At 42.4% G+C, this 576,716-nt stretch overlaps 1 protein-coding gene across 3 annotated transcripts; it reads right to left on the bottom strand.

The window, feature by feature from the left end:
• Positions 1–210,034: 210,034 nt before the first annotated feature.
• Positions 210,035–458,986, bottom strand: LOC124721647 (cullin-1-like). 3 transcript variants are annotated; one of them, XM_047246710.1, is made up of 15 exons: positions 458,876–458,986; positions 446,284–446,422; positions 437,882–438,029; positions 433,614–433,723; positions 355,665–355,773; positions 352,728–352,827; positions 339,317–339,471; positions 332,552–332,845; positions 317,724–317,987; positions 299,047–299,226; positions 292,815–292,964; positions 275,839–275,957; positions 211,793–212,014; positions 211,343–211,568; positions 210,035–211,185 (listed from the first exon to the last, which is right to left on the bottom strand). In XM_047246710.1, exons 2-15 carry the CDS (start codon positions 446,403–446,405, stop codon positions 211,105–211,107), a joined length of 2,280 nt encoding a protein of 759 aa, XP_047102666.1. In that variant the 5' UTR covers positions 446,406–446,422; positions 458,876–458,986; the 3' UTR covers positions 210,035–211,104. The 3 variants fall into 3 exon arrangements, with proteins under 3 accessions (XP_047102666.1, XP_047102667.1, XP_047102668.1); XM_047246711.1 differs by lacking the exon at positions 458,876–458,986 and adding an exon at positions 455,191–455,221; XM_047246712.1 differs by lacking the exons at positions 210,035–211,185; positions 211,343–211,568 and having other exon boundaries at positions 211,821–212,014; positions 275,839–275,929.
• Between the last annotated feature and the right edge of the window lie 117,730 nt (positions 458,987–576,716).

Here is a 576,716-nt window from a genome sequence, read left to right as displayed (position 1 = left end):
GTACAGTATTAAAAATGCAAAATCATGTAAGGGTAAGGCAGGAGTAGGTTTAATAATGAATAAGAAAGTAGGAATGCGGGTAAACTACTATGAACAATACAGTGAACGCATTATCGTAGCCAAGGTAGACACGAAGCCAACGCCAACGACAGCAGTAGAAGTATATACGCCAACTAGAACCGCAGATGATGCAGAGCCTGAAGAAATGTTGAATATGTAAAAGAAATTATTCAGATACTTAGGGGAATCGAAAATTGAATTCTGATGGTGGACTGGAATTCGACAGTAGGAAAAGGAAGAAAAGGAAAAATTGTAGGTGAAAATGAACTAGGGGAAAAAAATGAAACAGGAAGCCGCCGGGTAGAATTTTGCACATAGCGCAAATTAATCAACGCTGACACTTGGTTTAAGAGTCATGAAAAAAGGCTGTATACGCGGAAGAGACCTGGAGACACCGGAAGGTTTAAGACTGATTATACAATGGTAAGACAGAGATTTCGGAACCAGATTTGAAACTGCAAGAAAGTTTCAGCTGCAGATGTGGACTCTGACCACAATTTCTTGGTTGTGGTCTGTAGATTAAAACTGGAGAAATCTTAAAAGGGTAGGAAATTTAGGAGATGGGACCTGGATAGGTTGAAAGAACCAGAGGTTGCTGAGAGTTTCAGAGAGAGCATTAGGCAACAATTGACTACAATAGAGGAAAGAACACAGAAGAAGACGAATAGGTAGCTTTAAGAGATGAAATAGTGAAGACAGCAGAGGATCAAATAGATGAAAAGACAACGTCTAGTAAAAATTCTTCGATAACACAGGATGTACTGAATTTAACTGATGAAAGGAGAAAATATAAAAATGTAGCAAATGAAGCTGGCGAAAGGGAATACAAACGTTAATAAATGCGATTGACAGGAAGTGCAAAATGGCTAAGCAGGGATGGATAGAAGACAAATGTAAGGATTTAGAAACCTATTTCACTACAGATAAGATAGATACCGCCTATAGGAAGATTAAAGAAGGCTTTGGAGAAATAGAAGCATCTGTCTGAATATCAAGAGCCCAGATGGAAAACCAGTCCTAGGCAAAGAAGAGAAAGCTGATAGGCGGAAGGAGAATACAGAGGGTCTATACAAGGGAAATGAACTTGACGGCAATATTATAGAAATGGAAATGGACCTAATAAGATGAGTTGGGAGATATGACACTGCGAGTTGAATTTGACAGAGCATTGAAAGACCTAAGTCGAAACAAGGCTGCGGGAGTAGTCAACATTCCGTCAGAACTACTGACAGCCTAGGGAGAGGCAGCCATGACACAACTCTTCCACCTGGTGTGCAAGATGTATGAGAGAGGCGAAATGCCATCAGACTTCAAGAAGGCTGTAATAATTCCATTTCCAAAGAGAGCAGGTGCTGACAGGTGCGAATATTACCGTACTATCAGTTTAATAAGTCGTGGTTGCATAATAGTAACGCGAATTCTGTACAAAAGAATGGAAAAACTGGTTGAAGTCGACCTCGATAAATGTGGGAAGACTCGAGGCAATACTGATCCTATAACTTATCTAAGAAGATACGCTAAGGAAAGAGTAACCTACGTTTATAGCATTTCTAGACTTAGGGAAAGCTTTTGACAGTGTTGACTGATATTGTTCTTTTGGAACGAAAGGCTATTTAGAACTTTTACAGAAACCAGACGGCCGTTATAAGAGTCGAAGTGTACGAAAGGGAAGCAGTGGTTGGGAAGGCAGTGAGCCAGTATTGTAACCTATCGCCGATGTTATTCAATCTGTATACTGAGCCAGCAGTAAAGGAAACAAAAGAAAAAATTAGAGTAGGAACTGAAGTTCAGGGATAAGAAATAAAAAGCTTTGAGGTTTGCCGATGACATTTTAATTCTGTCAGAGACAGTGAAGGACTTGGAAGAGCAGCTGAACGAAATGGACAGTTTCTTCAAAGGAGGATATAAGATGAACATCAACAAATGCGAAACATGATGGAATGTGGTCGAATCAGAGCAGGTGATGCAAACAGAATTTGATTAAGGAAACGAGACACGTAATGTAATAGATGAGTTTTGTTATTTGGGCAACATAATAACTGATGATGACCGAAGTAGGGAGCGTATAAAATATGGCACTAAAAGCGTTTCTGGAGAAGAGAAATTTGCTAACGTCGAATAGAGACTTAAGTATTATGAAGTCTTTTTTGAAAGTATTTGTACGGAGTGTAGCCATGTGTGAAAGTGGAAGATGGATGACAAACAATTTAGACGAGAAGAGAATAGAAGCTTTTGAAATGTGCTACAGAAGAACATTGAAGGTTGGGCGGATAGAACACGTAACTAATGAGGAGGTACTGAAGAGAATGAGGGAGAAAACAAATTTATGGCACAATCTGGCTAGACGAAGGGATCGTTTGATAGGAAACATTCTGAGACATGGGGAAGCATGGGGAGTAAAAATTGCTGGCGAAGACCAAGAGGTGAACACAGTAAGCAGATTCGGAACTATGAAAATTGCAGTAGTTATTCGGAGATGAAGAGGCCTGCACAGGATAAAGCAACGTGAAGAGCTGCATCAAACCGGTATTCGGATTGAAGACCACAAAACAACAACAACGACGTTGGTGTAAATCGACGGGAGAGTAAACTTGCGTCTATAAACACACGAAAGGATGAATTATTCTTGTTGAATGCAATTTAGGGCAGTGATTGTATATCAATTCGATTATTCCACTGCTGAGCAATAAAACTGCAACAGCATGTAGGCAGTATGCGACAAACTTTAAATGAACACAAAGTTCTGCATGCTTGGATGCGCAAATGATTAGCATTTTAGTGTAGCCGCAGAAAGTAGATAGTGGCGATGCTATCTACATTCTGTATGTAAGGAAAGGTTAGGTTCTGGTACAGAACTCCCATCTGAATGTTATTTGTTTGTGTGAAGTCGTGTTATCCATCATGTAAGAAGGTGAGACGTCAAGCAGTAGGTGTCGGAATGCGACAGTGGCAGGGTCATGTCCTATTCAGACTGCACTTTATCGCTACGCGCTATTAGTTGTGCTGTGATTTTTAACTTCTATATTTTTACTGATTCATTGTGGGTGACCCTTTATTAGATACATTGCATTGCAGTGATTATTTTCGTATGCTGAGATTTGCTCTACAATTTTTTCCTGAATTGTTACAGATTATAAATGTATTTAAGAACGTCCATCTTTTGTAAGTTTTAACTTCTTGCCAGTGTCTAGATTCACTCACTTTAGAGCAGGCGAGATGCCGGCACCCCTACTATGGCTATTAAGGTAAGTGATTTATGTTGTGTCACCGCCAGACACCACACTTGCTAGGTGGTAGTTTTAAATCGGCCGCGGTCCATTAGTACATGTCGGACCCGCGTGTCGCCACTGTGTGATCGCAGACCGAGCGCCACCACAAGGCAAGTCTCGAGATACGGACTAGCACTCGCCCCAGTTGTACGGACGACGTAGCTAGCGACTATACTGACGAAGCCTCGCTCCTTTGCCGAGCCGATAGTTAGAATAGCCTTCAGCTAAGTCAATGGCTACGACCTAGCAAGGCGCCATTAGTAACATTGCATGTATCTAAAGAGTCTCACTTGTATCGCCACAATCTCCAGATGTACCAAAAGGATGGATTCCAGAAGCTACGTACTTTTCTTTATAGCATTCATTACGTATCCTGTTTCAGATCTCACGCCATCCTGCGTGAACTTATAGCGCGTGCCTTTCGGCTTCCTCGCATTGTGTCTAGGCTGTCTTGCCTAGACACAACAATTTAATTAATCCTCCCTTTGTCGCTAACCACACGGCCTCCCCAGCGGAACTCTTGGCCGCCAACCTGGGCTCAAAGCTTCTTCATCTGAACCTACACTTAAGTCTAACTTTGAAAGATTTTCATCAGCCTCCGACTTATCGAGCATACGCATCGAGTTATACACCTCCACTTCATGTGGCATTTAGTTGGCTAAATATACACACTTAGTAGCACCCTGTGCGTCTGATTTAGAACTGAGTATACTCTACTATGGAATCGGACAAGTGGTGTACAACAAATTTGTAGTGGTGTATGAAGCAGTATGAACTTAATTGATGTACCTTCAGAGAATTAAATATAAAATTACTAATAACTAACGTACTAATTATATGTCAAACTTAGTATCGACAACTTGAATTTTAATAAAACGTAGCGTCAATTTTAGGTAAAAATCACAATCTTCGTCTGCAGTAACAGCACCACTTACTCGTTTGTCTGCAACTAGTCAGCGTGTTACGTTGCTTAATACTTTTAATACGGTGTCGCAATACCCTTGCATGCATCTGCAAAGCACCTTAGCAAAGTTCTGGTATCGATTTCCATTCGCACTCATGCCCCAGAATCTACCGTTGATGTGTATGGTTCCTGTTGCCAAAAACTGCGCCCGTGCACGTAGCACTGAAAAGTGAAATCTGTCGAAATACGACCAAGGTATAGCTCCCAGGAAAATTATACTATAACGACTCTCCATAGATCATACTCTGAACGCTACTCCCTGTGAAGTCAACACACATACAAGACAAAATAGCAATGCAAACTGATCTACAGTTTGGCAAAATGCCCTTGATTTAGCGCAAAGCTCCCTCTAACAGTCCTTTCTCGCTTCCACAAGAAAAGATGACTTTCATGTTAATAGATACGTTGATATAACCAACAATTTTTTTCACAGTCAATAATAAAATCTGCGTGAATCCAAAACTTTAGTTCAAATATCTTGTCCAGAACTCTCATTTCAGCAGATAGTGTACATTACACAATTTTAAATTATTTTTAGCTACACACATAAATTAATATTTTACTCACTAAATGATTTTTTTTCTTAATGAATCACTTGTACTCATGAACACATAAGCCTTCCAGACTGATTGAATGATGTTATCGCCGGCCGGAGTGGCCGAGCGGTTCTAGGCGCTACAGTCTGGAACCGCGCGACCGCTACGGTCGCAGGTTCGAATCCTGCCTCGGGCATGGATGTGTGTGATGTCCTTAGGTTAGTTATACTTAAGTAGTTCTAAGTTCTAGGGGACCGATGACCTCAGAAGTTAAATCCCATAGTGCTCAGAGCCATTTGAACCAATGATGTTACCCCAACAAAAGTATCCACAAATGTGTTACCTCCACGCAGCCTTTAAGTTTACCTTTTGGCACAGCAGAAAACTTACAACTCTGTCTACTGTCTTGAATCAAATTTTATCCATTATAATTACCCCACCTCCACAACCTAAAAAGTACACTTCCTCATTCTTTTCTGCACCTGATCCTGCCATTCAATGAATAGTGCACTTAACAAATATCCGTCCAAAATCTTAACTATTAAACAAGAAATACGCAGATAATTCAAGTTTTCACTTCTCTGTATACAATCGTAACTTGGTCACATTTCTCAGTATGAGTACCTTTTCTGACATCAGATGTTTCAGCTTGTATGCTTTTGGATGCGGACTTGCTGCAACAATGAATGGACCATAGCACGAAAAAAATTTTTTTTGTCTAAATCACTCGATTCCTCGTTAGTTTTCATTACCACTTGGTTCTCGATTTTATATTTTATAGGTTTAAATCGTCCATCATGTTTCCTTCACCTTTCGTCTGCCATTTGTTTCATTTGAGCCTTTATTGTTTTCTCTCTTTCGTCTGTCGTGATTTCTTTACTCGCTGGAAATTTAATGATTCTGGCTTACTACTCATCACCAACTCATACGATGAGGAGCACAAAGCACTGCTCTATACACTATTTAATACATCCTCAAATGATTTCACAAACTATGTTCATTTTGATTGCTTAGTGGTTGCAGAAGTCCTGCACAAGTGTGCAGTTTCCTTCACGTAGCTCTCAGAAGTGTTGCTTGTCGGCCGGTAAACTGATATTTTAATGTGTCTGATGCCTTATTTGTTTACAAAATCATTCCAAATATTTAAAATGAACTGTGATCAGTTGTCAGACAACAGCCTCTCTTGTTTCATCACTTTAGAAAAGTAACCCTTCTCCAGTTTGGCGATCAAAGTTTTGATATTTGCTTTCTGTATCGCATACAGACCGATAAATTTTGAAATTATATTTAGAGCTAGGAATATCTATTTCATTCCACCGCAGACGGTTGCAATAGGTCCAAAATTATCCACTGCTAACAGTTCCCCTACCTTACTAGGAATCATACTCTGCATTTATCTCTGTTAATCCACAGTGCGATGATTCATCCACTGGCATTAACCGCATATAGCCAGCTGTTTACGTACCATCCCGCCAAGTTATTTATGTGTACATATTCATGTAAAAGCTCGGTACTTTTTTTGTGATCCGTAATGCCATAACTATGATGTATGTAGTCTATAAGATCCTCAACATACTTCTCTGGAAAACACAGCCTCCAAAGTTCCATCTTTTCAACTTTCCCCCAAAACGTAATTCCCTTATAGATGTTATAATACGTTGGTATCTTTTCAAAGTCTTTAATGTCAGCATTTATCTTCATTAGTTTCAGTAATGGGTCTTCATTTTCCAGTCTTCGCATGTCTCCGCAGGCATCACGATTATCCTTTTCCCCTTCTGCTCCTTTCATATACAAGAGTTGAAATTCTTCATTCCCTCTTCAACAACATTCTCTTCTTCCCCGACAGGTAAATGGGATAGTGCATCAGCGATAAAATTTCTGCTGCCCTTAATATATCTGACAGTGTAATTAAATTGTTAGAAAAAAGTGGCCCAACGCGTAAGTATTGATTTATTAACCTACAATTCTGTTGAAAGCTAAGTGCTTTATGATCAAAAAGTACAGTCACCTCGTGACCCTCCTGATAGATACAGAACTTCTGAAAGCAGCACACGATAGCGAGTAAATCCTTCTCTGATATACTGTAACTAGACCCGTGCTTACTCTGCATTCGTATGGTAAAAGTGAAACGTCCCCTTAGAAAAATTGTACATGACTGTGCTTAAACTGACACACTATTTTTAGCGCAACGCAATCTGACTTTCAAAAATCCATACAAAAGAATGGCCCTGACTAACATTAACCTATACCTTTCACAAATCACTTACCTCACAAAAATCTTGGTTACTCGAACTACTGCAATACAGCGAGCGCCACTACTGCCAGCTAAATAAAAGATTCAAACTACGGAAGGCACTAACTACTGATAGGCATAGTTAGCAAATGAAAGATTTTGATAGAGAAGAAACAATGCATTTACCTTAAGTGTTCAAAGGTCATTATATATATAGCAGTTCATGACATCCGGTCTTACAAATTTCAAAACTCCGCCATTTCTCTCCCCACATCCACCACTGCTGGCGGCTCACCTCCAATTGCGCAACGCTACGCGCTGTTCACATCCAGCTGCCCAACACTACAATGGCAGACAACACTGCAAACTAGCCACAGACTGCACACAGCACAGCCAGTGATTTTCATACAGAGCGCTACGTAACGTTGCCAATAAGAAAACATAAACAGCCTACTTACAAAAGCCATGCTTCGTTGTACAAACTTTCCTTCTACCATTTTTTCTGAAATATCTGACATCCTACGCTATAATCTAAACTCTACGTCGCAAGACCGAATGGGAACAACGTATCTGGGTAATATAACATCTTTCTACTGCATAGACTACCTTTCAAAGTATTAAGTTCACATTCACACTTGTTGTTCAATATCCACGTGAATTTCCTTTTCAATAATTTGTATAAGTTTGGTGCAGTCAAGGTCCCATCTCCCAAAAATTTTTGGCAGAAACCGCTTAGACACAAATATGACTTTAGTTGTTTCTTCAAAGTCGGTCGCTTGCATACAGCTACAGCGAGCTTTTAGCTTCTCACTGCTTGGCAGTATACCCATGGATGTGAGCTTATGCACTAAAAACCGTATTTCAGCCCTGACAAATTCACATTTTGCTAGTTTTAGGGTCCTGCCTCCTCATCTTAGGGCCACGAAAACTTTCTCCATTATTTCGCAATGCTCACGGCAAGAATCCGTTGCAATTAATATATCGTCAACGTAGACCAAAAGCCTGAGCATTAATTCAGCTCCTAACACACGACTCAGTGCCCTCACGAACACTGCGACGAGGTCTGCCTGAAAGGAACAACTTTAAAACAATAGCTTCGTCCTTCAAGGAGGAAAGCCGTATATTGTTTAATTTCTTCTGTCAACCGAATTTGCCAGAAGCCGAATGTGAGATCCACACTCGACAATAGTTCAACATTTTGGAAATTCTGTGATAGTTCTGCCACACTGCCCGTTTGGTTATGCTTCATTACAAGTACTTTTCTTAATTTACATACGTCTATAACTATCCTCACAGAGTCAAACTCTTTCTTAACAGTTACAATGGGGTTGCAGTATTCACTTATACACTGCTATATAACATCCCATTCCAGCAACTGTTTTAATCTAGCCTGCACAGCTTCCAGATCTAGCTAATGCCGTACAGTGAAGTTTTGCTTTGATATGCTCATGTGGTACCACATTAAATCTACCAACCTGCATGGTTTGTCTGCGAAAACATCCTCATAACTGCCTAAGAAGTGACATAGTTAATCTTTCTGCGTAGCTGAGATATTATCAGTTGGCTCTATAATTTCCCTAATTTGATCATTTGAAGATTCAACATCATACCAGCCTTCAGAGATTTCTGTCTAGGCGACTCGCCATTCCTAGTTAAAATATCTGCGGACTTTACTTTTCGCCTCGTATTCTCAAAGCCGAATTCATATTATTTATTCTCACAATTTGGCGAGACTTTGTACTTTGTGTGCTCCCTGCCGTCGTTGGATAAGCAGCTGCAGCAGCAAGTCGTATACCCCTAGCTTACTTATTTGTTACATAGTTTAATTCTTAATTTCTTTGCGTGTTTTTGGGTACTTGTATTGTTTAATTCATAAATTTCGGGCGTATTATAGTATTTGAGAGTTGTAGCATCGCGCTTTAGTACCTGAATAGTGTAAATTCGCGTAGTCGTCTGTCTTCTGTTTTTGCTTTGAACGGCCAGTGTCGGTTGGTCACAGCCAGTGTGCTCCCTGCCGCCGTTGGTGCAGCTGCAGCAGCAAGTCGTATACCCCCAGCTTACTTATTTGTTACATAGTCTAATTCTTAATTTCTTTGCGTGATTTTGGGTACTTGCATTGTTTAATTCGTTTACTTCGTAGATTATTACTTAAATTGCGTGTGAGTTTCGTATAGGAGGTGTAATTTCGAGTTTTAGTTACTGTAATCGTAAATTCAGGCAGATTGTAGCGCAGTCGTCAGGCATTTGTACAGGTTAGTTAATACATCCTTTCTGTGTTTCCCTTGCGTTATCTAGGCACGGACTCGTGTTTCAGTAACTGTTGTTCAACATCGATTAGAATGAACAGGGACTGTGATTGCTGTGTTCGGATGAGGGCTGAGTTGGCATCCCTTCGCTCACAGCTGCAAGCGGCGCTGACTTCGGTGGCGCAGCTTGAGGCTGTTGCCAATGGGCACCACTGCGGGGAGCCGGACTTGGGTATCACGGAGATGTCAACCTCGTCCCGTCTGTCTGCAGATCGGTCTGCCGCTGTGGTTGCCCCGGTTGCTGCCCGCAGTGGGGCTGAGCCCACGCCTGTGGTTGATTGGAAGGTCGTTCCAAGGCGTGGCAGGCAGCGAAAGACGTCCCCGGAGGCTGATCAGAAAGCCTCCCCGGTGCGTCTGACAAACAGGTTTCAGGCACTGTCTCTGGCTGAGCCAGATGCAGCCGCCTGCCCTGTTTCAGAGGATGATTCTCAGCCTTCAAGGTCCGGGCAATCACAGAGGGTGGGCTTATTGATAGTTGGGAGCTCCAATGTTAGGCGCGTAATGGGGCCCCTTAGGGATATGGCGGCTAAGCAGGGGAAGAAATCCAGTGTGCACTCCGTGTGCATTCCGGGTGGAGTCATTCCTGAAGTGGAAAGGGTCCTACCGGATGCCATGAAGAGCACAGGGTGCAGCCAGCTGCAGGTGGTGGCACATGTCGGCACTAATGACGTGTGTCGCTTTGGATCTGAGGAAATTCTCTCTGGATTCCAGGGGCTATCTGATTTGGTGAAGGCTGCCGGTCTTGCTTACGAGATGAAGGCAGAGCTCACCATCTGCAGCATCGTTGACAGAACCGACTGCGGACCATTGGTGCAGAGCCGGGTGGAGGGTCTGAATCAGAGGCTCAGACGGTTTTGCGACCGAGTTGGCTGCAGATTCCTTGACTTTTGCCATAGGGTGGTAGGGTTTCGGGTTCCGCTGAATAGGTCAGGAGTTCACTACACTCAGCAAGCGGCTGCACGGATAGCGGAGGCTGTGTGGCGTGGACTGGGCGGTTTTTTAGGTTAGAAGGCCTCGGGAAAGTACGAGGTGGGCTACAATCTCACAGGGTGCATGGCAAATACAGGAAATGCTTGGATCAAGGAACAGTCGGAATTGTAGTTGTAAATTGTTGTAGTTGTGCTGGGAAAGTCCCTGAGCTTCAAGCACTAATAGAAAGCACAGAAGCTGAAATCGTTATAGGTACAGAAAGCTGGCTAAAGCCTGAAATAAGTTCTGCAGAAATTTTTACGAATTCTCAGACGGTGTTCAGGAAAGATAGATTAGGCAGAATTGGTGGTGGAGTGTTTGTGTCTGTCAGTAGTGGTTTATCTTGCAGCGAAGTCGAAGTAGATACTCCGTGCGAATTGGTATGGGTGGAGGTTATACTTAACAGCCGAACTAAGTTAATAATTGGCTCCTTCTACCGACCCCCAGACTCCGATGATATAGTTGCTGAACAGTTCAGAGAAAATTTGAGTCTCGTAACAAATAAATACCCCACTCATACGGTTATAGTTGGTGGAGACTTCAACCTTCCCTCGATATGTTGGCAAAATTACTTGTTCAAAACCGGTGGTAGGCAGAAAACATCTTCCGAGATTGTCCTAAATGCTTTCTCCGAAAATTATTTCGAGCAGTTAGTCCACGAACCCACGCGAATTGTAAATGGTTGCGAAAACACACTTGACCTCTTAGCCACAAACAATCCAAAGCTGATAGAGAGCATCATGACTGATACAGGGATTAGTGATCATAAGGTCGTTGTAGCTAGGCTCAATACCGTTTCTTCCAAATCCACCAGAAACAAACGCAAAATAACTTTATTTAAAAAGCGGATAAAGTGTCACTAGAAGCCTTCCTAAGAGACAATCTCCATTCCTTCCGAACTGACTATGCAAATGTAGACGAGATGTGGCTCAAATTCAAAGATATAGTAGCAACAGCAATTGAGAGATTCATACCTCATAAATTGGTAAGAGATGGAACTGATCCCCCGTGGTTCACAAAACTGGTCCGAACGCTGTTGCAGAGGCAACGGAAAAAGCATGCGAAGTTCAGAAGAACGCGAAATCCCGAAGATTGGCTCAAATTTACAGACGCGCGAAATTTGGCACGGACTTCAATGCGAGATGCCTTTAATAGGTTACACAACGAAACATTGTCTCGAAATTTGGTAGAAAATCCGAAGAAATTCTGGTCGTATGTAAAGTACACAAGCGGCAAGACGCAGTCAATACCTTCGCTGCGCAATGCCGAAGGTACTGTTAACGACGACTGTGCCGCTAAAGCGGAGTTATTGAACGCAGTTTTCCGAAATTCGTTCACCAGGGAAGACGAATGGAATATTCAAGAATTTGATACACGAACAGCTGCTAGCATGAGTTTCTTAGAAGTAGATACCTTAGGGGTTGCGAAACATCTCAAATCGCTTGATACGGGCAAGTCTTCAGGTCCAGATTGTATACCGATTAGGTTCCTTTCATATTACGCTGATACAATAGCTCCCTAATTAGCAATCATATACAACCGCTCGCTCACCGATAGATCTGTATCTACAGATTGTAAAATTGCGCGTAATCCATCGAACTACACACCTATATCATTGACGTCGGTTTGCAGTAGGGTTTTGGAGCATATACTGTATTCAAACATGATGAATCACCTCGAAAGGAACGATCTATTGATACGTAATCAGCATGGTTTCAGAAAACATCGTTCTTGTGCAACCCAGCTAGCTCTTTATTCGCACGAAGTAATGGCACTATCGACAGGGGATCTCAAGTTGATTCCGTATTTCTAGATTTCCGGAAAGCTTTTGACACCGTTCCTCACAAGCGACTTCTAATCAAGCTGCGGGCCTATGGGGTATCGACTCAGTTGTGCGACTGGATTCGTGATTTCCTGTCAGGAAGGTCGCAGTTCGTAGTAATAGACGGCAAATTATCGTGTAAAACTGAAGTGATATCAGGTGTTCCCCAGGGAAGCGTTCTGGGACCTCTGCTGTTCCTGATCTATATAAATGATCTGGGTGACACTCTGAGCAGTTCTCTTAGGTTGTTCGCAGATGATGTTGTAGTTTACAATCTAGTAAGGTCATCCGAAGACCAGTATCAGTTGCAAAGCGATTTAGAAAAGATTGCTGTATGGTGTGGCAGGTGGCAGTTGACGCTAAATAACGAATAGTGTGAGGTGATCCACATGAGTTCCAAAAGAAATCCCTTGGAATTCGATTACTCGATAAATAGCACAATTCTCAAGGCTGTCGATTCAACTAAGTACCTGGGTGTTAAAATTACGAACAACTTCAGTTGGAAAGACCACATAGATAATATTGTGGGGAAGGCGAGCCAAAGGTTGCGTTTCATTGGTAGGACACTTAGAAGATGCAACAAGTCCACTAAAGAGACAGCTTACACTACACTCGTTCGTCCTCTGTTAGAATATTGCTGCGCGATGTGGGATCCTTACCAGGTGGGATTGACGGAGGACATCGAAAGGGTGCAAAAAAGGGCAGCTCGTTTTGTATTATCACGTAATAGGGGAGAGAGTGTGGCAGATATGATACGCGAGTTGGGATGGAAGTCATTAAAGCAAAGACGTTTTTCGTCGCGGCGAGATCTATTTACGAAATTTCAGTCACCAACTTTCTCTTCCGAATGCGAAAATATTTTGTTGAGCCCAACCTACATAGGTAGGAATGATCATCAAACTAAAATAAGAGAAATCAGAGCTCGAACAGAAAGGTTTAGGTGTTCGTTTTTCCCGCTCGCTGTTCGGGAGTGGAATGGTAGAGAGATAGTATGATTGTGGTTCGATGAACCCTCTGCCAAGCACTTAAATGTGAATTGCAGAGTAGTCATGTAGATGTAGATGTAGATGTACTCAAGAAATCTGTGCCTAACACCTTTAATTATTCAATTTACTCATATTAAAATGACTATCTTCACCCTTAAAATTTAACAACAGTTCATTATTTATTGGCCTGATTAACCTACCTGTGGTGGTTTTAATCTTGACACCAGTGACCGGCAGAATTACTAGTTTCTTGTGTTTGTTTCTGTTTATAAAAGTTTCCGATATGGCTGTAAATCACTACCTGAATCGAGAAGGTCCATACATTTTCATCATAAACATCAACTTCAACTACTGGTTGCACGATTTCAATCACTTTCCTCTCCAAACCTCACTCTCTTAGCAAATTGTTTTCCCTGTCCCTTCTTCTATAGCCCATTTCCATAGCACACATGTTAAGCACTCAGAAATCTACCACACCACCTTTTTCCTCAAATAATTCTTTAAATACGTCTATCACCCCGGTTCACTTCTCCTCTTCTCAATCTCCATAGCTATTTGACATTTTAAATATTTCCACGTAGATGTATGCGATTTCTAAATTAAGCTGCACTACCTCCAGTCCTCTATAGTATACCCGCACAGATCTTTCGACCTTCAGTCTAATCCCACATCTGCGTCAAGAATATGCAGTTCACCCCCTCCCCCTTACCAGAAATAAAAGCATAAATACATTCCTCTGTCATATTTATTCCAGTAGTTTCAACCTCCCCACGTATAACTTCATAATTTAAATTAATAGCTCTGTCTCTCCCGATCAACAATTCACTGATTTTCGTCGACACAACCCAATTATTATCTCCAGCTGGCGAGACTACAGGTTAGTCGTTTTCAGAGACATTACTTAATAACCTTTCTTCACCCACACTAAGATCATTGTAGCTAATGCAAAGTTCTCCCTCGGAATTCTCTGTGCACTCAATTTCCATCAACTTTGAACTTACGCCTGCCTCTCTACCTAGCGCATAATTTTCGACGTGAATCACCTGCACACTATACTTCTTTTATTTCCCATTTATCTCATATATATCAACTGTAGATACACTTTTAATTTCATTATCGCCATCAAATAAATCACCATATGCCTCTGTTGCACCCACTTCTTCTCTTTTCCCTTCAAGTTCCCTTGCCACTTTGCGTTTATCTGTTGCCCACAACTGAGGTAACAAAATTTTTAATACCTTCCCGTACGATCTCCAGTCATCAATACCATATTAAAGTTCCTCTTTCATACAGAATTCAGTGTTAATATCGGATCCTAAATCGACAGTTTCTCTACAATTTCTCACTACATTTCCCTGACCTGTCTCTAACACATGATTGAATTTTTCTCCTCGTCAAAAACAACCAACTCGCCTACCTCTGCAGAAATGAATGAACTGATCTCATCTTCTTAAGTATCGAATCCAGTAGCAAGACTGTTCGCTCACTTAACTTTATCGCACACGCTGACTTTGATCAACACGTTATCAGTTTTCCAGAAACATCATCTCCATCTGCCGACACAAATATTTACAGAATACTTTAAAGAAATTACATACAGTCATATTTACACCAATGATGAACGATAATTAAATATAACTGAGAACAAAAGCATATGCAGTTTAAGTAGCAAAAAAAAAAAAAAAAAAAAAGTTCAAATGTGTGTGAAATCTTATGGAAAACTTAACTGCTAAGGTCATCAGTCCCTAAGCTTACACACTACTTAACCTAAATTATCCTAAAGACAAACAAACACACCCATGCCCGAGGGACGACTCGAACCTCCGCCGGGATTAGCCGCACAGTCCATGACTGCAACGCCCTAGCCCGCTCGGCTAATCCCGCGCGGCAGTTTAAGTAGCAAAATTCTGTAAAATAATTATAATCTTCTAGTGTTAAGTACGTTATATATAAGAGCTTTGCAACAACTGCTCGAAAGTAACGTGCTCCTAAAATAGCGTGAAAACCTCGACCTAATTTATGAGCAACTAATTCAGGAGCAGCGACGTATATGACATGATCTGTTACCAAAAAATCATCCATAAAGCAAGTTATAATGCGCCTAGTACATCTACAGATGTGACTTGTTCCTGCATCAAATGTCACTAATTTATCCAGTGTATCAAACTTCCGTTTTAGATACTTGAAAATGGCCTAAGGTCGAAATTGTACAGTCGTACAGGAAATAAAGAAAATGGCAACTGAAGGCTTCAAGAAATCATTATAAACATCTTTACCAACATCCGCTGATATATTGTAAAATTCATCATTTAAATTAAAATCACATGAATTGCTGCTACTGAATCGTACATCAACTGAGTTCACTCTACAGTCGATTTCCCCCAAGTCTGAATTTCCTCCAGATTCCGACGGCGATTGCAATCCCCCACTCCCCAAATTTTTGCCATCATTAATAACTTCTTCCCTGAATGAAATAAACTTTACAGCCCCATCTCTTCGTCGTCTGATATATTATTAACTTTAATTACTTTCTTATTTCCCTCACCCTGCTTGTCATCACTCAACACTTTATTCTCAATTTTTACCATCTCTGCTTCCATTATATACACCCTGTCTACCGATTTCCCTAATAATCTTTGATTTAGTATATACCGCACCCTTTTTTCAGCGGGTCCTCCGGACCTCAGATGCGGCTGATCCTATTTTTCCAACTTCTCGTCTCGGTTTTGTGCTCCGTCCCTTCGTCCAACCCCATCTCGATTCCGAAACTTTACCCTGATTTATTCTGTTAAAATGATTATTTTGGTTGTGTTCCTGATAATTACTTTGATGCACATTTTGGTTAGTACTTCTCTGTCGGATATTAGAACCATGTGGCTTAAATTTTAATGATTCTCCAGTTTTTCGACGAAATCTAAAAATTCGTCAATAGAATGAGTTGAACTGTGTACCAGGTCCCATTATACAAAATTCTGGCAACGGTCTTCTTCGAGTCGTAATTTCTGTTAGGACTCCCAGCGGTATACTAGTATGCATTAATTTAGCCAGTTCACGTACACAAAATTCCTGCTAGGAAACACCACCGCTCCTAGAGTTGCGTCTCTTTCGCCTCATTCCAAAATGTGCTGAGAAAGCACTTTTCAAACACCTCATAGCTCGTGAGCTAGTCGCCCATCAAATTTACCGAAGACTGAGCGACACCTTCTAATTGTCTTTCAGCAAACTTAATTTTTGTCTCATGTGACATACCCTGCACGAAATTGTCTCTGCAAGCTGCTAGAAAATTTACAGGATGGTATTCACCATCATTCGCAAACCACTTAGCATTACCAGATCGACCTCATGGTAAGTTATCGTAACTGCCTGTCCAGTTGTTGAGGGTTTAAATCTCTTCGTATTTCTTTAATTTTCTGCTCGTATTGGGCAGCTTCGTTATGTATTATCTTTTCTACACTCTGTTTAGTACTTGCAACCTCTATCATACGTTCTGCTGGTTTTCCTGACAGAAGGTTAACTGAGTAACTGGTCTCTTTCTCGAAGGAACATTGCCTCTACATCTTTTCCATTCTTGGTACTAAAGAGTTTTCAACAGAGTCTGTCCTACTGTTCACAAGCCCAACATCATTTCAAAGTTTGCCCACTTCTACTCTGATATCTTTCAGCTTATCCTCAAGTATACCATCAATATCATTTTTAAATTTTTCGAGCTCTGATTTAACACCTGTAATGGCTTTCAACAATAATCCCATCTGATGTTCTGAAAAATGATTTCGCCTCTTTGATTTTGGACTACGGGGTCCACTAACATTCTTTGGTCCGCACACGCTAGGTAACCGTTTAATCTCATTCACACGTGTTCACACTGTCGTCGCCAGTACTACTGTAGATTACCGTAAGTAGTTTCCCAGTAGATTTGGTCGGTTAAAGTCGTAACTGTGTTACCTGTACATTGGGTGTGTTGCATACCTGTTGGGTATCACCTCATAACGATTGCTTTCTTTGCATATGTGATCAGCGTCTTACTAGAATCCCCTGTAAACAGGAAGTGATGAACAGTCTAGAAATTTAGTGAGGATATACACACACCAAAAAAAGTTTTGCATCACCTCGGTTCCGAGACTTCCGGAATCTATACAGAAAATAGAAATAGAGATAAATATAAACATCATTTCCGCCCTTTTTATTGCTTATGAAAACCACACATTGCATGTTCTACCACCATACAGCGAGACTTTCAGAGGTGGTGGTCCACATTGCTGTACACACCGGTACCTCTAATACCCAGTAGCACGTCCTCTTGCATTGATGTATGCCTGTATTCGTCGTGGCATACTATCCAAAAGTTCATCAAGGCACTGTTGGTCCAGATTGTCCCACTCCTCAACGGCGATTCAGCGTATATCCCTCAGAGTGGTTGATAGGTCACGTCGTCCATAAACGGCCCTTTTCAATCTATCCCAGGCATGTTCAATATGGTTCATGTCTGAAGAACATGCTGGACACTTAGTCGAGCGATGTCGTTATCCTGAAGGAAGTCATTCACAAGGTGTACACAATGGGGGCGCGAATTGTCGTCCATGAAGACGAACGCCTCGCCAATATGCTGCCGATATGGTTGCACTATCGGTCGGAGGATGGCATTCACGTATCGTACAGCCGTTATGGCGCCTTCCATGACCACCAACGGCGTACGTCGACCCCACATAATGCCACCCCAAAACAGCAGGGAACCTCCACCTTGCTGCACTCGCTGGACAGTGTGTCTAAGGCGTTGCCTCCAAACACGTCTCCGACGATTGTCTGGTTGAAGGCATATACGACACTAATCGGTGAAGAGAACGTGATGCCAATCCTGAGCGGTCCATTCGGCATGTTGTTGCGCCCATCTGTACAGCGCTGCGTGGTGTCGTGGTTGCAAAGATAGACCTCACCATGGACGTCGGGAGTGAAGTTGCGCATCATGCAGCCTATTGCGGACATTTTGAGTCGTAACACGACGTCCTGTGGCTGCACGAAAAGCATTATTCAACATGGTGGCGTTGCTGTCAGGGTTGCTCCGAGCCATAATACGTAGGCAGCGGTCATCCACTGCAGTAGTAGCCCTTGGGCGGCCTGAGCGAGGCATGTCATCGACGGTTCCTGTCTCTCTGTATCTCCTCCATGTCCGAACAACATCGCTTTGGTTCACTCCGAGACGCCTGGACACCTCCCTTGTTGCGAGACCTTCCTGGCACAAAGTAACAATGCGAACGCGATCGAACCGCGGCATTGACCATCTAGGCGTGGTTGAACTACAGACGACACGAGCCATGTACCTCCTTCCTGGTGGAATGACTGGTACTGATCGCCTGTCGGACCCCCTCCGTCTAATAGGCGCTGCTCATGCATGGTTGTTTACACCTTTGGGCGGGTTTAGCGACATCTCTGAACATCAAAGGAACTGTGCCTGTGATAAAATATCCGCAGTCAACGTCTATCTTCAGGAGTTCTGGGAACTGGGGTAGTGCAAAACTTTTTTATGTGTATATATTAGTTTAGTGCAGGAATGTGGTCATGTTGAGTCGAATCATGTTTTTAGAGCTTAAGAACGACGTACACTCCTGGAAATTGAAATAAGAACACCGTGAATTCATTGTCCCAGGAAGGGGAAACTTTATTGACACATTCCTGGGGTCAGATACATCACATGATCACACTGACAGAACCACAGGCACATAGACACAGGCAACAGAGCATGCACAATGTCGGCACTAGTACAGTGTATATCCACCTTTCGCAGCAATGCAGGCTGCTATTCTCCCATGGAGACGATCGTAAAGATGCTGGATGTAGTCCTGTGGAACGGCTTGCCATGCCATTTCCACCTGGCGCCTCAGTTGGACCAGCGTTCGTGCTGGACGTGCAGACCGCGTGAGACGACGCTTCATCCAGTCCCAAACATGCTCAATGGGGGACAGATCCGGAGATCTTGCTGGCCACGGTAGTTGACTTACACCTTCTAGAGCACGTTGGGTGGCACGGGATACATGCGGACGTGCATTGTCCTGTTGGAACAGCACGTTCCCTTGCCGGTCTAGGAATGGTAGAACGATGGGTTCGATGACGGTTTGGATGTAGCGTGCACTATTCAGTGTCCCCTCGACGATCACCAGTGGGGTACGGCCAGTGTAGGAGATCGCTCCCCACACCATGATGCCGGGTGTTGGCCCTGTGTGCCTCGGTCGTATGCAGTCCTGATTGTGGCGCTCACCTGCACGGCGCCAAACACGCATACGACCATCATTGGCACCAAGGCAGAAGCGACTCTCATCGCTGAAGACGACACGTCTCCATTCGTCCCTCCATTCACGCCTGTCGCGACACCACTGGAGGCGGGCTGCACGATGTTGGGGCGTGAGCGGAAGACGGCCTAACGGTGTGCGGGACCGTAGCCCAGCTTCATGGAGACGGTTGCGAATGGTCCTCGCCGATACCCCAGGAGCAACAGTGTCCCTAATTTGCTGGGAAGTGGCGGTGCGGTCCCCTACGGCACTGCGTAGGGTCCTACGGTCTTGGCGTGCATCCGTGCGTCGCTGCGGTCCGGTCCCAGGTCGACGGGCACGTGCACCTTCCGCCGACCACTGGTGACAACATCGATGTACTGTGGAGACCTCACGCCCCACGTGTTGAGCAATTCGGCGGTACGTCCACCCGGCCTCCCGCATGCCCACTATACACCTTCGCTCAAAGTCCGTCAACTGCACATACGGTTCACGTCCACGCTGTCGCGGCATGCTACCAGTGTTAAAGACTGCGATGGAGCTCCGTATGCCACGGCAAACTGGCTGACACTGGCGGCGGCGGTGCACAAATGCTGCGCAGCTAGCGCCATTCGACGGCCAACACCGCGGTTCCTGGTGTGTCCGCTGTGCCGTGCGTGTGATCATTGCTTGTACAGCCCTCTCGCACTGTCCGGAGCAAGTATGGTGGGTCTGACACACCGGTGTCAATGTGTTCTTTTTTCCATTTCCAGGAGTGTATTTTTCGTGGCGACTGCCTTCAGCCAATGAAGCAGCAGACCGTAGCGGAACTCTACAGGAATGAAGTGGGGACTGGTACTTCTCGAGTGAAGAGCTCAAGGAAGCGATTCTGCACACTTTTACGCGAGTTCTGGAAGGAGGCAAACTTGTCTAAGATAAAGTGCGTGATTCAGTCGTATAGGTGATTGATTCTGGGCAATGAACGGCCGCTACAATACTCTAACTTTTGAAGGGACTCAAAAAAAGGAGAGGTCTGAATGTGCTCCACTTGTATTACGGAACTGTGGATAGACAGACTATGAGTTACTATTCTATTTGAATCTGTTTCCGAACAATCTGACTGTAAATTTACGATGATAGGTTCAAGGCTTATATCCATCATCACTTCCCTGTCAAATTCTTCTATCTGAAGCTTTTCAGCATGCCGCACTGACTGTGCCCACGCTACAGGTGGGATGTTTTCTATTACCTCACGCACAAGCGATTGAGCGTATGTTATCTTGAATGTTTTGTTTTTGTTTCCAACAAAGCTTTAACCCTTTGCCCAAATTAGTTCCATGGGGTTACAATGACAGTGACACGTGGATAAACTCAAAACTGTGAGAATCCATTCACGTGCAAGGAAGTCTAGTTTGTACGTTCTGTCACGTGACTTGTATAAATCAATGAGTTTCAGGATATCGGCACGAGTCTGGTTTACACTGTACTTAATATCTTTATTTTTAAGCCAGAAAAATATTCGCTTTTCTGGTGTTTGTACTTCGTGTTTTCGCTGTAACAGTTGAATTATAACTGGCAATGACCGACTTCGAAGCAAGGTATGGCAAGAATTGAGAAGCGCGTCACGAAACTGACAGCGTTCATTTTCGAATGGTAGTCACTGCTGTTTTTCTTACACCTAAATACAAGTTTATTCTCAGAAACAAAACCAGAAGAGTCAGTATGCAGAATAATTGTCTGAGAACCTAACACTATGTGAATTTGAAAACCACCAGTACCATCACTCATTTTCCAGCAGATCTTCCTGGAATGAGTCTAATTGACCCATGTTTCATCAACGTAATACACTGTTGAACTACTTCCTTCTCTTGTATCGTGAATCTTTATATGGGATGTAGTTTTTGTGGCACCTATGTCAGTTCTTTGAACTAAAAACTGTCTTCTTAACATATCTGGAACCAACGTGTTTTAAAATTCTTTACATTTTGACGAGGCGCTTACCATTGAAGCCAATTTTCTCCTGCACAAATTTAACACGTTTTTGTGATGTCGGGCATTCATCATTCACATGGAGCACTTTAAAATATCACCTTTAAAACCATCCATTAGTGTCACAGGTTCCTTGCGATTTCGGTGCTTTCCAACGACACGAAACCAACCTTTTCTACGGTTCCTACAGCTCTGACATTCTCGTTTACAGTTCTATTTATAGTTATCTCGCCGACACCACATGGTTCTGGAGTCCGTTCTTGTGTCTTCAAAAGTCAACAGTAGGAGACATGCTTTCAAATTCACATTTGAAAACGTTAAAAATGCCGTAAATAATCACCCTCGCCTGCTTGTGAAGTGCTTCACATTTATTGCCATCAACTAACATTTTTTAATCGCACTTTAATATTTACAGATACACGTTCACAGCTATAATGCTACAAGAAAAGAAAAAGAAACTGACAATTGAATGAATAATTCGGTTGTCGCGAAGTACGGCAAAAGTACAGCATGTAGGAAAGAGATTCTCGCTGTCTAGCTGTAACTCGCTGCTAGCCGCTCGAAAAGACATTGAATATCATTGGCTGCCAGTGGCTAGTGGAGGGGAATGCGCAGAACGGCTGAAAATAGGGCCACCGTCCTACAAGACGCGGACTTTAGTGTGCTAATGAATCCAAGTAGAGAAAAAAAGTCCTTCATCAACATAAAGTTTCAAGAAACGGCCCCCTAGGTATTGCTCCTGTATGGATCATGAGGACAAGATTAGATTAACCCCAGCAATACCAACGCACTTTCATTAAAGTTTACTATTAAGGGGTCTGGGATCCTTTATGAACATCACAAAAAATTTAAGAAATATAAATTTGGTTAACTGTTATTACCTTTTACTCACAACATACATTTCAAAGAAACCTGAAAATACTGAATATGATATTCGTTGTCAAAAGCCACATCTATTAGTAAGACTTAAATTCTGGGTTACGTTTAAGTGAAAATTTTAAAGCATTTACGGAATTCTGTAGAAACTTCATTAAAAACAAAAAGCAATTTTTTAATTTTAAGATATAAAATACCTGGCTAGATAGGCAATATTTTCAAAAGTTGTGCGTATAGTACCCTCCTCGTCCCCCTCCCCCCCCCCCCCCCCCCCAACCACACACACACGTGGTAATGCGAGGAATAATTACAACGAGCACAGAAGCATTTATAGAGTCAAGACACAAAGGGATTAAGGACATTAGGTGCCAGAAGGCACTGATTTAAATCAAAGGGGAAAGTTGAAAATTTGTGCTGGATCGGGATTCGAACATAGGTCTCTTGCTTGCTAGGCAGATGCGCTGACCCCTGCCCCATCCGGACACGGTGCTTATCGCCACTACATGGTCTACGCTAGCACGCCTTCCGCCAAATCCAAATTCTCTACTTATCCGCAAACTACTGATGTGGTGCCCCTCGCCTATTATCCTCATTACACGCGACATTTCGCCGATTCCCGTAAGAGTTCGAGGTGGGTGGGCATCTACACTGGAGGGAGCATTGGCTGTCTTCGCCTTAATTATATATGTGGTGTCTGCTCGTTCAGATATGTCCGAAAGAACAGACACAACATATACAAGGTGAGTCTCTAACTACTGCCACCAAGAATAACTCCGAAAGTATGATAGGAGCTGAAAAGTTTGTGGGACAAAAGTTGCATGGGACAACGGGTGCCATAATATGACGGTTTTTTGTTGCTAGGTGGGGTCGCGTCACACATATGAGGGTCAACTTCGTTTTTTTTTTAAATGGGATGCTATAGTTTGGTACTTATTTTCTGATAGCGGCTATCGAGACGAATCCAGTGATGTGTAACAGTAAGGTCTTTGAAGGTCAACGAAGGTCACAAAGGCGGCAAGAACGTCCATTTATAGACGGTGTTAGAAGTGATGACCATTGGTATCAATGCAGTGCTGCAATCTTCTTATCATGGATTGAGTGGAAGACCTTGCTCTGACAGTTCTCTCTCGCATATCTTCAGGTGTAGTTATAACGTCTTTATAAACAATATGTTTTACGAATCCCCACAAGAAAAAACCCAGAGGCGTCAGGTCTGGCGAACGAACCGGCTACGATACATCTCCTCCGCGTCCAATCCATTGATTTAGGAATTGTCCCTGCAACTCATTTCTAGCCATCAGCGAAAAATGTGCCGGACACCCATAGTGTTGATACCACTTTCTATTCCTTGTTCTTCCAATAACAGACCTAATGTTTTTTGCAGGAATGCGGTGTACTTCCTACCATTAAGATTTCCTTCGATGAAATACGGACCTATAATTCTGTCGTCCAGAATCCTACACCATACATTCACCGACCACGATTTTTGGTGTGCAACTTGCCGCAGCCAACATGGATTTTCAGTTGCTCAATAATGCATGTTATGCAAATTAATATTTCCGTGGTTCGTGAATGTAGCCTCGTCAGTAAATAAAATCAAAATAATAAATGCGTTTTCCCCCTGAATCTGAAGTTGAGCCCATCGGCAGAATTCAATGCGACGCATAAAATCCGTACCAATTAATTCTTGGTAGAGACTGATATGGTAAGGATGATATTTATGGCGATGCAGAACACGAAGAACACTACTCTGGCTCATGCCAGATTCCCTTGCGATTTGACGCAAACTAACACAAGGATCTGGAACCACAGTGGCATGAGTACCAATTTCCGTTTCCTCGTTTGTAACTTTCCTTTGCCGGATGTGTTTCCGATGCGTTAAAGATCCAGTTGTTCTCAGTTTATCATACACATATTTAAATGTACGACGAGTAGGGTGAGTGCGTTGTGGATATCTTTCAGCGTATAAGTCTCTAGCTCTCACTGAATTACGTTGGCATTCTCCGTAAATGAGAAGCATACCGACTTGTTCTTCGAAGGAATACATCGTTCACATTCGCTTGATTCGACGATACTAGTCTTAGCGTTCCTATTAGTGTTGTATTGCGAAACCGTCGAATGGTGTTCACATGTCACTGGCACGTTAGATGGATACGCCGTACTCAGCGAATATTTACTAGTTGCACGATATACGAGAGACAATTGTCAGAGTATGTGCTTCGGTAAGAGCCGAAGTGATAAGGAATACCACTCAATCCATGATAAGATTCCAGCACTGCATTGATACCAATGGCCATCCCTTCGAAAACCTTCTGTAAATGGACGTTCATGCCACCTTTGTGACCTTCGTTGACTTTCAAAGACCTTACTGTTGCACATCATTGGATTCTTCTCGACAAAAAAATGGCTCTGAGCACTATGCGACTTAACTTCTGAGGTCATCAGTCGCCTAGAACTTAGAACTAATTAAACCTAACTAACCTAAGGACATCACACACATCCATGCCCGAGGCAGGATTCGAACCTGCGACCGTAGCGATCGCTCGGTTCCAGACTGTAGCGCCTAGAACCGCACGACCATTCCGGCCGGCCTCTTCTCGACAGCCGCTATCAGAAAATAAGTACCAAACTATTGCATCCTATTTAAAATAAACAAAGTTGACCCTCAGATCTCTGACGCGACCCCGCCTAGCAACAAAAAACCGTCATATTATGGTCCCCGTTGACCCATGCAACATTTGTCCCACAAACTTTCAGCTACTATCATACTTTCGGAGTTATTCTAGGTGGCACTAGTTAGTGACATACCCTGTATATTTGTAAATTCGTTCTTTTTGCTCTACATACGTGACCGGAACGGGAAGAAGCCCTAATAACTGGTACAATGGGAAGTACCGTCTGCCATGCACTTCACGGTGCTTTGCAGAGTATGGATGTAAATGTAGATGTACGAGGGCGGTTCAGAAAGTAAACTCCGATTGGTCACAGTGCGGGTTGTGGGGGGAGTAGCGACGCCATCTGTGCGTTCACGCACTCAACAGGTCAGTCGGCATCAAGCCGTGGTCGAGTGAACGTCGTACCTGCGCTAGTTTAGTTTTTGTGGCAGTTTGAAATGTGTGCTGCAATAGAAAACCCCGCCAAATGTGAAGTGCGTGCTGTCATAAGGTTTTTTACAGCCAAAGGATATTCTGCAGCAGTTATTCATCGTGAGCTTTGTGCCGTGTACGGACCAAGAGTTATGAGTGAAGGAGTTGTCCGTGAATGGGTACGTTTATTTAAAAGTGGACGAGAAAACGTTCATGACGAAGAGAGGAGTGGTAGACCATCATTGGTGACTGACGAACTCGTTCAGACAGTTGATGCAAAAGTTCGTGAAAATCGACGTTTCTCAATGTCAGAGTTGTCTACTGGTTTTCCACAGATTTCTAAGACTCTCTTGTACGGGATAGTGACAGCAAGATTGGGTTACCGTAAGTTCTGTGCACGATGGGTGCCCAAAATTCTTACCGACCACCACAAAACTCAAAGAATGGCCTCTGCATTAGACTTTCTCTCACGTTATGAGGACGAAGGAGAACCATTGTTAAACAGAATCGTGACCGGTGACGAAACCTGGATTAAGTACGTGAACCCTGAGACAAAAGAACAATCAAAGATGTGGGCACATTCAAATTCGCCTACCAAACCAAGAAAAGCCTCGCAAGATTTTTCTGCCAGAAAACTGATGGCAACGGTGTTTTGGGATGCCAAAGGGGTGTTGTTGGTTGAATTCATGGAACGTGGTACGACCATTAATCAAGATGTGTACTGTGAAACAATAAAAAAGTTACGACGGGCTATACAGAACAAACGCCGTGGTATGCTGACTTCCGGTATCGTTTTTTGCACGATAACGCCCGTCCTCACTCTGCTCGCAGAACAACGGCCCTTCTTGAGTCCTTCAAGTGGGACGTTATCAACCATCCACCTTACAGCTCAGACCTGGCGCCAAGTGATTATCACCTCTTCATGCATTTGAAGAAATGGCTCGGGTCACAGCGGTTTGATGACGACGAAGAGTTCAAAGATGCGGTCACAGGCTGGCTCCAGGCACAAGCGGGTGATTTTTATGCAGAAGGAATTTCAAAGCTTGTGAAGAGATACGATAAGTGCCTCAATCGCTATGGAGACTATGTAGAAAAATAGTGCAAAGATGTAGTTGTAAGATGTATATATTAAAATATTTTTATTTAACTTGGTGTATTTTTTTAATCAACCGGAGGTTACTTTCTGAACGGCCCTCGTAGATGTTGGCAGAAGAAGGACGACAGAACTGGTTTACCACTGCAGTAATCGGATCGGATAAATCAACAGTGCAATTGCGAGCCTGAAACGTACACTTCCGAATACTCTTAGCGTACATGAAGGAGCGTGGACGCACTCTGGAAAAACATCACTGTCCATACACTTAAAATTTCACTCATTGGTCAGGGGACGAAGCAAAAAATCAACTTCATTAATGCAGTGGGCGATTGCCTCTCGGAACCCAAAGTTCGTCATGTGATCTTAGCTCATTTTAATGAGATAAGTATTAACTTGGCAAAGGTAAATCTATATTTAAATAAGAACTTAAGTTTTTCAGTATGGAAGTCTTTGTAAAGAAAGTCTGCTTATTTCATACAGCCCTCAAGAGCGCAAAGCGAGCACGTAAGTTCCTGGTCCATATGAAGGGATTATGGTTCAAATGGCTCTAAGCATTGTGGGACTTAACATCTGCCGGCCGCAGTGTTAAGTCCCATAGTGCTCAGAGCCATTTGAATCATTTTTGAACTTAACATCTGAGGTCATCACTCTCCTAGACTTAGAACTACTTAAACCTAACTAACCTAAGGACATCACACACATCGATGCCCGAGGCAGGATTCGAACCTGCGACCGTAGCAGCAGCGCGGTTTCGGACTGAAGCGCCTAGAACCGCTAGGCCACAGCGGCCGGCTGCAGGGTTTACGTTTACATTTACGTGTACAGGTTTATGAAAAATGAAGGTGAGGTAAAATTCGTTACAACTGACCTTGATGTTTGAGAAAAATCGCCTGAAATCTCTTTCAGTTTGTTTGAAATGGTGGAATTTTGCGTACCAAAACTACATGATGTCTCTGATGGACGCTACGTTTTAGGAGCGGACCGGTTCCGGCGAACAGCTAAGTGTAGAAACGAATATTAGTTGCGCTCTTGGCGGCCAGTCGTATTGATTGTCGGCGAGCCGATCGGTCTTTAAATAACATGCCTTCACTATCGCAACGTATTTCATTTACTCCGTTCTCGTCGTCGAAGACAGATCCTGAGCAGAACAAACAAAATCCATAAGTACTAGCAATTAGCTCAAGACACAGCTGAGAGAAAAATTAAGTTTCTAATACAGCCATCTAGTTTCATATTTAAACATTTCAGGCTGACTCTATACATCAGTATTCCCCAACCGGTGGGCCGCTACAATGTCAAAGAAGTGACGCTAACGTTTATAGATTATTGAAGAAACTAAAGGATTCCGATATTAGACATACTGCGAAATTTTATGTTTTTACAGAGATTAACTCTAATTTATTTCTTTAGATTTTAGATAAGAAGATTCTTGTTTATTCTTTAACTATTCAGTGCATCCTGATAACTGTTATATTTCCATAGACATTAATTTAAATTCATTTACTCGATATTATTGTTACACTTTGCCTATCTTAAGTTAACTGTATTCTCACTTGTAGCACTGCAGCAGATATGCCGCTAGGGTGAGAGAACTTTGTAACACCATATCTTATTTTACGGCCGGCTGTACGTGCTTTTCCCTAAAATTCCTGGGATCAGAAAAATGTCCCTTTCTTGTTACTTTTATTGCCTTGTGTTGACATTTGTTCCAGTATGTAGCACCTTCTTTAAGTTTATTGCTCTTTTCATTCGCCACCAAACATTGTCAGACAACTGATTTATGTGACTGCAGGCTTCCTCGGAGATTCCAATGACGAAATCTTTTCGAGTGGTCAGCCGAGTGGTGGTATTGTCTTGTCGCAGTACATACAGTATTTCAGTTCAGGGATACTGTTGGTATTCCATCCTGTACTTTCCATTGTTTGAGTATTTCAGTTCAGTTTTATCACAGCTGTGATCTGCTGTAGTGCGAATATTGTGATTGTTAAACCAGTATTTTCTATTACAGTGGCATTAAACTATTTTTTTCCGATAAGTTCATTGTTATGGAGTGGTCCATTCTCAAGTGCAGGTAGTGAATCCATCGAACCAAAAAAAAGAAAAAGAAAAGGAACAGGAAGCAGTTCAAAGTTAATATAGTGAGAATTATTTATCTTATGGGCTTTTTCTTCGTGTGCAGACAAAACATGCCCAGTCCCCAAGTGCGTTCTCTATGGTGAAAAACTTGAAATTGAAACATTTGTCCACAAAACATTCCTCTCTGTTAAGTAAGGATGTTAATTATTTTTGTCTGCTGATACATTCAGCCGCCACGTTAATGACATGTCCAGTGACATCGAAAACTTTTTGAAGGAGAAAATAAAGAGCAGTTGTAATTTCTCACTTAAAATCGAAGAGTTCACCGATATTGGCGGTCACACACAACTTCCTTCCTATAAAAGGTATATTGATAGGATGTAATTGTAAGTAATTTCTTTTTTTGCAAAGAATTAGCCGAACAAGCAACCAGTGAAGAAATATTTCGTGAAACTAATGAATAACAGGTTCGTAATGAATTAAAGTGGGAGCATTGCGTTAGTGTTTGTACGAGGGTAATCCCAAAAGTAAGATCTCCTATTTTTTATAATTATATAGGCCTGTTTATTTCTACAATGGTTTACATCAGTTTACAGACTGAACATTTAGTTATTTTTCAACATAATTACCATTTCTTTCGATGCATTTTTGTAGACGCTGTGGCAGTTTTTACATGCCCATGTCATACCAGCTCGCCGCCATGCCGTTCAGAAAGTTATGAGCCTCTTCTTTTACCTCGTCGTCGGAGCTGAATCGCTTTCCGGTCAAATGTTCTTTTAACTTAGGGAACAGGTGATAGTCACTGGGCGCTAAGTCAGGACTGTAGGGTGGGTGGGTGATTATTTTCCACTGAAACTGTTGCAGGAGAGCAACGGTTTGCCGAGCGATGTGTGGGCGAGCGTTGTCATGGAGAATGTGTACGCCCTTGCTCAACATTCCTCTTCTCCGGTTCTGAATTGCCCGTTCGAGTTTTTTCAGTCTCACAGTACCTGTCAGCGTTAATTGTGGGCATAAAGTCGACCAAAAATACCCCTTTTCGGTCTCAAAAAACGGTTGTCATGACTTTACCGGCAGACTGTGTTTGTTTGAATTTCTGTGGCTTTGGCGAATAAGGATGCTGCCACTGGCGTGACTGTTGCTTGGGCTCAGATATAAAGTGGTATGCCCAGGTTTCGTCATCCGTGACAATTGAGTCCAGAGAGTTGTCCTGTTCGGCTGCAAGGCGGTGAAGAAATGCGCGGGAAGCATCAACTCGCTGCCGCGTGTGGTCCTCAGTCAGCATGCGTGGCACCCATCTTGCGCACACCTTCCGGTACTTCAATGTTTCCGTTAAAATTCTGTGAGCGGTGCTTCGGGAAACGTGCAGAGATCATACAGGGTGATCCGTCGAAGTTCACGCATGCTTTTCTCAACCTTCAACACTCTCTCCTCAGAAATTGAAGGTCTCCCGCTCTTTTGTTCATAGTGAATTTCGGTCCGACCAGCTGCAAACTCTCTACACGATTTACGAACATTTTTGACATCCATGCACGACTTACCATACACTTCCGTCAATTGGCGATGGATTTCAATCGGCACAGTGGCCTTTGCGTTCAAAAACCGAATAATTGGGCGCAGTTCGCACGTGGCGGTAACATCCAACGGGAACTCCGTTCTGAGCGGCTGCCAAGCCAAGACTGAGCGCCTCAGCGCGGCGTGCTCATGTTTACACACTGCGCGTGAAGTACTCTGCATAACAGTGTGACCAACTACCACACAAACAGAGTTCTGTACTCATAAAAAGATCAGGGACCTTACTTTTGGGATTACCCTCGCACAAACGAAGCCGTTTGTATAACAGGCCAATTGAAAGGATTCGTGGGTGAAGTATGCGAAGTAAATGCTAACTTACGAATCGACCATTGCCTCATTCACCGCGAAGCTACAGTTGCTAAATCTTTGGCATCTCCTCTGAAAATTGCAATGGACAAAGTAGTAAAAGCAGTGAACTTTATCAGATCGTGACCTCTAAATATGTGGCTTTTTAATGTTGTGTGTCAAGAAACGAGAGCACAGCACACTACACTTCTGCTACGTACAGAATTACGACGGTTATCACGATTTAAATTGTTAAAGCGTATGTTTGAACTAAGAGGTAAGATAGATGCGTTTTTTACTATTGACAAGCATGAGTATGCGGATTTACTTGCAGCTTATTAATGGGTATCTATGTTGGTATATCTTTTAATATATCCGTACGCTTAAAGAAACTAAACAGAAAAATGAAAGGTAGAAACGTGTGGATTCAAGGATTTTAGAAAACGCAACAGGTCTACTAAAGTAACTGCTTACACTACGCTTCTCTGCCCTGTTTTGGAGTATTGCTTTGCGGTTTGGGAACCCCATAGATAGGATTGACGGAGGACCTAGGAAAATTTCAAAGAAGGCCAGCTCGTTTTGTATTATTGTATTATGGCGAAGTATAGGAGACAGTACCACAGATATGATTCGCGAATTGAGGTGGCAATGACTAAAACAAAAGTTTTTTTCGTTACGGTAGGATCTTTTCATGAAATTTCAATATCCAACTTTCTCCTCAGAGTGTGAAAATATTTTGTTGGCGCTCACCTACACAGGGAGAAAATATCACCTAATAAAATAAGAGAAATCAGAGCTCGCACGGAAAGATTTAAGTGTTCGTTTTTTCCGTGCGCTGTTCAAAGTGAAACGATAGAGAAATAGCTTGAAGGTGATTCAATGAACCCTCTGCTAGGCACTTAATTGTGAATTGTAGGGTAATCGCCGGCCGGAGTGGCCGAGCGTTTCTAGGCGCTACAGCCTGGAACCGCGCGACCGCTACGATCGCAGGTTCGAATCCTGCCTTGGGCACGAATGTGTGTGATGTCCTTAGGTTAGTTAGGTTTAGGTAGTTCTAAGTTCTGGGGGACTGATGATCTCAGAAGTTAAGTCCCATAGTGCTCAGAGCCATTTGAACCATTTTGTAGGGTAATCGTGTAGAAGTAGATTTATTAATAAGTTAAATATGCAGATAAAGACAATTGAAAATGGACCGTGTGGGATGTTCGAAACCCTATGGTACTTACTGACGATAACAAGGTGCTGATTGACTTAATTAAAGAACGTTTAGTACGCTTACAGCAGAATTAAAAAAAATTGTTTTGGAGATACTATTGAGTATTTTGACTGGGTTCGTGATCCATTCGTGGATCCGAAATATCTTTCTAATAATTTAGGTTTAGGCTCAGAAGAGAAACTGCCAGATTTGAAAGCAGACAGAACTTTGATACCAAAATTTCTCGAAGTCTCTTTGGATACATTTTGGTTGTCAATAAGCAGTGAATACCCAGCTATCTCTCAGACGGCAGTTAATGTGTTATTACCGTTTTCAGCTACATATGTGTGTGATCTGGGGCTTCTCGACTTTGCCTGAAATTAAAACAGAGAGAGAGAGAGAGAGAGAGAGAGAGAGAGAGAGAGCGCCTCGGATATATCAGTGAAGAAATGCTTGCTGTATCAACGATTCCTCCACGAATCAGCCGTCTGTGTGCAGCTAAGCAGGCTCAAACATCAAATTGAAGGGATGTGTAGAGTTATTTACATTAAATTTCGTATTAGCAATGCCTGTTTCCTACAGTGATTAGAGTTAATAAGTTGTTAATAAATGCACGTGTCTATTCCTATTTTATAATAATAATCTACATTTTATCTTTACTCTGCAGTTCACAGTAGACTGCCTGGCAGAGGGTTCAGTCAGCCACCTTCAAGCTGTCTCCCTACCGTTCCACTCTCTAACGGCCCGCGGGAAAACTAACACTTAAAATTTTCTGTGCGAGTCCTGATTTCTCTTATTTTATCGTGTTCATCATTTTCCATATGTACGTGGTACGTGGGTGCCAACAGAGTGTTTTCGAAGTCGGAGGAGAAAACTGGTGATTGAAATTTCATTAGAAGATCCCGTCGGAACGAAAAACGCCTTTGTTTTAATGTTTGCCACTCCAATTCACATATCATGTCTGTGCCACTATCTCCCCTATATCGCGATAATACAAAACGTGCTGCCCTTCTCTGTACTTTTTCGATGTTCAAATGGTTCAAATGGCTCTGAGCACTATGGGACTTAACTTCTGAGGTCATCAGTCCCCTAGAACTTAGAACTACGTAAACCTAATTAACCCAAGGACATCACACACATCCATGCCCAAGGCAGGATTCGAACCTGCGACCGTAGCGGTAACGCGGTTCCAGACTGTAGCGCCTAGAACCGCTCGGTCACCCAGGCCGGCCTTTTTCGATGTCATCCGTCAGTCCCACCTGATGCGGATCCCACACTGCACAGCAACACTCCAGAATAGGACGGAAAATTGTGGTGTAAGCTTTAGTAGACCTTTTGCACCCTCTAAGTGTTCTGCCAATGAATAGCAGTCTTTGGTTTTCTCTACCCACAACATTATCTATGTGATCGTTCTAATATAGGTTATTTGTAATTGTAATCCCTAAGTATTTAGTTGAATTTACAGCCTTCAGATTTGTGTGACTTACCGCGTAATCGAAATTTAGAGGATTTCTTTTAGTACCCATGTGAATAACTTCACACTTTTCTTTATTCAGGGTCAACTGTCACTTTTCGCACGATGCAGATATCTTTTCTAAATCATTTTGCAATTCACTTTGGTCATCTGATGACTTTACAAAATGGTAAATGACAGCATCTTCCGCAAATAATCTAAGAGGGCCACTCAGATTGTCTTCTATGTCGTTAATATAGATCAGGGACAATAGGGGGCCTATAACACTTCCTTGGGGAACGCCAGATATTACTTCTGTTTTACTCGATGACTTCCCGTCTATTATTACAAACTGTGACCTTTCTGACAGGAAATCACGAATCCAGTCGCACAGCTGAGGCGATATTCCATAGCCACGCAGTTTGGTTCGAAGACGCTTGTGAGGAACGGTGTCGAAAGCCTTCTGGAAATCTAAGAATGTGGAATCAACTTGACGTCCCCTGTCGATAGTACTCATTACTTCGTGAGTATAAATAGCTGGTTGTGTTTCGCACGAACGATATTTTAAGAATCCGTGCTATGTGTCAATCGTTTTCTTGGAGGTACTTCATAATGTTCAAATACAGTATATGTTCCAAAACCCTACTGCACATCGACGTTAGTGATATGGGCCTGTAATTCAAGGGATTACTCCTACTTCCCTTTTTGGGTATTGGTGTGACTTAAGCAATTTTCCAGTCTTTAGGTACGGATCTTTCTGTGAGCGAGCGGTTGCCACTGGTGTGTTTTATGTATGACCAGAATCTCTTTGGGTTTTCTGCCAGATTTCGAGACAGAAATTCGTTGTGGAAACTATTAAAAGCATCTCGCATTGAAGTACGCGCTATGTTTCGAACTTCTGCAAAACCTTGCCAGTCTTGGGCATTTTGTGTTCTTTTAAATTCGGCATGCTTTTTTTCGCTGCTTCTGCAACAGCAATCTGGCCCGTTTTGTGTACCATGGGGGATCAGTGCCATCACTCATTAATTTATGTCGTGTATGTCTTTCAATTGCTGTCGATACTATCTCCTTGAAATCATTCCACAAGTTTTCTACGCTTACATGGTCAGATCGGAAGGAGTGAAGACTGTCTCTTAAAAAGGCGTTAAGAGCATTTTTATCAGCTTTTTAAAACAGATTTAGTTTGCGTTTCTTTTTGATGGTTGTAAATGTTACGGTATTCAGCCTAGCAGCAACTGCCTTGTGGTCGCTAATCCTTGTATTTTTGAAGATACTCACTATTTGTCCAGGATTATTTGTTGCTAAGAGGTCAAGTACGCTTTCGCAATCATTTACGCTTCGAATGGGCTAATGAACTAATTGTTCAAAATAATTTTCTGAGAAAGCATTCAGTACAATTTCTGTTGACGTTTTATGCCTGCCGGCTGCTTTAAACGTATAATTTTTCCGGCACATCGAGGGTAGGTTGAAGTCGCCACCGACTATAATTGTATGAGTGGGGTACCTCTTTGAAATGAGACTCAAGTTTTCTTTGAATTGCTCACCAACTACACCTTCTGAGTCGAAGGGTCGGTAAAGCGATCCAATTAATAGTTTAGTCCGATTGTCAGGTTGAACCTCTACCCATACTATTTCACAGAAACTGTCTACTTCAGTTTCTGCTAGGTTCGCAGGAGAGCTTCTGTGAAGTTTGGAAAGTAGGAGACCAGGTACTGACGAAAGTAAAGCTGTGAGGACAGGGCGTGAGTCGTGCTTGGGTAGCTCAGTTGGTAGAGCACGTGCCCGTGAAAGGCGAAGGTCCCGAGTTCGAGTCTCGGTGCGGCATACAGTTTTAATCTGCCAGGAAGTTTCATATCAGCACACACTCCGCTGCAGAGTGAAAATCTCATTCTGGAAACACCACCCAGGCTGTGGCTAAGCCATGTCTCCGCAGTATCCTTTCTTTCAGGAGTGCTAGTTCTGCAAGGTTCGCAGGAGAGCTTCTGTAGAGTTTGGAAGGTAGGAGAAGAGGTACTGGCAGAAGTAAGGCTGTGAGGACGGGGTGTGAGTCGTGGTTGGGTAGCTCAGTTGGTACAGCATTTGCCCGCAAAAGGCAAAGGTCCCGAGTTCAAGTCTCGGTCTGGCACATAGTTTTAATTTGCCAGGAAGTTTCAATTTCACTACAAGGTAAACTACTTCTGACAGCAATAAATACTCCATCCTATCCATTCTGAACACTTGTAGTGTTTTGAGGACAGAACAACAACTGTGTAAGCTGTAAATATTTTTTGGTTTGATGTTGCAAGCTTCTCACAGAAATACATGCATTTACACAGTTTACAATTTGTCAATGATACGACAGTTGTCAAACGAACACATCTCGTCCTCAGAAAGTGAAATAACCATAAACACAACAATGGTAAATTTTAACTAGAAGTTTCTTTAGAAAATTATTCTGATGACTACTTCATGATGTTGGCCAGTACTACAATAAATCACCCAACTCTGGTTCAAAGTTCGGTACTGTTTAGGATGACAATAGAGTCTACGGAGGATGATTAGTTTTGTGACAAGTTTAGCTAAAGGCTACCCAAGGTCGCTCAAGTTTATAGTGGACGCAAGCTGATGAACCAACAAGTTTACGCCTCTGCTCAGTTGTGATGAGCTGTTGTCTGCATGGCTGCTCTCAGCCTCTGAAATTCCTATAAAAACTAACTAAGCCTTGGTTGATTTTTCCAGGAGAAACTCTCCCTATGTTTCTCGTTATGCAAGAAAACATGTACTCATCCCTAGTCTTGGAATATGGCGATATGCACGCACATGGCTGGAGCAGCGTGCATATTAAAATGCCATCTCAGTCCTCACAAGAACAATTAACTAACCGGCTGGTTCTTTTCTCCACAGTTGGAGCTCAACGACACTACAGCTAACATCTACCTGAATGTCAGCCACAGTGAACGCAGTGTTCACACAAATGTCTCCTCTGCGTCGTACAGAGAGTTATGTGCCTCGCATTCAGAGAAGAGTCCCCGAAAATTTCACTCTTGTCTTTCTCGTAGCCGAACTGTCTCCCCACCTGCGTTCTTTCAGTCTCCACGTCAAGGCTTTTTTTGACCAATAGGAGCGTTCCTCTTATTTTTGTGGAAACTCTCTCTACCAATAGCAAGGGCCCTACTATTAAACTTCATCGAAATCTCGGCACTTTACTCCTTCCTAGTTCGTTTCCACCAATTGGACTTTTTGTGCCCGCTCCAGACGCCTAAAAGTTACATGTGTACATCACATGTGTACCACTCACTGTTCACGTGATCAACTGCGTCACTGGTTTTGTTCGTATCTATGTGGAATTCCAAAACGCAGTTTTCTAAAACTTCTTTCTGTCCTACTTCTGGTGACCAGTTGCTTGTTCTCCAGCATGTGTCACCTGTGTGGTCTCTGACTCCCGCCTCGGGACGCCCCCTAAGAGTTTTTCGTAGTGCCTCCCGTGGTGTGACCTCTGCTTCTGCCCGCACCTGCTTCCACACAAAACGTTTCCCTCTCACTGCTTGTTTCACCTTCTGCTCATTGGCATACATTATATAGGAGGGGTGTGTTAATACCGTCCATTGAGTGTCATCCCTTTTGCATTAAATACTTATAGGCAAATCTGCTCATTACCTCCGAAGTAAGGTAGGTGTCATATTCACCTTCCCGTTACAATGTATAAAACTCTTATGTAAGTTGCGAAATTGACATTAATTTATTCTAAAAATGGTTCAAATGGCTCTGAGCACTATGGGACTTAACTTCTGAGGTCATCAGTCCCCTAGAACTTAGAACTAATTAAACCTAACTAACCTAAGGACATCACACACATCCATGCCCGAGGCAGGATTCTAACCTGCGACCGTAGCGGTCGCGCGGTTCCAGACTGTAGCGCCTAGAACCGCTCGGCCACCCGGCCGGCTTTAATTTATTCTGCCACCTTACATACTGTTAGATCGTTTGAAAACAAATCGGCTGAATTTATTTCTGGCTGTAGCAGGCTTCCTGTACCTATAAATATTTCAGCTACAATTCTTTGTATTTGGGCTTGGAGCTCTGGTTCTTTCCCAACACAGTTACGACAATTTAGAACTGCAATACCGACCGTTTCTACAACTACCTTACTGTGTTTTATCTGCCACCTTTTAGCCGGACACCCTTTCTGTGGTTTCCTGAGACCCCCTAACCTAATAATAATAATAATAATAATAATAATAATAATAACTGATTACATAACTATGTAATAATTCGTAACGATCTTAAGATTCACACGGTTGTGAGGGAACTGACATTTTGGTGTGCCGTGTCCAGTGTGGCCCAATCTTGATGTACAATTAGTAACAAAAGGTTGTGGAATACTGCCCTAGATAAGTCAAAGCACGTAGTGTCCATTCGGGTACTTTTCCCTTTTCGTCAACTGTAACTTCCCTGCACTGATGTCGTCACCTGTAAGGTAATGTGACACCACACAGGAACTTAAAACATAGAGATGCCCCGCACTAAATGCAGGCAGTATGAATACAGAAACCTTCACAACTTTGGAAAAGAGAGAATATTCGCAAAGACATAAACAACCTAAAGAAATAGGAAATGTAAGTTGCTCCCACACAATGGGAGCAATGTCTCTATGCTTTCAGTCTACGGTTTTGGGTGGCTGTACTGACACTGGACGTCCAGAATTGGCGTATCACAAATAGAAGGGCAGTCAACTGAACAATTACCCCATTTCAGCATACATAGCTTCAGGCCTGGCGTTCAAATAGATTCCCTTCTTTGTCTATCCCAGGGACAAGGTTGTTTGATTGGTGTGTGTACTGTCTCCGGTCATTAAGACACAAAGTGGACGTGGTTAATTACCAAATACGTCCTAGCGTTACAGCAAGGGGATGACATTCTTACAAGGTGGAAACCAAGACAGTTTCAAAGAGCAAATACAGAATACATCGCACAGTAAAGGCAGTCGCTTGAATAACTAACCACTTATGTTATGGATCTGATTTTGCAGGTCTTGGTTCAGATCATCTTTAAAGTTACTTGTTTTCTCTAATAATAATAATGATTTCAGTGGGGTTATTTTTTCGGCGTATTTTAATGATATTTACTTTAGGTAATTCATCAGTTTCATAGTTAACATTTCTTCATTTCATTATGAAATCTTACTAAGTATCGTTGTTCAAATATTTAGGTTTGGGAATATTAGTGAAAGTTTGTACTTTGCTTTCTCTCCTTATAAGATTCTTTTTCACTAGTAAAATCCCAGTTTTATGCAACATTATTTAAGTTCCTAATTGCAGCGTCCTTTGGATAAATTCAATTAAATACCGGTATTATTTATTTTATTTCATATATAAACGACTGTGGAACAAGTATGGTTTCATGTTTCCCGTTTACCTTTGAATAATACCTGACTTTCCATCTTGTAATATAATTAATATTTCGTTTTGGACCTTTTTAAACACAAGTGTCTTATCACGTATTTAATAATTGACTGTGTTCTGTTTCAACTGTCCATAATATCATTTAATACTTCCGTTTTCGCAGTTAAATGTTTAGAAATGTAACTTATGACGCTGTTTTGTCCATGCGTAGGAGAAAAATGCAAGATGTATATTATATGGTAACATACTGGCGAGTCTCTTCTCCAGTTTTTCAGTTAAATATTTCCAGCCCGGTTTTTTCATTTATCGTGTGTTAGAATAGTATAAGGGGCAGTCAAATGAAAACGAGACAAACGGGAAAAAACAAGTACACTGTTTATTATTTCAAAAGTATCCCCAAAACTGTTAACACATTTATCCCACTGTTGGGCAACAGTGTCAGTGCCTTCGTGGAAGAATGTTTGCGGCTGCTTACGGAACCATGATTGTACCCAGGTGTGCACGTCTTGGTGCAAGGTAAATCGATGGTCGCGAAAATCTTTCTTCAGGGCTCCAAAAATGTGAAAACTGCATGGGGAGGGATTCAGACAGTGTGGAGGATGTGTGAGAGCTTCACAGCGAAACTTCTGCAGCGTAGTCGAAACAACGTTAGCAACATGTGGGTCCTAATTACCAGGCATTCGGCGCAATTTGAGAGTTTCTGTGGTTCGGAGTCTAATACTATATTTCGACGTTCTGTTCTCAATCTCACAGAGAAAGCTTTTGTCGATGCACCTTTATCCGTGCTAGGGAAAGGTTTACATTTTGTGCCGACGCCCAAGCATTGGCCAGTCGTTGGTTTTATAAGTTCTGTTGAACATGCTGTTTTTAAACTACCTCCTGATGTTGCAAAGAAGATTAGGAGGGGAGCATGTAGTGTGTTGACTGCGGCACGTTCACCTAAGAGTAATCTAACAGTAGTGTCGAGGGCTGCTGTACATTCACTCAGAGTGGATCCGGATATTGCTGTTTTACCCGCGGAGAGTGGCAATGCTACAGATGCGTTGGACAAGCAGGATTACGTTCAAAAGATACTGTGTTTACAATATGATTCAGCGTACCGTAGGATCGGCGCTGACCTGACGAGTTGAGAGTAAAAGTAGCAGTCTCCTGAAGAAAACTTCCTTATCGCAGGAGATTATCAAGAGTCTTAATTCATGTGGCGATATCCCCCCACTCCCACAAAATGTGGGACAAATGTATTAACAGTTTTGGGGATTATATTTGAAATAATAAACGCTGAACTAGATTTTCTGGTTTTCCGAACGTTCACAAGGAATACATGAAGTACATGAAATGTATTCGCAGTTGCGAATACGGACAACCATCAGTTGTATAATGGAATGACGACAGTGAACATTTGTGCCGAACCGGGACTCGAACCCAGATTGCCCGCTTATTGCGAGCGGTCGCTCACAATTTGACTATCCGAGCACCTCTCACGGCCAGACCAAAATGTCGCCAACCACGTGTCTACAACCTGTACTCGTATATCCATTATATACACTACTGGCCATTAAAATTGCTACACCAAGAAGAAATGCAGATGATAAACGGGTATTCATTGGACAAATATATTATACTAGAACTAAAATGTGATTACATGTTCACGCAATTTGGGTGAATAGATCCTGGCAAATCAGTACCCAGAACAACCACCTCTGGCCGTAATAACGGCCTTTATACGCCTGGGCATTGAGTCAAACAGAGCTTGGATGGCGTGTACAGGTACAGCTGCCCATGCACCTTCAACACGATACCACAGTTCATCAAGAGTAGTGACTGGCGTATTGTGACAAGCCAGTTGCTCCGCCACCATTGACCAGACGTTTTCAGTTGGTGAGAGATCTGGGGAATGCGCTGGCCAGGGCAGCAGTCGAACACTTTCTGTATCCAGAAACGCCCATACAGGACCTGCAACATGCGGTCGTGCATTATCCTGCTGAAATGTAGGGTTTCGCAGGGATCGAATGAAGTGTAGAGCCACGGCTCGTAACACATCTGAAATGTAACGTCCACTGTTCAAAGTGCCGTCAATGCGAACAAGAGGTGACCGAGACGTGTAACCAATGGCACCCCATACCATCACGCTGGGTGATACACCAGTATGGCGATGACGAATACACGCTTCCAATGTGCGTTCAAAAAAATGGTTCAAATGGCTCTGAGCACTATGGGACTTAACTTCTAAGGTCATCAGTCCCCTAGAACTTAGAACTACCTAACTAACCTAAGGACATCACACACATCCATGCCCGAGGCAGGATTCGAACCTGCGACCGTAGCGGTCGCGCGGTTCCGGACTGAAGCGCCTAGAACCGCTTGGCCACACTGGCCGGCCAATGTGCGTTCACCACGATGTCGCCAAACACGGATGCGACCATCATGATGGTGTAAACAAAACATGGAGTCATCCGAAAAAATGACGTTTTGCCATTAGTGCACCCAGGTTCGTTGTTGAGTACGCCATCTCAGGCGCTCCTGTCTGTGATGCAGCATCAAGGGTAACCGCAGCCAGGGTCTCCGAGCTGATAGTCCATGCTGCTGCAAACGTCGTCGAACTGTTCGTGCAGATGGTTGTTGTCTTGCAAACGTCCCAATCTGTTGACTCAGGGATCGAGACGTGGCTGCACGATCCGTTACAGCCATGCGGAAAAGATGCCTGTCATCTCGACTGCTAGTGATACGAGGCCGTTGGAATCCAGCACAACAACGTTTCACCAGGCAACGCCGGTCAACTGCTGTTTGTGTATGAAATCGGTTGGAAACTTTGCTCATGTCAGCACGTTGTAGGTGTCGCCACCGGCGCCAACCATGCGTGAATGCTCTGGAAAGCTAATCATTTGCATGTCACAGCATCTTCTCCCTGTCGGTTAAATTTCGCGTCTGTAGCACGTCATCTTCGTGGTGTAGCAATTTTAATGGCCAGTAGTGTAGTAATGTAACAAAATTATCGGTATTGTATCTTGACGTCTAGAACGTTTCATCTGCCTACACAACGTTTATGAATGGAAGCGCACGGGAATGCTGAGTGCGGGCTATTGAGGAGTTGGTTGTGCTTCCCCGGCTGCCTGTGTGGCCACACTCGAGAGTTTATTCCGGCGGCAGCAGGCGGCACGAGCGGGAACGCCTGGCGCCAACCGTAGCCCGGCAGCGCGCCAGGACAGTTTTACTTGGCGATACGCGGCGCGTCTGCTGTGCATTGTCTGCGACAGCCCGCCCCCATCTGCTCAGCCACCTCGCTTCCTACTGGAGCATGGAAGCAGATGAAAATGCACAAGCTATCATCCTGCTTCAGGTCTCCTTTAAACATAAATATCGCGTGCAGGGCCTGCTCCTTATTGTGATTTCTAAGATTGTATACGTTCACCTTGGTAGCTGCACGGTCAGCGCGGCGAACTGCTGACCAAAGGGGTCCGGGTTTGATTACCGGACAGGGTTTTTCTCCGTTCGTCGGTTGCATGTTGTGTTGTCCTTACTTTCATATCGTCATAGTTGAGATAGCTTTATAGTCACGTCCCGTTGTTATTGTTGTGGTCTTCAGTCCTGAGACTGGTTTGATGCAGCTCTCCATGCTACTGTATCCAGTGCAAGCCTCTTCATCTCCCAGTACATACTGCAGCCTACATACTTCTGGATGGCCGGAGTGGCCGTGCGGTTCTAGGCGGTACAGTCTAGAGCCGAGCGACCGCTACGGTCGCAGGTTCGAATCCTGCCTCGGGCATGGATGTGTGTGATGCCCTTAGGTTAGTTAGGTTTAATTAGTTCTAAGTTCTAGGCGACTGATAACCTCAGAAGTTAAGTCGCATAGTGCTCAGAGCCATACTTCTGAATCTGCTTAGTGTATTCATCTCTTGGTCTCCCTCTACGATTTTTACCCTCCACGCTGCCCTCAAGTACTAAATTGGTGATCCCTTGATGCCTCAGAACATGTCCCACCAACCGATCCCTTCTTCTAGTCAAGTTGTGCCACAAACTCCTCTTCTCCCCAATTCTTTTCAATACCTCCTCTATAGTTATGTGATCTACCCATCTAATCTTCAGCATTCTTCTGTAGCACCACATTTCGAAAGCTTCTGTTCTCTTCTTGTCTAAACTATTTATCGTCCATGTTTCACTTCCATACATGGCTACACTCCATACAAATACTTTCAGAAACGACTTCCTGACACTTAAATCAATACTCGATGTTAACAAATTTCTCTTCTTCAGAAACGTTTTCCATGCCATTGCCAGTCTACATTTTATATCCTCACGTTCCAAAAGCCAATAAATACGAGGGTGAGTCAAATGAAAACTTTAAATATTTTTTTTAAATATTATTTATTGTGCAGAAGTGGTAAAAAGCTGTATCACTTTTCAACATAATCTCCCTCCCCGCTCAGTGCAATTCCTCCAGCGCTTACAAAGTGCATAAATTCCTTTAGAAAAAAATTCTTTTGGTAGTTCGCGCAACCACTCATGCACCGCGTGACGTACCTCTTCATCAGAACGGAACTTCTTTCCTCCCATTGCGTCTCTGAGTGGTCCAGACATATGGAAATCACTTGGGGCAAGGTCTGGTGAGTATGGTGCATGAGGAAGACACTCAAAATGCACGTCTTTGATTGTTGCCTCTGTTGTACGTGCAGTGTGGAGCCTTGCATTGTCATGTTGCAAAAGGACACCTGCTGACAGCAATCCACGTCGCTTTGATTTGATTGCAGCCCGCAGATGATTTTTTAGGAGGTCTGTGTATGATGGACTGGTGACAGTGGTCCCTCTAAGCATCTAATGCTCCAAAATGACGCCTTTTTCGTCCCAAAAGAGAGTCAGCATAACTTTCCCTGCTGATGGTTCTGTTCGAAACTTCTTCAGTTTTGGTGATGAGGAATGGCGCCATTCCTTGCTCGCGCTCTTTTCCTTTGCGATTGGTGGAAGTGAAGCCAGGTTTCGTCCCCAGTAACGATTCTTGCAAGGAAGACATCACCTTCTCGTTCAAAGCATCGAAGAAGTTCTTCACAAGCATCAACACGTCGTTCTCTCATTTCAGGAGTCAGTTGCCGTGGCACCCAATTTGCAGACACTTTGTGAAACTGGAGCACATCATGCACAATGTGGTGTGCTGACCCATGACTAATCTGTAAACATGCTGCAATGGCATTCAGTGTCACTCGGCGGTTTTCCTTCACTACTCCATTCGTAGACTTGCTGCTGCGACAAACATGCATCACCGTACTGAACTTTCATTCGTCGATGAATTTCAGTAGGTTTCACACTTTCACTACGCAAAAACCTAATAACAGAACGCTGTTCTTCCCTGGCGCAAGTCGCAAGTGGGGCGGCCATCTTTATACTGATACTGCGACGGTATGTGTGCATCTGCACTATGCTGCCACCTACAGGCCATTCTGCAACCTGGTTGTAGCACGCTTACCAACTTACAGGATAAGGGCGCGAAATTTCGATTTTTTATTAAAAATTTAAGGTTTTCATTAGACTCACCCTCGTAAATAAAAAATTGTTCACGCTACGCAGCAATTAGATTTATTCACGTGCTTAGTGGCTCAACGGCCTTGCTGCAGTGGTAACACCGGTTCCCATCAGATCACCGAAGTTAAGTGCTATCGGGCTTGGCTAGCACTTGGATGGGTGACTATCTGGATCTGCCGAGCGCTGTTGGCAAGCGAGGTCTCTAAAACTGGAAACGACGGGGAGAGCGCTGTGCTGACCACAAACTCCTTCATATCCGCGTCCAGTGACGTCTAGCGGATGTGGATGACACGGCGGTCGGTCGGTACCTTTCTGCCTTCCGAGAGCTGTTCGGACGGAGTAAGTGTTTAGTGGCCACATTGCAATTCAGAGAATAATCGCCATCATTTCGAAATGAAGGATGTTACAAAAAGATTCATCTGATTTCGCGAGACAATATCTTTTACATGGAGCTGATAAAACTTGCGGTAAATTTTAACTTACGCATAGACCTATAAAGTTTTTTTTCCCAAAAGAAATATCCGATTGCACAAGGGTATGTCTTTACATACACGCACATAAAACTGTGGGGTAATTTCTCCAACTGCGTTTAAAATCAAAGTTTACGTTTACCTTTCACATAAGTTCACTGTGTCATTCATCGGACGCACGACAGTCATCGAGACGATAGATAAACTCGTCAGATATTGTGTGTCGGACAGGGATTCGAACCTGTGACCTTTGCCGACTGAGCACGACTCACGGCGATCCCAGTTCGAGTCCCGGTCCGCCACACAGTTTTAATCTGCCAGAAAATTTCAGATCAACGCACGTTCTGCTGCAGAGTGAAAATTCCTTCTCGTTCCATACTCTTGCGAGCATATCTGGAGTTACTGCAGCCACTTTTGATGCTTTGCGCTGTCGCAGTTCAGCCAAAGTTGTTAAAAGGCAACGCGCATAGACGGAGACTTTTACATAACTCCATAAAAAGATAAAAGATCCACATAGCGTGAGATCATGCGACCTTGGAGGCCTGTTGTGTAGTGCGACATCCGTACGACACTTAACGTACAGGCCAACGTTGAGGCAGATCGTTATTCCGAAATGCTCTTGCATGCAGGTGCCGTGCCACTGCGGCCTTTCTCATTCCTGTTGAAAAATGGTGTTTTCGGAACGTTCTCGCAGTTGTGGAAAAAGCCAGAGCTTTGACGTCTACAGGTACCAGATTTCTGTAACCGAGCGACCGAATCTACTACATCAGGCAGGCAACCAAATGAACCAGCAACCTACACCTGGAACCAAAGTTGACTTTTGGTACTCAGCTTTACACACTCTCAGAAAAAATTCATTTAACCTGTCATATTTGAGTAGTTTAATAATTTATTTTTCTTAACATTGTCTATTGTGTAAAGTGTAATTTTGAACATTAAGAAACAAGTTTGATGCACAACACTCTATGCAAGTAATTATACCTTAATCAATAATGTTTGTTTACCTAAGAACCAGTGTCTGTTCCAGACGCTAGTCAGCTGTCCCCTGAAGATGGCCTAATAATCTGAAAACAGTTCGAAATAAACAAAAATCGGTATAACAAAAACAGTATCCTTGACATTCAACCATAAATATGAAACTGTTCTACCAAGAAATAACGGAAAAATCCATAAATAAAAACCAGTTCCATTACTCACATCCAATACAGCAGTAGCCAGTTATTATTTTTCGCATCATAAGATAGCTATCTTTTTATAACGGTTCCGCACACACATTCCATAGACTACTTTCTCCTCCTCCCTTTATTCGGTCTGTTCGCCACGTGCACCAGTTTGTCCTTATGACACAGTACCTTCTGCTATTATTCACTTGTAGAACATTTTTGACTTGTACATTCATATAGTTTCAATATCTGAATATACTGTAATATAAGATTTATTTGTTCAGTCTCTTAAAGTATTACATTATGCTTGTGTTTTGTATCGATAGAATTCAAAATGGCTCCAAGCACTATGGAACTTAACATCTGAGATCATCAGTCCCCTAGGCTTAGAACTAATTAAACCTAACTAACATAAGGACATCACACACATCCATACCCGAGGCAGGTATCGAACCTGCGACAGCAGCAGCGCGGTTCCAGAAAGAAGCGCCTAGAACCGCTCGGCCACAGTATCGATAGAGTTATAAAATATCACATACCTTTGTACAGCAATCTTTGTACAGCTATGAATTCTCGTTGAAGTTGTGTGGACTATCTGTTTAGTATTAAGTTATCTGAAGATGGCCTATGAAGTCGAAAGCCGGTTCATAACGAACTGTTAAATAAATACTGTTGTGGAACATTAATACTCTGTATTCAAGCAATTTATTTCTAATTTTGTTACAAATAGGTTTTGTTGTCAGAAATCTTATACAATCTCATATCATTAACAATAATTGAAAACGAAGAAATTGCTTTCATTTTTACATTTATACCCCAGAGGAACCATGCATTCCCCATAGCGATATCTATCACAAAAATATTCAAAGTATAATAAATTCGGAGTATCACGAGCAACGTGCAAAGGCACGAATACCGTAGTCACATAATTTATCATGAATATCATTCGGAAAAGGAAACTCGTTTACATTGCTAGATACCTCGCGATCTGGCGATAATTTCGTAGCAAACCACCATGCATGTCGAGGCATTTCCTCCAACACTGGAGCTTGCAACTGATGATGGGTCAAGGGGTGTATTTTATATTGTGTTGCCTCTACCTGCTGATTTCTCTTTGCTGTGCGATGAGAGTAGGGCACTTCACTAATCAGCGTATGTAATTCTTTACCTGTCGATAAAAGCATATGTCGGAGGGTTGATAGAATGGCGTACGCTTTAGCGGAATTACTTTTAATGAACACGTCGGTATTACTGGTTGATCTACAAACAACTCTTAGTATGAGGAAATTTAAATACTAGAACTGATATGCTTTTCGTTTTCAGTTACTGTTGACTGTATAAGGCAATTAAGCTTAATAAGATATGAAATATTTATTTCTTTTGTCAATAAGCCAATTGTACTTCACAGTGTTACAAACATACTGAAGTCGCATACTTCCGCAACACGAGAAGATAAATGAAAAAAAAAACTTAAGATTAAATTTGAACATGGGGCGCAAAAATATGAAACTGCCCCCTTAACTACCACGCTACCAGCTCTTTTTTCTTACACTCCACGGGGAGACTGATTAAGTATCGTGTGCTAACACAGGATAGATGGACGACAGGGGCTACAGGTCAGTGCGCAACTTCCAAACGGCTAGGAACAAATGCAGAAAGACAAACTTCCAGTGAAGGTAGGCTGATGTCTTGGGTCAGCGCCAAACACTATCACAAAGCACATACGAGATGCGCGGTTTTTGACAAGCGATAGGATGCTCGCAGCATGAGACTCAGACATATCCAGGTGTTTAATTAACACTATTTATTTGCAATCAGACTAACTGTTGCACTGAAGGATAATTCTAGACATCAGAAAAATCAAAGGAGGTAACTGGTTGCACAAGAGAAGTCAGTGATTGAATCCGTGTGGTGAGCGCTAACAGAAGCAGCGAACACTAGCAGCATTTTAAGTACAAACTTTGAGAGCAGCAATCCAAGAAAGAAAGACAGAATTGTCGGAGATTACTGGAGGGACGGGGATGAGCAACACGTAGTTGGCGCCCCATCGATTTGACTGAGAACTCTCGTTTGAATACAAAAACGTGGTTTTTTTAAGGATTGTGGCTGCGACTACTTCTCCCATCCTATAGACTTTCCACCAATCCACCGCCACTTTACAGGCTACGGCCAATCCGACGAATGGCTCTGCACCTGCAGAGCGCCCAAACACATTCAAATTCTCCTTCTCCTACTCGGTAGGTAGGGATGTTTCAGGATTTTACATTAACAATCTTCAAGTTTCGTAGCAACAGCGTTCAGCTGAGAGCTAAACGTCACTGCCCTTCCTCTTACGGCCAACAACAACAGTGACTTACGTTACTCGGCCCTGCCCAAAGACCTTTGGTGATTGGTGTAGCACTCTAACCTTTGTGAACCCACTGACGTTGCAATTCTCAGGAGCAAGTAATGAGTTTGCTGCTTCTGCTAAGGTGCCGTTTTGTGACCATCTTCTACTGTGACGCATTACAACAGCATCTAGGCGGTGGACGGAGTTACCAGGTAATTCTCTGAAGTGAGACCCCTCCCCTGGGACAGGTGCCCTGCCAATTTGCAGGTGTTTAGCGTTACCGTTGACCTCTGCATTGTATCTCTGATTTTCTATCTTGGAGTAACCTTGCTGGCTTCCAACAGCCTTAATGTTAACAATGTACAAGTCATTACATTGTCAATATGTGACAAAAGTTGTTTTGAAATTTTAACTGTAATTTTCTCGGAAACTACTGCGTGTTGGCAACGAAGCCACAATAAGTGTTCCTTTATTTTCACCCTGCTAAGTTTAGGCTGGAGGGTTCCCCTAGTGAGAGATCAAAACTCATGGGAAGTCACTGGACGTGATGTCAGTCGTCGGCTGCGGAAGCTTATGCGGTGCATTTGCCTCCACGCAGTCCTGTTGGAGATGGGTTCCTGTCGTCCCACATACAAATCGACGGTGATTTGACTCATAGTAAACGGTAGTGCGGAGGCGACGTGAGTTGTGTTACGCGATATCTAGCCGCAACGTACACAACACATCTTTATATGGTACATCCATTCCCGAGACTTGACCGATTGGCTTACGTCACTAATATTGCTTTCTGTAAAAGTAAGTAATTTACAGTCACACCTAAACGGTTAGCTGTCGCCTCTTCTCATTCTGAAATCTTCCCACTTTCAAAATACTTTCAACTGAAAACTCGCTTGTTAGTACAAGTAACATAAGGAGTGCATATTGTAATTGATTTGTTTGGAGCGCAAACTCCATTTTAGTTAACGAATTGTTCTCGTGCAGTATTCCCAAGAAAATCAGTAGCATAATTTCGTAGGTTTTAGCTATCGAATAACACTTTTGTGCGCTACCGGTTTAATACTGAGATGATGGCTGCCAGACAAGACAAATAAGATAAAGACATTCTACCAAAATTTGTCAGTAGATTCCACAGTTCCAAGTAGTAAAGCGTCTTATCGTGTTTTCCACCAAAGAAACGTTCAAATAAAAGTCAATGTTTTGCATGCTAATTTCATTCGCATTCATTTCATTATATATATTCAAACTGAACATATTCACAAAGAATTAAGCGTTTTTCATACTCAAGTTTCAATTTTCGTCTTCTGCACAAACATTTTGCATGTTAAGCCTATTATTGTTGTATAAGACAACTTAATAAAAATATCGTCTAATTTGAATACGTGCACACTTAACCTGCACTTGGAATATTGCTGGCTTGTGAAGCTCTAGGGAAATTTACGTTGTTGCTTCGTCACCAGTCGTGACGAGATGAATACGAGGGTTATTCGTTTATTAAAGTCCTATCGGTTGCGAAATGGGAACCACAGTGAAAATCGATGAAGCTTTACACAGATGTGTTGGGCAGTGTCTCTAGTATACCTGTCGATTGTGTCACGTCGCTGTTTTCAGTTTCAAGCGCATAGTGAATACGTAAAAACGCATAGAAAATACACTCCTGGAAATGGAAAAAAGAACACATTGACACCGGTGTGTCAGACCCACCATACTTGCTCCGGACACTGCGAGAGGGCTGTACAAGCAATGATCACACGCACGGCACAGCGGACACACCAGGAACCGCGGTGTTGGCCGTCGAATGGCGCTAGCTGCGCAGCATTTGTGCACCGCCGCCGTCAGTGTCAGCCGGTTTGCCGTGGCATACGGAGCTCTATCGCAGTCTTTAACACTGGTAGCATGCCGCGACAGCGTGGACGTGAACCGTATGTGCAGTTGACGGACTTTGAGCGAGGGCGTATAGTGGGCACGCGGGAGGCCGGGTGGACGTACCGCCGAATTGCTCAACACGTGGGGCGTGAGGTCTCCACAGTACATCGATGTTGTCGCCAGTGGTCGGCGGAAGGTGCACGTGCCCGTCGACCTCGGACCGGACCGCAGCGACGCACGGATGCACGCCAAGACCGTAGGATCCTACACAGTGCCGTAGGGGACCGCACCGCCACTTCCCAGCAAATTAGGGACACTGTTGCTCCTGGGGTATCGGCGAGGACCATTCGCAACCGTCTCCATGAAGCTGGGCTACGGTCCCGCACACCGTTAGGCCGTCTTCCGCTCACGCCCCAACATCGTGCAGCCCGCCTCCAGTGGTGTCGCGACAGGCGTGAATGGAGGGACGAATGGAGACGTGTCGTCTTCAGCGATGAGAGTCGCTTCTGTCGCTTCTGCCAATGATGGTCGTATGCGTGTTTGGCGCCGTGCAGGTGAGCGCCACAATCAGGACTGCATACGACCGAGGCACACAGGGCCAACACCCGGCATCATGGTGTGGGGAGCGATCTCCTACACTGGCCGTACACCACTGGTGATCGTCGAGGGGACACTGAACAGTGCACGGTACATCCAAACCGTCATCGAACCCATCGTTCTACCATTCCTAGACCGGCAAGGGAACTTGCTGTTCCAACAGGACAATGCACGTCCGCATGTATCCCGTGCCACCCAACGTGCTCTAGAAGGTGTAAGTCAACTACCCTGGCCAGCAAGATCTCCGGATCTGTCCCCCATTGAGCATGTTTGGGACTGGATGAAGCGCCGTCTCGCGCGGTCTGCACGTCCAGCACGAACGCTGGTCCAACTGAGGCGCCAGGTGGAAATGGCATGGCAAGCCGTTCCACAGGACTACATCCAGCATCTCTACGATCGTCTCCATGGGAGAATAGCAGCGTGCATTGCTGCGAAAGGTGGATATACACTGTACTAGTGCCGACATTGTGCATGCTCTGTTGCCTGTGTCTATGTGCCTGTGGTTCTGTCAGTGTGATCATGTGATGTATCTGACCCCAGGAATGTGTCAATAAAGTTTCCCCTTCCTGGGACAATGAATTCACGGTGTTCTTATTTCAATTTCCAGGAGTGTAGTATCTCTAGCCAAGTATGAGTGCCTGCTGAGAGATTTCGCCTGATTTCATGCAGCCCACATAAAACGAAACTATTGCGTATTTCCTTCTTCATGCTAATTCTCGGCCACGTACTGCAGGGCCAATGAAGACGCTTCTGCAGCGTTTTCTATGGGATGTGTTTGACCATCTATCATACAGCCCAGACTTGGCTCCCTCTGAGTTTCACCTCTTCTCACATGAACCGCTGGCTATAAAGAAAACATACTCGCACACGCAACAAACTGCAGACAGTGTAGAGATTTGTCTGCCTTCTATGCCGAGGGTACTGGAAAGTTGGTACAACGCTACGACAAATGACTAAGTCGGAATGGCGATTATGTAAAGAAGTAAACGGAAGGTTTAGTTAACTGTAGCAAATAAAACCTTTTTTAATTTCACTATGGTTTCTATGTGCAACCGATCGCCGGCCGCCGTGACCGAGCGGTTCTAGGCGCTACAGTCTAGAACCGCGCGACCGTTACGGTCGCAGGTTCGAATCCTGCCTCGGGCATGGATGTGTGTGATGTCCTTAGTTTAGTTAGGTTCAAGTAGTTCTAAGTTCTAGGGGACAGATGACCTCAGAAGTTAAGTCCCATAGTGATCAGAGCCATTTGAACCATTTTTGCAACCGATCGGACCCTAATAAACGAATAGCCCTCGTAAATAAAAACAAAAAACAACAAACGCGGTACGATCGTTTCGTAAGACATCTTTGATGGTTGATTCGTATCGGTGATCACAGCCGCACCTGCAACTCTGACACTCCTTTCTGCAACGTTTCGGAGAAATTGAGTCTTTGTGGAAAAATCTGCCTGTAACCTTGACGGTTCAGCGTCGGTTCTCGCAACCTACAGCAGTTGCTTCAGTAGTGGCGTGTTTGACCTTTTCAGGGACAGGGGAAATGACTACAGACGAGTAACAGAGATGCTGCAGTTGAATACAAAATTTCCACATTGATTTCTCACTTGGGGAAAGGCGTGACAGCTTTCACAGTGTGGTAAAAACCACGATTCCACAATTTTGGAATATTGTTGGCTCACGAAAGCTATCCACAGTAAAAGAACGCATAAAAGCCCACGAAGAAAATAACGGTGGGAGTTCGTTCCAGCCCTTACGGCCGGCCGCGGTGGTCTAGCGGTTCAGGCGCTCAGTCAGGAACCGCACGGCTGCTGCGGTCGCAGGTTCGAATCCTGCCTCGGGCAGGGATGTGTGTGATGTCCTTAGGTTAGTTAGGTTTAAGTAGTTCTAAGTTCTAGGGGACTGATGACCACAGATGTTAAGTCCCATAGTGCTCAGAGCCAGCCAGCCCTTACGGAAAATTACTAGCTATATCGAGAGAGAACTAATCAGCAGGATATCAAGAAACAAGTAAATAAGCCATGAGAGTGACACAAATGAGGAGGGAACGGGGCACGTACGCGTCGCTTCACTCAACTATCGACGTGCTGGTAATAGGCTGCTTGCAGTACCGGATGCGAGGGCATGTTGTTTCAGCGATCGTGGAAATCGCGTGCATCTTCGACCGGAAACGTATCGTAACTTTCCAGTATCCGTCTGACTCCAAGGTAATGAGTTCCGAACATATTGCAACTCAAATGGCATCTTCACGATGAACCGAAACCCAGCGACGGCGACTAGATACTGCCTCAGATTGTTCTCGAGAGAGGGTATTCGTCAGTTTTACTTCCTTGTTCGGTGTTCCTGCCCAGAGAAACACAGTCCTCGCTGCCAGTCTTACAGGGGAGGGGGCGCTTGCCGACCATTCCATGCATCACATAGGTGCAAGGAGCTTGCAGTGCCATCGAGTTCTTTACTATAAATAAAATTAGGAGACTGATCCACCAGCCGCAGAACACAATTAAAATCACCATCCAATGGAATCTACACTGCTGGGCACCGTAAATGCAACACCCTGAAGGAAGCATCCGAATCAAGTGAAATTTACACCATGGGTTTGCAGCGATGAGATATGCAACTGATTAGAATTTCAGCGCAGACGCACATCACGCGCGCCTGTGGCGCCACCTCATAGCACCATTTAAGGCTGGCGATTTCGACGAGTGTACGTTCGGCACGTGTGTTTACCTTATGGTTGTTTCACAAGACGATCAGTTATGCCTCGTAGACAACAGCGAACATCGTTTGATCAAGTATCCGAGTTCGACAGAGGAAGGATAGTGGCTTACCGAGATTGTGGATTATCATACAGAGAAATCGCTAGTCGTGTTGGACGAAACCAAACAACTGTAATGCGGATATGTGACCGTTGGATGCAGGAGGGTACGACGGACCGACGTGGTCGATCGCATTCACCTCGGTGCACCACTGCACGTGCTGATAGGCAAATTGTGCGCATGGCAGTGACGGATCGCTCAGTGACATCCCGAACCATGGCACAGCACAATGCGTCTGTAACGCGTCATCCAGTGTCTGCGCGTACTATTCGACGCCGTTTACAGCAGAGTGGCCTGTCCGCAAGACGTCCATTGCTTCGTCTACCATTGACGCAGAACCACAGACGTCTCCGTCGCCTATGGTGTGATGACAGACGGATGTGGACGGCAGAATGGAATGACATTGTCTTTACTGACGAGGCACGCTTCTGTCTGCAGTACCACGATGGTCGGATTCGAGTGTGGAGACACCGTGGAGAGAGGATGCTGGACAGCTGCATTATGCACCGCCACACTGGTCTTGCAACGGGTATTATGGTATGGGGTTCTTCGTCAATAACCAGATTGAATTGCTTCCCTGGCCGGCTCGCTCTCCGGATCTTTCGCCGATAGAAAACATGTGGTCCACGGTTGCTCAACGAGTGACCCAGATTACATCCCCAGCTGCCACACCAGATGATCTTTGGCAACGTGTGGAAGCTGCTTGGGCTGCTGTACCCCAGGAACACATCCAACGTCTCTTTGACTCAATGCCGAGACGTGTGGCAGCGGTGATCTCCAACAATGGCGGCTACTCTGGCTACTGATTCTGGCAGGAACCACATGTTACAGACGTCTGTAAACGTAATCATTTGATACTTGGTCAACATGTTATCTACAAAATAAATTTTGTTGTGCTACCTCTTGTGTTTCTTGGTGTTGCATTTACGGTGGCCAGCGGTGTATGTAAGGTTTACGAAGTAGGTAAATGATTTCCTCTTTGCAGAAATGCGAACATTTCATAGATCGACCACAGCCAGAAGGGGCATAAAGAAAAACCAAAGTGAGATCACAAAAGGTGCATCCTATACCTCTATCATCATTGACAACTTCGAAATTCCGTAATGGATTTCCTTTCCTATAAAACAAGGCCACATAAAAAAGGTCGAGAACCCAGCAACTGAAAACTGGTCAGATATATATATATATATATATATATATATATATATATATATATATATATATATATATATATAAAGAGAAACCACGCCTGCGCTGGTCACATACAGGGTGACAGTTATTGAACTATATGAAATGAAACCGTCATAACTTCTGAACGATTTGCGTTAGGACGTTCAAACTGCAAGGTTGGCCGCAGAGCATGATGGGAATTGGCACACTCATGCGCACACACCTTGTGGTTGTCGGCCATTTGCACGTGGAAACGCCATGGTACAAAGTGCCTGAGCGTATAGCGCTTGTGAAGGTTTGTTATTCGAGCAATAACAGCCCAACTGCGGCTCAAAGGCAGTTTGCGAACGTGTTCAAGCTGAAGACAACCGGTCCAAGTGTTCTGACAGTCAAGAATTTGATGCGCGAGTTTGAGATAAAGGGTGATGTTCGTTATGACAGTGTTGGCAATGGCGGTAGTGCAGAAAGGGTGAAAACGCCTGAAAACATCGAGAAGTCACGTGCTGTGTCTGAAACCAGCCCCAGGAAATCGATCAGACGAGCTGCACAACAGGTGGAAATCAACCGGGAGACACTGCGACAAATTGTTGTTAAGGCCGTTATCTCATTCAGACCTATCAGCCGTTAAGCCCCAGGGTAGTGGAACAGCGGTTGTGTTTCGCCAGCACTACTGTGCACAAAGTTGACGAAGAGGACTTTGATGTGAATATGTTTTGCTTTAGCGACGAAGCCCACTTTCTTTTGGATGGCTTCGTCAATAAGCAAAATTGGAGCATTTGGGGGATTGGGAATCCGCATTTCGCGATCGAGAAGTCTCTTCACGCTCTACAGATAACTGTGTGGTGTGCAATGTCCATTCGCGGAATAATCGGTGCGATATTCCTTGAAGGCACAGTGACTACCGAAAGGTCGCCCGGGAACTAGTTGAGAAGAATCTGTATAGAATGACAGCAATCCCTGTCGGGTTTGAAACCGATTGCCGTTGACAAGGCCTGGTATTCGTCTCCGGTCCCTGTTTGTACGGCATATATCGCGACTGCCAATGGCACACCACTCTTCGTAGGCACGTTGGACGGTTAGCGTTGATACACCAGCAAATTTGGCAACTTCATATATGGTGTAGTAAGGGGCACGTCCAAACACGACAGCTACTTTCTGCTATTTTGTCACCATGTCGTTTTATCTTATTACGCTTATTGCCTACAGCTGACTGGTACGTACGCACCACTTCAAAAATGTTCAAATGTGTGTGAAATCTTATGGGACTTAACTGCTAAGGTCATCAGTCCCTAAGCTTACACACTACTTAACCTAAATTATCCTAAGGACAAACACACACACCCATGCCCAAGGGAGGACTCGAACCTCCGCCGGGACCAGCCGCACAGTCCATGACTGCAGCGCCTTAGACCGCTCGGCTAATCCCGCGCGGCGCACCACTTCACTTCCAGGACTTACAACAGCGCTGGAGGATTACTTGACCACCTGGTACCACTTACGCTCGAGAGCGACCAGTGGTCAATTTTATGGGGATAATTTATTCTTTGGCCGTGAGCTTATATGGTTGTTGCATGGAGGAAGAGCCCCAAACGGTTTCTTAAGGGGAGGTGATGTGTCGGCAGCTGGGCCAACACCTTGTAGATCGAGATGGCTGAAAATGCACGCTAGACTAACGCAGACGGGCGTGAAGTACTGGAACAGGCTACGTAATTAATGCTATGAAGAAAAGTACGTAGCTAGATTAATACTTATCTTTAATCAATCATTGTGGTACATCGCTCTTGACGATACACAGGAGACTTTAATTACAATCACTGTAAGGCTAATGGCGCCTTGCTAGTTCGTAGCCATTAACTTAGCTGAAGGCTATTCTGTCTCTCGGCTAATGAGAGAGAAAGGCTTCGTACATCTAGTCGCTAGCTAGGTCGTCCGTACAACTGGGGCGAGTGCTTGTTCGTATCACGAGACCTGCCTTGTGGTGGCGCTAGGTCTGCGATCACACAGTGGCGACACGCGGGTCCGACATGTACTAAATGGACCGCGGCCGATTTAATCTACCACCTAGCAAGTGTGGTGTCTGGCGGTGACACCACAGGAGGTTTACTATATTTTGGTTCAAAAAATCGTTTTTTTTTTTTTTTAAATTGCGTTTTTGGTTCCATAAAAGTGTTTAGAATCCACCCCTGAAACGATTTTTTCGAATACAGAACGGAAATGTTTGTTATTCGCGATTGAACAAAAAAAATGCAACTGCCTGAAGTTGGCCTTTTTCACGCACCAGTTTTTTTCTTTCGGAGGACGAGTTATTGTACCGGTGCTTGGGAGGAAATACTCAAAATTAAAATGAAAGTTTGAACGCGTGTGTTTGGAAGTTAGCCCCCAAGCATTTGCATTCTGGTGCGAAGACTGTGGAGATTGAGACATTTCTGGCAGTGAGCAGCTTTAACGAAGGGTATTCAGCAATTCTGAAGACCATGACAACGATGGACGTCACCCTGGGATTCTATTCGATGCAGTTCGCCAAGCATTCGCTTGTCACCGGCCGTACGAGCGGATCTGGAGCAGCGCAGGCTGGCCCAGATCGAGCAGAACACCCTCTATGAGGAAGACGAAGGACTAGTTTATGGACCCGGAATACCAGATTGCAAGTAAGTTGCATAACATTGCATTTACATGTAGTCAAAACTTCAAGCGCGTTTTTCTCTAAATGACCTTTTTTTATATAACGCAGTATGGTAACTTCAAATCTACTGAACCGATTGGCATGATTATTTGTTTCCGACGAAGCTAACTAAATTGTCTAGGAGTTTTACCACTTTTATTCCGATCCATCAACAATAAATATTTTTACTTGGCCGACGAAGTCGAAAAATCTATGAAAAAACCCTTTTTTTCAAATGGCCGCCATTTGGTCGAAATAACTTAAGCGAAGTACAACCCCTAAATAATCTTATATACACTACTGGCCATTAAAATTGCTACACCACGAAGATGACGTGCTACAGACACGAAATTTAACCGAGGGGAAGAAGATGCTGTGATATGCAAATGATTAGCGTTTCAGAGCATTCACACAAGGTTGGCGCCGGTGGCGACACCTACAACGTGCTGACATGAGGAAAGTTTTCAATCGAGGTCTCGTACACAAACAGCAGTTGACCGGCGTTGCCTGGTGAAACGTCGTTGTGATGCCTCGTGTAAGGAGGACAAATGTGTACCATCACGTTTCCGTCTTTGATAAAAGTCGGATTGTAACCTATCGCGATTGCGGTTTATCGTATCGCGACGTTGCTGCTCGCGTTGGTCGAGATCCAATGACTGTTAGCAGAATATGGAATCGGTGGGTTCAGGAGGGTAATACGGAACGCCGTGCTGGATCCCAACGGCCTCGTATCACTAGCAGTCGAGGTGACAGGCATTTTATCCGCATGGCTGTAACTGATCGTGCAGCCACTTCTCGATCCCTGAATCAACAGATGGGGACGTTTGCAAGACAACAACCATCTGCACGAACAGTTTGACGACGTTTGCAACAGCATGGACTATCAACTCGGATACCATGTGTGGTGTGCGTACTGTATGACCTTCAGTACACACACCATCAGATTATTTGACCTGTCGCTCTAACGAAGTAGGCGAGTGTCAGCAATATGTCTCGTGGTCTTATCGTGGCGTGTTTATCTTCTGCCGTTAGGTCAGACGATAGAAATGCCACTTGCACGCTTAGAGTAGCAGATTGACGGTGAAAAACTTTAAACAGAACTTGATTAATTTTCACACACATTTATTAAAATAATAACAAGCATAAAAATTACTTAACTTGGTTCTGGATGCTATTTACAATTGACATTCTGCAGTTCCTTTGGTATTGGTACGTTAATCTTATTCTCACATATATCTCTGATACTTGACAAAAGTGTCTATACATTTATCTTCATGGTTATGTACAGGAATATGGTAATCTTATTAGGCGCAGACTGAAACCGGACTATAGACTGGTACAGACAAATGTAGAACTCGTACAGACTAATACAGACAGGTACAGACTGGTGCAGACAAATGCAGACTGACTAACCGTAGGTCTATGCACTCGTTATAATACCTCGCGCGTTCATGTATGACTGCATGAGTGTGATCCGCAAGGAGAAAAGGTATTACGTTAGCAGCAATCTCATTGGCTGCGTTACATATTAATACGCGGATCGGCGGAAGCAGAATTTGGTCCGTCTCTATGATAGCGCCATCTCGTAGTGCGGAGGCTGCGCTGTTAACCATCCTTTCCCATGGGTAAAGGAATCATTGATGTCGATGCTAAAGTTCAGTCGGCAACCACAGAAGACTGCGGGTCCATCCAATAGCGAATGTGCAGCGACAGATTTGATGACATTCCTTTTCTTGTTGGCAGCTGATGTAGTCATTTCGACGTCTTCAATTGTTTTATACACTCCTGGAAATGGACAAAAGAACACATTGACACCGGTGTGTCAGACCCACCATACTTGCTCCGGACACTGCGAGAGGGCTGTACAAGCAATGATCACACGCACGGCACAGCGGACACACCAGGAACCGCGGTGTTGGCCGTCGAATGGCGCTAGCTGCGCAGCATTTGTGCACCGCCGCCGTCAGTGTCAGCCAGTTTGCCGTGGCATACGGAGCTCCATCGCAGTCTTTAACACTGGTAGCATGCCGCGACAGCGTGGACGTGAACCGTATGTGCAGTTGACGGACTTTGAGCGAGGGCGTATAGTGGGCATGCGGGAGGCCGGGTGGACGTACCGCCGAATTGCTCAACACGTGGGGCGTGAGGTCTCCACAGTACATCGATGTTGTCGCCAGTGGTCGGCGGAAGGTGCACGTGCCCGTCGACCTGGGACCGGACCGCAGCGACGCACGGATGCACGCCAAGACCGTAGGATCCTACGCAGTGCCGTAGGGGACCGCACCGCCACTTCCCAGCAAATTAGGGACACTGTTGCTCCTGGGGTATCGGCGAGGACCATTCGCAACCGTCTCCATGAAGCTGGGCTACGGTCCCGCACACCGTTAGGCCGTCTTCCGCTCACGCCCCAACATCGTGCAGCCCGCCTCCAGTGGTGTCGCGACAGGCGTGAATGGAGGGACGAATGGAGACGTGTCGTCTTCAGCGATGAGAGTCGCTTCTGCCTTGGTGCCAATGATGGTCGTATGCGTGTTTGGCGCCGTGCAGGTGAGCGCCACAATCAGGACTGCATACGACCGAGGCACACAGGGCCAACACCCGGCATCATGGTGTGGGGAGCGATCTCCTACACTGGCCGTACACCACTGGTGATCGTCGAGGGGACACTGAATAGTGTACGGTACATCCAAACCGTCATCGAACCCATCGTTCTACCATTCCTAGACTGGCAAGGGAACTTGCTGTTCCAACAGGACAATGCACGTCCGCATGTATCCCGTGCCACCCAACGTGCTCTAGAAGGTGTAAGTCAACTACCCTGGCCAGCAAGATCTCCGGATCTGTCCCCCATTGAGCATGTTTGGGACTGGATGAAGCGTCGTCTCACGCGGTCTGCACGTCCAGCACGAACGCTGGTCCAACTGAGGCGCCAGGTGGAAATGGCATGGCAAGCCGCTCCACAGGACTACATCCAGCATCTCTACGATCGTCTCCATGGGAGAATAGCAGCCTGCATTGCTGCGAAAGGTGGATATACACTGTACTAGTGCCGACATTGTGCATGCTCTGTTGCCTGTGTCTATGTGCCTGTGGTTCTGTCAGTGTGATCATGTGATGTATCTGACCCCAGGAATGTGTCAATAAAGTTTCCCCTTCCTGGGACAATGAATTCACGGTGTTCTTATTTCAATTTCCAGGAGTGTATATTGTCTGTCTTGCACGACGACGGTATCTTCTGTAAGGCAACTGCATTGAACGCTGCCAAGATGCCGTACAGAAGATACCGTCGTCGTGCAAGACAGACAATATATAAAACAATTGAAGATGTCCAAATGACGACATCTGCTGCCGACAAGAAGAAGAATACCATCAAATCTGTCGCTGCACATTCGCTATTGGATGGACCCGCAGTCTTCTGTGGTTGCAGACTGAACTTCAGCATCGACATCAATGATTCCTTTACCCATGGCAACGGATGGTTAACAGTCGCTATTGTACGTGGAGGTACAGGCGTTCCTAATGTATCCGGACTGGCTGCGCTGTTGTACTTAGCGGGGCGCGCTCTAGTGGGAAAGTTGTGCACGCGGTGGCTACGCGGAACTATGAACACAACACCATGGATGCGGTTACCTTTGACGCTGCATCACAGACAGGAGTGCCTGCGATGGTGTACTCAACGATGAGCCTGGGTGCACGAATGGCAAAACGTCATTTTTTCGGATGAATCCAAGTTCTGTTAACAGCATCATGATGGTCGCATCCTTGTTTGGCGACATCGCGGTGAACGCACATTGGAAGCATGTATTCGTCATCGTCATAGTGGCGTATCACCCGGCGTGATTGTATGGGGTGCCATTGGTTATACGTCTCGGTCACCTCTTGTTCACATTGACGGCACTTTGAACAGTGGATGTTACATTTCAGATGTGTTTCGACCTGTGGCTCTACCATTCATTCGATCCCTGCGAAACCCTACATTTCAGCAGGATTATGCACGACCGCATGTTGCAGGTCCTGTACGGGCCTTTCTAGATACAGAAAATGTTCGACTGCTGCCCTGGCCACCAGATTCTGCAGATCTCTCACCAACTGAAAACGTCTGGTCAATGGTGGCGGAGCGACTGGCTTGTCACAATACGCCAGTCACTACTCTTGATGAACTGTGGTATCGTGTTGAAGGTGCATGGGCAGCTGTACCTGTACACGCCCTCCAAGCTCTGTTTGACTCAATGCCCAGGCGTATAAAGGCCGTTATTACGGCCAGAGGTGGTTGTTCTGGGTACTGATTTGCCAGGATCTATGCACCCAAATTGTGTGAAAATGTAATCACATGTCAGTTCTAGTATAATATATTTGTTCAATGAATACCCGTTTATCATCTGCATTTCTTCTTGGTGTAGCAGTTTTAATGGCCAGTAGTGTACTTCGCTAACGTCAACTCAATTTTGATTTCAGACCAGCCGGCTGACATGTGACATTCCGAGCGTGGAGGTCTACATCGAAATTTTGTTTCGTTCCTATGGCACTTCTGCCTTTACTCTTCGATATTCCCGGTCGAAAAAATTCCAGTTTGTAGAGAAAATATCAGTAAACATTTTGACCAAATTTGATATTGTTAACTATAATACACCCCGAAAAAAATTCTCAAAAACAAGCTTTTTTCTGGCCGAAGATAGAAGTCCTCCCCTTAACGAACAGTGAATATCGTTCATTGGTTAATCATCTTAATAGAAAATATTCAAAACTGTATGAAATTCTCCCCAATTTTTGCCAGAATGCTTGCATAAGCGTGCAGCTGTGATGTACTTGTAATGTGACAGTCAGAATACTTCGGAACTACAACGGGCGATCAAAGTGTTCCCGTTAGTAGGCCGCACAGTCCAAAATCGGTGTGCCAATCAGGCAAAATCGCCGTGACCATTGAGGCAATAATCCCACCGACGCACCAGGCTGAACGTCCTGTCGAGCGAAGCACTCCGCAATTGCCTGCTGCAGATTCTCGTCCGACAGGAATCTCGGACCCATCGAGGCCGTTTTTAAGGGACCGAACGTGGGAAAAGATGAAGTTTATTGGGCGGTTGGTCGAGTGTCTCCCACGTGTGCTGTCGTAACTTCTGTGTGTCAACATTTGCTACATGGTTACGTGCGTTATTACGAAACGGCAGATCCCTTGTCGCAGCATTTCCCCATGGGGGTTTTCGACAGACATGCTGTCCCATACACATTGTTTATTCGCCAGTGGATGTCTACGGGTATTCGTCCTTCGGCAGCCAAGAAAATAATAACAGCACGCTGGTCCTGTTTGGACACATTTGGTAATAACGTTGCCATATTTCACGTTTCCGTATTTAACGCACACAAATCTGAAAGACATGAATTCAACACTAATACTCTGCCTCCATGTGGGTACTTATACAACCAATCGAAGACGCGCTGCGCGGCGTATACGCTGCAGCGACTGAAACTTTTTGATCACCCCTTATAAAATGTTTCTCAAGTATACGAGGGTTGTCCAGATAGTAAGTTCCGATCGGTCGTGAAATGGAAATTACAGTGAAACCCAGAAACTTTTTATTTGCAACAGTTAGGTACACCTTCCACCTACTTGTCTGCATAGTAGCCGCTCCAGCTTCGAATGTTGTCGTAGTGTTGTATCAACTTTCCAATATCCTCGTCTTAGAAAGCAGCCGCCTGTGCTTTCGACCAGTTATCTGCACTGGTCTGCAGATCGTTTCCTGTAGAAAATTTTTGTCTTGATAGCCAGTGGTTCTTGTGAGCAGAGATGAGACTCAGGGGGAGCCAATTACATACTGGATTATGGGTATTGTGGGTGATCAAACACTTCCCATCGGAAACGCTGCAGGAGCGTCTTCATTGCCTCTGCAGTGTGCGGCCGAGAATTGGCACGAAGAAGGAACTGCTCGACAGTTGTGTTATGTGGGCTACATGACACAGGCGAAATCTCTAACCAGGCCCTCATACTTGGCGGGAGACGCTATTCCCTACGCATCTTTACGTGCTCACTGTTCACTCAAAACTCAAAATAGCGACGCGACACGATCGACGGACATACTAGAGACACTGCCCAACACATTCGTGCAAAACTTTACCGGATTTTATCAGTGGTTTCCATTTCGCGACCGATCGGAACTTGCTTTCTGGACAACCCTCGTATTTGAGAATAGTCAAAACTTGCAGAGCTTCATGGTTTAATTCTGGCAACTACAGTGATCTGGATTAATTCATTTCATGTTTAGTTACTGGTTTGCAAATATACTTTGTCTGTTTGATATGTCGTACCTTTTGTTTCTTTGTTTCTTTAAAACTGCCAGAGTACATTCGAAAACATTATTAACACAGCTTTGTGAGCTAGGTGAATGTTCTGAAAAACCTCAACGTTACTTCAAGTTAACGCACCTCAATTTTTAATGCGAAGGGCCTAAATTCATATACTTTCAATAACTAACAATCCCAATGATTAGGCCTACTGGAATTAGTACATGTTGGCTGCAGAGAATTTGAGAAGCACAGTGAAATTTTTTCGATCATTGCGTAAAATTATGTCGATGGATCACGTGTTACAAATTAACATTGTAGACCACGTGGTTTAGTCAGTAGTGAAAATACAATTCACATAACACACATAGGTGAAAAAATTACTGTTGTGCTATTGGACTGGAGACAGTATTTTATTTGGTTTCTGTAAACACATCGCATTCACTTTTCCCTGCCAGTTGTGAAAATTCTTCTATTTATTAGAACTTTTATGTTTGTTAATGCGGCGAATATTTATCAATTTCGCTAATTTGTTCTACATTTTTCCTTACGCGTAGGTTTCATATTCGGAAACAAGGATTTAGCCGAGCGGAGAGAGAGAGAGCGTTACATATAGGGGACCAATCTCGGCTAACTGTAGTAGTCCCTTGTTGTAGTTAGCTAGAACTTTCAGTGGGTATATCGCTCGAGAGGAATTATTTGAGGCAGCACCATGTGTTTCATTTATTTATCGCATGAAGGCGTGGTGCTCTTCCTGACTGCGATTACTTTTTTTTTTTTTTGATCAAGTTCAAACTTATTGGATGAATATGCCTCTTGTGCAATGTGTATGTATATGACAACACGGCGCTTACGAGTCAAGTGAAGGAATAGGGCATTTTTCATTTCGTATCCAATGGTCTCAACAAATTTCCCATCGAGAGCCGTCGTTTCTCCACGACTGATAACTGCAGATCCGTTCCTACGTGACTTTGTAGATGGCCTCCGAATCCCGGAAACATTGAAGAACAGCTACAGACACTTCATACATGATCAGTAACGCTTCACTAAACTAATTAGCTACATGTTTTAACTGCTGGTTCGTACGGATATTTGTGGAGAACGTTGATGAATCTATGTATGAACAAACATTGTACACGTGCCACGAGCGTGAGAGAAATCGATATTTTCATCAAAACAGCATATGACGTGACAGTCTTTTAAAAATAGCAGGGTTTAATATTAGCGGACAGTCCTAGCGCTAGGCAGCCAACGTCTGCAGCTAGCGCGTGGTCTCCTGTGTATATGTTTCGGAGGCTTCTAAACGGAATAACTTTTGTTGAATAAGATGGATGTAAAGAGTTCTAATGCGCTCTGTGGTCTTAACTTACGGCTTTAACATTTTATAGCGCGAATAGTCTTTCCTCCCCCTTCTCCTTCGGTAACATTGTTTATGTAGATAACTTACTTAGCACAACTACAACTGTGTGCCACGCTTTCGTATTAGCTGCCATGGATTTACAGGGGTGACCAAACCCTTTGCGGATAGTTCACACCCACTGAAGTATCTACGAAGACGTGACTCAGTTGAGCGCGTGAAGCCGACCATGGGCCAGCTCATAATAAAATTAAGTGGTGGAATCGAAGGAAAAATGGGAGAAAAGATTACGGAGTCTTATAAAGTAGATTCTAAATAGGATATAAGGACAATTTAATTTGGCTGACATGGAACTTTGTAATAGTTACCGGGATGATTTCAAGAGATTGCTATCAGTGTTTGATGACCAATTTGATTAACTACTGGAACGCTTTTCACTATTGATTTCCAAATCAAGTTCTGAAATTAAAGAAGATGTACGTGATCAAAGAACCCACTTCAAGTGATTTTATACTCTATGGGAAAGTCAAATAAAAATGGAACAGATGGAATAAAAGTAAGTGAACTGGTTATTATTTCAAAAGTAAACGCCGTAACTGTTAATTCATTTATCCCATTTATCCCACTGTGAGACAATACAGTCGATGTCTTCATGGAAAAATATTTGCGGAGCCATAATTGTACCCAGGCATGTACCTCCTCGTTCTAAGTAAGTCTACGGCCACGAGTGTCTTTCTTCACGTCTCCAAAAATATAGAAATCGCGTCGAGGGTCATCTGGACCGTATGGAGGATGTGTAAGGGTTTTCCCTTGCGAAAAACGTGCATCGTAGTTGAAACACGTCGGCCCGCTGGTTATACTTTTACAAGGTGCAAAATAGTCGCTAATAAAGAAAGTGATCTAGGAAGTACAAAATTTCTTTATTTAATAGTAGTCAATGATCACAAGCAAGCTGTTGTCAGACTATACGTTTTGGTTCACAATGACCATCAGATCTACCAGGAAAACTGTGCGCTATGTGGCGGGCCCACATGTTGCCACGGTTGTTTCGAGTACGCTGCAGAAGTTTCGCTGGGAAGCTTTTACACTTCCTCTATACAGTCCCGATCTCTCCCCATGCGATTTACATATATTTGGAGCCCTGAAGAAAGACTACGTGGCCATCGATTTGTTTCGGACGAAGAGGTGCACGTATGCGTACAGTCATGGTTCCGTAGGCAACTGCCAACGTTTTTCAATGAAGGCATTAACCGTCTTGTCTCACAATGGGACAAATGTATTAACTGTTATGGTGATTACTTTCGAAATAATAAACAATTTGCTTACTTTTTCCCATCTGTCTCACTTTCATTTGACTGGACCTTACCGGAGACTGTTCGAAGAGCATGGAATTTTTATTTTAGTTCTCGAACAATACTGTTAATGGAGTCATGCCCCATATTTGTCAGCCTATCCACAAGGTACTTGAACAATTCCTTGTAGCAAGAGAAATGTTACCCAATTTTCCGACAGTACGTAATTTATTCTAGCATTTCTGTTTTTTAAAAAAAGTTTATTATATCAGTTAACTGTATTTTATAGCGAACGAACCAATAAAAAGCATTTTATTGTAATTAAATTTACAATAAAATCTTTGGTTAATAGATCAACTCATCTCTCCGTAAAGATTACATCGTCAGAAATTGCAGTCATATTTCTACCAGTACTTATCGGTCGTGTTATGTCGTATGGAAGAGTAGTCGGTCGGCACACGGAGTTAGGCGATAGAGAATTAGTGTCTCTTGCAGTCACATAGGGATTTGATGTCCAATAATGTGTAACAATGACGCAATGTTTTTCGCGAAACAGGATAAGTATCATCTTTCATAATTTGTGCAGTACGGTTAGGCACCTCGTGTAATTTGTCAGTGGAACCTGACCTAAAGTTAATTACTGTGTCGTGTAAAGGTTGTTTAACATTTGATGAAGATTGCTGGAGTTTTGTTGAAGGTATTTTTCGTTCACCGGTTGTACTCAGCAGATTTTCCAGCACGGGTGGATAACGCTAGAAAGTCCATAATCGATAATATTTTCTTTGATGAATCTCAAAACAGTCAGTGAGCGCATATAATATATAATATAGTGCCTTGCAGTATAGAGACTCTTCACTGAAATCATACATAATAATTAATGACTTCAGAATTAACGATTTTAGGAATAGTTTGGAAGAGATGACCTGGGATGAAATTTATAATGACCCAAATGCTGACATAAAATTTAATGTATTCCGTGGTAAATTCGTATCATTATTTGAAAATATCTTTCCGTATAATAGAATCAGAAACAACATTAGACAGTCATGTAAAAAACCATGGATCACTAGGGCAATTAAAATATGTTGTGAATGAGAAATGGAAATGTGTTTAGTGACAAGAATAAGTAAAAATCCGGCAGTAGCCGCACACTGCCAAAAATACTTAAAATTACTAATGAAAGTTATTAAAAAATCAAGGAACATACACATTATGTCAAAAAACAGTAATTCCGATAACAGACGTAAGGCTGTATGGAATGTGGTGAAATGAGACACAGGACAACGAGCCACCAAACAGGGTAAAATCACTTAGAATTAAATGGGAGGGATATAAATAATCAGTTACAAATCACAAATATGTTTAATCATCACTACTGAAATGTGACAGTAAATATAAGGACAAACAGTTAAAGACAAAAATCACAGCGGTATGTTGAAAAGGCAACTTTCATAAAATTCAGTCATATGAGTGTGTCACTAAATTCTACAGACATTCAGAAATTAAATATTCTCCCAAATAGAAGAGTTCATCAAGATTTGGTTATGTTTCCAACAGAGTAATGAAGACTTGTTCACCCTCTGTAAGCAAGGTGTTAGGAAAATGTCAATAACTACCGATCTGTTTCACTACTGACAGAATTTTCCAAAATTTTTGACAAGGTGATGTATTCTAGAATAGCGTCCCCCTTGAACAACAGTTATATCCTCAGTCAATCACCGTTCGGATTTCATTAGAGTTGTTCATCTGAGAATTCCATTCACATGTTCACTCATCACATTTTACAATCATTTAATAACAAAATATCAGCAATGCTGTTTTCTACCACACATCTAGTGCATTTGTCTATGTGAACCACAATATACTCCCAGATAAACTAAGGTAAGAATTTCTACCTACTCGATGGGGCGGCCAGATGAGGCTGTTTTTTATTTTTTTATTTTTTATTTTTTTTCCATCCCTGAAGGGGATGGGCGGGCTGTTTGAGGGCTTGCATTACCCTTTTCAGCCTTTTGCTGTACAAGTACATTTCATTTATTCATTATTTCAGTTTTTTGTAAGAGTGCATTTGATCATGTTTACAGAATAGAGTATAAAAGAATATAAAATAAAAATAAAATAAAATTTTTAAATCATTGAAATACAGTATAAGCTTTATAGATTATAGAATATTTTTCATCATGATTACTCCATAAATCCTATTTGAATTCATTAGAATACAATAAACTTAGTAGCATACGATAAAAATACATTGCGTAAAATGATTAGAATACAATTCAGCAGTTTACGGTTTATGCTTTGAGGCAACTGTTGTATGTGCTTTTATTTAGCTTTTGTGATGTTGCTTCATTTTATGTGTGTGAGTGGTGGGCCGTCCGCGGTGGCCATGCGGTTCTAGGCGCTTCAATCCGGAACCGTGCTGCTGCTACAGTCGCAGGTTCGAATCCTGCCTCGGGCATGGATGTGTGTGATGTCCTTAGGTTAGTTAGGTTTAAGTAGTTCTAAGTTCTAGGGGACTGATGACCTCAGATGTTAAGTCCCATAGTGCTCAGAGCCATTTGAACCATTTTTGTGAGTGGTGGTGGTGTTGTTTTATGTTACTACTTAAGTGATTTATTTATTTATTAATTACATGTGTGTATATATATATGTATAGACAGATATACTTTAACATTAACAGTAACAGTGCCACTTTTCTTTATATTGTTCGCTATAGGTGGGAGGTGAGGATAGTTTGATGATATACAATTGATTTCATTGTACAATTGAATTTAGAGAGCATTTGTCAGTTTGATGTTTAGGGTGCTCTCCTGTTCACATAAGGTCCTCCAATCACCTTAGGGAGATGACTTTCGTGGTAGTGGTGAACAATTACATAATTTTTATGTCTATGCTATGTTTTATGTCAAACTTAGTTCTATTGTTCATGTGTGAGTGTTCGTGTGTGTGTGTGTGAATTTTATAGGGTTAGTTTCTCTGTCTTTGGTTCAGGTGTGGGGGAAGTGGGATGTCTTGGGTTAGGGGTTCCATGATGGGGGCGAGGTCTGGGTATTCTTGGCTGGTGTTGTGTGCTACTGTACGTGCTGGTTGGATGTATTTGAATTTTGGTCGCCTGTTCACTCGTGGTCTTGTTGTCGGGATATCTTCCATGTCTGGGCGTTTCGTCAATATACGTCTACCTTAGTTTGCTCTGAGTTTATTCAGTCTGTTCTGTAGCGGCTCCATGCCTGTGATGTCATATACGTCATCACTGGGCGTGAGCTTTGGCAGTCAAGAGATGCTGCGTAAGAGCCGTCTTTCGGTCGAGTGAAGTCGTCCTGCTACCAGTTTATGCAAGCTCCTAAGGGGGCTGCAGTGTATTCTATCACAGGTCTAACGTACGACTTGTAGGTGTGGATTGCAGTTTGGTCGTCACATCCATGGAATCCTCCTTTTACTCTTTTTCTTATCTTGTTTAGCAGGTATGCGTGGTGTGTTTTCCAATTTAGATGTTTGTCTAGGTACACTCCTAGGTACCTGGCAGTGTCATTAAGACTTAGTGGTGTGTTCCACACCGTCAGTAGTATGTCATCTGTATTTTGTTGTCGTCTTTTGGTCAGGCGTCTGTGTCTAAACAAAACAATTTGGGTTTTGCATAGGTTTGGACGGATTCTCAATTTTGCCATCCAGGTTTCTAGTCGTTGTAGGTAGGTCTGTGTCTTTCGTTGTACGGTTGTCGTCTTCAATGCTGCACACCAGTAAGCGGTGTCGTCAGCGTGAAGTCCTACCGTTAAGTAAGACCGCCCAGCTACAGCCGGGCGAATCGCCCAAACCCCCTCCCCTACTGAGTGGGTCGCCGACTGGGACTGTGTGTGGGCACACTGTGATTGCGTGGAAGACCCTGCCTGTGCCCAGTCGCGTGGCAGTTTTCACCATGCCAAAACAGAAGCAAAAAGGACGAAGTGGGGGTTCGCAGGTAGAGGTCGGGGCTAGCAGGCACAGGTGCGCCAGTGGAACCGACACACCCCGATCCTGGGCCCGACCGTTATAAAATCGTACTCCTCCAAGTGATTGTGACGAGGCAAGTCAGCTCGGCAGGAGGGTTTGTTGACTGGTTAGCCTGTGAATGGGTGGCTTAAGGAAGGTGGGTCTTCACTGCCACACCGTGTGGACGTACCTGTAACTGTGTCTCGCACTGTAGTGTTAAATAACAATCCAGTTTTACCAACCCCATGCTTTTATTTTCAACTGCTTCTCTTTTGCAACGAGTGTACGCATTCGTCTGGATGGTGGAAAGAGCGAGGAAGTGAAGAATTACTGCACGTTTTGCAGTTACCTACATTTTCGTCCCCCAGGCGCCAATAAAACTGTTCGAAAGTACACTCCTGGAAATGGAAAAAAGAACACATTGACACCGGTGTGTCAGACCCACCATACTTGCTCCGGACACTGCGAGAGGGATGTACAAGCAATGATTACACGCACGGCACAGCGGACACACCAGGAACCGCGGTGTTGGCCGTCGAATGGCGCTAGCTGCGCAGCATTTGTGCACCGCCGCCGTCAGTGTCAGCCAGTTTGCCGTGGCATACGGAGCTCCATCGCAGTCTTTAACACTGGTAGCATGCCGCGACAGCGTGGACGTGAACCGTATGTGCAGTTGACGGACTTTGAGCGAGGGCGTATAGTGGGCATGCGGGAGGCCGGGTGGACGTACCGCCGTATTGCTCAACACGTGGGGCGTGAGGTCTCCACAGTACATCGATGTTGTCGCCAGTGGTCGGCGGAAGGTGCAAGTGCCCGTCGACCTGGGACCGGACCGCAGCGACGCACGGATGCACGCCAAGACCGTAGGATCCTACGCAGTGCCGTAGGGGACCGCACAGCCACTTCCCAGCAAATTAGGGACACTGTTGCTCCTGGGGTATCGGCGAGGACCATTCGCAACCGTCTCCATGAAGCTGGGCTACGGTCCCGCACACCGTTAGGCCGTCTTCCGCTCACGCCCCAACATCGTGCAGCCCGCCTCCAGTGGTGTCGCGACAGGCGTGAATGGAGGGACGAATGGAGACGTGTCGTCTTCAGCGATGAGAGTCGCTTCTGCCTTGGTGCCAATGATGGTCGTATGCGTGTTTGGCGCCGTGCAGGTGAGCGCCACAATCAGGACTGCATACGACCGAGGCACACAGGGCCAACACCCGGCATCATGGTGTGGGGAGCGATCTCCTGCACTGGCCGTACATCACTGGTGATCGTCGAGGGGACACTGAATAGTGCACGGTACATCCAAACCGTCATCGAACCCATCGTTCTACCATTCCTAGACCGGCAAGGGAACTTGGTGTTCCAACAGGACAATGCACGTCCGCATGTATCCCGTGCCACCCAACGTGCTCTAGAAGGTGTAAGTCAACTACCCTGGCCAGCAAGATCTCCGGATCTGTCCCCCATTGAGCATGTTTGGGACTGGATGAAGCGTCGTCTCACGCGCTCTGCACGTCCAGCACGAACGCTGGTCCAACTGAGGCGCCAGGTGGAAATGGCATGGCAAGCCGTTCCACAGCACTACATCCAGCATCTCTACGATCGTCTCCATGGGAGAATAGCAGCGTGCATTGCTGCGAAAGGTGGATATACACTGTACTAGTGCCGACATTGTGCATGCTCTGTTGCCTGTGTCTATGTGCCTGTGGTTCTGTCAGTGTGATCATGTGATGTATCTGACCCCAGGAATGTGTCAATAAAGTTTCCCCTTCCTGGGACAATGAATTCACGGTGTTCTTATTTCAATTTCCAGGAGTGTATTCCAACACAAACATAGTGTGCGAATTACGAGTATCCGGTTACCATGGCTGAGCCGTGGTAAAAATTGCTGTTTAGAAGAGCGCGCCGCAGCGCGTAGAGTCAAGCAGTCGCCCTCCGTTTCTGGCGGTGGCTCCGCTGTGGCAGTCGCAGCTTTGGTGTCTCCCTCTGGTGGGAAAGGGAAAGGTTGCCTGTTCACGTGCCTTTAAGGGGCGCTATGAGCTCGCCAGTCGGTCAGTCTGGGTCAGTCTCTCGTCCCCAGGTTGCTAGTCTGTCTCTCGTCCGCATTTGTCAAGCAGTTAGTGTCTGTCTGTCGTTCGGAGTGCTAGTGTGTCTGTCGTTCGGATCAACCTTTAAAGCCGTCAAAATGAGTCTTTCCACTCCGCCAGTAAGAGAACTCAGCGAGTGGTCGCCCGGTCGGCGTTAGGCCGCCAGTCTGCTCGATTTTGCTCAGGCAATGGTCATTGGCGGTTGGATCGATCGGTTGGTCGGTCGCGCACTGAGATACTTGTCCGTCTTGAGCGTCGGCGCATGTCAGGTCGCCATGTGAGTCCAGTGGGCCGCGGCGAATAGCGAGGGGTAGTGACTTCGCGGTCGACAAGAGATCAACAGGAGTCAACCCACGACATCAGTCTGGCCGGTGCGACGAGAGATCGGCGCGTCTTCCTGCGTCCGTTGAAGCGGTTGGCAGCTTGGGGGTGCTGCGCCAGGTCTTCTCGAGAAATCGCAGTTTAATAGAAGTTAAGTGGTTGGTGATATGGTGTTTGATTTACTCTTGTTAAATTCTACTTGTTTTCTTGGTGAGGTCACCAGCCGTTTTACTTTGGGGTCGTCCTACCATTCTTCTCCGTTTGCCCACCCGCGGGAAGGTGGTTGTTTATAAATTGGGTGGTCCGTTTTTCCCTTGTGGAGTAGGGGCGGGTTAGAGCAACCTGCGGTTCGGGTTGTTCGGTAATCTCCCTATCAATCTACCGTACGTTAGTAGCTGCCTCTGTCATGTTCGTCGGATTTAGTGTGTTAACGAATTTCTTGCTTGGAGTGTAACGACCTAATACCTGAAATATGTAACTCTTCAGGTCCACTCGAGGAGCAGTCTCAGGTCGCACCTGATGAAGGTTACGAGCTACGTGACCGAATTATCGTGCAAGTACGACGCTGATATCCGGCAGAACACCCGACAACCCAAGATGTCACCTGAAATATGTTTTGATCTTTGGAAACTTTGATATTATTGCCTATGATCTTGAGAGGCGGTATCTGTGTACTGTAGAGCATCTTCACTATTGTCTGGCCAACCTTGTAGAATTTTATATAAGATTGCATTTAAAATGGTTCAAATGGTTCTGAGCACTATGGGACTTAACATCTGTGGTCATCAGTCCCCTAGAACTTAGAACTACTTAAACCTAACTAACCTAAGGACATCACACACATCCATGCCAGAGGCAAGATTCGAACCTGCGACCGTAGCGGTCACGCGGTTCCAGACTGAAGCGCGTAGAACCGCACGGCCACACCGGCCGGCAGATTGCATTTCATGGGCTTTTATTTAAATGATCATTTTAGTATATAAAATTGCCACGCTTTCACCGTAAGACTTTTCTTAGAAGTTAAAATCAAGTTGCACCTTCGGTGGCAAGGTTAATATTTTAATTGTTATTGTTTTGCACCATTTCCATCCCTCCTGCAGGGGGTGCATAGTTTGTGTGCTTGTGTAAATTGTTAAAACTCTTAGTTTAAAGTTATCTGGTGTGTTGCAGATTTGCACCAGTGTAGTCTTTCAGAGGCTGTTGTGAGCGGTCGTAACTACGGCCGTGTCAAAAGGGAGTGGCAAGGTTCTCTGCCCGAAAGCTCGTATAGTCCAAACTTGTTTCTTTCTGTCTCTGAATAAATTGTAACTTTGATATTTAGAGGCTGCTTTCTGATTATAATTTTAAATCTGTTTCTTTAAAAAAATGCTTTTAGGCACTATTAAAGTGAATAAAATTCCCATTTGTTAAAAGGAATTTGGTTATGATTTCATCAGTTACTCCCTGGCAACTATTTCCACGCTTACATAGTGTGATTAAATTGTTAATGTTCTTGATGAATCGCTAGTAAATAAAATAAATTCTTAAGAATATTCTTTGAAAATTTTTGCGAGTGATTCCCTGAGATTAGCATGTGTTCAGAGTTTCTCCCACCCATCAACAGTGAGGTGAGTTACGTCCGCAGTACAGCTCTCCAGCATACAAATTCCACGATAATCGTGTTGTGAAGTGTATCTCAAGCCAGCAGACGTCGTAGCTCAGCGTCGCATCCGACGAGAACACGCCAGTGAGTAGCGCCGTCCGTCTCCAACGCCGCCAGCAGCTGCAGCCCATTCAACGCCCAACGGGTCCCGTGTTCCTGCTGTGTAAGCAATCTGGCTCTATGTCCTTAATCTGCTATCTTGTGTACTAACATCCTTAACCATGAATCGCGTAGAAAAATGAAATTTCATTCACAAAAGAGCAGTGGCCAAGTCACAAGTGACTAGACTCTCCACATTTGTTAACAGCTTTCAAGAAGGATCAAATCACAGTTTAGAGTAAGGCAGTCACTGTTAAATACAACTAAAGAGCATTCTTTGATAAACGCTTGTGGCTTTATTGTTTTATATTTTGCCAATAACGCTTTTCGCCTTTCTAAGGTATCGTTACATTGGCCTACAATGAAAAACCTTTCTTAAAAATGGCATGAAATCGGTTTAATGAAACCTTTGGACTGTCAAGGAAATTACTAAAATCAACTTAGTGGCACATCAAGTGTTAAACACATAGGCTGCCGTCCATGTAAATGTCTTAGCAGACAAACACCATTGTCAATATTTTAAGAACCCTGCGAGTGCCCGTTTGAAATAAAAATACAAATGGCTCTGAGCACTATGGGACTTAACATCTTAGGTCATCAGTCCCCTAGAACTTAGAACTACTTAAACCTAACTAACCTAAGGACATCACACACATTCATGCCCGAGGCAGGATTCGAACCTGTGACCGTAGTAGTCCCGCGGTTCCGGACTGCAGCGAATAAAAATACACTGAAGCGCCAAAAACTGGCACAGGCATGTGTATTCAGATGGTTCAAATGGCTCTGAGCACTATGGGACTTTACTTCTGAGGTCATCAGTCCCCTAGAACTTAAAACTACTTAAACCCAACTAACCTAAGGACATCACACACATCCATGCCCGAGGCAGGATTCGAACCTGCGACCGTAGCGGTCGCGCGGCTCCAGATTGTAGCTCCTAGAACCGCTTGGCCACTCCGGCCGGCCATGTGTATTCACATACAGAGATATGTAAACAGGCAGAATACAGCGCTGCCGTCAGCAACGCCTATATAAGACAACAAGTGTCTGGTGCAGTTGTTAGATCGGTTACTGTTGCTACAATGGCAGGTTATCAAGATTTAAGTGAGTCTGAACGTGGTGTTATAGTCGGCCCACGAGCGATGGGACACATCTCCGAGGTAGCGATGAAGTGGCGATTTTCCCGTACGACAATTTCGCGAGTGTACCGTGAATATCAGGAATCCGGTAAAACATCAAATCTCAGACATCGCTGCAGCCGGAAAAAGATCTTGCAAGAACGGGAGCAATGAGGACTGAAGAGAATCGTTCAACGTGACAGAAGTGCAGCCCTTCCGCAAATTACCGCAGATTTCAATGCTGAGCCATCAACAAGTGTCAGCGTGTGAACAGTTCAACGACACATAAACAATATGGGCTTTTGGAGCCGAACGCACACTCGTGTACCCTTGATGACTGCACGACACAAAGATTTACGCCCCGCCTGCGCCTGTCAACACTGACACTGGACTGTTGATAACTGGAAACGTGTTCCCTGGTTGGACGAGTCTCATTTCAAATTGTATCGAGCGGTTGGATGTGTGCGGGTATGGAGACAACCCTAAAAGTTCATGGACCCTGCATGTCAGCATGGTCTGTTCAAGATGATGGAGGCTCTGTAATGGTGTGTGTGTGTGTGTGTGTGTGTGTGTGTGTGTGTGTGTAGTGGGGGGGGGGGGGAGGGGGTGTACAGTTGGACTGATATGGGACCCTGATACGTCTAGATACGACTCTGACAGGTGACACGTACATAAGCAACCTGTCTGATCACCTGCATCCATTCATGTCCATTGGGCATTCCGAACAACTTGGGAAATTCCAGCAGGACAATGCGACAGCCCACATGTCCAGAATTGCTACAGAGTGGATCCAGGAACCCTCTCCCGAGTTTAAACGCTTCCGCTGGCCCCAGACATGAACATTTTTGAGCGTATCTGGGATTCCTTGCAACGCGCTGTCCAGAAGAAACCTCTACCCCCTCGTACTCTTACGGATTCATGGACAGCTCTGCAGGGTTCATGGTGTCAGTTCCCTCCAGCACTACCTCAGGCATTAGTCGAGTCCATGCAGGGATCCTACACGATATTAGGCAGATGTACCAGTTTCTTTGGCTCTTCAGTGTAAAAGGGATACAACAGCTCAAAGTATTCAGAAGCCAGTAAGTGATCTTATCCATCAACGACACCAATACACACAACAATTTTTTTTAGATCTACTTACTGAAATAAAACATTATTCAGTACACAGGAAGTAACCTTTAAGATTGCGTGGGGTCTGATTGTTCAAAGGTACAACAATCACAAGCTAATTGTTGATTTCCATACAAAAAAACTCCTGAATCTGTCCAGCGTCAAAAGTTAATCTGTTAAGGACATACGGATGTTGATCACCCAGCTGTTGAGAAATCTGAATGCAGTTGAGGTGACGCAGGTCGGCATTCCATTGTCTGCGGTGTAACTGTCGCACATTTTCCTGGATCACATTAGTGTGAATCTGAGGTAACAGTGGGAATCTAAAACAGCTGGCACCACATTTTCTCATCTGAAAGACCTAGTGACATTTCTAGAAACCAGCTGTCAGACGCTAGAGATAATATGAGGGTTTCCCAGAAAGTAATGTATCGCATTTCTTCTTCAACAATTCCTTATTGAACATAATGAGAATTACACACATGAAAGAATGGTGTTTGATCTACACACCCTATTTTTTCACGTAATCTTCATCCCGTTCTATGGCCTTCGTCCAGCGTGAAACAAGGGCGTGTATGCCCTGTCGGTACCAATCCTCGAATATCCAAGAGTGCGGATAATTGCATCTATACTTCCCCTGCTGATTGACAGATGCAGAGCCAGCTCCCGAGACGTAATGCGTCTGTCCTTGTGAACGACATCAGCTCCGCCAAACCGTCTTCTGATGATTTCACCCTCCGTGCCCAGCGACCAACTGTACTTCCGTGGACAGCAGATGCACCACAGACTTTGCACAAGCGTTTGTGAATATTCCCCTCTGTTTCCATCTCTGCAGCGAGAAATTCAATGACCGAATGTTGCTCGGAACGTACATCACCAACAGACGCCATTTTGAAACTGTCCTGCAGCTACGCTATCTGTCGGAAGTGACGGAAACTTGGCCCCTCATCTGTCCAGGTCCTCCCACCCCCATCTGCCCTTGCTTGTGGTGTGTCATCTTCATGACGACTTTTTAGTGCAGTGTTTCCCGTGATTGTTAAAAGTTGTGTGTCTTTTCCGAAGTGTTGCAAATGGACATCATACTGTCACAGGGTGTGATTTTTATATCTCTTGCGAACAGAAACCAGACTGTCGCCATGTTTTTTAATTGTCTGTCTCCTATTTTCCCTGTCTGCTTCCTGTGTATTTTATTATCATCGCCCACCATTTGTTTTATGTTTGAACTTTCTTCAGTTATCCGCCATTTTACAATTTACGTCACAGTTTTACCGCCTGCTGTTATTGTTTCTTATCTTCTTATGTTTTAAAAATTCTGTAGGCTGAAGAGCAGCGTACTAAGAGGCTGCCAGCCCGCCCCCTTTGGGGGGGAATCGAAATCCAATAAAGGAAAAAAAATAAGTTCAAGGAGAGCGATATTGCAAGCACGACAGACTTTGTGAACAGTCAGAAGCTATGTTTCAGCTGTCTAGGCACGAATCATAGGCAGAAGGAATGTCGTGCTGGCAGGTGTTGCATTTGTAACAAGCACTACAATATGCTATTACCCAATGAACAAGCCAGTTATAGTGTCGACAGAAAGCAAGAAGCCAGTACACCACAACAGAAAACATACTGCACAGTGACAGGAAACCACTAGCGTGCAGAAGTACTGTTATCAACCGCTCTATCCTTATAAACATTGCCGACGAAGATGGGAAGGTGTACCTATGCAGAGCACTTCTTGATAGTGCATCATAAATGAACTTCATCAGCCAGTATCTGATTCCAGTATTTGGTATAAGCGATGTTCAAATGCTAGAGTCATCACTTGGAAGGTATATATTCCCTCAAGAGTTGCTGACCACCACACACATGGTGTCCACACATTACTATCACACTGTAGTGGCACCACAGTTTAAGATAGGAAAGTTAGATTCGGTGCAACATTTCTGAGTGTGCAAGTTACAGCCAGGCATGGGCCTGTTGACAGTAAGTTATGCTGACCCACAGTTGTGACGTAGAATGGAGACCGCAGGGACTTCGAACCACTGAAAAAAGCAGCGGTTTGCATGGCGCAAGCTACAGGCAGAAGGGGCCCACTGGCACAACCTAGATGTGGTGAGTACATGTCTCGGAATGGCGCATTAGCAAAACAGAGGTGCACAGCTGAGTATAAATAGGTGCCATTTTCTAATGAGAGTCATTCAAGTGTGGCAGCTCTCCTGGATGTTGGGGCCTGTCACACCACCAGTTACACACAGCAGCAGATGGGGCACCAGCATTCCAGTCCATGGCAGGTCATTGGTTCGACCTCCTGAGGCCGACGCAGGGTCCGTAGCCAGCCAGCCAGCGTCAGGCCAGTCCACGGCTCGCTACCTTGGGCAGTCGTCCTGGCTTCCAACACACGCTGGAGGCATCCTGAGGCGAGGGCCGCAGATTCGGACATCAGATCGCGGGCACTTGTGGTCGTTCTCGGCGGCTCCCCACGGAGCAGCGCTGAGTCACCGGTGAAGAAGGCCGCTGAGCCGGTTGCTGGTGCAGCCCTGATGACGTGGTCCTACAAGGCCGACACACAGCAGTGTGTCGCACTGGATCGCTGGGGCGGTGGCCTCAGCATTGGGGGACCCTGTGACGTGGACCGAAGTGAACGGGGAAACAAATCATTTGGAAAGCTCGGACAAGTCTTAATATGGTGCCTTCTACCTCTTCCCACTACATTTCGTAATCCTGACACTTTCAGTGGCAGAAGTTGCCACTATATTTGGTGTCAGAATAGCGGATGTCATCTGTACATTACGACGTTCGAGCCCACCACCTGCATTACGGGCACAAAATGTGGTGAGTTTTGACCAGTTTTCTTTTGAGTATTGGACGTTTTCTTGCCTTTTTTTTCGAGTGTGGCTCCTGACAAGCCACATTTTAGGTGTTTTGCGGGGGCATCCTATTTTTTGTTGTCAGAGTAAGTGTATTTGAGACAGTAAGATTTATTATTTTTTTCTCGTGGCATTTAATTACTTTTGTATTGGTTTATGATGACACTGAGTGTGATGATACAGAGCTGCAGGAAGTCAGGTTGTTCTTGTACTTAAATGTTTTGTTTCAGGACTAACTGGGAACTAAAGCAACACAATGACAGAGTCAAGGACGCAAGGTGTGTCGGAACCAGAAGCGGTGCGGATTTTGATGGAAAAGATGGCACAATTGACTGTCGACAATACACAGTTGAGAAGTGAATTAACATTTAGAAGTGAGCAGGAAACCGCATCGGATCAGTCGTTGTTGCCTAGGATGCCGCAGCAGGAGACTGATCCAGCTGCCACGAGTTTGATTATTCTGTTTTCTGGGAAGGCATCTGAGGACGTGCGTTCGTTTTTGGAGGACTTGGACACTTCAGCTGTGATGAATGGTTGGTCTGATGAACAGTTGTTACATATAGCCAAGATTAGATTAACGGGTGATGAAAACGTATGTTAAGTGTTCTGAGGCCTTAAGGAAGGCAGGACAGTTTAAGCAGTTAAAGGAAGGGCTTTTACAAAGGTACAAAAAACAGAATAGCGCCTGGTACTTTAGAGAGAGGTTAAGTACAATGCCAAAGAGAGAGGGGGAGATGATAGAGAATTGTGCGGACAGGATAAGGGAAATTAATGAGTATACTTACGAGTTGGGTCAGAGTGATGAAGCGAATAGTGTTCTGTTGCAGGAGGCCGAGCAAAGGACACTTGATGTATTTTTGAGAGGGTTACCGGCGCATATGTCACGGAAAGTGTGTGCAGGGACTCCGAAAGATTTGTATTCTGCCATTCAGCTGCCAGTTCAATGTGAGAAAATAGACGTGGCAACAGGGTTACGCGAGAGGCAAACAGTGTTAACAGCGGGTATAAAATGTTAGAAGTGTGGTCGTATGGGGCATGTGCAGAGGCAATGTACCCAGTCACCAAGGAATAGAGGAAGGGGTGGAAATCAGCAGCGTGGAGCATGGAGAAGTGGAGATAGGAGAGGTGAACAAGCGTTAAATGGCAGAGGGGGCCTAAGACCCACCTAAGGGAGCTCCCATTTAATTTCAATGCTACGAATACATACGCAGAGGTGGAATGTTCAGTGGTAGGATCCATAGGAACTAAAAGCTTTAAGATTTTTTTGGACACAGGGGTGCAAGTGTCAGTGACTACTGGGAATATAATGGGACGAAGGAAGCTAGACCCACCACGTTATAAGTTGCGTTGAGTGGGGGATAAGGAGGTTACGCCTTTGGGGTCAGTGACAGTTGACTTTCGAATAGAGAAAGTCCGATTTAATGCATGCATGGAGGTAGTACCATGGGTAAGCGAGAACTACGACATGATCCTAGGAGTAGATTTCTTGCATCAATATCATGCCAAAATTGACCTTGGACAACGAACTGTGGAACTTGGTGGAATGTTATTTCTGCTAGGGGAAACTGTTGTCAGTGCAGAACTGTCGTGAGGGGCGTTCAACATAATGGACAAACCAATTGAACCGCGTACATTAGCATTAAGGCTTAATTCGCATGAGTGTGTGTCTAGTGGCACCGGGAAGTCGCTTTGGGTAAGTGTGGAGTCAAATCTACCTATGGGTACAGTATGTGCTATTGAACCATTGAAGGATAATGAAGTTTTGGGTCCATTGGGTTTTTTTTGTGAAACGTAGTGTTGTACGCGTACAGGAGTGGAACGACGGGCGAGTAGTTCCCGTGAGCGTGGATAATTTTAGCGCTGTAGACGCAAATTTGAGGAAAGGGGTTTTAGTAGCAAATTTGGATGTGTCAGATGATGAAGACTGGTGTTCAAGACGTAGGGGAAGCGATCAACCACTAACTGCCGATAGAACAGCATTGCATGACAAAATTAAGCACTTGAAAGGAGGAGAAAGAGAGCATATGGAAGAATTATAGTGGGAATTTAAGGATTTGTTTTTTCCACAAGGGCCATTACCAGCAACTCCATTAGTTCAGCATAGGATACCAACAGGGAATGAAGCACCTGTTTACCGTAAACCATACAGAATACCGAGGTATTTGCAGCCGATTGTGGAGGATTTCATTGATCAGCAGCTTGCGGATGGTATTATAGAGCATAGTAACAGTTGCTGGGGAGCGGGCATTGTAGTTGTGTCTAAAAATCTATAGATGGAACTAAGAAATACAGGTTGTGTTGTGGCTACCGATACCTCAATAATAAGACAGTAACAGACACAAACCCCGTTACAAACATATCGGAGAGTTTGGATCACTGAGGACAGTGCCAGTACTTTTCCACGATGGATTTGACAAGTGGTTATCATCAGTTAGAGGTGGCTCCAGAGGATCGTCCAAAAACTGCTTTCTCTATACCTGGAGGCCATTACCAGTACATTAGAATGCCATTCGGTTTGAAAAACGCTCCGGCAACGTTTCAGAAGTTGCTAGACAGTGTCTTGAGGGGTTTGAAACCACAGCAGTGTCTGGTCTGTTTGGATGACATTATAGTGTTTTCAAGTAGTATGGAACAACATAGACAGTGGTTAAGGGAAGTCTTTATGAGGTTAAGAGCAGCTCGTTTGACATTGAGCCTGGAGAAGTGTTATTTTGCATCAGAAGAAGTAAAATATTTGGGTCATATTATCAGTAAGGACACGCTATAAGGGATTTTCGAGAACCGAAAACAGGCAAAGAAGTGCAAGCATTCATCGGAATTTGCAAATTTCTATCGAAAGTTCGTGAAGGGTTTTGTAGATTTAGCACAGCCGTTGACATGATTGTTACGGAAGGGTGTGAAGTTTGAGTGGACAGAAGAGTGTCAGAAAGCGTTTGAAAACTGAAAGAAGTGTTAACATCAAGTCAGGTTCTTGTGTTTCCAGACTTTGAAAAGGAGTTTATATTAGCACGCGATGCATCGAATCAAGCATTAGGGTGTGTTCTTAGTCAGGAAATTGATGGGAAAGAACATCCTGTAGCCTATGCGTCTAGGCTGTTGAACGCAGCAAACAGGAATTACTCGACAACCGAGAGGGAGATGCTTAGCGTAATCTATGGAGTCACATATTTTAAATGTTACTTATATGGGAGAAGATTTCGGGTAGTGACAGATCATGCTGCATTGAAGTGGTTGTTGGGGTTGAAGGATACGTCCACTAGACTCGCCCGATGGGCTGTGAGACTTAGTGAATTCGACTACGAGGTGGTCCACAAGCCTGGGAAGAAGCATGGTAATGCGGATGCACTGAGTAGGAAGGTGGCAAAAGTAGAGGTCATAGGTTATGACCTAGCAGCAGGCAAGGATTACAGGACGTGGACAACAATTGTAAATTGCATCGGACACAGCCACAATTAAATATGTACGACGGTCTTCTGTGCAGGGAAACGAAGTTGGGACCAAGGGTAGTAGTGCCAGCGAAGTTGAGGGATGAGGTTTTAAAGGAAGCACATGATCACGTGTTATCTGGTCATGGAGGGTATAGAGCGACGAGTAGGAGAGTGGCGGAGAGGTATTGGTGGAGAAGTAGGAAAGTGGATGAGGATCAATATGTCAAGAATTGAATACCATGTGCGCAGAGAGCAGATTTGAGTCTGAAACAGATATAGCTACAATGATTACCCGAAGCGATATGTCCAGTTTCTTTGCTGAGGATTGATGTCTTAGGACCTATTAGGCGAACACCATCGGGGAACAGATTCGTCATGACAATAATAGACCGTTTTTCGAGGTATTTGGAGATGGTGGCTATGCCAAATCAACAGGCAGCAATAGTCACACAAGCATTAGTAAACAATTGGATTTTGAAGTTTGGTATACTGGAGACAATAATTACTGACCAAGGGACCAGCTTCATGTCGTATATAATGAAGGAACTATGTAAATTATTGAATGTAAAGAAGTTGAGGACGCGCACGTTTCATCCACAGGCAAACGGAAGGACAGAACGGGTACACAGAACAATCGAGAAGATATTGAGTTTTTATGTGGATTCCCATCACCATCAGTGGGACGAGTATTTGAGGCATATTGTATGCGCATACAATGCAAATAACGGTTGGTCTCCATATGAAGTAGTGCTCGGGCGAAAAATGCTGTCACCGTTTGATTTAGTGAAGCTACAGAAAGGAAGGACCGGTGAATCTGTACGTCAATTCGCAAGAATAATTCAGGATGTTTGGAAACGGGTACAAAAGGCGAATACAAAGGCTCTGGAAAGGCAGGAAAACGCAGTAAAGCGGAAAGGAAGTTTACCGCAGTATAGAGTGGGGCAATGGGTAATGCTGTCCAGCCCCTATACGCAAAAAGGGAAAACGAAGAAGTTCCTCACGAGGTATCAAGGGCTGTACCATGTTGCTGAAACCACATCTCCCGTTAATGTTAAGCTTCAGCTGCCAACTAGATCAACGATAGTACACATTGGGCAGTTACGGCCATTTAAGGGTTGCCGAGATGTGATTCCAGGTGTGTCACAGGAAGGAAAGAGGAAGAAAGGGAGAGTGAAGAGAGTCGTTCAGGGCAGAGAAAACCAGGAAGATAGAGTACAGCATGAAGTACCGTGTTCTTTGCGATCCAGAAAGTAGTAGAATATTTGTAGTTTTTTTTTTTTTGTTTTCTTGTCGTGTACCATTGGGTTTGCATAGAGTAATTGGGCACTTTATTTTCGTATATGTATTTTAGAGTATTATCAGTTTGCTAGAGACAGCAGTTTTTTTGAAGATGGAGGAAGGGTGATGGTGATCCCCGTCCTCAGGTCACTGAAAAGGCAAGTGTAGCCCCTGCCGTATGTGGAGTGTTGTTGGAGGAGAAATCAAACGCAGTTCTGGAGACATAAATGCGTCGGAGTAAAGTTTGCGGCAAAGCCGTAATAAATATGTGTTGAACGATGTCAGAGTCATACGACTTGCTGTTTAAATTTTTTGTTATCGACATTGCTAGGTCAGGAAATTCGTGTTTATTGCACCAGTTCATATAATGTAAATTTAAGGCTGAAAGTAGTCACACAATCGGAGTTGGGTTGGGATCAAAAATAGTGAATGTTGGAGGAAAATCTGTGAAGCTACAAATATAGGACACGTGCACGGTGCAGTTATTTTTAGCCAAGGGGAAAGGAATAGACTGTCCAAGGGACATCGTGGAACCAAAATTGAGCTTACAACAGGTCGGGATGCAATGGATCTTCTGCACCTACGAGAATTTGGTAGTAGTAGCAAGTTTTTTTGAGCAAGTAATATTTGCAGAAGCGAAACGTATAGATCTCAGGGGGAGCGGAATTTTAATCAATGGATCTAAGTGTAACATAATAGGACCAACCTTCCACCTGCCAGCATCTGTTTCAGGAGTCATGCAATCGAATGTTACGCAGCCACAGTTGTACGGCCCAGAAGCCATTTTAGAGTTTTTGCCAAGGCAGAATCTGACCTTGTTAAATCAAACTCTGGAACCAGGTCTGTTGAGATCCATAAACCAGTTCATTTTAGAGCAAGAAGGGCGCATATTAGCCGAACAGCTTGTGCAACATATCACTCAGTACAGGGAAAGGCAACGCAAAGAACGATCATTCTGAGCACCTCTGTGCCAAGTGTCATCACAGCCTTAACTCTGTTATGTATTGTTTTCTTTCTGATCAGGCGGAGAGCTAATTCCAAGAGGGAACCAAGGGTAGTTCAAGTCCCAACGGATTGGATACCGAGGGCGTGAGACAAGTTGGTAAGGGGTTGATCGAGCAGTGGTCGTCCAGTAAGGAATTTTTACGTTTTTCATGTTATGGTCTCAAGGGGCACTAGACCAAATTTAAGTTCTCTACTAGTAAGGAAATATGTCATAGGTGCCGACCCAAACAAGCTGCGAGCTAGTTAAGGGTCGACCCATCGACCGGGTCTTTCCAAAGAGGGGAATAATGTAGTGGTACCGCAATATAAGATAGGGAAGTTAGATTCGGGGCAACAATTCTGAGCACACAAGTTACAGTCAGGCGTGCGCCTGATGACAATAAGGTATGCTGACCAGCAGTTGCGAAGTAGAATGGAGGCCACAGGGCCATCGAACCACTGAAAAATGCAGCAGTTTGCATGGTGCAAGTTACAAGCAGAAGGGGTCCACTGGCACAACCTAGGTGTGGTGAGTACTTGACTCGGAATGGCGTGTTAGCAAAACAGGGGTGCACAGCTGAGAATAAAAAGGTGCCGTTTTGTAACGAGAGTAATTCAAGTGTGACAGTTCTCCTGGACGATGGGGCGTGTCACACCATCAGTTACACACAGCAGCAGATGGGACGCCAGTGTTCCAGTCAACGGCAGGTCGTTGGTTCGACCCCCTGAGGCCGAAGCGGGGTCCGTAGCTAGGCAGCCAGTGGCAGGCCACACCATAGCTCGCTACCGCGGGTAGTCGTCGTGGCTTCCAACACACACCGGAGGCATCCCGAGGCGAGGGCCACAGATTTGGATGCTGGATCGCAGACGCTTGTGGTCGCTGCTATCTCAGCTATGCCAGTGGGGAAGGAAGCAGCAGGGCGCTTGGCGGCTCCCAGCAGAGCAGTGCTGAGTCAGCGGGGAAGAAGACCACTGAGCCAGTTGCCGGCGCAGCCCTGACGATGCAGTCTTACAAGGCCAACACACAGCAGCACATTGCACTGGGTCACTTGGATGGTGGCCTCAGCATTGCGGGACCCTGTGATGAGGACCGAGGTGAACAGGGCACTGTAGTGGAAACAAATAAATCGTTTGGAAAGTTCAGATGAGTCTTAATATGGTACCTCTTTCTGCTACGTTTGGTCATCCTGATACATTCGGTGGCAGAAATTGCCACTACCACGCATAACGGGGCCATTCCGAACTGCATCCCTTGAAATTTCCACCTGGCAACTTCCCAAGCATATAACTTCAGCAGATCCATCATTCAATAAAACTGGAGAGACTGATCTCCTGTTTGGAGAATCGATATTTTTTGATGTATTGAAACCTAGTCAACTACAGAGACACAGCCACCCAACCTTACAGTACACATCGTTCGGTTGGATTGTGTCAGGAAAGAGACATCACTACTCAGTCAAGTATGATACACAAAGGGTACTGTCACACACCTTGCACATGACAGCAACATTAACATTCAGGTCGAATGATTCTGATAGCAAGAAGAAATGAAACCTGTTTCTGTGTGCACGCAAGAAGAGCAATTATGTGCTGAGCATTTTTCAGTAACCATTCAGGGGAAAGCAAATGGTAGATTCGTGGTGAAACTACCAATGAAAATTAATCATGCAGGACTGGAAGATTCCACAAATAAAGCTACATGTTCTTACAATGCCTAAAGAGAGGGCTATCAGGACAACCAGAATTAATGGTACATTATGTTAATTATATCAGAGAATTTGAAAGTTTGGGTCATATGGAGTTGGTAACCACACATAGTGAGAAGTGTACATATTACATGCCGCATCATGCAGTGCTTAAGGATTCAAGCAGTGCTACTAAACTTCGAATAGTGTTTAATGCCTTAGTGAAGACATGATCGAAAAGTTATCGCAATGACATCTTGGTGGTTGGACTAAGAGTAGAAGATGACTTACGTTTTATTGTGCTGCGGTTCCGCACACACAGATATGCCTTCACTGCTGATATTACAAGACTGTGTAGACAGATTGAGGTCCAACAAGCAGATCATGATCTACAAAGAATTTTATGGCGTGAGTCTCCCAACGAACGAATCAAAGCTTATCGTTTGACAAGATTCACCTATGGTACAGCAGCTGCGCACCTTTTAGCAGCAAGGCGCCTGTTACAACTAGGAGAAAATGAAAGAACAACATATCCGAGGGCTGTAAACATACTACAAGGATATTTTTTTGCAGACAATGTTTTGAGCAGAGCAAGTACCAAAGAAGAAGCACTCTGTCTATAGGAAGATGTGGTTAGATTACTGCAAGTGCAGGTTTCCCCCTTCGTAAATGATGTGCCAATGAGTCAAGATTGTTGAAAAAATCCTAGCTGAACACCATGAAGCGCAAATGCCATGGGGTCTGCACAACGAGCAGCAAGAAACAGTCAAGACTTTGGGTCTGTTGTGGTACCCTCATAACGATATCTTCCAATTATTGGTGATGGATACAGAGAACAGTAGTGAAAGTGGACTAAACGACGTGTATTTTTTCGAACTATCTCCATATTCGACCCATTGGGAATTGTAGGACCATGGCACTGATTTGCAAGATTTTTCTGCAACACCTTTGGCAAAGGCAAATAGAATGTGATAAGCCATTACCAGATGACCCAAAGACGCAGCAGGCTCAGATGAATAATCACCTATTGTCATTGAATAGCATACGAATCGATCGAAGCACGATCAGCAGTGGAGTAAAGCGGCTGGAGCTGCACTGATACTCCGATGACTCTGATGCCTGGAGCATTTCTCGAAATTTTCTGTGGAAAAAGCAGCTTCTCAGTCAAGCATTTAGGTTCAAAATCCAGAGTAGCACCAATAGAGCAAATATCACTCCCAAGATTGCAGCTGTGTGCAGCCCTGCTACTGGTTAGCTTAATGGGGAAGATTAAAACTGGGCTGCACTTAAATATAACAAAACTTACTTTTGGACAGATTCTACTGTTATCTTAGCATGGTTGGAGAAAGAGCCAACGTCGTGGAGAACGCTTGTTGGAAATCGTGTCTCTGAAATCCATCAGCTCTCCTCAATATAAGACTAGAATAACATATCGTGTAGGAATAACCCAGCTGACATCATTTCAGGAGGAAGCGCACCACAATATCTTGGAGATATGGTAGACAGGTCCTCGCTCACTCCATCAGCTGTCATAAACATGGACTTTTAGCACCCTGAATCACGCAAATGAATCATCTGAGATACTGGAGAAACTGAATCAACATGTTTGCTCACTCACTGATACTTGCATTGTGTATGTAATAGCCCAACATTATTCCTCATGGTTAAAACTGCAAAAAGCTATGAGGTATATAAACAATCTCAGTAGGGAATCCAGTAAGAAGCACAGTGGAAACTTGGCCGCAGGGGAACTTCACACAGCATCAAAGGCAGTCATTCGTATGGCTCAACAGTAGCACGATCACAGGAAGATTAAAGAACTACAACATGAGCGAACAACCCACAAGAAAAGTAAACTTAGTACATTCCTTGTTACTACCTGAAGGCGGCCATTGCAATCCAGCTCATAGGAGAACTTCCTTCAGTGTGAGGAGAACAAAGTAGACCTTTCCTTAAATGTGGGGCTGACCTTGGAGGGCAACTATATGTCAGAAACGGAGCAACAAGGAGCAAAACTGGGGAAAAGGTCTAAATTAAGTTCATCAGAAATCTCCCTAATTGTAAGTCTATGATCAGAGTGCACTAAGTCGTGAAATTTCACAATATTTTCATTCGTTTTTGAGGTGGAAGGAATGCCAGACCGTGGTTCATCTTCAAATGATTCGCGCCATTTTTAAATTTGTTGCACCACACAAAAACATCTGACTGGCTCATACAATTATCTGTAAAAGCTGTTTTTAATAGTTCGTAAGTCTCAGAAGTTGATTTCCCAGTTTAAAACAAAATTTCACATAAACTTGTTGCTCCGTTTTTACGTCCATTTTCAAGCAGACAGAATCCGGCAACAAGACCTAGCAGACCCGCACTTAACCAGCTGCCACAACGAACTGAATAAAGGAAACGCAGTTTCCTGTCAGAGGGCGTTCAAGGACGAGGCAATGACTCACTCCTCACCCACCGTGTATCTGCCCGCCAAACAGGTAAGCAGTAGTGGATCCATTCTTAAAACTTTCCAGTCACACCTCGTAGTACTACTCTAACAAAACAAAATGGAGTGTCAGGTGCTTCTTTGCTTGAACCTCATAAGTGATGTCTTGAAACTTTGATAGGAAGTTAATCAAATCTGTAGCAAGATTCCTATTCCAGCCTTCTAATCCATGCGTTTTATTCCATTCCATCAATATGACAGTGATCTCGTCAATGGCATTTATCGCAGAGTAACAAATAAAAAACGGTATTCCAGCGGATATCTATCACAGGCTTCACCATTTTGGTGTGAAACCTACTTAGACTTTTTATTTAGTTTTTTTTTAGGTAACTCACGATATTCTTTGAAGGACGTTGTTAACATTTATGAAGCCTGATTTTGAAATCTGTGCGCCTATGTGTAAAAGGTCCTAATATAAGTTCTTGAACCTTTTCCTTTAATGATATTATGTTATTGGCGTTTGTTGAGAACATTCTTTGAGAAATTTCTCTTCATCTAACGTGTGTCGTAGTATGTTTCCAATGCCATTTAGTATAAAGTGGAGCCGTGTAAACGGCTAAAGTCCCAACTAAATTTTGGCGACCTGGTATGTTACTAATATTGCACCTTCTAAATCTGGGACAGAAATGTCTTACTTCCTAATTCAGGCGAAATTTTTCTCTCAATATTAAGACCAGATATAGTGTCTTCAGCAGGAAATTCAATGTGCATAAAACGCGAGATTTCATCTGCATTTCGGGGGTTATATAGTGACACCAATGATAACTTATTCAGTTTTAGTATATTTATCAAATCACAGATCCTCTTCAGAGGCACATGCATCGGTTACTAAGGAAGCTCTGGTTTCCTGTTGGACGTCTGCTTTAATTTTTTTCAGTTGCCTCAGAAACATTTCTTGTAATCGTTGACAGATGAGGAAGGAAGTCGTTAACACTTACGCAGACTGATTTTGAAAACAGTGCACATATGTGTGAAAGGCCATGAACCTTTAACGGTATTACAGGAATGTAGGTTCTGGCTGTAGAGCCCATTTCTCAAGAGGTTGTAATACTTTTAGCACATTTGTGCCTGATTAACACTGAAGGCGATGACCCTTTCTTGAAGCAATACAACCCACGATTTGCACTGCGCAAAGCAAAGATATTGGTTCGATTGTGCAGAAAGTACTGCTTTCTTTCACTTTTCCTTCACCGTTGCCTTGGTGAGAAACACCCAATGGTGCTGGTGATGCCGGTACAGAAGTCAAAGGCGAGGGTGACAAATGGAGTCGATGACCAACATACGAATTTGCGCAGATGGGTTACGACCGGTACTTACAATGAAGTGCAGAGATAAGGAAGTGGCTGGACCGGCGAGTAACCACAGTGCGCAGCACAAGAGACGGTGGGCTGCTCTCAGCTCTAGGCGGTTAACCCTGCTGTTACCTTCGGTTCAATATGACTCGAAAAAGAATATATTTTTCCATAACTTTTTCATATTTTAATGGTATTGCTCCAGACTTGATGATTTTGTTCTTCTAAACATTCTAAATACCTTAAAGCTCAAACTTAAAAAAAATTACTTTTCTCCCCCTTGCCAAAACCTAATTTGTTACACTTGTGTGTTCACAGAACGTATCAATATCATAGTCAAGTTTTATGTCTACATGCCTCAGGTATATGCGTAACAGTTTTTTTTTAAAAAAAAAGCGAATATCTGATTCCTTATTGATGAAGTGTGCGAAGGTTCTGCAACAACGCAAGCACATTCACAACCGTTGTGGCCAGACGCAGTTCATGTGCGTATCGTAGTAATTTCTGCGACTATCAATGACAGAACGACTTTATTCCTATGAGCAATTGAAAGCATTAGCAAATGCATCTGCCAGCGAGGAGAATACAGTATTGGCCATTAAAATTGCTACAACACGAAGATGACGCGCTACAGACGCGAAATTTAACCGACGGAAGAAGATGCTGTGATATGCAAATGATTAGCTTTTCAGAGCATTCACACAAGGTTGGCGCCAGTGGCGACACCTACAACGTGCTGACATGAGGAAAGTTTCCAACCGATTTTTCATACATAAACAGCAGTTGACCGGCGTTGCCTGGTGAAACGTTGTTGTGATGCCTCGTGTAAGGAGAAGAAATGCATGCCATTACGTTTCCGACTTTGATAAAGGTCGGATTGTAGCCTATCGCGATTGCGGTTTATCGTATCACGACATTGCTGCTCGCGTTGGTCGATATCCAATGACTGTTAGCAGAATATGGAATCGGTGGGTCAGGAGGGTAATACGGAACGCCGTGCTGGATCCCAACGGCCTCGTATCACTAGCAGTCGACATGACAGGCATCTTATCCCCATGGCTGTAGCGGATCGTGCAGCCACGTCTCGATCCCTGAGTCGACAGATGGGGACGTTTGCAAGACAACAACCATCTGCACGAACAGTTCGACGACGTTTGCAGCAGCATGGACTATCAGCTCGGAGACCATGGCTGCGGTTACCCTTGACGCTGCATCACAGACAGGAGCGCCAGCGATGGTGTACTCAACGACGAACCTGGGTGCACGAATGGCAAAACATCATTTTTTCGGATGAATCCAGGTTCTGTTTACAGCATCATGATGGTCGCATTCGTGTTTGGCGACATCGCGGTGAATGCACATTGGAAGTGTGTGTTCGTCAACGCCATACTGGCGTATCACCCGGCGTGATGGTATGGGGTGCCATTGGTTACACGTCTTAGTCACCTCTTGTTCGCATTGACGGCACTTTGATCAGTGGACGTTACATTTCAGATGTGTTACGACCCGCGGCTTCACCCTTCATTAGATCCCTACGAAACCCTACATTTCAGCAGGACAATGCACGTCCGCATGTTGCAGGTCCTGTACAGGCCTTTCTGGATACAGAAAATGTTCAACTGCTGCCCTGGCCAGCACATTCTCCAGATCTCTCACCCATTGAAAACGTCTGGTCAATGGTGGCCGAGCAACTGGCTCGCCACAATACGCGTATCGTTTTGAAGCTGCATGGGCAGCTGTACCTGTACACGCCATCCAAGCTCTGTTTGACTCAATGCCCAGACGTATCAAGGCCGTTATTACGGCCAGAGTTGTTTGTTCTTGGTACTGATTTCTCAGGATCTATGCACCCAAATTGCATGAAAATGTAATCACATGGCAGTTCTAGGTGCTACCGCGCGACCGCTACGGTCGTAGGTTCGAATCCTGCCTCGGGCATGGATCTGTGTGATGTCCTTAGGTTAGTTAGGTTTAAGTAGTTCTAAGTTCTAGGGGACTGATGACCACTGCAGTTAAGTCCCATAGTGCTCAGAGCCATTTTTTAACACGTCAGTTCTAGTATAATATATTTGTCCAATGAATACCCCTTTATCATCGGCATTTCTTCTTGGCGTAGCAATTTTAATGGCCAGTAGTGTATTTCTGAAGAAGAAAATCACATAAGTGACGACAACATTCATCCTTCATCTGATTCAGAAGACATTTGAGCTATTGAGCCCTCAAATGACAATGTGCAAACTGTTCAACTGATTCAGTCTAAAGACAAAAAAATCATGTGGCGCTTAGAACCTGGAAGAGCATCTACCGCAAATACTATAAAATTTTCTCCTGGTCCGACAAGATACGCTATCGCCAGAGTAAGAGATATAAAATCGTCTTTTCAATTTATGATGAACTATAATATTCTGAGTATTGCCGTGGAAAACATTAATACTGAAGGTCGAAGAGTTTGTGGGGATAGCTGGGAAGCATTAGATGAAATTACACTTTAAGCCTATATTGGCCTGTTATTACTGGCTGCTGTGTATAAGTCATATGTTGAATCAACAAAGAGTCTGTGGGATCCAGAAACAGGTGGAGCCATCTTTTCTGCGTATTGTCGCTGAAGCGGTTCTGTTGCATCTCACATGTGTTTCGATGACAAGTATGATCGAAGAGCACGAAGAGTGAATGACAGGTTGGCACCCATAAGAGTTCTGTGGGATAAGTGGGCGAAAATACTTTCAGGACTGTATTATCCCGACACAAATGTAACTATGGATTAACAACTGGTGGCTTTCCGACAAAGTTGTCCAGTCAAACAATATACACTGAACAAACCCTCAAAATATGTGGTAAAAGCATGAACATTGTGTGACAGTGCTACTTCTTATCTTTTGAAGACACAACTCTATACAGGAAAGTTATCTTGACAAGCACCTGAGAAAAATCAATCTATGTGGGTTGTCATGGATCTGACACATGAGCTAAAAGGACAAAATGTCACATGTAACAGTTTATTCACACCATATGCATTAGGCCACATCTCAAAACACATCTTACAATGCTGGTGACGGTGAGAAAAAATAAGTCTGAACTCCCTAATAACAAATCAAGAATAGATGATGTTCACACTTAAAAGTTTTTTTCACTAAGTATATCTCGGTCGTATCTTACGTTCCAAGGACGAACAAACACATTTTCCTGATTAGCACAATGCACAGCAGTGGGCAAATAAGAAGCAGAGAAGAAACCAAAAACGTTGCTGTACTGCAATGCAAGTAGGGATCAGTTGACACATTGTGTCAGCTTATTGGCACCTACACATGCAAGAGAAAAACCAATCGCTGGTCAGTAGTCATCTTCCATAATATTATTGATACTTCTGCCTACAAAACTTTTGGGCTGTAGAAAGAAATAAATCCAGGGTGGGAAAAAATGCTCTTTACAAAAGAAGAATATTTCTCTATCAGTAGGGAAAACTCCTAGATATTCCTTACGTGACAACAGCATACCAACGAAGTGCTCAAATTGTAAGAAACATGTTTGTAATGCTCACGTTAGATACCAATGTCCAGATTGTGGAATTCTATGTAAAACTCTATTAGAACTTTTCCTGGCCCGCAGCTCGTGGTCGTGCGGTAGCGTTCTCGCTTACCACGCTCGGGTTCCCGGGTTCGATTCCCGGCGGGGTCAGGGATTTTCTCTGCCTCGTGATGGCTGGGTGTTGTGTGATGTCCTTAGGTTAGTTAGGTTTAAGTAGTTCTAAGTTCTAGGGGCCTGATGACCATAGATGTTAAGTCCCATAGTGCTCAAAGCCATTCGAACCATTTAACTTTTGCTGTCATTGGCAGTTTGTACGCTGAATAAAACTCCATTTCGCAACAACTCATTGAGGGCCAGAGTTCACATCACTGTTGAGATTGTTGGCATGCAACACTGTAAAATTTGTTTATATTATAACAAAGAAACCTACATTTACAACTATAATAATTTTTAACAAATTATAATAATCATGACCTTTAAATACCATACCGGGTCATTACGAACCGAAAGAGCATATTGTGGACAGTTTCTTCAAGGAAGGTAGCAGGGTTAAGCGAACTGGTGCAGATGAGTTGCGGGAAGATACGGCACCGTGCCGTATCTCAGTGCATGAAGGGGTAGCTTGGCAGTGGCATTCAGCGGCGCACTGCTGACAGGACGCAGCATCGGCTGAACGGTGGCCCTTGACACAACCACTTCCGTCAGTGGTGACTCCAGCTCCAGGCGGCCTCGGCTAGCTGTGACCGTGCGCGTTCGTGTTAGTGTGTTATGGTAAAGCCCGCGCACCCCGTACACTCCAGGAGGCGGCAGTCTGGCGACGCAATGGCAGTGACTAACAGCCCATCGATTGCCGGTGAACTGCTTCCAAGGACCGGTGCTGGTCCATTGTGACGGTGGTTACAGGTCCCACAGTCTCAGGCTGGACTGCTGTGATGTTGAGTCGACTGTGGTCCATGAACAGCATTCCAGGCGGCAGCTTAGCGACAAAGCCCCATGGTTATGGAGCTGTGATACTAACAGAAACGACTTTAATGTAAATGGCTGGGTATTTATACGCTTCCGAGCTGCACTTGTTTGGTCTCTGCTGTGCCTTGCGGCACGTATAATCACCATTTTGGCAGCCGCTGGCGTGGAAACACTCAGGGCATATACCACTTGGGCACTGGTGTGTTAACTGTTTCCACATCCTCCCAGGCTGGCTTTCCTCACAACATTGTGAAGGCTGTCTTATATTTTGTGAAGCATAACAGTTGTGCTTGCCTGTGGCAGGCACTGCTATAGTTCATTTCCAGCTTCGCCCATTTATAACTAGATATGGTCGGTGCACTACAGTGGCTTATCCCACTGTGCATACGGTCTACACTGAGAGACAAGGGCTAGGTGGGCCAAAACCAGTACCATGCATGACTATAGTCTCAATGGCTTCTGTGAGAATAAAATTAAAGAGAGTGTGAATAGAGTCCTGATCTATGTACTGTGCATTAAAATTCTGCAATGTTATGTAAATTGCAAAGTTCATTGTATTCTTTACACACAATAGGGTATCTGCTTCAGACATTGGACTGACAAAAATTCCACAGAATCTCAGAATTAAATAAAAGTGACACGTCAGTTATTCCACAACAATAGCTCTTACCAATTTCTTTTTTTTCTTTTGTATGACCTTCATCATCCTTTACAGACCTATCTGCTCTTTCCAAGTTATTGTAGTGGCACCACCGTTTAAGACAGGGAAAAGTTAGATTCGGTGCAATATTTCTGAGTGCACAAGTTACAGCCAGGCACAGTAAGTTATGCTTACCAGTGGTTGCGAAGTAGAATGGAGGCCATAGGGCCGTAGAACTGCTGGAGAGAGTAAACACAGCGGTTTGCATGGAGCAAGTTACAGGCAGAAGGGACCCACTGGCCTACCTAGGTGTTATGAGTACATGACTGCGAGTGTTAGCAAAACACAGCTGCACAGAAGCGTATAAATAGGTGCCGATTTTCTAATGAGAGGCATTCAAGTGTAGCAGCTCTCTTGTATGGCAGGGCGTGTCAGACCACCAGCTACACGCAGCAGCACATGGGGCGCCAGCGTTCCAGTCCACAGTGGGTCACTGGTTTGACCATCTGAGGCCAATGAGGGGTCCGTAGCCAGCCAGTGGCGGGCCATTCGACAGCTCGCTAATGTGGGCAGTCTTGTTGGCTCCAAACATACGCCGGAGGCATCCTGACGTGAGGGCCACAGATTTGGCTGTCGGATCGCAGGTGTTTGTTGTCGCCGTGACCTAAACCACGATGGCGAAGAAGCATGCAGCGGGCCGCCCTGCAGCTCCCCGCAAGCGGGGTTGAGGCAGCGAGGACGGAGGCCACTGAGTCAGCTGCCAGCTCATCCTGACATCGTCCAAACACCACGGCAGTACACGGCCAGCACACCACAGTACATTGCACGGGTCGCTGAGGTAGCCCTTCTGCGTCAAGCTGTTTTGCAGACAGCAAAGTGGCGTCCTCAGCATCGCGGGACCCTGTGACACAGACCGAGAGAAACGTCGCACTGTAGCTGGGAATAATAAAACACTTGAAGATCACGGCTGAGTTTTAATATGGCACATCCCGACAGTTTCCATCCACGTCCAACATTCCTCCACCACACGCCAATATCTACATTTGGCAGTGACGGTTACAATACCTTTCTCGATTTGCTTCTTCAGTTGTACTATGATTACTTCAGATTTTGTTCAGAATACAAATTGTTAACAGTATATTCCCTAAATTAAAAATTTCCAATTATTTCTTAGATCTTGGAACTTGACATTAACTTATTTCAGTGATAAATAAATACATAACAATAAACATAAATCATAGATTAGAATTTCGAAACTCAAACACTATTGTTCTAGTGTATGGGATCAGAACGAGGATGGTATTCGTAAGAGATAACATAAACACACACACTCCTAAGGCTACACGGTTCTGCACTTAAAAGAGGCTATAATGTTAAATGGTTCAAATGGCTCTGAGCACTATGGGACTTAACTTCTAAGATCATCAGTCCCCTAGAACTTAGAACTAATTAAACCTAACTAACCTAAGGACATCACATACATCCATGCCCGAGGCAGGATTCGAACATGCAACCTTAGCAGTCGCACGGTTCCAGACTTTAGCGCCTAGAACCGCTCGGCCACCCCGGCCGGCACTATAATGTTAGATCACTTTAGTTTCTGACCTATTAGTCATGTGGAAAGCAGCGCTCTTACTGACATTAGAACAATAATTTAAAATTGATAGCGTAGTTGATTTACGTAAAATGGTTCGACTCCATCCATCTGGAGTCCATGTATAAAAACCACCCGTTTCTTGTTCTTCTTAACTGTCTGCTATTACATCACAACACTTTCAAATCTACTACTATACACCGATAAGAGGTGCTAACCTCCTCGACACGGGCGCATCTGGAGAAATCTTGTGCATCTGGATGGGCATGGGCTAAGCAAGCTCCATTCATTCATGAGACATTGTATATGGCAGTCGACTTACGGTCAGCTGCCAATTAAATCGTTAATGATGCTGTAGGGCAGGTTGGTTAAAGACAGTACAAGAGGATCTTTCAGTCACTGATTTTATCCGAAGACTGTGAGAATGTCCTGTAATACCCATCTGCATGTGTCCGAGAATTAACAATGAATGGATGTAGTACACAGTCATCTATATACATTCGCAATGATACTCGCAAAGTAGAGAAGGGGCAGTTTAGCGATGATACTGAAACTGGGAAGAATGCTGTCACACCACTGGTCAGTGTTGAAATTACTAAAATTACTAAAATTGTTCTCTCTATCAACTGTGATGCTTATTACTACAGTACATCGACAGTGTCTTTTCCATCCCATCCATCCACTGGTACACTGTTGGTTACCACATAATGATTGACTGACATTGCTTGTTTGCGATGGATAAAGAGTTTTAGTGGAGGGGAAACACCTTCTGTGGATGACTAGCACTGGAACAGGGCATACATGACTGCAATATGACGAATCAATCGAAATGGAACGGAGAGTTATTAGATGTCCTGCACTGTGACAGATCAGTTCAAATGTGGAAGTCGTCAATCACCTTCGGACATCAGTTTGATAACGCTCCACAATGCCGCCAAGCTCCTCCAGTTTCCTTAAGTTGTAACTGTCTTTTATTTAAAACCCACTGTTTGAGGTGTGTTCTGGTAGGCCAGCCAGAGTGGCCGAGCGGTTCTAGGCGCTACATTTTGGAACCGCGAGACCGCTATGGTCGCAGGTTCGAATCCTGCCTCGGGCATGGATGTGTGTGATGTCCTTAGGTTAGTAAGGTTTAAGTAGTTCTAAGTTATAGGGGACTCATGACCTCAGAAGTTAAGTCCCATAGTGCTCAGAGCCATTTGAACCATTTGTTATGGTAGCAGCAGCAACAACATGATTTACTCCATGCGATGCCTAATTTTCTGTGGCAGGCAATGGATCAGAATGTGTTAATGGTCAGTTTAGAACTTGACACAGGCCTCGAAGTCATGTCGGAAAGACAAAATGTATGGGAGTGTACAAAGCGTGTTACAGTAGAAAAAAGAGCAATGTTTCAAACAACGATACAGGGAGTGTCTCTTGTGACCTATAGTATTGTTTGCGGGATACGGTCATCCTCCTACAGTACAGGCAATGCAACTTTATGCTGGTCTGCCCATTGGATCAGTACCTGTATATTAAATAGAATGTCACATGTGCTCGATGCTGTCATGCAGACGGTATTTGTTTTCGATACACTGGAGGAGAGGGATGTGGTAAAAATCTTATTGAGTTCTCTATCAGATGAAGTTAGTGGAGCTTTTATAGTTCGTAATTTTTCTCTGTTGGATGGTACAGAATAACGATGATAGCATATTGGGGAGATGGATGAGAATGGGCCCTGAGGAATGCGGATTTGCTTCAGACTGCAGTATCTGTATGTAGTTTGGGGACGCACCACAATGCAGTAGCAAAATCCGTGTCCTCCCAGTTCTGTACTGTCTTTTCTAGTATCTTGTGTTGCAGAAGCACACTTTGTTTGTCACTGACCTTACACATCGTACACTGTTGGTGGAGCCACGACAACATATTCCCATTTCCACCGAATGGTAAAAATGCGGTCCTGTCGCACTAACTCAGGTAACTCTGTTACTACATCGGTTGCAGAAGGTGGTAAATATAGCTTTCTGCGACTTCTGCTCAGTCCCGACTTAAACTGGAAGGATCACAAGCTCAAAGCTGCAGAAATGGCAGCAGTTGCAAGAGGCATTGGAACTATCTAAAATTTTACTGTAGCAGATAGGTTCGAAAAAGGTGACTCGTTTTGAGATATGAGAGTGCCAGAAATACGATTCACTAGTGGCTGTAATCATTAAAAGTCTTCTCCGTAGGATCCAATGCAGGTATGTGGTTGAATGGAAAGACTTGATTCCAAACCACAGGAAGCATTTCTACTGGATAGTGTAGCAGATTTAAAAAGTTAGTGTACATTTCTTACGATCTTAATCAGCACACCATCTAATGTTCATGATTCTTCTCAATCAACTATCGCCTGTAACCCAGTGGATATATCACAGACCTTCTGAATGACATCGAGACAGCATGCATTACAAATACTGCAGGAGTATCTAGAGGCAACGTGAGGGAGCTACAAATACTGGCTTCATACCGGGTTCCTTAGCTGAACCACTATCTAAATTCAGTGGTTTTATTATGAACTTAAATCGGTCAGCGACATGTAACCGCACTGTTGGTCTGATAATATACACTCCGGCGATCACCAACTATATTTAGTGTCGTGGTAAAAAGTTTGGAAGGTGGGAGACGAGATACTGGCAGAAGTAAAGCTGTGAGTAGCGGGCGTGAGTCGTGCTTCGGTAGCTCAGATGGTAGAACACTTGCCCGCGAAAGGCAAAGGTCCCGAGTTCGAGTCTCGGTCGGGCACACAGTTTTAATCTGCCAGGAAGTTTCATATCAGCGCACACTCCGCTGCAGGGTGAAAATCTCATTCTGGAAACATCCCCCAGGCTGTGGCTAAGCCATGTCTCCGCAATATCCTTTCTTTCAGGAGTGCTAGTTCTGCAAGGTTCGCAGAAGAGCTTCTGTAAAGTTTGGAAGGTAGGAGACGAGATACTGGCAGAAGTAAAGCTGTGAGTACCGGGCGTGAGTCGTGCTTCGGTAGCTCAGATGGTAGAAAACTTGCCCGCGAAAGGCAAAGGTCCCGAGTTCGAGTCTCGGTCGGGCACACAGTTTTAATCTGCCAGGAAGTTTCATATCAGCGCACACTCCGCTGCAGGGTGAAAATCTCATTCTGGAAACATCCCCCAGGCTGTGGCTAAGCCATGTCTCCGCAGTATCCTTTCTTTCAGGAGTGCTAGTTCTGCAAGGTTCGCAGAAGAGCTTCTGTAAAGTTTGGAAGGTAGGAGACGAGATACTGGCAGAAGTAAAGCTGTGAGTACCGGGCGTGAGTCGTGCTTCGGTAGCTCAGATGGTAGAAAACTTGCCCGCGAAAGGCAAAGGTCCCCAGTTCGAGTCTCGGTCGGGCACATAGTTTTAATCTGCCAGGAAGTTTCATATCAGCGCACACTCCGCTGCAGAGTGAAAATCTCATTCTAGTGTCGTGGTAATTGTGTGGAAAAAGCACTTCATTTGGAGATAACGCCATACCTCGATTTATAACCCTTGTATAATTTTTAATATGGATATTGTTAGCGCTGCTTGTGAACACATGTAGAACCAATACCGCTTCTGGCAGTAACATTGTTGTCCCGATCGTGTTTTTAACATCTAGCGGTTTCTAAAACGGTTGCGTTTTTCTTTTTGAGACACTGTGGTACCATTGCAAGAAAAACTTATGGGAAACGTCCACCCATCGTGGATTTTCGTTCAGTATTATCTCATATTGCCAGCAATCAGTTACTGGCGAAGTATTATACTTAGTAGTAGAGGATGTGTGATTGGTTCACCCTGAGCATCAGGCTTATAAAGTGTGTGTGTGTGTGTGTGTGTGTGTGTGTGTGTGTGTGTGTGTGTGTGAACGTGTGCTCCATGTGCAAAGAAAATTATTATGTCCTGTTGTAAGGGAAGGTATGGATTTGACGTGGAATAGTGCAATGGCCACAAAGGGAATGAAAGATTTTTTTTTTACTTGGAAAAGTGTGTCAAGTCATGAGACTGGTACATATATTTCTGTTTCCAGAGCCACAGCCATCAGCAGGGGGTATTTCCGATACTTTGCTCATTGTCAAATGTCGTCCAATTGAGATCACAATCGTGATATTTAATTGTAAGTATAGCAATCAAATATGTATGAAGCCAGTTTCCTAGGACGATCCTGTCTGGGGGTGCGTGTGCACGGTGGTGTTGGCTTGTGAAGGGAATGATTCACATTTCTGACTAACAGCAGGAGCTGTCCAAATGGAGAGGCCTCTTAGGATGCAGGAACGTGTCTGATGGTCAATAGCTATATTCCGGATGCAGAAGTGGTGATTTTGTATGGCGCAGGATACGAACTGTTCGTTTACCACATTGATATGGTATGCAGAGATTGATTTCACGCTGAAAGGTTCAAGATTCCATCGTCAATGGCAGAGCAGTGTAACTGAGGAAGTGTATTTCCGTATATGACGATCTGTAGGCCAGTTTTGCAGGATTAACTGTCAGTGCGATATGGCGATCTGTACAAAATAGTTTTGCCACTGAAAGTCTCGTCTGCAGACGGTGCTTCCACACTGGCAGGATCAGTAATTTGGTAGGTAAATTCGGTAAGAGCCAATCAGAAAGCTCCGTTCATTCACAAGACACTCTTTGCGATGGGTCATTGGAGACTCTACATAGCGATGAGAACGTTTGCCATTTTGGAGATGTTTGTTGAAAGGGGGACTTAGCGATTTCCAAGAAGGACAACACGTGATGGACGGGCTCCCTCGTAAGCACCATCAGGAAGAATGCAATCGGTGTTATTCTGAGCTATTTTCGTAAACAGCTCCTGCTAGGCCAAGAATTTCCATGCAGACAATCTGAGACATCACGAAAGCTACTACAAAAGCGACTGTTAATTATTTCTGCAGCACTTTACTATTTCCATGATGTAGACTTGGTTCTTATTTATAGAGCTATATGACGTCAGTATAAAATTGAGAACCTTTTAGCAGGTCATGCGATGGTGAGTACCTAGTCAGACGTCCCTCACTTGATGCTGGACTGCAGGTACAAAAGCTATACGACAATGACAGTAAACACGTTCACCGCTAGATGCATCTCTGATGTCCCATTAGGATCACTAGGAACAATGCATCCTGTGGTATTCTGGGAAGCACTGCAAAAGGTTTCTATAGTGCATCCATAGGGAGCCTTGGCTCTTATTTACATAGACATGTGACGTCAGTACAACACTGAGAACCTTTTAGCTGCACTTGCGATAGTGACTCACTCGAGTATTAGGTCTTCTGTTTACTGAATGTACTAGGGCTATGCATCATTGCACCAGCAACGGTAAACATGTGTGTGCGGCTGGAGGCATCTTGCTTGCTGGACCACTGTGCTCACGCTGCAGTGGTGTGTGCACCTTGGGGTCTCTGTAGGGCGAAGTTCGCTGATACGTTACGGTCGAATTTCTTACCGATAGTTCGAAAGCGTTTTTACGTGCAATTAGTGTTTGTGCAGTGCACTATTTTCGGCTGTATAAGCGTCATGAGCGCGTTTGCACAGCCTTTGCATGCATTATTTTGCCAATGTTACATATAGTGAACGTGTCTGCTGCATTATTTTGTGAACAGGTCTGTGGGCTGAGCAGTGCATTATTTCGCCAGTTTATAATTAGTGAGTGTGTCTGCAGAGCGTTTTACATGCATTAATTTTGATAATTTACGAGTTATTTGCATTTCTGTACATCAGTGTACTGCATTATTTCCGTAATTTATGAGTAGTTTGCAGGTCTGTAGGTTGTGCAATGAATTATTTCGACAGTTTGCAATTAGTGAAATTGTTTACAGATCGTTATACATGTATTGTTTTGACAATTTACTAGTTGTTTTCGTGTCTTGACATCAGTGTACTTCGTTCGGAGATTTACGAGTAGTTTGCAGGTCTGTAGGCTATTTACTGTGACCCCAAGCACATCAGGGCGAATGTTATGTATCACTGCAATAAATAAACTATGTGAAATCTGTCCTTAAATAAATTGTTCCAAAATGAACAATGCACACTCCTTCCTCTCACCAGCAGCTGGACACAGACTGAATCCTTTTCCCACCATTTTTCCCGAGACTGCCATGGGACGATAATGCCCTCTGGTGGCAGTGCTGTTTACTAGGTCAGTTGGACTCTGGACCTCATGGTGAACACACTGGATGGAGTTACTGCCTATGACAGCTCAAATTGCTTAAATAAACACTGAAAATAAAAAAAGACTTATGTCCATCCCATCCAGCAGCCCAGAACGGACTGAGTCCTTTTCCCACCAATTCCAAGAAAGAAGTGGTGGTCAGATGACTTATGTTAGTGGACGTAGCCCAAGTGACCTATTTTCCCGCCATTTTCTTAGGTTAGTGGAGAGAGCCCAAGTAGCCTTTTTACCCATCTAAGTTTGAACTTCCTGCCATTTTGTTGGGAAGGGTGGGGGGCGGATGGGGAGGGGAAGGGGGGAGAGAGAGCAGGTGGTTAGGTTAGTGAAGGTAGCCCAATTGACGTGTTTCCCATCACAACGTCATTCTGATGTTGCCACTTCTATCTCTGTCATCTTGGATCCGCCCGTCGGCCGGAGTGGCCGAGCAGTTCTAGGCGCTACAGTCTGGAACCGCGTGACCGCTACTGTCGCAGGTTCGAATCCTGCCTCGGGCATTCATGTCTGTGATGTCCTTAGGTTAGTTAGGTTTAAGTAGTTCTAAGTTCTAGGGGACTGATGACATCAGCAGTTAAGTCCCATAGTGCTCAGAGCCTTGGATCCGCCATCTTGAATAAATTTGGCAACAATGCAGAGCGGGGCGACGCTCTCTTTACCCTACTACTTATAACTAAAACTAATAAAACAAAAAGTAATAAAAGCAGCAACCGACTGCGGTGTTCAAATCAATATGGCGCAGTGGTTAGCACACTTTACTCGCAATCTGGAGGACAACGGCTCAGATGGATGTCAGGGATCTAGATACAGTTTTTCCACGATGTCCCTAAATCGCTCAAGGCAAATGCTGGGATGATTCCTTTGATGGCCTGTTCCCTTCCCCACCTTGGACACAACCTGAGCTTGTGTTATATCTTTTATTTTCGAAATTTTAAGTTCCTGTGGGACGAAACTGCTGAGGTCATCGGTCCCTATGCTTACACACTACTTCATCTACCTTAAACTAACTTACGCTAAGGACAACAGACACACCAATGCGATCCTCCAAGGGGGACCAGCGCGAAGAATGCAAGGCGCCTTACACCGAGCGGCTACAGCGCGCGGTGTGCTATGTCTTTAATGACCTCGATGTCGACGGGACGTTAATCCCCAATCTTCCATCCTTCAAATCAGTATGTAACCGACATTCCATAATTAAGATATAACGTTGTATTTAAAGCTTGTGACGTCGCAGCTTTCGAATTTAGTGTGCTATATATTCAAGAGCATTTTAGTTCACCATACAGGACAATTTCAAACATCACAACTTGTTGCCCATGATACCAAGTTGTAGAAGTTTCCAAAGACTGTCGTTCAGCAACGAAAGAAAGCATTATCGCGAAACATGGTATCTAATGAGCAGATTATCCGTGAACTCGCTGCAAAAGGTCCACCGCACAATAATATTAATTAGGAGCACAGACTGCCCATAGTCCGTTTTCAGGAAAACCAGCCATTATAAACCAAACAGTCAGTACACGAAACGGAATAACCAAACGCATCAGTGAACATTCGAGGAAAAGCGATGCATTTCTCTACTCAACTCAATCGCAGCGCATGTCTCGATGTCGAGTCGTTATTTTAGCCCTGCGGTCGCTCTGCGTCAGAGCAAACTGCGACACATGACAACCGGTGACCGAGGATAAACAAGATTTCCTTCTTACACGGCAATGTACTGCAGTTACATTTCACGGGATGGTCTTCGGTTTGCCCCAGACCTTTTAGAAATGCTTTTTGCGTTAGATGTATCGCTAATGCGAAATTATTAAACTGGTAATTCAGTGTGACATAATATCTGAACGCATTTCTGTGGCAACTCAAATACTTCATTTATATACGAGGGTAAGTCAATTATTACCCGCCGGCCGGATTGGCCGTGCGGTTCTGGGCGCTACAGTCTGGAGCCGAGCGACCGCTACGGTCGCAGGTTCGAATCCTGCCTCGGGAATGGATGTGTGTGATGTCCTTAGGTTAGTTAGGTTTAATTAGGTCTAAGTTCTAGGCGACTGATGACCTCAGAAGTTAAGTCGCATAGTGCTCAGTGCCATTTGAACCATTTGAACCAATTATTATCCGCAAAGTAGTTATAAAATTTTATTGTAATCAAGTAGGAAACTTAAAAGAACTTCATTTTTCAACATAGTCTCTTTGCCTTTCAATGCACTTGGTCCATCGTTGTACAACCTTCCTGATGCCATCATAAAAAAACGTTCTCGGTAGAGCTGCGAGCCAGGAATGCGCCGCTTCTTTCACTGCTTCGTCCGAGGCAAATCGACGGCCCCTTAATGCCTGTTTGAGTGGACCAAACAAGTGATAGTCAGAAGGGGCAAGATCGGGACTATATGGAGTGTCGTGCAACAACACAACACCTTTTGACAGCAATCCTCGGCGTTTGCTTCGAATTGCAGGCTTTAGCCTGGCAGTAAGCATCTCACTGTAACTGTTTATTGTTGTGTCCCTTTCCCCATAATGTTCCAGTACTGGACCTTATGCGTCCCAAAAAAACCGTAAGGATCAGTTTTCCTGCGGACGATTGGGTCTTGAACTTTTTCTTGCACGGCTAATTCGGATGTTTCCATTCCATACTCTGTCGTTTACTCTCCCGCTCGTAATGATGGCTCCACGTTTCGCGACCAGTAACGATCCTGTCTCAGAAGTTGTCCCCTTCGTTACCATAGCGATCCAAATGTTTTTTTTTTTTCAGATGTCCAAGCGCGTTTGTTAATGCAACTGTGTGAGTTGGGACCCATCTCGCACAAACTTTATGAAACCCAAGTCTGTTGTGGATGATTTCGTAGGCAGAACCGTGATTAATTTGCAGGCGATGTGCCACTTCGTCAATAGTTAATCGTCTGTCTAAGAGAATCATTTCACGTCAACGCTCAATGGTTTCTTCAATTGTGGCGGTAAACGGTCGTCCGGCTCCTTCACCGTCCGTAACACTTGTGCGACCATATCGGAATTTTTCATTACATTCCTAGACACTCCGTTGTGGCAAAAACTGTTCCCGTACTGTACCGAAAGTCTTCGATGACTTTCAGTCCCTGATACGCCTTCGGACCACAAAACACGGATCACTGAACGTTGCTATTCTTTCGTGCAAATAGACAGCGGAGCAGCCATGATTAACAGTTCGGCAGCGATAACAAAACTAAACTAGCAGCCTGAAAATAGCGAAGATATAACAACAAATAAACAAAGCATGCGTCAACGTAAAACGACAGTACTACCAAAATAAACAAAAATTTAACTAAATTGCGGATAATAATTGACTTACCCTCGTATATAAAGCTCTCTTTGTCATTGCAGTCGATGGAAATGCAACACCGAGTGACACTAGTATGAACATCTCGACTTACCAAGATCGGGCTTTTGGATGTTTCGAAACACGACTGGTCTGCAAAGGTATAAAAATTTCGTCCTAAGTTTTCCACAAAATTACTTTTTTTTTAACTCATATGCCTTTTGGTTACGGCTACATTTTCACTCAAAAGACAGTATACCGTGAAAAACATGTCCGTGTTAAAAATTTAGATTCGTTACTCTTTCGAAAATTCGGCGTTGGTAGAAAAGTTGAATGTTTCCGTCTTTATCAATTTAAAGACGGATGTCTCCATGCATTCTATTTCGAAAATTTTCAGTATACGTAAAATTCATGACTGGGACTTCCAACACACAAAACCTTAAGGGTCAATTCTCAGCCCCAGTGGAGAAAATGCCATTCGAAGAATGACGACGTAGCTGTTATACAGGGTGTTACAAAAAAGTACGGCCAAACTTTCAGGAAACATTCCTCACACACAAATAAAGAAAAGATGTTATGTGGACATGTGTCCGGAAACGCTTAATTTCCTTGTTAGAGCTCATTTTAATTTCGTTCTTCCACCTACGCTCAATGGAGCATGTTATCATGATTTCATACGGGATACTCTACCTGTGCTGCTAGAACATGTGCCTTTACAAGTACGAAACAACATGTGGTTGATGCACGATGGAGCTCCTGCACATTTCAGTCGAAGTGTTCATACGCTTCTCAACAACAGATTCGGTGACCGATGGATTGGTAGAGGCGGACCAATTCCGTGGCCTCCACGCTCTCCTGACCTCAACCCTCTTGACTTTCATTTATGGGGGCATTTGAAAGCTCTTGTCTACGCAACCCCGGTACCAAATGTAGAGACTCTTCGTGCTCATATTGTGGACGGCTGTGATACAATACGCCATTCTCCAGGGCTGCATCAGCGCATCAGGGATTCTATGCGACGGAGGGTGGATACGCGTATCCTCGCTAACGGAGGACATTTTGAACATTTCCTGTAACAAAGTGTTTGACATCACGCTGGTACGTTCTGTTACTGTGTGTTTCCATTCCATGACTAATGTGATTTGAAGAGAAGTAATAAAATGAGCTCTAACATGGAAAGTAAGCGTTTCCGGACACATGTCCACATAACATATTTTCTTTCTTTGTGTGTGAGGAATGTTTCCTGAAAGTTTGGCCGTACCTTTTTGTAACACCCTGTATATACTCGGTATGTGCCTGTCATCAAGGGGCTCAACAGTAAACGCTCTTGCTCGTGCATGAGACATCAGAGTTCTGAGTTCACATACAGGCAGATTTGTTCAGTATGCATTCATCTGAGGTAGCAAATTTAGAGTACTGTTGATTTGATATTTATTACTGCATGCCTTATGTACCCTGAAATCTTTGTTTAACGAAATCCTTTGTGTAGAAATATATGTCCGTGGAACACACTCATACTATCTATTATAGTATCTTTATTCCTTTTTTCCGTGGCAGTGACGATCTGCTCAGAACGTCTACATGCAAACAGATTTTCCATTGGGAGTGGGGAGTGAAATAAGAACATAACTTCATCTCGCGACTGAAAAGTGTATTTTAGCTAGTTGGCCATCAGTTCTCAAAGTGGTTATGTGAGTCATTATACGAAGGGATTGAGTGGACAGTGCAAATTTTTACATATTTTACGCACATAAAAAGTTGTATGCACTACTTGAATGGATACTTCAATTTTTTATACTATATTGCCTTAGAAACTGCTTATTGGACACAAAAGGTTCGTATTTCTGAATATCAAATATACAGAATACAACTTTGGTACTCATGTAAGTGACTGCATACTAAAAAACCTGCTGAGAGATGGACTCGATCATAGGACCTCATCGATAATTTTTGAATGCCAATGGCCAAAAATGGTTTTTTATACTTCTGCTTGTTAGAAGTTTAGGTCATGAACCTGACTTATCTTTAAAGATGGATCGAATGGGCGAGAGAACTTTAATCTCCTCTCCCGTAAGATGAAAACATATAACTTAGCATTACCGAGTTTCAAACTTCTGTAAGAACATACCATTCATGCGGAAGTGACAGACGCCAATCCGGAAAGCACTCACCCTTTGATCGCTGACTAGAAACCATGATTTTGATTTCCACGCACTAACTGAAACCCACCATCTACATCTACATCTACATCTACATTTATACTCTGCAAGCCACCCAACGGTGTGTGGCGGAGGGTACTTTACGTGCCACTGTCATTACCTCCCTTTCCTGTTCCAGTCGCGTATGGTTCGCGGGAAGAACGACTGTCTGAAAGCCTCCGTGCGCGCTCTAATCTCTCTAATTTTACATTCGTGATCTCCTCGGGAGGTATAAGTAGGGGGAAACAATATATTCGATACCTCATCCAGACACGCACCCTCTCGAAACCTGGCGAGCAAGCTACACCGCGATGCAGAGCGCCTCTCTTGCAGAGTCTGCCACTTGAGTTAGTTAAACATCTCCGTAACGCTATCACGGTTACCAAATAGCCCTGTGACGAAACGCGCCGCTCTTCTTTGGATCTTCTCTATCTCCTCCGTCAACCCGATCTCGGGCGGATCCCACACTGATGAGCAATACACAAGTATAGGTCGAACGAGTGTTTTGTAAGCCACCTCCTTTGTTTATGGACTACATTTTCTAAGGACTCTCCCAATGAATCTCAACCTGGTACCCGCCTTACCAACAATTAATTTTATATGATCATTCCACTTCAAATCGTTCCGCACGCATACTCCCAGATACTTTACAGAAGTAACTGCTACCAGTGTTTGTTCCGCTATCATATAATCATACAATAAAGGATCCTTCTTTCTATGTATTCGCAATACATTACATTTGTCTATGCTAAGGGTCAGTTGCCACTCCCTGCACCAAGTGCCTATCCGCTGCAGATCTTCCTGCATTTCGCTACAATTTTCTAATGCTGCAACTTCTCTGTATACTACAGCATCATCCGCGAAAAGCCGCATGGAACTTTCGACACTATCTACTAGGTCATTTATATATATTGTGAAAAGCAATGGTCTCATAACACTCCCCTGTGGCACGCCAGAGGTTACTTTAACGTCTGCAGACGTCTCTCCATTGATAACAACATGCTGTGTTCTGTTTGCTAAAAACTCTTCAATCCAGCCACACAGCTGGTCTAATATTCCGTAGGCTCTTACTTTGTTTATCAGGCGACAGTGCGGAACTGTATCGAACGCCTTCCGGAAGTCAAGAAAAATAGCATCTACCTGGGAGCCTGTATCTAATATTTTCTGGGTCTCATGAACAAATAAAGCGAGTTGGGTCTCACACGATCGCTGTTTCCGGAATCCATGTTGATTCCTACATAGTAGATTCTGGGTTTCCAAAAACGACATGATACTCGAGCAAAAAACATGCTCTAAAATTCTACAACAGATCGACGTCAGAGATATAGGTCTATAGTTTTGCGCATCTGCTCGACGACCCTTCTTGAAGACTGGGGCTACCTGTGCTCTTTTCCACTCATTTGGAACCTTCCGTTCCTCTAGAGACTTGCGATACACGGCTGTTAGAAGGGGGGCAAGTTCTATCGCGTACTCTGTGTAGAATCGAATTGGTATCCCGTCAGGTCCAGTGGACTTTCCTCTGTTGAGTGATTCCAGTTGCTTTTCTATTCCTTGGACACTTATTTCGATGTTAGCCATTTTTTCGTTTGTGCGAGGATTTAGAGAAGGAACTGCAGTGCGGTCTTCCTCTGTGAAACAGCTTTGGAAAAAGGTGTTTAGTATTTCAGCTTTACGCGTGTCATCCTCTGTTTCAATGCCATCATCATCCCGGAGTGTCTGGATATGCTGTTTCGAGCCACTTACTGATTTATCGTAAGACCAGAACTTCCTAGGATTTTCTGTCAAGTCGGTACATAGAATTTTACTTTCGAATTCACTGAACGCTTCACGCATAGCCCTCCTTACGCTAACTTTGACATCGTTTAGCTTCTGTTTGTCTGAGAGGTTTTGGCTGCGTTTAAACTTAGAGTGAAGCTCTCTTTGCTTTCGCAGTAGCTTCCTAACTTTGTTGTTATACCACGGTGGGTTTTTCCCGTCCCTCACAGTTTTACTCGGCACGTACCTGTCTAAAACGCATTTTACGATTGCCTTGAACTTTTTCCATAAACACTCAACGTTGTCAGCGTCGGAACAGAAATTTTCGTTTTGATCTGTTAGGTAGTCTGAAATCTGCCTTCTATTACTCTTTCTAAACAGATAAACCTTCCTCCCTTTTTTTATATTCCTACTAACTTCCATATTCAGGGATGCTGCAACGGCCTTATGATCACTGATTCCCTGTTCTGTACATACAGAGTCGAAAAGTTCGGGTCTGTTTGTTATCAGTAGGTCCAAGATGTTATCTCCACGAGTCGGTTCTCTGTTTAATTGCTCGAGGTAATTTTCGGATAGTGCACTCAATATAATGTCACTCGATGGTCTGTCCCTACCACCCGTCCTAAACATCTGAGTGTCCCAGTCTATATCTGGTAAATTGAAATCTCCACCTAAGACTATAACATGCTGAGAAAATTTATGTGAAATGTATTCCAAATTTTCTCTCAGTTGTTCTGCCACTAATGCTGCTGAGTCGGGAGGTCGGTAAAAGGAGCCAATTATTAACCTAGCTCGGTTGTTGAGTGTAACCTCCACCCATAATAATTCACAGGAACTATCCACTTCTATTTGACTACAGGGTAAACTACTACTAACAGCGGCGAACACTCCACCACCGGTTGCATGCAATCTGTCCTTTCTAAACACCGTCTGTACCTTTGTAAAAATTTCGGCAGAATTTGTCTCTGGCTTCAACCAGCTTTCTGTACCTATAACGATTTCGGCTTCGGTGCTTTCTATCAGCGCTTGAAGTTCCGGTACTTTACCAACGCAGCTTCGACAGTTTACAATTACAATACCGATTGCTGCTTGGTCCCCGCATGTCCTGACTTTGCCCTTCACCCGTTGAGGCTGTTGCCCTTTCTGTACTTGCCCAAGGCCATCTAACCTAAAAAACCGCCCAGCCCACGCCACACAACCCCTGCTACCCGTGTAGCCGCTTGTTGCGTGTAGTGGACTCCTGACCTATCCAGCGGAACCCGAAACCTCACCACCCTATGGCGCAAGTCGAGGAATCTGCAGCCCACACGGTCGCAGAACCGTCTCAGCCTCTGATTCAGACCCTCCACTCGGCTCTGTACCAAAGGTCCGCAGTCAATCCCGTCGACGATGCTGCAGATGGTGAGCTCTGCTTTCATCCCGCTAGCGAGACTGGCAGTCTTCACCAAATCAGATAGCCGCCGGAAGCTAGAGAAGATTTCCTCGGATCCATAGCGACACACATCATTGGTGCCGACATGAGCGACCACCTGCAGATGGGTGGACCCCTGTACCCTTCATGGCATCCGGAGTGCACATTGGTTTTCTTCCCCTCTCTTGCTGCCATATCCCTAAGGGGCCCCATTACGGTATAATGCTGTCAGCGTTGATAACAGAATAAATTTTGACTTCTAAATGGAAGAAAAATGTGTTCAAATGTGTGTGAAATCTTATGGGACTTAACTGCTACGGTCATCAGTCCCTAAGCTTGCACACTACTAAACCTAAATTATCATAAGGACAAACACACACACACTCATGCCCGAGGGAGGACTCGAACCTCCGCCGGGACCAGCCGCACAGTCCAGACTGCAGCGCCTGAGACCGCTTGGCTAATCCCGCGCGGCTAAATGGAAGAGATCAGTGTACGAATCATTTTTGCTCCGTTTTTCTCCTTAATTTCACACAGTATGACTACCGCCACGAAGAAGAAAGTCGAAAATTAGAATCATAGACACGAAATTTTACTTTCCACATGTTTCTCAGCATCTGGTTTCGTTGTTCACAATATTACATTAATGACTGCTTCTTGGAAAAAGACGCAGAGTTTAATGTAACACGTCCGTTCAAATGTTCAAATGTGTGTGAATTTCTAAGGGACCAAACTGCTTAGGTCATCGGTCTCTAGACTTACACACTACTTAAACTAACTTATGCTAAGAAGAACACACACACACCCATGCCCGAGGGAGGACTCGAACCTCCGGCGGGAGAGGCCGCGCAGTCCGTGACATGACGCCTCAAACCGCGCGGCCACTCCGCGCGGCGAGACGTCCGTCGAGAAGTCTGCTTCGTGGGGGTTGTATTTGTCGGCGCGTTTTTGTTTAGTATGCGAAAGGTCTCTTGTTTGATTCCCACCAGCGACAGAAACTTTCACTCATACCAAAAGAGCTCCTTCGTTTTAGGTAATGCAAAATGAAGAACGCCGGACCTGCCATTATTCAGAAGTTCTTGTCAAACATGATGTCCTCCCACTACCGAGGGGAGTGAAATAGGATTAAACCATGGCAGAGGCAGATGTTGCGGCCAATTTAAAATTCCTTATGTTGCTTACTCACAAACTGTAGTTTTTGCGCCGTTACTGAAATATAAGAAATAAAAACATCAGTAAATGTTTGCAAATGATGGCTACGAGAAATTCGTTTGGTGCAATACAGTTTTATGCTGCATATGTTTCTTTTCCTACTATCCAGATTTTTCAAAGTTATGAAACAAGAATGTGAATCACAATAAAAATTTGTCAGAATGTTTACGATACTCATTTTACTAAAATTTTGTATACGTTTGTTTTTGTAACAAGAAAAACATAATCAGAAAAATGAAGAAATGCAAGAAAAACGAGAAAAAGACAGTACTCAAGCCGTCGTTTGCCGACAAGTGCCATGTCAGCTAGACACACTTAATAAAGAAGCTTATATGTTAGCAAAACTCGTTTTTCTGAGTTTTCATTTCAAATAATCGTATGTGTTAATATTTGACGCTGTAGGAAGCCGCAAACCACGCCGTAATTCTGCGCTGCCTCGCTGTTTCCACATTGCAGGCGAATACATATACTCGTTGCACAGGAAAGGCGGTTGAAAATAAAAGTACACGGTTGGAAAAGTGGACTGCATATTTAACACTACATTGAGAACCACAGTTACATGTACGTCTGCCCGGTGTGGCGATAAAGCCCTATCTCCCGTACTTCTGCCCTCGTCCTGCGGTCCCATTATGTCGAAGATCAGGTAGTAGTCCTTATCAGCAGCTAGTGACCAGTCGCTCTTGCGCCGTCCCCAAGACACCTTGCACCAATACAGAACATTCCACCGCCCTAATTCATATACATTACACAAACACAATTGGATGGTTTACTTTTATTTCCATTTATTTATTGGTACCGTAAGATGTCTTGTTTCGAAATCGATCCGAGTTGCCCGGTGCTTTATTATATAGACAACGTATCTACAGAAGAAACTGCCATTAGTGGTAAGAAAGCTAGTTTATACACTACTGGCCATTAAAATTGCTACACCAAGAAGAAATGCAGATGATAAACGGGTATTCATTGGACAAATATATTATACTAGAACTGACATGTGATTACATTTTCACACAATTTGGGTGCATAGATCCTGACAAATCAGTACCCAGAACAACCACCTCTGGCCGTAATAACGGCTTTGATACGCCTGGGCATTGAGTCAAACAGACCTTGGGTGGCGTGTACAGGTACAGCTGACCATGCAGCTTCAACACGATATCACAGTTCATCAAGAGTAGTGACTGGCGTATTGTGACGAGCCAGTTGCTCGGCCACCATTGACCAGACGTTTTCAATTGGTGAAGGATCTGGAGAATGTGCTGGCCAGGGCAGCAGTCGAACATTTTCTGTATCCTGAAAGGCCCGTACAGGACCTGCAACATGCGGTCGTGCATTATCCTGCTGAAATGTAGGGTTTCGCAAGGATCGAATGAAGGGTAGAGCCACGGGTCGTAATACATCTGAAATGTAACGTCCACTGATCAAAGTGCCGCCAATGCGAACAAGAGGTGACCGAGACGTGTAACCACTGGCACCCCATACCATCACGCCGGGTGATACGCCAGTATGGCGATGACGAATACACGCTTCCAATGTGCATTCACCGCGATGTCGCCAAACACGGATGCGGCCATCATGATGCTGTAAACAGAACCTGGATTCATCCGAAAAAATGACGTTTTGCCATTCGTGTACCCAAGTTCGTCGTTGAGTGCACCATCGCAGGCGCTCCTGTCTGTGATGCAGCGTCAAGGGTAACCGCAGCCATGATCTCCGAGCTGATAGTCCATGCTGCTACGAACGTCGTTGAACTGTTCGTGCAGATGGTTGTTGTCTTGCAAACGTCCCCATCTGTTGACTCAGGGATCGAGACGTGCCTGCACGATCCGTTACAGCCATGCGGATAAGATGCCTGTCATCTCGGCTACTAGTGATACGAGGCCGTTGGGATCCAGCACGGCGTTCCGTATTACCCTCCTGAACCGACCGATTCCATATTCTGGTAACAGCAATTGGATATCGACGAACGCGAGCAGCAATGTCGCGATACGATAAACCGCGATCGCGATAGGCTACAATCCGACATTTATCAAAGTCGGAAACGTGATGGTACGCATTTCTCCTCCTTACACGAGGCATCACAACAACGTTTCACCAGGCAACGCCGGTCAACTGCTGTTTGTGTATGAGAAATCGGTTGGAAACTTTCCTCATGTCAGCACGTTGTAGGTGTCGCCACCGGCGCCAACATTGTGTGAATGCTCTGACAAGCTAATCATTTGTATATCACAGCATCTTCTTCCTGTCGGTTAAATTTCGCATCTGTAGTACGTCATCTTCGTGGTGTAGCAATTTTAATGGCTAGTAGTGTATATGCAAAATTTAGATTAATGTTTTAGCAGCATCGTCAATCGAAAGCGTTAAAACCAATGGAGGCGACAGTTAGAATGATGTAATCTTCACTCTGAAGAACACCTCCAGGGGTCTGCCACGCCAAATAGTTGTCGCCATTCGAGCCCTTTCTGATAGAACCAGTGGCCGGAAAACGCCTCACGACCAGTCCGAACATCGTAGTGCACTATGGCTTCTAGAGATTTGTAACGAAGGATCTAGAACAGGATCCCTATTGTCTGTGCTGTCAACGAATAAATGTTGTTACGTGGATCCAGCAAGTGTGTCGGTGCTGTCTTCGTTCACTGAATCCATAATAAAGGTATGGAGAAAACAATTTTTTACTCGTGATTACCTTAAAACACTGTGGGAAAGAAAATGCAAAGTAGTTTGAAAATCCGTTTGCGAGGTCCACTTCATGTCGCAGAAAACAATGGGCGAGTTGACGCTACTGGCTGTGATACGTGTAGGTAACTGTTTTCAACTCAGCTCGTTTCGTGTAAGGTACACTAGGTACACATGAAACTGACTGTAAGTTGGTGCCATTGTGTTTCCTAGCCTGTTATACTCGGGAGCAGACAGTAAAGCTTTTCGGTTGTGCATAACGAATAGTGCGAGGGGTCTCGTAAATTCTGTGACTGTCTGTACATCCTAACATTACGTACATCATAATAAAAAATTCAGAGTTTACATAATAAGTAAAATAAAACAAGAAAGTGATTTGTTCTATCACGAACTCAGCACGTTTCGCTGTGTTTTCAGTATTATACAGTTTATTGGGTGGCTTGTTGAGCCTTTTAACTACTACATCCTCCGATGAACTTTCCATTTCAAAGTCAATTCTAAAAATTATTTTTTCTCACAGTTTCCATGACTATACAAAATGTTACTGTTACATTTATGTTCATTATTTCGTTTAAGCTTAACTGGCAAACCAGAACCGTGTCCTTCTTTATCACAGAAAATCATGATTTTGCTTTCACTGACTGTCAACAACATTTTGAAAAATTTCTCCAGAATTACAAAAAAATGTCTGTGTAAATAGATTCCAGCCTTAGCATTGTTACAGTATTCCATCAATATATTTTTGCAAAATTATTGATCAGTCACTATAACTTGAAAGTTAAAATTACAATCTTTTGCATCAAAGTTTGGTGTTGTTGCAAACATTTCATTACTTGCTGCATTACTAAAAATGTATGATACTGTTTCTAAAACGACCACAAAATTCACCATGATGCACAGGCCAACGATGGAAAAAGTTTTGCTGAAAATACCTTATTCTTAAGTTTTTTTGGTGGGAAATCCAAATATGATACTTAAAAACTGTATCACCCACAATTTCTTCACCACATTTTACAGTTAAATTTATTAAATTAAGCGATTTTTTTATGGAATTTAACAGCTTTTATATAGTTAAAATAATTTAAAAAGTAGGTGTAATGAATGTAGATGACGTTGGTAGCACTGCTGAAAAACATTTGCTGGCAGAAAAAGGTCGATTCTATTTTTGTGTTAACAGGTGGTGTTTTGTTTATTGTCAACCTAACATTACTTTCCGGTTTCATAAGGTATGTTACGTGTGTTTTGAAGATCTGAGAAAATGGTCCAAAAAGGATAAAAAAGACTTTAGATTTGCTGTTCCTATGATATGGAGGGAGCCAAGAAATCATTCCGATGATTGCTACTTTTGCAGTGTTGATATTACTGGTCATAATTCGAAAAACAAGAAGGTAATAAGCTATCCTAATCTCCCGTCCGCACTACGACCAATAGGGTATGGTGTCGATCTGCCGGTTCCTGAAACACCACATGATTTAAATTCTATTCCAACAGAAATATTTTCTGATGTACACTCCAATTTAGATAAACCAGATGATGATGAATTCCACTGTAATACAGAAAGTCTAGAGCCCAAATTGTTTACTCAGACCGAGCTTCACTATTTAGTTAGGGATCTGGGAGTAACGAAAGAGAAAGCTGAATTGCTTGGCTCTAGATTAAAAGAAAATAACTTATTGGCAATTGGAACCAGCATATACGTGTATAGAAAGAGAGAGCAGCAATTTTCCAAGTCTTTTTTCAGCAAGAAGGTGATTTAGAGTACTGCTCAGACATTCCCGGTCTGATGAACGAGTTTGGTATTGAATACAAAAAGGAACACTGGAGGCAGTTGATTGATTCATCCAAAACTAGTTTAAAGGCTGTTTTATTACACAATGGTAACATGTATGCATCTATACCTGTTGGACATTCTGTACGTATGAAAGGAAGCTATGAAAACCTAGAAATAGTGCTAAATAAATTAGGCTATTCTGCTCATGGTTTGATGATATGTGGCGTTCTAAAAGTAACATGCATGCTTCTTGGTCAGCAGGGTGGGTTTACCAAATTTCCATGTTTCTTTAGTGAATGGGACAGTGTGGATAGGGATCAACACTGGTGCATAAATAATTGGCCTGTGAGGGAGTCTTTAAAACCTGGTGAGAAGAACATTTTACGCAAAAACCTTGTAGATCCAAAAAACATACTCCTACCACCTCTACATATAAAGTTAGGCCTAATGAAACAGTGTGTAAAGACTTTGCCTAAAGGTGTACCACGTTTTAAGTATCTCTGCTAAAAGTTTCCGCACCTTTCAGAAGCTAAACTAAAAGAAGGCATCTTTGTCGGACCTAACATTAGAAAATTGATGTTTGATGTTAACTCTGAATCCACAATGACCTTAAATGAGAAAGTACCATGGGTATCATTCAAGCAAGTCGTTAAAAAGTTCTTAGGACATGAAAAAGACCCAGAATATGTTTCTACTATAGCTACAATGTCATAGAAGTTTAAGACTTTAGGATGTTTAATGAGCCTGAAAGTTCACTTTTTGAACAGTCACCTTAATTACTTCCCGGACTATAGGGGAGATGTTAGTGAGGAGCAAGGAGAGCGTTTTCACCAGGACATTAAAGTGATGGAAAAACGCTGCGAAGGCCGCTAGAACACCAACATGATGGGGGACTACTGTTGGTCACTTAACCGAGAAGTTCAGCAAGCGACTCATCGTAGAAAAAGCTACACAAGAAGTTTCAAAGAAAACAGAGAAAGAAAATACAAACCCATACTAGCTGACAAATGAAACCTCTATTAACATATATCATTGTTTTTAGGTAGCTTACTGTAAATACAAACCATGCTTATGTTGTAACAAAGCGTTTCATTAATTTGTCCGTTTACCGAATAGCATAGGATTTTTAAACTATTTAATAAAAAGCATATTGCTCGAAAACTATGGGTGATACAAAACAACTAAGGCTAGATTTGGATTCAGCTCATAAAAATCTATAAAGATCAGCTATCAAAGTAAAAAATGTTTTCAAAAAAATTTTTCGTTCGCCTGTGCTATTCAAGCTGCAACTGACTAGAAAAACGCAATAGTTTTCCAGAAAAATAAATGTCTTTGAAAATGTCAGATATTTCTAACCACATGGACTGTTTGGAAGTTGCAGATTCCGAAAGATTTTTAGCAATAACTGCTGAAACTTCATCTCTCCTATCCAGTTCATGTAATGCGTCGTATTTTTCAGAAGGATAACAATTTAGCTCTAGAATAGGATCCTCTACTGTACTTGCAACACTCTCCTTCAGTTAGAATGGCCGGCCAGTGTGACCGAGCGGTTCTAGGCACTTCAGTCTAGAACCGCGCGACCGCTACGGTCGCAGGTTCGAATCCTACCTCGGGCATGGATGTGGGTGATGTCCTTAGGTTTGTTAGGTTTAAGTAGTTCTAAGTTCTAGGGGACTGATGACCTCAGATGTTAAGTCCCATTGTGCTCAGAGCCATTTGAACCATTTTTCAATTAGAATATTAATATCTTTTACAACAGCGTCACTTAAAGTTTGCAGGTTAGCTATGTGCCGGTTTTCGGTACCGCGGTAATCTGGGCTCCCGTTGCGTCGGCTCTTAGGTAACTGTTCTGGGGCGCCATTGCGCCGGGGACGGCGAGCAATGGCCCGTGTACCGTAGAGGGGAGAGAGCGCTTGGGAGGCCGGCGGGAGGGCAGTTCTGCCTGATGGATAGGACCAGCGCCCGTGTTGACATACGGCGGCAGAGTGTACGTTGTGGACTATTTCTGAGTCCCACGAAGACCTTTTGCTGTGACTCTGACTGTTCGCTAACGTCGGGTAGTTTTGATAGCTCGTTGCGGAATTGTCTGCTCTATTGTGAGTGTTCCGTTACTACGAGTTGCGACCAGCCAACGTACACTGATGAGCCAGAACGTTATCACCACCTGATTTATACTTTGTTCGTCCGTCTTTCGAACGAAATACGAGGGGTGTCCAGAAATTAAGTTCCGATCGGTCGCGAAATGGAAACGACTATGAAAATCCCATAAAGCTTTCCACAGATGTGTTGGGCAGTGTCTCTAGTATGACGCCAGATAGCATCACGTCGCTCTTCTCATTTCTGAGTTCACAGTAAGCTCGTAAAGATGTCTAGAAAATACTGTCTGCCGCCAAGTACGAGGGCCTGGTGAGAAATTTCGCCTGAAGCTATGCAGCCAACATTACATAACTGTCGTGCTATTTCTTCTTCAAGACAATTCTCAGCCACATTCTGCAGGGGCAATGAAGATGCTCCTGCGTCGTTCTCAATTGGAAATGTTTGATTACCCACAATGCAGCCCGTTATTGTCTCCCTCTGAGTTTCATCTCTGGTGACATGAACCACTGTCTATGAAGACAACATTTTGGCTCAGACAGTGAGCTGTAGGCCAGCTTGGAGAATTGGCGGAAAGCACTGGCTGCTGCCTTCTATGATGAGGGTATTGAAAAGCTGGTACAACGCTACGACAAATGTCTAAGTCAGAACGGCGACTGCGTAGAGAAGTAGCTGCAAGGTGTAGCTAACTGTTACAAATAAAACATTTCTGATATTCACTGTAGTTTCCATTTCGCGATCAATCGGAACTTACTCTCTGGACAGCCCTCGTACATCACTGATTCAGCGTATCAAGTGTCCTACAGTTTGTTGATAGGTTTGTGGAGGTATTTGGCATGATATGTCTACGCACAGGTCACGCAATTCGCGTAAATAACGGACCACTGATTTGTGTACGCGGTTATTGCGCCGAGAACGACACAAATGCGTTCCATAGGATTTACATCAGGCGAATTTGATCGCCGATACATCAACGTGTTCACTATAATGCTCCTTAGATCACTGTAGCACAGCCCTGTTCCGAGACACGGACAGTTATACTGCTGAAAGATGACATCGCTGTCGGGGAAGACACCAAGCATGAAGGGATGCAGGTGGTTCGCAGCTATCAGCGTGTCTTCAGTTACTACCACAGGTCCTAGGAGAATATCTCCCTTAGCACCAGCCGGTGACCGTGGCGCGCTGCACGTTTCGAGCCGCCGTTCACCTCGATGACGACGTTTGCGGAGACGACCATCGACCTAGTATAGTAAAAATGTGATTCACCTGTAGAACTGAAACGTTTCCATTAAACGACTCTCGAGTCCCGATGTTCACGCGCCCACTGCAATCGTAATTGACGATGTCGTTGGGTGAAAGTGTGAACACGTAGAGGTGGTCTGCTGCGGAGCTCCATGTTCAACAATGTACGATGGACTGTGTGTTTCGGAACACTTGTGCGTGCACCAGCGTTGTGCTCTTTCGGCAGAGATGCCACAGATCACCATTTATTGTGCTTCGCAGAGCAGACAAGCCACCTAATCCCACGCTCTACGAAGAGTCGTGAACACCCAAGCATTTAGCGCCTGGTGGCAGTTTCACTGTCCTTCTACCTCTCTCCGCAGATGCTCGTGAATATTCGACCAGCTTCGCCGTTTCCGAGATACTCGTTCAGAGGCTCTGTGTAATAATAATCTGCCCTTTGTCAAAGTCGCTCATCTCAATGGACTTCTCCATTTGCAGCCCATATCGTGGCTAGGGTGATTCCCCGTCCATGTCTGCTTCGCTTAGATACTTTTGTTACCGAGTCACGTGCCTGTAACGCCACCAGGCGGCTCCAACGTCGCGGTGGGCAGTGGTGATAATGCTTTGGTTGATGGCTCGTCGTGGAATTGTATTTGCTCTTTGTGAGTGTTCCGTTATTATATGTGCGTTCGCCAAAATTGTGTAGTTGCTGATAGCTCGTTATGTCTAGTTGGGGTCAGCCAACGTAGTGTTAGTAATTTTTGTTTGTGGCGTTGAAAGGTGCGGAGCTTACTAGGGGCACTGACTGCTGGTATTTTGGTTTGCTTGTTGTTGCCTGGTGCACCTATGACGTGAGGTTATTTTCCGTAGTGGTCGTTGGGGCAGCCTTTCGATCGCACCGTTGGTTATAGCAGAGTGACGTGGTATATTGGAGGGTACCTCCTTGATAGGTGCATGTGCTTGTTGGTTCAAAACGTTTGACGGTGATCGTTGCAAAGTTTTCTAAAGTGAATTCTTCTTTTGTGTGAGTGCTTTCACATAGACGCGTTATAGCTAGTTGGGAGACGCTTGCTTGCAGTATGTGTGAAACAATGGTGCAATCCATGAGTTACTGTTATTGGTTTAGTATCCTGTTCTGTCAGTGGTATTTTTGAGTTTGGTATAGTTGAACTGCGGAGAGAAAGGCATTGGCTTCCTTGTAAGAGGAAGACACTCAAGCGACGGTGAGTAAAGTCAGTCAGTCACCTGAAGGACAGAATACGTAAACCAGCTTCTTTTTATTACTTTAAGTGGTTAGTCCCCCCATGGTTAGTCCCCCCATGAGCCATGGACCTTGCCGCTGGTGGGGAAGCTTGCGTGCCTGAGCGATACAGATAGCCTTACCGCAGGTGTAACCACAACGGAAGTGTACCTGTTGCAGGGGCAACAGTTTGGATGATTGACTAATCAGGCCTTGTAACATCAACCAAACCGGCCTTGCTATGCTAGTTCTGCGAATGGCTGAATGCAAGGGGAAACTACAGCCGTAATTTTTCCCGAGGGCATTCAGCTTTACTTTTGGGTTAAATGATGATGACGTTCTCTTGGGTAAAATATTCCAGAGGTAAAATAGTCCCCCATTCGGATCTCCGGGCGGGGACTACTCAGGATGACGTCGTTATCAGGAGAAAGAAAGCTGGCGTTCTACGGCTCGGAGCGTGGAGTGTCAGGTCCCTTAATCGGAAAGGAAGGTTAGAAAATTTAAAAAGGGGAATGGATAGATTAAGGTTAGATATAGTGGGAATTAGTGAAGTTCGGTGGCAGGAGGAACAAGACTTCAGGTCAGGTAAATACAGGGTTGTAAATACAAAATCAAATAGGGGTAAAGCAGGAGTTGGCGAACAGCACAGTGAACGCATTATTGTAGCCAAGATAGGCACGAAGCCCACGCCTACCACAGTAGTACAAGTTTATATGCCAACTAGCTACGCAGATGATCAAGAGATTGAAGAAACGTATGAAGTGATAAAAGAAATTATTCAAATAGTTAAGGGAAACAAAAATTTAGTAGTCATGGGGGACTGTAATTCGGTAGTAGGAAAAGGAAGAGAAGGAAGGGTTGTACGTGAATATGGAATACGGGTAAGGAATGAAAGAGGAAGCCGCCTGTTAGAATCTTGCACAGATCATAACATAATCATGGTTAACACTTGGTTTAAGAATCATGAAAGAAGGTTGTATACGTGGAAGATTCCTGGAGACACTGGAAGGTCTCAAATAGATCATATAATGGTAAGACAGAGATTTAGGAATCAGATTTTAAATTGTAAGACATTTCCAGGGATAGGTGTGGAGTCTGACGACAACTTATTGGTTAGTCAAAAAGGTAGTAATTTAAGGAGATGGGACCTGGATAAACTGAAAGAACCAGAGATTGTAGAGAGTTTTAGAGAGCGTTAGGGAACGATTGACAAGAGCAGGGGAAAGAAATACGGTAGAAGAAGAATGGGTAGCTTTGAGAGATCAAATAGTGAAGGCAGCAAAGGAACATGTAGGTAAAAAGACAAAGGCTAGTAGAAGTCCTTGGGTAACAGAAGGGAGATTGAATTTAATTGATGAAACGACAAAATATAAAAATGCAGTAAATGAAGCAGGCGAAAGGAATACAAACCTCTCAAAAATGAGATCGACAGGAAGTGCAAAATGGCTAAGCAGAGATGGATAGAGGACAAATGCAAGAATGTGGAGGCATATTTCACTAGGAGCAAGACAGATACTGCCTAAAGGAAAATTAAAGAGACCTTTGGAGAAAAGAGAACCACTTGTATGAATATCAAGAGCTCAGATGAAAAACCAGTCCTAAGCAAAGAAGGGAAAACAGAAAGGTGGAAGGAGTATACAGAGGATCTATACTATGGTGATGCACTTGAGGGCAATATTATGGAAATTGAAGAGGACGTACATGAAGATGACAAGGGAGATGATACTGCGTAAAGAGTTTGACAGAGCGTTGAAAGATCTAAGTCGAAACAAGGCCCCAGGAGTAGACAACATTCCATTAGAACTCTGATTGCCTTGGGAGAGCCAGTCATGACCAAACTCAACCATCTGGTGAGCAAGATGTATGAGACAAGTGAAATAACCTCAGACTTCAAGAAGAATGTAATAATTCAATTCCCGAACAAAGCAGGTGTTGACAGGTGTGAAAATTACCGAACTATCAGTTTAATAAGTCACGGCTGCAAAATACTAACACGAATTCTTTACAGACTAATGGAAAAACTGGTAGAAGCCGACCTCGGGAAAGATCAGTTTGGATTCCGTAGAAATGTTGGAAAACGCGAGGCAATACTTACCCTACGACTTATCTTAGAAGATAGATTAAGGAAAGGCAAACCTACGTTTCTAGAATTTGTAGACTTAGGGAAAGCTTTTGATGATGTTGACTGTAGTACTCTCTATCAAATTCTGAAGGTGGCAGTGGTAAAATGCAGGGAGCGAAATGCTAATTACAATTTGTACAGAAACCAGACGGCAGTTATAAGAGTCGAGGTTTGCCGATGACATTGTAATTCTCTCAGAGACAGCAAAGGACTTGGAAGAGCAGTTGAACGGAATGGACAGTGTCTTGAAAGTAGAATATAAGATGAACATTAACAAAAGGCAGAATAGTTTTCATTAGTACCCATTAACATTGTCCATATTGCCAATACATCTAGATAAAAGTCCTCACCTTCACTACAGGTATATATTACTGTGTTTGAAATTGTAAGTAGTTTAGCTTAGATTTACAACTATCTGGAAAGATGTTAAAAGTCTTTGAAATTGTAAGTAGTTTATCTTAGATTTTAAAACTCTTTGGAAATATGTAAACAGATATTTGTGAAAATGCTAAGTTGTATTTTTCCTGTTACTGTGCTCTGTGTGCCAGAAAATGAAATCGCCAACAGAAATGTAAGTAAACGTATTAATATTACCTAATCAAGGTATTCACGTAATGTACACACTTGAACAGATTTATCCTTCCACACAGGTTTATTTTTCGATTTTTAACCCCACTGGCACACGCAGCTAATGTACAGTCGTGCTCAAAAGTATCCGAACGACCTGAATTGCATTTCGCCTAATTCGAATGCAACCCACATAGCGCAGCTGTCTAGCAGGTCCTCTAATCACCCCTCGGTATAGTCGTTTGACTATTGAAAATTGTTCCAACAAGTCACCACTAGAAAACACTGCTCTGTATCGCAATAACTCAAGATGTAAAGTAATACGAAGGTACTACAAATATCAGGGAACATCTTATCACAGATAATACGGTTCTTAAGGCTTGTAAGCTCACATTTATTACAATAAATGACATACATGAAATGTTACCACTCTCATTATTACGTCAGATAGGTAATTCACGTAGTAAGTTCGTCGTATTCATGATTTCCTCTTCAAAATAACATACCGTCATTATTATTTAACACAAAATGGCATTAAAAATTCAAGTTATTCACGAGCAGCTAGTTTTGAATATGTATGAACTTCAAATGACGCGACGAATCGTCTCGTTCTGCATATGGATTCAAACTCAGGTCATGCAGACTAAGCAAAGACTTCGTGACTGACGAAAACTAACAGTCATTCCTGACTAGGCATGCAGAGAGCGATATACCTCGATTTTAGACAGTATCAGTTAGCAAATATCAACGTTAAATTACATAACGTAAACATTTTTAACGGACGCGAATTCCTACCCAGCATCTATTGTCCTTGTTAACGAACTTCGAGAAATGTTAAATATCGCTACTTCACAAGTAATTTACTTGAAATGCTGTGAGGTAAGAGTTTGTGTTGGACAGGGATTCGAACCCATAACCTAAATGGATTGTCATCGAAGCGCAATCAACTGTGACATATTGGATTTTCTCGGCAGTAGCTAGATGTTTTAAGTGAAATGACGAGACGAAACATTAATTTTTTATTTCCCGGGACTCCAACCTGGCACCTATCGCTGTTATATTCTAGAGAAAACGAACGTTAAAAATGGGTTTGTTACACCAGCAGCGACATGTGAGCATGTTTGAACTAGAAATAATATGACGAAGAGTTCAGTGCTGACTGGGATTCGAGCGCCACACATATCGTTGTTGACTGCACACAAAGAGACGTAAGCTACCGAATTTTTCTCCACCAGCAGCTCGGAATAACATCCTTGAATTTACAATGATTTCGCAAACAGTTCTGTGTCGCACTGGCACTCAAAATCGTCAGATACCGTAAGTGTTGACAACGAATTAAAATACATTAAAAATCAAAATTATTACCCACCAGCAGATAGGTGTTCTCATGCTAGAGCTTGATAATAATAATGAAAGTTTTAGTGCCGGGTCAGGATTCGAACCCTTTCACGCGCAATATGTGGAGATGGTGAGGAATCTGCAGTTTTGAACAAACAACAAATTGCAGTCGAGCTGTATTGTCACGAAGGGATCAAATTCCACGTTAAGGGCGATCTGAGTTGCATTCCCAGATCAGAACCAATTTTATCGACATACAGAAGCTCAAATAAAAGATGGAATAAGTGTTCTGTGACCCTACATAGGGTTTGTTTCGCCACTAGAAATAAAGAACTAGTATAAAAAAGGTTCCTGTTGATAAAGTTTCTACGTGACGCGACTCCTGACTTAATTGTGGTTCAACCTAACGTCTACTTGGCAGAGAAGGAATATCATGTTTAACATGAATGTCAGACCACAATGCCATTATACCTTCAACACTGGGCGTAGCCAGAAGAGAACAGAATCTGTCTCTTCTTATCAAAAATCATCAGCAGAAGTTGGAATCGAACGCAGACCATAAGTATATGAACCTAGCATCAATCCAAGAGACCACCAAATTCTCTTCTCGATCGCTCATTTTTCTATCATAACAATGTTGCGCCACACTGGATGAAAATTCTGACACACAGACTCCGTGTGGTGGTTTGTAGCATGCTCAATACATTCATTTACTTGGTTGACCAAAATCGCCATGAACTGGAGGCATTGTTGTTGAGCTCTGGAGGTGTTGTATCTATGTGTCAGCTAGTACCGTAGCTGTAAGCGTCGCGCACTGTTGATAAGACGTCGCGAGTTTGGGTACGTTCACTGCTACATTTTTTAAAACGCCATACAGCTGTCTGCTGAAGCTATCGATCTAATGGAACTTTGAACATAATTCCCTTCACTTCTCAACCCAAAATAGTCGCATGTGGAAAAAGGGCTAATATGAAACTCTCAGTAAGAGAAGACGACGACGGGATGCCGGTGACACAGGCAATAATATCCAACTATTTCTATCGACTTAACACCATGACGGCAGACAAATTGGCGTCTCGGTGTATTTTGATTATAATTCGTTAGCCTTCTTGCGACCTCGTTCTAATACCTCGTGGAAGCAGGCATAATATTTTGCTTTTTGAACACCGAGCAATAACACACAAAAATAGTAGCTGGAAGGATACAGAGAAACAATCAGACTCATGGGTGTGGATCCAGTTCATCATTAGAAGACTAAACAAGAGGGAAACATTACGAAAGCAGTGAATACGCTGATTAGTATACATTATTTGCATAGATCGGAAGATCAAAAAGCGCAGATCTGCAGTTTACTTTCTGTCTTCATGGGCATAATGTTTAGTTTCTTCTCTTCTGAATTTTCAAATGAATTGATTATTACATGGCACAGAATAATTAGTTAACTGTGTTTCTTACAGCTTCCATTCGCACCAACATTTTTCTACATTCTCGTTCCATGAAATCCTGCCTGTATGATCACAAAACTGCACATAGATGCAATCGATTTCGAGGTGCACAGTGTTTGTTATCTTACTTTTTGTGAGAGGTGGGCAAAGTTTATTTCCAAAAACTTTTTATTGTACTGAAATAATCTTTCGTCACAAAGTAACAAGGTAAGTGTTTTATTTATATATACGATGTGGGAAACTGTAATCGTTGTGGAAGATTATACATGTGAATGTTTAACACAACTGGTAGGGGAAAACACTGCATATTAACCAAACCACACGCCTCCTCTCTGTATCCTGCTATGACATGAGCATGGGATTCTCCTCACATATCACTACAGAGCTGTTCCTAGCACAGCTGAGAATTGGCAACACCATCACAAACATTTGGCAACACTGTGACAGTGCAATCACTTCCACGAATGGTACTGAATTGACTCGCTAAATTCGCTTGATGTTCTCTTTCCATTTGAATGACTCGTGCTATACAATCCTCTAAACTAAGACAGTGAGACTTAAAATTCAATTTTTTGGTTAAAGAAATGCTCGTCTTCACATGAGTGACACCTTTTATTATCTTTCACGATGTATTATGAGGCTGAGCGACCAATAACATGATGAGAGTATAGTACTCGCAGCAGTGTGTCCGTAGCCCCATGGTAAAGCCCGTGTCTCGTGTCGCAACGGCTCAATGAATCGTCAGGTGTAACCGTGGTAGGAGCCAGCGTGAGCGAGCTTTTTTTCTGATTTATTTTATGGAGCTACGAATTTCCAGAAAAAATTCTGTAACGAAATCGTAAGAAAAACCTTTACACTTCAATTCCTCTTGGTAGCTCGACCCAGTAAATTGTGTTAATGGTCAGAGATCTTGGCTTTCTTACTGTCAAGCTGCTTCACAATACAAGCGTCTCTGAGGAAATTCGAATCGACCGTCAACGATACGAATTTCAATATTGTTCTTCACATAAGACTCACATGCCAGGGTGATAAGTATGAAGGGAATGAATCTCTTGATTACTGTAGGGCCTCTATGCTAAATTTCCACAGTAGCTGTTAGGAACTCTCTGCAGACATTTACTAACAGCGGCTCTAGCGACTTACTTTTTCTCTGGGTAGCTTCAAATATGGGCAATTTTGTCGCCTTAAATCCAGTTGAATAATTTAAATATCACTTCTGAATAGCGTTCACTCCTCCATTAATTAATGTATAGACCTCAAAACAAGCAATATGCCTGAGTAGCTATGTAGCAGGTTCTGAAAGGTATTGACACTATGTTTTGCATCCATTTACCATAGGGAATCAGAGAAAGGAACCAAACACATTACACTGCATTTACACTCTCTACCTTGCTAACACATATGAATCCATGAAAAAAATAAATTGTTTGAAGAATCTCTTGTGAAAGGAAAAAGAACAGGATGTGACACTTTAATTACAGCGCACTGGATCACAATGAACTTAAATCTGTGCATATTGATGTATTGCATACTAGTGTAATAAAATACTCACCTAATAAGAACGGTTTTGTGCCTCCGTTGCAGTTGAGTGTGAAACACAAATCGTAGACAGGTTTTATGGGTGACCACTCAACAACATTAAAGCATTTTACATCGTCGAGAGTGAGGAGTGGAGCAGACGTTGCCGGCAGAAGGCAGCACAGCGACTCAGCCCCCGCCGGTAGGCAGCAAACGGGTCACAGAGAACTCAGACGCATGCGGTGTTCAGAGGCGGATAGTCGGACAAGAAACCTCTCGCTAAAATATTGTTGAACCAAACTGTTATTACCAATGTGACAGAAAGCGAAATATTTTGTAGATTCGCTTGAAATACACTCATAGCTTCAGCATCGAGAAGAAAGGGGTGATAAAAATTATATCGACGTGTGCTCTCGGTTGCCAACGGTCGTAGTAGCTAGCCTTGCGTTTAACCTCAAGACTAAAGTCGCAGTGGAAAGTGATGCACTCAGACTGCACTCAAGACTTCCTCCAGGAAGCGACGCAGTCTACAATGTAGTCAGATCGAGCATATTGCCGGACATATAATTCTGATGGCAGCACGATTGTATTGTCCACCTTACGGACAATTATTTTGCTTAAGACTCTATTGACAACACATATTGCACACTGAACACCCAGAACAACTAACAAAAGAAAATTATTTTATGAGAGCAACGTTAGCTACAGCGTTCGAAGTATTCATAGTGTCGTATACGTGTGTGTAAATGCCTTCCAATGCCCACTCAAGGAACACAAGGATACACAGTCTAGCTACAGTGTTATAAATACGCCTCAGTTTGTGGATGAACTCAGACCTACGTTGATAATCTTTTTGAATATTTGGCAGTAGTGTACCCATTGGTGTTAAACTCATTTTCAACCAATGATTCCCACAGCTACACGAACACTACTTGTGATACCTCTTAGACAAAATATTTATGCAGTGCTATAAGACGAAAAGATCGACCTGACACAAACTGTGGGAAGTTTGTTTTACAACCTTCGTACCTGGATAAAGAGCTTTTCCTATTTGAGATATCTGTGAACGTTACTGCATAAGATGATTTAAGAAGAAACTAAGTTCCTTCAGCTACGACAATGTTTAAAGAAATCGTCTTAACGGCACTAAATCGTGGTTTGTGAATCGTTTTTACTGGCTGTACTCTGCCGTATTTCTCTGGTTGGAAGGCAAAAAGCTTACTGACAAATTTCACACAAGGAAAAGGGGGACGAAATATCTCCCACTGGGAGGTGATGTTTCATTAAAATGATTACAAAATCAGCTAAAACTAACAGTGAGGCTGTCAGTATAAGCACATTACTGTAGTGAGAATGATGTTGCACTGCCCAGGGTCTGTAATGACAAAGAGCCCGTTTAGGTCAGGCATATTGTATACAAAGTTGTTCAAATGGCTCTGAGCTCTATGGGACTTAACTGCTGAGGTCATCAGTCCCCTAGAACGTACAACTACGTAAACCTAACTAACCTAAGGACATCACACACATTCATGCCCGAGGCAGGATTCGAAACTGCGACCGTAGCGATCGCACGGTTCCAGACTGTAGCACCTAGAACCGCTTGGCCACTCCGGCCGGCATATTGTATACAGAAGTGGAAGAGAGAGCACCACTAAATCCACAATCCGCATGCGTTGCATACACACAGAAATTACTGTTACAGTGTACTATTGGAGCCCAATGAGTGAATTGCATATTTTCCTGTGAAAAAGAGCACTGGCAAACAGTCTTCGCTACATTAGGGTACTTAAAGTGATGTCACTCTGAGCTAGAATTTATGGTCAACGACCAAGTATAAGGTCAATGAGTTGGATGCGGGTTTTGCAACTGTGAAATACTTTCCTACATTATAGAAGTGAATATTAAATTTGAACTAATACTGCGAAAATTTCGAACTTGGATAGCTTACAATGAAAATCTTTCTGTTTATTGCAAAGGAAAACAATTGATTTTCTAAAACATTCTCTGCCATACACAACTTGAAACAGGTCACATCGACCAAATCTTGTGGAAGAACTGACAGCGACGTATAACGGAAGGCAGTAAGATCCCTTGGCTTTTGGTTTGGCAGTATTCGACAGCCATTTCTAGGTGCACGTAAATTAAGAAAGCAAGCGCGTTTTTGTTATCAAGTAACGTCTTCATCAATTACTTTAGATTTAATGTAATCTGCGAGTAATTGCTGATGTTTGATATTAGCATGAAAAGGACTCCGTAAACAGGGAAAGAACCTCTTCTTGGGCAACTACTTCTATAATGACCAAAAGGCATTAAATGATCTTCAAGCACATGTGTTCCGGCAACGGTATGAAGCAAATGATAGTAACAATGACGGTAATAATCGAATTATTCGGTAACTTCACACTTCACAGTGGATTTTCTCGAACTAAGAAATTTGCTGAATTAGTGAATATTTCAAAATGGCTTCACATCGAGGCTATGATGCCTAGAAGAGTCTTTACATCCTGCTGACATGAGAATAGCGTAATCTCCAAGTCAGAAGATTGCTTCTACGTAACCATTTAATAGACTGGCATTTTTTCCACCGTTACTAATTTTGTAAGCTAAGCACATCATCCGTTACAGCACACGCCTGGGGCTGGGAAATGTGGTCACAATGGTCTGGTGGAACGAACTATCACAAGTGCAATGCGTGGGTTCAGGCATTTACTTTTAAGAGGCACAAACAGATTTACTTTACCTCTGCAAAATACAAGAGATAGACGTTATAATCCAGAATCCGCATTAAACATCACGTTCCTTCATTACCAATTGGGCAGAGCCGGTTTACGCTGGGAAATGACATAGGCTGAAGTCACGGTAAACAGAAATACTGTCTCCAGGAAACTTACTTACATTAGAAAATTTTATTTTATTTGATGGAACGATAGCCATTTAAAGGAATAGGGCTCTTATTTTTCTTGTACTTGATTGAACTAGAGAAATTGAAAAATTTGGTGCTGGACTGAGATTCGAATTCGTATCCCATCTTTAGAGGATCTGAATCTCTCGGAACAGTATAGTTCAATCATTTCGTTCCTTTTCCCAAGACTGCAATCTTCTCTAGGTCTCCTCCAAAGGTAAATATGTGGATCCGAATCCTGACCCAGTACAAAAATATTGATAATTTCATTACAAGCCCATCGCGTGCATACCAATCTGCTAGTGAAAATTAATTTAATGTCTGTTCATGTGTTGCCAACAATCGCAATAGGTGTCGTTATTACTGGTCAAACACGCACACATTTTACTGTTGGTGAGTAAGCAAGTGTTACTTAAGCTATGTTCGCGGCTGATAAAGAAGGACGGTAGGTGTGCGGTTCGATTGTCGCTCAGGCACAAAAATTTGTATCCTTATTTTAGATTCAAACATCTAGCAGCTGGTAAGGAAAACCGATACGTAACATTTGATTTTACTTAATTAACAATCCTATTACGTGTTGGGTTCGTCTCTCCGTCACAGAACTTCACATCATGCGCTTCATCTTTAAATGCATGAACACTTTGTTCCGTCTGAAAGGAGGTATATCACGCATCTTTCGTGGTTAGTTAACAGGGACGAAAGGGTCTTTACAGGAGTCCCGGTTTGTTACAAAACTGTCGTCTTTTATTTTCAAGTTTAGATTTGGTTACTGATATTGGCGAAAATTTCTGTAATTCGTGCCTCTTCATGACTAGTCATCAATATGATATGATTAGATTAGATTAGATTAATACTTGTTCCATAGATCATGAATACGACATTTCGTAATGATGTGGAACGTGTCATTTTAATGAAACATTTCTTTACATACCATGATTCAGTTTCTTTGTAACAATTTTTTCACTCTCTCATTCTTTCTTATTTTTATATCTATCCCTCACTCTCTCTCTCTTCACACACACACACACACACACACACACACACACACACAGATACATTCCTTTTTTTTATTTGTTTGTTGTGCCCGACTATCGGCGAGGCACGAAAACGTTCGTCAATGATTTTCTTAGTTTTGAGTACACTTACGGAAGGTACATAAAAACAACTATGAGAGTTACTGATTTATGAAGCTGAGTTTGCAGTCAGTTCTGAGTATTAGTAGTAACTACACTCCTGGAAATGGAAAAAAGAACACATTGACACCGGTGTGTCAGACCCACCATACTTGCTCCGGACACTGCGAGAGGGCTGTACAAGCAATGATCACACGCACGGCACAGCGGACACACCAGGAACCGCGGTGTTGGCCGTCGAATGGCGCTAGCTGCGCAGCATTTGTGCACCGCCGCCGTCAGTGTCAGCCAGTTTGCCGTGGCATACGGAGCTCCATCGCAGTCTTTAACACTGGTAGCATGCCACGACAGCGTGGACGTGAACCGTATGTGCAGTTGACGGACTTTGAGCGAGGGCGTATAGTGGGCATGCGGGAGGCCGGGTGGACGTACCGCCGAATTGCTCAACACGTGGGGCGTGAGGTCTCCACAGTACATCGATGTTGTCGCCAGTGGTCGGCGGAAGGTGCACGTGCCCGTCGACCTGGGACCGGACCGCAGCGACGCACGGATGCACGCCATGACCGTAGGATCCTACACAGTGCCGTAGGGGACCGCACCGCCACTTCCCAGCAAATTAGGGCCACTGTTGCTCCTGGGGTATCGGCGAGGACCATTCGCAACCGTCTCCACGAAGCTGGGCTACGGTCCCGCACACCGTTAGGCCGTCTTCCGCTCACACCCCAACATCGTGCAGCCCGCCTCCAGTGGTGTCGCGACAGGCGTGAATGGAGGGACGAATGGAGACGTGTCGTCTTCAGCGATGAGAGTCGCTTCTGCCTTGGTGCCAATGATGGTCGTATGCGTGTTTGGCGCCGTGCAGGTGAGCGCCACAATCAGGACTGCATACGACCGAGGCACACAGGGCCAACACCCGGCATCATGGTGTGGGGAGCGATCTCCTACACTGGCCGTACACCACTGGTGATCGTCGAGGGGACACTGAATAGTGCACGGTACATCCAAACCGTCATCGAACCCATCGTTCTACCATTCCTAGACCGGCAAGGGAACTCGCTGTTCCAACAGGACAATGCACGTCTGCATGTATCCCGTGCCACCTAACGTGCTCTAGAAGGTGTAAGTCAACTACCCTGGCCAGCAAGATCTCCGGATCTGTCCCCCATTGAGCATGTTTGGGACTGGATGAAGCGTCGTCTCACGCGGTCTGCACGTCCAGCACGAACGCTGGTCCAACTGAGGCGCCAGGTGGAAATGGCATGGCAAGCCGTTCCACAGGACTACATCCAGCATCTCTACGATCGTCTCCATGGGAGAATAGCAGCCTGCATTGCTGCGAAAGGTGGATATACACTGTACTAGTGCCGACATTGTGCATGCTCTGTTGCCTGTGTCTATATGCCTGTGGTTCTGTCAGTGTGATCATGTGATGTATCTGACCCCAGGAATGTGTCAATAAAGTTTCCCCTTCCTGGGACAATGAATTCACGGTGTTCTTATTTCAATTTCCAGGAGTGTATTAGTAACTACGCTCCAGTCCCTAAACCCAGTTACAGAAATGTGAATTAGACGGATTGCGTATTGCAAGCCGTAGCAGCCGCGTCTTTGAGACGTCAGCTATTGTCACGTCCCAGCCCACTGTAGGATCACATCGGTTCGTCTTCTTCCTGCTAGTAATGTAACTGAGATTTGGCAACAAGGCAAGGTATATTTGGCAACTCTGTGATCGACGAGTTACTTCCTAGTGTGCACGGAATTAAGCCTCAAAGTTCACTAGATTTTTCCTGTCATTTCCATTGAATAATCTGAGTTATTATTAAAGCTTGAGCTGTAACAAAAGATTGTAAATTTACGGTTTTCAGCCCAGGAAAGTCGTTGCACGTGAAAATCGCGTCTAATCTCGTCCTTTAAATAGCGGTTTACGAGTTCTAGCCACTACTGGTCTCGTAAGAGTAAACATAGACGCATCCCTCCTCCCTAGCTGTGTGGAAACGTGGTAACCTGTGAGAAAACATCTGTTATGGTTTGCGGTTCTAGTCTTGCTGACTGTAACGATTTTATTTCTTCTGTGAAAGAGCTACAAGCAGTCAGATCACACATCGATAAGGAAATCGAATGAAAATACTTTCGGCTCATAGTGCAATGGTGAAAAACTTACAATGCTGCACAACACGTAACGCCTCTTTCCGCTGCTGACAAGCAAATTTTGGGTTTCTAGGAATCCATAACTTTATTTATGAAATGCCACATTTGCATACCACTTGAGTGTGACACAGCATACCAATCAAACACAGACCCAATCGAAATCTAAGTGATTAGTAATTTACTAATTCGTGCCGATAGAGGCACGCTTGTGTACAGATATTCAGTTTTATTGAAACAGAAGTTCGTCTTAAGGTTATCGTGGGTAGTTTTATTTCATTTCTTATAATACAGTGCACAATTTTCGTACGGTTTCTTTCAGTGTTGTTAAAACATTAGTTAACATGAGAGAGGAATTAAGGATCAACGATATATGCCAATTCTCTGATGTTATCTATAACAGTCTGACAATGCACAAGCAGTTTATTGATTACATGCATGTATAAAACTTGTTATGAGTTAAAGCTGTCAAACAAGGTTTGATGAAGAATAAAATGCCACTGCCACACCACAGCTAATGTAGAAAATACTTTTCTGACGTATTTTGGCACGATGCGCTCTCCCCATACATAATACAATAATTTCGAGATGCATCTGCAGCCCGGCCATCTATTAAACCTGAAAAGAACAAAATGTCGCGACGTCTTATCAACAGTGCGCGACGCTTACAGCTACGGTACTAGCTGACACATAGATACAACACACAACACCTCCGGAACTCAACAACAATGCCTCCAGTGCTGTGAGATAATGCGTATGGCCGGATCTAGACTACTGAGAGACAGACAGTTACAGCTTTTCTTTTGCACTGCATGACGTTTTTAACAGACAGATAGCGCAATAGACCAGCTCAAGTCGAAAGGAAAACTTCCTATTTAAATTTCTGCATCCTACACTGTTGGCAGTTCTGTGTAGGTGTCAGTTACGTGATTTTATTTCGGTGATTACATAATAGAGTCGAATGTATGCACTCGGTAGCAGAGGCAGGTAGTTCATGGCGATTCGGTCAACCAAGTAAATGAATGTATTGAACATGCTGCAAACCACTACACGGAGTCTGTGTGTCAGAATTCTCATCCAGTGTGGCGCAACATTGTTATGATAGAAAAATGAGTCATCGGGAACAGAATTTGGTGGTCTCTTGGATTGATGCTAGGTTCATATACTTATGGTCTGGGTTCGATTCCAACTTCTGCTGACGATTTTTGATAAGAAGAGACAGATTCTGTTCTCTTCTGGTTACGCCCAGTGTAGAAGTTATAATGGCATTGTGGTCTGACATTCATGTTAAACATGATATTCCTTCTCTACCAAGTAGACGTTAGGTTGAACCACAATTAAGTCAGGAGTCGCGACACGTAGAAACTCCATCAACAGTAACCTTTCTTATACTAGGTATTTATTTCTAGTGACGAAACAAACCCTATGTAGGGTCACAGAACACTTATTCCATCTTTTAATTTGAGCTTCTGTATGTCGATAAAATTGGTTCTGATCTGGGAATGCAGCCGTTAACGCGGAATTTGATCCCTTCGTGACAATACAGCTCGACTGCAATTTGTTGTTTGTTCAAAACTGCAGATTCCTCAACATCTCCACATATTGCGCGTGAAAGGGTTCGAATCCCGACCCGGCACTAAAACTTTCATTATTATTATCAAGCTTTAGTATGAGAACACCTATCTGCTGGTGGGTAATAATTTTGATTTTTAATGTATTTTAATTCGTTGTTAACACTAACAGTATCTGACGATTTTGAGTCCCAGTGCGACACAGAACTGTTTGCGAAATCATTGTAAATTCAAGGATGTTATTCCGAGCTGCTGGTGGAGATAAATTCGGTAGCTTACGTCTCTTTGTGTGCAGCCAACAACGATATGTGTGGGGTTCGATTCCCAGTTAGCACTGAACTCTTCGTCATATTATTTCTAGTTCAAACATGCTCACATGTCGCTGCTGGTGTAACAAACCCATTTTTAACGTTCGTTTTCTCTAGAATATAACAGCGATAGGTGCCAGGTTGGAGTCCCGGGAAATAAAAAATTAATGTTTCGTCTCGTCATTTCACTTAAAACATCTAGCTACTGCCGAGAAAATTCGATAAGTCACAGTTGATTGTGCTTCGATGACAATCCAATGAGGTTCTGGGTTCGAATCCCTGTGCAACACAAAGCTTTATCTCGTAGCATTTCAAGTAAATTACTTGTGAAGAAGCAATATTTAACATCTCTCTAAGTTCGTTAACAAGGACAATAGATGCTGGGTAGGAATTCGCGTCCGTTAAAAATGTTTACGTAATGTAATTTAAAGTTGATATTTGCTAACTGATACTGTCTGAAATCGAGGTATATCGCTCTCTGCATGCCTAGTCAGGAATGACTGTTAGTTTCCGTTAGTCACGAAGTCTTTGCTTAGTCTGCATGACCTGGGTTTGAATCCATTTGCAGAACGAGACGGTTCGTCGTGTCATTTGAAGTTCATACATATTCACAACTAGCTGCTCGTGAATAACTTGAATTTTTAATGCCATTTTGTGTTAAATAATAATTACGGTATGTTATTTTGAAGAGGAAATCATGAATACGACGAACTTACTACGTGATTTACCTATCTGACGTAATAATGAGAGTGGTAACATTCCATGTGTGTCTTTTATTGTAATAAATGTGAGCTTACAAGCCTTAAGAACCGTCTTATCTGTGATAAGATGTTCCCTGATATTTGTAGTGCCTTGGTATTACTTTACATCTTGAGTTATTGCGATACAGAGCAGTGTTTTCTAGTGGTGACTTGTTGGAACCATTTTCAATAGTCAAACGACTATACCGAGGTGCGATTAGAGGACCTGCTAGACAGCTGCGCTATGTGGGTTACATTCGAATCAGGCGAGATGCAATGCAGGTCGTTCGGATACTTTTGAGCACGACTGTACATAACCTATCAGCTGATGTATAAGTAACTGTATAATGCATTTGATGATGGCAACATGCTGAGACACTTAAAGTAGTAGATGAGTTTTGCTATTTGGGGAGAAAAATAACTGATGATGGTCGAAGTAGAGAGTGTATAAAATATAGACTGGCTATGGCAAGGAAAGCGTTTCTGAAGAAGAGAAATTTGTTAATATCGAGTATAGATTTAAGTGTCAGGAAGTCTTTTCTGAAAGTATTTGGATGGAATGTAGCCATGTATGGAAATGAAACATTGATGACATATAGTTTAGACAAGAAGAGAATAGAAGCTTTCGAAATGGGGTGCTACAGAAGAATGAGATTAGATGGGTAGATCGCGTAAATAATGCGGAGGTACTGAATAGAACTGGGGAGAAGAGGAATCTGTGGCACGACTTGAGATCAGTTGGTAGGTCACGTTCTGAGGTATCAAAGGATCACCAATTTAGTACTGGAGGGCAGCATGGAGAGAAAAAGTTGTAGAGGGTGACCAAGAGATGAAACACTAAGCAGATTTAGAAGGATGTAGGTTGCAGTAGTTGCTCGGAGAGAGAGGAGCTTGCATACGGTAGAGTATCATGGAGAGCTGCATCAAACAAGTCTCTGGACTGAAGACCACAACAACAAGTGGTTGGTTCATCGCTGTTGCGAAAGGTTGGTGACTGATTCCAAGCGCGCCACGTAACGTTAATCTGTTCTGGTATGGAACACTCTTCGTTGTATTGGCCGATAACGTGAGCTGTGGCGGTATAGAATCGGAGCGAGTTTTCAGAGGTATTGCCGACCGTACTGTTTGTTGATTGATCTTGTGTCTCTGTGTCTTTTGATTTTGAAAACACTCACTGCGGCCGCGCAGGATTAGCCGAGCGGTCTTAGGCGCTGCAGTCATGGACTGTGCGGCAGGTCCCGGCGGAGGTTCGAGTCCTCCTTCAGGCATGGGTGTGTGTGTTTGTCCTTAGGATAATTTAGGTTAAGTAGTGTGTAAGCTTAGGGACTGATGGACCTTAGCAGTTAAGTCCCATAAGATTTCACACACACACACACACACACACACACACACACACACACACACTGCGGTGTGCCTAGTGATACTGGTATGTTAATTTGTACTGTGGTCACTTTATGTTTCTGTGTGAATAACTGAGGAAAACCGTGGTGTCGCCGCCAGACACCACACTTGCTAGGTGGTAGCCTTTAAATCGGCCGCGGTCCGTTAGTATACGTGGGACCCGCGTGTCGCCACTATCAGTGATTGCAGACCGAGCGCCGCCACACGGCAGGTCTAGAGAGACTTCCTAGCACTCGCCCCAGTTGTACAGCCGACTTTGCTAGCGATGGTTCACTGCCAAAATACGCTCTCATTTGCCGAGACGATAGTTAGCATAGCCTTCAGCTACGTCATTTGCTACGACCTAGCAAAGCGCCATTACCAGTTACTATTGATGCTGTAAAACATGTACCGTCAAGAGCGATGTTCACCAATTATGGATTAAAGTTAAGTATTCCAGCAGCTACGTACGTTTTTTGTTAGTCTCATTTCCTTGACCTGTTCCAGACCTCACGCCAGCCTGCGTGAGCTAAAACGCGTGCATTTCGGCCTCCTTTAGTAAAACGGTGTTTGCTCTCTTGCCAACCACAACAAAAACAATGTTTGGCTATCTCAGGTGGCTCTAGGGCTTAAACTGGTTTTACTGTTCTGCATGAGTGGAATGCTGCAGATGAGTACTTTCGTGGTATTTTCTGGTAACGTATGATAACTTTGTTCACAGCCTTGCCCGGCCTACACCTTAGTTACGGATTATTAAGTCAGTGATTGATTAGGCTTACTTTCCGGTCTATTGCCAAGCTGTTGCCTCAAGCGGAGACTAAACTGTGTTAAAAGGGCTAGGTTCTGCCTAGTGATAAGGGGCCTAAAGCCGCCAAGTAGTAAGATCTAAGTTAATCTACGTACAGTGCCGGTAGAAATAAAGGGTTATTCCCGCTAGTAGTAAAGTATAAGAATTAATTGAATTTAATGCCTTGCTTTAAGTGATATTATAGGTATTGTGACTAAGCAGTTTTTAGAAAGCTCTATGTGGGCAGTAGTTTGGGTATAAGGAAATCAGTGACCACTAGGGTGGTAGTCCTAGAAGTTATTACTGCTAACTTGTGGTTTGGTGGTGCATGATCTGTGTGTAACTAACTTGAAACCTTCTGTGTGCTGTGTTTTCATAAAGCCAACCCATTTATTTTCTGAATTATTCCACTTTTTTCGAAATCTTAAAAGCATGTAATATAAAAGTTACAGACTTCTACCTCTGTAATTAGGTTTAGTTTATCGTAAAAACATAGGGTAGAAGTTTTTACGAAGCCGCCTCTTAGAATTATTAAGTAAAACTAAATTTTCGTGTCAAAAACTATAAAAACGAGTTAGATTAAATTATCTTAGTATAAAAGATAAAAAACTAAAAGACAGCATTGTAATTGATATAAGTAATAATGAAACTGTTCGAACTTTCACTGTGATATTGCAATTTAATAAACGTATAGAAAATTAGAAAGATACAGTTCACAGGCCGCCCTCTACCCTCTGTTCCGTTTTAAAAATTCTGAAGGTTAAATTTTATCAGTTATCGAGCTGAGAATTTTGTATAATATGAACGGAGTATAGATGTACTTAGAGACGAAATTCAGATCATTGTAGGTCTTCAACTTACAACGATACAAATAATTTTGTAATCAACGAGGACGCTGGGCGAGCACTGCTGCCGCCACTAGAAGCAGTTTTGGGGGCAGTGTTTCCTCCGCCGTCCGCACACAGACGGGAGTGTCTGCACTGGAAGTCATACAGATTACGTTACACTCAGTTACAGAATGTGCCGTGATTCTGTCCGTGTCCCCTTAAGCCTCGAATATCATTAATGACGACTGATATGATTGTTTTTTCGATCGAATGGGACATTGTATGAAACTGTGTAAAAGTGAGCTTACTTGGATTGATAATTTAACTGGAAAGCCCCTGTTTCGTATTCGATGTTCTGTTTCGTGTGTCGCCTGTCATAGACAACCGCATGGCAAGTGTCTGAGATTATTCTCCACTTTTAAGGCGAGCAATTACCCTATCGTAATTAGAAACAAAGAGCAGAAAGCGTGTCTGAACTGTGTCGAAAGGACAAGCTTGAATGATTTTCGTACTTATTACTTGTGGATGTTAACTTATGTCATTACACGAGGGTTGTCCAGAAAGTAAGTTCCGATCGGTCCCTAAATGGAAACCAGAGTGAAAATCAGAAACATTTTATTTTTAAGAGTTAGCTACACTTTTCTACATAGTAGCCGCTCCGACTTAGACATTTTTCGGAGCGTTATACCAAATTTCCAACACCATCGTCATAGAAGGCAGTCACCTGTGCTTTCCGATAATTCTCTACGCTGGTCTATAGCACGTAGCCTGCGCTCAAGTGTCGTCTTCGTATCCAGCGTTTCATGTGAACACAGATGATACTCAGGACGAGCCAATTAGGGCTGGGTTGTGGGTGATCGAACACTTCCCATCGAAAAGGCTGCAGGAGCATCTTCACTGCCCCTGCAAAGTGCAGCTGAGAATTGCCATGAAGAAGGAAGTGCGTGGCAGTCGTGTTAGGTGGGCTGCATTCATTAAGGCTAAGCCTCTCAGCGGGCCCTCCTACTTGGCGGGAGACATCGTTGTTTTAGGCACCTTTACTCGCTCACAGTGCGCTCACAACTGAAAAGAGCGTCTTGATGCGATCGACGGTCGTACTAGAGACACTACCCAACACATCTGTGCAAAGCTTCATCGGCTTTTCACTGTGATATCCATTTCGTGACCAATCGGAACTTACTTTCTGGACAACCCTCCTGTTATACTGCTCAGTTAAACGATAATGGATTTTTGTTTATAGTTGTGGTTCCTGACGTCTCTGCATAATTCTCTGAATTAGAACATTTTATTTCAGTATTAGCTAACTGAATTGTGGACTTGTGGAGGGAAGATTACTGAAGAGCACGTTCTCCATCTGTTCGCAAAATAGTTTTCAGGCCCTTGGAAAAGGCTATCGTATCCAAAAATCGCACAAGACTACCTAACATTTCAACATTCAGAAACTAAAATTAACAAACCAGACATATAAACCCATCACCCCACAAAAGACACAGACACACACATACACGCACAGACGCACACACACACACACACACTCAAAGAAGTGCGCACATGCATTTTCGCAATGAAGTAGAAAGATTGCTGCAGTGTGTTAAACAACATCCAGTCGGTAGTCACAGTAAATATTATCTCGATTTTAAAACATACATACATTCTCTTCTAATGCAAGCATATAATCATTTAATATCTACAGAACCTGAGTTACCTCTCTGTGATACACGTACTGACGATATGTCAAAGATAGATGTTACGTCGTATCATGCGTTACAAGGTCTTCTTATGCACAACTGTGGTATAACCAAAGAGATCTCTGCCTCTTTGGGTAGACACGCCTTAGTTTACATACACAGTCAGTTACACAAGAAAGTGTACGGCGTTATCTGTATGAAATAAAAGACACTATTATAAATATATGTTTACATGAAAATGCATGTTATTACTAATTACACAATTACCTATTAGTTAAACCAATCGCCTCCATTATCTACTATAGCTTGGCACCTTTTTAGCATGATTTTCACGAGATTTTCTGCATATTCTCTCGGTAATGATCTCCATATTCTTCTGATTTTATATGACAGCTGCATCGAAATATATATTGGTTTTCCTTTAAGCTTCATCTTAATATACGACCAAACAATTTCGATCGGATTAGAGTCCAGAGACATTGCAGACCAATCCATCGTGGACACCCCATTGTCCTGTTTCCACGCTGTACAAAGACGACTGCGATGTTTCGGATCATTATCCTCTCGAAGCACCCAATCCGCCTCATTCGAGCAAAATACCTTCTTAACCGACATCAGAAGGCATTTTTGACAAATATTGCACATTTTTAAGCGTTTAAATTGGCTGTAAATAAGTGCAAATAGCCAAAACTCTAACCGACAAAACAAAACATCGAACTCTCACACTGTTTATCTATACACTGTGCGAAAGCGCATTGAGTACAGATTCGATACCACTACCAGAGATGTCACTGCGGACGTTACATTTAAAATTATGGTGTACACTTTCTTGTGGATCTGACTGTACATTACGAGAGGTACTTGGTCCCCACCATTTAAAGATATACCTTGGCTGAAGCACCCGAGAGGCCCTATATTGGATTTCGCCAAGTTTGTATTTAGTGTGTTTTATACCTATGTGCTATGATCATATGATGTTCGAAAACACTCATATTGAGGATCACTCTAAAAGGTACAGTTTTTTGCATTTAAATGTCACATAATGAGTTATTGGCTAAGAAAGGTGATTTGGCTCCTGACGCCTAATTTCCTGCCCCCAGTTCAGGCCGTACACTATGTAAGGCCAACATCATAACATAATCGTAAGAATAATTTTGTAAAGAAACTTCTAGTTAAAATTTAATACCGTTGTGTTTAGGATTATTTAACTTTTTGAGAGTTACAATTTAATACTGTTGTGTTTAGGATTAGTTCACTTTCAGAGGCCGAGATGCGTCATTTTGACAACTGCCTTTACATTGTCACATTGTAAACTGTGTAAAAGCGTGTATTTACGTGACAAACTGCAATATTAAACAATTTCATTACAGCTTTTACAGTTGTGAACTGTCATGTCGCCTGCAGTCTTTGCGTTACAAGGGAAACTCCCCATCCCACCCCCATCAGATTTAGTGGTAAACTGACCCAGTGGATAGCCCATCAAAAACTGAACACAGATCAAGCATGAAAAGAAGAAGAAGCTGTACTGAACAGTAAAAAAAGAAGCAATGTCGAAACAGTGAACAGCCGAAGCTCAAATGTACAACATCGAGCAATTTTTAATATTCATGGCGTCGTGGTTATGTGGTCACGGTTTGGGGCTACGAGGAGAGAGATTCGCGTTCAAATCTCCTTTCTGTCTTTTTTTTTTTTTTTCAACAAAATTATCAACTGTCCGTCCGCTCACTGACTTCTGTTCGCTGTATTCAAATTTTGTCGTGGTGTAACGACCGTTTGCAACAAGGGATCTCCAGACGTACATATCTCCCATTTTTTCTGCACAAGTACTACATGTTATGACACTTGAGTTCCGTTTTGGAAGTTTTGACTCTTTAATTCCTTTGTTGTAACACACTTCACACCCGTTTATTTGTTGTTTTCATTTCTGTGAGGTCTATGTGGTACCTCGCCTGTTCACACTATTCAGCACATTTACTTGCGACGATAATATGTTCTTACCAATGACTTACCAATGTATAACAATTGCCTAGACTAGAGAAGGAGAACAGACCGGATGGAATGTTCATAATTTTGTAGAAAAAAATAGCAGGTACGAGGGAGATTTGAATGCGGATCTCCCACTTCGCAGTCCAACACCGGGACCACATAAGCATAACGCCGAGGTTATTAAAATTCGCTCGACGTCGCACATCTTCAGCTTGAACCGTCCACTGTTTCTATTTTGCATCTTTTTTTCACAGTTCAGTACACCTTCATCCTCTTTTCATGCTTGATCTGTGTCCGGTTTTTGTTGGTCTATCCACTGGGTCATTTTACCACTAAATCTGAGGGAGACGCTCTGGGGAATTTCCCCTGTTAGATACAGCGAAGAGCAACGGTGTTAATGCAAACCAGTGTTTCTCCACAGCGCACGCCAGTTCCCGCCAGCAGTGACACCACAGCGAGTCGCGGCCCAGGACGCCGGCTCATCACACCTTTGGTCTTATGTGTGTCAACACCAAGTAAATAGCTCAAGATCTCTACGCATCATCAGACTCTAAGACGAACGTTTGCAGACCTTATTTGTTTCTCTCTCTGGTTCATCGATTCGATTATCTCTAACTGTTAATCGACCTAGGCTGTCTACAGGTCACGACTGTTACTCATATTTTTATGTAATGTGTTACGTATTGTAAATATAACTTGTTCACTGTGCCACACTTCCTGAATGCAGATACTGATTTAATGATTACTTGTAAAGTCCGTATTGGTGTACTTCACTGGCGACGACGATAAAACGACGACGACTTCCTGCTTCCAGAATGAAATTTTCATTCTGCAGCGGAGTGTGCGCTGATTTTGAAACTTCCTGGCAGATTAAAACTGTGTGCCAGACCGAGACTCGAACTCGGGACCTTTGCCTTTTGCAGGCAAGTGCTCTACCAACTGAGCTACCCAAGCCCGACTCACGATCCGTCCTCACAATTTTACTTCCGCCAGTACCTCGTCTCCTACCTTCCAAACTTCGCAGAAGCTCTCCTGCGAAACTTGCAGGACTAGCACTACTGGAACAAAGGATGCTGAGGATGTTCCCAGAATGAAATTTTCATTCTGCAGCGGAGTGTGTGCTGATTTTGAAACTCCCTGGCAGATTACGCTACTGGCCATTAAAATTGCTACACCAAGAAGAAATGCATATGATAAACAGGTATTCATTGGACAAGTAATTGGACACATATATTATACCAGAACTGACATGTGATTACATTTTCACGCGATTTGGGTGCATAGATCCGGAGAAATCAGTACCCAGGACAACCACCTCTGGCCGTAATAACGGCCTTGATACGCCTGGGCATTGAGTCAAACAGAGCTTGGACGGCGTGTACAGGTACAGCTACCCATGCAGCTTTAACACGATACCACAGTTCATCAAGAGTAGTGAGTGACTGCCATATTGTGACGAGCCAGTTGCTCGGCCACCATTGACCAGACGTTTTCAATTGTTGAGAGATCTGGAGAATGTGCTGGCCAGAGCAGCAGTCCAACATTTTCTGTACCCAGAAAGGCCCGTACAGGACCTGCAACATGCGGTCGTGAATTACCCACCTGAAATGTAGGGTTTCGCAGGGATCGAATGAAGGGTACAGCCACGGGTCGTAACACATCTGAAATGTAACGTCCACTGTTCAAAGCACCGTCAATGAGAACAACAGGTGACCGAGACATGTAACCAATGGCACCCCATGCCATCACGCCATCACGCTTCCAATGTGCGTTCACCGCGATGTCGCCAAACACGGATGCGACCATCATGATGCTGTAAACAGAACCTGGATTCATCCGAAAAAATGACGTTTTGCCATTCGTGCACCCACGTTCGTCGTCGAGTACACCATCGCAGGCGCTCGTGTCTGTGATGCAGCGTCAAAGGTAACCGCAGCCATGGTCTCCGAGCTGATAGTCCATGCTGCTACAGACGTCGTCGAACTGTTCGTGCAGATGGTTGTTGTTTTGCAAACGTCCCCATCTGTTGTCTCAGGGATCGAGACGTGGCTGCACGATCCGTTACAGCCATGCGGATAAGATGCCTGTCATCACGACTGCTAGTGGTACGAGGCCGTTGGGATCCAGCACGGCGTTCCGTATTACCCTCCTGAACCCACCGATTCCATATTCTGCTAACGGTCATTGGATTGCGACCAAAGCGAGCAGCAATGTCGCGATACGATAAACCGCAATTGCGATAGGCTACAATCCGATGGTACGCATTTCTCCTCCTTACACGAGGCATCACAACAACGTTTCACCAGGCAACGCCGGTCAACTGCTGTTTGTGTATGAGATATCGGTTGGAAACTTTCCTCTTGTCAGCACGTTGTAGGTGTAGCCACCGGCGCCAACGTTGTGTGATTGCTCTGAAAAGCTAATCATTTGCATATCACAGCATATTCTTTCTGTCGGTTAAATTTCGCGTCTGTAGCACGTCATCTTCGTGGTGTAGCAATTTTGATGGCCAGTAGTGTAAAACTGTGTGCCGGACCGAGACTCGAAGTCGGGACCTTTGCCTGCTAATCACCAGCTGTCTAGTGATTACAGTGTTCATAGTGCTACGATTTACAATGTCTGACCAGCTCCTCTGTTCGCTCAGTTTAATTCTGAGTCGGAGAACTAGGACGAATACAAATACGGGATACATCAGCACTTCGTGGCGTACGGAATCGGTGAGTCGTAACGCAGCGCCTGCTTTTCTGCGTGGGCTGGCCCCGCTACTTTTAAATTAGCTGTTAAGTTGTGCCCCCTTCAGCACCCCAGTTGATTACGACGATTTGCTCAAGAAATTTCGCGATTACTTTGCACATTAATCACGTATCACCGCGGCGCGTTTTAAATTTTTCCGAGCTTCCAAGCGCCCTGAGCAAACATTTAAGCAACGGGTCACGGACCTACAAGGGTTGTCACGACAGTGTCAATGTCAGTGTGTCCAGTATCCTGTCAGGCTACATAAGTGGACGAAATTATTCGAAATTTATTTATCGAGATCCTCCATGACCAGAAACTACGTAATCAAGTACTGAGCATCAGTAATTCTCAGACAGTGGGCCCCAGGCCGTCCCGTGTGAACGCACGCAGATCTACACTGGCTCGTCAAAACAAACAGGTGCCAGCATACTAGGATTCGCAGCGCGCACCCGTGAACCTCAACAAAGGCTCAGTGCGTAGCGTGAATAGCCGTGCTCCGCTTTTCGCGGAAATCAGTCCTGTGTCGGCTGTTTTGTGAAATATCATCATAGAGAATGTAGATTTCGGAAAACTACGTGTGATCATTGGAAAAAGACGGGATATATCAAGTCTGTTTGCAAGCTAAGAAGTATTCATCATTATCTGAGGAAATGGAAATGATGGCAAATGATGCCTACAAGATCGATTCCAAAGTGAACCAGGATCGCAATGGCAAGCTTGGCGAACGCTTGCCCAAAACTCAGGTTACCCCCACGCAAGAAACGAAACGTGTAGCTTCTTTTTACAACTATCGAATCACGACACTACACAAGGCGTTCACTCATATTCGGTCTGTGTGGACAAAACCATTATTGCAACACCAGTCGTAGAAAACAATGTTCTCGTAACAGAAAATATGTTTGGTTGTGTTGGAAGTTAATGGCAAGGATATTCTCTTTCAGCTAGACACGGAAGCTGCAACATGCCTCTTTAATCTGTAAACGTACCAGCTCATAGGCTCAAAAATGGCTCTGAGCACTATGGGACTTAACATCTGAGGTCATCAGTCCCCTAGAACTAAGAACTATTTAAACCTAACTAACCTAAGGACATCATACACATCCATGCCCGAGGCAGGACTCGAACCTGCGACCTTAGTGGTCGCACAGAGTTTCTCCACATGATATTTGAACGTTCGGAAGAACGGTGCAGCTTTGCCATTAGATTGAGGGTGAAAGGACTAGTAGTTAAATATTGTATGCTGTCGTCAGCACAAAACTGCTGAAAATCGGCTGACGTGATTTATGGTCTGCGTCAAAGACAAGGACCTCAAGAAGACAATTGAGACAAAAATTAGAATACGGACCCAGTACCATACTAGAAGCAGTGGTTCATGTTATGGAGACAACGAAAGGAAATTTATTGTATGCACCTACCAGCAACAACCATAGCGTGCTCCAGAAGGACCTGCGAAATCACCGTAGATGCATTTCCATGGTCCAGATGGATCTGGCCACTCAAAAAAGTGTTGTGACAGAGTGGACTGATGCTCTGCACAAATACTGCATTGAGAGACCATCCATGCCCTGCCAAGTACAATGACATCAGGTGAGCTGCTTTGTGAGAATGCTGTCCCAGAGACCTTGGTGCAACAGTGCAGAACTTCCTGCTAAAAGGAATGAGAAACCACAACCCATGCATCATAATTCTCTGTATGCAACAGCAGAACAACTGACTTGTAGATAATGCACAACAATGCAAAAAATAGCAATGCGCCGCAGGCTAGGGAATTTCGTTTGTACTATGTGGCCACCAATAGCGCCCTATTTGCAAAACAACTCGAAGAGCTGGATTGTACACATTTGCTCTAGCAATACACTAACAGTCAAAACTGAAATTTTAAATAATTTCAAAAGCCTGAGTATCGGTCTGATAACATGATTCATCAGCCGGATGAATCTCTTTGTTGGTACCGACCGGTAACTGAGACAAGTCAGCATTCAAATGCTGTACAGTGGGACTTTACAACAATTCATATTGATAATTAGACAACAACACAGGCGAACGTTGCAATTTTTTCACTGTCCGTGGTGGAACAGGCTTTGAAGGATTGAACAAAGCCGTTAAACGCCGGTGATCTGTAATCAAATAGAGCTTCCGACCATACAAATAATGGTGGAATTTGGTAACTACATAGATAAATTGTGTCCCCTTTTTCAAGTTGACTGTAATAGCGCTGGGTTTCCTTGAGAGATCTCGGGGCAAAAGCATTGGGCCTATCACAGAAACCACTTCTGTGGGAGAGTGCAGTTCCTATCCCGTAAGAAGATGGATCCACAGCTGACATCGCAGGCTTTGCTGGATCAGAATAAATCAGATTGTGGATTCATTATATCTTCAGTGTGGATGCGTATTTCGTTTGACCTCCTGTGCGAATATAAAATTAGCGAGCATGGAGGAGATGGACAGGGACTGAGGACATGCGCCGCTAGGTGGGAATGTGAGTCAGTTCGGGAGCGTGCAGAGATAGTCCACACATTTTCGACAAACACTGCGTCTGGATAGACCAGTGGTTAAAGCAACTAGTAAGCACTAGTAAGCAGAAGATCCTGGGTTCGACTCATTTTTCATTTTTCTGTGTGTGTGTATTTTTTTTATGTATGAATGTGTCGTTCCTTGTGACAGAGATTTTTTGTGGATTTCTTATTCTTTATGTGACTGGATGTTTGTGTGTGGAGGGGTGGTGGGAAAGGGGGGAGAGAGAGAGAGAGAGAGAGAGAGAGAGAGAGAGAGAGAGAGATATGTAGAGATAGAGAGAGGAAGCGGGAAGCGGGGAGGGAGCGATAGAGAGTGGGAGGAGGAGGGAGGAGAAGATTCATTAATTATTTATTCTGGTTATGCTTACGTTAGCCAACGGCTTTGCCGCAGTGGTAACACAAGTTCCCGTCAGATCACCAAAGTTAAGCGCTGTCGCTAACTTGGATGGGTGACCATCCGGTCTGCCGAGTGCTGTTGGCAAGCGGGGAGCACTCAGCCCTTGTGAGGCAAACTGAGGAGCTACTAGATTGAGAAGTACGGCTCCGGTCTCGTAAACTGACATAAGGCCAAGAGAGCGGTGTGCTGACCACATGCCTCTCCATGGTATACGCATCCAGTGACGCCTGTGATCTGAGGATGACTCGGTGGCTGGTCGGTACCGTTAGGCCTTCTAAGGCCTGTTTGGGCGGAGAGAGATGTTTATCATTTCTGTTTTTTATTGGTTTAGTGGCTAACATGATCAGTGAGTTGCTCCTTATATCGATTTGGTCATTAATTACTTTCTTTTTCATTGCAAGAGGTATTTGCATATGAAAGCTTTCCTGTAATGTCAGATGTTTTTTCTTGTGATTGTTCCCTGTAATAGTTTTCATGTCTTGTTACATGTTGGATGGTTCACGTCCACGTTTTATCAGGTGTTCAGCAATGGTGGAATGTCTAGTTTCATACTTTCTGCTTCTTATTTGTTCTTCATACCTAGTTTTGAAATTCGTGCCTGTCACCCCAGATATTCACACTCTTGCCATTCTAACTGGTGTATTCCTATTCCTAGGTAAAAAGCTGAAATTAATTTTGGGACGTGATGGCTTTAAGGGTTCTGGTTATTTCATTAATATTGTCTGCGGGTAGTTTGTCGTATGTCAGTAGATTTCCTTTAATTTGTTTTATTCCATCTGCGGTGGGTATCGAAATGCACTTGTTCTCCTTATTGAGAGAGATGAGTGATGCTGTTTATGGCATGTGTAGGTATCTTATTTGTGTTATGAGTTCTGTAGTAATCAAGTAACACACAAAATAAGTCCAAGTAACACAAATATGGCTTTATTCATGAACCTGTGAACAATAATGGTAATCAGACCCTCGTGGATCCCCATATATCAAGACACAGAACACATATGTGAACAGCACGACAAACAGAACATTACAGGTCAGTTAGCGCTGCTTTGTGCATATACAGGGTGTATCATAATTAATGGCGTAAACCCATACAGTTGAAAGTACACGATACTAGAAGCAAAAAAGTCTCAGTAAACATAGGGTCGAAAATGCATACCTTAAGAGCTATGAGCAATTTTTCATCTTCGATACTGTGAAACAAATCTCTTCTACTGCAAGTTCTTTGCTTTCTATATTTTGGGAAGTGGTAGTATGAACGAAAAAAAAAAAGTCCGGTAAACATGTGCTCTAAAATGCATTCCTTAAGTGCTATGAGTACTTGTTCATATTTGCTACTTTGAAACACAACTCTACTCTAGTGCTCGTAACTTTTATGGTATGCGTTTTAGAGCACATGTTTGCTGGACTTTTTTTCTTATTTTGGTCCATACTATCACTTCCCAAAATATGGAAAGCAAAGAACTTGCAGTAGACGAGATTTGTTTTACAGTATCGAAGATGAAAAATTGCTCGTAGCTCTTAAGGTATGCATTTTCGACCATATGTTTACTCAGACTTTTTTGCTTCTAGTATTGTGTACTTTCAGCTCTGTGCATTTACGCCATTTATTATGATACATCCTGTATATTAGCGAGTCAGTGGCAGACAGCGTAACCAGCCAGTGTGACCGAGCGGTTCTAGGCGCTTCAGTCTGGAACCGCGCGACCGCTACGGTCGCAGGTTCGAATCCTGCCTCGGGCATGGATGTGTGTGATGTCCTTAGGTTAGTTAGGTTTAAGTAGTTCTAAGTTCTAGGGGACTGATGACCTCAGATGTGAAGTCCCATAGTGCTCAGAGCCATTTAAGCGGAGAGTGCACCACACACATGCCTCCTCCAGGCAGCCTCCAACGGCCAGCCTGTGCTGGTACAGCTGGCAGCCAACATCACACTCAGTGCACCCATACTCACGTGCACTAGTAGTAGGGTATGGCACATTTCTCCTTTGTATGAAATGGCCACGCGACAGATGAGAAGCCGGCAACCCGACGAGTGACACATTCATCAGATCCAGTCCGTTGCCAGCTGGTGCTAACGAAGGGGACGGGACGATGCGCTTGGCAGGCACCAGAGCATGAGGCTGGAACATGCAAGGACGCAGGCCTACCCGAGTGTAGTGGGTCCGTGCGGCGCCTGAGAACAGCACCAGAGAGGAGGGTGCCATCACCATCGCTGCGTCAGCATCAGCAGGCAGGTCCCAATGCGGAGGAGATGGGGCTGCACCCACTGTCAATGATGGCTGAGGCAATGATGGCGAGGCGGCTGGTGGAGGCATCCCAAAAGGAAACAGCAGGCTGCAGCAACAGTCCTGAGGCTGGAAACAGACTGCTGCAAAGCCCCGGGAAGCAGGAATCCCAGGGCACCGCATGGGGACGAGGCAGCCAATGAGACAGGGGCTTCTTCACACCAGGCGACGATGGCCTTGAAGCGGAGGGTAGTAGGGCAAGCTGTGGCGATGGGGCTGCATCCATGAACCAGTAGCTTCCAGTGGTGAGTGGGGGCGCAACTGAGCAGGGTGGTGCGCCACCAGCCCATGGGCCAGATGGACGTCACAGACGTCGTCCCCTGTAGTGAACAACACTGGCCAGTATCCACTTGGGTCGGCGACCAAAGACACGCGTCCACACTGGCGATCCTAGCGTGAAGTGGCCATGCAAACCCAACCCCGAAAGGTGCTGCACAGGCTGCAGAAGGTGGAGGAGCGTCCCATGCCTGGCGTGGAGTGGGCCAGGGAGGCAGAGATGCCCTGGGAGTTGCCTGTTGTCGGGCATACCGCTCACAAGCCGCGACAAAACAGACAGTTTCGTCACCAATTTCTGGGCAAAAAGCAAGTCTTCTAGCTAATAGTTTAGTGCGCGAAACTCCCCAATGGCTCTGGTGGAGAAGACGTAGAACCTCGCGCCATAACACGGCGGGAATGACTACTTGGTTCAAATGGCTCTGAGCACTATGGGACTTAACATCTGAGGTCATCAGTCCCCTAGAACTCAGAACTACTTAAACCTAACCAACCTAAGGACATCACACACATCCATGCCCGAGGCAGGATTCGAACCTGCGGCCGCAGCGGTCGCACGGATACAGACTGAAGCGCTTAGAACCGCTCGGCTTCTCCGGCCGGCGGGAATGACTACTCTGGGAGAGAGTCTTCTGTAGACAACAGCAAAACATTGTCAAAAATAGAGATGTGATACTGTCTGAAGCCCAACCCTGAGGTTTATCTGTGCAGACCTGTTGAACAAACTGAACTATCTGGCAGAGAACCGGGTCAACAGCAATGGAAGCTACTATGCGCGAGCTTGTAGTTGGGAAACCGTTGACCGCGTCGTGCATTTCAGTATCACGATGGAAGCAAAGAAATGCTTCACGATCAAAGAAGGGATAACGGCGCACAGGAAGGCGGGACAAGGCGTCCGCACTGCGTGTTTAGACGTAGGTCCAAAATAGTTTTCGTAATTGTAGCGAGACGCGAATAACGCCCAGCGTTGTAGGCAGTATGCTGCCTTATCAGGCGAGGGAGTGTGAGAGTTAAACAAGTAACCCAAGGCTTTGTAGTCAGTGATAAGGCGAAACGTGGAGCCATACAAAAAAACATGAAATTTCTTGAGAGCACAGACGATGGGAAGAGCCTCTTTTTCCATCTGAGAGTACAGCTACTGGGCCAGAGTGATATTCAGAGGCGAAAGCAACAGGTCGTTCAGAGCCGTCGGCATTTCGGTGTGCTAGGACCGCGCCGAGGCTGTACTGTGAGGCGTCAGTCGCCAAAACTATGTGCTGGTCCAGAGAAAACGTAGCTAAACAAGGGGCCCAGAGTAGTTTGGATTTCAACACTTGGAAAGCACATTCACAATCTGCGCTCCAGCAAAAAGGTACTTCCTTGCATAACAAGGCATGCAACAGGTGGGGCAATGTGGCTGCCCTCGGCAGAAATGGTAGTAGGCTATCTTCCCCAAGAAGGCCTGAAGCTCGATCGTGAACGAGGGTCGAGGCATAGACGTAACAGTGGAGATGTGGTCTGGCAGAGAGCAAACCCCATCCTGCAAATACCTCAAACCCCAAATAAACAATAGAAGGTTGGAAAAACTGAGATTTCGTGAGGTTATATTGTAAGCCTGCAGACTGTAAGACAGAAAACAAAATGTGCGAATTTTTCAGGTGATCGGCCGTGGAAGACCCGTGACAAAAATATAATCCACATGATTAACGCAACCCGGCACAGGTATCGCCAGTTGCTCTAAAAATCGTTGTAAAACAGCAGGGGCGCTGGCCACAGCAAAAGGAAGGCGCAAATATTAATAGAGTCAAAAGGAACGATTCAAAACCAGCATTCGCCGAGACTCTTTGTTCACAGGAACTTGCAGATATGCTTCAGACAAATCAATTTTAGAAAAGTACTGGCAACCAGATATTTTCACCAACAGTTCTTCCTGACATGAGAGAGAACACGTATCCACGATCGACTGCGCATTGACAGTAGTACTGAAGTCGCCACAGAGGCGAAGTTTCCCCGACGGCTTTTGAACCACAACCAGTAGAGACGACCATTCACTAGCCATAACAGGTTGCACCATCCCTAGAGGTTGAAGTCTGTCCAATTCTGTTTACACGTGATCTTTCAAGGCGACAGAAATAGGACGCGCACGACTAAAATGAGGTGGAGCCGTGGATTTCAAATAAATGCGAACAGAAAAATTCGTAGCAAACCCTTCACCTTCCGAAAACAGGATAAAACCTTCTCGGTTTTCAAGTCGCGTCAATTCCAATAAAATTCTCTATCTTTTGATGGCTAGCTCCGCCATCGTCATCAGGAGTAAAGCTACTGACTGTCGGGGCTGGCATTATTTCCCGCCTATATATCTACAATTACTACCGATGGCACCAATCAGAGGGGGTCGAAACAATGCGTGTACGGACGGCGAGTTGGGCAGCTCATAAACGTAGGCCAGAGCTCGGTCGCTCGCTCGCTTGACTCAGCGGGCAAAACGCGTTTCTAAACCTCTTATCTCGCACCTGGGTGTATACGTAATAACAAGAATTGCATCTCCTATTGGAATTTACTATAATGAAGTCTTACTAATTACTTGTCGTTCAACAAAATTTAAAATCAATTCTCGATATAAATGGTATAACGGCTTGTTTATAGAATTTAGTCTCTTTTTTAGTCTCATTTTATAGAAGATGTAGTGCCTTATGCAAATGATAGTCATTTTGGTATGATTTTAATTGTATTGTACCCCAGTACGGCCGCAACAAGTGATTAGTAGGCCTATGGACTTCCTATCACTGTAGGATTAATAACAGTATGATTCCATAATAGTGGATTCCAGTAGAAGTTGCAATTCTCGTTTGTACATAGACACCCAGTTACGAGTAAACGGGTGTAGAAATGCAGTTTGTCTGCTGAGTTGAGAGAGCTTGGCCTACCTTCGTGCCGTACGCACCGCCGCCTGTCTTTCTGGTAGGCCTCGGCGGGGGACCGAGTGACGTCAGGTGGCGCGAGAGGCTGGCGCCACGTTTGAAACTGCCGCTCCCGCCTCCCCTACAAGCGTTAAGCATCCGCCGTTGCTTCCTGTCGACATCCAAAGCCCGCCCCCACGCTCTACGCAGTGTGTAACTCTGGACCCTGTTGAATTTTTTTCTGTTCGTTCTAATCTCCGCCACCTCTTTTAAAACTGAGTCCCAGCATGTTCACGCATGAGCCAAGACTCTTGTGTTCTCAAACTGCAGTTTGTGTCCGTTTTTGAGGCAATGCTCAGCTATGGCCAACTTGTCGAGCTCCATTTGCTTATTATGTCTCTTGCGCTCGGTACAACGCTCCGCAACTGTGTTAATTGTCTGGCCCATATAGATGCTGCCGCACTCACAAGGGACACCAAACATACCGGGAACACGAACAGTTATGTCGTCTTTAACGGAGCGCAAGATATCTCGCATCTTGGGGGCAGGCCGGAACAGTGATCTCAATCCATGTCTCTGCAGTACACGTCCTAACATGCTGCTCGCTCCGCACAATATGGAAGGAAAGCCGCCAGCTTGGCTTCTTCTGCCGATTTACAAGGCGTCCTTCTTCGGTGACACATGAAAGCGTTTGCAATTTCTCTTTTGCTGTGGCCATTCTCTCTGAACACTTGCCTCAAGTGCTGCTATTCATACTGTAGGTGGTCACGTCAGAAATAACTTTGGCCCTGTGTATTAACGTGTTCAGAAACACTTTCTTGTGTACAGAGTTGTGAAAACTATCGGCGTTCAATTATCGATCAATGTGTGTCGGTTTCCTGTACACTGATTGACCAAGCCGGCATCCTGCCTTCTGCTCAACTAAAACATTTATGAACGGAAGCTTACCATCCATCTTCATCTCGAGGGTAAATTTAATGTTGGAATGGACACCATTCATGTGATCCACGAACTGCTGCAGTGTATTTTCTACGTGAGTCCATATCAGGAAGGTCTCATCGACGTACTTCAGGAAGCAAGACGGACGCAACACCCCAGAGTTCAGAGCCTGCTGCTCGAAGTGCTCCATGAAGAAATTAGTGACTGCAGGAGACAGTGGCGAGCCCATTGCTGCGCTATCCGTCATTTTGTAATATTCGTCTCGGTACAAGAAGTACGTTGTCGGTAGAACATGACGGAATAACTTGACGGTTCCAGGTGGAATCTGTTGGGCCAAAAGATCCAGCGTGTCTTGTACTGGCACCCTCATAAAAAATGTCACCACGTCTAGACTAATCATTACATAGTTCGACATATTTTAATTTTCTTGAGCGTTTCAACAAATGTCTACGAGTTTACAACATGGTGTTCACAATGACCCTGTTTTTGCACCAATAATCCTGGAAGACGTTTTGCCAGCCTGTAGGTGGGCGAGCTGATTGTACTAACAATGGCCTTAAGAGGAACATGTTCCTTATGTATCTTCGGCAGTCCATAAAGCCTAGGAGAACTGAGGCATTAATTTATTCACCACTTCATCTGGTAAACCAGATTCCTTTAATAACTTCCCCGTGTACGTGACTATGGCCTGTGTCGGATCGCGACTAAGCTTCCGGTACGCGTCATCTTCTAATAAATTTAGTACCTTCGGGTGCTAGTCTTCAATGTTCAGAAAGACGGTGGCATTTCCTTTGTCGGCTGGTAAGACAACCAAATCCTCGTTCTTACGCAATAAGCGTAAGCCACATCGTTCCTTCTGGCTAATATTGCATTCCAAAGGCTTAGCTTTCGACAGTATATGGCTGGCGGTTAGTCTGACGTCCTCAGCTGCGTCGTACGAGAGATGCCGAATGCCCTGATCTATTCCACCAATGATTTCTACAATTGGCAACGTCACGGGACGTGAAAAATTAAGGCATTTACTCAGCACTGCCACAGAGCTGTCGTCCAGTTCTTATTGAGATAGATTAACAACTGTTCTGCGGGCCTTATCGTTCTCCACGTCAGCTCTTCCGTGAGTCAGATGGTCAAACTTGCTGTGTTGTTTATATACCTACTATTACGGCCGCTGGCACCAATCAGAGAGAGCCGAACGACGGGTGCGTGGAAGGCGAGTTGGGCAGCTCATACACTATGTGATCAAAAGTATCCGGAAACCTGGCTGAAAACAACTTAAAAGTTCATGGAGTCCTCCACTGGTAATGTTGGAATTCAGTGTGGTGTTGGCCCACCCTTAGCCTTGATGACAGCTTCCACTCTCGCAGGCACACATTCAAACAGGATCTGGAAGATTTCTTGGGGAATGGTAGCCCATTCTTCACGGTGTGCTGCAATGAGGAGAGGAATCTATGTCAGTCGGTGACGCCTGGCACGAAGTCGGCGTTCCAAAACGTCCCAAAGGTGTTCTACAGGATTCAGGTCAGGACTCTGTGCAGGCCAGTCCATTACAGGGATGTTATTGTCGTGTAACCACTCCGCCACAGGCAGTGCATTTTGAACTTGTGCTCAATCGTGTTGAAAGATACAATCACCATCCCCGAATTGCTCTTCAACAGCGGGAAGCCAGAAGGAGCTTAAAACATCAGTGTAGGCCTGTGCTATGATAGTGCCATGCAAACCAAGAAAGGGTGCATGCCCCCTCCATGAAAAACACGACCACACCATAACACCAACGCCTCCGAATTTTACTGTTGACATTACACACGCTGGCAGATGAAGTTCACCGGGCACTCGTCATACCCACACCCTGCCATAAGATCGACACATTGTGTAACATGAGTCTTCACTCCAGACAACATTTTTCCATTGTTCAATTGTTCAATGTTTAAGCTTCTTACACCAAGCGAGAAGTCATTTGGCATTTACCGGCGTGATGCGTGGCTTATGAGCAGCCACTCGACCATAAAATCCAAGTTTCCTCCCCTTCTGCCTAACTGTCGTAGTACTTGCTATGGATCCTGACGCAGTTTGGAATGTCTGTGTGATGGCCTGGTTAGATGTCTGCCTATTACACATTACGACCCTCTTCAATTGTCGGCTGTCTCTGTCAGTCACTGTGCGGCTGGTCCCGGCGGAGGTTCGAGTCTTCCCTCGGGCATGGGTGTGTGTGTTTGTCCTTAGGATAATTTAGGTTAAGTAGTGTGTAAGCTTAGGGACTGATGACCTTAGCAGTTAAGTCCCATAAGATTTCACACACATCTGAACATCTGTCAGTCAACAGACGAGGTCAGCTTGCACGCTTCTGTGCTGCACGTGTCCCTTCACGTTTCCACTTCACTATCACATCGGAAACAGTAGTCCTAGGGATGTTTAGGAGTGTAGAAATCTCGCGTGCAGACGTATGACACAAGTGACACCCCGTCACCTGACCACCATCGAAGTCCGTGAGTTCCGCGGAGCGCCCTATTCTGCTGTCTAACGATCTCTAATGACTACTGAGGTCGCAGATATGGAGTACCTGGCAGTAGGTGGCAGCACAATGCACCTAATATGAAAAACGTATGTTTTTGGGGGTTTCCGGATACTTTTGATCACACAGTGTAGCTGCGGGAAACAGTGCCCGCCTTGGCGGTCAGTAGTTTTACCTCTGCCTACGGTGGTTGAGCTAGCCATCGAAAGCACAAGAATTTTACTGGAGTTGACGCAGCTTGCAAACCGAGAAGACTTTATCCAGTCATGCCGCCGCGAAAGACTCCGAGGACACATAACTTTCCTCGACGGCGAGAACGTAATATGCAGCGTGAGACTGCTGGAGAAACTGTGCAAAAGGAAATCACATCTGCTGAGTTGCTTATCATTTTTGAAACTCTGTCAGGATAAGGAGGTAACTCATCGATTTGCTGTAGTTAAGCACCACATCTCTACTGCTGCTGTGGACAGAATTTTGAAGAGGATAACTCACGTCGTAGAGGGACAGCGGATACGGCAGCCAAGATATGAGCTCGATCCTAATGCCAGAAACCTGTTTGCTTGTCATCAATTTTTGTCATGAACTCTGTTGGAATTCGATTGGGACTGGGTAGACATAGCCACGGCAGCACAACAGCATGCTAGTTTGTGTCAGACAACATCTAGGCAGCGTAAAAAGGCTGAGTGCTTAACTCACGGAGGAACTGACGTGGAGAATGATAAGTCCCACAGAACAGTTGTTAATCTCTCTCAACAAGAACTGGACGACGGATCTGTGGCTGCGCTGAGTAGTTAGTTGTTTGGGGGAAGCGACCAAACAGCGAGGTCATCGGTCTCATCGGATTAGGTAAGGATGGGGAGGGAAGTCGGCCGTGCCCTTTCAAAGGAACCATCCCGGCATTCGCCTGGAGCGATTTAGGGAAATCACGGAAAACCTAAATCAGGATGGCCGGACGCGGGATTGAACCGTCGTCCTCCCGAACGAGAGTCCAGTGTGATAACCACTGCGCCACCTCGCTTGGTGCGCTGAGTATAGGCCTTAATTTGCCATTAGTCCCGCGACATCTGCCAATTTCGGAGATAATTAGTGGAATAGAGCAGTGCATTCGTCGACTCTCGCATGACGCAGCTGAGGACGTCAGACAACCACTGTTGAAAGTTAAGCCACTGAAATCAAATATTAGTCAGGAGGAACGACGTGGCTTACGCTAATTGCGTGAGAATCAGGGCGTCATTGTCTTGTCAGCTGACAAAGGAAGTGCCACCGCGGTTCTTGACACTGAAGACGACAACCCGAAGGTGCTAAATTTATTAGAAGATGATGAAGTGGTGAAGAAATTAATGCCTCTCGCCGTCAGACATCCGAGGTTTTATGGAATGCGGAAGATATATAAGGAACATTTTCCTCTTAAGGCCATTGTTAGTGCAATCAGCTCGCTCACCTAAGGACTGGCAAAACGTCTTGCCGGATTATTAGCGCAAAAACTGGGTTATAGTGAACACCATGTTGTAAACTCGTAGACATTTGTTGAAACGATCAAGAAAATGAAAATGGGTCGAAACGATGTAATGGTTGGTCTGGAAGTGGTGTCACGTTTCACGAGTATTCCTGTACAAGACACGCTGGATCTTTTGGCCCAACAGTTTCCACCTGGAATCGTCAAGTTGTTCCGTCATGTTTTAACGACAATGTACTTCTTGTAACGAGGCAAATATTACGAAATGACGGATGGCATAGCAGTGGGCTCGCCACTGTCTCCTGCAATCGCGAATTTCTTCATGGAGCACTTCGAGGAGCAGGCTCTGAACCCTGCGGTGTTGCGTCTGTCTTGCTTCCTTAGGTATGTCGATGATACCTTCCTGATGTGGCCTCACGGAGAAAATACACGGCAGCAGTTCGTGGACCACATGAACGATGTCCATCCCAACATTAAATTTACCCTCGAGATGGAGAATGATGGCAAGCTTCCGTTCTTAATTGTTTCAGTTGAGCAGTTGGCAGGGGGCCGGCTTGGTCATTCTGTGTACAGGAAACCGGGGCACACTGGCGCCGATAGTTTTCACCACTCTGTACACAAGAAAGTGTTCCTGAACACGTTAATGCACAGAGCAAAATTATTTCTGACAACGACCACCTACAGCCTGAATTGTGAGGCAAGTGTACAGAGAGATTGGTTACAGCAATAGAGAAATTGGAAACACTTTCATGTGTCACTGCCTTGTGAATAGGCAGAAGAAGCCAAGCTGGCGGTTTTCCTGCCATATTGTGCGGAGCGAGCAGCAAGTTAGGACGTGTATTGCAGAGACATGGATTGAGACCAGTGTTTCGCCCGCCCCCAAGATGCGAGATATCTTGCGCCCCGTTGAAGACGACAGAAATGTTCGTGTGCCCGTGTGTTCAGTAAAGTCTTCAAGTCCATCCTCTCCTGCCGTATTCATCACTACCTTAACCACCACCAGCTTCTTCCCCTTACCCTGTGTGGCTTCCGGCCCTCAACAAGCAGCTCCTTAATCTTACCAATTTTCTTTCTGTCCAACATACTCCCATCGCTCCACTATCTTTGTTTCCCTCGACCTCTAGAACGCCTATGATCATGTCTGGCATCCAGGGCTGCTCTTTAAACTCGAGACCTGTGCTCTTCCAACCAATTTCGTCCGTCTCATTGCTTCCTTCCTGTCCCATCGTCCCTACTATGTCACTATCTACAATACCAACTCCCGTACTTTCTACCCCACAACTGGCATGCCCAAAGGCTCTGTCCTTTCCCATCTCCTCTATCTAATGGTACTGAAGATATGCCCAAACCTCCCCTGCCTGTTCACACCTACAAATCTTTGATTCTCCCCATCCTTTTTATGCAAGTGTTGCGTGGATTTCCACCCCTCCCACATTCTATAAAGCCTTACAAATTCTTGAAAGTCATGCACTCCACCTTGCCTTCAAAAAGGAAGGATGCAAAATTCTGCACTGGTACAAATGTGTGGATGACATAATTTCTATGATAGATGAACCAACAGAGAAAATACACTCCTGGAAATGGAAAAAAGAACACATTGACACCGGTGTGTCAGACCCACCATACTTGCTCCGGACACTGCGAGAGGGCTGTACAAGCAATGATCACACGCACGGCACAGCGGACACACCAGGAACCGCGGTGTTGGCCGTCGAATGGCGCTAGCTGCGCAGCATTTGTGCACCGCCGCCGTCAGTGTCAGCCAGTTTGCCGTGGCATACGGAGCTCCATCGCAGTCTTTAACACTGGTAGCATGCCGCGACAGCGTGGACGTGAACCGTATGTGTAGTTGACGGACTTTGAGCGAGGGCGTATAGTGGGCATGCGGGAGGCCGGGTGGACGTACCGCCGAATTGCTCAACACGTGGGGCGTGAGGTCTCCACAGTACATCGATGTTGTCGCCAGTGGTCGGCGGAAGGTGCACGTGCCCGTCGACCTGGGACCGGACCGCAGCGACGCTCGGATGCACGCCAAGACCGTAGGATCCTACGCAGTGCCGTAGGGGACCGCACCGCCACTTCCCAGCAAATTAGGGACACTGTTGCTCCTGGGGTATCGGCGAGGACCATTCGCAACCGTCTCCATGAAGCTGGGCTACGGTCCCGCACACCGTTAGGCCGTCTTCCGCTCACGCCTCAACATCGTGCAGCCCGCCTCCAGTGGTGTCGCGACAGGCGTGAATGGAGGGACGAATGGAGACGTGTCGTCTTCAGCGATGAGAGTCGCTCCTGCCTTGGTGCCAATGATGGTCGTATGCGTGTTTGGCGCCGTGCAGGTGAGCGCCACAATCAGGACTGCATACGACCGATGCACACAGGGCCAACACCCGGCATCATGGTGTGGGGAGCGATCTCCTACACTGGCCGTACACCACTGGTGATCGTCGAGGGGACACTGAATAGTGCACGGTACATCCAAACCGTCATAGAACCCATCGTTCTACCATTCCTAGACCGGCAAGGGAACTTGCTGTTCCAACAGGACAATGCACGTCCGCATGTATCCCGTGCCACCCAACGTGCTCTAGAAGGTGTAAGACAACTACCCTGGGCAGCAAGATCTCCGGATCTGTCCCCCATTGAGCATGTTTGGGACTGGATGAAGCGTCGTCTCACGCGGTCTGCACGTCCAGCACGAACGCTGGTCCAACTGAGGCGCCAGGTGGAAATGGCATGGCAAGCCGTTCCACAGCACTACATCCAGCATCTCTACGATCGTCTCCATGGGAGAATAGCAGCCTGCATTGCTGCGAAAGGTGGATATACACTGTACTAGTGCCGACATTGTGCATGCTCTGTTGCCTGTGTCTTTGTGCCTGTGGTTCTGTCAGTGTGATCATGTGATGTATCTGACCCCAGGAATGTGTCAATAAAGTTTCCCCTTCCTGGGACAATGAATTCACGGTGTTCTTATTTCAATTTCCAGGAGTGTAGATGATCTTCATACATACATAAACAGTATAAACAAAAATATTCAATTCACCATGGAGAAAGAAACACAGAAGCAAATAAATTTCTAGGTTATAAAAATAAAGAGGGACAGCTATAAACACGTGTTTGACATCTTCAGAAAGCCAACAGCCACAGATATAATTATACATGCTTCATCCAACCACCTATAAAATCAATAATTGGCGGCCTGCGAAACATGTTACACAGACTAAATATACACATCAAAAAAGGTTTTGCATTATCCAGGTTCCCAGAACATCTCAAGACAGACCTTGACTGCGGATATCGTATCACAGAGACAGTGCCTTTGACTGTTCAGAGTTGTCACTAAACCCGCCCAAAGATCTAAACAACCATGCATGAGCAGTGCCTGTTAGACTGAGGGGGTCCGACAACCGATCAGTTCCAGTCATTCCACCAGGAAGTAGGTACATGGCTCGTGTTGTCAGTAATTCAACCATGCCTAGACGGTCAATACCGCGGTTCGATGGGGTCCGCATTATTACTTTGTGCCAGGAACGGCCCTCAACAAGGGAAGTGTCAGGCGCCTCGGAGTGAACCTAAGCGATGTTGTTTGGTCATGGAGTAGATATAGAGAGACAAGAACTGTCGATGACATGCCCCGCTCAGGCCGCCCAAGTTCTAATACTGCAGAGGATGGACGCTACCTACGGATTATGGCTCGGAGTAACCCTGACAGTTGAATAATGCTTTTCGTGCAGCCACAGGACGTCTTGTTACGACTCAAACTGTGCGCGATAGGCTGCATGATGCGTAACTTCATTGCCGACGTCCATGGCGAGTTCCATCTTTGCAACCACGACACCATGCAGCGCGGTACGGATGGACCCAACAATATGCCGAATGGACAGCTCAGGATTGGAATCACGTTCTCTTCTCCGATGAGTGTCGCATATGCCTTCAACCAGACAATCGTCAGAGACGTGTTTGGAGGCAAGCCAGTCAGGCTGAACGCCTTAGACACACTGTCCAGCGAATGAAGCAAGGTGGAGGTTCCTTGACATTTTTGGGTGGCGTTATGTGGCGCAGATGTACGCCGCTGGTGGTCATGGAAAGCCTGTAACGGCTTACGATACGTGAATGCCATGCTCCGATCGACAGTACAACCATATCGGCAGCATATTGGCTAGACATTCGTATTCATGGACGACAATTCGCTCCCCCGTCGTGCACATTTTGTGAATGACTCCCTTCAGGATAACGATATCGCTCGACTAGTGGCCAGCATGTTCTCCAGACATGAACCCTATAGAACATGCCTAGGGTAGATTGAAAAGGGCTGTTTATGGACAACGTGATCCACCAACCACTCTGAGGGATCTACGCCGAATCGCTGTTGAGGAGTGGGACAATCTGGACAAACAGTGCATTGATGAACTTGTGGATAGTATGCTGCAACGAATACAGGCATGCATCAATGCAAGAGGACGTGCTACTGGGTATTAGAGGTACTGGTGTGTACAGCAGTCTCGGCCACCACCTCTGAAGGTCTCGCTGTATGGTGGTACAACATGCAATGTCTGGTTTTCATGAGCAATAAAAAGGCGGAAATTATGTTTATTTTGATCTCTATTCCAGTTTTCTGTCCATGTTCCGGAACCCTCGGAACCAAGATGATGCAAAACTTTTTTTGATGTGTGTAATATCCCATTCAACAAATAAAACTATGAAAAAGAATTACAAACAATACAATTCATATCCACAAGGATGGTTACAGCACCCATATAGTACATAGACTGAACCAAAAAATGAAATCACAACTAAATAAAAATGAAAATAAACAGAGAACACAAACACCAGGAGAAACCCACGGACACTGCAACACACTTGAAAACACAAAACAGTAACACTCATGACATGACTAACAGAAAGAAATGGTACACTGTAACATGCAAACACAAATCAACACACAGGATAGCAAACATGCTAAAGAAACAGGTGTTGCACATTGCACACGGAACAATAAGCACACTCGTCAAATCAGAAAAATACCTAGGAACAGAAATATACCAGTTAGAATGCCAAGAATGTGAATCAGCATATATGGGAATGACAGGCACGAATTTCAAAACTAGGTATCAAGACATATAAGAGGCAGTGAGTATGAAACTAGCCATTCTACCTTTGCTGAACACCTGATAAACATGGACATGAACCATTCAACATGTAACAAGACATGAAAATTATTAGAGTAAACAATCACAACAAAAAAATTCCTGACATTATAGGAATACTTTCACTTACAAAGATGACGTGTAACAGACGCGAAATTTAACCAACAGGAAGAAGATGCTGTGATATGCAAATGATTAGCTTTTCAGACCATTCACGCAATGTTGGTACCGTTGGCGACACCTACAACGTGCTGATATGAGGAAAGTTTCCAACCGATTTCTCATACACAAACAGCAGTTGACCGACATTCTCAGGTGAAACGTTGTTGTGATGCCTCGTGTAAGGAAGAGAAATGCGTACCATCACGTTTCCGACTTTGATAAAGGCCGGATTGTAGCCTATCGCGATTGCGGTTTATCGTATCGTGGCATTGCTGCTCGCGTTGGTCGAGATCCAATGACTGTTAGCAAAATATGGAATCGGTGGGTTCAGGAGGGTAATACGGAACGCCGTGCTGGATTCCAACGGCCTCGTATCACTAGCAGTCGAGATGACAGGCATCTTATCCGCATGGCTGTAACGGATAGTGCAGGCACGTCTCGATCCCTGAGTCAACAGATGGGGACGTTTGCAACACAACAGCCATCTGCACGAACAGTTCGACGACGTTTGCAGCAGCATGGACTATCAGCTCGGAGACCATGGCTGCGGTTACCCTTGACGCTGCATCACAGACACGAGCGCCTGCGATGGTGTACGCAACGACGAACCTCGGTGCACGAATGGCAAAACGTCATTTTTTCGGATGAATCCAGGTTCTGTTTACTGCATCATGATGGTCGCATCCGTGTTTGGCGACATCGCGGTGAACGCACATTGGAAGCATGCATCGTCATCGCCACACTGGCGTATCACCCGGCGTGATGGTATGGGGTGCGATTGGTTACACGTCTCGGTCACCTCTTGTTCGCATTGACGGCACTTTGAACAGTGGACGTTACATTTCAGATGTGTTACGACCCGTGGCTCTACCCTTCATTCGATCCCTGCGAAACACTACATTTCAGCAGGATAATGCACGACCGTATGTTGCACGTCCTGTACGAGCTTTACTGGATACAGAAAATTTTGGACTGCTGCCCTGGCCAGCATATTCTCCAGATCTCTCACCAATTGAAAAACGTCTGGTCAATGGTAGCCGAGCAACTGGCCCGTCACAATAAGCCAGTCACTACCCTTGATGAACTGTGGTATCGTGTTGAAGCTGCATGTTCAGCTGTACCTGTACACGCCATCCAAGCTCTGTTTGACTCAATGCCCAGGCGTATCAAGGCCGATATTACGGCCAGAGGTGGTTGTTATGGGTACTGATTTCTCAGGATCTATGCACCCAAATTGAGTGAAAATGTAGTCACATGTCAGTTCCAGTGTAATATATTTGTCCAATGAATACCCGTTTATCATCTGCATTTGTTCTTGGTAAAGCAATTTTTTATCTTAGATCTTGTAACTACAAATAGGCCGGGCTTTTTCGACAATGTTAGTACAGAAACGGGGATTAGTGATCATGGTGTCATTATAGCAAATATGCTTATGAAAGTTAATAAATCAGTCAAGAAGGTTAGGAGAGAGTTTCAGCTAGATAGAGCAGACAGTGAATTGACATCACTTAGTTCCAGTAAGAGGGACATAGAGGAATTATGGGCAAAGCTCAAACAGACTGTAAATCGTGGGGTGGAGAGTTATGTGCCTAGGAGTGGTTAAAGGATGGGAAACACCCACCATGGTTTAACAACGAAATTCGGAAGATGCTGAGGAAGCAGAGGCTGTTGCACTCCCGGTTCAAAAGAGAACGCACAAATGACGTCAAGCAAAGGTTAGTAGAGAGGTTCGTGCATCTGTGAAAAGCTATATGCGCGGAGCACACAACGGCTACCACTGTCACACCTTACCAAAAGATCTGACAGAAAACCCGAGCATATTCTGGTTCTATGTAAAATCGCCAAGCGTGTCTAAGGCTTCCGTTCAGGCTCTTGTTGATCAGTCTGGTGTGGCAGTTGAAGACAGCAAAATGAAAGTCGAAGTTTTAAATTTGACGTTCAAGAAATCGCTCACATAGGAGACTCGTACAAATAAACCGTCATTTGAGCATCGGGCAGACTCCCGCATGGACGACAAAGAAATAAGCATCCCTGGCGTAGAGAAACAACTGAAAGATTTGAAACCAAATAAATCACCAGGTCCCGACGGAATCCCAATTCGGTTTCACAAATAGTAGTATACGGCGTTGTCCCCTTACCTAGCTTGCATTTATTGTGAATCTCTCACTTAGCACAAAGTCCCAAGCGACCGAAGAATAGCGTAGGCGACTCTAGTATATAAGAAGCATATAAGGACATACCCACAAAATTACAGACCAATATCCGTAACTTCGGTTTGCTGCAGAATCCTTGAACACATGGTGTCCCGCTGCAGACTGTTAACGAAGGTACTGGCATATGGAATAAGTTCACAAGTCTGTGAGTGGCTCAATGACCTCTTAAGTAACAGAACCCAGTATGTTGTCCTCGACGGCGGATGTTCATCGGAGACAAGGGAAACTTCAGGAGTGCGCCAGGGAAGTGTGAAGAACGCGATCGAGCGCTCGCGTTTGTGTGTGTGTGAATGTTGTGTGTGTCTTTACTATCTTTACTGACGAAGGCTATGGCCGAAAGCTCTATGTGAATGTCTGTTAATCGTGTCTGTCCGCAACTCGACGTGTCTTGTTTACGGTGTTGTATTGTATTGTATGTTAACCGGGGACATAGAAACGACGGAGAGGCTCCGTCCCTGTGGTCCACAACCCCACGACGACTACCGCAGTCCACTTCGCCCCTCCGCCGCCCCACACCGAACCCAGGGTTATTGTGCGGTTCGGCCATCGGTGGACCCCCCCCCCCAGGGAACGTCTCACACCACGAGTGTAACCCCTATGTTTGTGTGGTAGAGTAATGGTGGTGTACGCGTACGTAGAGAACTTGTTTGCGCAGCAATCGCCGACTTACTGTAACTGAGGCGGAATAAGGGGAACCAGCCCGCATTCACCGAGGCAGATGGAAAACCACCTAAAAACCATCCACAGACTCGCCGGTTCACTGGACCTCGACACAAATCCGCCGGGCGGGTCCGGCGCTCCTTCCCGCCCGGAATTCTTTACGGTAAGTAGCAATCTGAGTTTTTCTGCATTGTTAAAATTTCTAGCTCCAAATGTGGAAAAATGTAAATTAATCCGGATGAGAAGGAAGAACAAACCTTTAATGTTCGGTTGCAGTATTAGTAGTGTTGTGGGGCGGCGGATGTATAAGTTTGAAATAATAAATTATCTACTGTTGTATAAACGCTTGCGTGTTGAATCAGTTTCTAGCTTTTAGAATGTTGTTATTGCTGTCTTTTGCCGTGCTCAACACTGGCTCTCTATTTACTCCGTGACCCCCAGAAAGTGATTTAATAAAACTTGGAGCCAGTAAATAGATATCCTAGTGCCCACTTTACCTGAGCATGTTCTTATAGCTGCAGCTTATAGCTCTGAGGAATTAGGAGATTGTCCGGGATTTCTAATCAAAAACGGTTTTCCAAAATAGTTGAGTATATTCTGAAATTCACTAATAAAAACCACAAGTATCCCTACAACCTAACTAACAGAACAGTTCAGAGTCTAATGCGCTGATGCAACTATAAATGTCCGAATCAACTGTTAAAAAGAATGCTCGCCAAAATTTGATGAAAATATTTCATCAAACGCCACGCTAAATATTTGGTAGAATGTCTGTCCCGCGACGGCACGTGAAAATACGACAGTACGCAAACTGAAGCTAGATAATGAAAATAATCCCAGAATTAACACTGCACATGAAATGTTTTCATGGTTCCGCATATCTCTAGTAACTTAATACGGCACCCGAGGCTGTTTGTAGCAGATACACTGATGCGACGCGACTACCGACACAGATGGCGTGTCATTCGGCGTCTGGAGAGAACTGGGGCCTTGCTTCCTCGCGCAGTGTTCTTATATATAAAGCCGCGGTGCGGACGGCTGAGGGAACGCCTGATTAAATCCGCTCTCCCGACTAGCCGCTGGGCTAGTAACGCACCACTTCAAGTTACATAATAATTTATAGCTTCTTTGGCTGATGGCCGAAGAAGCTCTTAATTTAAACGTGCATTCAGCACGCAGGTAAGTATTGATAATAAAATTTTGACGTGGCTAAGTTAAATACTTTGGGCGAGAGAATTAATCTAATTACCCTGCACGCAGCAAATGAGCTCTGAACTGTCCCTTTTGAGATCCGCTATCGCTATAATTTTATAGGTATTAAAAAGAAACTTTACACATCTTCATAATCATAGCGGACCTCCAACCTATTTAAATCTAAACATCCTAGCCTTATTTACTAGCCTACTTAATCTATCTTGCTTCCTTCAGTTTTGAGACGAAAACCAGAAAATCATGAATTTCCACTAAAGTCTTAATTTGTGAAATCCAAAGTACTGTTTTTATTAAATCATTATGAAAGATGAATCTAAATATAAATTTTGAAGTCTCTAGCTCTTTTCTGTTGCGCCAATGATTTTTCCAGAAAAACGTCCAAATCTCGGAAATGGCTGAAGTTATCGAACTGATATTTAACACACATTAATTTAGTATTATTTTTGACATGCTAGAAAATTTTTAGTTCATTTGCTTGATTTTTAAGGTATTGCGCAACATTTATGACGTCAGAGCTAGTTACAGCAGACTGACTTGCACATAATGGAAACTGATGTGAATTTACTATAGCGTGAGTAGGCTGCTTCCCTACATCACCCTCTACTTAAATTTTTTGTTTATGAATGTTAATGAATGAAAAAAAAATTTAATTACAAAAAGGGAAGCAAGAGTACAGTTTAACTTCCGATGAAAAATCAAAATTGAAATATAAACCTGTAGAAACATTAAAGAAAATTGATTACCTACATTAATTATTTAAATTGTAGGCATGTTCACTGCCTTTTAAACAATGTCATTACTCAAAATTTTAAGCAAAGTCAACGAAATATTTTGGCATACATATTGCCTTAGACAAACAAACACATACAAATTGAAAAATTGTAAAAATCTTAGATCCATTAAATACATTAAATGCATTTTTACATACACAAATTCAGAGAAAATAACATGATACATAAACAGATGATTATCTCTTAGCAGTCTTTTCTAAATCTGAAAGAAAAGTTCACAAATAATTTTTACACACGTGGTTGTAGCCGCTTTGGCTGGCGTCCTACACTTCCATTCACAAGTGTAGAGGAGGGGAAGTTGCTATGGTGTGCGTCCTTCACGTTCTCTCTAAATTACATGGGGGAAAGGGGAGGGGTCACTGTGAGTTGTGTCCAAGTCACTCCACGCTTTCACGCAGCTACCAGGCTGCCATTATCTGGTTTGTCCTGTAGAACAAACAAAAAGAGTGCCTCAGACTCTGTTCACTTAATATCTATGGGTGGGTCACAATGAAATGGGGATATATACATTTTATCCTTCAGTATGTTGCTGGAACAAAGTTAACAGAATTTTTTTCAATTCTACTCTCGTGGTTACTTAATTGTCATAAAATCGGTAAACAAATGGTTCAAAACGCCGTTAGTCACGTACTGGAGAAAATTTATGCTCCTATGGCATACAATCATAAATCATATTTAATCTGAATTTCTTATTTCTGGGCCGGAACGCTGAACCAATGCTCGGTACATTCCTGAATACATTTGTATTTTAAGCACTTAACTGACTCATCTTTGATTACTTTATTCTTAGAGATAGTATGAGTATGATTAGTGGTTGTTTTCTCAGCTTCTTTGTACATGTGAGTAACTTTTGGCAATAGTACAGTTTTGAGTGTTCAAAACACACTACGTTTAGTTGACTACTAAATCCACTAATTGGTCCTCTGCTGTTGTCAGTCCCACATCTGCAATTAGGTACTTACTTACTTAGAAGTGTATTTATGCTGAGCTAAAATAATGGTTTCACGTCTGTCATTATGTTACTTATTTAATTTGCTAGTGTATGAACTTATTTAACACTCACTCCATTTTAAAGCATAGGAAAGCACATTTATTTCATATTCATAGTGTACTGCAGCTGATCAGTTTGCTCACGTGGCAATCCATTTCCACTCGATCGGATGCTGAAACCTCAGGTAGTCTCTCTCAGACCTACCACTAAATTGCATCAAATAATTATGGACGAGCGTTATGCTAAATTCCTTAAACCTATAGGACACCATGAGCTGCTCTGTCTCATCTAACCTAAGGGTACCTATGGTCGCATTCACGCCTCCAACTCATAACCTCAATACGTGTAGGTGTATCCTGTCACACACTACACTAAAATAATGGCCAACTCCAATCGTATAAATACTTCAGGGACGTGTCCTTCACGTCTCAACCACTAACACTGCTCAATTCCATTACACTGCCTTTCCTTGCTATACCAGGTGAGTTCATCCTTACAACTTATCTGCATATTTTTCATAACACTAAGCAATCTCTTTTACTATTTCTTAGTTAGCTCTAATGCATACACTAGGTTTCACTACCACTTCAGATCCTGCTTGTTCATGAATTCATATTTCTTTTTAAATTACTGTTGGTGGACCATTTTCAGTAAAACAACACTTTGTAGTTACTATATTACCTGGGTTCTATACATACTTGTTACTCCAATACATTTGTATCTTAATTACGTCATACTTCTCTATTGTTTGTCACTATTAGGTTTGTTACATTAGGTATTTTTCTTCACTAATCGGTAGATAGAATGGTTACATAACTCATGGCTTGATAGCCATGACAGAAAATTTTCACGTCTGGAAAGAAGAGATCGAAATTTTTGAGGATAGGAAAGATGAAGAGTGAGTGAGACCTGAAAGGGAAAGAAGATCTCACACAGCTGGGACTGCACAGCTGCCACACTGTGTAGAGGTTACAGAACAACCTCCTCCCTACAGCATTCATTAGTTTAATGCTGGCTTGATTAGCATAATGGAAAATTTTGTGTTGGAAAGTAGAGGTCGAAATTTTTGGGGATAGGAAAGATGAAGATTGAGTGAGACCTGAAATGGGAAAGAAGATCTCACACAGCTGGGACTGCACAGCTGCCACACTGTGTAGAGGTTAAAGAACAACCTCCTCCCTACAGCATTCATTAGCTTAATGCTGTAAAGAAGAGTTAGAAATTTTTGGGGATAGGAAAGATGAAGAATGAGTGAGACCTGAAAGGGAAAGAAGATGTCACACAGCTGGGACTGCACAGCTGCCACACTGTGTAGAGGTTACAGAACAACCTCCTCCCTACAGCATTCATTCATAACCTTTGACCACGCCACGTCGATCTGAAAATACTTTGTGATGCCTTTTTAGAACCTGTCTCAGTTCTTCCTTTTGATTGACTGAAATCCTATCGATTTCCTGCAATTTAGTTTCTATTTTGTCTAAAATAATTGCTTCTTCTTCTTCTTCTGTATTCAGCTTATTGTTATTAAGATTAATACCTTCGTCCCAAAACCTCCTATTTTTCAGAACTCGTATAGGCAGCTCCCAAGTTTCATGATCAGTTACTACATGTTTATGACTAAAAGGTACTATAATTACTCCGGTTATTGGCAAGACCATTTTTAACTGGCTTCTTTCAAAGTCAACAACACTCTGATATTTTGACAAGAAATCTATGCCAATTAAAACCTCAATACTGAGATTGTTTACAATTAAACATGGATGATCAATTAAATTACCATTAATGTTAAAGGGTAGTAAAGCTTCTTGCTTTACCGTTTTTGACACCTTGCCAGTAGCACCAATTATTCTTAGTCCTGATACCCTCATTACAGTAAGTTTGTCTTTACCAGGTAATGCATCAAAGAAGGACTGAGATATTGCACTCACCTCACTTCCACTGTCTAAGAGACAACGTACATTGATACCCAACATATTCACTATTATTATAGGGTGGCTTATTCTAGGTTGTACAGGTGGTTCCTCAGATTCATCTAATAGCTCCTTTTGGATTTGTCTCCAACTAAAGTGATCGACATCTGTCTTCATTACATTTAGGTCACAGTGTGTAGGGGTTTCCTGAATTACATTTTCAGCTGCCTTTTCCAGTCGGTCTATTAATTTTAAATCGAAACACCGCACGACTTCATTACATTTAGTTTGCTGAACATGACCCAAATTACTATAGTCTGAGCGATTCTGCGCCTCCAGACCGGGCATAACATTAGTTACAGCTAAACCACTTTCACCATTATCGTCGGTTTCCTTTTCAAGTGACAACTGGTCACAGCTACTAGGTTCATCGCCCCCAAACTGCCTACCCTCTACATTCCCACTTATCTCCTGTTCTAAATCTATTAGTACATTATCAACATCCTGCACAGGCACTTTAGATAAGAGCACATCATCCTCATCGTAAATATAAGCATGAATTTCTTCTGCTTCTTCACCTGACAATTCAGTATTTTGTAGCTCATCCCTACTGTTACACTGCTGCGCCTTCTCTTTCTCTTCCCACTTAGAAAGCGTCTCTAACACGGTATCTATCAAATACTGTGAGTGATCTAATATTTCTGTTGTATCCTTAGGTGCTACCGACATTTCATCCATCTGTTCAGTTTGAGTATTCTGATCTGTCTTACCAATTCCCTTAACTACTGGCTTAGGAAAAGTAACCGCCTGGTGAGCGCCAGTGTCCTCATAGACGGGAACTAGTTTTCCTGCCTAGGTCTACTACTGTTTCCTTTATTTTCATTACAGTTAGCTGGCATAGCCTTACTTTCCGTACTGTTGTTTACATGCATATTTCTGTTTGGAACAAAATTATTATCCCTTGGACGCCATTGTTGGTTCTGATAATTATTTCCCCAATTCCTACCTCTCTTAGGATTACGAACACCTACTGTTCTGATGTTTACATTGCCATTTTGCTCGTTCCTAAAATTACTACTATTATTGTTATTGGCATTACGGTTATTACGTGCTTGCTCCTCATTGGCAGCAACACGTTCTACACGTTCCAAATATTCAATGAAACGATCCAGATTGTCTCTAGGGGCTGATATAATTCTAGTTTCCCAGTACCATGGCAGTTTGGCTTCCAGACCTAGTATAATCATTTCTGGTTTTAGCTTTTCCGCCAAATGTGACAAACGTGAAATCCATGACCTAGCAAACTCTTTAATTGATTCCTTGCCTGCATTGAAGCGTTTCCCACTCCAAAATTCTCTCAACACTTCATTTTGCTTATTGCTAGACCAATACTCATTAATAAAAGCTGTTTTAAATTCCGCTAATGTTTTACACTTTAACATAACATCAGCTGACCAACGCATGGCGTCACCTGCTAAATGGCTTCTAATAAACGAGATTTTCTCTCGTTCAGACCAATTTGGTGGAATCACATCTTCAAAATCGTTCCAGAAATCTAGCGGGTGGATATTTTTATCTGGATCAAACCGCAAGAACTGCCGACACCCGATAAAAGCGGCGTTTGCAGCTACCACTTGTTGTATGTTACCATTACCAGAAGTTACTGAAGCTACTTTACTCTCAATGTTAGCAATGTTAGTACTTATATTTTCTACTTTCATTTCAACATTATCTACTCTTTGCACAATATGAGTAGTGTCAGTTTTGATTGCTTCTACTTCTGCTTGACATATGTTTACTTTTATATTAACATCTTTAAATCTATCTGAGCACAGTTCAGATTCCGCCTCGATCTTTTCTGTTAACTTGTGCTCCAGCTTCGCATCTTCCATTTGGAAGTCTTTGCGAACCTCAGCAACTTCGGATTTAACTGTCTTATACATTTCAGAAAACTGTTGAGCAACCTTTTTCTTAATATCCTCATGATTGCAATCAATTTTATAATTCAAACTGTCTAGATCCTCTTTCAACTTATTGCAACCAGCCTTGAAGGTATCGTCCATTACCTCCAATCGTTTATTAAAATTAGTTTGGCCGGCCATAATCTCATACTTTAATTCAGCATTACTGCTTTTGACCTCACTTATTTCAGACTTTAATTCAGCATTATTGGATTCTAATTTATTGTCCATTGCCTCAAACCGCATATTAAAATTTGTTTGACTGGCAGCTATTGCTTGTAATATAACATTTAAATCAACAGCCCCAGCATCTTTGGGTTGCTCACTGGCGGGTTTTTTATCACACTCAGGTGACATAAAACTAGCTCCAACACCAGAATCATCAAAACTAAATGAAACTTCTGATTGATTAGTCATATCTAACTTCTCCTTCTTAAACTCTACCATCTTTGATGACTGTTTCATTTTTAATTCATCAGAGAAACTATCATCCAATAAATTTACCATTTCTACTTTCCGCTTTACTACAGGGGTCTCTATTATTGAATCATTGCCCCTTCGCACACTATTGTCAGGAGACAATACTTCATTTTTCACTTTAACATTACTACCTTCATGCATGTTTATACTTGAAACGTTGTCTGAATTTACAGTTCCCTCAACAGACATAGGTTCTAATTTAAGTTTAAACTCAGTTTCTTTTGGCGGTTCCATCGCCGACAGTCTTTTAGTGCAGGTTAGTAAAATTTTTAACAGTTTTTCACTTAACTTAGTTCCTTCTGCACGACGTATGGCGTTGCCGGCGCGGCGTACCAGGATTCCTGATGCGACGTGGCACGTTAAACTGCAGACGGCTCTCCGACGGCTGTTGTGTGTTAGCGTGGCCCGCAATTGCAGGCTCTGCGTCGGCTGCTCCAGCGGACGACTGCGGTGCGGCGAGACTGGCTTCTCGCGATGCCGGCAGCACCGCTAGACTCAGTGCCAGGTCCGTCAATCCAGATGCGTTGTTAATCCAATTGCGTCGTCCACATGCACACGTAACACATTCACTGTTCTATACTCAGTTGCGTGTCGCATTTCACTCGCGAATCCGAATAGTTAAAAATCACTTTCACTTAGTTGTTTCCCGGCCGATGCACCATATGTGGGGCGGCGGATGTTTAAGTTTGTAAAAATATCTGTAGACTGTAGAAACATTTCCCGGCCGATGCACCATATGTGGGGCGGCGGATGAATAAGTTTGTAATAATAGTAAATCTACTGTTGTATATTGAATCAGTTCTGGCTTTTGGTATGTTGTTATTGCTGTCTTTTGCCGTTCTCAACACTGGCTCTCTATTTACTCCGTGACCCCCAGAAAGTGATTTAATAAAACTTGGAGCCAGTAAATAGATATCCTAGTGCCCACTTTACCTGAGCATGTTCTTATAGCTGCAGCTTATAGCTCTGAGGAATTAGGAGATTGTCCGGGATTTCTAATCAAAAACGGTTTTCCAAAATAGTTGAGTATATTCTGAAATTCACTAATAAAAACCACAAGTATCCCTACAACCTAACTAACAGAACAGTTCAGAGTCTAATGCGCTGATGCAACTATAAATGTCCGAATCAAATGTTAAAAAGAATGCTCGCCAAAATTTGATGAAAATATTTCATCAAACGCCACGCTAAATATTTGGTAGAATGTCTGTCCCGCGACGGCACGTGAAAATACGACAGTACGCAAACTGAAGCTAGATAATGAAAATAATCCCAGAATTAACACTTCACATGAAATGTTTTCATGGTTCCGCATATCTCTAGTAACTTAATACGGCACCCGAGGCTGTTTGTAGCAGATACACTGATGCGACGCGACTACCGACACAGATGGCGTGTCATTCGGCGTCTGGAGAGAACTGGGGCCTTGCTTCCTCGCGCAGTGTTCTTATATATAAAGCCGCGGTGCGGACGGCTGAGGGAACGCCTGATTAAATCCGCTCTCCCGACTAGCCGCTGGGCTAGTAACGCACCACTTCAAGTTACATAATAATTTATAGCTTCTTTGGCTGATGGCCGAAGAAGCTCTTAATTTAAACGTGCATTCAGCACGCAGGTAAGTATTGATAATAAAATTTTGACGTGGCTAAGTTAAATACTTTGGGCGAGAGAATTAATCTAATTACCCTGCACGCAGCAAATGAGCTCTGAACTGTCCCTTTTGAGATCCGCTATCGCTATAATTTTATAGGTATTAAAAAGAAACTTTACACATCTTCATAATCATAGCGGACCTCCAACCTATTTAAATCTAAACATCCTAGCCTTATTTACTAGCCTACTTAATCTATCTTGCTTCCTTCAGTTTTGAGACGAAAACCAGAAAATCATGAATTTCCACTAAAGTCTTAATTTGTGAAATCCAAAGTACTGTTTTTATTAAATCATTATGAAAGATGAATCTAAATATAAATTTTGAAGTCTCTAGCTCTTTTCTGTTGCGCCAATGATTTTTCCAGAAAAACGTCCAAATCTCGGAAATGGCTGAAGTTATCGAACTGATATTTAACACACATTAATTTAGTATTATTTTTGACATGCTAGAAAATTTTTAGTTCATTTGCTTGATTTTTAAGGTATTGCGCAACATTTATGACGTCAGAGCTAGTTACAGCAGACTGACTTGCACATAATGGAAACTGATGTGAATTTACTATAGCGTGAGTAGGCTGCTTCCCTACAGTGTCCTGCTTGACACAATCAAGTCGTTCAAATATCTGGACGTAACATTGCAAAGCGATATGAAACGGAATGAGCACGTGAAAACTGTGGTAGAGAAGGCAAATGCTCGACTTCGGTTTATTGGGAGAATTTTAGAAAAGAGTGGTTCATCTGTAAAGGAGATCTTACGCAGAACGCTGGTGCGACCTCTTCTTGAGTACTGCTCGAGTGTTTGGGGTCCGTAGCAGGTCGGATTGAAGGAAGACATGGAAGCAATTCAGAGCCGCACTGCTAGATTTGTTACCAGTAGGTTCGAACAACACATAAGTGTTATGGAGATGATTCAGGAACTTAAATGGAAATCCTTGGAGGGTAGGCGACGTCCTTTTCGAGAAACGATATTGAAAAAATTTACAGAACCGGCATTTGAAGCTGCCGAACGATTCTACTGCTGCTAACATACACTACGTTTAAGGACCACGAAAATAAGATTCGAGAAATTAGGGCTCATACAGAGGCATATAGAAAGTTGTTTTTCCCTCGTCCTATTTGTGAGTGGAACAGGAAAAGAAATGACTAGTAATGGTAGAGGGTATCCTCCACCACGCGCCGTACAGTGGCTTGCGGGGGATCTATGTAGATGTAGATGTAGAAAGCTAACCAACGACTGCGATTTATTGACTGAGCACTTGAAAGAAGCAACAGGTCTACTAAAGACACTTCCTGCACTACACGTGTTTCCTCTTCAGGAGTATTGCTGTGCTGTATAGGATCCGCATCAGATAGGGTTGACGGAGGACATCGAAAAACTTCAAGGAAGGGCAGCTCGTTTTGTATTATCGCGAAATAGGGGGGAGAGTGTCACAGATATGATACGCAATCTGGGATGGCAATCATTACAACAAAGGCGGAGTTTTCCACAAAATTTTAATCAGAAAATTTCTCCTCCAAATGTGAAAATGTGCTGAAGAGCCAAAGAAACAGGTACACCTACCTAATATCGTGTAGAGTAGAGTCTCCCCGAGCACACAGAAGTGCTGCAACACGACGTGACATGGACTCAACTAACGTCTGAAGTGGTGCTGGAGGTAATTGACACCATACATCCTGCAGGATTGTCCATAAATACGTAAGAGTACGAGGGGGCGGAGATCTCTTCTGAACAGTGCGTTGCAAGGCATCGCAGAGGTGTTCATGTCTGGGGAGTTTGGTGGCCAGTGGAAGTGTTTAACCTCAGAAGAGTGTTTCTGGAGTCACTCTGCAGCAATTCTGGACGTGTGGGGTGTCACATTGTCAGGCTGGGATTGCCCAACTCTGTTGAAATGCACAATGGGCATGAATGAATACAGGTGATCAGACAGGATGCTTACATACGTGTCACCTGTCAGAGTCGTACCTATACATATCAGGGGTCCCAAATCACTCCAACTACACATTCCCCACACCACCACAGAGCCTCCACCATCTCGAACAGTCTCCTGCTTACATGTAGGGACTATGAATTCATGACGTTGCCTCCATACCCACACACGTCCATTCACTCTATACAATTTGAAACGAGATTCGTCCGACCAGGCAACGTGTTTCCAGTCATCAACAGTCCAATGTCGGTGTTGACGGGCCTAGGCGAGACGTTAAGTTTTGTGTCGTGCAGTCATCAAGGGTACACGAGTAGGTCTTCGGTTCCGAAAACCCATATCGATGATGTTTCGTTGAATGGTTCGCACGCTGATACTTGTGCATGGCCCAGCACTGAAATGTGCAGCAATTTGCGGAAGGGTTGCACCTCTGTCACGTCGAACGATTCTCTCAGTCATCGTTGGTCCCATTCTTGCAGGATCTTTTTCCGCGGCAGCGATGTCGGAGATTTGATGTCTTACAGGATTCCTTATATTCACGACACACTCGTGAAATGGTCGTACGGGAAAATCTTCACTTCATCGCTACCTCGGAGAAGTTGTGTCTCATCGCTCGTGCGCCGACTGTAACATCACGTTCAAAATCACTTTTAAGTCTTCATAACCCGCCATTGTAGCAGCAGTAACCGATCTAACAACTGCGCCAGACACTAGTTGTTTTATATAGGCGTTGCCGACCGCAGCGCCGTATCATGCCCGTTTACATACACTATGTGATCAAAAGTATCCGGACACCTGGCTGAAAATGACTTAAAAGTTCGTGGTGCTCTCCAACGGTAATTCTGGAATTCATTATGGTGTTGGTCCATCCTGAGCCTTGATGACAGCTTCCACTCTCGCACGCTTACGTTCAATCAGGTGCTGGAAGGTTTCTTGCGGACTGGTAGTACACTCATCATGGAGTGCTGCACTGAGGAGAGGTATCGATGTCGGTCGATGAAGCCTGGTACGAAGTCGGCGTTCCAAAACATCCCAAAGATGTTATATAGGATTCAGTTCAGGACTCTGTGCAGGCCAGTTGTGTAACCACTCCGCCACGGGCCGTGCATTATGAACATATGTTCGATCGTGTTGAAAGATGCAATCGCCATCCCCGAATTGCTGTTCAACAGTGGGAAGCAAGAGGGTGCTTAAAACATCAATGTAGGCCAGTGCTGTGATAGTGCCACCCAAAACAACAAGGGGTGCAAGCCCCCTCCATGAAAAACACGACCACACCATAACACCACCGCCTCCGAATTTTACTGTTGGCGCTACACACGTTGGCAGATGACGTTCACCGGGCATTCGCCACACTGACACCCTGCCATCGGATCGCCACATTGTGTACCGTGATTCGTCAAGCCACGCAACGCTTTTCCACCGTCCAGTCGTCCAATGTTTACTCTCCTTACACCAAGTGACGCGTCGTTTGGCATTTACCAGTGTGATGTGTGGCTTATGAGCAGGCGCTCGACCATGAAATCCAAGTTTTCTCACCTCCCACCTAACTGTCATAATACTTGCAGTGGATCCTGATGCAGTTTGAAATTCCTGTGTGATGGTAGGATAGATGTCAGCCTATTACACATTACGAATCTCTTCAACTGTCGCCGGTCTCTGTCAGTCAACAAATGAGATCCACCTGTACGCTTTTGTGCTTTATGTGTCCCTTCACGTTTCCACTTCATTCTCACATCGGAAACTGTGGATCTAGTGATGATTAGGAGTGCGGAAGTCTCGCGTACAGACGTATGACACAAGTGGCACCCAATCACCTGACCACGTTCGAAGTCCGTGAGTTCTGTGCAGTGCCATATTCTGCTCTCTCACGATGTCTAATGAATACTGAGGTCGCTGATACAGGGTGTCCAGAAACGGACTCCCTGATTTCAAAATTAAATATCTCGAAAACAAAGATCGATTGAGGAATGCAGTAAACGGTATGTTTATTGTGAAAGCTGTAAGAAGTTTATACAGCAGTTTGAAATAATAGTTACAAAAGCTGCTAACAGATGGCGCTGTAATCGCCAGACGTAATGCCTAGTATAAATAGTGATCCGAAGCCCAGAGCGATCAGTTCTACTATTGAAACGTGAAAGGAGGTTAGCGTACCGAAGGAAGAGATTAAAACCATGTACTCCATTGAACAACGCGTTTTTCTGGTGCTAGAGTACCGCAGGTTAGAAGAGAGTCCTACGGCAACAAGGCGAAGTTTTCAAGCACGATTTAATGTTCCAAAAGGACCCGATGCGAAAACCATTCGTACGATCTTCGAAAAATTTCAACGAACAGGCAGCGTAACTGATGATCTAGTAGGGTTAGTTGGCCGCAAGCAAACCGCAGTTACGCCTGAAAATATCGCCACAGTTTCTGGAATTATTCAGCGAAAACCAATGTCATCTGTCCATAGAATTGCATCTGAGACTGGTTTAAAGCGTTCCAGCACGCAGAAAATACTGAGAAAGAGCCTACACATGTTTCCATTCAAAATTCAAACGCACCAGGCCATATCCGTACGAGCTGTGCAACAAAGGGTTGCCTTTGCTAATCAGATGCTCACAATGATTGATAGTGAAGGATTTGATGTTGGCTGCATCTGGTTTACAGATGAAGCACACTTCCACCTGAATGGATACGTGAATAAGCAGAACTGGCGATTTTGGGGTTCCGAAAAGCCATATTGGTGTGAAGCGAAACCCCTGTATTCTCCTAAAGTTACTGTGTGGAGTGCAGTATGCAGCAGAGGCATTATTGGCCCTTTTTTCATTCGAGAAACGGTCACTGGTGCACGTTACGTTGCAATTTTGGAACAATTTGTCGCCACACAGCAAGCGTCAGAGGATCGACCAGGTACTGAATGGCTTATGCAAGATGGAGCCCGACCACATCGGACCGAACAAGTGTTTCGCTTTCTTGAGGAATCGAGTCATTGCTTTGGAATATCCCAAATTTACTGGTGCAGGCATGGATTGGCCTCCCTGTGACTTTTTTTTGTGGGGCACAGTGAAAGACATGGTCTACCCGAAGCATCCCGCCACGCTGGACGAGCTTGAATCGGCGATCTCTGTGGCATGTGAATCCATTTCGGTCGAGACAAAACGAAATGTGATGGCGAATTTCATTCTTCGTTTGCGCCACCTCTGTAGTGCCAATGGTGAACATTTTGAAAACATTGTGATGTGATTGTTTGCAAAGATTGTTTTCATACGATTATTTCACTTATATATACTGATATGAGCTGTACAGCGTACAGCGCCATCTGTTAGCAGCTTTTGTAACTATTATTTCAAACTGCTGTATAAACTTCTTACAGCTTTCACAATAAACATATCGTTTACTGCATTCCTCTATCGATCTTTGTTTTCGAGATATTTAATTTTGAAATCAGGGAGCCCTTTTCTGGACACCCTGTATGTAGTACCTGGCAGTAGGTGGCAGCACAATGCACCTAATATGAAAAACGTATGTTTTTTGGGGGTGTCCGGATACTTTTGATCACATAGTATATCTATGTATTTGAATACGTATGTCTATACTAGTTTCTTTGGCGCTTCAGTGAATTTCATTGGCGCCCACATACATAGTACGAAATAATCCATACAGATTATAAAATGGAAGTGAGCCCTACATATAAATGTATGTATGTATGATCTACTTCACCTCCTGACTCTCTGAACTGATTTCAACCTAACTTGGCACAAGTATTGGTACCACAGGAGTACTGGCACAAAGTACCGTTATCCAAGATGGCGGCCGTGACGTCGCAGACACTCCCTCTGTGACGTCATCCAAGATGGCGGATTTTGGTGGGAAGTTTGAATTTTGGCAGGAAAGTGCCACTCCCCCCTTGCCCAGAAAAATGACGCCAATTTCAAATTCCAACATGATAATGCGTCACACCCCAGTTATCTCTACTAAGCAAAGAAAATGGCGGGAAAAAAGGACTTGTCTTTATTATTTAACCAGTTTCAAGCATGTGTGTTCACCACTGGGTCTTGATTCCAACTGGCTTAGTTCGTATCGTCGCCGCCAGAGAGCACCACCCTGATATCAGATAATGTCGCAAGTACCGGTATTCAAGATGACGGCACCCACTGTGATCACTGTGAGCTCCAGAGCCCAGTTGGCTTAGTTCATGTCGTGGCCATCAGAGGACGCTACTGTGACGTCGGTTGATAACACAAGATCGTCTGCTCTTTCGCGCGCACGTGTTATAACCAGACACGTGCTGCAACACCGGCCCGCGGGCGTCCGAGCGCTTACGTCACACACCCTGGGCAACCATCTGCATACAAGCGCCGGACATAGTCTTCTGTAAATATGCTAACTAAAGCAACACCCACATCGCGCATCTAAATTCAGGTTGTTTTCGTAACAAATACGGTGATGGTAGAAATGTGTCTATTAACAGCCAACGATGCAGCCTAGCGATAAAATCACTGAACTTTGAAAGTGATTCGGCTAAGGAACGTGGTATGCACGCGGTGTTTGCGACTCCATCACACCGCACCCAGCTAGATAATTCTTCAGTATTTGTAACGCATTCTGTCTCGACGTCATATCAGAGATTCCGCGATATATCTACCGAGTTATAGGCGGTGACAGACAGCGGTAGTAGATGATGTGCTGACTGAGGTCGTAAGAAGAAAAATGTACACTAACTTCTCAGATTTCTAGCCTTATGCTATGTATTAGAAATTATGTCCATTCAAACACATACTTCCATACGCTCACACCCACAAGTCAATCATATTTCGCGCACTCTCATATCTCTAAACGAGTCACCTCAAATGGCTCTGAGCACTGTGGGACTTAACATGTGAGGTCATCAGTCCCCTAGACTTAGAGCTACTTAAACCTAACTAACCTAAAAACATCACACACATCCATGGCGGAGGCAGGATTCGAACCTACGACAGTAGCAGCAGCGTGATTCCGGACTGAATCGCCTAGAACCGCTCGGCCACAACGGCCGGCGTAAAATTACAACCCCGTTTTAATCACACCCTACACATCTTGCAGTCGCACCCATTTCTACAGCTTTCCAGAAGTGCTTGTTCCAATTTAAGTCCGAACTGAGCAGAAGTCGGAGAAAGACATATCCAACACCTTCTGCAAGGACCGTGTTTTGACCATTCGGTGGAAATGCGCACAATGTGGTACACCCCGAAACTAGATACAAGTACTACACATCCACGTCCATTCGTATAAATCACCCCAACATAGAAAAATTACGAACTATAAAACCTCATACGCATTAGTAGTCACCAAGGCACCGATGCGGGCGCAATGACACATAGCTGCTGTCGGCCTCCAGTGCGAAGAAAGAGATTTCACAATACTTCCCCAGAATAGCGTAGCGTGCTGCCATCGAAGCATTCCTAACGGTATAGCCCCTTCCTCACTGGCTCTCACCTCAGACTGCTACTGCCACTCAAGCTGTGTCTATGACGCGATTCTATTACATATACAGAGATCGCAGAGAGCACTTTAAACTTTCATCACCTATACTCTAAGCGAATTATCGTATGAGACGCACCCCCTGGTCATGATTCAAACACTTGTTTTCTAACACGCTTTTGTACACTGTCAAACATTTCGTTTTCTGCCACGACTTCGAGGTATGTGTCAGATCCTAAACTGACATTAAGACGCTCTGATCCACGACCTCTCACAGAAAACTAGACATAGCAGGATGTAAATAATATTCTTACACCGGATAGCATAACAATGGATCATTTTTAAATAAAACACACTTACAAGATAAGGAAACTAGAAGAGTTTGGCAGTGTTGTGGAGAGTTTCCAAACTACCGTCCGAAAGTGATTGACGACCTCTACATTTAAACTCATATGTCACAGTGGCAGAGTAGATGATGGCTCTGCGTTCCATTTCCACTCATTCCTCATATTGCACCTGTGGTGTCACCGCCAGACACCACACTTGCTAGGTGGTAGCTTTAAATCGGCCGCGGTCCATTAGTACATGTCGGACCCGCGTGTCGCCACTTTCAGTGATAGCAGACCGAGCGCCACCACACGGCAGGTCTAGAGAGACGTACTAGCACTCGCCCCAGTTGTACGGACGACGTAGCTAGCGATGCACACTGACGAAGCCTCGCTCATTTGCAGAGCAGATAGTTGGAATAGCCTTCAACTAAGTCAATGGCTACGACCTAGCAAAGCGCTATTAGTAACATTGCATGTATTTATGGAGTCTCACTTATATCGTCAATAGCGATGTACCAAGGATGGATTAAAGTTAAGTATTCCAGAAGCTACGTACTTTTCTTTATAGCATTCGTTACGTATCCTGTTACAGACCTATCTCTTGCCTGCGTGAGCTAAACGCGTGCCTTTCGGCTACTTCCGTGGCGTGGCTGTCTCGCTACGCCACAACAGCACCCATGTACACGATCACTGTTTTGCTGCTAGCAACCCCCAGAAGTTGCCGTCCATCCACGAAAACTTTTTCACCAACTCAAACAAGCCTTATCAGTCAATCATTATCTGCTGACCAATGCACGAATGGGATGGAAAAGACACCATCCATGTACTCTAATAATAAACATGAAACTTGATAGCGCGAACAATATTACACTTACTGCAACACCGGCCAATCATGTGACAGCATGTTTCCTCAATTTCTGTATCATAGTCAAACCATCCATTCTCTGCTTGGCGAGTATTATTGCGAACATGGATAGATGACTACTCAGCACGCCCATTCACAGTTAATTCTCGAACACTTAAATCATCAAAGTATACAAGACAGCGCTCTACATATTTCTAAGACCTCAACCGTAGTACTTAATTCACGATCCATCTCTCTGCGTATGGGAGTCACAGAGCATTCTCAACTCTAAATTATTGTTCTAGAATCTAAGATCTGTACCTGGAAGGTATTGGTAAGAGAGAGAGAACATAAACACACACACTCCTAAGACTACAACGTTCTGCACTTAAAAACGGGCTATAATGTTAGATCGATTACCTTTTCGGCCTATCAGACATACATCCTTCTTCACAGTTTCTCTACGCTGAACTATCTTATCGAATCGTAAAACGAAAAAACTACTTCCGTAAAACATTTACTTTGCATCACACGAGCACAATATAGCTTTGCGAAGATGTATAGTGTCCGCTGTTCACATCCGATCACAGTTCAGAAATTAAACCATGCCTACATCGGGCTTATATAATATGATAGATAGTAGGAAACAGATAAACGCATAGCAGCAGCAGAGGTCGTGGATCAGAGCATCTTAATGTCAGTTTAGGATCCGACACAGACCTCGAAGTCGTGGCAGAAAAGGAAATGTTTGGCAGTGTACAAAAGCGTGATAGAAAACAAGTGTTTGAATCATGACCAGGGGGAGCGTCTCATATGAAAATTCGCTTAGAGTATAGGTGATGAAAGTTTAAAGTGCTCTCTGCGATCTCTGTATATGTAATAGAATCGTGTCATAGACACAGCATGAGTGGCAGTAGCAGTCTGAGGTGAGAGCACGTGAGGAAGGGGCTATACCGTTAGGAATGCTTCGATGGCAGCACGCTACGCTATTCTGGGGAAGTATTGTGAAATCTCTTTCTTCGCACTGGCGGCCGACCGCAGCTATGTGTCATTGCGCCCGCATCGGTGCCTTGGTGACTACTAATGCGTATGAGGTTTTATAGTTCGTAATTTTTCTATGTTGGGGTGACTGATACGAATGGACGTGGATGTGTAGTACTTGTATCTAGTTTGGGGACGTACCACATTGTGCGCATTTCCACCGAATGGTCAAAACACGGTCCTTGCAGAAGGTGTTGGATATGTCTTTCTCCGACTTCTGCTCAGTTCGGACTTAAATTGGAACGAGCACTTGTGGAAAGCTGTAGAAGTGGGTGCAACTGCAAGATGTGTAGGGTGTGATTAAAACGAGGTTGTAATTTTACTGTAGCAGACAGGTTCGAGAAAGGTGACTCGTTTAGAGATATGAGAGTGCGTGAAATATGATTGACTTGTGGGTGTGAGCGTATGGAAGTATGTGTTTGAATGGACATAATTTCTAATACGTAGCAAAAGGCTATATATTGCGGAATCTCTGATATGATGTCGAGACAGAATGCGTTACAAATACTGAAGGATTATCTAGCTGGGTGCGGTGTGATGGAGTCGCAAATACCACGTTCCTTAGCCGAATCACTTTCAAAGTTCAGTGATTTTATTGCTAGGCTGCATCGTTGGCTGTTAATAGACAAATTTCTACAATCACCGCCACAGTATTTGTCCAGAAAACACCACCTCATTCAGAGGTAATGTCGTACCTCGATTCGTAATGTGGGCATAGCTTTTAACATGGATGCTTGTGTGCACCTGTAGATCCGTGACTGATTGTGAGAGTAACATGGAGTAGTTGTTGGGATCGGGATTTTTTTCTTTAACATCTGCTCGATTACGTCTAGGACACAGTGGTAGGACTCGAAAGAAGAACTTGATAGACATGCACACCCATCATTTATTTATTTGGTATTGTAAGCATACAGATATTGGTGAGGTAATATTATACTTAGTATTAGTTCTGGGTGTGTGATATGTTCGCATTTGAGCATCAGGTTTATAAAGTATATGTGTTTGTGAAATGGAAATGTCTACGTGCTGTTGTAGGGAGGGTATTGATTTGACTTGGAGTACTGTAATAGCGAAGGGAAGAGTATGTCTAGTTGTAAGGAAAGTACAGCTATTTCCAGAGCCACTGCCGACAAGAGGGCGTGTTTCCAATACTTTGCTGATTCTCGAATGCTGTTCAATTGAGAGTGCGATCATAACATTTAATTGTAAGTATAATGATAAACATATATGCGACCGGTTTTCCGGAATGAATCCGGTTATGAGAAGTCCGTGCTGGCAGTGATTCAGGTTTCCTGTTGACAGCAGCATCGGTGCGAATGTATAGGTCTGTTGGATTGTAGGAATGTATACGAGTTAACTTTGCCCTTGTCTAGGCGGCCAGATAGCGAACTAATACTTGATATGTGTTGGGCGGCTTTCGTGATCAAGTGGAACTTTGAGAAGATAGTATGATTGCGATGGAGTGTTATTGCCGCCCATGTAAATTGTTCGGTTGACTACTTCTGTACATTTCGTGCCTGTATTTAGTTGACGGAGGATAGATTGTGGTGTATTGGACTCAAGTTTGCCTGTTCTCTAGACCTGGGAAAGACCTTAGATGGCTTGTAAATTATAGCGATGATTTTGTATATGTTACATGACCGACAATGGTATTCGAGAGTGCAAATATGATTTTTCGTCTGTTTGTTTCTAGTTATTGAGCTGTCTAGAGAACGCTCCACTTAGCTAAAGTTTCGGGTTTGTAAAGAAATAATTCCAAGTCTATATGTTCGGAATTACGTTGCGTGAGTGATAGGTAGGATGCTGTCTGGTGCTTGATATCGAGAAGTACAGCTAAAATGGTATAATATTATAGTGAAAATATGGGTGTTCTTGTAATCGACGAGTCTGGAGCAAGAAAGCGGAAACAGTAACGCGTTCGTGCCGAGGGGAGACGATCCTGCACATCAGTTCTGAGAGTGACTTCGATTCGCTGACGTAAAGGGAATGATTTGGTATGGTGGGGGATATGAATTACATGTTTACTAGATCGAGACGGTACTCGGTGATACATTCCCTGGTTGGAGATCGGTTTGACGCCCCAATATTCCAGTGAGTTTGGAATGTATTTGATGACCTGTAGACAACATTGTGATGTTTTGTTGTCAGTGCAAAATGGTGATCAGTGTAAAATAGTTTATTACCGTTGAGTGTAGCGTCTGTAGATAGAAAGAACAGGATGACAGTGCTTCCCTAGCCTAGCACTGGGGGAGCATAGTGACATGTAGGCAGTGTGAGTGTGGGTATACCATATTTTTTTCAGGTGCTGTACAGATATAAAAGATAACTGCGCTGTTTGTGTAAAATGTGCATATATTGTATTTTAAAGTTAGTGTTACTTACACTGTGTAAACTGTGTATATATTGCATTGTAAAGTTACTATTGTTTATGTTATGGGATGACTAGAGAGGATGACTGTGTGTCCTATCGTGAGGGACGTATAGATTGAGTACATGGATAACGGTGAGCGATTTTTTACATGGAAAATTATATGCGCTATAGATACTGAGGTGCAGTCGTCAAGAGGAGACATAACTATACAATCCGCTGCAATCCGTCTGCGCCTGAAATGATATACATGCATGGGCCAAGTCGACGAAGGATCTCGCCTCGCGCCCACCGTCTTCTGTTTCTAAAAGCCCTGTAAAACACAATATCGTGCGGCGCGAAGCATTGTGCCTGTTTCTTCTTAGTTCTTGGGTCTTCGATTGTCACATTACAGGCAGTTATGGTCTTGATATTGCATATTGTCCTGCTCTGTGCGTTGTTTGTAGCCACTATTTCAAATAGTGGCACGGGCCTTCGTATTTTTCGGGACTTCATCTTGGTCACTGCCCTTGTCGTGAATCCCAGATTTGTGCAGTCTTGTCGATTTCATATTTAGTGCCTTTGTACAGTATTAAAATACCAACAACATATATTTTACAATAAATTGTTTTGGCTCTAATTTATGGGTTTTCTTCGAAAAGTTATATTTAATATAGTTGCCGAATATATCCAATACCACCCCAACGTCGGAACTGCCGATAGCAAAGCATTTTTGACATTACATCTAATTACTGAAAGCAAAGTAATTAAAATCTAATACAGTTTTAAGTATTACTATAAATTACACTAATTCGGTGGTTTCATTTTTGTGTGTTTCAATAAATTAGCCTTAAAGATATCAATAGTCTCCTTTATAGGAATGTTTGTATAAACGTTTTTAATGTTTAACGACGCACACTTTGCGTCATCCAGAATGTCAGTGTTATAGATTGTGTGCCCCAGTTCATAGGTGATTTTGATACTGGATGTTTGGTTGTAAGTCCTTATAATATTATTTAACTTTTTGTATAGTACAAGGAAGGCAACTGCAAAGAAACTATAGGTAACAGAAGAAATACTTCAGTTGATCGACAAAAGAAGCACAAAAATGTTCAGTGAAATTCAGGAAAGCAGAAATACAAGTCGCTTATGAATGAAATCAATAGAAATTACAGGGAAGCTAAGACGAAATGGCTGCATGAAAAATGTGAAAAAATCGAGAAAAAAACCATCTGTGAGAATAACTGACTCAGAATACAGAAAAGTCAAAACAACTTCCAGTGAAATTAAATGCAAAGGCGGTAACATCAAGAATGCAATCGAAATTCCACTGTTAAATGCACAGGACAGGGTGGATAGATGGAAATAATACATCGAAGACCTCTATGACGGGGCAGACTCGTCTGATGAAATGATAGAAGAAGAAACAACAGTCGATAGGGAAGGGATAGTGTATCCAATATTAGAATCAGAATTTAAAAGAGCTTTCGAAGACTTAAGGTCAAATAAGATAGAAGGGATAAACAACGTTCCGTCTGAATTTCTAAATCCATTGGATGAATGGCAACAAAATGACTAGTGGAGTTGTTGTGCATGAGACTGGCGTAGGGGTCAGACGTCCCGTTTTTCCGGGAGAGTCCCGGTTCCGGATTAAAAAAAAGAGCGACCCGAAAATTGCTTTCGGGACGCCAGTTTAGTCCCGGTTTTGTAATGCCAAGGAAATTCTCTCATTCCGTCTATTTCTTCCCAAATGCTGGCGTGAATTTGTATTTTAACTGTCACTGTCAAGCAAAATAATTATTTTTGTTTCATTTTTACACCTGCTAGCGTCTATCAAGGGCCTTTATTGCGTGTAACGCTTCTTTCTATTATTAACTCTTGTCTTTGGATTCAGTTCAGTTAAGACGTTGCAGCTACATGGTTCTGTCCGAGGCTTATTGTGCTTACTTCATATTTGCGCGTGTGTAAAGTGAGCTCCAAATGCCAAAGCGAAAGTATTCCTTTCAAGACAAATAAACAGAAGAATGATCTTTCATCAAAGTAGGAAGACATGACCATGAAGTGGAATATGTAAGTCATATGTTTCCATTACACATGGAGGAAGGGCAGATATTACAGATCATTTAGGTAGCCAAAAGCATAAATCAAACAAGTGCTCGGCTAGCACTTTCTTAATAAAAAATTTTTAAAAAAACGCGGAGCTTTTTTATTTCAGTCATCAAAACAGAGCCAATCAGCAGCAGCAGCCGAATGAACACTGTGTTATCATACCGTTAAATCTCATATGTCTTTGAAATATGTAGAGTGCAATTCTAGGCTAAGTTCCAATCTTTTTAACGATTCTGTCACAGCCAAGAGTGTGACGTTGGGAAGAACCAAAACAACAACACTTTTGAAAGCGGTTTTGGCACATGACACTGTCAAACAAATATGCGACGACCTTTCATTCGTCCGCTATTATTCAATAGCTACAGATGCGAGTAATCACAAGGCTGAAAAAATATTTCCATTAATTGTTCAATATTTTCCACCTCAGAATGGCATTCAAGTGAAATTGCTTAAATTAGTTTCTCTGCCAAATAAAACCACCTATTGCATTACTGCATTAGAAGAAAATAAAACTGATAAGAGTAAGTGTATTGAATTTTGCCGTGACAGTGCTAAAGCCTAGTTTACACGACGACACTGAGTTGCACGCAACTGAGTTACCAGCCAGTGCGCATACGCGTAGCACATTTGCGCAACTCATTGACGAAACTAAAGATTTTCGGTTTGTTTAAACTTTGACGACACTAGTTGCATGAGTATTGAGGTTAGGTGTGCAAGTAGAGGGTAAACAAAGTGAAATACAAGGGATATTCGCAAAGTAAGGAACGATAGGTCGCGAAATGGAAACCACAGTGAAAATCAAAACTGTTTTATTTGCAACGATTAGTTACACCTTCCAGCTACTTCTCCACATAGTCGCCGCTCAGACATTGCATTGTACCAACTTTTCTATTCTCTCGTTATAGAAGACAGCCGCCAGTGCTTTACAACAATATTCTACTCTGGACTGCAGGTCCTTGTCTGTGTCAAAATATTGTCTTCATAGCCAGCAGTTCGTCTTAGCAGAGATGAACCTCAGGATTAGCCAATTACGGGCTGTATTGTGGGTGATCAATCACTTCCCATCGAAAACGCTGCAGGAGCATCTCCATTGTCCCTGCGGAGTACGGCCGAGAATTGTCGTGTAGAACAAACCACATGACAGTTATGTTATGTGGATTACATAGCTTCACGCAAAATCTTTCGCCAGGTTCTCATACTTGGCGGGAGACGCTAATTTCTAGCCATCTCTACGTTCTCACTGTGAGCTCAGAACTGAAGAGAGCGACATAATGCGATCGACGGGCGTACTATACACAGTGCCCAATGCATCTGTGCAAAGCTTCGTCAGATTTTCACTGTATTTTCCATTTCGCGACCGATCGTTGCTAACTTTCCAAATAACCCTCGTATAAAGTAGTGAACGGAGGAAACTGTTCCTATTATGGGTATCAGTGTTATGCATAAATGTTTTGTAGAATTGTAATGATGTTGACTACCAAAACAAGCAACGACTTGTTGCTGCGCTTGTGACTGTCATACTCGATCTCCACATGGACTGGTAGACAATACATGAGCATTAGAGAAAAATCCACTCACTTAAATTATAGGAGTACATACAAAAACGAATTAAGAAAAATACACACGACAAAATACAGTATCTGGCTGCAGAACAGCCCATGTCTACAAGACTAAAATTCCATGGTACAAGTTGGCCGATTTTTTTAAAGGAAAATAGTTCACAGGAGAAAAGCTTACAGAATTGTGGAAAGCTGAATTCTTTATTCAGTATTAATTTATTTAGAATGTCACAGAAGTGCTTCACGTCACAAATTGTAGTTAAAAAATTAAAATAACTTATATGGTCTTCCAGTACAGTTTCTTTCAGCGAGGTCACTGATCAACTGAGCTGGCGTCTTTCATTTATTCAGTCATGAACCTAAACACAATTCTTATTTTTTTACAAGTCTTGATTTATGCAATGATTTCCTGAAAACAAGCATTAACTCCTCACAACTCGCACAGCTGCCGAAACACAAGCATTAACTCCTTACAACTCGTACAGCTGTCAAAACTTTCATTGCACACACGATTATGGCACTCACAAAATGACGAAACTGAAGTGCACACTGATGGCGTCGGGTCTGCGGACATATACGAAATCATTGGCGTGCTACTCGTTGCATACAACGATTGGTGCAAGCCAGTGTCGTCATGTAAACTAGGCTTAACATTAATCTGGAGGAGTGCGACGAGCAGGTACAAACAAAGTATTTGCTAGACTGAAAAGTGAAGTGAACGAAAATCTCTTAGGAGTTGGCTGTCCTGCTCACATACTACATAATGCTGCCAAGAAAGCCGCTGGCGTGCTGAGTGTTGACGTAGAAACCTTAATAATGAAACTTTACAATTACTTCTCCATATACACAGTACGAACGGAGCGTCTAAAGGACTTTTGTGATTTTGTGGACATGGAGTATCATGCGGTGTTGTCACATACAAAAACAGGGTAGCTATTTTTGTTGTTGTAGAGAGAGTACTGAAGTTGTATTATGCTCTTAAATTATTCTTCCTCTTAGAAGAAAAGGCACCTAAATTTCCGACAACCGTCTTCCAGAATCCGTTATCGGAAGCGTACCTGTGGTTCGTGCATAGTCAGTTAAGCGTGTTTTAGAGACAAATACCTAAACTTGAGAAAACAGAGTTACAGAAGTAGCTGCGAGTTTGGAAAACACTAGCAGAATCAAAGAACGTCGTAAAGGAGAAAGTTTTATTCCAGTCAAAGTGACATCTCTCTTACAGAACAGCGAGGCTGCATTAACTAGTGAAATTCAAAAATTTCATGTTGACGTAGAACCGTTTTATGAAACGTATAGAGCTTATTTAAGAAAATGGTCAACAAATCTCAGTTAATTTACGATTTTTAAATGGATATTCCTGGAACACAGAACTTGAGTGTATCGATGTGACACGGGTAATAATATTTGTACAAGGTAGAGGATTGTCAGTAGGTGATAGTCTATTGTTTGACCAGTTTTGTTTACTCAAGCAGTTAACTGAATCAGAAACCAACAAAAACAGTGATAACTAGGATAGTAAATCATGTCGGGAGAACTGGACCTATTTCTTTCGACAAATTGTATGCCTAAGAACAGTATTCTCAGTAACTGAATCTGTGTGAATTCGTCTTCAGTATTCCAGGACATAATGCAAACGTGGATCGAGTATTTTCTCTCATAAATGTGCAGTGTGCAATGTGAAACAGATTACAAGTACCAACTGTCGAAGCAGTAATTAAATGTGTTTTTAATTATCAAATGAGTTGCTCTAAGTTTTATGAATACATCATACAGCTGAAAGATCTCTCCTAAGCTCAGAATTCAGATAAATATGAGGCGTAGCGTAACAAATTATGTGAACTTTGCACTTCAACATATAATGTTTCAGCAGGCAATTTTGTATCTCGTATTAATGTTTCAGAATAAAAAATTATTGTGTTACCAGTACTAATGTTGTAAATTACCATTTGAATGCCCTCCCTTGGGTTGTATTAAATTAATTACAGTATAAAGTGTTCATTTATTTATTTATTTATCATTTATTTAGTTTTTTTACTAAATAAGTTGAAAACAACAGTAATTTGCACAAATATTTCACTTTTTCAGCATTAAGAAAAGTGTCCCGAAATGTCGCAGTTTATGAGCCACAAATTATGGCCGTTTGTAGTTAATTTTAGAGAAACGTCTGGGTTTGCTAGCAACAAATTCTGGCAACCATAGACTGGCGATACACCATCTGACTTTCTGGAAAACATCCACACAGTTCCCAAGATTGCAAGAGCCGACAAGTGCGATAATTATCGCCCATTTAGTTTATCAGCTCATGCATCCAAGTTGCTGACAAGAATAATATACAGAAGAATGGAAAAGAAAATTGAGAATCTGTTAGATGATGATCAGTCTGGCTTCAGGAAGGGTAAGTGCACCACAGAGGCAGTTCTGACGTTGCAGTTGATAATTGAAGCAATACTTATAAAAAATATAAAAACACAATGATAGGATTTGTCGACCTAGAAAAAGCGTTTGACAATGTAAAATGGTGCAAGTTGTTCAAAATTATGAGAATAACAGGGGTAAGCTATTGGGAAAGAAGGGTAATATACAATACGTACAAGAACCAAGAGGGAACAATAAGACTGGAAGATCAAGAAGGAAGTGCTTGAATTTAAAAGGGTGTAAGAAAAGGATGTAGTATTTCGCCCCTGTTAAATGAAATGGACAGTCAGATCAGTGCAGAATATGGTTTGAGTTTAGATCAAAGATAGACAAAAGTAATCAGAAATAGCAGGAATGAGAACAGAGAAACTTAACATCAGAATTGGTACAGTAATAACGAAGTAGATGAAGTTAAGGAACTGGGCTACCTATACAGCAAAATAACCCGTGTCGGCTGGATAAGGAAGGCATCAAAAGCAGACTAGCACTGGCAAGAAGGACATTCCTGGCCAAGACAAGTGCGCTAGTATCAAGAATAGGCCTTAATTTGAGGAAGAAATTTCTACAAATGTACGTTCGGAGCACATCATTCTGCTGGAACAGAAGAGAATCGACGCTTTTGAGATGTGGTGCTACAGAAGAATGTTGAAAATTGGTGGGCTGATAAGGTAAGAAATGAGGAGTTCTCCGCAGAATCAGCGAGGAAAATAATATCTGTAAAACACTGACAAGAAGGAGGGACAGGATGACAGGACATCCCTTAAGACATCAGGGAATAACTTCCATGGTACTAGAGGAAGCTGTAGAGGGGTAGAAACAGTAGAGGAAGACAGAGATTGGACTACATCCAACAAATAATTGAGGACATAGGTTGCAAGTGCTGCTCTCAGATGAAAAGGTTAGCATAGGAGAGGCATCCATGATGGACCACATTAAACTAGCCAGAAGAAGGATGACTCAAAAGATAAAATAAATACATAGTTTATAAGATCGAAAAGTGATATTTTTTCCAGTAGATCTAATTGGAAAACCCAGTTTTTCAAGTTTGGTTGAGCTCTCAGTATAGGAAAATCAAATTTAGATTTTTTTTTTCTTTTGGCAGAGACAAAAAATTACTTTCATCTACTAGCCTTCTAAATTTTGGTTGAAGGTTTGTAGTGGGATCTTTTGGTATTTCAAAAATCCCATTCCCAGAAGAGCAGCTTGTTCTTGATTGCAACTGAAATTAGCGAGGCACATGAGGTAACAGAATAACGAAATTAAAAATGTATGGACTGCATCTGCTTCAGAGTAATACTCTTCTGAGCAATATTTTAATGGGTCATAGTTCGACAGATCTAAAAATAAACAAAAAGCAGGATTCCATAAAAGACAAGCACCTTAGAAAAATTAATTCTCTAATTAATAACGATATAAAAGCACAAGTTGGTATGAACAATGTGCAACAATTCTATCCAAAAATACTGATCCTCAATGAAATTGAGTTTAGTAAGGAAGAAACTCAGTTAATGCATAAATGTCTTAAGTACAGTATCACACACAACTTAAACCAAAATAATGTAAAATATTTCATTGCAGATCTCGAGATAAGCACTAAAACAGCATAACTGAGTAAATATGACTAATATAAATGATAATATTTATTGAAGTACTGGAAAATAAACAAGAATTAATAAAGATTTAAAAACTATGGAAAGGCAGGAAGGGCTTTGGTCACTAAACTTCCCAAAGGTTACACAAGTGTTATTATATGAGAGGATGATTACATCAATAAACTCTACACTTTTTTAATTCAAATTAGATATATGAAATAACAAATGATCCCAATATGAATTTTCAACCATAACTGAGAAATCTAATTGATGACTGTAATTTTTTATTTTTGTCAAAAGAAAAAAATCTGAAACTCATGAATCCATAATTTCCTACACTGAGAACTCAATTGAAACTATGTAAACTGGGTTTTAATTATCCATCTCAGACACTAAATAAATGTTAAATAATGTAGTGAGGAAGGAGTGACACACAGTAATCAGTCTCAATCCCATTAGTGTTTATTATTCTTGCGAATCTAGATTTTGGCTATAAATAGCCATCTTCAGTGCATTTGAGTTACAATTCAATAGACTTGTGGCAGTACATGTCACCATATTTTCTTACAGGTGTATAGCCACAATGAAACCAGCTCAGTTTCCTTCTGCCTACACGCCAGTAATAACATATGGTGTCATGTACTGCTGAGAGTGTATTGAATTGTAGCTCAAAAGCACTGAAGATGGCTATTGATAGCTGAAATCTAGATTTGTAAAAATAGTAAAAACTATGGGATTGTGACTTATTGTTGTGTGCCTCTCCTTCCTTATAGTCTACTGTCACTGTGCACAGTGGTTCCTTATGGAACCAAAGCTGGTTAAAATAATGTAGCAAAGACTATATACACATATGAACAAACATTCAGAACCAAAGATCAGCTGGACCACACAATCTATAACCTAGATATTTCAGATGAGGCAAAGTTTGCATCATTAGATGTTAAAAACTTCTATTCAAATATTCCCATCAAAGAGGTTATTGATATCACTATTGTTAATTTACTGAAACACACAAAGATGAATACCAGTTAACTAATGTAATTTATATTAGTTTTAGAAACTGTGTTCCATTTCGGCTACTTTGCTTTCAGTATTAAGATATACTGTCAAAAAGATGGACTGGCTATGGGCAATTCCCTTGCTGGGACAGTAGTGGATATATTCAACAACTATATTAAATGCAAATTTTTTGAAGAAAACTCAGAAATTACAGCCAAAACTATTCATTATAAAAGATAAAATGATGATACTATAATATCTTACAAGGGTATTACAGATGTAACCGATAACACTGTACAAATCTTAAGCACTATGCATTCTATGACGCAATTCACAGTTGAACACAAAGACTTAAAATTATTAATTTCCTAGACTTGATGATTAGAAATAAAAAAGTTAGACATCAGTTTGGCATGTGTAGCAAACCTATAACTACAGATATGGTAACTAATGCAAAGTTTAAAGTTGTCTTTGGACTCTGTAGATGTTGGAAATGAAATCTTCATTGTGAAACAAAGTGTGAGTGGCAACAATTAGAATACTTGAGAAGTGGATGTAATTCTTAATAAGATAAAATAGAGGCCAGTAAATACATCAACCACAAACACCTAATTTCATCGGTATGAGATACATGGGAAACATTTCAGACAAGATAGATCAGTTATTTAGAAATAAAAATATTAAATTTAAGAGTCTATTTACAGATGATACTGAGAAACACAGTGGGTGACCACTGGAATGACTGTGAGAAACAATAATAGGACACAATTTCCATATTCAGTTCAAGGAACTTTCAGAAGTAGCAGGTAGTAAATTTGTATTAGACCAACACCCTTGGAATAGTGAACACTTATTAGTCACCATAAGTGACAACTCAAAAATATTGCATAATGTTCAGGAATGTTTATTATTAGATGCATTAGAACAGTGATAGTCAACATGATCCCCACCACCCAACAGTGTGTGTTCCAGCTTTCAGGGCAGGTGATAGGTGTTAGGGATTTTAAAAAATTTCATTAGATTTTCATAACATTTTGACATAATGTGTTTAGTAAGTAATTATTAACATATGCTTTAAGTTGATGCAGCTTTGCTTTATAAATATTATATAGTAGAGTTACTTCCCTACATTATGAATCATCACTATTGTGGAACTGGTGGGCAGTTAGAAAATTGTGCTACTAACAGAGATAGAAAAGAGGGCAATAAGTAAAATAGGTTGGGTACCCCTGCATTAGAAGAAATAGAAATTTATAGCCACTACAAGAGTCCATCTTAAAATTTTATAAATGAGCAGACAGACTTCAAGAGAAACCTTTCTATGACTTATTTGCTGAACTGTTGTAGTTCTGATGAACTCGTATTCTGGTTTTACATTTTAACATCTTTTGTAGTGTCAGTAGTATGGTGTACTTAAAGCAACTTTGTTTTAACTGAGTTCTTAATAACTCATATCTACACACAATAACGTCATTTTATAATGGGATCCGATTTTATTACAGTTTTAAGGAAAAGATGTGATCCAATAATCTAACAATCAGAGTTGTTTGTTATCAGTTCACTGTATACAAATGCCATGATTTGCTGAAGCTAGTAATATACTTTATTATAGTATGTTTTAAACAATGGAAAATTTAGGATGGAATGAATTTGATTTTTGCCTGACGGCTTTTTTTCAGTCCTAACCCTGTGCTGTTTTTCTTCGTTACTATTTTCTTTTGCATCACTATACTCAATGTCTGTCCTTCTTTCTCTTCTTTGCTGTGTATCTCTTGTCGCCTTACAAACCGCACTGCATGCTCTACTTATGAGCCATACTCTATCAACCATCTCAGCCATGCACAACAGACGGCTACAAGACCACGCTGATTGTTGGTGCAGCATCTTATGTCCCACATTACTCCCACCGATATAACTTATTCTATACTTTCAAAATGATAACTCTCCCTGCATCATTTCCCGTATTTTTGCATGTTAGCTTCTGCACCTGTCTGGTGCCACACAATCTTGTATCTCATCCTACGAATGTTCCCCACCCCTCACACTTTCTCCATTCTATCCCAGTCCGCATCCTCTAATTCCACCAAATCCGGTCACATCTGCCATCCCCTTCTTCACACTTATCCACTCTCAGACCTACTACCCACAGTAATATACAGGGTGATTCAAAAAGAATACCACAACTTTAAAAATGTGTATTTAATGAAAGAAACATAATATAACCTTCTGTTATACATCATTACAAAGAGTATTTAAAAAGGTTTTTTTTCACTCAAAAACAAGTTCAGAGATGTTCAATATGGCCCCCTACAGACACTCAAGCAATATCAACCAGATACTCCAACTCGTTCCACACTCTCTGTAGCATATCAGGCGTAACAGTTTGGATAGCTGCTGTTATTTCTCGTTTCAAATCATCAATGGTGGCTGGGAGAGCTGGCCGAAACACCATATCCTTAACATACCCCCATAAGAAAAAATCGCAGGGGGTAAGATCAGTGCTTCTTGGAGGCCAGTGATGAAGTGCTCTGTCATGGGCTGCCTTTTTCGTAGGCCTCTCCATACAGTTGATTGTGGAATTTGCAGCTCTCTGCTAGCTCTGCGAGTCGATTTTCCTGGGCTGCGAACAAATGCTTGCTGGATGCGTGCTACATTTTCATCACTCGTTCTCGGCCGTCCAGAACTTTTCCCTTTGCACAAACACCCATTCTCTGTAAACTGTTTATACCAACGTTTAATACACCACCTATCAGGAGGTTTAATACCATACTTCGTTCGAAATGCACGCTGAACAACTGTCGTCGATTCACTTCTGCCGTACTCAATAACACAAAAAGCTTTCTGTTGAGCGGTCGCCATCTTAGCATCAACTGACCCTGACGCCTAGTCAACAGCGCCTCAAGCGAACAAATGGACAACTAAATGAAACTTTATAGCTCCCTTAATTCGCCGACAAATAGTGCTTAGCTCTGCCTTTTGTGGTTGCAGGGTTTTAAATTCCTAAAGTTGTGGTATTCTTTTTGAATCACCCTGTATATTGTTATGTTTTAAACAAGTTAGGTAACACAAATGAAGCAAGCTGTCTATAAAATCGAGTATAAAGGCTGTGATTAGACATTGTGGCATAATGTACATGAGCACTGAGTCCTGAGTGTTGCACAACACAACACTGGCCCACCAGCAAAAGAAGCTACACATATGATGATAACACTATGTTATTTGCATCTCCATGGTGACTGTTTGTATTTGCTCAATAGAAAGGACTGTCTCTACCAGTTACCATAATAACCCGAATACAAACTGATAGCTGGGTTAACTATATGACACATGGCAGTATTTTATGGGAGTCATTATTTTGTTTTATTGTTGTATGTTTTAAATTGTTTTTGGTAATTTTAAGAAGCAGACTGTCTTTGTATGGAACTGGACAGGTTGTGTCTGGACACTGCATAATGCTGATTATTGAAAGGGACAAGTTGTACTGCTAACTTGTGTCTCGCTATGGACTGCTGATGTCCTGTGCAGCATAATCTTTGCTTAGCAGCAAAGAAACTTCTCTGCTAGTCACCATGTCAACATAGAAACTCCCAAATACCTCCTCTAGTGTGTGACAGAAGTAAAGGTAGGTAGGTAAAAATCCACATTCTGGCACTAGATGGGCTAGTTGGGTTTGACCAAACACCGATCATCCTCTGCCGGTGGCATCATTCGATGCGGGGTGGACGTATGATCGGCACACTGCTCTTCCAACCGTAGTCATGTTTCTTGACCTTCGAACTGCTACTAATCGTCTGAGTAGGCCTTCAGTTGGCCTCATGAGGCTGAGTGATATATACCAATCCTTCCAATACAGAAAAATTTCTCTCAGTGCTAGGAATCCAATCTGGGTCCCCCACATGGCACTCAACCAAGCTGACCACTCGTTCGTCTCGCATGATAGAGAGCAGTTTTCAATATTCTAGCCGTTGCTCTTGGCATTTTAAATTCTGATTATGTATTAGTACACTGTAAACAATATTCCATACATTTTCATGCACATTATGAGGGTTTGCCTTTTATACACATGGTATTTGTAGATGATGTTTTCATTACAGATAATGTGAGTAACAGAGTGTGGGATTTCCCTTTCATAATACCTGACAATTGCTAAATAGTTAGCAGTTCGTGACAGGTACCAGTGTACTACACAATGGCTCCATGTACCGGTTTCTTGCGCCATCTAGATAACATATTCTTTTATATAACTAATGTTAATTTTTCGGGTAGTGAAGTGTATGTCATACACGACCCATTGTAAATGTTAAACAGGGTATTTCAAAAATACTTTTAAAAACTTTGGGACAGATTCCTTACACCAAAACAAGAAAATAAATCAATATAAATACACACATCAAAAAAAGTTTTGCATAACCCAATCACCCAGATTGCCAGAACTCCTGAAGATAGACGTCGACTGTGGATATTATGTCACAGACACAGTCCCTTTGACTGTTCAGAGATATCATTAAACCTGCCCAAAGATGTAAACAATCATGTATGAGCAGCGCCTATTAGATGGAGGGGGTCCGACAGCCACTCATTTCCAATCATCCCACCATGATGGACCTACACGGCTCGTGTAGTTCGTTGTTCAACCGTGCCGAGACAGCCAATACTGCGGTTCGATTGCGTCCACATTGTTACTTTGTGCCAGGAAGGGTTCTCAGCAAGGTAAGTGTCCAGGCGTCTCAGAGTGAACCAAAGCGATGTTGTTCGGACGTGGAGGAGATACAGAGAGACAGGAAGTGTCAATGACATACCTCGCTCAGGCTGCCCAAGTGCTACTACTGCAGTGGATGACCGATACCTACGGAATATCGCTTGGAGGAACCCTGACAGCAATGCCAACATGTTGAATAATGCTTTTCGTGCAGCCACAGGACGTAGTATTATGACTCAAACTGTGCACAGTAGGCTGCATCAACCACACAATCATCGGAGACGTGTTTGGAGGTAACTTGGTCAGGCTGAACACCTTAGACACACTGTCCAGCAAGTGCAGCAAGGTGGAGTTTCCCTGATGTTTTTGGGTGGCATTATGTGGGGCAGATGTACGCCACTGGTGGTCAGAGAAGGCGTGTAACGGCTGTATGATACGTGAACGCCATCCTCCGATCGATAGGGCAACCATATTGGCAGCATATTGATGAGACATTCTTGTTCATGGATGACAATTTGCGCCCCATCGTGCACATCTTGTGAATGACTTCCTTCAGGATAATGACATATCTCGGATAGAGTGGCCAGCATGTTCTTCAGAGATGAACCCTATCGAACATGCCTGGAATAGATTGAAAAGGTCTGTTTATGGACGTCGCGACCCACGAACCACTCTGAGCGATCTACGCTGAATCACCGTTGCGGAGTGGGACAATCTGGACAAACAGTGCGTTGATGAACTTGTGGATCGTATGCCACGACGAATATAGGCATGCATCAATGCAAGAGGTCGTGCTACTGGGTATTAGAGGTACCGGTGTGTACAGCAGTCTGGACCACCACCTCTGAAGGTCTCGCCATATGGTGGTACAACATGCAATGTGTGGTTTTCATGAGCAATAAAAAGGGTGGAAATGATGTTTATGTTTATCTCTATTCCAAATTTCTGTCCAGGTTCCGGAACCGAGGTGATCCAAAACGTTTTTTGATGTACGTATATGTCCAAAAATCCTTTATTTTTGAGTTATTGACGAAAGTATACAATTCATGTGAATGGAGCTCGTTGACATACACACTCACAATAAATCCTAAAAATGCCCTCCCCTTGCTTCTAAACACGCATGCACTCATGGCATCATGAGCTTATACTACCTTTCAAATACTCCCTAACAGATTAGAATGGTTTTACAGGCTTCTATGATACACAATGAAGAGTTTCTGCATCTGGGTGGTCTGCTGCATAGACCAGCCCCAAAAATAATATCGAGAGCGTAGACGTTGGGGAAATGTACAGGCCATACAACTGGTTCTCTTCTACTTATTCGCCTGTTGTGGCAGATTATAGCCTGTGCATCTTGAACACAGACTGAAATGTGCTGGAATTCCATGACGCATAAACGATTTTTTTTATTTACAGGGACACATCTTCTAATAGGTCTTGGAGGATCTTCTAAATAATGTCCCTCTTGACACCACCTTTAAGACATACTGGGAGAACATATGGCCCTACCAGACAGCCCTTTAAAACTTCTGCCCACACGTTTGTCATAAGCCAAGTGTGCTTTGAACACAACCTCCAGCTCAAAAAGCACTCCTTGGGTATGCAGATTAGATTTAATTCCAATTCTGTCATCAAGATACTAGAAAATGACAGATTATCCCCATAAATAGTCAAACTGAAAAATCAACTGTCGCACACACTGGAAATACCATAAAATAATTTCCTAAACCAGGGTGTATACGTGGATGAGGAAAAAAATCCCGGATTTTTCCCGGTTAAAAATACATTTTCTCCCGGGTGACAGTGTATTTTCCCTTATGAATCCTTTGAATGGTTATGGTTTTATACACGGACGTACAATTTGCTGGCACTTTAGAAAACGAAACTCAGGGAAAAAGACACGTTTTGGAAATATCTTTGATGTGCAGCTATATGTACGCTGCGTATTTTCGTATTACGACAGCACACATTGTAATTCCACCAAACACCACATGTTACTTTCCGAAACATTGAAGTCGAGATTTCGATGCGATTTTGTAAGCCATTCGTAGCTTATGTCACGTGATCTCGCCAGCCGATGACAGCGGATATTCAGAGCATAGGACACGTGATGTAGTCAGCCAACAGCAACATCACTGTTAAGTAGCACGAACACACAAACAGGGAAAGTTAATAGTTTAAATTAATATACATAGTGTTGCTACAAGAAAAGCAAAGCTTTCACGTATAATATTGGTCTCAAGCTGCAAGAGAAGCTAAGCTTTCGCATATACTGTTGATTTTTTTTTGCACGTGTTACACTTTAAGGTGTATCACACAAATGTGCCAGTAAAATTTTTAATAATGACATAAATGTCTGATCTTCACGGTTCGAAATTCTTCTAAATGGCTCGTCATCAAAGAGTTGATTTTTAAATGAGAGTCAAACGCTCTGTGATTTAATAAATTCATGGTACATTCTTGCACATAGCTCAACTTACGTAAAAGGATATTTACTTTGAAAGTAACGCTTTTCAAACCACCATTCGCAATATTTTCCCGCGATCTGTTAGAAATAGGTTCGTTTCAGCAGTTGCCAGAGAGCGCAGATAACAGGCGAAACCGTGCTTGGGTAGCTATCATGACGTAGGAAGTCCGTATGGACGTACGTGTAAAACATTGAAAGATCATACGTTGTCATAAAAGAAACAAGACATCAGAGGATACTGCAAGAGCATCGGAATTTCGTGAACCATATTAAAATGTGCACATTTTAAGTGTATACTTAAAGGGCACATTCGTATGTCCAGATTCCCAATGAAATAGACCTCGACCTGATACTAAGCTTTTCAGTGTGGTTTTCGGGATGTAAATTTTCTTGGAGCACCGATACCGTATTATATCATGTTTGGGTCTTTATTATGGCATAATGCCATACGTGCTAGAAAATGAAAACACGCACTTGAAATGCAACGAACAGTTGAAACTAGCCAGTACTGTGGAATTAAACATTTCGTTTCAAATACATTGACTGCCTCTGCGGAAAATGTTAACAAAAGCCTAATTTCTTTAGCAAACAGACAAAAATAACTTCATTGTTCCGCAAGGCGATTAATGCTTGACTGGCAGAAAGGTGGAAATACAATAAAATCTGAAACTAATCACATATTTCAGCCTTCCGTAATTATGTGAATGTGTTTTAATTCACTTGATAGCTCCCGGCCACAGATATCCGTTTCGTTTTCATTTGACGTGAGAGTAAACGAAGGGGAAACAGCAAAATCACTAAATGTAAACGCGGGTCACGTGGAGTCTACGCACTATAGCTCAGACAGCTCTGCGCATCAGCCCCGCATCTACGACATTTGCGAACTGGATCAATATTAAAGAAAAAAAAATCGAATATTCAAAAATGTTCATCTTGTAGCGCACATCTTTCTGAGAAGTCTGAAACATAAAACATATGTATTCGAGGAAATGTAAGACATATTATTTGGTCTTAAGTGTGCCAAAGCGCAGTGCCACGCTTCTTCATAAAACATTTTTCTACCGCATGTCCAAACTATATTCAGGAGAGTGGAAATTGAAATGTCCTGTGGTGCCTCTCCTGCTCCCAGTCGGCCGGTTTGACAGCCTGCCCCTCCTTAAAAAAATCTCACAATTAATAGCGGATGGGTTTATTTGTAATCGAGAGAACAAGAACTCTTCAGAAAATCTGAACTCTTTATTGCCTAATAGCTAATAATTTGCTGTTTTGCGTGACATAAAATTAAATATAGGATATATAAAACCAATACTGACAAGAGATAAGCAAGAAATTACACATTTCTTCAAACTTTAGCTCCTAGCATTTTTTTCTGTCTAATCTTGCTACAGCTTTCCTTTCTGAGAAAGAATCTATTATCTCATCAAAGTTCGTCAAACGTTTTGCTACATAAAAAATCGAAATGTCGTTATCTAATACTGAAAAAGCTGTTAATACAAATAATACCCAAGACTGGTGGGGTTTCTCGATCTGATTACGTTTATTTTGTCACTGTCTGCTAGATAAAACAAAATAGGACTTTCTAATATGGTAGCAATTTTGCAACACACCAAATAAACGAGACTGTTTAGGCACAAATGGCCATTTTTATAACACGACAGAATATAATCCAATAAGTACCAATATCAAATGCCTATTAGGCCTACTACAAGCAAAAAGCTTTAATAGTTTCACATTTCATTCATACGCACCAGCTTCTCAAGCATGAGATCGAAAAGTAGTATTACCAAATTTTTATATAAATTTGAAATCTTATTCTTCCATAATTTGTGTGATGTCCTCATTTCTTCTCCTTCCTCGTTGTAACAAACAATCTGGTCATCACCAGTTCTGTAGCTATTGCTGCCACTGTCAGTATCACATGTTTAGTCATCCCGCGATTATTTTCCGGTTAGGCGTTATTACGTGTTCGAACAACACGTTTTCCGCGTTACTTCCATGCGGCTGCTAGCCGAGGACTGTACTACTGATCCTTACTAGTGTAGCGCTCTAGCCAAAAATTTTCTGTCAAAATTTCGTTTTCTTGGATACACCGAGAAGATAATACACTCCTGGAAATTGAAATAAGAACACCGTGAATTCATTGTCCCAGGAAGTGGAAACTTTATTGACACATTCCTGGGGTCAGATACATCACATGATCACACTGACAGAACCACAGGCACATAGACACAGGCAACAGAGCATGCACAATGTCGGCACTAGTACAGTGTATATCCACCTTTCGCAGCAATGCAGGCTGCTATTCTCCCATGGAGACGATCGTAGAGATGCTGGATGTAGTCCTGTGGAACGGCTTGCCATACCATTTCCACCTGGCGCCTCAGTTGGACCAGCGTTCGTGCTGGACGTGCAGACCGCGTGAGACGACGCTTCATCCAGTCCCAAACATGCTCAATGGGGGACAGATCCGGAGATCTTGCTGGCCAGGGTAGTTGACTTACACCTTCTAGAGCACGTTGGGTGGCACGGGATATATGCGGACGTGCATTGTCCTGTTGGAACAGCAAGTTCCCTTGCCGGTCTAGGAATGGTAGAACGATGGGTTCGATGACGGTTTGGATGTACCGTGCACTATTCAGTGTCCCCTCGACGATCACCAGTGGTGTACGGCCAGTGTAGGAGATCGCTCCCCACACCATGATGCCGGGTGTTGGCCCTGTGTGCCTCGGTCGTATGCAGTCCTGATTGTAGCGCTCACCTGCACGGCGCCAAACACGCATACGACCATCATTGGCACCAAGGCAGAAGCGACTCTCATCGCTGAAGACGACACGTCTCCATTCGTCCCTCCATTCACGCCTGTCGCGACACCACTGGAGGCGGGCTGCACGATGTTGGGGCGTGAGCGGAAGGCGGCCTAACGGTGTGCGGGACCGTAGCCCAGCTTCATGGGGACGGTTGCGAATGGTCCTCGCCGATGCCCCAGGAGCAACAGTGTCCCTAATTTGCTGGGAAGTGGCGGTGCGGTCCCCTACGGCACTGCGTAGGATCCTACGGTCTTGGCGTGCATCCGTGCATCGCTGCGGTCCGGTCCCAGGTCGACGGGCACGTGCACCTTCCACCGACCACTGGCGACAACATCGATGTACTGTGGAGACCTCACGCCCCACGTGTTGAGCAATTCGGTGGTACGTCCACCCGGCCTCCCGCATGCCCACAATACGCCCTCCCTCAAAGTCCGTCAACTGCACATACGGTTCACGTCCACGCTGTCGCCGCATGCTACCAGTGTTAAAGACTGCGATGGAGCTCCGTATGCCACGGCAAACTGGCTGACACTGACGGCGGCGGTGCACAAATGCTGCGCAGGTAGCGCCATTCGACGGCCAACACCGCGGTTCCTGGTGTGTCCGCTGTGCCGTGCGTGTGATCATTGCTTGTACAGCCCTCTCGCAGTGTCCGGAGCAAGTATGGTGGGTCTGACACACCGGTGTCAATGTGTTCCTTTTTCCATTTCCAGGAGTGTACATAATCTTTCTCACCTGTTATTCCTGTCAGTCGTTTATTTCCACTCTGGTAGTCTGAATCTATGGATTACGCTAGTAATTATAACAACGCTGATCATTCGCAAACCCAATCAACCACATAATCAGACAGCGATTGGCATTCATCCGTTCGGCTTTACTCCCTCAGCTCATATAGCCCCGTCCCCTTTTGTCTGCAGAAACTTTATTTCTAGATGCGACGAGGATTCTCCTGACAGCGACATCACGTACACAATGCATTCATTCAAAAGTCAACTTATGATTCATTCAGAAATCAACTTAAAATGTGTTCAACAATGTTCAAAAACCAACAGGGAAGCGTTTCAAAATGATATGAATAATCGATGGACAAACGTGCCCTGGATGCTAGGAGCTTTGTAAAACAAGTCTTTTTTACTCAAGAATATGAATTTGGCGCCACCTTTCCCCGGTAGCATCTAGATGCTTGCAGCGACTGCTTGCTCAGCCAACAGCCACATTCCTGTTTCCAGAAGCGGGAGAATCTACTACTCAAACGTGGCTCAACTGCGCATGCGCATGACCCCGCGCGTAACTGCTAAAACAAATCGAATGTAAACAATTGCGACTTCACGCTCATTGGAGGCAATTTGTTATTATGAAGTACTGCACAGTCTTCCTAAAGCCTTTGACACATGTTCAACTGGCAGGCGCTTGCATGCGCACTGTGCGTCGTTGTTCTACATGGCGCATTCCCTTTAAAATTTAAGTTATTTTCGTTTTTTTATCTCGTTTATGTTTTATTGTCGAAGTAGTATTCTGCAGTAGCGGGATACAGTAATATCCTTTGTTAGAGTATCAGTTCTTACCAATCAAAAATACAAAAATTTAACTGAAAACTAAAACAATGAAAAATTCCCGGAATTCTAAAAATATCCAGGGTTTTTCCCGGTTTTCTCCCGGATGAAAAAATTCCCGGGTTTTTCCCGGATCTCACGGTTGTATACACCCTGTAAACTTATCAGGCACCTCAGTTATTTCTTATGGTTGGAGCACCTGGGCACTCAGTTGGATAAATTACATTATTAGCTATGGAATAAAAGAGTTTGATCTGGTAAACATGAGATTTACTCAGAAAACATAGGAATCAACCAAAACACATTATAGGTGAGATTAACAAGAATTTTATACACAACACCAACAATTAGAACAGTTAGTAGGACATCAATAATACACACCCTTACCATACATATACACTGAACATCCATTTTTTTTTTAAATTTACGATGTATGTACAAATTTTCAGATATAACTGATAGAAATTAAAAGTGCTGTGTCATCCGAAGAAGACACAGCCATAGCCAAAGCACCAGAGGTGCAAACATGTGAGCTGATGACGCCACTTGCGCGAGTTCCACCAGCGCCACGGGCAGCGCTGAGGATGAAGATATTGTCTTCACCTCGGCCTGTTGCCAGCTGAGTACAGTCCTTCAAAGAACGAATGACAATGGACAGAAGCCTACTTGGAAGCTAGAAGACCAGCTCTCGCCCACTTGGTTATACATCATCGTCCGGGGCTGACTTAGACAGAGAACATTGTTTAGTGAACACTTAGAAGTGAACAGACAGTTGTAAATTGCATTCACTATATTTGTGACAGAAGCAGTGAAGAGGTCTTCACAAAACTGGTGATGAGGGTTTACAAAGAAAAGTGCATCCTTTTTAATGAAAATTTTTGTTAATGTTTTCTGCTAACAGAATTATGCAAGAACAATACCAATTAACCAATAAAAATAACAAATATGAATTCACATTCAGCAATCTACGATATCAATTGCTCTCAGTTTTACAGGTGATTCTACACACACACACACACACACACACACACACACACATACACACACACACACACAGAGAGAGAGAGAGAGAGAGAGAGAGAAAATATCACTTGGTATCATTCTGCTGTTCATGACTATATTCATGGAAAAATGAACACAATAACTCACTTTACTTATTGAAAAAGCTTTGCATACAAAAAATGTGGATTAACTACTAGATTCATGATTTTCTATAACAACATAAATGAAATAAAAAATTAACAGAACATATGACATACGGTAACAGTTTTTCACATATCAAATGCACATGATTCTATACAGTATGTAACATTTTCTTCATGCTGCAGAAACATTTGACCACCATTTTCACGTCGTTAGCCATGTAGTCTTCAAGCAAGATAATTGTATGTATCTCTGTCACTATCTGATCTTTCCAAATAGTCCTTCTCAATTAGTATATCAATACATTTCTGTAAGAATTCAAGACAACAAAGATTATTACAGTCTAATCAGTATTTATGCATTAAACACAATTTCAGTTTCAACTATAAATATCAATTTCATATTAAAGCTAGAGAGCTGTAACGATAAAATAATCTTGTTGACCTACACCACATGTTAACTTACTTTGATAAGATGAACTTTGGGTCTAAATCTTAATGACATATGGTTCAATACTTCTGCAACAAGTTGCGGGTGCTTCAATGTTTTTCTGATTTTCATTATTCTCACTATAGCTGCCTGTATTAATATTTTGCGATCTGCTTCTATATTCTTGTGCACATTTGTCTGGTCTTGTTCCGTTTCTATTTCTGTCTCCAGAGGTATGTTGATATTCACCCTGAATTTCCGACTGGAAAAGGGAGAAAAGTATGATGAGGGTAACGACAACATACAGAACAACATTATTATTTTGAAATACAAATTATTGCCAGAGGAAACTACCATGGACTGATAAAAAATTACATAATAGGCCTTCAACACAAACAGGTTGTGACTTCATTACTCTAATTGCACCTATTTTACCATGTATCTGAGTGGAAGTTACTGAATAAATAAAGATACTTATTGACTTACTTTTTGTAGATTTTCGGTAATGCTATAACAGAATTAGGTAGCAAATCATTTTCATCGCTTTCTGACTGCAGAAGTTTTGCTTTCATGAGAGACTGGACAACTTGTATTACTAAATCCAACCCAATTTGGGTGGACTCTTGTAGTTGTTGTACTGTCCAGGTCTTACTCACATTAAACTGCAGTAATATTGCCATCTGGAAGGTTGAAGCCTGCAATGTATACCTGAAACAAAATATAATCATTTTGATATAAACATTCAACCAAGAAGTAAGGATTTAATGGCAATAATTAACCATGTGTTAAAGAAAGGCATTAACATACACCGCCAGATAGGTAAAAAAAGGACAAAACAACGTCACAAACTTTTCAGCAATGTTGTCTGGTCTGCAGCTCAGTAACAAGAACTTTTCTCCTCTCTAAGTAGATACACCAATTTTTAAAAATGGTAGGAGTGTTAGAGTTTAACATCAGACTGACACCAAGTACTAAACACCATCTCTGTTGAGATATGGTAGGAAATGAAACTGAGCATGGCTTTATTGAAGGAAGCATCCTAGTATTTGCCTGAAATAATTTTGGGAAACCACTGTATAAAAGTTTAAACCACTATACCAACTTGTTCAATGCCTTATAAAAAATCATTTCCATCATGCTGCTTTTGTTAACAAATGCAGTATGGCCTGGGGAAAACATATACAGATTTGTTAGCACCATATTTTACAGGTTATAAGACTTTTTTTGTTTGAAAAATTGCTTCCAACATTCAGATGCATCTTATACTTGAAATTAATACAAAAATGTCCAGTGCTTGATTTAAAATACCTCCAATATTAAAAATGGCCATATATTCAATGTCACGGGAAACCTATCTCTGTCTGGGAACAACGGATGCAACTGGCAGCAGCAGCACACCGATGCGACAAACATGAGTTGTGGGATTCACAGGCTTGTTACCACTGTCTCCCTCCCACCCCACCCTCATAAACCCAGGACACTGTCTAGCCTATGATGTGTCATTGCAGTCTACAGAGCCAGTGAACTTAAACTGAAAGTGATTTGTTTATTGACAATAGTGCAATATTTTTGTTAGTATCTAGTTTCCTAATGGAAAAAAATGAAAGGTATTCATATGATGTGGGTTGTAAATATACAGAACAACATGGAAACAGAGCAACTGAGTGGCATTTTGGCCCTCCACCAGCAAAAAAAAGTCATTCGTGACTGGCAGGCTACTAATGAAGAACTGAAAAAAATGAATAAAACTAAATATCCAAATAGGGGATTGAAAGCAAAATGGCCAAAACTAGAAGATGATTTATTAAAATGGATTCAAGAGCACCATCAAAATGGCACTGGAATTAATACAAAAGTGATTTGAATACACATTCATAGGCCAGCACTATAGTGGAGCTTCACCGACTTTAAGGGTGGAGTTGATTGGTGCTACAGGTTTATGAAGAGTCATGGACTTAGCATGTGAACCAGAACCAAAGTATCTCAGAAAGTTCCACAAGAGCATGAAGAGAAAATGATATCTTTCCATCACTTTATTATTCAGCATTGAAAGAAAACCAGTGTGGAACTAAGCAAAATAGCAAACACGAATGAAACTCCTCTGACATTTGTTGCGCTGAGTAACAGAACTGTTGCCATGAAATGGGCTAAAACTGTAACTATAAAAGCAAGTAGACATGAAAAAACACACTACACTGTTGCCCTTTCATGTTGTGCTGATGATACTGAACTTAATCCAATGATCATTTTCAAGTGCAAAACCTTCTGAAATATCACTAGCTGTTGTTGTTCTTGTACATGACAAGGGTTGGATTGATGAGGATGGTATGACATTATGGATTAACAGAGTGTGGGAGAGAAGGAAAGGTGCTTTATTGGAGACAAGTTCTCTTCTTGCGCTACACTGGAGTGCCAAAGACAGTGGTATAGGCAAGTGTATTCAAATACAGAGATATGTAAACAGGCAGAATATCAGAATATGGCGCTGCAGTCGTCAGTGCCTACATAAGAAAACAAGTGTCTGGTGCAGTTGTTAGATCAGTTACTCCTGCTCTCAGTTACTCCTGCCACAATGGCAGGTTACCAAGATTTAACTGAGTTTGAATGTGGTGTTATAGTCGGCGCACGAGCGATTGGACACAGCATCTCTGTGGTAGCGATACAGTGGGGAATTTCCTGTACGACTATTTCACGAGTGTACCATGAATATCAGGAATCCAGTAAAGATGGAGAAAGATCCTGCAAGAATGGGACCAATGATGACTGAAGAGAGTCGTTCAATGTGACAGAGGTGTAACCCTTCCGCAAATTCCTACAGATTTCAGTGCTGGGCCATCAACAAGTGTCATCATGTGAACCATTCAACGAAACATCATCTATATGGGCTTTTGGAGCTGAAGGCCCACTCATGTACCCTTTACGACTGCACGACACAAAACTTTATGCCTTGCCTGGGCCTGTCAACATCGACATTGGACTGTTGATGACTAAAACATGTTGCCTGTCGGACGAGTCTCATCTCAAATTGTATCGAGTGGATGAACATGTACAGGTATGGGGATAATCTTGTGGACCCATTGACCCTGCATGTGCAGCTGGAGTGATATGGGACCTCTGATACATCTGGATACAACTCTGCCAGGTGACATGTACATAAGCATTATGTCTGATCACCTGCATCCATTCATGTCCATTGTGCATTCTGATGGACTTGGGCAATTCCAGCAGAACACTGAGACACAGCACACGTCCAGAATTGCTACAGTGTGGCTCCAGGTCCTCTTATCAGTTAAACATTTCTGCTGCCCACCAAACTCCCCAGACATGAACATTATTGAGCACATCTGGGATGCCTTGGAGTGGGCTGTTCAGAAAAGATCTCTACCCCCTCGTACTCTTACGGATTTATGGACAGGCCTGCAGGATTCATGGTGTCAATTCCCTCCAGCACTACTTTAGACATTAATCGACTCCATGTCACATTGTGTTGCGGTACTTATGCGTGCTCGTGGGGGACCTACACGATATTAGGTAGGTGTACCTGTTTCTTTGGTTCTTCAATGTACAAGACCTAATATATAAATGGGAAGGGGTAAGGATTCATATGTGAAATATGCAATGAAAACTGTCAACGATGAACTGTGAACCACATAAAACATATTTATTTATAGTTTTTATTATTTATGTATTGCAAATCATAACATGCATCTTCCTGCGTGTCTAGAGCAGGTCATAACATTCAGTACATTGAATATTCTCTACATAATAATGTACATTTTCTCTTAAGTTTAATAATGCAATGTTAAGATACTGATTTATATAATATCATCAGTGATGGCTTCGTCAAAATTATACCAATGTGCTACAATGTGGTGGCCTATAGCATTTTGACTTACAATAGTAGTAATCATAACTAACCTGAGCATATTAATTTTATGTATATAAATTGAACTATTTACATACATTTAAATTTTATAACCAATACTTTAGCATTGCGAGGATATACAAGGGTAATCAAGATTTTAAACATGGCTGAAACAGCAACTGTTGAAATTCTTCACGGTAAATGATGACAGCGAAAACAGTTGCAGGATAAAGATTTATTAAAATTCTTGACCACGGTTCGGTATATATAAATGTACCTTCATCAGAAGTAAAATACCCTGAACAGGAAGACACTTTCATTAGCAAAAACTTAGTATCGGAAATAAGAAAGAAAAAACACTGTAGCTTAAGTAACCATAAAATTTCCAGAGTATTACAGGCACAAAACTTTTAGTCACTTACTAAAATTACATCGTGCAATGGAGATTAATAAAACAATTGTTCCAAAGGCGTCGACAGTAGTTAAAACATCATATACATTCATACAACATGATTACGGAGAGAGGGTCGATGCGAACACAGCTTAGCATCACTACTTCGCCTATGAACTATCGCGATGAGGGTGTGAAAGCCCTAGGGCAGATAGTTTCGCCGAGAGAGGGCACTTGTGGTATGTGCCAGACACTCGCGCACATTAAAATCCATGGATACATACACATGTGCATAAAATTATTAAAAGTTGTGCTAATTCAAACCTTCTGTCTTACTAAATAAAGCATATCATAACCATTTATAAACATCTACGCAAAACAGAAAATATGAAACCAATTTACCTGTGTCCTAGTGTCAAGCAGATGAAGCTTGCGCTACGGAACACATCCAACGAGACAGGGCACTAGTGTTATGCGCGAGAATCTCGCGTAACGTAAACGGTAAAATACATACTAGCGAAAACAACCAAAATGTTAAAGTAAAACGAAACTTCTGTCGTTGTGAATAAAAACATAACAGTCCATTAACCACACATACACATTGAAAACCACAAACAGCAAACATCAAAAATACGTAAAATCCCAACAAGACAGGAAAAGCGCATCTCACCGGCATCAACAGGCAAGAAAACTAACTTCTGGTCAGCCAGACTATATTACATTAAAGCAAGGAGGGGTTTGAAACTGTCTAAAAAATTTTTGTTTCTAAGCTGCACATGTTCGTTAAGAACAAAACCATCTTTTTAAGACAGATGCTTGAAAATCTCTAATTCTTCGGGCAGATCCAGTTTGTAGCCCTTACTCGCTCCATGAAGCAATTCTACGTCATCCAGTTTACGTGGCGTATGCTGTAAGAGCCATAGATGTTCGGCAAACGTGGAATTATATACGTTTTCCCCATGTTTACCTAGCTAATTTTGTAAACTCCGGATTTGGTGCCAAGTTCTTCCCGTGCTCCAATAGTATGAATCACTCTTTGTTTCAGGCTATTATTTACGGAAAAGGCAACCGTATTGTTTCTGTAGAAGTCTTCTTATCTTATATGACACGTTCCCCAAAAATGGAATAGAAATAAAGTTATTACCCTCATTCTTTTTGGTCCTGTTATCTCCTAAGGTTGAACATCCTCAAACTCACAAAATCGCCTTCTTTCATTCTGCGGGTCATCGTGCTGTGAGCACACCTTTAGAACAGAATTGTTTAGAAAAAGAAGTACCTTTAGTAAAATCAATAGCTACTACCAATGGATACGACCCTCAATTAATTGACCAAATTGTTAGGAAAAAAACAGCTGTAAAATGCTCAACCTTAGGAGATAACAAGGCGAAAAAGGATGAGGGTAATAACTTTATTTCTATTCCATTTTTGGGGAACGTATCATATAAGATAAGAAAACTTCTACAGAAACAATACGGTTATAGAGTTGCATTTTCCGTAAATAATAGCTTGAAACAAAGAGTGATTCATACTATTGGAGCACGGGAAGAACTTGGCACTAAATTCGGAGTTTACAAAATTACTTATAACGACTGCCCAAACTATTAGATTGGACAGACAGGTAGACCCATTAAAGTAAGGTATAAAGAACACATGCTAGGTAAAAATGGGGAAAATACATATAATTCCACGTTTGCCGAACATCTATGGCTCTTACAGCATACGCCACGTAAACTGGATGACGTAGAATTGCTTCATGAAGCGAGTAAGGGCTACAAACTGGATCTGCCCGAAGAATTAGAGATTTTCAAGCATCTGTCTTAAAAAGATGGTTTTGTTCTTAACGAACAGGTGCAGCTTAGAAACAAAAAAATTTTAGACAGTTTCAAACCCCTCCTTGCTTTAATGTAATATAGTCTGGCTGACCAGAAGTTAGTTTTCTTGCCTGTTGATGCCGGTGAGATGCGCTTTTCCTGTCTTGTTGGGATTTTACGTATTTTTGATGTTTGCTGTTTGTGGTTTTCAATGTGTATGTGTGGTTAATTGACTGTTATGTTTTTATTCACAACGACAGATGTTTCGTTTTGCTTTAACATTTTGGTTGTTTTCGCTAGTATGTATTTTACCGTTTACGTTACGCGAGATTCTCGCGCATAACACTAGTGCCCTGTCTCGTTGGATGTGTTCCGTAGCGCAAGCTTCATCTGCTTGACGCTACGACACTTTTTTTTTTATGTGCGTGTGGTGGTGGTGCTGAAGTCTGATCAACTTCGTTGATTTTTACTTCTGTAAGGAATGGAAAGGGTAAAAATTTTCGCTTTATTTATTTATTCTTCTTTCAGCCTTAGTCTGAGCACACAGAAGCGTCCTTTAACTCACTGCTTTTGGTGTGTGTTTGAAAACGTGTGTAGAAGTGCTAAAGGACTTTATGTCCTTAAATTATGGAGAATTACGTAGGGATAACATTTACGGAGGCTCAAATACTATCGCCTTCGGTACTTTATATTTGTGGTTGCGTGAGGGTTCTACCGTACCTACTGTGGTGAGTTGTGGTGTACTGCCGCGTATCATTTCCAAATTCCGAAGTAAGGTTCGTGCCTTCTCCGCGACCTTGTCTGAGAGGTAAGATTCGCTTAAGGCTAGATGAATATTATGATTTCGGATCCACCATTGGGCTCCAGTGATCCATCGTAGGCATCTACTTTGTATAACATGTAAACTCTTGTAGTTAGTGGCACACGTAGTACCCCAAGAGGTCGATCCATACAAAATAGATGGTTCGACTGTGGCGTGGTACAGATGGAGTTTCGTGCGTTGGCTGTGGTACGAGCTCTTCATAAATGGGAGGAGAGTTCCCAGCATTTTGAGGCCAGACGTCTTCTTCTCCATAATGTCATGACTATACAGCAGTTTGGCGTCCAGATGCAGTCCAAGGTATTTTACAGTTGTTACCCAGGGGAGTGGCTGGTCTGATATCCGTAGGTGTTCATTGACGATGGGTCTCCGACATGTGAAGACAATAACTTTGGTTTTCTCTGCATTGTCCGTTATTTTGTTCCTGTGGGTCCAGTGGTCCAGTAAATCTAGTTGGCGCTGCATCCGTGTGACGAGGTGGTCCATTCTGGTGCCTGCAGTCAGGAGCGCTGTATCATCGCCATGGAAACTGGCAGTAACATGTGACACCGTCGGGAGGTCGTTAATGTGTAAATTAAACGTCAGTGGAGATATGACCGATCCTTGTGGAAGTCCTTCAAGGACAGGCCGTGTTGTTGAATTCTTGCCATCAATGCGAACATATAATCTGCGATCCTGAAGAAAATTGTCGAGAAGTTTTAAATAGCAGTCTGGTAGGGGAGTGGTACGTCGCAGCTTGACGATCAAGTTGCGTCGCCATACTTTATCGTAAACCTTCTCTATATCGAGAAAGACTCCAATGGTATGTTTTTTCTTGTTGAAATTGTCTTGGATAGATTCCGTGATGTGTAGTAGTTGTAACTCAGCCGATAGTTTCGCCCGAAAGCCAAACTGCTCCGGTCGGATGATGTTGTGTGCAAGGATGACCAGCATGCGTTTCAGTAGGACACGTTCCAGTACCTTTCCCAGCGTCGGCAGTAAACTTATGGGCCTGTAGCTGTCAGGGTGTGAGAGATCCTTGCCCGGTTTTGGTATTGGCACTATTCTGGCAATCTTCCATGCCTCTGGGAAGTATCCAGTCCTGAGGCAGCTGTTCACTATCCGGGTGAGAAGCACAATAGGCTTTCTGGGTAGGTGTTTCAATTCCGTATTGCCGATTCTATCTGTTCCAGGTGAGGCGTGTTTGCTACAGTTGATAATCCTCTGAATTTCCTCCGGCGTTGTCAGCCGGGGCATAGTATTAGTCGGGGCGTCCCGAATAGCTTCCCATTCCTCCGCTGTGTCCTCCTCTGCACGGTGGAGTGCACATCTCCATCCTCCGTGGGGGGCGTAGTCATCTGTTGTTGGTATGTATCCGCATACAGCTCCGCCTGCGCCAGTGAGTCGTACAAGAGGCCATGGGGTCCTCGAATTGCCCTTTTGGGGGGCTGTTGCTGTCTGAGACTTTTAACTAGTCGACTTTCATCTTTGGTGCGTAATAGAAAGTTGTCCATTCGGAGTTCTCACGTGTGTTGCTTCCAGTTCTGAACCTTCTGCCGGAGTTCTCGGGTTAGTCTGTGAGTCTCTCGTCTAACATCCGGATGGCGGTAACGGACGCATCGTTTCCGAAATCGATTGCGCCTTGTCTGAAGTTCCACCCGGCCTCCCGCATGCCCACTATTCGCCCTCGCTCAAAGTCCGTCAACTGCACATACGGTTCACAGTGGTGGTGGAAACTCGTCATAATTGACTTCTGGTTGCAGGCGCTCCGTGAGTGCTCGTTGTTTCGGACTGTTAATCTTCTTCGTGAGTACTGCGACTGCCACATCAATCGGTTCTCTGGTAGTAACAACCTGGGTTGCTCGCACATTGTTGTTGAGGTACGTTCGGAACTGCTGCCAGTCGTAAGTTCTTGTCGTCGGCAGTGGGAGTTGCAAAGTAGCCCTCTCTATGAGTCCTAACACCACCGGTCTGCCGAGCGAGGTGGCGCAGTGGTTAGACACTGGACTCGCATTCGGGAGGACGACGGTTCAATCCCACGTCCGGCCATCCTGATTTAGGTTTTCCGTGATTTCCCTAAATCACTCCAGGCAAATGCCGGGATGGTTCCTCTGAAAGGGCACGGCCGACTTCCTTCCCCATCCTTCCCTAATCCGATGAGACCGATGACCACGCTGTCTGGTCTCCTTCCCCAAAACCAACCAACCAACCAACCACCGGTCTGTGGTCCGACGAAAGATCATCCAGCGTACGCAGATGGAGATTCGGGTTAATGTTCTTGATTATGGCGATGTCTAGAATATCAGGGTCTTGTGTCTGGACGTAAGGTATCCTCGTCGGTTCCCGTGGGCCATGGACGGAAACATGTAAATCCTCAGCCAGTGCAAACAACATATGTCCTTTTGGGTTAGTCTTACGGGAATTCCAGGCAACATGTTTACTGTTAAGATTCCCTCCAAGGAGGATCTTGTCGTAACCCTCTGTAACGGCATAAAGATCTTCTGGGTAGAGAGGCTTCTTTGGGCTAAGGTAAGCCGCAATACAGGTAATGTTTCTGAGCGTCGTGTGGATTGTTACTGCCGTGGCCTCTAAAGTCTGGAGTTGGGGTAAATGTTCTTGGTGGTGACGAATGCATTTTTTGATCAGAACTGCGGTCCCTCCACCCTGTTGGTCCCGTCTGTCCATCCGGTAGATGTGCATGTTCCTCAAGCGGAGGTCGGTGGATTCGCGGAGATGTGTTTCGGAGACAAATGCTACGTCTATCCTGTGGCGATGTAAGAAGTCCGTGAATTCTATTTTCTTCAGTTTCAGGCCGTTGGCATTCCAGATGCAGAAGTTAAGATTCCTCGTGTGATGCCCTCTATCCATTTAGGGTGTTTGAAAAGCTGTCAGTACGCTTTCTACAAGCGAGAGGATAGACGTAAAGGTGGTCGGCCAGGAAGATGATATCTCCGCTGGTGCTGGCATCGGTAGATGGGCATATATTGCTTCGGAGTAAGAGCGCTGTTGTCTTGTCTGTCGTAGAGTCACTCTGGGTGCCTGTTGTGGTCGAGAGGCGATTGTTTCCATAGGGAGAGGTGCCGCTTGTTGTTGGGTGGCCGGAATCGCTGCCATTACCGAGTTCTTAACAATTATAGGCCGCTGTGGGATCGACTTCTTTGTTGTCTTTCTAGTATATTTCCGTAGGAGTTCTTGAAATTTGGGGCAGCCACGGTAGGTCGCTGGATGTTCTTGTTCACAATTGGCGCACTTTGGGGGCGCCGTCCTAGGATGTGCACAATTCGATGATTTGTGGGAGCCACCGCAGCGGATGCAGCGGGCTGGAATGCTGCAGTAGTTCGCTGTATGCTCGAAACGTTGACAATGTCGGCTCTGAACTGGTCCTTCTTTACTATTATAGGTTTCCATTATCGCTCGTGTGTAGGGCAGGTCCGTGACATCATATATCTTGTCATTTTCTTTTCTGGATGGGAAGGTGATTCAGTACACAGGTTGCGGTATCAGTTGTTTGGTCTTCTCGTCGCGTTCCTTAAATTGGTAGACTTGTAGCACTTTGAAGCCTTTTTCCTTGAGGGCATAGTAAAGTTGTTCTTCGGTAACTTCCGCCGGAAGGCGTTTGACAACTACGTTCAGTTCCCTGTCGTCTGGTGCTTGATGCGTAAAGTAGGAGAAGCTGTGGTTCGTGAAGAATTTTATTGCACGTCTTTGGTCTTCGAAGGACTCTAAGTGGTATTTGATGCGGTCCTTTTGGTATATAGCTTTAAGGTTGCCCTCTAGAAGTCCGTTGAGCTTTTCATTGAGGTGAACGTAATCCTTTGTGTAATAAATAGTGACTGGGGGCACTTTGCGAAGCACATTCTTGTCTCTGTCCACGGCTTCTGCGGCATTAGAAGTTTGTGCCTGTGGCTTGTCGGTGGGTGATGGAGGCGCAGCTTGAGGTGTCAGTGGGGCGAATCGGTTCGTTGTGGGGATGGACTCTGTTCGTCTCTTAGCGGGGTTGGCTAAGCCCTTGGCTAATGCGTTGCTTCTGCGCCGTTTGTTGCGTACGAGCGTGTGGGGAGTCGTCGTTTTCTGCTGGAAACGCCGCTGCCGTCGACCGTTTGGTGGGAGTGCTGTGATTCGACATCTGAGACCATACATGGAGATGCCATACAGGTGTCGTTATCCTGCTCTTGTGTTCCCGTGAATAGCGGATAAGGCGTTGTATGTCCTTCAGCGTTTCTTTGTCCTCCTCCCGACATATATCGAGTCTTCTGGCGTAGTCCTGGCGGTCGTCTTCATTGCTGCGTCCGTCGTGATGTGACGTATGGCCGACGTCCGAATACGCTTTCGTCGTGTGGTGTGTAGTCTTCTGCGGTCGAATAGCGCCTGTCGATCGTCGTTCTTGACGTTCTATCCTGGTTCTGATATGTTTTATTTATTAAGACAGAAGGCTTGAATTAGAACTACTTTTAATAATTTTGATGCACATGTGTATGTATCCATGGATTTTAATGTGCGCGAGTGTCTGGCACATACCACAAGTGCCCTCTCTCGGCGAAACTATCTGCCCTAGGGCTTTCACACCCTCATCGCGATAGTTCATAGGCGAAGTACTGATGCTAAGCTGTGTTCGCATCGTCTCTCTGTCCATAATCATGTTGTATAAATGGAGATGATGTTTTAACTACTGTCGACGCCTTTGGCACAATTGTTTTATTAATCTCCATTGCAGGATGCAATTTTAGTAAGTGACTAAAAGTTTTGAGCCTGTAATACTCTGGTATTTTTACGGTTACTTAAGCTATAATGTTTTTTTCTTTCTGATTCCCACCTCTGCCTTTTCCCATTCCCTCTCGCGTCTGCCCTGCCCCCCCCCCCCCCTTATCAGTCCATAGCCTCCTTCGGTTCCCCCCCCCCTTTCGTTTTTCCTCTCCTCTCCTCTCCTCTCCTCTCCTCTCCTCTCCTCTCCTCTCCTCCCTCCTTGTTTTCCCCCCTCATCAGTCCAGGTCGCCCCCCCCCCCCCATCTGCCCTTGGCTATGGTGTGTCATCTTTGTGCCGACATTTTACAAGGAGACGCACGACCGTGGGGTCGGGGATTTGTCCGCAATTTTGTGTGGTGAAAGAGGACCCCTTGTTCTTCACGTGGTTAAAATATTAGGACGCACTACCCGGAAAATCCCGGCAAAAATCGATCCAAAGTTTCTTAGGTGCTGTATGAGTATAAAATGTTAGTGCCATGCCGAGCCGCCGTCTGTCCTAGATGTTTAGGGCTCGGACTCTTACGCCAGAACTCTCGGGTTCGATTCCTCCTCTGGCACTTTTTTTTTCTTCTGTTTCATTTTCTTTTGTTATTCCACCAATTATTCAGAAAGTTTCCCAAACCTACATTATCTTTAACAAATTTGTTACGTTATCGAATAAAAATTATTTTCTTTTTGTCCAACAACACAATTCATGGCGGTGGGTTTTCCATTTTTCATTGTAAAGTATATGAGGAAAAACATTGGGTTTTTAATCAGAGTAACAAAGTCGATTGGGAAACATTCAATTTTTATACATATAATAATTATAAACAAGAACCGCAGTGGTAGTTACCGTAAAAACAAACAAAGCAATAATTTTTGCGACATCTTGGCTCTGGCTCTGAGCACTATGGGACTCAACTGCTGAGGTCATTAGTCCCCTAGAACTTAGAACTAGTTAAACCTAACTAACCTAAGGACATCACAAACATCCATGCCCGAAGCAGGATTCGAACCTGCGACCGTAGCGGTCTTGCGGGTCCAGACTGCAGCGCCTTTTAACCGCACGGCCACTTCGGCCGGCGCCACATCTTGCGCAACATATAAAAGCGGATCTTTTACAATCACAGGGCGTTTGCAATAAATCTGTACAAAAACATGCCCCATTAACACTTACGAAAATGTTTTGAGTTCCTGATAATTTTGAGGCAAACCAGGAATATTGAATCATGTATCGGAATATTGGTGACGATAATTGATGGTGAATTATAGAATGAATTTTTATACAATCTTCCTGGGAATTAATTTCACGATTCTCCTGGAACAATGCGCTGCAATTTTGCAAGCAACAGAATAAAAAAAAAGTGCCGGAGGGGGAATCGAACGCGAGACTTCTGGCGGAAGGGTCCAAGCGCTAACAAAGTAGGCCAAACGGCGGCTCGGCAACGGACTAACATTTTATTCTCATACGGCACGTAAGAAACTTTGGATCGATTTTTTCGGAATTTTCCGAGTAGTGCGTCTTAATTCTTTAACCATGTGAGGTGTTAAGGGTCCTCTTTCACCACACAAAATTTCAGACAAATCCCCGACCCCATGATCGTGCCGTCTCCTTGTTAGTGCAGTGTTTACAGTGAGTGTTCAGTGTTGTGTGTCTTTTCCGAAGTGTTGCGAACGGAAATCATATTGTCGCTGGGTGTGATTTTTACATCTCTTGCGAACAGAAACCAGACTGTCGCCACGTTGTTTGTCTGTCTACTATTTTACCTGTCTGCTTCCTGTGTATTTTATTAGCATTGCCAACCCTTTGTTTTATGTTTTAATTTTCCACAATTTTCCGCCGTTTTACAATTTCAGTCACCGTTTTATCGCCAGCTTTTATTGTTTCTTACGTTCTTCTTACGTTTTAAAAAGCCTGTAGGCTGTAGAGCAGCGTACTAAGCTGCTGCCATCCCGCCCCCTCAGGGGGGAATCGAAATTCAATAAAGGAAAAAAAAAATCTTTCTCATTTCCGATGCTAAGTTTTTGTTAGTAAAAGTGTCATCCTGTTCAGGGTATTTTACTTCCGATAAAGGTATTATATTTATACATACCGAAACCGTGGTCAAGAATTTTAATAAATCTTTATCCTGTAACTGTTTTGGCTGTCATCATTTGCCGTGACGAGGGGAATCCCAAAAGTAAGTTCTCCTATTTTTTTTTTATATATATATGTGCAGAGCTCTGTTTGTGTGGCAGTTGGTCACACTGTTATGAAGAGTGCTTCACGAGCTGTGTGTAAACATGCGCACGCCATGCTGAGGCGCTCAGTCTTGGCTTCGCAGCCGTTGATTTTGTGCGTTGGATGTTACCGCCAAGTGTGAATTGCGCGCAGTTATACGGTTTTTGAACGCAAAATGCACTGCGCCGATTGAAATCCATCGCCAACTGACGGAAGTGTATGGTGAGTCATGCATGCATGTCAAAAATGTTTGTAAGTGGTGTAGAGAGCTTGCAGCTTGTCGGGCCGAAATTCATGATGAACAAAGGAGCGGGAGACCATCAATTTCTGAGGAGACAGTGTTAAAGGTTGAGCAAAGCATGCGTGAAGATCGGCGGATCACCCTGGACGATCTCTGCACGTTGGTTCCTGAGGTTTCCCGAAGCACCGCTCACAGAATTTTAATGGAAACATTGAACTACCGGAAGGTGTGTGCAAGATTGGTGCCACGCATGCTGACTGAGGACCACATGCAGGACAACTTTCTGGACTCAATTGTCACGGGGGACGAAACCTGGGCATACCACTTTACACCTGAGACCAAGCAAGAATCACGCCAGTGGCGGCATCCTTCTTTGCCAAAGCCATGGAAATTCAAACAAACACAGTCTGCCGGTAAAGTCATGACAACTGTTTTTTGGGATCGGAAAGGGGTATTGCTGGTCGACTTTATGCCAACTGGGACCACAATTAACGCTGACAGGTACTGTGAGACTGTGAAAAAACTCAAGCGGGCAATTTCGAACCGGAGAAGAGGAATGTTGAGCAAGGGCGTACACATTCTCCATGACAACACTCACCCACACATCGCTCAGCAAACTGTTGCTCTCCTGCAACAGTTTCAGTGGAACATAATCACCCGCCCACCCTAAAGACCTGACTTGGTGCCCAGTGTTCCCTACGTTAAATAAACATTTGGCCAGAAAGCGATTCAGCTCCGACGACGAGGTGAAAGAATAAGTTCATAACTTTCTGAACAGAATGTCGGCGAGCTGGTATGACATGGGCATACAAAAACTGCCACAGCGTCTACAAAAAAGCATCGACAGAAATGGTGATTATTTCAAAAAGTAGCTAAATGTTCGAGCTGTAAACTGATGTAAACCACTGTAGAAATAAACAGGTCTATGTCCTTATAAAAAAATAGGTGACCTTACTTTTGGGATTACCCTCATATATATCCATCCTCGCAATGTTAATATATATGCGGGAATTAAATCCAGGTCCACGAATTACCAATCTATGCTTCAGACCACTCACCCATGGTGGAGTCATAACAATGGTGCTTCAAAAATCCCTCATACGCTATGCTTGCACAATATGCTACACGCTGTTTCAAAGAAAAATACTGACCTTTCGAATTCAGTAATCTATGGCAAACATTTGCTCTAGATTAAATATTTATTCAGAATATAAGCCGCCCTTCTGAAAACTACCTTGATATTCATCTAAATAACACTCCAATGTTGTTTCTAATATGTTTAGTATAATCCAGAAAAATGTCTTATATGTACCTGGTTGCAAAGAATTTCCTCTGTTGTTGTTTACATCTTGTTTACTGCCTTTCTTATGTAGCGGATGCATCAAGGCCACCTTCCACTCTACTGGGAGTTTGTTAATTTTAGCTCTTTTTATTTTTAGTAGAGCTCATTTCAAAAGTTCTCCTTCACTAGCTTTGCAAGGTTTTAATAACTTCTTCAATTTCTTTGATAGTTGGGGGTGAATCTTAAAGATTTTCGTGAGTGGTTGTATATTTGAGCTTATGGATTGGTTCTGGACAATTAAGAAGCTGATCAAAATTGTTATGTAAGCCAAATCAGTGAGTCCCATCCCTCACCCCTCTGTTGTTAGATTTACTTTTAACATGTACCTGACTCTTTTACTCTCACTTTATTCTCCAGAGGTCTACTGGAAAAGGACCTCTTTGGTACATCCTCAACATAAAATACTTCCATACTAAATTTTCTGCCGGCTGGGGTGGCCGAGTGGTTCTAGGTGCTACAGTTTGGAACCGTGGGACCGCTATGATTGCAGGTTTGAATACTGCCTCAAGCATGGATGTGTGTGATGTCCTTAGGTTAGTTAGGTTTAAGTAGTTCTAAGTTCTAGGGGACTGATGACCTCAGAAGTTAAGCCCCATAGTACTCAGAGCCATTTGAGCCATTTTGAACTAAATTTTCTCATATACTTGCTTGGTTTACCACCATTTTTGAACTTACAAGGGTATTAATTTTAACCAAACTGTATATATTAATTTTATGTATGTAAACTAAACTGTTATTTTTTAATTTTATTGTTAATAGTTTAAAATTGTGATGGAAAAAAAAGAAAAAAGAAAGATGGTACCAGTGGGAATCAAACCTTGGTTCCTAAATTACCAGTCTGTGTGTACATCACTTGCCCACAGTGATGTCACAACAGTTCTTGAAAAAGTCCTCATACCCTACTCTAGCACAATATGCTGCACACAATTAAAAAAAAAGTTACTGCAGCCTTGTGCTGCGAGCAACGTAGCACTTGTAGTGCTGGAAGTGACGACATCACAACAGAGCATGCACAGTAGAATACAGACAGCTGCATCGCATCTCTTAGTTGTTCATAGAGTGGCTGACTATCATTTCATCACTTGACACTGGTTTGCAGTTATCACAGAGTGTGCACAACAAAACATGTTTTCATCCAGTTTATTTGCATACTGTAATGCATTCAAAGAGCTATGGTGTAATTTGTGGCTCACATTCAAAGAGAGGGGGCCTAATTTTAGTGCAATATTTACAGTGTGCACATGATAATCAGCCACCACTGAATATAATTTAGTAATATATATAAAGAAAACATAATTAGCTAAAGAGAATATAAAATGAAATAAAACAAAGGAAATAAACGATTACATTACTTTTTATGTACATTTCTATGGTGACCTTCGATTTGTGGCTACCTTGGTACACCTTCGAGCCTTGACTGTGCTGATTGGGAATAGCCTACACCTCTGCCACATGTTCCTGTCCTGCATATATTATACATATACATCTAATATGAAACATTTAAAATTTTAATTACAGTTTAATGTCCACATGTTGAGCGACTTTGCAAAAACTTCAAGTCATCACATTGTGGGTTTATCATTTCCTCACCACTGATGCTACCAGTGCCATTTTATACCTCCCGATCATTTTTGTTATACATGTATTTCTGTCTCTAATACTTATTCTGAGCTTGCTTAGTTCATTCTGACATATACTGTTTGTGACTGTGTTTAGTAACTTGAATGTGTCAGCATTCCTAAGTAGGAATGGCATTTCACCTTGAGGGGGTTCATGTCTTCTGGTGTCCACATATTTGACCACAACAACCTGTGATGCACTTCATATTTGCAAACTGTGTCCATTATAATAGGATTTTCTGAACTGTAACACAGCAGCCACAACTGCTCTGTGCAGTCATGACTATTCAGAATTTTGGTAAAGAATAGAGAAGAGACAAAAATAAAATTATGAATACCATGTTAAAAAGTGCAGCAAATAAATAATGTTCAGAACTTCCTGTATATATCTCATTATTCACTTATATCTAAAAACAAAGATTATGTGACTTACCAAACGAAAGCGCTGGCACGTCGATAGACACACAAACAAACACAAACATACACACAAAATTCTAGCTTTCGCAACCAACGGTTGCCTCGTCAGGAAAGGGGGAAGGAGAGGGAAAGACGAAAGGATTTGGGTTTTAAGGGAGAGGGTAAGGAGTCATTCCAATCCCGGGAGCGGAAAGACTTACCTTAGGGGAAAAAAAGGACGGGTATACACTCGCACACACACACATATCCATCCACACATATACAGACACAAGCAGACATATCATGTGTCTGCATATCATATCATATGTCTGCTTGTGTCTGTATATGTGTGGATGGATATGTGTATGTGTGCGAGTGTATACCCGTCCTTTTTTCCCCCTAAGGTAAGTCTTTCCGCTCCCGGGATTGGAATGACTCCTTACCCTCTCCCTTAAAACCCAAATCCTTTCGTCTTTCCCTCTCCTTCCCTCTTTCCTGACGAGGCAACCGTTGGTTGCGAAAGCTGGAATTTTGTGTGTATGTTTGTGTTTGTTTGTGTGTCTATCGATGTGCCAGCGCTTTCGTTTGGTAAGTCACATAATCTTTGTTTTTTGATATATTTTTTCCCACGTGGAGTGTTTCCCTCTATTATATTCATTATTCACTTAATTGGACATGAAAGAAATTTTAAAACTGGATTTCTCAAAGTGAACTCCATCAACTATCCTGGTAGAAATAACTGCGTGTGTAACATGACTGACAAGGATATGGTACTGCAGTCCTTGTGTTGTTAAAGAGAATGATGCAATGTTGCTTTGGAGAGGCATGCATGTCCAAAGGAACACTACATCATTCTTCTTAACAACACAGGTATGGCAATATCAAATTTATACACCAATATCAGGCAGCGACTTTCAATTAAAATGTCCACTCCATACGGGAATTACACAAAGTGTGTATGAGTACAGGTTGTGATGCAGGAATGGTGCATATGGAAGGTTGGATTTGTCTATGAGTCATGCATGGATAGCCAAAGTGGTTAAGGTCACTGAACACCATAAGCAGGAAATCCGGGTTCAAATCTCAGTCCTGCACTAATTTTCATCGTCATCATTCCCTTATACAGCTGATGGTTGTTTGTATATGCAACTAACAATACATTTCACGATTGACATGGGGTGCAAACTCATATCTTTCACATTAACAGCAAAGATCACAAACAAAAATACACCATAGTTCCAAGCTGTATTGAGATAAGCCAACAGAAAACTGCAGTTCTGTAAACATGCTGTAAACATTCAGGGTATTAAACAATAATTGGTACAGGGTCATTAGAATGTGGCTTATTGGTCTTCTTGGGTGAGTCAGAAGAGTATCTATATGAAAATTTAATGCACTTTCAAGTTGCCCTGGTATGGAAGCGGAGGGGAGGAAGGAAGGGGAGAAAAATTAATAACAACTTCATTAGTAAGATGTTCTCATAACAGCAAGACCTCAATTGTAAACATTCTTATGCCACTACAGCATGCAAAAATCACAGTGGAAAAAGAACTATAGATTAATATGCTATTTTTTGTTAGTGATACACACCACTTCACATCCCCCCTCCCCTGTTGCCAGCCACACAAACATATTTGTTGTTCCAATACATGTGCTATACAGAATTACAAATTTTCCTTTTTCCTATCATAATATGAAGTTTCAGGTAATTATCAAAAAATGGTTCTAATGGCTCTGAGCATTATGGGACTGAACATCTGTGGTCATCAGTCCCCTAGAACTTAGAACTAATTAAACCTAACTAACCTACGGACATCACACACATCCATGCCGGAGGCAGGATTCGAACCTGCGACCGTAGCAGTCACGCGGCTCCGAACTGAGCGCCTAGAACCGCGAGACCACCACGGCCGGCAGGTAATTATCATCTCAGCAGTCTGATAATAGCTAATTTGTAACGATTTTACAATACACAAGTACTGTGGTTTTCTGCAACCTCTTGAACAAGGAATGAAAGTGCTGAGAGCCCGAATGTGTCAAAGAATTCTTTTGAAAACTGAGAGGGAACCAAGCATGGATGGATGGATGAATGGATGCATGGAAGAAAGAGAGGAAACACAGGTACATGCATCCATATGCCTGCCCACCTACCTGTGCACACACACACACACACACACACACACACACACACTTATGTCAACATCTTCCCTCGACTACATTGTTAAGGTGCTTAAGCACAAGTGGGTTGAGGGTTGGTTGGTTAGAGATTAAGGGATTAAAAAGTGAGGTCATCAGCCCGTTGGTCAGGACGTAGGTCATCTGAGCTTAAAGTGTTCAGCCAGAAATGCGATTGGATTATGAAAGGACATAGAAGCTGCAAAATCAATATGCTGAAAGCAGGATTAATGCTAGAGCTGAGAATTAACTTAAAGGGAAGTAAAAGTTTTATAGTCGAGCAAGTACGTAGGTCAGAGAGCACACAAGGATTCCTCCAGGGCTCATCTGTGGTGAGAATGAACTGACCCACACTTGACCTCCGCCCACCTGATTAAGGTCAAAGACAGTTACAGAGTAAAAATGCGGGGAAACTCGTAATACTGGAAGCGAGAAGGCTAGAAACATGATGGACGTCTGTTTGACTGACAATAATAAAATAAGGTGAGAGAATTAATCAGGTCAGTAGGTGGGTGGGGCCTGGTAAGCATCCCCTGGGGCTGTGCATGCGATGGGGATGATACCTCCCTCAACCACCCCACCACTGAAGCATTGTAGTTAAAGTGTTAAAATGAAGCAGCACTCACTATTCATCACAGTGATACCTGCAATATAGGAAAAAGGGTGTGGCAGGAAAAGGGCTAAATGCATCTAAAAGAAATTAAAGCAAAGTAAAAGAGGGCTGAGCAAGGCAGTTGGCAAAGGAGGTATGTGTCGAGGGTACCCCAGAGTGTGGTGGAAGATGTTCCAATCCAGTCACCCTACCTCTGTCTCAAAAGTAGTTAAAAACATTATATCTGAGAATAAAAACCACTTTCATGGAGATAATAAATAATCAGTTCAACTGTTCATAAGTCATCTGCCAGTATTAGAGGCAAAAAAATTGGATCACCATGCTTAGCATGGAGAACCAGAAGCTGGGTGCATTTCGCCATGATGTGAGCTGCTGCCCATATGTCTCCACACCCACAGTGTGGGGGAGGCTCATTTAAAACTACAGCTTAGTTTGGCATGACTGATGTGAAGGCAATGTAAGGTGGTGGATTCTTTCTGGGAGGAGTGGAAGGAGGAGTTGTATGCAGCAGTAGTCTCCTTGATAGTGAGGAGTTTAATGGAGGAGGCAGTAGCCCATTAAATAGAGAGGACTTACTAGTGCCCACAGCTCTGTACCTGGGATAGTCAGAGTGAATGATGTGCAAGTAATCGTTTATCTAGCAAACAGTTGGTTCAGTTCACTTCTTGGGATACCCATGTGACTTGGGACCAAAGAATATATGAATGAGCAGGCAGTATGACTAAGGTCACAGAGAAGATCATGAATAGCAGATTCCGCAGGGCGCCAAGAGTAACACTGATCAATAGTCTGGAGACTGCTCTGAGTCACTAGGGAGGCCAGTTTAATAAACTATTGGGCTCTGTTAACGACCATCAGCTTTCCGTAACAACACTACACATTTCCCGCAATAAATGTTGTTCCTGACTGGTGGGAGATGTAAAAGCATATCCTGCTCTATCTATGGGTTTAGAGCCTGCAGTGTAATTTTGGTCCTTGAAGTAGATCAGTCTTAATTTGTAGTAAGGGTGCTAACCAAGAGAGTGTATGCAGGTAAACACAGAGAGCACATTCTAAGGACGTTAGGTGGAAGTCCCAGCAGAGAACCTCAACGTGAATTCCAACAGGGAATCCCATTTAGGGGAGGTATAAGGGGTCAATGGCCCATGTATGAAAAAGGAAATTGGTACATCAAATGATTAGGAAATTATCAGATAGTGATTGCACATGTGAGCAAGAGTTGATGCTGTTGGAACTAAGAAGTAAGATCCTCACTTTGGCAAGGAGACTGTCTACAGGACTAGTCCAGAAGAGGCCAGTGACAGGTCTTACTATACTGATATGGGCTGAGTCCAGTAATTTCAGAGCCAAAGGTGCTGCTCAGCCATAAACCTGGCAACCATGGCCGAATCAGGACGAGACCAGTTCCTAATAAAGACGGAGTAGAGTTGTGTGATCTTAACCCCAAGAGTTGTGGGCAAGGAAGCAGAGAGTGTTAAACTTTTGCATGCAGCTAATCTTTACTCACAAATGTGAGGCAGACATGTTACCTTACCGAGCGAGGTGGCGCAGTGGTTAGCACACTGGACTCGCATTCGGGAGGACGACGGTTCAATCCCGTTTCCGGCCATCCTGATTTAGGTTTTCCGTGATTTCCCTAAATCGTTTCAGGCGAATGCCGAGATGGTTCCTTTGAAAGGGCACGGCCGATTTCCTTCCCAATCCTTCCCTAACCCGAGCTTGCGCTCCGTCTCTAATGACCTCGTTGTCGAGGGGACGTTAAACACTAACCACCACCACCACATGTTACCTTTTATGAAAGAGCGATCCCAAAAATTTGGACTGTGCAACAACATCCAAGCAATGGACCCAACTAGAGGTCTGGGTCAGGATGGACTGTAGTACAATGACAGAATTTCATGACTCACAAGACACAACTGGAAGCCATGGGAAAGAGTCCAAATAGATGGCACCTGGAGCTATAGATTTGGAGCTACATGAAGTGCAAAAATCATTGACAGATTGCAGGAGGGGGAGAGGGGTTGGAGGTCATTAGCCCATTCATGGAGCTGAGGAAGGTTGCAACACTCAGTATGGAGTACTGCAGGATGCCATTCTCTTGGACCTGCAGAGATTTGAGTCATGTACCAACTCTAACACAAAGAAACCTGTCGGATAAAAATTTGTAGGGAGCCTCTAGAGCAGGTCCGGTCAAACGCTGCACAGCGTGCGACAGCGACATCTGTTATTAGAGATGTGTCCTAAATGAACGGCGGCGGTTCCACTTCCCTGTTTATGTGGTACGAGCAAGAGCGCAACATACCCAGCCTCGTTTACCCCTGGTGACCGTAACCTTAACAGATAAGCACTGAGAAATGGCAGGTACTGTGAAAAAGCAAAGGACGGGAGATCTATGTTCTGGTTCAAATGGCTCTGAGCACCATGGGACTTAACATCTGAGGTCATCAGTCCCCTAGAACTTAGAACTACTTAAACCTAACTAACCTAAGAAGATCACACACATCCATGCCTGAGGCAGGATTCGAACCTGCGACCGTAGCAGTCGCGCGGTTCCGGACTGAAGCGCCTAGAACCACTCGGCCACCGCGGCCGGCATCTATGTTCTCAGTCGTTTAAAAATGACTGGGAACTGCAATTCTTTTTTTGTAGTCGTTGGTGAAAACTCACAGTGTTTGCCGTGCCGCCGAATAATGGGCGGCCAGCGTAAGTTTTCAATTGAAAGACACTACAATACATATCACAAAGACGAGTGTAGTGTACTCAACAGTGAAGAACGGCAAGCAAAATTAAATGTCCTTAAGAAAATGGATGAGACACATCAACTCGATTTTACTATATGTCAAAGTAACTGATACTTCTTGAACTCTTAGTTTCTTGTGTTACATTTATGTCTACTTTACTGTATGCTGTACAATGTACTGTTTTCAATTTTTCAGTCCGCCCCCGGTAGCTGAATGGTCAGCGCGACAGACTGTCAGTCCTAAGGGCTGTTGTGTTGTCCTCATCATCCTCCTTTCATCCCCATCGACACGCAAGTCGCCGAAGTGGCGTCAAATCGAAAGACTTGCACCGGACGAACGGTCTACCCGACGGGAGGCCCTAGTCACACGACATTTTTTGAAATTTTCCAGAATGACAATCACACTAAATCTTCACTGCGAGCAAGTTTTAAAATCGCATTAAGAATTGCACAATCTGGGAAACCCTTTTCCGAAGGGGAGTTTGTGAAAGGGTGTCTGATGGATGCTGCAGAACTTCTGTGTATCACGAACGTTAGCAGGTTTCAAGAAATCAGTCTATCCAAACAAACAGTGACAAGACGTATCAGTGCTATGGCCGGCGATGTGCACAGGCAGCTAATAAATAAGGCTAAAGACTTTGTTGCTTTCTCTGTTGCGTTCGATGAAGCAACAGATCTTACAGATACAGCCCAGGTTGTGATATACACACAAGGTGTCGATAACGCACTTTGTGTAACAGAGGACGTTTTGGACTTAGTACCTCTGAAAGGGACTACTACAGGTACGGACTTACTCCAAGCTGTCAGGCAAGTAATTGTGGGTGTCGGTATGGACTGGAATCCGTTAGTCTCAGTGACCACAGATGGAGCACCATCAATGCAAGGCCATCAGAGAGGACTCATAGCACGGATGCGCAAAAAGCTAGGGCGCACAGACGAGACATTGTATGGAATTCACTGCATTCTACACCGAGAGGTGCTTTGTGCAAATCAATAACGTTAGCAACGTCATGCAAATGGTTGTGCGTACTGTAAACTATCTGAAGACACATGGGCTTACACATGACCAGTTTCGGCGGTTCTTGGAGGAATTAGGAGCGGAGTACGGCGACATACCTTACTACACCGAAGTACGCTGGCTCAGTCGAGGTAAAATGCTGAAAATATTTTTTGATTTGCGTTTGGTCATAGTAACATTCTTACATGAGAAGGGAAAAAGTGAACCTGTGTTGGAAGACCCTTGTTGGATATCAGACCTTGCATTTCTCGTGGACATTACGTCTCACATGAACAGCCTGATCCTCAGTTTGCAAGGTGAAAATAATTTAATTTCTGACATGTTGGAAAAAGTAAATGCTTTTGAAAGGAGGCTTGCGCTATTGACAGAAAACACTGCACATTTCCCGACTCTTGGACTGGTCCATGAAAGTGCTAGATTTCAAGAATACGTGTCAATAATTGTAAAAATTAAGGAACAATTTCGAGCACGATTTGCAGATGCTACGAGTTTGTCTCCTGTCATTCTTTGCTCGACCGTTCTCGTCGTCAGGTGAAGATGCTCTGAATGAGCTACAGATGGAACTGATCGACCTACAGTGCAATGCAAGACTGAAGGACAAGTTCTTTGCAGTGCGAAGTACAAAAGAATTCTACGAAAATTTTTCACAACAAGAATTTCCACGCCTGCACCGAGAAGCCGCGAGAGTTATGTCCGTGTTCGGGTCGACATATGTTTGTGAAAGATTTTTCTCGGTGATGAAAATGAATAAATCAAGGTTTCGATCAAGCATAAGTTCAAAAAAATGGCTCTGAGCACTATGGGACTTAACATCTATGGTCATCAGTCCCCTAGAACTTAGAACTACTTATACCTAACTAACCTAAGGACATCACACAACACCCAGTCATCACGAGGCAGAGAAAATCCCTGACCCGCCGGGAATCGAACCCGGGCGCGGGAAGCGAGAACGCTACCGCACGACCACGCAAGTCACGAAAATCTTCGCAGCTGCTTGCGTTTGTCAATGAGCCGTGCTTTTGTGCCCGATATTAACTATATCATTCCTCATAACCAGTGATAAACGTGTTTGGATAAATTCCTTTCATAATTAAAAATTATTGTTTACTAACTGTGCATTATTGCGTCATTCTGCTCCATGTTACATTTTTATCTGGAAAATTGGTCATTAAACAGATTGTTCCAACGTATACTTATATTTTTATTTATTTAATTTATTTATTTATTGTTCCGTGGGACCAAATTAAGGAGAAGTCTCCATGGTCATGGAACGAGTCAATACATGAAATTATAAAACGATAGTAGAAACAGATAAAATGAAATATAAGAAACATATTCAGGCGACAATTCGTAAGTTTAAATAAAGAAAATAAAAAATGTAACACTGGAATTTGCTTAATTTTTCAGCTCTTCCAGGAGCTCCTCGACAGAATACAAGGAGTGAGCCATGAGGAAACTCTTCAGTTTAGACTTAAAAGAGTTTGGGCTACTGCTAAGATTTTTGAGTTCTTGTGGTAGCTTATTGAAAATGGATACAGCAGAATACTGCACTCCTTTCTGCACAAGAGTCAAGGAAGTGCATTCCACATGCAGATTTGATTTCTGCCTTGTATTAACTGAGTGAAAGCTGCTAACTCTTGGGAATAAGCTAATATTGCTAACAACAAACGACATTAAAGAAAATATACACTGTGAGGGCAATGTCAGAATTCCCAGAATATGGAATAGGGGTCGATAAGAGGTTCTCGAACTTACACCACACATAGATAGAACAGCCCGTTTTTGAGCCAAAAATACCCTTTTTGCATCAGAAGAATTACCCCAAAAAATAATACCATATGACATAAGTGTATGAAAATATGCGAAGTAGACTACTTTTCGTGTTGAACTGTCACTTATTTCAGATACTGTTCTAATGGTAAATAAAGCAGCATTTAGTTTCTGAACAAGATCCTGAACATGGGCTTTCCACAACAGCTTGCTATCTATCCGAACGCCTAGGAACTTGAACTGTTCCGTCTCGCTTATAATATGCCCATTCTGTCTGATCAAAATATCGGTTCTTGTTGAATTGTGAGTTAGAAACTGTAAAAACTGAGTCTTACTGTGATTTAGCATCAAATTATTTTCCACAAGCCACGAACTTATTTCATGAACTACATTATTTGATACCAAGCTGGTGTCATCAGCAAACAGAAATATTTTTTAATCACCTGTAATACTAGAATGCATATCATTTATATAAATAAGAAACAGCAGTGGCCCCTGCACTGACCCTTGGGGAACGCCCCACTTAACAGTGCCCCATTGGGACTGAACACCACTACCACTCTCAATATTGTGGAGAATTACCTTCTGCTTTCTGTTCTTAAAGTAAGAGGTGAACCAATTGTAAGCTACTTCCCTTACTCCATAATGGTCCAACTTCTGCAGTAATATTTTGTGGCCAACACAGTCGAAAGCATTCATTAAATCAAAGAAAACACCTAGCGTTGGCAACCTTTTATTTAATCCGTCCAAAACCTCACAGAGAAAAGAGAATATAGCATTTTCAGTTGTTAAACCATTTCTAAAAGCAAACTGTACATTTGACAGCAAATTATGTGGATTTAAATGCTCCAGTAACCTTGTATATACAACCCTCTCGATAACTTTAGCAAACACCGATGGCATAGAAATAGGTCTATAATTGTCAACATTATCCCTGTCTCCCTTTTTATAAAGTGGCTTCACTACCGAGTACTTTAATCGGTCAGGAAAACGACCACTCCTAAAGGAAAAGTTACAGATATGGCTAATTACTGGGCTAACATACATAGAACAATACTTCAGTATTCAGCTAGATACCCCGTCATATCCATGAGAGTTCTTGGTCTTTAGTGATTTAATTATTAACTCAATCTCCCTCTTGTCAGTATCATGTAGGTGCATTTCAGGTAGCGGTCTCAGAACACTGTTTTCTACGAGTGCTATATGATTCCCTGTTGGGAATAGGTTTCTATTTAGTTCACCTGCTATATTCAGAAAGCGATTATTAAATACTGAACATATATGCGACTTATCAGTAACATGGACATTCCCACTACGCACTGATTCTATACCCTCGACCTGTCTCTGCAGACCAGCCACTTCCTTTACGACTGACCATATGGTTTTAATTTTATCCTGAGACTTAGCTATTCTATTTGCATACCACATACTTTTTGCCTTCCTAATAACTTTTTAAGCTCCTTACAATACTGTTTGTATTGGTCTGCTGCATTTAGATTTTGACTGTTTCTAACGTTTTGATATAATTGCCACTTTGTTCTACAGGATATTCTTATCCCTCTAGTCAGCCACCCAGGCTGCCTGTTTGTGCTAGTACCCTGTTTTGAACGTTCTAACGGAAAGCAACTTTCAAAGAGCGCGAGAAAAGTCTTGAGGAAAGCATTATATTTATCGTCTACTCTATCAGCACTATAAATATCTTGCCACTCTTGTTCCTTGATAAGGTTTACAAAGGTCTCTACAGCAATTGGATCAGCTTTCCTAAGAAGTTGATAACTATATTTAACATGTGTTGCAGCACAAAAATCTTTTAGAGTTAAAATTTATGCATCATGATCTGAAAGGCCATTCACCTTTTTGCTAACAGAATGCCCTCTAGTAATGAGGAATGAACAAAAATGTTGTCTATGGTTGTTCTACAGATCCCTTGCACTCTCGTTGGAAAGAATACGGTTTGCATAAGTTTATTTGAATTAAGGAGGTCTACCAGCGTCCTTTTCCTTGCAAAATCACTTATACAATTAATATTGAAGTCACCACATATAACTAACTTTTTGTATTTCCTATAAAGTGAACCAAGAACCTCCTCTAACTTTAGCAAAAATGTTGTGAAATCGGAGTTTGGGGATCTATAAATAACAACAGTTAGAAGTTTAGCTCCACTAAATTTAACCACACCTGCACAACATTCAAACACCTTTTCAGTGCAGTACTTTGAAACATCAATTGACTCAAATGGGATACCGTTCTTCACATACATGGCTACTCCCCCATACCGCAAAGAGCTCCTAGAAAAGCTACTCGCCAACCTGTATCCTGGTAAAGGAAGCCTCTGAATTCTCTCCTTCTTTAAGAAGTGTTCAGATATACCAATAATTTCAGAGTCAACATCTATAAGCAGTTCACTAACTTTATCTCTAATACCTTGTATATTTTGATGAAAATTTGTGAAGGGCTACGCTCAGCTGAAGTCGATAAAACGTAACATTCATCTAATTGTCGGTTATTATGCAAATTTCAGACGGAACTGATGAAAGATATAGCAATAATGGTATTGAAATAACAGATGATCATCGAGAGGTCTGCGGTTATCATTCTGTTCAGAGGTCAGTGAGACAGAAATTATGTGGGTGTAACTGAGGGCACCAAGAATTAGTTATAGGAAATCATGAATAAGATTTGTTGGAAGTCGCTATTTTTTTTCTTTATTGATTTTCAATTCCCCCCGAAGGGGGTGGGCTGGCAGCAGCTTAGTACGCTGCTCTACAGCCTACAGACTCCTTTTTAAAAAAAGGAAGAAGAAAGAAACAAGGAAAAACAGGCGATAAAATGGTGACTTAAAGCGTAAAATGGCGTAAAAATGCGGAAAGTTAAAACAGAAAGCAAAAGGGGTTGGCAATGTTGATAAAATACACAGGAATCAGACAAGTAACACAGTAGACACAATTAAAAAAACGGCGACAGTCCGGTTTCTGTTCGCAAGAGATAAAAAAATCACACCCAGCGACAGTATGATGGCTGTTCGCTACACTTCCCAAATACACAACATGGAACACTCACTGGAAAAACACACACCGTAAAAGACTGCACGAAAATGGCGGCATAAATCATAAATATGGCACTCCCAAGCCAAAGGCAGATGGGGGGGGGGGGGGAGACCTGGAGGAGGGGGAAAAACAAGGAGGGAGGAGAGGAAAAAACGAAAAAGGGGGGGAAGCAAGGAGGGAGAGGACTAATAAAGGGGGAGAAGGGCAGACGCGAGAGGGAATGAGAGGAGGCAGAGGAGGGAAATGTAAAAGGACTCGGGCGAGAGAAGGGGGCAAAGAGAGGGGAGGTGGGAAAGAAAGAGGATGGAAGGGGGGGGGGGAGAGGGAGCCCGGGAAAAGGACAGAGGAAAGGAGGGGGAGTGAGGATCAGAGTTGATCGGAGGGATAAATGGAGGGAGAGAGGGCATCATCCGGGAGGGAGAGTTGATGGAAGCCACCAAAGTCGCTAAGTGCTCTCTTTCTTAAATACTAGATCAAAAACATTACGCATATTTATGTGCCGTCAGTCAAGCTGCCTTAATAAAGACCCACGTTTGTTAACTGTATTACTTGTCTCACTGGGTTAAACTGTTAACATAAAAGTAGACGTCTCAATGAGTAGACTGTGACAATATTTTAAGTTTTTAATCTGTGGAATACCTTCCCATGGTTGGCTTGCAAGCTGTGGAAAGAGCACTAGAATGCGCCGGTACAGAGTATCCCAGCAAGTGGATAAAGTGACATCTATGCGTAGAAACATGCACTATATGAACGCTGACGGCTGCGGCATACACGCTGTAACCTGGAAGTTGCACATGTGCAGGAGCACCACACGCGTGCAGAATTTCTGGCCGGCCCTGCTCTACAGCCTCAGTCATGGAGACTAAGTAAAATGTGATGGCAACAAGCGGTTTCATATGCCTTATGTAGAAAAAAAGATCGCTATGTGGTGTTGACATTTAGAAAAAGCCTGTCACATTGATGTTTCAGATCGACTTCTATGTCACCGTCTATGGCCGTCCTATCGCCCTCACCCCCACCCTTAAGTACTTTGGCGTCACCCTTGATTGTCGCCTCTCCTGGACCCCCCATCTCCGGACAATCCAAGCCAAGGCACGCTCCCGACTCCGTCTCCTCAAGCTCCTTTCTGGCCGTACATGGGGTCTGGACTCCTCCACCATCCTCCACACCTATAAATCCGTCATCCGCCCTATCCTCTGCTACGCCCACCCTACCTGGATTTCCGCTCCTCCTACCTTTTACAAATCCCTTCAGATCCTTGAACGCCATGCTCTTCGCCTTGCCTATCGCATCCGTCTCCCCTCCCCAACGCGAATCCTGTACGACCTTATTCTGTTCCCCCACCTCCTCCTTTTCCTCGAACAGATACAGATCCTCTACACCTCCTGTAAACTCGATCCTCCTCAGCCGCTTGTCTCTTCCATCCTCTCCCGCCCCCACCCGCTGCCACGCCTGTATTTCCACGTCCCACCTACTCTCCATCTCTCCACTCTCCTTACCCTCTCCCAAGGTGGCTTCTGCCAGCTCCCCCTCCCTGATGATGCCCTCCATCTACCCCACCTACCAACTTTGATACTCCCCTCCCACTTCCTGTGTTTGTTCCTATGGGCACCCTCTCTCCCTTCTCTCCCCCTTCCCTCTCTCCATCCTTTTCCCCCCCTCCTCCCCCGGGCTTCCCCTACCCCAATACCTTCATTCCTCCCACCATCTCCTCATCCATTGGCATCTTTGCTCTCCCCTCTCCCTCCCTCACCACCTTCTTCCCCTCTTGACAGGTCCCTGGACTCGCACACGTTAAGTGGACATTCACACGCTGGAGATCATCGCCATCAGGTTCTCGTGTGTGTGCCATCGTGTTTGTGATTTAGTGTTTTCCGCCGCCACGCTCCTTTGTTCACTTGTACCGTCTAAGTTATTAGTTTTTGTGCGCAGTGCCAACAGTTTTTCGTGTTTTTTCGTCGAGTGTGAACGGATTCCTGATTTTAATTTTTGTTCTACTGTGTTTTAACCACCAATCTGTTACTTTTCTGTCTTCCTTGTCTCTTTTATTGTAATGCTTGTGGCTGAAGAGCGGAGTCGATTTTATCCGCTGCCAGCCCACCTTTGTATGAGGTGAAAAATAGCAATAAAGAAAAAAAAAAGGATGTTTCAGACAAAAATACTCGTAAATGGTCGATTGTGGATAACCACTCTCAGAAACCGCAAAAACAGGGGGTATAATAAATGCTGTAGCAGTGGGAGTGCATATGTAATAAAAGGTACATGGATTGTGGTAGACAAATCCTTAGTTTATTTGCTAGACGGAACTAAATCATGGTCTACACTGGTCAGAGGTTCGACACATACTAAACTGACAGAGATATTATCGTTCACTTCACTGCACACGGCAGCAATGTTTATTTTGTCAGTCAGAGGCAATGTATAGTTGCTATGACGTCACAGAGCCCCCCCCCCCCCCGACACCACTCCCTCCCCTCCCCCCAGTGCATAGCACAGGAGAAGGGGAAGCGTTGCAAGTAGGTGAGGTGTTGGTGCTGATCTGTGGTGGGGCAATGGCTGCAGTGGTGCCAGAGATGTTGTAGTCTCTGAGGTTGGCCAGAGGCCAGAGGGTGTGTCCATAGTGGGAAGTAGCTGGTACCAGTGCGCTGTCACCGGTAGCAGCCTCAGCAGCGGGCATTGAGGGTAGAGTGGTGAATGGTGTAGTTCTATTGTTGCCTGTAGCTGGGACAGCCATGCCATAAACTGGGGCAATTATGATGAGGGAGCTCTCGGTAGTGAGTTGGGACGTCAATTCTGCCGTGTCCACGTCAGCCAGTATAGGTGAGATGTGGAGGTGATGTTGTGAAATCATCCTGGACCCAGATCTCCTGTCTTCATACTGCATGAAAACAACCAGGTTTTCGTCAACGAGCATCATAGATACACTATGTGATCAAAAGTATCTGGAAACCTGGCTGAAAATGACTTACAAGTTCGTGGTGCTCTCCATTGGTAATTATGGAATTCAATATGGTGTTGGCCCACCCTTAAGCCGTCGGCACACGGACCGTGCATCCGAACGTTGAGCGTTGAGTGTGCCGAGTTTCTGACGTCATAGGTGGAATAGCACGTTCGGGAGTCTTCCGAACGTGAAGAGCAATATCTGGCATGTCAGATATTCTGAGCGTGCATCTGAGCGTTGACCAATGAGATGGCACAACGCCACCTACGTCACACGCACGCCGTCTCCCTTCAGAACAGAGTTGTGAGGCGCCATATTGGCATTCATTTCAAGCCTTTATGTACATATGCCGTTTCTGAGCACCAGCAAATTGAGAATTGCTGGAAAACCCGTTGTTAACTGTGTGATTCGTTCCAATAAAATAATGAGAAACATCATATTAGTGGCAAAAGAATTATTGTGACTTGCGAATTATGAGAGTAGGCTATTTGAAGGCAGCCACACACTGATGATCCACCCAAAACATATTGTTCTTGGTACAATTTATTATAATTAAATTTCAATTAGTAACATATCTACGATTAAGGTTTTCAGCAAGGGTTAAGATGATATGATTAGATGTAAGGCATGTGAAGTTCGTGTAGTGTAATGAGTAGTGTCACTGTCCTCTACCAAGTTGATGATTGGGGCGGTGGTTCGTGTCTTGATACTTCCAAATTTTTTTCCTAGCAATCCCGTTTTTATTAGGTTCTGATACTTTATTATTAGTTTAATATAAATATATTCTACAATATTTGATGATATGTAAATAGAAGTTCAACTTTTTTTGAGGGGTGACTGTTAGATTGGCTTAATCTACAGGACAGCTTGCACTACTTGTATAAAGATATATTGCTCCTTTTTCTTTTACGCTTCGTAATTCACATGTCGAAAAGATTCTGCTAGTGGGTGGGAACAGTGATCAAGTAAGACTGACCTTGGGGTTTTACTAATATGTGGGAATGATGAAATAATGTTTATCTTATGCGGAGAAGTGTTCCAAATTTGTAACGCACTGTTTGTAATGGAATTTTATAATCCTGTGTTCTTATTGATTGGACGTGGTACTTTCGATTCGTGGACGATAGAGGAAATGTGCGTTTTAAAAGAGCTAGCGTGGGAATTTTACGCGGGCCCGTTGAGTAAACAGTGTGATTTACGAACTAGAAACATCCCTCAACTGCCGCTGGAGTGCGTTGCGATCGCGTATACCACGTGGGGGCCCACGTACCGTATGCACAAGTCGTATCGTTCCTGGGCGTTCAGCAGCACGTTGAACTTGGCACGCTCAACGTTAACGTTCGACAGCACTGTCAGTGTGCCTACGGCTTTAGCCTTGATGACAGCTTCCACTCTTGCAGGCATACATTCAGTCAGGTGCTGGAAGGTTTCTTGGGGAATAGCAGCCCATTCTTCATGGAGTGCTGCACTGAGGAGAGGTATTGATGTTGGTCGGTGAGGTCTGGCACAAAGTCGAACATCCCAAAGGTGTTCTATACGACTCAGGTCAGCACTCTGTGCAGGACAATCCATTACAGGGATGTTACTGTCGTGTAACCGCTCCGCCACAGGCCATGCATTACGAACAGGTGATCGATCATGTTCAAAGATGTAACTGCCATCCCCGAATTGCACTTCAACAGTGGGAAGCAAGAAGGTGCTTAAAACATCTATGTAGGCCTGTACTGTGATACTGCCATGCAAAACAACAAGCGATGCACGCCCCCTCCATGAAAAACACAACCACACCATAACACCACTGCCTCCGAATTTTACTGTTGGTACTACACACACTGGCAGATAACGTTCACTGGGCATTCTCCATACCCATACCCTGGCATCAGATCGCCACATTGTGTACCGTGATTTGTCACTCCAGACAACGTTTCTCCATTGTTCAATCGTCCAATGTTTATGCTCCTTACACCAAGTGAGGTGTCATTTGCCATTTACCGGTGTGATGTGTGGCTTATGAGCAGCTGCTTGACCATGAAATCCAAGTTTTCTCACTTCCTGCCTAACTGTCATAGTACTTGTAGTGGATCCTGGTGCAGTTTGGAATGCCCATGTGATGGACTGGATAGATGACTGCCTATTACACATTATGACCCTCTTCTACTGTCGGCAGTCTCTGTCAGTCAAGAAGTCAACAGATGAGGTCGGCCTGCATGCTTTTGTGCTGTATGTGTCACTTCATGTTTCGACTTCACTATCACATTGGAAACAGTGGACCTAGGGACGTTTAGGAGTGTGGAAATCTTGCGTACAGACGTATGACACAAGTGACACCCAATCACCTGACCACGTTCGAAGTCCATGAGTTCTGCAGAATGGGGCCATTCTGCTCTCTCACGATGTCTAATGACTACTGGCGGCTGCAAAGATGGTTCTGCGATGGTACAAACTGGCTTCAATCTATCAACAAACATTGTCGATCATTTGTTCCCAATCAATGTCGAGTGTGTTCGTGCCGTGAGTAATTACTTTATGAGGTACTGTATATGGCAGGTGCGGGGCCTGTCTCACAGTGTCAATGCATAGCATCACATGCGAGCAGGTCGATTAGTCCTTATGAACAAAGACCTGGAGCATTTCATGGTGTGATGGGGGCGGGGGCAGTATATGTAGGATCTGTATGTGGAATTGGACGTGGGCGACGAGATCTGGCATGTCACAGTCGGGAAGATATAATGTCTCGCTGTACAGGATCTTGGCTAAAGATGCATCAAGGTCTTCCTTACGGGTGGCGCTGATGCAGAGCAATACCCAGGGAAGGGCTTCTGACCATGATTCAGAATGGCAAATTAGCATCACATTAACATGTGGTGCCATCTTTCAACAAGACCATTTGACTGCAGGTGATATGCGGTGGTATGGAAACACTGGCAGCCGCAAGGATGGCATAGTTTATTGAAAAGAAAGGACTCAAATTGTCTGCCCTGGTCAGTAGTGAGAGACACAGGGCAGCCAAAATGGGTGATACACATGCTGATGAAAACTTTGGCAACAGTATCAGTAGATATATCAGCAGTAAATGTGGCCTCGACCCACTGTATAACTCTATCAGTCAGTGATATAACGTAACACTGTCCATCCAAGATTGGAAATGGTCCTATTATGTCCATGTGCACATTTTGAAACCTCCCTTGGGGATCGGGAAATTGCCAAGGGGGGACTGGGTGCGGGGGGACTGGATGCGGCAGACTGTTTTGCTCTGTTGGCATGGGATGCACGCTCTGGTCAATGTGACACAGTCTTTCCATACGAGGGGCCACACAGAACTTTACTGTCACTAAACGCATAGAGAGCCATACCTCAGGGTATGTGAGATTACGGATGAGATCAAAGATTTGTTTACGAAAAGATTTCAGGATGACTGGTCAGACCCAGTCGCAGGACACATTACACCAAACTGGTTTGGTGAAGCAAGGGATGGTACATTGCTCAAGTTTGAGGTCTGTGTCTGGGCCACGAAGGAGGTTGTGTAAGTCTTGATCAGTGTTGTGCACCTCAGAAAATGGTCATAATCAAGTCAGGCAGAGGAAGAAGCGATGCGTGACAAATAGTCTGTGACTATGTTGTCAGCACCTTTGACGTAGCGCACGCGAGTCATGAACTGTGAAATGCAATCGGGATATTTAAAATGCCTTGGGGAGGAGTCCTCAGATGGGTTGCGTAACATGCCAGCCAGGAGTCGGTGATCCATGTAAATGGTAAGATGTCTGCCCTCTACCTGTTCTTGAAACAAGTGGATGGGATCGTAGATGGCGAGTAGCTCACAGTCAAAGGTTGACCACTTACGCTGCGTGTCTGAAAGTTTATGAGAGATAAACCACAAAGGCTGGGCAATACTGACTATCTCCTGTTGTAGCATGGCATCGATAGCGAGGTCACTCATGTTATACTAAGGTGGGATACAGACGAGCCAGTGTAGTCACGTGCAGCAAGTCATCCTCGATTTTATCAAATGTGGATTGTATAGGATGTGTCCACTTGAGGAAGCGTTTTCCAGCAGTATTCTTTCCATGCAGGACTTCAGTCAGAGGAAGGAGAGTCTCAGCTACATGCGGGATGTGTCTCCTATAGAAATTTATGACGACTAAAAGTCTTTGCAACTCTAGGTAGGTGGAGGCTGGTGGCAAGAGTCGTACCTGGTTGGTCTTCTCTGGTGTCAGGAGGTGCCAGAGGCATCTACGTATTGGCCAATGAATGTCACGCAGGCTTCCTGTAACTGACTTTGTCTTCGTTATTGATGATCCCACAAGCAGTTAGTCTGTTAAGGACTTGTCGTAAGTGAGCCTCTTGCTCTTCCACTGACAGTGAGAATATAAGGACATCATCTATGTAGGCATAACATAGATAACATAGACTGAACAGAACTTTGTCAATAAAACATTGTCCGTTTGTATGGCGTTTTTTAATCTGCAAGGCATATAGAAAAACTCAGAGAGTCCAAGAGATGTATTGACTGCTGTCTTTGGTATGTCCTCTTCCACCATGGGAATCTGGAGGTATGCTGCTTTATAGTCAACAACACTGAATTTTTTGGTGTCAGCTAATATTTGAGCGAAGTCCTGTAAGTTAGCGACTGGATAACTGTCTATAATAGTTCGGTCATTGGGCACCAGTAGAAGCCACACAGGCGCCATGATTTGTCATTCTTTAAGAGGAGCTTTTTAGGGAACTGCGAGACACTATCTGATAGGCGGACGATGCCTGCCCCCATCAGTTTGTCCATGGCGGCCTTGACCACTCTAAGTTTGTAGGGAGGGAGGTAACAAGGTCCACTTTGAATAGGCAGGCTGGGTGTAGTGTTAGGATACCATCGCGGCCAGCACAAACTGTATGTGGCCTGATAATAGGATGCACATCTGTGGCTGGAAACACGCCATGTTGTACAGCAGGGTCACTGGGCAGAGCAGTGGGTACACTGTCAGAATCGCACACTTGTTGGTTGGTTGATTGACTTGGGGGCAGGGACCAAACAGTGAGGTCATCAGTCTCAGCAGATTAGGAATGGATGGGGAAGGAAGTCGGCCATGCCCTTTCCAGGGAACCTGAAGTGATTTAGGGAAATCATGGAAAACCTAAATCAGGATCGCCGGACATAGGTTTGAACCATCATCTTCCTGAATGCGAGTCCAGTGTGCTAACCAATGCGCTACCTCACTCGGTAATCGTGCACTGTAGATCGATACAGCACTTCACTAACCTGTTCAGGTTCCTTGCAGGTAGACTCTGGAAGCACATTGGCATCCTCCGACGAGGCAGACGTGCAGCATGGCTTTTGCAAACATTGTAGGACAGCAAGGTAGCGCTTGGCAGCTCCTGCCGAAGATCCACGTTTTTGCGTCTCTTGATGTCATTTGCAGTGCATAGCAAAGAATAGTTGGACATCAGAGAGCGAAGTTCACATAAGGGCGCTGAGCATTTTAGGAGGAGGTCCAGTGGTGCATCTCCGTGTGATGAAGAGATGGGAGGTGGACAGGAATGTTCTGGGAGAACTCCGCTGATAAGTCCAACGACTGGCTGCTGACTGTCACGGCATACTAAGAAACTGTGGGTGAAGTCAGGAAGTAGGTGATAGTGATGCAGAAAGACTGCTCCCAGGACCAGCTCAACTATCTTGGCAATGAGGAAGATACAGTGCATGTGACTCTCCATCCCCAGGTAGATAGTGATTGAGGCAGCGCCAGTGACCACTATGATAGTATCATTCATGGCGCGTAATTGGAGCAATGATGGCGAGAGAGTAGTCAGTACTCGAGGTGGTGGGAGGGTGCCGACGCCAGTGCCTGAGTTGACAAGGAAGTACGTTTGTGTCAGGCGGTTGTAAAAAAATAAGCACGAGCCACGAGAAGGGCAACGTGAGGTGGCTGAACTGTGGATGTGCAGTTTATTAAGAAGTCTTGTGGTTGTAGAGTGGCCTGGTGCACCTACAGCAGGCCGCAGTGCTCGTTTGGATACACACAATGTGCTCTGCAGTTGCTAGCCTCCTGTCTGAATCTGCTATGGATCCAACAGATTCACTCAGCCACCAGAGGGGCGGAGGCAGAGCCACATTGTTCTCTGAAGTGGCATCTGTTTGTAAACAGTGTCGCGGGGTGGTCTGGCAGGGAGGTGAGTGTATTTGCTGTACTGTTCAGCAATTGTTGTCCACTGGCACTGTGAAGGTCAGGCGGCATGGCAGCAGGAGAGGGCACAGGCTGGATTGGTTGGAGTTGGCTGACCTCAGACGCATTGTGGCTGCGTGGAGCAGAAACAGTAATGGCAAACAGGGGTGAGTGGGGCAGCTCGGGCCAGTGTGGTGGTAGTCGGTTAGTCTCAGTCACCTCGTAGCTGAGTGGGGTGATGCCCTTGCAGACATCAGACTAGCTGTTGATGAGAGTAAGATGCTGTGCCAGGGCGTAAATTCCGTCCGTGAGGTGAAGTCTGGCATCGATGGAGTCAGCCTTGTGCGATAGCATTGTGGCCTGTAAGTGTGTGGGAAGTTTCAATAGTCACAGTGTCCAGAGGATGCCATCGGGCATCAGCGTAGGATCAATCCGTGTCTGTAGGCATCACCAAAGTAAGGATGGTGTGTTGTCTCTGAAGGTTTCTTCATGCAGAGCTATATGTAGTTGCTGCTCCAGGGAGCAGCACAGCCTTAGTCGTCTCTTACTTGTTGTGAGTGGGTGCTGTCAGGACTAGGTCACCGATTATGCCCGTGTCGTCACCAAGGTGGCTGAATAAGGTCATCTTGCATCACTATTGATGTCCTGTGGGCAGATATCAAGCACTCACATAGAGCGACCCATACTGCCAGAAGATCGGTAGAGAATGGGGCAGTTTAAAATGAGGCTGGGTGGTGTGGAGACTGTCATTGGGCTCTACATGCAGGTCTGGCCAGAGCACGGCATTGACCGACGTGGCCAGTGAGGGAGTAAAGAGCATGTATTATACAGTGGCTGCATCTCTTGGAAATGCCTGTCTGGTGGCAACACGGAAGTGTGCAATGTGATTGGTGCGGACATCGTGTCGTACGGAGGAAGACCTCGGGTGATGAAAAAGTCATGCAAGGGTAGCATTGCTTGGCTCGCAAACTGACATGGCAGTTACAGGATGTATAATGCTCAGTAGATTGAACAGATGCACCCTGTCTCCATGAGCAGCATATGAGAGGACAGAAGCACATGGTGCAGCTAGCACGGATGTGATGTCAGATATGGGTTGGCACAATGTAGATGGAACTTGAAGCAGTGAATGCTGCAAAAGTTCAGGCCTGCAGAGAATCTTAGCACCGTACACAGAATGCACCTGTGGCACATGAGAAGCGAGGTGCATGGCGGTGGTTCGATTAAACATGGTACACGGCACAGGAGTTGCAGCTGGGATGAGAATGATGTCACTGTTCAATGCACTGGGATCACTTTTGAGCAAAACGAACGGTGTGGAAATAGTTATGACGTGAGACTGAGGCATTGTGGCAGGATTGGCCATCCTAATTTGCTGTCCACACATTGAAGTGGTAGGCAAGATAATGGCAGGATTATATGACAGAGTCCACTGTTGATGGGTTGGAAATGCACCATTAGGAGCATTTGTACAGCATTGTGGTTGAACAATGTCACTCAAAATGTCACTGTAAAGGTTCTGAAGTCTGTGGATAGGAACTTGAAATGGAACAGATGAAGAACTAGGAGCACACAAGGTAAGAGTGCTGGATAAACCAGACGCCATTGTTTGTTACTCCACTCAACATTGTTTCTGTCTAAATCACTGCACTGAAGTTTCTCTAGTCAAGGTTGAACATTACTTTTTGAATTATCTCACGGGATGTTCATATCACATCGTGGCACTGTTTGCGAAATATCCTTGGTGCCATCATTGATGAAGTGAGGCGATGCGGTGAACAATGGCAGCATTGTTGAATACCCAACTAGCATGGCAGATTTCCACAAAATCATGACAAGGCATGCTAGACGGGGCACCATTATAGGTAGTGTATTACCAGTGTGAATGTATATGTAATAAACAGTACACGGAGTGTGCTAGACAAATCCTTACTTTATTTGATGGACAGAATTATATCATGGGTTACACTAGTAAGAGGTTTGACACACACTAAACAATCAAATATATTATTGTTCACTCTACAGCACAGGGCAGCAAAATTTATTTTGTCATTCAGATGTAACATATAGTCGTTATGTTGCCACAGGGATAAAAGCCCTGCAATTTGAGATCCCAGCATCATTGCTGGCCTACCAGCCTTTCAAGCAGTTTGCAGAGCATGTTGGCAAGGCTACTTCGTCAGTAGCTGTCAATTTACATGGCATTTTTGCCTAGTTTAAGGATTGGGGTGATGATACTATCTAGGTATTGTGACGGGGAAACACCCTCTAGCCAAACATGGTTGGAAATACTGTGTACATGGAGTCTTTGTATAAAACTCAGACATTGGATCATCTGATTATAATTGCCTCAGGGCCTTGGAGTGTATTGTGTGAGGAGTCAAGAGCTTGAAGAAATGCCCAGTTAGTGGGAGGCTTATTATATAATTCAGCATGATGAAGGTTGGGGGTTAGAATAGGGAGATGTCTTCAATTTGTCTTCAAAAGGTAGGCAGGTAAGAAAAGGGTGCCAATGCTGTTGCAAAGTGTCACTAGGTTATCAGCAAGAATTTAGAAATACACAAGTAGTTGATCTTTAATAGCAAGGTGGACTACAGAGCTTGGCCCATAAGGGGGATGAAGAAGCATAGGCTCCCAAGGAGGAGACATAAGAGTTCCTAGCATCCCTTCATACTGCATTTAATTAGATAATGAGCCTTAGTACCGGCTGCTTACAAGTGATGAGGGTCATTTGTGGATGACGTCATATGAGACCCTGAAGGGCCCTTCAGTGATCGTTGATAGCTGTTACAAAGTCATGGCAACAGCTGGCAGTGGTGGGAGCCTGTGGGAAGGGGAACAGCAGTTCGAGATATGGGTGATTGTGTCCAAGACATCTCCCACAATCTCACTGTCTGACAGAGAGGGGACAAAGCTACAAATAGAGGCATATAATTGCAAGTTTGCTCTTCAAAGAGCCCAAAGTGACAATTGGTTTACTGGACAGTGATAGGATTATTGGAAAGTGGTCACTGTCACACAAACATTGTCATGTAGCAATCACTGTAATGAAGCCATGATACCGGGGGAAGGGATTGTAAGGTCAGTAGCCAAAGTGTTCCATGAGAAGCACTGCAGTGGGTAACAGTATGCTCATTGAGGAAACAGAGATCAAGAGTGGAAAGAAGTTCGTCGGTCAAAAGGTCCCTTACAGATGACGTAGTACTTCCCCACAGGGGTTGGTGAACAGTGATGTTCCTAAGCACAAGAAAATGGAGGGAGAGTCTTTGGATTGAGGTAGTCACCTCAAGGTACGTAAGTACACTGCCTGGGGTAAATAAATGTTACAAATGGTGATCACTGGGAATGTTTATACTTGCACCGGTTTTCCTTCCCATATGGCATGGAGGGGAATCCACTCATGATATCTGAGCAAACCAATGTACAGACCACACCAGATGCTCTGACATAATGCACACTAACGTCAAAGAGCTGGAGAATGGTCATCAGTGAAATATGTTCTTTGAGAGCAACACAGATTGTTGAACAGGACAAAATTAGTTGTTGTAGTTCTAGTAGGTGACAGTTCCACTGAATTATCAACTTAAAGGCATCCTGGTTAGCAATAAAGGCAGCAGGAAGACAGGTCACTGCCTGTCACTGGTGCAGGCAGACCAATATCAATGAACATCAGTTCAGAGTCTTATAGCAACAGGGATCTGCACGACTGGGGTCACTGGCGTCACCTCCTACTCAGATTTTTTCTTTTTAGCTTTCACTACTTTTGGCTGTTGCAAAGCTTGAAGGTTTATCTACTCTGCATGTAGGAACCAAAAAGGAATGGGCAGCTCTGGAATCCACAGTCCACAGCTCCATCAGCCATTAGCTAGTGTCTGGTCACTTGTCTGTGGACTTTTAGGGAGAGGTTTCCCAATAGTACGAATAAAAGCTGGAGGAGGATGCTGCTTCTCTGGCCCGATGCAAGGAGTCAAGGTTCCCACAGATGGTGCTGCAGGAACTATGAGAGGGGAGGGTCTATAACCCACATATTCTAACTTACTTGTGTGAATACCAGAGATCAGCACCTAGGGACTAAATATGTCAGGTATTGCTGACAACCTGGCCACAGTAGTCGCAAAGGTCAATATCATTTGGTTAGGATACAAATGACCTTATTTTTTTCTGCACTTCAAAATATGAGAGGCAACTGAAGACCTTCAGTTCCTTCATTCTGTATTCTTTGCTTAGGGGAGTAGACTTTCGGGATCAAAAATTGTGGTCATTTGCACTATTGACACAGACAGGTGGCAACACACATGATGGTCTTTTGTAAACAGGCCAAACACATGTGATTATGTAGGCTTTCCCGGCGTAATAAGTCTTGAAAGTCTCTTCGAGTTTGCTGCCGGATCCTAAAATCAACTTGACTCAATATTTCAGTGATCCAACTGTTCGCCATCTTCAGGAAATGCTGCTTCTGCTGATGAGTCCCGCTGAGAACTGACGCAAGATTGCAATTTGACATCCTATATTGTCAATCTATCCACCAAAACTTTCAATCCCACAGAAGTGTCAGTCCTTCCTAAAGGACTCACTTTCAGCCTTCCTTTTTTGTTCCATCATCCTATGATAAACTGCTGCTAGAAGAGGAACAAGTTGTTTCAGTCATTGGGTGACTTATTGTCATTGGGCTAAAACATGCATTTAAGTCTTTGCAGACTGAATTGTTTGGATCTGGTGTTTTAACTTTGAACAAAGTTAATGCAAAGTGGAAATTTCAAAGCATGTAAGACGATTATTTTAATTAAATAACAGGCAGGTCCTTTAATGAACATGGCCTCCACAAGAATCCAATTTACTTCATCAACTATCAGCAAATTTCATACTTAGTGCCTGCACTAGACTGCTATCACATATCATCTCTCTAGAAGAAATCAATCATTTGTTGAAAATATTGTACCATGCAAGTGGCTGTAGATAGACGTAAGTTCTATCTTGTTAAAACTGGAAGAAGAAAAACCTTTGCATCCTTGTTCTTTTCCTTCAGAAACTGCAAATACAAGTGTTTTCTCCACATAGTGTTCAACAAAGCACTCTTAATTGCTTGTCATAGTGTTCAACTAACTAACTTTCTTCAAAAAAATGTTCCCAATCAGATTCAGTTTGTGTGTCTAGAACTGAATGTGGTTTAAATGATCACCTATGATTGTTTTCAAACAGTCAACACACTTGTTCATGAATCTGGCACAGTCACTCACTACTGTTTTCACATTATCTTAAGGTATATTGTATGTGTTAAGAGCTTCCAAAATTTCATGAGCACAATGTGTTGAGTTTGTCTGCTAGAACCTGTATACTTGCAACAACAAGTTTTTCAAGATCCTGTATATTTGCAACCAGAAGTTTCTGCCCATTCCATGCTTCAACTGTTCTCAACAACACAGTGGAAACACAATGGCCTCTTTTGTCAGAGAACTCATTGGCCAATATAATAACATCTTTTCATGTTAGCTTCTCAATTACATCATTTGTTCATCATTGTTGTATTGAAGGCAAGATAGTGTATCTCATTGTTTTTGCTTGTGGTATGTTACCAGCACCTAACAAGGAATGATAAGTCTATTAGTTATCTGATTTTGTAAAATAATTTGATCCTGTACCAGAGTAAAACATTGTAGTTTATTAAATACTAAGTTTTAACTTTTAATAGCATGAAGGTCAAACTATATTTTTACTGTTAACAAAACACTGCTCAACTTCAATGCATTTGTTCATCCACTGCCAAAAATATTTGTTGTCTAGTTTGTGGAATGGAATGTTGGTCTTCAAAAATCGTTCCCCAGACCCTCGGACCAGATATCTAGTCACTTTTCTCCTTCATCACAGCTTCAAAGTTGCTGCAAATTGAAGACTGTCACTTTAGTGGAAAACTGCTCTATTTCATTTTGCTCCCCCTATGCTTGTAACTTTTCACATGTTTCAAAACAGTGTCTTTACACTCCCACAATCTTCCACTACTGCGAGTATATTATTATTATTATTATTATTGGTGTTTTGCCCTTAAAGAGTGCATTTGGACTAAACTACATGGCCAGTTCCTTTTGCTGCCTTCCTTGCTGCCCAAACTTCCCTCATTCGCTCGATGTGTTTCCGTTTCCGGTCCTCTGTCCATGCTTCTTGTCATCTTTGTGTCTTCGGCTTCATCTTGATTGCCTTTTTGGTTGCCCATATTTCTTTCATCTTCCAGCTGTGATCTTGCTTGCGTTCTTCAGTCCATTTTATGCCTGTTCGTTTGTCACAGTGTATCTCACGTAGTTTACTTTTCTTAATGATGTTTCTGAATTTTATTCTGTCGTTTATTGTGTCTGCTGTTATGTTGAGTTGGTTCAGGTTGTTTTTTACCTCTGCCACCCATTTGTTGTTTCTAGTGGTTACACAGTCAAAGATCTGTTTGGTCAGTCCGTGTGATGGCATTCTGTATAGGTGTCCATAAAATTGTAGTCTGCGTTTTCTAATCTTTTCTGTGATTGTCTCCGTATGTTTGTATAGTTCCTCTGTAGGTTTCTTGATCCATATTCCATTGTTGTTAGTTGCACCAAATATTTTCCTAAGTATTTTCCGTTCTACTTTTTCTAGTTGTCTGATACGTGTATGCCCTAGGATTAGTGTGGTCTCTGCTGCATACAGTGCCTCGGGGAGCACCACCGTGTCGTAGTGGCATAATTTGGCTTTTTGTGAGATAGACTTCTTGTTGTAATGATTCCACACTACTTTGTATGCCTTGTCCAGTTTAGTTTTTCTTTCTTCGTTTGAGTCTCTGTTATGTCCACTCATTTGTAGTGTTTCACTGAGGTATTTGAAATTTGCCATTTTGTAAATTGTGCCATACTTTGTGTTCAGAGATGAGAGTTTCTTTGTGCTCATAAATTGTGTCTTTTCGTAAGAGATCTGTTGTCCAGTTTTGGAAGCTATTTTGTGTAGTTTTTCAATAGCGTCTTTTGTTTCTTTTATACCTTTCGTGACAATCGCCAAATCGTCTACAAAAGTCAGGCATTTAATCTGTAGGTTTCCTAAGGTTATCCCCTGTTGTGATGTTTCCCATTCTTTTATTACCTTATCTAACACCAGATTGAAAAGGAGAAGTGAGAGGCCATCGCCTTGTTGGACACCTGTGCGAATTTCAAAGGGCTCTGATAGTTCCCCACAGAACTTTACTTTGGAGGTTGTGTTGGTTAAAGTTTGCTCTACGATAGCCCATGTTTTGTTGTCTACTTTGTATTCTGCTAGAATTTTGAAGAGAGTTTTCCAGGCGATAAAGTTGTAGGCCTTTTTGAAGTCAACAAAGGTAATGATCAGGTTCTGTTTGTGTTGTAAAATCATTTTCAAGTTCCAAATTTGTTCCGCACAAGACCACCCTTTATGGAAGCCTGCTTGGTATTCCCCAATCAAGTGGTCGGTCTGGCATTCTAGTCTGTTTCGTAAAGCTTTAGAGAGGATCTTGTATGTGACCGGTAGTAGGGATATTCCTCTGTAGTTGTTCGGGTCAGTCTTGTCACCTTTTTTGTGTAGTGGGTGTATCAGGGCAGTTTTCCAGTCATCAGGAATTTTCATGGTCTTCCAGATATCTTCCAAGATCCTGTGGATGTCTTTGGTGAGTTCTGGGTCTTGTAACTTCCAGATTTCTGCAATGATGCCGTCTTCTCCTGGTGCTCTACGATTCTTGAGTGACTTGATTATTTCTTTAACTTCTTCTAGAGTTGGAGGTTCACTATCTGGATTGTACGTGCTAGTTTCTGTCATCATTTCTTCCATAGGGGGGTCCGTGTTGAGCAGTTTTTCAAAGTACTTTGCCAGAATGTCACAATTGTTTTTGGTATTGGTTTCTAGGGTTCCATCCGGTCTTCTGAAGCACAAGTTGGATGGTTGATATCCAGTCATATTTTCTCTGAACGTTCTGTAGAAGTTTCTTGTATTGTTCTTCATGAAGTCTGATTCGATCTCCGTCAGTCGCTGTTTATCATACTGTCGTTTTTCACTGCGAATGATTTTGCTTGGTTGCTTCTGTGTTTTCAGGAAGTTCATCCAATTCTCTTGGGATTTATGGCTACTAAATTTTTTCCATGCACTGATTCATTGGTCAATAGCTTGGTCACATATGTGGTTCCACCAACGGTGTTTCCTTGTGCATGGTGCTTATGCTAGTTTCATGGCCTCTCGAATTCTTCCTGAAAGTTGTGTCCAGTCTGTCGTTTTCTCCATTTTAATTTTGTCTAATATTTGTGTCTGGTTTAAAGTAAGGTATTCTGGATATGGTCTAACAATTTTGTTCTTCTGGTGCTTTTTCTTGGGCAAAAGACGAATCCTGATCTGTAGTAGGTGGTGGTCTGAGTCGAAGTAGCCTTTACGTGTGTCTATGTTCAAAATTTCTTTTTGTGAGTCTTTCTGGACAATTATGTGGTTGATTTGTAGTCCTTGCTTTCCGCTGGGGAATTTCCAAGTGGTAAGTTTCCATGTTGGTTTCTTGAATTTTGTTGGCATAATGGCGAGGCCGTGGCTTTTGCAAAAGTCTATCAGGTGTTTTCCGTTTTTGTTTGTGTCCTTGTGTGGAGTATATTTTCCTGTGGTGTGTCTGTATATCTTTTCTTTTCTGAGTTTAGCGTTGAAGTCTCCCAGTATTATTTTGACTCTATGTGCAGGAATTTTTCTGATTGTTTCTTCCATTGTCGTCCAGAAGTCATCAATTTCATCGGGGTTTTTCCTGTTGTAGTCATTAGTCGGTGCATGTGCATTGATTATTGTGTAGGATTTGTTGGATGATTTAGTGTGATGGTGCTGATTCTTTTGTTTGGTGACGAAAAGTCGATTATGCTGTCCGTGATGGACCTGTTTACTGCAGATCCTGTGCCAAAAAGCCTTAGGTTTTTCAGTTGTCTCGATGGTTTTCCTTTGTATATTCTGAAATTCTCCATGTTGAAATGGTCTTCGTCTGTGAATTGTGTTTCTTGCAGTGCACATATTTTGATTTGAAATTTTTCAAGAGTGTCTGTCAGTTGTTTCATCTTTCCTGTCTTCATCAGTGTGTTCACGTTGAGTGTGCCGATGTAGTGTTTGCGTTTGGTCTTGAGGGAGTTTGAGAAGCTCCGATTCTTCTCATGATGTCCGTGAGCCCCCAGAATCTGATGCTCACGACAATCCCAGTCTATTGACTGGGGCCTGGGGTAATGAGATTTTTCCCGTTGTACCATCATGATGTTTAGTCGTTGGATATATGGCATGCTGCCGAGTACAACCTGACTTTCCAGGTCAGGAGGTTGGTTGAGGCCGCCACTGACATGTGAAGCAGACGCCTTTTGTAGCCGCCCACTGTGAGAACAGACGCTACTAGTAGTTTTGGTCTGCCCCAAGTATTTCATTTCCTCTGTACCACCTATATCTAGGAGGCATTCCCCTATCCACCACATGGGGAGGCACTCGGTTGCGGGTCTACTAACTGCCCCAAATGAGCCATTCCAATCCCGAGAGTGGAAAGACTTGCCTTAGGGGGAAAAAAGGACAGGTACACACACACACACACACACACACACACACACACACACACACACACACACACATCCGCACATATACAGACACAGGCAGATATATGTAAAGGCAAAGAGGTTGGGCAGGGATGTCAGTTGAGGTGGAAGTACAGAGGCAAAGACGTTGTTGGATATGTGAGTGTGTGCGAGTGTATACCTGTCCTTTTTTCCCCCTAAGGTAAGTCTTTCCACTCTCGGGATCGGAATGGCTCCTTACCCTCTCCCTTAAAAACCACATCCTTTCGTCTTTCTCTCTCCTTCCCTCTTTCCTGATGAAGCAACCTTGGGTTGTGAAAGCTTGAAATTTGGGTGTGTGTTTTTTATTGTGTCTATCTACCAGCGCTTTCTCGTTTGGTAAGTCACAGCATCTTTGTTTTTTAATATATTTTTCCCACGTGGAATGTTTCTTTATATATATATATATATATATATATATATATATATATAGGGTGTTACAAAAAGGTACGGCCAAACTTTCAGGAAACATTCCTCACACACAAATAAAGAAAAGATGTTATGTGGACATGTGTCCGGAAAAGCTTAATTTCCATGTTAGAGCTCATTTTAGTTTCGTCAGTATGTACTGTACTTCCTCGATTCACCGCCAATTGGCCCAATTGAAGGAAGGTAATGTTGACTTCAGTGCTTATGTTGACATGCGACTCATTGCTCTACAGTACTAGCATCAAGCACATCAGTACGTAGCATCAACAGGTTAGTGTTCATCACCAACGTGGTTTTGCAGTCAGTGCAATGTTTACAAATGCGGAGTTGGCAGATCCCAATTTGATGTATGGACTAGCACAGATCAATAGCTGTGGCACGGTACATTTGTATCGAGACAGATTTCCAGAATGAAGGTGTCCCGACAGGAAGACGTTCAAAGCAATTGATCGGCGTCTTAGGGAGCACGGAACATTCCAGCCTATGACTCGGGACTGGGGAAGACCTAGAACAACGAGGACACCTGCAATGGATGAGGCAATTCTTCGTGCAGTTGACGATAACCCTAATGTCAGCATCAGAGAAATTGCTGCTGTACAAGGTAACGTTGACCACATCACTGTATGGAGAGTGCTACGGGAGAACCAGTTGTTTCTGTACCATGTACAGCGTGTGCAGGCACCATCAGCAGCTGATTGGCCTCCACGGGTACACTTCTGTGAATGGTTCATCCAACAATGTGTCAATCCTAATTTCAGTGCAAATGTTCTCTTTACGGATGAGGCTTCATTCAAACGTGATCAAATTGTAAATTTTCACAATCAACATGTGTGGGCTGACGAGAATCAGCACGCAATTGTGCAATCACATCATCAACACAGATTTGCTGTGAATGTTTGGGCAGGCATAGTTGATGATGTCTTGATTGGGCCCCATGTTCTTCCACCTACACTCAATAGAGCACATTATTATGATTTCATACGGGATACTTTACCTGTGCTGCTAGAACATGTGCCTTTACAAGTACGACACAACATGTGGTTCATGTGCGATGGAGCTCCTGCACATTTCAGTCAAAGTGTTCGTACGCTTCTCAACAACGGATCCGGTGACCGATGGATTGGTAGAGGCAGATCAATTCCATGGCCTCCACACTCTCCTTAGCTCAACTCTCTTGACTTTCATTTATGGGGGCATTTGAAAGCTCTTGTCTATGCAACCCCGGTACCAAATGTAGAGACTGTTCGTGCTCGTATTGTGGACGGCTGTGATACAATACACCATTCTCCAGGGCTGCATCAGCGCATCAGGGATTCCTTGTGATGGAGGGTGGATGCATGTATCCTCGCTAACGGAGGACATTTTGAACATTTCCTGTAACAAAGTGTTTGAAGTCATGCTGGTACGTTCTGTTGTTGTGTGTTTCCATTCCATGATTAATGTGATTTGAAGAGAAGTAATAAAATGAGCTCTAACATGGAAATTAAGCGTTTCCGGACACATGTCCACATAACATATTTTCTTTCTTTGTGTGTGAGGAATGTTTCCTGAAAGTTTGGCTGTACCTTTTTGTAACACCCTGTATATACTGTGCTCTCTCATCAGCAGGCACTGCAGCCTCTGGCATTTTCAGTCATGAACTACTTTAGCATACATGTCTTCACTGAGTTTAGTATACAATGAAGAGAAACACAATTTGTTCTCATTCCAGATTTTGAGAGAATTTTGGAAAAAACGTTGATAGAGCTGCAATGCTACAAACTTTGAACATTCATGTAATACAGCTACACATCCAAAAAACATGCAGTGAGATGAGTACATTTGTCTGAATGAAGGAACTTTTACAATGACTTGTGAAGACAATATCCAAACAATTATGGTGGCATTAAATAATATTTTCGTAAGTTAGTACACATTATTCTGTGACAGATACAGAGTTTGCTGAGTTTTTACCCATATGACAAATGCTGAAATGTTTCATCTAATCAAATTTTAAATTATGTAATACATATCCAATAATTGTACTTTTGTTAAAAATATTCATTAGCAGCAATGAAACACAGTATTAAATGATGACTATCATAATGCTATAGCATACAACATTGTTTAACTGCTAAGGTTAGTAGTGAGTGGACAAAATACCTCCAGTCTTATTTCTTAACATGGGAAATGAACTACTACTTTAAACTAGGTTATATGCCACAATCAGCTCTTATGATGAAGACAGCATCTAATACCAACATTAAATATCTGTCAGTTGTCACTGATGTACTCAAATTCATGACATTTTTTACCCAGGAACAGGGAAAAATGCTACTTTCCAAGCCATTTTGTCAAAGGCCAGTGAATTACACTTCACACTTATTTCTCAGAGGGAAAGATGCAGCATGAAGAGTCGCTGACAGATGTAGATGTACCCTAGGGAAGTGTGATGGGACTTTTGATGTTCATGTTGTATACTGATGAGCTAGCAGATAGTATTAATAGTAGCCTGCAGATGATGCAATTATCAATAATGAAATGTATATAAGAAAAAGCTACACAAGTATCCAGTCAGACCTTCAAAAGCTTTAAAAGAGGTGCAAATATTGCCAGCTTCCTTTAAATGTATAGTAATGTGAAATTTAGCACTTGACAAAATTCAACCATGTAATGTCCTACAAATCAGATTAAGATTCTTTATTTGCCACTGACCACATACAGCAGAATAGATCTTCTCAACAATACTTACAGTTGCAATCAAAGTACTAAAATAAATGTTCAAATTACATGTACAATTTAAGTATCTTATATACATCTATAACCTTAAATATTAATATCAGCATTATCAATATCACAGAACTCTTTTATATTGTAATATGCATTTTTTGTCAGCAGTCACATAATTTTATTTTGAATTTTTTAAATGGCAAGGAATGAGCAGTGAATGGAAGCTTGTTAAAAATTTTGAGTGTGTTATGTTTGTCAATTGTTTCCCTTATGACACATTCTTCAATGTTGGGTGCAGACTTACAGACATAGATTCACCTTTTTTTTTTAAATGCTACTGATATGAGAAAAATGTCCCCATATATGTGACAAAGAGCCCAGAATATGTCATACAATAAAGTTCTTGTTGTAGAAAGTTCTGCTAGAACATAAATACTTTTGGATTAAAGGACATCACTCACTGACAAGCAGAAGCATTGAGTCATCAATAAGCACACACAAAAAGAAAGAAAACTTGCTAGCTTTTGGAGCAATCCTTATACTAGCTACTCTAGCTCATAAAATGATTGCTCTGAAAGCTAGTAAGTTTTTTTCACTTTTTGTGCACCTATCAACAACTCAATGCTTCTGTTTTTCAATGGGTGGTCTCCAATAATCCAAAAGTATTTTCATATGAACACAATTATTTCTGACCATATCTCTCTGTTGCCGTATGAGGTAAGACACTTGTGAGATCTTTTTACAGACTTGGTTGATATGCTCTTAACAATTAAGTTCAATGTCAATATGTATTCCTCAGAGTTTGACACATTTATTTTTTATTTTCTTAGACACCAATTTAATACAGAGTCAAGGATTTATTCCATAATGTTATCAACTATTGAGAAGTTGTGTTGTGAAGTAAGTAAAGTTGTATCACCAGCCTACCAGATTACACACTGTGATACACAATGGGACAGGTGATTGACAGCCAAAATGAAACAAAAAGAGTGGCCAAAGATGGAGCCCTTTAGACACCAGTAACAATTTCTACTAACAGGGAATGTCTATTTCTAATTGAGATAAACTGTCTTCTATTGTTTAGGTACAAAGAAATTACTGCTAAGTAGATCTGTGCACACCATAATGCTCCAATTTTGTTATTAATCTGTTAAAAGGAGTGCAGTTAAATGCTTTACTTAGACAACAAGTAACAACATATTCAGTATGTGGACTAGGTTATGATTGAGGTAGTGTTGACTGGGGTGGGTAGAGGGAAAGGGAGGCAGGAGGCAGAGAGAGGGATTTGGGGTGGGTGAGTAGCAGCTTGTAGGGAGATAGCTCCTTTGACAGCAACGAATACGGGAGGGCGAGATGGAAGGCATACAGGCTAGGCATGTGATGTACAGTTGTCAAAGCTGATGTGGGTTATGAATTAGCAAGGGATGACAGGACAGAGGAAAGGGAATCTTTTGGATGGGAGTTGTGGAGACAGTGGGTTACTGGAGATTATGGGAGCGGATGATGTGTTGTAAACGTATCTCATACCTGCATTGTTCAAAGAAGCTGGTGATGGAGGAAGGAGCCAGATGGTCCAGGTTGTGAAGCAGCCATTGAAATTGAGCATGTCATACTTAGCTGCACGTTGTGCCAGTGGATGGACAACTTCATTTTCAGCAACAGTCTGGTGATGACCATTCATCCTGGTGAACAGCTGGTTAGTAGTCACACCAATATAAGAAGCTGTGCAGTGTTTTCAGCAGAGTTGGTATATGATGTGGCTGCTTCACACCTGGCCTGGCCTCTGATGGGGTACGGCAAGCCTGGGAGAGGACTGGAATGGTGCTGGGTGGGTGGATTGGGTGGGTCTTACGCCTTGGTCTACGACAGTAGGCAGAGGGAGTGGCATAGGGATGGACTAGGCTGTTATGTAGGTTGGGTAGGTGACGTAATATGACTTTAGGAGGGGTGGGAAGGATATTGGGTAGGATGACCCTCATTTCAATGTATAATGATAGGTACCATAATCAAAGCCCTGGTGAAGGATATGTTCAGTTGTTCCGGTCCACGGTGATATTTGCTGAAGAGGTAAAAGCTCCTTTGTGGATGATTCTTGGGGGCAGTGGGAGAATTGGAGTGTGTGAGGATACAGCATGGGATATCTGTTTGTGGAGTTGGTTTAGGGAGTATTGCCTGTCTCTGAAAGCCTTCATGAAACCTTCAGCATACTGACTGGGCGAGCCAGTTCTCATCACTGCAGATATATTGTCCATGGGTGGCTGGGTTGTATGGGAGCAATTTCTTGGTGTGGGATGGATGGCAGCTGTCAAAATGCAGGTACTGTTGGTTGTTAGAGGGGCTAATGTGGACATAGGTACAGATGGAACTGTCAACAAGGTGGAGGTCAATGTGCAGGAAGGTGGCACGTGGTGTAAAGGAGGACCAGTTGAAGGGGATGGGAGAGAAGGTACTGAGGTTTTGAAAGAATGCAATAGGACATCTTTGCCCTGACTTCAGATCATGAAGATATCATCACTGAACCTTAATCAGACTAGGGGGTGGGAGTTTTGGGAGGCGAGAAAGGATTTCTCCAGGTGGCCCATAAACATGCTCGTATAAAAGGGTGTGGGGTGCCCTTAACTGTGCTGCATATTTGTTTTTATACCTGCCCAGGAAAGGTAGTTGTGAGTCATGATATAATTGTTAACATGTATAAGGTAAAATTGGTGGGTTTGGAGTTTGGAAGACATTGGGAGAGGTAGTTTTCGATAGCAGCAAGCCCATAAACATGAGGGATGTTTGTGTGTATAAGGAGGTGACATCAAAAATGATGAGTAGGGACCGAGGATGTAAAAGGATGGGAATGGTGGAGAGTTGGTGAAGGAAGTGGTTAGTATCTCTGATGTGAGAGGATAGGTTTTGAGCTATTTATTAGAGGTGTTGTTCAACAAGTGCAGAAATTCTTTCAGTAGGAACCCAGTAGCCAGCTTCAATAGGATGTTCAGGATTGTTGGGTTTGTGGATTTTGGGGAGCATTTAGTATGTGGGAGTGCAGGGTGTTGTTAGGTAGAGGAGGGAAATGTTCTTGAGGGAGAGGTTCTGGGGAAAGGCCTATGGATTTTATTAGGGATTGGGGGTTATGTTGGACTTCTGGGATGGGATCAATGTGGCAGAGCCTGTAGGTGGAATAGTCAGGCAGTTGGTGGAGGCCATCTGTCAGGTAGTCATTGTGACTGATTATGACAGTGGTGGTTCCTTTGCCTGCAGGGAGGATGATTATGTCGGGATCTGTTTTCACATTATGTATGGGTGTCCTTTCTCCTTTGCGTGGTCAGTGTTCATAGGAAGGGACCTGGGCAAGGATGGTGGGGTCGAGTTGAAGGTTATGAATTACTGCAAGGTGACCAGGGGGTGATTAGGTGGGACAGAGGGAGGGTAACAGTTGGATGGTGATATGAACTGAAAGAAGCAAAGTTCGGTGTTGGGGTTAGGCTGGCTTTGGTTAGCTCAGACTGGTTCAGGTCCATTGATGATATCTTCATGATCTGTACTCAGGACCAAGGCATCCTATCCGAATTCCTTCACAACAACAACACCTTTTCTCTCATCCCTTTCACTTGGTCCTCCTGTACCCCATGTGCCATCTTCCTGTATGTTGAGCTCCACCTGTCTGATGGCTTCATCCACACCTATGTCCCCATTAAACCCACTAACCACCAACAGTACCTACATTTTGACAGTTGCCATCCCTCCCACACCAAAAAATCCCTCCCACACAGCCTAGTCACCCATGGACAATGTATACGCAGTGACAAGAACTCCCTTGTCCAGTATGCTGAAGGTTTCATGAAGGCCTTCACTGACACACAATATGTCCTATACTTACTCCATAAACAGATATCCCACCCCATATCTTCATACACTCCATGTGCTCCCACCACCCCAAAGGTTTATCTACAAAGTAGCTTCCATATCGTCACCTAATATCTCTGTGGACTGAGACAACCAAACTGTGTCCTCCATTAGGACTTCATTTCTCATCATGCCCTGAAATGAGGGACATCCTACTCAACATTCTCCACTTCCATCCATCCTAAGGGGTGTACCATCGCCCACTCAATCTACACAACAGCCTAGTCCATCCATACGCCACTCCCACTCCTGATCCCTTGCCATGCGGATCATCTCCCTAGGGCAGATCAAGGTGCAAGACCTGCCCAATCCGCCTAGACAGCACCTCCTACTCCAGTCCCATCACAGGTTTGTCCTACCCCAATAAAGGCTGGGCACCTGCTAAAAGCAGCCATGTTGTGTATCAACTCTCCTGCAAACACTGCACAGCTTTTTATGTCGGCATGACTATCAACTAGCTGTCCACAAGGATGAATGGTCACTGCCAAACTGTTGCCACCAAGAACAAAGATGACCACCTGGTGGCACAACAAGCAGCTGAACACAGCACGCTCAATTTCAGTGGCTGCTTCACTACCGAGACCATACAGATTCTTCCCTCCACCACCAGATTCTCTGAACTATGCAGATGGGAGCTATTCTTACAACACATCCACCACGCTCATGACCTCAGTCTCCTGTAACCCACTGTCTCTGCAACCTCCACCCCTATCTCTGTCCTGTCACCTACAACCAATTCGTGTCCCCATGTCAGCTTCAGCTTGTGCCACTCCCCACTGGTCCAGACCACCATGCATCACATGCCTAGCCCATATACCTGCCACCCCTCCTTCCTTCACTCCTAGCTGGCAAATGGGCTGCCTCCTTCTGAACTGCTAGTCACCCACCCCTGATCCTTCTACATGCCTCCCCCCCTCCCCCCTCCCTCTAACTCTCTCTTTACCCACCCCACCAGTACCTAGTCCACCTGCTGAAAAGCAGCACTGGCACTGCTAGTCCAGCTGGCACCATGTAGGGGCATAAACAGAAACTGGTTGGTAGTTCTGGGGGAGCTGTTTTTCACCCTTTTTGAATATGGGGTAACTTCTAATATTTTGAGTGAATCTGTAGAAAGTCTATACTCTAAACATTTATTACAAAAGAAACTTAGTGGCTTAGTAACAAAGTGAACTGTCCTTTAACAACATAACCAGACATTAAGTAGCAGTCCATACTTTTGGAATTAGATAATTTGGTAACAGTTTTACACACCTTATCAGGTGTGGTTTTATCCCAATGAAACAAAGACCCTTCAGACACCCGCAGTCCAAGCAGCACTGGCCCACCCACAATTCTGTCCACATTAAACCCATCAACAGTCCCTGAATTTCAACAGCTGCCATCCCTTCCACACAAAAAGTTCCTCCCATACAGGCTACCCACCAGTGAACAACGTGCCACGAGTCTGTGGCCATAAATTTGTCTTTGAGTTCTCTGACTGGTGTAACAAATTAGTCATTCAATTCTCCTGGATCAAGTAGAGTTTGACATAACTGATTGAAAGAATTATCTTGTCTGTTAACTTCCCATGATGAACTATACTTATGTGCATCACCTTATGCATACCTTTCAACTGCTACTTTTACGGCTATTATGAGCTTAGCTTTGTAATACCTTTTACTTCTACAGTAAGCATTGCAAACAAAATCCCTCTGTTCAGCCCCTCAGTTATCCTCACTTCTATTTATTTGATGTAGTATCAGCATGTTTTCCTAATTACTGCCAGTTCATTTGTATGTCAGCTAATTATTGTATTTTTACATTTACCTGGGGAGCTATCATTTAGTAATAGGACACTTGAATACCATAAGTCTCTATATTTTTTACAAGTGTCATCAAAAACATTCTCAACTCCAGCTATTTCTGTTTGACACTCATTTACAGAGTTCCAATTTGTGCTCTTTAACTTGTAAATAAATGAATCAATCAAAATAATAATAAATAAATAATCAATAAATAATCTCTCTGACATCCCACCCATGCCACAAAATTATTGTGACAAATTAGTTGCTTATGATAAAGTGTTAAAAGCAATCTGCAAATTGCTGAGGCTAGCCAGGTATCCCTCTCTATGTGTATTAACAATAATATTGTTTAGACATGCATCATTATGAGTAGGACTTTATTCATGCAATGTGCAATATCAATATTAAAATCCTTGCAGATAACAACCTTTGTTTTAGACTTAAAAAGTTTTTCAGCTCTAATTCAAACTATTCAAAAATATATTTATGCCTCCATCTAGAAACCTATACAGGCTAATTATTATTATATTTTCTTCAGTCTGTCTTATACAACTAAACTCAGCATTTATTTCTGAAAATTTATGGTGTCACTAGTCTGTTCAAAATTACTTTAGCATCAACAGTTCAGCAGGAACACATGGAGGCACAGAGTAGATTAGCCATGTCATACAAAGAACTCACATGTAATCTTACATTTAATTCAACTTGCTCAGACTTGTATACTACTAACTTTGTAACTATGCAATTTGCATCAATGTGTTCTGGAAGAGCTGCACTATGTTTTCATTTCATTTTTATTTGTGGCAATGAATTATGAAGATGGTATGCAGATAGTTTGTTAAAATGCATTTTCTGATAACGTCACTGAATTTTGGAAATGCAAGAATTTTTTGTTATTGAAATTAGGTAAATACGTTAAATGAATGAAATCTTAAAAATATCTCAAATTTTCATATGCTTCAAACTAAAGTTGTGTAAGAGTTTTCTTACATGAGATAATTTCAGTTAAATATTATGAACAATGGTTGCTCACATGTCCAGTACTAAAATGTTGCTCACATGGTTTTGTTATGAGAAACAGATTGCTATGTTTATTATTAAAGCACTCCATCTTCAGGCCACAAGTGGCCCATCCGACCGCCGTTTCATCCTCAGTTGAGGATGCGGATAGGAGGGGCGTGTGGTCAGCACACCGCTCTCCCAGTCGTTATGATGGTTTTCTATGACCGGATGTTTATTATTAAGCTGTAATTAATTTTTCTGATATGCCTACTAATTTCAAACATAACAAAATATAAGAGTCATGCATGTTTACTTATCTCAAATAGGCCAACCAATACTGGGAGCAAGAACAAAAGCAATATAAAAAATACAGGGTGATTCAAAAAGAATACCACAACTTTAGGAATTTAAAACTCTGCAACGACAAAAGGCAGAGCTAAGCACTATCTGTCGGCGAATTAAGGGAGCTATAAAGTTTCATTTAGTTGTACATTTGTTTGCTTGAGGCGCTGTTGACTAGGCGGCAGCGTCAGTTGATGCTAAGATGGCGACCGCTCAACAGAAAGCTTTTTGTGTTATTGAGTACGGCAGAAGTGAATCAACGACAGTTGTTCAGCGTGCATTTCGAACGAAGTATGGTGTTAAACCTCCTGATAGGTGGTGTATTAAATGTTGGTATAAACAGTTTACAGAGAATGGGTGTTGGTGCAAAGGGAAAAGTTCTGGATGGCCGAGAACGAGTGATGAAAATGTAGCACGCATCCAGCAAGCATTTGTTCGCAGCCCAGGAAAATCGACTTGCAGAGCTAGCAGAGAGCTGCAAATTCCACAATCAACTGTATGGAGAGTCCTACGAAAAAGGTTAGTTATAGGCACTTATCTGTCCGTAACTACCTGAACGTCAACTACCCGAGGCGATGGATCGGCTGCCAGGCAGCCCGTGACAGAGCACTTCATCACTGGCCTCCAAGAAGCCCTGATCTTACCCACTGCGATTTTTTCTTATGGGGGTATGTTAAGGATATGGTGTTTCGGCCACCTCTCCCAGCCACCATTGATGATTTGAAACGAGAAATAACAGCAGCTATCCAAACTGTTACGCCTGATATGCTACAGAGAGTGTGGAACGAGTTGGAGTATCGGGTTGATATTGCTCGAGTGTCTGGAGGGGGCCATATTGAACATCTCTGAACTTTTTTTTGAGGGAAAAAAAACCTTTTAAAATACTCTTTGTAATGATGTATAACAGAAGGTTATATTATGTTTCTTTCATTAAATACACATTTTTAAAGTTGTGGTATTCTTTTTGAATCACCCTGTATTACTTCAGTATTGCAGCAGTTATATTGTAGCCAATAATATTTATTTTGTGTGAGATATACTGAGTTCCTGAGATGAACTTCATTTGGAGTTAGTTGTTGATAAAGCCTCCTCATTAAAAAGTAAAAATTTATGAAATTGTAACTTTGTTATGTTGCTACTTTTCATTGCAAATTGTGCACTTCAAAGATGCAGCTGAATCCACCTATACTTCATTTCTATTGTAATGATGGAAAAACTCTACTAACATCACTCTCATCATTATGTCAGATGTTTGAAGTATAACTGTAACTGTTATTGTTATTATTTAATGAATTATCATTTCATCCACTGATGCTGTACGTATGTTTATCGGACTTCTTCCAGTCTTCAGACATTATGTTCCTAACAGATTCTTTTGTGCATGCTTGGGCTGCAGAAAGGGTACATTATTATTATTATTATTATTATTATTATTATTATTTCTGGTCATGTAACCGTTTAATATGGGTCCATATGAACTATGTTGGGTTGAAATGTTAGTGCTAAGGTGGTAGCTTAATGGTTGTATATCCACATATATTTTGTACATGCTAAACTGTGTTGTATGGAGAGATATTAGTCCCAGAAGCTCCACTTTTCTAAGGTTATCATTTATATTGATGTTATGATGCTGAAGACAATAAATAATTTCACCCTTTTGCTTCACCCTGTCAACAACTGAATCATAAGGAGCATTATCTAGAAGAATTGTTGATGGTTTTCTCACATTCTGAATTAGGAAGTCTATGAATCACTTTGTAAACTTAACATGGTGTATTTCTTCATGATAATCTACTATCTCCTTTGATTTAAAATGCAGGAGACCTTTCGAGAGAAAACCTTGCAAGGTGCCCACCGGGCAGTCAGTCCCATTGCCAGAAATCATTGCCATTGTTCCTTTACTTTTGTCAACAGACAGCCCAGCTTAACAATGTGACCAAAACTGGCCCAAGTCTCATAAACCCACACTACTACATCTACATTAATGCCATGAATCTACCTTAAAAAATTGGCATCGCCATGAAGGTACATTCTCCCTCACTGTCAACAACTTATGGCCACAGAAATACCCATAGCAAAATCCTAGATAATGCAATGGTGTGTGCAACTGCCTTGAAAAGGATCTGATTCCTTAAGGGTGACCAATACCATGCTGAGTTTGGGATTTATGTTTCTGAGATAATAACTGCAAACATGATGACAAATCATATCCTCAGCAAATCAATATGTATTGGTAATCTGCTTATTCACACAACATTTCTTTTCCCTGAGAGTTTCAAGATTTGACGTTCATCCAACTTCCTTTTATTTCTTGAGGATTTCCTTGCCAATCTTGTTTATGTTCAGAACTGCAACAGTTGTATCAATTACATTGTTAATGGAGAGCAGTGGGCCACCATCAAGTTTTTCACTCTCAAAGTAAGCATGTAATGTGCAAACTATGTATGTTGACTGATCTCATACGGTAATCCTCCTGGCCAAGAGAATGACACAAAACATTTCCAGTCATGACTTTTGACGAACTTCTTTCTGACATTGTTCAGTACTGCACAACAAATTACAGTAACAACAAATACAATAACAACACTGCAACCAGCAAGCTGCCTCAAACTGTCCCATAATGCAAGTGGGAAGTGTTGTGGTGGTAGGGTGAAGGTTTGGCATGGGCTCTACCCCCCACTCACCCCCTCACTGCTCCTTTGCCCCTTTATGCCTTTCTGTTTCTGCTGTAGGTGTCACTGTAATTTTAAGCAGACTATAATTTTGAAAATGTCAGGAAGTACTTGATGTAAATTCTAGCACCACAATTGTTCCTGTGCTTCCTACACATTATGTCAGCTACACTGTATCCTTGAGCAATTAAATTGTCAACTTGATTTTCTGTTAGCCATAGTTCTGAAACACATATCACATCTACATCCTTAATGCTACAAAAATGTTCCAATTCTAATGGTTTATTTCTTATACAACAGATATTGACAAGCAGTAACACAGATATTTTATCACTGTTTTCCTCCCCAATCGAGCACTCATCTGACACGGTATATTCAAATCATACGTATTGTAATTGTCTAAGCTGGAACTGCTGAAATTTTGACTTCCATTAAAAAAGCATTTTCATCATCACTCTTGGTTGTGATAGAAATCAGTACTGTTCCACCACATTGGAAGCTAAATTCATATCTCTCAAAGGTTTAAGGTGTTTAATACCTCACCACATGTTTGATGTCATGTGAACTACATCTGAGATCTTATGATCAATGACTTTCCCTTTCTGTTGATGTGGAACCCATGTGCTGCATGAAATTATTTCCCTAGTGTGCTTATATCAATGTATGTTGCACTTTTAAATTGCCTGCATACATTCTGCACAGCTTTATTTATCTCTTTTACTTCCTTATTCACACAGGACCAATTATGTAGACCTTGATGATAGGGTACAGAAAAAATGGCCGCATTTTCATTTCTGAATTTGTGTTGTCTGTGTTTAAGTGAAAGCACAAAATCTTTTGCATCATTTTTTGCTGCATCCCTGCAAGAAAGACAGAAAAATCACTACTGTTTAGCACGTAATTTTTTTTGTGACTGACTGCAGTTGCTGCCTTGAAATTTGCACCTGGTTTTATGCTGTTGATCTCATATCTACACATACTTTGCAGTTCGGAGGCAATCAGTGTAAATGTCTATCTTACATGTATCTGTTGTGGGAGAATCACTGTTATTTGGTCTATAACCAATACAGGTACCTGTGGTGTCTTGAATCACATTTTCTATGTTGTTATTTTTGTCAATGAGAGATCTTGTCACATGGTTACACACTGTTTATTTTTTGCACAGTCCATATTAGAAAATATTTGAAAACAACTGCCATTTACTAAATTTCCATACACTACATGGCAATTTTCACTTTATATATGTTATTTTTATATGACACTTCTGTCTATTTTTCTTAACTGTTTGAACTAACTTGTGGAAGATTTGCCTCATATTGCTTCACTAGTGATTCAGTTGTTTCTTTCTGAAGTTTTGAGATACCCATTTTTAATTCATAAATAATGAGTTGCAAACCTGAAATACATTCTTTCAGCTTCATAATTTCATCTTCACACATTGTACAACTTACTTTTTCACTTCGCAGGACACTATTTTTCACAGTAATACTTTATGAACTATCACACTGGCCACCTTCTTGTATATTTGTTTACAATATTAGTGTGTCAAAACTGGAATCAGTCAACACATACAAACAGCTGGGTGTAACAATTTGTATGAATATGAAACGGAATAGTGACATAAGCTTGGACATAGGTAAAGGAGGTGGCAGACTTAGTTAATTGGTAGGATATTAGGAAAATTAAGTCAGTTTCCAAAGTAAATTGTACACGGAACACTTGTGTCTGTCATTAAAGAATATTAGTCAAGTGTGAGGGATCCACACCACATAGAATTACCAGGAGATATTAAATATACTCAAAGAAGTGAAGCATAAATAGTCACAGGTTTGTTTGACTCATGGGAGAGTGCCAGGTATACTGAAAAATCTGAATTGACAGACATTTATGACAGGTGCCAGTTATCTCATGAGAGCTAACTTACAAAATTTCAAGAACTGTTACTAAGTGAAGAATCTAGAAATATACTTAAGCCACCTGCCTCTCTCTCCTATATGACCCGTGAAGAAAGAGTAGACTAATTATGCTGTGTACAGAGGCATTTAAACAGTCATTCTTCCCTCACTCCTTACATAATTGATAATTGGTCAACAGGAAAAACAAATGAAATAATAAATTTTGCCAAAAAAAGAAGAATCATAAAGCAATATTCAAAGCCAAACAAAAGGCAATAATTAAAAAAATAAATAAATGCAGGATGAAGGACAAAGGATGAAACCTGCTAACAGCTGGGAAAAGTGCATACATTATGCAGAGAAAATATGAAAGGAGGTGGTAAACAGCAATGACTTAAATTTCAAAAGAGCTTTGGCACCAAACTGGAAACCAGTATTTCAGCGTACACAAGAACTATGAACTGCTGAAAGGATGAAAGGCTGATCTGAAATCATAGAAGATGGTTAACATGGTTAACTATGTATAAAAAGTGAATGTATCAGAAATGTTAAGAAAATAAATCATTTACGAGCAAAGGAGACCACTCACCAAAAGGCAGAAGTGTTGAGTTTTTGACAGGCACATGCAGGAAAAAAAAGAAAATTTGCTAGTTTTCAGAATGAATGCTTCCTCATATTGGCAATTTAGTAAATGTGAAGCAATGACTGACACTAAGCACTCTCGAAGTTACTTACACGTGGAAGATATAAAAGCTGGCACACCAAAAACAGGAGGAAGTATTATCCTCAAAGATGAAATATCTTGTACGGAAATAAAGTTTGGAAAATATTTTACAGGGGAAAAGAAACCTCAGGAGAAAGGAACTGTTCTGATAAGTAAGCACTTAACCTGAGGCAAAGAAGATGTCCCTCAAATTTTTTGTATAGAAGGTGTAATTGCATCAAATCCCATCGCAAATAACTGACAGTACAGATAGAAACAATTTAGAAACAGCTTAATAGTCCATTTGGTGGCAGCTCTTTTCAGAAAGCTTGACTCAAGGATGCTCGTATTTTAGATACAGAAAGGAAAGACCTTAAAGAAACAAAACAGTAGAAAATGAAATCTATAAGTCACTCCATACAATCCTTTTGAAATGAAATTGCTGCTGAATAAAATTTTAATGATTACCTGACAAATACACCAAAATAAATCATTTACAAGTAAAGGAGACCGCTCACCAAAAGGCAGAAATGTTGTGTTTTTAACAGGCACATGCAGGAAAGAAAGAAAATTTGCTAGTTTTCAGAATGAATGCTATAGAAGGTCAGGGAGGTAGCAAAAGAGGATGGAAACTGACTGGCTTCCACAAATTGATGATTTCTGTAGAGAGGGCATTATTTTATTACTAACTGTCAAAAAATTTCTCATGAATAGTCACAGTAAGGCATGCCTCTATACAGTTTAGTGTGGTTATTACACGGCCTGTAAGATCTAAGTTTTTAAGTGGAGTTTTTAGGCTTTTAGGCACTGTCAAACATAAGTCTTTTGTATTTGGAATGAGCACCACAAATTGCAGAACATAATACAACCAAAGCAAAGAGCAATACACTTGTTTACATCAGATATCATAAAACTTTCTTAAACACACTATTTATTACACATTATTTTATAGGTTTACAACAAAAGATACATATCTGTTCAAGTGACGTTTTATATGATCAAAAAGTCAGTATAAATTTGAAAAATGAATAAATCACGGAATAGTGTAGATAGAGAGGTACAAATTGACACAGATGCTTGGAATGACATGGGGTTTTATTAGAACCAAAAAAATACAAAAGTTCAAAAAATGTCCGACAGATGGTGCTTCATCTAATCAGAATAGCAATAATTAGCATAACAAAGTAAGACAAAGCAAAGATGATGTTCTTTACAGGAAATGCTCAATATGTCCACCATCATTCCTCAACAATAGCTGTAGTCGCCGAATAATGTTGTGAACAGCACTGTTAAGCAAGTCCGGAGTTATGGTGAGGCATTGGCGTCGGATGTTGTCTTTCAGCATCCCTAGAGATGTCAGTCGATCATGATACACTTGCGACTTCAGGTAACCCCAAAGCCAATAATCGCACTGACTGAGGTCTGGGGACCTGGGAGGCCAAGCATGACGAAAGTGGTGGCTGATCATCACCAAACGACGTGGGCAAGAGATCTTTCACGCGTCTAGCAATACTTTTTTTTTGTTCTAATAAAACCCCATGTTGTTCCAAGCATGTGTGCCAATTTTTACCTCTCTATCTACATTATTCCGTGGTTTATTAAGTTTTCAAATTTATACTGACTTTTCGATCACCCAGTATATACCAATAGATGAATAAGTAACATACCTCCTTTTGAAGCAGTGTGTAACCAGTTCTCCGTTCGATACGTTGAACAACCAACAGAGTTTCCTACCACTGCGCTGGCTGTTATAGAACTCTGTGAAAAGATGTACACTATGTACGAGCTGCAAAAATAGATAAAAATATCCTTCAGGTGGTTGCACTCAACAATGGCAAAATTTGTTATTACAGTCTTGTTATTTAAAATGTTACAGATACCACAGAGATTTTAAACAGGACCAGTGATAACATAATACATTTGAAACTTAATATATTATTTCTGTATGTTGCGAATCAAAGGGGAGGTATAATGAAACAAAACAGTGCCAGTGAGGAGAGAAAACGCTCATTCAGAACTCCAAGCATGAGGCACAGGTAACAGTGCCATGTTTTCAACAAAAAGTTGTAGATAGATATATTAGTAGCCGAAGACATCTGGGATAAGAAGTCACCCTCATCATGCCAACAGCTTTGTCAAAGAGGGCAGAGGAGCACACAGAGGTTCAGGGCACTCTCTTGTCCTAGGGGTGGGAAAATGCCCCTAAAGGCAGAATAATCAGCAATGATCAATGGCATGAGAATGCAGAAGGCAATGGAAACCACTGCATTAAAGACACATATTGTCTATCCACAGGACATGTGACCTATAATCGAAAAATCATCACAATGATCTCTCCATTGGCAAAAGATTCCAGAACAGTCCCCCATTTGGATCTCTGGGAGGGGATTGTCAAGGAGGAGGTGACCATGGGAAAAAGACTGGGTAATCAACAAAAGGATAACTTTGTACGAGCCGGGGCGTGGAATGTCAGAAGCTCGAATGTGGTAGGGAACTAGAAAATCTGAAGAGGGAAATGCAAAGGCTCAATCTAGATAAAGGAGGGGTCAGTGAAGTGAAATGGAAAGAAGAAAAGGATTTTTGGTCAGATGAGTATAGAGTAATATCAACAGCAGCAGAAAATGGTATAACGGGAGTAGGATTTGTTAAGAATAGGAAGGTAGAGCTGGGAGTGTGTTACTGTGACCACTTCAGTGATAGGATTGTCCTTATCAGAACTGGCAGCAAACCAACACCAACAATGATAGTTCAGGTATAAATGCCAACATCACAAGCTGAAGATGAAGAGATAGAGATAGTACTCGTATATGAGGATATTGAAAGGGTAATACAATATGTAAAGGGAGATGAAAATCTAACAGCCATGGGGAACTGGAATGCAGTTGTAGGGGAAAGAGTAGAAGAAAAGGTTACAGGAGAATATGGGCTTGGAACAAGGAATGGGAAAGGAGAAAGAATAACTGAGTTCTGTAATAAATTTCAGCTAGTAATAGTGAATACTCTTTACAAGAATCACAAGAGGAGGAGGTATACTTGTAAAAGGCCAGGTGATACGGGAAGATTTCAGTTAGATTACATCATGGTCAGACAGATATTCTGAAATCAAATAGTGGATTTAAAGCATAGCCAGGAGCAGATGTAGACTCAGATCACAACATAGTAGTGATGAAGAGTAGGTTGAAGTTTGAGAGATTAGTCAGGAAGAATCAAAATGCAAAGAAGTGGGATATGGAAGTATCAAGGAATGAGAAGATAAGCTTGAAGTTCTCTGAGACTATAGATACAGCAATAAGGAATAGCTCAGTAAGCAGTACAGTTGAAGAGGAATGTACATCTCTAAAAAGGGCCAAGTTGGAAAGAAAAACATAGGTACAAAGACAGTAACTGCAAAGAAATCATAGGTAACAGAAGAAATGCTTCAGTTGATTGATGAAAGGAGGAAGTACAAAAATGTTCCGGGAAACTCAGGAATACAGAAATACAAATCACTGAGGAATGAAATAAACAGGAAGTGCAGGGTAGCTTAGACGAAATGGCTGCATGAAAAATGTGGAGAAATCGAAAAAGAAATGATTGTCGGAAGGACAGACTCAGCATACAGGAAAGTCAAAATAACCTTTGGTGACTTTAAAAGCAAGGGTGGTAACATTAAGAGTGCAATGGGAATTCCACTGTTAAATGCAGAGGAGAAAGCAGATAGGTGGAAAGAATACATTGAAAGCCTCTATGAGGGGTAAGATTTGTCTGATGTGATAGAAGAAGAAACAGGAGTCAATTTAGAAGAGATAGGGGATCCAATATTAGAATCAGAATTTAAAAGAGCTTTGGAGGACTTAATATCAAATAAGGCAGAAAGGATAGATAACATTCCATCAGAATTTCTAAAATCTTTGGGGGAAGTGGCAACAAAATGACTATTCATGTTGGTGTGTAGAATGTATGAGTCTGGTGACATACCATCTGACTTTCGGAAAAATATCATCCACATAATTCCAAAGACTTCAAGAGCTGACAAGCGTGAGAATTATCACACAATCAGCTTAACAGCTCATGCATCCAAGTTTCTGACAAGAATAATACACTGAAGAATGGAAAAGAAAATTTCGGATGTACTACATGACGATCAGTTTGGCTTTAGGAAAGGTAAAGGCATGAGAGAGGCGATTCTGACATTGCAGTTGATAATGGAAGCAAGAATAAAGAGAAAGGAAGACACATTCATAGGATTTGTTGACCTGGAAAATGTGTTTGACAACGTAAAATGGTGCAAGATATTCGAAATTGTGAGAAAAATAGGGGTAAGCTGTAGGGCGAGACAGGTAATATACAATATGTACAAGAGCCAAGAGGGAATAATAAGAGTGGATGACCAAGAACAAAGTGCTCGGATTAAAAAAAGGTGTAAGACAGAGATGTAGTCTTTCGCCCCTACGGTTCAATCTGCACACTGAAGAGGCAATGGTGGAAATGAAAGATTCAGGACTAGAATTAAAATTCAAGGTGAAAGGATATCAATGATATGATTCGCTGATGACAGTGTTATCCTGAGTGAAAGTGAAGAAGAATTACATGATCTGCTGAATGGAATGATCAGTCTAATGAGTACAGAGTATGGATTGAGAGTAAACTGAAGAAAGGCAAAGGTAATGAGAAGTAGTAGAAATGAGAACAGTGAGAAACTTAACATCAGGATTGATGGTCATGAAATAGATGAAATTAAGGAATTCTGCTACCTAGGCATTAAAATAACCAGTGATGGGCAGAGGAAAGAGGATGTCAAAAGCAGGCTAGCAATGGCAAAAAGGGCATTCCTGGCCTAGAGAAGTATATTAATATCAAACACAGGCCTTAATTTGAGGAAGACATTTCTGAGAATGTACGTCTGGAGTTCAGCATTGTACGGTAGTGAACCGTGTACTATGGGAAAACTGGAACAGAATAGAATCAAAGCATTTGAGATGTTGAAAATCAGGTGGACTGACAAGGTAAGGATTGAGGAGGTCTGCTCAGAAGCAAAGAGGAAAGGAATATGTGGGAAACATTGATAAGGAAAAGGGACAGGATGATATCACATCTGTTAAGACCTCAGAGAATGACTTCCATGGTACTAGAGGTGGCTGTAGAGGGAAAAAACTGTAAAGGAAGACAGAGATTGGAATACATCCAGCAAAAGATTTAGGATGTAGGTTGCAAGGGCTACTCTGAGATGAAGAGGTTGGCACAGGAGAGGAATTCTTGGCAGGCCACATCAAACCAGTCAGAAGACTGATGGGAAAAAAAAGAAAAGAAAAGGAAAGGAAAAAGAAAACTGTTGATTTTCCATGTTATTTTTTTGTCAAATTAGTGCCATTTTTCAACAACTTCATTGTTAATTTTTAATGGCTTATTTTCAAGTATGTTATTCATTTGGGTCTTATTTTATGATTTTTCAATGTTATGGTCAAAATAATAGTAATTCCATGTGACTCAACAGCTTGGTCAAGTCTTTTAATTGGACGCTGCTTCAGTGACTTTGGCATCCCTAACCTACCACACCAATCCTACCAAGGAAATGGGACCTACAGTTTAATCCAAACCATGTGTCATTCCTGGTGAACCTACACTTTATTGAAAGGTACATGCTAGGTTAAACACAGACTGAAATATTCTGCAGTCCAACCCAGATTCAGTCCTGTGACCTTTCACTTTCCAGGGATGCACTTTATCATTTGACCCCCCCCCCCCCCCCCAGGTGCAAAATGTTCATATACCAAGTAGTGTAAGGTACAACAATCAGCTGCAGATAATGTTTTATTGTATATCTATATTTCCATCCCTGTGTGGCCATCATCAGTGCAGTAAATGTAAGTTAAAGCATTAAAACCACACACACACACACACACACACACACACACACACACACACACACACTACCAACTGGACTATTCACACCAAAGGCTGAGTTAACACGGAAGATGGTCACACAGTGACCAAATTCTGGATATGCAATAAAAATTATTTGTGACTGATTGCTGCACCCTTTACTACGTGAAATAAACATAGCTTCTGGGCACATCTCCTTCCCCACGGAACCAAACCTTATGTGTGTTGTGACTCGCAGATCATTCAAAGTGCTGCCGCGCAGTTACGCGTGTCGTCTACATGCGGCGCTGTCTGCCAGCCGTGCAGCAGCCGCGCCACCTAAGTGGCCAGCCAGCCAGCGGACTCAGTGCTCATTCGAATGTTACTGTGTTCACATATCTTGCTTTGTCAACTTACTCAGTGACTTAAATGTGTTGTGTCGTTTCGAAATATATGTGTTCAACTTGACATTATAACAACTGGTGACGAGGTAGTGGATTTTTCCTTTTCATTGTTGACCCACAGGTTTCCATGGCTACTGTCAAGGAACTGTTGCAAGGTCTCATTGAACAGCAAACGCTTCTAACATCGGCAATTCGCGATTTTGTCGCGGCATCAAATGCGGGGCGTTTCTCGTCGTTGTCTATACCTCCTTTTCCTCCTTACTACGAGACAGCAGAAGACTGGTCTCATTACGAGAAACGTCTTCGACAGCACTTCTTGGCATTTCATGCCATGGACGAACAAACATGTAAGGCGTTCCTCGTCATTGTCTTTACCTCCTTTTCCTCCTTACTACGAGACAGCGGAAGACTGGTCTCATTATGAGAAACGTCTTCGACAGCACTTCTTGGCATTTCATGTCACGGACGAACAAACATGTAAGTCTCTGTTCCTTTCATGGATTTCACCTCAAATGTATCGGTTGTTGTCGCAATTGGCTCCTTTGAAACATCCTGCGTCTTTGTCCTTTGCTGAAATGTGCTCACTTCTATCTGTCTATTTTCACAAGCAAACGCATGTGGTAGCCTCTCGTGTTGCCTTTTATTGTTGTCAAAAACAACCGCATCAATCCTATCACGCTTGGGCTGCTGAACTTCACGGCCTCAGTCAAAAGTGTCAATTTGTTACTGACATTCACAAAGAATCCTATGCCGATTCCATGATACGGGATGCTATTATCCGGTCGGCGCCCGACAATGAAGTTCGGCAACGTGCCCTTCAGTTGGCAAATCCGACTCTAGATGAAGTCCATCACTCATGTCTCCTGTTATATCAACTGGACTTGCCGCAACGGGCAGATTGGTGCATGGGGCCCCAGCCGATTTGATCCATATGTCTCCTGTCACCTCGACCCGGTATCATCGGGGACACTTCCGTCCGTACGGGAAGCCTCCTCCTCGAGACTTTACGGCCAGTCAAACAACACCCATGGACGTTAGCAATCTACAGGCCACCTCCATCAAGACCAGTGCAAAAATTTCAAAGGGGGGAAAAGTGTTGTGACTCGCCGATCATTCAAAGTGCCGCCGCACAATTACGCTCGTCGTCTACATGTGGCGCTGTCTGCGAGCCAAGCAGCAGCCGTGCCACCTAAGCGGCCAGCCAGCCAGCCAGCGGCCGCTAGACTTGGACTCAGTGCTCATTCGAATGTTACCCGGGTTCACATGTCTTGCTTTGTCAACTTGCTCAGTGACTTAAATGTGTTGTGTCATTTCGAAATATGTGTGTTCAACTTGACATTATAACAATGTGCATATACTTACAAATTACTTTGCATTTATTGTCACAACACATCACATTTATTTCAGTTATTGGAAAAAAACCATTTGTGTTGAACCTATTAAACCTAATCAACAAAATAACATGTAACTCTGCAATCAAGCACTGTTGAAAACATTTAAAAGGAAAGCAGTCTCATAACTTCCAAGTTCTCTTGAGACACATTAGCCAATACTTCATTACAGTGTGAAAACACCAGCTTGGGGTCTATATTTGAAGACGGAAGACAAACTACCTTCAGTACAACAGCAGCCAATTGACATTGTTTATATTTTCTGGTTGCATGGAAAGGTGCTTTCCAGTAGACTCTGAAGAGATTTGAAAAACACTATACTGCTGAAAACTGCGATTCCACATATACATAACGGGCCATGTCAACATTAAAAGAGTTCATTATCACCCTAGAGTTAAGACAAGAACCTAGGACTGTGAACACAGACTTGCAAGGATCTGTGGCCGTAAAAGTTGGCAACCTAGTTTGAAGTTGGAACGCAGTGTGTTTCAATGTTTCCTTCACTTCTGCCTGAAGTATTTCTTTCTTCATGTTTTTTTAGAAGTTTGCTGGTTTTATCACAAAAATTTCCATTTCCCACAATAATGAATCCATCTCCAAGCCATTGTAACTTGGAAGGAAGGACGATTAGCATTTAACGTCCCATTGACATCAAGATCATTAGAAGTGGATTTGTAGCTGGGAATAGAGATAAAAATTTTATCCAGTGACATCACATTTCCTGGCACTGTTGCACAAGAAACTGTACCAGAAATGACACGTTTTTGAGAGATCTTAATCTGGTGCATCAATTAAATTGAAAATTTTCATAGGGCACATCTATGAATATGAATACTGCCAAACACAATACTATTTCACAAACACATAAATCAAGATGGAGCCTGCTCGGTTTAATTTTATCAGCCAATAACAGCACAGGGCAGGCAATGTCACACAAATGTGTTTCTGGTGATACAAAACAACAATGAGATTGCTTATTTCAATATAGATGCAATATTAGTTTTACTGAAGTGAAGTTTGTGGTGACAGCCTGATCTATAGTGTAGCCTGAGGTTTCATTGGCTGACAGAAACGAAGCGAATCAGGCAGGTGCCATGCTAATTTACATGTTTGCAAAGTTTAAGTTCCATATTTTGTTCTTTTCACATTTATTTGCACACTACAAAAATTAACAGTTTAATTGATGCACCACCTTAGATCTCCCTAAAACACTTTATTTTTTGGAACAGTTTGTTGTACAGAATAGTCAGCAAATGTGATACCAGTGGGTAGAACTGTTACCAGAATGGGGTTTGTGAGGCATCAGTTCTTTGCACAGGAAATGAATTAAAATTTTAAGGTTATGTACATGGAGGAGAGTGTTGTACCTGCAGGACAGTATACACAGGAGCGCATGATGATGTTTCCTGGTGGGTGGGTGGCTAGTGTCTAGTGACTGATCCTTGAATCAGATCAAGGGAAGTGTACCATAAACTGCCACAAGCAGTTTCCAGCATTTTCTACTGTTTTTGTTATTGTGAGACATGAGGCTGTGTTTTGTTGAGGGCTTGTAAATATTGTGAGCTCTAGATATTTAAGTGGTTTATAATATATTAAAGTTATCTGGAGGGTAGAGAGTTTTATGGCAAGTAAAAAAAAAATGGTTCAAATGGCTCTGAGCACTATGGGACTCAACATCTGAGGTCATCAGTCCCCTAGAACTTAGAACTACTTAAACCTAACTAACCTAAGGACGACACACACATCCATGCCCGAGGGAGGATTCGAACCTGCGACCGTAGCGGTCGCGCAGTTCCAGACTGAAGTGCCTATAACCGCTCGGCCACTTCGGCCGGCCTATGGCAAGTAAAATTCTGTATATTTTTAAAACAAGTTACCTAACATGTGGATGGTTACCCCATACTTCATCAATCATACACCTTCTTGTACATTGAAACAGGTTGCTTTACCATGAAGCATGTAATATTTGGAAGTGAACTGAGTTTCTTTAATGTCTTAACAATTTTTCCTGTCTTGAAAATGGAAATTTTTGTTAGTTGCCAATAGCTTCTATTTTTTTTTTTTTTTTAAGTAACTTCTAACTGGGTTTTGATAATTCTTCTTTATAATTTGATTTCACTTACTAATTACTGGTGTGTTGTACAGTAATAATGTAACACACAGGCTATAAAATGCAGTATTTACAAGATTTGTTTTAATTGCAACACTTTTAAATTTGCATAGAATATAGTATGCTATCATTTCAAAATGGAATACGGAAATATATCAAAATTTTTACAGGGCTGGCTAGACGCTAAAGTCTGAAAAGTGTTCCAAGGTACAACACTCTCCCGTACCTCAACCTTGACAAAAAGTTAATCTCTAATTTCAGCATTAGATAACTATTGTGGCATAGAGCACCATAAATATCGATATTTGTTCAGTGCGTAAGTGTGCTATCTTTGAGGAGAGGGCTTTGGGCAGGATGTTGGACGCTAACGGCAGTTAGCCTCCGGACTTGTATCTGTGTAGAAGCTAAGTGTGCATAAATCTGTATCTGAGAGAATTCTAGTTGTTTACCGACAACTATTCCATATTCCCTCATTGGTGACCCCATTTTTTGTGTAATACGCGTCTGAGTTACCGCCCGAAGGTTATTTACGCGCCTACCGCGTCGGGTTTCTCCGCGATCGCGAGGGCCTTTGTTCAGCTCCAGACAGTGGCCTTTCAGCACTCACCGCCACCCAGATTTCAGCAACACCTCTCCAGCACTCCTGCCGTCATAGTGGACATGCCACAAGAATCTTCGGAACCCTTCAGCCAGAACACGCAGTGGAATTCATCGAATGCCGCCAGTTTCTTCCAACCACCAACAGTTGTGGACTCTGGCTTTGTTAGCCTAGACCTTCCCTCCTGTGTCGAACGCACAATTCAATACAGTTCGTGGTGTCGAGCAAGGTTTTGCTACTTTGGAAAATCCAGTAGTAAATTCAAACTCGAATCAGTTCCCGCCACGTGTGTATCCTTCCGCGCCGGCTAGTCAACAGGTGTTCATTGCTCGCCAAACAGCAAATATCACACCGAGTGTGCATCCTAGTGGATGTGTGTGGGATCCTTGTGTTGCTTCTAATCAAGTCAACAATTCTGTGCTGGACAGTAATTACTCCGACATCTACAACCAGCCCCACCACTCACGGTCGAGTGAATACTGTGTGCATAACGGACATTCACCGGCACACTTAAGTACTTGTGGCTTCTCTCCGAGCTACCACGACAATGAGAATGCACATTTTGACTACGATTTGGACTCGCTATCTTCTGCATGCTCTACTTCCGTCCGAAGTAATAGGCGCAACTCTGCAGTGACTGCAGTGCCGAATCTGCCGAAACTACCAGACTTCAAACCCGCTCACCCGGAGTTCTGGTTTAACCTGGTTGAGCAAACATTCAATGTCTGTGCTTTGGACGATGACGCACGCTTCGCCTGCCTCATGAACCATCTTCACGACCACGTCGATTTAATTTACGATCTGGTCAAAGCACCCCCCCCTAGCAGGGAAGCATGCTGTGGTGAAACAGACGATACTGGAGCACGTCTCTAAAACCAGGAGAGAAAATGTGTGACAGCTCATCTACGAAGAGCGTCTCGGCGACAGGTCTCCGTCCCAGCTGCGGCGGTGCATCCGTCTTCTCGTCGATGAGCAAGTTATGCGTGATGACACGCTCGCAGAAATCTGGACTGAAAAGCTGCCTTTGCCTGTCCAGACTGCAATCTCTGCGTATGAAGATAGGCCAGTAAATGAATGTTTATGCACCACCGACAGAGCATACTCCGTGCACTGCATTCTGGACGTGACCACACTAAGATGCTTTCTGACGCCACGCCCTTGTCTGGTGCTGCTAATAACAAATTCGTTAAACTAGCCGCCCTGCCTGCACCTTCAACTCCCCGCAACGACAGTGCATTGGCCTCTGTGTAGGACTCTGGGGCACACACTCCGTCACCTAGCAATTACCCACAGGAGCACAGGCCCACCCAACCTTACTGTTTCTTCCACGCGAGATTCGGGGAGCAAGCTCGCAAATGCCAGTCACCGTGTTCTTACCCAAACTCCAACCACAGGTAGGCTACGGTGCCACCTCCTGCGATGTAAACAACAGGCACCATCCTACGTTGCACTCCGTTTCGGACAACAACAGTAAGTGTGGTCGAGTCTATGTTTGCGATTTACGATCAGGTGTATGTTTTCTGGTAGACACTGGCGCAGACGTCTCTTTGCACCCGGTTCACCTAGCAACCAATAAAGTGCAACCACACAAAACAGTACTTCGTGCAGTGAACTTGTCTACCCTACAGTGTTCGGGTTCCACTTTGTATACAGTGAAACTTTCGCCCGAGTGCAAGCTGGAGTGGACGTTTCTAGTGTCAACAATTGAAGAACCTATTCTCGGAATTGATTTCCTCAAGCACTATCAGTTGTCACTAGATTTTGTGCAAAATACTGTGTTTTACCCCCCCCCCCCCCCCCCCCCCCCCCCCAGCAAACATGCTCCGCTGAGTGACAGTTTGGCTAACACCAAACATGAGTGCTGTGCTAAGAAGTGCGTAAACCTATCCTTGAAGCTGCAATCTTGGACAAACAAGTGGCTAGTGGAGTGTGCCAAGTCTTCAAAGTTGCGGGTGGAACATACGGAAATGCTGCTGCATCTCCGCAACATACACCACGAGTTGGCCTCCACACAACAATGCCTCGCGGCACTACAAGCAGACGACTCGTCGGCTACAGACAAGGTCAGTCTGTGCCAATCTGGTGTTCCCATGCCCGCGCACGTTAACGACAATGTTGTGAACTCTGTAAACTGTGTCAGCACCCCCTTTTGTAATGATAGTGTATGCCCGAGTGGTCATGCTCCTTGTGTTCTGAATGGACAATTAACTTGCCAAGCTCGTGGCAATGAACTATGGCCATCTCCTGTTTGGCCACACCCACTCGTGCCTACAGCGCTCGTAGCGGCACAGCCCGCTACCAAGAACCAGTGTACCAACCTTGCCCATGTTAACACGCGTGCGGCCTTTACGCAGCCTACGAGCACACCTGTACTTTCGTGCCCTCAGCGCCACAGCTTTGCCCGTCCACGACTGCCTGCTCCGCTTCACGGACACCTGAGTGTCGTGCCGCGCCACGTATTGCAGTGGTCACTAATGGCACAGTTCATCGGTTACGTCTAACCGATGGGCTGCCCATATCGCAACGCCCATGCCGCCTCAAGCTGGAATTTATGAAAATTGCAAAAGAACAATTGGATGATCTATTACAAAAGGGAATAATTGAACCTTCTTCCGGTTGCTGGGCTAGCCCTATCCTGCTTGACCAAAAGAAAGACGGTACTTGGCGTATACTTCTCTGTTTTGGACTGTAAGCATGCATTTCATCAGATTCCTATGGCTCTGGAGGACATTGAAAAGACTGCCATAACCACTCCCTTCGGGCTGTTCCAATACAAATTTATCCCGTTTGGGTTGAAAAACGCCCCCCAAATGTGGCAGCGTTTCATCAATCAAACTTTATCCCATCTAGACTTTTGTTTCGTATACATGAACGACATATTGGTTTTTGCTTCTTCTTTGGAACAGAGTGAGGAGCGTGTTCAAGTCGTGACAGATATTTTAGCAGCCGCTGGTATTGAACTGAACAATAAAAAGACTCAATTGCACCAGTCATCCGTCACATTCCTAAGTTATGTTGTGTCATCGGACGGTCTGACACCACCGCAGGACAAGATTAAGCCTGTTCTCGAGATGCTACACCCTCAGACCTATAGGGAATTACACAGGTTCATCGGAACAGTTAATTATTACCAAAAACATTTGCCAGCCGCTTCTGCGGTGCAGGCTCCTCTCACAGATGCTCTCACTGGCCCACAAACTTCTGGCACCTGCCAGGTACCATGGACACCAGACATGGACAAGGCATTTAACGAACTCAAACAGCTGTTGGCCTCTGCTGTCACTATTGCTCACCCACGTGCGGACACCACAATGTTTATCACTACTGATGCTAGTGACAATGCTATCGGCGCAGTACTGAGTCAGACATACAACGATGTTACGACCCCCCTTTAGTTTTTCTCAAAAAAGCTAAACAACGCGCAGAAGAAATACTCAGCATTCGACAGAGAATTACTTGCAGTTTACGAGGCCATAAGACACTTCAGAACTGATGTTGAGGGACGAGATTTCTATGTGCTCACTGATCACAAGCTGTTGGTTCCTGCCATAAAAAAACCTGCGGCTGATCCGCCCCCACGACGCTTTCGTCACATCGATTACATCTTGTAATTTACAAATGACATTCGCTACATCCGAGGAGTGGACAATGTGGTTGCTGATTTTCTCTCGCGTGTTGGTGCTGTCACAACCTTAATTGACCTAACGGGCCTACCTCGGTTGCAATCGGCGGACCCCAATACCACGCAGTTAATTTCGGACCACAGCTCCTCTCTCCAACCGGTACGCTCTACTTTCCCTGGCATATCTGACTTAGTGTGGTGTGATGAATCGACTGGTATGTTGTGGCCATTCATTCCTAAGCCCCTTCAACGCCAGGTCTTTGACAAACTACACACATTAGCACAACCCGGTGTCAAAGCTTCCACCCGTCTGGTAGCTGAACGGTTTGCCTGGAGAGACATGCGCCGTGACTGTCAGTCTTGGGCAAGGGCATGCATGTTGTGTCAACAGAAAAAAGTTTCCAGGCACACTTCCGCACCCCTTGGCTGTTTTGCCCAACCACCAGGCCGGTTTCACCATGTTCATGTCGACCTCGTAGGCCCTTTGCCCCCCTCCGAGGGTTTCCATTACTTATTTACAGCTATTGACAGGATGACTCGGTGGGCTGAGGCTGTGCCCATTCCAAACATTACCTCTGAGACAGTAAGTCGAGCATTCTTAGATTCGTGGATCTCTAGATTTGGCTCACCTGTTTACCTCACCACTGACCAGGGGCGACAATTCGAGTCTTCAGTTTTCTCTGACCTATGTAAAATGTGTGCTATTGTCAAAATTCATACTTCTGCATACCACCCCCAAAGCAATGGGCTTGTCAAGCGATGGAATCACACCTTAAAGTCTATCCTGTGTTGCCATGACTCACTATGGACAGAGGCACTGCCCTTCGTGCTTCTTGGCCTTCGTGCGACTTTCAAGGAAGACCTCAAGGGTTCCGTAGCCGAGTTTGTGTATGGCCAACTTCTGGTTTTGCCTGGAGAATTAGTTACTCCCACCCCACTCCCGCAGCCTTCTGAACTCTCTTCACTTCTCGAACGGGTGCACTTGCACTGCAGCAAAATTCAGCCGCCACCTCCGGCTGCTCATACACCTCCGCGCGTGTACGTACCGCGCACGCTAGACGCTTGTGAGTACATGTTTCTCAGAGACGACTCAGTCAAAGCCCCGCTTCAGGCACCCTACAAAGGTCCTTACAAGGGCATCAAACGCTCTGAGAATAACATGAATCTCCTCATAAAAGACTCTGTAACCACGGTCTCACTCAATCGAGTGAAACCAGCTTTCATTGAGCCTCAGGTGAACCTCCCTGATTCCGCCCCTATTTCTCCCACTCCTGCTTTGAGCGGCCATCCATCTTCCCATACCATGCATTTGGGTGGTGGTGGTGGTGGTTAGTGTTTAACGTCCCGTCGACAACGAGGTCATTAGAGACGGAGCGCAAGCTCGGGTTAGGGAAGGATTGGGAAGGAAATCGGCCGTGCCCTTTCAAAGGAACCATCCCGGCATTTGCCTGAAACGATTTAGGGAAATCACGGAAAACCTAAATCAGGATGGCCGGAGATGGGATTGAACCGTCGTCCTCCCGAATGCGAGTCCAGTGTGCTAACCACTGCGCCACCTCGCTCGGCATGCATTTGGGTATTGATTCTCCACAGCGTGCTTCTCTGCCGAGCACTGCTCCTTCTCCGCGTTCATCTAATTCGAGTGGCCAATCTTTTTGGGGCTTCACTCCTCACAGCTCTCGTAGTTGAACTGCCAACAACTCGGATTCTACCATTGTGTTACCATCTTCGTGTGACAGCCCTTTGTCATGCCGTTCAAGCCACGCTGGCTCCTTGTTGCCTTCGGTCATGCTCCCTCGTCTGTCAGCTGATCGCTCGAGGTTGTCTCCTGCACAGTCCAGTGCACCTGCCACCCCCCTCTTAGACGATGCTTCCCCCTGCCATGGCTTTCCCACACCTCCCTGCCTCCCTACCATTGCTCGTACAGGTGCCACCGAAGAATTCACAACACATGTACACCCTGATGACATACATAAATTATCTGTTGTCGTAGATGGCGATACGTCGTGTGTGGTACTTGCGTGTGATAATGTTGAGGGAGGAAGTGCAGAATCTCGTGTGGTGCGCCGCTTTAAATTGAGCAAAGTGCTGCGTGTGGCAATTTGCATGCCTTTGTTAGGCCTTCTGGCAAGGTGATTCTCCGCCTGCCGGCTGATGAAGTGCTACACCTCCACTCCAGGACGGGTCGTCGTCTTCAGCCGCCGGCGTCGCTTGCTGACTTCGCCGTTGACGTACCGGATTTCACCCCCCAGTCTCCTACCAGTCGACCGCTTCCGCCTGACGCACAAAAACTGTACGTTACCTTCCTAACTTCTCACCCCCCCCCCCCCCCCATTCACAGGGACGTACTTCATACTGTGCGGGGGGGCGGGGGGCTATGTGGCATAGAGCGCCATAAATATCGATATTTGTTCAGTGCGTAAGTGTGCTATCTTTGAGGAGAGGGCTTTGGGCAGGATGTTAGACGCTAACGGCAGTTAGCCTCCGGACTTGTATCTGTGTAGAAGCTAAGTGTGAATAAATCTGTATCTGAGAGAATTCTAGTTGTTTACCTACAACTATTCCATATTCCCTCACTATCATTTATAATGTTTGGTACCTGCTGCCTTCAGATTATCAACATTTTTACATAGGAATGAAGAAAATGTCAAGTTTTACTACATTTCACAAAAACAGCCTATTTTGCATAACATTGTCAAAAACCTCCACATCAGTATTATTTGTTATGTTATTGTTAACACAAAATTTTCTTGTTTGTAGTTCTAGAGAATCCATCTCTATGTAAATACATGTAGAATGGAGCTGACAAGGCAGGACATATGCAAAATAACTACAAAATGAGGTACCAAAAACAAAAGTATCAAATAAATATAAATAGAAATGCAATGGTGTGAAATACAGTTTGATAAAATAAATATACAAATTTTGTAGACAAAGATGAGGAATAGTGGAAGGTCTCTAAAATTGAATATGGAGGAAAAGAAGAAAGCAGAAAAAGTTGAAGAAATCAAAAGTAAAGTCATACCAAACAATGGAAGCTCTACAAATTTTGTAAACTTTAGAAAAGACTGTACAGGAAGAGCAAGCATCCAGTTTTCTGCTAACATGATTCAGAGCACATTTATCAATATGATATAATGTATTTCCGGTGCATTTAGTGAACAGAGCCTCTACATTAATGTTGGACATATTTATGGGCACATTTTTGGCACATAGATGTGTAGTAAAACCATAATTTAGTTCCAAGAGTGCTTCAGTCTTGCAATGTATGTCTCAAACAATAAGTAAAAGAAAATACCAAAAAATTGAGAGAGCTGTGAGACATTTTAAAAAGGAATTAAAAATCAGGGAGACTGATAAAAACTGAGATTTGCTCATGACATTGTAATTATATCAGAGGCAGCAAAGTACTTGGGAGAGCCATTGAATGGAATGAATAATGTCTTTAAAGGAGGCTGTAAGATGAATATTAACAAAAGGAAAACAACAATGGAATGTAGCAGAATTAAATCTGGGTTATACCAAGGGAATTAGATCAGGAACTGAGACACTGAAAGTAGTAAATGAGTTTTGCTGTGTTAGTAAGTCTTTTCTGAAGGTATTTGGAGTGTGGCCTTGTACAGAAGAGAAATGTGGACAGTAAGCAGTGTACGTGGTTCTACAGCACAATGCTGACTGTCAGACAGGTAGACTGAATAACTAATGAGGTGGTACTACTGAATCAAACTGAGGTAAAAAGAAATTTATGGCACAATTTGACTAAAAGAAGAGTTTGATTAATAAAACACATCCTGAGGCATTAAGGAATAGTCAGTTTGGTAATAGAGGGAGGTTTGGAGGTTAAAAATTGTAAAGGGAGAAAAGCAAAGTACAGCAAGCAGGTTCAAATGGATGTGGGTTGCAGTAATTATTCAGAGATGATTAATGGGCTTGGACAGGATAGGCAGTCATAAAGAACTGCATCAAACCAGTCTTTGGACTGAAAACAATCACCACCACAAGCAACAACAACAACAAAAATCAAAAGTAACATTTCCCAATTATTTTGACACACCTACTTTATGACTGAACCTTCAGGGACCCTCACCTGTGTGTCACAGTGGTTGCAATCATGTTATGTTGAAAAAAATAAGCTCATATTACTACTTCTTCTTCTTCTTCTTCTTCTTCTTGTGCCTTAGTCACACATCAGCACAAGGTTGGCATGGATAGTAATGGGTTTGGCATGGTTAGTTGAAGGGGTGGCTAAATGCCCCTCCTGTCATCTTTTACTACCCAGGGATGGAATATGTGTACTCCAACTGTTTGCATGTAGTATAATTCATGTGAAAGTGAATGAAAGTTTTCTAAATGTTTGCAAATCATGTAACTGATGCAGAAGTTGGGTATCAGCTTGGTATTCACTCAGTCACATGTGGGAAATTGCTTAGAAACCACATCCATGTTGGACAGCACTCTGACCCTCGTCATTAAGCTGCTGGGCGGATTCAGTCTCCAGGGCCAGTGCTTCTCACCATCCAGAAAGCAGTGCTTTAACATGTATGGCTATCTGGATAGGTAACTGAACTCATATCACAGCTATCAATTTATGCAATATATGTTTCAGGAACTGTCTTGTAAACACACACACAAAGACCTGTTACAAAAGCAAGCATGCTATTTAAGAGTAGTACTTACTTCTCTGGGTATCGTAAATCCACGTGGCTGCTGAAATGGCCAAGAACCAGATGAAAGTACTTGGATACTGAAATCTATGGCCATTGGCTTACATGAATTATTCAGATATGTTCTGAATGCCTCATTCAGGTTTTTAGAAACACCAAGGTCCTGGTGAACAAGAACAACTGCTTTATACAGTGTATAAATGTACAAGGTGCTAAGGAAATTTCATTTGATTCCAAAACAGTTTTTATATTTTTGAAAGGATAGTAATTATAGAAAAAAAGGTTATTAACAGAGTTGTATACACAGCAAAGATGCTTGCAAAATTGCATTTAATTTTATTATAGCTTTAGGCAAAAATCTGTAGGTAAAAATAGTGCTTGATATCAGTTGTAACAAGAATAAAATCTACTGCTGTATAGAATAAAGCAACTGGTGGGTCCCACAGACAATACTGTCTGTGTGTGTGTATATATATATATATATTCTAGACAGTAATAGCTAATGATTGACAACTTTTGTACCATGAGACCTCAGGTAACAAACCAAAACAAATGATAAATGTGACAACAAGAAGAATAATCTTTCATCTTCAGTTTCCATCACCACTGCTCTATCCCGGCTTACAAAATGCTCCAGATTCTCACTGCTGTTGAGCCACTCCATTTACTTGCCCAGCCAACAGATCTATAAAGATAAATAGCCTGATTTCTTGTAGAGTTGCAGTTAATCTGTTATGCAAGAAAATGCTCTTTTGACAACTATCACGGAAATATTATGACAAGAATGATCAGCCAATAACCACCTTATTCAATGCTGATGTATTGTCCTCAGCTGTTTCAAGGAATTACAATCAGTGACTTGAAAAGTACCAATTTTGTACACAACAGAAGTAAGCACTACAAGGCGCCTGATGTAAAATCATGCACAGCTTACAGAAAGAAGTATTATCTGACTTGGTGGTACCCAGAGCCAAGTCGAGCTCTTTGAATTCATTTTACAATTAAATCAATATGTGCTTGGATGGGATATTCAGTAAGCTTCTACACAATTTCATATTTTGATGCTATGAAGATCTGTTGGATGGTCTGAGAGTAGATGCTAATGAAAAACATTTTGTTGCCTCCTACAGACTAATTGTATTATATTAATCATTTTTTTAATGAATGCAGCCAAAATGTTGCTTGTTCCATGATATGTTACTCAATGTATCTGACAAATCACAACAGAAATTTTCTGCTGGAAACACAGATAATGAAAGCAGTGTCTGTCACCATACTTCAGAACAGTAATGGTTGTAATGTCAATTTTCAGCATCACACAGAGCCCAAAATTACTCTCAGACGCATGTGTAGATCAAAATTCCAAACATATAATGCAAGAGTCTCATAAGTATCATATTTTGAACTTACTGGAGTTATCAGACAATTCTTATTGAGAATGAAACTACAATCAAATAGTGATAGAGAAAATAAAACAATGCTCTGAAATGAGGCCCATCCATGCTGCTGTTTTCCATAAACAATCCCCCAGGCTTTCCATCCCTCTCTCAACCTCCACAAAACCCTGGTCAGGCCCTTTGACACCTCATCATAGTAATTTTTTACCAAAGGTTCTAATGACAATAAAAACTCCAAATCTACATACTTGAATATCGATTGATTAATTCTTCTCAGGTTATCAGCCAAGTGGTGGCGTTGTCTTGTCGCAACGTTTCAATGAGTTTAAGATGATGCCACCACTTGGCTGATAACCTGAGAAGAATTCATCATTGGAGTACACCAAGAAAGACTGCAATCACATATACTTGAATATCATTGCTAAAAAAATTACCTAAGTCACTGAAGGTAAATGTATGAGCACTCATGTCAGGTATCATTTAATTACAACTGTTGTCCAGCTATGTATTTACGCAATTATGAAAACCCCTAAACTGGAGCCCCTGAACTGGAACAATACATGCTTGGTTCCTACTCCCCAATGGCTTGAGCTTCCTGTTAACAATTCCTATCAAAGTAATTCTCCATTACATTATTCTTGTCCTCCTGATATTTTCCATTGTCTAACTCCATTTTCATCACTCTCACTTAGTTTAATGGTTTCCCTCACTTCTTCACTGTTTGTAAGGTATCTTAGTGCCAACCTTCCCTCTTCCTCTTCAGTTTTACAATTTTTATCAACAACTTACTTTCCTATGGTGCTTCTCCACCATCTGATTATGTCCTTTTTCTCTATTGGAGTTCATTTTTATGTCCACTCTGTTTTTATCCTCAGTCTGTCCTACCTTAGGTCCAGCTTGTTAACTGCCCTTTATGCCACCTATCACCTCTCAGGTTCACATACCTTAACTATAATTAATATTTCACCTCATAATCCCATTCTGCTGTGCGCTCACACACATGGGGTTCTGTATGATTTTCCTACTCAATCGCTACATAATCTCATTTCCTCCAATCAATTCCTCTGTTCTGAAAATCTCTTGTAGTAAACATTACCATTTGTGTCATCTTTTAGTTGTGCTTTGATCTGCAGCAGCTTGGAAAGTACAGCTCTGTCCGATATTTATTTCATAATATTTTAGAAAGAAAGATTAGAGTTTAATGTCCAGCCAATGACACAGTAAATCAAAGATTGAGCACAAGACCTGGCAAATATGTGGCAGGAATTTCTTCATTGCCTTTTCAAAGTATTCACCTGAAGTAATCCCAATGACTGAATAGGGATTTGAAACACATCTCTCTGAAATATGAGTTTAGCATCTTATCTGCTGATCCATCTTTCTTGGTCATCTTACATTTTCGTGATTTTGTAAAATGTTATAGAACATGATTACTGAAACTAGGCCAAAACTCTTAATTTTTGGGAACATATTTTACAATTTCTATATTTGTTTCCCTGACTAATTCACAGTGTTTATAACTAACCAGTGTTACAGTTTGACAGTAGGAGCATTTTCCTCTTATGAGGGTTATATAGTTGAATCTAATTCCCATGGAAGTTGTATCCAGGGATCAACTGAACCTACATCTACATCTACATATATATTCCGCTAGCCACCAAGCAGTGTGTGGCGGAGGGCACAATTCACACCAAAGTCATATTTCCCCCCCTCCGTTCCACTCGCGGATCGCGCGAGGGAAAAACGACTATCTGAATGCCTCAGTACGAGCTCTTATTTCCCTTATCTTTGAATGATGATCATTATGTGATTTGAAAGTTAGTGGTAATAATATATGCTCTACATCCTCGGTGAAGATTGGATTTCGGAATTTAGAGAACAGCCCCTTCTGTTTAGTGCGTTGTCTAACTGCAAGTGTGTCCCACTTCAAACTTTCTATGAGATTTGTAATGCTCTCGCGATGGCTAAATGTACCAGTCAAGAATCTTGCCGCTCTTCTTTGGACCTTCTCAATCTCTTGAATCAGACCCAACCGGTAAGGGTCCCATACAGACGAACAGTGCTCCAAGACTGGATGAACTAATGTATTATAAGTAATTTCCTTTCTTGAAGGACTGCATCGCTTCAGGGTTCTATCAATAAACTGCAATCTGGAGTTCGCCTTACCCGTTACTTGTGTAATCTGATCATTCCACTTGAGATCATTTCGAAAGGTCACACCCAGATACTTGACTGATGATACCGCTTCCAAAGACTGATCATTTATTTTCTACTCATACATTAATGGGGATTTTCACCTTGTTATATGCAGTAGCTTACGCTTACTAAAATTGAGAGATAACTGCCAGTCATTACACCACGCATTTATTTTCTGCAAATCCTCATTGATTTGTTCACAACTTTCGTGTGATACTACTTTTTTGTAGACTACAGCATCATCGGCAAACAGTCTAAGGCCGCTGTCAATACCATCAACCAGATTGTTTATGTAAATCGTAAAAAGCCGAGGACCTATTACGCTGCCCTGGGGCACACCTGAAGTTACTCTTGCTTCTGTTGAAGTTAACATGTTCAGGATGACATACTGCTCCCTGTCTGTTAGAAAACTTTCTATCCAACCGCATATATCATCAGATAGACCATAAGCATGCACTTTTTGTAGCAAGCAACAGTGCGGAACTGAGTCGAACGCCTTTTGAAAGTCGAGAAATATGGCATCAACCTGGGAGCCGGTATCTAGAGCCTGTTGTATATCATGCACAAAGAGGGCCAGCTGTGTCTCGCATGACCGCTGTTTCCTAAAACCATGCTGGTTTCTGCAGATGAGCTTCTCAGAGTCTAGAAAGGTCATTATGTCTCAACACAAAATATGTTCCATGATTCTACAACAAATCAATGTCACAAGAGAAGGTATTGAATTATTTGTAGCATTCATAGATTTTACGTAGAACCAGAATTTTTTGGGGTATTTTTAGAATCTTTAGATAAAATATTGCTTTCAAATTCGTTAAAAGAGTCTCTCATTGTCCTTCTGACAGCTGCTTTCATTTCGCATAATTTCTGTTTGTCAGCGGGGCAGTGACTATGTTTAAAATGACTGTGCAAAATTCTCTGCTTTCTCAGCAACTTCCTAATGTGTTTGTTGACCAAGGTGGATCCTTTCCCTCCCCCATACTTTTACTAGGCACATACTCCTCTAGCATGTGGTGAACAATACCTTTAAATTCTGACCAAAGATGCTCAATATCTTTGTGTCCCACGGTGGATGCTTGGAGCTGACTATGAAGACATTCATTAATGACACTTTTATTTGCTTTCCCAAACAAGAAAATTCTACACTGTTTCTTTGTTTTCTTTTTTTTTTTTTTTTTTTTTTTTGCAACTTCCACTAAAATAGAAGCCACAACGACATCATGGTCGCTAATACCTTCTTCTAGATTAACTCCCTCAAAAAGATCAGGTCTGTTTGTCGCCAAGATATCTAATATGTTCCCATCTCAAGTTGATATTCTAACCAGTTGCTCAAGGTTGTATGTTGAGAGCACTCCTAGAATAATTTCACACGAATCTTTGCTTCTGCCCCCTGTGATAAACGTGTAATTTTCTCAGGCAATGGATGCTAGATTAAAGTCTCCACCTATAACTAATGGATAATTTGGATATTTACTTCCTATGTGTTCAAGACTTTCCCTGAAACATTCTGCGATTTTTGTTGTGGGTGCTGGTGGTCTATAAAAACATCCTAATACAATGGTCAATTCTAGTCTGCTTGAAAGCTTTATCCAAACTATTTCACAGTCCGATGCAGTATCGTTCTCAACTGCATTTAAACAGCTTTTAACTGCAATGAACACACCACCTCCTATAGCATCAGTCCTATCCTTCCTAAACATTGTCGAATCAGAGTTCAAAATTTCACTGCTTTTTATACCTGGTTTCAACCAGCTTTCAGTACCTAATACAATATTCGCATTGCCACTGTTTATTTCGGAGATTAACTCAGTGATCTTGCTACAGACACTTCGACGATTTACTAACATGAGATTAAGCATATTTAAATCCTTTGGAATGACCTGTTTAGGTGAACTAACAATTTCCACAGATGGCACACCCATATGTTGGCACACCCACATCAGTGTCATGAACTGGTAATTTTTCGGGCCAGTAGTTTGTTTCCCATGGGGAAGAACCTAATCTAAAAAACCCCCATGTAGCAGCTTCATCCCATAACTTAAAGTATAACAATGATAAGGAGGGTGACATCAAACATGTGCACACAGAAAGGGGACAGAACACTGACAGTATTTTTTTAAATTTTCTGTGTGTGTGTCTATATTAGTTTTTGGAATGTATGTTGTGGTGACAGGCTGATCTGTAGTGTAGCTTGAGGTCAAAGTTAGGTTGAAAGGTGACAGTTTGGTTGTGAGGTGGCAAAGTAGCATTGAACACTTCAGTTAACTCAGGATAAGGATCATAACAATTTCAGTAAGGGGAATCCCATTTCCACAACATTTTTCAGCATAACATGTGAAGGTTATACTTGCAAACACTACAGTGTTTTGTCTCTTTGCTAACTTAGTGTTGCACAAAATGTATCTGTCAACAGTACAATGTAAAGCTGCTCTAAAATAAAGAATGAAATGAAAAAGGACATGCACATGCACATGCACACGTGCTCATGCATCCATCCATCCACCTACACACACACACACACACACACACACACACACACACACACACACACAGTGGGGGAGGGGAGGGAGGGAAAGAGGGAGGGAGGTGGAGGGTGGGAGAGAGAGAGAGAGAGAGAGAGAGAGAGAGAGAGAGAGAGAGAGAGATTTTTCATACCTGGAACATCCTTTGCATCTTTGAGGTGTACACATATCCACAAGCCTGCTTTAAGTTAGAAATCATTGACAGCTCTGCATCATAACTAGCAGACAAATTGTGGACCAGACGCTTTGCCAGCAGTCTGGTATAAAATTTTAGAAAAACATCTTTGTCTTCTATGTACTTGAAGACAATCATCTGCAGAAATTAGAATAAAAATAACACTCATTGATGCCTAGAAGACATATTAGTCACTAGGTACCATATAAAATAAAAAACAATACAACCAAAATATGTTTCCAAATGTTTTTCACTTCTACAATGCAATTTTTAACAAAGTACAAAAGGGTGTTAAAGACTAGTTTTTACTGTATGTTCACATGAAACAAAGAAGTCATCTGAATACTGAACATGTTTTTGAATCATTATTAGAAAATACAGTACTATGATTTATTTACCTATAAAATAAACAGTTGCTTTCAGGCCAATAGATACTAGTCCTTTCTGACAATGAGTTTGCTATCTGCATGTTCTGTGGATTATAATTGCAACTTCTTGTTACAATATGGAACTAGTCAGTTTTACAATTATAGTACAACTTCTCAGCAGAAATGTTGACCATCTCATTCAGAAATTCTACTATGAGGTAGAAGGAGTTGTCAAGCAGATATGAGTTCAGTGTCTATTTGAAATTAACTTTATTAAATTCTTTACAGCACTCAGAATGGGGCAAAGATTATTGCAACTGAATACCTCACTCCTTTCTCTTCCACACTAAGGCTGTGTAATGGGTAGATTACACCATTTTCCTTGTATTATATATTTACAACTGTTACTGCATATTTTCAAACTGTGTTTGACAGTTTAACACACGTTTTCTATGACTGTAAACTACTTTATGGCTGTTGTCATAGGAAACAGTTCATGGTGATGTTTTGCCCAGACCAGAACAAGTGAGAAGAAACAAAGGAAGTAACTAACGCCGGTATTCTTTATGAGCAAACGATTCTTGGTTTCAGCAAGTGAATGCTATGGCCTTAGGAAAATAGCTGATGTATTTTTGCACTATTGCAACAAATGAATGTGTTTATTCATTTAACACAACAAATGCTGACAAGCCTGATCCCTTGCACAGACTTTTCTCACCTGCTTACAACATCAGTGGTCATAAGTGTGTGTTGTTTCAGCCCATAGTCTGTCCTGGTTTGCTTTGTGATTATTTGGAGAGTTCCACTAGTCAGTGGCAAAACTATTCCTTGTGTATTCTGATTCTTAGTATCCTACAAAGTTTTTCACCATGTCTGTACCACCACAGAAAATTTGTTCTTCAGTTTCAGGCATTGCAGACTGAATGACTTCTGCTCAGTGTCTAACAGATGACTATGTTACTATCACAATAGGCAGCACCACAGCCAGTTGCTGCACTCAGATTTCACTCATTTAATAGTAACAAAGAGGACTGGTCTGAATACCTTGTGCAATTGTAATCCCATTTCACCACCTACAACATTACAGGTATGGTGCATATCGCTTTTTTTGTATCAACAGTCAGAGCTAATGTGTAATTTGTACATTTAAAACTGTGCTCCGATTCTTGTCCAGAGGATGTTAGTTATTGCAAACTCGTTCATATGCTTGATGATCATTTTAGTGCTCAGGTTCATGTTACTGCAGTGAGGTTTAATATTTTCTGTCTAAAGCAGCAACTTCAATAATATTTCAAACAGTGGATTGCTGAACTCAAGAGAGCTAACAAAGAAATTGCAGGCTTAATTTTCTTCTGGAATGAGCTATAGTGATGTTGTGTTATGTGATGCAGTGTTAGTGATACAATCATGGAAATTGTATCAGATCCATGCATTCATACTGGTACTCTAAAATCATCAGATACCGATCAGAAATCACTTTTGTCTATTATTGAGTCTCAAAGTATTGTGGACACAACTGATGTTGATTTTGAGGCTCTGTCTAAATCTCTTGTTAACAGTCCACAAGACACACAGTCTAAAGTTCATGCTAATGTTAAAGTGAGGAAAAATTGGGCTCAGATTAACAGTACACTTGAAGGTAAAAGCTTGCAGCCTCATGGTACATGAGGTGTACTACAGAATAGAGAGAGGAAATCTTGTCCTCAGTGCTTTTCAGATCATGACAGAAAGGCTTGCCCTTGTCATGACGCAAAGTGTTTCAAGTGTGGTAGACAAGGTCATATCCAAACTGTCTGTTTATAAGGCAGCCATGGCAAGTACGGGTCTGGCACAGCATCAGCAAAGCTTTCAGGAAGTGTATGCTGTGTCAGCAATGCCATTAGGGCTGACACAAATGATGGTTTTCATTTTTCCGCCATGCTGATATCTTCTGCTGTAGTACACAGATAGAAGAACAAACTATTTGTTCACTCAAGAGTGGCTCAAAATACAATTAAAATTTTAGTTAGATACAGGTGCATCTGTTTCCCTTATCAACAAATACACATATGAAAGGATCTATAGCCCATGGCTACAGAAGACTACTTCTATTTTGTCTGCATCTAACATACATGAAACATCAGTACTTAGCATGTGCAGTTTACCTGCAACTTTTCTGTGGTGTCAAAAAATTTTAATCCATTGCTTCAGCCTACATCATTATTGTAGTTAAAAATGTGTTTCATTTTATGCATTCATTTCTAGAAATAGCACACACATATTTGGTTTAGACATGTTGATTAATTTAATCTGTGCATACATGACAGTGTATTACAAAACAGTGTTTCAGTGCCTCATGCTAATGTTTCTGACTTGTGTAATAAATCCAGTGAACTGTCTGAACCAGGTTTAGGACAAGCTAAAGATTTTGTGGTGCACGTTACTGTAAAAGATACGGTGCAACCACAATTCATTCGTGCAAGGCCTGTGCCCCATGCAATGCATGAGCAAGTTGCTCCAGAACTGCAATGATGGAAAGGCAGTGGGGTGACACATCCCATTTCTGCGAATCAGTGGGCCTCCCCTTTGGACATTCTCAAGAAGTAATCAGGGTACTTATGTCTGTAAACCCACAAACCATCATGAATTTCTTTCCTTTCTCATGACCAGAGGAATTAGTGGACAGACTGGGATGGGGCAGATTTTTTTCCAAGGTTGATTTACTCAAGGCATGCTTACAGTTACTGCTGGACAAGTACTCAAAGTATTATTTTTATCATCAATGGTTACCTGGGATTGTTCCAGTTTCAAAGATTACCATTTGGAAGTGCTTCAGTTCCTGAGATTTTTCAACAGCTTCCGGGACAATTAAGAGTGAAAGTTCTTTCATTTACGAACTATTTGGATGACATTGTTGTTGTGGGTTATATGCTTGCTGCCGGCCGTTGTGGCCGTGCGGTTCTAGGCGCCTCAGTCTGGAACCGCGTGACCGCTACGGTCACAGGTTCGAATCCTGCCTCGGGCATGGATGTGTATGATGTCCTTAGGTTAGTTAGGTTTAAGTAGTTCTAAGTTCTAGGGGACTGATGACCACAGATGTTAAGTCCCATAGTGCTCAGAGCCATTTGAACCATTTTATATGCTTGCTGAACATCTGGCAAATTTAGACTGCTTGTTTCAAGTTATTTCTGCAAATGGCTTAAAGTGCAACAAGGAAAAGTATTCTTCTTTCCATGAAGAACTTGAATATTTAGGACATGTTATAAATGCACAGGTTGTCCATCCTGTTGATTCGGACTTGTCTACTATTAAACAATTGCCGATTCCCCTTAACATTAAGGAGCTCCAAGGTATCATGGGGAAGCTTACATATTACATAAAGTTTATTGTAAATGCTGGGCAAATTGCTGTTCCATGGAACCAGCTGCACTGGGTTGGTGTTCCCTTTGTGTGGTTCCAAGAGTGTCAGGATGTCTGTTGTGTTAGCTCTGGACGTATCTTCTAACAGGATTGGAAGGAAGGAAGATTGGGCTTAACGCCCCATCTACAACAAGGTCAGTAGAGATGGAGCACAAGCTCACATTGTGGCAAGGATATCAGCCATGCCGTTTCAAAGAAACCATCCTGGTTACAGGATTGGAGGTGTGCTCTCTCACAGATTTGGTTCATCTGATAAGTCTCATTGCTTTTGCCTCAAAAACTCTCAACAAATTGCAGTAAAATTACAATCAACATTATATTGATTGTAAACTTACACCATTTATTGATTGTCTACACTTTGACAATACATGGAGAATTAAAAAAAGGTTTGCATTAATTTTTGTCTTTAATTCCTTCTTTGGGTACTATCTCTGGTATTATTATTTTTAATTACCAGCACCATCACCACCACCTAGAATGATAGTTTCACATAACCAATGACAGGTGGGAAAAGAGGCAGTGTATTTCTACATAGGGGCAACAATGAGTTTTATAATCTTGGTTGTAAAATATTTGGTCATTTCTTGAAAATATGTCGCTATACCTGAGTTTGTGGTTAAAGTGGGACCTCATAGCACATCTGAAACTGATGCAAGTGAAATGAGAAGCAATGAAATTTATGATCCTGGTTGTCATAAATATTTTGCTTTTCTTCTGAATATGCAATATCTGAGGTTGATGTTATGGTGGGACCTGAGGGCACAAGTGTTCTTTTCTGAACACATGGTGGATTTTGCATCCATACTGACATGAGAATGTGACAATATTTTCCATAGTCTCATGCTTCCAAACAGATCATCTTCCTACTGTTTTCTTACTGTAAGCAAAGAACCAGCAGCTGACACATTCCCTTTCATTCCCACCATACCGTCACACTAAGTGTTGACAACATTGCTGCATGAAACATGTAAGTATGCCACTGGTCCCTATCTAGACTTTCAGCATCTCAATCAGAAATGTATACTACTGTCGAGCATTTGTCTGGTTTTGAAGTCCATTCAATTCCAACTACGGATGAAAAGGCAGTTAACTCAGAAAAAGATTTAATTTGCCACAGCTTCATCTGTACATAAGATGACACCTATATTAATCTATTATACAATGCAAAAACATTAACCTCAGCAGCAGTAGTTTAATCTGTGAATGTAAGAGGACCCTATATTTTTCAAATGACAAATTTGGGAAACATTTCGTCTTATAATTGAGTAAATACGGTATATCATTGGTGCTGAAGGAGCCAAAGGAAATGTCAATATGGGAAATTAATGAGTGGAGACATCAAATGTTCTAATTGTTACTTTCTCACAAAATCCGTTTAAGCGCTGTTATGCCTCTGTACCCTGATGTATGTCCCTAGACTTGTTCCAAGTGCCAAATCATGGAGAAAATGTTCCAAACATTAGTAAGTGGCATATGGTTTCTGTGCAAGCACTGCTTCCCTCCAGAGTTAAAAGTGTCATGCATAAAGCTCTCTCCCATTTAGATGATGCAAAGTTTGTGCAGTAAATTGAGCACATGTAAGCTTTTGTTGTTGTGGGGGACACCACACTGTAGAAGCATTGCTCATATAGGCAGAGAGATGGCCATGTTTGTATGAAGCTGTGGGCTATGCCAGCAGTACTGTGACTACAGGCATGGTCGCCCATGTCAGACAGGCATCAGCAGATACGAATGGGTGTGTGACACATGAAGATTTGTCATTAATGGAGACTTGTGGATGCCAGATGACTTCCCTGACTAATTAACCTTGCACCATATGGGTTTCTTGGGTGTCCCTTGAACATATCCCCAATTCTCATGGGACCAAATTGGAGAACACACAGCAAGAAAAAACAATAACTGAGGGACATGATGAATCCTCAAACATCCGAACGTCAGGACTGGAATTGATAGAAGCTGTTTCTGCAAGTGGATAGGATGACAGACTAGACCAAGATCTGGAATCACTCTGCACAAAATACAGTCTGATTTACTGACAGGTTGGAAACAGACAAAAGTACTTGGGCTGAGTATATGGAGTACAGCTTAGACTAAAGTGCACAATATCTCTAGGAAATCCAGCCATGGTATTCTAGGTGGAAATATCTGCTATCAGCACATGCATGGAGGAGAATCTGTGGAGGTGCTACAAAGATCATAGCATCCACATTTATTAAGACAGCCAAGCAGCTCTGAAATCTCTATCAGTCGCTGCAACAAGATCAAAGATAGTTGCAGAATAACACAAAGCCCTTGAGAGACTAGATGAAAGCAATAGAGTAAACCTGCTGTGGATTCCTGGTCACTCAAGAATCAGTGATAGTGAACAAGTTGATAGGCTAGCTAGGACAGAGATGACAATTCCACAAAACTGGATCAGAAGATAGCACATACGATATTGGACTATGATCAAAAAACGAGAACATGCTAATGATGCCAAAACCATATTTCAAAAGGAATTGTGTAATCCTGGGCTTGAACAGAAGAAACACTAAACTCATGGTAGGATTAATGACAGGCCATGGCAAGGACACAAGGACAGCAAATGAGTATAGAAAAAGAAGCCCCTCTGTGTAGGTTTTGTGGTGAGGGTGATGAAGCTGGGGCACACCTAATCTTCCAGTATGTAGTGTTGGAGATCAAAAGACAGAGAATATCTGGGTCATCAAGTCCTGCAGAAATTGTTACTCTGTGGGGGACACCACACTGTAAAGGTATTGTTCATATAGGCAGAGAGGCGACCAAAGATCTAGTAAAGGGCCTCCTACTACTCTTAAAGGGCACTGGTCACCTTAACTAGAAACTCGTGTAGTGAAACCACACAATGAACCCCAATTTGGAGCAGACAATAGTGGGCTTGGACCACTGTTGTGTTCATCTCCCTACTGAAATCAAATCACACTGAATTATATCAGACCAAATTAATCTTTTGTCTGTATCAATACAGCATCTTTGTAATGGACGGAAGCTTTTGCAGTTATAGAGAAACAAAGAAAGGTAAGCATGGGCTCTGTTTCACAAGATTTACACATGACTGGTGAGTCAGCTAAATCTATGTACCCATTACATCTCATTCCAGTCTATACAATTGACTTCTTTGATTTTAAGGATGCTCCTGAAACATTGTTGTCAATGCTGGCGTGTAAGATCTCGAAATGTTGTACAAATAAAGTTTCTCATACTCATCTGTCTCAAGTAGTAATTAAAAATTCTTACTCTAAAACAGAAGAAAGGAAAAATGCCAGTGTATTCAAAAGAGGAAAGACAATGGAAATTATAAATGTGATGCCATACTTCATCTGAAAGGTCAGCTATGTTTATTAGTTGAAAATTTTTTCTCTATGGCCCAGGGAGTAGCAAAGTAAACTTTATAGCATCTTATCCCAAGAATGGAGTTGTGTAAGAAACAAAACTGAATACTGAGAGATTTTTTCTTAAATTTACTTTGTTATTCTCTTGTACAAAATTTGCAAGACATGAAAAATGTTTTTTGTTGATAACAGCTCTATTAATTAAAACATTACTGTTGTATTTCAGGGCCTGTATTGTCACAAATTAAACTTAGTGCCTCAGTACTAATGACTCCTGAAACAAAAATTTTCTTATTGGCACTGATACCCACTCAGTTCCCTGATATGACACATAAAATGTTCTCGATAAATTAATTATTTTTAATTTGTATCACAATTTTTTGCAGTGAGGTGAGCAGCAGAATTTTGTGGTATCCTGGAGGGCAGGGTTTATTGAGTGGTGATAATTCATAAATAACCAGAAAGAGAATGCAACCACAGCAGTAAGTAACTTTGAGGATATTTCTTGCAAGGGAAGTGACACTTGGGGCAAAAATGAGGTTCAAGACAATAGCAAGAATAAGTATGTCCATTGCCTGACAAAACGTGTGAAGCACCCTGAAGATGAGGAGGAAAGGAAATAAAACTTAATGGGTTGAGAGGGTATATGCTGTTGTTTCAGAGATTAAAAAATCAAGTGAATTTTACAAAGAACATGGCAGTATGACCACACTTATCGATATGACACAGCACCCTCTCTGCCCTGGACACATGAACTGATTCAATTGGGAAGGGTGCCATAAAGCTGCTGTATCTTCTCCTGAGGCCAGCTGGCCCTCAAATGTTGTAACTGGTCCTTGATATCCCAGATACTGGCACTGGGATGAAGTTGATGTCCGAGCTGGTCCCACACATTCTACTGTGGATAGGTGTGGGGATCTTCTCAGCCACAGGAGTATCTCAACAATGCACAGAACGTTCATAGAGATGTGCCATCTGTGGATGAACATTCTCCTGTTGAAAAAGGCACCATTATATTGTCACATGAAAGATAACACAGATGGTGCAGAATGTCAATGGTGTATTGTTGTGCCATCAGAATTCCCTTAACCACTACCAGCAATGACCTGAAGTCACACCTGATGGCTCCTGACACAGAGACACCAAGAGTAATGCTTCTGTGCCTCTCCCAAACATTGGAAGAATGGGACCTCTCCCAGTCACTGTCCTACTTGTCAACAATGGTCATTCAGAGTAGTGCAGAAATGTGATTCATCACTGAACACAATGTGCTGTCATTCATCAGCAGTCCATGCTTCCCAATCACAGCCCCACTCCAAACATAGCCATTTGTGTTATGCTGTTAAAGGCAGCCTATGCATGGGACAGTGATTCCCAACCAATGGTGCGCAATGACACATAATGTTGCAGAAGAGATCATTACTTGTTCTGGCACTACAGATGCAGATATGAAGGAGCTACAACGTGCTTCGTGCACAGTACGGCAATCCTCTCTTGTGGGGGACAGATGTTGTCAACTGGTTTGTTGATTCATTGGGGGAGGGGACCAAACAGTGAGTCATTGGTCCCCTGATCTAAGGTGGCAGACGCCAAGGGAGGAATTACACAAACAGCAAACTCCTGTGAAGGGGAAAGGAAAACTGACAAACAAAGAGATAAAAGGAATGTCGAAGCAGCAGGAAGAATAAAGAACAAGAGGACGGAGAGTGGGGGAGGGGGAGGGGGGAGGGGGGAGGGGGGGGATAACAGGAAAGCAGGGGTGCCCCAGAGATGCTATGCATGTTGGGACACAAACACTGCCACTGACCCTTTGCAGTGCTCCACACCATTCAAAGATCATCACACAACAGGGACATGATCATCACACAACAGGGACAATGACAGAGGAAGAAGACACAAGAAAAGGGGAAACAAAATGGCACAAAAGACCAGACAAAACTTAGGGAAAAAGGGGGGAGAACCTGGCTGCCTCCATACCCAATGCCAATGCTAACTGAGGTACTTAAAGATGGAAGAACAAATCACTTTCACAAAGAAAACAGGGGATAGATGGAACCAAGCAAGGGTCATCTCCTAACATCCAGGACAAGAAAGGTGGGAAAGTGTGATTAATATGAAGGCCAAAAGGCATAGGCAGTCCAGCAAAATATGGATCACCATGAGGGGGTTCCACAACTACAAAGGAGGGGACGGCTCATTGTGGGGTAAAAAACCATGGGTCAACCTAATATGGCTGATACAAAGGCATCAGAGGATGGCAGATTCCTGCTGGCAGAGGTGAAGGAGAGAACACCATGTGGCGGAAGTCTCCTTGATTGTATGAGTTGCAAGAGTTGGTTCATGATTGAGCAAAAAGGGATTTGACATAAATCCACAAATCTGTCCCCAGAGGGGTCATGGAGCATAGGGGTGGCAGCGGTAGGTCCCCCCCCCCCCCCCCCCCCCCCACATTCCAGCCAGATGATCAGTAAGTTCATTACCCACATGGTTATGAACCCAAAGGAAATCAACTGCACAAGTTGCAGCGCCAAGATTGGCAGAACGCCGTGGATGGCAAAGACCAAACGGTGGCAGTAAATACATTAAGCGATAACCTGAAGGTCACTCATTGAGTCTGTACATAACAAAACTTAAGTGAGGGAGGACCATATAATAAAGCAGAGGACCCGACAGATCAGTTCCACAGCGAACACCCAATACATGGCAGGCAAGAGATGGTGTTCCATGCCAACAGAACACACAAAGGTGCATCCCACATGATTGGTAGATTTAGAGCGATCAGAGTAACAAACAATAGCATCCTGAAACTACTGTAATAGTGGGAAGAACGAACAATGGAACACCACTGGAGCTATGGAGGCTTTCAGAGCCTGGAAGAGATCTAACTGAATCCAGAGCCTAGGAATTAACCAGAGGGGGGGGGGGGGGGGCGGTTGGAGAGAATGTGGGGAAGAGGGCAAGGAGGGGAGATGGAAATCACAGTGGAAAGAAGTGGAATCCAACTGGTAAACTCACCTGAGGGTGAGAAGGGGATCAGTGACAGACTGAAACTGTGAAAAAAATAGAATAGGAAGGGTGAGGAGAGAAGATCAGATGGTCATGGCATAGCAAACCAGAGCTGTATGCAATTTTGTCATATGATGACATGATGGAGACTGTGGCTGTTGTTTGAAGACAAATGTTGATGGTGTTAGGACAGCAACCAGCCACAAATTTACTTTGAGTTCCTTTATTCAAAGCAAACCATTACCGGTTTCGAATCGTTGTGATTCATCCTCAGACGGTTTACACACTTTCTTTATGTTATTTGGTGTGTTTTTATAGATTAATTGTCCTAAAATATAAATAAAACATAACTTATAAACACGCCACACACAGATGGTTGCATTACAGATTTTCGTTGCATGTGACTTACGTGAAACGTCGGTTTCGAGTGTCTGTTTTCATAACATTTGCCCAACCGATGTAAATGCATTCCCACTGCATCCTCGTTGTTGCACATGTAAAGAGTTCTCACTGTACACTTTAGATTTGTCGCTGAGATCACTTCAACCAAGCACCATATGTTTTGATACATACAAAGAGCTTACAAACATACAAGTATCACAGATGCTATGATATATCGTAACATTTGACGATGATGTCCTATGTTTGGAAAGGATCATATATTCATTTACAAAACTGTAATGCCTTTTACATTAGTACAGAGACATTGAATTTTTTAGTTGATATTGCTAAATTAATTATAAAGTTTTTTATATATATAATTATAACTGTATAGGTAAAATAGTATATTATTTTATTACATTTGGCATCATGAGAATTATAGTAACATATAAATTTGCTACTTGATCTGCAGATAGGTGTATTAATATTATTTGCTTTGTAGGCTGGAAAGTAATTTTTGGAAATTTTTCAGGAAAGAGGTGTTAGCTAACTCTGTTTGTTCGTTAAGGATATAGTCTGGGGTGCTGTTTTTGTGTGTGTGTATTTCTAATTCTTCTAATATATTCATAGTGGCTCCTTTTTCTGCTAGATGCAAAATTTTTAAGTTGTCCTCAATGTTTCCCACTGAATGGTTTTCTTCAGCAATATGGGCTGCAAATGCTGATTTGTTCAAGTTGCAGCCCATATTGCACAAAAACAGCACCCCAGACTATATCCTTAACGAACAGCATTAGCAAACACCTCTTTCCTGAAAAATTTCCAAAAATTACTTTCCAGCAGTGGGAATGCATTTACATCGGTTGGACGAATGTTATGAAAACAAACACTCGAAACCGACGTTTCACGTAAGTCACATGCAACGAAAATCTGTAACGCAACCATCTGTGTGCGGTGTGTTTATAATTATGTTTTATTTATATTTTAGGACAATTAATCTATAAAAACACACCAAATGTCATAAAGAAAACATGTAAACTGTCTGAGGATGAATCACAATGATTTGAAACCAGTAGCGGTTTCCTTTGAATAAAGGAACTCAAAGTAAATTTGTGGCTGGTTGCTGTCCTAACACCATCAACCAGAGCTGTGATCACCAAACAAAGAGGAGGGATCCCAGCTTCAACCAGGACACTATTGACAGGGCTAATGCGAAAGACACGAGTGGCTAAATGGATACCACGGTGGTTGACTGGGTGCAAGAGGAGCGGTGTGGAAGGGGCAGCTGATCCATAAATATGACAACCATAGTCAAGATGGGGCAGAAGTAATGGCTGATAAAGGCAGAGAAGAGCTGAACGATCTGCACCCCAACAGGTGTGGGCAAGGATGCAAAGGACACTGAGTTTATGAAAACAACCAACCTTCAGATGGTTGATATGGGGCAACCAAGTAAGCTTGTTGTCAAAAAGAAGACCCAAGAAATGGAAGTGAGGAACCACGGTCAGCTGTTGAGTGTTGAGGTAGAGCTCCAGATCAGGATGGACTGTAGTAATGCAACAGAAATGCACCACTCTCAAATTACAGGGAGATAACAGAAAAATGTGCAAGAGTGTCCGTGCAGAAGTGTGTTGGATGCACCCTGGAGTTGTTGCTCTGCAGAGGCCACTGAGAGGGAGCTAATCCAAATACAAAACTCATCCACATACAGAGCATGGGTCAACAATGGTCCAACAGAGGCCACAAGTCTATTAATAGTGATGAGGAAAAGAGGGACACTTAATACGGAGCCCTGGGGAATGCCATTCTCCTAGATCTGCAGAGAGCTGAGAATGGTCTTAACCTGAACTCTGAACAACCAGTGGAACAGAAACTGGTGAATAAAAATTGGGAGTGGGCCCCAAAGACCTCACTCTTGGAGTGTAAGTGGGGTGTGATGGCACAAAGCTGTGTCGTAGGCCTTATGAAGATTGAAGAACACTGTGACAAGATGGTGATGCTGAGGAAAGGCCTGCCGAACTGTGGTTTCCAATTGAGGCAGATGATCAATTGGACTCTGCCCCTTCCAAAAGCTGCACTTGTAACAAGATAAAAGGTCTCAAGATTCAAGGACCCAACTGAGGCAGTGTCCCATCATCTGTTCACATAAATTTCAGGAGACATGGGTCAGACTGATTGGAATGATTGACTACTAACTATCAAGGGATGGTAGATTCTTGCCAGGCTTAATAACAGGAACCATGATACTGCCTCTCCATTGAGAGGAGAAAATGCCTTGAAGCCAAATATTGTCAAACACCTGGAGGAGATATTGCCATTGAGAAGGACTGAGCTGTTGAAGGAATTGGCTACAGATGGAATCAGAGCCAGGTGCTGAAACATGGGAAGATATAAGGGGTCACAAGAAGTTGCCAATCGGTAAAAGGTTCACTGTAAGATTCCACATAATGAAGACTAAAACATAATTGGGACACTTCAGCCCACTGTTTCTGGCGGAGGATGGTGGCTGGATAGGAGGCTGATGCTGATGCCATTGCAAAATGGGTCATGAGGTGTTCCGTGAGGACTGATGGATCTATTGTAATGGGACGCGAAATTGAAGTGTCACCCATCCACAAGGATCAGCTAGGTTTGTAGGTAAATGTAAGTTTAATTTAGTGTTTTGTTTATGTATTTGTGATATTTTGTTATGTTTGTAAAATATTTAAAGTTCTGTATTTTTGTTTTGTATGTCTCATATTTGGAGAGAGCAGCACAACTTGCTGAAACAGCATCTTCACTGCCGGAACCAGAAAGAAAATTGCTGGCCACTAGATGTCGCGGGTCAACGGCCAAAGAGCAGCAGAAGATCCTGTGACCGGGTTGTTGCGTCGAACCTCTAACATTCAAATAAATAAAAATTTGTAATTTTCCATTGTAATGATGTCACAGAATGTATAGTTCATGTTGTATTTTGTTCAGTTCTGTTCTGTCGAATCTGATGTTCACATCTGTATGTAGCATATACGAAGACAATAAAACAGTGTATGCTCTAAAGCTTAAATACGTGTTCGAGAATTATTTATGAAGAGTTATATTGAGGAAGAATTATTACTGAATTTTTCCAAGATATTAATTTTCAGAAGAGTTTGATTTCGATTTTGAATCTTAAAGGTTTTACAGTCTGATTTTAATATGGGAAAAATAAGATAACTTGCAAGAATATAATTTCCAAGAAGAAACAAACGACATCTAAATTTCAAAATTTTGCGCAAACCATTTGAACTGAGTGATGTAATTTTGTACAAACGACTCAACTGAAGGTGTCTTAATTACAGTTTCATTCAAGAAACTTTCCTAGAGAACTTTAAAAGAATTTAAATAATTTTTTTTAAGTGTTTTGTAAACGACATAGGTGACGAAGTCTGCACATGGTCATATTTCAAACAAAAATCATTGAGTCATATGCGTCCTAACACTACACTATACAAAAGCCACCTGGAAGGGCAAGGCCGAGAACAGAAGACTGCCACTGGCAACCTTGCAGAGTGCAGAGTGTAGCCCACACCTGTGACAAGGAGACAGAAAGAACTAGGGAGGAGACAAAACATTCCAAACACATCTGCTTGCACTGTATGATTAAGTAACAGGCTTTGGCACATAGGTGTTTGAAGGTAATAAGAACAGCAGAGGATGGGTACTGCTTAAGGTGTTGCAAAAAGTGACAGCGATCATGGATGGTAGTGGCAACGGCTGTGCTTCACCACGGAATTGGCTGGTGGTGAACGGGGCCCATCAAATGGCCAGTGGTGAAAATTATCTTATCAGACAGATCACAAATGACTTCATCAATACAATCTGACAAAGAAGGTGTAAACACTATGGAAAGACCAGCATAGTAATTTGGCTTTCGGGAGGTGAGAAGGGAATGAGAGGATCAAGGGGAAGTGCTCACTACTGCAGAAGTCATAGTGGGGAAATTGGTGTAAGTAACGAAGAAAGGGAGGAGCAATGATCGAAAGATCAATGGCAGAGAAAGTGCCATACATAGCACTAAAATGAGAACAGGAACCTTCATTAAGAAGGCATAAGTCATGGTCCACAAGAAATTGGTCAATGAGGAGCTCCTAACTAGATGAAAAAGCACTGCCACACAAAGGGTGATGGGCATGAAGATCCCCAAGGATGAGGAAGGAACTGGGGTGCAGGGGAGTTGCTGATGCAGGGCAGTTTGGGCAGCAGGTGTATATGGCCTGTCAGGAGGGAGATTGAGATTGCAAACCATGACCACAGGGCCCAAGTGGGCGCAGGTGACAATTGCTTCCAATGTGATATGACAGGGGATCCATGCACTAATAATGTTCTTACAGACCAATGTACAAACACCACCGAAATCCCTCAATGGGCCAACCCAGTTCTGACAGAACACATGGAACCCACGAAGGATTAGTGAGTGAGCATCAGTAAAATGAGATTCCTGGAGAATGACACAAGTTGACGAGTAAAAGGAAATTGGGGACTGCAACTCTGGTAAGTGATGGTAGTGTCTACTACAGTTCCATTGAATAAGCATGGAATGGGGATCCAAATGGGAGATGAATGAGCTGGAGCCAATCACGCCGCCAAGTCACCATCCACCACCAATGTGGCTGGGGTGATATCCATAAATGAGAGCTCAGGTTCAGGTTTCAAGGGGGGCTGTCATCTTCTTCTCTTTCATAGGTCAATGAGGGCAGGGCACACAGAGAGAGAGAGAGAGAGAGAGAGAGAGAGAGAGAGAGAGAGAGAGAGAGCAAAGCTTCTGCAAGATCCAGAACTGAGAGAGAGTGTGTGGCTTTTGGGCACACAGACTGTGGGTTTCATGGTTGAATTATGTCTCTTACCGGGGATACATTGGGAGGAGGGCCCACGAGGAAGCCCCATCACCAGAGGATGTCAAAGTAGAGGGACACTTCTCTGGCTGGAGAGGGGTAGTGGCACCTGGAGGGGAGAATATCAGAACTGCTGGGGAGAGGGAGAGAAGAGGGGAGCAGGACTGGGTTAAGGAGGAGGGAGGAAGGAGGAAAGGGAAAGATGTAAAAGAGGCAAAGTTAAATGTGTCCAACACAGGAGTGAAGACGATCATATTTATGATGAGCCAGTGTAGGATAAACAATCAAGGGACTCATACTCCTGTATCTTCTTTTCCTTCATAAAAACCAGAAAATCTGGTGAGCATGGAAAGTGGCACTCACAACGATAGATACATACAAGTGGCAGAACACAGGGGCTCCCCTCATAGAGTGGGTTTTCACATTCCCCACAGGAAGACGTGTGCCCAAAATACAAACATTGAAAACACCTCATGGATGGTGATACATATGGCTTCATACAACCTTGGCCTTCTTCAGAATGGTATCTCCATCAAATGCCACAAGAAAGGTGCCAGTATTGATGCAATTGTCCTTATGGCCTTTCTGAACACGTTGAACAAAATGAATGTCCGTTGTTTCAGATTGCCCTCAAGTTTCTCATCAGTTTGAAGGATGACGTCCCTATGAAAAATGACTCCCTGAACAATATTCAAAGACTGGTGAGGAAAAATGGACAGCACAAAGTGCTGCAGATTGGACAGCAGAAGAAATTTTGATCAACAGTGAACTGGATTGCATCTTACTAAAAGACTCCACTTCACCCAACTTGCCTTCAATATTTTCAGCAAAACATAATGGTTTGGTGGCAGTGAAAGTGTTGCCATCAGTCCTAGTGCAGACCAGGTAGCATTGAATGTGTTTCACCCCAAGCCAGTGAGCCTGGCCCTCCACCCAGAATGTAGCCAGGGAAGGGAAGACTGCAGAGCCATAAGCAGCAGCATTAAATCATTCATTACAAACCAAAGACACAACTGTAGAAGAACGGCCAATTTTTTTAAGCTTAATGTGTTTTATGTGCAAAGCATCCTCCCTGATACCATCCACTCCAATCATGGGCTCTCCCCACAGGTGACATCCAGCCACCTGGCATGGCAGCTGTTGCCAGGAATTGCAATGCTCCAGAATGACGAGCAGCCACTTCTAGGCATGAACAGGTACCAGAAGTGCGATCTCTGTGTTGTTAGGAGGCTCAGCCAGATGGTACACAATAGCCCGAACTAGTGGGGCAGGGGCAGGTGCTATGGTGGGGAAGGAAGAGGGAAATGGGAAGGCAGAAGAATCCATGCTATAGATGCTAGGGAGGTAGTTCTTCCCCAAATAGCTCACACTACAGAGAGGATATGTAGAAATGGAGGTCAAACCCCAAATAGAGACCAAAAAGATCAAAAAGGAAAGATGAAAAAGAAAAAGCAAGGGTATAAAAACTGGAAGGAATATAAGAAACAAGTTGGATACCCATGTCAACATAAGTAAGAACACAGAGAGTGGAGAAGGAGGGGGGCAGAGGGGAAGGAGCAAGGACAGGGATGGAGGGCCACAGGGAAGGAAATACAGCCTGGGAAGGAAGAATGAGCTGCTATAGTTCAGGGACCCATGCACACCACACATGAACTCATGAAAGAGACGTGAGCCCCCTAGGGGGTGTTGTTGATTGGTGATTTGATGACAAGTTTGCCTACTCTTATCTTTCCACCCAATCAAACACTAGACCACTGCCATATCTGAATGCCATACAAAACTGGATATTGCATAATTGGACCAGCAGACCAAATGGACACACACAATGTGATCCCTTTCAAACTCTGTCAGGTGCTGACACACTGTCCCATAGGGTTATGCAACATCTCTGTGTCCTTCACAGTGATCTCTCAAAATTTGATGTTCACACCCTATGATTTCTGCTAACAATGCTAAACATGAACACCAGTAATGTACTCAGGTGTCCATTCTCCCTGTCGCAGAGAATTGCACTACAATCATTTACATATGCACCAATACTATGTATGTGTACAAAGTTGCACTGACATCTGATGATGTCTTATGTCTTCTGGGCACTCACTTTTTTAGTTAGGCAGAGACAGAGAGAGAGTGAGAGAGAGAGAGAGATAGAGTATATGTGTGTGTGTGTGTGTGTGTGGGGGGGGGGGGGGGGGGGGTTGCACACACATGCACCTGTGTGCATGCTTGTTATAAGCTGCTGGAAGACAATTATTTACTTCCCATCACATCTCTGATTTTCTGCCTAGTAGCAAAAGCAAACCAGACAACTGTTATTACAGTCACATAAATGAGAAAAACTACCTGCTGATAGTGTGTACCTGACACAGTCTCATGAGTACTATGTTGATTCATGTAACTGGGATGTTCCCAGATATAGTAATTGCCTGTCAGCAATGTAGCTCAGTGCAAGATTGGCAAGACATACCATTTCAGTGCATTTGATCGTTGCAAGATTTTACTGGTACTGAGCTTTTCACATTTTGAAGCATCAATAATGTTAAGTGTGTATGCCAGTTCTGGGAAAATGACAGTGACCACAGCACCAGATGTGCCGTTGTGTAACAGATCAGTTATCATTTCTGTACTGGAAAACAACAATCAATTAGCAGCCATACTGTCCAGAACCATCTTGTGCTATGACATACAGAAGCCACCTTCCCACACAAATATTCCTACTGATTGCATGTCACAGGGTACAGAGATAAACATGGAAGCAGAAACAGCACCAATGAACTGTTGAAGCCTGGAGGAAGGACTCCTGGCCTGATGAATGGCAGTACATGCTGGTACACTCGGGTGACACAGACAGACTGACAACATTGACTTCTGTTACAGGTGTTCACAAAACTGTATGGAAACATAATTTACATACATGTATGGTGTATGAGGATAAAGACTGGTTGTGTGTCAGAACAGTAATGAATTATTTACCTATGAAATACATAAGAGGGATTATTTTCCTGCTACCTGCACATCTATATCTCCTTGTAATTTTTAATCGTTTACTGGGGATAAAGGTAAATATAAAAATTGGTTTCTCACTGTTTATAAGACAAAAATAACTTTGTGACTTGAGGAGTGGACTTACAATATCCATTTTCAAAAACTAGGTAATTGACTGACTTGTTCTAGATAATCAATATACTGAAGCCTACATTCAGTAATTGCAAAATTCCAGTTTGTAAAGTCTTTTCTTACATCTTTCCATGAATGAACATTAAATAATACTGCATATCACGTACAGCTTGATTGAGTGTATCCTCAAGTTCAGCTTCTTCAGGGTCATTGCTGCTCTTTTTTAGCACTAAATCACAATATTTTGCAAGTAGTTCTGATGACTTGGATGAAGTGTTTGCTAGCCTTGTCACATCATTTCCATTGATAAATCTTTTACAGGCTTTGTCAAGAGCATTAACAAATCCCGCATCATTATTAAAAGCTGTCAAAACCAAGGCATTATGTTTATTACGAACTTCCAGTATAGTGTCCACATAAAGTTTCGGATCCTGAAACAAATATTTCACATGATTATGCACAGAAATGTTAATAAACTACTGTTAAATTTGTCGGGAATGGCAATACACTAAAGTCTCAGGATTATGTTGCATACCATTAAAATAGGTATTTGATTAATTTAGTGGTAAAATAATAAAATGTTTTATTTACTATTTTGGTCAAATAAGCTTTGTAATATATTAAGGTACTAACATTGTTATTTCTATCTTCTCAGCAATATTTTCTGATTCATAAAAAAGCAGACAATGGTAACAGATCACCAACCCATGTCATTAACACTAGTATTTATTTTTAAAAAAACTGTAGGAAGACATGTACATTTTGTACACAAAAACATCATCAGTGGCAAAGAATTTGAATATTGATAAAGGCTGTCAACTGAACAGTCTATATTCATATTGTTCACGATGTATTATTATCAACAGATAATAAATGATTAATACTGGTAATTTTTCATAACTCAGTAAAGACTTTTAACACTGAGTACCATAATATTCTCACTCAATGAAACCTGGTCTGGCCCTGGGTTCTATATTTGGTTCTCTGTTATTTTTCACATACATTAATTATCTTTCATTTACAATGTCACAAGATAAAATGTTGTCATTTTTGCAGATGACATTTACATGAATAAAAAACAGTAACACATGTCTTAGTAAAAAAAACAGCCAGTGAAAAATACAAAAATATCAACAGGTGGTTCAAGGTAAACAATGCCAGTTTTCATAAGGCTCAGTACATGTTGTTCTGTACTTGTTATAAAACAACCCCAACTATAGTCTACTCATGACCAAAGTACAAGAAGTTGATAGTGTTCTGTTTTTGGGAGACTACAAGCAGACTACAACAAGAATTAAGAAATCCTCAACCTACACTTAATGAAGTGCCTTATTTCATTTATATTTGTAGTACAGATGATTACAGCTACAGATAATTTAAAAATGCAAAATTTATTTAGCACATTTCACAAAACCGTTTCTTGGGGAACCTTTTCAGACCAAAAAAGAACATTGTAAGAATTACATTGTCTGTTAGTCCTCAACTACCCTATAAAACACATCTTCAGTAAACCCTTGTGATTTTGAAAACTTATTGTGTAGAAAGAAAGCATTCAAACAAACTCAACCTGCACAAGAAATAACACTGGGATTCACAGCACGACACATGTGAGCTACAAATGGGTGTAAACATAACTAGAAACACACTTAATAAAATGTTTTGGGCTATTATGCCGTGCTCGAATGGATTCACATTTAAACCCAATGTTTCATCCCCGTCTGTGGAGGACATTTACCTGACACAGTACAACATATATTATTAATGACATTATTATTATTATTATTATTATGTAATACACATTAATAATAATATAAAATTGCATGTACTACAAATCTTTGATATATCTGGTGGTTTTGTTCATATACTGTATATAATTATGGACTGAGCAATAACTTTTCAGCAGTGAACTACCACACCGATATACAGTATTTACTCATTCGTGTGAGGAAAATGTAAAGTTATTGGGAGAAAAGAAGGAAGGAGGATGAAAGTTTAATGCTCATCAATGACAAGTTCATTATAGATATAGCAACAAAATCTCAGACTGGACAAAGATTTGGCGGGATGGGGGAGGGGGAGGAGAGGGACAGCTGTGTCCATTTCAAAATACCCATCCCAACATTTTACTTTATCAAAGAAACAAATAATTTAGAATATGAAGTGACAGATGTAAGTTTTCTATGTTTAGAAGCAGTTTTTTAAGTTTCAGCAATACTGATACCACGTCAATAACTAATAGCTGTATCAGTGTACCACTCCCCTAGTACTACAAAAGAATTATTCAAGGAAAATTTTGAAAAACTGATAACGATGCTCTTAAAATATAAAAATTGCAGAGTTCTGCTATTTGGTGATATTAACATACATATTTGGTGTAAGACCAAACATGTTCAGTGTTTAAGATCACTGAATTTCTACCACCTAAATGACAAACTCACTAGGCTCAATGTATGCTTATATAATATCGTCTGCAACTTTCAGGCAAATTAAACAGCTTTCTCCTCTGAATGTGAAAATATTTTGTTGATGCTCATCTACAGAGCAATATATGATCATCATACGGAAATAGGATAAATCAGAGTTCACACTTTTCCCCATACGCTGTTCGAGAGTGGAGCACTACAGAAATAATCTGAAGGTGGTTTGACAAACCTTCTGATATGCACTTAAGTGTGAACTGCAGAGCAGTCATGTAGATTTAGATGTAGATAATAGCACTATGTACTCAAGCATATGTTCTTTTCAATAAGTTACCATACTTAGCCTGATATTCATATCTTCAATACCATTGTCGTCCAGTTGTTTTGATTGTGATTATTGCATCTACTGAATGTAGAGTACCACTGAAGAAATATATGGGAGTATTACAATATTGGCTACAATACAATGAATACTGTTCAACTGAATAATACCTGGAAATCAATCATTATAATATATCATGAAACAGATACTAATTCTGTGACTATGCATTGACATACAACATACAAAAACTTGTGTCAGACCAGGAATTGAAATAACAATATAATATTTGTCTCCCTGTAGGGGAATCACGCACTGTGCGAAGCTAAGGGGTGTGACTGTGACATATGGAAGTCTGTATCTGTCCTGGAGGTATGCTCCAACAGCCCAAGTGGTTAAGGCAACCACTCACAATAAGTGGGAAATCTAGGTTCAAATCCAAGTCTGGCACAAATTTTCATGCATTGCATCAGCTGATGTCCCCATATAGTCACAGAATGTGAATATATTTTGTAATGCTTACCATAGCTGTAATCATCAGTAAAAGTGTCTGTTCCTTCAGACATGCATGCATGTCTGACATTGTATTATAAAGACACAGATGCTGCATAACACGGCATTGTAACCATCAATGATATTATATGTATTTAATAAGTAATAAAGAAAACCCTTTAGTTCCTAAGTACACCATTTGCTTTCTGTGATTATGTGTGTAACTGATTATTGTTTGAGAAAGCCAACTGTATGAAAAATACTGAAAAGCAAATAAAGATTCTGATTGGGATGGGAAAGTAATCCATAAATAATGAGTACTTTACAGGGTCCTTTGTCTTTGACATCAGATATTGCAAGCACTGCCATGTCTAAAACACTGCACTGATGGAACATCATTATCTTGTTCAAAAAAATTAGGCAGGATATCCCTGATTCAGTCTCTAAAATAATCACACAGGGGGAAGTTCCATTTAAAAAAGTTAGGTAGATATCTCTAAATATCCCAAACATGGAATTGTCTGAAGACATTACAAGTAATAGAGTGGAGGCCTCTTCAGGGTCTAAGAAACTGTCAATTAGGTGATGCCTGTGGAGAAAATGCTGCTGTATAACTGCCTCCAGCCAGTTTTTAAGTTGTCAGTGATGGAATATCTCCCGAGACTACACTAAAAGTGGCTAAGAAGTTGTCTGGATTCTTTTGACACAGACAAGGCAGCAGTTTACTATATAATTCAAGATAGTTCCTAAATATCTAATGATGGTACCATTATGACAGTTATCCTGACAAGTATGGTCCTTCTACGTTTACGGCATTAAATTAAAGTCACATGCCACAAATTGGTGTCATACCTAGGACAAATCGGCATCATACCTAGGAAAGGGCAGTTGTAAACTTCATTAATGGTGAATTCTAAGTCCCAAATGCCCCTTTCAGCAGTAACTCTGTCATGGAAGAAGGCTGGACACTGGTCTGACTTGTACTTGAGTGTAGAGTAGCACTCTATTGGGGTATGCTCCACTCAGATGAGGAATGGGCTGGAGCAGTTAAAGGAATGTTTCACCAATTTATTCAGTATATAAACTGCAACAGCATCTGCCTTTTGGTAGCAGTACTAATCTCTTGACACAGGGGAATCAGAATCCTTAAAAGGTGTCTCAAGCAGACAGAAGCATGTGGGCTATCCTGTGCCATTAGTTTCAGTTCCTCCTTGTGCATGGCATAACAGCAATGTTAGGGGTTATGGTTTCCTCTTTCATCAATATCTTTCTGATAGGGTCAGGTGATTGTGCTTTATGTAAATGTCATCATTTACATGTTAATACCAGAATTTCTTTTGAATGAAGGCACTTTATGTCACATGCTGTAAATTTCTTTATTTGTATGTGCAATTGGCCAATTTCAATCATCAGGTCATTCTCAAGAGAAACATAACACTCTGCTGGGCAATGATTTCAAAATTTTCTATACACATGGCTTCATATCCTTCAGGAAAAGTTTAATGAAGATTGGCATTTGGGCTAGGTTACTTCATTACTGAGGTGAGTGACTTTACGAAAGTGTAGGCTTGGAGAGTCTTAAAACGCTTTTTTCCTCTCCAAGTATGGTATACCGTCAAACGGGTTGATTTCGGACAGTTTTGTCATTGTTTTGATTGTAATTTTCCTGTATATTGTTAGATTAAATTGATTGTTATGGAAGTGGTAGGGTATATATGTAACGAATAAAATATCCCATAACTAGAAAGTGTATGTGTAGGTATATTTATCTGAGGCAGTTAAATAATGTGTCTGAAGTCACCCCATGGATTGGGGTGATTTTGGACACGTGTTTTTTAAATCTCTGTCTGAAGTTACAGAATATAGAGGGCGAATTTGGTCAGTTACTGCCTTTTTTAAAAATTCTACATGTTTTTTATTTGATTTTGGTGACATTTTACACATGGCAGGAGATTTTCCAGCTTTGCCTTGATATTGGAGCAAACCATCTTAACAGTCTCTTTGTTCACTTCTGCACGAGTTCATTTAATATCTTTGCTTAAGCGAATGGAAAGATCTTCTGACTGCCATTTGAGAAATAAATGCACCCATTCTTCTCCTGGCATATTATTATTAAATTTTTTTCTTTTCGGCCATATTTATCAAGGTAGCCTTTAAATAAATATCTAATATCCAATTTAGTGAAGGGAAATCCCCAATGTGCAGCCCTCAAGATACCTTGCTTCAACATTTCTTCTTCTTCTTTATTTAGCACTGGCTGTCTTCCCATTTTTTTTCGGATATGCTTCCTGCACTTTATTTTGTAGGGTCAATTTAGGTATACCATACAAATCACACGCTTTTCTGTAAGATATTTTACCACTCTGAATATCACGAACCGCTTTATCTAAAAACAGCTCTGAGCACTATGGGACTTAACATCTGAGGTCATCAGTCGCTTTATCTAAAAGTTCTGGGTCAAAATTACACCATACTGTAGCACCTCTCCTGCTCTTATATGTTCTTGACATTGTCTGAAATCACCCCACACAGTACACAGTTTTACAAAAACTGTCGTTATTTTATAACCTTGCGTGAGAAACTCGACAAACTTGTACAGAAATTGTCTCAATGCTGTTAGCTACTGAGTGCATCGACAATTACGGTTACAATAACTTCCCGCTTGGCGCAACAATAGAAAGTTTCCACTTTATGACAATGCATGGATTTTTAACACTGAGACTGTTCGTCAGTTATTCACCTAGGGAAACAATTGATGCAAAATAAAAGTTGTGGAAAGCAATAAATGCATTCTTGTGCTTAAAATAACTGGCGCACAGATGTTAAAATAAGAAACTCTTTGTTTGTATGCAGTGGCAACAAATAAGCCATAGTGTCCGAATTCGCCCCGGTGCCTGAAATCACCCTGTTTGATGGTACATTGAACAACATTCATATCTTGTCTCAGTCTCTCTTCAATGAAGATTGGATGTACCCACTCCACACTAGGCAGCTTTCCAAAGTAATCAACACTTTAAGTGGGAATAAGGTTATCTGTATCGTGAGAGATTGAACTTCATGGAAGGGACTGCACCTTCAATAAATACAAATAAATGTAGTAAGGGTTGAGAACAGGTAAAACTGACTGCTCAGAACAAGTTTTAGTATATACCGGAACTCTTCAAACATCAAATTCTTACATCTTAAAGCAAAGATGACTACTCTGAAGACTGTAGAGTTTTCCAAGGCAACTGAGGAGCTGCATATGGACATGTAATGCACTGTGATGATCAAGGCTGCCAGATCCGCAGGGACACTGATGATAACTTCTACATATGCACAGTACTCTCAAGAGTTAGAGCCCTATGGGAGTTTAATAAATGTTATAGAACTATATGGTTGCAGGACTAACTTGTTAATCTTATGTGAAACAGGAACTGAAACAGTACAAGGGGTAGGCTGCTCCAGGATAAGATAGGAGATGTGGAGCTGAGCTCTTATCTTTAAACGGAGTAAGGCAACTGAACACATATCACAACTATGGTGGATCATTATGAATATCGGCATCACCCCCCTCAATAGGTACGTTTATTGCAAAGCAAAAAATTGGGTAGTCCTATGGAGACCTCCATTAGGAAACTAATGAAACAAAATCTGAAATGTAACTCAGTTTTTAGAATGCAGACTGAGAGAAACTGATGGACATTATCAGGTCATATCTCTTCCATACAGCTGTAAAAAGTATTAGCTTAACTCATTCAGCAGCAATACCTGCAACAATCAGGCAATTCAAAAACACAGTCGTGGCCCCTAGCTGACCAATCTATTTCAGATGTCAAGAATAACCATAAGGCTACATCAGAGTCATAAAGGTACACGAGAGAAACACCAGGCTTATTAGTTACAGACACTTTGAAAACCTTTACAGTTCCATTTTCTTGTAGACTAAGCTACATAAATGGTAACATTACCAAAGTGCATAGATATAATATAACATCTGGAACAGGATCTATAAAATCCTGCAGCAACTAGTCAAAACACATAATCACACAGGTCACACCAATATTCAAGAAAGGTAGTAGGAGTAATCCACTTAATTACAGGCCCATATCATTAACACTGATATGCAGCGGGATTTTAGAACATATATTGTGTTCAAAGACTAAGAATTACCTCGAAGAAAATGGTCTATTGACACACAGTGAACATGGATTTAGAAAACATCATTCTTGTGAAACACAACTAGCTCTTTATTTGCATGAAGTGTTGAGTGCTATTGACATGGGATTTCAGATCGATTCCATATTTCTGGATTTCCAGAAGGCTTTTGACACTGTACCACACAAGGGGGTCGTAGTGAAATTGCGTGCATATGGAATATCATCTCAGTTATGTGACTGGATTTGTGATTTCCTGTCAGAGAGGTCACAGTTCATAGGATCTGATGGAAAGTCATAAAACAGAAGTGATTTCTGGTGTTCTCCAAGGTAGTGTTGTAGGCCCTTTGCTGCTCCTTATCTATATAAACGATTTTGGAGACAAACTGGGCAGCTATCTTAGGTTGTTTGCAGATGACGTTGTCGCTTCTCGACTAATAAAGTCATCAGAAGATCAAAACAAATTGCAAAATGATTTAGAAAAGATATCTGAATGATTCGAAAATTGGCAGTTGACCTTAAATAATGAAAAGTGTGAGGTCATCCGCATGAGTGTTAAAAAGAATTCATTAAAGTTCGGTTACACAATTAATCATTCAAATCTAAAGGCTGTAAATTGAACTAAATACCTAGGAATTACAGTTACGAACAACTTAAATTGGAAGGAACACATACAAAATGTTGTGGGGAAGGCTAACGTAAGACTGTGTTTTATTGGCTACACTATGCTTGTCCGTCCTCTTTTAGAATACTGCTGCGCGATGTGGGATCCTTACCAGATAGGACTGATGGAGTACATCAAAAAAGTTCAAAGAAGGGCAGCACGTTTTGTGAAATATGGGAGAGAGTGTTACTGAAATTATACATGATTCTGGTTGGACATCATTAAAAGAAAGGCATTTTTCGTTGCGACGGAATCTTCTCACGAAATTCCAGTCACCAACTTTCTCCTCCGAATCCAAAAATATTTTGTTGACACTGACCTACATAGGGAGAAATGATCACCATAATAAAATAAGGGAAATCAGAGCTCATCTAAAAAGGTATAGGTGTTTGTTCTTCCCGCGCACTATACGAGATTGGAATAACAGAGAATTGTGAAGATGGTTTGATGAACCCTCCGACAGGCACTTAAATGTGATTTGCAGAGTATCCATGTAGATGTAGATATTATACCATCCACACAAAAGCTAAATGATTGAACAATGACTCAAGAGTGGAGAGATTGCTGAATATTTGTTACCAAATCTCCTCTGTGACAATGACCCTATCAGAGACATTTAAGTACACACACAACACCAGACATGGAATACACTGAAGAGGATATCACAGCCGTATTTATAAAGAGACAGTTGCACTAGATCTCATTAAACAGAAGTCCTATAAAACAACAAGGCCAGATGACATCCACAATGAATTTCAGCAGCAGGTAGCACTTCAGGTTATATCATTCCTAATGCACCTACTAAATGATGTACTAAGACTGGGAAACAATTGCCTTGCAATGCCTGTAGTATAGAAGTTGCTCTTCCAGCATACTGCTCCACTTGCTCTGCACCTGATTGAATATGCATCATTCATGAACATGGTTCCCTAGCATAATGTTTTGTGCTTTATAGTTTGTATCTTCCTGATGACAGAATTTTATGATACTCAGACTTAACAGTATGTTTACCTTTCTTCCACAGGAATGATGTAACAATGGCCAGTACCACAGAGGCAGAGTAGTGACCAATCCCTGTAAAGGTATATCAACTGTACTGCGTGGCACATTCCATGTTATTTATAGTTCACTACAATACATGAACAGGGAGGCTTCCATATGGGTGAATTGATTTGTGGAGCCCTCTTAGCCACTAGCCAAGAGAGGCTGATTACAAATCAACCAATGAAAAGGGGATGTGGAAAAGACAAGGCTAGTAACTGTTTAACAATGTTGACAAAGTACCACGTATATTGACCAACATGTCCAAAAGCAATGCATAGCTGATAGTTACACAAAATCAGTCCATCTACAGACATCCTATACCAGGAAGCAGTAATATCAGCAATGTTCCACCTAAAAATAACACACCCTGTCAACAAGCATGAGATGCGTAACAGTGATACTTTTGCAATCTTTGTGGAAAGCAGGCAGCAGAAAATATCTGACTTAGCATTATCAACTTGCTTCAGTCAGTTACTTTAATTGATGGTGAAAATTGTTGAGACCTTTGTACCATGAAACACGAGATGAATTAATTTCAGTAACATAAATTTTGCCCACAATGTATGTACACTCAAATTTTTACTTTTGTCTTCTTCTAAAACACTGTGGGGATTAAGTCTTTAGACGGTTGTAGGGCACATTTGAGAACCACCATGTACAGACTCAAACAATGGTTCACAAGAAGTGGTTTAGAAACATTCACTGTAAAGTTATTACCTGTTGGCCAAAGGCAGTAATTAAAATAGTCAAAGTGGTAACAGGATTATGATGGGGACTGAACATCTGCACAGCTCTAATGCTCCAATAAGTTATAGTGCACCTAGTCACTGATTTTGAACGAGGTTGTTACAGATCTGTATTGGAAAATAATAAGAAATGTCAGTACACAATGCTGAAAATCGGTGTACAAGCTATGTGGTATACCTTGACTGTTCACTATCAACTGAAATGTATGGGCCTCCACAGTTCACCTAAACTGACTGTACCTCTGTGGAAAATTTCTTCCAAAAGAGCTCAAACAAATCAGTCAAACTCAGACACACTTCTTCTGGATTAACAGACTCTTCCTCCACTTGTAAAAGTTTATTTATGCATTAAATACACTAATACAAAGACAATAAGGCTACTTAGACTGCTTGTAAAGTAAAATGCTCATTAAAATCATTCCAGAAAAAGGTAAAACTTGGAATGTTTTATGAGCACAATGCCCACTTAGATAAAAAAATGTTGATGATATTTTTAGGACCAAATTTCAAACCAATTAAAGTACACACTGATGGCTCAAAAATCACCAGCTCTACATCTAGATAGATACTCTGCAAATCACACTAAAGTGCCTGGCAATGTGTTCATTGAACCACCATCACAATAATTCTCTGTTATTTCAGTCTTGGACAGTACGCAGAAAAAATGAACACCTACATCTTTCCGTGCGAGCTCTGATTTCCCTTATTTTATTACGATGATCATTTCTGTTTATGTATGTTGGTGTCAACAAAATATTTCTGCATTCAAAGGAGAAAGCTAGTGATTGAAATTTCATGATAAGATTCTGCGGCAACTAAAAACACTTTTGTTTTCATGATGTCCACCCCAAATCCTGTATCATGTCAGTGACACTGTCTCCCACATATCTCAATAATACAAAACATGCTGCTCTTCTTTGAACTTTCTCGATGTACTCTGTTAACTCTACCTAGTAAGGATCCCACAACATGCAGCAGTAATCCAAAAGAGGATGGAAAAACATAGTGCAGGCAGTCTCTTTCGTAGATCTGTTGCATCTTCTAAGTGTTCTGTCAATAAATTGCAACCTTTGGTTCACCTTCCCCACAACATTATCTATGTGTTGTTTCCAACTTAAGTAGTTCATAATTGTGATTCCTGGGTATTTAGTTGGATTTATAGCATTTAGATTTGACTGATTTATCATGTAACTGAAGTTTAATATATTCCTTTTAGCACTCATGTGGATAAACTCACACTCTTCATATTTAGGGTCAATTGCCAATTTTTGCACCATACAGATATCTTTTCTAAATCATTTTGCAGTTTGTTTTTATCTTCTGATGACTTTACTAAATGATAAATGACAGCATGATCTGCAGACAACCTTAGACAGCTTCTCAGATTGTCTCCTAAATCATTTATATAGATACAGAACAGCAGAGGGCCTATACCACTAACTTTGGGAATGATAGTAATCACTTCTGGTTTACTTGACAACTTTCCAACAATTACTACAAACTGTGACCTTTGTGACAGGAAATCATGAATCCAGTCACATAACTGAAACAATATTCCATAAGCATGCAATGTGATTACAAGCTGATTGTTAGGTACATTGTCAAAGGCCTTCTGGAAATCTAGAAACACAGAATCAGTTTGAAATCCTTTGTCAATAGCACTTAACGCTTTATGTGAGTAAAGAGCACTAGATATGTTCCAAAATCCTGCTGCATATCAACGTTAATGATATGGGCCTGTAATTTAGTGGATTACTCCTACTGTCTTTCTTGAATATTAGTGTGACCTGTGCAATTTTCCAGTCTTTGGGTACACATATTTTGTCAAGCGAGCAGTTATGAATTATTCTTAAGTATGGAGCTATTGCATCAGCATACTTTGAAATTAACCTCATTGGTATACTTGCTTTTATTAAGTGATTTAAGGTGCTTCACTACTACAAGGATATCTACTTCTAAGTTACTCATGTTGGCAGCTGTTCTTGATTCTCTGGAAAAGATCACCAATCTTGGAGATTTTGTGTTCTACATTACAGGTTTACATAATTCTGATTTATTTAAATTAGCAACAGGACCAAACACCAAACTATGCAACTTGTGGTCACAATAAAAGCACTACATTTATGCTCCATATGGCAACTGCTTCATACATCATAGCTCAGTGTTTCACTAATTGTTTTAATGACAATGAAGAACTTCAGTGAAAGCAAGACTGAAAAACCTGTTCCACACGTGATACTGAAGTGCTAGTGTCAGTGGGAGGAGAAGACAAATCTGTTATCTTCAGTTGGGCAAAATCATACAGTGAAATTCCTGGTAGTGAAGTTGTTGTCTACCTGCTCCAGGAATCTGCTGCAGCAGTGAATGTAACTTGGACTGAAATTCCAATTATGGGTTACAGACATATAGTGTTTAGAGTCGTGATGTAAGGTTGGCAATGAGAATGGCAGCACAGTAGTCCTTTTACATGCATTTGTAAAGCTTGATAATACAATGACAAGCAATGACAAGCAGTTAGAAATGCAGTATCACATAACCCACAATGCACTCTTCAGGTGTACTGTCACGACAGACAGCCACATCTAACACCAACACAATGCAGTACAACGGTGTAAGTAACATACTGTAACATTGATCTCTAACATTTGTATATTATGTCTTTCAGTATGTTGGCTGTATAGAAAAGTCTAAAAATTAGTAGAAAAAGGAAAAAAATGAGTGAAGAGGGTTTCCTAAGATCCGAAAGACTGCCAGATTAATTACAAAAGCTGATAAAACCATGTGGACTGCAAGATACAATGGCTGACTTGCCTCATTAATGACCTGGTTAATTCTAAGAACATTTTACAGCTATTCCCAGCTACCCTCCCCCCCCCCTAGCCCCCCCCCCCCAAAAGACAAATCTCCATGTACCTCTTCTGTTTGCATCTAGTTTATATCACATGACCAAATCTGACATAATTTTTCAAATTGTTTGTGCATTGTGCAACTGAGGTAGAACCTGGAAACCAGCCTAGTATTTACCTAAAAGTATATGAAAAAAAATCTAAAAGCAACATTCAAGCTGGTCAGCACACTTGCCCACGTCATTAATCTGTGAGTTGTACCCCCATACATACCAGAAGTGGGCACTTCAATGCACTTGGCTATCCAGGCAGGTCAGATAAATCCCAACAAAAGTACATCATTGTAATAATAAACAGCACAGGTACCTTCAGTAATCTCTGGTAAAATATAATGCTCATATCAATAAGACAACTTGGGATACGCATAAAATTGTACTCCTGTCAAAATATAAAATATAAAAGATGATGCCCTCATGGATCAGTGTGAGGGGCCAATTTTAAGTAATCTCCCAATTGAGCCCCTTTTTCAAATTGTGGAAGGGGAATAAAAGATATTATTGCACTTATAGATGATCTCCATGACATGGGTGCAGGGAATTCCAGGGGTTCACTGCAAGATAAAACCTGTGGTGTGATGAAACACGATGAAATGATGTTCCCAAAAAAACTTACCACTGAAATATACAAAACCACACTTTCTACTACTGTGGAAACTTCAGAGAGCCCTGGTTGTTAAGTTCGGACATGTAACTACAAAACACAGCATTATTTGTAGAAATGTAGAAGTGAATTTGGATGAAAAAGAAGTCCTGTTATATACACCTACTTAGTGGGACTTAAAGCCAGCATGCTAATGCTTAAACTAGCCATGGTTTGCTCTATGACATGCAGAGTACCCATAGAAAAAACCTAGACATACCATAGTGCTATTTTCTGCACTGTCATTACCTCTGTGACCAATGTATGTTCACAAATGCTGTTACTAGAGAAATAACAGTGAATTCTATGAGGCCAAGATGGGTATACTCATCATAAGGCTCATTGGGTCCCTGGAACCATGTTAGTGGGGTCATTGCTTCCCATTCGGGGAATGTACTCAACTGATGTAACTAGTATATATATCTGGCAGCATGGTACTGGTTGCTGACCCAGAACAAGTACAAAAATGTGGCACAATAAATAATCCAGTTTCAAAACCAGAGGATGGATGTATGGCAGGAGAGTAGCATACCAGTGAAATGAGCTATAAATACTCTCCCTGGACTTCAAAGGAAGGTAAGAATGAATCATGTCAATCACAATCAGCACACAATCCACTTCTTAATGGGACAGTACTTACACAACTTTATGTAAAATTAAAAGGCAGCAGAAAGGAATGTGTGAATGTGGAGAACTAGATACGCCTGAACATAAAATAACTCAATGTGCACACTTCACACAGAACAGATACTGACACAGTCTGCCAAACACAAGTATAGGAGAAAGTGCATTAGATTAGACAAATTAGTAAAGAAAATCTCAAAATAGTTGTATGTTCTCTGTCAGCCCAAAAAGTTTTGAGACTGGATTAATGAAAAACAGAGAAAAGTTAAGATGGTGTTTTAATGATGCAGGTCTTGTACATAATGTGTGGGAGAAACTTTATTCACACTTTTATCTTCTTCAAAGCACTCTGAAGAATGTGTTTAACACTTTATTTAGAGATACTGCTCCATTATGATTAGTGACACCACAATGCTGGCACACTATGGCTGCAAATTCAACACTCAACACTGCCTGCTCACAATTGACTGGTTGACTGCAGATCTATTGTTTACAATTGTTTCTTCAGGCTGTCACCATAGTTACTGAGCTGACATCATTTATACGCCAGGAATAAAATCAGTCTCAGAAATTTTTGGACAGATGGTGTATGTTAGGTCAACATGCACAGCAATCAACCCCTCTCTCCTAGTGACAAAGGAAGTACAAATGACTGGTAGTGAAGCTGCTGTAGTTACAACCATGTTGATCGCCAGAGACATCACACCAATGAATGCTGCCAGTGAACATGGCCATGAAATGGGTGGACAATAAATCTAAAGACAATAGTTAGTTGTGGTGAATAACATGAAAGTACACCGTTAACATTGACAGATATCAATTAGGACTGCTTTATTGTAACGAGAAAGAGAGAAAGGGCTGGAGGGGGAGGGGAGGAGAGTAGGGAGGGATATGAGCTAAGACAATAACAAATCAAAAGATTAATTATCACATATATGTTCTTTTATGACATCAAAAAAAAGTAAAAGGCAAAGAAAATTTATTAGACTCAAATTCGTAACTTACATTAATAGCAGCATCAGCAACTTGGTTTATGGAAGCTAGTCCAACACCTGTAACATGGCCTTCAAACAGGACCCGTAAGTTTTGTGTACCAAATAAAACACGAGATACCAACTGATACATTCTTCCAAGGTCTTCAGTTTGATTGTTAAAAAGTAGTACCACAAACTCTGCAAGAAACATTTCTACATATCTCTCAATTAATACTCTATCAAAGATGTCAATAAGCTTGTCCCATGTTGTTTCATGAAGACATGTTTGGACTCTTTTTTTTTCTTCAAGTACTCTTTGCTCGACCTGGAACAAATTTTAAGCAATGTATACTTAAGAAGAAACTGGCTTCTAATCAATTGCAATGTTGAGGTTTCCACTTTCCATATAGCATGTACTTAAATATAACAAAGAGAAAACAAGTAATGAAACTCAAATCAATAAATCAACACATAGCTATTGCTACGCAACAAATACAGGTATGTGTGTATAGCAATATTACACACTCATTCCACCCAGCTTGAGAACGTGATGATATAACATAAGAAGAAAGTTGAGGTGCAAGTACTGTATGAAGTAAATGATCAGTACAGAAACTTCAGATGGAAATATAATATAAAATCATGAGATTAAAGATATAGGGAATGACAGTCAGAAGTAAGGTGTATAGTGGTTATTCACGATGCCCACTTTCAATGCAACAAAAATCCCCATTACTCAGGTACTCAGTACCAGCTATTACCTGTGGTGTTGTACACTATGAACACCATGCCAGGTATTCTACATCCAGAGGTTGACACTAATATATGTGACTGCCCTGCCAATCCACATCCAGCTCATAGACACACACTCTCTGCTGCACGTGAGAGTAGCATCAGCACCGAGATGTATTAAGAAGTCAATGTCCCATGCCAGGCAGTCTGATGGTGAAGTTCATTTGGAGCCTTTGTGGTGTATTAATTTGGCTCTCTGTTATTGTGATTGTTTATGATGAATGTACTTGTGTGATGGATTAGTTTGGAATATTATTTGGACTTTCAGAAGAAAGTTGAGTACATGACATTACATATCTAATATATGTGCTTCTAATTATTTTGATCTCTGTGTCAATACCCATCTATTCCTCAGCATCTATCACTTTTCTGACCCAACAACTGGTGACGCAACTGTTCTGGTGGATGTTCAAAACTTTGACCTGCGTTTGTCTGTGGTTCCCCCCTCCAGTGATGGTGCACAGTTTTCATGTAATTTTTGTGTGTATTCAACATGGTTAGTCCTCTGAAAAATCTGTCAGTAATACAGATTGTTCAGTTTCAGGCATGGAAAATGCAGAATTTGATGCAAATGACAACAAGATTGCTCGTGGAACAAGCTAACAAACAGCTGCCACTCTCACCTCCCGCAAAACAGCCACAGCCAGCATCAGCTGTTTGTGGATCACCAGTCTGAGCTTTTGATTCAATACACAAGGAACGATCTGAGTACTAAGCACAGCTCAATGCACACATCATGGCACATCACACTGAAGGTAGGGACAGGTGACAGGCAACCTTATTTTCTTGCAATATTTGGCATGTCAGTGTACATGCTTGTCTGTCAACTTTTCCCCACCAGTCGCCCTGAAAGTGTTTCTTATGAAGAATAAATTTCTGCACAAGACAAACACTTTGATGAACAGATTAATGTGGCAGCTGCACGTTACAAATTCTTTCATTTCCAGAGGTGACTTAATCAGACTAACAAGCAGTGGGTAGCAGACTTACAAGGGCTTACATGCCTTTGTAAATTTAAGTGTGAATATGCATGTTATTACATTGATGTCATGATCTGGGATGCCATTACTCAAAATGTGTCAGATCCTTGTATACGACAAAAGATTCATAAGTATCTTCATCCTAGTTTGCATCAGTCTTTGAAATTAGTGGAGCATCAGAATTTGTGTGACAGTGCAGTGGTTGGCTTCAATTCTGCCATATGGAGTAGTAGTAAACAGGTTGTGCGCATAGCTCATGCACTGTGGCACACAAAGTCTCAGCCATGGGAGTGATACAAAAAATGGTTCAAATGGCTCTGAGCACTATGGGACTTAACATCTAGGGTCATCAGTCCCCTAAAACTTAGAACTACTTAAACCTAACTAACCTAAGGACAGCACACAACACCCAGTCATCACGAGGCAGAGAAAATCCCTGACCCCGCCGGGAATCGAACCCGGGAACCCGGGCGCGGGAAGCGAGAACGCTACCGCACGACCACGAGCTGCGGACCGAGGGAGTGATACAAAGAGATTCATTATGCTAGGCAGTAGACTAGTATAGTTAAATCTTGCAAGATTGGCACTGTTCTCTCACGCAGAGCTAGATCAGTTGCCTCCCCACATAAACTCCTCAACAGGGTACAGTGCAACTAATCGCAGATTGAGAAGGAAGCTCTTGCTATCATATATGAGGTGACCAAATTCCCCCATTATTCATATGGCAGAAAATTTTACTTGGTGATGGATTACATACCTCTCACTCCATTGTTCAGCCTTTCCAAACCAGCCTCTCTATGGATGACACAAAAGTTGCTTTGTTGGTCTCTTCTCCTCTCAAATTATCAGTAATGAAATTATGTACAGGTCAACAACTAAGCATTCAAATGTAGAAACTCTCTGTCACCTACCAGTTGACTTGGTTTGGCATTCAACACTTCTGAAGGTTCATGTTTCCACACTGATGTTGAGGACAATGAAATAACTGATGGTTTTCCATCAACAACTGACAGGTTGCTCAGGCAACAGATGCAGACTTCAATCTCAAGGTTTTGTTGCAATACATCTGCACTGGTTGACCACATTTGATTAAGCAGGTTAGTGATTCATTTGTATGCCATTATTTTGATATTCAGTATGACTTACCTGTCCAGCATGGTATTACCTTATGACACAGAAGCAATGATCAATCCTGAGTCAAGCCACATCTGCTTCAGAAGGAAACTTTTCACCTTCTCCATCATCAAGGACATTGGGGCATTGTGTGCCCAAAGCATCTCGTCCGATGCCATTGTACACAGGTTTGCATGGACACTCAAACTGAACAATTGACTTCACAATGCCCAACAGGTGCAGAACACCAGGCTGCTAAATCACAGAAATTTTTTGATTGACCCAAGCCCAATGCCCTTTGGCAAAATCGGCATATTGATTTTGTGGGTCCCTACTGGAATTCTTGCTGGCTTATAGTAGCAGACTGCTTTAGCAAGTTTCCATTTGTGGTGCCCATGCAAACCACCACAACTGCTAGTACTATCAAGGCCCTGATCTCAATTTTTTGCATCAGAGTTCTAACACAAGTTGTAGTTTTCGACAGTGGACCCCAGTTCACATCACATCAGCAGCATTTCAGCAGTTTTGTGATGCCAATGGCATAAAGCTTATGATGACAGCACTGTTCCACCCTCAGTCTAATGGTATAGTGGAATGCTTCATCTGAACAGTCAAGCAACAGATCAACAAGTCAAATGTTTCCCATACAACTAAGCATTAGTGCTCTTCCTTTCCTCGTACTGTTCCCCATCACGCAATGGCAAGCTACCAGCAGAACTGCTGCACGGGTGTTGACGTAGGACACTGCCGCAGTTGCCGGATCCCCCACAGTGGTCGGCTCATCCTCTGCAGTGATCTAAGTTTAATTTAATGATGTCATCTTTTCAGAGTTTTCAGCAGATGCAGGTCTGGGAATGAGGCATTATCAAGATAATCATGGACAATTCTTCATATGTCTTAAAGGATCACAACGATCTGCAGATGTTCCATCAGAATCAGTTTCACTTTTGTGAGCTGTGTGATCTTGCCATGGGTTTCTCATTTGCAGATTCAGTGCCCTGGAGGATCCCACACCCTCAGCCGCCTTCGTCTCCCTCGTGTCCCACACTGCTGGTCCCAGATGGGGTGCCAATAGCTGTCAATGCACTGCTTTCACCATCGCCAAAGTGCCAGTAGCCCCAGCTGCAAGAGATGAACTCATTTCCAGAAGTCACTGTGGACCCTCCAGTCACGACTGCGTCTTCCCCAGTGGAAGATGATGTTTTATCCCTGGGCGAGGGTGTGCATCCTATGGCTGGTTTTTTGGTTGATGTTTCCATCCATTCACAAGACAAATGTCAGGTTGCGGACAGAAGCTGCATTTTTGAATTCTGCATAGAGACCTGCCCCACCCTCCCTCCTCTCGCTGCCACTTTTTGTACCTATATATTAGGATGGCATGGAGTTTGGGGGGGGGGGGGGGGAGGACCGGGGGGCAGGAATGTTGTATAATACACTACTGTCACCATGCCAGTCATTCTACATCCAGAAGCTGGCAGTAACACATGTGACAGCCCTGCCAATCTGCAGCTGGATTGCAGACACAGCTTGTACTGCATGTGCGAATAGCGACATCACTGAGCCGGCTCAAGAAGATGCCATACCGACACCAGGCGGTCTAATCAAGAAGTTCACTTGGAGCCTTTCTTTTTATTATTATGATTGTTTATAGTGAATGTGCCTGTGTAACAGACTAGTTTGCAATGCTACTTGGACTTGCAGAAGAACATTAAGTAAATGATGTTACATTCATCTTACATGTGCTTCTAATTATTTTTCTCTCTGTCTCAGCACTCACCTATTCCTTGGAATCCACCCATGGACTGACCCAACAAAATCAGCACTGTAGAAGATATAAGTACCAAAATAGGGCAGCAAATGGGAACACAGAAGATGAAAAAGGGGTGCGAGTTCAATGAGTACAGAATAAGGGAGAGAGGTCACCATGAATTGGCATGAGGCACGAAGAGATACAAGAACACCATGAGACAGGAGGGGCATAACATTGTTGATGGATATGAGGCAGGAAAATCAAACAGCACATGAGGCAGCAGTCCACATCATGGCAGATGGCTCTGCAGTGGGGAGAGCACTCCACAGCAAATGGCCATAGAGTGGACCTTGAGAAAAGAAAACAGGAAGTGGCATGTCACAGAAAATGACAGTGGGCTAGGTGCCATGGTGAATGACAGTGCTGAGGTGCCAGGGACATGTACACATTGAAAGCACTGCAGGAAACTATACACAGAAGGCTCTGCAGGAAATGTGAAGGTCAGTGGACCATAGACAACAGAAACTACCAGAGTTCACATTACATTTTGGCCTCATTTGGTCTGACTACTTTATATCATTCCCTCCACTTAAAATTTCATATGCCGGGGAGAAATGCTGTCGTTAACTGCACGGGAGAGATGGCCTGTGTGAAATGGTAGGGTGAGGTGCACCACATGAAACAGCAGGGTCAGGTGCACGCCCCCTGAAATGGCAAGGGAGGCCCATGCACACTGTGAGGCACTGCAGGAAATAATGACAAAGGGAAGGGTGGAGGGGGGGATGGGGGAGAGAGCCTGAGTGCATTGGGAAAGTACACAGGGTAAGGACATTACAGGAAATGGCTGGGTGGGTGGAAGGGGGGGGGGGGGGGGGGGGGGGGAGTGGGGCAGCTGCTGTAGGAAAGCACATGCGGCAATATGTGGGGTGCCGCAGGAAAGCACACAGGGCAGAGAGCTCTGGGAAAGAACTGAGAGAATTGAGTCATTGACAACAGAAACTACAAGAAACATTATTTTCAAGTTCTGAAATGTTTGTCACATTTTTATGTGACTTCTTTGCATCACTGAGACCTTTGAAATTTCATGGGTTGAAAACTTTAAACTAAAGGGAAACAAATTACCTTCAGTACTGTTCAAAACATTTTGCATTTGGTAGTTAACTGCGTCAACAGCGTGTGCCAGAAGAAGTAGAAAGAACATTCACTAACAGAAATTTCATAATCTTGTAACTTTTTAATTATAAAAACCAAGGTTCATTGGCATCATTTACAGAGTCTGATAAAACAGATATCTGAAGGTAGTATCTGCTGGAAAGACAGTTGCTTGTAGGAAGCAGGTAGAACAGAATAACATCAATGTAAGTGTTATTTTAAGGCTGTCTGTTAGATGCTCCCTCTGATTTCCTATACAAACATTTGCAATTTAATTCCAAGGTGTAATTGTGGTATATTACTTCATTCTTTATCATCACAACTCTATTGTTTCTTTTACTCCTAGTACTGACCAATTTATTTCAAACGATGCTACATTACATTTAAAGTGTGCCCAAAGTTTTTTCTGTCACTTACTGTCTGTTTCACCTCTCACAATGATTTTTTAATTTGAAAATTACCAAGCTGCATAATAGTTTGGAATCTACAACAAACTTTAGCTCTTCCTGCAACTGGCTAAGTAAGGCAAGGGCAAACTGTCTAACATAGGATCAAGCCTAGTAAAACAACTATGGTATTCAAAACAATCTTTGTGTTGAAGACATATTTATTAACCACTGTCTTATGCTGAATTCAACACATGCACAATGCAACTGAATATCATAAACACCCTTCCATGTTCAACTGGCATATGTTTTCACGTTGTTAATAACATAAATTTTCTAAACTGGTTATAGAAATTGAATATATTGTTGTATTTACAGGAAGTCATACTGCTGTATGTCGTGCGGGATTAGCCGAGCGGTCCAAGGCGCTGCATTCTTGGACTGTGCGGCTGGTCCCGGCGGAGGTTCGAGTCCTCCCTTGGGCATGGGTGTGTGTGTTCGTCCTTAGGATAATTTAGGTTAAGTAGTGTGTAAGCTTAGGGACTGATGACCTTAGCAGTTAAGTTCCATAAGATTTCACACACATTTTGAACATACTGCTGTACAACCAAATGTGTATTTACCTTCTTCATATATTCAGTTAATGGATGGTTCTGAATGAATTGTACACTTTCTTGAGTATAGAACCTTTCTGTCTCAAAGAGAAATACAGTTTCAAATGAACACCTGTAGACGCACAAGTTCTTTGTATTAGCATCTGGATACTCTGGATTAAAACCTGAAATCAGAATACAAACTTACAATTAAAATAATTACATTTTTTGACTACTTCAGGATAATGTTGCACAATAGCATGCACATTATCTCAGAAATTTATTATGGAATAATGAGTTCTATAAAAAGAAATCTATCATAAAATTTCACAAAACAAGTTTATATAATAAGCAATATGTTAAGAGAACAAACACATTGCTATTTCTTACATGCTGATGTCATATACCCATTTCAACCAATTACTTGGGCTATTAACATCAAGTTCAAATTTACTGCATCTGCCAAGTGATAGTAATTCCACATTTCATATGAGAAGATGAGAGAAGGAAAAAGTACTTAATTTGTTATGCTCTTCTCTGATAAATATTTTAATCTAATAACCAATAAATTATTAACAGCATTAGTAAATCCCTGATTCCACATACCACAAATTTGTCTAAAAAAACAAAATATCTTTTTTAAAATAACATGCAAGGAACTTCAAACTTGCACATCAACCAGTATAGCAAGCCACCTCTTACATGCCTCCTTTCCTACTGCTACTTTCAACACTCCCCCCCCCCCCCCCCCCCCATCTCCACCTCACTGTGGCAGTATGGCACCTTCTTCCTTTTTGCAAGTGCATACTTTTCTCTTGTCAATGTGGTTCCAAAATATAAGCACATTTCTAACTAGATCAGTATTCAATTTATTAGAACTGTGGTTGGCCTAAACTAAACTCACTGTGCTACTCCACTCTTATTCATAACACATCAAAAAGTTAACATTATTATGAACTGAATATATTGTTACTCACCATAAAGATGACATGTTGAGTTGCAGACACACACAACGAAAACACTGACACACGTTGAGCTTTCAGCAAAAACCTTCTTCAGAGGTGTGTCTCCTTGAGTGAATGTGTGTATATTTTCCTTTCTTTTCATAAGAAGGGTTTTGCTGAAAGCTCAGTGCATAACAGTCTTTTTGTTGTGTCCATCTGCAACTCAACATGTCATCATTATGGTGAGTAGCAATCTATACTGTTCATAATATTGTTGGTATTCCAACCTGGACTTTCCATTGTTTGATTAAACCAAAAAATTATATTCACTGTAAGAAAACAATCTTCGTTGAACCCCTCGACCCTGCTCAATGAACTGGTCTGCCTCGTGGTGCTGTGCTGCGTGCTTGATGAATGGCACTGGGGCCTGGAGTGGGAAACATTCAGGAGGCTCTACACAATGTACTTAGACTTTTATACCAGCCGTAAGGGTCCACTGGGTATTTTCACATTTGATTTTGATGACAGGTTGTCAACAATAATAACACAGGCCAACGATGGAAAAACTTTTATGCTGAAAATACCTTATTCTTACGGTTTTCAGGGTGGGAAATCCAAATATGATACTTAAAAAACTTTATCATCCACCATTTCTTCACATTTTACAGTTTACATTTATTAAATTTGACGATTTTTTAAAGAATTTAACAGCTTTTATACAGTTAAAATAATTTAAAAAGGAGGTGTAATGAATGTAGATGATGTTGGTAGCACTGCTGAAAAACATTTGCTCGCCAAAAAAAGGTCGATTCTATTTTTGTGTTAACAGATGGTGTTTTGTTTACTGTCAACCTAAGCTCACTTTCCTGTTTCCTGTACATGTGCTCAGTGCAATGTCTAATTGTGGTTGTAAAAACTCTGCTGACAGTTTTTCTTATATTTGTGGTGGATTTGTGATCAAAAAACACCAAAGAAAATATTACAGACTTTGTGAAAAAGGTTTATCTATCATACTTTGGATCTAAACTTGGTGATCAAGACAAATCTTGGGCGCTGCATAAGGTATGTTATGTGTGTGTTGAAGATATGAGAAAATGGTCCAAAAAGGAAGAAAAAGGCTTTACATTTGCTGTCCCTATGACATGGAGGGAGCCAAGAAATCATTCAGATGATTGCTACTTTTGCAATGTTGATATTACTGGTCATAATTTGAAAAACAAGAAGGTAATAAGCTACCCTAACCTTCCATCTGCCATCCAACCAGTACGGCATGGTGTAGATTTGCCGGTTGCTGAACGACCAGATGATTTAAATTCTATTCCAAAAGAAGTATTTTATGATGTACAATCTCATTTAGATGAACCAGATGATGATGAATTCCGTTGTAATACAGAAAGTCTGGAGCCCAGATTGTTTACTTAGACGAAGCTTATCGATTTGGTCAGGGATCTGGGCGTAACGAAAGAAAAAGCTGAACTGTTTGGCTCTACATTAAAAGAAAATAACTTATTGGCAGTTGGAACCACCATATACATGCATAGAAAGAGAGAGCAGCAATTTTTCAAGTTTTTTCAACAAGAAGGTGACTTAGTGTACTGCTCAGACATTCCCAGTCTGATGAATGATTTTGGTATTGAATACAAAAAGGAAGACTGGAGGCTGGTTATTGATTCATCAAAACTCGTTTCAAGGCTATTATGGTAACATGTATGCATCTACACCTGTTGGACATTCTGTACATATGATAGAAAGCTATGAAAACCTATAAATAGTGCTAAATAAAATAGACTATTCTGCTCATGGTTGGATGAAATGTGGTGATCAAAAAGTAACATGCGTGCTCCTTGGTCAGCAAGGTGGCTTTACCAAATTTCCATGTTTCTTGTGTGAATGGGACAGTAGGGCTAGGGATCAACACTGGTGCAGAAAGGACTGGCCTGTGAGGGAGTCTTTATAACCTGGTGAGAAAGACATTCAACACAAAAACCTTGTAGATCCAGAAAACATACTCCTACCACCTCTACATATAAATTTAAGCCTAATGACACAGTTTGCAAAGGCTTTGCCTAAAGATGGACCATGTTTTAAGTATCTCTGCCAAAAGTTTCCACACCTTTCAGAAGATAAACTAAAAGAAAGCCTCTTTGTTGGAACTGACATTAGAAAATTGATGTTTACTTTGAATCCAAAATGACCTTAAATGAGAAAGAAGCATGGGTATCATTCAAGAAAGTTGTTACAAAGTCATTAGGACATGAAAAAGAGCCGGCCGCGATGGTCTAGCGGTTCAGGCGCTCAGTCCGGAACTGCGGGACTGCTACGGTCGCAGGTTCGAATCCTGCCTCGGGCATGGATGTGTGTGATGTCCTTAGGATAATTAGGTTTAAGTAGTTCTAAGTTCTAGGGGACTGATGACCACAGATGTTAAGTCCCATAGTGCTCAGAGCCATTTGAACCATTTGAACCATGAAAAAGCCCCTGAATATGTTTCAATGTTAAAGAAGTTTAAAACTTTAGGGTGTTTAATGAGCCTTAAAGTTAACTTTTTGAACAGTCACCTTGATTACTTCCCAGGCAATATGGGAGATGTTAGTGAGGAGTACGGAGAGCGTTTTCACCAGGACATTAAAGTGATGGAAAAATGCTACCAACACCACTGGAACACCAACATGATGGGGGGGGGGCTACTGTTGGTCACTTTACTGAGAAGTTCAGCAAGCCTTAGGCAAGATGGCAGCTACAGTAAAAGTTAAGGAAGTGTCCTTCCAGAAAAACATAAATTTTGCTCTAAAAAAGAAATCATGTGAAAATTGTAAAGATGAAATCAAGAAACTAAATGAATGCATAATGAGCTTACAGTTCATAATCGGCAGTTTGAAAACGGACATTTCGAAAATACAACAAGAAAATAGTGATCTGAACACACTAAAACTTGCGCGAGATAGTTCGTCCGTTACGGAAAAGTGGTCAAATGTTAAGTGCAAAAACAGAAAGACCAAAGTGCAAATTCGGAAAACCTGTGAAAGTTACGCAAGCTTTGTGCACGAAAACACATTTCAAGTACTTTCGATCGCCGATAGTGAAAATGCAACTTACAGTTCGCATGAACGATGGGAAAAGCAGAAAGGCACTGTGGGGAATAAGGTAAGAGAAGAAAATTTACTGACGCAAACAACTGTGAAGGAGGTCAATATAAATGTGCCGACCAAAAATTGTGCCGAAGTGTTTAGTAAAACAATACAAAACGATTCGCAAATTGTGAACTCCAATAACAGGAAACTGTGTTTTCAGACAGCCATGGTCATGGACTTGCGAGCAAACTAAAAGAAACAACTAAAACATTTTCGTGTGGTATAGCGAAATTAAAACCATGACTGTATCCTCAGAGGCAAAAAAATCTGCATGATAAAGTCTTTGTTGTACTTCTGGGAGGCGCAAATGACATCTACAAAAATGAAACAGCGAGTGCAACGCGCGATCTTAAACAGTGTCTGAGGAACCTCACTCACACTAGCGTAATACTTGTCAATATTCCGCATCACTATATGATCTTGTAAGATGGTCATGTGTTAACAGGGAAATAAAAAGTGCCAACAGTCAGTTTGCAAAAATCTGCAGACATTTTAAAAACGTGAAATGCGTTGATATAAGCAGTATTGGACGTAGATTCCACACGCAACATGGACTTCACCTGAATGGCTTGGGGAAAGAATATCTGACAAGCCTGATAACCAAGGTAATAAAAAACCACCAAAATAAATTCAAAACCAAAATGATAATTGCATCACCATCGCCTGACTCTATAACAAAAACACTTCAAAAAAATTCATTAGAAACATCATCAGCACCAGCAAAACATGTAAAAAAAGACAAAATTTTAACAGAAAGAACAGTGGACATCGATTTCAACGACAAAAGAACTACTGTTCCTCATCAGCCAAATATTATTTTAGACGAAAATAACAAAAACGAGAAGGCTCCAAGTTCACAAGAAAACACAGCAGTAGTGGCAGAACCAACATTTGAAGTGTCAGAAACAGCATCACCATCGACGACAATAAATAGAAGGCTGTTGGACAGAAGAAATGCTGAGCCTCCTTCTCATCTCAAGGATTTTTTATGGGTGGGCCTGAAGAAAAAGAAGGGACAACAGTAGGTAGTGTCAGGTGTCTCCTCTCTCCTGTTTCAAGACAGACTCCAATGGATTCTCAGTCAGGTAACAGCACTAATAGAATGAAAAAGCAAGAGGAAGGCATCTCTTTCTTTCATCAAAATATAAGAGGCCTCTTAAACAAAACAGATCAACTCCTTATTAACATTAGTGAAAAGGACAGTATAAATAATGCCCAGATTTCGTGCTTAACTGAGCACCATGTTACTGATAAATGTGCCTTGTCATCTAGAGTAAGTTATAGTTTAGTAACATACTACTGTAGGGAAAGTAAAGATAAAGATGGAGTAGCAATTTATGTTAAGGATAGTGTAGCATACAAAGCTATAGATATTAAGAAATATTGTGTGGAACAACAATTTGAGGCATGTGCCACAGAAATAATAACTAAATTCTACCCAATAATAGTGTTGGCTGTCTACAGGGCTCCTTCAGGTGACATAAAAACTTTTCTGCATTCAGTGGAACTCCTTCTGTCAGGATTACTTTCAAAAGCGAAGGATATTGTAGTTTTAGGTGATTTCAATATAAACTTTATGACAGAAAATAAGAATAAAATAGACTTTGAGATTGTGATGACCTTACATAATCTGACATCAGTAATAGACTTCCCAACAAGAATTACATCCGAGTGCCAAACTATGATAGACAACAGTTTTTTAGATGTAACTAGACATCAGAATTATATTGTCAGCCAGGTTATAAGTGGGCTTTCAGATCACAATGGACAAATTCTCACTATTTATGACGTTAATCTGTTCAAAAAAGAATTTCCTCAATGGAAATTCATAAGAGTAACGAATGAAGAGGCAAAAGAAACTTTCAACTACAGGTTGCAGCAAATGGATTGGTCTTTAGTATATAGCCATGATGATGTTGATACTAAATTTAACTGTTTTATAAATGAATTCTGTGCTCTTTTTGAAGAAATATTTCCCAAGAAATGGGTCAGAAACATTGCTTCCAATTCTGTAAGTAAGCCTTGGATTACAAAAGGTATAAAACAGTCATGTAAAACCAAAAGGGAAACTTGTGCTGCAATAAGATTCTGTAATGATGTAGAAAAATGGGAACACTATAGGATATACCATAAAATTTTGAAGAAACTAATACAGAAATCAAAAGCCCTTTATTATTAGAAGAAAATAGATAATTCTAATAATAAAATAAAAACAATTTGGAGCATTGTAAAAAAAGAAACAGGATTAGATACAACAAGTAGAGAAGATGTAAATAATATCAGATATGAAGGTACCCTAGTAGATAACCCCAAAACGGTGGCTGAGATTTTTAATAAACACTTCCTATCAGTTGCAAGCCCAATGTTGATGAAGCTGTAACTCTTTGTCAAGCAGTATATTCAAACACAATTTCAGAAATGCACCTTAATCCTGTCATTGTAGAAGAAATTCAAAAAAATCATCATGTCTCTAAAAAGTACAAACTCTGCAGGGGTTGATAATATATCTAGTAATTTATTGAAATATTCTTGTGTGTGGATAAGGGACATTCTCTGTCATATTTTCAATGCTTCCCTTCAGAAAGGTGTTGTTCCCAGTAGACTTAAGTATGCCATTGTGAAGCCCCTGTACAAAAAGGGCAATAAAGCTGAACTAACTAACTATTGACCTATCTCTTTGCTGACAGCTTTCTCCAAAATTCTAGAAAAGCTAATACATGTAAGAATTACTGATCATCTCATGAAGAATGGAGTTCTCAGCAAGAGCCAATTTGGCTTTCAAAAGGGCCGTTCAACAGAAGACGCAGTCTACGCACTTGCAAATGAAGTGCTAGAAACCCTTAATGAAAAAATGCTAGCACTTGGTGTCTTCTGTGATTTATCCAAAGTGTTTGACTGTATTCATCACCAGATTCTCTTGCAAAATGCAAAATTAGTAGGAATAAGTGGTGTTGCAGGCAATTGGCTAAAGTCGTACCTCCAAGACAGAAAACAAAAAGTTGTCTTGAATAGCTCAGGTGGAGTATGTGACACTTCCTCAGATTCTGAATGGAGTTCCATTACATGGGGAGTGCCTCAGGGCTCAATTCTTGGGCCACTATTATTACTGATTTTTATAAATGATCTACCATCATGCACAAGCCTGCCGTGTAAATTTACTTTATTTGCTGATGATACCACACTTTTTATGAGCAGTAGAACAGACAACAATCTTGAGGAACTCATTAATCACATACTCTCAGATGTGGGTAATTGGTTCAAGGTTAATGGTCTCTCATTAAATTCCAGTAAGACCAGCTTTATTCAGTTCTGTACAAAAACAGAAAAAGAGAGAGAGATAAGTGTGACATGTGGTAATCAATCAATAGTTAGAATGGAAACAACAAAATTTCTTGGAGGGCACATCGACAAGAAAATGAACTGGTCTTCACATATTATTGATCTCTGTAAGAGGCTTAGCTCTGCTACCTATACTTTACGGGTTGTCACTACATGTGTTGAACCTAACACTGCAAAAGTGGCATACTAAGGCTATTTTCATTCTCTCATTGAGTACGGAATTATTTTTTGGGGCAACCAGCCATTAGCAAGGAAAGTGTTCATTGCACAGAAGCGAGCTTTAAGAATTATATGTGGATTGCGCCCAAGAGACTCGTGTAGAAATAGTTTTCGTAATCTTAAAATATACACAACTACATTCCAATATATTTTTTCTCTCATGTGTTTTGTTTGTAAAAATATAGGGATATTTCAACCAAACAGTGAGCATAACACATGGAGGAAGAATGACATACACAGTGAACTCAAAAATTTAAGCTCGGCACAAAAGGGTGTCCACTACACTGGAACAAAACTCTTCAATGCTCTTCCTCCCGAAATAAAGACAGAGATTCATAACAAGAGTAAGTTTAAGAAAGCACTAAAAATATTTCTGCTAGAAAAAGGTTTTTACAGTCTAGATGAATTTTTAACTAAATAAATTGTAATATTTTAATATTATAGAATACAAGTTGACATAATGCCACTAAGAATGTTATTTAACCTGTGATCTGTATCTGTTTTCTGTAGTGTTTTAATGATTCTAAGAAAATATGTATTTTCTTTTTCTGTATTGCTGCCCAAAAATTTACTGTATAAATTTTTATTTAATTATGTACTCAAATTTCTATATATGCTGCAAGATTATCAGATTGTATTTGTAAAAAAACTGACTCGTTCGACGTCCTTGTGTATCCAACACAGTTGGACCTATGGAACATGAAATAAATCAAATCAAATCAAATTACATAGAAAAAGTTACACAAAAAGTTTCAAAGAAAAAAGAGAAAGAAAATACAAACCAATTCCAGCTGACAAGTGAAACCTCTATTTACACATATCATTGTTTTAATTAGCTTACTGTAAATACAAACCATGCTTACGTTGTAACAAAGCATTTCATTAATTTCCCCATTTATAGTATAGCATAGGATTTTTATACTCTATAGTAAAAAGCATATTGCTCAAAAACCATGGGTGATACAAAAAAAACTAAGGCTAGATTTGGATTCAGCTTATAAAAATGTATAAAGATCAGCTATTAAAGTAAAAAAAAAAATTTTAAAAAAAATTTTTTGCTGGCCTGTGTAATTAATGGGGCTAAAAAATGTACTTAGCAGTTTGTAATTTCATATGTGGGTACAATGAAACAATGATTGCATGTTCACAGATGGGTGTCAACCAACAATTGAGATTCCTGTTTCTTATTCACAGTGTTATTCCTACAAGGTATAGTTCAGAAACCTGATTTTGAAATGTATTACTCAAAGATAGAAATTCTTGAACCCTCTGTTTTCTGAAAAGTATTGTGTCCCTCCTCCAATAAAAACCTCCATGACACTGTCAAATTAAATCAACTGTAACATGCTTATTTTCATAGTATACATTCCTGCTGCAAAAAGCTATGAACTGTTAACAACTTGTAACAAACTGTAACAATCACTTGATTTGAAAAAAGTGCACCAAAGCATGTCATATTATGCTGCACTGCAAGAAAGTACCATGAGACATGGGAATAATTACACAGGTGGGCACAGATAATGGCACAAGGAACAGCCCAGTCAAGAGGTTAACACACTTTGACATTTTGGAAACAACAGTTTAGACTTATAATCATATCTTGTATACAGATAATGTAATACCACCACCACTGTTCGAACTTCTCAAGGAGCTGTTAGACACCACAGTGATAAATTAAAATAGTTTTCTGATAGCACTTGCTATCTGTAGCACCTGAAAGTAAATTTCCAGGAAGTGTGTTCTTGCAGCAACTTTAATTGGTGTAGTTAGGATTGCAGGAACTACTCAATGTGTAATATTCTCCTAACATAACTCTACACCATTTAATCTTACCTACATTGTCATTCTGTGTCAGCAAGTGTTGACAGTTTGCAGTGTTGCTCACCATGTGGGCATTTATCACAACACTTATCTACTGCCTATGTTTGTGGTACTAACAGTGAAGTGAAAAATCTACCTTGTAGCAGTTGCCTGGGCAATCACATGAACTGTCTGCTCAGTATGGCTCATAGGAACTCACACGGGACAACAACAAAGTTACGTTAAGACTTCCTGAGGGCAATAGGATGAAAAACCTAAAACTATACTGGATGATCCAAAATTAAATCCACACAGCAATCACGACCTGGCTACTTGGTCTCTGCCAAGCACTGCTGGTGGTCATTCAAAATTATGATGCAGACGGTTTACAGAGCTCCTGTAAACAGACACAAGAGAATAAGTGTCAGCTCCTCACCATCGATAAATACAGGATTTAGTAGCTCCTATTCACATGTCAGTGAAGTATGCAGAAGAAACCTAGCATGCTGTGCATGTCCAGCAGGGAGGCAGAGTCACAATATTTTGGAATGACATTACCTGATTGTGAGACTGTCCACAGTCACCCACACAATTGTGTGCTGAGCAATACAAGTACAGAATTCTCTATTGACAAGTTAACTGTGAATTAATACTTTGAGATGACTCTGTGAACATGCACAACATATATCTTCCAAACACATTTTGTCAGTATGCACAAATTCAGTACAAATTTTGTTCTGTCCTGTCTCAGCTCAGTTGAGGGAGCCTTGCGGGAAAAACAAGTCTGTTATTACTTTATTATTACCTTTTATTACCACGGTTGTGTCATTACCCAGCTATGGCTAGATAGACAACATCAAAAATTATAAAATTGATATTTACAAATAATATGTAACAACAGAAAAAAATTTAACAGATTAAGCATTTCGCTAAATCAAACAATGGAAACTCCAGGTTGGAAAAGGTAGATTGCTACTTACTGTACAGGTAGAATGAAAAGACACTTACACATTAGCTTACAGCCAAAGCCTTCATCAGAAAAGGAAACACACACACACACACACACACACACACACACACACACACAAACATTATTTACACAAAAGCTTGAACCACTGAGCTGCCGGAGATGGCCGTTGTGTGTGCCTTAGATGTGTTTGCTTGTGTGAACAAATATATATACATCTGTGTGTGTGTGTGTGTGTGTGTGTGTGTGTGTGTGTTCTTTTCTGATAATGACTTTGGCCAAAGGCTAATGTGTAAGTGTCTTTTCATTGTGCCTTTCTGCATCTTAATGTGTCAGTAGCAGTCTATCTTGTCCTTAAATTGTTGTTAATCATTTTACTATGTATACATTTAATCTACAATTTACTCTTGAGTTCTGTGACAGATTCACTAATTTTTGAGGAAATTCAGTAACTCTGTTCACTTTCTTCACAATAAGAAAAGCTACTGGGTGGAGTTTTAAGGCTCTTGAACTTTTGTTTTTGAACATCTCCAGTGCCAGGGTCTGCACTTCTATGGGTAGTGAAACGAATGTTCTCAGCACAATGTTCAGAGAGCTCTCTCTCGTTTTGGACAGCTAAGAGGTTGGTTTGTTTATGCTCTCTTTGTTGTGGGAATTGTGGTAATGTATATCATGTCTCCTGCTGAAGAAATCTAGATTTTTTCTTAATGTGAAGGAGGCACAAAGATACATAATGACTATAAACAGTTATTATTTCCAATTTTCTGAATAATGGCCTTCAGTGCTCCTATCTTCTACCTGATGTTATGATCCTTATTGCTTCCTCGCTGCCTGTAGAGTGACTCTACAGTAACAGGCTATAGCCAATATGCCTGTGAAACAATGAGTAATATACCATTAGCAAATGCTGATCAGTTGTTATGTGTTTCAGTTTTCTCAGTTGGTACATGACTCATGACACTTTTTCACACACATTTGCATTGTTGTCTTGTCAAGTGAGTTTGTTGTCCACTATGAACCCCAGAAGTTTCACAGACCCTACACAGTTTAAGTATACTTTGTCAATGAGGCTACATTTCAATGCTTGTGATTTTTCTTCATTGATTTTTGCTTTGTTTATAACAAATCACTCTTTTGTAACGTAAAACAAAGCATCTGCTTCTTCTTGAGCCTTGCTGGCATTGATGGCTTTTGAGTATAAAGTTGTGTCATCCACAAAGTGCAAAAACTGTCCGTGAGTGCTTAAGTCAGCCGGCCGCTGGTGGCCGAGCGGTTCTAGGCACTTCAGTCTGGAACCGCACGACCGCTACGGTCACAGGTTCGAATCCTGCCTCGGGCATGGATGTGTGTGATGTCCTTAGGTTAGTTACGTTTAAGTAGTTCTAAGTTCTAGGGGACTGATGACCTGAGATGTTAAGTCTCATAGTGCTCAGAGCCATTTGAACCATTTTTTTTGCTTAAGTCATTCTCAAAAACTAGGAACAGAAGGGGCCCCTTTACTGATCCCTACATCATGCTGTATTCCAACTTCCATTCACATGATAGTGCTCCATGGACTGATATGATCTGCCTTCTGTTTTCCAGATAAGGTTTGAGGGTTGCCAGAACAGTCCCTCCAACTCCATACTGACAGAGCTTATTTAGAAGGACCTTATGAGGAATGGAGTCAAACACCTTATTCAGATTACACAGTATGACTGTTAAAGATTATTTTTCTTCAGAACTGCGCTTTATCTCAGAGATGAGATTGAGTGCTGCTGCTGCTATTGTATAATTGCCTTTACTGAAACCATGCTGTGCATCTGAGAAGAGTTCATTAATTAGAAAGTAATTTGAGATTTAGTCTTTCACTGCAGTTTCAATGAATTCAGCACGAGACTGGAATTATTGAGATTGGTTTGAAGCACTACGATGCCTGGGTCACCCTCCTTATAAACTGGTACTGTTGATGCAATTTTCAGCATGTCGGGAAATACGCCAGCATTAATTAATTACCATAGTTAATTGTTAAGCAACATCACGTACAATTTCCTTGAGGCTATTATTTGACATCCCATATATAGTCCATCAGAAGGCTTCTAAGATTTTACAATATTTATTACTTCATTTTTTGTAATTTCCTTCAGTTTATCATGGTGCACCTTTTTTATTTCTTACAGCAGCTGCAGGGTCTATTTTCAAGTCAGGGATTACGCTTATAGTGTTTTTCACAATGTGAATAAAATAATTGTTGAAGTCATCTGGACTACATAAGCTTAATGGAGAGGTGAGTTTCTCATGTGTTTATTGATCAGGCCTCATGCTGCCTTGCATGGGTTGTGAGCTCCTTTGCTACAAATAGTGCATACTAGATTCATAAATTCTCTCCTTTTGGTACTCTCTTTAGCAAAGTGTACATTGAAATTACTACAAAATACAATTTGTGTCGTAATGTATGAGTTATGGACTACTCCCATAGGATTACTATCAATGATCAATGAGGTACCAAACCTGGAATAGCACTGTGTCAATGTCCTTGGGGACAGCATGACAAGAAGGATCTGAAAATGTTTTAGTGCACAAGGTGACAACACTACAATAACAATGTTTGTTCATAGCAGAACAAGGTGTGCACTTCATGCCTCATTGTTACTTTTGGTGTTAGCAATATGCATTTTAAAAATTCAGGCAGTGCAAAACTTTTTTTGAAGTCTGTATGTATAAGTTTGATGAATTTACAGACCAATAAATACTGTGACCTGGCTAATTCAAGCAGCAGCAATTACATATTTGCCACACAAGTGACATTCATCACAGATTTGTAGAATCAGACAAACAAAACGTGCAAGGGTACCCTTCTAGAAATATGATACAAGAAAATGTATGTTGACTGCCACCAAAAATTAGCTGATGTACACAAATTTTGCACCTGTGTTACGCTCATTACCCATAATAAATCTCCACTAAAAGTACAAAACACTACTACCAGAATTACTGCCACTGATAAGATACCAGTGATTTGGTAGCTTACTACCAATTTTTTTGAAGTAATTTGCACTTACCCATTTCAATGTAACAGTTGATAACTTCACTTATTAATCTTGTGTTTACTGTTTCTCCTTTACGTTCCCTTTCAATCAGTTTCAAAACAGCACTCACTACCTGAAAGAATCAAGAAAAATACCAAGTTTCAGTCCCTAACTACACACGAGATCTGTGATGCAAAAGGTAACAAAATTGGCCAGTATCATGTGATCTTCAGGGCCTGACTACGGGGTTTCCTTTCTTAGCTGTTCAACAACTTACGTTCCACAAGAAAAGCATTTAGAAAGTGATATGATCACACTCACTGTGTGCAAGTAATACAGAAAGTTTATCTCCAATTATACATATGTTGTTTCTGTTCTTTCAGGCACATCTGAAACAACAGACACCATTTTGATCCCACAGCTACTATGAGTCAGGACACACAGGAATTAAAGACATAAGCTACCAGTTGGCACTGATTTACATCAATAGGGAAAGTTTGATTCGCAGTCCAGGACAAATTTTTAATTTGCCCCATTGATATAAGTCAATTCCCACTGACAGTTAATGTCTTTAATACCTCTCTGTCTTACCTCCAGCTGACTGGAGCAGAACATATATTATAAAGAGATTTTTGCCAACAAAAGGAATCATGACATGTGAACCAAATTAGACAAAGAGGGTATGATTACACAGCAGTAAATGAATGTTTGCATAAAACAGAAAAATAAATTTATAATGCCTGATACAAGTTAAATTTGGAGGAAATACTACCATGACAAAAGATTTGGATTTAATACCCTGGTGGGTGACATCCATCATTATTGATGAAAAAGTCATTATAGACATAGCACAAATTCTGATTGGGCAAGAATGCCACAGAAAATTGACTTCAGCATTTTCAAAGGAGCAGCCTCAGCAATCAGCTCTATATATTTAGTGACACTGTGGAAAACTTAAATCTAAACAGTTAGATGGCAATCTGAACTCTGCTCTCCCATAATGTGAGTCTAGTACCAATACCGATGTGCCACTTCAATTGACAAAAAAACATAGAGACCTGTAATCAGCAAAAACATCAAAGGAGAATGAAAATGGACATGAGATGTAAGTATATCACAATACAACTGAATGTTTAAGACAACAGTTTCATACGGTCAGTAGAGCAGCTTTGCCCAAAAGACCATACTTTTACAAATGCCCATGTGCTGTTTAATGCCACTTCTATTAGGTGAGCAGTGATATGTCCTTATAGAAATATTACCACAATATTCTGTAAGAAAAACCATGAAAAGTCAATGGCATGCTACAAATACCCTGCTGTCTTATATGGTATAAGATGAAAAATTAAAAAAATAATATTTACGGAACCTTAAGAACAATTTTTACTGTTTCTTTATGCTGGAAGTTTAGACTGAGAAAAAAACACAACTATATACTACTACTATGGAGCTTGTTTATTTCAACACAATATGTTATGCACGAAGCATGTTGATAATCACTTTTCCATTTCATGCTTCCACATCAGCTATTTAGTGATAATTGATTGGTTTATTCAGTCAATTGCAGTATGTGTAAAACTGTGTACAGTGCACTTCACTGCCAATCAGCAGTTACTGCAACTATAGTAATATAATAATTTCATCACCACATCTTATGAGAGTTTCTGTAAGTATACAAATAGTTAAGATGCTCTAGCTGTGGTGAGTAGATCACAGGAGACTGCCATACTTAGAAATCTATTTCTTAATGTGTCATCACTAATGTTAGACAAGCTGTACAGAATAGAGATGGAATCTGAAAGAATATAAAGTAAAATACTTTTACTGCAACGAACTTGTCTGTGGTTTGCTTGTGATGGCAGTAGGAGGAGGACCTAATTCAATCGAAAGAGTAATCATTCAAATCAACACTTTCAATTTGTGTGTATAATTGTTAGCAGCATATAAAGTTGCAAACATTTTCAAAATTATTTTGTGAACTGTATGGAGTAGATGATAAGAAATTATGCAGTTCTTCAGATTATTTGTGGTTCACAACACTGCAGATCTAAACTTATCACAGGTATCTTACATATGAACAAAAAAAATTTCACTCCAAATCACAGTGTTAATGATTAACATTACAATTGCTAGTTCTGTATAAGTTTTCAGATTATGAATAGAGAGAACTTCAGTTTGATATCCCAGAAGTTTCTGTGCCTATCACTTTCAAGACTAGATTAACAAGACCTTACCTATTATGCATACACTTGAAATTGACTATGATTTATTCTGATATTTGAATAAAATGAAAACAAGAACAAACTTCTCTTCTTCTCCCAAAGCTAGACTATTATTTTTAACTGAACCGTTTCTGAGTGCAAGGAAGGAAGAAAGGAAGAGGTCAATGGAGACAGAGCACAAGTTCAGGGGACAAGGATGTTGAAGGAATATAGTTGTGGCATTATTTAAAAAACTGTCATGGTATTTGTTCCACTGATTTCTGGAAATTTAAATCATGGTGACCTGGTAGGGACTTGAAACTCATTTCTTCTAAATATGAATAAAGGGTCTTAACTATTGAACCATCTTGCCTGGCACTGCATAGTGAAGCAGATGCCACTGAACTGCTGACTGTCTGTAAAAATTACATAAGGTAGATTTATATTCTGTGTAGGAAGCAAGAATATGGAAGTCCCATCACGCAAAAGTCATGAGTGAACTGAAAATACTAACTAAAATGATATTGAGTAGCAAATCGTAATATGTCTTCAGCAACATATGGCTGAAACTGCCAGTAAGCTATGGAATACACTGAAAATAACAGTGAATGATTTGCACAGGTATAGGGAAAGAATGACTCATTTTGCATAATTATAAAAATGAATATATCATGAAACACTGGTGTACATGGAAGTCACAGCAATCTAATTATAACTTCCTGTCCCACTAAATTTGGCCTCAATGGACTTCCTCCATTTAAAAAAATACCTGATTGTTCAATGTTAAATACATTTCCTCTCTCCAATATATTAATGCTATCTGATATATTTCGTATATATCCTTCCTGACTCGGTCACGTTCTCTTGGGATCCAATGCCTGAAAAAAATTAGCAAACGGTCAGTTATTCTGAAGTTACATAATGTAAAAATAGAAAGAAAAAAGTGTTAAAAGATACATTTTTACTTTTAACATCAAGAATACTAAAAGGACAATCTGATAAACCACACATGATGTTAGTCACAAAACAAATCGCATCCACATTAATAGGATTTAATGCATATGGTACTCCCTGGGAGACCCTTTGATTCTTGTTTACTTAAATACAGTGGAAAAGTTTCTTCTGATGTTTACTTTGAATCCTTAACACTTTTTGAATACATGGAATTTCAACATATTCTAAACTTTCTCTTGTGTCACTGGTACATATTATGATGGCTCACTATTTACTTGCGTTACAGTTATGCATAAAATTTAATAAACAGCCATTTTATAGTGCACTGAAATTGGTCAAAACTTATTAGGGGACCTTAATTGACCATGAAAAAAAGTTGTAGCACATAATGACTGGCAGTAATTACATCAAATAATTAAGATTTCTCATACAACTCAAAGTTTTTGTCTGCTCATGAAACTTTATTCAGATTTCATGGTAGATATAATATTGTTGAATGAAGGAAACTAATGCGTATTAAGCTGCTTAGTTCTCTTTACAAATACAAATTGTATATTCTACCATTCAATTTTTGGCTGTCTTGGTTTGAAGTCTTAACGTGACAAAGCTCACCAAAAATCTTAAACAAATATAATCTACACATATTTAGTCACTTATATACTTTATTGCAATGGTAACAACAAAGATTATTAAACCTCAAGGCATGTAGAAATTCACTAGGTAGCTCATTCTGAGGTGGAACCAATGTTACTGGTTAGCATTCATTGTTGTCATTGGGTGGTCAGTTGCTCCACAGACTTCTAAATTCACACAAGGATTATGCAGTGACTGTAAATATTATTTCTATATTTACTTCTCTAATTAGTCTGACTTTCAAGAGCAGTATGAAAATCTCCCAAATTGGGAAATAAATAGCACAACCTCATCCCCCTAGCCTTACAATTTCCTTCAGTTATGCATGTTTATCATTCAAAGTTCTCAAAAGAACAATGATGCAATTTTCCCAATTAGTAATATCTCACTTCAGCAATCCTAAATACAGAAAGTGTATCTTATGATGGTCTTCCCATTTGGCAATGTCATTGCATCATCCAGAAGGTGGTTCTGTTGTTTTTCAATATGTGAAAGGATAGGCAAATGAACACCCACATTTCCCATCACTGTCAGTACAGTAGAGAGAATCAGTGAAAAAAATGTGAAAACGTGTACTTCCTCTCCTTAGGTTCTTAGGATATTGTGTGCAATAGCTCGCTTAGCATTCTACAATGAAAGTTCCAATGCACTGACTACTTCCATTCAGAAAAAAAAATACAGTAGACCATCACCACCATCCATTTTGTTTTGTCCTAGTATCAAACCATCAGATAAACTGTTTCTTATTACACTAGTGATGTTTCCAATAGTCATCAGCTGAGGAAAATGAAACAGCTCTGCCATAGCTTCAATGACAGATGTCCATTCTTTAAAAAATCTTATTGTGGAAACATTCAAAAGCTTGAGTAGCAGGGCTAAATAAACTTCCATTTACATTTATAAGTTGTACTTTGAGAGACAGCAGTTTAATTTGGTCTCTAAAATATCTTTCAGGCTCAACCTACAGCACAAAATTCATTCTACAGTGTCACAGATAACAATTATCATTGCTAACAAAACACTTAATCAGTATCTAAATGAACTGGCTAGCTACATATTATTTATTAATGGCCTTCAGCCTGACAACTGATATGATGCAAAATTAAGTTTCACTCTTCAGGGAGTGTGCACTGATTTGGAACTTCCTAGCTGATTAAAACTGTCTGCCAGACTGGAACTCAAACTTGGGACTCGGGTTGCATGATGTTCTTGGATAGCTCATTCAGTAAAGTGTAAAGCACATAACTGTGGCAAACAAAGATCCCAGGTTTTTGTTCCAATCTGGCACATAGTTTTGATCTGCCAGGAAGTTTCAAATCAGCATACACTCCACTGCAGAGTGAAAATTCACACTGGAAAGAATGCTCTAGGCTGTGGCTAAGCCAGTTCTCCACAGTTATCATTTCTTCCAGCAGTGCTAGTCCCTCAAGGTAGGCAGGAGAATTTATGTGAAGCTTGTATAGTAGAAGAAATGATGTGTTTATGTAGCTACCTGTAGTAGTCTATCCCATCAAGCCACTTCATCTCTGTATAACTAATGCAACCTACATCAGTCTGAACCTGCTTACTGTAATTAAGCCTTGTTCTCTCTACAATATTTACCCACCCCACTCACTCACACTTCCTTCAGTTACCAAAATCACCATTCATTGAAGCCTCAGGATGTGTCCTATCAACCAATCCTTTTTTTTAGTCAAGTTCTCCAAGAAATTTCTTTCCACCAATTTGATTTAGTGCCTCCTCATTTGTTATTTGAACTACTGATATAATCTTCAGCATTCTTCTGTAGCATCACATTTCAAATGCTTGCATTTTCTTCTTGTCTGATGGGTTTGTTGTCTGTGTTTCATTTCTCTACAAGGCCACCGCCGTAAATATACCTTCAAAGGGAACTTCTTAACATTTGCACTTGTATTCAGCATTCAGAAATTTCTCTTTTTCAGAATTGCTTTTCTTGCTATTACTAATCTGCATTTGATATCATTTCTACTTCAGTCATCATCAATTACTTCACTGCACAACTCACAGACCACTTTTACTGTCTCATTTACTTATCTAATACAGTCATCCTTGACTGTTTTAATTTGACAGTATTGTTTTACTTCTGTTGATGTTCATCTTAGAAACTCTTTTCAAGACATTATCCTCACCAGTGAGTTTGTCTTCCAAGTACTCTGCTGTCGATGACAGAGTTACAATTTCAACAACAAACTTCAAAGTTTTAGTTTCTCCTCCCTGAACTTTAATTTCCTTTCCAAATTTCTCCATTTTTCCTTTACTGCTTGCTCAATGCACAAAGCTGAGAACATAAGGGAGAGGCTGCAACCCTGTCTCACTCCATTCTCAGCTACTGCTTTCTTCCATGTCCTTCAATTGTTATAACTGCAGTCTCATTTCTGTTTAAGTTGTACACAACATTTTGCACCCAGTGTTTTATTCCCAGTGCTTTCTTAATTTCAAAAAGTCTATTCCAGTCAACACTGTCAAAAGCTTTCTGTACATCTTCAAAAGCTATAAACACCAGTTCACGTTTCTTCAATGTAACTTGTAAGATATGTCATAGGGTCAGTATTGCCCCACATGTTTCTACATTCCTATGGAAACCAAACTGATCTTTCTGAGTTTGGCTCATAACATAGGCACAAAATACAGGGACATGCAGATAGAAGAGGTTCACAGCATTACTTTCTTTGGGATTGAGCTTGATGACAAATTCAGTTGGGAGAAGCCCACTACAGAACTGCTGAAACACCTATGTACACAAATAATTATTTCAATGCATATGTTGTCATATATAGATGATACAAAAATGAAAAAGTTGGCACACTTTGCTAACTTAATCCCATAATATCATTTGGTATCATATTTTGATGAAACTTGATAAATCAAGTTAAAGTTTTCCAGGTTCAAAAGCATGTAATATGAATTATTTACAGCACAAATTTAATATACCATAGAAACCAGTTCAAAGAATTGTAAAGACATACAAGTTCTCCTTATTTTTTAATGACATTTGCTGTAAATAATATATGTCTTTCCTTCAAAAATGAAGTTCATATCTTTTGTTTCCATCAGTCACAAAAACACATTTTCAATGACTTTCCACCAACCATAACACATCTCAAGAATAGAAATATCAAATGTTCTAAGTGCCAACCTCACATTCGTACATAGCTTATCTATAGACAAAAACATTGAGAAGCAGCATGATACCACAGAATTATGCTGCCCACCTAATCACTGCAAAAAATGAAACAAATTAGAAAATAAATAATGTATTAAGAATACCAGGGAACTGACCAGTTCTGAGTGCCAATAAGAAAGTTTGCAGGTACCAACAACACTAAGGCACCAAGTTTTATTTGTGATTATACAAGTATAGAAATACAGCCATAATATTTTAACTAGTAGAACTGTAGTCAACAAAAATCATTTCTTATATTTTTTAATTTTTGTTTTTTTTTTTTTATAAAAGAATAACACAATCAAATTCAAGGAAAAAATCTCTCAGTACTGTGTCTGAGTATTACGTAACTCGATTCTTGGGATCAGGTATTGCAAAGGTTATTGTACAATACCCTGGGCTGTTGAAAAAATGGCAACATCACCAAAAAGTCTTTCTGTTTTGCAACTGATAAACATAGCTGGTCTTTCAGACAAAGTACGGCATGTTATACATCAGCCACAGTCTTTCCTCTTTTGAATACATTGTCATTTTTCCACTCATGTGTTTCAGGGTAAGAATTTTTGATAACTATTTTAGATTAATGGGTATGGGACAATTTGATCATCACACACACACACACATAAACCTGCATTGACAAAAATGTTTAATCACAGCAGCATCTTTAAAATCAAAGAACTCAGTTGTATGCAGTGGAATTACACGAAATGATTTCATAGCTTTAGCTGACTCAACAATTTTCTGTAAATTTTGTGGAACAAAGGCCTTGCTTACCTTTCTTTATTTGTTGGATAAGCTGTTTTAGGAAATATATACAGAAGAATCCTCACTTGACTCCACATAAAACAGATTAAAAAAACAGCAGTGCACAAAACTAAATGCTAAATCTTGAGTCTTGCTAATCAAAGTTTCATTTTATAAGAATCAGAGGTTTGAGAGAGAAAGCGAAAGACAAGACAGTTACTGAAAAACAAGAACTTTGTTCATATTTGTGGTGTGATCTTTTACTTTTTGTGTATTTTTTTTTAAAAGAAATGTCCTTTCTTGTTGAAAAATGGACTGTTAATATTAGTGTGTGTATCAAATGGTGCTCTCTTTTAATGTTGTTTTGTGTGTTTTTGTTATCTTAACCAATTGACTTCTAAATATAATTTAATGGTAGGTATTCCTTAAGTGTTTACACTAATTGTTTCAGAACAAAGGAAAGTATTCATGAAAATTTAAAGATAACTTGATAGTAACAGATTAGTACAGTGCTTAAAATATGTCACATTGTTAGCTGTTCTGCAATGACAGTTTCAGATTACTTTGGCTTAATATACATTATTCTGTATATAATGAAGATATTTTATATACAGCTTCTTAATTATTTAACAACAGTGACATATGAAAACTGGTTAGAACTTTCAGTTCATTGTACACTATTTTGCATTGTTGCAAAAACTTAACTTGTGGAACTGTGTTACTTGCCTCAAATATTTATAAAGAAATTGTGTGCCATCACAGAGCATCTACTACTATTGCCATCTACAGTTTTGTGTAATGTGTTTCATATGATATGATAGAAATTCTGAGTCTTATAGTGAAGTCAAAAAGAGTTAATACTCCAGTCTGTGCTGTATAAGTTATCAAAATCAGCAGATGCTGTTATACTAATACTGTACTGTTGAGTCATTTGTATCGTAGTGGAAGATTAAGAGTCTTGGTAGCAGTAGTTGCACAACTCTTATGAATGAATGGGATTGTGTGGAGTTTCATGAAAACTATATGTCAGAAAAGTTGTGTGAATCTCAAAACATTGTGCAGGAGAGAGTGAATTAAAAAATTGTTGATGGTTCTCAAATGTTATTGATGCATAAATGTGGTGCGACTTAACCTAGCTAGGTATATTTTTCAGAAAAAAAGTGTGTCCTTTTATAAAGCTTGCAAGTGTGTGCGTGATATTGCCCTTTACATAATTTTTTGTATGTGTTACTCCAGTGTTAAAAGAGAGATCTTTTTGTAGAAAAAAAATGTGATACAAACACAACTGACATTATAAAGAAATCTATATAAAATTTCTGTCCCAGCTTAAAAAATCATACCCACTAACAAAAAACTTCTGTATTAACTCTCCAAACCATCCAAAGGTTTAATAGAAACATCATTAAAAACACAACTGTGCTATTTTAATTTAGGACAGCACAGTTATCTGACTAGGTAACTAGTTTATTATGCATAACTAGCCCCAAATTGAAGATTTTAAACAAACATAAAGCAAGTACAGAGCTAACTTGCATAACAAGACTTTCATCCCACATATACCTAAAAGCAATATTGTTATCACTGACATGAATACTCAATTTATCTTCTTGCTGTAATACATACTGGATATGTTAATGTTGATGCAAATAACACTTGTTTGATATAAATACATATAACAGTAGTTTCACAAATGTGGAGTATTGACTCGGCTGCATGAGTGCCTATTAAATTATCTGTTCAACTGTGGCTGTAGTTGACATTTACTTGTCATCTTGTACACTGAAATTTGACATATCACCTAAGTGTCTGTATGAGGCCTGTGAAAGGACACATGTGGAAAATCTCTCTAAAAAAATTGACATGTAAAATTTGTACAAAAGAGAAGTCAGTGGATACATTACCTTATATGAAATGTGCATACTTGATAGATATCAATGTGGGCTGAAGTACTCTCTACTCAACTTGGAATAATCATAATGGCTTTCAGCAAGTACGAAGCTGCTTATGTGATCTTTAATTTACTGTATATCACTGTCACTGAACTTCTTATGACCTGCATTCTTACTGTGGATGGCTGTATATATAGATACTACTACTTTTTTCTAGCCTGAAGAGTTTACAAAAATCTGTAACTGCCCCCAAATAATTCCTGGAAAGTTGTTTTGCAAACTTGCCTAGTGCCACCAGTAGTACCAGGTATTATGTAACACTGACAGTGACTACTTGCTGGACTGTCACACGTACCATGTCTGTGTCGTTTGATTTCGATGATTTTCAATAAACCCAATAAATAAGTTCCTTGTTCATTTTTGTTCTTTATTCTCTGACAATAGTTAAAAAGCTTCCAGTGATATGGTATTTCATTGAATTAATACAATCTAATATAATACAATATAAACTATACTGTAACATTTTAGAAACTTAAATACAGAATACTGATATTCCAGAGTAACATTTATTTTCAGCTTTCTAGGCCATCCTCAGATAACTTGAAAGTAAGCAGATAGTCCTACATTAGTGAAAGTTTAAAGCTGCACAAAAATTGTTTCTACAAGGATATGTGACCTTTAACAACTATATATCTATAAGAATCACAAGCATAATGAAAGTAACAATGGAGCTCTGAAAAAAGAAATATTATTTTATGTTATACTCAAAGATTAAAAATATAAGAATGTATATGCCAAAAATGGTGTACAAGTGAACATTGGCACAGACTGCTTTGTTACATGGACAAAATTAGTGATAGATGTGGAGAACAGAATGAAAAAGGGGGGGGGGAGGGGGCAGAGGGGATAAAGGACTCTATGGAATGTGGGTGTGGAACAGTTATAACAAGCATATTATGTAATGGTGAGAAAAAATGTTAACTAGTTGTTGCTACTTCAGTACAGGTGAATAATGAGACTGTGTTTGCTCATTGAGAATCATGTCAGGATTGCCTGATTAATGTTTATTAACAGCCAGAATTATGAGTGACATTAGTTTTTTGCCTTTAGTTCCCCTATGGAAGACATTTAATAACATAAGAATGACATCCATTCAGAACATGTTCATCAAAGGTGGAATCTTTCTTTTTCAGTCACCAACTCTTTTAATGCTCAGTCAGTCTAGGAGTTATAGCCCTCCTGATATATCTATATATAATTTGACACACAGATTGGAGGATATCCTACAAATTCCATTCTGTTCTACAGGTGGAACCTTGTCTTTATTGTTGACCAGAATGTAAAGAACAGTATTTGTAACATAAAAAGCTGGAGTATACAGGGTGAGTCACCTAACGTTACCGCTGGATATATTTTGTAAACCACATCAAATACTGATGAACCGATTCCACAGACCAAACGTGAGGAGAGAGGCTAGTGTAATTGTTTAATACAAACCATAAAAAAATGCACGGAACTATGTTTTTTAACACAAACCTACGTTTTTTTTAAATGGAACCACGTTAGTTTTGTTAGCACATCTGAACATATAAACAAATACGTAATCAGTGCCATTTGTTGCATTGTAAAATGTTAATTACATCCGGAGATATTGTAACCTAAAGTTGACGCTTGAAACCTCCGACTTTCAGTTGCGTGTTGTAACAAACACGGGCCACGGTCGGCGAGCAGCATCTGCAGGGACATGTTTATGATCACAACCGTGTTTACGAGTGTGGCTGTAGTGCACTGTTGTGGTTTGGTCTAGCTGTCGCAGTGTCTACATGTAGCGCTTGCTGCTATTGTTATTCTGCATTCGTCTCCGCATGCAGACCAACTGTAGTACACTGTGTTACCAGACGTCTGTGATAGTGTAGTGTTGTAGGAACTGTGACCATGGTGTATTTGAACTCTGAAAAGGTGGAGATGATACTCATCTATGGTGAGTGTCGACAAAATGCAGCTGAAGCCTGCAGGGTGTATGCAGAACTGTACCCGGACAGAGAGCATCCAACGTGCCGCACATTGCAAAACATCTACCGCCAACCGTATGCAACAGGTATGGTCGTAGCATGCAAACGGGTCCGTAACTGACCCGTCACAGGAGAAGCGGGTGCAGTTGGTGTGCTAGCTGCTGTTGCCATGAACATGAGTACACGGGACATTGCGAGAACCGGTGGACTGAGTCAAAGTAGTGTCATGCGCATACTGCATCGTCACCGCTTTCACCCGTTTCAAGTGTCGCTACATCAGCAATTACATGGTGATGACTTTAATCATCGAGTGCAATTCTGTCAATGGGCATTAACAGAGAATGTGTTGCAGTTCTACCTCTTTACCGATGAAGCGGGTTTCACAAACCATGAGGCAGTGAATCTACGGAACATGCATTACTGGTCTATGGACAACCTCATTGGTCCTCACTTCATTGCAGGGGCCCAAACAGCTGCAACATACATCGCATTTCTACAGAATGATCTGCCAACGTTGCTCGAAAATGTCCCACTGGAAACGCATCGACGTATGTGGTATCAGCATGATGGTGCACCCGCACATTCCGCAATTAACACTAGGCTGACCCTTGACAGGATGTTCAACGGGCATTTCATAGGACGTGGAGGACGCATAAATTGGCCAGCCCATTCTCCTGATCTTACACCTCTGGACTTCTTTCTGTGGGGTATGTTAAAGGAGAATGTGTACCGTGATGTGCCTACTACCCCAGAGGATATGAAAAACGTATTGTGGCAGCCTGCGGTGACATTACACCAGATGTACTGCGGCGTGTACGACCATTCATTACGCCAGAGATTGCAATTGTATGCATTAAAAGATGGCCACAACACTGAACATCTATTGGCCTGACATGTTGGGACACACACTATTCCACTCCGTAATTGAAAATGGAAACCACGTGTGTATGTGTACTTCACCCCTCATGGTAATGTACATGTGCATGTGCATGTGCATCAGTGAAAAAGACCAATAAAAAGGTGTTAGCATGTGGACGTAATGTGCTGTTCCAGTCTCCTCTGTACCTAAGGTCCATCACCATTCCCTTTAGATCCCTACGTAATTCGGTGCTCTCCGATACACACGATCGAACAGCGGAGGAGTGGTACTCAAGCGTCAACTTTAGGTTACAATATCTCCGGATGTAATTAACATTTTACAATGCAACAAATGGCACTGATTACATATTTGTTTATATGTTCAGATGTGCTAACAAAACACTTCGGGTTCCATTTAAAAATGTAGGTTTGTGTTAAAAAACATACTTCCATGCATTTTTGTATGGTTTGTATTAACCAATTACACTAGCCCCTCTCCTCACGTTTGGTCTGTGGAATCGATTCGTCAGTATTTGATGTGGTTTACGAAATATATCCAGTGGTAATGTTAGGTGACTCACCCTGTATATCCTGGACTTTAGTTTGCTTGAAAGTACCTCTAAAACCATACCTACATATAGCATGGTGGCCCGTGTGTTATTAGTGCAGTTTTGTGCTTACTGAGGAGCTTCCAGAAGTGCTCTTATCCTTTGTCTCTTCTTACTACTGAGTATGTTATCAATTATGGTAGGACTATAACCATTGCTATACACTATTTCTTTAATTCATTTTCAAAATCTGATTTGTTTTGGGGTATAGATAGCAGACGGCGCACCATGGAGTGGAAAATGCATGTCTGTGTGTTATGGGATGGTAGGAATTGGCAGATATTATTGTGTCTGTAGAAGTTACTTTCCTACATGTCTTAAATAACTGCTTTCACTTGCTAATGCCAATGGTAAGGTCTAAAAAGTTGATTGCATCTGCTCCCAACTCCATAGTAAACTTGATTTTATGTCGTGTGAATTTTTACATTGGAAAAATTTATTTAATTGTCTGGTTGTACCCAGGCACAAGCACTGTAAATCATCCTTGTATCTAGTCCAGTACTGCATTTTAGAAATTAGAGGTTTTTTATTTTAAAATGTTTACTCAAAATTATCAATAAGCATTTCAGCTAATAAGGGACTCTGTGGAGACCCCACTGATAACCCATCTGACTGGCTGTACAAAGTCTGTTGAAACTGGAAATAATTTTGCTTTAACCCTTAACTCCCCAGCAAGGTCACACATAAAACAAGTTTGTGAATAGCGTTGTTCTTTCTTCAATGTCAGCTTGTTGTTGTTGTTGTTGTTGTTGTGGTCTTCAGTACAGTGACTGGTTTGATGCAGCTCTCCATGCTACTCTATCCTGTGCAAGCTTCTTCAACTCCTAGTACCTACTGCAACCTACATCCTTCGGAATCTGTTTAGTTTATTCATCTCTTGGTCTCCCTCTATGATTTTTACCCTTTTACAGATGTCAGCTTACAATTATTTTTAGTGGTGGCAATCATGTATTCCTGTCAAAGAAGGTCTTTCACTGGTTTAGCACACCATTGTTACCATGTACATTGTGATAGTGAGACACTATATTGTAGGGAGTGCTTTGACAACAGCAATGGAGCATATTGATGTGAAGTAAGTAATGTTTTATGAAGAAATCCCTCATTTTTCCAAGTGAAAATGTTTGCTGTAAATCTAAATATGTTTACTGTATTTTCATTTTAGAGGAGTTATTATCCATTGATTCACTTTCTATTTATGAAGTTAGTATTTCAGAGATGTCCATATGGGCATGCTGGGCAGTTGCATGTGTAAAAATGATTTTGCTTCTTTTTCTCTTTTATTTCCTAACAGAGGCCTGGAGGGATGCTTACAACCTGGTTTGATTGTGCAGGATGTTTGAGGAAACGAATACTCCTCAGGCTGATGGAATTTATATCTCACCCCTGATCTAGCAGTTCTCATGGATGAAGATCCCCTGACAACTCTGGGCCAAAGCTGAAATAAGATTGACAGATATGCAAATAGAAAAAAATTTAAGAAATGCAGATTACAGGAACAGAAATTAGCAGAAAACCTGGGTTCATTGGGTACTAACTTCGAATTTGAAATCTTTCCCTGATTCAAGCTTTAAGCTTTGACACATGTGTTGACAAGTCTGCTATGGAAATTTTTGAGTTATTCTTTGATGATGATGATCTGAAACAATTCTTAGGTGATGACTCAAACAACTATGTACTTTTTGGAACTTTCCAAATACTAACATAACCTGTGAAGAAGTGTTTCCCAGGCATCCTCATTCTAAACAGCTACACCCTCTCCAGAATAAGAGGTTACACTGGGATTCCAATATGGACAAAGAAATGAGGCTGTATGCATCCATGAGAAAAAATCATTTAAAACAAATTCTTAGATGTCTGCACTGTAACAACAATAACAAATTTGATGAAAAGGACAAGATGTGGAAAATTAGGCCCTTTATTGAAAGAGTAAGAGACAAATGTAACAAGCTTTTCATTCCCCAACAATATCTGTCTTATGATGAATCAATGATAAAATATTTTGGGAGACACTCTTGCAAGCAATTTATCATGGGGAAACCCATACAAATTGGATAAAAAATTTATGCATCACTTCTGAATATCTTGTAAATTTTTCCTTTCATCAAGTAAAATCACCACATGCAAATACAGCATACACAAGAAGAGTTTGGTAAGGCTACTGCTGCATTAATTCATATGATAGACGATTTAACACTGGAAGTTCCATTCCATTTCTTCTTTGACAACCTACTTACAGGATTTGCTAATCCGTCATTCCCATGAGAATGACGATATGGAGAAACAGGCGCTATTAGAGAAAACAGATTTCCCAAAGCTTGCCCTATCTCTTCAAAGCAAGTCCTAGTTAAAAAGAGAAGAGGATATTTAGAATTTTCATTTTGCCAGGATAATGGTGGTGTTGTTGTTGTTGTTGTTGTTGTTGTTGTTGTTGTTGTTGTGGTCTTCAGTCCTGAGACTGGTTTGATGCAGCTCTCCATGCTACTCTATCCTGTGCAAGCTTCTTCATCTCCCAGTACCTACTGCAACCTACATCCTTCTGAATCTGCTTAGTGTATACATCTCTTGGTCTCCCTCTACGATTTTTACCCTCCATGCTGCCCTCCAATGCTAAATTTGTGATCCCTTGATGCCTCAAAACATGTACTACCAACCGCTCCCTTCTTCTAGTCAAGTTGTGCCACAAACTTCTCTTCTCCCCAATCCTATTCAATACCTCCTCATTAGTTACGTGATCTACCCACCTTATCTTCAGCATTCTTCTGTAGCACCACATTTCGAAAGCTTCTATTCTCTTCTTGTCCAAACTAGTTATCGTCCATGTTTCACGTCCATACATGGCTACACTCCATACAAATACTTTCAGAAACAACTTCCTGACACTTAAATCTATACTCGATGTTAAATTTCTCTTCTTCAGAAACGATTTCCTTGCCATTGCCAGTCTACTCTCTACTTCGACCATCATCAGTTATTTTACTCCCTAAATAGCAAAACTCCTTTACTACTTTAAGTGTCTCATTTCCTAATCTAATTCCCTCAGCATCACCCGATTTAATTTGACTACATTCCATTATCCTCGTTTTGCTTTTGTTGATGTTCATCTTACATCCTCCTTTCAAGACACTGTTATTAGCACAAAATAGATGGACAATTCAGTGGCTGCTGTAGCTTGTATGTGTATAGGAGTTGAACCTGTATCATTTGTACATTGATATTCTACAAAGAAGAAGAAGACATTTCCAGTACAATGTCTTGAAATTATTGAAGCTTATAATAAACACACAGGGGAAGTTGGTAGGATGGGTGAAAACATTCCCATATACATAGTAAATATTCAAAACAAGAAATGGTACTGGGCTTTACTTTCTTGGCTGATTGACATATCTGTACATAATGTGCGGCAGCTGAAGAAAGGAACATGGTCTAGGACTGCTCAGCTCGAATTCAAGAGAGAAATTGCACAAGTTTACATGAAGAGATATATAAAGCCTGTAAAAGGAGCAGGCAGGCCCTCTATCAGTTCTATATGTGGATGCAAACTGTGTGTTCCAAGCAATGTAAGATAAGAGGCTATAAAACAGTGCATCAAGAAGACTGACAAAAAGAAAAGGTGTGTAGGTTTGTACTGCAAACAGAAATCATCAGCAGTTCACACAAAATGTGGGAAATGTGGCACAGGATTGTGTCTAGAATGTTTTGAAACATACCATGAAAGTCAGAAAATCAAATGATTGTAAATTAATGTGTGTTTGTTGTTTTAAATTGATTTTTGTAAGAATTATTTTGTTCAAATTTTGCCTTACTTGTATTTTGATGATCTTGATAAAATGGATTTGTAATTGCATTTCAATGACATGGAGAAATTTCAATCATGTATGTAGGTGTCCAGCAGGTCCATATGGACATGTTATGTTACAGACACACTAAGACAGAGAAATGTCAAATAATAGCTTGTATCCATTATTTAGATGTATAAGAAATCAATAACTTGAAAACAAAGTAAAATATCAAATTCTGAAAAATTCTGGCATTTAAGGGTTAAGCATGTCTCAGTTGCCAATCTTATATCCTCTACCTTCACTGATTTTATTCTAGTTTTATATAACAATTCTGTTGAAATTTTCATAGCCACTCAAACAGGAACATTGGAAAATATGTTGCTGACATCAAATGAGACTAGTTTAGCACAAGGTTGAATGGGTACATCTTTTAGTTTTTGCATTAATGCAAGCAAATTAGGTATTCAATGTTTTTGTTTTTGTTTTAATTAGTGAGTCTCTCTTTTTGACTAATTTATGCCAAGGTGCTGAAACTGCTGACACTACAAGTCTTATTGGAATATCATATTTGTGAATCGTAAGTAGCCCATACAACCTGGGTGCTGCTGGGCTTCAGGTCTGTCAGGTATTTGGAGGGACTAGAAGTAAATATTGATGGATAGGTTTTAATAAGGTTCTTCATTTCTTTGCATATTTCATCAGGGAATCATTAGGTAACTAAGGGAATTGTACATGGTTGAGGAATGTAAACACTTTTTCAATATATTCTGACATTTTGCCACCAAAGCTGTTCGCCTTATCGGCTTTTGTGGCAATCACATCTTGAGAAGATTTATTTATTTATTTATTTATTTCAATGTGATCAACACTCTTTGCTCCCAACAGGTAGCACTGAACATATGTTTTTCGCTCATGTGCTACCAGATGTTTTGTTGATACATTGTCTCACAAAGAATATCCAAGATCCACTTAAATATGTCCAGTGGCTTTTCAGAAATATTACATTTTGGAGCACATTTAATTCCCTTATTCAAATTTTGGAATACTTCAGAAGTTACATTTAGATTCTGCAACTTGATGGCACCATCTGCAAATTGTTGATGTTTGGTAGATGTTGTGTCTGGTTCCAGTTTAGATAACTGTTCAGTTTTAGCTTTCTGGTGGAGTTACATAAAGTTATTATGGTAAGCAGACTAGACTGATGGAGCACGAAAGGAGGTGGAGACGAAAAAGAAAATTCCAGCTTTGCTTGCACACAAACAATTATAGTGCGAGAGTGGAAAATAATGTCCAAAAGCAAATTAATCAAATTTACTTCACAGTAATCTCAAAACTCCAAACATAGTGAAAAAGTATCACATTTTCAAAGAAACGTATTATGTGAACATAATATCATGTGCACAAACAGATTCAGTGTGCTATCAGAAACAAATGGAGCAAATGATGAAGATATGCAACTGAAAGTTTCAAAACCAAAAACAACAAACAATAACAGTCAATATGCAGAACAAAATGCTGGCATCATTTATTTGCTTTCTGATAGTTATGGAAAAGGATTGGCAGAGATTATGAATGAAAAACTAATAAATCAAAGTGTTGTTGGATTTGTGAAACCAGGTGTTCCACTGCCAGACGTTACTGAATACATTGACACATACATTAACCAAGGAAGCCATAACTCTTGCATTATTTTAGCTGGTGTAAGCAATGTCTACGAAAATGAGGCAAAGTTTGCTTTGCAATCTTTAAGGGAAACACTGGGAAAGGTTATGGACATGAAAGTGTTTGTAATAAACATATGTCTGAGACCTCTGAGATCGACCTTATAAAAACGACATATGTACAAACAAAACAGAAACAGCTAACTGACAGTTCAGGAAAATATGCAAGCTTTTCAGCAAGGTAACATATATTAATGCAACAGCAAAAAAGAGAAGACTTCACTCATAATTGAATGCATAGAAACATGGAAGTCAAATCAGCATTGTGCACTATAATACTGAAACAATTCAATCAAAATCATCCAGGCTTAGTGCAACCTGCAATTATTGCAGCAGCAATGCAGTCATTAGTTTCTACTGAAGAACCAAATCCTCTAATGATTCCACACAAAGCTGAAGCTGCAAAAGGTGGATCTCTATCATGTTTAGTTGCAGTGCCCATGTTACAACTTCAAAAACCACAACTGAAACACCATGTCGCTACACACCAACTTGCCACACACACACACACACACACACACACACAAAAACCAAACTTGACTTCTTTGTAATCAGAAAAATCAGGATAACAGGGTCTGGTTGATTTATTATCTTCTTGAAATTGTACTTCTACTACTTGTTTGCAGCCAGTAAGATATGATCAAAGCTAGTTATTAGGGGTACATCTGATACCAATACTATAAAGTTTCTGTAGCAGTAGGATATAGACTATGATGTCAAAGCCCTTAGACACATCAAGGCATATGGAAGTTAGTTTTTCTCCACTATCAAGTTTGTAGAGCACTTCACTCAGAAATTCAAATATTGCTGTTTCCAGTTATCAGCCTTTTCAGAACCCATGTCACACTGTGGATAATGTGTTATCACATACTGATGACACCCTACCTATGCCGTAGGCAACAGAACTGCAAGTTTCCCTCAGGCACCAATAGTGGTCATGCCGCATCTGGCAGACACAATAGTGGGCGTACACTGAGCCATGCCTCTTGCAGCTCTGGACCACTAGCACCCTCTGCCCCCGCACCATAGGACAGCCTCTTCGCTACAACACCATCTTTCGTACTTAGTTCGTAGAGCCTCATCGTGGTTGCTGTTGCAATAACTGGACTCTGTTTCTTGCTGCATTATTTGTAATGAGTCTTCACACACTTGGAGAAATACAAGTTAACTAAATCTTCTGTTTGTTATGTTACCTTGTTCACAAATCATTTCTGATCTTGGCCAGCTTTCCTACAACAACAGTTGCCGCACCACTCTGTAGCCCACCTCTCATTACCATTGTGTAGGAAGTGGTACAGAACAGATATGTTACACTTTTCTAGAAAATCTAGCAACCTCTAATAAAAAAATTTCTAGTCTTTTAGAAAAAAGAAATAGCAAAGCAATAGGTCTATAATTGGCTATGTCTTCCTTTTTATTTCCTTAAGGCTAATAAAGGGAAGAAATAGGGAGTCAGTGTTTCTATTTAGATTTGCTGGTGATGTGGTAGAATTTTTACTGGAAGGGTTTGTATCACAGAGTAAGTATTCACTAATATTTGAAAAGTATGTATGAAAATCACTAGCTACTTCTGAATTTGTTTGTTTTCTTGGTCTAGCTGGAGGTTTATATTTTGAGGGGGGTGCTCATTTCCTACACGCTGTTTGACTATCTTCCACATGGATTTCCTTTTGTGCCTGGCCATTATTATATGGTGATCACTTCCCATTTTTTAACTTCTTTTATAACTTTGTGAAGAACCCTTTTACTTCTTGACTTCTTGAAATACACCAGAAATTCTTAAGTAACATTTTGTGTTTCTGAAATTTCATACAGTCTCCTCTTTTCAGCACAAGATGATTTAATGGCTGTTTCCAGCAGAGAAACATTTCTTTTACTTGTTTTAAAGTTTTGATTTCTACCTGCAAAAAAGAAGTATTGAAATAATGTGAGAATATTTTCATGAACATGCCAGTGCCAACTTTTTACATGTGCCCTCACAGTTGTATATTTCATTCCATGTTTCTTTTTTCAGTAAGTGCCCAAATTTGCTTGTGAAAATTCCTATCTTTGCTTGTTACTTGTTTGTTTGTTTGTTTGTTTGTTTTGGTTTTAGGGCGCAAAACTTCTATGGTCATTAGCGCCCGGTCCGTGACTTAGGAAACAGTAAAAAACCTAAATTGAAAACCAGCAGCAATGAGAACGAAAGCCATAAAATTGGAGAAACTAAAATCAGAAGGAAGGCTTAAAAATCCACCACAGAAAGGGGTTGGTTGTCCCCAAAAAAAGCTTCAAATGACTGACGTCATTTCACTGGCACTAATAAACTTGAGAACGCGGTCGGCTGAGCGCGTGTCATCTGCTAAAATCGACGATATATCAGGCGATAGCTGTAGACGGGAGCGTAACGGATTAAAATAGGGGCACTCAATTAAAAGGTGTCTTACCGTCCACAGCTGAGAGCAGTGGGGCAGAGTGGGGGAGGATCGCCGCTTAAAAGATGTCCATGGCTAAAAAGACAGTGCCCTATCCGAAGTCTAGTTAAAATTATCTCCTCCCGACAATGCGTTCGGGAGGAAGAGGTCCAAGCACAAGGAAGAGCTTTCATGTCCCGCAATTTATTATGGGTAAGTGTCGAACAATGCGTGTGCCATAAATGAACAACACGTCGACATAGAACGATCCATAGATCGGCAAAGGGAATCGATTGAATAGCTGGCCAAGGAAGAGAGACTGCAGCCTTGGCTGCAATATTGGCCGCCTCATTTCCACAGATACCAATGTGTCCCGGGAGCCAGAGAAACGCCACCGAGACGCCCCCCAGGTGGAGCTAGCGCAGACAGTCCTGAATCCGGTGGACCAGAGGGTGCACAGGATAAAGAGCGTGGAGACTGAGGAGAGAGCTGAGAGAATCTGAGCAGATAACGTACTGTATCCGCTGATGGCGGCAGATGTAGTGGACAGCCTGGAGAACAGCGTAAAGCTCCGCAGTATAAACCGAACACTGGTCGGGAAGCCGAAAGTGATTTGGGGTGTCGCCAACAATATAGGCACTCCCTACACCTAACGATGTTTTCGAGCCGTCGGTGTAAATCAATGTGGCGTCCGTCATTTGTGCACATAGAGCAGCAAATGCCCGACGATAAACAAGTGAAGGGGTACCATCCTTGGGAAATCGACAAAGGTCACGGAGCAGGCAGATCCGGGGACAGAGCCAAGGCGGTGCTGTACCCCAAGTCGTCAAGAAGGTTTTAGGAAAGTGGATGGAAAGAGAATGGAGCAGTTGACGGAAGCGGACTCCCGGTGGTAGTAGGGAGGAGGGGCGGCCTGCATACCCTACATCAAAGGAGGCGTCGAAAAAAAGGTCATAGGCTGGATTAGTAGGCATGGAAGACAGATGGCTAGCATAACGACTCAGAAGGACTGCTCGCCGATTGGACAGCGGAGGTTCAGCAGTCCCAGCATAAAGGCTTTCCACAGGGCTGGTGTAAAAAGCTCCAGACACTAAACGTAATCCACGGTGGTGGATAGAGTCGAGACGCCGAAGAATAGACGGCCAAGCAGAGGAGTAGACTATGCTTCCATAGTCCAATTTCGAGCGCACTAAGGTGCGATAGAGATGGAGAAGGACCACTTGGTCCGCTCCCCAGGAGGTACCATTCAGGACATGGAGGGTGTTAAGGGATCGCAGACAGCGAGCCGAAAGATAGGAAATGTGGGAGGACCAGCACAGTTTTCTGTCAAACATAAGACCCAAGAATTTAGCGACGTTTGAAAACGGAAGGTTGACAGGACCTAGATGTAAGGAGGGAGGAAGAAACTCCTTACGTCGCCAAAAATTAACACAAATGGTCTTACTGGGAGAAAAACGGAAGCCGGTTTCGATGCTCCAAGAGTGGAGGCGATCGAGACATCCTTGAAGACGTCGTTCAAGAAGGCTGGTCCGTTGAGAGCTGTAGTAGATCGCAAAATCGTCCACAAAGAGGGAGCCCGAGACATCAGGAAGGAGACAATCCATAATTGGATTGATGGCAATGGCAAACAGTACAACACTCAGCACGGAGCCCTGGGGTACCCTGTTTTCTTGGGAGAAAGTATGGGAGAGAGTAGTGTTCACCCGCACCCTAAATGTGCGCTCTGCCATAAATTCGCGAAGAAAAAGGGGCAGCCGACCTCGAAAGCCCCAAGAGAACAGTGTGCGGAGGATGCCTGTCCTCCAACAGGTATCGTATGCTCTCTCCAGATCAAAAAATATTGCTACTGTTTGGCGTTTCCGGAGAAAATTGTTCATGATATAAGTGGAGAGAGCAACAAGATGGTCAACTGCAGAACAATGCTTTCGGAATCCGCATTGGGCAGGTGTTAAAGGACTTCGGGATTCCAGCCACCATGCTAAATGGTAATTCACCATACGCTCCAAAACCTTACAGACACTACTCGTGAGAGAAATGGGGCGATAGCTAGAGGGGAGATGTTTGTCCTTTCCAGATTTCGGAACAGGAACGACGATAGCTTCCCGCCATCGTCTGGGAAAAGTACTGTCGGTCCAAATTCGATTATAAAGGCGAAGGAGGTAACGCAGACTATGGGTTGATAAATGCAGCAACATTTGGACGTGGATACCATCCGGTCCTGGGGCAGAGAAGTGAGAAGAAGAGAGTGCATGTTGGAGTTCCCACAAGGAGAAAACAGTATTGTAGCTTTCGCGATTTTGAGAGGAGAAAGCAAGAGGTCGCACTTCCGCTGCACGTTTCTTCAGCAGAAACGCTGGCGGGTAATTTGAAGAGCTCGAAATCTCAGCAAAGTGCTGACCCAACGAGTTAGAAATTGCGACGGGGTCCACTAATGTGTCATGCGCGACAGTGAGCCCAGAGACCGGGGAGAAACTAGGCACGCCTGAGAACCGTCGAAGCCGACTCCAAACTTCCGAGGAGGGAGTGAAGGTGTTAAATGAGCTAATAAAGAATTTCCAGCTTGCCTTCTTGCTATCGCGGATGACACAACGGCATCGCGCTCGGAACTGCTTATAGCGGATACAGTTGGCCAAAGAAGGATGGTGGCGGAAAACACGGAGAGCACGTCGCTGCTCACGTATTGCATCACGGCATGCCTCGTTCCACCAAGGAACTGGGGGGTGCCGGGGCAATTCGGAGGTGCGTGGTATTGAATATTCCGCAGCTGTAAGAATAACGTCGGTAATATGTGTGACCTCATCGTCGACGCTGGGAAAGTGACGGTCATCGAATGTCGCTAGAGACGAAAAAAGTGTCCAATCGGCTTGGGCAAACTTCCAGCGTCGCAGGCGCATGTAGGGCAGTTGAGGCTGCAGTCTAAGGACACATGGAAAGTGGTCACTCGAGTGTGTATCATCAAGGGTGAAAGGTCTCTGTTGGATTCCTTTCAAGTTTGATTTCTTAAATCTGTTGTCATTTATGGAAGAAATTCCTCTTCTAAATTTACTGTGGCGTTTCTGACTATCTGGGAGGAGACTGAGTAGTGGAACGTGTTACTTTTACACATAAACACGAACGATCTGTCACACTACCACACTTTAAAACACAGTTTATATGTAATTCATGTCACACAGTCTCATACGAAACCTACATCCGCTTTCTTTTATATACTGTATATGATAAGATACTGTCATCCCCCTTCCCTTCTGTGTGAGAGGATGAATGAGCAAATGTATTTCTAGTTGCATGCTTGAGGGTAGCAGACAAGGCTGTCTGCTAGAGAACAGTAGGACCAACGTCGGAACAGGTAGCTAAGCTTTCTAAAAGCAAAGAGGTTTCTATCCTTAGTATGGTTCTGTCCGTCCGTTGTCATGTTGGTATAGGAAGCTGCCCCTCTGGCCACTTCCGTTTTGTATTTGGGAAGCACGCTCGGTAGGAGCGCAGGTCAGTCTGTCCATGGCAAGCGTCTGAAGTGGTAAGATCTCCGGCTAAGCGCGTGTCTGCTAAGTCCGTAGGACAATGGATTTCTTAAGTTCAGCCTAACTGAAAATTTAATCACCTTTATTTCAGGTTTAGCTCTAAAATATCTAATGTTATCTTAAACTGCAGCGCAGTCTAATTCTCGTGTGAAGTTCAGATTATTTTCCGGTAGTTGCTTTGTCACTACTTTGTGAGTAAAGTGGAACCACGTGTTGATCAGTAACTCTAACTAAGATCAATCTTAAATGCGAATGCTTGTGTGATTATAACGTCTCGTCTTGATAATATTTTTCAATATAGCAACTTTTCTTTATGTTCAACCCACGTGGGGTGTACTTTGCGAGACCAGTACCACGTGCTTATATAACTGTTTGACCCATCAGGTTAATAGTAAGACGTTAGTAACCAGTTCGAGGTTTTTCTTTTGTAAATTGCTTTTCGATCTAATTTATTTTAATTATCAAAATTATTGTGGAGTTATATGCTTTGTGGAAACCAAGTTGACCACGTGAAGCATGTGGTGTAATCATCAAAGTAGCCCTCAGATATTCTTTTTGGGAAGATTTCACAGAGAGTTAGTATGAATTTAGTATACCAGTGTGTGGTAATTACATGACGGACAGGATTGTGCTACGAACATAATTTCTTTGGGTGAAAACTGAATCGGTTGGTTGTGGTTAATTTCCTCTTGCTTATCTTTCAACATTCTACGTGTGTTATTTTATGAATGCAGTGTTGTATGCAGTCTCCCAATCTTGGCTCCATATTTTGTGTGTTCCGTAAGATTACAATCTCACATTTTCACAATCCTAAATAAGGCACCAGCTCAGTTATAACTCACGTTTAATATGCTGAAATTTCAATGATCAATCTTAAAATAAATTTCCAAATATAAACTGATTTCTTTCTTTTTTTTTTTTAAATTCTCCTTTTTACCAGTTGTTGTATGACTATTAAAAGATTATAATTTATGTTAGTCTGTTTGGGAATTTGGTAAACCTAGACTAGTTACCTGGTGAAACAGTTGCACAGTAATGCAAGGTTAACTTCCCCAGACAGCTCACAGCTTTTAACCCGCATTTATTGTCCATCAGTACCGCTTTCATCATACCAAATTAAAGTAGCAAACTTACAAGGGCGAACCATTTGAAGCGCCGAGCTAGCGGAACAGTACCGACCACAAGGTCCAAATGAGATAAATTTGTCGTTGAGGCAGACAAAAATGTAGGGACCCCAGTGTTGAGGCAAACTAGATCTGCTTGGTGGAAGACGTCTAGCAATAGTGAGCCACGTGGACAAGGATGTGGAGATCCCCAAAGCAGGTGGTGGGCATTGAAATCCCCAACCAGCAAATATGGGGGTGGAAGCTGACCAAGAAGATGAAGGAGATCAGCTCGTGCCATTGGTGTGGACGATGGAATGTATACAGTACAAAGAGAGAACGTGTATCCGGAAAGGGAAAGACGGACGGCGACAGCTTGGAAGGAAGTGTTTAAATGGATTGGGTGATAATGGAGAGTTTCATGGAGAAGAATCATGAGTCCTCCATGTGCTGGAGTGCCTTCAACAGAGGGGAGATCATATCGGACGGACTGAAAATGAGGGAGAACAAAGCGGTCACGGGGACGCAGCTTTGTTTCCTGAAGACAGAAGATGACCAGCGAGTACGATCATAAGAGGATCGATAATTCATCCCGATTGGCTCGAATACCGCGGATATAGGGTGAACAGAAAATGGAGGAATGTGACCAAGGTCACTGTCAACTCAACGACTGCTCTGAGCTTGCGACCGACAGCATGGAATGGCATTCAGCCGAAGGCAGAAGATCCTGATCCATAGGTTGGTCAGGAGCAGCTCCTGCCACCAGCGATCAGCCGGTTGATCGGCCGCCAGCAGTGCGCCTCGGCGACACAGAAGACGGCCGAGGGCGATTTCCGCCAGGTGGTGCTGTAGATGGGACACGCCTTGGCGGAGAAGGAGAGGAACTGGGTTTCTTTGTAGCCTTCTTGGAAGTATGATGTTTAGAGGAAGGAGGAACCAATGGTTGGGAAGTTGCCGTACGTAAAAACTCTTCACGAGTATGCTCTTTTTTCGAAGTCTTGGTGTCTGACTTTTGGGCTCGAGATTTAGCAGAACTCAACGAAGGGTGAGCCAGAGAGTGGGCAGGCGAAAGTGGTGAGGTTGAACGGGCGATCTATGCGCTGGCCGATCTGACGACCGTGGCACTAAAGGTGAGGTCGCAAGTCTGCATGGCCGCCTCCTTTGTTGGCCGAGGAGAAGCAAGGACAGTGCTGTATTTTCCTTTCTGAGGCACGGTGGGCTGTTGACTGGCGAATAATTTTCGAGCAGCAAAGGTCGACACCTTTTCCTTTACTCTAATTTCCTGGATGAGCTTTTCGTCCTTAAGAACGGGACAATCGAGAGGAAGCAGCGTGGTCACCCATACAGTTGATGCAGCGAGGGGATGGAGGTGGACAAGCACCCTCATGGGCATCCTTGCCACACGTAACACATTTGGCCGGATTGGAACAGGACTGGCTGGTGTGATTGAACCGCTGACACCGATAGCAATGCATAGGGTTTGGGACGTAAGGGCGAACGGAAATTATCTCATAGCCTGCTTTGATTTTCGATGGGAGTTGAACTTTGTCAAATGTCAAGAAGACAGTGCGGGTTGGAATGATGTTCGTGTCAACCCTTTTCATAACCCTATGAACAGCCGTTACGCCCTGGTCAGACAGGTAGTGCTGAATTTCTTCGTCAGACAATCCATCAACGGAGCGTGTATATACAACTCCACGCGAGGAATTTAAAGTACAGTGCGGTTCCACCTGGACAGGGAAGGTGTGTAGTAGTGAGGTACACAGCAATTTTTGTGCCTGGAGGGCACTGACTGTTTCTAACAACAGGGTGCCATTCCGTAATCTGGAACAAGACTTTACACGACCTGCAATTGCGTCGACACCTTTCTGAATAATGAAAGGGTTGACTGTGGAGAAGTCGTGACCTTCGTCAGACTGAGAAACAACAAGGAACTGTGGCAACGATGGAAGAACTGACTGTGGCTGAGACTCAGTGAACTTACGTTTGTGAGCAGACATAGTGGAAGGTGAGGAAACCATTGCGGAAGAATCCCCCATGATTACCAGCGTCTCCGATGGCGCGCTCCTCCCTTGTGGGGGCCCTCTCTGAGGGCACTCCTGCCTTAGGTGATTGTTCACACCTCAGGTCACACCTCCCGACAAACGGACGGAGGGACCAATTGGCACTTTCGAAAGGTATCAGCTCGGGTAATCACACCTCCCCGGGCCTGGCCGTTACCAGGGGGTACATACGCGTCCTACCTGTCTACCCGGGGCGGGGAATTACGCGTTACCCCGTCACCGGCTACGCATGGAAGTGCGTGGGTCGGCCTTCAGACACGCACAGGGAGGAAGAAAGAGAAAGGGAAAGGAAAGAAGAGAGGTCTCAAACGCCGCAGTGGAGAAAAGGGTAAAGAGAAGAGGTAAGGAAAAGAGAAGGACAAAGGAAGGATGAAGACATACAAGCAAGGAAAGCGAAGAATGTGGTACATTTACAAGCGTCCGTCTCCGGACGTAGGCACAAACCATACTCCCAGAGGGGGAGAAAGGGAAGGAAAGAGCCAGAGGTGAGGGGGGGGGGCCAAGATGGGGGATGGGGAAGGATGCAGAAAGGGAAGGTATGCAGCCCGGAAAGGAAGGAAGGCCACATTGCTTGTTACTTGTTGTTCAGTATTTCCTGTGACCTGTATTCATAGTTTCAGTGCAAGTGCACATGTGCCCCATCCACCCACCCACACACTCTGTCAAGGGCTCATCAACATAGTAAAACCTCCCAAAATCTTTATTAGCTACCTCACCTGTATGGTAAATGCAATGCACAGTCACATCACGAGAAACAAAACTTTCCAGACCTACAGCTTTAGCAGCACTACTATCAGTTCTTAGAACAGTAACAGTGAACCATCCATAACCATGGCAAACTTTCAATATAAACAATACTAAAATTAAAATTACAGCCTACAAATACACAGGTAACATCAAGGATAGAGGTAGAGGCAAGTCCTTTCAGTTTATTTTTTGCATCCACTCTAGTGCTACTCTTTGTTTCAACATTTACAATTGACCTGTAGACAGTAGCACGATGACATGCATGTTGGCGATGCCCATAGGGAGGCACAACTCAGTATCTCCATTCAATGCATTTGCCCTGTGCAACAGCTGAGTCCAATCCAGAGCATTAACCAAACAGTGTCATAACACTACACAGTTTGTAGATGACACAGATAGCACTATTTGATACATTAACTAGTGTTGTAAACAGGTTCACTGAAAACAAACTAATAATAAATAAAAGTTGAAAAGTAGCATCACATTTTAATAAGATCACAAGAAACAGTGAATAGAATATATAAAAATTCACACATCTGACACAGGTATTGGAAGTGCAGCTTACACAAAATTTCTGGGTATCTGGTTCCAAGATAACCTTATAGGAGACTCACATTGATAGGATATTTAAGAGACTAAAAACCATGTGCTATTTAATGGGAATGCTTTAAAACTGTTGTCGTAAGGACTGTCTAATGACTGTTTACTATGCTAATATACATTTTGTTCTGAAATGTGGGATCACTTTCTGGAGTAACTCACCATCCTGCCTAAAAATATTCAAGATGTAGAAAAGAACAATGAGAATCATGGCTGGAATATCGAAGAACAAACCCTGCAGATCACTATTTAAAAGGATGGGGATTCTGCCTCTTCCATGTATTTTCATCAGCTGCAACGTTTATTAAGATATGCAATATCACATCCTACTGCCCTCTTCAAAAATGAAAATCTTCATCATCATAACACAACATAGAAAACTGACTTTCATATGCTCTAGATAAAAACCAATTTGTACCAAGAAGGAACACTACACCACAGTAAAATTGTTTGGAATAAGTTGCCAACAGAAATTAAAATAATAAATTATCTAACAAACTTAAAGCAGTATTGAAATATATATTGATACACTGCTTCTATAGTCTTGAAGAGTTCCTCCAAAATCTTTGAAAGCCTGAAGAACTTAATGTTAAGTAAATAAGGCACTTTCTTTATCACTTACAAAAATATCGAGTAAATATGACTATCTACTTGTAGCAAGTAAAGATTGTAAATATTACACGTCTATTTTCAACAAAGGCCTTGTTAAGCTCATTTTGTGACAGCCATTTTGTTGTGCCTATCTGTGACTAAGCATCTCCACTGTATGGTGAGTAGCAACTATACTTTTTGTAATATTGAAGATACATCTACATTGACCTAGCAATATCTGATGTGCTCTACTGTACATGTAAGATTTACAGCACCAAATAAAAAATACAAATGCAATTGCTAAGCATGCTCAGAATAAGTGTCATTCTTATGATAAAAAATGTGATGTTCTCCACAGAAGAATTAAAGGCAGAAAAATAATATCACTCATAATTCTGGCTATTAATAAACACCAATCAATGAATCATGACTTAATCCTTAACAGCCAAATACAATTTCATTATTTACCCTTACTGAAGTAGTTAATATTTTTTTCTCACCATCAGATAATATGCTACTTATAACTGTTCCCACTCACATTCCATAGACTCCTTTTTCCCCTCTGCCACTCCTCCTCCCCACCCTTTTAGCCAGTTAATCAAACTCACCAGTTATTTTTGTCCACATAACATAGTGCTTGGTGCAAGTACTCACTTGTACACTAGTCTTGAGCTATACATTCTTATACTTTTACTTTCTGAGTACTAGGTAATGGAAGATTTATTTGTTCAAAGCTTCTTTTTGTCTCTCATTATGCTAGTGTTCTTGTATATACATCACGAAATATCCTGCATTACAACATTTCCTGCATTTTAAGTTTTCTTTGACATTATCACGGCCTGCAACATTGATTTTCATACAAATTCCTCCAAAACTGCATTGTATTCCTGCTTAACATCAGCCTTGGAACAAAGCAGAAAACACAGACTATATGCAAAGTTACTGATCATGTAATGTAGTGCTAGTGCAGCGAGCAAGGTCTTCATTGTCAATGAATTGGGTCATGGCTGCCTGTATTATATGTCCACTGTGTTTGGTAGGATGGGGAAGTATGCTGAATCAGTGCCTTCATGATAATCAACAACTGACAATAGTGACACTAGTAGCACTGTTCTTTCTGCTCATTGTCTTGTATTACAACAGCTTTAATTTAATTTAACAGTCATTTATACAAATAAACACTATTTTTGAAGACAGCCATCTCTATAATGGGCTTTCATGAATCATTACTTTTGTGTGAAATATGGAATCTTAGGTTGGTATGATCTGATGTCCACATAAACATTCCTTCTCAAGATGATCTGTAACATTGCAACAATTTCTGCTCTCTTTCCCACTCAAGGAGCCCTTGAGCTGAGTGCCCTCCTTGTTGGCAACAAGCTGTAGATTTCATGCCTGTGTTTTCTGTTTACAAAGAGTGCCAATTTTAGTGTTTTAACCAATATTGTGTTACAAGTTTTATTTACAGTAATTTTGCAATTATTAACAACAGTAAGTCCAACATTAAAACACAAATATCTTTTTAATGTGGTTTCATGAAAGACTTGCTTCCATGTTTTATTTACACCATTGGACATGATTGGAACAAAGGGTGAAACCCATGCACGCATTTGCGTGTGTCAGCACTCAGCCACTGCCTTTGCCTTTCAGTGGCTGAGTGCTAACATGCACAAATGCAAGTTTCCTTCTTCATTGCAATCTTATCAAATCACAGTAAATAAAACTTGTAGCACAATATTGGTTAAAATACTAAAATTAACAGTCTTTGCAATTCGTGAAAGCCAATTATAGAAATGGCATCTTCAAAAGTGGCGTTTATTTGCAGAAATGATGGTGAAATTAAAGTTGTTGTAATAACACAATGAGGAGAATGCAGGTTGCTACTACAGTCATAACCATCAGATCATTTAAGTTGCCACAGTTGAAAATGGAAGATAACTGGTAGGAGATGTTCCTAATCATGCCAACATGTGACAAAATGAATGAGGCAAGAAATCTTCTTCTCACTAAAAAATAAAAATGATTACTGCATATTTAATTAAGAATTCTGAAACAAAATGTGCCATTACATTAAATTTCAATAACAGCAGTCAGTAAAATTTATATTCTGCTTTTTCCATATTGTGACTGCTTCTTTGAACATAAGGGAGCTGTAATTCTAACATCAATCCCAAAATCAGTACTATACTGGTAACAATAAGCAAACACACTAGTGTTAAAGTCATGATCTGTAGTAATTTGAATCAGTGTCTATGGGTGAAATGATTAAAAAGGATAGAAAATTTATTTCTTTAGAAGAAAAAATAGCAATTCTACAATGTGTAGGTTCACATGTTGGACTGCAAGTTCAGTTAGCAAAGGACATAGGGATTTCCACTTCCACCCTGAACATGACTGTGAGAAATCAGCCCAATATCTAGGCCAGTACAAGACAGTCTGGTTCCATTGAAAAAAAGTGTTAATACATTTAGCCACCAGAATATGATCATTTGGATAAACTTGTAGCAGTGTTGTTTGTTAGCACAAGAGTGTCAGGAATTCCACTTGATGGCAACACACTGAGAGAAAAGGCATTTCCATCTGCTGCAAAAAGGGGCATCACCAACTTCACGGCATTGAATGGTTGGATTGATCAATTTAAATCTCATCATAACATTGTTTTCAATGAACTTTATGATGAAAGTGTAAGTGTTGATAGTGGAACTGTGGAACAATGTACAATAATAATAAAAAAATCTGCAAAATGTCTTTAAAGATCACAATCCAAAAAATATTTTTAATGTTGATGAGACTGGTCTTTTTTGTAACATATTACCAAGTAAGAGCTTATGTTTTAAAGGTAGGAAGCACCATGGTGGGAAACCAAGTAATCAGAGGATAACTGTTTTACTTATGGTCAATGCTGATTAGTTTGAAAAATTACCCCCTTTAGTAATTAGTAAATTTAAACAGCCAAGGTGTTTCAAAAATGTGTCGAACTCTGCCTGTTAATTAGGATTCCAACAGCACTGAATGCATGATCAGTTCCATATTCACATCCACCATGCATGCAGTGGATGCTAAAATGGGAGCAAAAAATAGGGAAATAATGCTGCTACTTGACAGATGTCAAGCACACCCTGACAGCCTGCAGTTCAAAAACATTAAGTCTGCGTTCCTGCCTCTTAACTAAATGAGTGAGTTTCCACTGTTAGGTCTGGAAATCAACCCTTCATTTAAATGGAAACAGACAAATGCTTGTCCACAAGGCTGTACTTATGCACAATAATGGTATGGACCCAAAATCTATGACTATATCCCTTTTGAATCCTATCTACTAAGTAGCTAAAGCAGCGATGGATGTGACTTCTTTAACTATTTCTAATTGTTTCATCAAAGCAGGACTCAAGTTCACAGAAAAAACACTGGAACCAGAAGAAGAAGAATTGTGTGAGCCTACAGATTTTTCTGTGATAGCTGTAGAATCTACATTTTGAGAGTACGTCAGTGTCATACTTCAGTTGTCACTTCAGAGGCACCAACAGCAGGTAGCATCATTACCAGACATTTTGAAAAAGGGAAGACAGAGGTCATTGGTGAAGAGGATGATGAAAATGATGACCAAGAACCAGTTGTGCCAAGCTATTAACATTTTGAGGCATTACATTGGTAGTGCATTAGGTGGTGATAATGTATTTGATACTTTGCATACTGTGGAGAGACAATTGCAGCTAACTGCTGTTAGAAAGAATCAAGAACAATTAGTTGTTTCATATTTTTTAAATAAGAAAAATTTAAATTGTTTTAATTGCACATTTTAAATAATATAAAGAGAATTACAGCAAGAGTAATTTATTGATTTTTGCTTGTTGTGTTTCCTGTGTTTTCCTGCATTTTATTCTTTTTTGAGCCAGTCCACAGGAAAGTCTAAATACGGAGTTTTACTGTAGTTGTATCATGTACCTGAAAAGTAACCTTTGCACAGGAAGTACAAACTTTTTCTGGTGTTCTGAGGACTATCTGTTTAGTCTGACGGTGTCTGAAGATTGTCTAGAAGGCCAAAAGCTGGTTCACAATGAACTATAAAATAAATATTAATATGAAACATCAGTACTGAGTATTTAAGTTTTTAATATATCTATGCTCCTCCAAGTACCAATGTAACATTACATAAATATTATACTGTAGTAGCTGCACCTGGTAATTCACAATGATAAATGAATTCACACATTAAATTTGAGAGTGTGAACAGTACTATCATATTAGTTGGGCACAGTAATTGTAGGCGGTTTACATTATTGAATCACTAATGATATTTAGTAAACTCTTTTTATATATAAACCAAAGCTTACATGCACTCTGCTTACAAACAAATGTCATGTTAACTAAACGGAGGAAACCATGATACATCGCATTTGGAACAGTAGAGGGAAGCATTGGCTGCTTGGCACAAAGACCATGTGCCATCTACTAAAGACTGTCAAACATTTTCTCCATGATTTGGCACTTGGAACAAAACTATGGACATATAACAGAATACTGAGAACACAACAGCATTGATAATGTGTTTTGTGAAAATATGGCACTTAGAATGTTTGACAGTTCCATTCATCATACAGCTACCCACAGTTTATGAGAACTCTGATGACTTATTAGTGGCAAACTACTTTTACACCATAGATTTGTTTCTTAGCAGAATCAAATGGTGTAAATATTGTTAAAAACACTATTTAATACTCTACACCTTCACATTTGCATGTAGTAATATCGTCACAATAAATAAATAAGCTGATTTCAAAGAATTCACTGTCAGCAAATAAATTTTGAATTATTTCATACAGCTGTGGATCGCCAACAAAATTTGTTTCTTCAAACATGAAAATAAGTGAAAATGTGTTTTAAATTCTGTGATCTGTTCTACACCCTTGAGAATGGAAGTAAGATTAGGGTTCAACAAAAGGCTGACAATGGGATCATCAGAGACAGGGCATAATGCTGGATTGGGGAATTGTAGGAAGAGTACTAAGTTGTTCCTATATACGTATATAAAAACCATCGTGGCATTTGCTTATTACAATTTAGGGCCACCATGAGAAACCTTAAGCCTTGATGGCCAGACATGGATTTAAATCATGATCTTGCAGAATGCAAGTCTAACACCAACTACTGCGCCACCTTACTAGCTGGAAAAGCATTACAATAATGATCAGTGGACTGAATATAAAATCCAAGTAGGCCTACATTAATGTTTGGGTAAAATATGAATTTAACATTATATTTTTGTGTTAATTCTCACATGCACAGGGTTTCTTCATGAAGTGTGTGGAATAAACTAAATTTCTAAAGTAGTTTATACACTGGTAATGATAGTGATGGGGGAGATAGAAGCAACTTTTTACCGACCATACCATTAGGAGATGTTCTCATTCTGTTCATACAGAGCATGGGAAGTATGACATATGGGGTACAACTGAATTCCCTTTACAGACTTCGAGGACAGGTTCCTTAAACCAAAACAAGAAAAAAATGTCTGGTAAATGTGGGCTCTAAAATGTAACTTTCATAGCTCTGCACACTTCTTCAGCTACAGTGAAAAACATCTTTTGCTCATAACTCTTAGGGTGGAACACTCTCGAATCAGTTGGACAAACTTGTTAACATCTGTGTGCACCTTTTCTCTACAATGTTGGTATCTACTGTTAGTTCAATATAATATTCATTCCACACAGTTAAGTAATCTTAGAGATGTTGCACAAGTGGTCTGTAAATAATTTCCTTTAATAGATGATCAGTAGTTCCCCAGTATCCAATCAATGATCTGAAGCCTGTTATTTGGTTTATCTGTAATGGAATATATGTGTTTATTCCATTTAACATACAACTCACTATCACTTACAGGTACTTACTGGTCCTAACATCTATTCATTAACATTTTAATTACATCCAATGAAACATTAAACTTCAAATTTTTCCACCTTATATGCTTCATATTTTTCCAACTGGTACAAAAATGAAAAATTTGCTAATCTTTTGCACTTTCACACTGAAATATCGAAGTTAAAAAACTACTTTGTTAGCATGTTGCAATAACAGTCCACTTAACAAAATCTTCTCACATCAAATGCACTTTGCTCAAATTTCCAAATGTGCTAATTACATATCTACCACCAGCGTTAGGTATCAAAGAAGCTTCAGTGGTGTGGAACAAACTGCAGCAATCAGGTAAAGCGGCAAACAAAACTCAGTTACTCGTTGAAGAAGGTACTTAAAATGGCATCTCTTCTAGTGAGGCTGCAGAAAGAGCAACATAAGAGTTTAGTGTTATGAAGTAGCACCTAGGATCAAGCCAATGTCTACACAAGAAAACAACCTATTTATAACTACCTGCCAAGACCTAACAACCAACTGGTTTATGCTGAACCATTTCATCACTTCATGTGTCCTTGTGTTCTATGGAAAGAGGAAGATTACTATTCAATGTCCTATTGACATCAAGGTCAAAGGTCATTAGAGATTGAGTGCAAGTTTGGACTGTTTCAAGGCTAGGGAAGGAAATCAGCCATACTTTTTCAGTCGTACCATCCCAGCATTTGCCTGCAGCATTTTAGGAAACTCGTGGAAATTTATTCTTTCACGGAAAATGGACTACACAACAGACTGTACCAATATAGCTACAAGAGATATTTGTAGCTGACTTGCAACAAAGAGAATATTAGAATTAGTAATTTCTGTGTGTACAAATACTGATGAAAAAGAATATAGAGCAATGTTTTCCAAAATGTGGGAATTTCAGATGGTATTGCTGTAATATTAACACACTCTACAAAGAAAAAAGGAAAGAAAGAAAAAGAAAATGATGCATCATGAAGGAGTTATGCAAATTGGTCACGGACTGATATTCGTATAGGTATCAATGGAAAATGCAAAATTGTAAACTCTGGCAGTCAATGCATGAATGCTGCAGTGCTATTTCACCACACAGCTGGCAAGGATTGTAAACAGGGGACATGTCAATACTAGGACATAAAACTTTTGCAAATTTCATTCCATGTGCTAAGTTGGACAGCAACTATGCCTCGCAGATGTATGTGAACAATACGTGTAGCTGTCAGCCTTTGAGAGAGGACAAGCAGTTGGGCTCAAAGCAGTCACTTGGAGTAATCAGCAAATTGCTAAATATTTGAATAGGACCAATTCCTCTGTTCAACAATATTGGCAGGAATGAGTGAACCATGGCCGACCACAGCATCAAGAAGGTAGTGGTTGACAGATGACAATGAGAGTACGAGCAATGAGAGAGGCACAAAGAGCCCTGGATTGATCATTATCATCAATCCGACATGCAACTTATGCTTCAGTGACCACAAAGGCCATTAAAAGGCAGCTCACAGAAAGGGGAGTACACTCACGACACCCCTTGTGCCAACTACCATTGACTTCAGTACCCCAACAAGCCTGCTTGCAGTGGTGTCTGGCACATTCAGCCAAGAAACTTATTGAAATCAGCCCTGATGAACAGCCAAGATGGGTCTAGAGATGCTCTGCACAGAGGTGGGATACCAGCCTGACTGTCATCCATCATATGGCCCGATAGCCCCCAGTGATTTATTGAAGTGTTTGTGTTATTCCAAATTACACTGCAATGTTCCTTCGGACACTCATGCACTTGCAAGGAACAGGCACACTGGTGACTACAGTCATTACAGAACACATTAAATGTATTCACAATTGTAAATATGGATAACCATCAGCTGTATAATGGAATGACAACAATGAAAATCTGTGCCAGACCAGGACTCAAACCTGGATTTCCCACTTATCGCGAATGGTCAACTGACCATTGGCTGTCTGAGCATGACTCACAACCAGATCCAAATTACTACTATTCATCAACCATGTGCTGATGGTTATCCACATTTGAACTGTTAATACATTTAATGTATTTCATAACAGCTGTAGTTGCCACAGTGCCTGTTCCTTTGGACATGCATACATGTCTGAACAACATTCCATCATAATTCAGAATAACTCAGGCACTGCAATATTGTATTTATTTGTCAACATTCGGCAAGAAACTTTCAAGTAAAATGTCTCCCCTGTATGACTACAGGTTGTAGACACACGATTGATGACATATGAAATTTTGGGTCTAGCTGAGCCATGCTCGGATAGCTAAATGGTAAGGTGACCACTTGCAATAAGTGGGAAATCCAGATTTGGATCCCAGTCTGACACAAATTTTCATTGGCATCATCCATTATACAGCTGGCTGTAATCTATTTATTCATGGCAAGCCATCTTGGGCTTACATTACAGCAAGATAGTGCTCACTCTCACACGGCAAGAGTTTCTACTGCCTGCTTTCATACTCGTTGAACCCTACCTTGGCCAACAAGGTTGTTGAATATCTCCCAAACTGAGAACACTTTGAACATTATGGGCAGGACCTTCCAATCAATTATGGATTTTGGTGACCTAACACACCAGTTGCACAGAATTTGACACAATATCCCTCAGTGTGATGGCCAACAGTTATCAGTCAATACCAAGCTGAGTAACTGCTTGCATAAGGGCCAGAGGTGAACCAATGTGCTGTTGAATTTCTGAATTTATGAAGCTCTTTCTCTTGAATAAATCACACAGTTACTCTGATATTGAAAAAATTTGTTTGTCTGCACATGTATATCACACCTACCAATTTCCACCTCATCCAAATAATTCCTTCACGGTGTACCGATTTTGTCTTAGAATGTACAAATGCCAACTAGTCAATTATTTCCAACTGAGTATTTGGAACAGCTTCATTAAGTTTTGTATCATGAAAGGTTTGGCTGAGATGTTGAATTCAACCAAACAATGTGTAAATGCTGAATAAATTTCTCACATATCTGATTTCTAACTTCACATAAAAATAAACACCTAACAGGAAACAGCACTCACACTAGATTATGAGCACTAGCTCTGTTCCTAGCAAAAGTACACACACCACCACCACCAACACCACCAACACCACAAAACACCACCACCACCACCACCACAACACCACAAAACACCACCACCACCACCACCACAACACCACAAAACACCACCACCACCACCACAACACCACAACACACCACCACCACCACCACAACACCACAACACACCACCACCACCACCACCACAACACCACAACACCACAACACCACCACCACCACCACCACCACCACCACAACACACCACACACACCACAACACACCACCACCACCACCACCCACCACCACACACCACAACACCACACCACCACCACCACCACAACACACCACAACACACCACCACCACAACACACCACAACACACCACCACCACCACCCACCACCACCACCACAACACACCACAACACACCACCACCACACACCACAACACACCACCACCACCACAACACACCACAACACACCACTACCACACACCACAACACACCACCACCACCACCACCACCACCACCACAACACACCACAACACACCACCACCACCACCCACCACCACCACCACAACACACCACAACACACCACCACCACCACAACACACCACCACCACCACCACAACACACCACCACCACCACAACACACCACCACCACCACCACCACAACACACCACCACCACCACCACCACCACCACCACCACCACCACAACAACACCACAACAACACCACAACACACCACCACCACCACCACCACCACCACAACACCACAACACACCACACAACACACCACAACACACCACCACCACCACCACACCACCACCACCACCACAACACACCACCACCACAACACACCACAACACACCACCACCACCACCACAACACACCACCACCACCACAACACACCACCAACACCACAACACACCACCAACACCACAACACACCACCACCACCACAACACACCACCACCACCACCACCACCACCACCACCACCACCACAACAACACACCACCACCACCACAACACACCACCACCACCACAACACACCACCACCACAACACACCACCACCACAACACACCACCACCACAACACACCACCACCACAACACACCACCACCACCACCACCACAACACACCACCACCACCACCACCACCACCACAACACACCACCACCACCACACCACAACACCACAACACACCACCACCACAACGACCACCACCACCACAACACACCACAACGACCACCACCACCACAACACACCACAACGACCACCACCACCACAACACAACACACCACCACCACCACCACCACCACCACCACCACAACACACCACCACCACCACAACACACCACAACACGCCACCACCACCACAACACACCACCACACACCACCACCACCACCACACACCACCACACACCACAACACACCACCACCACCACCACCACACACCACACCACCACACCACCACACCACCACACCACAACACCACAACACACCACCACCACCACCACCACCACCACAACACACCACAACACACCACCACACACCACAACACACCACCACCACCACCACCACCACCACCACCACCACCACCACCACCACCACCACCACCACCACCACCACACACCACACCACACCACCACCACAACAACACCACAACACCACACCACAACACACCACCACCACCACCAACACAACACACCACAACACACCACCACCACCACCACCACAACACCACAACACACCACCACCACCACCACACCACAACACCACACCACCACCACCACAACACCACAACACACCACCACAACACCACAACACACCACCACCACCACCACCACCACCACACCACCACCACCACAACACACCACCACAACACACCACCGCCACCACCACACCACAACACACCACCACCACCACAACACACCACCACCACCACACACCACAACACACCACCACCACCACTACACCACCACCACAACACGCCACCACCACCACAACACACCACCACCACCACAACACGCCACCACCACCACAACACACCACCACCACCACAACACACCACCACCACAACACCCCACCACCACCCACCACCACCACCACCACCACAACACACCACCACCACCACCACCACACACCACAACACCACCACCACCACCACACCACAACACCACAACACACCACCACCACACCACAACACCACAACACACCACCACGACAACACACCACAACACACCACCACCACAACACACCACAACACACCACCACCACAACACACCACAACACACCACCACCACAACACACCACAACGACCACCACCACCGCAACACACCACAACGACCACCACCACCACAACACACCACAACGACCACCACCACCACAACACACCACCACCACCACCACCACCACCACAACAACACACCACCACCACCACAACACACCACAACACGCCACCACCACCACAACACACCACAACACACCACCACCACCACCACCACACACCACCACACACCACAACACACCACCACCACCACCACCACCACACACCACAACACACCACCACCACCACCACAACACCACACCACCCCACCACACCACCACACCACAACACACCACCACCACCACCACCACAACACACCACAACACACCACCACCACCACCACAACACACCACAACACGCCACCACCACCACAACACACCACAACACACCACCACCACCACCACCACACACCACAACACACTACACCACCACCACCACCACCACCACCACCACCACCACCACCACCACCACCACCACCACACACCACCACCACCACCACCACCACAACACACCACCACCACCACAACACACCACCAGCACCACCACAACACACCACAACACACCACCACCACCACAACACACCACCACCACCACCACAACACACCACCACCACCACCACCACCCACCACCACCACAACACACCACCACCACACCACCACCACACCACCACCACAACACACCACAACACACCACCACCACCACAACACACCACCACCACCACAACACACCACCACCACCACAACACACCACCACCACCACCACAACACACCACCACCACCACCACAACACACCACCACCACCACCACAACACACCACCACCACCACAACACACCACCACCACCACAACACCACCCAACCCAACACAACACCACCCAACCCAACACAACACCACCCAACCCAACACAACACCACCCAACCCAACACAACACCACCCAACACAACACAACACAACACAACACAACACCACACCCCTCCACTAGTGCTCAGAAGCTAGGGTGAATGCCAGTTCTGTTCCACATTTGTGTACTCCACACATCGATATTACCTGACCACGACATTATTTACATGGCTTCCCATGGCCACTGTCGGAAAAATATGGTGATACTACAGTAAACAAGTACAGCAGTGACTAAGGAAATTATTTCAAGACAGTTATGAATATACTATCAAGTGGTTCTGTGCGTCCTCACAAAATGTCATGATAAACTCACAATAAGCTGACCAATCCCAGGTGCAATAATATTGTGATCAACTAATACATTAAAGGGAGTAGTTGCCTTTCCCTTATTTTATATATTGCTCTGTCCAGCAATTTCTATTACTGTTATGATTTTTAACTTTGTACCTGTCTGTTACGAGTCAGTCATAGCATACAGTACTTTCCATCTTGCATGTAACAAAAAATTTATCTAGGTGCTTTTGACACTGTTTATTTATGACCTCTTTCTCTTGAATAAATCACACAGTTACTCTGATATTGAAAAAATTTGTTTGTCTGCACATGTATATCACACCTACCAATTTCCACCTCATCCAAATAATTCCTTCACGGTGTACCGATTTTGTCTTAGAATGTACAAATGCCAACTAGTCAATTATTTCCAACTGAGTATTTGGAACAGCTTCATTAAGTTTTGTATCATGAAAGGTTTGGCTGAGATGTTGAATTCAACCAAACAATGTGTAAATGCTGAATAAATTTCTCACATATCTGATTTCTAACTTCACATAAAAATAAACACCTAACAGGAAACAGCACTCACACTAGATTATGAGCACTAGCTCTGTTCCTAGCAAAAGTACACACACCACCACCACCAACACCACCAACACCACAAAACACCACCACCACCACCACAACACCACAAAACACCACCACCACCACCACAACACCACAAAACACCACCACCACCACCACCACCACCACCACAACACCACAAAACACCACCACCACCACCACAACAACACCACAAAACACCACCACCACCACAACACCACAAAACACCACCACCACCACCACCACAACACCACAAAACACCACCACCACCACCACAACACCACAAAACACCACCACCACCACCACCACCACAACACCACAAAACACCACCACCACCACCACAACACCACAAAACACCACCACCACCACCACCACCACAACACCACAAAACACCACCACCACCACAACACCACCACCACCACCACCACAACACACCACCACCACCACCACCACCACCACCACACCACAACACACCACCACCACCACCACCACCACCACAACACACCACCACCACCATCACCACCACCACAACACCACCACAACACCACCACCACCACCACAACACACCACCACCACCACCACCACAACACACCACAACACACCACCACCTCCACCACCACCACCACCACCACCACCACCACCACCACCACAACACCACAACACCACCACCACCACCACCACCACCACAACACACCACAACACACCACAACACACCACAACACCACACCACCACCACCACCCACCACCACACACCACAACACCACACCACCACCACCACCACAACACACCACAACACACCACCACCACCACCCACCACCACCACCACAACACACCACAACACACCACCACCACCACCCACCACCACCACCACAACACACCACAACACACCACCACCACCACAACACACCACAACACACCACCACCACCACAACACACCACCACCACAACACACCACAACACACCACCACCACAACACCACAACACACCACCACCACAACACCACCACCACCACAACACACCACCACCACAACACACCACAACACACCACCACCACCTCCACCACCACCACCACCACCACCACCACCACAACAACACACCACAACACACCACAACACACCACCACCACCACCACCACAACACACCACAACACACCACCACCACCACCCACCACCACCACCACAACACACCACAACACACCACCACCACCACAACACACCACCACCACCACAACACACCACCACCACCACAACACACCACCACCACCACCACCACCACAACAACACCACAACACACCACCACCACCACCACCACCACCACCACAACACACCACCACCACCACCACCACCACCACCACAACACCACAACACACCACCACAACACCACAACACACCACAACACACCACCACCACCACCACACCACCACCACCACCACAACACACCACCACCACAACACACCACAACACACCACCACCACCACAACACACCACAACACACCACCACAACACACCACAACACACCACCACCACCACAACACACCACCACCACCACCACAACACACCCCCAGCACCACAACACACCACCACCACAACACACCACCACCACAACACACCACCACCACCACCACCACAACACACCACCACCACCCACCACCACCACCACCACCACCACAACACACCACCACCGCCACCACCACACACCACAACACCACCACCACCACACCACAACACCACAACACACCACCACCACACCACAACACCACAACACACCACCACCACACCACAACACCACAACACACCACCACCACAACACACCACAACGACCACCACCTCCACAACACACCACAACGACCACCACCTCCACAACACACCACAACGACCACCACCACCACAACACACCACCGCCACCACCACCACCACCACCACCACCACCACCACCACCACCACACACCACCACCACCACAACACACCACAACACGCCACCACCACAACACACCACAACACGCCACCACCACAACACACCACAACACACCACCACCACACACCACCACACACCACAACACACCACCACCACCACCGCCACCACCACCACCACCACCACCACCACACACCACAACACCACCACCACCACCACCACCACAACACCACGCCACCACACCACCACACCACAAGACACCACCACCACCACCACCACAACACACCACAACACACCACCACCACCACCACAACACACCACAACACACCACAACACGCCACCACCACCACAACACACCACAACCCACCACCACCACCACCACCACAACACCACAACACACCACCACCACCACCACAACACCACAACACACCACCACCACCACCACCACCACACCACCACCACCACCACCACCACAACACCACAACACACCACCACCACAACACACCACCACAACACCACAACACACCACCACACACCACCACCACCACAACACACCACCACCACAACACAACAACACACCACCACCACCACACACCACAACACACCACCACCACCACCACCACCACCACAACACACCACCACCACCACAACACACCACCACCACCACCACAACACGCCACCACCACCACAACACACCACCACCACCACAACACACCACCACCACCACAACACAGCACCATTACAACACACCACCACCACAACACACCACCACCACAACACACCACCACCACAACACACCACAACACACCACCAGCACCACCACAACACACCACCACCACCACCACAACACACCACCACCACCACCACCCACCACCACCACAACACACCACCACAACACACCACCACCACAACACACCACCACCACCACAACACACCACCACCACCACAACACACCACCACCACCACAACACACCACCACCATTACAACACACCACCACCACCACAACACACCACCACCACCACAACACACCACTACCACCACAACACACCACCACCACCACAACACACCACCACCACCACAACACACCACACAACCGAACACAACACCACACAACCCAACACAACACCACCCAACCCAACACAACACCACCCAACCCAACACAACACCACCCAACCCAACACAACACCACCCAACCCAACACAACACCACCCAACCCAACACAACACCACCCAACCCAACACAACACCACCCAACCCAACACAACACCACCCAACCCAACACAACACCACCCAACCCAACACAACACCACCCAACCCAACACAACACAACACAACACAACACCACACCCCTCCACTAGTGCTCAGAAGCTAGGGTGAATGCCAGTTCTGTTCCACATTTGTGTACTCCACACATCGATATTACCTGACCACGACATTATTTACATGGCTTCCCATGGCCACTGTCGGAAAAATATGGTGATACTACAGTAAACAAGTACAGCAGTGACTAAGGAAATTATTTCAAGACAGTTATGAATATACTATCAAGTGGTTCTGTGCGTCCTCACAAAATGTTATGATAAACTCACAATAAGCTGACCAATCCCAGGTGCAATAATATTGTGATCAACTAATACATTAAAGGGAGTAGTTGCCTTTCCCTTATTTTATATATTGCTCTGTCCAGCAATTTCTATTACTGTTATGATTTTTAACTTTGTACCTGTCTGTTACCAGTCAGTCATAGCATACAGTACTTTCCATCTTGCATGTAACAAAAAATTTATCTAGGTGCTTTTGACACTGTTTATTTATGACCTCTGATCACTTATAGAGGGTGAATATGGATCAGTAGGAAAATGAAGGAAAGGAAAAATTGGGGTTTAATGTGTCATCAGTGATGAGAGCATCAAACATGGAATACAAACTCAAATAGGATACAGATAGGAAAGGAAATCAGTCATGTCCTTTTCCAAGCAATCAAAATCTGGATGGTCAGACTAGGATTTGAACCTTACTACTACTGAATGCTAGTCTGGCACATTAATAACTATGTCATCCTGATAACTGAAACAGTAAGAGAATGCATGTGAAGAAGGGATAGAAGAAAGCAGGAAACAGCAAAGTCACAAAGTTGAAGTTGGTGTATGTTAAAGATCAACAGAATGGATGATCTGTAGGGAAAGATTATTAGAATTAGTCAAATGTCATTTGTGTCTTCCGCTATAGTACAAGCAATGTCATACGAAGCATCATGGTGTTCTTGTAGAAGCAATAGACCTGTGATTGTGCTTCTTCTACTATAGTATAGGTTATTTTTCTGTGGCTGTTTTCATGCCTGTCATAAAAGAGACTGTGTAAAGAACATTAGCTGTTAAGAAAAACAATATTTTATTTGATTAAATTTCTGGAATAATTGAAATTTATCAATTTTTTATGTCACAGTTCACTAAATCATAGGAAATTCACAAATAAGAAATGATTGATGAAGTACTTCAATACGAAAAATCAAATAGATAGTAAGGAAGGAAGGCACAATTATTCAGAATCAGAAATTTAGTTTTAAAGTTCACATCCCAATGAGAAACGATGGATCATCAAATGGACCATGTACAGAGAATGACAAATTATAATAGATGTTTTGGACACACAGACTGGATTCAAAAGTGAATCAGGTAGATATTCTTCTAAAAGAATAGTTCACTGCAACAGTACAACACGGGAGACTTCATGCACAATGGCAAGGCTAGTTGTATCAGTTATTAGGATTTCTTCATATTCCATTCGCGTATGGGGCATGGGAAGAATGATTGTTTGAGTGTCTCTGTGGGTGCAGTAATTATTCTAATCTTATCCTCATGATCCCTATGTGAGTGATACATAGGGGGTTGTACTATATTCCTAGAGTAATAATTTAAAGACATTTCTTGAAACTTTATTAATAGACTTTCTCGGGATAGTTTACGTCTGTCTTCAAGAGTCTTCCAGTTCAGTTCCTTCAGCATCTCTGTGACACTCTACAACAGATTAAACAAACTTGTGACCATTCATGATGCCCTTCTCTATACATGTTCAATATTCCCTGTTAGTCCTATCTGGTAAGGGTCCAACACACTTGAGCAATATTCTAGAACCAGTCGCATGAGCGATTTGTAAGCAATCTCCTTTGTAGACTGATTGCACTTCCCCAGTACCCTAGCAATAAACCAAAGTCTGCCACCTGCTTTACCCACGACTGAACCTATGTGATCATTCTACACTCCTTGAAATTGAAATAAGAACACCGTGAATTCATTGTCCCAGGAAGGGGAAACTTTATTGACACATTCCTGGGGTCAGATACATCACACTGACAGAACCACAGGCACATAGACACAGGCAACAGAGCATGCACAATGTCGGCACTAGTACAGTGTATATCCACCTTTCGCAGCAATGCAGGCTGCTATTCTCCCATGGAGACGATCGTAGAGATGCTGGATGTAGTCCTGTGGAACGGCTTGCCATGCCATTTCCACCTGGCACCTCAGTTGGACCAGTGTTCGTGCTGGACGTGCAGACCGCGTGAGACGACGCTTCATCCAGTCCCAAACATGCTCAATGGGGGACAGATCCGGAGATCTTGCTGGCCAGGGTAGTTGACTTACACCTTCTAGAGAACGTTGGGTGGCATGGGATACATGCGGATGTGCATTGTCCTGTTGGAACAGCAAGTTCCCTTGCCGGTCTAGGAATGGTAAAACGATGGGTTCGATGACGGTTTGGATGTACCGTGCACTATTCAGTGTCCCCTCGACGATCACCAGTGGTGTACGGCCAGTGTAGGAGATCGCTCCCCACACCATGATGCCGGGTGTTGGCCCTGTGTGCCTCGGTCGTATGTAGGCCTGATTGTGGCGCTCACCTGCACGGCGCCAAACACGCATACGACCATCATTGGCACCAAGGCAGAAGCGACTCTCATCGCTGAAGACGACACGTCTCCATTTGTCCCTCCATTCACGCCTGTCGCGACACCACTGGAGGCGGGCTGCACGATGTTGGGGCATGAGCGGAAGACGGCCTAACGGTGTGCGGGACCGTAGCCCAGCTTCATGGAGATGGTTGCGAATGGTCCTCGCCGATACCCCAGGAGCAACAGTGTCCCTAATTTGCTGGGAAGTGGCGGTGCGGTCCCCTACGGCACTGCGTAGGATTCTACGGTCTTGGCGTGTATCCGTGCGTCGCTGCGGTCCGGTCCCAGGTCGACGGGCACGTGCACCTTCCGCCGACCACTGGCGACAACATCGATGTACTGTGGAGACCTTACGCCCCACGTGTTGAGCAATTCGGCAGTACGTCCACCCGGCCTCCCGCATGCCCACTATACGCCCTCGCTCAAAGTCCGTCAACTGCACATACGGTTCATGTCCACGCTGTCGCAGCATGCTACCAGTGTTAAAGACTGCGATGGAGCTCCGTATGCCACGGCAAACTGGCTGACACTGACGGCGGCGGTGCACAAATGCTGCGCAGCTAGCGCCATTCGACGGCCAACACCGCGGTTCCTGGTGTGTCCGCTGTGCCGTGCGTGTGATCATTGCTTGTACAGCCCTCTCGCAGGGTCCGGAGCAAGTATGGTGGGTCTGACACACCGGTGTCAATGTGTTCTTTTTTCCATTTCCAGGAGTGTATTTCATATCCCTACAGAGTATTACACCCAGGTACTTGTATGAGTTGGCCAATTCCAACAGTGACTCACTGATATTCTAATCATAGGATACTATGTTTTTTTCATTTTGTGAAGGGCAAAATTTTGCATTTCTGAACATTTAGAGGTAGTTCCCGATCTCTGCACCACTTTGAAATCTTATCAAGATATCACTGAATATTTACGCAGCTTCTTCAGATAGTACTTAGAGATAATGACATCATCTGCAAAAACCCTCGTTTTACTATTAATACTGTCTGCAAGGGCATTAATATACAACATGAACAGCAAGGGTCCCAACACACTTCCCTAGGGCACACCCGAAGTTACTTCTACACCTGATGATGACTCTCCATCCAAGATAACAGGCTGTGTCCTCCCTCCCAAAAAGAACTCAGTCCAGTTACAAATTTCACTTGATACCCCAAATGATTGTATTTTTGACAATCAGCATACAAGCGATACTGAGTCAAATGCTTTTCAGAAATCAAGAAATACTACATCTACCTGGTTGCTGTGGTCCAAAGCTTTCAGAATGTTGTGAAAAAGTGCGAGTTGGGTTTCACATGATCGATGTTTTCAAAATCCATGCTGGTTGGCATTGAGGATGTCATTCTGTTCAATATACCTCATTATGTTTGAGCTCACATTATGTTTTAAGATTCTACAAAAAATACATGTCAAGATATTGGATGGTAGTTTTATGGCTCGCTTCTACTACACTTCTTGTAGACAGGTGCGGTCTGCGTCTTTTTTCAAGAAGTGGGCATGTTTTTCTGTTTGATAGGTCTGCAATAGATTATATTTAGAAGAGGGGGTACCTCAGTCACAGATTCAGATAGAATCTGATAGGGATGCCATTGGGGCCTGGAGCTTAGTTCAGTTTTAATGATTTCAACTTTCTCAACTCCACTGGCACTAATACTTATTAATATAGTGGTACAAGGATTAAATTTGGGCATTTCTCCAGGGTTTTCCTTTGTAAAGGAACATTTGAAAACAGAGTTAAGCATTTCAGCTTTTGCTTTGCTACTCTCAATTTCAGTCACCGTCTCATTTGATAGGGACTGGACACTAACTTTGGTGCCACTAACAGCCAAAAGGTATCAGATAGATTATATAATGGTAAGACAGAGATTTAGGAACCAGGTTTTAAATTGTAAGACATTTCCAGGGGCAGATGTGGACTCTGACCACAATCTATTGGTTATGACCTGTAGATTAAAACTGAAGAAACTGCAAAAAGGTGGGAATTTAAGGAGATGGGACCTGGATAAACTAAAAGAACCAGAGGTTGTACAGAGATTCAGGGAGAGCATAAGGGAGCAACTGACAGGAATGGGGGAAATAAATACAGTAGAAGAAGAATGGGTAGCTTTGAGGGATGAAGTAGTGAAGGCAGCAGAGGATCAAGTAGGTAAAAAGACGAGGGCTAGTAGAAATCCCTGGGTAACAGAAGAAATATTGAATTTAATTGATGAAAGGAGAAAATATAATAATGCAGTAAGTGAAACAGGCAAAAAGGAATACAAACGTCTCAAAAATGAGATCGACAGGAAGTGCAAAATGGCTAAGCAGGGATGGCTAGAGGACAAATGTAAGGATGTAGAGGCCTATCTCACTAGGGGTAAGATAGATACCGCCTACAGGAAAATTAAAGAGACCTTTGGAGATAAGAGAACGACTTGTATGAATATCAAGAGCTCAGATGGAAACCCAGTTCTAAGCAAAGAAGGGAAAGCAGAAAGGTGGAAGGAGTATATAGAGGGTCTATACAAGGGCGATGTACTTGAGGAAAATATTATGGAAATGGAAGAGGATGTAGATGAAGATGAAATGGGAGATATGATGCTGCGTGAAGAGTTTGACAGAGCACTGAAAGACCTGAGTCGAAACAAGGCTCCCGGAGTAGACAATATTCCATTGGAACTACTGACGGCCGTGGGAGAGCCAGTCCTGACAAAACTCTACCATCTGGTGAGCAAGATGTATGAAACAGGCGAAATACCCTCAGACTTCAAGAAGAATATAATAATTCCAATCCCAAAGAAAGCAGGTGTTGACAGATGTGAAAATTACCGAACTATCAGCTTAATAAGTCACAGCTGCAAAATACTAACACGAATTCTTTACAGACGAATGGAAAAACTAGTAGAAGCCAACCTCGGGGAAGATCAGTTTGGATTCCGTAGAAACACTGGAACACGTGAGGCAATACTGACCTTACGACTTATCTTAGAAGAAAGATTAAGGAAAGGCAAACCTACGTTTCTAGCATTTGTACACTTAGAGAAAGCTTTTGACAATGTTGACTGGAATACTCTCTTTCAAATTCTAAAGGTGGCAGGGGTAAAATACAGGGAGCGAAAGGCTATTTACAATTTGTACAGAAACCAGATGGCAGTTATAAGAGTCGAGGGACATGAAAGGGAAGCAGTGGTTGGGAAGGGAGTAAGACAGGGTTGTAGCCTCTCCCCGATGTTATTCAATCTGTATATTGAGCAAGCAGTAAAGGAAACAAAAGAAAAATTCGGAGTAGGTATTAAAATTCATGGAGAAGAAATAAAAACTTTGAGGTTCGCCGATGACATTGTAATTCAGTCAGAGACAGCAAAGGACTTGGAAGAGCAGTTGAATGGAATGGACAGTGTCTTGAAAGGAGGATATAAGATGAACATCAACAAAATCAAAACAAGGATAATGGAATGTAGTCTAATTAAGTCGGGTGATGCTGAGGGAATTAGATTAGGAAATGAGGCACTTAAAGTAGTAAAGGAGTTTTGCTATTTGGGGAGCAAAATAACTGATGATGGTCGAAGTAGAGAGGATATAAAATGTAGGCTGGCAATGGCAAGGAAAGCGTTTCTGAAGAAGAGAAATTTGTTAACATCCAGTATAGATTTAAGTGTCAGGAAGTCATTTCTGAAAGTATTCGTATGGAGTGTAGCCATGTATGGAAGTGAAACATGGACGATAAATAGTTTGGACAAGAAGAGAATAGAAGCTTTCGAAATGTGGTGCTACAGAAGAATGCTGAAGATTAGATGGGTAGATCACATAACTAATGAGGAAGTATTGAATAGGATTGGGGAGAAGAGAAGTTTGTGGCACAACTTGACCAGAAGAAGGGATCGGTTGGTAGGACATGTTCTGAGGCATCAAGGGATCACCAATTTAGTATTGGAGGGCAGCGTGGAGGGTAAAAATCGTAGAGGGAGACCAAGAGATGAATACACTAAGCAGATTCAGAAGGATGTAGGTTGCAGTAGGTACTGGGAGATGAAAAAGCTTGCACAGGATAGAGTAGCATGGAGAGCTGCATCAAACCAGTCTCAGAACTGAAGACCACAACAACAACAACAACAACAACAGCCTTCACACTTGACCAGAATTTCTTTGGGTTCTGTGAAAAATCACTTGACAATATTCTGCTACGGTAGTCATTGAAGGCATCAAACATTGCTCTCTTCACAGCCAAATGAACTTCATTCAGCGTCTCTCCATCTACAGCTCTTCACTTTGTTTTACACCTATTACGCAGTAATCTCTGTTTATTTAGAACTTTCTTCACTGTGGCTGTATACCATGTAAGTTGAACTACTGCAATTATCTTTGAAAACATGACTTGACATTCCCAATCTTAATGAGGTGCATCTGCCATTCAAGTCACTTCGTTGCCAACTTCTTAAGTCATTATTAAATCTGCTGTGTTGACAAACAAATATCACCAAACAAAATCTTATTCTCCTACAAAATTCAATGTGGTTGACCTATCTACTGCTCAAAACCCTAACAAAAAACCACAATTCTTACTTGGTGCAAACAAGTGGAAGAACCATCTGTATAATGACGTAATCAAAGTCTCTATAGTCTACCTCATAACATGATTTTAATCGTTTCTAGCACATTTTCCACAGTGCCATCTGTCATCTCAATATCTATTGTGGTGCAGGAAGTATATTGTTGCTAAAATGTGGCGAAACAGTTTGTTAATCTCTGGTGGAAGCTGTTGAGCCAGAAGTTACAATGTGTCTTGTACCAGCATCCTCATAAAAAGGGACAATGTCCACACTACCCATTATGTAAGTTTTGCCTATCTTTATTTTTCTGAGATTCTCAGCCAATGGACAGAGTTAACTATGTTATGTTCACAGAGCCCCAGTTCTGGTGCTAACAAGATTGCCAAATGTTTTATCACTTTGTATGAGAGTGAACTGATTACATGAGCAGTAGATCTCATAAGAACATTTTTCTTTTGTATCTTTGGCAATCCATACAGTCTGGGAGGTCTGGGGCACATGGCATTAATTTCTTCATCACTTCTTCTGGCATACCACATTCCTTTATTAACTCACTTGTCTTTCTGACAAGGGTCTGTGTTGAATTGTGACAATTTCTGATATGTATCAGTTTCTAATAAATGCAGCACCACCCGGTGGTAGTATTTGGTGTGCAGGATCACAGTGACATGGGCATGGACTTTTGTCATTGAACAAAGGGAAAGACAGGTGCTTGATGCCTGTAGGGACATGGTAGCAGCAGTTTCAAACACTGTGCTGGCCCCTCACACCATGTGATGCCACTTGGTTCAATGGCAGGATGGAATCACTGGGAGCTACCCAACTTGTCTTCTGTGCATGCACCCCTCCAGCCCTCTACAAAAGGTTTCAGATGCTGCCATTGCAGAACACCATGCCAGCCCTGGCAGTCAGTGATTTTCACTTCTGATGACAATGGTGGAGACAGCTACTGAAAGTTCAAGTATTTTATTCAAAGTGACGTGGCTTGTAAAGAGAGAAGATTTTACTAAAGGTTGTAATTTGTATTGCATCAGAAATAACTCGCGATCACTGAAAATATCAGCTACAGAATATCTTTTATTTTGTTTAATTTGATTCCCATGTTTTTTCCTAACCATAATGCAGTCTTCTTGGGTGTTCCTGGAATAATGTATTTGTGTTTCCCCTTAGATTTGTAGGTCCTAATCAATATTTATTATTATTTCAGCTACTTTAAGTCTCCTCCCACAGCACTCCAGTTGCCCAAAATTATAGCATTGCCCAAAATAACAAAATTCTGTTTTTCACATACCACAAAACTTCCTGAAGTTGTTTGCCGACCTTTTCTGCTTTATTGTCACTATGGCATATACAGGGTGGTTATAACTGAACTTTTGCTACTTGAGAGGGTCACCATGAGAAACGTGTGATGGTGGGGCAATGAAACTTTATGGAAACATTTGTAAGAATTTGCAGAAGAGAAATAATGAATGAACCATTGAAAGAAACACATTGTAATATTCATCAGAGATGGTAACGTTTGTTAATTCCACATAATGTTTATGTTCCAGGTTACAAACATTGCTGTATATGATTACCATCTGCATTCATGAAAGCCTGAAACTGCAGCAGTAACTTCTTCAACAATCTGAGGTGCAATTGGCTGTCGGCAGCTCCCAGGAGCAATTCCCGAAACACCAGTTGATTCGAACTTCCAAATCATGTTCTTCAGCCCTGGTGCAGGAAGAGGATCTTTCCATATTCCTTTAATGTGTCGATACTCGCAAAAAGCCACAGCATGATTGCTGCCATTTTGATAAAATAGCTTTTCGAGTAAATCTCTGTTCACCTTTTCCAGACCTACGTTGACAATCTGCAACTGTAGTTAATGGAGACTGATGCTTGGGTTTCAACCTTATGACTTTGTACCCGCACTGGTGGCTAACACCACTAACAATGCAAATCCTGCAGCACAGTCTTAACATCATTTGTATAAAGTTGCACACCCATACGGTAAATAGTTTTCTGTCTACAATGGCTCAAATGGCAAAAGTTTTGTTCATAAACATCCTTTATAACTGCACAACAGGTAAATCAAGTAGTTCTGTTTTCAGGTTAATTAACATTACTGCATCATTATACAGCAAGTCCTTAGTTTTTGACCCTTTTTCCCGCATTCATTCATTAGTACTGTATGAATGGCAGTTATTTTTTTTCATTTCCTGAGTATATTAAATTTAAATTGTTACTAAAAAAGATTAAATTTACTCATTCCTAATATTTTGATTTGTGGACTCACCATTTCCCATTTTATATTCTTCAATATTTCATAAACTCTCAATGGTTTAACATTTTCAAGGACAACCCCAACCATGAGATAGAGCTTAGCGTGTTATGGTAAGTGATAGTAGACGTGGTTTAATTTGGTTAGAAGTTGGGACCTCTTATCATCCATCTAATGTTCTTGAAGGAGATAGCATTCAGATAAAACAGTAAGTTAAAGAATAACTTTAGCTCAATCTACAAACCTCCATGTTTCTCCATGGGGATCTGTGCTGATATGAAATCCATGATGCTTATGTATTTCCTTTTGTCACAGCAATAATCATAGACTTCATCCTACAAAACAACTATTCTCAGCAAGTAAGTATTTTGCACATAAATATCTTCAACAGAAAACAAATTAAGATCACGGGGGACCAACAAAGCATGCTATTTTGGTATGCTCTTGGGAATGAATGTTGCTGCATAGTGTACTCTTCCCCAGACCCTTGCTGGGCCAACAGAAGCATTATAATAACAACAATCTTCACTATTTCTGGAAGCCATAGGCATTCACAGTTGCTCACTTCAGTCTAAAAGCTTAAATTCTGCATGTGGTTATTGAAAAGTCTCTCAAAAATTGAGAACAGGAAGGAATGTCACTTGACATGTTTATTAACATACAAGTTGAAAGGACTATGAACAAAATTGATCCGATGCTTGAATCTAAAAAGGAAACAAAATTCTTATTAATATTTAACAAAAGGTTAACTACTTCCTGAAGTGTTTAGGTTCAAAGAACAAAATTTGTCAGTTCCTAGAAGGAAATTCAAACAACACTTGGAAGAAAAGAACAGGCAGAGTCACGAGCCTGGCACATAATATGTCCTTCCTCAATTATGAGTTGAAGTGAGTGTCCAGCACAGGATATGAAAACTGGTTTAACTTAAACAGTCACCACTGAAAATTTCTCCAAGTATGAAAGCATCCTACAGAGCAAGACCTGTCCCCAGAAGTGCAACGTCGAAGGTGGACTGCGGCTGTGGCGGACAAGGCAGCAGCAGCAGCAGCAGTGGCATTGGGGATGAACATCAGTCTTCAGCGGGAGGACAAACTGCCAATTGAAGCCAGAGAGTGGTCTTAAACCCTGGCCATGAAGATGATCATTACTTTCTTATGGGCTGGTTCCATTGCTGGTGGAAGCCCAACTTGGTCCAACTGGTGCATGCTGCTGGCTAGTGTGTGTTTCAATTGTTAGTTTGGTGTGGCTGATAGTAATGCCCTCTGACAGCCCACTGGCCGATTTCTTGTTGCGGTCTGGTCAGCTGCTGGTAGTGCTCTGTTGCAGGAGTTAAATGCCGTGGCTCACAGACCATTGGCTGTTGGCACTTTACGTAGGGTGCACCACAGCAGTTATCACACACCTTATTGATGTGACTAGTGCCATAATGAACACCCACACTCATTTCAGATGTCTGAAACATGATTTATGTTCAGACATAATCTACTTATGGAGTCAGGTAGCAGCAGCCGGCCGAGACACAAGCAGCAACAGGGAAGTAACCAATATTGTGACTTTTACGAGTTCCTAACAAGGAGCGAATTTTCTGATATCATTTGTGTGCTTTAATACATTAGTTTCTAGAGTTTCTGCATGTTAATTTAATATCTGATAGCCACAGTTCACGCGTTTTCATTTGCATCAGAAAGTAAACCGATTTTGTGACATATTAAAAGTTCCTAATCAGCGGTGAATAATTTAGTTTCACCTGAGTCCTTTGGTAGTTAGGTTTTGAATCTCTGCGTATTAATATAATTTATTAGACACAGTTTTTGCATTTTCATCAGTGTCTACAGTAGAGTTGCGCAGCATGTGCCGATAATCTATTTATCTGCACAGTTCAGTTTTCCATGGTCTTTAGTGTGGGCACGGACTTTGATTGTTGTGTGCAGATGCAAGCTGAGTTGGTGGCACTTCGATCTCAGCTTCAGGCTGTGGTGGCCTCGGTTACACAACTTGAGACTGCAGTGGATGGGCACCACTGTTGTGGGCTGGCTATGGGGATCCAACGGACGTCCAGCACATCCGAGTCCTCCGATCGGTCCTCGCTGTTGGACAGCACAGATCCTGCTTGAACAGAGGTTGAACCCTCACCTGTGGTTGAGTGGGAGGTCGCCCTGGGGCATAGCATGCAGTGAAAGACTTCCCAGGAGGCCGCACGTGAGGCCTCCCCAGTTTGTCTGACAAACAGATTCCAGGTGCTGTCTGTGCCTGACACTGTCGCTGAGCCTGATGTTGTCACCTGTCCTGTTTCAGAGGAAACCTCTCAGCCTGCAAGATACGGACAGTGACAGAGGATGGGATTATTGATAGTTGGGAGGTCCAGCATTAGGGGCATTATTGGGCCTCTTAGGGACATGGCTGCCAAGTAGGGAAAGAAAACCACAGTGCACTCCACGTGCATACGGAGTGAAGTCATTCCTGATGTGGAATGGGTCCTCCCGGATGCCATGAAGAGCACAGGGTGCAGCGAACTGCAGCTGGTTGCTCATGTTGTTACCAATGATGTGTGTCACTTTGGATCAGAAGAGATTCTCTCTGGTTTCGAGCGGCTAACAGAAGTGGTAAGGGCTGCCAGACTTCCTTGCAAGATAAAAGCAGAGCTGACCATTTGCAGCATAGTCCACAAGACCGATTGTGGACCTCTGGTACAGAGCCGAGTGGAGGGTCTGAATCAGAGGCTCAGATGGTTATGCGACCGTGTAGGCTGCAGATTCCTTGACTTGCGCCAAAGGGTGGTTGGGTTTCGGGTTCGGCTGAATACGTCAGGTGTCTACCATATGCAGGAGGTGGGGACATGAGTAGTTGGGGCTGTGTGGCATGGACTGGGCAGTTTTTTAGGTTAGAGGCTCTCGGGAAAACACAAGAAGGGCTTGAATTACAAAGAGTGCAGGCCAAACACACGACACAGGAACCATCGGTATAACAGTTGCAAATTGTCATAGCTGTGATGGGAAAGTACCAGAGGTCCAAGCACTAATTGAAGGCACTGATGCTCAAATCATTATAGACACTGAACGCTGGCTAAAGCCAGAGATAATCTCAGCTGAAACTTTTGTGAAGAACCTAATGGTGTTTCGAAAGGATAGCCTAAACACAGTTGGCAGTGGCATGTGTTTCTGTTAGAAGTAGTTTATCTTGTCACGAAATTGAAGTAGATGGTTCCTGTGAGTTAGTATGGGCAGGTGTCAATGTTGGTAACCAGAATAAAATAATAATTGGATCCTTTTACTGACCTCCCAATTCAGATTATACAGTTGCTGAAAGGTTCAAAGAAAACTTGAGTTTGATATCAAACACGTACCTAACTCAAACGAGTATAGTTGGCGGTGACTTTAATTTACCATTGATATGTTGGAGAAAATATATGTTTAATTCCAGAGGTACATATAAAACATCATTTGAAATTGTGCTAAATGCATTTTCTGAAAATTATTTTGAGCAGTTAGTTCATGAGCCCACACACATAGTGAACAGTTGTGAAAACACACTTGACCTCTTACCAAAAAATAATCCTGACTTAATAACAAGCATCAAACTGGATACAGGGATTAGTGAACGCAGGGTTGTGATAGAGAGATTGAATATTGTAACCCCCAAATCCTCCAAAAATAAAAGAAAAGTATACGTATTCAAAAAAGCAGATTAAAAATTCACTTGATGCCTTCCTGAGAGACAATCTCCACTCCTTCCAAATTAACAATATATGTGTAGACCAAATGTGGCTTGAATTCAAAGAGATAGTATCAGCAGCAATTGAAAGATACATACCAAATAAATTAACAAACGATGGAGCTGATCCTCTTCGGTACACAAAAAGTGTCAGAACACTGTTGCAGAAACAGCGAAACAAACATGCCAAATTTAAACAGACGCAAAAACTCAAGATCGGTGACCTTTTACAGAAGCTCAAAATTTAGCATGGACTTCAATGCGAGATGATTATAAGTTTCCACAATCAAACTTTGTCTCAAAACCTGGCAGAAAATCTAAAGAGATTCCGGTCGTATGTGAAGTATGTTAGCGGCAAGAAACTAGTGCCTTCTCTGCACAGTAGCAATGGAGATACTATTGAAGACAGCACTGCCAAAGCAGAGTTAGTAAACACAGCCTTCCAAAATGCCTTCACAAAAGAAGACAAAGTAAACATTCCAGATTTCAAATCAAGAACAGCTCCCAACATGAGTAACATAGAACTAAATGTCCTTGGAGATGTGAGGTAACTGAAGTCACTTAATAAAAGGAAGTCTTCTGGGTCCAGACTGTACACCAATTAGGTTCCTTTGAGAGTATGCTGATGCATTAGCTCCATATGTAACTATCATATACAACCGTTTGCTTGACAAAATATCCATACCCAAAGACTGATAAGCTACACAGGTTACACCAATATTCAAGAAAGGTAGTAGGAGTAATCCACTAAATTACAGGCCCACATCATTAACGTTGATATGCAGCAGGATTCTCGAACATCAGTTGACCCTAAATAATGAGAGGGTGTGTGTGTGTGTGTGTGTGTGTGTGTGTGTGTGTGTGTGGTGTTGGAGGTTTACGGGCACTAAACAGCGTGGTCATCAGCGCCCAAACGCATAAAAACAGGAACACGTGCAGTGAAGGGACTAAGACGAACAGCGAACAAGGAGAACGGCTAAAAGACACAGACCTGACGCAGTTCCAAATCCTCACATACAGAGGCAAAACAAGAGGAGAAGGAAAACACTAAAAAGGAAAGGAAACACAAGGAAAAGAGAACAGAAACCGAAGGGAAACAAGGAGGGAATCGTGACTGGCTGACCTCTTACCTAAAACCTGGGTGAGCCAGTCACCCAGCAGCACATTAAAACCTTCTCCCTAAAATCCGAGGCAACAAATTGGACAGGACACAAAACCATAAGACCTTAACGACAGCCGTTGTGTCATCTTGTAAAATAGAGGGCAAATCCAGTGGCAAAGAAACCACTGCCCTCTGGACAGAGAATAAAAGACAGTCAAGTAAAATGTGGCGGACAGCGATCTGGACGCCACAAGAACTGCAGATTGGGGGGTCCTCCCGCCGGAGTAAAACACCATGCGTTAAGGGACTGTGCCCAATGTGGAGGTGAGTGAGGAGAACCTCATCCCGCCTGCATGACTGGTAGGATGTACGCCACGGCCGCGTAGTGGCCTTGACCAGATGCAGCTTATTTTCACCGACCGCCAGCCACTCCTCTTCCCACTGACGCATAACGCGAAAACGCAGGAGGGAAGTAACAGCACGGAGGGGGACGGCACTTTCAACAAAGTGAGGGAGGGAACATGCATCTTTGGCAGCCACATCCGCCAGTTCGTTTCCCCTAATACCCACGTGCCCCGGCACCCAGCAGAAGGAAACCTCCTTCCCCTGCCGTTGCAGGTGGAGGAGGGCATCATGGATGTTCTGAACGACCGTATCCATTGGGTACAAGTGTTGCATGGTCTGAAGGGCACTCGGAGTCAGAACAGATGAGGAACTTAAGACTGGGAACACATCTTATCTGCTCCAATGCCCGCAAGATCGCAAACAATTCGGCATCAAAGATGGTAAACGCTACAGGAAGCCATAACTTGACGACTCGATCAGGGAAAACAACAGCACAACCAACAGAGTCCCCCTGTTTAGAGCCATCCGTAAATACTGGTACATGGTCGGGATGCTGGTTTAAAATATCATAAAATAAGGAGGTAAAAACAAACGCAGGAGTGCAGCTCCTCCGGTACTCCGACAAGTCTAAAAGGATGCTGGGCCTCTGGAGCAACCAGGGAGGCAGGCGAGTAAAACCTTGTCATTGGGGGGCCACATGCTCCACACCAAGGGACTCAAGCAAATGCTTGGCATGAATCCCAAACGGTCTCGTTGCCCTGGGACGACTGGAAAAGAGACGTTCCATAGGCGGTCGGGCAACGGTAGGGTACGCAGGGGAGGTAGGACAGGCAAGGAATTGACACACCCGTCGCACCATGAGGAGTTTCCGCCGGATGGCGAGCGGCGGTTCCCCGACCTCAGCACACAGGCTGGGGACGGGACTGGTACGGAAGGCACCAGTGGCCAGCCTGATACCCTCATGGTGTACTGCATCACGAATCTTCAGATATGAAGGCCTCGCTGACCCATACACGGTGCAACCATAGTCAAGATGCGATCAGACGAAAGCCCTATAAAACTACAGCAGACGCGCCTGATCTGCTCCCCAGGACCACTGGCTCAGACACTTCAAAATATTCAGTGCCTTCAGGGCCCGCCCCTTGAGGTCTTTAAGGTGAGGCAACCACGACAACTTGGAATCAAAAGTGAGGCCCAGGAACTGCACAGTGTCGCTAAAAGGAAGAATGGTGTCCCTCAGACGCAATTCAGGGGAGGTAAAAAGACGTCGAGAACGATTAAAATGAACACACACACACACACACACACACACACACACACACACATTTGTCTGCAGAAAAGGTAAAACCTGTCTTCGCAGTCCATGCCTCTAATCGCTGTATCGTAAGCTGCAACTGCCGACTAGCAGTGACAAGACTGGAGGAAGAACAGAAAACAGCAAAATCGTCCACAAACAAGGAGCATTGGGCAGGACTCCGGATAGTGGATGTGATACTGTTAATGGCGACTGCAAAGAGGGTGACACTTGAAACGCTTCCCTGAGGAACACCATTCTCCTGCACATACAAATCAGATAGCACATTACCAACCCTATAACGAAAGAGGCGGTGGGAAAGAAAGGACCAAATGAAGATGGGGAGACGGCCACGAAGGCCCCACTCATGGAGTTGATTGAGGATATGGCGGCGCCAAGTAGTGTCATACGCCTTATGAATGTCAAAGAAGGCACCAAGACAATGCTGGTTACGTAGGAAGGCCTGCTGGATGGCCGCCTGAAGCAGGGTCAAGTTGTCAATAGTTGAACGACATCTCCGAAAGCCACATTGAGAGTGGCTAAGGAGCTGCCTGGTCTCGAGCAGCCAAACCAGGCGACGGTTGACCATGCGTTCCAATGTCTTCCCGACACAGCTCGTCAAAGCAATACTTCGATAACTGCTGGGATGCGTTCGGTCCTTCCCCGGTTTGAGGAGAGGAATCAAAATCGCCTCCCTCCACGAGTCAGGGTATGTGCCGGAGAACCATATCATATTAAAACAATTCAGGAGAACTTCCTTGGATGGCAGCAACAAATGCTGCAGCATGCTGTACCGGATTTGATCATGACCAGGCGCAGTATTATGAGCCACAGACAGCGCCGAATCCAGTTCCCACATTGTGAAGGGGCAGTTGTAGGGTTCAGAATTTGGAGACCGGAAGTCCAAGTGACCCCTCTCGATGGCAGTTCGGTAGCGGCAGAAATCTGGATCACAGTTAATAGTGGCGGTAGATTCCGCAAAATACATGGCCAGTGTCTGGGCAATGTCTCTCGGCGCCGTGAGGAGACATCCCTGATGCAGCAATGCCGTGACAGGTAGTTGGCTGCGTTTCCTGCAAATCCTCCTGATGGCTTCCCATACTTTCATAGAATTAGTGGAGCGGGAGATGGAGTTCAAGAACAATTGCCATGACCGTTGTTTGCTCTCTTTAATCACTCGCCGCGCTTTGGCCCTTGCCACCCGAAAGGCCGCAAGATTGTCAGCTGAGGGATGGCACTTGAAGCGGCGCAGGGCTGCACGGTGGGCTCGGATGGCTGAGCGGCACTCAGTGGTCCACCAAGGGACAGGACGCCTCTTGGGATGACCGTGCGATTGACAATTCAGCAGCATGGGAGATCACGGCTGTAACATGGTCTACCCATTCGTGGACGCTGGCACGGTGTTCCAAAACAGCCAGTTGGCTGAAAAGTGTCCAGTCAGCTCGGCAGAGGTGCCACCGGGACGGCACTGGTAATGCCATAGCCTCATCCAGGAGGCGAATCCAAAGGGGGAAGTGGTCACTAGAATGGAGGTCAGCAGCAACCTCCCAGAGAGCAGAATTCGCGAGTGCTCGAGAGCAAAAGGAAAGGTCAATAGCTGTTGACGACCCAGAAGCAGTACAGAAATGAGTGGGAGCACCAGAGTTGAGGATGCACAGTTCTTCAGACATCATGAGGCTTTCCAGAATGCGACCCCTGGGGCAAGTAGTCGAAGAGCCCCATAAGACATTATGAGAATTGAAGTCCCCCAGAAGAAGAAATGGGCGGGGGAGTTGGCTAATAAGGTCTGCGAGAGCCTCAGAGTCTATCGCATCCTGAGGTAGTAAGTAAAGTGAACAGACTGTGAGCCTCCGACCCACAAGAAGGTCAACTGCAACTGCTTGCAAGTCTGCAACGAGAGGGAGCTCAGATGAGGGATGCATGTCACAGACAAAAACTGCAACACCACCCTTTGCTCTTTCCCCCATCAGATCATCTTTCCGATAAACGGTATAGCGCCGTAAAGAAGGAGCATCAGTGGCCCGAAAATGTGTCTCTTGGAGACATAAGCACAAAGGGCACTCTCGTACAAGGAGCTGTAATTCGGCCACATGCGTCCTGAACCCATTCAGGTTCCACTGTAATATGGGAGCCAGTGATCACGGGGGCTGAACTCTCACCCTGCCTCTGTGCTTTGGAGGAGAGCCCGTACTGGCCGGAGATTTATTCCTGGGGCGAGAAGATCACCCCCGGTCGACGTCAATGTCCATCAGCTCCGATGACGACCCATGGGAGACGTCAGACAGTACGATGGCCTCGTCATCGGACCGACCCTGACTAGTCTCCGCAGGTGGCAAAACCTTCAGCTTCGGCGTCTTTGTCTTGGGGGGGCTTAGAATGCAGAGCCTTGTCAACAGGTGGAGCATTACTCGCCTGGGCAGAAGGCCCCATATGGGGAGAGGGAGGAAGTACTCCAATGTCAGCAACCACAGCCTTGTCCAACGTTGCGGGGAGAGCCGCAGGTTGCAAAACAACCGCAGCAGCACAAGTGCACTGGCAAACGCAGGTATTAGTGCTAACACTAGCAACCTCTGTTTGCGTAGCAACAGTGGCCATTTGTACCGGTTTTTTCAGAGCGGAAGCGAAAGATGTAGTAAACACAGGAGGTTGCATGGCCTTAAAAAGCTTCTTGGCCTCACCATAGGGGATGCGCTTAGATGTTTTAATCTCCTGTATCTTCCGTTCGTCGAGATAGATGGGGCAGACCCGGCTCCAGACAGGGTGACTCCCAGAGAAATTCACGCACTTCACAGGCGATGAACAATCAGCTCCTTCATGGGCAGGCTGACCACATTTACCACAAGTGGCTATCCCATTGCACCCCAATGTAGTATGCCCAAAGCGCTGACATTGAAAGCAGCGCATTGGGTTGGGGAAATATGGCCTTACTGGCAAACGTAAGAACCCCGCTTTAACATGCTCTGGGAGTCGTGGGCAACTGAACGTGAGAATAAACGAGTCGGATTTGACTAGGTCCCCATCGACTCGTTTCATAATATGCTGCACGTCAACAATACCTTCATCAGCCCATTCAGATTTTAACTCGTCTATGGGGATATACACCAAGTCCCTACATGTCACAACACCCTTACTGTAATTCAGAGTGGAGTGGAGCTCGGTCTCGATAGCATACTCACCGAGACAGGTTGCTTTCCGAAGAGAAGCGACTTGATGGGAACTAATGTCTCAACTAACAGAGTCCCATTGCGCAGTCACTTCACAGATTTAAGTGTTCCTGCAATTGCCTCAAGACCCTTGTGGATGTAAAAGGGAGAAACCCTCTCAAAGCTACCCTCCTTCCGTTTAATAATCAAAAACACATTCTGATTATCAGCATGTGCTCTGTTACGACAGTCTGACAAATCTCTATCAACACTAGGCGCTGGAGGACTCTCAGCACGAAGTCGCTTCTTCGATGGGGTGTGTTTTCCTACCAGTGGCCCACCCAAGCCACTGGTAGGGGGAAATGTAGAGGTCGAAGGGTCCACTGCAGTCCCACAAGCAGCTAGGGAACTAAAGGTCCGCTCAGACAGAGCCCCGCGTGCCTTAGTAAGCCTTATACAACGGGGTGCGGCAGGTGCCCCAGAGGTTGCCCGCTTGCGACTGTTCCACCTCAACAGCCATGCATCTCATAGGTGCGGAGCACACCGGAAGATTGAGGGTTTTTTATAGAGGTTGGCCTTCCTCGCAATCCAGGCGGTCAAGCCAAGATTACCATTCCCCGCAGCACACAACATTCCACCGCCGCGCCAGACGGTGGTCGCTGAAGCATGTCCAGGGGTTACGGTGACAGGAGACAGGCGGCGCCGACCAGTCCCCAGCTCAGGACCCCTGGGTCGCCAAGCCCGTACTCAGCAAATGAACGCTGAGCCCCTGGGGGCCTAAATAATGAAAAGTGTGAGGTCCTCCACATGAGTGCTAAAAGGAATTCATTAAAATTTGGTTACACAATAAATCAGTCAGATCTAAATGCTATAAATTCAACGAAATACCTAGGAATTACAATTATGAACAACTTAAATTGGAAGGAACACTCAGAAAATGTGGGGAAGGCTAACCAAAGACTGAGTTTTATTGGCAGGACACTTAGGAAATGTAACAGATCTACTAAGGAGGCTGCCTACACTATGCTTGTCTGTCCTCTTTTAGAATACTACTGCATGGTGTGGGATCCTTACCAGATAGAACTGATGGAGTACATTGAAAAAGTTCAAAGAAGGGCAGCACGTTTTGTATTATCACGAAATATGGGAGACAGTGTCACTGAAATGATACAGGATTTGGGCTAGACATCATTAAAAGAAAGGCATTTTTCACTGCAATGGAATCTTCTCATGAAGTTCCAATCACCAACTTTCTCCTCTGAATGCAAAAATATTTTGTTGACACCAACCTACATAGGGAGAAATGATCACCATGATAAAATAAGGGAAATCAGAGCTCATGCTGAAAGATATAGGTGTTCGTTCTTCCTGCACGCTATACGAGATTGGAATAACAGAGAATTGTGAAGGTGGTTCGATGAGTACCCATGTAGATGATGTTCTTGCTACATGGAAAGCAGTGTAACTGGTGTACCCTCAATACAAAGCAGTATTTAGATGTGTAAATGTATGAGGTTGACTGAAGAGTCAAAAAATTTCAAAATTGAAAATTCTCCCCTCTTTTAATAATATATAATATCTAGAATAATTACAGTGAACTGTAGTGCCTGTATTATTCTTGAAGATAGTTGGCAAGCTACATTCCAGTGTAATATTCAAACAAGACAATAAGTAAGACCAATATTAGATGTGTCATTGTATTATTGCAAAATAGGGGATAGAGTGTTACTGAAATGACACAGGACTTTGGGTGAATATCATTAAAACAAAGGGATTTTTTGTTGTGGTGGAATCTTCTCATAAAATTTTAATCATCTCCTTTCTCCTCTGAATGTGAAAACATTTCGTTGAGACTGACCTATGTAGGGAGAAATGACCATCATAATAAAATAAAGAAAATCAGAGCTCTTACGGAAAGATATAGATGTTCATTTTTTTCTGCGCACTGTATGAGATTTGAATAATAGAGAGATATTGTGAAGGTTGTTCAATAAACCCTCTGCCAGGCACTTAAATGTGATTTGCAGAGATCCATGTAGATGTAGATGTCAGCTATTAAGAAGTGGAGCCATAACCAAAGACGTGTGATGCTAAGAATATCCAGTTATCACAAGGGAAGTATCCCAACTCCAACAGCTAACATGGATGTTTCTAAAAATTAAACAAACTATGTCAGAACTGCTGTGAGGCAATGAAAGTAGTCTCCATGGTGCAAAATGAAGGAAAAATTGATGAAGATGTAGAATCTCAAATAATAATAAATTTCATCCTACAAAACAACACAGCTTAAAAAGAAAACTTGTCATGCATATAAATACCTCCAACTGTAAGCAAATTACAAAGATGAACTTGAATCCAACAAATAATTAATAATAATAATAAATAATAATAATAATAATAATAATAAATATTAATATAATGCTAATAATAGTAAACCAGAAGCTATATTATTCCAGAAAGATATAAAAGTTGAAGCGTATACTTGTGATCTGCAACTTAGTGGTTACTGTGTTGACAGGAGAATGATAAAATGGCCATTAGTAGTATTTTTCCATTTGCTAAATGTATCTGCTATGAATTCATACTTATTTATTTGTTTGTTTATGTACAAACTGTGGCCAGATAATACAATTACAAGATATCAATTTCTGAAGAACGTGATTAAAGACTTATTGATCCACTACACTGCCAAAAGGATGAACGTCACAGAAGGAAACCTAGTCTTATGTCAAAGTTCAAATAACAACAACCACTCAAGGATACATACAAAACGTTCCCAACGTACACATAAAAAGGACTCTAAGGAGATCTGCATGCTCTGTGATCAAGACCATAATCAATCAACATTTTATACTATGTGATGAGAAAAATATTAGGCACTTTTCACTAATGATGATGATGAAATTATGTTTAAAAGTAGTTATTTGGAAATAGTTCTCGAAATACAACTGAAATCATCACTTTCCCTTGAAAAATGAATAACTGCACTTATTTTAAATAATTATTGCAAGGAGTGATAATATTTTTCTCTTTCTTGAATTTTATGTTTGGGTAAAATTAAGCTAATGTGAGTCTGCCCGTATTAAATATGGCATACTTACTTAAGGGCTAAATGAGTAACTTCAGTATTTCCAATTCTGAGAGCAATCAGAAAACATTCTATGCTATCTACAAACAGGACAGTAAAATTCACTACCTGCAGTTTCACATTATAGATTGATGTGTATGGGTTATTTCTGTCAGTACCTTATACACCACTCATCACAACTTTCACACTATGCCCATCATCGACAGAAAGCATCAGTTTGTTTCCCATTACAAACAAAATTATTTTACAAGCCCATTCAATAGAGCAGTCCCAATTAGTTCAGTGCAATATGATATTTGTTTTATCAATACGTACTGACAGGGACAGTAGAACATATCCAGGTGCTCCAGTAGCGCTGATCTGAACTATGCTGACTGCAGAGAGAGAGAGAGAGAGAGAGAGAGAGGGGGGGGGGGGGGGGAGGAGTGTACTTTATAGTACTTCCGGTATAAGATAAATACTAAGAACAGCCCAAATTTGAATGCAGAACATTTAGATTGCTAACTTGACATTAATATAACTGAACCATCAAATCAAACAACTAAGAGAAGCAAAAAGAGACAAATATATGGAAGGTAAATACCAACTGAAGGAGCCAGTGCAATAAAATTGTAGACAGAGCGACTCTAAACAATTGTGAATCTCATTAAAAATTCTATTAACTCTACATTATTAATCAGTAACAAAAGAAAGAACTGGATATAAAAATACGTATGATAAACAACAAGTAAATACAGCATATAGGAGAACAGAAGTGAAAGTAAGTGAGAATTAGCATTTCACTTTGGATAAAGAGTATAAAAAAATTGAACACTTCAGTAGCAGAATTACAGGAATCAACAACAGCTGAAGAAGCACAAAACATGCAGCACATTAAGTTCTACGGACATAAATACTATGGTAGTGCAAATAACAGAAGGGTTAACACATGCATGAAAATGAACACAAATAAATATCATTCAAAATAATAATGCAGATCACACTGAGGATTAAAAAACAATATATATTGACATGCTTATGAACTGAAAGCAAGTAAGGAAATCACAATATGAAAAACATAACATGCTGACAATACTTACCAGGCAAATAAATAAATAGATAAATAAAAATTGTACAGCTAACAAACATTACACAATAACCATTTACATTTCATCTTTTGTTATCATAGATTTTTTTTCAAAAGCTTAAGGTAAGAGACAGGCAAGGAAAATGTGGGGTAAAATGCAAAAATAATGAAAGGTAACAACTGGAAATGAATTAGATTCACCTGTCGCCGAGGACAAGTGAGAGCAGCTAAGGAAACACTGACATTTTGAGGAACAAACAATTTCCAAGGGCATCATCATAGCAAAGCTTCATAGGCTGTGATCAGAGGCCACTAACTTGTCCATTTGTAAAATTTTTCTATCATGCCATGTAACTTTGTTTTTCTCTTATACTATAAATTATTGTTCTTTTCCACTGTCCCTGTTCATTTGTACCACTTTTTCTGTTTGTTTGGAATGGGAACCAGATACTAAGCATAAAGCTGCTGAGCTGTAACTACAAGGTTCAGTCACAGCAACATAACACTGTCTATGTTTGACATAAACGTGAAGTGAACACTCACAGATGGCAGGTGGCACCACTAGCAGGGAGGGTATATAAAGCATGTCAGGGGGATGTGGAAAACAATGCAGTCATCATCATAATGTGAAACAGAGCAATGTATCTGATATCTAAAAGGGCATGATCATTGGCTTGTGGGCTAAGTGTGGAAGTATTTCCAAAACAGCTATGTTTGTAAACTGTTTGTGAGCTGCCATCGTTAAAGCGCATGGTGCATGTTAAAATGAGCTGTCCAAAACAGGCACCGAGGCAACTGTGGTGCACCACAGGTCACATATGAAATGAGTGAATGTAGGCTGCAGAGATGTGTATTGGCAAATATACCTGAAACTGTTTAAAAACTGACCACCCAGATGAACCAAGGGGCTACCAACAGTCTCTCCTCAACAACGGTTCAGTGAACATTGCAGCAAATGGGCATCTGCAACAGGTGCTGGTTCATGTACTCATGCTGAACCCTGTTCATCGGTGGAAAAGGACACATGTCCTTTTCAGATGAACCACGTATCATGCTCAATTGGACAGATGGCTGTTGGTGTGTACAGTGTGAAATGTCTGAAAGCAGACATAAAAGCCAGGAGGGAGCACAATGTTCCAGGGAACACTTTTGTGGCAATCCCTGGTTGATCATCATACTGGAAGGCACAATGGATCAAAAACAAATATGCCTCTATCCTTCGGGACTATGTCCACCTACATGCAGTTTGTTTTTCCTCGGCATGATGGTATCTACCAGAAGGATGCAAGGATGGTTTGTTGATGGAATTAGGGGAAGGGGGATGGGGATGTAAGGGATCAAACAACAAGGTCATCAGTCCCTCGATCCAAGAGTTTTGCAGCCAGATGCAGTGATATCCACCAAGAATGTTTTCTGATGTAGGCAGAAGATTCATAACAGTAAAAGTCAGAAGGCTAAAACAGTAATTGACATCTTTTGTACCTTAATAATAAAATCAAGGTGAAGGAAATGTGGAAATCAGCAGATGGGCATCACGGGGGTTCTAAATGTGACAGGAAAGGTCCCAACCACAGATATCTCACACCTAATCCCTTACAGTCAAGAGTGCACACTATTCAACAAAGCTTGACACCCAGAATACAAAATTGGGCCCTGCAAAAAGGAGACAAACTGAATCTAAAAATAGTTAATACAGAGTAGAAGGGGGATGAAAGAGCAGCCTGGTCAAGGAGGTAGGGGCAGGGAATCCCCAAACCTAGTCTACAGTGGGAGACAGTCCATCCTCAAACACCCTGCCCCTGCTCTGGAGGTGGATAAAAACCTGGTAACTAAGAATAAAAATTACTATCATGAAGAAAACTGAGAACTATGCATGAATCATCTGCCAATATTAGAGACAATGAGTCTGGAAGAAGACCATACCTACCATGCAAGGTCCAAAGGAGAGGGCATTCCACCAAGATATGCGCTACTGTCTGTAATGCTCCACAGCCACAATGTGGGAGTGGTTCATTAGACAAAGTGAAATGGCAGATTAACCTGGTATGACTAATGTGGAGACAAAATATGACTGTGGATTCCTTCCAGGAGAAATGGAAGGACAAGCACTTTGCTGCAGTAATCTCCTTAGCCGTGCAAGTTTATTAGATGGTGTAGTAGCTCACTAAATGTCATTCCATTTCTGAGTGAGCAGAGATCACATATGCACACACAAATCTGCACCTGGGATCAGCAAATCAAATGGAGAGCGTGCAAGTGCTCCTCTAGTTCATTCCTCAGGATATGCACATGACTTCAGATTCACAGAAACACAACTGAGCAGGCAGCACAATGGAGCTCATGAATAGTGGAAACCAAAGGTTGAAAACAATAGTATCTATCAATAGCCTGGAGACTGCTCATTGAGTCACTGTATACTAAAACATGGTCACAGGAGGCCCTTTAATGAAATAGAGAGCTCTGCTAATGGTTGTCAGTTCTACTATAAATACACTACATGTTCCTGGCACCAAACACAGGAGATGTAAATGCCATCACATTTGATCCACAGTTCTAGAGCCATCAGTGTAAAAGATGGCAGCACCTTTGAACCCTTGAAGAACTGGATGCAACAGATGCTGAAAGGTTATCGGGGCAAATGAGATTTTAGGACCTCAGAAGAGATCGATCCTAAACTGCAGCCTGGGCACCATCCGAGAGAGGGTGTACGAGATAACACGGGGAGCACAGTCCAGGAAAGGGAGGTGGAGATATCAGCAGAGGGAAGGGTGGCGCATCTGAACTGGTAATCCCACACAATGGCAGGTATCAAAAGCCCAACATCCCTCACATACAAAGAGAATGGGATATGATGGATGATCAGCGAATTGTCAAATGCCAATTGCAATGGAGGCCAATTGCTGGCACCATCAAATCTGAAGAGGGAAGATCCTCACTTCGGCAAGGAAACTGTCTATGGAATTAGTCTGAAAAGGCGCCAGTTGCCAGATGTACGCCACGGACTGGGTCTAACAGCTTCAAAGCTGCAACAGCTGCTGAGCTGTAAACCTGGCAACCACAGTCCAGTTGGGACAAAACAGGGTCCAGTAAATACAGATAAGAATATCACTATTTGCACCTCAAGATGTGCTGGCCAGGAAGCAGACAGTGTTAAGCTCCTGCATGGAGCTACTCTTCAGGTGATGAATATGGGACAAACATGTCAGCTTTTTTAATCAAAACGGAGGCCGAGAAATGAGATTGTGTTACAATGTCCAGGTGCTGGGTACCTCAGTAGAGTTCCTGGTCAGGATGGACCACGGTACGATGAGTGAATGTCGAGAGACATTGGATTCTTGTGTGGCTTAAGGATTGGGACAATGATGCTATCATGCTGTTGTGAGGGGAAGGTACCTTTGAGCCAAATACAGTTGAAGACCCTGAGGAATTGTTGCCTTTAGGGAACATTCATGTGGTCGATCATCTGATTGTGAATGAAATCAGGGCCTGGGGCTATGTCATGGGATGAGGCAAGAGCCTGAAGTAATTTCCAGAAGATGTCACTTGTGTCATTCTATAGTTTGTTGGCAATCCTGAATAGTTGTTGCAGTGGCTTTGTTGCACCACAGCACCAGCCAATGGAGGAAGGTAGGGAGGGGAGGGGAGGGGAGGGGAGGGGAGGAACAGCAGAAATGGGAAAAGCGGTTTCAGTAGTGTGGATGATCGCACCTGAGGTGCTTTGTCCAAGCTCATTAATACAATCCAACAGAGAAGTGGTGAATGTGATGACAGAGGCATACAAAGGCTCAGTGAAGTGCACAACATTGTAATCAGTCTGCCGTGCTGTGACAAGAAAATAACAGGCTCGCCCCAGAATAAGGGGCAGAGATTGTTATATCGATAGCTGAAAAGATGTCACGAGTGGCTCTGATTTGGGTAGAAGAACCATCATGGTCTGTGAGAAGCTGGTCAATTAGAAGGCTCCTACCAGACAAAGTAGCACTCCCCCAAGAGGTGGTGTGCATTGAAGTCTCAAAGCAGGAGGAAAGAGGGGCAGGGGGCGACGAAGTCGTTGGATTAATGTGGTCAATTCAACCTAAGTAATTGGCCTGCCTGGAAGTAGGTAAACACTGGTAATGGTAATCACCAATGTCATTTGCATCTGCACATGTATTGCCTCCAATGAGGTACAAAGAGGAATCTATCCATCAATGATATCCATATGAACCAAAGTACAGACCCCTCCAGATGCTCTCTCAGGACCACTGCAGTCTGACAGAATGCATGATAGCTATGGAGCATTGGAGAATCATAATCAGTAAAGTGTATTTCTTGAGGAGCATTGCAAACTGCAGAAGAAGAGAAAAATAATGTGTTGTACTTCTGGAAAGTGACAGTAGTACCCATTACAATTTCACTGAATGATCACAAGACTAGCAGCCAGGTTAGGCACAAAAGGGCCAGAAGGACCACACATGCCACAGGATCACTGCCTGACAACAGTTTGGACTGAACCACATCCACAAATGTCAGCTCAGAATCTAACTACATGGGGGAATCTGGAGACTCTGGGGCATCTGGCACCTCTAGGGCACTGCAGGAACCTTGTCCCAATTCTTATTCTTGTTCTCCTTTATAATCTGTGATGGGCAAGGTTCTTTCAAGTTGCTATCCACAATTGAGCATGGAGACAGACAAAGAACGGACAGCCCTGGGACCCACAGGCTGTGGCTCCTTCAGCCATTGTTTGGCGTTTGGCCTCCTGTCCTGGTGTTGCCAGGAAGAAGCTGACAGGGTGAGTTGCAATCTGTGGTTGTTTGCAAATTATGCTGTTGTGTATGGGAAGGTGCCGGCATTGAATGACTGTACGAGGATACAAGATGACTTAGACAAAATTTCAAGTTTGTGTGGTGAATGGCAGCTCTAAATGTAGAAGAATACAAGTTAATGTAGATGAGTAGGAAAAACAAACCCATGATGTCCAAATACGGGATTACTAGTGTGTTGCTTGACACGGTCATTTTGATTAAATATCTAGGCATAATGTTTCAGAGCAGTATGAAATGGAATAACTCTGTGAGAATTGCATTAGGGAAGGTGAACACTTGGTTTATTGGGAGAATTTTGGGAAAGTGTAGTTCACCTGTAAAGGAGCATGCATATAGGATACTAATGTGACCCATTGTTAGCAGCTGTTACCCACCACCTGGAGTGTGGCAAATCACTAACAATCATAAGACCCTCTTGGAAGAACGCACATATTTGGAGACAAATGTTGCTTGACAGTTAAATGGTTGCAGTTCACCATATATAGCAGTTACTAAGACTTTCTGAATGTTGAAAATCATTATGTCAGAATGATCTTTCTTAAACAATAAAATCCTTTACTGACAAGTTAGGGCAAAAGCACTTGTTCCATGCACAAAACACAGGATTCACGCTGCCACCACTTCCTTCATCTCTCTACTGAACCCAAAGCTAACAATGTCACAAATGTTAAGACTCTTTTTGACTTGTGGCTATTTTATGTTGCTTAAACAATTTTTAGTATGCAAAATCCAATATGTAACTGCAAGAGAAAAATTAGACTTTCAAACGAAAAAGTGAGAGTTCATGATTAACACATAATGCCATGGTCACCTGGTCACACAGTGCACAGCGTGAAATGGTGGATGGCGTGTGACCACAGCTGGGCAAGGGACCTGTCGAGTGTACACTTCCAATCTCGATGCAGCCATGAGCTGTTTTGAGGAATTTTTTCTGGAAGATTTTTCTATTACTGATGGGTTAGAAATTGAAGTGAATATCTTTGACATTCCATCAGACTGATAAATTTAGCAGACAGCCAAAATTTGGTTTAAAAATAATTGGGGAATGTGGGGACTAACTTGGGCCTGTGTGTACCTTTCACAACATCTACCTCCAGACCACGAGCTGATACAGCTCTTTTAACAGCTTGAGGAGAATAACATACTTTCTCCAGACAATTCCACATCCTACAGAGTGTTACCAGATCACAAATATAGCCTGACAGAGTTCTGAGGGGCAGCTGGGTTTACTGGCCACCTTAAGTGAACTACTCAGACTTAGTCTCTGCAGTAGCTGGCCAGCAGCCAGGTTTTATGTCCAAAACTGTATATTATCTTTCAAATAATAATAATGAAAATAGTAAAAGTAATGGCATGGCATATACATCAAAGATCCACTGAAAATATATCTGTATTGCTCCTGAAATCATCTCAATATTTTAAATGTGGGAAATACACATATTGTACATTCCACCTGAATTTTCCATTGTTTGAAATACACAAATCATGTATTCTTTAAGGCAATTCAGGAAGAACCTGCTATATTCAGAAAAAAGACAGCACTGACACTGAGGGTAGCACTGACATTTACACATGAAGTGTTTTAACATTGTTACCAAGATATTCTGTTCATGGCATAAGATATGAGCTGAGAGAAATAAGATACTGGAAACCCCTAGGTGGAATACAAACAGTGGCAGAAGTTAAGGTAACCACTCAACATATAATTATGCATGGCTACATGGTCTCAGTATTGAGCAATGTAGCCTTTTGTTTATCCAAAAGCTTAAGAGTCCAATTTTCTTACATATCTGTCTACTGTTCAGTGCTATATGGTTAGTGCTGACCTTTACTACTCCTACTGCCAATATGCACAAAGACATAACTAGGTAGAAAGTACTGCTTAGATGATCCTGCCAGCTTTATCACAAAAATATATATATGATCTCGTAATATAAGGGGTCATCAAAAGGCAATGTGGTGTATAACCACCGACATGTAGGCAACAGATTAGTGTGGCATTCATGTCTTCCAAGACACTCTAGCACCCACTCTATAGTTTTAATCTCTTCCCATGTGATTATCATGCCTTCAGTGCCTTAAAGAAGACCTTGAAAAGTTGAATATTCCTGTCAGACAAGAATGTGCAGCAGGTAATAATGGATTTATTCGTGCGACAGGACACAGTGTTTTACCAAATGGGTACCTTCAACTGTTGCTTTGGTGGGATGCCTCAATGCTCATGGCAATTTTGCCTGATTGGCATACTAATTCTTGACTGTACGATCTTCAAACAGAAACTTTTTGATCATCCCTTATACAATTTATAAAATTCTACAGCCCAAATTAATGAACACCTGTAGTGTCAGAAAACTCAATATCTGTGCAGAGATTATTGGGGTACACTCACTCCCACTTCACACTCTCCACCTCCCCATGTGATAAACCTCTCTCACCTGTAAACTAAAATCCAAATTTGGTATGATTACATGGCTCAAAATGCTAGAAAGTAATAAATCCCATTTTTCCATACATTATGTAATATGATTTAAATGCTGGATGAAGCTTTGAATGTAATGGAATACAGAGCTCTCTAATATTTTGTGCGTATACTGTCAGATCAATCATACCTGGACACTTACTAGCAGATATTAATATGAGGTGTGCCCCCATTCTTCCTCAGTAGTCAAAACCAGAGAAGGTAGTAATGTTGGACACTGGGGGCTAGAGCAAAGTTGATGTTCTAAGCCATCCCAAAGGTGTTCCACTAGGTCAGGTTGGGACTCTGGGCAGGTCAGTCCATTCCAGGAATGTTATTGTCCACAGACCATTGTCTCAAAGATGCTGCTTTATAACAGGGTGCATTTTCACGCTGATACGATCAATCATCGTCTCCAAACTGTTCCTGTACTACATACAATGCTGTAAAATGTGTTATCTTTCTGCATTTAGTGTTTTTTTAAGTTCGTCAAGGAGACTACACCTTAACCACAAAAGCACCCCCATATTGCAACATCGCTTCCTCCATACTTCACTGTTGACACAGTTTGCACAACACATGATGGCACATAATTTCCAAGAATTCACCAAACCCATTCCCTTCCATCTGATCACCACAGGGTACAGCACAGTTCTTAACTCTAAATTACTCATTTCCAGACATCCACTGTCCAGTGGCATTACTCTTTACAGTACCTCAAGCATTTCTTACTGTCTACTACAGAAATGTATGGCTTATGTGGAGCTGCTTGACCACTGTATTCCATTATCTTGATTTCCCTACAAAGTCAGTGAGTTAGCTGGATTGCCAGTAGCAATTTGCAACTCCATGAGTGATCCCTTATGTTGATTTCATCCAATTTTTTATCACCACTGTCCACAATGCTTGACACTGTATGTCAGTGCATGAGGTCTGAATAATTGTGGTTTAGCTGTGTTTGTTCCTTTGCATGTCCACTTCACAAATATATCACACACAGTCATCTTGGGCAGCTATAGAAGGGTTGAGTGATGGATATGCTACTCAGGTGACATCAAATAAATAATCTACATTCAATGTCATTTAGCTCTCTCAACTGACACTCTGCTGTGATTGCTTCTTGCATTGTATTCTCCTCTTCCTTTTGTACTGGTGGATCTGTCTCTTGTGACATCTGGTGGCCACTTCCCCATCTACATCTATATCTGCATCTACATCTGCATGATTACTCTGCAATTCACATTTAAGCGCTTGGCAGAGGGTTCATCGAACCACAATCATACTATCTCTCTACCATTCCACTCCCGAACACCTAAACCTTTCTGTTCGAGCTCTGATTTCTCTTATTTTATTTTGATGATCATTCCTACCTATGTAGGTTGGGCTCAACAAAATATTTTTGCATTCAGAAGAGAAAGTTGGTGACTGAAAATTTCGTAAATAGATCTCGCAGCAACGAAAAACGTCTTTGCTTTAATGACTTCCATCCCAACTCGTGTATCATATTTGCCACACTCTCTCCCCTATTACGTGATATACAAAATGAGCTGCCCTTTTTTGTACCCTTTTGATGTCCCCCATCAATTCCACCTAGTAAGGATCCCACACCGCACAGCAATATTCTAACAGAGGACGAACAAGTGTAGTGTAAGCTGTCTCTTTAGTAGACTTGTTGCATCTTCTAAGTGTCCTGCCAATGAAATGCAACCTTTGGCTTGCCTTCCCCACAATATTATCTATGTGGTCTTTCCAACTGAAGTTGTTCGTAATTTTAACACCCAGGTACTTAGTTGAATTGACAGCCTTGAGAATTGTACTATTTATCGAGTAATCAAATTCCAACAGATTTCTTTTGGAACTCATGTGGATCACCTCACACTTTTTGTTATTTAGCATCAACTGCCACCTACCACACCATATATTTTCTAAATTGCTTTGCAACTGATACTGGTCTTCGGATGACCTTACTAGATGGTAAATTATAGCATCATCTGCGAACAACCTAAGAACTGCTCAGATTGTCACCCATGTCAGTTATATAGATCAGGAACAGCAGAGGTCCCAGGACGCTTCCCTGGGGAACACCTGATATCATTTCAGTTTTACTCGATGATTTGCTGTCTATTACTACGAACTGCGACCTTCCTGACAGGAAATCTTGAATCCAGTCACACAACTGAGACAATACCCCATAGGCCCGCAGCTTGATTAGAAGTCGCTTGTGAGGAATGGTGTCAAAAGCTTTCCAGAAATCTAGAAATACGGAATCAACTTGAGATCCCCTGTCCATAGCAGCCATTACTTCGTGCGAATAAAGAGCTATCTGCGCTGCACAAGAACGATGTTTTCTGAAACCATGCTGATTAAGTATCAATAGATCATTCCCTTTGAGGTGATTCATAATGTTTGAATACAGTATATGCTCCAAAACCCTACTGCAAACCAATGTCAACGATATAGGTCTGTAGTTCGATGGATTACTCCTACTACCCTTCTTAAACACTGGTGCGACCTGCGCAATTTTCCAATCTGTAGGTACAGATCTATCGGTGAGCGAGCGCTTGTATATGATTGCTAAGTAGGGAGCTATTGTATCAGCGTAATCTGAAAGGAAGCTAATCGGTATACACTCTGGACCTGAAGACTTGCCCGTATCAAGTGATTTGAGTTGCTTCACAACCCCTAAGGTTATGTACGGTTCCCAATACTTTTGATCAGATCACTTACATAATACCATGTTGCTAACCTTCAATATTTAAACTGCTGCTTCAGTTTGTAATAATAGTCAGATGTTACTTTGAGCTTTACTTGAAAATGCTGCAGTGTCACACAATATCCAAGTTGCAACTACAGCCAAATTCATCTGATGCTGCTGCTAGCAATATGCTGAACTGCTGACTCACAAGTAAGCATTTATTGGCAGTGTCTGATTGAATATCACTACTGGTGCCATTGCTGTGTTATTCAGTCTGATGACTGGTTTGAAGCAGCTCTCCACACTGGTCTATCCTGTGCAAGCCTCTTCATCTCTGTACAACTAATGCAACCTTCAGCCATTTAAACAGGCGTACTGTATTTGAGCCTTGGTCTTCCTCAACAATTTTTATGCTTCACACTTCCGCAATCAAATCCATGGTTTGTTGATGCCTCAGCATATGTCATATCAACCAATCCCTTGTTTTAGTCAACTCACCACTGCTGAAACATATTACAACTTATGAAACTGTAAGGTCAAAGGTCACCAGCCTCACTTTGATTCGTGAGACAGGGGTAATGGGCACTACTCCAACAATATCCTCCAGCAACCTAACAGCACTCAAAAAGGTTCATGATCCGACCAGGGGAATATAAACCACAGCACTCTAATCAACACATCATTTCCACGAGGCTTCTCAATACTTTTCAGAATTCTTCACCAAGAGAAAACAGGATGACAGTTCAGAGTCAACAGATCAAAAGGCACAAAATATTTTAAGTTTGTTTCACCAGTCTCCACCTTCTTCTTATAGCTAATCTCTCCACAATGAAATATGAGGCCTGTACCAGCCCAAAATGTGCATGGGCGAAGCAAACACCTACCAACAAAGTCAGAAACTGATCATTATTCCAAAGCAATGCACTTTAAAACCATTGTAAGGTTTTTTTTTTTCTTTTTAAGAAAAACTTAATCATTGTGGTATTCTAACGTCTAATTTCTGAAACCAGCAACACAGAAACAGTACCTATGTCCTCGAGGACTCTTACCTTGCCTTCTAATCAAGAATGCTGCAGTGTATATCTAAGATTTCATGAGCTCCAGTCAACTCCAGAAATTTGTAAACATTCAAGACTTTCAGCCAACAGTGACAGTTGTAAAATGGTTGGCATTTTTCACTGGTCACCTCTTTTCTCTCACTAACAGCTCTTCTTTGGAAAGTATTTCCTCTTATTAGAACTCCACTTCATAATATTACTTCCAACTTTATAATATTGAAAAAATACCCAGCACAGACTACAATATTTGGATTGCATTTTGAGTCTCCACTACAGCTCACAGTAGGCCAGTAATGGACAATCATTTCAAGGTCATGGTCAAAGTGATGGTCTCTAACCCACAGAGATGATGAAAATTTTATCAGCTTCCAGCCTTCACATTATGAACAACAATTCTCACATTCCTCAGGCACAGTTGTATATCAGGCCAGATTCAAAAAGACATAATTCCTCCTCCAAAAAATCTGCAGCAGACAACTCCTCCTCCAAACACTTCACTTTTCACACTTTGAAATAACGTGTTACAACATTTTTTAAAATTTCAGCTGAATGCTCAGAAATCAGTGTTTTTCCCTACAATTTCTGGTACATTTTACAAGATACTGTGTTAATTACACATAAATAGAATACCCTGGTAACTATTAAGAATAGTAACAGCATTCACAATAAAAGGACCACATTTTCTTAGTCTCTTCAGTACTGAAACACTTGTTTTGAATTATTCTTGGATCTTCATGCACAACTGTAACTTTTTCTTTCTTAGTATATGGTTATTACTAGCAGTGGCAACATATGTCCTGCTTATTTCATGGACATTTTCAACATTATGTAAAGGTATCTAAAATGATGCTTACCTGTTAAGGTAAGCGCAGATTCCGTTCAGAACTTTGGAACTGAACTGGAAGTCTTCCCATTGCTTTGTGTAGTACACTAGGAGATTTTCATCCATAAGTTCAGCTCCCTCCTGCAAAACCAATTGACAACCAAATTTCACAAACATATTACAAAATAGTAGCCAAATGATGTATGAAACAAGTTAGTATTCCACATTGATACCTTACTACACAAATTTTCACCCGAGAGGTTACCCCACAGATAACATGAATCAACTTCGTTTTTTCAGTTGGCTTATATGTCACATAAAAAACTAAGCTTTTATGTGCAAAGAACTAAAATCACTCATAAGGTTGTCTGGTTACTCAGATACAAATAAAAAATGATACCTTTACACTGAGCAGAGCTGCCCACTTTGTACTAGAATTTTCTAACAGCCCACTTGTTCCATAATAATGGTGATTTATAAAGTAGTCAAATAACTTTGCTTTATAAAATTTATCAAGCAGAGTCCATAAGTTGACACATATGATAATTACATGCCAAATATTTAACATCAAAAATTTTTTGAAAGCCTAATGAAAATGTGCTTAAAAGCCTTAGGAATTACACCCACCATAAATTCTGGAATGCCCTCTAGTGGACTGTAGGGATCAGGTTGACCACCACTGACTACATCATAAGTTGTAGAGGCAGGACTGGAAGGAAGGAAGGAAGGAAGGAAGGAAGATTAGGGCTTAACATCCAGTCAACATTGGGGCCATTACATTTGGAGCACAAGCTTCAACTAGGCAAGGTTATTGGCCATATCCTTTTTAAAGAAATCATCCCAGCATTTGCATTAATCAATTTTTGAGAACCACAGTCTAATAAAGATGGTCAGACGAACTCTACTATTCTCAAACACAAGTCAAGTGCCTTAACCACTACACCACCTTGCTCAGCTATCAGAGAATGTCTAAGCTTGACTGCATTGATTCACACCCCCACCCCCACCCCCTCCCCCACCCCCAAATAAGACTTGTCACATGATAATGCCTTTTCTGCTGTGCAACACAAAGAAAATCTTGACCTCTAAGACTGACTGACATTTTGAAGACTAATAATACAGAATGCTTCTGGAATGACTTTACAATGTGAGGACTGCAGGCAAATGTATGCCTTGCAGACCAACTGAGATGTCATTTCAAAGTCAATTTATATTGGTGTAGCCAATTTGAATCCTTTAGTGCAGGGGTCTCCAAACTACAGCCCACGGGCCAAAACCGGCCCGTGAAGGCCGGAAAACTGGCCCGCGTTAGCTGGCCGGACATCCCTGGTATCCGGCCTGCCAAATATTTGAGGTGGTACCTATACTGCCAACAACTGAGTTTTGAGGCCTATCGCGACCAATACACCGCGACATTGTCAGAGCTCTATCTTTACAAAGCGGAAGGTCATGGTTAAACTTGTGGCTATCCAAATAATACACATTGGTTTGTTGCTTCACTCCACCATGAAATTTTGGCATCCCCACTGCTCTTTAAAAATTCTACATTCACTGTCAACCTTTTGTTTCTTTTCCAAATTTGTACAGAACTTCGCAAAAGATTGTAGCCTGAAAATAAATTTGTGCTATTTAATACTAATAAAACTAGGGAGTAGTCTGCCTAAACAATCTGCAATGAATTTATTTCTATGGTACTTTAATTACTTAATTAAATACTCACAATTACACTGTAGTTCCACTAAAAAATACAGTGAAGAAATACTCAAGTTGTGCTATACGTATTTCGATTTTCAGATTTTCCTTGTCTCTTCGAATTCAAGCTTTGAATTGTCCCACACTTCGTCGTCTCAACTACTAGTACAGCGCATAAAACACTAAAAAACTTGTGAGACACTCACAAAATAGACACAATCACGCAACAGAACTATCAAATATATGCTCTGGCTCTGCTACTTGCTACAAGACTACATAACTAAACTTATTGTTGCGCTGCTTGAAATAACAATGCATTGACATACACTACCTCTGTTACATCTTGCAGTAATATTGTTGCTAACAATGATTTTGAGATTTCGTTAACTTTGCAGGATGCTTTCGTGAAGAATGTGCAGTGACATACTTTTTTGTCGGTGAAATTCGCCAGAATAAAATACACCAGAATAAAATATGCCAGAATTTCGGTCAGGTATGTCCACTAACCAAAATTATGTAATTAAATAAAAATTGTAGTTCGTTTCAGTGCTAGCTATTCCCACAACCTTAGATTTTTGCGATTTCATCTTTCCTTTAGCCTTACATTATGGTGATCATGGAGTGCTAGGGTGCTTTAATTGCACTAGGTATATCTTGACCCTTATGACTTTGTGGAGGAGTCAACGGGGCCCGCAGACTAAAAAGTGTGGAGACCCCTGCTTTAGTGGAAGAAATGTTAATCACCAAAATTTAACTGATAAAGGGATAACGGTGTCCAGTTCCAGATCATTAGTTTGTGTACCAATGTCCTGGGTTAAAACACTAAACTTCTGCAAACCTTTATAAAGAGAGGGTACATCACATCTTTGTGGGTATCATTTTAGCTACCTCTTTCTCATCCTTGAGAGCAGTAAGTTATATGCCATCACTGGGGTAATTCCATAAACACAAACAAAAAATTATGCTCTACAGACAAACATTCATTGCATTCTACTGTAACTGAACCAGACACGTAGAATGTTCAAGCTATTACATACAGTTACGTCTAATTAGACATCTGGACCAATTTATGTACTATAGAAGATAAGTAATGAAAGGAGGCACTTTCTAACCCAATTTTAGCAAATACAGAGTGTGACATTTCTGTAGTAAGGTTGAAGTCTAGCTGACAAATTTGTTTCTTGTAGAATGTCTATTGCATAACAATAAGCAATTACAAAAAACCAAAATCATTTGTAGCTGAAGAGTACATGTGTTTTGTTGTCAAATTAAACAAATAACTGCTTAAAAAGTGTAAAAAACAATGTACCCTACATCTGAGCATTTAACTTAGAAAATAAATGCTGTATAGTGTCTCCACTTGATAAGCATTTGTTCTACGAATAGAATAAATTAATACCATCATAAAATGGCAACAAAAGGAAAAGCACTTCAAAGATATCACTCGCACAAAATATCATTAATGTCCATCAGCACTGAAGGCCATGCCAGGTGGCAACTCAAACTTGGATCCTAATTAACACACTTTGAAATATTAAGTATTTCAAAATTTGAAGTTTATGAAAATCAACAAAATTATATGCTACATTAAAAAACACACAATTCCCGGAGATTTTATGGAATTCCTGAAATTCCCTAATTTTTCCAGGTAAGATCTAATTCCCTGAGAATTCCAGAAGAATTGCCACCATGCATCGATACACATGTATGTTACATTAGCTGTTTCAGTTAGTTTAACATATTTCTGTTATTCATTCCACACACACACACACACACACACACACACACACGAGAGAGAGAGAGAGAGAGAGAGAGAGAGAGAGAGAGAGAGAGAGAGAGAGATGACATCTGTTTCAAGTAATTGATTGGTTAGCGGTTAACTTTTAGTTCAGCCTTTTCAATATGATGAAAGATGAAGCACATTCAGCCACTACCCTGAACACACTTTTAGATCGCAACCATTTCACTTCATGTTAATCACCAGTCTAACAGTGGATTTATGGATGATTATATAAGTGAAATGCACTGGGTCAGCTGTGCATTGAAAGATTTATAACAGCAAAATATTATTAACTTGGAGGTTTTCCAGCAGCAACTTTCTAATTTCTGGCTAGGAAGTAGCTTTTGTAACGACTGAAGCACACACATGGATAAGCAGACTTTCTTCCAATAGTGGACATCATCTACAGTTAAGGCTCTTAACTCTCATTTGGGTATGTGTTATGTAGCATTTAAAACAAATTGCTTGGAAATATTTTTCAATTGGAGAATCTCTGGTTTAAGCTGCAGAATAACATTAAACTGGGTAGACAGAAAATACAATTCATGTGCTACATATTAGGCAGCTATAAGGCTGGGAATAGTGCACAAAAAGAAAAGGCATTTACACAGTTCCACTTTTAACAGCATACATGAGGTCATAATGATTATTCACTGAGACATATGTTAATTATCAGTTCCATGCTGTACTCCCCTGACATTTCCTTTCTCCTATCTCTCTTTTCTTCCCTCCCTCCCTCATTCAAACCATGCCATGCCTCACAGAATCTCAGTTAATCACTAACTCAAATAAAACTTAATAACAATTTACACAAAACACTGTCTTACCACCACCATATCTATAAGATAGACCCTGAGAAAAGTTGTCAGTCTCTCATACAGTTTCAAAACGTTTAGTGGAACAATACAGCTCTTTGGATAGTTTGTTACTTCATCAATTTTTGGATAAACACTTGTACAGTAGTTATAAACATGACTGGAAGAGTGTTAAGAAAAATTTGATGTATAACTACCATAAATACTCACTCCTATATATTTATTGACACCACATAAAAATTTTTTTTGTATCACAAAATCAACACAAAATACTGAACAGCAATTATTTCAAGAGGTATGTAAGTTCATAACAACCATTTCATTAACCCTGAAACACAGTCATGTCTACCTTGCAAACCCATAGAGAAAAAATTTAATGGTAGCAAACCCAGAAATCTAAGTTACCAGTATTCTGCTCAAATGACTTCTAGTTATGCTGGTTGCCTCTTTAATAGGACTGCCTCAATTATTTCTTGAAATACTTTTTTCATTGTGCTTCCAGAAAAAGAAATGTGTAGCCACAAATGCTTTAGACACAGTGCTTGTTCACAATTTCAGAGAATGGCACCATAAAATTACATACTAACATTAAGTTTTTTTTCTACATAAATAACACATTCATATTATAAAGGCTAATGCCATATTGACATAACCACTCTTCTCTCTATGACCATTCATTTCAATTCCATGTAATTGTCACATTGTATCCTCCTCCTGGTGTCTTCCGAATGCTTCCTAGACTTCAGAATAAGATTTTCACTCTGCAGCAGAGTGTGCCCAGATGTGAAACTTCCTGGCAGATTAAAACTGTGCGCTGGACCGAGACTCGAACTCGGGACCTTTGCCTTTCTTTCAGGAGTGGTAGTTCTGCAAGGTTTGTAGGAGAGCTTCTGTAAAGTTTGAAAGGTAGGTGATGAGGTACTGGCAGAAGGAAAGCTGTGAGGACGGGGCGTGAGTCATGCTTGGGTAGCTCAGATGGTAGAGCACTTGCCCGTGAAAGGCAGAGGTCCCAAGTTCGAGTCTCGATCTGACACACAGTTTTAACTTCCTAGACTGTCCTATTCATTTTCTTTCCCATCATTCCTTCAAGAATGTTAATGATGAAAGTGCTACATGTGATGATATGTCCAATAAATTCAATTTTCCTCTTTTCCATTTTCTTTCATAATCTCCTCTCTTCATTCACTTTCGTTACAACTTCAAGGTTGCTTTTTCTTTCAATTAAGCTTGTTCGTGTCATTTTCCACCATATACACATATCAGTAGCTTCAAGTCTATTTCTTTCCAATTTACCCGGAGTCCAACTTTCAGTTTCATGGAGTGGTGTAATCAGTAACTTTGGCCACCACTTTTGAGCTCATTTAAGCATCAGCCACCAGAAACAGTTGTAAAAAGGACATGCACAGCACTATTCATGACAGTTCAAAGCAACATCGATGTTGTCTCTGAAGTTTATGAAGAAAAACCTGAAACATAAAAAACCAAGATGTATAAATTCGTGTCTTTTGATCTTGTTATGTTAGACATAGCTTTGCGTCAGGCAATGATCGTTTTTGGATTTGACAATTTTAAAACTTTCAGCTTTACAGTTCAGGTCATTGTCAACTTTATTTCATCCAGCACTTCCTTCTCCATTGTACAAGGGTACATTAACACAGGTTCTCTTCAGTTTTCTTCATACTTGTATGGGATTTGAAGTTCAGTGTAGACATCAACTTTCTACAGCAGTACGAAGGAATTTTTTTATATCTGTTGCCCTGGTTAGGGATATCTGTACCAATATTTCAATTTATTGTGAATATTCCAATTTTTCAAGTCATTAGTATAATAATAGCAAATGAACTGACTGGTTTGTTGTAACTGAGCAAAGACTGTAATCAGTGCCAACTCTTAGCTCATTCTTTGTCCAAATGGACTGCTTCCTAAATTAGGAGGTGCAAATATTTTTCAAAGATAGATCTTGCTCACATGTATCTTCATCTTGATGAGGTGACCATACAAATTGTCATCAACACAACCTTCAGGCTTTATCAGTACAGCAGGCTGTCATTCAGAGTGGCTAATACACATACAATTATCAGTTTTCTATTGCTTCCTCAAACAGCTCACTCACATTATACTATAATGCATAAACCACATCAATGACAATTTTCCTTGGGGTAAGCCAAGAGCTACCGAATAACAAGCTTGAACACACAATATGAATTGTTATGCAAAACACATTCTCAAGGCTACAAATTTCATGTATCCATTGAACAGACTTAATCATTAATACACCCTTATCACTGGTCTCACAATTGTATGAATTGTTTGGTTTATCATAACTAAAGTTTCTTTCATTTCGGCCCTTAGCAAATTATGATCAGAACAAACAGTTATAGGAGCAGTTATCTCAATATGACACTGGTTGTATGTTAGCACAAACGAATCCAGATAATACCAAGCAACCTGATGGACATAGAACAAAAAATTTTAATCAGGCACAAAGTTATTTACAATTCAAAACAAATTTTACCAATTCTTTACATAATTAAAAAATTTCTTGTCTACTTTTACAGTATAACATTCCATTTTGCAGCAGGGCATACACCATTAGCAGCCATTTTCTGGGCCATAAAACTATCTTTCCAAAATGACATCAGCATGTGTAATGTTGGGCACTTGGTGTGAAATATATTCTAAAGCTATGTCCATCTCACTAATATCATTTCATTCCTCTTGCCTCCCTATGAGCCTGAGCACAGCATCTGACAACTAAGAAATCATTTGTTTTCAGCTATACAATTATCTCCAAACTCCTCATTTACTCCACACACTATACTGCTAGTGTATTTTACCAAAGGTTGTCTAGGGGCAACTAAAATTTACAATACACCAAGAATCTTGTTGGACATCTCTTGTTGGATATCATTTCTACTGGCATGGACTAACTGAACAGGTATAAAAAATCAATTTGCTTGCTTTGTACAGAAGCTCCAGCTGATCAATTGTTCAATTGTGCACAGATTGTATACATCGTTTAGTTTAGTGGCATTCTTATGAGAAATATAGAAGTGAATAGCAGCTCTTATTTATCCATGTTTAGTTGTGCTTTTTACTTCTGTGTAAGAATTTGTATAATTTTCAGTTGTTTGTGTACAGTGAGTTAACTTTGTTGTGTAGTTTTTCACTGCTGTAGAAGCTAGTCTCTCTCTGTTTACTTGATTACTGAGACCTTTGTGGTTGGCTTCTTTCGCAATTAGTTCTTGATTGATGAGTCTTATGTAGTAGTAAATGGATAGAGACTGTGTTTGTTGTTTGCAGACACAAGGAGATGATGTTCTCATTCTACTGTAAACCCCTTGCAACCCTGATGTTACTGATCTTCCAATGCTCACTGTTTGAATAGTTTGCCCTCACATGAGGGTGCATGACATGCCGTGATGCGTTCGCACATGTCTGGGCTGAATGTGAATATGGGCAGTGGCTGCATAGCTGCCCCCTGCCTCAGCAGCAGGTACAAGATGCTACCCAGTGTTGGTACCATATCTGAACCACCACAGGATGCCTCGTCTTTTGAGTCAGAGGCAATTTTCTTACTACACCAGGGCAATCATGAAGGGTGAGTTTGTTGGTCATTGGGAGCTCCAACATTAGTCAATTAATAGAGCCTTACAGGGAAATAGCAGACAGTTCAGAAAAGAATGCCAGTATGCACTCAGTATGTTTACCGGGAGGTCTCATTCCAGAGGTGGTGATGGTTCTGCCAAAGGCTACTTAACACACTTGATGCAACCAGCTGTGGTTAGTGGTTCATGTTACCACAAATGATGCCTTCTGCTTGGGTCCTGAGGCTATCCTCAGATCCCTTTGGCAGCTGGCTGAATTAGTGAAGGCAGCTAGCATTGCACGGTGGCTGTAGGCTAAGCATATCCAGAGCAAATCACAGTCTCTGGCTTGGAGCAGAGTGCAAGGTCTAAATCAAAAGCTCAGACAATGCTATAATGATATCAGATGCAAATTTCTTGAACTCCACTACACAGTGGAGAACTGGAGAGATACCTATGAGGTTTAAAACCGGTTATGCAAAAGAGCTTGGTCACCTTCTATCAGTAATTTACTGCAGGTCACTGGAACAATGAAGGGTGACTGGAAAAAAGTGCAAGTAATTCTCATTTCCACTGAAGGCTGTCACGTGCATTTATTTATAGGCCTCTAACATTGATGTGAACCTGTAATGCATTATGATGTTCTTGAAGAATGAAAATCTCCTGTATAAAGAAATCAACATGGATTCTACAAACAGGTCTTGTAAAACTCAGCTCACTGTTTGTGAGATATTAAGCACCATAGACAAAGGCACTCAGTTTGATACCATGGTCCTTGAGTTCTGGAAGGCATTTGATTGTCTATATATGAAGGTAGTATCTGCTCCCAAAAGAACAGATACCATTTATGACTGTGCAGCTTCTCTAGAATGAAATGATAATTAAATCGGTACCCTAGCTGCAAACAGGTGTTGACATACATCATTGGGGACATGTTGACATACATCATTGGGGACATGTTGAAAATGTGTGCCCCGACCGGAACTCTAACCCGGGATCTCCTGCTTACATGGCAGATGTTCTACCCATCTGAGTCACTGAGGGCACAGAGGTGCCTACAGGGACTTATCCCTTGCTCGCTCCCCATATGACCCACATCCCCAACATATCCACACCACTACATTCATACTGCCATGAGTAATGAGTGTGATGGGCAAACATCTATTAGGCGCACTACGAATGTAGTGGTGTGGACATGTTGGGAATGTGGGTACCACGGGGAGCATGCAAGGAATAAGTCCCAGCAGGAGCGCTATCCTCTGTGCCCTCGGTGGCTCAGATGGGTAGAGCGTCTGCCATGTAAGCAGCAGATCCTGGGTTTTAGTCCTGGTTGAGGCACACATTTTCAACATGTCCCCAATGATGTATGTCAACGCCTGTTTGCAGCTAGGGTGCCAATTTAATTATCATAGCATTTGATTGTGTTTCACCATCATATAGTGAACCAAATATCAGTTTACTGAGTACTGGAGCAGATTTGTGATTGACTACAAGCCTTTTTTGGGATTATCTCAAGGGAGTGTTATAGGACCACTACTATTTACAATTTATATAGCCTGTCAACAAAACTGAAGCACCTGGAAAACTGTCAGATGTTAACATAACTTCGAACACACACACACACACACACACACACACACACACACACACACACACACACACACACACACACCTTCAGCAAGCACGTAAATAATTTGAGTTTTAATTCTCTGTGACATGTAGAGTAGCCACAATACTGCATTCATGTTGTTCATGTTTAGTGTTGTTACCATACCTGGCAGGGTATAAAAGGAGTGTGGAGAACATCAGACAATGAGTGATCACTGAAGGATAGAGATGCCGCATACCAACGTGAGACAGTACTACCAACACCTGACGGAGTTTGGATGCGGCCTCATTGCAGGTTTTCATTGGCCTGCTGATCCACTCATGCAATATGCAAATTTGTAGGGCATTCAGATGTGACAGCGGCCCGATGTTGAATTGAATGGGGATGTTAGAGCAGGCATATTCATCACCAAGGTTCCAGTCGACCATGTCTGACCACCACAAGAGAGGATTTCCATTTTGTGCACCAAGCACTCAGTGAGCCCGTCACAGCTGCACCTGCCATATAGAAACAAGTAATGGACTCCCTGCAACATTCTGTCATCCTGCACCATTGGTCAGAGACTAGCTGCAGCTGAACTAGGGAATTACTGTCCTATGTGTGGGCTGTCATTAGCAAAACACAAACACCTGCATGCAGACTGGTGCTGTAGCCAGGAATCATGGACTGCTGATGAATGGCATCATGGTATGTGCAACGATTAATTCTGGTTATGCAGTACCCTAGATGAACATCAACGGTGACTGTTGTGGTGGCTTGGGGAGAGGTCCCATTTTTCCACTGTTTCCAACAGGCCCAACAGTTTAACTCCTGACAATCAAGTGAGGAGCTATCTTGTGTGTCTTCAGGTCACAACTGGTAGGGATTGAGGGAACTCTGGAGGCACACTGACACACCACAGACATCATGCTTCCTCATGTGTTATCTATCATGGGACAGTACCGTGGTGCCATTCTTCAACAATACTTGTCCACACATGGCATGTGTCTCCATGAAATGTCTGCATGATTTTGAGGTACTCCCATGGCCAGCAACATCTCCAGATCTGCCACCCTCAGATGTCAACTCTGTCCCAGTGCCAAAATCCAGTAAATAAAGGATCAGTTACAACTGTTGTGGACTAGCTTGACTCAGAAGAGGATATGATCCCTTTATGACATCCTTCCCAACTGAATCAATACGTGCATCCATAACAGAGGAGGTGCAATATCATATTGATAATTGGGCTCATATTGCCAAATTCTTTGTAATTTAGACTACCTTGTAATCACTGAAATAACTTCACATGCCCTCTCAAACTGTGAAATTTCGTTTAGCTTTCTCCTCCCCTTCTGGGTGCTTCACACTTTTTGTCAGGCAGTGTGTATTAATTATCTAGTGGATAACATTGGTGGTCCCATAGCTATTCTTCAACAGTGCTGTTGTTTGTAAGAAGGCTGCAAAACCAGAATACTATAGCAAAATGCAAGAAAACCTGAAGAGGATCTGTGATTGGTGCAGCTGGCCTTGAGTGTAAATTAACGTAAGTTAGTGCACATAAATAAGTGAGGAGATTTACAACTGTTCAATTACAGTATTGCTGACAAATCACTGGAAACAGTAATTAGTGTAAAATACCTAGAAGCAACCATCTAGAGCACCCTGAATTGAAATGATTACTTAAAACAACTCACCAGAAAAGCAGGTGTCAGACTGAGTATGATCATAAGAATCTTAATGACACGTAATTAATCAACAAAAGAACTGGCTTACAAAACATTAGCTCGACTGATTCTCTAATACTGTTCATCAGCCTGGGACCCTTACCAAATAGGTTTAATAGAAAAGAGAGAGAGAGAGAGAGAGAGAGAGAGAGAGAGAGAGAGAGAGAGAGAGAAGGTCCAATGAATAGTGGTGTATTTAGCCATGGGATTGTTTAACTCTGCGGGAGGGTGTTATGGAGATGATCAATAAACTTCAGTGGTGGATGTTACAACAAAGGTGTTGTGTATCATGGAGAGGTTTACTGTTGAATTTTCAAGGAGTCAGGCAACATATTACTATAGCCCACATATGTCTCAAAATAATCATGATGAGAAAATTAGAGAAATTGTCATATGGAGCTTTACCAACAACCATTTTTCCTATGCACAATTTGTGAACTGAGCAGGAAAGGAGGAAAAAGATAGTGGTACTAGAAGTACCCTCCATCACTCCCCATAAGGTTCATTGCAGAATATACGTGTGGATGCAAGAAATATTCATAGCATGTGTTTCCTTCAACCTCTGGGGAGTGAACACAAATTTATTTTGCTAGTACATTCTGCAAGCCCATGATGAGGTTGATAATAGTTACACTTTTTTATTTTCCACTTGTTGAATATGCACTCAAACATGACATTAGAAGTGATTATTAAGACACTTATGTCTTTCTAATTAGAAGACTGCCACAAATGATTTGTTTCTGATAACGATTTGTACACAGGTGTCCTGATCTCGACAAGGTCTTTCAGCAGGTGCTCGGGATGGATGCCCACCTGATGTGGGCAACACATGGTGGTCCTGTGTAGACAATAGCCACTAAGAATATCATGTTCAGGAGCCACCACAACCAATCTTACTGACAAGGGTAACATCGTTCCACACCAGCACCTAAAACACTGGGGTTGCCACATCCATGAGGCAGCTTCTAACATGAACCCTCGTACCTTGGATGTCACCATTGCACCTGCAAGTTTCAAAGACCTTGAAGACATCACAAACCAGCTCATTGGGCCCTCCCAGTGCCAGGGCACACAACAAGACTGCAACAATGGCAGAGGATTCTGCCCTAACTCCAAACCCAATGAGGAAGGCCAGGCAGACCAATTTTTGGGTCAATGGCTGCTTTAATTTTTTTTAAACCAACAATTAATCTGAGGCTTCAACACAATCAGAGTATGTGACGACATTATTTACTTCACCTACCCCATACTCTCTTAATTGGTCACATTTGCTTTTATTTAGCAAAATGAATTTGCAATAAACGTTTTTCCATAATGCACCAATTTCTATAAGTTAATTATTTTGCTATTAAATATGAAATCAGCTGTGTATGGTACCTTGCAGCAAGCTAAAATAATTAAGACTTTAAATATACAGAAAAAGAATAACTTTCTGATATTTTTATTTGTAGAATGACAATGTCCAACACTAAGGTGCATACAATATAGCGCATTTAACAGTTTGGAAAAGGATACTTGTACAATTCCATATAGCGAAGTCTAGACATCGCTTCACGTCTATAAACTTGTTCAATGCCCTTTTCTAAATCACGCCAGATTTGGGCTATGTAAGTTCCGCCACCTTCCTCCTCTTCCATTTTTCGAGATGCTAGCCCTGTAAAAGAGAAGAAGGATATGGTGAACAGTGTAGGAGCTATTTGCTAACATGAATAGGTTATAAAATTAACTACACCCAAGCATAAAAAAAATGGCTCTGAGCACTATGGGACTTAACAGCTGTGGTCATCAGTCCCCTAGAACTTAGAGAACTACTTAAACCTAACTAACCTAAGGACATCACACACATCCATGCCCGAGGCAGGATTCAAACCTGCGACCGTAGCAGTCGCGCGGTTCTGGACTGCGCGCCTAGAACCGCGAGACCACCGCGGCCGGCACACCCAAGCATAGTTCAGGTACCTGAAATGATAGATTAATGTCCAAGACAAATTCTTTTCCGATTCAAGTTTGTTACAATGAAAAAATGGCTGACATCAAAATAAGTGTCCAAGGAATAGAAAAGCAACTGGAATCACTCAAAAGAGGAAAGTCCACTGGACCTGACAGGATACCAATTCGATTCTACACAGAATATGCGAAAGAACTTGCCCCCCTTCTAACATCTGTGTACCGCAAGTCTCTAGAGGAACGGAAGGTTCCAAATGATTCGAAAAGAGCACAGGTAGTCCCAGTCTTCAAGAAGGGTCGTCGAGCAGATGCGCAAAAGTATAGACCTATACCTCTGATGTCGATCTGTTGTAGAACTTTAGAACATGTTTTTTGCTCACGTATCATGTTGTTTTTGGAAACCCAGAATTTACTCTGTAGGAATCAACATGGATTCCGGAAACAGTGATCATGTGAGACCCAACTCGCTTTATTTGTTCATGAGACCCAGAAAATATTAGATACAGGCTCCCAGGTAGATGCTATTTTCCTTCACTTCCGGAAGGCGTTCGATACAGTTCCGCACTGTAGCCTGACAAATAAAGTAAAAGCCTACGGAATATCAGACCAGCTGTGTGGCTGGATTGAAGAGCTTTTAGCAGACAGAACACAGCATGTTGTTATCAATGAAGAGACGTCTACAGATGTTAAAGTAATCTCTGGCTGCCACAGGGAAGTGTTATGGGACCATTGCCTTTCACAATATATATAAATGACCTAGTAGATAGTGTCAGAAGTTCCATGCGGCTTTTCGCGAATGATGCTGTGGCATACAGAGAAGTTGCAGCATTAGAAAATTGTAGCGAAATGTAGGAAGATCTGCAGCGGATCTGCAGGGAGTGGCAACTGACACTTAACATAGACAAATGTAATGTATTGCGAATACATAGAAAGAAGGATCTTTTATTGTATGATTATATGATAGCGGAACAAACACTGGTAGCAGTTACTTCTGTAAAATATCTGGGAGTATGCGAGCGGAACGATTTGAAGTGGAATGATCATATAAAATTAATTGTTGGTAAGGCGGGTACCAGGTTGAGATTCATTGGGAGAGGCCTTAGAAAATGTAGTCCATCAACAAAGGAGGTGGCTTACAACACACTCGTTCGACCTATACTCGAGTATTGCACATCAGTGTGGGCTCTGTACTAGATCGGGTTGACGGAGGAGATAGAGAAGATCCAAAGAAGAGTGGCACGTTTCATCACAGGGTTATTTGGTAAGCGTGATAGCGTTACGGAGATGTTTAGCAAACTCAAGTGGCAGACTCTGCAAGAGAGGCGCTCTGCATCGCGGTGTAGCTTGCTCGCCAGGTTTCGAGAGGGTGCGTTTCTGGATGAGGTATCGAATATATTGCTTCCCTGCACTTATACCTCCCGAGGAGATCACAAATTTAAAATTGGAGAGATTCAAGCGTGCATGGAGGCTTTCAGACAGTTGTTCTTCCTGCGAACCATACGTGACTGGAACAGAAAAGGGAGGTAATGACAGTGGCACGTAAAGTGCCCTCCGCCATACACCGTTGGGTGGCTTGCGGAGTATAAATGTAGATGTAGATGTAGAACGATACACACATACCACTGCTGTAGATGAAGGAGATAATGCATGCCTAATGAACATTAAATTAATAACCTGGAAATTTTGCTAATTCACTAACCATACTTTTACCTCACAACCAACAACTGTACAAAGATAAATCATGTTGTATATAATGAATTTCAAATAGTTTCAGTCAGTAACTAGTGGGGGTGCTTCAAAAAAAATCCCCTTGCATTTACCACAGAGGTGAACAATGTATGTACACAATAGACATCTAAATAATCAGAGATTTGTCCATTACTTCATATCACTTTCCTGAAATTACCTTAGTTTTAGTTGCTCAAAACAGTATGTTAAATATGAAACAAACTTAGACCCCTGGGCTTTGCTACAGCTAAGTCTGTTACCACAACTTTTACTTTGAACTCACAGTCGTTGATTTCACCAACTTACAAACTGTTTGCTACCTTCCAATTAGATCTTTGGCTACACTATAGATCAGTTTGTCACAGCCACCTAGATTTCAAAGGTGAGAAGGATACACTATTACAACCCGAGTGTGCTAGAGAAAAATAAGAAAAAATATAATTCTTTATTATGCCTGAAGCTCAAAACCTTCATCTTCTAAATAAACAATGTTTCAAATGAATTTAGTCTGCAGAGATTGTACGCCATGCCTGAATTATCAAAACCAGTTCCTGCATCCTGCACATACAGAACATTTGTGTGTTTGCAACCCAAAATTCAGAGCTACTCCATTACGAGCAGTACTCACAGTAAAGTGAATCCTTATTTTATGTTCCCCAAATCATTTCATGATTTTCCTTTCATTACATTGAATTTTGATTGTTTCATCTGTGACACCAGATTCATCAACATTCTACACTTTTTGCCTCAAATCTGAAGTTGATCAGCCAAATGATGGCTAAAATGGTTGACAACATGCAAAGCAGTTAACTGTAAAAGTTTGCCTGGAAATTTATCAACTATTTGCTACCATCATGGTAACAGTGAATGCGCCAAGAGATGTACTTCAGTATACTCTGCATTTGATATCTTATTACTATTAGCCTTTCAAGGAAATTACTACCTGAAATGAATTGTGAAGGTGGTATTTTGACCTCAGTTTAACAGAAAAGTAATGTTCAACCAGCAACAAATATTTTTTGCTTCATTAACATCAGCGGCATATTGATATTCTTTCTATAGTAATGAAGTTCCTGCCTTAATGCAATGGTGTCTTCAAGAAGAAAATATCACTACGAATCTTTGTAAGTGTTACGTGATTAATTGCTTCAGTAATTTGGAAAAATGTGTATCTGATAGTCCCAGATGCAAATCTCAATAAGTGCCAGACAGTACATGCGAATAATAAAGCTCGCCCTGAACATATTCAGGTGCACCGCAAAAGAAGTATGGCTCCTTGAATTAGTAAGGAACTAGTTTTCATGGTATATCTGACTTTTCTGCCTTGAACTGTGTCCCTATGCTGTTACTTGTTTGATCAAAATTGATGAACTCATTGGCAGCAGACAAGCAGTCCATTACAGTTATGCAGACTAAATGTGTATGTCAACTCAAGTGTGTCCTGTTTCAAATGCAACCATCACTAATTGAATGTATTTGGTAATCATAGATTTTTATCTACAGATTTTTATCATCAGTCTCATTTCTTTCACAGTTAACCTCACATACAACTCTCTCTGGTGGAGTGGAAGAACATGGCTTTAGTGAACTGCTTGTGAACTGACTATTTGTCACACTGTAAGCACACTTTTAGGTGTTATTCTGTGTACTGAATAACAAGGCCAGTGTAAATATCACAAGTGGTTTGATGTAAATCTAAAGCAGGTAACATCTTATCACAATGCATGTTGTATGCCATGAGGTATGGACGACAAGTAATAATACTTTGAAGTTGCAAGAATTTGAAGAAAAAATTGCAGTGCTTCCCACAAGTTGTCTTCTTATCTGAAAAGAAAATATACTCTTGTGTCCTTCACTCACTTGTAATGTTAAACCTGGTGCACAATAAGTTTAATGTATAAGCAAGTAACATATGCAAGCTTGTAGTACCCACCAATGTGGAAACAAATATTTACTGCCAGCCACAAGTTACTGAATAACTAACTACAACAATACAATAAACCTATGAAGTAGGAACCTGAAAAGCTTCTACCAGAAAGAACAAAGGAGAACAAAATGAAAGAAAATGACTTTGAAACAAGGTAATGAGGAAAACCTGGCAACATCTCCTCCCAGAATTATGCACAAATGTTATCCCATGGCTACTGAATTTGAACCTCACACAGAAATGTAATTTTAAGAATCTATCATTCTGAATTTATAATGTAATTGCAAAATGCTAATTATGTACATAAAAATAAAAGCGAATCCACCATGATAGCTTCATATGAATGACAACAATATTCCTTATTCAGTATCAATAGTCAGCATGAACTCCCTATGTAGGGCAACATCCAAGCAAGCTATGTCAAGGAGCTTTACTAAATGTCTAACAAGTACCATACCATCAGGAAATATATTTCCACAGAAATCACAGAATGTGTGGAGGTGCAGAACAGCACATCATGAGATTGCAGAATTTTTTCTCTTTAAGTCATACATGTTGAACATGAATTTTGAATGAAATTACAATGAAATGCAGACCTTAAGCTACTTACAGGCATTGATAAATATCAACGGGGATAGTTGAAAGCGTATACCTCAACCGGAATCTTCTGCTTACATGGCAGATGCTCTTTCTGACTGCAGGGACTTATCTCTGGCATGCTCCCCATGAGATCTACACTTCCAACTTTCTGTCCACACATTACACTTGTAGTGCTCCTGCCCACTATACTCATTACTTGCGGCAGTCAGTCCAGCAATTCCAATAAGAGTTCGGGCAATGTGAGTGCATCCCCATTGAAGAAGATCATTGGCCATTAAGCCTTATCTATATGAAGATGGTATCTGTTCTTTGAAACTTGTCCGAAAGAACAGATTATCTTCATATAGATAAGGCTTACCAACCAATGATCTTAAGTGCAGACGCACTTACATTTCCCGAACTCTTACGGGAATCGGTGGATTGACTGCTGCGAGTAATGAGTATAGTGGGCAGGAGCACTACAAATGTAATGTGTGGACAGAAAGTTGGAAGTATGGGTCTCACGGGGAGTGTGCCAGAGATAAGTCCCTGCAATTGCATTGTCCTCTGTGTCCTTTGTGGTTCAGTCGGATAGAGCGTATGCCACGTAAGCAGGAGATCCTGAGTTTGAGTCCCGGTCGGGGCACACATTTTCAACAGTCTCCGTTGGTATTTATCAATGCCTGTAAGCAGCTACAGGTCTGAATTTCATTGTAATTTCATTCTTCAAGAGCTACAAGATCACCAATGGTATCTGTTCTTTCGGACAAGCCTTAAAGAACAGGCATCATCTTCATATAGAATTTTGAATAGTTCTCAAGTGCTCAGATGGATGTCATCATCTTGCCATATTCAGGCATTGCTAATGTCTGGCTGATACTTGCTGGGTGTCACCATTATGTCCTCTCTCTTCCCCTGCCACTGCCTCCAGGTCTCTGGGCACAGACCTGTTTCGGGAATGGGGAAGCACAGTGTCAGGTGTTGATCCAAGGCCTTCATCAGCACTGGGTCCAGTCCCAAACGCAGAACTCCTGAAGGCCCTGGATTGACACCCCGATGCTGTGGTTCCCCTACCACTACACCCAGTCTGCAAACAGAGGTGCTGGCTGGAGGTGGCAGGAAAGGGGGGGGGGGGCATGAAAGCAGCACCCAGCAGGTATTATCCAGTCATCTGGAATGCCTGAAGATGGCAAGAAGTCTGCTCACCGGAATACGACTTCTTTTAGATAACACTACCTGGCTGAATACCTGAGAACTGTTAAAAAATTTTCCTATGTTGTTAAAATATAAAATCACAGAACAAGATACAATAGAATTAAGCAATAAACCAATCATCTGTATCAAAATATGACCTAAGAATCATTACTGAATGACTGCCCAACCCAACACACTTAGTACTGATCTTTTGGGATGTCTATTCTGCCTAATGGAATAGGAACTGCATTATGAGAGTGCACTTGGGAAATCTTATACGTAGCCCTAACTCTGACATGATTTTGACTCCCCATTTCTGATGCATACCAATCGATTTTGCCGTGGCAGCAATTGATTTCGGCGACATTGTTGGTGGGTTGTTGGAAGGAGCACATTCCGTGGTGAGGGAATGGCTCTTAAGCGGCATGCTGGACAAAAGGTAGTAGTTGGACAGAGCAGGAGGCTGATGAGTGGGCCATGAAGTGGCCCAGAAAACTATTGTGCGGGCAGTGGCTCTTTGTGTGGCAGTCACGAGAGACTGCTTGGGATGTAGGGAGTGAACAAGCACTGGGGGCTGGATTAGACGCCTTGTTTTAATTAGATGCAACGTGCAGATTTCCTGCCAGGTGTGAGATGTTCGGTAGCAAACTTGGGTGGCTGTTTCTCTGGTGAGCTGGATCTTTGAACTTTGGGAGGCTGGGTTGCCTGCTGTGACTGTTATACTGTGCCTTTTCTGCAGTCACTGGATTTTGAATATGTCCTTGTGGGCATTTGAAGGCTAACTGGTGGTATAAATCTCACCTCACGCTCTGTTGAAGTGGCTGCTTGCATATTTCTTCCCTAGAGGTTGAAACTGTGAAAGAAGCTGTTTTGGAAGAGTTTGTATATTTTGCTACCAAGTGTAACACTTGTGAAACAAAGGTTTTGGGTTACTGTGTTTTGTCGATTTTTCACATTGCAACTGTTAATTAGGTGCACATACTGAAGTGTGTGTTAGCTGAGTTAGCTAAAATTTCACATCTCTGTTTGTTGTATAAGTGTGATAATACTCTGTGCGCTAGTATTCCAAGAAATCACAGGATTATTTTGTAATTGCAAGTGGCTTGCAGCCAGTTTTTCTGCTATAGACCATCCAATGAGATGATGTATATTCTGGCTCTGGTCCTGTAATGTTAAACTGAGCTGGATGTCCTGATATGGTGGTACATAAATTTTCTGGTAACTTTTCGAGTGTATTTTACTGCTTTGCTCTTACTAAGTGTTATTGGAACTAGTTGCCAATGATCAGTAGTAGTTTGCCAGATTGGAAGTTATGTGATTTTGTTATCTCCTGTAACATACTGCTAAAAAGGTGGTTAAATGATGATGATGTTGGTTTGTGGGGCTCTCAACACCAAGGGCATCAGCGCCCGCACAAGTTCCAAATCTTTTCAGTTCTAATCTCACCACTTCCCAAATGATGAGGACAACACAACCACCCAGTTCCCGGGTGGAGAAAATCCCTGACCCAGCCAGGAATCGAACCTGGGACCCCGTGATCCAGAGGTAGCAATGCTACCCACTAAACCGAAAGCTGGGGGTGGGGGGGGGATGTTGTTAAGCTTACCATATGCAGCCACCTATTGGTATTTGTTAATGATAAAAATTTCTAGTGAATACTTACGAATTTCCTTTAACAACTTCAGATTATGGGCAAGGACCTATCGAGATTTGTTCTAGTGTTGTAATGTCATATATTGTTTGATGCAAAACTGTTCCCTTTTTAAGGCATAACTGTAGGTTAATAGTTCCCATTTCATTGTATCGTCCTGTTTTTACATTAATGTTGTTTCTGCTGTGACTTGGTCCAGTGTGTTCTGGTTTTTTAAAATGATAATATATTTACTGATTAGCTGAGTTGAAGTTATATCAATGGATATCTTATGAGTACCAAATCAATATGTAGGCATTGCTATGGTGCGAAATAGGTGAACAATCAGAAAAGAAGTCTTCTACAAAAATCTGTTGACTTTACAACGTCCACTATTTTTTTCTTTTTGAATGAGAACAACATCTGAGCTAGATGGAGAGGGCAGCCACAAAAAATATTATGCTATTAAACCAGACATATTATCCAACCACGATATTACTACACTTGGCCCCCATGGCTGATAAGCAAGCAATTATGTTACAGTAAACAAGCCCATGCAGTGGTGACTAAAGAAAATGCATTGCGTTGTGAATTATTTCAAAACAGTTGTATATATATATATGCATGCTTCAGAGTGTCCTCATGAAATATCATGATAAAAACTTGGGGTAAGCCAACTCAACCTGGCTAATAGTGCAGTGTCCGTTCCTTGTTATATGTTGTGTTATGCACTACATCATTCTTAATTTTAGTTCTCAGGCCAATTCACACATAAATGTCATCACATGGACGTGTGGAGGGACATGGCGCTGTTACACATCACCTCCATGTTAACAAATGAAGCAATTCACACAGATAGGGTGTGATAGAGACACATTGTTTCCCTGGTCCTTGCCACGTCCATTTGTTGCCATAGCTGTGCACCAAAGGGACACATGGTGGCAATGTCCAAGTGGTACACTGGTGTTTTCATTAATTGGAGGTCTGCCTAAAAAAATTATGTAGCTGAGGTAAAGCTCAGCCATCTCAGTTGATATGTTTCTCAGTGGGCCTTTTATTTTCGCATAAAAAATTTAAAAAATCACTGTTCTGAGATTCGCTTGCGTTTTTCACTATTAGGTCTTTCTCACTCGATTTTGAGAAAACGCTTGCCATTGTGGTTCTAGGCACTTCAGTTCAGAACCACGTGGCTGCTACAGTCGAGGGTTCGAACCCTGCCTCGGGCATGGAAGTGTGTGATGTCCTTAGGTTAGTTAGGTTTAAGTAGTTCTAAGTTCTAGGGGACTGATGACCTCAGAAGCTAAGTCCCATAGTGCTCAGAGCCATTTGAACCAGTTTGTATGAAGTAAAACGCCATTTTGTATATTTTTGTGACAGTTGTTACACAAGTACTTATGTTATCTTTGAAAAACCGTACAATCTTTTTTATTTGTTGAATCTGTGAATTTATAACGTAGTGCTGCTCGAACAGACTGGTTTTCCTGTGATGCTTATTGCAGAAATAGAAACCTTATTTTGAGAAAGAACAACACACGACAAAACACAACGTTTATTCCAATACAAATCCGCATCAGCTGCAGAAAGTACGGAAAAATTTAACACTATTCCTCTTGCATGTACACGAAACTTGCATAGTCACCATTACATTTTCTGTCCTCAATCAATGGGTTTTGCCAGAGAGACATGCAAATCCACTATTCACTTGGTACTTGTTCATAGAAATCTTAATTTTCAGCTGCGATATACCGTAACGTGTCAAGTAAGGGTTTCTTCTTGGTGCGTTTTACTGGAACAATTTTATCACATACGATAAGGAAAACTATAATGTTATCTAGCGGCAGATTCCTTTTCATAGCCCTTTCAGCTCCTTTGCAATGCTTTGACAAATCCACAGTTACTGGATGTTACGATTTTTTCTTTCCCTTAGTGGGTTTCTCAGATGAAATGTGTAGCCAGACATACTCAAGTTATCTTGAACGAGCCTCTGTGCAACCCGTGGTCTAGTATAAACTCCTCTGGTTGCGTCTTGCGCAGAAGGAATCAGTGGTCGTTGGCATTGGCAATGACTGCAATGTAGGTTTCCGGGTGGAAGGATACTTTGCTCCTCTCTATAAGGAGAAAATCTGTGACGTGGTAAATTATAACTTTCTGGTAAACTATATCTTTCCGGTCTACAGCAGTGAAATATTCACGGATTATCATAATTCAGAAATGAAAAGTGGCATTGTTGGCAGGAGGCCCCAACTGGGGAAGTTCCGCCGCCGGGTTGCAAGTCTTATTTCAGGTAACGCCACATTGGGCGACTTGCTCGTCGGTGGTGGTCATGATGATGGTGGTGATGATGATGATGATAATGATAATACAAAACCCAGTACACGGGCGGAGAAAATTTCCAACCTGGGCGGTAATCTAACCCAGGCTCACAACATGGCAGGCAAATACGTTACCACTCAGCTAAGCAGGTGAGCAGAGTTTAGAAAAATGTATGAACAGTTTGAACCTCTTCCACAAAATAAGCAAAGTGTAGGCTTACGTTCATATGAAAACCATATGTAAAATAGGAATTATGATCAGAACAGTGCAGTTTCGTTGCTTTTCTCTGAAAGCTGTTCATTTTGTCTAACGCAATATAGAAACTTTTGAAACTTTCCGTAAAAATACTGGAACGTTCAGGATTTATGTTCAGTTCTTTCATTATTTCGAATGCACCACATTTCTTTCCTTTTTTTAAATCATAACGATTGTACCCAATAGTATGAATTGCTCATGTCCCGCCCGGCCCTGACTGTTTGCCCCCAGGCATCTGCGCGACGCTATTTCTCTGTCAATTGGACCTTACGAAAATTTAGGAAAGTTGTTCTACATCATAATACAATTATCTGTTGCCTCATTAAACGTTCAATATTTCTATATAATGCAATCAATTACGCAGAGCATCAACAGTACCGAAATAAATCTTAGAATGTGTGGGCTGAAATTTTTTCATTCCTTTATTAATATGAGGTCAACGAAAATGAATTATAATGATAAAACAACGTTATGCTGCCATTGACATTCTGCATATTTAAAAAGTAAATTTAAAAAGTAAACAATACAAAAAGCAACGTGTAGCCTAGAAAAGGTACCAGTCAGGTGTCGAAACGTGTGTTGTGAGCGAAAAACGTTGTGCTTTTCGGGAAAATGATGTGTAAAAAAACCATTTATTCTGCTAAGGCTGTCAATATATTTGAAACAAAGTATATTATCCCATACTACTGACCAAATTCACCACATTTACGAATGTCCGTCCGTACAGCATTAACTGATCCTACAATAGGTCGTAAAAGAAACAAAACATCAGAATACGCTATGTACATCGGAATCTCGCAAACCACACTAAAGAACGTAATTCGGTTTAAACTGCACATTCTCTAGGTCCACATTCACACTGACGTACATAGTATTAAGCTTTTCCTTGTAGCTTTCGGGATGCCAATTTTCTTCGGGTATTGTATTTTCTCATGTTTGGTTCTTTATGACATAATATGTGATCTGTTGATAATACGCGCAGGAGGAAATGAAAAGGAGCACCTGCAGTTTGGCGAATAATTCATACTAGCCAAAAGTCAACGGTGTGGAATGAAACACCGTTTCAAATAAATTGACAGCCCGCAGCGGTAAAGAACAGTTCATTTTAGTTTATTAATAAAAGCCAAATTTATTTAACAAACCGACAAAAACAACTTCAGTGTTCTGCATGTCGATTAATGCTACTACTGACGTGGAAACAGAATCAAATCAGAAAATAAACTAATAACACACTATTTTTGTTTTCTGTGAGTTGTTGTTGTGGTCTTCAGTCCTGAGACTGGTTTGATACAGCTCTCCATGCTACTCTATCCTGTGCAAGCTTCTTCATCTCCCAGTACCTACTGCAACCTACATCCTTCTGAATCTGCTTAGTGTATTCATCTCTTGGTCTCCCTCTACGATTTTTACCCTCCACGCTGCCCTCCAACGCTAAATTTGTGATCCCTTGATGCCTCAAAACATGTCCTACCAACCGATCCCTTCTTCTCGTCAAGTTGTGCCACAAACTTCTCTTCTCCCCAATCCTATTCAATACCTCCTCATTAGTTACGTGATCTACCCACCTTATCTTCAGCAGTCTTCTGTAGCACCACATTTCGAAAGCTTCTATTCTCTTCCTGTCCAAACTGGTTATCGTCCATGTTTCACTTCCATACATGGCTACACTCCATACAAATACTTTCAGAAACGACTTCCTGACACTTAAATCTATACTCTGTGAGTATGTGAATGAATTTTAATTCAAATGATAGCTCCCACTCATAGAAATCAGTTTTGTTTTTACGTGACATGAGAGCTGTACACGCAGAGAGCAAAATAACGAAACGCAAATACGGGTCACGTGGAGACTAACCGTTAATACAACAGAACTATTTAGATTGCTCTCCCCGAATCTGGCAGGTCGGTAGCGCAAGAAAAAAATTTCCAGGTAGAGCCTGGCTGCTTGCTTCTCACTGCTCATACAGCTGACGGCAGTGTTTCCATATTGAGGTTTCTCAATTCCTCCATAGTAGACAAAAAAAAAAAAAAAAAAAAATCCCCAAAATTATACCATTTCGGCAACTTTTCCGTAAACACCTTAAACCTACCTTTTCCTTTGAACTATTATTTATTAGCAGCGTTGCGTGCTTGAAGAGGTGGAACTGCGTGTTCAGGACCGTAAAATTATCGTGCAAATCAAAAATTATAGTACATAAACTTAAAGTTTTAATCTGAAAATAAAAAAAAACAGGTTGCCTGAGCAGAAAAATAAAACCTTTTCTGGGGGTGCCACATTTTTTTTCCTTATCTGTTCTACTGATTTGTAATTAAATGGCACAGTAACTTTAAAATTAGCTAAGAGAGCTATTATTTCACCAAAACCAAACCAAGCCCAAAACGCGCAATGTTATTATCATAAATACTTTGATTTGCTTTCTATTCTAAAGGCACACAAACAAACACGAAAACTCACAGAACCAACTCAGTATAAATAAAAACACAAATCAACAAGCAAACCCAGCCTTACTTTAGTAATTAGTCACTGATCGTACCTGTCTTGGTCTCTCAGACATTCATGACTGTCGTCGGACACTTGTGGCTGGGGGAAGCAAATCTTGGTGCCGTTCGGGCGTGCCGATCGGTTGCGCTCGGCTAGCCTCGGGTCTGCAGCTCGTGGCGCTTCTTGGTGGCAGACAGTGAAAGCATATATTGATTCCATTCGCCTTTACGACAAGGCGCTGTTTGATTCACCCCGTCTGAAATTTAAAATTGTGTGTTACTTGCCTATAAAAAAGTGATAAAATTACTTGAGAGTTGAACTGCACGTGTTGGAGGTGTCTTCCTCGAATCAGAACGCTCAACGTCACGCCTGAACTGTTCGCCGTTGCCAAACTGCCACAAATGTTCAGTTAACTGCCAACTCCTTGCCTGGCTTTTTTTTCTTGCTGTGTGTGGATCCTGAATCCTGGATCCGGCCTTATTTCGTCTCTCTCTCTCTCTCTCTCTCTCTCACTCTCTCACGCACACACACACACAAAATGATAATGAAATACGGTACGCATATTTCGTTCACACCACTAGCCAAAGTCTACTGGATCCTTTCGCACAAAACGCGATTCGACTTCTCATATTAGTTATCACAGAGACTGGCCTACAGTAAGTAAACTTTATACGATATGTGTAAATCCGAACGTTCGAAGTCCGAAAATGAGCGTTGCAGGTGGTTCTATACATACATAATTATTTTACCGCGATATTATGGATGTCCTCCGTAGCGCGGCGTTAACGTCACAAATCGCGGGACTTACGGACGCGTGTTCGAATGCTACAAGGAAATTTTTTTTCTTTTTTAAATTTTTGCCAGAATGACTTATTATTATAATTATTTTGCAATATAATTTTAAGCTTTTGTTGCATCATTTTTATCATCATAATGACTTATTTGTTCCTTTTTTCCTTCCTACCTTTCTTCTTTCTTGTGGAATCTGTTTCTGTCACCCATAACCTGTAAATGAGTTCCAGCCAGGATTGCTGATCGGTTGGTATAGCGTCAGCTCGCGATCAAAAGCGAGACGTTACAATTCGCTTTTAGCACTGAAACTATTTTTTTTTTTATTTCCAATACAATGAAAAACCTGACCAAGTTGCAAATATTTTATTTTTCATTCGATGACTAGTTTCGGACCGAGACCCATTTTCAAATCAACCTACAGGGTAGAAAACCAAATTTACACTCATGTATGATACAGTTATTACCAAATTCTTAAGCATATGCCGAAGATACAGAACATACCGTTTTAAACTTACATACAGTCGAAAGTGGCACTTCCGAAGATGTCAAAAAATGTGTAAAGTGCATACAGATAATGGGCAGTTTACTCCTTCCTCTGTCGTAAGGAAACCTCGGGAAGTAGGCACCCTATCAGTATATAGGAAACATTTTTTTTCTCAAACCATGAAGAATACAACAATTCATACATAAACCATACAAGTCCACAATAAAGTTAATACTTTTTAAAAGCCGGCCGAAGTGGCCGTGCGGTTGAAGGCGCTGCAGTCTGGAACCGCAAGACCGCTACGGTCGCAGGTTCGAATCCTGCCTCGGGCATGGATGTTTGTGATGTCCTTAGGTTAGTTAGGTTTAACTAGTTCTAAGTTCTAGGGGACTGATGACCTCAGCAGTTGAGTCCCATAGTGCTCAGAGCCATTTGCATTTTAAAATCTTGACCAAAAACAGTCAAAACACTTAAAATCACTGTCCAATAGTACACAGCAGCTCCACACACGGCGCCTATTACGAAGTTGTATGATATGCTGGCACGTAAAAATCATTAATTGTGAACAGCGACATTAGCATTAAAACAAATCAAAACAATAGAAGAATTTTTTAAAATCTTTACTAAAAAGAGTCAAATATGTAAAATTACTGCCCAGTAATACACAGGAGTGTCACATACGGCGCGTATTACAAGAGCGTATGCCATGCTGGCACATAAGTCATTAAGTGTGAAACAGGTGCAAGTCAACAATAAAAATTATTACTTTTCAAATACATTACCAAGAACTACCAACAATTTAAAACCACTGAACAGTAAAAGAAGGTTTTGCATCACGCATCGAAAGGTATTCAGTTGGATATTCTGGAGGAGCTTGAGATTTTAAAAAGAAAAATAAAGGAGCTAGATAAAGTGTTGAACGAACAAGTCGATTTTCGGTTTAGTCGGTTCTTTGCTATGTTCCAAAATGATGTATAGTTTATACTGTCTCCCCCTACGACGAGCCCCACTTTTACTTCCACCAATCTCTGGACCACGAACTCCTGTACACTCGGGCTTCATGTACTGAGTTCAGTTTCTAGCTTATTTCACAAAAATATATTGCGTTTTTACAGTATGTGGTTCGGTTCTTACATCGTTATTATATGGCTCTGAGCACTATGGGACTCAACTGCTGTGGTCATAAGTCCCCTAGAACTTAGAACTACTTAAACCTAACTAACCTAAGGACAGCACACAACACCCAGCCCTCACGAGGCAGAGAAAATCCCCGACCCCGCCGGGAATCGAACCCGGGTACCCGGGCGTGGGAAGCGAGAACGCTACCGCACGACCACGAGATGCGGGCGTTATTATATGCTATTGCTGATATACTGAGGGGTACAGCTCTTCTTTTAAGTATGCACTATTGTCTGTGGTGCCTATAGGCTGTTGCTGTTTGGATAATAAAGTTTCTGTGTTTGTAGTGCCTTTACGTTGCTTGTGGTTTGATGTGTAGGGCACACTGTGAAGCTCGGTTACAGGTTGACTATGTTGTCTTCACCACTAAATTATTTTAAAAAGTTGTTTGGGTTCCTTTCTGTTAGCATATGTTTTCTGCACGATTACTCCTGAGTAACATATGATTTCTCTGTTATTATTTATTAGTTTGTAAAGAAATGGCGTATAGTCGTTTCTCGCCCAATTTTCAGTAATTTTCCATTATTGCTACTGATAATATGTTTAGCTTGATGCCGTGCTGTCCACTTAACCTCCTCTTCTTTGGCACCTTTATCTTCATGCTCCTCCCCCTCTCCGCTTCCCAGACGTCCCCCTACTCTAGGCGCTACGGTCTGGAACCGCGCGACAGCTACGGTCGCAGGATCGAATCCTGCCTTGGGCATGGATGTGTGTGATGTCCTTAGGTTAGTTAGGTTTAAGTAGTTCTAAGTTGTAGGGGAATGATGACCTCAGAAGTTAAGTCCCATAGTGCTCAGAGCCATTTGAACCCACACATCCACCCTACACGCCCATGGGTATGGTTATGCTATGTCCTCCTCTGAGTGGCAAGTACATTTTTGGTACCTTGGAAAAACAACACTTCTGGTTTAATATTTGTTTTTTCGTGAGACGTGGGAAAAAGTTATTTTGTCTGCACGGAATTTGTAAAGTTTTGTGTGATAAAAATTTGTATGCTTGCAAATGGTCGTAAATGACAAGGATTTTTAATCTTCTATTGTTTTCTTTTAATACTAATGTTGCTGTTATTTCTAAGGGCTTTTTACGTGCCTACATGACATAAAACTGTAATAGGCGCCGTAGATGATGTCGTTTTGTTTTACTGTTCAGTGGTTTGAAATAGTTGATAGTTTTTGGTAATGAATTTGAAAAGTAATAATTTTTATTTTGACTTGCACCATTTCACACTTCATGATTGGCATACAATTTTGTAATACGCACCATATGTGGCGCTGCTGTGTATTATTGGTTAGTTATTTTAAGTATCTGACCAAGTTCTCTTATTGTTTTGTTGTCCGCCCCCGGTAGCTGAATGTTCAGCCGGCACGGTAGCTCAGCGTGTTCGGTCAGAGGGTTAGCTGCCCTCTGAAGGAAAAAAAAAAAAAAGAAAAAGAAAAAAAAACTGAGTTAATCGATCAACAACGAACTTAAACGGATGTCTTACGACGTCCGCCCCGAGCAGATGAAGCGAACAAAATGAGACTGAAATAATAATAATAAAAAAATATGGTTAGCGTGTCGGATTGTCAATCCTCTGGGCCCGGGTTCGATTCCCGAGTGAATCGGGGAATTTTCTCCGCCCAGGGACTGGGTGTTGTTCTGACCTCGTCATCATCCTCATCGACCGCAGGTCGCTGAAGTGGCGTCAACTAGAAAGACCGGCACCCAGCGAAGGGCCTGCCCGACAGGGGGCCCTAGCCATACGATTAAATAAATAAATTGTTTTGTTTTTTAATACTATTGTAGCTACTCAAATTTAATGATTTTTGCGTGCCTACATGACATACAACTTTGTAATAGGCGCAGTATGTGGTGCTGTTGTGTTTTACTATTCAGTTGTTTTAAACAGTTGATTGTTTTTGGTAGAGGATTTAAAAAGGTAATAATTTTATTTTACAGTTAATGATTTTTATATGCCTACATTTCATACCATATTCGTGATGGTTTCCTTACAGAAGAGGAAGAAGTAAACTACCAGTTAGCTGTATGCACTGCAAATGTACACATTTTTTGACATATTCGGAAATGTCACTTTCAACTTTGTTAGGTAAGTTTAAAACGATATGTTCTTTATCTTTGGCATATGCTTAAGGATTTGATAATAACTGAACTGTAATATGCAAAAGTGTAAATTTGGTTTTCTGCCTTGTAGGTTCCTTTGAAAATAGGTCTCGGTCCGAAACTAGTCATCAAATGAAGTGGCGCAAGGCGAGCGCGATTAATAGCTCTGCCGCAGGTTGGTGATCGCCATTTTCTCGGATACACTGAATATCGAGGGATGAGGTCAGGTTAGGACACGAGTGTAAATTCGGGGCTACAAAACGCATCGTCTGCCGCAGTTCAGGCATTGGTCATTTTTAAATCACCTGTGGATAGAGCATCTCGTGTTCCCACAATATCTGATGGCAGCAGCTTCCAACACTGCTCCACATTAAATGAACAGCATTTCAGAGCTTGTGAAGTGACTCCCCCTGTTTCTTCTTTCTTTCACCAGTGTATGTCGCGTACTGACGCACGGTCGGCATTGTTAGGAACGGATTTGGCAAGGTTAGGATGAAGGGGTGGCTGGATGCCCTACCTGCCGCCACCGTGCACCCCCCTGGACGGAATTAGTGTACCCCAGCTGTCTGCATCTAGTGTAACTTGTGGAATAGTACGAACGTGTTCAGATGTCGGCGAGTCGTGGAACTGAGGCGGAAGGTGGAGACCAGCCCAGTATTCACCTAGTGGGATGTGGAAAACGGCCTAAAAACAACATCCAGGCTGGCCGGCACACCGGTCCTCGTTAAATCCGCCAGGCGGATTCGATCCGGTGCCGGCGCGCCTACCCAAGTCAGGAAGCAGCGCGTTAACGCTCTCGGCATCCTGGCAAGTTGACTCCCCCTCTTTGCTTGTCGCCTTTAAAGGAGCGGTAGCCGATGTGGCAACACTATAGCGCCAAGCGACAGACTTAAACTACAAAATAATTTTAAACGGACTATATACGGCTTCTGCAGTTTTTCAAGATCTACAGTACGGTAATGGTTCAAATGGCTCTGAGCACTATGGGACTTTACAGCTGAGGTCATCAGTCCCCTAGAACTTAGAACTACTTCAACCTAACTAACCTAAGGACATCACACACATCCATGCCCGAGGCGACTGTAGCGGTCGCGCGGTTCCAGACTGAAGCACCTAGAACCGCTCGGCCACAACGGTCGGCAGTACGGTAATGAAATTCCTCGAAAATATATCCTACAACTACTAAAAACATAGGTAAATTTTCCCCAAACTGCGAGTAATTGTTCACGAGAAATCTGTTCCAGTTCTTCTTATCTTAGCTGATTAATACTCAGGCCGGTTTAAGGGCCAACCAACAGAAGAACTGTAAGATTCCTTTACATGGCTGACAACAAATAGTAGCGGCCGCTTGGGGCGCGCAAGTACAAGTTTTGTACCTACAGCGTATAACAATGACTAGCGAAAACTGACACTGGTGAAAGTGTACTAGGGAGAAGAGAGGGCTGGCGCGTAATGATAAGCCGCTTACGTGGAAAATGTTCTCGAACCAGCCGTGCTAATACTATACGTTTTCGATTTGAACCCTATGTTTATCGTCGATAGCAGCACGAACGTGTTTGGCACTGATTTCCTTCAATAAGCTGGAGCTGAATTTTATCTTTAAGCAGTGGAACTTTAAATAGTTCTCTCGAGACGTTTTTATCCAACTACAGCAGTTTAAAAGTAGTTCTGTATTTTTACATAAAATTCCTTTCAGCGGATTGACTCTGCAAATAACAAAAAGCCTGTTGTAATTATATTTCACAATCTTGGAGGTGCACAAGCATTTATTAATGTATTACAAAGTGGCGTGGAGAATCAGAAACAACTAACAGACTTTGTGATCTAAGCTAGTCAGCTTAATGAATCTATTATTAGAACAGGATCTATACTATACTAGTGTTTAGTTGTTTTTGTCTGCATATGAAATATTTTGTATGCAGTCATGTCTGAAGGACATCGTAACGTTAAGCTACAGACACTGTAGAAACACAGACAGTGTAACTATATATACTGCTTACTATATACTATATATACATGCAATGATGGACCAAAAAAGGACGATAATGTACTTCGCTCTCCTGCGGGACTCACGAGATGCGCAAGCGAAGGGTTGTGGATTCCCTGACTTATGCAAGTTTGGTCCTGGAAATTGACGTCAATCCGGATTCAAAAAATGCGAGTCAATTTTATTTTGAAAATTGGCTCTGAGCACTATGGGACTCAACTTCTGAGGTAATCAGTCCCCTAGAACTTAGAACTACTTAAACCTAACTAACCTAAGGACATCACACACATCCATGCCCGAGGCAGGATTCGAACCTGCCACCGTAGCAGTCGCACGGTTCCAGACTGTAGCGCCTAGAACCGCCCGGCCACTCCGGCCGGTTTGAAAATTGGGCAAACTATTTTATAGTGTATAATCTCGGTAGTAGTGACCAAGGAAACTTCCTTGCTAAAGATATTTCGGATGAAGAAACTTCCAGTAAGGTGCAAACTGTGTTGCAGGAATTCAGGATTATTCATTATTAAGACTACTTCAGTGCATCACAACAGTGTGAGTTTAGAATAAAAATTGTCGCCAGTAATGGCAATGAGTTAAAAAAGTCCGGCAAATTGTCAAAGCACGTTTTTATCGTGAGAATCATAATGAAGTAGGCGGCTTTTCATAGTCTTGTAAACTTAGAAGTGAGATAGGTACTTTAATTGCACATACATCAAATGAAACATTCTATATCAGATTGTTTAAATAAATAAAATTATAATTTCAGAAGTTTCAATTTTGATTAAATTTGGTATAAATTCCACACATGATAAGCCTAACATTTTAAACATGTGAGTAGAAGAACGTTCTTTCCATTTCTGAGATAACAAGGTCTGAGGCATTAAAAATTGAAAGTCAGGGAGCATGATGTTGAAATTTAATCTGCAGTAAGGATTTGCAAGTTAAATAGAAAGCTGTATTTCTTAGATTCTCAGATGATTATCACTCCCCTAAAGTACAGAAGAAAGTTACGGCCAGAGGTAGGTCTTGTTAATTTGTATAAACAATTTATCACGCCAGTCTCTTGGACAATTTGGCGATGCGAGCTTTTATTACTGCCGCACAACTATATTTTGCCAGTTTTCAAATGAGAGTTGTATTAGCATAATACACGCAAAATATGCAATGCACGCGAACAGTACACAGACTACTGTTAAGTAGAGTTGTGGCGATTCGTGAATGAGTCGTTCATTTGAACGACTCTAAATAAAGAATCGTAAGAATCGAATCGTCATACGGACGAATCGTCGTTCAAAAGAATCGTGAGAACGATTACGTGTTTCCGACTCGTGACGATTCCAAGTTCCAACGATTCATCGATTCTTGGTACACTATGCTTCGAAGGGAACTTCCGAATCATGCCGAGTCGTGCCGAATGATTACGACCGCCAGATGGCAGTCAAGTGGAGGATACGTGTGAACAGAGGAAGTTCAGAACGAACAAACCAAGCTGACACTTGGCGGTGGCTGACTGGAACGAGCGTAAAGGCATTTCCCATTTACTGTCGCTACCATCAGCCACCGCGCCGACGTCAGCTTAGTTTGCGCGAGTAGTACACGAACTAGTGATGACAGAAACGATATACAGCGAGTACACAGCTCGCAATACACACGGTTAAAATCAAGAAATCCAAGTATGATGAGTAAATACGTACCTCTAATTGTTGCAGATGCAATGCAAAACACACACACCTTCTTTCCACACGAGCAATAGCACTTGGATTATGTATTATATTTCGCGTATCTCGAAAACGGCCCTAACGATTTGGATGAAATTTTGTATTTAGACTGGTTTTTGCTTTTTGAGTTCACCTACATAGTTCCATTCTTTCGTAAAAAGTCAATTTTACAATATATATATCCTACATAGTTCCATTTGTAAAAACGCAATTTTATATTATAAAAACGCTATTTCACATTTTTTTTATAACGCCATCTAGTAAAACTTTGTTAGTACGTATTGAATGTAGTTAAGGTTTTGGTTTTCATGTTTATCTGTATATAGGTGTCTTTCCTTACAGCATGCGATTTTACACAAAAGAGTTTTTTAAACAGAAACGCGAATTTCGTGTTTCTTGGGAACAGCTTAACAGTTTGGATGAAATTTTATATTTAGATACGGATTTTGATTTTTAAGTTTATCTATATTGGCGTGTTTCCTGAAAAACTCGATTTTACACAATAAGTATTTTATATCGCAATTTCGTAAATCTTTGTTACTATTGGATGTTACAGTAGAGGTGTATCAAAATTTTGTGAGATGGCGGTATAACATTATCCGAATACGAACACGTTGGACTTACCGTACATCGAATAGTAACAATCATCCTAGATATGTTTTAGGTTAGACATGGTGTCCTTTCATCAATTAAGGCATTACACGTATAAATCGAGAATCACACTTGTAACATCATATGCATGTTTACTTATAAATAAACTATTTCTGGCATATCTCGTCATGACACAGTTCGATTCTAACCCCTTTGACAATTTCAGACATGTCCTGCCATCTGTGAGTAAGATGTAGAACTTTTTGCATTCCGTAAGAATCGTGCCATTGCAGACTAGAATGAATCGTGAAAGAATCGTGAACGAATCGTAGGAATCGATTCGCTATGTGAGATTGAATCGTAGGAATCGAATCGGGAAAAAGAATCGTGTTGCCCAACTCTACTGTTAAGATTTCGCTATCTGCCACCAGAAAGCGCCACGGGCTGCAGACACGTACAGTCACGACGCCAGCCGATCAGCACCAAGATCTGCTGTCCTTAGCAGCTAAGATGGCGGAACAGCCTATTTATGTAGCCAATGAGAACGATATTTTCGTTTCAAACGCGGGCGAAAAAATATTTCATTTTAACATAAAGTCCTCTGACATAGTACGTATCTTAGTGCGATGGAACTAAAGTTTCGCGTAAAACCACAGATACACAGAAGCATGTAATACACTATTTAACACGAGTATCATCGTTGTTATATTCTTGCAGATATGATCTGTTTATGCAACACAATTAGACTTTATTTTTATGTACATGGCTTTCGCTTCTTCGTATTTACGAAATGTCATGTATTACAGGCCACTAACGACGTTTCGTATATAAAAGGAAGCGAAATGTGCAAGACAAAAATAAACGGCGTTTTATTTAGTTGTATAGGCGGACATCATGTCCAACATAATAATATAGAAACAACTAAGGAATTACAGAAAACACCAGGATTTTATTGAAACCAACACATGACACTAGTCTTGTACATTGTTACTGCACTCTTCGTGAAATGCATAAAATCCTGCTTTTGACAGTACATTCTGTGCCACATGTATTCGAACAAATAACAATCAAAAAGTTTTTTGCACTGTGTCCGACCTGGTGCCTTCGATGACGTTTGTGCGTGCACCCGTTTCGAGATCTTTAAGCCTAGTTTACACGACGACACTAGCTAGGTTGCAGGCAACTGAGAAACCGGCCACTGTGCATGCGCGCCTCATGTTTGCGCAACTCGTCGGTGAAACTAAACATTTTCGCTGTGTTCCAACTTTGGCGGTACTATTTGCATGAGTTTTGAGGTTATGTGTGTTCGTAGAGTGTAGACAAACTGAAATATGACGTGGGGAACGGAGAATAATGTTCGCTTTTTGAATATCTATGCATTGCATAGGTGTTTGTGGGATTTCAGTGATGCTGACCACAAAAATAAGCAACATACTGCTGTAACATGGATAGTTTGACAATATCTGAGCTGCATGGCAAAATTTATTGAATTAGGAGCACATATATAACTGAATTAAGAAAAACACAAGCAAATGTAATTCTAACTGTGGAAGTTACAAGACTAAAATCCCATAGTTCGAGGTTGTTTTTTTTTTTTTTTTTAAGAAATATTGTTTTCAGGAGGGAAGGCTACACAAATCAAGAAGTTGCATCCTTTATTCAATATTCATCTATTTGAAACGTCGTAGCAGTGCCCCCCACTCATATATGTTTGAATTTTGAAACATTGCCACTGTACAGATCGGTCTTCAAGAGTTTGCAAACAGTTCTCTTCTTAATGCGGCCTGCATCGAATAATTACTGCTGTTAATCTTAATAATTATTACTCTTAATGTTAATAATTATTGGTGTTAATGAGAAAGTATCATCACCAACTAAACCCGCTTCTTATAGCATGCCGAGTGTTCTCGATTGTAATGCACGCAATGTGATATCTAATTTCAGTTCTGGCGACAGTGCTTCATGCGTTACAGTATCTTTATTCCTTATCGCATAATTAACTCTATTTATAAGAAACGTGAACAGTTCTGGTGACATTCTAAGATATTAAAAAGAACTTCTTTGGTCTTAAACCATGGACCTTGCCGTTGGTGGGAAGGCTTGCGTGCATCAGCGATACAGATGGCCGTACCGTAGGTGCAACCACAATGGAGGGGTATTGTTGAGGGGCCAGGCAAACGTGTCGTTCATGAAGAGGGGCAGCAGCCTTTTCAGTAGTTGCAGGGGCAACAGTCTGGATGATTGACTGACATGGCCATGTAACACTAACCAAAACGGCCTTACTGTGCTGGTACTGCGAACGGCTGAAAGCAAGGGGAAACTACAGCCGTAATTTTTCCCGAGGGCATGCTGCTTTACTGTATGGTTAAATGATGATGGCGTCCTCTTGTGTAAAATATTCCGGAGGTAAAATAGTCCCCCATTCAGATCTCTGGGCGGGGACTACTCAAGAGGACGTCGTTATCAGGAGAAAGAAACCGCGTTCTACGGATCGGAGCGTGAAATGTCAGATCCCTTAATCGGGCAGGTAGGTTAGAAAATTTAAAAAGGGAAATGGATAGGTTAAAGTTAGATATAGTGGGAGTTAGTGAAGTTTGGCGGCACGAGGAACAAGACTTTTGGTCAGGTGAATACAGGGTTATAAATACAAAATCAAATAGGGGTAATGCAGGAGTAGGTTTAATAATGAGTAAAAAATAGGAGTGCGAGTAAGCTACTACAAACAGCATAGTGAACGCCTTATTGTGGCCAAGATAGACACGAAGCCCACACCTACTACAGTAGTACAAGTTTATATGCCAACTAGCTCTGCAGATGATGAAGAAATTGATGAAATGTATGATGAGATAAAAGAAATTATTCAGGTAGTGAAGGGAGACGAAAATTTAAGTCATGGGTGGCTGGAATTCGAGAGTAGGAAAAGGGAGAGATGGAAACATAGTAGGTGAATATGGATTGGGAGTAAGAAATGAAAGAGGAAGCCATCTGGTGGAATTTTGCACAGAGCATAACTTAATCATAACTAACACTTGGTTCAAGAATCATGAAAGAAGGTTGTATACATGGAAGAACCCTGGAGATACTAGAAGGTATCAGATAGATTATATAATGGTAAGACAGAGATTCAGGAACCAGGTTCTAATTAGTAAGACATTTCCAAGGGCAGATGTGGACTCTGACCACAATCTATTGGTCATGAATTGTAGACTAAAACTGAAGAAACTGCAAAAAGGTGGGAATTTGAGGAGATGGGACCTGGATAAACTGACTAAACCAGAGATTGTACAGAGTTTCAGGGAGAGCATAAGGGAACAATTGACAGAAATGGGGGAAAGAAGTACAGCAGAAGAAGAATGGGTAGCTTTGAGGGATGAAGTAGTGAAGGCAACAGAGGATCAAGTAGGTAAAAAGACGAGAGCTAGTAGAAATCCTTAGGTAACAAAAGAAATATTGAATTTAATTGATGAAAGGAGAAAATATAAAAATGCAATAAATGAAGCAGGCAAAAAGGAATACAAACGTCTCAAAAATGAGATCAACAGGAAGTGCAAAATGGCTAAGCAGGGATGGCTAGAGGACAAATGTAAGGCTGTAGATGCTGTAGATGCTTGTCTCACAAGGGGTAAGATAGATACTGCCTACATGAAAATTAAAGAGACCTTTGGAGGAAAGAGAACCACTTGTATGAACATCAAGAGCTCAGATGGGAACCCAGTTCTAAGCAAAGAAGGGAAAGCAGAAAGGAGGAAGGAGTATATAGAGGGTCTATACAAGGGCGATGTACTTGAGGACAATATTATGGAAATGGAAGAGTATGTAGATGAAGATGAAATGGGAGATACGATACTGCGTGAAGAGTTTGACAGAGCACTGAAAGACCTGAGTCGAAACAAGGCCCCAGTAGTAGACAACATTCCATTAGAACTACTGACGGCCTTGGGAGAGACTGTCCTGACAAAACTCTACCATCTGGTGAGCAAGATGTATGAGACAGGCGATATACCCTCAGACTTCAAGAAGAATATAATAATTCCAATCCCAAAGAAAGTGGGTGTCGACAGATGTGAAAATTACCGAACTATCAGTTTAATATGTCACAGCTGCAAAATACTAACACGAATTCTTTACAGACGAATGGAAAAACTGGTGGAAGCCGACCTCGGGGAAGATCAATTTGGATTCCGTAGAAATACTGGAACACGCGAGGCAATACTGACCTTACGACTTATCTTAGAAGAAAGATTAAGGAAAGGCAAACCTACGTTTCTAGCATTTGTAGACTTACAGAAAGCTTTTGACAATGTTGACTGTAATACTCTCTTTCAAATTCTAAAGGTGGTAGGGATTAAATACAGGGAGCGAAAGGCTATTTACAGTTTGTACAGAAACCAGATGGGAGTTATGAGAGTCGAGGGGCATGAAAGGGAAACAGTGGTTGGGAAGTTAGTGAGACAGGGTTATAGCCTCTCCCCGATGTTATTCAATCTGTATATTGAGCAAGCAGTAAAGGAAACAAAAGAAAAATTCGGAGTAGGTATTAAAATCCATAGAGAAGAAATAAAAACTTTGAGGTTCGCCGATGACATTGTAATTCTGTCAGAGACAGCAAAGGACTTGGAAGAGCAGTTGAACGGAATGGACAGTGTCTTGAAACGAGGATATAAGATGAACATCAACAAAAGCAAAACGAGGATAACGGAATATAGTCGAATTAAGTCGGGCGATGCTGAGGGAATTATATTAGGAAATGAGACACTTAAAGTAAGAGATGAGTTTTGCTATTTGGGGAGCAAAATTACTGATGATGATGCTCAGAGAAGATATAAAACGTAGACTGGCAATGGCAAGGAAAGCGTTTCTGAAGAAGAGAAATTTGTTAACGTCGAGTATAGATTTAAGTGTCAGGAAGTCGTTTCTGAAAGTATTCGTATGGAGTGTAGCCACGTATGGAAGTGAAACATGGACGATAAATAGTTTGGACAAGAAGAGAATAGAAGCTTGTGAAATGTGGTGCTACAGAAGAATGCTGAAGATTAGATGAGTAGATCACATAACTAATGAGGAGGTACTGGTATTGAATAGAATTGGGGAGAAGAGGAATTTGTGGCACAACTTGACAAGAAGAAGGGACCGGTTGGTAGGACATGTTCTGAGGCATCAAGGGATCACAAATTTAGCATTGGAGGGCAGCGTGGAGGATAAAAATCGTAGAGGGAGACCAAGAGATGAATACACTAAACAGATACAGAAGGATGTAGGTTGCAGTAGGTACTGGGAGATGAAGCAGCTTGCACAGGATAGAGTAGCATGGAGAGCTGCATCAAACTAGTCTCTGAACTGAAGACCACATCAACAACAACAACATGCAGCGATTCCACGCAACAAGCTTTAACTCCATCACAACTCGTGGGCCATGTAGCTGCCAAAACTTTCATTTCAGACTCGACTCGGGAACACACAAAACGACGAAACTGAAGTGTATACTGGTTTCACCATGTCTACAGTCAAATATGAAACCATTTGCGTGTAACTCATTCCACGCAACGAGTGGTGCAACTCAATGTCGTCGTGTAAACCAGGCTTTGGAATAAGTTTGCATGCAACGCGCGTTGACGGGCGTTAACGCGCGATCGAATTTCAGAAGAGTTCAGACAATAAGCGGTAGAGCTCGTTAGTAGCTGCAGTTTACTAGAGAGCCTATTTACTCTATACAGGCTCTGTACAGTTTACTCTCTTCCAGTGTGTTTCGGTGGAGTCCAGAATTTGGACCTTGAGGGAGCTATAATTTTGTGGCTGTATTTTGAGAAAAAGCGAAAATGCACACATTGGGTTCATCCAATTTTAAAGGATAGGATCTCTGCGAGTTTATTTATCACATTATACCAGCAGCTGAGGGACATTCTATCTAAATTCTTTAAGTACTGCAAAAAGGCTATAAATTCATTTGACGACCTTCTCTGCTTCATCCAAGAGGATATTACGTTTCACCAAAAGAAAAACTCATACTCACTTTAAGATAAGCATTTATTTGCTTTCACCAGTGCTAACATTTAACAGCTTAACAATTTAACACTCGGGAAACAAGTGAGTGTTTAATGGCAGAGCTGCTATATTCATACAAAATTGAAAAATCAATGCTAGTAGTGGACTGAAGCTGCCATCAATGCATTTTGTTAGTGCAGGTTGCCTACATCAGGGCAGGTATGCACTCAGGGACAAACCTATTGTTCTCCTTTGATTGACAGGTCCTCAACCTATTGATCTGCTAAAAGGGTACTCTCTTTTCATTGAAGGTGCGTAACTTATTGTTCCTCCACCTCCTCCGACTCCCCTCCCTCCTCAGGAAACCTCCAACTCACCCCCTCCCCCTCACTGCTACAAGTATACTTTCAGGTCTGAGTTATTGGAACACCCCCTCTCACTCTAATCAATTTGATTGACTACTTAATTGAAATGATCAATAAATCAACCACTCTTCCCCTCCTCCCTCAGGAAATGGTGGGAACTTCAAATCCCAGCAGGGCAATGCAACACCATGGCTACCTCCACTAAACTAAGAAAATGATGCAGAAAATGGGTCCACTAACCTAAGTCATCTGATCGCCACCTCTTCCTAGGAATTGGCTGGGAAAGGACTCAGCCATTGCTCTATAGGATGGACGGAAGACTTTATTTTCAGTCTTTATTTAAACAATTTGAGGCAGTAGCTCCATTCAGTGTGTTCATCATGAGGTCTCGAGTCCAACTGACTTACTACACATTACTGCCACCAGAGGGCACTGTCGTCCCTCCCGTGGCGTAATGCAAGGTGGAAGTAAGGGCGGAAAATGGCGGGAAAAGGATTCAGCCGGTTCTGGGCTGCTGGAGATAGGAAGGAGTCTACTTTATTTATTTTGGAACAATTCGTTTAGCAATGGATTTCATGTAGTTTATTTATTCCACTGATACAAAACACTCGCTCTGACATGCTTGGGGTAACAATACACAGCCTACAGATACCTGCAAACTACTCGTAAATTACCGAAATAATGGAGTACGGTGACGTACAGACACAAAAACTACTCTTAAATTACCGAAATAATGCAGTACACAGCATACAGACCTGAAGACTATTCGTAAATTACCGAAATAATGCAGTACACAGTGGTGCAGAGAAGAAAACAACTCGTAAATTATCAAAATAATGCATGTAAAACCTCTGCGGGCACTCTCACTAATTCTGAACTGTCCAAATAATGCAGTACATAGCCTACAAACCAGAAAACTACTCGTAAATCACTAAAATAATGCGTATATACCGCCAACAGCTCACAATGCTTAAACAGCCGAAAATAATGAAGTGCACAAACACTCATTGCAGAGCGATTACTCTGTTTTCTGTATGTCTGTGTATATGCATGTGTCACAGATGCCTCCCAGAAAAAGCAGTAGACCCGAGTTAGCGTTATATCCAGAGCGATGTTGGGATCTGGATCCACAACATGGGAGGAGAGAGATACAGTAAAAATCTCATCGAGTTCTCTATTGGATGAAGTTAGTGGAGCTTTTATAGTTCATAATTTTCTCTCTTGGATGCTACAGAATAACGATGATAGCATGTTGGGTGATAGACGTGAATGGGTCCTGAGGGATGCGGATCTGCTTCGGACTGCAGTATCTGTATGTAGTTAGGGGATGCACCACAATGCAGTAGTAAAATACTTGTACTTCTCGCTGTTCCCGTACTGTCTCTTATAATACCTCGTGATTCAGGACCGGACTTCATTTGGCACTGGCCTTACGCGTTACACGCTGTTAAAAGATCTATGACAACTTGTTCCTATTTCCACTGAATGGTCAAAACAGTCCTGTCACACTAACTCAGGTCACTCTGTTTCTACATGGGTAGCAGAAGGTGGTGGATATAGCTCTCTCCGACTTCTGCTCAGTTCTGACTTAAACTGGAAAGATCACATGTGCAAAGCTGCAGAAATGGTAGCAGTTGCAACAGGCATAGGGACCATCTGAAATTTTGCTGTAGCAGATATGTTCGAAAAAGGAGACTCGCGTCAAGATATGAGAGTGCCAGAAATATGATTCACTAGTGACTGAAATCATTAAAGGACTTCTTCATCAGATACACTGCAGGTATGTGGTTGAATGGAAAGACTTGATTCCAAATCATAGACATCATTTCTACCAGAAAGCGTAGCACTAGATATGTGGAAATCTAGTGTACATATCTTACGACCTCAGTCAGCACACCATCTACTGTTTGTGATCCTTCTCAATCAACCATTGCCTATAACCCAGTCAATATATCACCGAACCTCTGAGGTGGCATTGAGACAGAGTGCATTACAAATACTGGACTAATATCTAGTGTTGGCGTGAGGGAGTTGCAAATACCGGCTTCATACCATATTCCTTAGCCGAATCACTTTCTAAATTCGGTGATTTTATCACGAGGTTACAGCGTCGGCGACGTGTAACCACACTGTTGGTCTGATAATATCCGGCAATCACTGTCTATATTCATTGTCGTGGCATTTCTCTGAAGAAAAACACTCCTTTTGGAGCTAATGCCATACCTCGATTTATAAAGCTGGTATAGTTTTTAACATGGATACTTGTGTGTACCTGAAGAACCAAGACTGATTGTGATAATAATACGGTCGTTGCGATCGTGTTTTTTTTTAACATCTGGTGGTTCGTAACGCGATTACGCCATTCTTTCTAAGACACAGTGGTACCACCCGCAAGAAAAAGTATGAGACATGTTCACCCGTCGCTGATTTTCTCTCTGTATTATTTTGTATCACCAGCAAACAGTTATTGGTGAAGTATTATACTTAGTAGTAGGGTATGTGTGGTAGGTTCACCTTGAGCATCAGGCTTATAAGGTGTGTGTGTGTTGCGACATGTACAAAGGAAATGACTATGTCTAGTCGTAATGAAGGTATGGATTTGACATGGAATACTGTGACAGCAAAGGGAAGAATGTGCCAAGTCATAAGAATGGTACAGATATTTCTATTTCCAGAGCCACAGCAGTCAGCAGGGTGTATTCCCAACACTTCGCTCATTGTTGAATGTCGTCCAATTGAGATTGCGATCGTAATATTTAATTGTTAGTACAGTGATAAAATATATATGTGGCCTAGGATGATTCTGTCTATGCGTGCTTGGTGTTCAGCGCCGGTGACCTGTGGCAGGAGTGATTCACGTTTCTGGCTAACGCTAGCAGCTGTCCAAATGGAGAGGACTGTTGGGATGCAAGAATGTAGCTGACTTAATTGTGTCGTTATCTAGACGGCTGAGTAGTGACTAATACTTAGAATGTGGTGGACAGCTTTCGTGACCACGTGCAAATTTGAGAAGATTCAATATGGACGTGTCTTTGTTCTGGACCATCGTTCTCTCCCATGTAAATTGTCCGATTGACTGCTTCTGCACATTTCGCGCCTTTATTTAGTTGAGAGAAAATCGATTGTGGTGTGCGCATCTAGCAGCTGAAAGACAGGTGGAAGACACATTTGCTGGTTCTCTAGAAATGAGAAACACCTTAGCTGACTTTGTAAATTATAAGACTGATTTGGAATCTGTTACATCACCAACACCGGTATTTGCAGGTGGAAATATCATTTTCCTAGATTTTTTTTCGAGTTCTCACATAAAGGTCTTCGCAGACAGGATAAGTTACTAGTTACTCAATGGTTTACAGCACGCTGCACCTCCATAAGATTTCGGGTTTCTTGAGAAATAATTTCCAGTCTATATCTGCGGAATTATACAGTGCGAGTGATACTACTGCTATGCAAGTGATCTTGCTGTGTGCTTGATATTGAGAAGTATCGCTTAAATGGTATGATATTCTGGCATGTGAAATTACGTATGTTCTTGTAATCCCAGAGTCTCGAGATGGTGTAGAAAGCTTACATCATACACCCCCCATACACGCGACGGACATAGCCTTCTGTAAATACCTGGAAAATGACTCTTTATTTCAGACATTACGGTCATGCAGGTGTGTCCCAACTGACTTCTCCATTCTCACACAGCGAAACTCCAGAGCGCAGCTGACGTATGTGCGGCTGACTGAGCCTGCTCCATCCGCAGCTCCCTGGCCAGCTGACATCAAGTGACCAGCGGTGCCTGCTCACACCCACGGCCAGCGCGCCAGGTAGGCAGCGAGCGGCGCCTCAGGGTCCTGCCACAAACGGTCAGCCGCGCTCGCCTCAGAGTCCGACCTCGTAAACATCTTTCTGCGCCCGCGAGCACTTAACGCTGGACAGGATGGAACTTGTCAACTGCATGCCGGACAAAGGATACGTTTGGTGCCATAGATTGACCGGCAGTGGAATCCACCATGACTGTATAACAGCGTGTTTGCCCATTGCGAGAATGCTCGCTAATTCACTCTCACCACCCCGCTATATTAAATATTTGAATATTTGAATTTACAATTTCATATACGTATGCAAACGTGTTCACCTCCCTAATTTCAACTACTTTTCGAGGACCAGACCGCCACCTACTCCTCACAGGAACCAGTGCCAAGTTTGAAACCCGCCAGTAAACAAAGCTCACTTGCGCTTCCGCCACCAACCTAAGAAAATTGTTTCAAACTAAGCCACCAGCACTCAACCTCTTCCTGCACGTTTCTGGTAAACAGACTCACCCTGCACTAGGTCCATGGATGGAGGAACGAATTTACTTTATTTAGGAATGGAGTGTATGTATCACACCGACATGTCCCACATCATACAGACCTGCAAAACACTCCTACATAACTCATTTCTAATGTTCTAGACACACGCTTGCTAATTGTAAACAGTTAAAAATAACTCATAGCACAGCCTACAGACATGCCAACTGCTCTTAAATAATGCAAAACATTTTCCTCCAAATAGCCAAACAGCTGCTAATTTTCGGAAATAATTTCAGTGCATAAGCTGATGGAATGAGGAACGAGTGCACTTTATTTGCGATATATCTTTTTGAAACTTTTACCTCTCATAGGTTTCGATATGTAAGGCTGACATAAGTCAGTTTCTGAACTCCAGTAGTGCACTACACTTGGCAACACAACCACACGCATCAAGATATTCATTCCAATCCAGACCTGTAACTCCTCTACAGATAAATTTGTCCAGTTATTTGTCTACTCTCACATTCTGACCAGATTGCCGTTATTGCGCAAAAACAGCTCAGACTGCGCTGTGCTGCTTGGGGAAGTAAGGAAGGGCTGCACTCTATTTATTTGGAACCCTTTTATTTAGTCGTGGAGTATATTTGTCACAAAACACCTGCACTGATCCAACTGTGGTCATCTGACACAGGCCACAAACACGTAAACAATTCCTAATTTCACCACACAATAGCAAATAGCTCTTAAATAATGCAGTACACAATATCAGCAGACGAGCTCTGTACTCTTAAACTCTCCAAATAAAGCACCGCACAGTGCACAGACATGCTCGCAAAATAGAGCAACAGACGCACCCAAACACCACCAGCTGCCAAACCGACCAAAAGTCTCTGCTCGGCCTCCCCGAAACATGACCTCAACACAGTCGCATTCGCACCTATCACCGGAGAAATTGATACCCCCTATGTGCCTTAGATTACACTCCAAGGCAGGCTGCACGCGTGTGCAGTCGGCGGGGAAAGGGGTTCCAGAGTCTCCAGCCATGTTCAGCTTCAAGCGCTCGTGACAGCCGACACATGTGAAAGCTGCATTGTTCTTCTCATGTATACCGCTGGCGTCTCAGGTCTGGACCTGCCTTCACGTCTATTGTCAGAATAGCTCATAGCTCGTTGACACACTCGATTAACGTGGCTGGGAAAACATTTACTACTCGCATGCAACCGAGATGGTGACGGAAAACCAATCACTCTGATCTGCGCTGCAGGTGCGCGTAATCATTGAGAACACTCTAGTTATTTTTTTCGAACAACTTATTTAACCATACAGTATATCTATCACGCTATCACAAAACACCAATCCCAGATGTGCCCTGGGCCATGTTGCACAGCCCACAGACATGCACCCAATCATAATTTCAGTACACACTATAGCAAACTGCTACTAAATAATACATCACACAGATGTGTAGATACGCTCAGTACTCGTAAACTATCCTAATAACGCATAGCAGAGCCTGCAGATCCGCTCGCAAAATAACTCAGCAGACGTGCGCAGGTACCCCCACTCTGCATCCCGACCACAGGATCGTGAAGTCACCCATCCGTCTGATTTCAGACCTCGCACAGCCCCTGCTCGGCTTCCGCAAGCGTGAGTTGGCGCGGTCAACGCGATCGTCAGCGGTCAAAGGACACACATACGACCGTCCAGGACCGCGATCCTGAGTCCTGAGCCGCGACCACCGAACGCGGGTGAAAGTCAACTTTATATCAATGTATCATAATTCCAAAGCGCAGCCTCCATATGCTAGACACATCATAGCAGCACATGTCTTAACCTCCTATGACACTAGCACACTGCGCATTGCTCCTCATACGACATTACATGGCCCTTTAACTAAACATAACTACACATCCCTGCTCTCGCCTCGTTGCGTGACCAGCTATCTAAAAACCTTTTCAATATTATTCTTACTTTACAACATTTTTTTAAAAAAAAGATCTAATTCACACCTCCCAACGCACCTAACCTCACACCCGTCCTACCATCAACATACGCAAACGTCCTCAACCCTATCTTGACACTCATATATCACCCCACAAACCGTGCCCATCAATCAATTTACCATTCTCGTCCCCTCTTTTCGAATTACAAACGTAGCCTCTATCTAAACACCAATCAACTCGCCTTTCTCGCGCTTTCAACAGTAAAATTAATTTTACACACACCCAGAAATACCAAACGCAATTAAAGAGTCAAACTTTTATACAGAGCATCAAGCACATACGACACTCACAACAATATTCAAAGCCTGGTCCATATTTACCACCTCCACCTTCAATTAAATATTATTACCATTGCCGTAACATTCTGCCAGCAGTCGATTTGTACTTATTTTTCTGCTCTTAACTGTTGTCACTAGCAGTCAAATATCACCATCTATAGATTGCATAAATTTCCACATAAAAAAAATCTCGCCCCACCGTTTAGAGACTCCTATATCCGAACACATAGTATCATTCAACTATCACTTGCTCTTATCTAATAAATGGTTCAAATGGCTCTGAGCACTATGGGACTTAACATCTGTGGTCATCAGTCCCCTAGAACTTAGAACTACTTAAACCTAACTAACCTAAGGACAGCACACACATCCATGCCCGAGGCAGGATTCGAACCTGCGACCGTAGCGGTCGCGCGGTTCCGGACTGAGCGCCTAGAACCGCTAGACCACCGCGGCCGGCCTCTTATCTAATAACTCATCCATCAGGTCTGGGGGCAAGGTCATCACTTTCTTTCTTTCTTTCTTTCTTTCAGCAGCAGACAGCTATTTTTTTTACAGTGGTAGCTAAACTGCGCCATCAACTTAACATCATCATTCGCGAATCTTCAAATACGTAAACACACTTACCCAATCACGCAGCGGTCCCGCTGAGGACATGACCTTCAATATTACAGTTCTTAATCCAATAACCGCCAAAACAAGTACTAAATGCTCAAACTAATCCCATAGCACCTTACAAAGCGAGTGTCCGAGCGCCGGCGGCGGCATGTCAAAGCCACATAGCTGTCCACCTAAACAGCCGTCTACTCAGCCCCAGTACCAGAATGCTGAAGTGGGCTCTCCCTATACCTGCTCTCCAGCTATTGTCTAACGACATACAGTACACAAATGGATTCCTGAGTAGCGCAGATCTCTATCTCCCCCTTGCATCTCCAACAGGACATGTAAACAGTGTCTCCCCCAGCCAGCAAACCCGAAGTCATTCACCCTTCGCTTACAATTTTCACTCGCATATATAAAACCATATTCACTCCTGCCAAAACTCACTTAATAATAAAAAAGCATTCTCCCTTTCTAAGCATAGATGAGTATGCATTTATCTTCACCCAGCTGATCTCTCCAATTTAACCTTTTCAGGGGCAAAAAAAAAAAAAAATAATAATTTTTAATTTTTTCTTGTTTTTATTGTATTAATTTTCATACAGTGAGAAAGAAAAATGTAAAAATTAAATGAAACATATGTAAACTGAACACATACAGGCTGGTTTCAAATGGAGCCACTGCCCGCTAAATGTCATCACCTTTGATGATACAGTAAAAAGCAATTCCTTTCTGCAGATAAGCATAAAGTTACCTGGCAGTGACTACATGTCCATTTGCTTCTGTGGGTTTCTTTCTTTGTGCTGCAGTGCACACAGCGCCTTGAGGTTCCATGTTTTGGCAGATGTTTTGCTTCCGATATACGTTTCTCATGGGGAACAACAGTTTTGAATTTTTTTGCAGATGGTTCTGACGGTGTACTGGGATGGCCAGGACTATCTTTGAAGACATTACTGCTTATCAGGCCTGTGGCAACACGTCTTCGAAAATCCTTTAGCACTTGCTTCGCTGTTGGAGTACATAATCGAAACAGAATAAATACAATTCCAATAGAAATTTCAACTTTATATCAAAATAATCTTAGCCACCACTTTTGTGATTTCCTGTCTATTGCATAAAAACTTTTCATCATATCTACCTTATCGACACATCCCATATTTGCATTATATAATTTCACTATTTTTGGGCAAGGCACCTTTGTGATTTTTCCATCCTTTTCTTTACGGCTGACTTCTTCAACACATACAGGCGAATCAATTGTAGACAGCAACATGACTACACATTTGTCTTTCCATTTGATGCAGGCAATGCCATCAGAACGAACTGACCAGTCAAACTCTCCTCTTTGCAACTCTTTGTCTGTTTTTAGCGTAGGAAGTCCTTTTATGTGTGATCTAATTGTTCCACAGGCAAAAAGTCCGTCATCTTTCAGCTTCTGTAAAAGTGAGACACTGGTAAAAAAACTGTCAAAGTATATGTGGTATCCCTTTCCTTCCAAGCCCATACACATATCTCTCAAAATTCGGTCTCCTAAGGATTTTTCCACTATGCCTTCAACTTTTCCAGTATATATCTAAAAACCTCAAATATATCCAAGCTTACCAGCTCTGACCCAGATTTTGTATCCCCTCTTGAATGGCTTTTAGGGCATATATTATTTTAATGCGATTCGTCCTTTGAAGTTCACCATGCATTCATCTATAGCTTGCTCCTTAGTAGGTGAATAGAATTCTTTGAAGTTTATCAGTATCTGATTAGTGGACGGATTTTATACAATTTTTCATAATTTCTGCTCTCCCTTGAAGGCATAACAGCTTTGTCATTGATGTGAATATGTGTCAAAATCCAGCTGAGCCTTTTTACCGACATTAGTACTCATCTCGAAGTTCCTTATGGGATGACCAGCAATCACGAGAATAACAAGGTTTCTTGATTCCCATTATAATGTTTATAGCCAAAAATACTTTTAGTTCTGCTTTAGAAAGAGGCCTGAAATTGCCACCTTTCTGTGTTGCGTACAGGTTAGACTATAAGACTATGTGTTCTAACATAGTGTCACAAAACAGTCCCAAAAATATCTACTGGTTGCATCCCTTCACTGTCATTTTTAAGTTTTCCTCGTACACCAGCTTCCTCTGAAAAATTGGCGGCAAAGCTCATTGCACTGATGTCCTTTCTCCATGAAAAATTCGCAATGGAAGACAGTGGCAAATCGTCATTAGTGCTGCAACTATCATTATTGTCATTGTCAAAATGGTCCTCACTCTCACTTTCCGAAATAATTTGAGATAAAACAGGTGTTTTTATTCGCAAATCCAGATCACTGTCTTCAGCTAGCACATCACTTTCTGCCTCGGGCATGGATGTGTGTGATGTCCTTGGGTTAGTTAGGTTTAAGTAGTTCTAAGTTCTAGGGGACTGATGACCACAGATGTTAAGTCCCATAGTGCTCAGAGCCATTTTTTGAACATCACTTTCATTGTCACTGCTAGTGTCAATCTGTAAGTCGGGATCTAAAGAAATATTTGCGAAAAGGCACTCCAGAATTTCCTCATCCTTTAGTCTGTGAGAATACATCACGTGAAACTGGAAAAAAAAAAAAATTCGTCACACCTACTAATGCTGCCGTTACAGGAGCAGTGGTTTCAAATGGAACCACCACAACATTCACGGAAATAAATGCATTATTTTGGTTATTACTGCAGTGCATATAGTATTAATGTAAACAGAACGTGGCGCAGTGGTTAGCACACTGGACTCGCATTCGGGAGGACGACGGTTCAATCCCACGTCCGGCCATCCTGATTTAGGTTTTCCGTGATTTCCCTAGATCACTTCAGACAAATGCCGGGATGGTTCCTTCGAAAGGGCACGGCCGATTTCCTTCCCCATCCTTCCCTAATCCGAGCTTGTGCTCTGTCTCTAATGACCTCGTTGTCGACGGGACGTTAAACACTAATCTCCTCCTCCTCCGTAAACAGAACAGTATTCTGCATTTAATACATGTATAAAAGTTACCTAATACAGAAGAATACAGTCACAATTTGAGAAAAAAGACGTTCGCGCGCAGCGTACAAAAATGGCTATCCAACTCGCCTCACTACTTGCTAATATTTACAGATTTTGAAGCGGTTCCAGTAACAGCCGCTAGAGGGCAGCACCAACTAGGCTGCTGAATGGTGTCCCCAAATGTAGCTACTGCCCTTTTGCCACAAAATGAGAAAATTGTAGGTGGCTTCAAACGGAACCACATCTATTGAAAGGGTTAAGTCGGAGAAAGACATATCTATTACCTTCTGCAACCTGTCTATAAACAGAACGATCTCAGTTACTACAACAGGACCTTGTTTTGACCATTCGCGGGAAACGTGCGCAATGTTGTACGCCTCAAACTAGGTACAAGTACAACAGATCCTCAACACCCTATCATCTTTATCCTCTACCATCAAACATTGAAAAAGTCACGAAGGCACCAATACGATCCACCTCCAGCACGGACAAACGGAATTCACAATACTCCCCCCGAATAACTCAGAGTGCAACCATCCAAGAATTCCTAACAGCTCGCCAAATCCAACACCTCAAACTACAGATGCCTATATGAACAAGATCATATTAAATATACACACACGCTGCAGAGACCCCTTTAAAGTTTGATAACCCACACTCTAAGCGAATGAGAAGCTGCCTCTGGCCCTTGTTCAAACAGTGTTTTCTAACACGCTTTTGCACACTGCCGAGCATTTCGTCTTTCTGCCACGACTTCGAAGTCATTGTCTGATTCTAAACAGACATTAACACGGACTGATGCACTGCCTCTCAAAGGAAACTATACCTTGCACCTTATAAATCATATTCTTACAGTCGATAGCATAACATTGAATGACTTTAAATAAAGCACATCCACAACACAAGGAAAACAGAAGAGCCTGCTGGCGTTGTAGCGACTTCCCTCGAAAGTGATTGACCACCTCTACATTTAAACTCATATGTCACAATGACCGAATAGTTTATAACTCTTCATTCCATTTCTAGTGATTGGTCATTTTTGCACACAAGTACAGGATCACCGTTTCGGTGCTAGCAACCCTGGAAGTTGCGGTCCATCAACCAAAATTTCTCCCCCAACTCAAGCAAGCATTGTCAGTCAATCATTATGTCGTACCCAATGCACAGATGCGATGGATAAGACACCACCAATCTACTGTAATATTATCCATTACAGCTGATATCGCGAAAATTTTTACAGAAAGTCCAACACTGGCCAATCATGTGACAGCTTGTTTTCTTAATTTCAGTATCATAGCTAAACCATACATCCTCTACTTTGCAAATATCATTGCGACCATTCGTAGGTGACTGCTCAGCACGGCCATTCACACTTAATTCTAGAACACATAAAGACGATCAAATTATACCAGACAACGCTATACATATTTCTAAGACCTCGCGCATAGTACTCGATCAATCTCTCTGCGTATGGCGGTCACAGAGCTATCTAGTCCTCTTACGTTAAAAGACCATCCTCACCTCGGCATTGACCTACCTACCCCACAACATCGCTACCCAATTATTCCTGAACCGAGCAGACGAATACAGCTACACTCCACCTCTCTTGACTGAATAGAGCTTTCCTAGTCCTAATCCATCCAAGTGCATCACATTTCTCGAAATGTAACCAAGTCTTGGAGCTTAGCACACCATATCGATCTATAGTAACAGATCTCAAAGTGCCTTAATTTAATAGCATACAGTTAACAAGAACAAGAACGGAGCTATATTTATACACAACGTAGTTCGATAGATTTTTAAGCAAATCATCCAATCTATCATGTGTAAAGTATTGTTCTAGAGTCCATGATCGGTGTATCGAAGGTTCCGGTAGGAGAGAGAGAGAGAACACAAACACACACTCCTAAGACTAGAACGTTCAGCACTTAAAAACGGGCAATAACCTCAGGTCGCTTACTTTTCCGTCCTGTCAGATATACATCCTTCTCCCCGGTCACCCTACGCTGAGCTATCTCTATCCCAATCGTAAAACTTTTCCTTTCTGTGATACGAGCCCAATATAGCCCTGCGGACACGTCTAGTGCCCAATGATCACACCAGATCACGAGTCAGAAATAATACTATTACTCCATCAGGTCTATATAAAAAATGATAGTTATTAGCAGCCGGTACATCCTACAAGAAAACAGATACGTATAACAGCAGCGTCCAACGTGTGAAAATTACAAGTCATCCCGTCACCTACTCTGTAAACACCCGTCTGTCGAGTGTGTACACAATGATTACAGCCCCTCACAAATACCCACAGCTAGCTTAGTTATGACGCTGAAGTCTCGATTTTACACCAAGCATGCGACAGGATGGGGATCGCGTAAATCAAAGTGCGTTTAGAGGAATGTGTCAACTTTCATCACACATGAGGTGGGAGTCCTCTGATGAGCGACGGGTTCACCGTTAACGATCGCAAGTAGACAGCGCTTTAAACCACATACCGAACACGTAGCCGCATACGACTAGAACGCTGGCTTATCACGTGACTAAAGCATCCAAATAGAATACTGGGGAAAAAAAAAATCTACCTTCAGCAACTTGTCCTTCTCTAGAATAAATGAGTCAACGTTTGAATCGTACCTAGTTGCAGCTCTGTCTCAGTCGATCATCCCATACACCCTCTGTTATCATTTAACACAGATGTGAGTAAGTTTAGACGTGAATGATTCTCTGTCCTGAAAAGCATCAAATACAATATTCAAATCGCGTGTGTCACTGCTACCTCAGTAGACATACACTATAATACGAACTCAAAGAGAAAAAATTGACTGCCTTCCTTATTCAGCTCGGCCGGCAGCGGTGGTCTCGCGGTTCTAGGCGCGCAGTCCGGAACCGTGCGACTGCTACGGTCGCAGGTTCGAATCCTGCCTCGGGCATGGATGTGTGTGATGTCCTTAGGTTAGTTAGGTTTAAGTAGTTCTAAGTTCTAGGGGACTGATCACCTCAGCTGTTAAGTCCCATAGTGCTCAGAGTCTTATTCGACTCGCTTCGATGTCATCGTTTTCCTACATTCCTCCTGTTGCCGCATACTTGACTCCATGTACAAATTCCCCCCTGCGAACCAGAAGATAAGCAAGTACGTTCTCATTTTCACCGCATTTCGGTGTATATTAGGTTAGTTTATACCTATGCGCTAATCAGTTTTCGCATTTCTTTCGATTTTATGCCAGATCCATCCATGCGACCGAGACATAAGCTATCGTTCTGTGTTCTAAAATTGTCTCTAAATGTAACCAAGGCGTATCCAGTCACCTCCACAATCGGAGAGCGCTTGCTCTGTTTTCTGTATCTCTATGTACATGCACGCCTCGCGGACGGCTCCCAGGTCCCGGTCCCATCGGCTGCCATTTTTGTACGCTGTGCGCGAACGTCTTTTTTCTCAAATTGTGACTGTATTATTCTGTATTAGGTAACTTTTATGCATGTATTAAATGCAGAATACTGTTCTGTTTACATTAATACTATATGTACTGCAATAATAACCAAAATAATGCATTTACTTCTGTGAATGTTGTGGTGGTTCCATTTGAGACCACTGCTCCTGTAACGGCAGCATTAGTAGGTGTGACGAATTTTTTTTTCCTGTTTCACGTGATGAATTCTCACAGACTAAAGGATGAGGAAATTCTGGAGTGCCTTTTCGCAGATATTTATTTTGATCCCGACTCACAGACTGACACTAGCAGTGACAATGAAAGTGATGTGCTAGCTGAAGACAGCGATCTGGATTTGCGAATAAAAACACCTGTTTTATCTCAAATTATTTCGGAAGGTGGATTCATCAGAAAAAATGACGTTTTGCCAGTCGTGCACCCAGGTTCGTCGTTGAGTACTCCGTCGCAGGTGCTCCTGTCTGTGATGCAGCGTCAAGGATAACCGCAGCCATGGTCTCCGTGCTGATAGTCCATGCTGCTGCAAACGTCGTCGAACTGTTCGTGCAGATGGTTGTTGTCTTGCAAACGTCCCCATCTGTTGACTCAGGGATCGAGACGTGCCTGCACGATCCGTTACAGCCATGCGGATAAGATGCCTGTCATCTCGACTGCTAGTGATACGAGGCCGTTGGGATCCAGCACGGCGTTCCGTATTACCCTCCTGATCCCACCGATTCCATATTCTGCTAATAGTCATTGGATCTCGACCGAGGCTAGCAGCAATGTCGCTTTACGATAAACCGCAATCGCGATAGGCTACAATCAGACCTTTATCAAAGTCGGAAACGTGATGGTATGCATTTCATCTCCTTACACGAGGCATCACAACAACGTTTCACCAGGCAACACCGGTCAACTGCTGTTTGTGTATGAGAAATCGGTTGGAAACTTTCCTCATGTCAGCACGTTGTAGGTGTCACCACGGGCGCCAACCTTGTGCGACTGCTCTGTAAAGCTAATCATTTGCATATCACAGCATCTTCTTCATGTCGGTTAAATTTCACGTCTGTAGCACGTCATCTTCGTGGTGTAGCAATTTTAATGACCAGTAGTGTAATTCAACTCTCATCAGAACAAAAATTCACTATTGTATACAACGTAGTTCCGATCAGCCTGTCGCAAAACAAAAATTTCCTTAATTTAGACAGATCCCATAAAAACAAACTTGATGTGTCGACAGAAGTGCCGACACTGTGTTATTTTGAGGGGGCCGATAGGCACGCTATCTAACGCAGACGGGCGTGAATTCTGGAACAGGATAACTATTGAATGGTAGCAAGAAAAGTACGTAGCTGCTTTATACTTAACTTTAATCTTTCTTGGTTTACACGTTCTTCTTAGACAATTTTATACGATAACTCTCAAACTAGGTAAGGCTACTGGCGCCTTGCTAGGTCGTAGCCATGGACTTAGCAGAAGGCTATTCTAACTGTCTCTCGGCAAATGAGAGGAAGGCATCGTCCGTATTGTCGCTAGCAATGTCGTCGTACAACTGGGCGAGTGCTCGTCCGTATCTCGAGACCTGCCTTGTGGTGGCGCTAGGTCTGCGATCACACAGTGGCGACACGCGGGTCCGACATGTACTAAATGGACCGCGGCCGATTTAAGCTACCACCTAGCAAGTGTGGTGCCTGGCGGTGACACCACAAAACTTTTTTTTAAAAAAATCCTAACTGCCTATATAAGAAGGGCGTTCATTAAGTAATGTAACAAATTTTTTTTTTCTGAAAGCAGACTGGTTTTATTCGGGATTCCTATACACCATATTATTCCCAACTCTTCTCCCTAGAAACCCCTATTTTTCAAGGTAATCTCCGATCAATGCAACGGCGTAACGCCATCTTACTGGAAGATCCAGCAGGTCTGCATGGTACAACTCTACTGGCCGATGTCGGAGCAAACGTTCTGCTGCATCACTAACATCGTCATCATCCACATACTGCTTCCCGCGGAATGCATACTTCATCAGGTGAAATTGACTGAAGTCGGTAGGTGAGAGATCCGGACTGTAGGGTGGATGGGGAAGAACAGTCCAGTTAAGTTTTGTGATCTCCTCTCGGGCGCACACACTTGTGTGATGCCTTGTATTGTTATGGGGAAGGAGAAACTGGTTTGCATTCTTGTGGTGACAAGCACGCTGAAGTCGTTTCTTCAACTTCCTGAAGGCAGCACAGTACACTTCAGGGTTGATCGTTGCACCACGAGGGAGGACATCAAACTGAATAACCCCCTTAGAGTCCTAGAAGACCGTCGCCATGACTTTACCGGCTGTAAGTGCGGCTTTGAACAGTTTCTTCAGATAAGAGGTGGTGTGGCGCTACGGATTGCCGTTTTGTTTCCAGTTCGAAGTGATGAACCCATGTTTCATCACCTGTGGCGATATTCGACATGCAAGGCCTCGTAACGCACAAGCAATTCCGTACAGATGATCCTGCGTTGCTCTTTCTGGTCTTGCGTTAGGTGGTGAGGAACCTTTTGGGCACTCAGCTTTGAGTCTTTGAGTACCCCAACTAGTGGATGAGTGTGTCGACACTACCAGCAGAACAGTCCCATTGAGAAGCGAGGTGTTTGATTGCGATCCGTCGATCACCCAGAATGAGTGTCCAGACGTCCCAACATTGCAAGAATCACAGCTGTATGCGACCAGCCGGTACGCGGGAGATCAGACAGGTTTGCGCGACTTTGTTGCGATGAAGACAGACGCCTCGCCCAACGACTCACCAAGCTTTTGTTCACTGCCAGGTCTCGGTAGATATTTCGCAAACGCCTGTAAATATCTGCGATGCTCTGGTTTTCCCGCAAAATCCAGTGAAAGCTTTCTGCTTGAAACGCACCTCCGTTACAGACGCAATTTTGATGATGATTATGAAGATGTTTGGTTTGTGGGGCGCAGAACTGCGCGGTTATCAGCGTCCGAGGCGCCATTTTGAAGCCAACGTATAGCACCGCCAACTGTCGGGACTTCACGGTACTATAGGGGCTGAAACGGGAATATTCCATGATGTCCCAGAACAAATTCCACATTTTTCAACCGAAACTGGCTGAGAAAAAAAGTGTGACGCATGACTTATTGAGCGACCCTGGTACGTCGGTAATATAAACTCCAAAATGCAGTAAAAGTAAAAAACTAATACAGAATCGTCTATAACTAATTCGTCTAATAACTAATTACTATCTGTCACCAACACGACATTCAACATTTTAGAAAAAAAGTCATTACTAATATTTCACCATACAAATCGCTAGATACATCAATAATAGAAGCTTCAGGACGCTGCAATAGTAAAAATTGATGAAAAGCATGTTTACACAACGCGAATAATTCGTGTGTGTGTGTCACCACAAGTAAAACACCGTAGTCTGATTTTTATTTAAATCAGAAATGTAAGTATCTGGCCAAAAATGTATGTGTAGAAATAATGCGAGTATTTCGTATTTTGTCATTTTTCGGCTTGCAGCTCGTCGTTCACTGTTATAAGTACCTGTCTCCAGTTGGCTGCCAGCAACCATACAAGCACCGGCATTATCACCATTTGCGCTCTACCGCGAGCAAGAGCAGCGCGTGGGCGGCCCATAGTAAAGTTTAGCCGATTAAACTTAGGTGCAGTTAAGCACTACCACTAAAATCAGAAACCTACACTTAGTGTCAAGTAAACGCGAGTAGGATAGCAAAGAAGATTCATCCCGTGATCCGGTTATAACTGGTTATAACCCCATCGACGCGCAGGTCGCCGAAGTGGCGTCAACTCGAAAGACCTGCACCAGGCGAACGGTCTACCCGACGGGAGGCCCTAGCCACACATTTCATTTCACTGGTTTCTTGTCTCTAGATAAAATAAGGACATCAGGTGACAGGTTACCCACTTGGGCTCCGTGATGCCGCCATTCCCTCTCCCACAGGGAACCACTGGGAATTGATGAAGGTCACCCAGGGGAATCACTCAGGCAATTGTGAGACTTGTATTCAAGGTCAAAGCGTAATCCTATAGTGTTCACGTGACAAAAAATGTCTGAGAACCTAATAGATCAATGTGGATCAAATATCCCTTCCTCATCTTCTTTTGTAACTAGCTCAACTGTGTGTGGGCCTCTGCATTTCAACTCAATGAGCCTAGTCAATCACACTCTATAGTGAAAGGGTCTGTAAATAAGAACAATGAGATAAAAATTGCCTTATTGTTTGTTATGAACAATTTCTTTTTTGCAATACATTATTTTTTTCAGTCATTTGTTGTTATTTATTAAAATTTTTATTTACAGAGCTATTTTTTCTATGGCATAACCACAGCATATTGTTTACTTACAATCATTTGTTGTTACAGATTATTAACAATTTTTTCCTTGAAAACTATTTATTATGCATGCAGTGGTACTTTTTACAAAGCAATTTTTTTCTTATGTACAATAATTTTCAGTTTGTTGTAGTTATATTTACACATATTTTCTTAATTACAAAGTATTTATTATGAAGACTAATGACTAACAGGTACAGGAGCTTAAATACTACGTCTCTCATTATCTGTTTACATTTTTCTTTCTTATTGCATTCATTTAATATATACAGTATTTACGCAGTCTTCCAATGTACATGACGTTTGCAAGATAACAGTTCTTTCTTTTTAAAATTAATCGATGATATATGTTTTATAAACAATATACACATGGGAAATGGAGGACTTGCCGTTTCAAGTGAAGAAAAACACACACACACAATAGTTTTTTACAATCACACATAGTATGTAATAATTCTGGCTTTACAGCCATCATATTCAGCTACACATGTATCAGCCGATAGAGGACAGTATTGGATAGGGGACTGTGATTTAGTTTCGAATGTGCCCACTAGAGTGCACTAAAGTAATAGAATGTTTTTCATAAACTGTTCTAGTATTTTCATTAAGTGTTATTACGTCTTTTTGTGTATGTAAAATATTATAAATGTGTTTTAGCAGTATGAATGATGCGTGAGTGTGGTTTAAGGTTAATATGAAGATAATTGTTTAATGAGTTATGTAGTGGGATTTAGTGTGGGAACATTTCGAAGAAGTATGGATGTGGACAAAGGGGATTTTTGTAGAATAGATTTGTAAAGTAAGTTTATGGTAAACGGAAAGTTAATTCAGGTATAAATGACAATAGTAAATAACTTTACGCATAAACAAAACTTCAGCATGTTAGATAATTACGTCGGTAAAAAGTGCAGTCGTTAGGTTCACTATTTTGCGATTGGTTATTGATGAAAAGCGCGGACTGACGCGGTAGAATGTTGTTTTGCTATTGGCTGTTGAGTAAACTGACCAATGGTAAAGCAATATCCTTCGCGCGCCTTTCTCTGCTGGTGGAGGAGACAGAGTATTCTAGAGAGGAGTCGGAGCCTAGCCATGAAACAGTTCGGACGGGTGTAGTAGTAGTTCCGATGTAAATGATAAGTTGCCGGATCTAGCAGTGTTTCATACATCAAAAGTGTTGTAAAGTGACGGCATAATTATTCCGATGGGTGTGTAGAAATTTCGGAATTTTTAAGCGAATTTTGTGACGAGAAAAGACATAAATTCCGCGTGGCGTATTGAGCAGATCGGTGGCTAAAAACTGTGACTGCATTAGGTACTGACAGACTTAATATTTGGCGAGCATTCTCAATCAAAAACAATCCGTATTTTTGTAGCTATTACGTTTTCGGGAAACGCAACACCATAAAATTGCTAACGTGACTGAAAGGGATTGTGAATGACTGTGTTAAGACTAGCACGGGCTTTGCAATAATACTTGTTCATCTAAGTTTCGGAATATATTAATTAAGGACAAAATTTCCAATCTTTCATTTCATGTGAAAACTTTCTCCCGAAACGTAGATTAGTGACTTTAGTTGCAGCCTGGTTCACGTCGAAGTACAGTATGTTTTGCTCGGCTTCCCTACTGATGATCTGCTGAGACAATGTTCACAGGTAGGTGCAGGTGCGTCGTAAAAGGGACGGAAGGAACCGCGCCGCCGCAATTCCATTATTTCAAAAATGCTGATTACCAGCAGAGTAATAAACAATTGCCAAACGAAAAGGCAGGTGAAGCACTTCGGAGATCTTCGGGTCACCTCGAACTTGGAGGTGGGCGAGGTGGTTCGGCGCTAGCCGCAGTAGACAGCGGATGTACTGCTGCCGCCGCACCACAGAGATGAGTTCGCGGATGCGACCTGGCGCGCTGCTACCGAAGGACGGGGCGGCGGATCGGCGCTCGGTCGAGCATGCTCCAGAACGTGCATCCGGATAGGCAGGAGACGACGTGGAAGCGACAGGATGTCCTCAGGTGGAGACCGCTCCGCCAACGGCCGCGCCTGTCCCGTTTACCGCAGAGGGCGCACCCTCTTTCGACGAGGAGACGCAGGCGACGTGCTGGTACGTGAGCCAGTACTCGGCCTGCTACCAGCTGCAGAGTGGAAGCGCTACAAGACAACCATCTGCTGTCGCGCCTGGGGGCGAGCAGCGCAAACTGTCTGCTGCGGCGCAAACGGGCACCGACGAAGAAGAGACACCGAAGTGTCACTTCTACAGGACGCAACAAAAGCGTCATCGCCGACAACAGCGTGGTGGGGCTCGCACGGTCCACCGTCTCGTCTAAGAGAGCAGCGAGGCCAGTCGTGACTCTTTCCCCACGGCCTACATCGACCGCCAACCGTTTCGACGCGCTGTCGGAAGACGAGATGCCGGTCCAGCCAACAGCAGAACAGCAGGGGAGTGCACCCGCTTCCCAAGGCGGCCGACCCACGCGAGAAGATGCGGCCAACTCCCGCCGAGCAACATCCACGAGTCGGTCGGAGAGGAAGCCGCCTGCCATAGTCCTTCGAGTGAAGGAGGACTACCGACGGTTCCTGCAGCTGCTCAGTCAGTGGACCACCCCTGATTTCACAGTGAAGGCCGCAGGAGACACTGCGGACTACCGGACTGTGACGGCCGAGGCATCAGCTAGAGCGTTCTACTGGTACTAGCACATCTCACATCCGGAGAAACTGCCCAAGATTGTCTTCGAGGGCTTCCACAATGCGACGCGCCCTAAATTTCTGACGAAGCAGCTCACTGACACGAAACTTAGCGTGCGCAACGTCAAGCACGTCAAATCACATGCCACGCACGGAATGAGACGCCATCGCTGCTGGTCATCGCCGCCGACACGCCTGAGAACAGGGAACTCTTCAGGCTGAAGCAGTTGGCCAACACCAAAGTAACGGTGGAATCACTGAAACAGAATAAAGGCACGGTGCAGTGTTTCCGCTGCCAAAGGATGGGGCACGTGGCTCGCCACCCTTTCCAGAGGTATGCGTGAAATGCACTGAGAACCACACCGGCGCGCATTGCTCATACCCGGAGCGCCAACTGCGGCAGCCCACACGTGGCGAGCTACCGAGGCTGGGAAGTCATCATAGCAGCAGGCGGCCGGCCGCTACCTCCACCTTCCGCTCCCAGGTTCACAGGCGAAGACGCAGCAGGCTAGCAACGAGACGACGCCGGCCACCGGAAACAACGCCAGTGGCCAGCCAGCTGATGCAACAAAAGGAGACGCTTCCGCGCCACCAAACGTGCACGAGAGAGCACATCAGATGATTAGCGTGGCGCCCACCGATAAAATGATGACTAAACTGCGGATAGCGGAAGGAATGGCAACACTCCGACTGCTTCCCGCGCCCCCGCTGCACCCAGCGGCCTGGCTGCTGTCATCGCCTCACTTTCTGCGGTGCTCAATCAGGTGTCACATACTGCACAGTGCTTTCGAGGCAGTGCTGACAACCCTGGTCGCGCCGGCTGCTGCTCATTCGGCCGCCTAAGCCGCTCCCTGCGCCGTCAGCGCCCAGAGTAGATAAGCCTGGGCCTCGCAGATGGCCCGCTCCCACACTGGTCATTCGACGCCGAGATGCCTTACCGTGCGGTTCGTAGCGAAGAAGCGAAGGAGGTGGCGGATCGCCGTCCGGCAGAGCTCGTTCAGTCGGCGACCTCATCCGGCCCCCACCTACGACGACCCTGTAGGTGACAATGGACTCCGAGACGGCTACTGAAATGCGTTCGAGAAGTCGTTATGCGGCCGTGAGAGCGAGAAGTGCGGTGGATCGGCAATCAGTAGAGCTTGCTCTGCAGGAGGCCTCATCCTACTCGCTACCTATGACGGACCGGTACATGGAATCGGAGAACGAGAAGAATGCCACTACTGGGTCTGAGCGGGGTTATACGGACGCAGCTACGGCTGTGGAAGCGAGTGGTACGGCTTTTTGCCGGCCACCTACGACGTTACGACCCAGGAAGAAGAACACAACATAGCAGAGATGGCGCACGCATTCTGCGGACGGGCGTTTTCCCTGAACGCCGTTGCATGTGCACTGGATGTAGGAGGACCACGTACCTCCTGCCCCCCGACTACGAGCAATGCTGTAGACGAAGTTTAGGCTTCGCACGCCACGGTGTGGCCGCCAATTACAGCATGTCATCGCAGTGCACGCCTTCGGAGACGGCCGCTGACACTACGTCACAGGCAGAGGAGGGCCTTGACCTACTGCTAGGCCTCATACCAGGGGCAAAACCGGCTGCTGAGAAGATGGAAGTGGAGCAAGCTTTGCGGAAGCGGCCAACTGACGTAAATGAGACCACAACCAGCATGAAACAAACTGCCACAGGCGCCGTCAGCTCTCCCACACTCCACACGCAACAAAAGGCATCAAGGAAGGGGAACGGGGGCCCCACAAATGCCGAAACTCAAGCACACCGCCAGGGCGGTAGAGCTCGCAACAACCGATTCTCCGACCTCACCGAGGAAGGCGGGGTGACTACAGAGAATAAACGCCTCCGCCTATCGTCATCCAGTACATGGGCGCCTTCAAAACTTTTGAAGAGGAGATAAAATCGGTCGTGAAAGGCAATTTCACAACTCGCGTGACAGGACGCAAGCTGTACAAAGTTGTCACACACACAACTGAGGACTACAAAGTGCTCGTGGACCTTGTGAAGAAGGAGGGCCTGGACTACTTCACATACCCTTCAGAGCCGGTGAAAACGCTCAGCGTGCTCTTCTGCAAACTCCCCTTTGGCATACTTAAAAGAGCTGCTAGAAGATATGGACTCTGACACACCACTCTTCCCGGCCATTCTCGATGACAGCGTGGAAAATAGGAAGATTGTCCGGATCAAGCGAGTGGGCAGTGTCGGAGTTACGGTAGAAAATCTTTGCAGAAGAAGAGGGCCTGTGCAGTCCTTTAACTGTCAGGACCTTGACCACATCGCTAAGTTCTGCCAGATGCCCCCACGATGCGTGAAATGTGTGACAGTACACCTCAGTTGGGATTGCACTATCCCAAAGACAGATCCACGACAATGCTGCAACTGCAAGGAGCAACATGTGAGTAGGGGCAAGCTATGTTGTGGCACATTTTGTTAGTGCAGATTGCCTACCTCAGGGACAGGTATGTACTCAAGGGCAAACGTATTATTGTTCTCTTTTGATTGACAGGTACTTAACCTATTGTTCTGTTAAGTGGTTTTCCATGTCACCCCCACGTCCTTTTGATTGACAGGCACTTATCCTATTGTTCACCTAGGCACCATTGCTGGCACGATGATGTATAGCTGAGGTGCGGGTCCAGCACCGAGAGATGTTGCAATGCTTCCCAGAATAGCACAGGGTGCATTGTTCCTAGTAATCCTAAAGGGACAGCCCATCCATCACTGAATTTACCTATCAAACTGCTGCTGCTGCCAGTGTGGGAGCACTATCTGCTCTTTTTTCTCTGTAGACGAGACTTTCAGTGGCAAAAAACTATTTTCTACACATCTCCATATTGCACTGGCAGTTAAACCCCGTAAATATTGTCTACAGATCATCAAATACATACAAGACTCACAAGAATATTGGGATTCAGGAACATATTTACCAGTGTAACTACAATTAAATATTACGATTGCTGCTACAGTCTGACACCGATCGATGTACATGTAAGGTCTCCTCTTGACAGCTGTGGTTCTGGAATGAATATCAGTATCCATAGTGCACATAATTTTCCACATAAAAATCTCTGTAATACCCTCGTGGTTATCAATATGCTGAATCTATACATCCCTCATGATAGGACACACACTCATTTTCTCTGATCATGACACGACATAAGCTGCAGTAACTTTGCACTGCAGCATATACGCATTTCATACAAACAGTGCAGTTATCTTTTATATCTGTGCAGCGCCCGAAAAAATTATGGTATGTCTACAACCACACCGGCTATATGTCTCGATTCTCCTCAGTCCCAGGAAATTATCTGACAAAGTCTTCGAATCAGCACTTCTGGAAGGTGCTACACCCTGCCAAGATTCTCTCAAACAAGTGTTATGAAGGACAGGCGTCTGGAACTATCTGTGATAAGGAATACCACACCCGTGGACGTAATGCGTCGAAAGACATCACCGACACAGGTTGGTGTACTGTAATGAACATCTCTGTTGATAGAACAACAAGGTAAATGTGAGGGTACGCTTATGGATGTCAATAATGTTCTCACCACTATGTAGAGACTCCTACATAACAGCACAAAGGATGTCTTGTGAATGAATGATTTCGAATTTACCAACCAAATTACTGATGCCACCGGTGTGGAAGCACCAGCCACCTTTTTTTTCTTTCTGCAGATGAGACATCCAGGGGCAGATAACTATTTTACACAAATCGCCATATTGCACCTACAATTAAACCTTCATATCGTCAATTACTCAATTACACTGCTCTCCCACTGAGGACAGGAGATTGAATATGAGAATGTGAAACCAATCTCCAACCCAGCAATATTTTACTGCGTACCGTGTCAATGTAGTAAACATTCAATTCATATCCTGCACCATACCAAATCATCCTTTTTACATCATTCGTACATATACCACGAAGACAGACAGCATAAGCACATACACCATAGATATACTCACGGCACTAGATATTTCTCGCGAGTTCAGGTGGTCATCCTCTCCCAACGCATCACCAGCACACCCTCAGTGCGTCAAAGTCACTCTCAGAACTGTTGTGCAAAGACGGGCTCGTTTTCCCCTCAGCACAAACGCATTACTGTTTCTGGTCTGGACTTGCTTGCTTTTCAACACACATCTCCAGACTCTGGGATTACAAGAACATATGTAATTTCGCATGGTTTGCTAGAATATCATACCATTTTCGCGTTACTTCTCGAGATCAAGCACACAGACTTGTAGTCGCACCGGATCGTCTCCTGCAGCCTTCACTGTGAAATCAACGGTAGTCTACTGATTGAGCAGCTGCAGGAACCCTTGGTAGTCCTCCTTCACTTGAAGGACTATGGCAGGCGGCTTCCTCTCCGACCGACTAGTGGATGTTGCTTGGCGGGAGTTGGCCGCATATTCTTGCGTGGGTCGGCGGCCTTGGGAAGTGGGTGCACTCCCCTGCTGTTCTGGTGGCGGCTGTACTGGTATCTATTCTTTCAATACCGCACTGAAACGGTTGGCGGTCGATGTATGCCGTGGAGAAAGAGTCACGACAGGCCATGCCACTCGCTTAGACGAGACGGTGGATCGTCCGAGCCCCGCCACACTGTTGTCGTGTGATGACGCTTTCCTGCGTCCTGTAGAAGTGACACTCTGGTGTCTCTTCTTCGTCGGTGTCTTCTTAGCAATACCTGTTTGAGCCGCAGCAGACCATTTGCGCTGCTCGCCCCCAGGCCCAACAGCACGACGGTTGTCTTGTAGCACTCCCAGTCTGTAGCTAGTAGCAGGCCGAGTACTGGGTCATGTACCAGCATGTCGTCTTCGTCAGACGAACTCTCCATCTACATATCAAAGGAGGGTGCGCCCTCTGTGTTGGACAGGACAGATGCGGCTATTGGCAGAGCAGTCTCCACCTAAATACATCCTGTCATTTTCATGTGCGCCAGAAATGGCGTTCAAAAGAATGTGAAATACGAGAAGTGTGCCAGAATATCGAGGGAGGACATAACTACTTACTTAATTTGGTATCAAAGGCGGTACAATGGTTTAAGGAATTGGGGGTGACATGGAAAACCATTTAACAGAGCAATACGTTAAGTGCTGACAAAGGGCCAAACATTAGGTTAAGACACCCAGATTACAGTGCCGAACATTAGGTTATGCAACATGTTTGCGCCATGTAATTACTTTTTACGAGACCTACATGTTTTCAAACAGCAGAGAGTGATGAGCAAGAGAAATCCAACCCCCACAAACTTATTTTTTTTATAAATGAAAAATATACCCTTGAATTTCCTGTTATGAGACCCTTCCTCTCCAGAAAATTTTCATATATTCCATACACTGACTTGAATCCCCTAAATTGTTTAAATAAACAATATTCCACACAGTGTATAAATTGTTTAAGTAATATTCCATACACTACACTCGAATTCCCTCCAGATGATCGATCAACTGAGTCTTTTTCCCGCCAATTCCTAGGAAGAGTTTGCAGTCAGATGACTTAGGTTAGTAGAGCTAGCCATGGTGTGTTACATTGTTGTGATGGAATTTGAACATACCACAGTTTCTTGGGGGGGGGGGGGGGGAGGAGGGGGGTGAAGTAGTGCTTTTACCAGTGGATGAGAGCTTAATTAATTGATCAACTTTATGAAGTAGTCAGTCAAATTGATAAGAGTGAGAGTGGGCCTATTAAAATATCTCATGCTTGAAAGTGCACTGTAGCATCGACGGGTGGGGAGGGGGGGATTGGGGGAGGGGCAGGGGGCGGGGGAACAATAGGATATGTGCCTGTCAACCTGTCAATCAAAAGCAAATGGTGGTGACATGGAAAACCACTTAACAGAACAATAGGTTAAGTACCTGTCAATCAAAGGAGAACAATAGGTTTGCCCCTTAGTGCATACCTGCTCCTGATGTGTAGGCAATCATCCACACTAACAAAATGTGCCACAACATAGCTTGCCCCACTACTCACGTGGCGAATTACGAGGTGCATTCAAGTTCTAAGGCCTCCGATTTTTTTTCTCCGGACTGGAAAGAGATAGTAACATGCGCATTGTTTTAAAATGAGGCCACGTTCATTGTCAATACGTCCCAGAGATGGCAGTACCGTATGGCAGATGGAATTTTACCACCAGCGGCGAGAATGAGAACTGTTTTAAATACTTAAAATGGCGACGTTTTCCTTACTTGAACAGCGTGCAATCATTCGTTTTCTGAATTTGTGTGGTGTGAAACCAATTGAAATTCATTGACAGTTGAAGGAGACATGTGGTGATGAAGTTATGGATGTGTCGAAAGTGCTTTCGTGCGTGCGACAGTTTAATGAAGGCAGAACATCGTGTGACAACAAACCGAAACAACCTCGGGCTCGCACAAGCCGGTCTGACGACATGATCGAGAAAGTGGAGAGAATTGTTTTGGGGGATCGCCGAATGACTGTTGAACAGATCGCCTCCAGAGTTGGCATTTCTGTGGGTTCTGTGCACACAATCCTGCATGACGACCTGAAAATGCGAAAAGTGTCATCCAGGTGGGTGCCACGAATGCTGACGGACGACCACACGGCTGCCCGTGTGGCATGTTGCCAAGCAATGTTGACGCACAACGACAGGATGAATGGGACTTTCTTTTCGTCGGTTGTGACAATGGATGAGACGTGGATGCCATTTTTCAATCCAGAGACAAAGCGCCAGTCAGCTCAATGGAAGCACACAGATTCACCGCCACCAAAAAAATTTCTGGTAACCGCCAGTGCTGAAAAAATGATGGTGTCCATGTTCTGGGACAGCGAGGGGGTAATCCTTACCCATTGCGTTCCAAAGGGCACTACGGTAACAGGTGCATCCTACGAAAATGTTTTGAAGAACAAATTCCTTCCTGCACTGCAACAAAAACGTCCGGGAAGGGCTGCGCGTGTGCTGTTTCACCAAGACAACGCACCCGCACATCGAGCTAACGTTACGCAACTTTGAAGTGGTTCCTCATGCTCCCTACTCACCTGACCTGGCTGCTAGTGACTTTTGGCTTTTTCCAACAATGAAAGACACTCTCCGTGGCCGCACATTCACCAGCCGTGCTGCTATTGCCTCAGCGATTTTCCAGTGGTCAAAACAGACTCCTAAAGAAGCCTTCGCCGCTGCCATGGAATCATGGCGTCAGCGTTGTGAAAAATGTGTACGTCTGCAGGGCGATTACGTCGAGAAGTAACGCCAGTTTAATCGATTTCGGGTGAGTAGTTAATTAGAAAAAACAATCGGTGGCCTTAGAACTTGAATGCACCTCGTACTGTGGTTGCAGCGCCTTGAAACGTGCAGCCGCAAACCAGAGAGGACGGATGGCCCCTTTCAGGCCACTGCAGGAGGGAAGGAGCTACGCCACAGCAACAGCAACGAGACCAACACCCACCAGGCCAACGCAACAACGTCCAGACGCCACCACAGATGTCCACGGCCGCGGACGACAGACGGAGCACACTCGTATCGTGGCAGACGCGACCGGGAGTGACCACAGATGGAGCAACAGACGCCGGCTAGGAGGGGGCAGGGGCGTGGTAGGAGGGGTCACGGCCACCACAGGCCGCCACCGACTCATAAACCGCCAAGCAAGCCCAACCGACGACACCGCGCCTGGAGAAACCAGCTGCAACAACTAATGCAGCAGAACTTACGGCGATGTTAAATGAGTTCAGACAGTTCGTTATGCAGATTCCGCAGCTTAGCGTGGCTGCAGTTCAAGCGAACACCGAGGCCAACACCACAACAGAATTCTCAACGCCCAGACATGGCTAACACACCAATACTGGGACTCAAAACCTGCGTCTGGAACATTAAGAGCATTCGCACCCAAGGAGGCAAGTTCCGGCAGTTTCTGCGCGAGGAGGCAGTGGACGTATGCCTCGTCACCGAAACTCACTTGAAACCTGGTGTCAACGTGCGGGCAGCAAATTATCACTGCTACCACACAGACCGAGAAATGGTGGGAGGTGGGACGGCGGTGTTACGTCAAAACATCACTGCGACACTGTTCTGTACAACTTCCAGAGCTAGCGATGGAGGAAGCGACTGGTGTCGCTGTCACGTGGGCACCAAAAGGGTGGCTAAAGGCGCTCTTCAAATGGAAGGTCCATTTCCCCACAAAGGGGGTAGTTTTTCCCAGCTGGTTCCCTTCGTTGTGGTGTAGTTGGGTAGTGGATGCATGGGTTGGACTTGAAGGGAGTATGAGCGGAAGCTCGGGGATCCCTGATGATGATCCACCTCTGACCAGGGGAAATCCAAACCAGAGCAGCCATGTACAGTACTGGTGTCGCTGTCAGTACATCGGCGGGGAAGATTACGTTCATCGCAGCATACCGGCTGCCGAGAGGGAGTGACTTGAAGACTTCTTAAGTAATAGAACCCAGTACGTTGTCCTCGATGGTGAGTGTTCATCGGAGGTGAGGGAAACATCTGGAGTGCCCCAGGGAACTGTGGTAGGTCCGCTGTCGTTTTCTGTCTACATTAATGATCTTTTGGATAGGGTGGATAGCAATGTGCGGCTGTTTGCTGATGATGCTGTGGTGTCGTCGTTGAGTGACTGTAGGCGGATACAAGATGACTTGGGCAGGATTTGTGATTGGTGTAAAGAATGGCAGCTAACTCTAAACATAGATAAATGTAAATTAATGCAGATGAATAGCAAAAAGAATCCTGTAATGTTTGAATACCCCATTAGTAGTGTAGCGCTTGACACAGTCATGTCGATTAAATATTTGGGCGTAACATTGCAGAGCGATATGAAGTGGGACAAGCATGTAATGGCAGTTGTGGGGAAGGCGGATAGTCGTCTTCGGTTCATTGGTAGAGTTTTGGGAACATGTGGTTCATCTGTAAAGGAGACCGCTTATAAAACACTAATACGACCTATTCTTGAGTACTGCTCGAGCGTTTGGGATCCCTATCAGGTCGGAATGAGGGAGGACATAGAAGCAATTCAGAGGTGGGCTGCTAGATTTGTTACTGGTAGGTTTGATCATCACGCGAGTGTTACGGAAATGAATCAGGAACTCGGGTGGGAGTCTCTAGAGGAAAGGAGGCGTTCTTTTCGTGAATCGCTACTGAGGAAATTTAGAGAACCAGCATTTGAGGCTGACTGCAGTACAATTTTACAGTCGCCAACTTACATTTCGCGGAAAGACCACAAAGATAAGATAAGAGAGATTAGGGCTCGTACAGAGGCATATAAGCAGTCATTTTTTCCTCGTTCTGTTTGGGAGTGAAACAGGGAGAGAAGATGCTAGTTGTGGTACGAGGTACCCTCCGCCACGCATCGTATGGTGGATTGCGGAGTATGTATGTAGATGTAGATGTACAACCAGCAGACTCCGAGGCGCTGCTGGCAATACGCGGCAACCTCTTCATCGGCGGCGACTTTACCGCAAAACACTCGGAGTGGAACTCCCGAGTAACGAACAACAGCGAACGGCGGCTATCCGAGCTGCCAGGAATCACGATGCGATTGTGGTAGGGCCCTATGACCCTACGGTATACCCACGACGCGGCCTCCTCGACGTCCTCGACGTCGCCTTCATCAAGGGGGCCGCCCACAACGCAGTCCGTCTAGCCGCTGTGCCCTGTCAAATGGCTCTGAGCACTATGGGACTTAACTTCTGAGGTCATCAGTCCCATAGAACTTAGAACTACTTAAACCTAACTAACCTAAGGACATCACACACATCCATGCCCGAGGCAGGATTTGAACCTGCGACCGTAGCGATCGCACGGTTCCAGACTGTAGCGCCTAGAACCACTCGGCCACTCCGGCCGGCGCTGTGCCCTGTCGTCTGATCACTTGCCAGTGGTATTCGACATGGACACGGATGGGGTAGCACCACCAGAGAGCCGCATACCGCTGCACAACATCGACTGGGAGCACTTCCGAGTGCTCCTGGCACAGACTGTCGCCGCCACGCCCGACCCGGACGTCATGGGGGCAGAGGCGGCCACCGCAGCATTCGCGCGTCTCATGCTGGATGCAGCAGTTGCAGCCAACCCGCAAGGCCCGACGAAACCACGGGACTACTCCCGCCAACTGCCTCCTGACATCATAGACGCCATCAGGGAGAAGAACAGACTCTTTCGTGACCGCCACAAAAAGAGAGCTGAACGCCGCCGCCGCCGCCACATCGCGGCCGCAGTAGCCGACTACAGGAACCGAGACTGGGCGGGCCTGATTGCGGCGCTCAGGGTCGACGACGGCAGTGCGTGGAAAACCACCAAGAGGTTCCTGAGACGTCGCCAACGCATTCCGCCGGTGCAGGTGGGGTGTGACGTCTTTGCAGAACCTGACGCCAAAGTCAGCATAAAGCGTATTAGCCAACGCGTTTGCGGCCAAATTCACGCTGGTGGAAGATGTCATCGACGAGGCACACGTCCACCTGGTGGAAGAGCGGCTTCCCGCCTGCCTGGCCGTCAGAGCGGAAGACGACGACATTGAAGAAATCACCGAAGAAGAGGCGCAACAGCAGCTGGCCCTCCTGCCAACCAGGAAGGCAGGTGGATGCGACGACCTAAACAATGCGCTGCTGAAGAAATTGCCACCTGACGCAGTCACCGACCTGACGGCAGTTTTCAACGCCGCCTTGAAGATCTGCTGCTACTCCTCGGCGTGGAAACATGCTGAGGTGGTGGCCATTCCAAAAGCCGGGAAGGACAACAGGCTGGCCCAGAACTACAGGCCAGTTAGCCTTCTGCCGTCCACCTCAAAGGTGTTCGAGCGCCTGTACGGGAGAAGGTTGCGCCGCCACGTCAGGGAAGAAGGCCTGCTTCCCGACGAGCAGTTCGGGTTCCGCAGAGGACACTCGACGCAACAGCAGCTGCCTCGACTCGTAGAGCAGGCGATAGGGGCGCTGGAGCGTCTCGAGTACCTAGGGGCGGTGCTACTGGACGTCGCTGGCGCCTTCGACGTGTGTGGCACAACGGCTTCCTGTACAAGTTGCTCGTGTTGCCGGTGTCGCACGTCCGCCTGCTCCGAACATACCTGCAAGAACGCACCTTCCATGTGCGAGCCGAGGATGGTACGTCAAGCAGGAGTACCACAGGGGTCTGTTCTCAGCCCCCCACTGTACTGCCTCTACGGTGCAGACGTCCCGAATTCGCCGAGGGTACAACTGGCACTCTACGTGGACGACACCGCATTGTTCGCGAGAAGCATGATGGCGCAACTGCTGCGTCGCCACCTGCAGCTCGGAGCTTGGGTCACCAAATGGCAGCTCAAATTCAACGCAGGCAAGAGCCAGGTGGTGATTTTCACGCGGAAGAAGGTGCCAGCGGACATCAGGCCGGTGCAGATCGTGGGTGACCCCATCCCATGGTCACGCACTGGTCAGTACCTCGGCATTACACTCGACAGGCGCCTGACGTGGAAGGCGAATATTCGGGAGGTGCGGGCAAAGGCACTGGCCTTCTGTACCCTCTACTGAACCGTGGGACCATACTACCCGCAGACTGCGGCAGAGTACTGTGTCTAGCACTCATCAGGCCATTGTTGGAATACGCTGCCGTAGTCTGGGGAAACGCGGCCGACACTTCACTGAAGCTAATAAAAATTGTGCAGAACAAGGCACTCAGGCTTGCTCCGTACCAGCCACGGGATTTCCCCACGAGGGAATTACACGATGTTGCCAGAATACCGCTACTTAAACAGCGCTTCCGGCAAATAGCTGCAAGATTCTACGTGGCAGCGAGGGAAGCCGAGGAAAGCCTTGGGCTGGCGACCGAGCACTGGCGGGAGCTGCTGCGCGAGTAGCGACCACGCACCAGCAGCAAAAGAGGAAAGAAGCACAAATCAGTGACACCCAGAAGGCAATCCAGAAACGTGAAGAAACAAAATTTCATAGGCAGCTGTAGGAACAGCAATTGAGGCCGCTTAGCCTACGGAACACCGAGGCAAGAAGCCTTAAGAAGTCACGACCGGCGGAAGGCTCGGCCTAGCTGACTGACCCAGTCAGCCCAGACGCTAAATTCCTGAAAAGAGCAAGCGAGAAGACACCAGCCGAAAGAGAAGAATATCACAGTATTACAAATTGAATAGTAGGTGAGGCAGAGCAGCCCAGGCTGCTGATACTCCACCACAACCAGGGGGTGAATGGCCGAACCCTGAAGACGATGCTCACGTGGTCGGCTGTCCCTGACGAGCTCTATCGACAGTCTTGGACAGACATATTGTTAAGAACTTAATTAGCAATCTCTGGTATTTAGACATATAGTTGAGAACTAGTTTGACGGTAATTAAGCGAACATGCAGTTCATTATTTTGTTTATTCTTTATGAAAGTGTGAAGAATGGAAATAATTTTTGATACATAAAGTGGACTACAACCATACAGTTTCTCGTATTCTGCTAACAAAAAGCGAGTGGCATCCCCTTTAAACAAACCATTTCAAAATTTAACTTTTTATACAATACCTGTTCATCGCTAAGTCTTTATTACAGCCTCAAGGTAACGGATTCACAACCTATGTGCTGTTTTCTGCACAAGACTGCAGGTAGGTGAACATTATTCAGAACTGACGCATTCCAGTCAGGGCGCTGGAAGCAAATAGGTACCTCGCGTATACTGCAATCTACGTCAAGTGAGGTCAGTGATACGTCACCTGTGGTAACACACAGGAGGTATGAAGGAAGATAATTTTCGAGGGAAGTGATTTATCATACACACATAAATCCCTCTCGTTATATCTCTACCTTTCAGTTGCCGTACATGGCATCTTTGAAGTCTAAGTGCTTTGGAATTTTGAGGCTAGATTTTAGTAGCGGGAACTGCGAACTGTAACCGACCAGTGAGCTGTGTAAGGACTGTGATAGTGTGAACTGTAAATGACCAGAGAACTGCAGAAGAACTGGGATAAGTAGGCTTTGAACTGTGATTGAACTGTTTTTGAATTTCAGATGCTGCAAAATCAATTTTTCTATTACCGTATTGTCGATATGAAGCAGGAATAGGATGTGCTGAAGTGCTACAAGAATAAAAGTTAACATTGTGTGCGCAGTCCATGGGATTACGTTAAAAATCATCATTTCAAGATTCTCCATGCTATGAGACGGCGATGCAGCGCGAGGCAGCCACAGACAACAGGTGAGACGGCAGCAAGTAGCAACTGGCGTAGACAGCGGCACAGGGCGCATATGAAGAGTCAGGGAGTCAATGGATGTACATCAAGGAAGAAAATCAGTGTAAGAGCTGAACTTCCATACAGCAGTCTAAGATTTGTAACCGGTACTGAGAAGGCAGCGTGCAAGTCAGGACAGTGAAATTGTGTTGTATAGGGTTTAAAATATGAAGATTTTTTGATAAAATTAGCTTAAATTTTAGTAGTATCAGTAAAATGTCTGGGGAAAGGAAAGTGTGATACATTCTCTCAGAAGCAGAGAAGGAGTTCAGTCTCATATTAGTAGTGACGATCCAGTGGATCACATACAAATAAATGGTACCAAAGTGAGATATGGGTTTAATGCTTTGTCAAATTTAGTCAAAAATTATTCAGTTACCAATAATCTCTTTGGGAATTCTGAGGTAGCCACGAATGATTTCACAGGAGCTGCTGAGTTAACTAATGATGATGACAGTGAAAATGTAGATTTGGTGGCAAAAAATGATAAAGTAAACCCAGAATATGTAGTACCTAGTCAAAAATAAAGTGATTGATTGGAATGACGATGTCAGAGAAAATGACTATGATGTCGACATTACCAAATGAGCCAGCAGATGAGCTACATACATGAAGTTATAGTTCAGAAACAGGTGGCACTTTGCCAACTCCAGATGATGATGATCAGGACATAAGTTCTATGCTAAAATTAATTTTGCAAGAACAAGAAGTATCAAAAGAAGAAAATAAGGAGAAATTAAGAAAAACACAGAAGAAAATAGATGCTGGGCACGACAAAATAGACAAAACAGATAAGGGGTTAAAAGAAGTTAATGTAGAAAAAGGTCAACTTAACTCAAAGTCCAGTGCCCTAGAACAAAAGGTTACAATTCTTGAAGTTAAAACTGAAGGATGTTGCAAGAAAATATATTATTAAACAAAAGAATGGGGTAAAAAATTATAAGTTTGTAAGTCAGAAATGTCGAAAGGTCGATCATGAAATCACAAAGTTAAATAAGTATTTGCAGGATCAAAGTGTGGTAACACGAACAACAGTGAATGACATTAGAAATGTAAGACAAGAGAAAAGCAAGCCTATCAAAGCATGTAATGATAAACAAAAGATACACTGAAGTAATTTACAGAATATCAAAAATAACCATGAAATACTTAATCGTAGTATTTCACTTGTAGAATCCGCTTGTAAAGGCAACACTAGCGCAATTCAGGGAAACAGAGAAATAGAGAAAAAGTACTTCCTGAGATACGAGACAAAATATAAAATTAAGTTAAAAAGTAGAACTTTGGTGTGAAAAAGGAAGAAAGAAAGGCATTGTTTACGCAAGTGATGTAGCAAATCACCCTAATACGTATAAATTGCATTTCTCTCGGCCGCTGTGGTCGAGCGGTTCTAGGCGCTTCAGTCTGGAACCACGCGACCGCTACGGTCGCAGGTTCGAATCCTGCCTCGGGCATGGATGTGTGTGATGTCCTTAGATTAGTTAGGTTTAAGTAGTTCTAAATTCTAGGGGACTGATGACCTCAGCTGTTAAGTCCCATAGTGCTCAGAACCATTTGAACCATTTTTTCCATTTCTCTAGTAAGGGAACTATGCGCCCAGTAGCCTTCATTAGACAATTTGAGGGCATCATTCTTGAAAACACGATAGAACAACAAAAAATCAAATTCGTGGCCAGTAGATTAGAAGGAGAAGCAATATCATGGGGAACAGGGGTCAGTAACACATGTAAAACATATAAAGAATTTGCTCAAGCATTGTTGAATCAATACTGGTCTACTAGCACACAAAATACTGTTATAAACGAAATTTTTGAAGGCAGAATCTTTGAGAGTCGTTTTAGCAATCATAAAAATTTTTCCAACGTTACTGAGAAAAAAAGAACACTTAACCGACCCATTAAGAGAATCTGACCAGATAGAAATTACTATACTTAAATTCCCAGTGTTAGGGCAAGAGAAGTTAAGCAATACAAATAAAGGTGACGTCAGACACCTAATGCACGTGCTGGAGCAATTAGCCACGTTGTCCCACAACAGGCATGTACCAGAGGGCTGAAGAAATAACAAGCGGCGAACAGACCACCGTAATGACAACGAGCAAAGCAGAAACAGAGGTATAAATCGAAATGACGAACAGTGTAACTGGGAGGAAAATAGACAACCACATGACAGTCACAGCCCGTCCAGAAGATGAAGAGGCACATTTCAAAGGGATATGAACAGAGGAGGTTTTTTATGGTGGAAACAGGGAATATCATAATAATCGAAATAGGTAACATGCCCCTGAAAGAGGTACGAATCATATAGAACCGGCAAATTTGTGGACAGTACAGTTACGACCTGATCCAAACGCGAATGGCTAAATGTAATGGACCGTAAGTAACATTTTTAGGGTATTGGGAATGGGATAGAATACAAACGCACTCATGGAAGAAGATAGGCAGAAATTAAAGAAAGTGTTCCAACCAGTAACTGAAATTTAAATGAAAAACATGAAAACAATTTGATCCTAGATATTGGATGCGAAATTACTGCTGTCTCTAGTAATTTATATGAAGAAATAAAGGATACAGATGTTCCCGAGTTAACAGTACAAGGATTTAAAGTGGTTACAGCATATGGGTCTAGAAGTAAAGCAATAAAGAAGCAGATTTTATTAGAATTTAAAATGCAAAACAGAACATTATCAGTGAATGTTACGGTGGTTCCCGGACTTTGCATCAGTTTAATTTTGGGGACAGACTGGTTAACTGACAACAGGGCAAAGCAGAGGGTGTAATACAGATAAGAGAAGAATAGGGGGAGTAGGCCTTTAAATTTAGTGGATATGAGGCCATACAAAATAAAGGTGATAATGCAAGAGTGCAGATAATAAGGGAAGAGGTGTACTGGAACTATGAACCAGAAGAATGCGCATGTTTGTATATTTAGGGGTGGTCCCAGATAGAACAGTAAGTACAGAGGTTAGAATCAAGGAAAAAGTCGCAAATATCGACAGATTAAGTGAGGAATGGCACACGGGTTGGAAAAAGTACTACTACAGCATCAAAAATCATTTTCAAAGAAACGAGGATGCGTGAAGGATTATGAATATGGTTTCCAGGTGAAACCACATGATCCATTTAGGTTTAAACAATATTCCATTCCGTTTCCAAAAAGAGAAGCAGTAGGTAAAGAAACGGTGGCAATGGTCTTGCTGCAGTGGTAACATTGGCTCCTGTAAGATCACCGAAGTCAAGTGCTGCCCGGCTGGGCTAGCACTTGGATGGGTGACCATCTGGTCTGCCGAGCGCTGTTGGCAAGCTGGGTGCACTCAGCTCCCTGTGAGGCAAACTGCCGGCCGGGGTGACCGAGCGGTTCTAGGCGCTACAGTCTGGAACTGCGCGACCGCTACGGTCGCAGGTTCGAATCCTGCCTTGGGCTTGGATGTGTGTGATGTCTTTAGGTTAGTTAGGTTTAAGTCGTTCTAAGTTCTAGGGGTCTGATGACCTTAGAAGTTAAGTCCCATAGTGCTCAGAGCCATTTGAACCATTTTTGAGACAAACTGAGGAGCTGCTTGATTTAGAAGTAGGGGCTCCGGTCTCGTAAACTGACATACTGATGGGAGAGCTGTGTGCTGACCACATCCCCCTCAATATCCGCATCCAACGACGCCTCTGTGCTGAGAACGACACGGCGGCCTGGTGGTACCGTTGGGCCTTCATGGCCTGTTTGGGCGGAGTTTAGTTTAATTCAGCAGGTAAAGAAATGGAGAAACTGATTGAATAGTTAATTATCTAGCGATCTCAGAATAATTATTGCTGTTCTCTTGTAATTGTGCCAAATAAAGATGGCTCAGTAAGCATAACTTTGGATACCAGAGCCTTGAACAAAGTAATTTTACCGCACATTGATAGGCCTGAGGTACTAGAGGAGCTTGTGCAGACGTTTAGTTGTGTCAAGATATTAACAAGCTTCTGGAAGGACCCACTAGCAGAAAGCTGCAGAAAATTTACCCCAATTTGTTTATGGGGGACGAAGCTACCAATTCAGAGTACTGTCATTTGGCTTAAAAATCTCGACAGCTGCTTTTACATGAAAGTTAGATAATGTTCTGGGAGAGCAACTATTGAACAAAATTATGGAGTTTGAAATTTGGTCAGGTGATTAATCTTTTGTGTCAAAATGCCTGCTCCACTGCAAACTAAATGAACTAATATTCTCCATGATTTTTCCGAAAATTGGATTATTCATTAATTTATAAAAATCTTTCTCAAAATCATACATAATGAGAGGCCTCAGTTCGGTATTTAAATCAATGTACAACTCTTTCCATCAACGAGATTCTGTGGATGATACTAACAAGTTTCACTCCCAGTCTGAGACACTGCTGGATATTTCTGTAATGGATAATATATCACTCTTTGGCCCCCAGCGTTGTCAACAGCTCGATGGAACCACTTCACAAGACTAGGCCCTCCAGGCATAGCGGCAAGTTGCTGTGCTCATCGCGCAAATGGGTGGAATATTCCAGCTCTACCTCCAGAACACAACCTTCACCAGCATCCTCAACCACATAAAGAATGTCTTCCTTCAGTCTGTAGGGTTCCTCCTTGGTCAGTCATCAGAATCCTCCAAATGGTAGACTTTGTTTCATGCCACAGATTTTGTTTACATCGAGATAAAAGATGTAACATAAATCATCAGAAGGCCTGTGCTCCTCCTCACTCTTTCACAGGTTATTCACATTGGCATACCTGTACATCCGCTGGACAAGTACCTGGTGATTACCGCATTTGAGGAAGAGCAGCATGTCAACATCAGTCAAAAGTTCGACGTCGACTTGTTTGTTTCTTAGCACTGAGTCCTCTGAAAGTCCAGATATGGGCAAACAGAAGGCAGGATACAGGAAGTATGTGCCCAGGCATACACTTTGGAACTTCTTGAAGACGTCTGCGGTTCTAGGCGCTTCAGTCCAGAACGGCGCTGCTGCTACGGTCGCAGGTTCGAATCCTGCCTCGGGCATGGCTGTGTGTGTGCTGTCCTTAGGTTAGTTAGGTTTAAGTAGTTCTAAGTCTAGGGGACTGATGACCTCAGATGTTAAGTCCCATAGTGCTCAGAGCCATTTGAAGAAGTCTGTAAGCAGTTGGATTCCTGTTTCATGTGTAATTTTGCATATTCGTCTTAATTGGTGATACCGAACTCCTGACAAACTACTCTGCATTTGTTATGGCAGTGCCTGTTAGTTTACTGGAGAAGCTGCCAGAGACGTTCTAGATGCGACATTTCCAAATAGGTGGCTGGGGCGAGGAGGTACTGTGCGAGCCAGCACGGTCACCCGACTTGACGCCATTAGACTTCTTTCTCTGGGGCACAGTGAGAAACAGGGTGTATCAAGAACCCCCAACGGCAGTACAAGATATGCAACATCGTATTATTGTGGCGTGTGCGGCAATATCTGTAGAAACTCTACAATCTGTCGTTACCCGTCTGCCAACGTGTATTTATGCAAACGGAGGGCACTTCGAACATATGCTGACGTGACACAGTTTCATTGGCCAAGATGTGGGTGTATTTTCTATGCTGGATGTAATGCACAACAATATAGTTTCATTGGGCGACAGGGCACTAGTAAATGTGTTTAGCAAACTGAATTCAAGTGTGTTACCTCTAATTGTAGCTCTAGTTGCCATTTCGCTAGAATAAACATACATTTACAATTTGAAAACCGTAACTTTGCGTTGGACGTGTTACTTGTTTATTTTTGTGGATTGTGCATACGCTCCCATTGTGTGAGTCCCTGACACAGGCAGTGTGAGGTGCACGCTTGAGTCTCAGGACGTGTGTTAGCTGTGCGCTTCATTTATTTCAAGTGTCAACCTCGCTTCGCAAATTCTCGGGATGTAATTAACGTATTGCGATGCAACCAACGCCATTATTTTTGTGGTTTTTCATGCTATTGATTGAATACGAAATAATATGGGGTGTCTATTTAAAAATACGAAAGTTTGTGTTGAAAATAGTATTTGTTTACGTTTTAAAATTTCTCATAGTATTTGGTTTCCTAAGCCCCCGCCGTACGCTCATGCTGGTGAAAACCGTTTTTGAACATCTATTGTTATTCCAGAGATATTTGAAATGGCAGAGATAGGTGTGACACCCTGTATAATAATGGCCATAAGACAATCGCTTGATAATACTCTCAGTAACCAAAATGAATTACAATTTTTTATGTGAATATCCAATTTTACCCCAACTGCCGATCCTCATGTAGGTCATATGATCCATTTAATGTATACAGAGTTTTAATTATGCAGAAACAAGTAGCAAGTTTTAAAATTTTCACCTTAGTATCATTATTATACTAGTGTCATCCACGTTCCCTTTTTATGTAATACAGATAGCCGAGTCTATTAGCTCGCTTGGCGACCGCAATTCCTCAACACAGTACTAGCAGCGCGCTTCTCTTGTCTTTCGTATTGTCCGCGTTGCGTTCGTTATCCTTAACCGTGTCAGCACCTGGACGGCAGCCACCATATACTCTCCAACACACTGGACGCCTCGCAGCTTGCGTTGTCAGCTGCTACGATTACTAATATGTTGGTGACAAACACACACAAACATGTCGGCTTCCGGTAAGTTTGACCCCTAGCATAAACTTCTTCCTTTCGATCACTGTTGGTCCCCAAAACATGTCAAAAATAATTTTCCAGTGTATATGAATATATTAATTTTATTAGTTTTCATCACTAACATTATTTTATTCTTCACTCACTCCAGGACCCAATACTTTCCTGGACAACATTTACGAGGGGCATCGTCTGTTGCTTGACACAGGCCCACAGCAACGTATTTTATCAGTAAAGAGATGACGGTTCGTGATTTTAACACAGATCAGTCTCATATGTGGCAATTGTTCCACGTTACATGGGAGCTCTCCCCATCTCTTTTTCTTTCTAGTTATTGCTTCACTGTTTTCGATCGAGGATCAGTTATTGATTCCTAATTCCATTCCTTCATTTTTTAGACTGGACATTCATAATTGATGATGGTTTCCATCGAATGAGGAGGGCTGAGAACTTTGCCTATCCACGTCAACTGTTACTCTACGGTAGTCTGTAACAGCTCCCTATACCATATGCCAAGTTGTTGTTGTTGTTGTTGTGGTTTTCAGTCCAGAGACTGGTTTGATGCAGCTCTCCATGCTACTCTATCCTGTGCAAGCTTCCCCATCTCCCAGTACCCACTGCAACCTACATCCTTCTGAATGTGCTTAGTGTATTCATTTCTTGTTCTCCCTCTATGATTTTTACCCTCCACGCTGCCCTCCAATACTAAATTTGTGATCGCTTGATGCCTCAGAACATGTCCTACCAACCGATCCCTTCTTCTAGTCAAGTTGTGCCACATACTCCTCTTCTCTCCAATTCTATTTAGTACCTTCTCATTAGTTACATCATCTACCCATCTAATCTTCAGCATTCTTCTGAAGCACCACATTTCGAAAGCTTCTATTCTCTTCTTGTCCAAACTATTCATTGTCCATGTTTCACTTCCATACACGGCTATACTCCATACAAATACTTTCAGAAACGACTTCCTGACATTTAAATCTATACTCGATGCTAACAAATTTCTCTTCTTCAGAAATGCTTTCCTTGCCAATGCCAGTCTACATTTTATATCCTCTCTACTTCGACCATCATCAGTTATTTTGCTCCCCAAATAGCAAAACTTCTTTACTACTTTATGTGCCTCATTTCCTAATCTAATTCCCTCAGCATCACCCGACTTAATTAGACTACATTCCATTATCCTTGTTTTGCTTTTGTTGATGTTCAGCTTATATCCTCCTTTCAAGGCACTGTTCATTCTGTTCAGCTGCTCTTGCAGGTCCTTCGATGTCTCTGACAGAATTACAATGTCATCGGCGAACCTCAAAGTTTATTTCTTCTCCATGGATTTTAATACCTACTCCGAATTTTTCTTTTGTTTCCTTTACTGCCCAATATCCAGATTGAACAACATCACTCCCTTCCCAACCACTGCTTCCCTTTCATGTCCCTCGAATCTTATAACTGTCATCTGGTTTCCCTGTATTTAACTCTGCCACCTTCAGAATTTGAAAGGGAGTATTCCAGTCAACATTGTCAAAAGCTTTCTCTAACTCTGCAAATGCTAGAAACGTAGGTTTACCTTTCCTTAATCTATTTTCTAAAATAACTCGTCGCGTCAGTATTGCCTCACGTGTTCCGATATTTCTACCATATGATATAGCATTTGTAAGTAGCCTTCTTTTGGTATGAAATTACCAATCTCATTTATTACATTCGTGTAGGCTCGTTCTTTGTGGGGCGTATGTGATACATACCTAGTTTCCTAACTAGATGCGTAATATTTTCTTCCTTGTATAAGTCTACTCACTCCGTACTTTAACGTATGTCAGATAACTTCATTTCTCCATTATCAAAGCATTAATTTATAAAATTTGCTGTAGAGATACACACCAGAAGATGCAACGTAAAAGTTGTGAAACCAGTTTTGTGGGTGTCTAATCGACTAAGATAAATACAGCTACAGCGGACCATTGGACTTTTAATTCAGTTTTATACTTTAATTGATCGTCAAAATATTCGTGGTGGCGAACAGTAACGTCACTTTGGGAGCTCAATATTAACCACATGGGTGGACTGCTGGATTTATATATACACCCCACTGCAAGTTGTCGTCTGTCGATCATGTGAGTGCTGCTAGGGTCGTTGAGGTTGTCATACTCCATCGAATACGTAACAGAAAGAAAGCTCTGGGAAGGACGACGTATTTTTCCTGAAAACGTAAGGATGGGTTAGGGTATGAGTGGAGGTACTTGGAGAAACAGTTTTTACTCAATCAGTGCGTGAGAGTGGAATGGAAATGTAATCGATATTACTGGTATGACGTATGTCACACCATGCGATATACAGTGGCTTCCGGTGTGTATGTTTAGTTCAAATGGTTCAAATGGCTCTGAGCACCATGGGACTTAACATCTATGGTCATCAGTCCCCTAGAACTTAGAACTACTTAAACCTAACTAACCTAAGGACAGCACACAACACCCAGCCATCACGAGGCAGAGAAAATCCCTGACCCCGCCGGGAATCGAACCCGGGAACCCGGGCCTGGGAAGCGAGAACGCTACCGCACGACCACGAGATGCGGGCTGTGTATGTTTAGATACAGGATGTTTCGTAGGTGATGGAGTTGTCTACAGGATGCCGTAGCGAATCAGGAAGACCTGTGGGGGATCGGTACGAGGTCTGATAGTTGACTTGAATGTAAATAAATCTAACTACACTCCTGGAAATGGAAAAAAGAACACATTGACACCGGTGTGTCAGACCCACCATACTTGCTCCGGACACTGCGAGAGGGCTGTACAAGCAATGATCACACGCACGGCACAGCGGTCACACCAGGAACCGCGGTGTTGGCCGTCGAATGGCGCTAGCTGCGCAGCATTTGTGCACCGCCGCCGTCAGTGTCAGCCAGTTTGCCGTGGCATACGGAGCTCCATCGCAGTCTTTAACACTGGTAGCATGCCGCGACAGCGTGGACGTGAACCGTATGTGCAGTTGACGGACTTTGAGCGAGGGCGTATAGTGGGCATGCGGGAGGCCGGGTGGACGTACCGCCGAATTGCTCAACACGTGGGGCGTGAGGTCTCCACAGTACATCGATGTTGTCGCCAGTGGTCGGCGGAAGGTGCACGTGCCCGTCGACCTGGGACCGGACCGCAGCGACGCACGGATGCACGCCAAGACCGTAGGATCCTACGCATTGCCGTAGGGGACCGCACCGCCACTTCCCAGCAAATTAGGGACACTGTTGCTCCTGGGGTATCGGCGAGGACCATTCGCAACCGTCTCCATGAAGCTGGGCTACGGTCCCGCACACCGTTAGGCCGTCTTCCGCTCACGCCCCGACATCGTGCAGCCCGCCTCCAGTGGTGTCGCGACAGGCGTGAATGGAGGGACGAATGGAGACGTGTCGTCTTCAGCGATGAGAGTCGCTTCTGCCTTGGTGCCAATGATGGTCGTATGCGTGTTTGGCGCCGTGCAGGTGAGCGCCACAATTAGGATTGCATACGACCAAGGCACACAGGGCCAACACCCGGCATCATGGTGTGGGGAGCGATCTCCTACACTGGCCGTACACCACTGGTGATCGTCGACGGGACTCTGAATAGTGCACGGTACATCCAAACCGTCATCGAACCCATCGTTCTACCATTCCTAGACCGGCAAGGGAACTTGCTGTTCCAACAGGACAATGCACGTCCGCATGTATCCCGTGCCACCCAACGTGCTCTAGAAGGTGTAAGTCAACTACCCTGGCCAGCAAGATCTCCGGATCTGTCCCCCATTGAGCATGTTTGGGACTGGATGAAGCGTCGTCTCACGCGGTCTGCACGTCCAGCACGAACGCTGGTCCAACTGAGGCGCCAGGTGGAAATGGCATGGCAAGCCGTTCCACAGGACTACATCCAGCATCTCTACGATCGTCTCCATGGGAGAATAGCAGCCTGCATTGCTGCGAAAGGTGGATATACACTGTACTAGTGCCGACATTGTGCATGCTCTGTTGCCTGTGTCTATGTGCCTGTGGTTCTGTCAGTGTGATCATGTGATGTATCTGACCCCAGGAATGTGTCAATAAAGTTTCCCCTTCCTGGGACAATGAATTCACGGTGTTCTTATTTCAATTTCCAGGAGTGTATTTCACATAAACAGGACCAGGGCTGTGTGTCTCATATGCTTAGCAGCTGCATCAGTGTAAATATGATGCGATGGATAGTGTCTTGGAACCTCTGTAACACTATCAGGATCGTATTACGCAGATACATCGTATGCGATAAAAAGCAGGTGCAGGTGAAGGCGAGGTGGAAGATGCTTCCTATGTGAATTAAGAGGAAGTTGGAACATAGAATATAGTGTGACGAATATAATGAATAGGCTTGCAATAATCGCTCTAATAAAGTAAACCGTGTAGTTTGTAAAAATTTGTCCGACTTACGTCGGTGTTTTCAATTAAATTCTCTCTTTGGCATCGTAAAATTTAAAGAGTTTATTTAAAAATACTTTACTTGCAATAAATCAGAATGAAAATGTTACTTAGTGTATCTTTAAGTACTTTACCTCTTAAATAATGTTATATCCACAGATTATCACCCATGTGCGAACAAAAATTTTTATTAGGTGGAGCAAGGCCACCGTTTAATTTTACAAAAAGATAAACTTTCTTCGAAAACAAAAGGCTTCTTCACCTACCAAAATTTTATAATAAGCCAAAGAATATGTCACCTTATAGAATTGAAATATTAGCAACTGAACTGAATTTACCTTCCTTTGTCGGGTTTCTTCTCGACGCTTTCCGGTGGATGCCGAGGACGGGCGCAAAGTCCGGGGTCGATGGCAGGCGTAGCGAAGACGTGGCACCTGAACGTTCCGGCTGCGTCTAAACATCTTCCGGGCGGCAGTCCGCGGCGGGTCGAAAGACGCCTGTTTCCCTTTCTTCCGGCTATTTAACACGGCGGCTCCAGTCCACCTCCACTGATTCCGGAGTGATGATTGGCGGCCATTGGCGATCCCTGACTGGTGGATGGTGATATCATAGTGTGGCCATCCGCGACGGAAAAAGGCTCGTGCGCGTGCGTAGTTCGCGGCTGATTGAATGTTTGGCGGGAACGCCTCTAGCGCCGGCTGGCAGAACGCGCCGGCACTAAGTTGCAGGCGCCACTTAACTCTGCCGCGGTAGCCGAACGTTGCGTTTTTGTGGCTGTGCGCACCACGGCAAATACACTACTGGCCATTAAAGTTGCTACACCACGAAGATGACGTGCTACAGACGCGAAATTTTACCGACAGGAAGAAGATGCTGTGGTACGCAAATGATTAGCTTTTCAGAGCATTCACACAAGGCTGGCACCGGTGGTGACACCTACAACGTGCTGACATGAGGAAAGTTTCTAACCGATTTCTCATACACAAACAGCAGTTGACCGGCGTTGCCCGGTGAAACGTTGTTGTGATGCCTCGTGTAAGGAGGAGAAATGCCTACCATCACGTTTCCGACTTTGATAGAGGTCGGATTGTAGCCTCTCGCGATTGCGGTTTATCGTATCGCGACATTGCTGCTCGCGTTGGTCGAGATCCCATCACTGTTAGCAGAATATAGAATCGGTGGGTTCAGGAGGGTAATATGGACCGCCGTGTTGGATCCCAACGGCCTCGTATCACTTGCAGTCGAGATGACAGGCATCTTATCCGCATGGCTGTAATGGATCGTGCAGCCACATCTCGATCCCTGGGTCAACAGATGGGGACGTTTGCAAGACAACAACCGTCTGCACGAACAGTTCGACGACGTTTGCAGCAGCATGGACTATCAGCTCGGAGACCATGGCTGCGGTTATCCTTGACGCTGCATCACAGACAGGAGCGGCTGCGATGGTGTACTCAACGACGAGCCTAGTGCACGAATGGCAAAACCTCATTTTTTCGGATGAATCTAGGTTCTGTTTACAGCATAATGATGGTCGCATCCGTGTTTGGCGACATCGCAGTGAACGCACATTGGAAGCGCGTATTCGTCATCGCCATACTGGCGTATCACCCATCGTGATGGTATGGGGTGCCATTGGTTACACGTCTCGGTCACCTCTTGTTCGCATTGATGGCACTTTGAGCAGTGTACTTTACATTTCAGATGTGTTACGACCCGTGGCTCTACCCCATCATTTGATCCCTGCGGAACCCTACATTTCAGCAGGATGATGCACGACCGCATGTTGCAGGTCCTGTATGGGCCTTTCTGCATACAGAAAATGTTCGACTGCTGCCCTGGCCAGCACATTCTCCAGATCTCTCACCAACGGAAAACGTCTGCTCAGTGGTGGCCGAGCAACTGGCTCGTCGCAATACGCCAGTCACTACTCTTGATGAACTGAGGTATCCTGTTGAAGCTGCTTCGGCAGCTGTACCTGTACACGCCATCCAAGCTCTGTTTGACTCAATGCCAAGGCGTATCAAGGCCGTTATTACGGTCAGACGTGGTTGTTGTGGGTGCTGATTTCTCAGGAGATATGCACCCAAATTGCGTGAAAATGTAATCACATGTCATTTGTAGTATAATATATTTGTCCAATGAATACGCGTTTATCATGTGCATTTCTTCTTGGTGTAGCAATTTTAATGGCCAGTAGTGTACCATCCGAATCTATGAAAGAATGTCTCTTGTAATCATAACAAGAATTTAGAATATAATATACGTCTCAGACATAGTTGGTACAAAATTCATCCATTCAGTAAAAGCCGAAAAGATTAATGCTCGCTGGCCGCGGTGGCCGAGCGGTTCTAGGCGCTTCAGTTCGGAACCGCGTGACCGCTACGGTCGCAGGTTCGAATCCTGCCTCGGGCATGGATGTGTGTGAAGTCCGTAGGTTCATTAGGTTTAAGTAGTTCAAAGTTCTAGGGGACTGATGACCTCAGCTGTTGAGTCCCATAGCGCTCAGAGCCATTTGAACCATTTATTATCGCTCAGTAGATCAAAGGTTACAAAAACTAAACTGATGGAAGAAAAATCGCAACGCCAAGAAGGAGCTGTGCGACACAAACGGAAGTTGGCAGACGTGTTTCTATATCTGCCAGTTGATGCCCCATTAAATTTCGCGCCAGTCGCATAAGAGTGGTGCTAGTAGCAGCACTATGAGGATGCAAATCAGGTTTGCTTTAAATACTCTTTGTAACGGTCGGGAGCGTCAGTTACCTTTGAGATTTGACTTGATGAAGTGATGTTTGTGAAGAATATCTTTCGGGCGACAAAGATACCATTATCAACACCTCATTGAGTCTGAACGAGGTCATATAATAGGGATACGAGAAGCTGAATGTTCCTTCTGCGATACTGCAGAAAGACTTAGCAGGAGTCTAACCAATGTACATGATTTCTGGCAGCGGTAGTTGCGAGAATATACGGCCGCGAGCAGACAGTTCTCCGAACGGCCACGTGGCACACTGAGAGGGGAGACCATCGTGTTCAGCTTATAACTGTAGCTGCAACTGCAGCAGCAGTTAGCACCACAGTGACACAACGAACTCTGACAAATTGATTACTTCAAGGACAGTTCCGATCCAGACATCCTGTACCGCACATTCCACTAAGTCCAAACTACCATTTGTGACTTTAGTAGTATCAAGTGGTAGCTCTCTGGAGGGCAGGGTGGAGGTCTGTACTGTTCTCTGATGAAAGCTGGTTCTGCCTCGGTGCCAGAGACGGCCGTGTGTTGGCTAGAAGGAGCCCAGTTGAGGACCTTGTAACGGAACATATTAAAGGTTTTACTTTAATGAAGTATGCGATACCCTCCAAATTCAACCAGTTTAAAGAGTATTTATGATTATAGAAAAGTTATTGTGTATGTTAACAATGATTGCACAACATGTCTCCATAAACAGTCAACCCATTAAATTATACTGAATAACTGACCCACACAAAAGTTAATATCACTTGATCACTGATACAGCAAATGTCATCATGTAAAAACACTAAGTTTATCTTAAATAATTAATATGAAGTACGAAAAATAGTGGCCAACTTAGGTATTTTGGATCTCCTTAAATAAAAATCACCCAGTGAAACCTATTTGTTCACTAGGAGCGTTTTCACTCAGTATTCACGAAACCAATCCTATTTTAGACGAAAACCAATGTAATTCTTAATAATTCATGTTACTTACTTATTTATGCAAATTAGAGAAGTCAATTGACAAACTTCTAAAAAACGGCCTTTTTGTAACAAAGAATTATTCTGTCAAGTCAACAAATCTGTCTGTCATTTTAATAACAGGCTAAATTATGTCACTCGATGCAAATTAATAACTTATCTGCAAAAATTATGATAACAGATGTACATGTGACTTATAAACTATATCTCTTTTTAGTAGTTCTTTGACAATGTTATAAATACAAGCAGCAAGAAGGGTCGGGGAGGCAGTCGGAACGTCACTTTGGTAAAGTGTGTTTGTGTGTTATTGTTTGAGGTGGATAAACAATGCAAAGAACATGTAAAGGAAGTACTACTTTGTGTTGTGTCATGGTCTTTGGTGGACAGTGGAATTAAGATGGCCACCAGAGTAATAAATATTTGAAGTTTACATATTTGTTGGTTTCGCTCGTTCTTTATCATCATAAGCACATAAAAAAACACGGGACCTCATGTTTTTAACCCTAGACAACCAGATTTAGAGCCAGCATCAGCATCGAGACACAGCAGAGATCCAGCAAGCAGCAGCGATTACCACAATGCATTTTAATGGTGCCAACCTAACATCAAGTGCTAACAAGCTCCGTAAATTGGAGTGAAATAGTGCGATTATAGCAATTAGGAATATCTACGACTAGGCGACCATTACAACCTGGAACCATCCTGTCTGCCTCCATGACACAGTGGACCTATATCTGGAGTTATGGTCTGGGGAGCGATTTCGTATGACAGCAGGGTCACTCTCATGGTTATCCCACGCACCATGACTGCAAATCTGTACGTTAATCTGGTGATTCGACCTGTGGTGCTGCGATTAATGAACGGCATTCCAGGAGGTGTGTTCCAACAGGATAACGCTCGCCAACATACCGCTGTTGTAACCCAACATGTTACTTTGGCCTGACCGATCACCACATCTGTCTCCAATGGAGCACATATGAGATATCTTCAGACGACGACTCCAACGTCGTCCAGAAACAGCATTAACATTCCCTACACTGACCGCCCAAGCGCAACAGGCAGGGAACTCCATCCCACTAACTGATACCCGGTACCTTTACAACGCAATGCGTGCTTGCGTTCAACATTCTTGCTGTTACACCGGTTATTAAGGTATCAGGATTTCACACGTGCAGTGGCTCATCTCAAGCTTTTATTAACCTGTGATCTTGCGATATTAATCACTTAAACTTGTTACCTAGACAAATGTATTTTCGAAATTTCTTTACTCTACATTAATTATCTTTTGGTGTTGCTATTTTTTCCCGTCAGGGTGTCTCTGGTGTAGCACTCATAAAGGTTATAAGGGTACGTGCAGAAGTAAATAGACAATCAATTTGTTAGAGTCGGACAGGGAACACAAACGACAATGACGCCACGTTGTTCAGCTAAATATATATATCATCCATGAAGGAGTGGCTTACAAAACATGTTTGCTGCTGATCACAGCATCCTACACATGCCTCACGAAATGATTACAACGAGAAAGTCATATTTCCTACCAGCCAAAAAAGAGCAAATTAATATGCCAACCACGCGAACCAGAAACGGAAGCGTGTTTTACAGTATTTATGTTGTTTTTAAAGTACGTTAAATGATGATAATGTAATAAATGACACTGCACAAATAGTCTGAAGTAGCAAGGTGCACATAGCATCAACCTTAAAAGACCAAGGTTTCCAAGACTTCGATGACTTCTGGAATAAACTGTTAAATAGCACCAATACGAAGGTGACTTGTAATTTAACCTTTTCCTTCAGTTGCTCTGTTCCGGAATATAATCAGGTTACTTCAACTATTATTATCAATTCTCTGGTAAGTTTCAGAAGAGTAAATAATGTGCTAGAGACTACGTCAGTGACGGAAGGCTAGGTGGATAGCACACATTGTTCTGGGAGTCTTGTGTGTCGTCTATAAATGGATGGACTAACACCTTAATAACGATTAAATTTTTGTTGTTGACTCGTACATAAAATGCTGTGAATAAAGTTATGGAATTGCTCTGCAGCTGAAAAATTTAGCCGACGGACAGATATTCTTTCTGCTTGTGGTTGTGCGGAGGAAAAACAAATATGGCTGACGATTTCTAGGAGTGACACACTGTATATCTGATTGCTAAGATAGTCAAACTTAAAACGAGGGGAGAGCCTTACGTCCCACTTGGGGGATAAGTTCATGTGTGACATATTCCTCGTCGATCATTCTGCTGCAATGAGGGGGAAAAAACGTATTACAATTGTCAAACCGCAACGGAAAGTGAATTTCGTATAACAAATGGACTTTTATACCTCTGGAAGCGTATAAATGCTTTGTGTCACGTAGAAACGATGTTGTATCAGGTGAAAATAATATACCAACGCGCTGTTTAGGTGCTGGAATACATTATGTCTGTATAATGCATCCGTGGATTAGCTAATAGATTTCTAATCAGTTACTATAGTGTGGGCGGTCTGCTAAAATAAGAAGTATTAGAATCGCCACTCTATGCGTGGTGGATGCTATGTAATATATGTTTGTTTTAATAAGTATTGCGTATTACGTATGCTGTGAAAATAAGATAATTTTTTAATTGAATTACACAGGGGCATTGTCTAAGCCATCATTACTCATGCTATTTGACCTTCACACAGGTCTTTTGTTAATGTCCACTAGTAAGTGTCCGTATACTTCCAGTCAGACTCCACATCGCAAAACAAAATGGCTCTGAGTACTATGGGACTTAACATCTGAGGTCATCAGTCCCGTAGAACTTAGAACTACTTAAACCTAACTAACCTAAGGACATCACACACACCTATGCCCGAGGCAGGATTCGAACCTGCGACCGTAGCGGTCGCGCGGTTCCAGACTGAAGCGCCTAGAACTGCTCGGTCACACCGGCCGGCCATCACAAAACAGAATAAGTTTTATTAAGCTGAGTGTTAGCGTCCACGGTCGCTCCAGCAACATCAGACGGTGTGTCGTCGGCGGTGGCAGGTCCGGGTGGGTTACACAATGAACTTCTGTTCGTTTGGCTGTGCAGGGCTATGCGTGCGGTGAGGCGGGGAAGAATTCTTGCGTATGTTATTGCATGCGGAGCTTATCTTGGCCGCAGCGTTGCCAACCGTACGATGTGGATCGTACATGTACGACATTTAAGATTGTGCACGAACATACGATCCACCCTTCGGATCGTACGTAGGTGTACGATCTTTACAAACGCTTACTATTATTAAAATCTCTTCTGTTTTATTATTTTAATTTAATGTTTTATTTAATTTCCTACAATTTATTTCACAAATACTATTTTGAGCAGCCTACATGCCAGTCTGTCTAGGCGTGGGATTCCTCAATTTTTTACGCTGCAGGTGCATATGTCAACTAGCTTATTCCCCGAGATGAGTCCCCTAGGGAATTCACCGTATTTACTGTTTTGCTTCCTGCGCGGTGCTCATATATAAGTGAAGTGGACAGTGAGCGATTTATGAAGTGATAAGTACTCCAAAATTGCCTCAATCGAAACAGAAGATAGTGACAGTGGGCCTAGTCTCCCAAGAAATCTACAGTGGGCGTCTTTAAAAGTAAGTGGCGGAAACAAAAATATATAAAAGCATGGAAAACTAATTCTGAATTCAAAGGTTGGTTGTGCGGTGATGAACTGAATTCTGAAAGGGCTAGATATACACAACTGGCCATTAAAATTGCTACACCACTAAGATGACGTGCTACAGACGCGAAATTTAACAGACAGGAAGAAGATGCTGTGATATGCAAATGATTAGCTTTTCAGAGCATTCACACAGGTTGGCGCCGGTGGCGACGCCTACAACGTGCTGACATGAGAAAAGTTTCCAACAGATTTCGCATACTTTGATAAAGTTCGGATTGTAACCTATCGCGATTGCAGTTCATCGTATCGCAACATTGCTGCTCGCGTTGGTCGAGATCTAATGACTGTTTGCAGATTATGGAACCGGTGGGTTCAGAAGGGTAATACGGAACGCCGTGCTGCATCCCAACGGCCTCGTATCACTAGCAGTCGAGATGACAGGCATCTTACACGCATGGCTGAAATGGATCATGCAGCCACGTCTCAATCCCTGAGTCAACAGAAGGGGACGTTTGCAAGACAACAACCGTCTGCACCAACAGTTCGACGACGTTTGCAGCAGCATGGACTATCAGCTCGGAGACCATGGCTACGGTTACCCTTGACGCTGCATCACAGACAGGAGCTTCTGCGATGGTGTACTCAACGACGAACCTGGGTGCACGAATGGCAAAACGTCATTTTTCGGATGAATCCAGGTTCTGTTTACAGCATAATGATGGTCGCATCCGTGTTTGGCGACATCGCGGTGAACGCACATTGGAACCGTGTATTCGTCATCGCCATACTGGCGTATCACACGCCGTGATGGTATGGGGTGTCATTGGTTTCACGTCTCGGTCACCTCTTGTTCGCATTGACGGCACTTTGAACAGTGGACATTACATTTCAGATGTGTTACGACCCGTGGCTCTACCCTTCATTCGATCCCTGCGAAACCCTACATTTCAGCAGGATAATGCAAGACCGCATGTTGCAGGTCCTGTATGGGCCTTTCTGGATATAGAAAGTGTTCGACTGCTGCACTGGCCAACACATTCTCCAGATCTCTCACCAATTGAAAACGTCTGGTCAATGATGGCCGAGCAACTGGCTCGTCACAATACGCCAGTCACTACTCTTGATGAACTGTGGTATCGTGTTGAAGCTGCATGGTCAGCTGTACCTGTACACGCCATCCAAGCTCTGTTTGACTCAATGCCCAGGGGTATCAAGGTCGTTATTACGGCCAGAGGTGGTTTTTCTGGGTCCTGATTTCTCAGGATCTAGGCACCCAAATTGCGTTAAAATGTAATCACATGTCATTTCTAGTATAATATATTTGTACAATGAATACCCGTTTATCACCTGCATTTCTTCTTGGATCATCAATTTTAATGATCAGTAGTGTAGTATCTGTAACGTAACTTTTGTCTGAATTGGGATGTGTTAAACATTCTAAAAGTGAAAATCATGTCCGGAAAATGAAGGTGGTGTCACACACTTTTGAGTACATTTGTGAAATCAGCTACAACTGATGCGTCTTTCAATAATCAGGCTCACATTGCTGAAATTAAACTTCCAGGATTCGTGATAGAACATAATCTCTTTTTCAATATTGTAGATCACATGGAGGGCGTAGTTAAGACTTGCTTTCCTGATTCTAAAATCGCCGACGCTATACATCTGCGTCGCGCTACATGTCCCCAGATCGTAAAGAACGTGATACCAGAGAGCCATAACAACGAATTTCCAGAAAAGCTGAGACATACAAAATTCAGTGCTCTTACTGGTAAGTCAACAGGCGCAGAATGTGTTATGACCGCTTATTTTGATGTTGTTGTTGTTGTGGTCTTCAGTCCTGAGACTGGTTTGATGCAGCCCTCCATGCTACTCTATCCTGTGCAAGCTTTTTCATCTCCCAGTACCTACTGCAACCTACATCCTTCTGAATCTGCTTAGTGTATTCATCTCTTGGTCTCCCTCTACGATTTTTACCCTCCACGCTGCCCTTCAATACTAAATTGGTGATCCCTTGATGCCTCAGAACATGTCATACCAACCGATCCCTTCTTCTGGTCAAGTTGTGCCACAAACTTCTCTTCTCCCCAATCCTATTCAATACTTCCTCATTAGTTATGTGATCTACCCATCTAATCTTCAGCATTCTTCTGAAGCACCACATTTCGAAAGCTGCTATTCTATTCTTGTCCAAACTATTTATCGTCCATGTTTCACTTCCATACATGGCTACACTCCATACGAATACTTTCAGAAATGACTTCCTGACACTTAAATCAATACTGGATGTTAACAAATTTCTCTTCTTCAGAAACGCTTTCCTTGCCATTGCCAGCCTACATTTTATATCCTCTCTACTTCGACCATCATCAGTTATTTTGCTCCCCAAATAGCAAAACTCCTTTACTACTTTAAGTGCCTCATTTCCTAATCTAATTCCCTCAGCATCACCCGACTTAATTAGACTACATTCCATTATCCTTGTTTTGCTTTTGTTGATGTTCATCTTATATCCTCCTTTTAACACACTGTCCATTCCATTCAACTGCTCTTCCAAGTCCTTTGCTGTCTCTGACAGAATTACAATGTCATCGGCGAACCTCAAAGTTTTTATTTCTTCTCCATCGATTTTAATACCTACTCCTAATTTTTCTTTTGTTTCCTTTACTGCTTGCTCAATATAGAGATTGAACAACATCGGGGAGAGGCTACAACCCTGTCTTACTCCCTTCCCAACCACTGCTTCCCTTTCATGTCCCTCGACTCTTATAACTGCCATCTGGTTTCTGTACAAATTGTAAATAGCCTTTCGCTCCCTGTATTTTACCCCTGCCACCTTTAGAGTTTGAAAGAGAGTATTCCAGTCAACATTGTCAAAAGCTTTCTCTAAGTGTACAAATGCTAGAAACGTAGGTTTGCCTTTCCTTAATCTTTCTTCTAAGATAAGTCGTAAGGTCAGTATTGCCTCACGTGTTCCAGTGTTTCTACGGAATCCAAACTGATCTTCCCCGAGGTTGGCTTCTACTAGTTTTTCCATTCGTCTGTAAAGAATTCGTGTTAGTATTTTGCAGCTGTGACTTATTAAGCTGATAGTTCGGTAATTTTCACATCTGTCAACACCTGCTTTCTTTGGGATTGGAATTATTATATTCTTCTTGAAGTCTGAGGGTATTTCGCCTGTTTCATACATCTTGCTCACCAGATGGTAGAGTTTTGTCAGGACTGGCTCTCCCACGGCCGTCAGTAGTTCCAATGGAATATTGTCTACTCCGGGGGCCTTGTTTCGACTCAGGTCTTTCAGTGCTCTGTCAAACTCTTCACGCAGTATCATATCTCCCATTTCATCTTCATCTACATCCTCTTCCATTTCCATAATATTGTCCTCAAGTACATCGCCCTTGTATAGACCCTCTATATACTCCTTCCTCCTTTCTGCTTTCCCTTCTTTGCTTAGAACTGGGTTTCCATCTGAGCTCTTGATATTCATACAAGTCGTTCTCTTATCTCCAAAGGTCTCTTTAATTTTCCTGTAGGCGGTATCTATCTTACCCCTAGTGAGATAGGCCTCTACATCCTTACATATGTCCTCTAGCCATCCCTGCTTAGCCATTTTGCACTTCCTGTCGATCTCATTTTTGAGACGTTTGTATTCCTTTTTGCCTGTTTCACTTACTGCATTTTTATATTTTCTCCTTTCATCAATTAAATTCAGTATTTCTTCTGTTACCCAAGGATTTCTACTAGCCCTCGTCTTTTTACCTACTTGATCCTCTGCTGCCTTCACTACTTCATCCCTCAAACCTACCAATTCTTCTTCTACTGTATTTATTTCCCCCATTCCTGTCAATTGCTCCCTTATGCTCTCCCTGAATCTCTGTACAACCTCTGGTTCTTTTAGTTTATCCAGGCCCCATCTCCTTAAATTCCCACCTTTTTGCAGTTTCTTCAGTTTTAATCTACAGATCATAACCAATAGATTGTGGTCAGAGTCCACATCTGCCTCTGGAAATGTCTTACAATTTAAAACCTGGTTCCTAAATCTCTGTCTTACCATTATATAATCTATCTGATACCTTTTAGTATCTCCAGGGATCTTCCATGTATACAACCTTCTTTCATGATTCTTAAACCAAGTGTTAGTTATGATTATGTTGTGCTCTGTGCAAAATTCTACAAGGCGGCTTCCTCTTTCATTTCTGTCCCCCAATCCATATTCACCTACTATGTTTCCTTCTCTCCCTTTTCCTACACTCGAATTCCAGTCACCCATGACTATTAAATTTTCGTCTCCCTTCACAATCTGAATAATTTCTTTTATTTCATCATACATTTCTTCAATTTCTTCGTCATCTGCAGAGCTAGTTGGCATATAAACTTGTACTACTGTAGTAGGTGTGGGCTTCGTATCTATCTTGGCCACAATAATGCGTTCACTATGCTGTTTGTAGTAGCTTACCCGCATTCCTATTTTCCTATTCATTATTAAACCTACTCCTGCATTACCCCTATTTGATTTTGTGTTTATAACCCTGTAGTCACCTGACCAGAAGTCTTGTTCCTCCTGGCACCGAACTTCACTAATTCCCACTATATCTATATTCAACCTATCCATTTCCCTTTTTAAATTTTCTAACCTACCTGCCCGATTAAGAGATCTGACATTCCACGCTCCGATCCGTAGAACGCCAGTTTTCTTTCTCCTGATAACGACATCCTCTTGAGTAGTCCCCGCCCGGAGATCCGAATGGGGGACTATTTTACCTCCGGAATATTTTACCCAAGAGAACGCCATCATCATGTAATCATACAGTAAAGCTGCATGCCCTCGGGAAAAATTACGGCTGTAGTTTCCCCTTGCTTTCAGCCGTTCGCAGTACCAGCACAGCAAGGCCGTTTTGGTTATTGTTACAAGGCCAGATCAGTCAATCATCCAGACTGTTGCCCTTGCAACTACTGAAAAGGCTGCTGCCCCTCTTCAGGAACCACACGTGTGTCTGGCCTCTCAACAGATACCCCTCCGTTGTGGTTGCACCTACGGTACGGCTATCTGTATCGCTGAGGCACGCAAGCCTCCCCACCAACGGCAAGGTCCATGGTTCATGGGGGGGCTTATTTTGATAAAGACACAAAAATTAAATTGAAAGTAAATTTTGGAATCTCTGTGAAACTTTTAAGCGGGGAGAAAATAAGGCAAACGAAGGTGGAACAACTAAAACCCTTTATTCTAATCTAATGCTTTCATTTTCCGACTACAGTGTTTCTGAAAAGAACATTACAGGATGTCCGTCGGATGGTTGTAATTCCGCGATGGAATCGAGAAATTCTGTTGCTACTCGGTTAACTGAAAAATGTCTTGAATTATTTATTCTCAAATGTACAGTCGTGCTCGAAAATATCCGAACGACCTGAATTGCATTTCGCCTTATTCGTATGCAACCCGCATAACGCAGCTGTGTAGCAGGTCCTCTAATCGCTCCTTGGTACAGTCGTTTGACTGTTGAAAATGGTTCCAACGAGTCATCAGTAGAAAACACCGATCTGTATCGCAATAACTGTAGATGTAAAGTAACACCACGATACTACAGATATCAGGGAACACTTTATCACAGATAAGACTGTCCTTAAGGCTTGTAAGCTCACATTTATTACAATAAATGACATACCTGAAATGTTACCACTCGCATTATTACGTCAGATCGGTAATGCACGTAGTAAGTTCGTCGTATTCATGATTTCCTCTTCAAAGTAACATACCGCACTTATTATTTAACACAAAATGACATTAAAAATTTAAGTTATTCATTTGAAGCTAGTTGAGAATATGTTGAACTTCAAATGACACGCCGGCCGGTGTGGCCGTGCGGTTAAAGGCGCTTCAGTCTGGAACCGCGTGACCGCTACGGTCGCAGGTTCAAATCCTGCCTCGGGCATGGATGTGTGTGATGTCCTTAGGTTAGTTAGGTTTAATTAGTTCTAAGTTCTAGGCGACTGATGACCTCAGAAGTTAAGTCGCATAGTGCTCAGAGCCATTTGAACCATTTTGAACCAATCAAATGACACGACGAACCGTCTCGTTCTGCATATGGATTCAAACCCAGGTCATGCAGACTAAGCAAAGATTTCGTGACTGACGGAAACCAACAGTCATTCCTCACTCGGCATACAGAGAGTGATATACCTTGATTTTAGACAGTATCAGTTAGCAAATATCAACTTTAAATTACATAACGTAAACATTTTTAACGGACGCGAATTCCTACCCAGCATCTATTGTCCCTTTTAACTAATTACGAGAGATGTTAAATATTGCTTCTTCACAACTAACTTACTTGAAATGCCGTGAGGTAAAGCTTTGTGTTGCACAGGGGTTCGAAACCAGAACCTAATCGGATTGATATCGAAGCACAATCAACTGCGACATATCGGGTTTTCTCGGCAGTAGCTAGATGTTTTAACTGAAATGACGAGACGAAATATTAATTTTTTCCTTCCCAGGACTCCAACCCGTCACCTATCGCTGTTATATTCTAGAGAAAACTAACGTTAAATATAGGTTTGTTACACCAGCAGCGGCATATGAGCATTTTTTAACTAGAAATAATATAACGAAGAGTCCAGTGCTGACTGTAAATCAAAAATTAAAATGGCTCTGAGCACTATAGGACTTCATTTCTGAGGTCATCAGTCTCCTAGAACTTAAACTACTTAAACCTAACTAACCTAAGGACATCACTCACATCCATGCCAGAGGAAGGGTTCGAACCTGCGACCGTAGCGGTCGAGCGGTTCCAGACTGTAGCGCCTAGAACCGCTCGGCCGCTCTGGCCGGCTGACTGGAAATCGAACCCCACACATATTGTTGTTGACCATACGCAAAGAGACGTCAGCTACCGAATTTTTCTCCACCAGCAGCTCACAATAACGTCCTTGAACTTAACAGTGATCTCGGAAATAGTTCTGTGTCTCACTGGGAGTCAAAAATGTCAGATACCGTTAGTCTTGACAAGGAACGAAAATATATTAAAAATCAAAATTATTATCCACCAGCAGATAGGTGTTCTCATGCTAGAGCTTGATAATAATGAATACATACTGAAAACTTCAGTGCCGAACCATGATTCGAACCCAGTCACGCGCAATATGTGGAGATATTGAGGAATCAGCAGTTTTGAACAAACAACAAACTGTAGTCGAGCTGTATTGTCACGAAGGTATCAGATTCCGCGTTAAGGGCGGTCTGAATTGCATTCCCAGTTCAGAACCAATTTTATCGACATACAGAAGCTCAAATAAAAGATGGAATAAGTGTCCCGTTACCCTACATAGCGTTTCTATCGTCACTAGAAACAAATAACCAGTATAAGAAAGGTTACTGGTGATAGCGTTTCTACATTCGCCACTCCTGACTTTATTGTTTTTCAACCTAATGTCTACTTGGTAGAGACGAAATTTAACCTGGCAGCCCTATGTTGCTCTTTCAGCATTTCCTGAACAGCCGATTTCCGTCTGTACCTTTGTATGGTCGACCTGCTCACTGTTAGCTGCAGGATGTTTTCAATTTCTCTGCTGCTCCTGAAAGGGTCCTCAACATTGCAGCTTAGTATACTCTTGTCTTCATCCTCTGTGGTAGTCTGTGGGCGTCCAGAACGACGACAACAGTTTACGTGGCCTTCATTTTCCATCCTCTTCACCCAGAGATGAACAGTGGATTTGCTGTATCCCAGAACACGGGAAATGGCACTGATGCAGTACTGATCTACATAAAGCGCAAGGATACGACTGAGCTGATACACTGAGCTGTGACGTGTCGCCTTGACAGAAGTAAGAACCGACTCACAAGGCAACAGGAAACGAAGTGCCACACAGGACGCAGAGCACTCGCACGAGGACCGAGTTATATTTACCGACGAGAAGGTATTTTCAACTGCTCCAAATAGCTCTGTCCGTGTGTATCGACCAAATGGAACGAGGTACGACCGTAAATATGTCCAGCAGAGGCAAAGGTGTGGGTGGACGTCTGTCACAGTTTAGGGCTGGATATCAGCAAATGGTTGCGGCGTGCTGTGGGAACTTGAGCGTCCGCTTTGTAGTGCTTATTACTGCGAAATACTGGAAAAAATCATGCTTCCTTCTGTTCGTCAGCGATTTCCTGGAGGTAGAATCATCTTGCAACATGACCGTTCCCCAATTCGTACAGCCAATCGTGTAAGACACTGGTCTCAGATGAAAGGAGACATTGAGCTGTTGGACTGGCCTCCAAAAGGTGCTGACCTAAATTCCATAGAGCACGTGTCAGCAGAGATGGAAAAAATTACTAACGGCAAAAGACCTGCACGAGCATCCAAGGGTGCGTTGTCGGAAGAAGTTCACGCTGCGTGGGAAGAGATGTCACAGAGTTACAGATTCATCAGAAAAGCTTGTTGCCTCTGTTCCCCGGCGATTACATGCAGTTGTAAAAGAGGACGGGAACTGGATGCGATGCTGAGTCTACTGTGTTAATAGGAAGAAGACTTTGTTTAAAGCACATATTGTTTAATTTTAGTTGAACTTCTCTTCAGCGATTAAGATGCTATGAACAAAAGGAAAACTTCTCCTATTTTATTTTTGTTAGTAAAATTTTAATGTAAAATACGTCGCAAAAATTTGCATAACAAGACGAAGATGTTTATTTTAATGAAGAGTACGTTTTTCTCATAAGACGCATAATGGCAACGAAGGTTGAGGCATCAAGGAGAGACCATTTATGTAGTTTAATTTATCTCCTTTTCTGTTTACGCCAGCTTGAAGGCACTACATTGGAAATGCCAACGCAGGCACAAACGAGAGATCCTTAATTTTAATGCCAAGGAAATGCCACGGTGGTGGCTACATGGTGGCAAAGTGGTAAAGTGCAAGACTATATGTACAAAGTTCTCGGTTTCGATCCCTGGTCAGTTCCACGGTTTTTAACTGCCGTTTTACATTTATTTTCCCTCGGGCAGTGTTTGTTGATGTGAAAAACGCCGAGTTGCACTGTGGTCCGAAAGCCCAGTTAAACTGTAGGTTCCCCTATTAACTGGCTAAGTAAGTCAACTCAAAGGTCGGAGAAAAGCAACGGCATACCACCTCCAACAAGACCGTGCCTATTAAAGCACTGTGGTGTTCAAACCAATCTTCCGACTGGTGACTGCTTTACTTTACTATGGGTTCCAAAGTTAATGATCTTCGGGTTATTAACATTTTTGTGTTTTCATGCTGTAGCTTTGATATGAGTAAACGCAAGTAACCGGCCGAGCGCTGCCACCGTTCGAGTTGTCAAGGTGGTAAACGACGATGCTGTCGACCCCAGTTACAATCTTGGTCATGCCTATGTTTTAGTCGAATACCTCTATGTGCCTTTCTGTGTATTTCAAGATGTACTTTTATAAACTTGGTACGCATCCAAATTGACATCTGACACAGCTGTATTTAGCAGTATGAATCAGATATGTTTTCCGAGCAATATATCGGACAACACGTCAGTGCAGCGAGATTTCGTTAGTGTGTTGTGCATGGTGCAAGAAATATTTGTGTTTTGCTCGCTTCTGTGATAGGCTTCACCCCACTGAATGCGAGCAAGCTCCGGAATAGACTGTCAATAATTGGAATTACGCAATAATTCACTTAAAATGTGTATTTTTGCATTATTTATCCCAATGAAAATAACTGTAAATAGATTATATGCCTACTTCCTTATTACTTGCGCTTCTCGATGCTTTCCTCAAAAAATAAAAATAAAAAATAAAAAGAGAGAGAGAGACAGAGAGAAAACAGAAATGTATTTCAAATATCAGCTCGGTGACGCCATGTTCGTCTCGTGATGTAAAGCAAGGATAGTTGATAGGTAATATCTCGTTGTACTAGCGATATGTATGGCTGCAGGGTTCTTTCTTTTCTCTCTGCAAACAACGGGAACAGAATTCAATAACAACGTGATAAGAACACCTATGCAGTACGCCAATTAAACACTCAGCCGTTCATGGTTATTTTGTTAATCGTTAACAATTGTCTGTATTGCAGTAAACATCCTTGATTACTGTTTTGTTGTTACTACCATTGTTATTGTTATTCGTCACCTCACAACAGCTTTCCCATTACTCATTGCTGCCGATGCACCTAACGAATGGTCCAGGATGAATGGAATGTGGAATATTTCGTCACGGAGAATATACACATTTATCTCGGCGTCTTGTGTTCAGGGTAATATGAAAATCTCAGTAAGAGAAGACGACAACGGGTTGCCGGTGATGCAGGCAATAATACCCAACTATTTCTGTCGACTTAACACCAGACGACAGACAAATTGGCGTCTCAGTGTATTTTGATTATAATTCGTTAGCCTTCTTGCGACCTCGTTCTAATACCTCGTGGGAGCAGGCATAATATTTTACTTTTTGAACACTGAGTAATAACACAAGATAGTAGATGGAAGGATACAAAGAAACACTCAGACTAATCGGTGTGGGTCCAGCTCATCATTAAAAGACTCAACAAGAGGGAAACATTACGAAAGCAATGAATACCCTGGTTAGTATACATTATTTTATAGATCTGAAGATGAAAAAGCGCAGATCTGCACAGTGCCCGCATTTACACTTTAGTTTCTGTCTTAATGGGCATAACTTTTAGTTTCTTCTCTTCTGAATTTTCAAATGAATTGATTATTACGTGGCACAGAACAATTAGTTAACTGTGTTTCTTATAGCTTCCATTCGTACCAACGTTTTTCTACACTCTCGTGCAATTCATGAAATTCCACTTGTATGATAACAAGACTGCACATAGATGCAATCGATTTCGAGGTGCAAAGTGTTTTTTATCTTACTTTTCGTGACAGTTGGACAAAGTTGATTTCCAAAGACTTTTTATTGTACCGAAATAATCTTATGTCGCAGAATAACAAGGTAAGTGTTTTATTCGTATATATTTTGTGGGAAACTGTAATCGTGATGAAGATTATACACCTGAATGTTTGACACAACTGATAGGAGAAAACGCTGCATATTAACCAAACCCCGCACCTCCTCTCCGTATCCTCCTGTGACACGTGCACGGGATTCTCCTCGCATACCGCTACAGAGCTGTTCCTAGCACAGCTGAGAATTGGCAACATTGTCACAAACATTTGGTAACACTGTGACAGTGCAATCACTTCTGCATATGGTACTGAATTGACTCGCTAAATTCACTTGATATTCCCTTTCCATTTGAATGACTCGTGCTATATAATCCTCATGTAAACTAGGACATTGAGACAGAAAATTCAATTTTTTTCCTAAAGAAATGTTATTCTTCACATAAGTGACAACTTTTATTATCTTTGACAATGCGTTGTGAGGCTGAGCGACCAATACCATGATGAGAGTGGCGTACTGGCAGCAGTGTGTCCATAGCCCCGTCGTACCTCTCGTGACACAACGGCTCATTGAATCGTCAGTTCTAACCATGGTAGGGGCCAGCGTGTGGGAGCTCTTTTTCTGATTTATTTTATGGGGCTGCGAATTTCCAGAAAAAATTCTGTAACGAAATCGGAAAGAAACCTTTACACATCAAGTCCTCCTGGTAGCTCGACTCAATAAGTTATGTTAATGGTCATAGATCTCGGCTTTCTGACTGCCAAGCTGCTTCACAACGCCAGCGTCTCTGAAAAAAATTCGAATCGACTGTCAATGATACGAATTTCAATATTGTTCTTCACTTAACACTTACATGCCAGGGTGATAAGTATGAAGGAAATGAACCTCTTGATTACTATAGGTCCTCTATGCTAAATTTCCACAGTAGCAATTAGGAACTCTCTGCAGACATTTGCTAACAGCGGCTGTAGCAATTTGCTTTTTCTCTGGGTAGCTTCAAATACGGGCAATTTTGTCGCCTTAAATCCAATTGAATATTTTAAATATCACTTTTTAACAGCTTTCACATCTCCATTAACCTCATTAACCTCAAAACAAGCAATTTGCCTGAGTAGCTATAGAGCAGGTTCTGAAGGGTATTGACACAATGTTTCGCATCCATTTACCATAGGGAATCAAAGAAAGAAAAACACATTACACTCCATTTACTCTCTGTGCCTTGACTAACACACATGAATCCATGACAAAAATAAATTATTTGGATAACCTCCTGTGAAAGGAAAAAGAACAGGACGTGACGCTTTAATTATAGCGCACTGGATCAGAAACAATTAAATTAATTCAGTGCAACGTTAATGCATTGCATACTAGTGTAATAAAATACTCATCAAACAAAAACAGTTTAGTGCCTCTGTTGCTATCGAGTGTGAAACACAAATCGTAGACAGATTTTATGGGTCACCACTCAACAACATTAAAGCATTTCACACCGTGGAGAGTGAGGAGTGGAGCAGACGTCGGCAGAAAGCGAGGCAGTACAGTGCCTCAACCCCCGCCGGTAGGCAGCAAACGGGTCCCAGAGAACTCAGACGCATGCGGTGTTCAGAGGCAGATGGTCGGCCAAGAAATTTCTTGCTGAAATATTGTTGAACCAAACTGTTATTATCAGTGTGACAGAAAGCAAAATATATTATTGATTCGCTTGTATTACACTCATATCTTCAGCACCGAGAGGAAAGGGGTGATAAAAATTTCGTCGACGTACCAGACATCGTATTAGGTAGTCGCGCGTTTTACCTCAAGACTACGGTCGTAGTCAAGAGTGATGTACTCAGACTTCAGTCAAGACTTCCTCTGGGAAGTGCCGCAGTCTATAATGTTGCCAGATCGAGCACATTGCCGGACATAGAATTCTGATGGGAGCACGACTGTATTGTCCACCTTATGTGAACGACTCGGCGGTCAATTTTTTTGTCTAAGACTGTATCTACAACAAATATTGCACGCTGAAGACCCAGAAGTTTAAAAAAAAACGAGTTTATGAGAGAAACGTTAACTATAGCGTTCGAAGTATTCATAGTGTTGTATACGTGTGTGTAAACGCCTTCCAATGCCCACTCAATGAAGACAAGCATACACAGTCTAGCTTCAATATTATAAATACGCCTCAGTTTGTGGATGGACTCAGACTTCGGTTGATAATCATTTTGAATATTTAGCAGTACTGTATCCATTGGTGTTAAACTCGTTTTCAACCAATGATTCCCACAGCTACAGGAACACCACTTGTGATACCTCTTAGACAAAATACTTACGCAGTGCTATCAGACGAAAATATCAACCTGACACAAACTGTGGGAAGTTTGTTTTACATCCTTCGTACCTGGATAAGGAGCTTTTCCTATTTGAGATATCTGTGAACGTTGCTGCATAAGATGATTTAAGAAGAAACTAAATTTCTTCAGCTACAACAATTTTTAAAGAAATCGTCTTAACAGCACTAAACCGTGGTTTGTGAATCGTTTACCGGCCGTACTCTGCCGTATTTCGCTGGTTTGAAGGCAAAAAGCTTACTGACAAATTTCACAGGAGTAAATGGGGGACGAAATGTCTCCCTCTGGAAGGTCATGTTGTTTTATTTAAATGATTACAAAATCAGGTAAAACGAACAGTGAGGTTGTCAGTATAAGCACATTACTGTTGTCAGTATGATGTTGCACCCCCCAGGGCCTGTAATGATAAAGGGCCCGTTTAGGTGAGGTATATTGCATACAGAAGAGGAAGAGAGAGCACCACTAAATTCCACAATCCGTATGCATTGCATACACACAGAAATTACTGTTACAGTGTACTTATGGAGTCCAATGAGTGAATTGGCGTATTTTCCGGTGAGAAAGAGCACTGGCAAACAGTCTTCGTCACGTTAGGTTACTTAAACTGGTGTCACTCTGAGCTGGAATTTATGGTCAGCGACTAAGTGTAACGTCAATGAGTCGGATGCGGGTTTTGGAACTGTGAAATACTTGACTACATTATAGAAGTGAATATTAAATTTGAACTAATAATGCGAAAATTTCGAACTTGGATAGCTTACAATGAAAATCTTTCTGTTCATTGCAAAGGAAAACAATTGATTTTCTAAAACATTCTCTGTCATACACAACTTGAAACAGGTCACATCGACGAAATGATATGGAAGAACTGATAGCGACGCATATCGGAAGGCCGTAAGATCCCTTGGCTTTTAGTTTGGCAGTATTCGACAGCCATTTCTAGGCGCAAGTAAATTAAGAAAGGCAACTAGTTTTTGTTATCAAGTAACGTCTTCATCAATTACTTTCGTTTTAATGTAATCTACGAGTAATTGCTGATGTTTGATATTAACATGAAAAGGATTCCGTAGACAGGGAAAGAACCTGTTCTTGAGCAACTACTTGTATAATGAGCAAAAGACATTAAATGATCTTCAAGCACATGTGTTCCAGCAGCAGTATGAAGAAAATGATAGTAATAATGACGGTAATAATCGAATTATCCGGTAACTTCACACTTCACAGTGGATTTTCTCGAACTAAGAAATTTGCTGATTTAGTGAAAATTTCAAAATGGCTTCACACCGAGCCTATGGTGCCTAGAAGAGTCTCCTAGTCAGAAGCTTGCTTCTACTTAACCATTAAACAGACTCGCATTTTTTCCACCGTGGCTAATTTTGTAAGCTAAGCACATCATCCGTTGCAGCACACTCCTGGGGCTGGGAAATGGGGCCACAATGGTCTGGTGGAACGAACTATCACAGGTGCAATGCGTGGGTTCAGGCATTTACTTTTAAGAGACACAAACAGATTTATTTTACCTCTAGTAACCCCAAGAGAAAGATGTTATAATCCAGAATCCGCACTAAACATCGGGCAGAGCCGGTTTAAGTTGGGAAATGACATAGGCGGAAGTCATGGTAAACATAAATACTGTCGCCAGTAAACTTACTTGCATTAGAAAATTTTGTTTTATTTGATGGACCTATATTCATTTAAAGGAAAAGGGCTCTTATTTTACTTGTACTTGATTGAACTAGAGACGTTGAAAAATTTGGTGCTGGACTATGATTCGAATTCGTATCTCCTCTTTCGAGTATCTGAATCTCTCGGAACAGTATAGTTCAATTATTTCGCTCCTTTTCACAAGACTGCAATCTTCTCTAGGTCTCCCACAAAGGTAAGTATGTGGGTCTGAATTCTGATCCAGTACAAAAATATTCATAATTTCATTTCAAGCCCTATCACGTGCACACCGGCCTGCTAGTGAAAATTAATTTGCATTTTTAATGTCTGTTCATATGTTGCCAACAATCGCAATAGGTGTCATTATTTCTGATCAAACACGCACACATCTTACTGTTGGTGACTAAGCAATTGATACTTAAGCTAAATTCGTGGATGATAAAGAAGGACGGTAGGTGTGCGGTTCGATTGTCGCTCAGGTACAAAAATTTGTATACTTATTTTAGATTCCAACACCTAGCATCTGGGAAGAAAAACCGATACGTAACAATGTTACTTAGTTACTTAGTTAACAATTCGATTGCCTGGTGGGTTCGTATCTCCGTCACAGAACTTCAGATCATGAGCTTCATCTTTAAATACATGCACACATTGTTACTTCTGAATGGAGGTATATCAGACATCTTTCGTGGTTAGTTAACAGAGACGAAAGGCTCTTGATAGGCGTCCCGGTTTATTACAAAAACTGTCGTCTTTTATTTTCAAGTTTAGATTTGGTTTCTGATATTGGCGGAAATTTCGGTAATTCATGAATCTTCATGGCTAGTCAGCAATATGATATGATTAGATTAGATTAGATTAGATTAATACTTGTTCCATAGATCATGAATCCGACATTTCGTAATGATGTGGAACATGTCATTTTAATGACAGATTTCTTTACATACCGTGATTCAATTCCCTTACAACAATTTATTACTCTCTCTCTCATTCTTCTTTATTTTTATCTCCCTCCCTCTCTCTCTCTCTCTCTCTCTTCACTCTCTCTCTCTCTCTCTCTCTCTCTCTCTATCCCCCCCTCTCTCTCTCTCACTCTCTCTCTCTCTCTCTTTCTCTCTCTCTCTCTCTCTCTCTCTCACACACACACACACACACACACACACACACACACACACACACACACACATTCTTTTTTTATTTGTTTGTTGTGCTAGAGTATCGGCGAGGCACGAAAACATCTGTGAATAAGTTTCTTAGTTTTGAGTACACTTACGAAAGAAATATAAAAACAACTATGAGAGTTACTGATTTATGATGCTTAGTTTGCAGTAAGTTTTGAGTATTATTAATAATTACGCTCCAGTCCCTAAACCTAGTTACATAAATGCGAATCAGACGCATTACGTATTCCAGGCAGTAGCTGCCGTGTCTTTGAGACAACAGCTATGGTCACTTCCCAGCCCACTGTAGGATCACATCGGTTCGTCTTCTTCCTGCTAGTACTGTAACTTAGATTTGGCAACAAGGCAAGGTCTGTTTGGCAACTCTGTGATCGACGATTTACTTTCTGGTGTGCACGGAATTAAGCCTCAAAGTTCACTTGGTTCTTCCTGTCATTTCCATTGAATAATCTGAGTTATTATCGCTTGAGGTGTAACAAAAGATTGTAAATTTACGGTTTTCAGCCAAGGAAGGTCGTTGCACGTGGAAATCGCAACTAATCTCGTACTTTAAATAGCGGTTTACAAGTTCTAGTCACTATTAGCCTCGTAAGAGGAACGTAAGTCAAATACGTCTTCGCTAGCTCTGTGATAACGTGCTGATTTGTGAAAAAGCGTCTATTATGGTTCCGGTTCCAGTCTCGCTGACTGTAAGGTTTTTATCCCTTCTGTGGATGAGCTAAAAGCAGTCAGATCAAACATCAGTTAGGAAATCGCAAGAAAATACTTTCGGCTCATAGTGCAACGGTGAAAAACTTATAATGCTGCACAACAGGTAATGCCTCTTTCTGCCGCTGACAAGCAAATTTTGGGTTTCTAGGAATACATAACTTTATTTATGAAATGCCACATTTGCATACCTCTTGAGTATGACACAGCATACCAATTAAACACAGACCCAATCGAAATCTAAGTGAGTAGTATTTTACTAATTCGTACCAATAGAGGCACGCTTGTATACAGATATTCAGTTTTATTAAAACAGACTTTCTTCATATGGCTATTGTGGGTAGTTTTATTTCATTTCTTATAATACAGTCACAATTTTCGTAAGGTTTCTTTTAGTGTTGTTGAAACAACAGTAAACATGAGAGAGAAATTAATCATCAACGATACATGCGAATTCTCTCATGTTATCTATAACAGTCTGACAATGCACATGCAGTTTATTGATTACATGCATGTAAAAAAACTTCTTCTGAGTTAAAGGTGTCAAACAAGGTTTGAAGAAGAATAAAATGCCATTACCATACGACAGCTAATGTAGAAAATACTTTTCTGAGGTATTTTGGCACGATGCGCTCTCCCCATACACAATACAAAAGTTTCGAGATGCACCTGCTGCCTGGCTGTCTATTAAACCTAAAAAGAACAAAATGTTGCAGAAGTTAGCCCTTTTTCCACATGCGACTATTTTGGGTTGAGAAGTGAAGGGAATTATGTTCAAAGTTCCATTAGATTGATAACTTCAGCAAACAGCAGAATTGCGTTTTAAAAAACGTAGCAGTGAATGTACCCAGACTCGCGACATCTTATCTATGGTGTGCGACACTTACTGTTACACTACTACCTGACACGTAGCTACAGCAGCTCCAGAAGTCAAGAACAATTCCTCCAGAACTTCCGCTTTCCACAGTGCTGTGAGATAATGCATATGGCCGGACCTAGACTTCTGAGAGCCAGACACTTATAGCTTTTCTTTTGCACTGCACGACGTTTTCGACAAACAGATAGCGCAACAGAGTAGCCCACGTGGAAAGGAACACTTCCTGTTTAAATTTCTGCATCCTACACTGTTGGCAGTTCTGTGTAGATGGCAGCTATGTGATTTTTTTTCGGTGATTACAAAATAGAGTCGAATGTATGCACTGGGTAGCCGAGGCAGCTAGTTCATGGCGATTCGGTCAACCAAGTAAATGAATGTACTGAACATGCTGCAAACCACTACAGGGAGCCTGTGTGTCTGAATTCTCATCCAGTGTGACGCACCGGATTTATGATAGAAAAATTAGTCTCATAGAAAAGGGTTTGGTGGTCTGGTGGATTGATGATAAGTTCATATACTTAAGATCTGGGTTCGATTTCATCTCCTGCCAATGATTCTTTTATAGGGAGAGACAGATTCTATTCTCTTCTGGCTACGCCAAGTGAGGAAGGTATAATGGCATTGTGGTCTGAAATTCACATTAAACATGATATTCCTTCTCTAACATGAGTGGTTTCATGTAGAAACTCTATCACCAGTAACCTTTCTTATACTACTTATTTGTTTCTAGTGACGAAACAAACGCTATGTAGGGTCACAGGACACTTATTCCATCTTTTATTTGAGCTTCTGTATGTCGATAATATTGGTTCTGAACTGGGAATACAACTCAGACCGCCCTTAAAAGGGAATCTGATACCATCGTGACAATACAGCTCGACTACAATTTGTTGTTTGTATAAAACTGCAGATTCCTCAACATCTCCACATATTGCGCGTGAATGGGTTCGAATCCTGACGCGGCACTAAACTTTTCATTATGTATTATCAAGCTCTAGCATGAGAACACCTTCTGCTGGTGAATAATAATTTTGATTTTTAATGGATTTTCATTCGTTGTCAACACTAACGATATCTGATGTTTTTGACTCCCAGTGAGACACAGAACTATTTCCGAGATCACTGTAAGTTCAAGGATGTCATTCCGAGCTGCTGGTGGAGAAAAATTCGGAAGCTGACGTCTCTTTGTGTGTAGTCAACAATGATATGTGTAGGGTTCGATTCCCAGTCTGCACTGAACTCTTCGTCATATTATTTCTAGTTCAAACTTGCTCACCTGTCGCTGCTGGTGTAACAAACCTATATTTAACGTTCGTTTTCTCTAGATTATAACAGCGATATGTGCCGGGATGGAGTCCTGGGAAGGAAAAATATTAATGTTTCGTCTCGTCATTTCAGTTAAAACATCTAGTTACTGTCGAGAAAACCTGTAATGTCACAGTTGAATGTGCTTCGATATCAATCCGATTAGGTTCTGGTTTCGAACCCCTGTGCAACACAAAGCCTTACCTCACGGCATTTCAAGTAAGTTACTTGTGAAGAAGCAATATTTAACAAATGGTTCAAATGGCTCTGAGCACTATGGGACTTAACATCTGTGGTCATCAGTCCCCTAGAACTTAGAACTACTTAAACCTAACTAACCTAAGGACATCACACACATCCATGCCCGAGGCAGGATTCGAACCTGCGACCGTAGCAGTCACGCGGTTGGAGACTAAAGCGCCTAGAACCGCACGGCCACACCGGCCGGCGCAATATTTAACATATCTCGTAGTTAGTTAACAGGGACAATAGATGCTGGGTAGAAATTTGTGTCCGTTAAAAATGTTTACGTTATGTAATTTAAAGCTGATATTTGCTAACCGATACTGTCTAAAATCGAGGTATATCACTCTCTGTATGCCTAGTCAGGAATGACTGTTAGTTTCCGTCAGTCACGAAATCTTTGCTTAGTCTGCATGACCTGCGTTTGAATCCATATGCAGAATGAGACGGTTCGTCGTGTCATTTGAAGTTCAACATGTTCTCAACTAGCTTCAAATGAATAACTTAAATTTTTAATGTCATTTTGTGTTAAATAATAAGTACCGTATGTTACTTTGAAGAGGAAATCATGAATACGACGAACTTACTACGTGCATTACCGATCTGACGTAATAATGAGAGTGGTAACATATCAGGTATGTCATTTAATGTAATAAATGTGAGCTTACAAGCCTTAAGGACAGTCTTACCTGTGATAAAGTGTTCCCTGATATCTGTAGTATCGTGGTATTACTTTACATCTTGAGTTATTGCGATACAGAGCAGTGTTTTCTAGTAGTGACTTGTTGGAAGACCGGCCGCTGTGGCGTTTCTAGGCTGCTGCTACAGTCGCAGGTTCGAATCCTGCCTTGGGCATGGGGGCATGGATGTGTGTGATGTCCCTAGGTTAGTTAGGATTAAGTAATTCTAAGTCTAGGGAACTGATGAGCTCAGATGTTAAGTCCCATAGTGCTTAGAGCCATTTGAACGTGTTGGAAGCATTTTTAATCGTCAAACGACTGTACCAAGGAGCGTTTAGAGGACCTGCTAGACAGCTGCGTTATGCAGGTTGCATGATAATAAGGCGAAATGCTATTCAGGTCGTTCGGATACTTTTGAGCATGACTACAAAAAAAGTTCAAATGTGTGTGAAACCTTATGGGACTTAACTGCTAAGGTCATCAGTCTCTAAGCGTACACACTACTTAACCTAAATTATCCTAAGGACAAACATACACACCCATGCCCGAGGGAGGACTCGAACCTCCGCTGGGACCGGCAGCACAGTCCATGACTGCAGCTCCTTAGACCAGTATGGCTACATGTGACTCGTTTCATATACAGGGTGTTACAAAAATGTACGGCCACACTTTCAAGAAACATTCCTCACACACAAAGAAAGAAAATATGTTATGTGGACATGTGTCCGGAAACGCTTACTTTCCATGTTAGAGCTCATTTTATTACTTCTCTTCAAATCACATTAATCATGGAATGGAAACACACAGCAACAGAACGTACCAGCGTGACTTCAAACACTTTGTTACAGGAAATGTTCAAAATGTCCTCCGTTAGCGAGGATACATGCATCCACCCTCCGTCGCATGGAATCCCTGATGCGCTGATGCAGCCCAGGAGAATGGCGTATTGTATCACAGCCGTCCACAATACGAGCACGAAGAGTCTCTACATTTGGTACCGGGGTTGCGTAGACAAGAGCTTTCAAATGCCCCCATAAATGAAAGACGAGAGGGTTGAGGTCAGGAGAGCGTGGAGGCCATGGAATTGGTCCGCCTCTACCAATCCATCGGCCACAGAATCTGTTGAGAAGCGTACGAACACTTCGACTGAAATGTGCAGGAGCTCCATCGTGCATGAACCACATGTTGTGTCGTACTTGTAAAGGCACATGTTCTAGCAGCACAGGTAGAGTATCCCGTAGGAAATCATAACAACGTGCTCCATTGAGCGTAGGTGGAAGAACATGGGGCCCAATCAAGACATCACCAACAATGCTGCCCAAACGTTCACAGAAAATCTGTGTTGATGAGGTGATTGCACAATTGTGTGCGGATTCTCGTCAGCCCACACATGTTGATTGTGAAAATTTACAATTTGATCACGTTGGAATGAAGCCTCATCCGTAAAGAGAAAATTTGCACTGAAATGAGGATTGACACATTGTTGGATGAACCATTCGCAGAAGTGTACCCGTGGAGGCCAATCAGCTGCTGATAGTGCCTGCACACGCTGTACATGGTACGCAAACAACTGGTTCCCCCGTAGCACTCTCCATACAGTGACGTGGTCAACGTTACCTCGTACAGCAGCAACTTGTCTGACGCTGACATTAGGGTTATCGTCAACTGCACGAAGAATTGCCTCGTCCATTGCAGGTGTCCTCGTCGTTCTAGGTCTTCCCCAGTCCCGAGTCATAGGCTGGAATGTTCCGTGCTCCCTATGACGCCGATCAATTGCTTCGAACGTCTTCCTGTCGGGATACCTTCGTCCTGGAAATCTGTCTCGATACAAACGTACCGCGCCACGGCTATTGCCCCGTGCTAATCCATACATCAAATGGGCATCTGCCAACTCCGCATTTGTAAACATTGCACAGACTGCAAAACCACGTTCGTGATGAACACTAACCTGTTGTTGCTACGTACTGATGTGCTTGATGCTAGTACTGTAGAGCAATGAGTCGCATGTCAACACAAGCACCGAAGTCAACACTACCTTCCTTCAATTGGGCCAACTGGCGGTGAATCGAGGAAGTACAGTACGTACTGACGAAACTAAAATGAGCTCTGGTTCAAAATGGTTCAAATGGCTCTGAGCACTATGGGACTTAACATCTGTGGTCATCAGTCCTCTAGAACTTAGAACTACTTAAACCTAACTAACCTAAGGACATCACACACATCCATGCCCGAGGCAGGATTCGAACCTGCGACCGTAGCAGTCACGCGGTTCCGGACTGAGCGCCTAGAACCGCGAGACCACCGCGGCCGGCAAAATGAGCTCTAACATGGAAATTAAGCGTTTCCGGACGCATGTCCACTTAACATCTTTTCTTTATTTGTATGTGAGGAATGTTTCCTGAAAGTTTGGCCGTCCTTTTTTGTAACACCCTGTATATGCCAATGAAGCTTGTAAATGTCTTCCCAGGCGTTGTGATGACCTACTAGCAACATTCATAACAGTTTTAAAGCTAGTACTAAGAGACAGGCACAACTGCATGAATTTCAAAAGTTATTAGATACAAAAATTCATAAATTATCGCATCCATCACAGACAAGATAGCTTCATTATAGTGAGAATTTTAGAACAGTGAAATGCTTTGCGTCTCTATTTTGATTCTAAATACCTAGAGGAGAGACTGATTGCGGCAGAAGAAATTCACCGAACCCTCATTGTCAATTTGTTAAAATTATTTTAGTCGTTCTTGGCCTATAGTTTACCGAAATTCACGGATTTAAATAAGTATTTCTAGACTGGTAAAGTTGTTATTATTGACTTGTCAAAACTGCCAAGAATAGTCTCTCTAGATGATGATAAGCATCTACAACAAACCCATGACGACTGGAGGACGCTTCCTATCGTAAAAATAGACGAAAGTATTAAGAACTGTTCAGAAGTGGACGTATTTTGGGGGAATATACTCAACACAAAAACTATTTCGCGAAAGAGAGTTCCCTGCCCTGCCAGAGTTTTCGCTCTCATGTTTGTCCCTCCCACATTCAAATGCTGACTGCGAAAGAGTTTTTAGTAAGTTGAATCTCATAAAAGTGAAAAATTTGAATTGGCTCGTTATTTCCATAGTCAATGGATGTTTGCTTACCAGCCAGTGTGTTAGGAGCAGCAACTCTGAAAGATTTTGTTCATACGGAAAATACGTTCAGTCGCATGAAGAAACCACAGTTATATTCGCGGCTATCTACTCCATTACTCCCGTTCCTGACCCTGAAGGGAAGGAAGATGATGATGCATTTCATTTTTAAGTCTTCTTCCAAGGTAAGCAAATAACGAAGTAGTTTATACAATTTTATGAACCATATTTTTTATAAATTGTTTCCTAACAAAAAATAAAAGAACCAATAGCATTAAAATGTGCAGAAGCCAACGTGCAATAATCGGACTCGCCTATTTTTATGTGGTACCAGTATAAATCCTCATCCGAGGCCGGCCACGAGTTCTTCCCAATGCACTGCAACAATCATGGACTCCGTCTTCAGGCCACAAGTGTCCAATCGGGACCATCTGACCGCCGTGTCATCCTCACGTGAGGATGTGGATAGGAGGGGCGTGTGGTCAGCACACCGCTCTCCCGGTCGTTACGATGGTTTTCTTTGACCGGAGCCGCTACTATTCGGTCGAGTAGCTCCTCAATTGCCATCACGAGGCTGAGTGCACCCCAAAAAATGGCAACAGCACATGGCGGCCCGGATGGTCACCCATCCAAGTGCCAGCCACACCCGACAGCACTTAAATTCGGTGAGCTCACGGGAACCGGAGTATCCTCTGCGGCAATGCCGTTACCTGCTGCAACAATCATAACAGAGCTATAATTTCGTTGTCTTGACGATAAGCATGTAACTAAGAAAAAGTTTAGAAAAGGATTGAAATTATGCCTACAGTTTCTTGGAAGTTGCTAAGTACGTTCATTATGAAATAGTGGAAGATGATGGGATAGATAGCTTGCGCTCCATTTTAAGCAGAACCTCGCTTTTGTCGCATCTTTATTTCTGACGTCAAGTCCCGTGGACTATTAGCTGTACAGTGATATTATGTTGCAGGTGCATGCAGTGATATATGTAAATGCCATATGCAAAATGTTGTGCGAATAGCAATAGTAGTAAATGTTCCGACGTAACATCAAGCGTCGGCACGTCGGCCTGGAACGTAACAGCAGAGAAGGCTGTGAGACGACGTCAGACCATAGTACCCTTATTAGGACCGCGCCACGACAGGAGCGGCCCCTATACAAAGAGAATGTAAGCGCCGCTCCGAGCAGCCGCGGCGGGCACTGGAAGACGAGCCGTCATCAAAACGCTTTAGCCGTGACTTTGCTTGCATGGAAATTGTATGCAGGGTGGTCCATTGATAGTGACCGGGACAAATATCTCACGAAATAAGCATCAAACGAAAAAAAGTACAAACAACGAAACTCTTTTAGCATGAAGGGGGAAACCAGCTGGCGCTATGGTTGGCCCGCTAGGTGGCGCTGCCATAGGTCAAACGGATATCAACTGCGTTTTTAAAAAATAGGAACCCCCATTTTTTATTACATGTTCGTATTGTATGTAAAGGAATATGAATGTTTTAGTTGGACCACTTTTTTCGCTTTGTGATAGATGGCGCTGTAATAGTCACAAACGTATAAGTACGTGATATCACGTAACATTCCGCCAGTGCGGACGGTATTTGCTTCGTGATACATTACCCGTGTTAAACTGGACCGTTTACCAATTGCGGAAAAGGTCGAAATCGTGTTGATGTATGGCTATTGTGATCAAAATGCCCAACGGGCGTGTGCTATGTATGCAGCTCGGTATCCTGGACGACATCATCCAAGTGTCCGGACCGTTCGCCGGATAGTTACGTTATTTAAGGAAACACATGTGAAACGTCAACAACCACCACCAGCAACAAATGATGATGCCCAAGTAGGTGTTTTAGCTGCTGTCGCGGCTAATCCGCACATCAGTAGCAGACAAACTGCGCGAGAATCGGGAATCTCAAAAAAGTCGATGTTAAGAAGGCTACATCAATATCATCAATATCGATTGCACCCGTACCGTATTTCCATGCACAAGGAATTGCATGGCGACGACTTTGAACATCGTGTACAGTTTTACCACTGGGCGCAAGAGAAATTAAGGGACGATGACAGATTTTTTCTATTTAGCGACGAGGCGTCATTCACCAACAGCGGTAACGTAAACCGGCATAATATGCACTATTGGGCAACGGAAAATCCACGATGGCTGCGACAAGTGGAACATCAGCGACCTTGGCGGGTTAATGTATGGTGCGGCATTATGGGAGGAAGTATAATTGGCCCCCATTTTATCGATGGCAATCTAAATGGTGCAATGTATGCTGATTTCCTACGTAATGTTCTACCGATGTTACTACGAGATGTTTCACTGCGTGACAGAATGGCGATGTACTTCCTACATGATGGATGTCCGGCATATAGCTCGCGTGCTTTTGAATCGATATTGAATAGCATATTTCATGACAGGTGGATTGGTCGTCCAAGCACCATACCATGGCCCGCACGTTCACCGGATCTGACGTTCCTAGATTTCTGTGGGGAAAGCTGAAGGATATTTGATATCGTTATCTACCGACAATGCCTGACAACATGCGTCAGCGCATTGTCAATGCATGTGCGAACATTACGGAAGGCGAACTACTCGCTGTTGAGAGGAATGTCGTTTCACGTATTAGAACAACTACGTTCTGTATTTTAATTTTAAGAACCTATCTGTTACCAACTGTTCGTCTAAAATTGTGAGGCATGTGTTTGTGACTATTACAGCGCCATCTATCACAAAGCGAAAAAACTGGTCCAACTAAAACATTGATATTTCTTTATGTACTACACGAATATGTAAAAAAAATGGGGGTTCCTATTTAAAAGACGCAGTTGATATCCGTTTGACCTATGGCAGCGCCATCTAGCGGGCCAACCATAGCGCCATCTGGTTTCCCCCAGAACTCCAGACGCCGTTTTCATTTCACTCGATAATATCCCGTCAATTACTACGAACCGCCTTTCTGATCAGAGCTGCCGCGCGGGTTTAGCCGAGCCGTCTAAGGCGATGCAGTCACGGACTGTGCGGCCGTCCCGGCGGAGGTTCGATTCCTCCCTCGGGCATGGGTGTGTGCGTTTGTCCTTAGGATAATTTAGGTTAAGTAGTGTGTAAGCTTAGGGACTGATGACCTTAGCAGTTAAGTCCCATAAGATTTTACACACATTAACATTAACATTGATCAGAGCTCACGAATACTGGCGCACGAATGGGACGATAGACACGCCATTCGATTAGAAGTTGCTCGGGAAGACTACTGTCTGAAACCTCATGCAAATCTGGAAGTACAGAATCAACTTGAGGACTCCTCTCGCTACCTCTCATTACTTCCTGCGAATAAACAGCTATTTGTGATTTACAAGAATAAAAAAAAGCATCGCAGTACAGCCGCATGCAGGGTGTTCGGAAATTCCACGGTGCAGGCTTCTAGGACTTGTTGAGCGGAGTGAGTACATAATAATTTGAGTAGGGATCCATGTCCACAAACGTACCGTTTCCGTTCTACGACGGTTTCAGATCAAGTGTGTAAAACGTCCACGTCCGCAGAGGGAAACAGACTTGCTTGTCTTGGTGTGCAATAGAGTAAACAGGGCGACGTGTACTACATTGGACGGTCACCTGATATCTGCGAGACGTGTTCAATTCCTGTGCGTCTCCGATACAGTAAAAATGGTTTACTATATGTTTTCGGAATACACAGACACGCTCCTTGTGTGTGGGTAAGCTCGAGGTAACGGAAGAGCTGCTACTCGGCTGTATGACGAAAGTTTTCCGTAACGTAGCACGCCGTCGCACCAACGTTTTGCCCAAGATACCAGTGTCTCCGGGAAACACGTACCTTCACTGCGACGGGGCAGGCCTTTGGTGGCCGGCCGCAGTGGCCAAGCTGTTCTAGGCGCTTCAGTCTGGAACCGCGCGACCACTACGGTCGCAGGTTCGAATCCTGCCTCGGGCATGGATGTGTGTGATGTCCTTAGGTTAGTTAGGTTTAAGTAGTTCTAAGTTCTAGGGGACTGATTACCTCAGATGTTAAGTCCCATAGTGCTCAGAGCCATTTGAACCATTTTGAGGCCTTTGGTTCCGCACGCCCGTATTTGAAGATGTGCTGCATCGTGTTGAAGAGAATCCGTTAATGAGAACTCGAACAATTGCGTGTGCAGTGGATGTTAGTCACAGTATCGTTTCGGACATTCTGAGTGTGTAACAATCACCACCGTACTACATATAAAAGGTACATGCTATGGGTGCAGCCCATTTTCCACAGCACGTGGCCTATTGCACTTGGTTCCTGCGCCGCTGCATCGACACGCCCTTACTGCCACGTCTAGTTGTGTTCATAGATGAAAGTAAATTCGTTAAGGACTGTGTTCTGAATCCGTGGAACAGTCATGTCTGGTCAGACGAAAACTCTCGTGCCACGCATGTTCAGGGATTTCAGCACCGGTTTGGTATTAAAAGGTGTTGCCAGGTATTCTGAACGGTCATGTGATGGGGCCCTATCTCCTTCCATAAGCTTACTGGTCCTTCATACTTGATTTTCCTACAAACGTATTGGGCCCGTTCTTGAAAGCTCTGCCACTAAATGTCCGTCAGAAAATGTGGATTGAGTATGGTGGTTCATCACCTTACTTCTATCGATCTATTCGGAGACATCTCACCCTGTATATCGAAGGACATTGATTAATGTCGCCATTTGCTTGCGACCCATCTTTATAAATACGCAATGTTGAGTACTGTGAATTTAACTTACTGTAATAAACTCCAGTAATAAGATTTGCTTGAATTGTTGTCTAGCTATCCGAGAAAACAGCTTCCTAGGCTCGCTGTATAAGACGAGTGGGCAGGACACGACAGTAAAGAAGTAAAAAATTAAAACGTCATGGCAGATGATGAAGGTTGACCACATGAACAGCGAAAATGGTTCAAATGGTTCAAATGGCCCTAAGCATTATGAGACTTAGCGTCTGAGGTCATTACTCCCCTAGACTTAGAACTACTTAAATCTAACCAACCTAAGGACATCACACACATCGTTGCCCGAGGCAGGGTTCGAACCTGCGACTATAGCAGCAGCGCGGTTCCGGACTGAAGCGCCTAGAACCGCTCGGCCACAGCGGCCGGCCAGCGAAAATGTACTAAGCGATAAACTTTTTACCTTCCATCGTTTTGTGGGGGCTGTCAGCGAGAAAAAGTTTCGTAAAGATTTGAAGTTATATGTGAAGTTTGTTGCAAGTCGCTAAGTGTAATCATTTTCTAGTAATGGAAGATCAATATGGAATATTTGAGCACTATTAGTTTCAAGACAAATACTTAGTTCCTGATTGTAATACTTATCGTCTTAAACTTAGTTGATGAGTAAATTATGAAAGCATCTGAAAATTTTAAATTCAGCCAATAATTACTCGAAATACTGAAAATGAACTTCTTATTACCCCTGGACGTCGTTAGATAGGCTACTTGCAACAAAAAGTCCAGGACAGAGAACACTGTTCTTTGTGGCAGTCAGTCCAGATGTATACCAATACCATCATACAACATATATTACTAAACACATTATTGGAGATAAGACAGTTCTTAACGCTTGAACTACACTTCATTACAGTAAGTGACACTGCAGAAGTCTACTTTTGACGTTTCATTCAAACATGTAACGGAAAATCCATTAAGTTAAAGAATACACTCATGATAGGCTAAACGTAGCGCCGTGGAGATACATTTTCAACCTCATTTTGCAATTACCTTTGCTCTTCTGAGGAGTTTACTAGACGGCAGCATTACCTACCACAAACCTAAGAGAAATGTTCTGATTGTCAGCTAAATACTTTATATATGTTGTTGTTGTGGTCTTCAGTCCAGAGACTGGTTTGATGCAGCTCTCCATGCTGCTCTATCCTGTGCTAGCTTCTTCATCTCCCATTCTACTGCAACATATATCCTTCTGAATCTGCTTAGTGAATTCATCTCTTGGTCTCCCTCTACGATTTTTACCCTCCATGTTGCCCTCCAATACTAAATTGATGATCCCTTGATGCCTCAGAACATGTCCTACCAACCGATCCCTTCTTCTAGTCACTTTGTACCACAAATTTCTCTTCTCCCCAATACTATTCAGTCCTCCTCATTAGTTATGTGATCTACCCATCTAATCTTCAGCATTCTTCTGTAGCACCACATTTCGAAAGCTTCTATTGTCTTCTTGTCTAAACTATTTACCATCCATGTTTCACTTCCATACATAGCTACACTCCATACAAACGCTTTCAGAAACGACTTCCTGGCATTTAAATCTACACTGGATGTCAACAAATTTCTCTTCTCCAGAAACGCTTTCTTTGCCATTGCCAGTCTACATTTTATATCCTCTCTACTTCGACCATCAACAGTAATTTTACTCCCCAAATAGCAAAACTCATTTACTACTTTAAGTGTCTCATTTCCTAATCTAATTCCCTCAACATCACCTGATTTAATTCGACTACATTCCATTATCCTCGTTTTGCTTTTGTTGATGTTCATCTTATATCCTCCTTTCAAGACACTGTCCATTCCTTTCAACTGCTCTTCCAGGTCTTTTGCAGTCTCTGACAGAATTACAGTGTCATCGGCAAACCTCAAAGTTCCTACTCCATATTTTTCTTTTGTTTCCTTTACTGCCTGCTCAATGTACAGACTGAATAACAATGGGGATCGGTTACAACCCTGTATCACTACCTTCCCAACCACTGCTTCCCTTTCATGCGCCTCAACTCTTACAACTGCCATCTGGTCTCTGTGCAAATTGCAAATAGCCTTTCGCTCCCTGTATTTGACCCCTGCCACCTTCAGAATTTGAAAGAGAGTATTCCAGACAACATTGTCAAAAGCTTTCTCTAAGTCTACAAATGCTAGAAACGTAGGTTTGACTTTCCTTAATCGATCTTTTAAGATAATTCGTAGGGGCAGTATTGCCTCACGTGTTCCAACGTTTCTACGGTATCCAGACTGATCTTCCCCGAGGTCGGCTTCTATCTGATTTTCCATTCCTCTGTAAATAATTTGTGTTAGTATTTTGCAGCCATGACTTATTAAACTGATAGTTCGGTAATTTTCACATCTGTGAACACCTGCTCTCTTTGGAATTGGAATTATTACATTCTTCCTGAAGTGTGAGGGTATTTCGTCTGTCTCACACATCTTGCTCACCAGATGGTAGACTTTTGTCAGAGGTGGCTCTCCCAAGGCTATCAGTAGTTCTAATGGAATGTTGTCTACTCCCGTGCCTTGTTTCGACTTAGGTCTTTCAGTGCTCTGTCAACCTCTTCACGCAATATCATATCTCCTCTTTCATCTTCATTGCGTCCTCTTCCATTTCCATTATATTGTCCTCTAGTACGTTGCCCTTGTATAGACCCTCTGTATATACCTTCCACCTTTCTGCTTTCCCTTCTTTGCTTAGCACTGGCTTTCCATCTGAGCTCTTGATATTCATACAAGTGATTCTCTTTTCTCCAAAGATCTCTTTAATTTTCCTGTAGGCAGTATCTATCTTACCCCTAGTGATATACGTCTCTACATCCTTACATTTGTCCTCTAGCCATCCCTGCTTAGCCATTTCGCACTTCCTGTCGATCTTATTTTTGAGACGTTTGTATTCCTTTTTGCCTGCTTCATTTACTGCATTTTTATATTTTCTCCTTTCATCAATCAAATTCAATATTTCTTCTGTTACCCAAGGATTTCTACTAGCCCTCATCTTTTTACCTACTTGATCCCCTGCTGCTTTCACTATTTCATTTCTCAAAGCTACCCACTCTTCTTCTACCGTATTTCTTTTCCCTGTAATTGTCATATACATGCATAAATAGCGGAAGGTCTACATCACTTTATTGCAGACTCACACTCATCGCTCCCATTTCACTAGACGACGTCCCTTCAGTTGTTGCAAACTGTGACACTTCGGACAGGAAATTACGAATCCAGTAGCACAACTGAGACGATAGTCGATAGGAAAGCAATGTCGTTGGAAGCCACTTAGGAAGAACGATATCAAACGCCTTTTTAGAGCCCTATAAGTGCGGAATCAATCTGAGAGCCCCTGTACTCAGTATGTCGTGAGAATGAACTGCCAGCTGTGTATCACAAGAGTGATGTTTTCCAAGTCAATGGATAATATACTGTATTTCAGGGTATTTCATAACGTTGGAACAAAGTTTTTGTTCGCATGTCCTGCTACAAGTCGATGTCAATGAAATGGATCTGTAACTCAGTGGATTACGTTTATTTTCTTTTTCGTATGTGCTGTTGTGGTCTGTGCAACTTTCCAGTCTCCTTCATCACCATAAATGCTAGATTACTCCTCATAACGTTGTAGGAAAAGTAATTAAGCCGCTGCATCATTTATGCACAAGATGCACTCTTAAATTGTTAGCCCAGTCAAGAAAGACATTGCCTGTAGAAACATAATCGTCCTGTTATGACAATAATAGGGTCATGACAACGTAGTGGAACATGTTTGGTGACGCTGTGATAGTTTTGTTATTTCCTGGAATGACAGAGTTAACTTGCAAGATTCACTTAATATCCAGAATGAGATTTTCACTCTGCAGTGGAGTGTGCGCTAATGTGAAACTTCCTGACAGATTAAAACTGTGTGCCGGACCGAGACTCGAACTCGGGACCTTTGCCTTTCGCGGCAAGTACTCTATCATCTGAGCTATCCAAGCACGACCCATGCCCCGTCCTCACAGCTTTACTTCTGCCAGTACCTCGTCTAAATGGTTCAAATGGCTCTGAGCACTATGGGACTCAACTGCTGAGGTCATTAGTCCCCTAGAACTTAGAACTAGTTAAACCTAACTAACCAAAGGACATCACAAACATCCATGCCAGAGGCAGGATTCGAACCTGCGACCTTAGCGGTCTTGCGGTTCCAGACTGCAGCTCCTTTAACCGCATGGCCACTTCGGCCGGCAGTACCTCGTCTCCTGCCTTCCAAACTTTACAGAAGTTCTCCTGCCATCCTTGCCGAACGAGCACTTCTGAAAGAAAGGATATTGCGGAGACATGGCTTTCAGGAGTGCTAGTTCTGCAACTTTCGCAGGAGGGCTTCTGTAAAGTTTGGACGGTAGGAGACGAAATACTGGCAACAGTAAAGCTGTGAGGACGGGGCATGAGTGGTGCTTGGGTAGCTCAGATGATAGAGCACTTGTCCGCGAAAGGCAATGGTCCCGAGTTCGAGACTCTGTGCAGAACACAGTTTTAATCTGCAAGAAAGTTTCACTTGATATATTCGTGGTATATCAGTCAAAGATTCTGAAAGAATTCTACTTTGGTGCGTCATCAACTTATCAAATAGATGTTTATAGATAGGGGAGATTACTTTCACGCAACAGCTACAACTAATCTCGTTGCCACCATTGCAAATTATCTGTATCAGCCATCACAAGGACAATGAGGAGGCGATGAATGCTGTAGTTGGTCGCTTGCTCTATGAAAATGTAGACGCACTGTAAAGAGTAAGAGGCAGTAGCTCTCAGTTACAAACTGGCGCGACAGTAACATTTTACTTCCTCTGTGACAGAGCTGCAAACAACTATATCGAACTTAGAACGATATGTTTGGAAATTTTGTTATCCCAGGACGTCTCACTAAGCTCACTAACCGGTACATTTAGAGGTAAGAAACGTAAAATACTGCAGAACTACTACTGAAAGCACACAAATCTGTTGATGAAATCGTATCACTGAATACTCTGTTAACAATGTTTCATTCAGCAACTACTCTCAGAGACAAATTGTTGAATTTATGTTGTAGTCCAGTAAAGCTACTTGAGACTGACAAGACTTCACATTTAATTAAGATAGCCATTCGTTGTTCGGTATTATGATGAGACACGAGTTGTCTTAGTAACCGAATATTAACAGAGTTTACCGTTAGGTTATTGAACAAAATAGATACAAATATCAGAGAAATTGTCAACAATGTATTCCATCTCGTTATCTATCCTACGCACGTAACAACTTGCTGATTCTGAATCAAGCCACGTTTAAGGTGCAATCACCAAATCAAAACAAACAAAAATAAACAAAAGAAAACAAAACCTAACTTTCTTGGTGGATGATCGATAACGGACGAGCAAGGTAAACACATGAGGATGCCAGATTAGAAGACTTGTAGTAGGCTTTCCTCCAGGTCGCATTTGTCACTCTGCAACAGTAAGGCGTCTCAGTTGTTGGCAACAAATGTCAACTGCGAAGGACACATCCCTGTGAAGCAGTTCTTAACACAAAACACCTTCTTTGTGCCACCAGATGGTGGCAATACATTTTGTGGACGTATTAAGGCCATTGTTTGAGATAATGTTTGTTATGGCTTACCCACTATTTTCTTCTTATGAAGTTACCATACCCCGTACTTCAAATCATCATCAGGCCGCTCTGTTTTAGGTTTACGGCGACTTTCTTAAATCTATTGTGCCAAATGCCAGGATCAATCCTCTGAAAGGGCACAGACGACTTCCTTCCACATCTTTCCCAGTTAGAGATTCTGCTTCACGTGTAATCTCGTTTTCGATGAGGCGTTGTACCGTAATGCTCCTTCCTTTCCTTTAACCTCAATATGACTACTGAAGGCAAGTATCGCACGAAGGTTAATTTGTCATCACACTTGCCAATTATCGATACACTGCCATTCACCTTAGTACTAAATCGCAGAAATGTTCTTCATCAACCCCTGTTTGTCTTCCTGCATGTAGCGTTTCATTTATGTCAAAATTCTTGTACTTGAAACGATAGAGCTTTACTTTCTCGACAGCTCTCACTCCATACAGGGAACAGGTGTTTAGAATTACTTCCATTGCTTTTACCCTTTTATTAAACACAAACAGAACACGATTTCATTAATGTTAGACTTTACTATGTTTTAGTTTCCGTTTTCTATTGCACAGACGATGCTTCTCGTGACTTCAAAAATGAGAAATATTCAAGTTGTTATGACACGAGCTATGCTACAAACTTGAACAAAATAAGACCATAGCTATATACGCTTATAGCACAAAATCGCCACGGAGCATGCCGAAACATGGTATTATATCATATGGAATATTACGTCATGTTGTACTTGCTATATCGAGTGCAGGAAAGTCCGCTGGAGATCGGCTTTATGCTCGATGTGTCACGATCAATTGGACGGACGCCTGTTTGTATCAAGAAGTCGCTGACCGATGGCACTTAAATTTGTCTTACCATGACAGACACCTACGGATCCTTTCACACAGACGTTCCCGCAAGATTTTTCTATCACCGGCTGGTTAGGAAACGAACAACACTGTCTCTAACCTTCAGTCAGACTGATGCCCTTAGCAGACGGACGGAATACGGCTTAAAAAAGAAAGGAAAAGGATAGGTTTAATATCACAGCTTTGCGTTCGCACTGTATGACGTTGACTACTAGACCACAAATAGGTTATTCACAACATCAGCTCAATTGGAAGTCAACACTTCTCGTATAGTCTGCTGTATACCCCATAATGACAAACACATGATGCTAACACATGTGAATTCGGTGTTTGGTTGGACTGAGGGTAGCGTGTAATGGCTAAGATGTGGGTTCGATTCCCGCCGGGGGTACCAGTTTTTAACAGCCACAAACATAACGTCTTCACCTCCAGTAACGTCAAGTAGAGAACGCTGGACTGTGCTGTGGTTCCAAATCAGCATTAAATATGTCTATTCGTTACTGACTCGAACAGAGTTGGTTTAGTTTTGGCTGTCAGAGGCGGAAGTTGCTGCTTGCAGAAACTCTCTCTAGTAAGCTTTCTTACACTAGCAATGTTATTTTAGGTCAAGAACCAATCTCATGTAAGGACACAGAACGTTCATTTCTGATTTTAAGTGACCTTGAGATTTTGAAAATATTGGCACTGGACTGGGGTTCGAGATCCAATTCCAATTGTTCTCTGGATCTGAACCCATCGAGATGATACTGTTCCATCATTTCGTTGTTTTCTGACGACGCCAAACTCCTTCAGGTCTCTAGGAATGGTGCGATCCAGACTGCTAGTGAAAGAGAATTTGATAGTTGACATCCCTTCGTGTACGGTCAACAACGACGATACGCGCAGGGTCGGAGCCCTAAGCAGCACAGAACGTTAGTAGTTATAAGACAATAGTGAAAGGTGATGATATTGATGATGATGCTGATATTTGGATTGTGGGGCGCTCAACTGCGCGGATTCAGAAAATATCGTTCTTGTGCAACGCAGCTTGCCCTTTATTCTCATGAAGTAATGAGTGCTGCCGACAACGGATCTCAGATCCATTCCATATTCCTACATTTCAAGAAGGCTTTTGATACCGTTCCTCACAAGCGACTATTAATCAAGTTGCGTGCATATGGAGTATCGTCTCAGTTGTGTGACTGGATTCGTGATTTCCTCTCAGAGAGGTCACAGTTCGTAGTGATAGACGGTAAATTATCGAGTAGAACAAAAGTGACATCATAAGCGAGTGACTGCGTGTGAGATCTCTCTCTAAGTTTTTATATATTTTTAGGTTTCAGATACATATTTTAACGGTTTTTGTGATAATATTTACTATATAAGTGACTTATTAGTGGTTTCTTCATTCACCTCTGCCTTTCTTGTGTTGTGACCTGATATTTGTGAGTGTTTCGTATCGAGAAACTTAACATCTTACCTGTGTTTACATTCCGCGCTGACCAGTTGCAGCTGTAGCGGCGCATCGAAAGCTAAGTACTAATTAATTGTGTGTGTATAGTGGTTTATTTAGGAACTTTAGTAGTCTTCAACCGGTGTTCTTGGTGTTTTCTGGTGAAATAATTTCAGAAGAACCTTTTGGGAACTGTTTTCAGTTTCGTTACTGTGTCATTAGACGTTTGATTCTCTTTCTGTATTGGTCTTTTGTTATATTCTCATTTGTTGTTGATTAATACTGTTAATAATAGTAGTTACTTCCCTTGTAGAATAAGTTTGTGATTATTGTAGTCAGGTTTTTAACATATTCTTATTGTAGTAGCGGAACTTAGATAAAGTAGTTTTCCTGTTTCAATAAATGTAAAATTTTACCATGAGTGAGAAGTGTGGACTTTGCCGTAGGTTAGTGAGTAATGGATTGCGGTGTGAGACTTGTTTGAAGTATTTTCACTGGGGGGGAATGCAGTGGGGAAGCCAGTGGGCATTCTGGTGAGATCCTCTCCTGGAACTGCAGGTTATGTAGCAAGAGTAAGTTGATAGAGGAGCAGGAGCGTAAGATCTGTGCCCTTCAGGTGCAGTTGAAAAACGCACAGGAGGAGCTAGATAGGATGAGGAGGGGGAAGGGGGTTGGGGAATGGGAGCTGGCTGTTGGCAAGAGATCTGCTAGGAGAAGAAGATTTTCAGGTAGTTTTACAAATGGTGTTTGCATTAGATATGACCAACTGTCAGAGTCTAGTGGAGAGGAATCTCTAGTAGCTGTAGATGTAGGAAGTATGCAGCAGACCTCAGCAGTTACGGTGGCTAGGACAGTTGCAAAGTCGAAGAGGAAGAAGAAGGTTCTGCTGTTAGGTAGTTATCATGGCAGAGGTGTAGGCCAGCAGTTGCAGGAAGTGTTGGGGAGTGAATACCAGGTCACCAGCATTGTGAAGCCTAATGCAGGATTGGCTCAGGTGACTGTTAACATAGGGGGGTTATGTAAGGAATTTACTAAAGAGGATCAGGTAGTGATTGTGGGTGGGGCTGGTAATAGTATTGATAGGGATGGGAAGTATGACATAGATGGTCACCTGGAAAAGATAGCCACTCAGACTGGCAACACGAAAGTGCATTTCGTGGAACTGTTTCGGCGTCACGATCGGCCTCATCTTAATACAGCCGTCAGGCGTAATAACATGAGACTTGGGGGTGTGCTGATGACAGAAAGCATAGGCCACATTTCAGTGGTCCGATGGAGTCTATCAGCAGGACGGGGTTCACTAGACATGGCCTGCACCTCAACAGGTATGGGAAGGGGAGGCTGGCAAAGCTTATAGGTGACAGTATAGGTGGGGGTGGTGGGATCACTCATGGGAAAATTCCTGCAGTAGTGGGTGTTAGAGCCGCACCTTTTTTAGATTGAAGTCAGCTGATAGGTATTCCTGCTTAACGGAAGTCTCTCTAACAAAGGAGCCACTTTTGACAAAGCTTAGGTATCCGAGTAATGAGGGAATTAGTATATTTAATCAAAATATACAAGGTATTAGAGATAAAGTTAGCGAACTGCTTATAGATGTTGACTCTGAAATTATTGGTATATCTGAGCACTTCTTAAATAAGGAGATAATTCAGAGGCTTCCTTTACCAGGATACAGGTTGGCTGGCAGCTTTTATAGGAGCTCTTTGCGGTGTGGTGGAGTAGCCATGTATGTGAAAAACGGCATCCCATTTGAGTCAATTGATGTTTCAAAGTACTGCACTGAAAAGGTGTTTGAATGTTGTGCAGGTGTGGTTAAATTTAATGGAGCTAAACTTCTAACTGTTGTTATTTATAGATCCCCAGACTCTGATTTCACAACATTTTTGCTAAGGCTAGAGGAGGTTCTTGGTTCACTTTATAGGAAATACAAAAAGTTAGTTATATGTGGTGACTTCAACATTAATTGTATAAGTGATTGTGCAAGGAAAAAGATGCTGGTAGACCTCCTTAATTCATATAATCTTATGCAAAACGTATTCTTCCCAACGAGAGTGCAAGGGAACAGTAGAACAACCATAGACAACATTTTTGTTCATTCCTCATTACTAGGAGGGCATTCTGTTAGCAAAATGGTGAATGGACTTTCAGATCATGATGCACAAATTTTAACTCTAAAAGATTTTTGTGCTGCAACACATGTTAAATATAGTTATCAACTGTTTAGGAAAGCTGATCCAGTTGCTGTAGAGACCTTTGTAAACCTTATCAAGCAACAATAGTGACAAGATGTTTATAGCGCTGATACAGTAGATGATTAATATAATGCTTTTCTCAAGACTTTTCTCGTGCTCTTTGAAAGTTTCTTTCCGTTAGAACGTTCAAAACAGGGTACTGGCACAAATAGGCAGCCTGGGTGGCTGACTAGAGGGATAAGAATATCTTGTAGAACAAAGTGGCAATTATATCAAAACGTTAGAAACAGGCAAAATCTAAATGCAGTAGCCCATTACAAACAGTATTGTAAGGTGCTTAATGTTATTAGGAAGGCAAAAAGTATGTGGTATGCAGATAGAATAGCTAAGTCTCAGGATAAAATTAAAACCATATGGTCAGTCGTAAAGGAAGTGGCTGGTCTGCAGAGACAGGTTGAGGATATAGAATCAGTGCGTAGTGGGAATGTCCGTGTTACTGATAAGTCGCATATATGTACAGTATTTAATAATCACTTTCTGAATATAGCAGGTGAACTAAATAGAAACCTAGTCCCAACAGGGAATCATATAGCGCTCTTAGAAAAAGTGTTCCGGGACTGTTACCTGAAATGCTCCTCCATGACACTGACAAGAGGGAGATTGAGTTAATAATTAAATCACTAAAGACCAAGGACTCTCATGGATATGACGGGGTATCTAGCAGAATACTGAAGTATTGTTCTATGTATGTTAGCCCAGTACTTAGCCATATCTGTAACTTTTCCTTTAGGAGTGGTTGGTTTCCTGACCGATTAAAGTACTCGGTAGTGAAGCCACTTTATAAAAAGGGAGACATTGATAATGTTGACAATTTTAGACCTATTTCTATGCCATCGGTGTTTGCTAAAGTTATCGAGAAGGTTGTATATACAAGGTTACTGGAGCATTTAAATTCACATAATTTGCTGTCAAATGTTCAGTTTGGTTTTAGAAATGGTTTAACAATTGAAAATGCTATATTCTCTTTTCTCTGTGAGGTTTTGGACGGATTAAATAAAAGGTTGCGAACGCTAGGTGTTTTCTTTGATTTAACGAAGGCTTTTGACTGTTTGGACCACAAAATATTACTGCAGAAGTTGGACCATTATGGAGTAAGGGGAGTAGCTTACAATTGGTTCGCCTCTTACTTTAAGAACAGAAAGCAGAAGGTAATTCTCCGCAATATTGAGAGTGGTAGTGATGTTCAGTCCCAATGGGGCACTGTTAAGTGGGGGCGTTCCCCAAGGGTCAGTGCTGGGACGACTGCTGTTTCTTATTTATATAAATGATATGCCTTCTAGTATTACAGGTGATTTAAGAATATTTCTGTTTGCTGATGACACCAGCTTGGTAGTGAAGGATCTTGTGTGTAATATTGAAACAGTATCAAATAATGTAGTTCATGAAATAAGTTCATGGCTTGTGGAAAATAATTTGATGCTAAATCACAGTAAGACTCAGTTTTTACAGTTTCTAACTCACAATTCAACAAGAACCGATATTTTGATCAGATAGAATAGGCATATTATAAGCGAGACGGAACAGTTCAAGTTCCTAGGCGTTCGGATAGATAGTAAGCTGTTGTGGAATGCCCATGTCCAGGATCTTGTTCAGAAACTAAATACTGTTTTATTTACCATTAGAATAGTATCTGAAATAAGTGACAGTTCAACACGAAAAGTAGTCTACTTCGCATATTTTCATTCGCTTATGTCGTATGGTATAATTCTTTGGGGTAGTTCTTCTGATTCAAAAAGGGTATTTTTGGCTCAAAAACGGGCTGTTCGAGCTGTATGTGGAGTAAGTTCGAGAACCTCTTGTCGTCCCCTATTCAATAGTCTGGAAATTCTGACATTGCCCTCACAGTATATATTTTCTTTAATGTCGTTTGTTGTTAGCAATATTAGCCTGTTCCCAAGAGTTAGCAGCTTTCACTCAGCTAATACTAGGTAGAAATCAAATTTGCATGTGGAATGCACTTCCTTGACTCTTGTGCAGAAAAGAGTGCAGTATTCTGCTGCATCCATTTTCAATAAGCTACCACAAGAACTCAAAAATCTTAGCAGTAGCCCAAACTCTTTTATGTCTACACTGAAGAGTTTCCTCATGGCTCACTCCTTCTATTCTGCCGAGGAGCTCCTGGAAGACCTAAAAAATTAAGCAAATTCCAGTGTTACATTGTTGATTTTCCTTATTTAAACTAACGACTTGTCGCCTGAATATGGTTTTTTATATTTCATTTTATCTGTTTCTACTATCGTGTTATAATTTCATGTATTGACTCGTTCCATGACCATGGAGACTTCTCCTTAATTTGGTCCCACGGAACAATAAACAAATAAATAAAAAGTGATATCTGCTTTTCCGCAAGGTAGTGTCACAGGCCCTCTGTGTTTCCCGATCTAGGTGATTATCTGAGCAGCCCCCTTAGATTGCATGCAGACGACGATTTAATTTACCGTCTAGTAAAATCATCAAACGATCAGTTCCAATTACAAAATGATCTAGGGAGAATTTCTGTATGGTGCGAAAAGTGGAAATTGGCACTAAACAAAGAAAAGTGCGACGTCATCCACATGGATACTAAAAAACAAATCCGATAAATTTTGGGTATACAATAAATCGCACAGATCTAACGGCTGTCAATTCGACTAAATACCTAGTAATTACAGTTACGAGCAACTTAAACTGGAAAGGCCACATAGATAATACTATGGGGAAGGCGGAACAAAGACTGCGCTTTGTTGGCAGAACACTTAGAAGATGCGACAAACCCACTAAAGAGACAGCCTACATTACACTTGTCCGTCCTCTGCTGGAATATTGCTGGGTGGTGTGGGATCCTTACTAGGTAGGATTGACGGAGGACATCGAAAAAGTGCAAAGAAGGGCAGTTTCGTGTTATCGCGCAATAGGGTGAGAGTTTCACTGATATGATACGAGAGTTGCCGTGGCAGTCACTGAAACAAAGGCGGTTTTATTTGCGGCGAGATCTATTTACGAAATTTCAATCACCAACTTTCTCTTCCGAATGCGAAAATATTTTGTTGACATCCACCTACGTAGGGAAGAAAGATTTAGGTGTTCCTTTTTCCCACGCGCCATTCGAGAGTGGAATGGTAGAGAAGTAGTATGAAAATGGTTCGATGAACGCTCTGCAAGGCACTCAAGTGTGAATTGCAGAGTAACCATGTAGATGTAGATGTAGATGTAGATGTAGATCAGCACCCGTACGCGTTACCAATCTGTACACAGTACAATCTAGCCACTTTCATGAATGATGATGGAATGATAAGGACAACACAAACACCCAGTCCCTGGGCAGAGAAAATCACCAACCCGGCCGGGAATCGAACCCAGGACCCCGTGATCCAGAGGTGGCAACGCTAGCTACAAGACCACAAGTTGCGGACAATAGCAAAAGGTGCTGGGTTCGAATCCCTGATAGGTAAACATCATTTGTATCGTCGTTTCAGGTTCCAGTATCACGTTAGTGGTGAACATATTTAATATCCGACTGATTGTGCTTAGTTAACAATTCGTATAGGTACTGAATACTACTCACCATCCATCACAACAATTTTACTTCATGGCGTTTTACACTTGTGCATTGCACTTTATTAAATAACTTAAGTGTTTACTTCTCAGGGGCAATATAAGATTCATTGGGGTTCTCAGTGTTGTACTAAACGTATTGCCATTTAGTTCCAGGTTTAGATATTTGGCCTTGTAAACTGATACTGGTGAACACTTTGATATTTTTGTCTCTTTATGCCTAGTCGAGTCTCGATCAGACTCATAAGCTTTGTTGGTTAACAGAGGGATCAAATTCGGATCACTAACAATAACTCGTAATGTCATTTAATGAGTGTGATAAGACTTCTAAGGTGTCACTAACTGTAATGAAGTTTAATTTATAAGCAGTGGAGACTGTCTTATCTCTAGTTACGTGTTTTCTAATATTTGTTGTGTCATGGTTTTAGTTTACTTCTGCACTGACTGTCATAATGGGCAGTGTTCTCTAGTGTCTCTTGTAGTAACCATTGTGTATAGTCAAATGATAGTACCCAACAAGCTTTCGGCGTTTAGAGGACGTTCGACACAGTTACATTACGTTGGTTGCGTTCAGCAGTGGCCCACTTTTTTTGCTGTCAAGTGGACATCACATCTACCCACTTCCGTCACATTTGGGTAGTTCCTTCACGGTGCGTCTTTTTTTCTTTTCATAGCGTATAGAATAAAAGAACAAGTTATGATTATTCAACCTTCTTTCTCAGGTCAAAGCGAGGCTGCTGAGTCCTCTAAAAAAATTAACATGTTTAGGAGTGTAGAAATTTTATCTAGGATAACTTTTCCCTTCACTGAAAGTAGTGTAATTACATCGTGTTGCAAACTTGCATGCAAGCCACACTTCCTGGAGCATGTGAATGGCAGAATAAAAGATTTCCCTAAAAATCACACAGAGAAAAGTTATAATATTCTATGAAGGCAAAGCGTACTCAGACACAGCACATAGTCACTTCCAGTCTTCGATTTGAAGACTTTCAGACCCTCTTGCACAGGACACGGTAAAAGAATGTGAGTGGGGGGGGGGGGGGGAGGGGGCAGGTCACTTGGGGAACAATAAGGCTTAGGCGTGGCTCTAACAATCATTGCAGTGCCTATTTATGAAGCCAAATTACTCATTCAGTTACCTGTATACGAGTGTGCTCTTCATTGTTTAGTCTCTGTATGTCCATCTTGATACAGTTGGTTGTGGGACCTCGGCTGCTCAGTATAGAATGTCAAATCAGAACACCTTTTAGCCATCTAAATTTCCAATTGTTATTTTATTTGAGCAACCAGTATTGGCGATACATTATGCCATCTTTAGACCCACTGACTGACATGTAGTACGATTCCAGCTGACTGGTATCCACAGATTTTTGACACAGCACTCCCTTCAATCATTACTTGTCGGCAACTGCTTTAAAAACCCAGTCGCAACATCAGATTCCAAATTAAACAATTTATTGTTTCCAATATTGGTACTGAGAGCACACACATAAATCCAAATCCTCCACAGATTCTTTAGGGGAATAGCATGCAACTGAGTTGAAATATGAAATTCTCAGCTACCTCCAACATAATAGACTTCCTGCCTAATGACCTAACTGTGCCCATATCCACTAACAAGAGGCAAGGGAAATAAATTCAGAAGGGTTTGGAAACTGGGAGAGTGTTGGAGGTTTCCAGAGGGTTAGGGGAGGTGGAGGGTAGGGGTGGAAAGGACTTTCTCAGAAGGACGCATTATCCCCAGATGTCATAAACCGCTTAGCAGAACAAACGGTTAAGGTCATAAATCAATCAGCTGTCACAATTTAATTTATTTGCATATCAATTTGACATAAAAAGTGGCACTGAATGAACCTTGTCCCCCTACTGAGTAGGATTTGCATCAGGCGGATTTGGTCACTTAGGCATCAATATGAATTCACTAAAATGCTACTCAAACCACTGTAGCACAGTTCAGGCTCCAATAAATGAACAATTATACTGCTGAAATATGACGCCGCTGTTGGGGAAGACATCTAGTCGATGACGGCGATTGTGGAGACGTTCACCGACTATGTGATTCATCTGAAGAGCGACACGTTTGCATTGATTGACTGTGGAATTCCAACGGCCCCGCGCCCATTGTAATCGTAACTGATTATGTCGTTGGGTCAACATGTGAACACATAGGGGTGGTCTGCTGCGGAGCTCCATGTTCAACAATGTACGAAGAATGGTGTCCATTGAAACACTTGTGCATGCACAAGCACTGTGCTCTTTCTGCAGAGGTGCCACGGGTCTCCATCTGTAAAACTTCACAGAGCAGACAAGCCTTTGAACCCCACATTCTGTGAAGAGTCATAGATGTCAATGCCTAGTGGTAGTTTCACTGTCCTACCTTTGTGGCAATACCACATGAACATTCGACCAGTTTCGCCGTTTTCAAGATACTCGTTCACAGGCCATGGGTAATAATAATCTGTCTTTTGTCAGAGTCGCTTATCTCAATGGATTTCTCCGTTTGCAGCCCATAAGTATTGGGGCAAGGAGGGTACAAGCGCACTCTGCATTGTTGCCAGATGTATCCAAGATGGCGGCGATGACGTCATCCAAGATGGTGGCATGTAGACTTGGCATTGTCAGGAAGTTTGAATTGTGCTGGGAAGATAGGTCAATAGGGCGACCTCCACTAACCTAACCGCCTCCCCTGGAAAATGGCAGGAAGTTCAAATTCCACCAGGATAATGCAGCCTCTACTAACCTAAGAAAAATAGCGGGAAAATAGGTCAATTTGGCCACCTCCACTAACTTGAGTCATCCGACCACCACCTCATCCTAGGGATTGGTGTGAAGTTTGAATTTTGGCAGTAAAGAAAGGTCACTTGGGCTACCTCTACTAACCTAAGAGAATTGTGGAAAGATAGGTCACTTTGGCTACCTCCACTAATCTAATCCCCCTCCCCTCACCTCCCCCAGGAAAATGGTGGAAAGTTCAAATTCCAACAGGATAATGCATCACACCACAGTTATCTCTACTAACCTAAGAAAATGGCGGGAAGATAGGTCACTTGGACTACCTCCACTAACTTAAGTAATCTGACAGCCACCTCACCCTATGAATTGGAGGGAAGATTGAATTTTGGTGGGAAAATTGCTCAATTTGGGTATCTCTACTAACCTAAGAAAATGGCTGGAAAGAAAGGACACTTGTGCTACCTCCACTAACCTAAGTAACCTGACCGTCACCTCTTCCTAGAGATTGGCAGGGAGAGCACTAGACCTGTGCTGGACATAAGTCTTTATTATTTTGCATGCACCAGTCTTTATTGAAAAAATTATAGGCACTACCACCACTCAGTGTGTTCGTCATGAGGTCCGGACTTCCACTGACATAGTACATAGACAACCACCAGAGGGCACTCCCATGCATGACATAATCCAAGATGGATGCCATGACGTCAGCTGATGATGCAAGTACAGTTATCCAAGATGGCGTGAAACAGTGTGTTTACCATGAGGTCTGGACCTAGTACACAGTAACACCACCAGAGAGCACTGTCGTCTGTTCCATGATGTAATCCAAGATGTCGGTCTGGGGTGTGGAAAAATGGCCACAGACAGTGTCTCCACCAAGAGATCTAGAGTCCAACTGACCTAGTACACAATACTGCCACCAGAGGGTGCTGTCATCCCTCCTGTGACATAATCCAAGATGGTGGTCAGAAGGAGGAAAATGACACTGAAATGACTTGGCCTGTGCTGGGCTGCTGGAGAGTGTAAGGAAGGAGTGTACTTTATTTATTCTGGAACAGTCACCATGGGGTCCAAAGTCCAACTGACCTAGTACACAGTACTGCCACCAGAGGGCGCTGTCGTTCTTTATGTGATGTAACCCAAGATAGCGGTCTGGGGTGGGGGAAAATGGTGGGAAAAGGACTCTGCCTGTGCTGGACGTAAGTCTTTATTTTACATGCAGTGTCTCCACCAAGAGATCTTGAATCCAACTGACCTAGTACACACTACTGTTACCAGAAACGCTACCATCTGTGATATAACCCAAGATGACTGTCTGGAAGGGAAAATGACTCAGGCTGAGCTGGGCTGCTGGAGAGAGTAAGGAAGGAGTGTACTTTATTTATTTTGGAACAATTTATTTAGGGATGGATTTTGAGAGATAGTATGTTTATCACACTGACACAAAACACTCGCCCTGATGTGCTTGGGGTCACAATACACAGTCTGCAGACCTGCAAACTACTCGTAAATAATGCAACAGACACGCTTGCTAATTGTAAACTGTCGAAATACAGCTTACACACATGCAAATTGCTAAACCGAAATAATTTCAGTACACAGCATACAGATCTGCAAACTGCTACTAAATAATGCAGCACACTGATGTGTAGACACGCTCAGTACTCGTAAACTGTCCAAATAACGCATAGCACAGCCTACAGACCTGTCAACTACTCCTAAATAACGTCTGCAGACACAGAAACAACTCCTAAATTACCGAAATAATTTCAGTACAGACCTGCAGAATGGTCCAAATGGCTCTAAGCGCTATGAGACTTAACATCTAAGGTTATCAGTCCCTTAGACATAGAACTACTTAAACCTAAGTAACCTAAGGACATCACACACATCCATGCCCGAGGCAGGATTCCAATCTGCGATCGTAGCAGCAGTGCGGGTCCGGCCTGAGGCGCCTAGAACTGCTCGGTCACAGCGGCCGGCTACACACCTGCAAACTGCTCCTAAATAATGCAGTACACTGATGTGCAGACACGAAATCAACTCATAAACTGTCCATATAACGCATACCGCAGCCTACAGACTTGCACGCAAAATAATGCAACAGACACGCAAACAACGTACGCAGGCACCGCCTGCCTCCTCCTGCCACTGGACCGCACAGGAGGCTAGCGGAAGCCCTCACGAAGTGACACAGCTGTCAACTGCCAAGCTTCGAACAGGTGCCTGTTGTGGTCCCTCAAGCATGACGTGGCGGCACCTCTTTCTTAACTGACACCTGAGAAATTCCTCTCGAAATATGTGATCACTTAGGCACCGTTGATGACGCGACAGGACGGGAGCGAAGACCTATTTACAGGGCGCAGACGCTCCAAGGTGGGCCTCGCGCGCCTGTGTTCGCCGCTGCTGGTGTGAACCCTCCCTCTATCTTCGTTTATAAACCAATTATTATTTATATTTGTAAATTATCTGAATGGATCCGAATGTTTATAACGTTCCTTTTATTTCAATATTGTTGTAATATATTAGTTTAGTGCCGGAGAGTGGTCAACGTGAGTCACATCAAGTACGTATTAGCTAATGGGAGTTGGCAGTGGTGGAACACTGCTGGAGTCAAGTGGAGACTGGGACTTTCCGATTGAAGCGTTCAAGGGAGCGATTCTGAACTCTTACGCGAGTTCTGGAAGAAGGTAGACCTACCTATAGTAACTTGCGTGATTCGGTCGTCTAGGTGATTGATTCTGGGCGGTGAACGGCCGCTACAATACTCTAAGTTTTGAAGAGACTTTATATTTCGAGAGGTCTGAGTGTACTCCAGAGTAGGGCTCTAACTTCCACCGCTTGATTTACGGAACTGAGTATAGACAGTATGTGTTACTATTCTTAATATCGCGTGTTTTAGTTGTGAATCATCATGTTGAACTCTGAACTGTGCTGAGGTGGTGAATATTTCGTGTATTCCGCTCACGAAATAGACTTCTTTTCATGCACTTTAGAATAAACCGTTGTTATTAAATTATTTTTTAACTTTTATTTTGTATTTCTGTGCATTTTATTAACTTGCAATTCTGTCCAATGCATAGAGTATCTGATTGCAGGATCATAGCTGTAGGTTATTACTTCCAGCGAATTACGTAGCTGCGGGGCATGTGAGCAGATGTGCGCGGCTCGACACTATGACTATTCTTTATAAAGAGAGTCGTGCATAGTCCCAGTACCTAAAGTAGGAGTAACCACAGGTAAAGATACAACTGGTTTGCTCATAAGGACTGCTGTTTAGAAGAGCAACTACTCAGCAGTAACCGTTGCAATCTACCCTTCCAGAGTTCGATTCAGCAGGAGTACTAGGACCAGTATCACTGTCTTCTGTTTCGAGTGGCATAATTTTGCACTACTTAACAAAATTCAAATTGCTCTGAGCACTACGGGAACATAGAACCCAACTCGCTTTATTTGTTCATGAGACCCAGAAAATACTAGATACAGGCTTCCAGGTAGATGTCATTTTCCTTGACTTCCGGAAGGTGTTCGATACAGTTCCACACTGTCGCCTGATAAACAAAGTAAGAGCCTACGGAATATCAGTCCAGCTGTGTGGCTGGATTGAAGAGTTTTTAGCAAACAGAACACAGCATGTTGTTCTCAATGGAGAGACGTCTACAGACGTTAAAGTAACCTCTGGCGTGCCACAGGGGAGTGTTATGGGACCATTGCTTTTCACAATTTGTATAAATGACCTAGTAGATAGTGTCGGAAGTTCCATGCGGCTTTTCGCGGATGATGCTGTAGTAAACAGAGAAGTTGCAGCATTAGAAAATTGCAGCGAAATGCTGAAGATCTGCAGCGGATAGGCACTTGGTGCAAGGAGTGGCAACTGACCCTTAACATAGACAAATGTAATGTATTGCGAATACATAGAAAGAAGGATCCTTTATTGTGTGATTATATGATGGCGGAACAAACACTGATAGCAATTACTCCTGTAAAATATCTGGGAGTATGCGTACGGAACGATTTGAAGTGGAATGACCATATAAAATTAATTGTTGGTAAGGCGGGTACCAGGTAGAGATTCATTGGGAGAGTCCTTAGAAAATGTAGTCCATCAACAAAGGAGGTGGCCTACAAAACACTCGTTCGAGTATTGCTCATCAGTGTGGGATCCGTACCAGGTCGGGTTCACGGAAGAGGTGGAGAAGATCCAAAGAAGAGCAGCGCGTTTCGTCACAGGGTTATTTGGTAAGCGTGATAGCGTTACGGAGATGTTTAGCAAACTCAAGTGGCAGCTTGCTGTCCAGGTTCCTAGAGGGTGCGTTTCTGGATGAGGTATCGAATATATTGCTTCCTCCTACTCATACCTCCCGAGGAGATCACGAATGTAAAATTAGAGAGATTCGAGCGCGCAGGCCGGCTTTCCGGCAGTCGTTCTTCCCGCGAACCATACGCGACTGGAACAGGAAAGGGAGGTAATGAGAGTGGGACGTAAAGTGTCCTCCGCCAAACACCGTTGGGTGGGTTGCGGAGTATAAATGTAGATGTAGATGTGAGAAACCTAACTAACCTAAGGACATCACACACATCCATGCTCGAGTCAGGATTCGAACCTGCGACCGTAGCGGTCGCGCGGTTCCAGACTGAAGCGCCTAGAACCGCTCGGCCACACCGGCCGGCGCACTACTTAACACCTTATAAATCGCGCACTGTCCACTCTTGAGCCAAAAAGTTAACTGTAATCGTTTCCACTGTGTGTGAGCATCGCGCAGGTTGCAAAGCAGTCAATAAGTTGAATTCCCCAGGGAATTCATCTCGGGGAAACAACCTCGATGACTTATGCAGCGGCAGTGTAATGCAATTGTGGAATGCCATGGCTGGACAGACTGGCATGTAGGCTGCTCAAAATAGTATTTATGAAATAAATTGTCAATAATTAAGTAAATCATAAAAATTAAAATAATAAAAAAATGAAATTTTAATAACAGTACGTGTTTGAAAAGATCGTAGAACAGAAGTGCGATCGCAAGGATGGATCATATGTTCGTGCACCATCTTAAACTGTCGTACATGTACGATACGGATGATATGGTTGGCAACGCTGTTCGAGACTCAGCGCGTGCTGCGGCAGTCAGCGAGGCGACGCAGCAGATGAGTAGACTATACCCCGGGCGCTGGAATGTGCGATAACAGCGTCTGGCGCGGCAGTAAACTGACACCCAGGCACCCAGCCTCGTCTCGCAGCGGTATAAACGCGGCGAATAATGACCGACCACACTACATCGAACGTGAACCACAAGTAAACGGTCACCTATGGACCGAACGGTGGGCACGTATCGCGATTCTGACATCGATGTACATGAGCGGCGAGTTGTTGGATCCCGCTATGACGACAGTTTACATGTGCAGTTGGGAGTGGCAGGGGTTTGTTGCGTCCTGCTTACAACGACAATGTACAGGAATTCGAGTGGTCAGGATTTACCGAGTGTGCGTACAGGGCTGGCGTTAAGTGATAAAACAGGAAATTAGATCAAACAAAGAGAATATACTTCAGTGTACGAGATGCAAGGGACATGCCTAGGTTCGGTAGTCACCAGGTATAGGCCAGTCTAGAAGGTCGAACAGCTAAAGAAGTGGGCAACGGTATGGAGGTGGTTCATGTTCTGCTGGTGGCCGGCCATGAAGCGCAGAACCTCTCAAGAAAGACGTATGTTCTACTCGATGTCTCAGTGAGAAAGAAGCAGTTGTGTTGTACTCTACAAAACCCTCCTAGTCCACACACGTGATCCGTCTCCCACGCACGTTATTGGCTAAAACCGATGGGGTGAATTCGCTAGCAATTTCAGCAGAGGGCTGAAGGCATCTCGTGTCAGCAGCTTTAACTGGACAGAACTGCCTCGGTTCTGAAAGGCAATCAACTTGTGTCACTTAGGTACAGCCGAAGTTTCGCTGGGAGAGTAAAGATTTGACTAGAGCCTTTAAAATAAAAATTTTAAACACATTCAGTAAACTTTTCTTTGACTGGCTGCTACCCTGTACACTAGTCTGTCACCAAAACAGACATGGAGCTGTCTATCCGCCACTCTGTTGCTCTAATAAAAGTAAGCCGTCTCTGTGGGGTGTTTCAGCCCAGCCACAGAAAGTATAACCCCATTATCGCCAGATCAAGTGTTAGGTGGTTTCCGTTTCTACAAAATTTCGATGTCCCACTGACAGCACCCAGTCGTCGGCGTAAGCAAACTTAGAAGGTCGCGCGGAGTGGCCGCGCGGTTTAAGGCGCCATGTCACGGATTTGCACGGCCCCTCCCGCCGGAGGTTCGAGTCCTCTATCGGGTATGGGTGCGGCATAAGCATAAGTTAGTTTAAGTAGTGTGTAAGTCTAGGGACCGATGACCTCAGCAGTTTG

Source organism: Schistocerca piceifrons, chromosome X (genome assembly GCF_021461385.2).
Source record: "Schistocerca piceifrons isolate TAMUIC-IGC-003096 chromosome X, iqSchPice1.1, whole genome shotgun sequence".
Lineage (NCBI taxonomy): Eukaryota > Metazoa > Arthropoda > Insecta > Orthoptera > Acrididae > Schistocerca > Schistocerca piceifrons.
Note: the sequence above shows the minus strand (reverse complement) of the source record. Positions and strands in the feature narration are given on the sequence as shown.

Coding starts and splice junctions, on each gene's coding strand:
- LOC124721647 (XM_047246710.1), bottom strand. CDS start 446,405: ATGGAAGAGGAGGAAGGTGGCGGAACTTACATAGCCCAAATCTGGCGT. Junction 433,724..437,881: donor ATCTTATAGATATGGTGGTG/GTAAGACAGTGT, acceptor TTGGTTTTGCAG/GAGGGAGCTGAACTTATGGA. Junction 275,958..292,814: donor GATTTACGATACCCAGAGAA/GTAAGTACTACT, acceptor CTATTTTTGCAG/CTCGTACATAGTGTACATCT.